General features: G+C 41.0%; 3 protein-coding genes and 1 non-coding gene across 5 annotated transcripts; 3 read left to right on the plus strand and 1 right to left on the minus strand.

Annotated features, from left to right (window-relative positions):
- Positions 1-26,426: 26,426 nt before the first annotated feature.
- On the minus strand, positions 26,427-28,001 carry JRKL (JRK like). The gene has a single exon (XM_068989356.1). It carries the CDS (start codon positions 27,999-28,001, stop codon positions 26,427-26,429), a length of 1,575 nt encoding a protein of 524 aa, XP_068845457.1.
- A 713-nt stretch (positions 28,002-28,714) lies between these two features.
- CCDC82 (coiled-coil domain containing 82) lies at positions 28,715-61,130 on the plus strand. Of its 2 annotated transcripts, none has more exons than XM_068988849.1 (8): positions 28,715-28,774; positions 34,091-34,806; positions 35,281-35,494; positions 45,509-45,601; positions 47,183-47,307; positions 50,199-50,369; positions 56,212-56,397; positions 60,308-61,130. In XM_068988849.1, the coding sequence occupies exons 2-8, from the start codon at positions 34,099-34,101 to the stop codon at positions 60,371-60,373; spliced, it is 1,563 nt and encodes a 520-aa protein (XP_068844950.1). In that variant the 5' UTR covers positions 28,715-28,774; positions 34,091-34,098; the 3' UTR covers positions 60,374-61,130. The 2 variants fall into 2 exon arrangements, with proteins under 2 accessions (XP_068844950.1, XP_068844951.1); XM_068988850.1 differs by lacking the exon at positions 28,715-28,774 and adding an exon at positions 30,967-31,034.
- A 4,975-nt stretch (positions 61,131-66,105) lies between these two features.
- MAML2 (mastermind like transcriptional coactivator 2) lies at positions 66,106-472,542 on the plus strand. Its single transcript, XM_068989256.1, has 5 exons — positions 66,106-66,624; positions 332,536-334,071; positions 449,340-449,543; positions 460,887-460,998; positions 470,617-472,542. The coding sequence occupies exons 1-5, from the start codon at positions 66,106-66,108 to the stop codon at positions 471,633-471,635; spliced, it is 3,390 nt and encodes a 1,129-aa protein (XP_068845357.1). The 3' UTR covers positions 471,636-472,542.
- Positions 452,126-452,232, plus strand: LOC138093320 (U6 spliceosomal RNA). The gene has a single exon (XR_011146054.1). It is a non-coding gene; the product is annotated as a U6 spliceosomal RNA (small nuclear RNA).
- Positions 472,543-512,920: the final 40,378 nt, after the last annotated feature.

The following is a 512,920-nucleotide window of genomic DNA, read 5'->3' on the forward strand; positions in this document are numbered from 1 at the left end:
TCTCCTGTCTCCTCTGTTCAGTAAGAACTTTTACTACCAACTTTTGGAACTGCATATATGATAAACTGATTATCTCTGTTTCTCTGGGGTTTTTTGTGGAGAGTTTTCTCTTGCTTTTTCAATTGGGAGTAGTTGGTCTGCCTTATCATTTTATTTACCTTTCTCTGTTTCTATGAACTTAGGTGAAACATGTATCTTCATGATCTTGAAGAGGTGTTTTTATGTGGGATCATCCCCACATAGGCTGCATGTGCTAAATGTCTTCAGTGCCAGGACTAAATTCGATTTGGACACCAGCTATATATTTCCTTATGGTGTACTGGCCACTATCACCTTGATAGAGTGTGGATGGTGTTTGATAAGCTAAAGCCTGCACAGGGTATGAGGTGGGACTTCCTTTCTGCTCAGTGGCCCTGGCAGGGATGTGATCTCCTCCCAAGTTGCTGGAGCAACTCAATGTTTTGGGGGTTTGTTTGTTTGTTTTTCCTCACTATTTATGTGGGAATATTTTTTGTAGCCTGGGTTATATAGGAGTTCTGCCAGTTTGCAGATAGTTTTCCATGAGAATTGTTCCACATATAGAGGTAATTTTGACATATTTATGGGAGGAGACAAGCTACACATCCTCTCTTCTTCCTCTGCTGTCTTAATCCCCATCCACATCACCTTACTTTTCAATGTGACTCATGTGTTTGTCTATGTCCCTAATTAGACTATAAGCATCTGATGGGTAGGGGCTGTATCTCACCTTCCCTACTTTTATATTCCTAGTTACACAGTTTTGGCACATCAGCAGCATTTCAGTGAATGCTTTAAATCATGGATTAATTAAAAATTAAACCTCTTATGCCAAAGAACAAAATCAACAAAAAGTAAGATAATAGAGAATACACTTACATCCCTAACCATGCATTTTCAGAGACTCCACTCCATATTACAGGTAACCAGATGGGTCCCAGGCTAAGGGAATGGAGAAAAGTAAAGTAAGAAAAAGAGGAGAGTGAAAAAGCTGGCTTAAAACTCAACATTCAAAAAACAAAGATCATGGCATCTGGTGCAATCACTTCATGGCAAATAGATGGGGAAACAATGGAAACAGTGATAGACTTTATTTTCTTGGGCTCCAAAATCACTGCAGATGGTGACTGCAGCCTTGAAATTAAAAGACACTTGCTCCTTGGAAGAAAAGCTATGACCAACCTAGATATTAAAATGCAGAGACATTACTTTGCCAACAAAGGTCCATCTAGTCAAAGCTATGGGTTTTCCAGTACTCACGTATGGATGTGAGAGTTGGACCATAAAGAAAGCTGAGAACTGAAGAATTGTAGCTTTTGAACTGTGGTGTTGGAGAAGACTCTTGAGAGTCCATTGGACTGCAAGGACATCAAACCAGTCAGGCCTAAAGGAAATAAATACTGAATATTCATTGGAAGGACTGATGCTGAAGCTGAAGCTCCAATAATTTGGCCACCTGATGTGAAGAGCTGACTCACTAGAAAAGACCCTGATGCTGGGAAAGACTAAAGGCAAGAGGAGAAGGGATGCATTAGGATGAGATGGTTGGATGGCATCACCAGTTCTATGCACATGAGTTTGAGCAAGTTCCAGGAGTTGGTTAAGGACAGGGAAGCCTGGTGTGCTTCAGTCCATAATGTCTCAAAGAGTCAGACATGAATGAGTGACTGAAATGAACTGAATGTAAGAATTGTTGTCGGCGGCACTAGTGGTCCTAGCTTTTCATTATATCATAACGTGCAAGAAAATGATATTTTGTAATATTAAAAAATGAAACTTTTAGTCAATAAATTTGAGAAAAGGTAAATTCAAATGTAGATTACCTCTTGACTCTTGCTCTGACCTTGGTAAGTTAAGGCAAACACTGAACAGTGAACTATTAAATAATTAGCACCTACTGTTTACTAGTGTAACTCTTCCATTAAAATTTTAATAGGTTGAGAAATTGCAGATTCAACTTTCTCTGTAATTACTGTCCCCTGTTCCCAAGAATAATCAAGTTAGCTATCGTTTAATTATGTAAACTCGAAATGCCATTAAAAAGCAGTCAATATTCTGAAACACCACAAGATGGGGATGTTACTCCATTTAAAATGGCCTTTTTTCTCCCTTTAAACTTTCTTCATAGGGCTTAATTAATACTTCCTCAAATCAAGAGTTCAAGATCCTCTATAGTTCCAAAGAAAGTTTGAATCAAAACTATTTAAATAACAAAATTGCAACAGTGACTTTCAGTTAAAATGTGTCTGGGAAGTGTGAGTTCTGTTGCCTCTCCTCTCTCTATGCACATTTGCCTTTTATATGCATCTTCACTCTTGTGTGTGTGCATGGTGTGTGTGCTATATTCTAGGTGTCAACTATCCTTTCTTTCTGTTATGCTATTGTTCTATATGCGTGCCTCCCACACTATGACTCTGCTATCACTATAATCGTCTCTCTAAATTGTGTCCAGCTCATGTTACCATCCCAGGATCAAACAGTCACGTCTGCATTTGTCTTGGGAACATGTGTGTATGCCTTCCCTTCTGTTTCTATTCTTCCTTATCTCTTCTGTTTTTTCCATTTAAAAAATCTTAAGATAGCAGAAGATCCAGGTAGTTCACAGTCTCAAAAATATTTCTTTCTTTTCCCTACCCTTTAACTCTATTTACTCCTATTTCTCTCCCTTAAATTCACTAAATGTTTGATTTTTAAAGTAGCCATTATTATTAAACCAAATTAAGATATAGAAAAATACTTTATGTGTTTTATATGTTCCCTGAGTAGGGTATAGATATGTGTGTGTGAGAGAGTGTATGTTTATAAATATTTTTTGTGCCTCTGGATGCCTTGAAGTTGATACAAGAGGAGTCTCCTATTCAATTGAGTTACATGATTTGTGGACACTGACTTAAGTAGAAAAGTAGATCTCATTTTGATCTCATGGGGTCGCTAAGAGTCGGACATGACTGACCGACTTCACTTTCACTTTTCACTTTCATGCATTGGAGAAGGAAATGGCAACCCACTCCAGTGTTCTTGCCTGGAGAATCCCAGGGACGGGGGAGCCTCATGGGCTGCCGTCTATGGGGTCACATAGAGTCAGCCACGACTGAAGCGACTTAGCAGCAGCATACCAGTCAGAAATCACTGTCTGCAGGGACAATTTGACTTAGTTATCTATTGATCAAAGTTTTGTATTTTATCTAACATGGAACTGAGTTGCTTAATTTCACTACCAAATTCATGAAATACTAATTTTTTTTTTAAGTTACAATGGAGAGAACAAGATGGCGGGGGAGTAGGTGGACATGGAGTACATCTCTCTCCACAGATACATCAGGAATACACCTTCAGACACAGAAGTGCATGCAGAACACCAGCTGAGAGTGAACAGGAGTACTTGCCTGACCAGTGCAAAAGAATATGTAGAACCACACAAAACTCAGTAGGACTAAGGAAGTAGGGGGTTCCCCCCTACTAAACTGGAGTATTAGTAGGACTGGACCTGCCCTCGGTGGGTGGGGGAACTGAAGCAGGGGTCCAATCCCCACATCGGGGCAATTATCTGAGCCAGAGGAGAAACATTTAAGGCTGAGAGTGAAACAGCTGATCTGTGGCAGCCTGAATAGAATGAGAATCAGGTAGTCCTTGCCACAGCGATACATACCCTGGATAGATATACAGGACAGGGACGCAGGTCCCCTGGAAGGGACAGCAGCTGGGAGCTGGAGTTTGGGGATTGTGGAGCAATCCTAGGATGAGGGTTGGTGTTGACTGTGGAGAGACGGACCAAGGGGGCGTGAAGGAGGAGATTGTGATGGAAATGCCTGTGGAGGAAAGCCAGGCAGCCATGGAAGCAAGGCGATACTGCTGAGTCACGAGTAGGGGGTGGAGCCATCACCATAGCCTCTCTCCCCACACGCCAGCATCCTCAACTGAACAGTAGAGAGGCTGGTCCAACAAATACCTGATGAACTGAACTACAGAGTAGGGCTCCAGCTAGGGTCCCCTCTATATGACTGATGTGCCGAAAAACAGAGAAGGACTCCAGGCAAAGGAGCCCTCTAAGTGTCTGAACAGGTGGAGCTATGGACAAAGACTGGCCGAGGCCTTCTAATCACCAGCTACAAGAGGCTCAAAAAAAGACTCTGAAAGGGCCATAACTCCTGTGATGGAGGCAATCTGTGTCCCTACACATTTGGCAATGCCAGGGTCCCTGCAAACCAAGCAGATGCACCACCTTCATGCTCAACTCTCACTGGGGTAGAGCTGCCACGGGCCAACAAGTTATTATGTCTATGTGTGCAGGGTCATTTTGGTAGTGTCCAACTCCTTGGACCCTGTGGATTGTGACCTACCACGCTTCTCTGACAGGGGTTTCTCCAGGCAAGAATACTGGAGGGTATTGGCCAATACTGGTTCCCATAGCCTTCTAGAGCACTATATTTCCTGCTGCCCAAGCCGCCAACTCCCCTGAGTACCTGGTTGCCAGAACCCCTGCGACCCAAGCAGCTGCACCACCTCCACACCTGGCCCTCACAGGGGCAAACCCAAGTCCTCCAGGGCAGCCTCAGGAGCAAACCCAGTGGACAACCTACATGCAGAGGTGGAAATAAAACCACAACTGAAACCCATGGCCTGTGTGGTTAAGGAAGAAGACCCAAAACCTTCCCACCAGCTGTACAAGCTGCAGATTAAATCCACACAACTAGGCAGACACTGTGTCTATGGAATATATAAAACGTCATTGAGAGCTCCCACAAAAGAAAATGCACTAGTTCTGATAGCTGTGGACATTGGAGGCAAGAACACACAGGAGTAGGACCAGATTAGAATCTGAGCTGCCCCCACAGCAGGTCCAGAGATCAGCAGTGTTGGAGGGCATCCTAGGGAGGTGAGTAGACTGTGATTCCCAGCAGGGAAGGACTCTTGAGAGTAGTGACTCAAGAAAAACATTTATTATTCTGATGTTTTGACTTGTTCTGTAGATTCTTTTGGATTTTTTCTTTTTTCTTTTTTTTTTTCTATTTTTCCCCTCTGTTGTAATTGTCAATTTTATTGACACTATGATATCTAATAATGATTTTGAGGTTTTTATTTTTCTAAGTTACATTTTTGTATTCTTGTTATAAATCTCTGACTCTACACTGGGCTTTTGCTGTTCTGGGGAGTTCCCCTCCCCCTCTTTTTTTCCCCTTTTTTAAATTTTAGTTTTTTAAGCCTATTATTATTTTCTCTACATTTATTCTTTCCTTTGCTTTTCATATTGTCCTTTTCCCTTGCAGTTAATCTTTAATGTATATAAATCTTCTTTATCTAACTCTATTTAACTTTGCATATCCATTCTTTCTTTCTATTCTTTCCTTCTCTCTGGACATATTTGTTAGTTTTATTTTCATTGCCTTATTCCCGAATTGGCACCTTATTTACTTTTGTTTTTCAGTTCATGCTTTTGTTAGTTTTATTCTGGTAGATATAATTTATGGCTTCCTCTCTTTGCTGGGTCAATCATTCTGCTTTATTTTTGTTGGACTGATTTGATTTTGCTTATAGGTATATATGTATATGTGTATATTCAGTCACACTTATTACTGTTGTTATAAACCACTGCCTCTATGTTGGACTTTTGAAGTTCTGTGGAGTTGGGGTTTTTTTTTTTCTCTCTTTTTTCTTCTGTTTTCTTTTTTCTCTTTTTCTACATTTATTCCTTTGTTTGCCTTTCCTATGTTCTTTTCCCCTTGCAGTTAATCTTTAATGTATATAAATCTTCTTCATCTTCCTCTATTTAACTTTGTATATATATCTTTTCTTTTCTTTTTTTCCTTTCCTCTCAACATATTTGTTAGCTTAGTTTTCATTGCTTTATTCCCCCACCTGTCACCTTGATTTAGTTTTGCTTTACAGTTTCTGCTTTAGTTAGTTTTGTTCTTAACTGGTAAGTATAATTTTTTATTTCTTTTGTTCACCAGGTCAAGCTATTGTACTTTATTTTTGTTGGACTGTTTTGACTTTGTTCATGGGTATATATGTACATGTGTATATTCCATTATTTTAATTATTATTTGCCTGATTTTGTAACTGCCATTTGTCTGGGGTTCATCGTTGGTTTCTTGTTTATGGATATTTGTTTTAATTTCATTTAATGTCATAATTTGTGGAATCTTTGTTCCTGACCAGAGATCAAGCTTTGAGCCTTTCGAGTGGGAACACAGACTCCAAGACCTGAGACTACAAGAGAACTAATCCTATGGAGTATCAAATAGTGAGAACTCACACAAAGGAAACCACTTGAATACAAGACCCAGCATGACCTGACCACCAGAAGCACCCTGTGCAGGCCACCTCATCTAAACAACAAATGAAACTAAAATACAAACCCAATCATCAGCAGACAGGATTACCACCTCACTCAGCCTTGTCCATCAGAGGAAAATATTTGAAGCAGAAGAATGAATCAGTGAGCTAGAAGATAAAATGATAGAAATAATTTCTGAAGAGCAGAATAAAGTAAAAAGAATGAAAAGAACTGAAGATAGTCTCAAAGACCTCTGGGACAATACCAAACGCACCAACTTTTGAATTGTAGGGGTCCTGGAAAAAGAAGAGAAAAACAAAGGGTATGAGAAAATTTTTGAAGAGATTATAGTGGAAAATTTCCCCAACATGGAAAAAGAAATAGTCAATCAAGTCCAAGAGGCACAAAGAGTCCCATACTGGATAAACCCAAGGAGAAACATGCCAAGACACATATTAATCAAACTAACAAATACTAAACACAAAGAAAGAATATTAAAATCAGCAAGGGAGAAGCAACAAGGAAAATACAATGGAAACCCCATACATTTAACAGCTGATCTTTCAACAGAAACTCTGCAGGCTAGAGGAAATGGCAGGATATATTTAAAGAACTGAAAGGGAAAAAGCTACAACCAAGCTTACTGTACCCAGCAAGGATCTCATTCAAAATTGATGGAGAAATAAAAAGCTTTTCAGACAAGCAAAAGTTAAGAGAATTCAGTACCACAAAACCAGCTTTAAAACAAATGTTAAAGGGACTTAACATTGCCAAGAAATATAAGAGAAGAAAAAAAGATCTACAAAATCAACCCCAAACAGTTAAGAAAATGGCAATAGGAATATGTATACCAAGAATTACTTTTAAATGTAAATGGTTTAAATGCTTCTGGCTGAATGGATACAAAAACAAGATCCATATATATGCTCTCTACAAGAAACCCACTTCAGACCTAAAGACACATATAGACTAAAAGTGGGAGGATGGAAAAACATATTCCATGCAAATGGGTAGCAAAAGAAAGCTAGAGAAGCAATCTTCATATCAGACAAAATAGACCTTAAAGAAGATTACAAGAGTTAAGGAAGGACACTACATAATGATCAAGGGATCAATCCAAGAGGAAGACATAACAGTTGTAATATCTATGTACCCAACATAGGAGCACCTCAATATATAAGACAAACACTAACAGATATAAAAGGAGAAATTGGCAGTAACACAATAATAGTAGGAGACTTTAGCACCCCACTCAAACCAATGGACAGATCATCAAGTGGAAAATTAATAACTAAACATAAGTCTTAAATGATACATTATATGAGATGGATCTCACTGATATCTTCAGGACATTCCATCCAAATGCAAAATATACTTTATTCTCAAGTGCATATGGAACATTCTTCAGGATAGACCACATCTTGGGTCACAAATCAAACCTCAGTAAATTTAAGATTGAAATCATATCAAGCATCTTCTCTGACCACAATGCAATGAAACTAGATATCAATTACAAGAAAAAAAACTAAGAAACACAAACACATGGAGATTAAACAACACATTTCTAAATAACCAACAGGTTACTGAAGAAATCAAAAGAAAAATCAAAAAATTTATAGAAACAAATGACAATGAAAACACGACAAATCAAAACTTATGGGATGCAGCAAAAGCAGTTCTAAGAGGGAAGTTTATACCAATACATTCCTACCTCAAGACACCTAAAACAACTGGAAAAAGTAGAACAAACACAAACAAAATTAGTAGAAGGAAAGAAATCATAAATATCTGAGCAGAAATAAAGGAAAAAGAAATGAAAGAAACAATAGTGAAGATTAATAAATGAAAAGCTGGTTCTTTGAGAAGATAAACAAAATTGACAAATCTTAAGCCAGACTCATCAAGAAAAACAGAGAGAAGAATCAAATCAACAAAATTAGAAATGAAAAAGGAGAGGTTACAATAGACAATGCAGAAATACAAAGGATTATAAGAGACTGTAATCTCATGGGGCAGGAGCTACCCCATGCCTGAGGTCAGGGGCAGTGGCCGAGAGGAGCAACCCCACGTCCAAGGAGCGGTGGCTGCACGGGCACAGGAGGGCCAAGAGGAGCTACTCCACGTTCAAGGTCAGGAGGGGCAGCGGTGAGGAGATACCCCTCGTCCAAGGTAAGGAGCAGCAGCTGCGCTTTGCTGGAGCAGCCGTGAAGAGATACCCCACATCCAAGGTAAGAGAAACCCAAGTAAGACGGTAGGTGTTGGGAGAGGGCATCAGAGGGCAGACACACTGAAACCATAATCACAGAAATCTAGTGAATCTAATTACACGGACCACAGCCTTGTCTAACTCAATGAAACTAAGCCATGCCACGTGGGGCCACCCAAGACGGGTGGATCATGGTAGAGAGGTGCCGGGGTCCAGCCCCAGTGGATCCAGGGAATTTGAAGTGGGGATGGAGTCGGCGAGAAGAGAATTATTCATTAGAGATATAAAGAGAGATTAGGAAAGAATAGTGTAGTAGGAAAATTAGTGGAGAATAGAGGCTGAATAGCTTGGTTTACACAGGAGACCAATAAAGCTCCGAGACAAGGAGCTTGCACTGTCTACATAGGCCACTGGCGCCGCTTGAATAGCGGAGGGTGCCCTGCCTTGGGCTCCCTCTCGCGTGGGTCTTAGAAGCCAGGGCAAAAAAGTAGACACAGAGAGCCTCTGTGCTCCAGATGGGAATTCAGCCTGAAAGGGGAGAAAAAACGACATGGGGGAGCCAAGCATTGGTGCCAGACCCAAGACTTTATTTTCAAAAGCAGCTTATATACCCCAAGTTGTACATAAAGAAATAATGGAATATGCAGAGTTATGCAGGGGCAGCAGTCCTGACCCTTATTGAGACCAGGCTTTCTTTTTGCATACCTTCCTGTATACAAAAGGTCTTAGGTGGTTTCACATCATCTTATGGCCAGGGGGTCTGTTAACATTTTTATGGCTCTTTTCCTAGATAAATGTCTATCAACCAGAAAACTCATTTTCCCTTGAAATGTTTTTTCTTTAATTTGCATCACCCTCAAAGTACTAAATAAAGTTACATTCCTGTAGAACAAAGGTGCAGTGGGTTATAACAAAGAAAGTACTTAACTCAAAGATCTAATGTTGCTAATACCAGGGCTACTACCTGTTTTTTCTACATACCAACTATATCAACAAATAAAAGATATGAAAATTTGGCAGCACGTATTAGCTCAACAAGTGAAACCCTTAATCAGTCCTATTCTAATGATTTTGATTCCACGGAAGCCCCTACATTCCTAGGATGTTTTAAGCTTCCTGTGCCTCTCTCAGTCGGGAGGCCACAAACAATCACATGCGCAGCTGTAAGAGTCCGAACAAACCTGTCAGGCAGGCTAGAAAGCCATCAGAGGGGTTTTGGATTGAAACACTCTTATTATGCCCAGGAGACTTATTATCTAAAAGCTCTAAATTAACTTTTTCCAGAAAAAGGTGGTGGGGGGACAGCCCCCTGTTAATGTTAGAAGAGTAGGTGGAAAGCATAACACAGTAAAGCAGGCAGACTCTGGTTTTGGGGGAAGATGCTCAAGAAAATCCAAGGGGACCCCTGAGGCCTGATCCTGCCTTTGCGTTTTGTCAGGCCCCTTTCCTCATGACCTTTGCCACCAGCAGGATTCCCCACACTGGCTCCTGGCAGAGAGGTCTGACAGAATGTGGTCCACTGGAGAAGGGAATGGCAAACCACTTCAGTATTCTTGCCTTGAGAACCCCATGAACAGTATGGGAGGCCTGGCATGCTGCGATTCATGGGGTTGCAAAGGGTTGAACACGACTGAGCGACCAAACTGAACTGAACTGAACTGAATGCAAGATATTAATACTTGGGTAAACTGTGGGGGGGAACTTCCCTGGTGGCTCAGTGTTAAAGACTCCGCCTGCAATGAAGGAGACATAGGTTTGATCTCTGATCAGGAAGATCCCCTGGAGAAGGAAATGGCAACCCACCCCAGTAATTTTGCCTGGGAAATTCCATGGACAGAGGGGCCTGGCAGGCTACAGTCCATGAGGTGGCAAAGATCTGACATGACTTAGCGACTAACCCACCACCATCAATCTGAGGGGGTGTGGGAGCAGTAGGGAAGAGGAAGCACATGAGAACTCTCTATACCTTCTGTATAATTTTTCTGTATACTCAGAAATCTTCTAATAATAAACCTATTAATAAAAAACAGTGCCTTATCACATTTTATGATACTTTGTAATGGATATTATTCAGAGTGGCTTTGTGAAATTAACTGGAGCTCTAGTATAACATTCAGTTTCAAAGAAAACTTTGAATAAGTTGCATACATCTAGGTAGTCTAGTCATCTAAGGTACTTTCAACATTTTAAGAGATTTTTATCAGAAAATCTTTTCATTGTATGAAAATCATTCATACACGGTCTAAGCTTCTATTGTGGATGTGGGAAACTCTAATGATCTTAATATTGAAGATGGAGTTATGACCCTAAATTCCAAACCAGGGGTTGTGTCTTATTTATCTTAACATATCCTACCTTAACTAACCTTTGTATAAACTTTAAAACTTTTTGTCAAATAAATGATTGAATAAAGAAATTACTGAATGAAATAAATCGATGCATATGTGGGTTGTATAACAACTTTTAATTGAGTCCTCCTTGTAATTTCTGGTGTTGAATTACAGCCAATAAATAAAGTATTTGGTATTCATCATTCCTCCTCTTTGATTTTGCTGAGCAAAAAGATAATTATAAACCCAATCTACAAAATTTTTAATTCACTTTGGCTAAAAATTTTTAGAAGAGTCTGAAGGTGTAAATCTCAGTTAGCATTTTAAAGATAAACTCAAACAAATGGAGACCTGTTGTCATGAATGTTTTAAGAAAATAAATCTCATGAGATCTGAATCAAAATGGTAGCGTAGAAGATCCTGAGCTCATGTCCTTCATGGACTCACCAAAATACAACTTGATGTAGCACAACTATCTCTGAGAATGACTTGGAGACCAAAAGGGATACTCTACAACTAAGAATATTTTTTAAAGGCCACATCAAGAAGGGTAAGAGGGGAAGAGATGCTGTCTAGTCAGAACCCACACTCCCAACTGGCAACCCACAAGCAGGAGGGATATCACAATTGCAGAGGTCTCTCTCAAGGAATGAGGGGTCTGAACCCCACAGTGTGATCCCCAGCATGGGAGACCTTCATCAGGATGACTAGCCCACAGAACATCTGATTTACGTCCAGGAGAGTTGAACGGTTATGGGAAACCAAAATTCCACTCTTGAAGAGCTTATGCACATACCTGTTCCAAGTTCCAGTACTGAATCAGCAGCTTGAAAAGCACTTGGTCATATAAGAAGGCGATCATCGACTGATTTTACAGTAAGCGCCAGAGGGAGAGGGATCTGATAGAATTTTCTCTTGGACTGGAAATGAAGGCAGGCACCATTATTTTGTTCTCCTTCTACCTAGCTGACCTAGCACTGGCAGGCACCATTTCTGTCACTCTTCATCAACATAGCTAACACTGTGCCTTGCCCAAGCATATCCCTAAGTACCACCACTTCTCAATTCACTATACCAGCTGCTCCTCCAAAGTGGCCTGTACTTCATCCCATTTGGGAGGCAGCATTGGCCAGTCACAGCACTCCTCCAAGTAGTTCCTGCACCAGGGAACCAGTCCTATCCCACCTGGTGAGTGCTCTTGAATAGCATCAGTGCCCCATCAAAAGCAACACACTAGCATGCCTGCAGCAATCACAGCCCAACCACAAGAAGAGGGGGCACACAGCCCACACAGGGGATAGGACTGGAATACCTAGATAAAGTGACCATAGGGAGTTGTGCCACTGCACCCCAAAGGACATATTCTACATGAGGCACTCTTTCAAGACTGGGAAATGTAGTTGATATATCTAATATATAGAAATAAACACAGAGAGAATTAGGTAAAATGAACAGACAAAGGAATACCTTACAAACAAAAGAACAAAACAAACTTTCAAGGGAAAAAATAAGTAAAACAGAGATAAATAATTCAAAGAACCAGTCATAAAGATCCTCACAAAACATGGAAGAAGAATGGATGAACTCACTGAGAATGTCAGCCAAGAGAAAATATTAAAAATAATCAGAACTGAAGGCAATAACTGAAATGAAAAACATGCTACAGGAAATGAACAGCAGATGAGAAGATGCAGAAGAATAAAGGCAGGGTAGTAACACAAGCAGAAAAGCAAAAGGAAAAAGAATTTCTCAAAACAAGATTAGTTTAAGCAACCTCTGGGACAACATCAAGCATACTAACATTTGCATCGTAATGATCCCAGAAGGAGAAGAGACAGAGGACAGAAAACCTATTCAAAGAATTAATGGTTGGAAATTATCTTAACCTGGCAAAGGAAACAGGCATCCAATTCCAGGAAGCAAAGACTCCCAAAAAGAATAACCTAAAGTGACCCACACCAAGACACACTATAATTAAAATGTCAAAAGTTAAAGATAAATACAAACTTAAAAGCAGCAAGAGAAAAACCAGTTATGTACAAGGGAGCCCCCATAAGACTATCATCTGATTTTTCAGCAGAAAGGTTATAGACCAAAAGAGACTGGCATAATATATTCATAGTAAAAGTGCTCAGTTATGTCTGACTCTTTGAGACTCTGTAGACTATAACCTGCCAGGCTCCTCTGTCCATAGAATCCTCCAGGCAAGAATACTGGAATGGGTTGCCATCCAAGGATCTTCATGGTCCAGGGATTAAACTTGAGTCTCCTGCATTGCAGGCAGATTCTTCACCATCTGAGCCAACAGGGAAGTACTCACAGGTAAAAACTTACAGACAAAACCACCCTACCCAGCAAGGTTATCATTCAGAATTGAAATACAGATAAGGAATTTCCTTGATAAGCAAAGCTAAAGAAATTCATCACCACTGAAGTGTCCTTACAAGAAAAAAAAAAAAAAAAAGAGTGTTTTCTTTTAAAGGAAAAAAAAAGTTCTAACTACAAACAAAATTATGAAAAAAAAACCTCACTGGTAAAGGCAAATATATATAAAAGATAGTGGATCAACTATCCATAAAACTGGAAAGAAGGTTAAAAGCCAAATTAGTAAAAATCAAATGCATCCAAAACAAAGTACTATACAAAATTTTAAAATATAAATTATCAAAACGATAAAACATTAGCAAGGGTGTAAAAATGCAGTTCTTTTTAAATGAGTTCAAACTTAAGTGACCATCAACTAAAAATCAACTACTATATACATAGATTGTTATATAGTAACCTCAAGGTAACCAAAAGCAAAAAACCAATAACAGACACGCAAAAAATAAGGAGAAAGGAATACAAAATTAATACCAAAGGAAGTCATCAAATAACAAGAGAACAGAACAAGAGAAGGAACAGAGAAGAATTTTAAAGACAACAAAAAAGCAATAAAATGGCAAGAAATACATATTTATTAACAATTATTTTGAATGTAAATGAGCTAAATGTTTAGGTAAAGACACAGTGTAAATAAATGGATATAAAACAAGACCTATATACAAGATGCCTACAAGAGACTCACTTTAGATCTAAAAACACACATAAAATGAAAGTGAATGCATGGAAAAAGATATTCCATGCAAATGGAAATGAAAAGAAAACAGGGATTGCATATTTATATTAGACAAAATACACTTTAAAACAAAGAATGTTACAAAAGAAGAGTATTACATAATGATAAGGGGATCAATCCAACAAGAGGATACAATACTTGTAAATATCTATGCATTCAACATAGAAGCCCCTACAAATCCCTGTGAATTTCAGTATAAAATGTCATTGAAAGATAGGCATATTACCTGCTTCATATGTTTATTGTCTAATTCTTTCTGGATTTGCATTGTTCTTTTTAAGATTCTAAATTGGTGTATTTTGATGGCAAAATGTGGTTCTTTGAAATCAGAGGAATCAAATAAAAGGCTTCATTCCAAAAATCATACTTATTGTTAAAGATAGTTCCTTAAGGGTTAGAACAGTGCCTGACCCACAAGTACTGAGTAAATATTTATTGAATGCATAAATGAAAATTTCTGAAAGTATTTTTATTGCTATTTGGTAATATGATCAGCATTCACCCTACGACAATTCAGTGTGAAAGAATCATGGAGCCTTACGGTTGAAAAGGTAATCTCATTCAAGAAACAATATGGTAACTGAACCCCTTCTTTAAAAAGGCCTAGTGAATAGGCTGTGTAACGGTTTTTCTAGCTCTACAAGTGATGGAAAACTTCATACTTTTGAAGGAAGTCAATTATATCTGAAGATAACTCTAGTACCAGATTAATCCTTTTATTGAGCCACAAACTAATTCCCTGTTGTTAGCAGATCCACAGGGAAATAAAATAATTTGTTGAGTGTTACCATGGGCTAAGAGCAATACATAACTGTCTCTGCTAAATTCCAAGTACCTAGAGCAGTGTCTGGCATATGTAAGCCCTCTGTAAATATTCATTAAGCATTATTTTGTTAATGTACACTGCATTAATTATTGGTTGATATTAAGCTATCCATAGCCTTTTTTTTTCACACTAGCTCCCACAAACCACATTCTTCTCTTACACATATGGTGTTGAGCAGATCTGGACAAAAGAAAACCAGTTGTCTTTGATAAATTTTAATTTATTAGATGATATAATTTATCATAGTCAATCATGTATGGATTTTTTTTAGTGCTACTCAGTTTTAACTATTAGAAAAGGGTATCCTAATCTAGGAAACAGAAATGTTCCATGTGTCTGTTTTTATTGTGAAGCTTTTTGTGTATTACCCTTTTTTTAAATGTTATGTAACTTTGTATATTGTCATGAACTGACAAGAAATATATTGAATCCCTGAAAGCTAATTTCCTCTCTAGAATATCTGCAGGCCTCTTTGTTAATCCAAATCACTTTTAAGCTATTATTAGACTAAATTCATATATTCCAACTATTTAAGCCAGAAAGCTGACAACAGTCTGACTAGAAGGCAACTCTGTTAGCTCTAGGATATATGATTGATATTAAAACAACTATCATAATAGCTATAAAAACAAAAGACACATTAGAGACCAGGCATCTGTGCAATTCAATAAAACATTCATTACTTTGAGCGAGATTTCATGAAAATTCATTTAAGACAAAGCTCCTATCTTAAATATTTTAATACTTTTTGATTATAACCATTATAGAACACTTTAAGCTTTCTGCTTTTATTTGTATTTGGATTTTTCCTTTTTTTAAGCCAGCATTTAATCTCTAGGTAATACAGAATAGGTATTTTGTATAAATATCTGGAATATATGTTAAAAAAGTAAATTATTTGTATCCAGTATTACAGAAACCAAATATTTCGTCAGTCACTCTGCTGCTGCTAAGTCCCGTCAGTCGTGTCTGACTCTGTGAGACCCCATAGATGGCAGCCCACCAGGCTCCCCAATCCCTGGGATTCTCCGGGCAAGAAACTCGAGTGGGTTGCCATTTCCGTCTCCAATGCATGAAAGTGAAAAGTGAAAGTGAAGTCGCTCAGTCGTGTCCGACTCTTAGCGACCCCATGGACTGTAGCCTACCAGGCTTCTCCATCCATGGGATTCTCCAGGCAAGAGTACTGGAGTGGGGTGCCATTGCCTTCTCCAGTTAGTCGCTCAATTGGGTCCAACTCTTTGCAACCCCATGGACTGTAACCTGCCAGGATCCTCTGTCCATGGGATTCTCCAGGCAAGAATACTGGCTGCTGCTGCTGCTAAGTCGCCTCAGTCGTGTCCAACTCTGTGGACCCCATAGATGGCAGCCCACCAGGCTCCCCCGTCCCTGGGATTCTCCAGGCAAGAACACTGGAGTGGGCTGCCATTTCCTTCTCCAATGCATTAAAGTGAAAAGTGAAAGTGAAGTCGCTCAGGGGTGTCCAAGTCTTAGTGACTCCATGGACTGTAGCCCACCAGGCTACTCCATCCAGGGGATTTCCCAGGAAGAGTACTGGCATGGGTTGCTATTCCCTTCTCCAGGGGATCTTCCCTACCCAGGGATCAAACCTGAGTCTCCTGCATTGCAGGTGGATTCTTTACTGTCTGAGTCAACAGCAAAGCCCTACATATTATAAGCACTTCTAACTGATAACCTCAAAATAATTCTGGTTTTAAGAACCATTTGGGATGACCCAGAGGGATGGTATGGGGAAGGAGGTGGGAGGGGGGCTCAGGATAGGGAACACATGTACACCCACGGTGGATTCATGTCAATGTATGGCAAAACCAATACAATATTGTAAAGTAACTAGCCTTCAATTAAAATCAATAAATTTACATTTTAAAAAAAGAACCAATTTATATGCTAAAAATTATCAAAAATCTTCATCATCTCATTGATCACTAAAGTGTAAGAGTCATTTTTCTAACGTGCAAAATGTATGATTAAATCTAAAGGTCATTATCACACAAACGTGCAAGAAGAAACTGGGGAATGATTATTTAAATTTTTGGTTATGGAGTAGCTAAATATTTGGGATGAATGAACAAATGAATGAATAAATGACAAAATTTCACAGAAACATTAACGAAACTTACAGAGTACTTGAATTAAAAGAGGGTAAAGAGTTGGACTGTGAAGAAGGCAGAGTGCTGAAGAATTGATGCGTTTGAACTGTGGTGTTGGAGAAGGCTCTTGAGGGTCCCTTGGACTGCAAGGAGATCCAACCATTCCATTCTGAAGGAGATCAACCCTGGGATTTCTTTGGAAGGAAGGATGCTAAAGCTGAAGCTCCAGTACTTTGGACACCTCATCCGAAGAACTGACTCATTGGAAAAGACTCTGATGCTGGGGGAGATTGGGGGCAGGAGGAGAAGGGGACGACCCAGGAGGAGATGGCTGGATGGCATCACGACCTCGATGGACGTGAGTCTGAGTGAACTCCATGAGATGGTGATGGACAGGGAGGCCTGGAGTGCTGTGATTCATGGGGTCGCAAACAGTCGGACACGACTGAGCGACTGAACTGAACTGAACTGAAGGGACATATTTGTTCTTATATGAAACATTTTTTCCCTTTAAGATTACAAACAAAGGAGATTCTACTTATCAGGGTAAAAATATAGCTAAAAAAATTAATTCATGGATAATTTATTTTTCTACATCACATTCAATTGTTTCATTTGTTAAAGTATCTATAATAAACAGAAAAATAAACTAGCTGTAAATACTCAAATGAAAATAGAAAATTATGTTTAATTAAATGTTCAAATACAGCTCTTTGTTTTCAGTTGCCAAGGAGCTCATACTTTTCTACAACAACAACAAAATGTGTCTTTACATGCCTTATACCAAAAAAAAAAGGCCTTATCAAATAAGTTTTTTATAAAGAATGAAATATGTACATTTTCCCCCATATAATATGTACTGAAAATTCCCTATTACTTGTGTCAATAATAGTACCAGACAAATCCATTTAGGGTCTTTTTATCATTATTCTGTGAGGATGTAGAGATCAAACAGCAGAAGGAAGAGAACTGAAGCTTAGACTATAGACAACAATCAGCTGCTATGAAGGCATACACTTTGTTAGATTGAGAAATAAAACGCTTTATGTATAAAAAGGGGGAATGGAAAAGATACTTGGATGCTTGATACCATTTACTCCCTTAATATCAGAGTGGCACTGAATACCAACCATCTCTCTCATACTTTGTCAAAATGTGATTAGTAAAAAAGTAGGCTCCCTCTGCTATTTGGTTTCTTTTCGACAGAAACTGAAACCACAAACTGTTCTCAGCCAACCTGAAATTATCCCAGTATGATCATATTTCTAAAATGTATTTAAAATAAATCTGCCATCATTGTGATGTTTTAATAAACATTTTTATTTTTCTCATTCAAAAAGATAGATTATATAAATGCCTGTCACTAATCTGATATTCCTTTACTTATACATCACTCCTTTTCAGATTGATCTGTTCCTTTAAACTTGATGAACTTTTTAAATATAAAATATTAGATTATACTTGTAAGTTATTTGTAACCAAATTTGATCTTTTTGTGTGATACCTTTAGGATTTACTGAAATGCCACTCTTCCCTTATGCAGATGTCTTCAAATTGAGAATGTTCAAACACTGTATAATTATAATATGAAAAAATAAGTCTCTTGACTTCTGTCTCATGTGAAGTGGTGATTAACCCTTTTATTCACACTAAAATAAGAGAAAGAAGCTTAGAGCATTGAAAACAGAGTGCCAGAGCCTAATTGTATATATTGGCTCAACACATGGCAAATATCAATACCTAAAGTTGACCTTTAATTCTTCCCTTTAATCTTTAATTCTTCCCTTCAACCACAAAGCCCTATACTTCCAATTATCTCACACACCCACTCTTCGTCTTTCATGCCCTCTAGAAGTACAGGAACTGGGAAACTCCAGATGTACAAGCTAGATTTAGAAAAGGTAGAGGAACTTGAGATCAACTTGGCAATATCCACTGGATCACTGAAAAAGCAGTAAGTTAAAGTGTTAGTTGCTCAGTCACATCTGACTCTTTGCAACCCCATGGACTGTAGCCCGCCAGGCTTCTCTGGCCATGGAATTCTCCAGGCAAGAATACTGAAGTGGGTTGCCATTTCCTTCTCTTCCTGATTCAGGGATAGAACCCAGGTCTCCTGCACTGTGGAAGGATTCTTGACCATCTGACCCACCAGGGAAGCCAGAAAAAGAAGAATTCCAAAAGAACATCTACTTCTGCTTCATTGACTACACTAAAGCTTTTGACTATGTGGACCACAACAAATTGTGGAAAATTCTGAAAGAGATGAGAATAGCAGACCACCTTACCTGCCTCCTGAGAACTTGTATGCAAGTGAAGAAGCAACAGTTAGAACCAGACATGAAACCACAGACTGGTTCAAAATTGGGAAACGAATACATCAAGACTGTATACTGTCACCTTGCTTACTTAACTGGACTCAAGATTGCTGGGTGATCACAGGAAACTAACCAAAGTGATCACACAGATCACAGCCTTGTCTAACTCAACAAAACTATGAGCCACACCATGTAGGACCACCCAAGATGGATGGGTCATGGTGGAAAGTTCTGACAAAACACAGTCCACTGGAGAAGGGAATGGAAAACCACTTCAGTCTTGCCTTGAGAACCCTATGAACAGTATGAAAAGGCAAAAAGATATGACACAGAAAGGTGAACTCCCCAGGTTGGTAGGTGCCCAGTGTGCTATTGGAGAAGAGTGGAGAAATAGCTCCAGGAGGAATGAAGATGCTGAGCCAAAGCAAAACAAATGCCCAGTTGTGGATGTGACTGGTGAAGGAAATAAAGTCTGATGCTGTAAAGAAAAATCCTGCATAGGAACCTGGAATGTTAGGTCCATGAATAAAGGTAAATTGGAAGTGGTCAAACAGGAGATAGGAATCAGTGAACTAAATGGACTGGAATGGGCAAATTTAATTCAGATGAATATTACATCTACTACTGCGGGCAAGAATCCCTTAGAATAAATGGAGTAGCCCTCCTAGTCAACAAAAGTCTGAAATGCAGTACCTGGATGCAATTTCAAAACTGACAGAATGATCTCTGTTCATTTCCAAGGCAAACCATTCAATATCACGGTAATCTATGCCCCAAACAGTAATGCTGAAGAAGCTTAAGTTGAACGGTTCTATGAAGACCTACAAGACCTTCTACAAAAAAAAAAAAAAAAGATGTCCTTTTCATCACAGGGGACTGGAATGCAAAAGCATGAAGTCAAGAGATACCTGGAGTAACAGGCAAGTTTGACCTTGGAATACAGAATGACGCAGGGCAAAGGCTAACAGAGTTTTGCCAAGAGCAGGACTGGTCATAGCAAACACCCTCTTCCAACAACACAAGAGGAGACTCTACACATGGACATTACCAGATGGCCAACACTGAAATCAGACTGATTATATTCTTTGCAGCCGAAGATGAAGAAACTCTATACAGTCAACAAAAACAAGACAGGAAGCTGACTGTGGCTCAGATCATCAACTCCTTATTGCAAAACTCAGACTTAAACTGAAGAAAGTAAGGGAAACCACCAGACCATTCAGGTATGACCTAAATCAAATCCCTTACGATTATACAGTGGAAGTGAGAAATAGATTCAAGGGATTAGACCTGATAGAGTGCATGATGAACTATGGACGGAACTTCGTGACATTGTACAGGAGGCAGTAATCAAGACCATCCCCAAGAAAAAGAAATGCAAAAAGGGAAAACGATTGTCTGAGGAGGGCTTACAAATAGCTAAGAAGAGAAGCAAAAAACATAGGAGAAAAGGAAAGATATACCCATCTGAATGCAGTTTCAACGAATAGCAAGGAGAGATAAGAAAGCCTTCCTCAGTGATCAACACAAAGAAATAGAGAAAAACAAAAGAATAGGAAAGAGATCTCTTCAAGAAAATAGAGATCTCTTCAAGAAAATTAGAGATACCAAGGAAATATTTCATGTAAAGATGGGCACAATAAAGGACAGAAATGTAAAAGAAGCAGAAGATACTAAGAAGAGGTGGCAAGAATACAAGGAACTATATAAAAAAGATCTTAATGACCCATAACCCCGATGGTGTGATCACTCACCTACAGCCAGACACCCTGGAGTACAAAGTCAAGTGGGTCTTAGGAAGCATCAATATGAACAAAGCTATTGGGGATGACAGAATTCCAATGGAGCTATTTCAAATCCTAAAAGATGATGCTGTGAAAGTGCTGCATTTGACATGCCAACAAATTTGGAAAATTCAGCAGTGGCCACAGGACTGGAAAAGGTCAGTTTTCATTCCCATCCCAAAGAAAGGCAATGCCAAAGGATATTCAAACTACTACACAATTGCATTCATCTCACACACTAGCAAAGTGCTCAAAGTTCTCCAAGCTACACTTCAACAGTACATGAACTGAGAATTTCCAGATGCTCAAGCTGGATTTAGAAATGCAGAGGAACCAGAGGTCAAATTGCCAACATCTGTTGGATGATACAAAAAGCAAGAGATTTCCAGAAAAAAAAAAAACATCTATTTCATTGACTACACTAAAGCCTTTGTGTGGATCACAACAAATTGTGGAAAATTCTTGAAGAAATGGGAATACCAGATGACCTTACATGCCACCTGAGAAACCTGCATGCAGGTCAAGAATCAACAGTTAGAACCAGACATGGAAAAATGGGCTGGTTCCCAAATTGGGAAAGGAGTACTTCAAGTCTGAATATTGTCACCCTGCTTATTTAACTTATAAGCAGCAAACACCATGTGAAATGCCAGGCTGGATGAAGCACAAGCTGAAATCAAGATTGCTAGGAGAAATATCAATAACCTCAGATATGCAGATGACACCGCTCTTATGGCAGAAAGTGAAAAAGAACCCTCTTGATGAAAATGAAAGAAAAGAGTGAAAAAACTGGCTTAATACTCATTTAAAAAACTACGATCATGGCACCTGTTACCATCACTTCATGGCAAATAGATGGGGAAGCAATGGGAACAGTGACAGACTTTATTTTCTTGGGCTCTAAAATCACTGCAGATAGTGACTGCAGCCATGAAATTAAGACTCTTGCTCCTTGGAAGGAAAGCTATGACCAACCTAGACAGCATATTAAGAAGCAGAGACATTACTTTGCTGACAAAGATCCATATAGTCAAATCTATGGTTTTTCCAGTAGTCATGTCTAGATGTGTGTGTCAGACCATAAAGAAAGTTGAGCACTGAAGAACTGATGCTTTTGAACTGTGATGTTGCAGAAGACTCTTGAGAGTCCCTTGGACTGCAAGGAGATCAAACCAGTCAATTCTAAAGGAAATCAGTCCTGAACACTCATTGGAAGGACTGATGCTAAAGCAGAAGTTCCAATACATTGGCCATCTGATGTGAAAACTGACTCATAAAAAAGACCCTGATGCCAGGAAATAGTGAAGGCAGGAGGAGATAACAGAGGATGAGATGGTAGGATGGCATCACCAACTCAATGGACACGAGTTTGAGCAAGCTCTGGGAGTTGGTGATGGACAGGGAAGCCTGGTACCCGGCAGTTCATGGGGTTGAAGAGTTGGACATGACTGAGTGACTGAACTGAACTGAGGGTGAAAGAAGAGAATGAAACAGCTCATTTAAAACTCAACATTCTAAAAACAAAAATCACAGCATCCAGTCCCATCACTTCATGGCAAATATATTGGGAAAATGTGGAAATAGTGACAGATTTTATTTTCTTGGTTTCCGAAATCACTGTGGACAGTGACTGCAGACCTTAAATTAAAAGACGCTTACTCCTTGGAAGTAAAGCTATGACAAACCTAGACAGCATATTAAAAAGCAGAGACATTACTTTGCCAACAAAAATCTGTATAGTCAAACTCTGGTTTCTCCAGTAGATGTATGGATGTGAATTGGACCATAAAGAAGGCCAAGGATCAAAGAATTGATGCTTTCAAACTGTGGGCTGGAGAACACTCTACAGAGTCCCTTGGACAGCAAAGAGATAAAAGCAGTCAATCCTAAAGGCAATTAACCCTAAATATTCATTGGAAGGACTGATGCTGAAGCTGAAGTTCCAGTATTTTGGCCACCTGATGCATGGAGCCAACTCATTGGAAAAGACCCTGATGCTGGGAAAGATTGAAGGCAAAAGGAGAGGATGGCAGCAGAGGATGAGGTTAGATAGCTTCACTGACTCAATGAACATGAGTTTAAGCAAATCCCAGGAGATAGTGGAGGACAGAGTCTGGTGTTCTACAGTCCATGGGGGTCTCAAATAATTGGTCATGATTTATCAACTGAACTAGTCCTTTAATTTTTCCTATTAATAATATAAAAACATATTAGTTCACACAGTATTATACATTATTTAATCTTAAAAATCTGTATTATTATCCCATCTTAAAAATAAGACTCAGAGATTTAGAGACTTGTCCAATATCACGTGGCTAGGACTTCTGATATCGAGATAAACAGACAGCAGATGCTTCATTCTTATCTTACATCAAATATATAAATAATAGACAAATATGTATATACCTTAAAAGGAACCAAGTAGAGCTATCCTCGGAGAAGGAAATGGCAACCCACTCCAGTATTCTTGCCTGGAGAATCCCACGGACAGAGGAGCTTGGTGGCTGCCATTTATGGGATCACAGAGTCAGACACGACTGAAGTCACTTAGCAGCAGCAGCAGCATAGCTATCCTCAAAACAGGAAGGTAAACTTTTGGAGGACCATAAACTATGTGTAAGAAAATTGTATTCTATATAATGAGGCTATGAGAGCTGGGACCAGAAATCTGGATATAACAAACAGGAGATCTAATGCAAGAATCCAGGCATATATTAGGAAGCACCTGCCTCTTAGGGAGTTATTCTAGAGCACCCCTTCCATCAAGGTAGGGCCAGATGATAGAGTGCTTATCATTAGAACATGAACAGAAATAATGTGTATCATTTCTGATAGAAGGAAGTTAATAAGCAGAGTGTAATCTTTCCTCTCTCTAAAGAATCTCAGAGCAACAATTTAAATTTCCCTTCCAGACTGGAATACTGCTTCTCAACTGAAGACACAAATCTGGACTTCTGACGACTGGGTGACTGGAAGCAAATTTGGGATCTTAAGGAAGGAGGTAATGGAAATGGATGAAGTCACTGAGGAGTAGTAAAAACCAAAACCTTAAAATATAGAGGGTATAAAGAGCAGAAGCCACTGAAGGAATTAATAAGCAAACTAAATCATAATGGTTTCCTTACACAATTCATATCATATTGGCTGTTTTAAATGCTTATAATTAGACCAGTAAACCTACAGATGGCTTTGTTCTTTTCAAATACATTATTTTTTTACCTTGATTTCAAGATCTCTAGGACATGAACCACTCTTCCCCTTTAAATACAGCAAGGAATTCCACTCCCTTCTCCCATCTACCCCCACAAAAGCCCAAATCTCTCATAAAGGAAGTTCCTTAATTCCTGCATTATCCCCTGCAGGTAATCCTACTCTCCCCACAGCCTTCTTGGCTATTAGGAGTGTGGGATTAGAGAAACTCTGTAATGCAGTTGATCAAGGCTCACCAATGGGAAAACCTCATAAGACTTGTGAGATTGAGACCCTATGGATAATTTATAATTTAAATTCTTACCTGTAGCCAAGTGATCTTAAGCAATTAAAAGTATAAACTGAGCATCAGTATTTCCACCTAATTCATAATTTGGGGGTTAGTGATAGAAATACACTGCTTAGAACATAACATGGTATTCAGTAATTGGCAGATTTTATAATTATGTTTAAGAAGAGTCCAAAACAGAACTTTTTATCTACCATTGTTGAGAGTTTTCAGAAATGAGCAAATAGCTATAAGCCTACGAATGAAGAGTGGTTTCTCACAGGATAAAGAGTCACAAGATTCACACTCAAGGCCACAACACAGTGAATGTTTTACTAGATATTAAAGTTTAAAACCACACAGCTTAACATGCTAACTTTACCACTAGGTGGCAATGATACTGCTGAATTTCACTGACAAGGTTAATTTTAAAACTGAGCAAATACAGAAATTCCAAGATTTTTAGTGCATATTTTCATTTTAGAAAAATGAAAAGTACTTTTATATACAATTTAATTTACACCAGAACATGTAATTATCTGATTCAATATGTATGCTAATTTCTGATGCTTTCTCTCCTGTTTATCGAGGCAATTCATGCAACAAACACAATTTTAAACAATTATTGACATAGGTAAGTCTTTTTTAAAAATCTGAACATACATCATAAAGAGAACAGAAATTATGGAAAGCTACAAATATTTCTGAAACTTTAGAATTCACATTAGAAAGCTTTAGAAAGTCACTACAAAATGCAAGTGTTTCAGTGAAAAAGTTAAAACATTTCAAAAATGACTTTTAAAATTTAGGGCCAAAACTTTTAAATTACAAATGAAATTAATATTTATATAGGCAAAGTCTTTTCAATGCCTTGAGTAAACCTACATTGTTAAACAAGTATCAAAATTCTGACAAATGAAATACCATTTTACAAATGTCAAAATAATAGTGATGAAATTCCTTAGAATCTGTCACTTTCCATAATTATTTCTGCTTTCCTCATAATAGATAATTTATGGCTTATTAAAAATAAAAACTTTTCGATTCTTTTCACATCATATAGAGAAATTATCACCAAACTTTTCAAATTATAACACTTTCAAGTATATAGTAAAAAAGAAAAAAAAAAACTTACAAATACCCAAAATATTCCCTCACATATAGGTGGGTGCTCACATCGCCATAGGTAACATTACAAAACCTGTACTATAATTAGATGAATAAATACTAGACCTATACTATTAATTATTCAATTAATAATATAAGATCCAATTAAAACAAGTCTATTTATTCCCTTTTTATAAATAACCTAAAGTTCCCCAAATTTTCACCTGTTTCTACAAATGAATAAGTCAGAATATCAGCTTTCCAATAGTTTTCTAAGTTTTCTAGCTTTCAAAGTTAGCAACCACTTCCTATATTTAGTTCCAGAGAAATCTCCCCTCTAAAACAAAGAAAAGCATGATTCCTAAGTTATTTTATTAATTCACAGATCAGTTTTCTCATTTTGAATTATTATAGATCACTCATTCCATCACTGTATACAAATATACAAATAATCACTTAAGATGGCTAGCACAATAAAAGATTACTGTGGCTTCCCTCACACAACAAACAAAAGATTTCAGGAAAGTGCTCTACCTGTTCACTGTTACCTGTAACTTCTGCTAGAAAATTTATGGAATACCACTCTAATGGAAGGGATAATTGTAGATCTATGAAAGTGAATACATATGCGTATGTAACTTACACCTATACAGAATCAGCTTCTGATTACACAAATAAAGGGACAGATGCTACAAAACACATAATCCTTAAACCACTTCAGATATAGATATATATAGATATATATAGTATCTATATTTCACAGGGCTGTGTCTGAGAACTCAGAACACCAAGAAAAGCCATATTGCAAGGAGGTCAAGAGTTACACAATTACCAAAACAATGCTAACACTGATATGCCATTACTGACTTGAGTTTGCCATCTTTTGTTTATTTCTGATGGTGGCTCGAAGTTTACGTATCACCAGTCTATCAGGCAGAATCATATCACCTTGTTGTTCTAGATAATCCAATAAATTTTCAGTCCATTGGAGAGCAGCTGCATGATTAATATGTTTCTCTGGAATCAGTTCTATTTCCTCCTCTTCATTTTCACTGGATTCATCTGTGTGACCTTGTGCTCTTTTGATGATTTCGCTGTCAGTTAAGACTTCATAGCCTGGTTCAGTACTGTCCACTTCAAGCCATTTTTCAATGTTCTCAGCAGGCACATTTTCCAGTCCTTTGGTGTGTTGTAAAATGGTAGCGATGGCAGCCACTGAGATATCTTCTTCATCAAAGTCCAGGCCTTCTTTCTCCTCTATGGTAGGGAGAATCTTCTTCCATGCTCTGCTGATGGTAACTGGCTTTACTAAATTCCACGCCATTGCTATTTCATAAAGTGCATCTAGTAGAGTTAGCTTCTTCCAGAATGATCTCAGGTCATTGCCTTCTTCCAAGTTGTTCTGGAGAAGACGTGCTCTGTAGTTTCTCTTCATTGTAGCTATGACTCCCTGATTCAAGGGCTGAATCAACGAAGCCACATTAGGTGGTAAATATTTAGCAAATATTTGGCCATCATCTGACCTCAGGACGTTTTCATTTGGATGTGTTGGTGAATTATCCAACAAGAGTACAGCCTTTTCTTGCAACCCTTTGGATCTTAAGTGCTCTCTTACTTGGGGCACAAAGATCTTATCAAACCACTGTCGGAAAATTGAAAGATCCATCCATGCGCCTTTTTGGCTGAAATAAGAGACTGGCAGGTTTGAGGTGTCAGTTGACTTGAAGGAACGAGGTTTCTTTGCTTTCCCCACAATACAAAGCTTAAGTTTGTGTAAACCTGTTGCATTGGCACAACACATGATAGTGACTCTTTCTTCCATTGACTTGTGCCCAGGGACTGTGCATTTACCTTTGATTACCGAAGTCCTGGAAGGCAGGCATTTCCAAAACAGTCCAGTTTCATCTGCATTGTAGATTTGCTCGGGCTGCAAATTCTCTCGTTCAATATAGTCTCGAAAGTTGCTGCAAAAATCCTCCACAGCAGTCTCATCTCCACTTAATCTTTCGTTTCTAATATTGATCTCTCTAATGCTGTGCCGCTGCTTAAAACGAGTTAACCAACCGGCAGAGGGGTTAAAATCACCATCCATTCCCAAAGCATAAAAGAAGAACTCTGCCCTTTTTGCACAAATTGGTCCAGACACGGGATTCCCTTTTGCTCTTTGCTGGTTGAACCATTCTAGCATTGCTTTGTCCAGTTCCTCATACATGGATGGTTTCATAGATTTCCTCTTAGCCAGAAGACTTGTGGAGTCTGAACTGCTTGCGTAAGTTATGATCTTTTCCTTATTTTTTCTTATATCTCGAACTGTCGTTTCGCCAATTCCATAAATCACTGCCAGTTGTTTGGAAGAACCTCCATCTTCAAGTTTCTTTATTATATCAAGCTTATCTTTAATGGTCAACACCACACGCTTCCGTTTCCCTGACATGGTAAGACTGTGGGACTGTTCCCACACTCACACGGAAGCAACCCACAAAATTCTGCCTACTCTCACTGACTCACTTTAACACAGCCTTACACACTCACTGTTTCAACCTCACCAGGAACCCGGTGGCCCTGATCCCGTCCCTAGCTGGGCTTGGCTGGCGGAAGTTTCAGGGCTCAGGCCTTTAACGTTACTTGGGCAGCAGAGGAGGCCCAAGTCACCGCGGATAATCCGGATTACAAACATTTGTTTTATTCCTCCAGAGGTTGCGAGAAAGACTATCTCCCCATCGCGACCACAAACCTCCTTCAGGCCCAGATCGCAGGTCAACAGCCGTCACTAACCCCTGCCACACGCCAAAGTTACCGCCGAGAGCGGAAGAGTCAGGGAGTCGGGGACTGGCCCCCTTCCCCAGAGGGACGTGACGCTGGATTCCTTCCCGCAGCCAGACCTTTCTACAGCAAGCCCCACTTCCCCGCGTCGGGCTTACTTAGTCTGCACAGTCCTCCCGGCCCCGCACAAGCCCGCCAAGACCCTCTCCCAACCTCAGTCGGAACCAGGACCCCTCGGCGGCGCCCTGCCTAACGACGGCAGCCGCTCCTCCCACTAGCGCACGCTCCCGGAAGACGCCCCCTCCCGCCATGCGCCCCCGCCCATCGCCCCGCCCAGGGGCGGGACTTCCCTTGGCGCCCGGAAGGAGGAGGAACGTCTCCCGTCCGGACTTGGGTACCTGGGCGGAGGCAGAGGCGGAGGCGGAGGCCGGGGAGGTTTGGAAGGTGAGAGCTCGGGGGCGGGGCGGGGCGGGCTCCCTCGGGGCGGGGACTCGCTTTCGCTCCGGCTGCTGAGGGTTTGTTGGAGGGGCGGGGGAAGCCGCGCCTCGCAGCCTGCAGGCGGGAAACGTTCCCGCGGGTGCTCTCGGGGTGGGCGGGGCTGCTCCCTGCAATGCGCTTCGCCCCCCTCGCGCGCCGTGGGGGCCCGCCCGCTCCTTCCGCGAAGGGGAAGTGGGCCGGCCGGATGCGGGGGACGCGGAGGGTGACTTCGCGCGGTTCTCTGATCTTTCCAGATTCTCGTTTGTTTTCTGGGGGTCTGTGACGTTCCGCGCGCTTTCTCGCCAAGCCGTGTCGGAGGGTCCTGGGTCCCAGCCGCGGCGCCCTTCCCATCAGGTGGCGAGGGGCGGGCGGGCGGGCTTGCTGCGCCAGGCGTCTGTGTCCCGCGGAGGAGCCAGGTTTGTATCACGAGACACAACCAGAGTGTCTGGTGTTGTGCTCTGGTGTTAACTCCGAGAGGCTCTGTTCCTTCCTCAGCCCCTCAGCCCTGCTCTATTTAGCGAACCGTCTTCAGGGTTACAGATTTCGTTGAATGCTATAGTAGTCCGGGATGCTAGCTGGCAGGATTCACTCTATGCGAAATTTTGGAATACTGAAGCGTGAGCCTAAATGGGGGACATTGGCTTTTTCTATATATTTCTTGCTATTTTCCTACTTCTGTCGTGTAGTGCTGGCCTGTTTAGTGGAAGAACTATGATACATTTGTTCCCAGCAATATGGTAAAAGCAAAAAAGGAATCATATTCTGTAGCCTTTAAATCATGTATTACTCAGGCTTGTTTAGATGTTCCGTTCATCAGATTGTGAGCTCCATGGGCGCAGAAACCGTGTCGTTGAATTCTTGAGAAACGCCACAGCTCCGAATTGGTGCTAGCACGTAGTATATGCATTCAGTGCTTTGGTTTGTTATGGTTTCCTCTCCAAACTGTCATACAAAAGGAAACCTTAAGGAGGGGTGATGTTTTTCAGATAGAGCACATCCTTTCTGGTAGAATTTCAGGTAATGGTGCGAGTTCCACTGCCCTTCAAGTTTTTAATTTTTAAACTACCACCTACATTGTTTATAGGGCAAGTGGGTGATTCTTAGAATGAATCTATTTTTGATAAATTAATCTCAAAGTCTAGAATAAAGGATATTTCTTCTGATGAGAAGTTCAGGTAGCATCAAAGTACCCCCTTTAGTTAACCCCTGTGTTAGAGAAAGAGCACAAGGCTTATGGGTTATCGCCCTGACATTCTTTGGCAAACAAGTTAGTATGTGCATCTTAAGTGATTTTAACCATGAAGCACAAAGATGTGATAGTACTGAACATCTTCATTCACTTATTTAATGCTTTCTGTTTGGAGCCTCTGTTTTTCTCTGCCTAAAAGGTAAGGTATTATTAAAACTTTGCTTAAACTTTGATTTCAAGAAATTGAGTGTATACTCAGCCTGTATAGAAATTACATCCATTTGCCTGGACTGTTTTGTGAGTGAATTCTAATGCTCAAGAGATGTTTTACCCATCAACCTTTCATTTGTCTTCTCAAGTTCAGTTCACTGACCTTTTCCCTCTGTCATCCTTCTCTCCCCAGCTCACAAAGTAAAAGTATCCACAATTTAAAAAAAGAGCCAGCCATAATCAAATTATCTTTTTCAGTGACAATTTGGACATTATTGACATAAACAGCAGTTTTGAAATAGGAAAGAGGCCCTGGAAATTTGGCACTTGGCCAAATGAAATTTTGTTTATGTAAAGTTTGCCTCCTCAATATTCAACATTGAAGTTTTCCAAAATCAGTTTTTTCTCACCAGAGACTGCCTTTCTTTGGCATCTTTACATTTGGATTCAGTGGGGAATCCCTTAAATTTTGTGATCAGTGTCATCAGTAAGGTGGTAGAGGGAAGCCTTCAAATTTTCATCTCTGTTGCACATTCTTGTTTTGAGTTTTGGATAAATAATTTGTAGAAGTTTCTGGCCTAACTCATGTGCTCAGTTACATAATTTAAAAAGCATGTTTGTAAACTTACTCAGACTATTTTAATGATTATTTTCTGGAACTAAAATTTAGCACGAATGAGAGGTACAATAATGACTTTTTGAAAGCATAATTTTTCCTACTTTGTACAAATATAATATTGGCAGCAGTCATTGTGTAACGCTGGACTGGGAATCAGAAGACCTGGTTTCTAATTCCTGTTCTGTCACTAACGAGCTGTGTGATCTTTGGTAAGTCATTTAAAATCTACGTCCTTGGCTTTGACTTTTATAATTGAAGATAGATAATATCTTCCTTCTAGGATCATTGTCAGGACTTTAAAATATGTCTGAAAATGCACTGAAAATTGTTGTACATAAAGGGTGTTTTAATAGCTTACTTAACTCTGTGGCAATCACAGGTATTTGTGTAGTGTGACTTTCTTAGTTGTTTCTACCATCAAGAGTCACCTCTTGATATGATAAATAGCTGTTTTGCACATGGTACAGTTTTGTAAGATAAACATCTAGTGTGTATGAAACTGCTTTTGAGTACTAATAAAAATGATCTTTTACTTTAATGTTCCTACTGCCCATTCTTTAGTGTACTTGCTGAGGCCATATTTGTCTTTGGTTTTCATAAACTTTTTTTCCATTATTTCTCCCAATTCAGAGAGATTTTTATAAAACAGTCTTACCTTCGTATTACAGTGAAAAGTGCACATACAGTTAGCTTGTGCAAATTTATAACTATGTGTGCTTAAAAAATACTTCTTTGTACTGTTGCTGCTGCTAAGTCACTTCAGTCGTGTCCGACGCTGAGACCCCACAGACGGCAGCCAACCAGGCTCCCCCGTCCCTGGGATTCTCCAGGCAAGAACACTGGAGTGGGTTGCCATTTCCTTCTCCAGTGCATGAAAGTGAAAAGTGAAAGTGAAGTCACTCAGTTCTGTAGACTCTTCCCAACCCCATGGACTGCAGCTTACCAGGCTCCTCCACCCATGAGATTTTCCAGGCAAGAGTACTGGAGTGGGTTGCCATTGCCTTCTCCAACTTCTTTGTACTACATGGCTTCAAAATATAACCTACATAATTTACTTAGTGCTTAATAAAAAGAAACAGTAATCTGTTTAAAACTTGAAAGAGAAACTGGGTGGACATATTTGGAAGCACTGTAGTGTACAAAAATCCATACTTTGAAAAACAACATAGAGATCTTTTAAAAAAAAGAGTGCAGTTTTATTCTTTGCTGATTTTAATACAGATTTTCTATAAGATGCAATCTGAGTGTAATTTCAAATAGCAGAATATTTGGTCTATGGACTAGGATTTGTTCAATTACTATTACAGTGCCGAATGTATTTTGTAGCAGTTACTGTCATAAGATTGCCTACATTATAATATCTTTTGTATAGTCTTAGCAACTTGTTCTTATTTCGTATGAGTTGTTACCATTAGAAGCAGTTACACTGTCTTATAAACATAACGGAATCTGTACAATTAAATAGGTGATATCTCTCCCCCACCAAAAAAAAGTAAGCATCTTGGGGAACCATGAACTTGGTTCAGTAACACTTCCATTGCTCAAAAAAGATGTGGCATTCTAGTTTTGAAATTACTGTCCGTTTGTAGCACATTTTAAACATATCTTTAATAGTAGTTAGTCTTCATCTTTTCAAACTGGATTTCATTTCTGGAAGCTGGTAACAGTCCCTTCTGACTAGGACAAGTGAATAAAGTGGATATTTAAACCTCTCTTTGGAATAAAAACCAAAGTGTAAGTATTTTCATATTTTTTGAAACTGTGGTTTTTAGAAAATCTCCAGAATATTCTGTGCCATCGTAGCAATATTGAAACAATACAACCTCATTTCTTTAAAGGAGATAGCACTCAGTTAAATACATATGTTCTTACATGAGTATTTTGAGGTCATCTCATTGCATTGTGATCATATTTCTCTTTTCCTTAGCAGCCATAGAAATATATATATATATATATATATATATATGTATGTTACTGTTTTTCTAGTTATCTTGCCTCTAATTGTTCCTTTATACTTGTGGATGATTTTGATGGTGCTCCTGGTGGCTCAGTGTTAAAAACTCTGCCTGCAACGCAGGAGACCCAAGTTCAATCCCTGGGTCGGGAAGATTCCCCTGGAGAAGGGAATGGCATCCCACTCCAGTATTTTTGCCTGGAGAAGCCCTTGGACAGAGGAGCCTGGCGGGCAGTAGTCCATAGGGTCACAAAAAGTCAGACACAACTGAGTTACTAACACTTTCAGTTTGTTTCACCCTTTTCTGAATCAGAAACTTAGAGCATTTGTTTTCCTTCCAAATACTGTGCTCTGTTTCGCCATTGAACTGTTTTCTCACCTATGTTATTGGATTGTTAGTAAGTTTTCTATTGGATTATTTTGTACCTTTAGTTTTTAACGGTTTAAGCCATTACCATTTTACTGAAGTATATAAAGGCTGAAATCTTAGTAGATAAGTTATCGTTCAGTTTTGCATCATTAACTTTTTTTATGTCTATTACTACTATACAACTTTCTTCATACATATGATTAATCTTTTGTGTTATAATTCATTTCTCTGTTCAGAATCCTTCTTTGATTACGGGAGGAATCGTTCTGTAATGCCACCCTACTTTTCTATATCAGTCCCTTTTTTCCCAGCATAAAGCCTTTTTTCGTGTCTTCTTGGTCATACTTATTTACTAAATGTGTTTGTTCTCAGTGCCAAAATTTTGACATTATCATTTTTTCCTGCCTGAAATCCCTTTTTCTTTCCTTCTCTCTGTTGAAATGTAATCAACTCTTCAGAGGTGTATCGGGTCATAGCTGTTCAACAAAATCTTCAGTAAAACACTTGCTGTTCTGATCTTCCTGCGTCTTTACACTTTTATTGCAGTTACTTTTTATCACTCATTTTGTACTAAATGAATTCTACCTAGTATTTTTCTTAATTATTATGTTTCAGTGTTTTATCTGTGTATTATCTACAGTGTTCAGTGTATTATCTACCCATGGATAATAATTGAAGAACAAGACTATGATTTTTGTATGAACCTCTTTCCTTAAAACATACATAGCATAATTCAGAACAGATGTTCATATGATGCTTTCATAGATGTTCAATAAATTATTTGTTGAATAAGTATTCTGCCATCTTCACTCAGTTATTTCATGTGATTTTACCTTTGTGAACCATTTAATAACATCAAATAAATATAGTTTGTACCATAAATGCGTTCATTGTTGTAATCTGATTGTCATTATGATATTCCTAATAACTTTATTTTGTAGAAGCTTAAATGAAAATGGTACATGTTAGAAGATATGAAACAAGGAAAAATTCTAAAACTCAAGGGCATGAACAGAAATCTCGAGTCGATTGGAGGCGGACTAAAAGAAGTAGTATCTCGCAGTTATGTGAGAGTGGTGACGAGCTTGAGAGTGATGAAAGTGTTGACAGTATTGAAAGTGTTGACAGTGACGAAGATCCTGACAGTGACGAAGATCCTGATCGCATTAAGAAGCCAGAAAATGAAAGAGAGCTTAAATTAATTAATGTTGAAGGTGAAGGAAAGAGTAGTAAGCAACTCATTAACACTGACAATAGTTCAACATATGAAGAAGAAAAGAACAAAACTAAACATGGAAGTATTGACTTAGCAGATCATGAAAAGGGTTCAGGTCAAGAGGAGGGTGATCTCAACAAACACACTGGACAAATAACAGAGGAGGATTTAGAAGAAGAACCCATCAAGCGGGGGAAGAGAAAAAGGATCTCCTCTGTGATGTGTGACAGTGATGAGAGTGACGACAGTGATATCCTAGCTGGGAAAGTGGGTGTTAAACGTCCACGCAGAGTGGTCGAAGATGAATGTTCCTCAGTGGAGATGGAGCAAAACATTCCTGAACAAACTTCAGCTACAAGAAAGCGAGAACAGCTCCAGAAACTGAAAGAACTCTCAAAACAGAGATCTCGTCAGAGACGTAATAGTAGTAGAGATTTTGAGGTGTGTTCTATTTTATTGGTTTTCTTACTGTTTTTAAATTTTTATTTAAATTATTTAACTTCTATAAAAATCAAAGTGCTGAGTCTGTTCTCTTTTGCAATAATTCTAGAATTTATTTTTTAGTGAAGTATCCTTGGGCATGTTTGATTGCAGTATTGCATCTAATAATATTTTATTATGAGCCTCATTCCTTCACTCTTTTTAAAAATTAAGATTTTGTTTTGTCTTTTTCCCATTTTTTATTTCTACTTACAACCTTAATGTCCATTTTAAACATTTTATCACTTACTAGGGTATGTTATCTTTTTCCTAATTTCAAAAGTTCAGCATCTAACATGACAAGACTTTTTTCAACCTTAAGATATGAAATTATTTTCTACCGATGATTGTTTCACATTTGATCTTTTAATTTCATATCCCTAATGACAGTTTTAAAGGTACACTTTATTAAAAGATATGTTTTAATTTAACTAGGACTCTGAAAAGAAATCCTCCCCCAGCAGTGATGAAAATGATGTTGAGGAGGAAGAGGAAGAAGACAGTGATTATGAATTTGGTGAAGATGGAGATCATTATATTATTGATGGCTTTGTAGTACAAGATGAGGAGGGTGATGAAGAGAATAAAAGCCAACAAGGAGAACAATTGACTACATCACAACGGAAATCAATAGAACAGAATTCTCTTTGTAAGTTAAATATCAGATGTTTTATCACTTATTCTAATTTTTATGTCAAGTATTGAATCAGCCTTTTACTATCATATTCTAAATCTTTGATTAGGAACTATGGTTTCATTTTCAGGTAACTTTGTCTGTATAATAATACTTTATTCTAGTGGTTTGTGAGAACCCTTTAAACTCTTAAAAATACTAGAGAACCCTAAAGAGCTTTTGTTTCTGTGAGTTATATCTATCAACATTTACCATTGTAGAAATACAAAAGAGAAATTTAAAATATTAATTAAATGACTTAAAATTCTTATGTGATAAGCTCATTACATGTTGAAAAAATAACTTTTCCCAAAAAATGAGAAGAATGGCATTGTTTTACATTTATATTTAATATCTAGCCTAGTACAAGGCAGCTGGATTCTTGAATCTGCTTTTGCATTCAGTCTGTATTGACATTAAATTAGATGAAAGCAGTTTTGTTTCGTAGAAGTAGATAGCTGGAAAAAGGGTTGTTTCCAAAGCATTTTCAAAATAATTGTGGATAGTCTCACTGACACTGCACCAAAATTCAACAGGTTTCTTAAATAACTTGTTCTTAAGTTTCTTAAAGATTAGTTGCAGTTTGGAGTCTGAAAGCATATAAATGAACTTTTAGTACTTACATTTCACTCCATTGATGTCTTTCAATTTGAATGGATCTTTTACTTATTTATGATTTTGTAACATCATGCATTGGTTTGGAAAATATTGGTTCGCTGGTTATGTGAAAGTGAAGTCGCTCAGTCCTGTCCAACTGTTTGTGACTCGGACAAAGAGCTACATGGTCTGTAGCTCGCCAGGCTCCTCCGTCCATGGGATTTTCCAGACAAGAGTACTAGAGTGGGTTACGATTTCCTTCTCCAGAGGATCTTCCTGACGCAGAGATTGAACCCGGGTCTCCTGCATTATAAGCAGATGCTTTACCATCTGAGACACCAGGGAAATCTATATACTGGTTATATCTCTCTCTTTAGTCACTCAGTCGTGTCTGACTCTTGCGACCCCATGGACTGTAGCCCACCAGGCTCCTCTGTCCATGGGATTCTCCAGGCAACAATACTGGAGTGGGTTGCCGTTTCCTTCTCCAGGGGATCTTCCCAACCAAGGAGTCAGCCCTTCTTTACCTACTGAGCTATGAGTGAATCTTCCATATTTTGATACGTTTCACTGTATAATATTTTAAAAATCACATTCATTAATATCACCACCAGTATCATCAAAAAATTCTTTAGGTATTGGGAAATTCAATTGTCAGGCTCATAGTAGCAAATACAGGTTTTTCAAAATTCTGATTTCTGCTCAAATACCAGTTTTTATCTTCGGTAACAAACACTGTGAGTTCTTGAAATGACAGATTTTCTTTGTTCATTTTGATCAAATATTTGGCAGATGCCTGAATAACCATAGTTGGTCAACAGTTCTTTCAGGTAAACTTGGTATTTCAAATATACTTGAAAAATGAGGCTCATAACTTAGTTTTAAAAGACATATACTCAGATTCATGACTTAATAGAAATGGTAATTTTTACTGCTTCATCAAGGACATTTTTAAATGAAAGTAGCTTTTTTACTGAATGCATAGCAATGATGACTATAGTGATTACTAATAGCTTGATTCCACAGCTGTGATTCATGTTAAGGGGCCAGCTGCCTTATCCGTAGTTACTTTTGCACCATCAGTGACAATGGCAAAATGGCAAAAACAACAGATAATTATCTTAATATTATAGCTTTGACTTCACCAATCCCCTTAAATGGACTTGGAGACTTACAGGGGTCTATAGACCACACTTTGAGAACCACTGGTGTTATCTGGACTTTTGAAGTGTTACATAGTGAAACCTGTCAGGAAATTAGAATCATTTATATTTACATATAATAAACAATAGGACCCTAAAATATTAGGGTGTCTTTAAATGTGTATATTATTGTTCTGATCCCTATAATTGTACATAAATTTAAAGACTGTTTTTATGATATTTTACACCTGTGGTATAAACAGGATGTTGGATGAAAATTTTTTTTTTCCCCCTTCAATAATGCATATTTCCAAAAGGCATTTAAAAGGCATGTTTACTAAAGTAAGTGTAATATGATTCAGTTTAGATACTGTGATTTAAGTAAAATAGTAGATTGAGGTATGATTTAAATTTCAAGAAAATCAAGAAATCAGTTACAGAGATGCCAGTGATAGGCATAGGCATCTGTATGTTGAAAATTAATGACTGTTTTCCTTATATCAGTAAGTACTGGTTCACATGCCATCAGGACATTTGAATCTCAGAGAAAGTCAGGAGGTGTCCCGTCATTCTGGATATTAGTATCTAGGATGTGATAGAACATTTATGGAAAGATACCTACCCCTAGGGGCTTCCCTGGTGGCTCAGTGGTGAAGAACCCACCTGCAGTGCAGGAGATGCAGGTTCGATCCCTGGGTTTGGAAGATCCTCTGGAGAAGGGAATGGCAACCCACTCCAGTATTCTTGCCTAGGTAATCCCATGGACAGAGGAGCCTGACGGGCTACAGTCCATGGGGGTTCCAAAAGAGTCAGACATGACTTAGTACAACCACCACCCACTCATAGCCACTCCAGATAAAAGTCCAGCACATGGAAAGTGTCTTAACTCTCTTCTCTATCCTATACTTTTATGCTTACCTTTGGTTTTTTAAGGGAAGTTTTAGATTTACTAGAAAGTTGAGTGGAAAGTACAGAGAGTTTCTAGATAACCCCTGACACACAGTTGCCCTGTTATTAACATCTTGCATAATCTTGATGTATCTGGTGTAGTTGATGAGCCAGTATTGATAATTGATACATTATTAACTGTAGTTCATAGTTGGCATCTCGGTCCACTCTTTGTGTTGTACATTCTGTGGGTTTTAGAAATGTATAATGATGCAGCAGGTATCCACCATTACAATATCAGAACAGTTTCACTCCTAAAATTATCCTGTTCTCCACCTAGTCATCCCTCCCTCCCACCCCTGAACCCCTAGCAACCACTGACCTTTTCAATGTCTCCATAGTTTTGCTTTTGCCAAAGTGTTTTTATCATGGGAATCATACAGCATGTATCCTTTTCAGATTGGCATATTTCACTTAACAATGCATTTAAATTTCCTCCATGTCTTAATGTGCATGATAGCTCATTTCCTTTTATCACTGAATAATATTCCATTGTATGGATGTACCACAGTTTGTTTATCTGTTCACCTGTTGAGGGATGTTTTCGTTGCTTCCAAGTTTTGCCAATTATGAATAAAGCTGCTATAAATATTTGTGTGAAAATTTATCTATGGACATAAGTTTTCAGTTCATGTGGGTAAATATCAAGGAGCCCTGTGCTTGTTTTTAACACTGAGCATATCCACCTGAGAAGGAGATGTACCTCATTTTTATGCAATACATTTTATCTTTTGTGTTCTTAATTGCAGCTTTTCCTTCTGACTCTGTCCTCACAATCTCCCTTTTCTCAACTTGCAACCGTATTAATGCCTTTCCTCCCTTGAGTTGTCATGTTCTTCTCTTAGCTGCTATTCTAAACCTATCTTTTGTTCAGAATTTCCCAATAACTGCAAAGCACTGTACTTAGACTGTTATACCCATCAATCCAGTGAAATTGTTCTTACTAAAATTAGTGACAACTTTTAAGTTGCCAAAATGCTCTTTGGTCCTTGTTAGCCTGATATTGCTGTGTGTTTTGCCACTAGCCATTGACAGTTCTCATTTTCACAGGTTTTTTTTTTTTTTTTTTTAGCTTCTTGTCTCCCCTTTGTAATAGTGCATTCCTGTTTTTCCATTTGCCATGTAAATATTGATGTTTCTAAAGGTTCCATCCTCACACTGCCTTCATTTTACTTATGCTTCAGGCAGTCTCTGCCCCGTAACTTCAGCCTAATCTCTGGGGAGGTTCCCAAGCTTTTATTTCCAGCACAGACTTTTCCGTAGTGTAAGGCCCAATTTTTTAATCTTACTGAACATTTTCATCACGGTGTCTTTCAGACACCTCAGACTCAATATGTACAAATCTAAATGATTAAGAGGGAGCATAAGGAAGTTTTGGGGTGGTGATATAACTTCTGTTTTTGATTGTCATGGTGGTTACACAGCTTTGTGTTTTGGTCATAGAACTGTGCACCAAAAAGAGTGAATTTTATGGTATGTGAAAAAGTAAAACTCAATAAAGAAATCCAAATGGCCATCCCCACTTTCAAAAAATAACCTAGGTGGTTAATCAACTTCTCTTCTCTTCTCTTTGTAATCCTAATACACATTAGACCTGCCCACACATTATAGGAACTTACTAGTTGGATGGATGGATGATTAAAATAAACTTATCAACTGAAGGTTCCTGAAGACAGAAAAATGTTAGGTATTACCAGATTTATTAAAACATCAGAGGAAAAACAAGCTACATATTTGAAGATGATGATTTATGACTTGGTTAATGTTTTTAATACTTATTAGTGACTGCCATTTATGAATATAGTATATATAGTTTTTATATGCCAAGGGATTATGTTCTAAAAGTTGCTGTAAATTAATACCTACATTAGAAAATCAAAATATATTTTCTCATTAAAGCAATATTCTGTAGGATGAATAATGAACACAGTTCTCTGACCTGAGTTAGGTTGGTATTCCCAGATTCATTCTACCCTCTGCCTCAACCTCTATAGGAACACTGATAACTACTCATATTCAATGTCTGATCAGAATTTGGGAGAGACATTTCGTAACTTCAAATTCAGTTCTCAGTTGAGACAATCAGTGACATAGGCAATTTTACGTTCTTGAAGAGAACAGTTATACTATAGGACGACATTTTCTCACTTCCTTGCTCTCTGCCATTTGGCTCTGAGAGGTATTTTAACACTTTAGAATAGTTTCCTTCCTACTGTATGGTTGAAGGACTTAAAGATAATCAGAGTATTTTCCTCTTATTAACCCCTATTATTATTTATTCATATTTATTCTGAGACTACAACTCCCAGAAAAGATACCAAAGGAAGTAGAGGGATGGACTAGCAGTGGCTCAATGAATTCAGATCTATATGGTTCACATGGTAATCTTATACACATAGAGAGAGGGGAACATCTTCTGATTTGTAGATATTAAAATTACATTATTCTTTCAGTATTCTATCATAGGTTCACAGTGACAGAGAACAAAGTAGTAGGTTCTCAGAGTACATCTCAGCCTACTAGTGCCTTGGTAGAAAAATACTTGCTAGATTACTGGAAGTTAGAGTGAGTGAACATTAACTTGGTCTCCACCTAGCAATCAAGCAGAATCATTCTATCAGTACACTGCGTAGGACTAAGAACAGTCTCACAACCATTTATGTTAAATATTAAATCCTCTCCTCTGGAGAATTTCTCCTCTTGTTCTAAGATAAATAAAAAGTACCTGTAAAATCATGGCACAAAGGAAAGGTGATGTTACCCTGAAGACCAAAGCGAAAAAAATGCTCATGAAAAAATGTTTCATTAAAGGAAACGTAAGAAAATCGTACAAAGCATTTGCCTTGCAGTCTTCAGAAAAAGAAACAGGAAATCATAAGGAGAGAACAATTTGAGGTGAAAGGGAAGTAGTTAAAGATAAGCTGCCAGAAAATGAAAATATAAAATCAGAAATGAAGTATATATTGGAAGCAATGAGCTTCCCTGGTGGCTCAGACGGTAAAGCGTCTGCCTGCAATGCGGGAGACCCGGGTTTGATTCCTGGGTTGGGAAGATCCCCTGGAGAAGGAAATGGCAATCCAGCACTCTTGCCTGGAAAATCCCATGGACGGAGGAACCTGATAGGCTACAGTCCATGGGGTCACCAAAGAGTCGGACATGACTGAGCGACTTCACTTTCACTTTCAGAGAGCCGAGTTAGCAGTTCAGGAATCTCATCAATAATATGTAGGTTAAACCCAAGAAGTTTCTAGCGTAAAGAGAAAAAAACATTTCTGCAGAGAAGATAACATAAAGGAATAGAAATAAAGACACTATTTCACAAATTATTAGCTGGGAAAATACAAAACACATGGAAATTAAAGAAAGAAAATTATATAACCTTAGTGAGATATGTAAAAGGAAATTTGAGTGTACTGAAAGGCTCACCTTGTTTTTGGATATAAAGACATGCAGATGTGAATTCAAAGGTATGACAGAAGAAAATATAACTTGAGTTGCCAGATGCACCTGTTTGTGGCAGATTGAAGAGGCTCACATCCTAAGCTGATGAAAAAGATTTTCAAATAGGCATATGAAGGAATATCTACAAGAGTAAAAAAAATAAGTTATCTAACCATTAGAGCTATAAAAATGGCATAATATTAGGTGCCATATTAATGTGTCACATATATCAAAAGAAAATAATTTCAGTAGATTCTTAAAAAGTACTTGATAAAATTCAATGCCCACACCTAAATTTTTAAGTCTTAAAAATAGTAGTATGAATATATGTCCTGTACATAACAGAATATTTTAGCCAAAAATCCAACATTGTAATGAAGTGTCAAAGATATTCTCTTTAAAATAAAGAACAACACAATAATATTTCCTACTTTGCTGTAGATGTTTGCAACAATGCAACAGACACAAAAGTAAAACAAGAAATAAAACTACGGGAAAGGAAAAGACATTTATTACTGAACATAATATGACTGTATATACAAGACATCAGTTTCTGACTTACTTAACCAAAGATACAAAAGTTAAGAGAAAGGATGTGGATATATTGAGAGCAGGAGTAGATACAGCATCTATTTCCATATTTTTTCTAAGTTCTTTTTTCTCTAAATAGAGGGACACTTGTTAGAATAGAGAAAGGGTTCCTTTTATTGCTCTGCACCTGCCCTTTTACACTGGACTCATCTCCATTTGACATGAAAGTACACCAACAATCCATGTGCCTCTACCGAACAGAATACTTAGAAACCTCTCTTGGTTCTAGAAATAAACTTAGCATTAGCAAGACCACATCCTCCTCAGGGTTAAGGGAGAAAGCATTCAGTGCCCAGGAATTTGCAATCAGTATCTCTCTGTCCAACTCTGCAATTTTCCAGGAATCTCATGCTCCTTAGAAAAAGGTCTCGAGAATGACTAATGCACAATAAATGTGTAAAACTCAATAGTTTTCTTATATACTGTCAATAATTATTTAGAAGATACAATGTGGGAAAATTCCATTTACACTAGTGAACAAAATAGTTACTAGGCCTAATCTTAAGAAGAAAAGCATAGCTTTAAATGTACAGGAATAAAGTTTACTGTGGAATAGAAAAGGAAATGTGAGTAAAAGAGATAAGAATGTTTATGGGAGGTATGAATAATAAATTGTACAAGAAGTTATATCTTCTTAAATTCTTCATTCAGCTTTGTGAACACAGCCTTAAAGTTTGCTTGGGAGAACAAGTGTATGAGAATAAATAACATTTTCAAAGCACAAAATGAAGTAGAAGGACTTGCCCCAACCAGATTTTTATAAAAATAATTATAAATTTTCAATAAGTAAAGGAATGTAGTACTGACGTGAGAAAACCAGATCAGTAGTGGGAAGGTCAGATGCTAAACAAAATCTTAGCATATATGTGAAATGCATGATAAAGGATGCACAGAAAATCGACAGAATGATTAAACTGTCTGATGATTGAATATGGGGGAGTTGATTACCTTGTAAAAATAAAGACGCCTAAACATGAATATTGTTGGTTTTCTCCTGCATCCTTTTGAATTTTTTTTATAATCAAGGAGGAAAGTTTTAAATAGTATTTCTGGGGTGTCCTATAGAAGCCCATCCAATATAGGGATTAAAATGCTGAGAAAAGCTCTGGAGGAGTCAGGATTTGATTCTGCTTCTATCTAGTCGTGTAAGCTTGGTTAAGTTATTTCGTCATCGTGAGTGTCCTAAGATAAAGGATTAATCCTAAAATAAAGGATTTGAATTTTCTTCAGTTTCCCCATCCAACTCTAAAATTACATGTTCTGAAGTATGAAAGGATCAAATCTAACTACCATGCAAAACAACATCTTTGTAGGGGATTGTAACATGAAATCTAGAGTCCGGTTGTCTGTTCCAGCCTTGGCTCCAATATTTACCAGTTCTGTCATCTTTGGAAAGTTTTTCATCTTCTCTGTATCTGTTTCCTCAATGAGAAATAAACTGGGAATATTGATAGTACTTTGTAGGTTTGTTGTCAGAAATAAAGCAATGTATGCAAGTACATAAAATGTTGCCTGGCCTTTACCTGCTCAGTAATATTTTTATTTCAACTTGAGAAAAAATTATGCCAGAAGCATAATTCCAACACCACCTACCCATCCATTCAAGCACAATGAAATCAAGGCCCTCTTGTTGACCCTTGTGAAGGAGATTCTGACACATATTAGTAGGAAATGCGTGCTGTGTTTAGGAGAACTCTTCAGACGATTCTGATTCTCTGCCCTTTTGTTTCACTCCCAATCTTAAACACTATTAGCACTATCTTTGAAATAGAGCATCAGTTATTCAAACTCTGTAACAGGTGAGTAACACTGGGCATTAGCATATTTAAGACTGGTAAATTCAGTGGAATAAAAATTTTAAATTCTATTTCAGTTTTTTGATAGTTAAATGCATGTGAAGGAGGGTCCATTTGATTTTTTTTTCTCAACACAACAGTTACTATTTCCAGAACAGTTTTCAACTAGTTCAGTTTGGGAAGTGCTAGACAGAGTTTAAATTCATTTTAACACTCATAAATCAAGCATGTACCAACAATATACTTTTATATCCAAAGGTGGATGAAAGTCTAGTCAAAATTGAATTCTATTAAGCTGCTATTTCATTTTCAAACTGTATTCATAAATGGCTATTATTAGTTTTTTTTTTTATTTTAAATTAAAATTAGGCCTTTAAAGCCTGAGGTCCCCAGTGCAAATATATGCTATTGTTCAGTAGTTTTATTACTGCTTTATTTTGGCCACTCTAGCACCTCAATAAGGTGTTTTCTTAAAGATGGTTACATACTAAAAGTTTCCCTGGAGTCTAAAATAAGATTTATACAACCCTTTTAGTAACTAAATTAAAAGATTTCTTCATGTTTAATTTCATTTTTGTTTTATTTCAACTGAAATCAAAGTCAGAATCACTCATGAATGTTACTACTATTGATCGGTTTTATTTGCTCTAATCCCTTGTTGAGCATGTTCTACTTGTCTGGAAACACTCAGGTAGTTGTTAATGTCTTCACAATGCCCAGAGCAGGGACAGGTGTTCTTTGATGACAGTTCAGATCAAGGAAGAGGTTGTGTTTGACAGAGAACATTTCCACAGCCATAGTAAACCTTGACCCAAGAGAAATGGGAAACAGTAGGAACCTTCTTTTATCATTTCGCCTGACCCTCCGCAAGAGATGATTCCATGGACCAAACTGAGTTAGTGGGAAAGTAGGCTTTTACATTTGGCACAAAAAAGAGAAGACATAACTTTTCTTAATTGATATGGAAAATCCTAAATCTGTGGCATCAGAAAGGATACTGAGTTTTTATAGCCATTGTGGTTCTGGCTAGGGTAGCAATTTCCTGTACAGTTTCATATGTAACATGTTTTAGAGATAAGGAATAAGAGGAGTTCATTCACATACTGAGCAATCTACCTTTAGAGGTTTTCTTCCTTGCTGTAATTGTCAAGTTGATAATTAAATTTGAGTGCATAGGGGATGATTTTGATTTTTTCCACAAAATATCTTAATATTTCCTAAACAGTTTTCCCTTAGTAAGTTTGGAAAGTGAAGATGATTTGAAATAAGAACTTGAAACTTTGCGTTAGAAGTCAGTGAATCTGGAAAATGGAGATTTTCTTGGTGACTGGATAAGTCACTGAGCCAGCTAGAAAATTAGAGTAATTAAGCAATTTCATTTTATAGCATTAATTTCTTAGCCTTGGAGAAAGGAACCCATTGTATTCAGATAACTTTTTTTTCTGCCAGATTCTAATATTTTAAATTAATTTCAGATTCTTTTAGTGACCACTACACTCACTTTGAAAGAGTTGTGAAAGCTCTTCTGATCAATGCTCTAGATGGATCTTTTCTGGGAACATTATATGGTAAGTTAATAATATAAATGGAGCAATCAGGGTTTCTTTTTTTCCAATTTTTAAACAATCTCATTGTTCTATATGTGTATGTGTATATTAAATAAAACCAAGGAGACCCAATCTTAAGGCCCTCCAATTGTTCACTCTAGGATCAACTACACCAAAAGTCCATTCACATCACACACTTGTTAGTGTTTATTATTTGTAATATGTGAAAGTACAAAAGGAATATTTTCCCTCTCCTTTGAGAGTTCACAGTGAATTTGAGGATATAGGGCATATATTAATAAAGCAATAGGGTACCTCAACACCCATGCATTGTCCCAGCCTAAGCTCTAAGCTCTTTTAATTTCACCAAAAGTTACATGCTTTTTTATGCTTTTGTGCCTTGCTGTTTCTCATTAGAGTATAATCCCTTTTTACTGTAGATTTTCTGAGTAAGTGTAAAGTAATTTCCACTATGAAAGTTATCTGTAACCCACTTAAGTAATATTTCTCATTCCCTTATCTATGCTGTTACCCTGAGTGTGGTGGCACTGATATATATGCACTTCTCAAATGTATTGAAACTGTATTTTTGCCTTCCTTCTTTAAGAGTGTGGAAAGAACCATACTTGCTATATACATACCCCTTGCATCTAGCTCAGAATCTGCCTCTTAATAAAGACTATAAATAATGCTGAATATCTACGTACATGCCGAAGCAAGCTTTCATTCAAACTGTATTGAACAAATATCCATTGAGTGTCTACTAAGGGCCAGGCAGTATTTGAGAAAAACTGCAGGAATATGGCAATGACTATATGACATAGACAGATCTTGCCCTTGTGTTGCTTAAAGTCTACTGGGAGAGACAGACAATGAGTAAACAAAGATATGATGTCAGCTAATGGCACCCTACTCCAGTACTCTTGCCTGGAAAATCCCATGGACGGAGGAGCCTGGCAGGCTGCAGTCCATGGGGTCGCTAAGAATTGGACACGACTGAGCGACTTCTCTTTCACGTTTCACTTTCATGCATTGGAAAAGGAAATGGCAACCCACTCCATTGTTCTTGCCTGGAGAATCCCAGGGACAGGGGAGCCTGGTAGGCTGCCATCTATGGGGTCACGCAGAGTCGGACACGACTGAAGCGACTTAGCAGCAGCAGCAGGGATTAGTTCTTGAAAAATATAAAACAGGATAAGGAGATCAAGAGTATAGATTTCTGTGTTAGATTGCTCAAAAAGGTCCCCCAAGTGTTACCTTGTGAACAGAAACCTGAATGAAGTGAGGAAGGAAGCAACGCGTGAATCTAGCAGAGAGTGCAGCAAGCATAAAGACCCTCAGGAAAGAATACGTTTGAGGTGTTCAGGGAACAATTAGAGGGCCTGTGTGGTTTCTTCCATTCCCTAATACTCTGATGGAATGATTTCCTTTAACCTTACTGGTTGGTTGGTTTGTTTTTTATTTATTTAAAATGTTTCTAATCAACCAGCCAAGTATCTGCTTAAAGCTATGGGAAGAAATCCTTAACTATTCCATTATTTAAATATTTTATAAGGGCAAAGTGATTGTTTTTATTGTTGTTGTTATTGTTCCCCTGAACAGATGGCACCAGGCAGAAATCGTACGCACAAGATATGTTGACTTCTCTTCATTATTTGGATAACCGCTTTGTTCAGCCTCGTCTAGAGAATTTAGTCTCTAGAAGTCGTTGGAAAGAGCAATACAAGGTATACAGTTTTATTTGTTTTTGAATCTCTGGTTGAGGGTGGGGTGGGATAGGAGTGAGAGTCTTCTTGGAATTTCAATAACCAGTCACACTTCTTTAATTAATCTTCTAAATTATTAGCATTTTTCTTTGTTAGATAATCAGCTTGTTTCTTGTCTCTTCTAAGGCTATAATTGTTTTAATCATTCCCACTTGTTATATCTATCCAATAATTAAGTAGTTATAAATGATAACTCTAAAACATCTCTAGGGCTTAACCCATCTGGTAAAATGAGGAAATTGTCTCACAGGCTGTTAACTGTTGCAGTAAAAAAGAGCTCCATTGTTAAAGAAGGTTGAGAAACAGTAGGTTTAACTTAACTGCTGGCGGGCTTTTCAAGAAGCATTATGTAAATCATCAAGAGGGCAATATAAAATATAATACTTTGCAAATTTGTGTTTTACTATGAGGCTCGTTTTCTTCATAAAATACCTATTATTACCTTCTAGGATATTGGTTCCCATAATATAATTAGGGAAGCCCTGACCTACACGGTCTTTGACATCCTTCTCCACCTTACGATTTTGTAATTCTACCAATTTGGGAGAAGATTCTTTTTAATTTATAAGATCTAATTGATTCCATGTTATCCCCCTAGATTTCTATTTTATGCTCTCTAATAGTAGAGGCCGTCCTATATGATTTACAAGACTTTTTTTCCTCCCTACTTCTAACTTTTTATCTTTTAATAATTAGCAAGAAGAAAAAGGCAAGATAGTAGAAGTTCAAGTTCCATATTCAGTCTTTCTAGCACCTAAATCATTAGCTACTCTACCTCATTTTGTGTCAGGAGATTTGGCTTCATCCAATGCCTGTTCAGCCTTGTATTACTTGAAGATAAATTAGCTACAGATGGTTTAGGTTTAAGGGACAGTTATGGATTACAAAAGAAAAAAAGAGTTAGAAGACTTCAATTCGGAGGATAGATTGAGTTTAGGGGGCTTCCCTGGTGGCTCAGCTGGTAAAGAATCCGCTTGCAGTGTGGGAGACCTGGGTTGGGAAGATCCCCTGGAGAAGGGAAATGCTACCCACTCCAGTATTCTGACCTAAAGAATTCCATGGACTATCCAGTCCTTGGGGTCACAAAGGGTCGGACACGACAGTAACTTTCAGTCACTTGAGTTTAGGGCCACCGAATATTTCTTTTTTACTTTGAGTGATCTTAACTTTCATGAATTCCAGTTTCTTCCTCAGATAGAGAAAATACCTACTTTAAAGGAAATATTTACTAATTTTTAAGGTAAAGTACATGGCACAGCTCTTAAGATATGGTATAATATATATCATTATCTTTAATAGAAATAAAAATAGCATATTGATCATTTAATTTTGCCAAGTAATATATATCCAAAGTAAAATATTTTATCTGATCTTCAGAGTAACCCCCCAAGAAAGGTACTACTAGTTCCTCTATTTTAAAAATGAGAAAATTGTAACCCAGAAAAAACTGAGGTTACACAGCTAGTAATTAGTCAGACCAGTGTTTGAACCAAGCACAAACCTTAGGTCTAGGGTTTCTCAGACTTCAAAGCCCATCAATTCTGCTGTAATATGTTTTCCATACTATGATAGGTTATACAGAATTTGGATAACCCAATGTTGAAATAATAACTGTAAGTTACAAGATAATATTAGCTTTAAAATTCAGACACATAGATAATCAATTCAGTACGATCTTGTTCAAAGTAGGTTATGCTGCAAGAAATAAATAATGTGACACAGTAAACCAACAACAAAAACCTCAACAGCTGAACTAAACAAAGTTTTATTTTTCACTTGTATGTTCACTGTGAGTCAGTAGGGGTGCTCTATTAATTGTAGTCACTCAGGGAGCCAAGCTGATAGAACTTTCATCTCCGTATGTGCTGTGAATTCCAGAGAAGCAGGAAGGGAAGATGAGTAGTCACCTGTTTACCCTGAATGTCAGCCTATACTGACTCATGTCATGAAGTACCATGAAATAAGAGAAACAATAAAAAGGACAAGACAGTGTTGCTGTGAATTATAAATGTAAAAAGGAAACTCTACTGGATACTTAATTACTGTCAGGCTGATAGAGAATGCAGATTAGTGACCCTGTTAATATGCTCATTGTGTGCAGCTCAAATATTGTGGTAGGCTAATCCACACTACTAATTAGAATAGGAGTGTCTAGCACAGGCCTAGAGCTTAAGCAAAACTGCTCAAGCACAAGTAATTTCACAGCTTCATAAAGCTTATTTATGAATGCCAAATATTTTCTCTGTTTATTCATTCCTAACTCAGCTATTAGACTGGCCATAGCAATACTGGCAATCTAACAATCCTAGTTCAAACTTGTTTGTTTTCATAGTACTTTAGTAAGCAACCACAGGAGAATTAAATTATTTCTGCAATATTTTGTGGAAAATATAATTCACGCAATGGAGACTAAATGTGATCTTTTTTTTTTTCTCGATTTTTATTAACCTGAATGAATTGATCTTTTAATTATATTATCCTGAATTTTTTTTCTGCTTATTCTTTTCCTATTTTAACTAATTACAACATCTGAAGAAAAGAAGAGAGATGATAAGTAAATTAAAACCTTAGTAGTAACTTACAAGTTTGAGAGAAATGAAGCTAGTTTCTTAATCTGGTCTCTTTTAACAGCCTAAGTTATAAATTCATTTTTAAAATTTAAATATGTCTTGTCAAACACCTACTGTGTGCTCAGTACCAAAGTGAGACATACCAGTGTGTTTTGCTCTTACATCTTATTCTATTATTATGATTCCTGTTCTTAATTTTAATTTTGTTGGGCTCTTATGTTTTATTTTGTTGTTGTCTTTCTTATACTTTAAACTTTCATTACATTTTGAAATTATTTTCAGGAGCGAGTAGAAAATTATTCTAGTGTAAGTATCCAACCGAAGAATCCTGAGAACTGTTCCTGCCAGGCTTGTGGCTTGCATCGCCACTGTAAATACTCGGTGCATTTATCAGGAAAGCTGTATAACACCAGGACCATGGAAACAGATGATTTCATGTCACACGATAAACAGGTATTTTTTCCACCTCTCATTTTAGTTCTCAAAAATCAGAAATTTTCACTAACTAAGCCTGCATGGTTAGCCCTAAGTTCTTTTCACAAATGGAGAAAGCACCAGGAGAAGAAAAAGAGCACGGGGAAAGAGTGTACCATTTTTTAATGTGAAAATGTGTATTATACATCAGATTCACTCCAGATTCAGTCAGGTACTAAAATCAGTGCATATTGTCTAAGTGTACATCACCCAAACTAGGAGAGGGTGAGGAGTGTGAGGGAGAGGGGATAAGGATGAAAAAGGAGGTAACTGAGCCAGAGGAAGCAGATATCCTTTTTGAGTCCCAAGGAGAATTTGATCCCAATGGAAATTTTAGAGCAGATCATCTACCAAATTGACAATCTACAAACAAATAATTAAAGATGGCAACCCACTCCAGTACTCTTGCCTGGGAAATCACATGGATGGAGGAGCATTGTAGGCTACAGTCCCTGGGGTTGCGAAGAGTCAGACACAACTGAGTGACTTCACTTCACTGTGGATGGTAAAGGGTCTGCCTGCAGTGTCAGAGACCAGGGTTTGATCCCTAGGTTGGGCAGTCCCCTGGAGGAGGGCATGGCAACTCACTCCAGTATTCTTGCCTGGAGAATCCCATGGACAGAGGAGCCTGGCGGGCTACAGTCCATAGGGTCACACAGAGTCAGACACAAATGAGTGACTAACACTTCCAGATTCACCCCAATGATGAGGTTTGAAGGAAAACTGTGCTTCAACTTAGACTACGTCAGAGGTGTTTCAGAGCCTAGAACCATCACTGTATATTTAAGGTACTATTAATTTTGAATGAATAGACAAAACAGAAGAAAACATTTGAAATATTGGAGAAAAGTATTTGATAAACGAGCAGAACAGTGCAGTGTGAAGACAAAAAAAAAAAAAGACGCAGATGCAGACTACTTCTATTTATTTTTTTTACTCTTTGTAAAATGATTACACTTACAAAAAATATTAAAGTTGAAAGCTTCCTCTAGACTTCCCTCTGTTGATTCCTCATCCACTGATACAGAGGACCAACTGTGTTTTTATTTTTAAAAATCCATGTCTACATGGGTTCATGCAATTCAAACCTATGTTGGTCACGGTTTAACTATACTATTTTTACACCTGTGGTTGGTTTACTGTGCAGATAGAGAACCCCAGATGTAAAACTTGGGCATCTGCAGATTTTGGTATCAGGGAGGGTCCTGGAACCAACCCCTGAGGATAGTGAGGAGTGGCTATAGTTTTAGCTACAACAGTCTTGGATAGGGTACTGAGATCAGAGCCCTGGACCACCAGCTTGTGGTGCTATCTGAGGGCATTAGAGGAGAAGAAAATCACCTGGAGGAAAGAAACATGAGATCTGAAAGGCAGTTAGGAGGACGAACAAGTTTTTCAGTTTTGCCCAGAGTCTGTCCGGACTCCTCAAGACACTTAAGATCCGGTGAGAAGAGGCATTAAGTTTCAGGCAGATGGCCATGTGTAATAAAAAAGGTGAAAAGTGAAAGCATTAGTCGCTCAACCGACTCCAGCTCTTTGCGACCCCATGGACTGTATGGCTCCTCTGTCCATGGAATCCTCCAGGCAATAATACTGGAGTGGGTTAGCCATTCCCTTCTCCAGAGGATCTTCCTGACCCATGGATTGCACCTAGTTCTCCTGCACTCAGGCAGATTCTTTACCATTTGAGCCACCAAGGAAGCCTAGCCACGTGTAATGCATCCATGCAAAGAACAGGCTGAGAGGGAATAGAATCCCTTAACTCAGCTTGTTGCACTTAGGTTTTTAGCTGTGCTTTGTCACTCAGTCATGTCCGACTCTTTGCAACCCCATGGACTGTAGCCCACCAGGCACCTCTGTCCATGGGATTCTCCAGGCAAGAATGCTGGAGTGGGCTGCCATGCCCTCCTCCAGGGGATCTTCCCAACCCAGAGATCGAACCCAGGTCTCCTGCATTGCAGGCGGATTCTTTACGTCTGTGCCACCAGGGAAGCCCAGTGTTCCTAGAGACCTGGAGATAGACAATAGACTTCTTCCCATCCCTCTTTCCTTGAAGATCTTTTCTCTTTCTTCTCCGTACTTTAATTTCCTTAAGGAACTGGTTGCTTCTCTGTATATGAGGGCCTAACGAAATACCTCAGAAAGCTATCGACAGTGTTAAAAACGTGTTTAAAATGTGCATAATGCATGTTTCATTGTATTTCCTTGCTTTAATTTGTTGAAGTGTTGATTTACATTTCCACGTGTTGTGTCTGATAAATTACAGATCAGATTATTTCTATTGCTTTGCAGTCACCATCTTCTGCTTTAGGAAAATTTGATGACAGTTTTTAGCTTTGTTTCTGATTGATCTTTGGCTATGTCAGGCCCCTAGTTCACACTGATAACTGAGATGACTTGGTTATCTTCAGATTTATCAGATTTATCAGAACTATACTAACCCTACACAGTGGATTAATGATCATTTACATATCACTTAACTTATCTGCTCTGAGGTAGTCATCACAGAAGTTACCATTTCTCTTTCTCTCTGACAATTTTTAAAATATTGTCTATCTTGTTAGAATAGCGTCTCTATTTTTTTTTTTTTCTTTTTCTTTTGGCTACACTGTGTGGCTTGTGGGATCCTAGTTCCCCAAACCAGAGACTGAACTTGGGCCCTTGGCAGTGAAAGCACTGAGTCCTAACCACAGAGCCACCAGATAATTTCCCCCAAGTAGTGTCCTTAATGTTTAGAAATGCAATTAGTTAATTAAAAGTACTCTCTAAATACATTTATGGACATGTAAGGACACTATTCTAGCAGTATAGATTTGATTTACTTGTTTTTAGAACTTCATGTAAATAGAATGCTACAGTATAAGCTGTGTTGTACTATATACATTAATTCATAAGGTACAATTGGCTGTAACAATACACTAAAACAGGGAAGGGGTGAAAGGAGAGGTCCACTTGCAGTGTATGCAGCAACTATGTACATTTACTGTGTATATTTACTGCTTTTTATGAAGCCTTACTAATAATGATTTAGGCTCTTCCATATAAAATGTGCTCATATTTGGGGAAAAAAAAATAGTATGAGAATATTCTAAAGGTAATTTTGGGTTTATTAACTTCCAGGGTCGATAAACTAAGTGTAAGGTAAACACCAAGAGGGTAGGAATTAGAAATGAAAAGGATTTTCAATAGATAGTTTTGTTTCATACTGGAAAAAGAAAATAGAAAATCTTAAACACTTCTCTGCTTCTTTTTTTCCAACTCAAAATCTCTATACAAATAAATTCTTGTTTTGTGGAAATACAGAATACAATGTAATAAAACCAAAAACTTGTATTATTCTTCTACCATATTTTATCCAGAGCAGCCATAAGAGATTTTTCCTGCATCATCTACTTGAATGGTAGAAATGGACTGCCCCGTAGAGTTCACTGCAACTGTTGTAGTATCTTTTTACTTAAAGTGAGAGGTATTGGCAAGTGAACTGTAATTTGTATGACTGGTTTGATGATAATGTTTCAGTGGGAACAATACTTACAGTAAGCAAGCCATGAACAGTAATACCTGATTGTTTCTGATGATCTGAAAAACAGATTTTCCCAAATCATAAACAGAAATATAGATGTTCTTTTCATCAGCATTTTGAAATTCTAAGAAACATTTGAAAATATCCCAAATGCCATCTTCACAAGACGATGCATCAAAGTTGACTGTTACTGACCATCATATTTAACTTTTATTCATTTTTGCCAATATACTTTTGTATTGTTTATTTAACTCATCGCCTGTCTGATCCCTACAGTGTGACTTCAGAAAAACAGCACAGTTCTTTGCCAGATAGAATACAAGTTGCATAGGTCAATAATATAACTATATCACTCTTACTGAATTCACAAAAGCATAACCCATCATGTATGTAGACACAAAGACAAATAACATAAATTAGGAGAAAGTTTGTCTATTTCCTGAGGTTACTCCATGAGAATAAGATTGGTCATGGTGTAAAGTTTGAAGTCCTTTCTGATGCATTTTCTACAATGAGTGAAATAATGTAGGTACAGTTACATTTAATGAGGTCAGTGCAGTGACACTGTTTTCCAATTTTAGCTATAGATGCGTATAACAAAGCATGCATTTAAAACATTCTAAAAGAGAATGGATGGTTGAGTTCACAAGAACAGTATTCTTAATCATAAGATCCTAGAAGTCCACATAAACATAGAAATCAAAATTTTTAGTTTGCTAGTAATAAAATATTAATGTTTATAATTACATCAGACTCATTAATTAAGGGGCTTCCCAGGTGGCTCAGCTGGTAAAGAATCCACCTCCAGTGCAGGAGACCTGAGTTTGATTCCTGGGTCGGGAAGATGCCCTAGAGAAGGGGTAGGCTACCCACTCCAGTATTCTTGGGCTTCGCTGGTGGCTCAGACAGTAAAGAATCTGCCTGTAATGTGGAGACCTGGGTTCGATCCCTGTGTCGGGAAGATCCCCTCGAGGAGGACATAGCAACCCACTCCAGTATTAGGGCTTCCCAGGTGGCACTGGTGGTAAAGAACCTGCCTGCCAGTGCAGGAGAGGTAAGAGATGCAGGTCCCACCCCTGGGTGGGGAAGATCCCTGGAGAAGGCAGTGGAGCCCACTCCAGTATTCTTGCCTGGAGAATCCCATGGACAGGAGCCTAGGGGATTACAGTCCATGTGGTCACAAAAAGTCAGAAACAACTGAAGTGACTTAGCACACATTGAAGTGAAGTGAAGTCGCTCAGTCGTGTCCAACTCTTTGTGACCCAGGGGACTGTAGGCCACCAGGTTCCTCCGTCCATGGGATTCTCCAGGCAAGAATACTGGAGCGGGTCTCCATTTCCTCCTCCAGGGGATCTTCCTGATCCAGGGATCGAACCTGGGTCTCCCGCATTGCAGGCAGACGCTTTAACCTCTGAAGCCCACATTAATTAAGATAAAAATATAACTAAACAAAAAGTTATTTTTTACTTTGCATAATATTTTGGAAAAAAATATATTTGGTTAAAAGTGCTCTATTTTTAATATTGGTGTGAGAGCCTGTTTCAGTTTACGTGTTTGTAACAGGAGTTCCCAGCCTCTGGAATCTAATGCCTGATGATCTGAGGTGGAGCTGATGTAATAATGATAGAAATAAAGTTCTATCCCAAAATCATTCCCCTGTCCAGGTCTGTGGGGGAAAAGAAAAAAAATGTTTTTCATGAACCTGGTTCCCGGTGCCAAAAATATTAGAGATTGCTGGTTTATAAGCTAGAAAATTATCATAATTCAGGCATTTTTACCACAGTAACTGTATGTATATTAGCTTGCGTGCTTTTCTTGCTTTGGGGTATGGCTGTCTTTATGCCTTACAAGCCATCTTTCTCCTCTTTCCCAAACTTGACTCACTGTTTTCTAAAGACTTAGTTCACACATCACCTAATTTAGAACCGTGCTTTTTTCTGGACTGTGTTAATTGTCCCTTCTCTGTATACTTTGATTGCCTCTCGTGCATTGCATTTGGCATGTTGTTTTATAATCACTTGTTTTTTTCTCCCAGCAGTGTAAATTCCCCTGATATAGGAGGCACATATTTTATTTCTGTATCTCCAGTGCTTAACTCAGTACTTGAAACATAGCAGTTGCTCGGTTTTTTGTTAACTTGGTTGTATAAATAAAAGAAGGTAAAGGAATTATTGTATAAAAATTTTGAAAAATAATGCATGGATCCTATTTTAAAGAAAATCTGAACACCAGAAAGGCTGTACTTCCTCTACTATATATTCATTTCATATACCAGATGATGTTTATTTCTTGATTTAGGTGTTTACTGTTGGCAGAATTTGTGCTGAGCGAACCAGAATTTACCATAAACTGAAACATTTTAAATTCGAGCTGTACCAAGAGTGTTGCTCCATTGCAAAGACAGAAGAGGTTGAGGATGAACAGGTTAAAGAAACAGTGAAAAGAATTTTCAATCAGTCAAAAAACAGTGGCTGGATTGAGAAGGTAAGGGAAATATAGAAGAACCATTTCATTCAGTAGGTTCTGGAGCCTACTGCTGATCAGCAAAAGGATGTGAATTATGAGAATAGAAGACAGTGACTTTTAAAAGAGAACCTCTCCCTCTCTCCCTGTCTTGGTATTTTCTCTTCTTCCACCCATTCCTGTCATGCTCATCATTGTTGTACCCTGAAGAGGTGCCCTGATGTTCTGTGTGTTCACTTAGCTCATCAGATACATTTTAATCAGCAGTAATATAGTCCTTTAATGAAGGACCTCTGTCCTTTCACTTTTATGTATGTGTGGTTTTCCTTACATATATATTAAGTCCCCTTATTTTCTTTGACAAAGTATAGGACTCACCTCTGCTTGTCTGCTTCCTATCTTTAGAACAGTTCTTGTGACGTGAGAGTGAAGAAGCCCCTGGTGCCAATCTGAGGAAAGGACCTCGGCTGCCAGTTCTAATACACCCACATCCTCTTCCTGAGGACATGGGACTGAGCAGTGAGCACTGTAACTGAAGATCAAGGGGAATGCAGAGGTTTCAGGCCACGGCACTGATTTTGATTCCCCCATATCCTGTTCATCACTAAATGTGATAGCAAGGATAAAGTGGGGATTTTGAAGAGTGCACTGGATTCCCGAAGATCTGCTGGCAGCTCATAAGCTCTGGTCTGCTCACAGAGCTTTTAGAATTGTTATGGTACATGGAAAGAATGCAAGGATGCTAATACGATCGCAGTCTTCTAAAACACGTCCAGTTACATGACTGTGTGAGAGAGAACAGATAGGAGGTTTTCAGGTATCAATTCAGATAGGAGTTGATACTCAGATCAGTAGTATATTTAATCTTAAAAAAAAAAAAGCCTGGGTTATTTATATCAGGGAAATTTGTAAAAGAGGAAAATAAAAAGAGAGCTTAGAGAATAAACTTATGAGCCAAGGGAAAGAACACGAGAACAGACAAAATAGGAACTTCATAGGACATGGCATGTCCCACAGGGGTGTCCTGGGCCGGAGGAGGATATCAAGGTCAGTTTCCCTTTTGACAGTTACCACCCACCACAGACCACCAGCTGGGGGTCTCCTTGCCTGCTCCCCACATCTTGACCCTTCAGTCGTCTTGTTTCATTTTACTCTCTTCAGCTTTGTATCTTTTACTTTGCTTCCACTTCTCTCAGTTCAGTTCAGTTCAGTCGCTCAGTCGTGTCCGACTCTTTGCGACCCCATGAATCGCAGCACGCCAGGCCTCCCTGTCCATCACCAACTCCCGGAGTTCACTCAGACTCACGTCCATTGAGTCAGTGATGCCATCCACTTCTCTCAGTCACTCACAATTCTTTCCTCCCTATCCTTCTCTGTGCTTTTTCATTTGCCGTGGGGAAGAGCCATCACTTATCTAGTAAGTCCCAACTTCGTTTTCCTCAGTGACATGAAATGCTTCTTTTTTAATTTTTATTTATTTATTTTTTGACATGAAATTCTTAAGTGCTTTTATTGATGCATTGAAGTGTTACCAACCCTCTAGTGGGGTTGAAAGACCTTTTGGGACACCAATTAAAAGAATTATGTACTAGGTGTAGCAAAATTACTGTGTATTGTACATACTATATAATAATTTTATATATGGGAAAGAACATTAAACTTCTTACAGAAAGAAGTAAAGGTACTTCTCTAAGGTACATTTCGAAATCATGTACCTTAGAGAAAGCTTAACAAAGTTTGTGACAACAGAAGGGACCTACAAGAAGAAAAAGATTCTTAAGAAAGCCAAGTGTCACATTATGCTTAAAAAAATAAGACAGCATTGGGCATTGAAAGTATTTCAGGATGCTGCATATTTAGGACAACATGCATATTTTTTCACATAAAATACCAAAGAATTTCATTTTCTTTTTGAGAGCCCTCCTACTTTAAAAATATTTGTCAATAGATATTCTCAAAAGATATTCTAAAAACCAAAGAAGTTTATTAGCCAATGTAAGCCCATAGGCATCTTTCTGTCCTATGATTAAATTGCAGAATTTATCAGTACCCTGACATTTCTCCACATCACTCCACCTCCCCGTCAGAGTGTGTTTGCCTTCGAGTAGTAGCACTGCCTGTGTTCCTGTGATGCGTGCCGCCTTCTTGGCCACAGCTACCCTAAACCTTTAGAACCTGGGCTCTGTGCTCCTTGAGTGGTACGTCCATGGCTCTTTCTGCTCTTAGCTCTCAGCATGTGAGCCTCTTCTCTCTCCTTATACAAACTCTGTAGCTTATGTTTCACACCTTGCTTTTTCCCTTACCTGCCTCTTCTTCCTCCAAGCATTTTTCTTCCTCCAAGCATTTGTCTTCCATTATCTTGGTCTCTCTCAGAATTTCTTCCCAAAGACCTGCCAACTAGACTGACTGCATTCTTCTTCTTCCTCCTAACAGTTTAACTAGGAGATCTGATTTTAACCTAACGATATTAAAAGGATAGGAGCAACTCAAGTGTAAGAAAAGAAAATGATAAAATTATGATAAAATCGAAATATATAATGACTATAATAGTAATACATGCCTCATTCTAAATTAGAAGTGAAGAACAGAATGTCATATGCCACTGGCAAATGCTGACAAACGATTTTTCTTTTGAGAGTACCTTTGATGGTGGGATTTCCAAGGAACTTGAAGACAGGATTGTTGGGATGAGGTAGTGAACACAGAAGACCAGGAAGTGAAAAAAGTATGTCCATAGGGACATCAGGTTTCAGTCCCTATCACCATAAACGTCAGAGCTATCAACACCATCTCTCGTTTTATTGGAAGCAGATGCAGAGCTCATAAGGAGAGCTAAGAAACCGTTAGGTCAGTTCATCTCCCCAGCAGAAGGAAGCACTTGAACTCTGTCAACCTTGAAATCTCCAAACCGTCCCAGTTCCTCTCTCCTCTTGTCCGGCCCTGGTCTTTACTCTCCCATCTTCATTGCTGTCACTCAGATTTAGGCCTTTGTTACCTAAATTATTATAGTAGACTCATAACTAGCTGCCAAACCATTCTAGACTGGATGTTTTACCCTTTTAAAAAATATATATATACACACCTCAGATTGTGTCAATTTCCTGCCCTAACACCTTTGGCAGCCTTCCATTGCCTGTCACATTATTGCTAAGCTCTATAACCTAACATTTCATACTTTTTATTCTCTGACTACCTCTTTGCTTCAGTCTTCTCTCAGTTCCCCTGGAAAACCTCAGACTGCAGTCAAACCCCGTGCACTGTTTTGTGGATTTCTGTCTCCTAGAGAAAACACTCCGCCAGACCGTCGCCTACCAAGTCTTTTTCCCTAGGACAGCCCAAATGCCACTCTTCCTGGTCACCTCAGCTAACCATAACCTCTCTTCAGAACCCTCATAGCAGTGTCTATACTTCCTTATGCCCCTTGTTACTGGTTGTCATTGGTGAACTCTGTTCTCCTTAGAGGCAGGGAAAGCAATGGAAAGGGCATGGCAACCCACTCCAGTATTCTTCCCTGGAGAATCCCATGGATGGAGGAGCCTGGAGGACTACAGTCCATAGGGCCTCAAAGAGTCAGACATGACTGGAGCAACTTAGCATGTGTGCGCATTAGCAAAGTATTTGATATGTGTTTAACAAATTTTTGTTGAATAAGTTATTGAAGTTGTTACATTTCTACTATAAATATGATAATAGAAAACATAATTTATCAGACAGTTATGAAGTTAATAATAATGTTCATTTTGATCTCTTACCAATGCTTTCTATGAATTAGAAATGATTATTTGAAATTGAGTCCCTGTTTATAATAAAAAGGTATTTGTTCATGATTGCCATGAGATAAACTTGTTCCATTTGTGTCTGTAGATTGAAAAGGCCTAGTTTATTTTCACTGCTTTGAGTAGAATAACTAGCTTTTCTATTATATACACAGAAATATGATCAACTTCAAGAATATCTCAGTTCTGCGGATTACTTTCAAGATGAGAAGTTTGATTGAATTTTAACATATTTCCTTCAGAGAAGATTTTGTAAATTCCTGTAAATGTGAAGATCACAAGTCTTGTTTCTCTGTATCATGTGACCTATTTATATGTTTTATGTATAGCTTCATGGCACAATATCTTGTGTGAAACATGTTCATCTTAATTTCCATGAAACAACACTGCAGTCTAATAAAACTTTTATCTACTGTACATAGAATACACAAGCCTAACTTTAAGTGTATTTGAAAGTTATATAACAATGCCTTTACATCAGATGACTGTCAAGTAAATGAGCTCTTCATGTCCTGTCAGTTTATTAGAAAACCATGTATTTTAAGAATCTATTTAGATTAACATCTGTGTGTATTTATTGCTGAATTCCTGCCCAGATCTGCTTTTGTAGTATTAAATGATCTTCACTAACATTTTTTACTGCCATCAATATCTAAATCAGTGGGCCATGGAAGAAGCCTCGGTGTTATGTTCAACTAAATTCTCTGGCATCACAATCAGACTATAGCTTACCCATTCCAAGTAGAGGAGTGCTTTTTTCCCTTTTCCAAAGTGTCCCTTACAAATATATTTCAGGCCTGCAGAGTCTTCCAATCTTCACATTCAGGAATAATTTCATGATATGTATTTGCATAGGTCATAATGTTCTTTCTTTTTCCTGTCCAGTTTTGTTTACAGGTAAATGAGTAGGATGTATTTTATTTATTTTTATCCATTACTCTTCCCCTATAAGTATTTATTAGGATCAAAAGATCTCAGAGAGACAAATTCTGCCAAAAATAGTTTAAAATCACATTTTGGCATCTTCATTGCTTCTAAATTGCACTTCTAAATTTTCCCTTAATAGAATAAAGTAAAATGGTTTCAGAGTGAACAAATGGACCCTGGCTATTCTGTATCTTTAATTCTTAAAAGTGCCGTTCTAGTAGGGTCTAGTTCCCTGTGAATTTCACATCCGTGTTTCTTCAAGTGTCAGTTGAACCTCACTTCATCTATTAATGTGGTTCATGGAATGGTCTTCATGATATACATTAAAAATTGCATTTTATTAAGTCCTTACATAGAGATTTAATATTTTCTACAGTTAATTTTCCAATGTCATCCCTATTATGATTGTAAACAAAACAGGTAGCACTTACAAAGCTGTGAGAATACTGATGCTGACTTTCCATGTGAAGAGTGCATACCTTTTTTAAAAGTATGAAGTGGAAATTTTTAATCATGCATCTCTATTCTTATTTGTCTGTTATATGGAAATAATCCTTAGCTACATGAAGTTGCAGTTGAAAGTTGAAGATACAGTGATAGTGTCCAAAAAGATACAGGGCAGAGTTTAGAGGAAAAGTGATGGCTAATTGGGAAGGGTGAAGATCATGAATGATTTGTCTAAAAAGAAGTCCAAGGAAAACAAAAGAATGAGCTCTAAAGTATCTCTGAAGACCTTGGGAGCATCATTTCTTGTATGTGACACTACAGACAAGTTTGAACCAACTGAAGAGTGAACGAACCAACTGAAGAGTGAACGTACCAACTGAAAGTTAAAAATATTTATCTAATAAATAGCATTTGCTTAATTTATAAAAATGAAAGCACTAATGACTTTAAGGACTTGTAATGGCAGCTGACTCAGTTCCTAGGTCATGCCTCTTAATGACTTGAAACATTTTTCTTGTTAGAACAGTATTCTGGCTGTTGATCAGGAAATGCTGATAAGTAGCTTTGCTGATGTCTGAGGTCACTGCAACCGAGCAAGCTTCTTCAGTAGGTGTTTGGAGAGTACAAGAGACTTTTTTGTACATGATTACACCAAAAGAACTGCAAAGAGACAGGCTGTCAGGAAATGAGAATTAGCATGGATCAGGGGGCCAAAAGCAAATAGTCTAGAAGAAAACAATGTTGAAAAATCAGAATTAACTTTAGTAGGTATTAAGACTTACTGTATTTTATCATCATCACTGATATCACTGATTCTATATAACAATAGTTTGTAAGCTTACAAGTCTCACATATCTGAACTTTTGAGATCTTGACATTTATCACTACAGCATTAAATGCCTTAGGTAGCTATGAACAGTAAAGATGAGGAAGACAGATGGACAAATAAAAAGGAACTAATGCTTTAAAAAAAAATTCCTAGGGCCCATACAGAAGCTTTAGGGATATAAGAGGGAACAGTTCCATAAAAGGGGAAGACAAGGAAAAAAAATGTTTATTTTATTGGCAGCTGGATATAATTGAGCATATTTTCTCACTTGTCTGCTCTCATACTCAGATGAGTAGTTCTATTCACTACTCATTTCTTGGAGGTATTATAGGACTTGCTTAGACTCCAGCATGTTGATTGAGGTGTAATTGCAGCCCTTGAGCTATTCTGGGTATAGTCTGGTTTCCCTGTAACTCTTTTCACCCTTGATACTGAGGCAGCAAGTCCAGTGGTTAAGAAAGGATAGGTTTGAAATCAGGCTTGAGTTCAAGTCCTGAGCTGTTACTTCCTAGTTAGTTTAAATAGTTTATTTTCAATAAGCCTCAGTTTCCTCATTTATAAATGGAGTTAATAATTCCTCTCCCTCAGGATTTTTGGTGGATTGGAGGGAGATTTATGCAAAGTACTGTGCTGAAACAGTGACTAAATAAATAGTAATGACATGAATGGAAATGAGGTGGATGATAATGATGTCAGCTTGAATTTAAATGACTGTAAAGGGCAAGTGTGTACAAAAGACACTGTAAAGGAGAGTCCTACATCACTAGAACATAGTAGGAAAATGTATTAAATTGTTGTTGGACAAGTTTTTAAGGTGTGTCCTTGTCTAGCTTAGAAGTAAAACTTTATATCATTTAGAAAGAGCAGCTTTGACCAAAAACTGTTATTAATTAAAATCCATGCTACTGCAGAACTGTAGCGTGAACAGTGTTTAAATTTATTAAGGTTTTTCTCTTATCAAGTGTGATTGCTGAATATATAAAGTGCTGATAGTAACTCGAGGTAATGTCTAATGAATACACCTTTTTAAAAACCAATCTAAAATGATCAGAACCCCTTCCCTTTTTAATGAAACCTCATGAGAGAGTTCTTTCAGATTTGCATACCTAAAAAAGATATTTCTGCTTTTCTCCATGAGTGATGAGGAACTTAGCCTTGGAAGGGACAGACAGCAGTATGTTCCAATGAAAAGTAAAAAAAAAAGTTACATTCCATCAGAATGCACTTGTCCCAAATCCCAAAATAACATTCTAGAATTTGTGAAAATGAACTAATGTAGACCAGCCTATCGAGAACTAAACTAGGTAAATGTTTGCACTGATCTTACTCATTTCTATCCACAGCTCAGTTTGAAGCAGGACCTTGTAACTGAGATGCGGGAGGTGGTTTAGATTAACAAAGCCCCATTGCTTGACACCTCAAATCCAAATGAGCATAACAGACTATATGGTCCTGACTAGAACAATATTGTGCTCACTTCAGTTTATCCTCCATAAATGGTAATCAGCAGAATCCAACATGCATTTTGAGAGCTTAAAGGTAGGATTATCTGAAGATGAGACAACAATGTGTGTCAGAGATGTTTGTTTTGTGTTAGTGAACTTGAAACTGGACTGCTGCATAATGATTTTCCTCCTTATGTATGTAAACAGACTACCGTGAAGGCCCCAGATCTTGCATTAGGTTTGTCATAGGGAATCTTGTATTTTCAGAAAAATCTTTTTTTTTTTCTTTTTGAGAACTGATACTTGTAATTTCATCGTGATAGAATATTTTAGTTATTCTTACTGATTTTGCTTATGATCACCGAGATTGACTTAGCCAGAGACAGACAAAACAGGCTAGCAGGTAGACAGACACTCGCCTGCCCTTTAGGAGCTAACGATGTAATTTCTTCTCTTCACCCACTCCTCCGTTTCCCCCAATACGCACATACCTTACGCCTCCCTTTCTGACACCCAGGAACATTTCCTCCGTGTTCACCCAGCTCTCGCTAGAGTGCCCAGGGGTGTCATTGACAACATACTGAAAAATGAAAGTGATATCCTCGAGGGGTGGAGGCGGGGAGCGTAACGGAGGTCTGGCAGGGAAAATACATCCACTGGCCGGGAATTTCTGCACCATTTCGGGCTGGTGAAGTAGTCGGGTAGAGGTTGGGGAATTTCCCCAACGTACCGCCGTCCTGCCCAGGCCGAGCCGGAGTGCGAGCTGCGCGCGCCGACGCCGAGATGCGCAGGCTTCGGGATCCTCCACTTCTTGCCGCTGGGAGGCCCTCTGCGTTCCCCTTTCCCCGCACCGGCCGCCTCGCTCGCCCGTGCAGTGGCACCCGCCTTCCACCAGGGAGCCTCGGGCGAGAGCTCCCCCGCCCTCCGTCCCCCACCCCCCTGCAGCTCGCTGGCTCTCTTTCTCCCTCTGTCTCACTCTCTCTCTTTCTCTCCCTCTCCTATCGGAGCACAATGAAAGCCTGTGTATCGCCGTGACTCCGGGCGGCGGAGCCAGTGTCAGCCCAGCGGCGAACAACAGACGGGAAAAAGAGAAAGGAAAAGACCGGCTACTTTCTTTTCCATCTCTAAAAGCGGAGCAATCCAAGAGATAGAACCACATTGCTTATTGCGAGTCCAGACCCTCAGATCCACTGGCCGGGGATGGAATGTACAAAAGTGGACAGAAAAGTGGCTGGACATGACTCGGTGCAATTTACTGGAAGTTTGTAAGTTTGACCATCGTTTGTAAATTACTCTCGGAAGAGTTTGTCTCTTTTGATACTGTATTAGAATCGAGCCGGGGGTGAGGACTAGAAACGTAAGCGGGAAAGAAGAAGAAAAAAAAAAATGTGTTGAAGGATCTCTCTCTCAGTGGCTAGTGACTTCAGACTGCTTTCATTTAAGGCTGGGAAACCTTAGAGGGAATGAGGATTTTACCGGTGATTGGATTAGCTGAAGAAAAAAGCATGGTCCAGAAGTCCAATTACTGACATTAACAATTGAAAAGCTGTCTCCCTCTTTGGGGAGAAGACCACATCCTACAGCACCCCCAAAGAGGAGAAAACACCGGAGCAAAGGGAAAGGGAGGAAAAATTAAAAGCCAAAAGACAATCTGTTTGATTTTTGTACGTTTTGAACATTGACTTCAGAAAGCTTCTGAAACAGCACTTTAAAAAAAAATTGCGGAAAAGTAAAGGCCGTGGGTTACAGAGACCATGGTAGATGTGGGTTCCTCTGCAGAAACATCCCCATAAAAGAATCTTCGGAAACAACTAGGTGACGGGGGAGTCCAGCTCTCTGTTAATACCTCTCACAATTCCCTTTGCTGTCTGTTCCTGTCTCTTGCTTGACAATCCCTGAGTTCCTGCTCTAACCCCCAGATCGTGTGTTTACAAAGTACCTCTTGTCAGCTTGGTGTTGGGGGGGGCGGGGGGTTGGGGGGAATCCCCACTAACTCTCTCCAACTTCTCCAGAGCTGTCAAATACAATTAGAGCAAGTTGATCAGGGTTTGTTTCCAACTTATCCTCTGCCATTGGTTTCTGTTCTTTCTCCTCACCCTCTTTTTACTCACTCCCCTCCCCCATACCTTCTCCACTACGCGCCCCCCCGCCCCCCCGCCCCACCGCCCCCAGCCTCTGAAGACTTCTATTCATGTGGTCCTGAGCTCTGAGCGCAGATTGTCAAAAGCAGATTTGCCTGTGCTAACCGGCTATAGCTTCCCACCACCTCACCATCCCACGGGCAGCAATCATTGTGTCCAGTAAGATGGGGGACACAGCGCCCCCGCAGGCCCCCACGGGAGGGCTAGGGGGGGCCCCCGGGGCGGGGCTCCTTGGAGGGGGCTCGGTCACCCCGAGAGTGCACAGTGCCATCGTGGAGCGCCTTCGAGCTCGCATCGCCGTCTGCCGCCAGCACCACCTGAGCTGTGAAGGACGCTACGAACGGGGTAGGGCCGAGAGCTCCGACCGGGAAAGAGAGAGTACCTTGCAGCTCCTGAGCCTCGTCCAGCACGGCCAGGGGGCCAGGAAGGCCGGCAAGCACACCAAGGCCACTGCCTCCTCTGCCACCGCCACAGCCCCTCCGCCGGCGCCCGCCGCCCCTCCGACGGCCTCCCAGACGGCAGCGCCCGCGGCCCCAGCGCCCCCGCCGGACTATCATCATCACCACCAGCAGCACCTGCGGAGCAGTAGCAGCAGTGGTGGCAGCGGTGGGATCGACGGCGAGCCCCAGCAACAGCCGCCGGCTTCCACCCCGGGGGACCAGAGGAACTCGGCCCTCATTGCGGTAAGACACCTGGTTTTCTCCTCATTCCGGCGGTGGTCTTGTGGCCTTCGGTCAGGCCGGACGCTGGCCTCGGCCTGATGCCGAGTGGAAGACAGTGCGGAGGGCTACGCTGCCCCTGACCACCCCAAAGGCCATTGGGCGTCCAGTTGGTGCCGTGTTGTTAAACCCTTCCTCGTCAAGTTCTGCGGTTGCTTGGGCATTGGTTTCCTCCACCTGTAGAGTATTTCTTAAGGGGTAAGAAACTTGAGTTTCCCAGAGTTTTCTCTGGGGTCCGCAGACTGCAGAAAGGTTGGCTCCAAGCGGCAAGATCTGAGCCACTGAAGAAGGAAGGCCTTGCCTCAAGGAACCTCTCACTTTGGCAGGCCAGCGCTGATTAGGCCCAACAAGCCACGCTTAGCCTGAAAGCGCTTGTTTAGCAGCCAGTCCAGCTGACCTTTAGCCAAGCCTTTTCCTTCTTCTCCCATTTCCCTTTCCTTCTTTGAAGTGGCCCCTTCTCCTTGGGTAAAGAGAACACAAGTGGTCATCCCTAACAGAGCAAGTTCCCTGAGCGCTCCCTCATTCAAAAACTTGGGGAATTCTCCCCAAGACAGGTGAGGGAATGTTTTTGAGAGGCCTGCTGCCTGGTTTCTTACAGACTCCCCCACTGTCCCCACCTAGCTTCTTTCTGCAGGCACTGCAATCAGAGAGTGCTGACTTGCAGCCTTCACTAAAGTGTGCAGGCGCCAAGGGGCTGTTCCCAGTTTGTCGTCCTAGAGAGTGCCTTGTCCTCTGCCACTCCTGGCGACAGAGTACCCGACCTGAGAGTTGTGATTAGGCTTCTGGCTGGAAGTTCTTCCTCAGAGGCTCAGACACACCCCACCCCAGAGGGAGTAGCCCTTGACTCATTGGTTTCTGGTGCCAGCCCTGGTCAGGTGATCGCCCGGCCTGTGCAGGCTTTCCCCCCAAAGCTGCCGGGGCCATGGCCTCTGAGTAGAAGGTGGAGCCCCAAGGCCCTATGGCCCTGCAAGCTTCCTCCATTTCTGAGTTCCTTGGGGCTTCGGAAGTCCTGTGTCCACTCGCGGAACAGCTCCCATGGGCCCAAGCCAGCCCTAATGAAAGTCAGCAACAGGAAATGGACATCCAAGCTGAAATGTCCTCAAAAAGCCCAAAGGAGAGGAAGGCACTGGGTCGAACTCTTTCTTGGAGGGAGCTTGAGAAGGAGCTCTGGGGAGAGAGCATCCTCTAGCCAGGCCCCTGCAAGCTTCTCTGTGGCTCCTCCTTATCCCTGGCCTGGGTCTCTGGTGGTGAAGTTTCTAGAAAGCCTGGGGGCTGAATTGGTTCTGTTCTGTTCCAGCACACACACATATTTTGCCTGGGATGCCTAGAACTGCAACTTCCTGGTGCCAATTCCAGACGAGAGATAACAGCTAACAGTTAAACTGCTCAATGTTTGTTGTTTTATCCTTGGATACAGTTAGCCTGTGGGGTTATTTCATGCTTCCAGGCCTAATTTCCATTCCTTTCCACCTGCTATATCCTCACCTCTCTCTGGAATTCCCTAGGACAGCAATGGGAGTTTGTTTCGTGAAAGAAAGATGCTGGGGGTGGAGGGGGGGAGTGGGTAAAGAATCACTCGAATGGAAAGAAGAATGAGGTTTGTATGTGTGTGTGTCACTGGCATTTGCGGCCAAAAGCATCTAAATGCCTTGATTGTCCTCAGTAAATTTATAATCTGTCTGCAAGTCTCCCAATAATACAGCCTTGTATGCTTCACAGTCTCCTGGTAAGTGTTTCTGGGGGTGATACAGGGAACTAGGCACCCAGCCCCAGAGAAGACAGATCTCTGTCCTGGGTGCCAAGACTGGATGTGGACTTCACATCCCAGCGGCTGCAAGGAAGGTGTCTGCTTATGGCCTTGTTCTTTCTTTCTTTCTTTTTTTTTTTTTTTGCTCTCCTCCCCCTTGGAAGGAAGCCTTTTACTTGGGGTTTTGGGGATGTGAAATGAAACCAACTTCAGTGGTGATTGTAACTTTATGTCAGCAGTGTCCGTGCTGGGAGGTGTCTGGCCTTTCCCGGCTGGAGGCTTAGCGCTATAAGAAGCCAGAGGTAGCTGCTCTGTCACTCCTTTTCTAAACGGGAATCTACTTTCTTTCTCCTCACTATCAGTCATCTCCTGAAACACCCCCTTAGAGGGGCTCCCTCCGCAGGCGCCGTGAGGATTGATGAGATGTGCTGTGCATGTAAGGAGTGAAAAGAGCAGTGTGTTTCTGATGGTGGCTTTTCACTGCAGACCTGTGCCATGGCAAGGGGTGATCCACTACCCCCCTTTTGGTTATTGGAAATTCCCTTCTCCATTTTAGCGTCTAAATTTGGCTCTTTGTTACTCAGCATAGTACTCAGAGATGGTGATGCAAGTACTGTATTAACCTGATAACATTGTGTCCAAAGGGGAGGCCTGGGCTTTTGGGAGTGATTCACTAAGCCAGTTAAATCTGCTGGTCTCACTTCACTCGGGCTCCTCTTCTTTTCAGAAACACCATCCGTTTAAAGGAGCCTTTGCACAGAGTGGGTGTCCTTTCTTACTGCTCTGTCCATAACCAGATTTATCTCTGTCTCGGTGTGTGGAAGGTATCCCTTTAATAGTTTATCCGTATGCCCTAAGTGACCATAAATGCCCTTTGAAGAAAGGGAGAAAATATTGATCATCTAAAATCGAATATGCACAGTGCCCTCAGAGGAGAAGTCTATATCCTGCATACCTACTAGTACAATGCCTTGTATAGAGTCAGTAATTTTTCAGTGAGAGTGGAAGGAGAACCTCCATTCTTTAGGTGATTGTTGACTTTGAGGGGCGTGATACTGCAAGACATGTACAATGTCTGAGATTTACAATAGCCTAAGTTTCCAGAACAATGTCAGAATAACCTCCAAGCCAGTTCTAATTCTGTCCACATAGCCTAATTCTGCAGCCCTTACTCAGCCAATTTCTTCATTTAGCTCAAGTACAAGTTCAGAGGAAGCCCCTTTACTGCAGAGACAGCAGGAACAGGGCCTTTCGGAGGGCCTGGATTGTAAGGGCTTAAGCAGGTCTGCCTTTCTAACCACTTGGAGCAGGCTTTCGGCACTAAATCATTTCCTGGTGAAGTATGTTTGAATCTTTGAATGAACTGTGAAACTGAATAATTGCTGGTCCATGGAACAGAAAGGTTTAGAGCTTCCGTGGTGCATTATTAATCTTTCCCTTTTGCCTGAGACAGGCTCCTTTTTGTTGTTGTTGTTGTTGCTTAGACTGTGTTGCTAGGATAGATAGATAAGTGGTTCCAAGTCATCTTTGGCTTCAGAGATTATCTTCTCCCTAACATAGTGTGGAGGAAAGAAAACAGATCGGACAAGGAATCTGTATCCTTGGTTCTGGGCCTGCTTGATCACTAACCAGCTGGGTAACCCAGGACAAGTTACTTAGCAGTTATCTGCAAGACAGAACAATAATGCTGCCCTGGCTTGTTGAGAAAACAAATGAATATGTGTGTTTCTGGATAGTCTTTGGAAAAAATTAAGCACTGCAGAAATGCAAGGCATTATTACTAGTATTACTAATTATAAATGCTAAACAAGGAATCATAATACCAGTTTTTCCAGGGATTAAAAGTGTACTTAAGCTTTCAGTGTCTGTTTTAAATAGTGAAATAGCTTTTATTGTAAATAGAGGGATTATATTTCAAATTCAGTGCTGTCAAGATAAAACTGAGATATCAGTGTACTTAAGCATTCTCAGAGGTCCCAGGGAATCCTAGTTAAAATGTGCAATGGTGTGAAAGTGTTTAGGGTCTTTTACGGCCCCTGCACAGACCTAAGCAGCTTCAGAAAGGTGTGTCTGTCAGAGTGTGTCAGGAATATCAGAAAAGTCGTTTGCACAAATGGCACAGGAAAGTTAAATATTTTGTCAACAATAGTCTAAAATGTTAATTGTTAGCTTAAGAAAGTCAAACAAGTTAAATCATTGCCAGAGTTCCCCAGTTATTTTTAACTGATAATAATCAAGTTTCCAATTGACAATTCAGAATTGGAGGGCTGTGCGTGGGAGGGGGACTGAGAATAGAAACACTTCATTGGCCAGATCTGGGAGTCTGTAGCTGTCCATGTGATGAATATCCTCCCTGGGACAGTGATAGGAGTATTTACATTATTTATATATGCAGCCATCATTTCCTTTAGAACTGACCTATTTTTGTTCTGTTTTCCAGAACAAAGTAATAAAGAAAGAGTTCTTATATATCCAGGACCTTCCTATGACTTCTTTCCAGTAAATATAAGATCTCACAAAGGCAAAAGAGTTCAAGTGGAGAGAGAAGTTGGTACAATCCTTTATCAAAAATGGATAGAAAGCTTGTTTTGCCAGCAGAGTAATGTAATTATATCACCAAGACATATTGCTTGTTTAGGTCAATGTTTGTTTATAGAAGCCCTCTGTTTTCTTTGAAATAATGTCATTGCTAGGTAATGTTTATCAAGTTTTTCTAAACCTTAACGTTTGGTGCTGTATGACTCCCTTATGTCGGTAAACCTTTTGTTAAGTTACAAGGCAAACATGGGTTTTCAAATGAAGTAGCTTGAGTAGCTGTTTTTGTTTTCATTGTTGTTGTTGTTGTTGGTGTGTGTGTGTTTAGCCCTGCTATTTAATCTCCAAAAGCTTATTAGGGAAATTTGGGAGCAAAAAAATACAACATCCAGGTCTGCTATGCATGGCAGCTAAACCATTCCAAGTAGACTTCGCTACTTCCTTGTGCTTTAATCCTGTCTCTTTTATACATTCATAGGTAGGATCATGTTTAATGAAAACAATTCTAAATTCTTTCTTCTGCATTTTCATGATGATTTCCCTCACACTTTAACAGGCTCTGTGGGAGAACAGGGAAATACAGCTAAATACCTAGTCACTTCTTACTTATAGGCTAGTTGGCAAATCAAGACCATGTTTACACAGTAACAGTGAAATGCTTAACTGGGTAGAATAGGACCAAAACTGATAAAGAAATTCAGAGAGAGAAGAATAAATATGTATTCAGCCCTAGAATATCCAGACACTGTTATTATATATTTATGTAATGCTCAAAAAAAGAGAGAGGTGAGTAAGCAACATTTGACTAGTTTACAAATAAGGAAACTGAGGCTTAAAGATTTGATAAGTAGAAGAATTTCATGCATAGATTTTCTAGTTGAATCTTGTGTGATCCCTACTTCACATCTTCTACCTGTGTGAGCTTGGGGAAATAATTTTCTTTTGGGGCATGAGTATCTTCATCTGTTGCTCAGTAGCAACCCAAATTGGATAGTTGTTATAATCTGTCTCAAGTATAAAATCTTGTTTGGTTGGAACTATGGGCATCAATATAAGCAGACATGATCTTAATACAGCACTATTGTCTTTGGAGGTGCTCTGTTCAAGGATGGACAAGGATGTTTCTTTCCTTAAAAGTGGCCCTGTGTGATATTGCTATTTTGGATTTTTGTTGTTGTTAATCACTAAATCATGTCCGACTCTTTGGAACCCCATGGACTGTAGCCTGCCAGTCTCCTCTGTCCATGGGATTCTCCAGGAAAGAATACTGGAGTGGGTTGCCATGCCCTCCTCCAGGGAATCTTCCTGACCCAGGAATTGAACCCACATCTGTAGCCTACTTCTGCATTGGCAGGTGGATTCTTTACCACTGCGCCACCTGGGAAATCTTCATCTGTAAAAGAAAGCTAATATTTTTTAGCAAAACAGTTAATGTAGTGCCTGACTCATAGTGGGTGCTCAAAACAAGAGTGTTGTTAGTAGTCCAGCAGCAGAGAGAGTCAAACCCAGGTCAGGCAGTGCTGTAAGGAGAATGTGGGTTCCCAGCAGGCCTGGGAAGAGCAAGAGAGATGATGAAAGTGAGCGCCAGGGCCAGTGAGTGCAGATCTGGGTAAACCTTGGGTGTTTGGGGACAGAGAGTGGAGCCTGGCTGACCCTGTGGTTGGGTGTGAGCAGTGAGGGGCCCATGCAAGGTCGATCCCCGCCACCCCGGAGGGTCTCGAGCTCCAGCAAGAGTGCATCAGTGAAGTGAAAGTCACTCCGTTGCCTCTGACTCTTTGTGACCCCATGGACTGTAGCTCATCGGGCTCCTCTGCCCATGGGATTTTCTAGGCAAGGATACTGGAGTGGGTAACCATTTCCTTCTCCAGGGGATCTTGCTGACTCAGGGATCAAACCCGAGTCTCCTGCACTGCAGGCAGATTCTTTACCATCTGAGCCACCAGGGAAGAGTGTATCAGAGGCCCTGGGAAATGATCTGGCAAGGAAGACTCAGAGGAGTCAGTGTCTCTGAAGCAATAACAATCCTTCATATACTTGAAGACAAGTATTACATTTCCCCTCCAGCAGCCTCTTCTCATCGCGCACTGCCTAAGTGTTCTCTATTACCTATCTTCAAGTCCCTTGAGCTGCTTAATGCCTTGCTATTTACACACTTCTCCCATTCACTGTGAGTTATATACAGTGTGACATGGCCTTTGGCATCGAAAGGAGATGGTTTTAAAAGCACAGTTGCTAGACACAGAAGAGAAGATAAAAGAAGCAGAACCCGCTACACCTCTCTTCTTAGGCTGGCTAGGCCTTCCAGCTCGAATCAGGATTGCCCCCGTGGGTTCTCTGGATGTGTAAACTGACCTTTCCAACAGATGAATTTACTAACTTGGAAAAGGTCTTTTCATTAAAACAAACAAACAAAAAATCATGTGCAGAAATTTCAAGAAGCTGTGAGTCCAGATGGTCTTTGAGATGCGCTGGCTTTCTTCCTTGCTTTTTAATTGCCGGTGTGTTACAGATATCTTACTTGCCCCGAGGTCAGTCAGTAGCAGTTTCCCCTATTTGGTCCATGTTCACAGAGCCCAGGGATGGCTCCCGGTGGAGTGGATGGCCGAGGGGAAGAACTAGCCACTCCTTCCCGCCTTGATTCGAGGCAGGATGCTGAGATACCAAGCACAGCTCCGGTGGGCTCTCTCTCCACCACTCGGCTCTGGCTCTTTCCTACGCGTATCCAAGGGTTGGGTGGAAAGAATGAAAGCTGTTCTGTTTCCTTGGAGAGAGGATGCAGAGAGAGGTTTACACATTCTCAGTGAGGCTTGAATAAAGCTAGAGAGTAGGGTCAAAGGAATGGCTATAACAGTATTTGACATGCACTGTGGTCCGGGTCTTAATGGTTTTAGCAGAAGTCCTGAAATTTCTTACCACGATTGTGAACATGGGTGCTCTTTAGAGTTTGAGGAACTTACCCATTAATTCAATAAATAATTTATTCTACACCAAGACAATGAATGTATCCACAATGAGCAATTTTATATAGCCTTTGTCTTTTTAGAATTTACAGTCTGAAATGGGTGGGGATGTTTTAACATCAGCTGACGGAGGCAAGATAAGCATAGCACTTAAGAATCTGAGGTGGGGGTGAGACTATCCAGTTTCAAATCACAGCTCCTTTCTCAGTGGCTTACCACTTCTTGGTTAATTAAACTCTCCAGTCTCAGTTTTCTCACCTGTAAAATGGAATGATAGTCCTAGAACTAACTACATAGGGTTGGTGAGTGAAGGAGATAACTTCCTAGCACCTAGAGGAGGCTCAGTAACTTTTAACTGTTGTTCTTATTAACGTGAGAAGTGATATACACAAGTCAGAGTCACGGTTTCCCCACTCAGGATTCTACCTCCAAGAGGATGTCAGGGATATTTTGTGGAAGGATATGGCTTTTCTCTTTTTATTTATTTTAAATGGATAGTGAAGTATACCACATTATCCAGTTTCCTTAAAGAGTTTACTGTGGAGATGCTGTCTGGGATGGGTTTACATTTCTCTGAAATGGGTTGAATAGTACCCTTCTTCAGAACAAGATCAATTAATATCTCTTCCACTCCTGGGATTCCAGGACTCCTCATCTAGAACTTGACTAGAGTCAGAGGTTGATTCCTTGTCTCTTCAAGAATAAAGGCTCGGTTTCCATTTAGTTGCCCAGAAAGTGTGGTGGGTGGGTTGTGTGAGTCAGTGAGAAATTGCAGCTATCTGTTGAGAATTTGGAATGATTAGAATGGAAGCATCCAAATTTACCAATTTAACTGAATTATTCATCCAGACTGATGAATAATTCTTTAAAGGAAGCTGGTCACAGAGTCACAAAGAGGTAGCAGTTCCCTGCTGTGGAGATTTAAATGTGCGCTTTTGAGAGCCAGGTCCCTCTCTCAAGTTGCTAGGGAATCGGTCCTCTCACTGCAGCCGCACACAAACACGCGGCCCGAATCTGCCCTCTTCCCAACCCCGACCTGGAGCATGCTGAAAACATCAAGCCTTGATGTGGTTCTTCGTCTGGAATCTCTTCTTTGCTCAGTACCTCCTCAAGTGTGACTTTCCATAAGAAATGCGAGGAAAATGTTGCCAAGGCTTCAAAGCAAGTTTCTGTGAGGATGATTCTTAATCAAAAGCACAGTGTTTCTGTGAAGAAGTGACAGGATTAGAATGAGAATAGTCTTGTTCTCGGTGGATGATGTTTGAACAAGGACAGATTTGCTGGTGCTAACTCAGAGCACAGACTGCAGTTAAAACTTTTCTTTTAGTCTCTTTATTCCCCATCATTTAAACTCAGACCCTCCTCCTCCTCTTGAAGGATCATATTCTGTGGCAAGGTAGAATCGAACTCGTGTTGGGTTCGTTGTGCTTCATATTTGTTTTTAACGGTGTTCTTGCTTTCTGAGTCACAGCCGGTTCCTATGTTAGTGTGGAATCATTAACATTGTCGTTTCGAAAGTTCTCTTTTGTCAGAAATGTGGTTGAGTTTTCCAGCACTCTGATAACTCTCACCCACATGAAGCCCAGCATCCCGAATCCCTCACTGCACACCAGGCTTCTTTTCAGGGAGCTCTGAAGGATTTGAACAGAAAGTTAATTACATGTCTTTTCTTTTCTTTCCCCAGAAAATTTACTTAAGGCCAAAGTTTGCTTCAGCTGCTAATAACTTACCAGGGTTTTGTTGGATACATAGTATAATCTCTTAGAGCCATGGTAACCAGGGTGCAAAGAAGTGGCTTAATTGAATACAGTGTGTACTGTACTGTGTCTTTGGAATGACGATTGCCATACTTCAGTGTACACTGCTCATTTCTGGAGGTCTCTGGAGTCTAAATTATGTAAAAATAAAAACATTCTCTGGCTGAGCAGCTGAGAAGCTAATTTTTCGTTGTTGTTCACCTGAGTAGGCCCATACTTGCTAAACCGGCTAAGGCTTGCACATGTGATTGCCACACTTGCACCGTGTAATTTCAGACAGCAAAACCTGTGTGCTGGTGGTATTATCCTATTTGGCTGTTTCACAGAGGTGTTGAAAAAGAGCAAAGTACAGACACAAGGGTAAACGAGGAAGGGCAGCGGTCCTCCTGCCTGAAACACCAGGCACAAGCGCGCGTTTAGGAAAGTTGCCCCCAAGTCCTGTAGCCATTGCACCGACAAGAGCTTCCTTTTCTCGCTTAGATTCTTTGCATGTGGGTCTTTTTGCAGGCTCAGTCCCCCAGAGAGAGATTCTGAGCTGTCTTTGTGCTAAATTAAACATCAGTGTTCTCCTTGGGAACCTGATCTTCCAAAGACTAGGCAACAATATCTTTCAGAGAACGCTCTCAGCTCCCTCAGGAAGAGACCAGCTCAAGAGCCTTCTTGCCTCCACTGTCGGCTTCACTGCTATGAATGTGTGTTGTATGGGAAATGTTTTGTCTAACCTGGTCTAGACGCGCTTAGAGCAAGGACTTGTACTCTTATTCTTGGTATAATGTGAGAGGACCCATGCCGTCTTAGAATATAATAAATGGAGATGATCAGAACAGCACCCAGATCATGGAAGATTTCAACCACCCACGGGAAGGACGTTTCTCTGCTCACTACCAGCCCCCTCCCCCAATTCCAAACCTACAGCAATGAAAGAGGGAGTACGTGGCAAAATAGAAGCCATCTCATTTCTAACCTTCTCTCATCTCCATCTTGCCCCTCCCCCAAGAGGGCTATTTATCTAAAAATAGACACTATTCTATCAAGGTATACAGTCTGTAAGCCCTTTGAGAGATAACGGATCAAACCCTTTACTCACACGTGAAAAAATTAAGACCCATTTAAAAGCAAACACTCCAGGTTCCAGTAGCAGTAGAGAGAGAGCTAAAAGTTTTCTGACATCTATTCCTGGTTATAAAAAGTAGTCCCATTAATAAATCTATAAAAAGAACACTGAGGGATAGTGTGGGATTTGTATTCAAGGTTTGCAATGCAAAAGACCCCGGTTCGATTCCTGGATCGGGAAGATCCTCTGAAAAAAGGATCAGATACCCACTCCAGTGTTCTTGGGTTTCCCTTGTGGCTCAGCTGGTAAAGAATCTGCCTGCAATGCAGGAGACCTGGGTTTGATCCCTGGGTTGGGAAGATCCCCTGGAGAAGGGAAAGGCTACCCACTCCAGTATTCTGGCCTGGAGAATTCCATAGGCTCTATAGTCCATGGGGTCGCAAAGAGTCAGACGCAACTGAACGACTTTCACTTCACTTTGGTTGTAGAAGGAACACAGAGTTCAGAGCTTATGATGAATTGTTTTTTAAGTGATCCCATGATTCCTTCCATGCCATATGCCCCTTTGTAATGTGACTTTAACTCTCCTTCCATTGGGAAGTGGATGCTCTTTCTTCCCTTGAGCCTTGAATAGCCTTGTGACTTGTTTTAACCAAAAGTATGTGGCAGAAAATGGCATCGTGCTACTTCTGAGGATGGGCTTTAAGAAGTCCTTCTGGATTTAAAATTTGTTAAGGGGAAGTCTTAAGTGTTCTTACCATGAATAAACAAATAAGTAAACAAAAATAGAGGACAGGAGAAAACTTTGGGAAGTGACGGATATGTTTTTGACCTTGATGGTGATGATTGTTTTCTGGGTGTTTACTTATCCCCAGCTCATTGAGTTGTATATGTTAAATAGATACAGCTCTTTATTGTCAGTCATACTTTAGTAAAATGGCAAACAAACCAACAGAAAAATAAAACAACCTGCTTGGGACACTGAGACCACCGTATCATGAAGCTGGGCTCGCCAGCTGGAGGATGAGCGTCCACATGCTGAGAACCGAGGTGCCCCAGCCTCCCACCAGCACCCACTGCCAACACAGTAGTGAGGCCATCTTAGTTCAGCCAATCCTCCAGCTCAGTGCAGCCAGGTGAGTGAATGGGCCCTGGTGGGGTCAGCAGAGGACCTGCCCAGACAGCTTAGAGGATCATGGGAAATATTGCATAATTGCTTTAAGCCACTAAGTTTTGAGGGTGGTTTGCAACTTAGTAGCAGTTGACAGAATCAGAACCAGAAAACCTTAGCCTGGAAGACAGTCTACTCTCTTAGGTGTATTACCCCAGGACTGGTTACTTAACATCTTTGAAGACTCACTTTCTCCTTTTTGTGATAATAGAAATTATCTCCAAAGGTTGTGAGGATTGTATAATGATAATAATACATAAAAGAACCCAGCATGTTGTCTGGCACATGGTAGGGCTTAACAGACATTAGTTTCCTTGCTTCGTCCTTAGTCTCTTCACCCTGTATTATAATTCAGCACCCCACCCTGCTATTTTACCATCTCACTTTCCCTTCATGGACATCAGTGCTCTCATCGGCTCCACCAGCTCAGCGCTCCTCTGCACAATTTATTTTTTCCCTTCTGGATGACGACTTGGTGCTGTCATTCCTCCTAAGTACCAAATTTCCAGTGATTCTTGTTACACTTCACAGAACACATCTGCCTTCGATTGTCTCCTCTTGAAACAGAAAAGGGTTAACCTCATAAAGACGTCACTCCCCTTGCACTCTTATGCTGCCCTTGGGAGAGTCAGGCAGCATAGCAGATATATATCGGCAATGTAATTGCCTTCGGTCTTCTGGGTCACAGAAGACTTTGCCAGTGAGTATGGCGCCTGGGGGAAAGTAAGCATATTCTGTCTTTGAAGAGCAGAGTGTCTGATGTCTACCCTTGTTGTTGTTTTTGTATTTTTTTTTTTTTTGGCAACATTATTCTGAGTGCCTCATTTTTTCCCTGTATGCATCACAATAAATGAACAAATAAATAAAGAGGGAGTGATATAGTAATACTACATTTTCCTTCTTATACTTATTAGTGATAATTAGAGGACTGGCCTGGGAATTGAATGTTGAAGGTCCCCGTGCTCCCACTGATACCAACTAGTAGCAACTTAGTCAAGTCCTTTTACATCCCTGGGCGCTAACTTTCCTTCTTGGAAAAACAATGAGGGGCACTTGGTGTCTTGGTCTGCCTCTGCGGCCCATTTTCAGCTGATACACTTTGAATAACTTCCCTGATATTTTGCTTCTGTTTTTCAACCTTCAATTTCTCCTTAAATGTATCTGCTAGGAAGAATGGAGGGGCTCCCAGGTGGCTCAGTGGTAAAGAATCTGCCTGCCAAGCATTGAGCACCAAAGAATTGATGCTTTTGAACTGTGGAGTTGGTGATGAACAGGGAAGCCTGGTGTGCTGCAGTCCATGGGGTCGCAAAGAGTCGGACACAACTGAGAAACTGAACTGCCAAGCAGGAGACGCTGCTTTGATCCCTGGGTGGGGAAGAACCCCTGGGGCAGAAATGGCAATTCACTCCAATATTTTTGCCTGGTAAATCTCATGGACAGAGGAAACTGGCAAGCTATAGTCCATAGGGCTGAAAAGAGTTGGACACAACTGAGTGACTGAGCGTGAACAGGAAGAAGGGAAAGAAGAGGCGACAAGGGTGACAATGTTTTGTTTTGGTTTTTAGAGGAAGTGTTCATGAGGAGGGTCTGAAGTAATCTTGGAAGCAAGTTTCAGCCAGCTGTGGCAGAGGGCAAGGGCACAGCCATGTTAACTGCTCAGCACTGTTCCTAGAAGTCATTAACATGTAACTCTACATTGTTCAGTAGCTAAGTCCTGTCTGACTCTTCAATGTCATGGACTCCAGCACGCCAGGCTCCTCTGTCCTCCACTTTCACCAAGTGTTTGCTCAAATTCATGTCCGTTGAATCAGTGATGCTATCTAACCATCTCATCCTCTGCTTTTGCCTCCAGTCTTTTCCAGCATCAGGGTCTTTTCCAGTGAGTTAGCTCTTCACATCAGGTGGCCAAAGTATTGGAGCTTCAACTGCAGCATCAGTCCTTCCAATGAATACTCATGTTGATTTCCTTTAGGATTGAGTGATTTGATCTCCTTGCTGTCCAAAGGACTATATCACCCTAAGAAAGTGAAAGTGAAAGTCACTCAGTCGTGTCTTGACTCTTTGCAACCTCTTGGACGATACAGTCCATGGAATTCTCAGGCCAGAATGCCAGAGTGGGTAGCCTTTCCCTTCTCCAGGGGATCTTCCCAACCCAGGGATCGAACCCAGGTCTCCCACGTTGCAGTCAGATTCTTTACCAGCTGAGCCACAAGGGAAGCTCAACAATACTGGAGTGGGTAGCCTATCTCTTCTCCAGTGGATCTTCCAACCCAGGAATCGAACTGGGGTCTCCTGCGTTGCAGGCAGATTCTTTACTAACTGAGCATTTGATGTCCTTGCTGTCCAAAGGACTCCAAAGTCTGCTATATATCACTATATATCTGACCCTATTTAATGGGATTTAGGATTCCAGTATGAGCAACACAGTTGTAGGACTAGAGTTTGATTTATTAAATTGACTTTGGGGGGAAAACACTAATTTTCTTCACCCAGATCCTCCCAACTATACCTGGAACATTTCTGTGGGTAAAGAAGTTTTCCAATCTAGTACCCCTGTGAAGTAATTACAAGAAATATAAAATGTAAACTGAAAAGAAAAATAGTCTTGTAGAGCCTTCCTTCCTCAAAAATTGAGTAATCCTTTTTCTGTATGTGTCAGTCTCTCCATCTGTCTGTCTCTCTTTCATATACACACAACAGTTGAAAAATGTGGATTAATGGATGGGATTTTATATGTCACCACTTCATTTTTAAAACATGTTTCTGCTTTAAATGGGAACTACAAAAGAGAATCACTGAGAAATTGACCTGGAGGAGGGGAATTCAATCCATTGCCTCCGTTTTTTTTTCCCCCCCGTATCACTAAAACCCTAAACAGAAAGTGTAATCATCTATTTTGCAAGGGCAGCCCTAAGCCCTTAAAATGCAGATCTGTTTAAGGATTTAATAGAACTGGAAAAAAGAAATACACAGAATCTGCTCCAAACCAAGAAAGGAAAATTTACCCAACCAAATATTCAATCTTAAGAATTTCTTTAATAGTACCCTTTTCTTCCCTATCTCTTGATTTAGTTAGAGCACAGCTCTACAAATTGAATCTTTACAACTTCTAGAATCTTGGGGGCCTGTGGATCACACCTTTGGCTCCCAGTGAGTCCAGCGCATTTTCTTTCACAAAGCAAGATGGGGCATTAGTTGTGGTTGCTGTTTATTTTGTTTTAAATGGTAGACACACTCGGCTTCTCTGTTAGAGCAGAGCCAGAAACATGGTGATATTTTTCCTGTGCATGCCTGCTAAGTCGCTTCAGTTGTGTCTGACTCTTGGCGACCCCATGGACTGTAGCCCGCCAGGCTCCTCTGTCCATGGGATTCTCCAGGCAAGAATACTGGAGTGGGTTGCCATGCCCTCCTCCAGGGGATCTTCCTGACCCGGAATTGAACCCAAATCTCTTTAATCTCCTGGATTCGCAGGTGGGTTCTTTACCATTAGCACCACCTGGGATGCTGATATTTTTCCTAGGAACTTCTAAACTCCTTAGCTTTACTTCTAAGATTTTTTTTTTAAGTTGAAAATGCTTCATATTACATTTTGCAACGTAGCTTTTCTTTTTAAAAATTCTAAGATAAAGGAAGTTGTGTTGTTTTTTTACCCGGTAGATTGGGTATTAGTTTTGCTTAGAAAATGTGCCCCAAATTCTCATTACACACACACACCCTTTGTTTACCATGGTTATTTTTCATCTATATAATATAGTATTATTAGTATGTATAGACACAAGTTGATTATATGGGTGACTTTACAGAGAAAATAGAAGTGAGGAAATGTATGGAAGAATATAGGGAAAATTCTTTTGAAAGGAGATTGCTCCAGAAGACAAGAGTATGCCAAATTGCAGAAAGTAGGAAAGAGAATATTATATCCTAGTGGTAAGTATGGAATGACAGATCTCCATTTGGTCCAAATTTCACTGCTAACAGCATGACCTTGGGACCAGTCCTCTTTTGTTTCTTAGTATCCCCGTCTGCAACACCAAAGATTTGCATTCATCAGCGCTTTGCTTGGTTGGATTATTCTTGAAATACACTTTTTGGCCTATGTACCACTGCCTTGGAGAGACCTCCCTGGCTGCTCTAACTCATGTAGACATACATGATTGATCTCTTCTCTCTTGTCTTTCCCTATCCCTTTCATAGAGGTTTCGTTGTCTCCATAATTTTTATCACTGTCTGAGTTCATGTTGATTCCTTATTTATTGTGCACCTCCTGTCTTTCTCCACGGGATATAAGCTGTATGAGACCAGGGATCTTGTCAGTCTTATTCACCCCATGTATTCCCAGCCCTGAGCAGTTCCTGGAATGTTTTGGATTCACAGTAAATATTCGTTATGTGAATGACTAGGATTAGTGACTTTTAAACTAGAAATGTCTTATGAATCCTTCAGGGATGGAAGTAGGAAAGAGATGGAGGAACATGTGATGGGCCTCCAGAGTCTCCACTTCCTGTTTAATTATGGGTATATTATATATATGTATATATATTATTTATATAATATGTATAGTATATATGTATATATACAAAGTTATGTGGGGGCTTCCCAGGTGGCTCAATGGTAAAGAATCTCCCTGCAAATCAGGAAATGTGGGTTCGATCTCTGGGTCGGGAAGATCCCCTGGAGAAGGAAATGGCAGCCCACTTCAGTATTCTTGCCTGGGAAATCCTATGGACAGAGGAGCCTAGTGGGCTACTGGCCATGGGCTCACAAAAGCGTCAGATGTGACTTAGCGACTAAACAACGTATATAATTATATATGCGACCCCATGGACTGTAGCCTACCAGGCTTCTCTGTCCATGGGATTCTCCAGGCGAGAATACTGGAGTGGGTTACCATTTCCTTCTCCAGGGGATCTTCCCAACCCAGGGATTGAACCTGGGTCTCCCGCATTGCAGGCAGACGCTTTAACCTCTAAGCCACCAGGGAAGCCCATATAATATATACACATATGTAAATAATATAGACATATGAGTAAAAACTTAGTAAGATATATATATATATATAAAGCATGTATAACATATATATAAACACTAAGGCACATGTGTATATCTATGTTATATATAATATATATAAACATTTTTATATATGTGTGTATATATATGTGCATATATATATATATATATATAAAGTCAGGCATATATTTATATGCCTTAATATGATTAAAAACATGGCTCCAGTGCCACAATTATTTGAAGGATAAAGGGACATGATGATCTAAGATTGTTCCTAGATTGTAATTTTGTAGCCCACTATCTCATGAATAGAAAATATTGATGCAAAGGAAAAGATTATGGAGTAGAAGCGACACATATTGAGTTCCTACTGTATGCTGGCTCCTGTGTCAGGCCCTTGGACCACACAGGAGAGACAGAGTTCCTGTTGGATGGAGTTTATATTTTAATGGGAAAGGGTGTAGGGACAGAGGGGAAGCAAAGGAATGATTCATTTAACTAGTAATACAACAATGCACAGCTCTTTGGTCCTTAAGTGGCTGACTGGAGATGGATCTGTGTTGATTAAAAGGAAGCAAGCACTCTGGGAGGTGGAAAGTGATGACCCTAAACGGTTACCCTCAGAGCTCGGAGATGGGCTCTTTGGCCGGTGTCTGCTCTGAGCCGGGACAGCTGCCCGCACAGGGGCCCTGCCGGTGCAGGCTGGGTGCTGCTTTGGCCAGGCTGTGCAAGATGCTGGTTCTGATGCTACTAGTGAGGGAAGCCGTGTCAGCCACCTTCTGTTCCCTGGAGCGATTGTGATCATTTTGTTGGATGTCACTGAAATTTGAGAATTAAGGAGAAATGGCTGAAAGGCTCCTTTGGAGGAAAAGAAGAATATTATGTGTCTTTAGCTATAGAAACAGAGAGGCGACCATCAAGAAGTTAGCACCGGGACCGAAAGGAGACAGAAGCACAGCAGGATGTCAGACAGCAGGCAGAAGTGGGGCCTGGCGTTTGCAACAGTCAGCGTCATGTCTCCCTACATGTAAAGTCATACAGTTCTCACAGAAACCCTGTGCTGCGAATACCGTGAATGTAGCTTTTTTATTCTAATTATGGGAAACAAAGTCAGAGCAGCTGAGGAATGCTAATAATATCTTACTTTTGAATAGCAAATCTGCAGTTTGTCACATGTGTATACACAAGCTATCTCTGTTTATCCCCTGGGGTATTATTATACCCATTTTAGAGACAGCTAAGTGGCTCCCTGGCCTGTGCTAACTCCGCTAGTGACCAGAGCCGTCTTGACCCCTGGGTTCTGCGGGGCGCCCAGCTGGCAGAGTGCAGTAGCTGGGCCTCAAATGCACCACTGAATTTGCATCTATGATGAGGACATTGAGTGTCTTGAGCTCCCAGAAGCACACCCACGCATATTTTTGAAGCAATGACTCGCCTAGAAAGAATGGCAGTCATGAATGGCATGAAGATGTCAGACACCCTGGGCACATCCAATCTAGAATAAGAGAAACTGGAAAAAGGGAGTCTTGCTTTGTTTTGTTTTTTAATTCATTAATTTCTCAGAATGCAAGTTGAAGTGAGAAAACTTTTAATTCATGAAAGCCTACACTTTATTTCTTATGAGTCTGGTGAGTCAACCCACAGGTCTGGGGAAAAAGGACTCCAAGGTTGCTATGAAGAGAAACTTGATCTTGAATCAAAGAAGCAGATTCATCTCTAAAACCAAGATTGGTCTAAATTTTTCTCCTTGCTGTTGCTTATTTTGGATGCAGATCTTAGACGGAGCTTAAAGGAGAGACCAGCAGCTTTCTGCTGAAAAGTGATTTTGAATGTACTCAGATCCAGGTTGAAGGTGTTTTCCAGGCTGATGAGTGTCTTCTCAGTACCTGGAGAAAATATAGGTGTTCATAATTGTTAGAATTTTTGTTTCAAGATGAGTGCCTAATTTTCTATGTAGTTCCACTATTACAGTAGTATCAAACCTCTTGTAAACAAGCATTTGGTAAATGTTTGTTGAACTAAACCGGTGAGCATGCCTTATTGAAGGGACCCAATCCTTTATAGTTCTGTGATTAAATGTACAGTGTACCAACTGTGAAACATTGATCTTTAAGATATTCTTTTGGTTCAATATTTTAAAATTACACTTACTAAGTGTAATATGTCAGGCACTCTTCTAAGTGTTTTTTGGAGTATTAACTCATGTTTCCTCATAATCCATGATGAAGTAGGTAGGCATGACCTTATCTCAACTGGATAGATGAGGAAGTTGAGGCATAAAATGGAGATATTGGCCAGGTCATTCAGTCATGCGTCTGGAGTCGAGGTATGAACAGGGTGAATGATGCCACTGCCCATGTATATAGTCATGGTAAATAACTACATCTGCTGCTGCTAAGTCGCTTCAGTCGTGTCCAACTCTGTGTGACCCCAGAGACGGCAGCCCACCGGGCTCCCCCATCCCTGGGATTCTCCAGGCAAGAATACTGGAGTGGGTTGCCATTTCCTTCTCCAATGCAAGAAAGTGAAAAGTGAAAGTGAAGTCGTTCAGTCATGTCCGACTCTTAGCGACCCCATGGACTGCAGCCCACCAGGCTCCTCCGTCCATTGGATTTTCCAGGCAAGTATACTGGAGTGGGGTGCCATTGCCTTCTCCGAAATGACTATATCTAGGAGAAGGTAATTATACAATGTCAGACTCCAGCTCACACATGACCCAGGCTTGAGTTTGGAAGCCACGTTCAATGAGACATTTGAAAGTCAATAATGATTAGGATCATTGTCTGAAGTGCAGATAGAATTCAGAATGAATGCCTACCGGCCACAGATTATTCTTTGAGATAGTTGTCATTTTCCCATTTTTTTTAAAGATAGAAAGTCCCTGAACATATAGGATCTGTGAGTAACAAATATGTTTCAACTTGCATGCCAGGGGAGATTGGTAGTAGTTACCCAGAGGACAGCCTAAAGGATTCTAAGGCAATATTCAAACTGGGTGGGAAAGAGGGCTATGGTGGTTCATTACTGATACCCTCAAGATTCAGAAATCCAAACCTGGAGGATCTTGAATATAGATTCCTGGTGAAATGTTGACTTTTCCCATGGAGGAATGTATCAAGAACTGATTACACTGTGAGTGGGCCCTTTATAGAAGAAATTTAGGTTCACATAAGTTCATTGGAACTTAAAAGCCTCTTGATGAAAGTGAAAAAAAGTTGGCTTAAAGCTCAATATTCAGAAAACTAAGATCATGGCATCTGGTTCCATCACTTCATGGCAAATAGATGGGGAAACAGTGGAAACAGAGTCAGACTTTATTTTGGGGGGCTCCAAAATCACTGAAGATGGTGATTGCAGCCATGAAATTAAAAGACGCTTACTCCTTAGGAGGAAACTTATGACCAACCTAAATAGCATATTGAAAAGCAGAGATATTACCTTGCCAACAAAGGTCCATCTAGTCAAGGCTATGGTTTTTCCAGTGGTCATGTATGGATGTGAGTGTTGGACTGTGAAGAAAGCTAAGCGCCGAAGAATTGATGCTTTTGAACTGTGGTGTTGGAGAAGACTCTTGAGAGTCCCTTGGACTGCAAGGAGATCCAACCAGTCCATCCTAAAGATCAGTCCTGGGTGTTCATTGGAAGGACTGATGCTGAAGCTGAAACTCCAATACTTTGTCCACCTCATGCGAAGAGTTGACTCACTGGAAAAGACTCTGATGCTGGGAGGGATTGGGGGCAGGAGGAGAAGGGGACAACAGAGGATGAGATGGCTGAATGGCATCACCGACTCGATGGACATGAGTTTGAGTGAACTCTGGAAATTGGTGATGGACAGGGAGGCCTGGCGTGCTGCAATTCATGGGGTTGCAAAGAGTCGGACACGACTGAGTGACTGAACTGACTGAAGTTCATTGGTGGTGTCTTGAAGACAAGTGAATCCCATGAAGACATTATAACATCTGCTTTCTCTTGAGAGCTCAGATAAGGTCACTGAGGCTTTCTTCAGGATTTTGTAGGTACAGTGCAAACTCAGTTGCACTTCCTCCCTGACTTGCAATAAGATTACCACCCCCCTAACCTGTTTGACATGGAAATTTGGGAGATGCCATTACTCATGGTCAATATTCTGAAGGAAATCCATTTTTGATAGAAGCAGAGACAGAAACAATGTAGAAATGGGCAAGTCATGCCCTAAGCATAAGTGAGGTCACTGGAACTTTCTTTAGGGGATCAAATCCTGCTATAATTGCTTTTAAAACATTTTCAACAAATTTGTGTTGAGCTATTGTAATCAGCCCACAGTAGGCACCAGGAATGGAGTGGCTCTGTGTCTCTTGGAAAGTATTTGCATATTATCAAGAGCCTGCTTTCACCCTGGAACAGCAGTCCCCAGTGTTTTTGGCACCAGGGACTAGTTTTGTGGAAGCCAGTTTTTCCACACATCCGAGAAGCAGGGAGAGGAGATGGTTCAGGAGGTAATGTGAGTGATGGGAAGTGATAGGAAACTGCAGATGAAGCTTTGCTTGCTTGCGCCCTGCTCACCTCCTGCTGTGCAGCCCAGTCCCTAATAGGTTGCAGCCTTGTGGACAGGGGGGGTGAGCTGGGGTTGGAGACCCCTGCCCTAGAAGATAAGGGATGTAGCGTCTTGAGTTTTGGCACTCCCTGAATTGAATGCAGAATTTTGTGTGATGACGTACACACATTTTCCATGCGAACCTGGTCCATAGCTTTGTCAGATTATCCAAAAATTCCAAGGGCCAAAGAACCTGGAGCTGAGGCTTGTGGATTTGGGAAGAAGAGTCCAGGGAAACTAGGGTAGTATGATTCTTCAGTCTGCACAGGGCAGCCAGTTCTCGGATATCTGGATGTTTCATTTCTTTTGAGTATTGTTCATTCTGGCTTCAGGAATCTGAATAACAAGCAAGGTTTCTTCATGCCTAACGTAGTTCCTTTAACTTGGACTTTTGTTATCTATTTTGTTATCTATCTAAACGTTTTCTTCTTTCCAAAAGGCAAGCAATCCTCAGGTAGTGGCTGGACTCTCCATTCTGTTTTGCTGTGTTGTTATGAGGCCCATCCTGCAATGTTTTCCTTTGTTTTTAAGTGACCGCCCACCATTTTGAGCCTTCCTTCCCTCTCACCTTGACCTTTTAACTTCAAATTTACGTCTCAGTGTCATCATGGGGAACTTTGCGATGGAAAGGGAAAAGCTGAGTTGGAGCTTCGTCTCAGGGATTTTTCATAGTAACACTGACTCTTTATTATTAGCTGTGCACTCCAGGCTGCTGGAGTTCATATTTTGGCAGTAGACCATCAAACACCCTATTTTTAAGAGCCTTTAACTTAGTTGTAAACATGTGCTGTGACTGGGAACTCGCTTTCTTTACTCATATTTACCAAAAGTGGTTTAACTGTTGAAAAGTTGTTATAGAAAAAAAAAAAAAAGCTCAGACTTTGGAACTGTTTTTCCACTCATCTAACTCAAAACTCTGTGCAATCTAAAAAAAGAAAAGTTGGCTTTTAGTTGCTTAATTTGATGGTCCAGTCATATTGGTAATTTGAGGGGAGGAAGGAATGGAACTGCTAGGTCATTTTACTTTGACATATGCCCATCAGACTTGCATGGAGGGAATAATGGTTGCTACACTTGTTTACATGGTTGACCAGAACGGCTCAAAGAAAAGCAGTCCAATGCACAGAGTAAATTGCTTATGTCCTTACAATCTTCTATATTTAGAATAAAAGCTTTCTATGGACATATTTCCTGCACACTCTTAATTCTGCAGACTGTACTGGTCCCATTAAGATAATATAAATAATACCCCAAACTCATCAGCGTGCACCTATATACATGGATCATTGATGCCTGGGGGCCTTAAAGTCTTATTGAGAAATTTGGTGAAGGAATCACAAGTATGTTTATTTCTTTTATCTCTGGGAGGAATTTCAGCAAGTATAACAAAACACATTTTAAACTTTTGAAGAGAATGTGACTTATAGCCCTAAAGCTTAGGAATTCAAATGTTCGAAAGGAAGGGTTCAACTTTGACGTCTTCCACTTGTGATTTAAGATTCTAAAAGTAACGTTAGGCAAATTCTTGTGCTCCATCATAAGAGAAATACCAGCTTTCCTTGAGGGTTGAGCCTTTCTTGAAATCTTTTGCAACAGAGGAAAGTAACTGTGCTTCCAAGGTTGGCCGCATTTACAAGGCGGAGAGAATAAACACACACGGGAGTGTGTGTGTTTCAGGGGTCATGAGCCCAGTGGGCAGCCATATGCCATGGAAGATGTCTGGCTTGGTAATCTGGCCAGTTGAGGAGGGCATCTTTTCTGTGCAGATCCTGCTGGAAGGCATCTTTCCTCAGTGCTATTCTCAGCCCTCAGGCTGCCTCTAGCTGTTGCGTCCTCCCCACAGCCCACACACGTGAGCACCTTACCCCTGCAGCACGTGGATTCCACGATGTCTGAGGACACTGGCCTCCTTGGTCCTTGTCCCATGGTGTGTCATCTCACTGCCACTCTTCCTGCTCCGACTTTTAAGTCACTTACCTGTTCTTGTGTTTTCAAAGACAAGAACCTTCTGGTCCTGGTGGACATTCCTTCCATTAAACATGCACATGACCCTCACAAGCTCTTCTTGTCTCCCTCTTCTTAAAGTGATAACAAATGGAAGACTCTCACGTATGTAAATCCAGAAATTCACAAGAGCATGTCTCCATGCCAGAAGAATGTGAACAGGGCAAGAGGAGAGGAACACAGATGGCCTCACAGTGGCCTTGTGCTGCTGCCACATCTGCTCAGGGACAGGCCACGCCGTTCTGCTAGGGTCGTCTCCAGAGTCAATGAAATGGACTTCCTTCTCTTTTCTTTTTTTTCTAATGTGGACTGTCTTAGACTCGCTCTGACAGCAAAGCATCTACCTGCAGTGCAGGAGAGCTGAGTTCCATCCCTGGGTCGGGAAGATCCCCTGGAGGAGGGCATGGCAACCCACTCCAGTATTCTTGCCTGGAGAATCCCATGGACAAAGGAGCCTGGCGGGCTACAGTCCACAGGGTTGCAAAGAGTAGGACACAACCGAGCGACCTGCACTTCACTTTGATGTGGACCATTTTTAGCCTTTGTTGAGTTTGTTACAATATTGTTTCTGTTTTATGTTTGTTTGTCTTATTTGGTTTTCTGGCCAAGCGGCACGTGGGATCTTAATTCCCTGACCAGGGATCAAACTGACACCTCTGCATTAGAAGGTGAAGTCTTAACCACTGAGCCGCCAGGAAAGTCCCTGAGCTTCTGTCTTGAGTTGCCATGAACCTGAGTATACCAGAGAGTTAGGGAATGAGCTAAAAATTGTGTTCTTTAGGCAACTGACCAGAGTTGCCTTAGGGCTGCAGTGATGCTGTAAGTGGCCCGTTTCATAATGACCTTTTCCGCTAGACTCCTGATGCATCATCAGACCTTTGATTGTACTTCATTATTAGGTCTCCATCTCTTATCTCTTATCTCCTTGAACTATCCTGGAGGGTTCTCTGTAGCTTCTGCAGCATGATCTGATGGTTTTCACTGAGTATTTTTGCGTAATCTTTTGAGCACAGTACCACTTTAGGTAATTTGCCGAATTCAGAAAAATCACAACCAATTCTCTCTCAGGGCAAGTCTTCTCTATATGAGCTGTGATATGTTCATTGAGTTTGTGGTACTTATTACAAGCTGAAAGGGATCTAATCATTTTGTTTAACGGGTTGTACTTCCTCCACTATTGAGTGTGAGTTTATAAAAACTTAAAATAGAATTAAAATTAATTTAATATCAGCAGGAAAATTTTTCCTAAAGATCAGTAAGAATATCTCTTCCCTCCCATGGGAGAAGAGGGTACTTGCCCCTGATCTGAACCTCTTTCAGAATAAACAGAACCATAAGACCACATCTGTACCCTCCTGTAGCTACAAATGTATAACATGACTGTTTAGTGAGTAGCAAAGAAAAAGTGGCCATCACGAATAAGAAGGACACGTATTTATGTTTTTAAAACTTTCGGGTGGGAGAAGAATTTGCAGAATTAAATTCTTAGAATTCTCTGTAAAAATTTTTTAGCATGGATTTTGGTTCGAAAGTTGGATTTCTTGTTAATGAATAAAAAGATGAGTTGCTTGTATCAGTTATCTATTGATGCATAACAAATTACCCCAAAACTTAGCTGCTGACGGCAGTAAACACTTCTGTCTCATGTAGTTTTAAGGGTCAGGACTTGGGGATTGCTAGTTCAAGGTGTCTGTGAGGTTGTAGTCACCTCAAGGATTGACTGAAGATGGGGAATGTACTTCTAAATTCACTCACATATTGGGATTGACAGGTAACAGAGTTATGTTTAAAATAGATAACCAACAGTGGCCTACTATACAGCACAGGGAACTCTGCTCAGTGTTATGCGGTAGCCTGGATGGGAGGGGAGTTGGGGGAGAATGGATACATGTATGTGTATGGCTGGAGAAGGCAATGGCACCCAACTCCAGTACTCTTGCCTGGAAAATCCCATGGATTGAGGAGCCTGGTAGGTTGCAGTCCATGGGGTCACTGAGAGTCAGACACGACTGAGCGACTTCACTTTCACTTTTCACTTTCATGCATTGGAGAAGGAAATGGCAACCCACTCCAGTGTTCTTGCCTGGAGAATCCCAGGGACGGTGGAGCCTGAAGGGCTGCCGTCTATGGGGTCGCACAGAGTCAGACACGACTGAAGCGACTTAGCAGCAGCAGCAGCATAGGTCTGGCTGAGTCCCTTTGCTGTCCTCCTGAAACTATTACAAGCATTGTTAATTGGCTGTACTGCAATATAAAATAAAAAGTTAAAAAAACATTCACTCACATGGCGGTTGGCAGGACCCAGTTCCCTGCTGGCTCTTGGTGTCTTGCATCCTTGACCTCTCCAGCTGCATGTGTGTTCTCAGGTCACAGCAGCTCACTTCCCGTAGACAGTGGGCCAAGAGGGAGAAAACCAGCTCGGGGATCACCATTTTTTACAACCTAATCTCAAAAGGGACACACATTTGCTTGCACCGTATTCTGCTGGCCACATGGACCCACCCTGATACAGGGTGGGAGGAGAGAGCGCGAGACAGGAGCACCAGGAGCAGGTATTGTAGGGAGCCATCTGGGAGGCTAGTTAATATATTAATGAGTAAACACTGGCCCATGAGCCAGGTTGCCATGTCCCCTGCTATGATGTTAAGGAAGATTATACTACTGACTACTGTAAAATTAGAGCTTTCATTCATTTCACTTGTGTTTATTGAGAGCCAGCTATGGGCACTTGGGATACATGAGGGAATAAAACAAAAGCCCTCACCCTCATGAGTCTTACACTCGTGTTTTATATTCTGCTTTGCATGTAGCAGATTCCATGGATATGTGGGTCCAGGTGATTACAGTAAGTACCTGGACTTCACACCATTGCTTCAGGAGGGCTTGCATTTGACCAGCTTCAACTGGAACAGGGGTAACTATTTTATCAGCCAGAATAAAGGTAGATTTCTTGAAATATGTCATAACAATATAATCTCTCTAGTGACTGCATTCTCTTATTCACTTGCTATCTTAAATGATGACTTCTTTGTCTTTGATCACTAAGTGAGGAAGTAGAGTACATTACTTAAGAATTAAGGGAAGTAGCATGCATTACATAAGAATAAAGGTTTGAGGGTCATACCCTCCCAGATTTGAGTCACACTCTTCTACTTTCTTACTGTTCTCCCTTGGGTGTGTTGCTTAACTCCTCCGAGTCTCAGTTTTGTCATCTGTAAAATGGTGCGAACAATGTCATCCTTCTTGGAGCTGTAAGCCATAAATAACTGAAAGCACTCATCTTAAGATTTGGTACATAGATATCACTCAGTTTTATCTGCCTTTTCTTCATTCTGACTGCATCTGTGTACTGCACACAGACTCATTACCAAAGGTGCTGTCAGAAATGACCCCTAGTTCAACCCACACTAAACCGTTCAAGACATTAAGAAGCATGGTTATGTTAGTTCCAGAAGTATGGCTGCTGCTAATGTGTAAGTGGGAAAAATAGGTCAATGTGGGCTTCATAATTTGTGCTGAAGCCTTCGGTTGATCATCAGGACTTCATCATTTAGAAGTGTAAAAATATTTTCAATATCCACATGCTGGTTTCCTACTGATGCTGTTTCTGATGAATATATTTTACTGATAAGTCATCTGTCAACAAAGGAACCTGGAGAAGACAGACTCATGTGCTCAGGGGTTTCCCTCTCATGTTAGTCTTGGGCCCCTGAGCTAGGAAACCCCTGATTTTTCACTGAGCAGGCAGCTGCTTCCTATCACAGAGATGCCTGCCTTCCCAAGGCTGGGAAGCCTGTGGCCTCACTCTGGGTTCCTCTCTCACTTTCCTTCCTGGAGTAATACCATTAGAGAAACTGGCAGTGAGGAGGAAGGGACCCTTGTGACTGCCAGCCCTGGAAAGAATATACAGATTGAGCAGCTAGGTATATTTTAGAGGAGGGAAAAGTGTTTGTTAGTCACTCAGTTGTGTATGATTCATTGTGACCCCATGAACTGCAACCCACCAGGGATTCTGTCCATGGGATTCTCCAGGCAAGAATACTGGAGTGGGTAGCCATTTCCTTCTCCAGGGGATCTTCCCAACCCTGGGATCAAACCTGGGTCTCTTGCATTGCAGGCAGATTCTTTACCATCTGAACCACCAGGGAAGCTTGGGAGGTGCAGTATAATTCTTAGAGATATCTGGTAATCTGCAACTCTGTGCATTTTACACGCCCCACCCCATTTCACTGGGCAAGAAATCTATACATGGGTGATACATAATCCCCTCAACCATTGAAAGACATGAACAAATGTGACCAATTTCCAGGCAGTTGTGGGCTCTGGACTCTGGATTAGTTTAAGAGGAAAGGAATTCTGAAGACACCAGGAGGGTGGAGAGGATGGGGGAGCAAGGAACAGATGCTTGAAGTCAAACAGTCTTGAGTTTGAATCCTGACTCTGATACTGTGACCTTGAGGAATGGTATTTTTTAACCTATTCAAGCCTATTCATATAGAAAGTTAAAATAATACCAACCTGCGAGAGTATGAAAATCACCTAGCAACTTGAACAATAAAAAAATTAAGCAGAAAAAGAAGATCCCAGAAAGCATTTTTCCTCCCTACGCTCTATCAGTTTTCCAAGTTAATCAATGTAGATCATCACATTGTTCTCAGGAAAAGATATTTGCAGCTTCCAGGACTTCAGTTCTCAGCACTACTGTATATAGCAGTCACTGGGGAGTGTGTTAAATTGCTGAGCTCCACCAACAGAAATTCAGAAGCTCTAAAGTGGGATCTTTCTAGAAGGGTCTTAAGCCACATTTGGAGGTACAGGCTTCGGAATAACTCTAAGTCTTGTAAAGTTTTGAAATCACCTCGGCTTAAACATGTCAGGCATTTGTGGAGATCAGATGGGAAACACATTCTTTTAGCTTTTGAACCATAGGTATTTTAGCTGTCGGTGATTCCCTGTGCCTTCTGGGTGCTTTGGAAGGCACCAAAGCAGAGATTTGTGAAGGTGCACCTTCCATTCTGTGGGAAATCTGCCAGCTTACTGTGTGACCTGGATGGAACCATTTACTACTTTCCATGGGCACCATTTAAAAATGCAAGCATGTACAGGACACCCAGGAATATCTGTGGAATGTAGGCCTGAAGCTGAACGACAAGTAAAACCAGAGGGCTTGGAAAGATAAGGAAGGCCAAGAGGCTGAGTGCTTAACCTTGAAATGTGACTGCCCACCATGGTAGGAAGGACACCTGGAGCCCCAACAGCAGAGGAATCATCTGATTCTCTGATCTCTGTCTGCTGGATCGTTTTCTCGATTCCTCCACAACATAGCTTGAATCCCCTGTCTGGTCGCCATCTTGGCCCAAGTCAGTACCTTCTCTACCCTCAGCTGCTGCAACAGCCAATGAGCCCATGTCCCTGTTGGTACACATGCAGCCACACAAGTGACCTTGCTACATGAAAGCGTACACGTCATGTGTGTGCATGCGTGCTAAGTCGCTTCAGTCATGTCCAATTCTTTGAGACCCCATGGACCATAGCCTACCAGGCTCCTCTGTCCATGGAATTTTCCAGGCAAGAATACTAGAGTGGGTTGCCATGCCCTCCTCCAGGAGATCTTCCCCACCCAGGGATCTAACCTGCACTTCTTAGATCTCCTGTATTGGCAGGCAGATTCTTTACCATCTTAGCCACCAGGGAAGCCCATACCCTCTCCTTCACAACCTGCCCCTGCTTAAAAGTCTTCAGTGGCCGCCTGTTGCATTTAAAATAAAGTCCAAACCCTTTGCCCAACCATATGAGTCCTGCACAGTCTGCTCCCTGCTGTATTTCTCAAGCCACCCTTGCCCTGGCTTACCATGCTCCAGCCACGTGTGGAACACTTATCTATCCAAGTGAGTCAAGGTCTTTCCTTCCTAGAGCCCTTTCTTGGATGATTTCTCTAACTTGTCACCTAACTGGCTCCCACTTAATTTTTAGATTCCTACTTAAATCATGGTCTTGCTAAACATCCCTTCTAAAGAGGTTTCTCTCCTGATGTTCTGTATTTTTGCCCTTTCTTTGTCTTCTATACAACAGTCATTATAATTTGCATTGTCTTTTTAAAATTTGGAGACGGAAATGGCAACCCACTCCAGTATTCTTGCCTGGAAAATCCCATGGACAGAGGAACCTGGTGGGCTACAGTCCATGGGGTCACAGAGTCAGACACAACTGAGCGACTAATACACACTTTAAAATTGACATTTTTCCTCCCCATTTTGGCCCATCATCCTCTTTAGAGGTCATTCTCTTCTTCACCAGTGTATCTGTGGTGAGTATTTGGTCACTTGTGGAATGAGCAGAGGTACTCTGACTTACTAGGGTATGAAGAAGGATTTATTAGTGGGAATAACTGCTTCTGTTTTATAAGCAGTCATCCTTCTAGAATATTCCATGGAAGGCAATGTAGGAATGTGCCACAAGTGACTCACTGACCCAAACTGAAATTCGAGGAACCAGAGATCCTCTGATTCTGTTCTTCAGAGAAGTCGCAGGCTGACACATTGCCCAAGTGAGAGCAAGGCTGGGTCCATGTGATAGAACATGCGATTATTACAGTTCACTGGTGCTTTTGGCAACTTTCTTGGCTCGGTCTGACTGTTGATCTGACCATTGGAAAGAAATGCATTCTAAAGTTAAGTTATAGAAAACTGAAGCATGTTTCGACAGGAGCAGGATCTCTACAACTTCCTTGCAGCCAGCCCCTTTGTGCCTGTGGACACTTAAGGTGAGCTGTATAGCCCAGCGCAGGGTGATAAGGAGGTTTTGGGCCAGATGTCCTCAGGGCCGTGCCAGACTGCTCCCTTTTCTGTTGGATCTTCTGGGTACCATGAAGGAGGAGAGTGTGTCATTCTGATCTGTCAGTATAGGTGAGTGAATGCTATCTGAGGACAAACCACTAGCATTGACCAATAGAACATGAAAACACTCTGATTTCAAAAGAGACAAAAATCTTTAAAGGGGCATATGAAAGAAATGTGGAAGCCGTTCTCAACATCCTGGGACTCAAGGGCTAGTTTAAATGTTAAAGTTCAAAAGAGCTAGCCTTTGAATAAATAAATGGTAGTTCTGTTTTACATAGTACATACAACGTTTATGGGAAATCTAATCCCAAGAGGTAGCAGGCTGAATGAACAGAGAAGTGTGAAATAAATGACATCAACGTAAATATATTTTACATGGCTCCCCTGGTGGCCCAGTGGTAAAGAACCCACCTGCCAATGCAGCAGACCTGGATTCGATCTCTAGTCAGGAAGACCCCCTGGAGAAGGAAATGGCAGCCCACTCCAGTATTCTTGCCTGGGAAATCCCATGAACAGAGGAGCTTGGCAGGCTACAGTCCATGAGGTCGCAAGGAATCAGACACGACTTAGCTACTGAACAACAACAACAAAATATATTTTATAGATGATCAGAATGTGTTATTTAGGGATTGTTTCGGAGTATCATTTCTAATATTTGAGGTGTACAATAAGGATAACCATATTCTCCCACAAAATATTCTTTGATACCATTTAGTCCCTTATCCTTTCAGTAAATATTTATTCAGCACTTTCTGTATACATGGAACTATACCATGACCACAGTCAGAACTTGCCAGTTGTCCCTTGGGGGCAAAACCCGTCTGGTTGAGAAGCTCTTTTTTAGCATATTCTTTAGAACTGAGGTAAATGGCCCAAGTTGCTGGTGTTAGATGAGGAACCCGATACTGTGTATCTCAGAAGCTTCCCAGTGCCTCCTGGGCACCTGGATGGAAGCTCCAGATTGATGGGTAGAAGCTACCCGCTGTCTCGAGTAGCACCAGTGCTTGGGCCTTGTACGTTGTAAGAGCACATTTCCTCCCGGCTTCTGTGTCGCCGCGTGGCAGCTCTAGACTGCTGACTCCGTTTGTCCCCTGGCCTACAGTCTGGACGGCTGCGGGCGGGTATGGAGCCCTGCCTGCCCCTGCCACTCCCGTGGCAACTTCCCCTGTGAACCGTTCGGTGCCTCGTGTTTATTCTGGGTACAAAGTAGGTCTCCATTATCTTCTAAACAGAATAATGGAACAGTGTTGTACACCAGGCAGGAATTTGGGTGGCCTCTTGGAAAAGGGAGGAAAAGGTTGAAATATTTTCCTTGTGTTTTCGGTTATCTCAGCAGAAGGAATTGAAACAAAGAGAAGGCAGCGGCAGTGCCACGGGGCAGAAGGCTCATTATACCCCTCAGATCCGGCGGGGGGCGCCAGCACGGGGAGGAGGCAGTGATTGTCTGGGAGTGGGTGAGGCCTCGTGAATAAAATCTGTGGTATGAGGAAATGGGAAACAAACTGGTCTTATTCGTATTAGGAAAGAGGGGGCTTCCAAGATGACTTGAAAATGATTCCAAACTACCAGGCAGAGTTAAAGGTGTGGACTGTGGAAAAATCCAGAAACGTTGCCCATGCCAGGGCCTACAAGCCACGCATGTCTTCCCAGAAGCTGTGTGGGCTGGCTGGTGAAGCTACCAGACTCCCTTTGCCTGTTTGTGTTGTTATCTGTAAAAATCTCAGCAGCCAGGGTTCAAACTGAGCGAGGTGCCCTGTGCAGAACTAGTCCAGGAGACCTTAGAAAGTTTCCCTTCTTGAAAGCATTCTGCTTCAGTGTACCTCAAGTTTTTCTTTTCATTTCCCACCCGAAGACCCCACTGAGGGAAGAAAACAAGCAAAAGAAACCTAGAAAAAAAAAAACACGCAAATTATTGGGTGCTCCTAACCAAACTACTCCAGGGCATGTTTTCAGGATATACAAGGCACCTGATTCAGGTGTCAGAATCACCTAGAATGCTTGATAAAATGCGGATTCTGGGGTTCTGTCTCACAGCTAGAGAATCCGAATGTGTGGCAGTGCCCAAATAGCTGCATTTTCTTTTCTTTTTCAAAAATTTAAAAAAAATTTAATTTATTTTTAACTGAAGGACAATTGCTTTCCAGTATTGTGTTGGTTTCTACCAAACATCAACATGAATCAGACGTAGGCTTACCTGTATCCCCTCCCACTTGAACGTCCCTCCCACCTTCCTCCCCATCCCATCCCTCTAGGTCGTTACCGACATTTTCAATAACATATGAGAACCTAAGTGAGGACAGGGATCTTTGTCTTTTGTTCATAAATGTCTCCCGGATACCTCGATCACGTCCTAAAATACCGAGAATATTACAGGGCACTGTAAATACTTATTGAATGAATAAATAGGATTTGTCCATTAGGTTTGCTCTTCTACTAAATAATAGCAGGAACCAGTGGCAGGAGAGAGGCATCCTTAATGGGAGGAAGACAGACTAGAAGAGAGGAAGGGGGGCATCACTGTGAAGAATGGGGCAATTTCTGGGAGGCTAGGCTTAGGTGGGGCATGAAAATGGAGACTTTGACTGGTAGTAGATCTTGGCAAATGAAGAAAGAAGCTTGAGAAAAGGGAAATGCAATGAGACAGTGCTTACGGCAATGGTTCTTTTTTTTGTTTTATTTTATTTTAATTGGAGGCTAATTACTTTACAATATTGTAGTGGTTTTTGCCATACATTGACATGAATCAGCCATGGGTGTGCATGCAATGGTTCTTAAAAACCTCAGGGAGTCTCCCAGCCCCCCAGAGGGCTTGTTAGACCTCTGATGCTCCTCCCCCCACCTTGAGTCTCTGACTTAGCAGCTCAGGGGCATGGTCTGAGGATTTGCATTTCTGACAGCTTCCCAGGTGATGCAGCTGTGGCAGTGAACTCTGAACCATTTAGTTGGACTGTTAGTCTGAGGAGTCAGATGGTTTGGGGTATGCACCCCAGCTCTACACCTTGCTACTTGTGGGACCCTGACAGTTTCCCTAACCTGTGTATCTCAGTTTCCTTCACATGTAATATGGATAATAAAGATAGTTAAACATGGCGAGGCTTACTGAATTGATGTGTGTGAAATTTTTAGCAAAGTCTAACACTTCCAAGCACCCACTATCTTAAAAATTATTATTTTATCTGGTGCCACTACATTTTTGGAGAAATAGCAAATATGGTTGTTATTCTAATGAAAGAGGTGATATGACTCATAGAGCTTTAATAATAGGAAGGACTTGATCAGATTCCAACTTAGCTATTTGTTTCTCTGTCACAATATAGTACATAACTAGCTGGAATTGATTCCTGATAAGAAAGCCATCAAAGGCTAATTTTCACAACAGGTAAACATAAATGGACTAACTAGAGATGGATGGCACTAATAGTATTTCAGCAGTGTGAATGTAGTTAATGCCACAGAGCTATACACTTAAAAATGATTAAAACAGTAGAGTTAAATGGTAAGTTAAAAGAATCTATAAAGTATATATATACATATATATGTATATGTGTGTGTGCTCAGTCGTGTCCCACTCTTTGCAACCCTATGGACTGTAGCCCACCAGGCTCCTCTGTCCATGGAATTTTCCAGGCAAGAATACTAGAGTGGGTTGCCATTTCCTACTCCAGGGGATCTTCCTGACCCAGGGATCAAACCTATGTCTCCTGCAGCTCCTGCACTGGCAGACGGATTCTTTACCATTACGCTGTGTATATGTATATAACTATATCATGTTACTGTATACTTGAAACTAACAAAACATTGTAAATCAATTATACTTCAAACAATATATATATTTTTGAAAAATTTAAAAAATTAGTGTATCAGAAAAAGTAAATAAATAAAATGGTAAATTTTATGTTGCATGCATTTTACCACAATTAAAGAAAATAAGATAGATGGCCTCAGTATTACTTTCCCCTCCATCCCTTATGATCTCCTATAGGGAAATTCATTTTACAATATATGTTAGCAACTATTGTCCAGATCAGCCTACTTAGTTTGAAGAGCAGCTAAATTTTGAAACACATATTGTACATCCTCTGGGAGTGCTCTCTAGGTATACCATTGTCAATGCAGTCTCTGATAAAACAGTTTTAAAGATGAATCCAGTGATGTTTTAAGGTCCTTAATATTGAATTGCAATCGCTTCGCATACACAAAAAGCCCACCTTTCTGGATTCTCACTGGATGATTGAAAGAGAAAATGCCCTTAAGGACTTGGCCTGAGACAGTCTATTTTTGCTTTGAACGTTCCCTTTGTAAGATGATGAACTTGGAGAAATATGGGCCATTCATGCATTCTGGTTACATAGGCCTTTATCTGGTATCTATAACCTCTTTTTTTATGCTTACATACTACCCTGGCAAGAAAAGATATCTTTGTTCTTAAAATCAAATACTACAGTAATAGGAAAAAAGAAAAAAGACCTCCTGATAAAAAGCATAAGAAGGATCTGGGAAAAATCATTTAGAAAATCAAATATAGGCAACTTTTAATTGCCCAACTCAGAGTGAAACTCAACATCACAGAGGTAGTCCCCCTATTATAAGCAAGTTAGATCCCCAAAGCTTGTAAGCACACTGTGTATAACTTGGCATACATTTTCCTGTAACACCTTCTACATGTAAGACTGTAGTTTAAACTTAAACATGGATCTTGGAAAATCAGAAAGAGGTCTTTGCTGGCCTCAGCTATGAGAATCCAATCTAGGTTGCATGGTCTCTAGCCATCTGTAGCACCAGCCGCTGCTGCCATCCCCATGGGAGGTAGGTTGCAAGTTGTACATTCATATCTCAGCAATGACTAACATTCAAGGTTGGAGCTATTTCAGAAATCAGTGTGATTTTATAAGATGCTTTGCAGGAATATCTTAGGTAATAAGGATTTCTAATGATTTCATACAGTGGAATTAACTATTTTGTGACTATCCAACTTCTCTTTCTTTCCACTCTTCAGCCTCTTCTTGTATTTTGTATATGATTCTACTGCATGCCAGGAATGTGCTTACATAATTTCTCAAACTCTGAGTCAATGTATTGTAAATAAACATAGTGAAATGTAGGAGAATGATGAAGAGCTATTCAGACTTGGATTTTACTGTGGACAAATTACCTAACCTCTTTGAGCTACAGTGTTCTTATGTATAAAATGGAATAAAAACTCATAAAATGTTATTGTGAGAATTAAATGAGATAAAACACCTAAAGTGCTAAGCCTAGAGCCTAGACATAGTTGGAACTCCATTAAGTGTTGGCCATTAGTATTATTACATGCTTTCTTGAGCTATCTATTGCCACTTTTTTGGCATATGGTTAATGCACTCATCATCATTTGCATAAATGGTGTTGTAAAAATATGTATGATAAGCATCCTGTGCATTTGCATAGCAGGTTATAGCTTATAAAGGAATATTTTCTTTCGTAGAACGACCCTGTGAAATCAGAGGAGGTGATGATCTCTCCTCTCTTTGCATAGGAGGAAACAGGCCCCAAGAGGAGACTTGGTTTGGATTGATTTAGGCAGAGTGAAGAGTCAGTCAGAGTCCAGACTCTTTGATCCAGTGCTTTCTGTGACTATGAGGAAGTGTCTTCTAATCACTGATACCATAGTATTGCCAACCTAAAACCAGGAGGAAAAAAGCTTACCTGTTTCTTGCTGTCATAATTCATTTTTTAGAAAATATATCCAAGAAGTCACGCTTTCTGAATAGGGCTTTAATATTTATTTTTTTCCATGTACTAAAAGTTTTTGATTCGTGTGCAACAATAGGGTAACTTGAAAAATGATTCCAGGGATTTCATGTTACTGGCAGTTTCAGCTCACGCTGGGGTGAAATCTGACATACTCTAGCCACCCCTAAGGTAATAATGTTGTTGAGATGGTGGAAACCCTGATGAATTCATAAGCAGAATAAATCTCCAAAAGGTTGTTTCAGTATTTTTAGCCCTTTTAAGTGACTTTGACTTTACTGATTTTTAGATTACCTCATTTGAAAAAGAAAACAAACTTTAGAGTCTTCCTTAGTAGCTCTGGCCAATGCAGGAGACACGGGTTAGATCCCAGATTCAGGAAGATCCCACATGCTGCGCCCATGTGCCACACCTACTGAACCCGCACTAGAGCCCGGGAACCACAGCTGCTGAGCCACAGGCCCCAGCTACTGAAGGCTGCATGCCCCAGAGTCTGCACTCCACAACAGGAGAAGCCACCGCAATAAGAAGCCCACACAACCACAACTAGAAAGTAGCCTTCGCCTGTCACAATTAGAGAAAAGCCTGCACAGCGAGGAAGACCCAGCACAGCCAAAAAGAAATAAATTTGTAAAATTAAAAAAAAACAACAACAACCAACAACTTTACACTTCTGACACAATGACAGTTTTGGTTGTTTTCTCTGGAGTAGTCTCCTTTGCCTATCAGTTCTCTATGTATCTATAGTAAAATTTCCTTTTTGATGTAATCACAACATAAACTTATAACTTCTTGGCTCCAAATGTGACGTTAGTTTTTAAAAGAGCAAGTAGCAAAAATTCTTCCTATCTGTCATCATGCAAATGTTGGAAATTAATAAGAGTCTCAAAAATCATCCATTTGGGAGATGTAGTATGATAATAGTCAAGGCCTTGGGCGGTAGAACCCAAGCTCTACCACTTATTAACTGAGCAAACTGAGAGAAATGATTTCATTCTAAGGCATTAATTCCCCCCTCTGTCAAATGGTGATGTAACTGAACCTGCCTAACAGGCTTACTGTGAGGACTAAGTGAGAAGGTATGCTCAGTAGTAGGTTCGATACCATCATCCCATCACCCCATCATCACCATCATGACCATCTATGATGGTCTCAGTAATCTTGGTACTGAGTTGTATGCCTCTTTCTGTACAGATGCCGTGGTTGTAGTTGAGAATGAATCATTCATAATTATGAGCAGAATAATGTGCGATAAAATTATGCAGTTACTACAGTCTTCCTACAAAACCACATCTATAGGGTTAAACTGAAGGGCAGTTTTGAGGCTTGGGCCTCTGAGTGTGAACGCATTGTCAAGCCCTTCACAGTAAAATACAATAGCATTCCAGATCTCAGTATGATGTCAGATACAATGGATTACTCATTTCAGTGGGAGTTTATTCTCTCCGAAAACCCAAAAACATTCATCCAGAAATTTCAAGACATACTGGTGAAAACATTGCCAGCTAACTCCACCAAGGACACTTGATTCTCTTTTTTTTTCTCTTTCTCTTTAGCTCTTTACTTTGCTGAACTTAAGCAGAGAGTTGTCTTTGTTCTATTTCTTTTGTTGCAGACTTTTAAATTTGGACAGGAATATGCAGAGCAGAAAGTATATAGCACATGTGTTGTTTACTGTGTGTAAATGAAGGATTCATTCATTCAACCAGTATTTGTTCAATATCCATTGTATTCAAGACACCAGTTTAGGCACTTGATTCCCAACTTCAAGGACTTTAGATTCTAATAGAGAAATAGATTAAAAGCAAGCAAACATGACAAAAAGATACTGTAATAGCAAGTAATTTTTGACCACAGAGTCCAGCTTTCTTTAAATTTAACATAGAGGGGTAGGAATTAGCTATGGAAATAATTTTGGCAAGTGCATTCCGGGATGCTAGAGCAACTCTGCCCCATACCTCTTTTTTTTTTTTTTTTTTTAAGCTCAGTGCTTTATATCTGTGATCGGTTTCTTATTGAGAAAATTTACATCATTAGATTGAGGGGTTTTGGAAATGATTAGATGATAGAAAATAAAACATAATGGAGTCTGTAGTAAGTGAAAAAGTGATGCCAGAGTTTAGGGTAATATCATAATTATTTAAATCATCACTTGAATAGACTTGGTGGGTTCGTATTCGAATACATGTAGAATCTTAAATAACACAGCAGTCACCCATATGTATCTTCAAAAGGCTTCAGTTACATTTCAGAATTCTGCTATTGTTTAGCAAATCACAGGATTTTTTTCCCTCCTGGTTTAGGATATCATTGAAATACCTAGGTATAATTACTTCCATACTTTGTCATTAGTGTTTTATAGTCTTTATTACATGGACTAACCCCCCAAATTGTAGCTGTGCTGAAATGAAATTTCCTCTGAAATTTTTATTCTAATTTTGAGGCTGAGGGGATCCCAAGTGTAATCTATAGCACTGTTTAAGGTTTGAGTCTAGAATTATAAAACCTTCCATGAGTATGTGCAGGACTTTGCTATAATTCAGACTGGAACAATCAGCATTCAAAACCACACGAAGCTGAGACTTGCCTTCCCCACCCCCCCAATAAAGTGATCTCCACCCATGAGTCACAGATCATTCATTCACTTGGGTTTGGTTTTAGTTCTGCTCCTGAACTCTCGTGGGCCATCCGTCGCCTGAAAATCTAATTAATACACAAAGAGAGATGATCATTGTAGGGTATTTGTGGGAGCCTAGACACTTCTTATGAGAAGAGATTGTCACCCCCAAGGATGTTATTTGAATCTGAAAAGAGGCGGTCGTAAAGGAAGTGGCACCGCTTTAATCTGCTATAGGAAGCTGCCACCCTGCTCTAGGCGGCCTTCCCATCTGAGCAGAATGAGCATTCCGCTGGAGAAAGCAGCTGAGGTTTGAAAACGGTTCCAATTTTGCAGTTAGAGGAATGTGTCAGAGCTGCAGCTTTAAGATGGCATTTCCCCCTCTCCGCTGTGGAGAGAGCCTGGGCTAAAGTGAATGGGGGTTTTGTATGAAGGTTGCGGGCCCGGCCAGAGCCACTTGATAATCAAGGCAGCAAAGCACATTAATCCTCCGGGAATATACTTTACATACGGCTTCTCACTTTTCTTTTAAAGTGAAAGTATATGTAAAACTTCCGTGTGCTCCTGGAGCTATCCTGCCTTTGATCTCATTTTAAGTTCGGCACTGAAGGCAACTTGATCTCTGTTGCTATCTCCTTTCATAGATGATAACGAGCACGGTTCTAGGAGGCTGGCTGCAATGATATACTTTGCTGTTAGAAAAGGGGAGCGGGAGTAGGGATGGGAGCGATTGTTTGCTGTGTTGGTGACTGTGGTGTTGCCATGGGAAAGCTCAAGACTTCAGGAGAGTTTGTGTTTTGTTGGGCGAGGTGCCAAGCTGTTGTGACTTATTACAGCCCTGTGAGTGAGCCGCACGGAACAGTATCCTGTGTAGCAATTCAAAGGGCAGGATCGCTTTAATCAGGAAAAGATAGAGCGCTGAGTATTCACATCATGCTTTATTTCAACTTGGAAATGATAAACAAAGCCAACATTTTGGTAGTCCCTGGGTTGGCTCTTTTACCTTTGGAGGAAAAACAAGTCAATTCTTTGCGCTCACCCCAACTCAAAGGCAAAAACAAAAACGCTTCTGCTTTACATAGAAAGACCCCTTGTGGAGAATGGTGTGCTCTCAAGTAACCACTCCACCCGCAAATGCTAGTTCATCTTGACTCAGCTTCAAGAAAAGCAAAACTTCACAGGCAGAGTTGATTTGGTGTGAAAAAAAAAAAAAGGTAGAAGTTTGGGAAGGTTGCTTCTCAATTCAGACTTCAGACAGGCCTTTGCCTCACTTATCTGGGAGATTCATCCATGTGTGCCGCAGGGTCCAGCTTGGAAAGTGGTCCTGCCTAGATGTTTAGTCATTGTCCAATCATGCCAAAGGCAAGGAGTTTTTGTTGTGGTTGTATGGCAAGTTGATATATAGATTCACATAAAGGAAAAAATCTGGAGCTTTGTAAATTATTTTGGCTTTTCAGGTCCCCAAATGCTGGCTGTGGCCTCCTTTCTCCAGTAGTCAACACAGCCCTCATTATTTAGGAAGATGCCAAGTCTCCATTTCATTTTGTGCTGTGTAGACATTGCCTAGAAGTTCTGTTGGTGCCAAGTCTTTTGAAGCCTTTTGATCCATTCCAGGGAACTCTTGGAAGGGGAGAGAACTTCACGATTTCCATTTTTAGCCTAAAACAGATGTCAACATGTTAACTCTTCTTCGTTTGGTGTCGGAGGCCTGGGCCTGAACGGTGATCACAAAGATACCACTGAAGTACACCATGTTTTCTCAATATATTCTCATCCAGAGACTTGTAAGAAATAATTATGTTGCAGATAAATGAAGTACCTGTCTTGTGGCATAACAGGAATAAAGATATTTTTCATGTTTTAAAATACTGGAGTAAAAGTTTCACATGATAAATTTTCAATGTTCATTTTATTTTTTTTTAAGATTTGAAAGGCTTTCATAGGTGGGTGAATAAAGAAAGTATATGATTTCTACCAGAAGATGATTTACTTCTCAGCTGTCTTTTTTTTTTTAATATGTCCATTTTCTATGAGTATTTCAGTTTATCTTTTGGAAACACTTTTCAGAGTGTTATTCTTGTGTTTGTTCCCAGATTAGCTATTTATTTCCACCCAATTTGACCTTAGAGGGACATATTTTATGGAGAAACAGATATTTTAATCTGCTTTAATTTTCAGTTACTATATTTCCAATTAACTGTTTAGAATAGTTTTTTATAATATAGGAAAAAAATTCCTTTGTGTAGAAGATGACTTAAATAGTAAGTTACAGATATCTAGGTTTTGGGGGTTAGGAAATTGATGAGATTTTTTTTTTTTCTCCCAAGTGTTTTCTGTTTAGTGCAGTTTCACATGTATTTTAATATAAAACAAATTGTCTCATAATCATCATCATTGTCATCATCTTTTAAATAGACCTTATTTTTAAGAAAAATCTTAGGTTCACAGCAGCTGTTGAAAGGAGGGTGCAGAGATTTTTCCATAAATATGCCCTCTGACCCCACACATACATAGCCACTCCCACTTCAACAACCCTCCCTCCAGAGTGGTACATATGTTACAACTGATGAACCTTCATTGACACATCATTAATACTCAAGGTCCGTAGTTTACATTAGACTTCACTTTTGGTATTGTATCTTCTATGAATTTTGACAAGTGTACAATAACATGTGTCCACCATTATAGTATCATACAGAAGAGTTTCACTGCCCTAAAAATCTGTGTACCACCTGTTCATCCCTCCCTCCCCCGACCCCTTGCAACTATTGATCTTTTTACTGTCTCCACAGTTTTACTTTTTCTGTATTGTTTTAAAATGCATTATCTTTAATCTTTAAATATTTTAAGAGTTACTTTAAAATTTGAAACCCACTTAAAATGAATAAAAGTGATTTTTTTTAAATCTCAGAACTTTATTTTTGCATTAAGAACTTGTTACAAATGGAATAATTCCTCCACCATACTTGGGAATTCCTTGACCTATATATATTTCAGAATGCCATTCTCAGTCAAGGGAATTGCAGCCTTCTGGGGCTCTGGAATTTTCAAAAAGTGATTTAAGTCAGTAGCTCCTTGAGTAAAAGCATAAATAGCATAATACATAAGAGCATAACATGGCACAGACACATTTAGCTTTTTCTTTTTCAATGAGACTTCTTCCTGGATGACCCTGACATAGCTCAATGTGATCTGGGTCTGCAGTTATCTACTCAGGTCTCCATGGCTCCTCTGCCTGGTCCAAGAAGAGTTATTTGAATACATTAATTACCTGTAGATCTATAAAAGGTTGTTAAGGAAATTAGGGCTAATGGGAAGCATGAACAACTTTTGGAAATAGATGCCACAAAATGTAAAAGGATGTTCTTCTAGTTGTCAGACAAACCTTGGTTTTACTCTCAGAAAACAGCACTGGATGGAGAGGGTAGGGGCATCTCTCTCTTCTCTTCTAAATTCACTTCAGCCCACTTCTCATTTTGTATTTTAACTCTTGCAATACTTCCAAACTGCCCTCTTATCCTTTCAACATGTCTCCCATCCTTTTGCCAGTTAACTGTCTTAAATACATCTCTAGTTGTATCAAGTCCCTGCTTTAAGTCTTTTAAATGGCACCCTTGGCCTACAGAAAAATATCTGAAATTCCTTGCTGCTGCTGCTGCTGCTGCTGAGTCGCTTCAGTCATGTCCGACTCTGTGCAACCCCATAGATGGCAGCCCACCAGGCTCCCCAGTCCCTGGGATTCTCCAGGCAAGAACACTGGAGTGGGTTGCCATTTCCATCTCCAGTGCATGAAAGTGAAATGTGAAAGTGAAGTGGCTCAGTCATGTCCGACTCTACAGACCCTGAATTTTGTGAATCCCAGCATCGGCCAAATTCTAAGTTTGTTACTTTACTGGAAACAGTTGTAGAAGTCAGCCTGACTCCTCATTCTGAGAGGTAAGAATGTGAACCCAGCCTCAACAGGACAACCTGTGTCCCCCCTCAGAATTGTAACTCTAGGGTCAAGGGGGGCTCGAAGCTGACCTGTAAGAAGTAGGACCCAAGCACCCTTCATAGATTCAAAGGACTGGAATGGGTGGATCCTGTGAGCATCAAAAGGTGGTGGATTGAGGAAGAAGCGGCACGTGTTGATGTGTATTGAGGGCCATAGTGGCTATTTACTTTCTTGTAAATTTTTCTACTCTATTTTCCTGTAATAGTAATTGTGCACTAAGTATTTGCTCATGCAGGACTCACTGACCTACGGCTGTCATTGTAATGAATGTTTGCTTTCACCTTGTCAGATGCTTGGATCAGAGGTCAGGTAGGATAGGGATGGTGTCATCTCTAGAGTCTAGAGTGAACCCAGGAGTCAAAGAACTACCCTGGTCTTGTATGGGTACCAAGGGCAGCTGCTGCCCATCTGTGTCCCTCTGGAGCTCATTTGGTATGTGTGGGAGGGGGGTGGCATCTGTTGTTACTGGACACTTACTATCTTGTCCAAAGGTCTATGACATAGTCATTACCACTAAGGAATACTCTTGGAAAGGAAATAGCTCAAAAGAGGAAAGGAAAACACGTCCCTTTATTTTCCTTTATTTAAAAATTCTTAGATGCACCATAAAGAATTATTAGGATGGCTGTCTCCACAGTTTTTTGTGTTGGTATGTACTTATAGCAGGACTCATGAAAACTGGTTCCTACTGGCTCCTTACTCTATGACCCATTTGTTAAGTATAACTTGCTATGATTCTATATTGTAGATAACTATAATTCTAGCAAGATGAGCAAAGGAAACAGCATCAATGTCAACATTTACATGGATGGTCAGTGCTGACCAGAAGTCTAGTGAAAATGAGTGGTTGAATTCATTATAAATTGGTAGAGTCCTTTTAGAAAACATTTTGGGAATATCATTCGAGAGCCACAGTAATATCTGTGCCCTCTGACTCAGTAAAGTCATTTCTGGGAATCTCTCAGAGGAAAGAATCCAAAATATGGAAAAAGTGATATGCATGAAAATAATCATTGTAAAGTTATTTATTATAATAATAAAAAAGCTTGGAAACATCCACATGTACAACAGGAACATAATTAAGTGAATTTTACCTATATGAAAATATGATTATGAAAAGCCCTGGAAAATAATAGAGATGAATTAGAACAGAAGTCTTAAGATGGTGTGTCTTTGTGTATAGTCTTTGGTTGCGAGCAACAGACATGATTCTGGCTCGTTTAATCAATGATGTAATTTGTTAGAGGGACAGGGGGTTGCTCATAGAATCCGAGAAAAGCCTGAATAACCAAACTTTGGGAAGGGCAGGATTGAAGACAGCTCTGAGGCTCCAGGCAGCAGGAACTGGAAAGTCCTGTCTCGAGGTTCCCTCCTCAGGGGAGAGTCAGCTCTACCTGGTTTCTGTCCAGCTGTCATTCTCCGCAGTCTCCAGAGAATCAGAGTCTCTTGGATATGGCTTGGCTCAAATGTCCACTTTGTGCCCAGAGGAAGGAGGCCCATGATCAACAGTCCCACCCAGATCAAATGCAGAAGGAGCGGGTGGCAACGCTAGGGAAGTAGAGGGGATCCTATTCACAGGGAAGAGTGGATATGGAGCAGGCCAAAACAACACATGTGGAGGATATGGTAAGATTTTTTTCTCTTCTCTTTGTAATCCAAACTTTCCTATATTTTTAAAATCAAGTAATTTTAATGAACAGCACATCTCTCTTAGAAAGTCAGTGTCAATAGAGACAACTCGCATTATATTGTTGCAGTAGTTAACACATACTGAAAATATTGACTGCATGAAGCAACTGAAGCATGAAAATAAATCTGTGTCTTTAACACTAAGTAGAAATATCTTAATAAATGAAAATACTTGATGGGGCTTTGATGAGGATAAATGATGTAACACATGAGAAAGTTCTTTGAACAATGACTAGCACACACACAGAAAGTATATATGAAACCCAAATAAAGAGTTCTAGGTGTGAAGAATGAGGTTGCAATAGCTTTTCAATGTTTATGTAGTAGGCAGAAAGCAACTGCCAAGTTATATATGGCAGGTGATAATGACTGTAAAATGTGTGAATTATGGTTAGATTTTCTTTGCCAGTGCTATTAATTTTTTTTTTTTTTAAGTAAAAATGTCAGCACCGAAGAACCTGGCAGTCTATAGTCCATGGGGTCGAAAGAGAGTCAGACATGACTTAGTGACTAAACAACAACAACGTCAGCACATGAGTGTATTACCTGAGTATGAATCCAAGAAGCACAGTTCATAAAGTGACTGAATAATTTCCCCAGCTTTGTGTTTCCTAGAATATCTTTGATGATGGCGTGCAAGTATGCTTAGTCACTCAGTCGTGTCCGACTCTGCGACCCCACAGACTGTAGCCTGCCAGGCTCCTCTGTCCATGGGATTTTCCAGGCAAGAATACTCCAGTGGATTGCCATTTCCTATTCCAGGGGAATCTTCCTGACCTAGGGATCCAACCCAAGTCTCTTGTGTCTCCTGCAGTGGCAGGCAGATTCTTTACCACTAGCCCCACCTGGGAAGCCCTTGATGACGGTATAACAAACAGATCTGTTAACAGATAACAAAGTGTTAGTCATTCAGTCGTGTCTGATTCTTTGCAAACCCATGGACTGTAGCCCAGCAGGCTCCTCTGTCCATGGACTTTTCCAAGCAAGAATACTGGAGTGGATTGCCATTCTTTTTCCAGGGGATCTTACTGACCCAGGGATCGAATCCAGGTCTCCTACGTTGCAGGCAGTTTCTCTACCATCTGAGTCACTGAGGCATATACTTTTAATTTACAACAGTGAAAAGATGTATCATATAAGTTAGGAATTTGTTAGCATATATAAACTCTAGAGAAAAGTTCTGAGAAATATATTTGTTCATATCAGTTAGTCTTGGATCATACACAGAGTGGCCAGATAGTCATTCTGCTTTTAATATGTGTCCATAGACTGAAATTGATTGGTTTGGCCCCATGGTCTGTAAGTTGAATGGTTCTGCCCTGGAGTTTGATTACTACCAACCTAGTCTAAAAGGAGTTACTCACAGACAGGGCCAAGACTAAAATGAGGAAATCAAGACACATAGGGCATGAAATTTAACAGTGAACTCATTCTCAAGTCCTGCATTCACCCAGTGTGAGTGTCTTCATAAATTCTACACTTCACTGTAGTCCCAGTCCTACTGACAGGAAAGCTGACATTTATACAGATTCAGAATTGCTAATTTCTAGGAAAAAGGAATCTATTTTTACCAATCAGTCAATCTCTCTGTTTAATTTTTGTGTGATAGAGTCCGAACAATACCTGAGACCCTTGGTCAGTTGGTATTAAAATCCTTTGTACCAAAGGATTCATTCAAAATCATGTGGCTAGCTAAAATAAAAAATATTGAACACTTATCAAGTGCTTACTGGGAGCCAGAAGTGGAGCTAAGCATTTTACATTTTATCCTCCACATATTCCTATTCCCGTGGTGAAGTTCTCCCACACTGAGGCATAGCCATTTAGGTTATGTGACCAGGATCCCAAAGTCACCAAGGTCCCAGAGTCAATAACAGATTCAGGACCTAACTTCAGAGTCTGACTCCAAAGTCCCCATTCTTGACCCTGCTGTTATGGCACCACCATCCTGGCCTTTTACCGGGTTATTTCTAGTCCCCCACTCCATCCTACTCACCTCCATAAGCTCTGGGGTCATGAATCCTCCCTTATGATGTCATCTGGTCCAGGGAGCCTCCCTTTCTCCCAACAGCTTATTGTCCTTTCACTGACTTCCCTTCCAGTTCTTTCCACTGTGCCTGCTGAAAACTCTTTTCCTTTGTACAAAAAACCTCTCCCCATCCTGTTTCCACGTGGCATGCCACCGCCTTTGCCTCCAGCCCTTCAGTGAAACCTGGTTCTCTCCTAAGAACCTTTCCTTCCTTCTTTTCTTCTCAGATAAAAGACGGAGAAGCTCGATGTACCTCAAGGCACTGATGTACCACGATGTCCCACTTCGTGTACGTTATGTGTCAGCATTATCTTAGTTCCACACTGCCTCTTTCAGCTTCTCCCTCCTCCTCTGAAATTCACACCATTCAGCTTTATGGCCCTTAATACGTTTTGTCATAGCTGTCTGCCACTATTCAGGTCACTTCCACGCTTTGACAGCTGCCGAGGTTTCTCTTCCTCCCAACTACTGTCATCACCCCAGCAGATTTCACATTCCTGAAGGAAATGCTTCAAACACTGCAGCTCTTAGTTTCACGACTTCTGATTTCATTAGCGTTCACCTCAGCTCCTCTGAGAATTGGATTCCCGTGGTCTCACCCTTGACTTTATCGACACCTCAGCCTGTCCTGTCAATGAAATCTCAAACTCTAATTATCACACGATCTCCCCTGCTTCCATGTCCCCAGTGTCTCATCTCCTGTTCTTCCTTGTGGAGACCTCAGCAATCTTGACTGTTCCATGGTGTCTCCCTCTCTCCACTTCCTCTTGATTCTTTTTCTTGTTTTACCCACATTGAGTCTCAAGGGTGGCAGGGGAATTAACTCTCTCACCAGCACTTTCAATTCTGTGACTTCTTTAGCACCTTTTCTCATTGTTTTGGTTTTGATTCCCCAGAAGCTGGATCATGAGGAACTGAGTGGCTTACTGGCCTCGGGAGATGATTCTGGGAAGTCCGTGTAAGGATGTGGGGAAGTGAGATGGAGAGAAGGAAGCCATAGCAGGTGTGTTAAGCAGGTTGCTGCTGGGGTAACCAGGGCTCAGCTTGACTGTGGAGCTTGGGCGAATGTGTGCAGCATGTCCCCAGCTAGTTCTCCACCAACATCCATGGGTCATGGGCTGAGGGATGCTTCCAGGGGAACTTCTTCCCTAGAACTTCCTGTCCCCTCCTTGTCTAAAGGCCAAGCCTGCTTCCACAGCTGGAGAAAGCCCCAAGGCAGAGGGTCCCAGCTGCTTGTATGTTAAGAAGTTGTCCATGTGCAGAGGAAAGGTGGATGCCAAGAATATATGGGTGGGTGTACAGGCAGCATCTTTTCTATTTATCTACTCTGCAAAACTCTCAATGTGGGATTGATCCTACAAGCTGCCTTCTGAATCCCAACTGTACTTTGTGCTATTCTGAATATCTAGTTTCTGATCTTGGCAGGACCCATAAATAACATTCTATGATCTTTTAACTCATTGCCTTGCTCTCATGTCCCTTGGGATTTCTGATTACAGTCAGATAGATTGAGTTCACATTCTGGCTCTACCACTTTGTGAATCTGGACATATAACAAACCTCTCCAAGCCACGCTTTCCTATTCTGTAAAATCAGAATATTACTGCTGACTTGATTTTTTTTTTTTTTTTTGGTTATAGATTGACACAATAATAAATATATATGGGTTTATAATAAAACATACATATATTAACATATATAACATATATTTTATATAATATAGATATAAATATATGCATATATGACCTAGCATAGTGACTGACACATAACAGGAACTCATTAGCTCTTCACCTGCTTAGTTACCTCCTCATATATAATCCCAGTGTTTGTAGCAAATGGCCTTGCCTTGTGTATCTCGCAGAGAAAGCAGACCATCAGCTCTTGACTCCACAGCTTTTCAGTGCCCTCTCAGCAGATAATACCTACCCTGTGTTCATACATTCCTTGAGTCTCAAAGAGAGGGCTCCTCTTCCTGTTCAAAGCTAACCTTTAACTCAGCCCATTTCTATTCATCCAGAACTTCATACTGTCAGTTACTAGCATTCTTCTCCCGATCCCTTAGCCTTTCCATCCTCATGCTTTTTCTGCAGAAAACTTTAAATAGTTATAATCATTTGACTCTTCTACACACTTCATTTTTACTTTACCCCAGTTGAAGCGTGTAGCATGCTATTTACTAATTGAAGCACTTAGAAGACGTCCTTATATCACATAGCTGATAATATCAGTGCTACAGAAAAGCTTGTAGCTTTCAACATGATCATACAGACATGCGGGGGAAATCCTAAAATGGTCCTGTTTCCTGGGCATAGTAGGTTTCTGGGAGATTGAGGGAAGCAATGAGAAGATGAAGATGGGGTATAGGTGAAAGGCAGGAGTTAGGGCACAGAGTAGGATTTATAGTCTATAAAAATCAAGAAAATGGAAATCTTTATAACTGTGTTTAAAAAGAAATTTTAACACATGGGTATTTCTATATTTCTCCCCTTATATAAAGCATCACTACTAAGTCGCTTCAGTAGTGTCCGACTCTGTGTGACCCCATAGATGGCAGCCCACCAGGCTCCCCCATCCCTGGGATTCTCCAGGCAAGAACACTGAAATGGGTTGCCATTTCCTTCTCCAGTGCATGAAAGTGAAAAGTGAAAGTGAAGTTGCTCAGTTGTGACCCCATGGACTGCAGCCCACCAGGCTCTTCTGTCCATGGGATTTTCCAGGCAAGAGTACTGGAGTGGGGTGCCATTGCCTTCTCCTAAAGCATCACTGGCGTACGAAAAATACTTTTATAAAGTTTTTAGACTTTAGGATTGTGAAGACAAAAACAGGTTCAGTTCAGTCGCTCAGTTGTGTCCGACTCTTTGTGACCCCATGAATTGCAGCACGCCAGGCCTCCCTGTCCATCACCAACTCCTGGAGTTCACTCAAACTCACATCCATCGAGTCAATGATGCCATCCAGCCATCTCATCCTCTGTCGTCCCCTTCTCCTCCTGCCCCCAGTCCCTCCCAGCATCAAAGTCTTTTCCAATGAGTCAACTCTTCGCATGAGGTGGCCAAAGTACTGGAGTTTCAGCTTTAGCATCATTCCTTCCAAAGAAATCCCAGGGCTGATCTCCTTCAGAATGGACTGGTTGGATGTCCTTGCAGTCCAAGGGACTCTCAAGAGTCTTCTCCAACATCACAGTTCAAAAGCATCAATTCTTCTGTGCTTGCTTTCTTCATAGTCCAACTCTCACATCCGTACATGATTACTGGAAAAACCATAGCCTTGACAAGACGGACCTTAGTCGGCAAAGTAATGTCTCTGCTTTTGAATATGCTGTCTAGGTTGGTCATAAGTTTTCTTCCAAGGAGTAAGAGTCTTTTAACTTCACGGCTGCAGTCACCATCTGAAGTGATTTTGGAGCCCCCAAAAGTAAAGTCTGACACTGTTTCCACTGTTTCCCCATCTATTTGCCATGAAGTGATGGGACCAGATGCCATGATCTTCGTTTTCTGAATGTTGAGCTTTAAGCCAGCTTTTTCACTTTCCTCTTTCACTTTCATCAAGAGGCTTTTTAGTTCCTCTTCACTTTCTGCCATAAAGGTGGTGTCATCTGCATATCTGTGGTTATTGATATTTCTCCTGGCATCTTGATTCCAGCTTGTGCTTCTTTCAGCCCAGGATTTCTTATGATGTACTGTGCATGTAAGTTAAATAAGCAGGGTGACAATATACAGCTGTGACGTACTCCTTTTCCTATTTGGAGCCAGTCTGTTGTTCGATGTCCAGTTCTAACTGTTGCTTCCTGACCTGCATATAGATTTCTCTAGAGGCAGGTCAGGTGGTCTGGTATTCCTATTTCTTTCAGAATTTTCCACAGTTTATTGTGATCCACATAGTCAAAGGCTTTGGCATAGTCAATAAAGCAGGTTAACAGACTGCAAATAAAGGCCCTGGGTGTTGCTTTCTATAGTGAGTAAACATATCCAAAAGAGAAAAAAATCTGTTTCTGTTATAGGTGTCAATTTACCATTAGTATTGTTCTGCTGTTTGGCAAACCTTTACTAAGTGCCTACTCTGTGGACTTTCTCTGATGCACTGCTGTGCTCTGTGAAAAGACAAGAGCAGAAAGAGGAAGTTCATCTTAGTCTATGCCATGCACTGAGTGAGTCACTGGTCAGTTTGAACCTGTTCTTTTGATATCCTGGATGCTACAGCCAAGGTCATATCACTGTTTCTTATTTAATGGGAATTAATGAAACATTTTCTGATAATTTGGGCTCCTGCTTTGACCAGACCTATAATTGCCATAATTTTATTGTTAATACAGACTTTGCAGTTTTATGGAAGGGAAGGTGTTCTTTCTGTTAAGAGTTGACTGGGCACCACAATAAGAATTCAATTCATGTGAGGATTCTACTGTGGACTGAGTAAACAAACGAAGCATTTGTCCTCTTTTCTTTCAGTTTTCCTGTTTGTTCAGTGGATATTATACCATTTTTTCTTTGTCATTCAAGGGTCGCTTCAAATATCTTGAATCGTTTCTTGGCCACCAACCCAAAATGTTCCTTTCCCTTTTGTCCATTAAAATGCAATACAATTAACAAGGCTCATAATTCTGTGTTCTTTAAACACTTTAGAGTTTAACAGTGAATACTCTAACATCCTAATCTCTTCTTTCTCTTACTCACATCTGTACTTCATCCTTAAACTTTTGACCAGACAGTTAGGCACTTGAGGGTAGTGCTTTGCAGCTTGCGGGCCATGACCCATTAGCTGGTCATGAAACCAAATTAGTGATTTGTAACCACAAGAAAAAGTGAAGTGGGGCAGAAATTAATGAGTTGCATTGGTAAGAGTATTACTTTCTGAAATTTTGTTCCAGTTGTGTGTGTGTATGTCCTGGGTATGATCTAAGATACATTTTTTGCTGCGGGTTACAGTCAAAATAGCTTGAAAACCACTAAGAAGTAGTACAAAGCCTACAAAGAATTTGTGTTAGAGGAGTGATCAGTAATTTACTTGAGTATTAGTATTGAAGCTACTGCTTTGCTGTTTATTCTTAACACTCTCATCAGACACCTCTTGGTACATGTATGTTCATGTGTGTGTGTGTGTACGTGAGCAGCAGAACAGTAGCAATTTGATTGAAACCACAGTGTAGTTTAATACACAGTTGGGATTTTATCAAATAACATGACTGCACATTTAATCACTATTGTGCTGCCAGGTTAAATAATAATGCAGGCTTCTGAGGGTCTTGGGATGAAACTGACTGCAGATGATGGACATTTAGTTGTCACTCTTGGGTCTTCAGCAGTGTGTTTGTGTGGATTGTCTTCTGTTTGTAAACAGAAGATGAGCTGTAGCTCGTCTCACTTGGCCATGCCGGAAGCAGTTTTGAATGCATTGGTGTGAATCTGGCCTTATGAATTAGTTTGAAAAATGCCAGTTCATTTTTATGTTTCTATATGTAGTAAAACATTTTATCCTGACCGTCTCTGTTTTTGTTGAAAGTTTATTCACCTGTGGTTTTTCTATGACTCTTTAAAACTCTCTTAAAATATCCATGTTTTCAGAAAAGTTCTATTGCAAAAGTGAATTTGTAATAGAAATTATATTTGCATATTTCAAAGTTAAAGCCAAACTAAATAAGGCTTTCATTCACCCAGTGTTACCTCAGTTTTGGTGGAGCATCTGACTAAACTTTAGCTGGACAAGATTATTTGAAACTGTATTTCTACAACTGGGAGAAATTCCTAAATATGCCTTTATATTGAGGCTGCTGTCATTGCACTGAATTCAGTCTTCTTGGCCAAAGGGAACAAAATTAACTTGTATTCAAATACCTCATTTCCTAGTAAATTCTCTTAGGTGTTAGAGACACAGAACCTTGAAATCCAACAGCTTGGGTTCCCAAATGCCACTTAGTTTTGTGGCAGAGAGCAATTTTCATAGCCTCCCTGAGCCTTATTTTTCTCATTTGTTAAATGGAGGTAATAATACCGTTTACATTATAGTGTCAATGAATCAAGGTAATGCATATAAAGGATAAAGCATGGTCCCTAGCATATTGTAAGTTTTCAGTAAATGTTATCTCTTTGTTTATTCTAGAAGAGATTCTCTTCTTACCATAATTATATGAGAATTATATGAAGTTAAGATTTTTTACTTGTAGGACATTTGATTACTGTACCTCTGAATAAACAGTGAGCTTCTTAGAAATAGTCATTTCTGCCATCTCTTTCCTTTAGAATCCTTAAAGTTTTTCCCTGTAAAAATTCATACAGAAGATGCTCATAACAAGATGCTGATCATTTAGCTACAACTGATGAAAATTTCGCAAAATGGTTGTTTCCTTTTCTTCCATCCCAAGTTAACCATGTGGTTTTGGTATTAGGGCAACCACATTTTTAGAATTAACTGATGTGTTAAAAACACACACACACACACATTAAATGTTTTCTTATAATGGGTTACCTGTGATAGAACATCCTTGTTCCAGAGGAGAGAAAATTCACATCTCAGCTCTTTGTAAAGCATTTCTGGAACTGGCATTGCTGTCAAAAGGAAAATATTTGAGCTTGGCATTTGTATGGGTTTCCTTTATGAAGTACTTATTTCTAGGGGACAGAACTGCTTTGGGGCAAGAATAATTAAGAAAGAAGATATTAGTCTTTTGAAGAACTGTTTAAAAAATGAAAGCTAAGCCAATGCTGAAAATAATACTTAAAATTCACTAGTATCCCTCCAGAGTACTTTCTAAACTTTGGGCATTCAGCATTTATTTTCTAGCTGCAACTGGATAGTCAGTGCTTGCCTGAATAGCCGAGGTTAAATAAAGGGCTAAGAAAGTATTTATCCAATCCACTTTTGTAGACTCTGGATGTATGAACCATGTAAATCATTTTATAGTTTTCTTCTCTAGTCCTCTGCTAAATGTAGAAAACCCTCAGTGTTTTCATTTTTATTTGAAACTTTGACGAGTCTGTTCAGATGTGACTGTTTCACTTTCACTTCCTCTGATTGGGCTGACACATGAGAATGGCATGCTATCAAAATGATTATTGTTCTGTATACTTTCCACGGGCTGTTAAGCTGTGTCTAATTTTTTCAGCCTGACATTTCTGAGGGTCCCTACTGCTTGAGTCTTCAAGGTTGAAGTCCTGCTCTTGTTACTATTGCTATTTCCTTTTAGTTGACAATGCTTCAAACTTTCTCTTTTTAGTGAAGCATTTGACTTATTTAGAGTTATTATCTTAATGTGCATCAAAAAAGTTGTATGATTTTACATGCTTCAGGTAACCAAAAGTGCAGACTCTATGCCCTTCCTCCCTTTCAGCGTATGGGAGATTGAGGAAAATTAGTCATTCTTTTAATGATTTCAAAGATATAACAAAGTTTTACATCTGATTACAGTGGGTTTTTTTTTTTATTTACTTGTTTTGGTTTTGAATGTATATTCTAATCTGCCTCAGGCTCACACTTAGTACTGAATAAGTGGATTAAAATGATCAAGCTCCAGATTTTCAGTATGTATAACACACCTCCTGAACTGGGCAGAAACCTTGTTTGCGGATGCTTTCACAGTAAAAATGTAGATAGATGAGACATGACAAAGGTAACGTCGTGTCCATTTTTGCTAGTGATTCTTTTTAAAGAACACATAGTTGCACATGACTTCATAGCTGTTGTTTCCAAAAAAATGTCCATATTGTAAGGTATGGATACCATTTTCAAGCAAAATCCAAGCGATATGTATTTAATTTCCATTTGAAAGGCAGTATAATATTTGAAAAAAGCAACATAAAGTAGAAAATTTACAAGTAATGATTAACTCATATATCAGATCTACTTTCAGTAACTTGAATTTACTCAGGGATTTGGGGGCTGTCTTATGTGAGACTTTGCTCGACTTTGATCCCTATTTCTTCACTTGTTTTTATATTCCAGTCCTATAAACTCACACTGTGCTGTTAAAAGAGCAGACTTATTCACAGATTTCCATGCTATCACGATAGACATATATCAACGCACTGAAAGAAATAGAGGAATAGAAAAATATTAAATTATTACTGCAAAAAATTAGAATAGTGTTTTTTAATTGAAGTTCAGTTAATTTACAATGTGTTAGCTTCAGGTATATAGCAAAATAATTCAGTTATATGTAGGTATGTGTGTGTGTGTACATATATATATTCTTTCTCAGATTCTTTTCTGTTATAGGTTATTTGTTGTTGTCGTTCAGTCAGTAAATCATGTCTGCCTCTTTGCGACCCCATGGAGTGCAGCATGCCAGGGTCCTCTGTCGTCCATTATCTCCTGGAATTCGCTCAAATTCATGTTCATTGAGTCAGTAATACTATCTAACCATCTCATTTTCTGCCACCATCTTCTCCTTTTGCCTTCAATCTTTCCCATCATCAGGGTCTTTTCCAATGAGTCAGTTCTTCGCATCAGGTGGCCAAAGTCCTAGAACTTCAGCTTCAGCATCAGTCCTTCCAATGAATATTCTGGACTGATTTCCTTTAGGATTGACTTGTTTGATCTCCTTGCATTCCAAGAGACTCTCAAGAGTTTTCTCCAACACCATGATTCAAAAGCATCAATTCTTTGTCACTCAGCCTTCTTTATGGTCCCGCGTCCGCTTCCATATATGACTACTGGAAAAACCAAAGCTTTGACTATATGGGCCTTTGTTGGCAAACTGATGTCTCTGTTTTTTAATATGCTGTCTAGGTTTCTCATAGCTTTCCTTCCAAGGAGCAAGTGTCTTTTAATTTCATGGCTGTAGTCATCATCCGTAGTGATTTTGAAATGCAAGAAAATAAAAATCTGTCCTGCTTCCACCTTTTCCTCTTCCATTTGCCATGAAGTGATGGGACCAGATGCTGTGATCTTCATTTTTTAAATGTTGAGTTTGAAGCCAGTTTTTTCACTCTCCTCTTTCACCTTCATCAAGAGGCTCTTTAGTTCCTCTTTACTTTCTGCCATTAGAGTGGTAGTATATGCATATCTGAGGTGGTTGATATTCCTCCAGGCAGTTGGTTGTTTTTTTTTTTTTCCCCCTCCAGGCAGTTTTGATTCCAGCTTGTGACTCACCCAGCCTGACATTTTATATGATGTAAGTTAGATAAGCAGGGTGATGATACACAGCCTTGTCATCCTCCTTTCCCAATTTTGAATCAGTCAGTTGTTCCATGTCCAGTTCTAACTGCTGCTTCTTGACTTGCACACAGGTTTCTCAGAAAACAAGTAAGTAATCTGGTACTCCCATCTCTTTAAGAATTTTCCACAATTAGTTGTGATTCAAAGTCAAAGCAATCAAAGCAGAAGTAGATGTTTTTCTGGAACTCCTTTGCTTTCTCTATGATCCAGTGAATGTTGGCAATTTGATCTCTGGTTCCACTGCCTTTTCTAAACACAGCTTGTACATCTTGGAAGCTCTCGGTTCACGTACTGCCAAAGCCTAGTTTGAAGGATTTTGAACCTAACCCTGCTAGCCTGTGAAATGAGCTCAATTGTATGGTAGCTGGAAAATGATGTCATTGTCCTTTTTGGGGACTGGAATGAAAACTGACCTTTTCCAGTCTTGTGACCACTGCTGAGTTTTCAAATTTGCTGATATATCGAGTGCAGCACCTTAACAGCATCATCTTTTAGGATCTGAAATAGCTCAGCTGGAGTTCCATCACCTCCATTAGCTTTGTTCAAAATCATGGCCCACTTGACTTCACACTCCCGAATGTCCAGCTCTAGGTGAGTGATTACACCACTGTGGTTATCTGGGCCATGAAGACCTTTATTATGTAATTCTTGTGTGTATTCTTGCTACCTCTTCTTGTCTTTTCTGTTTCTGTTAGGTCTTTACCATATCTGTCATTTATCATGCCCATTTTTGCATGAAATGTTCCCTTGATATCTCCAATATTCTAAAAAAGATCCCTAGTCTTTTCCATTCTATTGTTTTCCTCTATTTCTTTGCTTTGCTCATTTGGGAAGACCGTCTTATGTCTCTGTACTATTCTCTGAAACTTTGCATTCAGTTGGATGTGTCTTTCCCTTTCTCCCTTGCCTTTCGGTTCTCTTCTTTCCTCAGCTATTTGTAAAGCCTCCTCAGACACCCACTTTGCCTTCTTGCATTTCTTTTACTTTGGTTTTGGTCACTGTCTCTGGTACAGTGTTACAAACTTCTGTCCTTAGTTCTTCAGGCACTGTGTCTACGAGATCTCATCCCATGAATCTATTCATCACCTCCACTGTATAATCATAAAGGATTTGATTTAGGTCATACCTGAATGGCCTAGAAGTTTTCCCCTACTTTCCTCAATTTAATTCTAAACTTTGCAATAAGGAGCTCATGATCTGAGTTGCAGTCCTCCAAGTCTTGTTTTTGCTGATTATATAGAGCTTCTCCATCTTTGGCTACAAAGAACATATCAGTCTAATTTCAGTACTGCCATCTGGTGATGTCCATATGTAGAGACATCTCTTGAGTTGTTGGAAAAGAGTGTTTGCTATGACTAGGGAGTTCTCTTGGCAAAACTCTGTTAGCCTTTGCCCTGCTTCATTTTGTACTCCAAGGCCAAACTTACTTGATATTCTGGATATCTCTTGACTTTTTGCTTTTGCATTCCAGTCCTCTATGATGAAAAGAACATCTTTCTTTGATGTTAGTTCTGGAAGGCATTGTAGGTCTTCAGGTAACTGGTCAACTTCAGCTTCTTCAGTATCAGTGGTTGGGGCATAGACTTGGATTACTGTGATGTTGAATGGTTTGCCTTGGAAATGACCTGAGATCATCTATCATTTTTGAGATTGCACACAAGCACTGCATTTCAGACTCTTTTGTTGACTATGAGGGCTACTCCATTTCTTCTAAGAGATTCTTGCCCATAGTAGTACATATAATGGTCATCTGAATTCAATTCGCCCATTTACCCACTGATTCCTAAGCTGTTGATTTTCAATCTGGCTGTCTCCTGCTTGAATACATCCAGTTTACTTTGATTCATGTGCCTAACATTCCAGTTTCCTATGCAATATTGTCCTTTACAGCATCAGACTTTCATCACCAGAAAGCCACAACTAAGCCTCATTTCTGCTTTGGCCCAACTGCTTCATTCTTTCTAGATTCCCCAATAGCGTATTGGACACCTTCTGACCTGGGAAGCTCATCTACCAGTATCATATCTCTTTGCCTTTTCATGCTATTCATGGGCAAATGTTATACAAGATGTTGAATATAGTTCCCTATGCTAGCAGTAGATTTTTATTATTTATCTATTTTATTTATAATAGTGTGTATATGTTAATCCCAAACTCTTAACTTCTCTCCCTGTATTCTCACTATCCCCTCTGCTAATCATAAGTTTTTTTTCTATCTATGAATCTATTTCTGTTTCATAAATAAGTTCATTTAAATTTTTTATATTCCATATATAAGTGATATCATATGGTATTTGCCATTCTCTGACTTACTTCACTTCATGTGATAATCTCTAGGCTCATCCATTTTTATGCACATGGCATTATTTTGTTCTTTTTTATGGCTGATTAATATTTGTGCATATATACCACATCCTCTTTATCCACTCACCTGTTGATGGGCTCTTTTTTTTTTAATTTTATTTTTACTTTATTTTACTTTACAATATTGTATTGGTTTTGCCATACATTGACATGAATCCGCCACGGGTGTATACGAGCTCCCAATCCTGAATCCCCCTCCCACCTCCCACCCCATATCGTCTCTCTGGATCATCCCCGTGCACCAGCCCCAAGCATCCTATATTCCATGTCTTAGCTATTATAAACAGTGCTGCTGAGAACAGTGGGGTACACGTACCTTTTCAAGTTACAGTTTTCTAGTTTTTTAAGGAACTTCCATCTGTTCTTGATAGTAGCTACACCAGTTCACATTCCCACCAACAATATAGGAGGATTTCTCCTTCTCCACAGTCTGTCTAGCTTTTATGGTTTATGTACTTTTTAATGATGGTCATTCTGACTGGTGTGAGGTAATACTTCGTTGTAGTTTTTATTAACGATTCTCTAATAATTAGCTATATTGAGCATCTTTCCCAGTATATGTTGGCCTTCTATAGGTCTTCTTCAGAGAAATCTGTATTTAGATCTTCCATCCATTTTTTTGATTAGGTTTTTTTTTTTAATTAAGCTGTTTGAGCTGTTTGTATGTTCTAGAAATTAATCCCTCGTTGGTAGCATCATTTGCAAATGTTTTCTCCCAGTCTTTCGTGTATGGTTTCTTTTGCTATGCAAAACTTTTTAAGTTTAATTAAGTCCAACTTATTTATTTTTGTTTTTATTTCCAAAACTCTAGGAGACAGAGCCAAAAAAATATTGCTGTGATTCATGTCAAAGAGTGTTCTGCATATGTTTTCCTTTAGGAGTTTCATACTAACTGATCTTATATTTATGTCTTTAATCCATTTTAAGTTTATTTTTGTATATAGTGTTAAAGAATGTTCTAATTTCATTATTTTTTACATGTAGCTGTCCAGTTTTCCCAGCACCATGTACTGAAGAGATTGTCTTTTCCCATTGTATATTTTGCCTCCTTTGTTACTCATTAATTGATGAATTCCCAGGTGGTGCTAGTGGTAAAGAATCAACCTGCTCATGCAAGAGACTTGGGTTCGATCCCTGGGTCAGGAAGATCCCTTGGAGGAGAAAATGGCAACCCACTCCAGTATTCTTGCCTAGGAAATCCCAAGGACAGAGGAGCCTGGTGGGCTACAGTCCGTGGGGTTTCACAGAGTTGGAAACAACTGAGCATGCATGCAAGCAAAAAGCAAAAGCATAGGTTTATTTATGGACTTTCTATTCTGTTTGATCTGTAAGTCCATTTTCGTGCATCATACTGTTTTGATTACTGTAGCTTTGTAGTATAGTGAAGTCAGGGAGTCAGATTCCTCCAGCTGCATTCTTCTTTCTCAAGACTGTTTGGGCTATTTGGGGTCTCTTGTATTAACATACAAATTTAAAAAAATTTTCTTCTAGTTCTGTGGAAAATGTCATTGGTGATTTGATACAAATTGCATTGAATCTGTAGATTACCTTGGGTAGTATGGTCACTTTAACAATATGATTCTTCCCATCCAGGAACATGGTATATCTTTCCATCTGTTTGTGTCATCTTCAATTTCATTCAGCATCTTACAGTTTTTGAAGTAGAGGTCTTTTCCTCCTTAGGTAGGTTCATTCCTAGGTATTTTATTCTTCTTGATGTGATGGTAAATGAGATTGTTTCCTTAATTTTTCTTTCTGATATGTCATTGTTAGTGTATAGAAATGCAACAGATTTGTGTACATCAATTAATTAATCCAGCAACTTTACAGAATTCATTAATGAGCTCTAGTAGATTTCTGGTAGTCTCTTGACTTTGTATAGCATCATGTCATCTGCAAACACTGACAATTTTACTCCTTCTTTTCCAATTTGGATTCCTCTTATTTTTTTCCTGTCTGATCACTCTGGCCAGAACTTCCAAAACCATGCTGAATAAAAGTGACAAGAATGGGTATCCTTGTCTTGGACTTGATCTTAGAGGAAATGCTTTCACCATTGATTATGATGTTAGCTGTGGGTTTGTCACATATGGCATTTATTATGTTGAGATAGTTTCCCTCTATGCCCACTTTATGAAGAGTTTTTTCCATAAGTGCATGTTGAGTTTTATCAAAACCTTTATCAGTATCTATTGAGACGATCATATCATTTTATTCTTCAATTTGCTAATGGGGTATATCACATTGATTGATTTGCAAATTGAAAAGTCCTTGCATTCCTGGGATAAATGTTCATCAGTGATACTGGCCTGTAATTTTCTTTTTTAATGATATCTTTGTCTGGTTATGGTGTCAAGGTGATGATGGCCTTACAGAATAATTTGAAAGTGTTCTCTCTTCTGCAATTTTTTGAAATAGTTTCAGGAGAATAGGTATAAGAACAGTCTAGTCTTTAAGTGTTTCTGGGAATGACTAATGCATTTAAATGAATTTTGGCAACAGATATACAGGGAAATTTCTACAGAAGAGAGGCATCATGGAGTACAACAGTGGAAAGAACCCAGTCTTCAGAGTCAAATAGACCTAGATTTACAAAATGACTGTTCTATTTAATAAACATAAGCTTGGGGAAAACGAATGTACTATTTATGGTTTCAGTTTTCTCCTCTACAAAATGGGGTAATAATATCCACCTTATAGAATTGCTGTTTGGATTAAATGAGAAAAAGTGTCTCTAGCATTTAGTGCAGTGCCCAGTGCACAGTGGACATCCAATAGATGAAAATTAATTTCCTTCCCTTCACAGACTTCTCTTTTTTCTTGAAGTCTGCCTATCCCTGCTACCCAAAGTGTTATTTTTAAAGCCACTTAAAATATAGTACTAGACTTTTATGATTCTGTGATAAATTCAGGGTTTTTTTTTACATCAAACCAATTATATGCTGCCTTACTCGATAGTAAATATGCTTAGCTAGAAGAAACTGACTTAGCTGAGTTAGTTCCATCCAAGGATGACAGCAGTGGTTCTGTGCTACAAAGTAGAATGGTGCATGGCAATAACATATAGGAGGTAATTTGTTATATGCATTCACTGAATGGTGGCACTTTAGTATCCAAGTATTCCTAAAGATTCCTAATAATACTGCTTTTCCTAATATATGATATTCCTAACATATGCTGCAAAAAGATGTTCTAGTGGCACACAGAACTATGTCAGGAGAGAGCTAGACATCTCAGAGTCTATCTTCTGAGGAGGTCCTGGCCAAAGGTGATATACATCCAGGAGATGAAAATCATAATAGCAAGTGGTTATCTTTTACATTGGCAGATGTTCTTATACCTTTCAAAGTGATTGTGATTAGCAGCAATATTTTCTGAATAAAAAGGTGATATGGGCACACACACACACAAACCCTTTTATGTGCATGTACAAATATTATACATGTGCATACACAAAAGGCGAAAGTTTCCAAAAAGGTCCAAGGAGGCCTTAAGTAAAGTAATACCAATAAAAGGGAAAACAAGACTACAAAATGAAAGGGAAAAATAATGTTCTAAAAACAGTGTTTTGAGTCATGTCAACTAAGATTTCACTTATCTGGAAGTTATTTTTCTGAAATCTCAGCAATATAGAATATATCCAAGGACCAGGCAGTAAACGACACAATGCTTATGAGGAACTAATATAAATATCGTAGAATCACAGAGTGCCGGGTTTGACTGAATCAAATTCCCTCTGGTTGTCTATTTTCCATATGGTAATGTATATGTTTAAATGTTAGTTTTTCAATTCGTTGCTCGCTTTCATTCCCACACTGTGTCCACAAGTCTGTTTTCTCTGTCTGCGTCTCCATTGCTGCCCTGCAAATGGGTTTATCAGTACCATCTTTCTAGATTCAATATATATGCATTAATATATGACATTTGTTTTTCTCTTTCTGACTTACTTCACACTGTATAATAGGCTTTGTGTTCATCCACCTCATTAGAACTGACTCAAATATGTTTCTTTCTCTAACTGAGTAATATTCCATGATATATATATACAATAGAGCAAATGAAACAACTGACAAAAGATTAACCTCCAAAATATACAAGCAGCTCATGCAGCTCAATACCAGAAAAAAAACTCAATCAAAAAGTGGCCAGAAGACCTAAATGGACATTTCTCCAAAGGAGACATACAGATGGCTAATAAACACATGAAAGGATGCTCAACATTGCTCATTATTAGAGAAATGCTGTCAAAACTACAATGAGGTATCACCTCACACTGGTTGGACTGGCCATCATCAAAAAATCTACAAACAATAAGTGCTGGAGAAGGTGTGGAGAAAAGGGAACACTCTTGCATTGTTGGTGGGAATGTAAATTAATACAGTCACTGTGGATAACAGTATGTAGATTCCTTAAAAAACTAGGAATAAAACTACCATATGACCCAGCAATCCCACTACTGAGCATATACCCTGAGGAAGCCATAATTGAAAAAGACACATGTACCCCAGTGTTCACCGAGGCACTCGAGAGGTGGGATGGGGTGGGAGGTGGGAGGGAGGTCCAAGAGGGAGGGGACATATGTACACCTGTGGCTGATTCATGTTGATATATGGCAGAAACCAACACAATATTGTAAAGTAATTATCCTCCATTAAAAAGTTTTTAAATCTTAAAAAAAAGTAAATTTCACGTAGTTCTTAAAAAATTTTCTATTTTCCAAGCCTTTAATTAACCAAACATTTTTTTCAACTTTATGCCTTCAGAAATTAGATGAATTCATCTACAAAAAAAAATTTATCTGATATCATGATCTCAGCAAAAAATGACAATTGTAACAAGATGGAAGGAGTCAGAAAAATTATAAAAAGCAAAATGAAACAAAACAGAAAAGCCCAGTAGCCAGAGACTGTGGCATGTTGCATTACATGCAGAGTGTTTTGATGGCTTTGCCACTTTTCAGTACAGTGTAATAATTATTGTTAATAATAGTGGTTCTCAGTTATTTAGACAGATTGGATTATGGTCAAAATATTCTTTAAACAAGTAGGCAGTGTGTAAGACAATTTCTGAAAAATTCCCAGACTCATTTGTGAAAGTAGGAAAATTTGGCACTTCAAGGGTAAATATCAAATATCTGAAATTTTACTTACATGAAACAATATCTCTTCAGGATTTGTGAGGATTTGTAATGCATTTGTGGATTGTGGAGGTAGAATGTGATTCAGGCAACATGGAGCACATTAGAATCTTGAAATCTTGATTGCCTCATCAGTCAGCTCGGCCTCTGTGCTTCCACCAGGCTTGCCTGGCAATTGACTGCCCATGGGGATGAACGGTGCTTATTCTCAGGCTCATGGAAGAACAGAATGGAAGCACCACAGTTATTCTGGCAGCAGCACTAGCATTAGTAGTAGCAGCATCAATTACTATTTAATGAGCCACGTTCTCCCCACTGTCTTTTTCAAGCCACCAGGGTACCATTTTGTGCAGCAGAGTGGTAAATCAAACGGTACTCTACTGGGTTGAAAGAGTGACTGCATCGCTCTTAGAGTTCAACATCTTACCTGAATGTGAGAAAAGCTTTGGGGAGAATAAAGGCCATTAAGTGCCCCCAGGGTGTAAGATATTTCCCAAAGTACCAACATTTCCCCATTATTCTATGGGGCCAAATGGTTATCAGCCGTCAAGAGGAGGTGGTCCAATGGTACTTGCTGTTCATTCTCTCCGAAAAGCTAATGAAGGAATAAAATATACTACTATTAAGTTTCAGAAAAGTGAGGGAGGTTAGAGACCTTTCCCCCGATTCTAAGTATTAATATAGTTGATATTTATACTCAATCTCCCTTCAAACATTTTAAGTAGTTTTATGTAATAAAAAGGACATTAAGTAATCAAAAACAAACATTCAAAATGATCAAAGAAAGGAAATTCTGTTCCTCTGAATATGTGATGTGTGTGCCCAGTTTATTGAGAAAGTTAGACACATCAAATAAATACATGATGCCAAGTAAAAAACATGCTCTTAAAAACAAATCTAGCCACATTACCCTATCCTACCTATACTTCATATTCCATAAATTCTCTCCAAAGGACTCAGGTGAGCTAGGTTTATGAATTTCTTTTAATTTAAATAAATACCCAATGTAATATGTTTAGTGACTATAAGCATAGTCTCCTCTTAACTAAAGTCTGATGGTTTTAGGCATCCAAAGAAACCAAGAAGGTTAACATTTATGGATATATTAAAACTTTGGACTCCATATTTCAAATCTGTCAGCAACTAAAATATCATTTTATTAATTCTTCATCCACACGAGTTATATGGAATTGCACAAAATTTACGAAGTGCCTACTAAGGTTCTAGACAGTGTAGCTATCAGGCTCTGCTCCTTGACAGTAAGAGTCAATATATTCCAGGTAACTTTATAATCTGTCTAATCATATAAAAGTTCAGTTATTCCTAAACCTTAATTGACTCATGCATAAATCAAAGTAACGGTACTTAGGTGAGATTAGATTCTGCATAGAGTTAAAAGGATGAACCAGAAAGAAAAAAAAAAAAACATACAAGCTGAACACAGCTGTCTCATTCCCAGTCACAGTTTTTGAAAGCCAAATGTCAGGTAGAACTAAAGGCTTCGATATCAGTCCAAGTCATTTTCTATCCTTGCGCCATTTCATGACTAAATACTAAAACTGAACATAGGCTTCAAAGAAGGTTAGAAAATGAAGCAGGCTTTACCCGTATCATGCTGCCTTTCCTCATAACTCTAACCCTACTTAAGTGCATGCATGCCACAGCCATATAGTCGGAAAAACACAAAGTATGAAAAAACATATTAAGAATTCAACCTGCTGGCTTCACTTATTAGAAGAAAAGTTTTTTCATCTTCTAAAAAATTTTTTATTGAAGTATAGGTGACTTACAATGTTGTGTTAGTTTTAGGTGTACAGCAAAAAGAATCAGATATATATAGATATATATATCCATTCTTGTTAGATGCTTTTCCATATATGTTATTACAGAATATTGAGTAGAGTTCCCTGTGCTATACATATACAGGAGATCCTTATTAGTTTTCTATTTTATATATTGCAGTATATATACGATAATCCCAATCTCCTAATTTATCACTCCGCCCTCCCTCTGCCATGTTTCCCCTTTGGTAACCATAAATTTGCGATCTGTGAGTTTGTTTCTGTTTTATATTAAGTTCATTTGTATAATTTTTTATTAGATCCCACATGTAACTGACATTATATGATATTTGTCTTTCTCTGTCTGACTTCCTTCACTTAGGATGATAGGAAAGTTACATTTTTAACTTAAATGTGACCTTATCATTTCCAGGGTGACCTGCACTGTATAATATAAAAACGTTTAGAGTTTTGCTAAACTTTCTGAAAATCATGAAAATGCATTTAAATTAATAATGTCTGAGTATTTATATGCCACATATTTATTACCCTCAATAGCTTAATTTAAATTCACATTGGAGGCTAGCGAGCAGTCAGACTTGGTATTACGTGAAGAATCAGGGTATTACCATTTCCTGCTTAGCAGTTTGATTATCATTGTACAGGCCAGATGGAAAATGTACTTGTCTCTTTTATTCCTTGTTCTCGATGGTAGCCAATTCACATAATCTGCAGAACAGTAGATATCCAGCCTCAAGTAACAGGATCCAGCTCGTGTTAAAAGATACTGCCTGTTTGCTCTGAACTCTGAATTCTTTTTCTGCCATTAACTATTTCCATATATTAAGCAAGAATAGAATATTTCCTGTGGTTTTCAGGTGCTTTCCAAGATTTGTCATTCAGATTTATAGCACCCGATGTAAATATTTCAGTGACAGTGATAAATGTGTCAGGATACCATTCCACTTTGTCTCCGAGTTCACATGGGGCCCTTTTGGGATCCAGTGTCTCAGTTCCACAAATTTGCAAGCAAAGTGTATTTAATGATCCAGTTGATAAGCCCCTCCTTTTATGCAGTCTTTGTGAGTTAGTATGAAAATAAAGGACTAGTTTCTCCTTAGCCTTTTAGCTATTTAATCTCCTAACATGGAATTAAACAATAAAATGTATCAAAAGGAGAGTATTATGATGGTGAGAACATGAAAAGATAACATCGGTGCTTGATTCTTTCCTTACTAAGGTGACTGAGTATTTAATGACTCTACTTTGTAAATTCACTTACTGTAAAGTAATCTACTTGCATTAGATTGTCTGTGAGGACTGTTCCAGCTCCCTGTGTTTTGATTACTAAAATAAATATTATATTTAAAATTTCTACCCTCTCATAGAAATCTTTCAAACTAGAAAAAAGGACAAAAATCAAAGTTTATGTTTCTATAATTATGTGAAATCAAATTTTCTTAGTGTATTTTGCTTAGGTTGCCAGTCCTAAAACCACTGGTAAGGCCCTGCCCACTGAACATTGAACTTTGTTTTGCTTTCAAAAATGTATCCCATCCAAGGACAGAAATAGACATATGTATTCACATAATCCCCCTGCATCCTCCTGAGGGTTTTCATCAGATGAATTTCCCCCAAAGGGCCTTTTAGCTACCAACAGCTTCTCTTTAGGACATATATACTTCTGACTGTGGTCATTTGTTAAAGAGAATTTTAGCAGATGTTATTAATCAAATAAATTTAAGAGAGCTATTGCTTTCCACTTGCTCCCATGGTGTAACACACATATAATAACAGGTTGTCTGCGGTCCCCTTCACGAAACTCTCTGGTGACAATCATCTTTATTCGTGTAAGCTCAGTTTACATCTTTTCTTCTTCAGATCTGTTAAGTGCTGGCTGCTGATTTCTTTGCACAATATCTCCATCCATTCAGTTTCATCCCTGAAACATTCCATCAGACTGCCCTCTCTTGCGAATACATTCTTACCTTTTTTTTAAGCTCTAAAATATACAACTATCCATGACTGCATAATTTGGAGGCCATTTTAAGATCACTGGTCAATACCATGGCAGTGTAAGGATTTGTTTAAACTGTGTAGTTCCCCATTGGAATGGTTGAATAGGTTTCTGTCTCAGAGATTAATCAGAAAGCTTATACGAAGCAAAAGTTATTTACTATCCTTACCACTTATTTTTCTCATATATTTATTTTGACACACTAGAGAATTAGCATAGTCATTTATTCAACAAACATTAATTGATAGCTGATTTTGTAATAAGAATGATAAAAATGAATGATATTAGCCACAATTTATTGAGTGTCTGCTATATGCCAGATTCTAGGCTCTTTTTATAAATACTAAGAATAACAATTTAAGAAATTAAATCTCTTCTTCCTTTAGTGGGATTCACATTCTAAGTGAGGAGACAAGCATAAAAGCAAGTATTTGCAATATGTGCTTCAAGAGAAGAGGTGGTTTGGTATAATGATTAAGCAGAGAATTAAATGTCAGAATATCCGTTTACATGGTTTGAATCCTTGCTTAATACTAGCTTAGTAGCTGCATGACTTTGGACAAGTTCCTTAACCTCTTTCTGTGGTTCAATATCTTCATTTGTAAAAAGAAGAAAAATCAGGACCAAGAGATACAGTTGCACAGATTGTGCCCTGCACAACTCCATGAAGTCTTACGTGGCATCATTCAATAGCTAATGATGGGTGCTTCACAGGCTAGTGATGAGGGTTAACAGAGAAAATATTTTTAAAGTGCTTAAACAATGCCTAGCACCTTACAGGTTCTGTTGTTGTTTTTGTTTGGGGCTACTTGCCAGGCTCCTCTGTCCATAGGGTTTCCCAGGCAAGAATACTGAGGTCAGTTGCCATTTCCTTCTCTATATTATCAGTGTAAAATGCTGAATTAGAAAAAGTGAAGACATTCTCTCTTTCTTTTTTTTTTCTGACTGTGCCACGAGATCTTAGTCCCCGGACCAAGGATTGAACCTGGGTCCTCATCAGTGAAAGTGCTAACCTTTGAAACAATAGGGAACTCCCAAGAGATTGACTCTTCCTTAGGAACAAATATTCATGGAGATTATTCAAGAAAGTTAAGACATTGATTCAAGCTCATACCATTCTTTCATTAATTCCACTACTATGGGGATTCATATTCCTGGGGAAGGAAGCCTGCATTGCTAGCAGAGTTCTAGTCCTGCATAAGTCACACTCAAAAACTGTTTTCAAGCTGAACTAAATGCTATCACAGGTACTTTGGTACCATCAGACTGGTGTTGATTCTCAAAGCCCCAAACAACTAGTTCTATCCTAAGGACACATTCAGTGTCATTGCTCGATTCACTGCTCTATTTCCACATCTCTCCTTTGGAGAATGGCTCGTCAATTCAGTATTGAGGACTGAAAGAGAAGAAACTGAAAGAGAAGAAACCATTATTCACTTAGAAAGATGAAACCTTTGAAAAAAAAAAGTCAGAACAAGAACAGGAGGAAAAATGGGGTAGAGATGGTGACGTTTGATACGGAACGTGTGGAGTTAGGAGTATTAGCAGGTGAAATAGCAGATGGAAATGTTTATTGGATAGTTGAACCATGGGTCCAGGCCTCTGGAGAGGACTTAGGTCCAAGGACAGTGATTGAAAACCTACATGCATGTCTCTGAAGATGAAATTTGTAGAGGCGGAACATCTTACCAAGTAGATAAACTGCAAGTTTATTATTAAATTAGGAATTGCCTACATTCCAAGGCTCTGCGTGGAGAAGTGATTTTTTTTTTTTTGACTAGTAGGCAAGGGAGAAAGGAGTGCTAAGAACAAAAGCGATATTCTATAGAATCAAATGCTGCAGAAGTATGTAAGAGGATGAGGATGGAAAGAAAAGTGTAACAATCAAAAGGTTATACATGAACATCTAGAGAACAGAGGGACATGTATTTGCAGTGAAGTTTGGAGAATGGAAGTTATAGATGGGGCAGTAGAGATTGTGGACATAGCATTTGTGAAAAATTCTTTCAAAAATTAATGGCGTAAAAAAGAAGTAGTTCCTAGGAAAAGAGAGATCAGAATAGCATTATTTTTAGGTGAGCACAATGAATACATTTAGCTGTTCTTGCTGTTGTTCAGTCGCTCAGTCATATCCAACTCTTTGTGACCCCATGAACTACAGCACACCAGTTCAGTTCAGTTCAGTCGCTCAGTCGTGTCCGACTCTTTGCGACCCCATGAATCACAGCACGCCCTGTTTTTCACCATCTCCCAGAGCTTTTCTCAAACTCATGTCCATTGAGTTGGTGATGCCATCCAGCCATCCCATCCTCTGTCGTCCCTTTCTCCTGCCTTCAATCTTTCCCATCATCAAAGTCTTTTCTAATGAGTCGGGTCTTCGCATCAGGTGGCCAAAGTACGTAAGTAAGTGAAGAAGAGATTGAAATGTAAAAGAAAGCAAGGATAAATTGCTAGTGCGTAATAGCTCCATTGAGAATGATTGGCAACTTGTGAAAACAGCTGGGCTTTGAAGTGTAGAGGAAGGCTGTTGGTTGGTCCAGGAGGTTCATGAGTCATCATGTACCTCTTCTAGCTTCTTAAATGCTGGCTTCAATCACATTTCTCACCTTCCAGCTGGAGACTCAAACTTCGTTCTTTGAGGGCTATGGGATTGTTTCATTCGTGTCAATTTTCATTTGCAGAGAAGATTATAGCACATTTCATTTTTATTGATAAAAGGGCATCTTGATATTCTCTTTCCATTAACTCTGTAAGTAGACATCAAAGAAAGTAGTACTAGCCTCACACATCTTCCCCAAAAAAGCACTTTAAAATGGAGTTGCCCTTGCTTAATTTCTGGTTAAAAAAAAAAATGGATGTGACATTAAAATAGATAAAGAGGCTGCAATTATAATTTTGGTGTTAGACGTTAAGGCCACAGAGAGTATAAAGTTTAATAATTCTGCAGGGAATGAAGAAGAAACCCTACACCTTGACAGTTACCATCTCTTTAGTTTATGGCTTGTTTAGGTTTCAGTTTTATAAGTGATCAAAAGTTAAAATTTGTGGATTACACAATCTTTTGTTTGCCCTTGTTGATGGATTGGTTCCTGCTTTCCTGAGTTTTTAGTGGAAACAATTATATCATATAAGAAACTATCTCACTTGTTTCTATTCCCTGGCATCATATATGGAAAAATACAGCAGTTGGTTGAATTGTCTGCTAGAAACTGGCCTTTAAAGGAGAATATAAGAGGAAGAAATTTTGCAAGTGTATACTTTAAGGTTGAATTGAAAAGGGGAGGGGGGATTTAGGGGGGATGATGGAGTTCACATTCCAGTTTTTGAAGGTAATTTACTAATTCATGAAGGAAGTTACCTCTGAAATGTAGTATAAAATTTTAAAAATTTATTTAGATTTGAATGATTAAAATTCAACATGATTACTGTTGTAGAAGATGATATCTGACCTTAGTTATATTGTCTAAGCAGGATTTTCTGCTTTATTTGAACCAAGAAATCTTACTATTTCCTCTCCAATTGAATATTTCCAGCAAAAAGTATATCTTCTGACATTAAGAAGGAAAGACTGCTTTAAACAGAATGAGCTTTAAAAAAATTTTTTTTTAATCAGGAAAATTGCCACAAGCTTCTGTTCCAGTTTTGAACACCTGACCTGGCCTGGCCTGCTGTATGAGGGTGGACATCAGTATACCTTGTCTTAGGCAGTAGATGTGTCCTTGAAAAGTTGCGTTGGAAACCAATTTTGCGATTAAAAAATAATCGCAGTGCCTCCCGCCATCCTGTGAGCCCAGGTGGGAGGGACCCCTAGGTGGAATGCACGGGGGCAGGGGCTGTCCTAGTGAGGCTCTGGGGTTCCTGTGTGAGAGCCCCAGGGCTGCTGGCTCCTCCTCCCTGGCCATAGCCATGCGACCCCCAGGGAGTATGCGCCCTTGGCAGCAACACTAGCAGCCTCTTAGGCAAGTACTCCGTGTCCCATCCCCATCCTCCCCAGCCGTGGCTGTCCTCCCCGGGAGTTACCCTCACGTGGCTGCTTGTAGGAGTGCTAGGCCTGTGCTAAGTCGCTTCAGTGATGTCCAACTCTGTGTGACCCCTATGGATGGTAGCCCACCAGGCTCCTCTGTCCATGGCATTCTCCAGGCAAGCATACTAGAATGGGTTGCCATACTCTCTTCCAGGGGATCTTCCTGACCCAGGGACCAAACCTGCATCTCTTAGGTCTCTTGCATCAGCGAGTGGGTTCTTTACTGCTAGCGCCACTTGTGGCTCCCCCCATAGTCGGTTAGATTGTTCAATATTTTTAATATTACTCCCAGTGACAACCATGTTGAATGTTCAGTTTTGTGGTCGATTTAAAAACAAAACTTGTAAGCATGTGATTTGAAAAGCTGCAAAGAGTAAGTACACTAATTTCCCTTTTAATATCACTGCTTCTTAAATAATGTTCCCATGTGCTACGTTAGAAACTACCATTGCAAACTGCAGTTCCTTCATCTGAGAGTTAAACTGATGTCCTGTGTTCCAATAGAACATCTGGTTAGGTGCTGGGGATACAGAAGTGAAGATATGGTACCTACCCTGGGAGCTCACAGTTGAGAGGAAGAGATGTATGTGCTGTATGAAAAGGGTATAGTCTGCAAAATGGTATTATGAAGGTAAATTAAACTGAGTTAAAAATTAGATCATACCAGGGGAAAGGACTTCTAGCCACCACTCATCATTATGACTCAATATAAATTTGCAGTTCACGTTGCAAATAGGGCATGGTGTGGTTGTCTTTAAGTAATGGAAATAGCTTAGTGTGAGGCAAGTGAAGCCTTTGTTATAAGGTGGGTTCAAGCCCCAACCCACTTGACTATTTGTCAGGCTAATTGCTGATGTACTAAGATCCCTTTCAGTTACCAATTTCCATGATTCTATGAAATCATCTCTGACCTCCTAGGAAGGAAATTTTTAAAAAATAGAGGATATAAAATAGAACAAACCAACCAGAAGAGTAAACATCTAAAGAAAAGAAATGAGTCTGGGCATTGTGCTGGAAAAAGAAAGGGTTCAATAACAGTTTCAAAATCTGTAGCTTTTCACTTGCCAGAAAACACATTTCTAGAAGGTGACACAGAGAAATTACTGCAGTTCATTGCCTTCCTTTAAAGTTTTTTTTAATTAAATCATTTTAGACTATTTTCCCTTTCTGTGAGAAATATAAGACCAGAGGGGCATGAATACTAATTTTTCTGTTTTCTTTTTATGCCACGTACCAACTTCACAGTGTCTGCTTTCCAAAATTAGTTTGAAAGCCCACGACCTGTCTCTGAACTGGGCAAAACAGCACAACAGTTGACACCTGGAATGAAAGAATGATTGTATGTGAGTCTGTTAATGGCTGTGTAGAGCTCTATCTCTATATGAACCTATTTATAAACACATTTTCTACATGACAGATGCATTTAGAGTAGAACGATCCCAGCGTAAAACGGCATGAATAAAGTATTATTTCCGATAATGCCCTCACTCAAATAAGAGAAATGAGCTCTTGTAGTTACCATTTCCTCTATAACTTTTTTTGAGACACAGAAAAATCCCTTTATAAAGTGCTTAGTTCCCCTAAGGACACAGACACGCCGTGGGTTACGATACCTCCTCATCTGTGTAGGGGTATACAGCCGCTCTTATATCAGCCCCACAATAGTGCCTGCTGCCAGTTCCAGGTTGTTCAAACCTGTGGGTCAGCAAAGACACAGGTGAGCCATAGGTATGGTGCACTCATAAAAGGAAAAAGTGCTTTCATGAAAAGCACGTTAGGGGACTGGAGGAAGTCCAGGTGACTAAGGACCAGTGAGAACTAGATTCAATACCCTAGTTCTTGGCTAAGCCCTGAGAAGTTGGTCAGGGGTCTTCCTCTTTCTCCTCTCCTTGTGATCTTCCCTTAATTTTGTACAGAACTCTGTAGTTTGCAGAGGACTTCGATATACAGCATCTCCTTTGCTTCTTCTGTGTACTGAGTGTAGGAATGAAGAAAAGGTCATCATTAAGGATAGATGGTGAGTTTATGCCCTGAGCACTGCAAAGTCCACCCCTGCAATGGGGAGACTTTCTTGATATTGCCTCTCTCCCTATAATGAAAATATAATCTATAATCAACTTGATAGTAGAGTCACTCACTTTCTGCTCCCTCCTGGGTGATGGTGGATAAGTCAAGGGTTTTAAAACCTTGATCCTGTGCCCAAGCCCATACACAAGTCAGCTGTGTGATTGCCATGTCTACTTGGATGACACCTGGTGGTCATGCCCACTTCAGTGTCCTAAACTCACGTTTGTTCTTTCTCCCATATTCTTTATGATAGTCAATGATGGTCTTTCATCCCCGACAGAACCCTAGGGGCTCAGACAGTAAAGAATCTCCCTGCAGAAATATGAGGGTTCTTGTAAATTCCACCCTCTCACTCACCTTTCAGTTTCTATAAATGACCCAGTTCCTCTGTTTTCTGCTGCTTTACTCTCTCACCCCATCCTCTCTTCTCGATTATCCCCACTGCCACAATGTTAGCTGCTCCTGATCTCACATTTACTCACTTTTACTGCAACAAAAATATCCCATGCAGTTACCCTGCTTTCAGGCTAATCCCTTCCAATATGAAGCTGCCAGGGTGGGTTTCTTAAGATGTTTATCATTAATTCAAAATCATCAGCAAAGTGCACAAAAACCTCTGTAATTTGATGTTGCTGAACGAAATTGCCGGCAGCCCTAGAAACACAGGAGCTATATTGGAAGGACTGATGCTGAAGCTCCAATACTTTGGCACCTAATGTGAAGAGCCAACTCATTGGAAAAGACTCTGATGCTGGGGAAGATTGAGGGCAGGAGGAGAAGGGGGCGACAGAGGATGAGATGGTTGGATGGCATCACCGACTCAGTGGACATGAGTTTGAGCAAACTCCAGGACATGGTAAAGGACAGGGAAGCCTGGCGTGCTGTGGTCCACAGGGTCACACAGAGTCAGACATGACTAAGTGACTGAACAAAAAAAGAAACACAAAACTCCCTTGATGTCGCCGTGCTGTTCCCCCAACCTGGAATGCTCTTGCAGCCTGTTTAGAAAACTCCTGTTGACGCTTCAGTGCTCAGGGATCATGGGTCATCTTATTAGGAAACATTCACCACCTCCCCAGCTCGCCAGCCTGAGTAGCTCCTCTTTCACCCTCTCCTAGTACTCAATCCACCGTATGGTTTTACGTATCCCATAGTATCCCATGCACTTCACACATTGAACTCTGTTTTGCTGAGCTGTCCACCTCACTTCACTGTGAGCTCCTCAAGGCAGAGACTGGTTCTGAGGGGCTTATTAGCACAATGACCAGCAACAGATGAAGCATTTGGTAAATATTGAACAGAATCTGTTTACTTTTTCCAGAGCACAAAGCATGCATGAGAGATTAATTTACTCCACGTGGGAAGTTGTTGCCCGGACTTACCAAAAGATCAGGTCTATATAAAGTGGTGTTACTTTTTTTCCCCCTTTTCTTTAGTAAAACATTAAAAAGAAAAGCACAGTTTAAAAGCTGGGACCTATGGAACTTATTTCTGATGTGAAAAATTACAGATGCGTATTCCCACAGCACCTAAACTATTCCCTAGGGCCGTGCTTCTCAAAGTGTGGTCCCCAGAAGAGCAGCAGCAACATCACCTGGGAACTTGTTACATGTGCAGATTACTGGACCCCATCCCAGACTCTCTGAACTGGAGACCCTGGGGATGGAGTCTGTGCGTTCTCAGTCGCTTCAGTTGTGTCCAACTCTTTGCAACCCCATGGACTGTAGCCCACCAGGCTCCTCTGTCCATGGGATTCTCCAGGCAAGACTACTGGAGTAGGTTGCCATGCCCTCCTCCAAGGGATCTTCATGACTCAGGAATTGAACCCACATCTCTTATGTCTCCTGCATTGGCAGGTTGGCTCTTTACCACTAGTGTTTAGCCCTCTGTTTTAACAAATCCTTCTGGTGACCCTAGTGGTTACCCCAGGTTGACAACTACTTCTTGAGGTTAAAAAAAAAATCTACCAAAGGATATTAGCATTTATAGAGCACCCGTTATGTGCCAACCCATATTAACTTTGTTATTAACTTTTTCATGATGCCAGATTAGCACTTAAAGATTTAAATCTGCTAAGATACCTTTTATCCTGTTTATTCTGTATCTAAAAGTATTTTAGATACAGCTGTCTTGAGTTTGCAATAGTTGCTGGTCAGGTAAAAATGGTGCATCCTCCACAAAGCAATTTTTCCACTGCTCTCCAGGAGTGATTCTTCACTTTTTTACACTGGCTTGTGGCACTGAAGTGGCACTCCAAATATATTGGCTTGAATCATAGATACCTACACAGCTTGCTTATCTCAAACTGTGAGCTTTTACAAAGTATAGACCCTGTTTTGTGTCTCTACCCTGCACTCTGCTTTAGATAGTACTTTCCACATATGGGGCTTCCCTGCTAGCTCAGCTGGTAAAGAATCCACCTGCAATGCAGGAGACCCTGGTTCAATTCCTGAGTTGGGAGGATCCGCTGGAGAGGGGATAGGCTACCCACTCCAGTATTCTGGCCTAGAGAATTCCATGGGTTATATAGTGGGATCACAAAGAATTGGACACGACTGAGCGACTTTCACTTCGCTTCCACATATGAGCTAAGCACTAGATAAACATCAGTCGGATGAGTGACCGACTCGTACACCATTTATCACAGTACTGTCCAGAGTTAGGTTTGTACTGTTTAGTTTGTTGCACTGCACAGTACAGGGATTGAACGCTTTCTTTTTTTTCATCTAAGAAGCTGTATCATCTGTTTATATGGAAGAGAAGGGGAGAAATAATTATGGAAATGGAAAAATAATCATATTTTCCCCTCTTCTTTTTTTTTTTTTGGGTAGCTGTTTCTCAAGCCGCATCTGCCTGATTGGTGTTTTAAAGGCATAGACATTTTAAAGTGTGGATTAATTCAACTCCATGAATCTCAGAAGCTACCAGAATTGAATAATCTGTCCCAAGTATATAATCTTGTTTGTTCGGTACCGTGGACATCAATACAGGTTGGCATGACTTTAACACATCACTCTTGCTTTGGAGGTGCTTTGTTCAAGGACAGACAAGCATGTTTCTTTCCTTAAAAGTGGCCCTCTGTTTTGGATTTTTGTTGTTGTTGTTTAGTCACTAAGTAGTGCCCAATGCTTTGTGACCCCATGGGCTGTAGCCCACCAGGTTCCTCTCTCTGTGGGATTCTCCAGGGAAGAATACTGGAGTGGGTTGCCATTTTCTTCTCCAGAGGATCTTCCCAACCCAGGGATTGAACTCGTGTCTCCTGTGGCTCCTGCATTGGCAGATGGATTCTTTACTACTGAGCCCCCGGGGAAGCCCATTTTGGATTTTAGGACTAAGCTTAAAAAGGGGGGGGGGCACTGACAAGTGAAAGAAACTGTTCTTGCTATCCTCTCCCCATCAGCAAAGAGACCATCATCTCAATGGCCAGCGTACAGCACGACAGTGCAGAGTTACCAGGGATCCAGAGTGAATATGCATAGTCTTCTGCAAAGTAGAATTAATCAGGCTAAAGGAAGAAAATGAAACACCAGTCTCTTACACTCTATTCACCTCCCATTGTTGCTTTCTCTAGAAATGGAGACTGAGCCAGAAGACTTGTTATTTATATTTCATATTTTTCCTTGAGATTCTGCACTAATTTCTATGGACAGGAGATTTGAAAATTGTGATTTCCCTGCTCTCCTTCTTGCCTTGAACTTTATGAATTCTTAACACATCCTCCAGACTAGACTTTTCCCAGTCATTGTAAAATCCTCTTTCTGAAGAAATGTACATTTCTGGAGGTTGTGAATAGGGTCTTCTATGGACTAAAAATGTTCAGTTAAAGTAGACATAGAAATGAGTAATGAAATACTTTTATTGATTTGTAGCATAAGGAAGCATTTTGGTCTAAGTGCTACTATTTATATTGCATGAATGTTTGAATTACTGAAAAGTCATAAGTCAGGCAACACAGTTTTTCTACCCTTTTCCACTGTCCCATACGGAGAGTTGTACTTACAGCAACACTGATAGTGAACTTCACTTTAAGGTGTTGCAAGGTTTGAATTCTATATCAAGAAAAAAAAAATTCCTTGGTTTGTGGACAAAGGAAAATATGTAAGTTAGGAGGTGTTTAAGAACTAGTTCATCAAATTTGTTCTGAGCCATTATTCTGAAGGGATCTGTCATAAATGTTATTCCCTGCAGTATTGTTTTTAATAGTTGGAAGAGGGAAGTAACCTTAATGTCCACCCATAAGGAATTGACTATATTAAGATACATTTATTTAATGGAATATTATGCAACCATTAAAATTCAGGACATTTATATATATTAGGGCTTCCTTGATGGCTCAGCTGGTAAAGAGTCTGCCTGCAATGCAGGAGACCCTGGTTCAATTCCTGGGTCAGGAAGATCCCCTGGAGAAGGGAAAGGCTACCCACTCCAGTATTCTAGCCTGGAGAATTCCATGGACTGTACAGTCCATGGGGTTGCAAAGAATCAGGCTTCCCTGATAGCTGTATATGATGGAATATTATGCAACCATTAAAATTTAGGACATATATATATTACAATAACATAGAATTAACCTGGCAAAATATTAAATGAAAAAGTAGGCAGTAAAGTATCATCTGTACATGAACCCATTTATGTGAAATTATACATATCTAGGGCTTCCCAGGAGGTGCTAGTACCTGCCAATGTAGAACCCACCTGCCAATGCAGTATAATAAGAGTCACAGGTTCAGTCCCTTAGTCAGGAAGATCCCCTGGAGGAGGGCATGGCAAACCACTATTCTTGCCTGGAAAATCCCACAGACAGAGGAGCCTGGCAGGCTACAGTCCATGGAGTTGCAAACAGTTGGACATGACTAAGTACGCACACACATACATGTCTAATGTGTATTTACATATATGCACTGGGATTAATGACAGCAGTTCAACAAAACATTCATCGTAATGACCTCTAGGTGGCTGGATGCAGGTGATACTTGTTTCTCTTTAGAGCTTTCTGTATTGTTTGAATATTTACAAAAGATTATCTTTTTAAGACAAAATGTAAAAAAAGAATAGGTTGTATGAGCATATAGCTATACGAACTACATGACTCTATGCAGATTCTGTTTCAAATAATGTTTTAGTTTTCCAGTGCAATTCACCATTGCTACCCTTTTCATTTAGAAATATATGTAATTGATCAGTGACCTAATTTAATATTTCTGATTTTTAAAAAAATTCACAATAGATATAACTATGAGATTCATAAAGATAAAGAAAAAAGTTGCATAAATGCACTAAAAATTTTTTTTATTAGAATCAGAAAAATACAAATATAATAATAGGAAAATTGTATTAGAGATAGAGAGGTAAAGATGTCCATAAAGAGAAAGATGAGAAATACTATGAAAGAGAACTAAGAATAAGTGAAACTACCAAGCAAATTTGCAAAACTCCAAAGAGACAGGACAATTGAATGATACTATCTTATGATGGTGACTGCAGCCATGAAATCAAAAGACACTTGCTCCTTGGAAGAAAAGCTATGACCAACCTAGACAGCATATTAAAAAGCAAAGACATTACTTTGCCAACAAAGGTCCGTCTAGTCAAAGCTATGGTTTTTCCAGTACTCATGTATGGATGTGAGAGTTGGACTATAAAGAAAGCTGAGCGCTGAAGAATTGATGCTTTTGAACAGTGGTGTTGGAGAAGACTCTTGAGAGTCCCTTGGACTGCAAGGAGATCCAACCAGTCCATCCTAAAGGAAATCAGTCCTGAATATTCATTGGAAGGACTGATGCTAAAGCTGAAACTCCAATAGTTTGGCCACCTAATGCGAAGAACTGACTCACTGGAAAAGACCCTGATGCTGGGAAAGATTGAAGGCAGGAGGAGAAGGGGATAACAGAGGATGAGACAGTTGGATGGCATCACCGACTCAATGGACATGAGTTTGAGGAAACTCCAGGAGTTGCTGATGGACAGGGAGGCCTGGCACGCTGCAGGCCATGGGGTCGCAAAGAGTCTGATACAACTGAGCGACTGAACTGAACTGAACTGAACCTTATAATGAGCATGAATTATGTGTTATAATAATTTAAACTAAGGATTTGAATCCCACAACAGTCCTATAAATTTTGTAGTTTTTAATCCTCATTTTTTATAGGAGAAATGAAGGCCTGGGAGAGGCAAGCGTTTTGCCTTAAGTCACAAATATGATATCGCTTTGCTTTTTACCAGGCATCCTAAAGGTTATTTTATTTAAACCTCAGAATAATTCTGGTAAGTATCTCTCCATTTTACAGATGAGAAAACTGAGTCTCGTGGTCACAGAGTTGTTTGTCTTAACCCACATAGCTATGCCATAAAATAATCCAGACTCAAACTTAGATACCTTAACCCTAAATTCAGTGTTTGCTTGTTTGTTTTTCTTTTTTCTTTTAGCACTGTGGAGAATAACTTGTAATAGAAAGGAAAAATGTAAATAAAGTAAACAAAGGGATAGACATGAAAGCTACCAAAAAGCTTTCCAAAATTAACAACCATTTGTATAAACATCTGAAAGTAAATTACTTTCATTTGCATGAAATTACTATTTTGGGCTAGCGTAATTTTTCCCAAGCCAAATATTGATGAAACCTAGTAAATTCTGTCCCTTTTAATCTAAGTTGAACTTTTTTTTAACTTTTCAAGAGGTAAATAAATGATTCTTTCAAAACCTTTGCAATTTTATGGGAAAGTAAGACAGACCATGCAAGAGAGACAAGATTATTGCCTTAATGTATAAACAGTGCAGAATTCAGATTGTTTTTCATTGCTGTCAAAAACAGTACCATACTTTCAATGCAACTTGATGCCAGTTCTGATTGTGACTGTCCTCCTTGTTTCTATGGTAACAAACTTTACTGTGATCAGCACTATATAAAAACTTTTTGCATTGAAACAGGCTAGGAAAACCTGACTGTGTGTGCCTGATATACATAGTAGGGGCTGAATAAACATTTACTGGATGAAAGAGTTAAAAAAAAAAAGTCTCAGCCGTACAATTGCGTGCTAATCAGATGTGGTGCTAAAATTTGCATATGCAAACATCTTCATCGGACAGAACAAACTTTAGCAAAACAGTAAGGTGTAGGGTTGTTTTTGCTTCACTTTAGACCCAGATTGTAGCACAAAGAGAGCTAAGTTGAAGGTTTAAATGGCTTAATTGTGCAGCAAGTTAGAAGTTAAAGGGTCAGAGTAATGTTAAGTAAATGAAGCTGTTTTGGAGAAAACCTGTAATGCTACATTCCAGGTCTCCAAAGGCACAGTGCCATTTTTGTGTGTGTTAAATCAGTTTAAGGCCACATACTGGTGTTTGCTGACTTCCAGAGCTTCCTTACGTTTCCACTTTTTGCAAAGCAACATAGCCAAGCGCATGATATGTGGTGGGCTGCTTCTGAGATTTTGCTTGGAAGGTATTTAAATACATGTTGTTTTTTGGGTTTTGTTTTTGCTTTTAGCTCATAATCTGGTCTGTTTTCTTAAAACTTTAAGTTTCTGGCATACATGCGTGCTGAGTCACTTCAGTTGTGTCCAGCTCTTTGCTACCCCATGGACTGAAGCCCACCGGGCTCCTCTGTCCATGGGATTCTCCAGGCAAGAATACTGGAGTGGGTTGCCGTTTCCTCCTCCAGGAGATCTTCCTGACCCAGGGATCGAACCTGTGTTTCCTGCATCACAGGCAGATTCTTTACCCACCAAACTACTTTGGAAGCACTAAGTTTCTGGCAGTTGACCATTTGCATTTTAAAAGATGTATGAAAATTATCATCCAGGTAACGTGGGTATCTTTTGTGAGATCATGGAAACCTTTTAACATGGAAGAGAAAGGTAGTTTGTGAGTATCTGGACCAAAGTTTTTTTTTTTTTTTTTTTAACACATTATCAACTAACGCAACAAATATTTATAGAGCTCCTGCCATGTGCCAGGTACTGTAGTAGGCACAAAGTAAACAGAAGTTCAGCTCTCATGAAGCTTACATTCTAGTGGGGAAACCAAAATAAAAGTAAAATAAATTAATGTTAGATGGTGGCAATGCTGTGGAATAATATGAGGCAAAGAAAGGGGCCAGCTTTCAATAGAATCACCGTGCACTCTTCCCTATGAGGGTGGCCTTTGAGCAGGGACCTGAATGAGGTACAGGAGAGTGCCGTGCACATAGCGGATGGAAGAGCGTCAGCAGCCTGATCTAAAAGAGCAAAGGGTCGGAGACAGGGGTATTCCTGGCATGTTCTAGGAACAGCAAGCTGGCCAGTGTGGCTGGAGCAGTAAGCCAGGGAGGGAGAGATGGAGTTGATGTCAAAGAGGTATTGGAGTCTGGGAGAGGACGTGGGAGGCGGATTGTGAAGGGCCTTGTAGACCATCATTGAGAACTTTAGCTTTTGTTCTAAATGAGGTGGGAACTCCTTGGAGAGATTTAAGCAAAGAAGTGGCATAATCTGGCTTAGGTTTTCAATGGATCGTTTTGTCTGTTGTGTTTAAAAAAAAAAAAGACTGGAGGGAGAAAGGCCAATAAATTTAAAGATTATATAGGAGCCTGTTGTATTAATCCAAATAAGAGATGATGGTGTCTCAGAACAAACCAATATTGGCAGAAGTGGTACGATTTGCTGGCTTCTGGATATCTCGTCACAGTGACTGCACTCTTAATGGCTTGGCTTTGAGGGGAGAAGGAGGAACCAACAATGACACTTAAGTTTTCTCCTGGAGCAAGTAGAAGGATGGGGTTGCTCCAGGCTAAGAAGGAGGAGACTGTCTTCTTCACAGATCAACCTTTGGGGAAAAACATTAGGAGCTTATTTTAGACATGTTAAAGCTTAGATATCTAAGAGGAGATATCATTTGGACATATGAGTCTGGATTTCAGAAAAGCTACCTGGGTTAGAGATATAAATTTGACAGTTATCAATGACTAGAATCATAGACATTATTTAAAGCTTGATAAGAGGCTCAATAAGAGGCCTGTGGGCTGAGCTCTGGGTCTCCCAACATTTAGACATCAAGGAGATAGGGAGAGACACCCAAGGGAGATGTGAAGGAGGGGCGAATGAGTGGGAGGACAGATTGGGAGCCAAATGAACCCATTTCAGAGAAACAGAGCAAAAGGCCCTTTCTTGATGGGCTGCATATATTTACCAGGATATGCCAAAGTGAGTAGAAGGAAAAAGGAGCTGTTTAACCTTGGTCCCTTTAGTATCACCCATCTAAATACTTTCTCAGGAGTATGTCACCCAACAGCCATTTAGGCAGACCAGAGAGCTGAAGCAGGTGCGTGGTGCAATCATGATTCCTATGACCAGCTGTCCCAGAAATCTCACCATAGCCACAGAATCATAGATGCTTACTTCGGACAAGTCCTGAAGGGAAACCCATTTTAATCTATGTGATATAAAATTCCCACCATGAATTCATTCCGCCATTATTCTTAATCGTCTTCAATAACAGGTGACTTCACATTTTCGAGAACAGTGGTGCTTCTTTGAATTCCTCTAACTAGCAGCAGCTGCAGTTAAAAATGGCCAAGTCCTTAACACAGTACATAAATGAAGTGAACTTATAATGCTGACATTACATTGATTTATAACTTTTTGAGGATGTTTCTGAGTTTTCAGAGATTTAACCTAATCCATGCATGCCTTCATTCAAGCAGTCCAGCGTTTGCTTCATTTATTTTCCTCCAAAGTCATATTTTTGACTTTTCAAATGTTTGTTTCTGGGCAAACAAGGAAGAAAATATATTTACCTTTAAGATGTGCGTGTGTGTGTATGTTCAATCACTCAGTCATGTCCGACTCTTTGTGACCCTGTGGACTCTAGCCCGCAGGACTTCTCTGTCCGTGGGATTCTTCAGGCAAGAATACTGCAGGGGGTTGTCATTTCCTCTTCTAGGAGATCTTCCCAATCTAGGGGTTGGACCCGGATCTCCTGTATTGCCGGCAGATTCTTTCCAGCGGAGCCACCAGGGAAACCCTTTTTAAGATGTATCCTTGATTATGTGCTGGTTGAAGAGGAAGTTTCAGACGATTAAATAAAGCTAGCCAAATACCATCATAGCAGAACCTTCATAATAAACTAAAATCCTAGAGAGCAGAGGTGACATCCTCCTGGTTATACAGGTATGTGCCTGTCAGGAAGAGAAAGCCAACTCCATGTTTGCAGAGTCAAGATGAAATCAAATGTCATATGGCTTCACAGGGGCCATATGTTGATGCTTCTTCCTATAGGAGGAATCGCTGAGTCGTTCGAAACAGAATGTAAAAATAACAAACGGGCTGAACGAGCAGGCACAGTCAGGGCCTAGGAAGTGTAAGAAGCCTCCTTTTTGTTTTTGCTGCTCCACTGGTGGGGAAGTAGGTCTATACACCATATACTCCAGCTCTTTTGTAAACAGACACAACTCACAGTCTCAGCCTGGAGTGGGGCCAGCCTGAAACCAGCTCCTGGAGGAATCGAACCCCTGAAGGGGGAGCAGAGTCAGCAGTGCTTTCCTTATTCCCCCCCCTGCCAAGGCTACCCCGATCCAATGCTTCTCTTCCACCTCCAGGCAGCACAGGGCAGTTAATAAGGCACGGAGAATGGGAAGCACACATCAGCACCACGTGTGGTAAGCGGTAGGTAATTACATTTCAGTTGTTTAATTAAGTTTCACTTTCTGGTTGCCTTGGGGAAACTGTAGGGAAGGATTTTTGTTGTTGTTGTTTTCCCCTGATGCCTCCTTTTCTTTTGTCCCCTGGCTAGAAACTGAGCAGTTCCACATTGTTGTTGAAATAGATACGCATGCTGCATTTGTGTTGGCTGAGTCCAGCACCTATAATCATATATTTCCTCTCTTTGGTGTGTGTGCCACTGTCTTAATATGTGGGGTAGGAACTTCACTCAATGGAGACATAATTTTTCTATTGTCTTAGGGCTTATTGAAACCAGCTCATTCTCTATTAGAATGTTTTTCTGTACTTCAGCCATCGGCTCAGCACTGACTCTGTTATTGTTTTTCACCCTTTTCTTTAAAGACTGTGTGTTCTCTATCAAAGTCCAAGGAGCTGATAAATTTTCTATACTTGCAAGGAAATCTTTTTCCTTTTTTTCCTAGATTGTGCACATATACAAGTTAGGCACTAGGAGTGCTATACCCTTCCTCGGAAGGCTGCGTGGCCATTCTTTCATTCTCTTAAAAATTACCTGTGGACCTACTATGAGAAAGAATATGTGATGTGCTCAATGGAAGAGTTACTTTTCCATAAGGTTATGGTTTAGTTAGTCTCCAGTATTTCTAAATTTATATGCCTTGAATATTCCATCACAGAGGGGCCCCACTATGACACACCTCCCTGAGTATGATGATTATTGAGGTGTGTCCTTGGAACACACCCAGCCCCAGAAGGGGGCAAGGGTGTCACGGCACAGGAAACCTAGAAGCGCATCCTGCCACTCAGCACCTAGGAAATAACATATCAATCAGTTTCCAGCTTCTCTCCTGGAAGTGAACCCTGCATTTGAAACTGGTTGACTGCTTTAAGAGACAATTCATTTTTCTCAAGAGATGTGGTCAATTTCACCTTACCAGTGATACTCAGAATAAGGGTTTTGAAAGGCTGTCATCCTCTTAAAACTCCAGCCCAGGACGGATGTAGGAGGGCCACAGTTGTCACTGCTGAGTTACCTGTTCCTTTTTCTCCTGAGCTCAGTTTCCACGCTGCAGGCTTCAGTGCAGTGCAGCTACCTCAGAAGCCATATTTCAGTTGTTCCCTCAAAGGATTACAATGCTTGCAGCAGTAATTCATGAGCAAGGTATCACTGTCATTTTCCTCTCGCATTTTTTGCCCCTGCCAACTCTCTCTCGCCTCCTCTTCCAAGCACTGGGGTCAGGAAAGGGCACTCATTTTTCTGTCCATTTGCATGGACTGAGATGCTTTGCACTGAGCATGTTGATCTGCCAACTTTCTGACCTCTTCTGGAATCTGTTCTCCTCTGTGGCAGTTTCTACCAAGATCCGAGGAAAAGTTAGCTGATACTGTTTGTTTCATGCCCTGTGCTATGCCCAGTCGCTTCAGTCATGTGCGACTCTTTGTGACTCCATGGACTGAAGCCCACCAGGCTCCTCTGTCCATGGCATTCTCCAGGCACAAATACTGCAGTGGGTTGCCATGCCCTTCCCCAGGGGATCTCCCTGATCCTGGGATCGAACCCACATCTCCTGTGTCTCCTGCACTGGCAGGAGGATTCTTTACCACTGAGCCACCGGGAAAGCTCTTGTTTTGTGCCCTAAGGAGTAAATAGTATGTTTTGTTTCCATAGCAATTTGAATTTCTTATGTTAATGTTATAACCCTGTTATGGCTAAGTCTGTGCCATCTGCTAACTTTTTGCTCAAGTCAGAGGGTCTTGCCGTTCAGAATTCCTCTTCTAATGAAAGGATTTATGTGTACGGCTGAAGAAACGTGTATTTAGTGTACAAATATGTCAGGAACTTGCACTCCTTTCAGCGTTTTTTTTTTCAGAAGCATCTTGAGAAGTGATCCAGTATCACATCTCTTTATTACAACTTCGGGTATGATTCCTAATGCTTCATTTGCAGACCCTCCTTATATTAGCTTCAAAGATATAACTTGAAACTTCAATAAGGTAGAGTCCATGAGGAGAGATTCCAAAATGGATAAAATAAAGCTGAGGGAAATTAAAAGAGCTTGCCCAGTCTGACTAAGAGGGTCAGGAATAGAACCTGACTCCTAATAGAACACATTTTTGTGTGGGTGGCACAAAAGAACGGGACATGTTAACAATCAGAAAAAGCTCAAGTTCAGCCATAAAGCATATTTGTACACACTGTTGCATATTGTGTTCGAATGACTTATTTTTGCCTCAGTCTGTTCCAGTGCACATTCCTGCCAGAGGTAGGTATTGGTTTGGAGATCATTTTTTCTCCTGCAGCACGCAAGAGTCAGAGTTTCCAGATACGAAACTGAGTAGGGGGTCTGGGTCATACAAGACATGAACTGGTGGAGTCCTTGCTTTGTAACCAATTCAGCGACAGCTGGCAACACCTTGGTGTACGAGGAGGCTTTACAAACCCAGCCAGTTTCCATGGGGATGCAGAGTTGCTGAGGCAAACGTGGGCAAATGTAGGAAAGACAGCCCAGGCAGGAGACACGCGGGTACACGTGGCCGCAACTCAGGTTACAGGATCCAGGGAAGTGATCGGGCTCTTATGTGAATTACAGTCAGAACCAACATTTACTGCACAGGGATTTACTTCACAGGGATTTTCATACATTATCTCAATTTTCCCTCAGACAGGCCCCGAGTAGGAAGTATGTTAGCACACTGTTACAGATCTTTTATGAGGGCAAACATAGTCTCTATCCTGGAGATTTCAACAGGCTCAAGGTTACACAACTAAGAAATAAGGATACACACAGTCAAGTCTCTTGATTCCAAATTGGGTGCCCTTTCATTTTTGTTTTTGTATTTGTATATATTTTTGATTGAAGTATAGTTGATCTGCAATGTTGTGTTAATTTTAGGTGTCCAACACAATGATTCAATTATATGTGTGTGTGTGTATCTCAGATTCTTTTCTCTTAGAGGTTATTACAAAATACTGAGTATGTTTCCCCTGAGCTATGTAGTGGGTCCTTTTTGGTTATCTGTTTTATATATAGTATTGTGCTTCTGTTAATCCCAAACTCCTAATTCATCTCCTGCCTTTTGGGTCCCCTTTTAATGAGACCAACCACTTTGCCTGCTCCAAGTGCTCTTGTGCCACCGCAGCCCTCCCTCCACACCTGCAGAGACAAAGTACAGACTGAAGGGATTTCTGCTGTGCTTACAGGTGTGTGAACTCTCAGAACCCCACTCTACTTTCCGCTTCTTTCAGGACCATCTTTGCTCTCCCTTGAGGGGGATACAGGTCACAGTGTGGGCTCATCTGCCTCTGTGGTCTTCATCCTTCACAGTGGACATCCGACTTCCTTTTATGGCATTCTGGATGATTCATTAATAGTTTGATTTTTTGCAAGATACATGGACATTTTTTGATTGAGAAACACTTTAGAAATGCCAAACATATTACTGTGATGAAATAACAATGACTAATATCACTCTTAAATGGTTGGAATTATAAGGGCTTCAGCCTTTTTTTTACTCAATGTGTTTGTTTTGGTTTGTTTTATCTTGCCTTTCAAATGGTCTTATTGGCTTTGAAACATTAGCAAGCAGTGTTGTTCTCTTACAGCTCTAGCTCCAACTTTTAACAGCCATAGGAAGCAGATTCAAAACATACCTGAATTAGGCATGGGATTTTACAGAACATTTTATTTTTACTGATTTGTGATAAAACTGAATAAACCACAATTGGTTAAAGATGTGATAGTACAACTAAACTTAGGGTGAATAAAGTAGTCTTAAGAAGTAAATTGTTTATGTAGATATGATAATACCATAATATACTCAATCCAATAAAATACACAAACTAGAATAGGAATTTTCAAACTTTAAACTCCTGGAGGAGCAGTATAATGATTACTGTCATACTTAGCCATGTAAAGATCTGTAAACACATAGATGCAAAGTAAATGCAAATTCTTTGGTTTATTAATGGATGACAGTATTGAAAACAAGCCAGAAAGTGTAGGCAGATGAGATTATAGTAAGCCATAAAAATATGGCACTTGCAACCAAAAACTTGCCATTTCTGGGGTGGCAGATGAAATAGAGCATTAAAACAAGGGTTTTTAAAACATGGATTAAATGTTTTAAATGAAAACAAATGGTAACAGGAAGAGAAAAACAAGAGGAAACAAAATGAGCAGGAATCAGAATCCTGGGGAAATTTTTTACTTTGATTTCTGTGAATTCTAAGTATGCAATCAAGAATGCATTGAGGGTCAAGTTTAATCTTATCTATGAGAACATTATACATTACTTTAAGTCAGCACATTTAGAAAAATAAAGAGCTGACTTTGTGACTGAACATTTGTTTGATCATCATGTGTAAAGTCGTGTCTGACTCTTTGCAGCCCCATGGTCTGTAGCTTGCCAGGCTCCTCTGTCCATGGGATTCTCCAGGCAGTACTGGGGTGGATTGTCATTTCCTTCTCCAGAGGAATCTTCCTGACCCAGGGATCGAACCCACATCTCCTGCATTGGCAGGCAGATTCTTTACCACTGAGCCACCTGGGAAGCCCTTGATGATCACACCCTCTATATAATTTTAGTCTACTTACATCTCAATTTCACTTTTAGTGACACTTAGGTCCAATTAGTGGTGCTCAGACTTTGGTGTAGGTCAGCATGTCGCAGGATGCTGGTGAACAGGGCAGATTTCTGAGTGACATCCCAGAAATTCTGGCCAGTACCTCTTGAGTGGGACCCAGCCAGATGCAAGGACTACAGACCACCTTTTGAAAACACTATCAGAGAATCATCAATCAGGAGGGAAGTGGTTCTTTGAGCCAGAGAATGTCATTGATTTTTATGAACTCTGACTCTATCGAATATAAGTTTTACAATTTAAATTTTTGTTCATGGTGATGGATTGGAAATATGACATCTTCCTTGTTAGTCAAAAAAAGGATTATTACAGCTGTCTGTGATTATACAACATGGTTGCTTATAATCAAACTTTTTAGAACATAAAACTGAAAGAATGACCTAATTGAACTCTTCATTTTATAAATGAGCCCTATGAGGTTCAGAGAGTTGAAGTAGCTTGCAGTGTCATGTACGTTGCAAGTGACCACATAAGACTGCTTTGCCCTTTCCATTCCTTATGTTACATTTCTCTTAAAATTCTCTGATAGTGGTCCAGTATTATAAAAAGGACGGAGGATAAGCCAAGCATCCCATTAGCTGATATCTTTGCCTTATACAGAAAAATAAGATTAGAAACTTGGGTAAAAATATATGCAGTCAAAAAAAGTAATTGCATAGTGACAACTATATGATACGTCTTGTCCTTCCTCTAAATAAATGTCGTGAACTAGGGGATGGTGTAACAATGCTAAGTTATTGCAGACATAAAAGTCTGAGTGTCCGCCTGCAGTGCGGGAGACCTAGGTTTGATCTCTGGGTTGGGAAGATCCCCTGGAGAAGGAAATGGAAATCTATTCCACTGATACTGAGCCTTGATATTATTGAGCTACTCAACCAAATACCAATGATGACCTATCTCCAGAAATATGGTAAATGTGAGAATCCCATGGACAGAGGAGCCTGGCGGGCTACAACCCGTGGGGTCGCAAAGAGTCAGATATAACTGAGAGAATAAGCTCACACACGCAGGACATGATAAATTGGTTTTACCTTCTAAAGAATATTAGGCTTCACCTGAATTTTTCAAAGCTGTCCTTTCCCCACAAAGTTTTCTAAGACTAGATAACTTTTTTTAAGACTTTTTTTTCTTCATGTGGAAGGTGACGTCTTAACTACTAGACCACCAGGGAAATCCCTCAAAAAACTTATTTGGTCTGCTGTCCCTACCAAATCAATTTTTTTTTGAGGGGGGAGGGTTTGTTGTTGTTCCGTTGGTCAGTCATGTCTGACTCTTTGTGACCCCACGGACTGGCGGCACGCCAGGCTTCCCTGCCCTTTACCATCTCCTGGAGCGTGCTCAAACGGGAGGCTGCAAATAACCGAACACTGATTGATGGTGCTTAAAACAAACAGGGACGTTTCTTCTCACATTTACGGTATTTCTGGAGATAGGTCATCATTGGTATTTGACTGAGTAGCTCAATAATATCAAGGCTCAGTATCAGTATCTCTGTGATGCTCCTCTCCTTTCTCGCATAGTCTCAAAACTCCAGGTACCATATTGCCATTCAAAGTAGGACGAAGGGCCGGGCAATGGGGAAGAGTGTTGGAAATGGGGTGTGGGGTGGCAGAGTGCCTGCCACTCTCTTCGTTTGTGAAGAAACTTTTGTTTTTCCAGCATCATCTGGGTCTTATGGGGCACCTCCGGTTTGAGATGTCCTCTCTTCTTGTTCCTTCTTCTTCCTACCCCAATCCTTCTAGACTCTTCTACGTGGCCCCCAACACAAACACACCACACAGAGTGACCACATACCCAAGCCAAGTCAGAACTGTATTTCAGAAGAGTCCTTTGATTGACAAGCCTTTAGGGATGGGTACGGGTGTCCCTAGGGCTATAGGAAGTTTTTTTTTAATTATTTATTTTTAATTAAAAGATAATTGCTTTACAGTATTGCATTGGTTTCTACCAAACATCAACATATAGGAAGTTTTGCTGAATACACTGTCTCTGTGGATGTCCAGCAGCCCTTCTTCCCTGCTTCTTTAAAAGAATGATCAAATCCAAACATGACACACTGATGTTTTAAAAAAAAAATCAGAAGTCAGTATCTTGAAAGTATATCCTAAGGCTTTTTTTCAGGTAACCTTTATATTGAACCATAAAAAGATTAAAGACATCTTCTGTTGGACTCAGGCCCTGTCATTCATGCTGAGATTGTTCGGGAAAAGAGGTGCTGACACCTTTGCTAAGAGGAGTCAAGGTCTTCCAAGCAGGAAACTGGCTTGATGACAATACGCTGACTTGTCAGTTAAGCCAGTGGCTGCTCTGGGCAATCAGAGATTGGCTCTCCTTCTGACTTCTGACTTTTGTGTGTGTGTCGGGGGAATCTTATGAGTCATGGTTAGCCTTTCCAGCCTGATTAAACTTGAAGGAGCCTCTGGATTTTTGCAAAAAAAAAAAAAAAAAAAAGAGGATTTTGCCAACAGTTGTCTTCGGCACCCCCACTGGAGAAAGTCGGTTCAGAAATGGAAATTCTAGACAAACAACTGAAACTAAGGACACCTCTGTGTGTAAACGCTTCCAGATGCAAACAAATTTTTCATTTCACTCTCTACAGTTTTCATTTTAAAGGGTTATTGAGATGGAAGCTTGGAGGAAAGTGCATTAGAATCATTTGCCCTGGTTTCCCATCCGAGTGAGGCCGGCTCACAGTTGCAAGGGGAAAACACTGTCTAAAAAATAAATCTTAATCAAGTCGCTGTAGTCTATCAACACATGCTTTTCAGAAGAAGCAAACGAAGAAACATCTGAGAAAAACAGGGCTGAGTTGGTGGAACATCTTGAAGGGGGCCAGTCCCCTCTTAGAAAATTAAAAAGACATGCAGTAGCCTAGGAAGCGTCAGTGCTTGTTAAATAGAATAACATAAAGGAAGAAATTCAAGATACAGCCATTTTAAAGTTTAAAACAACAATCTGCAATTCTTTGGATTCTCAGGTTGTTAGGATTGTTTTCACCCTGTGAAACGGTGCTGAACAGAGCTACAAATAGTGTTTTTGTTTTTGTTTTTAAATTGTTGGGCCAACAACAATACAAAATGTCATTTGGCCTATAAAATATTCTCTGCTCCCACCCAACAAGCCTTCCTCCTGCTTCCTACCAATCATCCCCCCTCCTCCTTCTACAGCTTCCTGTACAAAAGGCTAGGATACCAACATCTGCCTGAAGCAACAACACATGCATTTCAACCAAATAAATAAATAAAAAGGAACAAAAGTCTGGGTACTCTAATGTTGCTCTTATTCTCAGCGGCTGACTGCCATTAGCCTTCTCTGGTTATAATTATAAGGTCTTTTAAGCCTTAGGCCGATGGGCCTGAGCTCATGGGTGATTTGGAATCTGCTGATAGCGGCCGGAATGAAGCATGGAGAATCTTTTAAACTTAAGGTCTAAGCTTACAGAGTTAGACCACTGTATTCTTGGGCTTAGATGTTTACTCAGTAAATGAGGCTCCTCGGTGGTGATGCCTGGACCATTGCCCAGCCATGTGGAGGGGGCGTGAGTGTGGATGTGACTTTTTTGGGGGAGCCTTCTGCAAATAAGAGCTAACGGGACCCTATTGAGAACATTCATCTCCTCTGTGCCAGCATGGTGGATAACAACAGGATGTGGGTTTCAAACACGTGTAAACTTCTTCAAGCTGCCTCTTTCAGTTTCACTCTTTTTTAAACTAGAAAATAATAATTCAGCTATTTAAAGCAAACTTTTTTTTCCTCACTACCAGTATGTTTTTTGTCATTACCGTATCAGGACTTGATTCCATTCACACTTCTACAAGCCACTCAGGTTAACTGAATTCATATCAATGTGTATTTAATTAGTACATTATGCAAATGAAACACAGCATATTTATGACACAGGTAGATTATGATGTACACTAAAAAAAGTTTCACTTTCTGTAAATGAGGAAACAGATTGTATTCATCATCAACTAAGGGTATTCTTTTGTACCTCTAGTACTTGGTTGATGGTTTTAATGAACAGGACTAAAAGAGTCAAAAGTCACAAGCAGGTTGGTTGTAAAAATCGAAGGCATTTAGCTTTAAATTAATTTCTTTTTAAATAACTTATGAAGTTTGAGTAGGCCATAAAATTGGGATCTGCATGCATTTTTATCAGACCAGAGAAAATAAGGGAGAATTGACTATTCATTCTTTGTATTTTCTGTTGTTCCTCCAATTCTCACCCTCCCTTTCATGGTCTTTGCTCTTCATCTCAATCTACTCCTTCTTACATGCTTCTTTTCCCATCACCCTCAGGACGCAGAATTAACAGAGAATAGACGATGGTCAGAATTGGTGAGCAGAGAAATTTTGTAGGTTTTTTTTTTTTTAATTGCAAGTTTTGAGTTCTTTTTGTACTTGAGGTATGCACATGATAAAAAGATTGCCATTTCAATTCATATTGTCTTGAAAATTCAGACTCCTTTCTAGTTTTTCTGTATATAATGAAGACTTTGGTGGATTGTAGGCTCTTTTAACTATGCTCGCTGAACAAAATACCTTGAAGGGGACACAATTCCAAGTCATGTATCAAAGATTTGATTTGATGTGTATTTACCAAATGCCTGGCATCCCTATGCATTTTGTTGATTCATTATAATACAATAGAGTGAATTCATATTCTGTGCTGGCACTTGCTCTGTGATGAAAATCCAAAATTAAACAAGTACAAGATTCCTACCTTCAAGTTTATAGTCTAATGGAAGAGTTGTTATTTTAGACGCTAAGGTGTGTCTGACATTTTTGCAATGCCATGGAGTGTAGCCCGCCAGGTTCCTCTGTCTATGCGATTTCCCAGGCAAGAATACACGAGTGGGTTGCCATTTCCTTCACTAGGGAATCTTCCCCACCCAAGTATCAAGCCTGTTCTACTTGGCAGGCAGATTCTTTACCACTGAGCCACCAGGAAAGCCCCTAATGGAGGAGAAAGAAATATAAAAAGATCAATTTCATGGTGATGAGAGAGTGTTACAGTGACACAAAGAGCTGTGATTTTAAAACGATGATACAAACCAGTTACCTCTTGCTTACAGAATAGATGGGCTACAGGAAATTTGGTAATAAGACAAGTTTCTATAAACTGAACCATTTTCCTACAACTCCACTATATAGTTGGATATGTTTTCCCAGGAAAATCTCCAAAATGCCTAACGCAAAACTTGAGATGCAGAAAATACTCCACTGTGCCTATATGTGGCCTCCTGAAAATTGTCTTTACAAGGCCCTCCCTCCTTTCATTCACGGCTCCCATCCTGCTCTTACTGTTTCCTTCTTGGTGTATTTCTCTATTTCTGGGACTACCACTATCTTGGGACTGGAAGCATTCTTTTCTTTCTTACTGGAATTGCCTCTGTCTTCACACTCAGCCTCGGCAGCTCAGTTTCCCTCCTTTCTTTCTGCTGAGAGATTTATGGCAGCTCATAGAGTCTAACAAGACATATTCCAGCCTGGCATGCCATGTGGTTTCAGCTGTGTAAGATGAATGACCTCTTATGTCTAGCTCAAGAATAAATATCTAGCTGATATTTATTGATTAATTCAATAAATACATATTGACGGCCTACTCTATCCAATCAGAACACAATTTTTCACCTCCTGAGCTTACCAAGTAGCATGGGAAGATGAGCATTAAATACTCATTTGTTTGTAATTGTGATTATGGCTGCAGAGGGCAAGTATAGGTTTTTGTGAATAAATTGAAGGGAAACAGAGGATCAAGAAAGGCTTCCCTGAGGAGATGATATTTAAACTGAGATCTGAAGGATAAGTAGGAAATTCCTCCAGGCAGAGGAAAGAGTAAAGGTTTGAGGGCAGGAAGAACATGGTAGTTTTGAGGAACTTAGAGGTTGGCGGGGCTGTGCGTGCGTGCGTGCCAAGTCGCTTCAGTCATGTCTGACTCTTTGGGACCCTATGGACTGTAGCCCGCCAGGCTCCTCTGTCCATGGGATTCTCCAGGCAAGTACACTGTGTGTGCGTCAGTTGCTCGGTCGTGTCCGATTCTTTGCAACCCCATGAACTGTAGCCCGCCAGGCTCCTCTGTCCACAGAGATTCTCTAGGCAAGAAGACTGGAGTGGGTTGCCATGCCCTGCTCCAGGGGATCTTCCCAACCCAGGGATCGAACCTGGGTCTCCTGCATTGCAGGCAGATTCTTCACCATTTGAGCCAGGAAAACGGGGAGGATATAAAGTATAGTCTAAATGTATTGTCCCCACAAAACAAAAAGACCAAAAATAAGCAGTTCAGGATTGGTGCAAGACTCACGAGTTCATCACAGGCTTTCTTAAGTATCACTTCGTCATGTCTGTGTCACAAGTGGTCCTGGGCATGACGGTGCCATTGGAAGGGAGAGGGCGGGGAAAGGTGTACAACGCCAAATTCTTTATCAAAAAAGTTAGAAGCTTCTCTGAAACCCTCTGGTGAACATCTGCCTGTGTATCATTGGCCAGAACACAACCCAAATAGTAAGGAAAGCTGGGAAAGTGAGAATGTAGATTTACCAGCTGTGATCCTGGAGGCAGCCCAGTGAGAAGGGATCGGGAATGGGTATTGATTTCCTCAGTAAACAGTGTCTGATGTCAGCATTCTCCAGCTTCATGATCTTCGGCAAGTAACTCAACTTCTCTAATCCCTCTTCGGAAAAATGGGAGCAGTGAGACTCTCCACCTCAACTGTTGTGGGGTTAACTGAAAGAATTTTTGTTCTGGGTATAAGACACGTTCAACCCATATGAGCTAGGGTGACATGCTTGACAGCTATGCTGCAGTCGGGTCATGAAGAGCTCTGTAAGTCATATTGGTCATTTTGTGTTGATCCTTAGCACAATGAGAAGGTATCAAAGGATTTTAAGTAAGGAGAGGCATGACCACATTTGTGTTTTCAAAAGAGGCTTCAGTTTCTCCCCTAACAGATACAGCTGGTTGTGTGACATAGCAAATTGTCAGCACAAGGCTTTGCTTACCTGTGTTCGCTCCTGGATGACTTTTAATACTTTTTTGGCAATCCAAGTTGTTTTGAGATGTGTGAAATGAGAATCAAATGCAGGTGTTTGACTTCCTTTGATTTTTTAGAAAAACATTTTAACCCTGGGGCAATTTAATGCCGGAGTATCAACTTACTTTGATCAGGATTTTCAAATCTATTTGGCTGATAGTGCACCTACAGAATAGGAACAAAAAATCACAACGATTTTACTTTGCTCACTTGAACTACTGCCCTACTATTAAGGACCACAGCAAGCATACATGTTTAAAAAAAAAAAAAAGGAAGAGCTCCAGCATTCCTTTCACACTCCCACTCGCCCCCGGGGTTCTTCCACTTCCTTCCTATGGCTTTTTTTAGAAGCGAGTGTGTTTTTCTCACGTCCGGCAACAAAGGATGTTTTTGAGCCACCACTGAGGTTTGTGTGTGTGACTGACTTTATAACTCTTTCTAGAAAGTCCTATCTCTATTTACATAGATTAAGTCAAACTTTATCTTGAGTGACAGTCTCAAAAGACTATTTTTGTTTTTGTAAATGGATTTTTGCCGTTATTTAACCTCAAATAAATTTACCGATGTGTTTAAAATAATCTTAAGAGGACCTGTCAAAATTCCTTCACAACTCCCACGTGAGTTTTAACCTCAAAAAAAAAAAAAAATTGTTTGGATGATTCTTTCAGCATATTGTATTTATTCCTGTTACCTTGTTAAAGAGTTTATCATCTCTTCCTTAAACATGTCTGAAAGTGTCAAAATGTGTGTATGGTGGAGGGCATGGTAGCTATGTATAATCTTTGGTGATTTTCACAGAGAAACATGCTTGTAACAGTCACCATGCCCCTTGCTGGGGTTATTGGATGTCTTGACATTAGGTGTTTTTATCTAATTGTAATTCTCTGAGCAATGAGACAAGGTGAAATCAACAAAACTCAGATGGCCGAGAATCATGCCATAAATCCTGTGAGAGAATTTACCTTTCCATTGTCAGACAATATAAATCATTTAAAACATGTGCTGGAAGAGCTGCCCATTTTCTCGAGGGGAAATAGGGTTTACATCCCAGGTTTTACTTCTCAACCAAGAGAAAGATATTAAAAGAGCCTCCAAACCTTTTAGACACATTTTGGTGGCCAATCTATCTGTGTGCTGCCAGCAATAATCCTGCCAAAGACATTATAAAGAGGCAGCATTCCACTGAGTACAGGAACAACAGCCTTAGCTGCTTGGTTGGTAAACAAGAGTGCACTGGAGATAAGTATCTGCCTTTAGTAAATGACAAGCCCCACCTATAATCTAGACAAGAAGATTTCTACTGCTTGTGAATTTTGTGATTCCTTTTCTGTTGGAGTTAAAGAAGGGGAGCTTAGCTTCCAAGATCAATTTAATGTCTAAATTCCTTGGCATTTGTCATGTTAAATCAGCACATCTCCGGTGGGTGGCTATAGTTGTTTTAGCATTGATTTACCTCTAGTGGTGCAAAGCAAAGGATGATCCAGAAAATCAAAGTCAGTTTTCATAGGCCTTTTCTCAGAAGCAAAGGGAAGCTGTGGTGTTGATGGGTTTTGTTTTGTTTTTTTTAATCATCTTTGCCTTCCATGCAAAATCACTCTTTATATGAGTTTCTTTCCCATACTGAATATCTGTTATAGGCAGAGCCTTGGGTATTTCTGTGGTTGGGGGATTATGCAAAATAATTTGAAGGCACACCAGTAGACTTTGAGGAACTAAGTACTCATTTAAAGAGATAAGATAGTGTAGTGGGAGCTGTGAGAGTGGGCGTGCGGTGTTGTGAGAACCCAGGCTTTCACATCATGCCTCATCTTGGATCCAGCCTCTGCCTACTACCTGAGCAAGCTGGTGCAGAGGATTTCATGTGGGTCCTCATCTGGAAGATGGAGGTAATAAAGACTCTTGCCTCGAGGTCACTATGAAAGGGCAGCAAGGTCCACTTGACTAAGAACATGACCTAAACCAGACTGCTTGTGTTTAAATCCCAGCTGTACTGTTTGTAGCTGATGCGGCCTTGGGCAAATCTCATCCTCGCTGTGTGCCTCAGCTGCCTCATCTGAAGATGGAGCCGATGGCGGTACCCACTTCACAACAGTGCTGAGCATCTAAGGGGAGAGAGGAAAGGGAAACAGCTGAGAACAGTGCCCTGCCTGGAGCATTACCTGAGGGTTTGCTTTCATTTTTGTGGGGATTCAATAGAACACATGTGAAATGCTTGGTTCACATGGAGGAGGTAACTAGTAACTATTACATTATGCAGAGAGCTCAACACAGCGTGTAGTATGTTCTCAGGACTCAGTAAATGTTTGTTAACTTCATTATCTACTGCATATGTCTGTGTGTGTGTATGTGTGTGTGTATAATAAGGGAGAAAAGCACATATTCCCTAACAACACAAAGAACATAACTTTATGGGTCAAAGTCTATAAGACAGAATGGATATCAGCCAAGCCACACATCTAAGAGAGTTCTTCCTATACTACCGGGAACCTGTTCTGTCCTTATTTAGAGGCCTATTTTTTCTGCTGATGCTTCTCAAACATTTTCAACTGTGGATGAAACCCCTAATATTTCATAAATCAAAGGAATAATCACAGCTGATTGTTCCTACCACCATAGAAAGTTAAAATCCACTTGGCTTTTGGGCTTGACTAGAAACCTAATAAATAGTAATCACAATGCAGGCATGTTCCCATTTATAAATACAGTCCCAAAATTCAGTTGTAAAACAAGAATTTAGATCGCGTAATACCTCATAAAAATAATGTTACAATGATCATTAACATTCAGGCCTACCTATCTAGTTATCCCAATATATTGAAGAAAAAAATGGTACTGCACATTTCTGCTAACCGTGTATGAGTCGTGGTATGTAGTCTGACTTCTAGGGCGAGACATAGAGACCTCCCCTCTGTGAAAATCCCAGAGGTGATGGGGATGAGAGTCACCTCTTGTCAGTCCCCATCACCTTTAGTTTACTTGAGAGATAGGGGTTCGGGAGATATGGTTTTCATTATGCAACTTCAACCTTGGTTTTCTGTGCAAATCAATGGCAGAAAAGAAAGAGGGGTTATGGGGTAAAAATCACCATTGCTTGGACTTCTCTGGCAGTCCAGTGGTTAAGACTCCAAGCTTCCTGTTATGTGGCAGCCTGGATGGGAGGGGAGTTTGGGGGAGAATGGATACACATATATGCATGGCTGAGTCCCTCCGGTGTTCACCCAAAGCTATCACAACATAAAATAAAAAGTTAAAAACAAAAAAACAAAAAAACCTCTAAGCTGCTCCTGCCGGGGAACAGGTTCAATCCCTGCTCAGGGAAATAAGATTCTGCATGCTGCACAGCACAGCTGAAAGATAAATAAATAAATAACACATTATTAAAAATCACCATTGGTAAGTATATGTCATCTGTAAAGATTATTTTCTTATTAAGACCTTTGGCATGTTTCATTGTCCCCTATGATCCTTTCACCCCCAGCTCCACCTCTCCACAAATTACCCAAAGCCATGGTCCCAGGGATAACTCCACTTGTAGCCATTCAAGGTTTTCCTCCATGCACTCCCGATATGATATTGAAAGACTTTCAGACAAAGACATCCCTGAAATCCCTCATTTAAAAAGGCAATATTAGAAGAAAACAGTTTATAATGTCACTGAAGTGAGGTGAAGTGAAGTGAAGTCGCTCAGTCGTGTCCGACTCTTTGTGACCTCATGGACTGTAGCCTACTGGACTCCTCCATCCATGGGATTTTCCAGGCAAGAATACTGGAGTAGGTTGCCATTTCCTTCTCCAGGGGAACTTCCCGACCCAGGGATCGAACCCGGGTCTCCTGCATTGTAGGCAGACGCTTTACCATCTGAGCCACTGTTCATTCCAAATTGAGTCAGATTTCATTGTTTCACCCTCACTACTGAGTTTGTATGCAAAGGCAGCCTGGTGGAGAAACCAAATACTATGCCGTTCAAAATGTGTCCATCAGGTAATACTTCACACAGAACAGAAAGTGACAATAGCTTTCTTGAGGATCCAAAGCTGGTAATATGACATCAGTTTTTCATTCATTCTACAAACATGGACTGAACTTTTAATATATGCCAAGCATTCTGATGGATGCTAGGTGTACAGCGATGAAAAACAAATAACATGCCTGCTAAGGCTAGGCTGATGACAAAATACACCAACAGGTGAAGATGGTATGTCATAAGGTGATAATTGCCATGGAGGGGATTAATTTCGGTTGGTTCTGCAGAAGTAAGTCAGGGAGCAGGCCATGTGACCTTATGGGAGAGGAGCTTTCAGGCAGAACAGCAAGGACAAAGCCTCTGAGCCAGGAGCATCTTTGTTGACACAGATGTTCCAGCTGGATCAGAGGAAGCTAAAGGAGATGGGTGGGAGATGAGGTCAGAGTGGTAGCAGGGGTACTCTGTAGGGCTTTGTAGACCCCTGGGAAGATTTGCTCTGATTCTAAGTAAGAGGGGATATGTTTTGAAGACAGAATATTAGGAGTGCAATGTGTTGGATGTCAGGTGTCAAAGGAAGTACAGAAGCAAGGATAACTCAACCTGTGTGGCTGTGTACCTGGGACTGTCATTTTTGAGCTGAGGAATATTATTGAAACATCATGTTTGCCAACAGGGGAAGAAGGAGGAGGGAGAATTAGAATTCTTCTTTTGGACATATTTAGTTTGATATGCCAATTAGACAACTTAGAAGATGTCAAGTAGGCAGGAGATAGGTTGGATGCAATTCACGGGTGAAATCTGTTAAAGGTGTACATTTGGGTATTTAGGACCACAAGACTAAAAACACCAGAGAAGAAGTGTAGATAGTTTTTGGCTTAAACAAAAACAAACAAACCTATAACATTAACGAGGCCATTCACCATCCTTATATCTTTCGGGGGGTTTTTTTTAGAAAAAAGATCAGACAAAATATTAAAGCAAGCTTACAAAAGTAAAAATCCTTTGGCTATCTTATTCTCTTTATGAGGAAAAGCCTGTTGTAAGATGTTTGTTTGGTTACTGTTTACTAAACCAACCTGATATCTAGAACTGTTTTGAGCTCGAATACACAACTATAACATGCTTGATTAGAAGCTTTATATTATACTATAGTGATAAAAGCAATAGGAGAAATTAATGATGTATATCCAGTGATACTAAGGAAAAAAAAAGAGCGATGTTTGGGCTGAGTGCTAAGACTCTGCAGTACTTAGAGGTCAGAGAGATGAAATGAAACTAGCAAAGGAGACAGAAGCACTGTGTCCGTGAAGAAGACGTGAGAGAAGACGGCGCCCCATAAGACAAGTAGAGAAAGAAGTTAAGGAGAGAGTGTTTGTCCCTGCCAAATGCTACCAATAAATTAGATAATCTGAGGACTGATAATTGATTATAAAACTTGGTGAAAGTCATGATTTTTATTTAGAGCTGCTTTGAATAAACCAGCTCTTCTGGTCTGTAGTGTGTACCAATTTCCATGCTGTAAATACTTCCATCAAGCTACCTATAGTTTCAGAGGAAGCTTGTAAAATTGTTGAATTTAACCACTGGCTCCAGCTAGCTCCTGTGTGCTCTGCTTGACAGGAGCCGTTTGGGTGGATGGATGGGGAGGGAAGTGGATTCATAGGGGATGAACTAGAAGAATTGGAGACAGTGAGTACAGACAACATTCTTTGAGGACTTCTGCTATATAGAGATAAGGTGGTAACGAGATCAAGATGTGTGGTCAAGAGTTTTTGTTTGTTTGTTTTTGGGGTTTTTGGGGGGGAGGGAGTCCTTTATAATAAGAGGAGGTAGAGCAGCATATTTATATGTGATGGGAACGATTCAATTATAAATTGTTGAAGAAGAAAGCAGTGAGAATTGCTGGAGAGAAGGCCCTGTGTGGGAGAAAGGGAAGGGTTGAATGCACAAGGAGAGGTGAGGGGTGGCTCGGTTTCAGCTGAGAGCCTGACAGTTGCCTCTGAGTCCCAGCAAAGAACAGCACAGCTCTGCCCGATAGAACAGTGTGGGCCACAGCTGTAATTTAAAAATTCTAGTCGCTGTGTTGAAAACACAAACAGGGAAACATTAATTTTAGTTCTTTGATTTAACCCGATATATACAAATTATTAAGACATGTACTGAATAGAAAGCAATTGTTTATGAGACATTTTACATTCATGCTTGATAAAATTACAAAATCCTGTGGATATGACATACAAAAGCACATCTCAAGGTGGACTAGTCACCATTCAGGTGATCAGTAGCCACAGGTGGCCAGACTGGAGAAGGCAGGTATAAAAACGAGTGAAGGGCTTATTATGTCTTGCGGCGGAGGGGGGAATCATAGAAGTTCTATTTGCTTCTATTTTCTCAGTGAAATAGAATTCAAGGTAATCCAGCAACTGGGACTGAGAATTGGGCAGAAGGTGCTAGAGGTTTGAGGAGAGAGGAAAAGATGTGAAACAGTCATAGAGGATAACGACAGAGTGAATGGAACCGGAGAAATGTACTAGGAATAGGGCGGACTGATGGTGCACTTGCGCCTGTTTAGTCACTCAGTCGTGTCCGACTCTTTGCAAACTCTTGGACTACAGCCCGCCAGGCTGCTCTGTCCATAGGGCTTCCCAAGCAAGAGTACTGGAGTGGGTTGCCATTTCCTTCTCCAGGGGATCTTCCCAACGCTGGGATAGAACCCATGTCTCCTGCATTGGCAGGAGGATTCTTTTACCACTGAGCCACCTGAGATCAGTGGTCCAGAATTTAATGTGAGACATGCAATCCTGAGCGGGTGGTTTTCTTCAGCCACTTTCTGTTCTGCAGAGGTGGGGCAGGAGTATCTTGCAGCGTGTACAAGATTTGGAGTGAACCGGGTTGAAATGAACTGGAAAGCAGATGCCAGGCAGTCCATCCAGTAGGAAATGCTAAACTTTGCCCATAGGAAATCTGCCCTTTATTTTGTCTGATCTAGGCTTTCTATGTGTGGGTTGGCGGGTGAGGAGGAGGATGAGACATTAGGCAAGAGTGTGTGGGAGGGTTTAAAAGCATAGTGACATTTTTCTTTTCGGCCACTGAACTCCTATCTTAGAATTCTTCTCTTAGCAAGCTCTCCAAGTTCTTTCTCCAGGGTCGTTTCGCTGAGCTGTGGGTGACCCATCTCTCTCTTTACTTAGAAGTCAACAGACTGTTTACTGAGGTTAATTCTTTTTGCACGGTCTGAATCTGATATATACTTGTCAGGACACAGTGGTGTGTTGAGCTGACTCTGTGTTTGTTGGAGCCCAGGAAGATGTTAATGAGGGCTTTCTGTTCTCTGCTTGTAACCTGAAGCTGCCAGTCAACAGAACAAATCAGAGGTTTCCAGCAGCACACTGAGGTCCTTATGTAAGGCAAATCACACACAATTTTTGTCTTTGCAGAATTTCTTTCTGTATAATTATTCTTTTGATCATGCTACACATGAAAAGAAAAGCAACTGGGGGTATGAATCATGTCCTTGTTTTCCTTGGAATTCAGAACTGAGACAGGGTGAGGAGTCTGAGAATTGCTGGTCTGAGGGAGGTGGTTCCATTCTTAATAGATAAACTGGGTGCATGTCCTTCCTCCATGGTGTCCTCAGAGCAGACTTACCCCCTTGAACCCCCATCTCTCAGCCATCTTGCATAGCTCCATTCCTGGTTGTGATGCTGAAGGGAGTATGGTCCAAACTTTCTCTACTGTGCATGTGGGAGTGCTTCACTGTTTCTCAGCAAATTAGTTAGGTCCACTGAACTGCATTCGGACTCTTACTGAAATGCCTCATGAATTTTCTCACTGGTTTGATATTAAAGGGATTGAGTGCTTAATCTGTACTGTGCCTTTGACCACTTTTGGAATTAGCAGTTTACAAGGGGAGTTTGTGGACACAGGAGTGGAGTTCATAAGTCCTCTGCTGTCTTGATGCCTTCCTTGACACCCGGACAGGATGGATCGCTTGAGCCCTGGTGCTCTCGTTGTATTTTGGACGTATTTTCCCCGTGTCCCTGAACTCGAAGTCCCTTTCGGAACTTCACGATTTCTCATATGATGCTTCTTTGACCTTCCCCACCTGTAAATATCTGCTTATCCCTCAAAATCCAATAAATATTTGTTGAATGGATAAATGAGATGCTTTGTCGAGGAGAGGGCCATCCCTGAATTAGTCAGTTTTTCTTATGAGTCCCACACACTTGGGTTATGCTTCATGTGGGGCACTTATCCGGTTCTTAAGATGAATTTACTTCTGGGTCTCTCAGGAACTTTCTCCAGTATAGGGCTGTGTTTTATGTACTTTCGTCTTTAGTGCTTAGGATAGTTAGTACATGGTGATGTGATGAGCCCTCACATTTTTGTTGAATGTGACATGCAAAGAATTAAGCATGATAGTGTAATTGACATGAATATAGAAATAGTTGAATTGGACCACACTTTTATAGCCCATGCAAGGTCATATTGAAGTAAAGCAACCAACTTGATGCATTTCAGATGAAATATCAAAACAAAGATGTATTGGCTTTAGCCCAAAGCCAAAGTTTTTATAAACGATGTAACCTTTTGCCCACCACACTCAGGAATTTAACTAAAAAGAAATCTAAAAATCCATTTATAGGTAATTTCTACTTGAAGCTTATAGGTATGAAAACAGGTTTATTTCAAGTGTAATAACCAAATTTCATGTGGGTTATTTGGGAAAACTTTCACATGACATTAATATGCCATAAATTGTGATTTACAAAAACATTCTCACATCCTGTCTGGGGTGAGATTGTAATTTGTCCAATGAACTTTCCACTGAAAAACAAAATGGCAAAACTGACAAACTAATCTAGCTATGCACGTTTTGTTTTGGAAACTTGCTATTCTCAAATGTTCCCTGAATTTATTTTTGAAAATTCTTTGGAAAATTCAAGGAAAAAAATTGGTCTTTTGAGAAATACCTTGAGTGTTAGATTTTGTATGTCAAAGGAGTATTGGATTTCTTGTTAGCAGGTTTTTTTTCTTTTTTGACCTTTTGCCTTTTTTTTTCTTGTACTATTTATTGTGTCTATGATTGATTTAGTAGGTATGTATTTTATTCTGATGTCTGAACTTTTAAAATATATTGTGTTTCTTATGTTTCAATTTGATAAAATAGATGTATAAGTTAAAAAAAATGATTTGTGTATGTCTTATCTATTTGATTGAATGCGTCTTCCAGATAATAGACATTTCATATTGGATGGATGGATGGGTGGCTGCTTTGAGTGCAGGTGGATAGGTACAAGTCACAGCTTTGCTACATACTAACTCTCTGGACTACAGCAAATTAAAGATATAAACCTCTGTTTCTTCAAATGTGCATAATCATAGTTCCAGACAGGGTTGTGGAGATTAAAATAAATTATGCATGTAAAGAACTTTGTATCACAGTTGGCACATGGTGAGGGCTCAGAAATATTAGCTGTTGTTATTACTCATATTAACATAAGAATACATGGCTTTAACCACATAAACCATTTTTTTAACTTAAGAGTAAATTATTACAACATGTAAGAATTATGAATGTATTGACTGTAGCAGATTTGATACCAGTAATTTTCTAATCACTATAGCTCAAATTCTTCCATCCATAGGAACAGGGAAGGGTAAAAGAACCAGAAGCTTCTTTATCTAAATTTAGAATTACAAGCATAGCTTAGATATGAAAACATTCAAAAGCTTTACTATGATACAACAGCTGGTTGTATTATGTACCGTTCTTGCCTGGAGAATCCCAAGGACAGGGGAGCCTGGTGGGCTGTCGTCTATGGGGTCGCACAGAGTCGGCCACGACTTAAGCGATTTAGCAGCAGCAGCAGCAGCCGTATTAAAGCAGCATCATTTCGTGCAGTTTAAAATGTTTACAAATTCTAGGTAAGCATTCTTAAAATAGGTCTTTCCCTCTAGGGTGACACTGAGATTCCCAAAAAGGGTGATAACATTTTATTAATAAAAGATCTCTAATGGGGTTGAGATCATTAAGCAGCATAGCCCTCAAATTATACCAACTTTCACCTAGCCTTCTCTAGAGGAAGAAGCAGCCTGATTTTTTTAGGCAAAAGAGTAAGTCACTGAGGTCTGCCCGCACTTCGTTTCCCAAAGAGAAGCCTGCGCAGAAGGAGGGCGCGCAGGCGACCGGAGGGGTTAGGTCGCGCTCAGCGCAGGCTGGCTGTTCCAAGGGCCCTGTCCGCTTTCCCCCTGACTTGCACGGCCGGGCACCCCTTGGCGGCGGCCTGGGCGCCCCCCAGCCCCAGGCTAATGCCAACGGGCGGTGGGCTCCTCGGCCGAAGCTCCGGCGAGGCCCGCGTGCCGCGGCTGGGCTGCCTCCCGGCGCGCGCTTACACACGCGCAGCTTGTTTGGAACTTGAGCAACGCCTCCTGTTTTCTTTCCACCCTATTTCTGTTTGTGCAGAGCTGGCCTTTTCTGGCAGGAAGTGCCAGCCATTTAAGGAGTGCAGGCGATTCCCGACAGCCGGCCCCCTCCCCCGCCGGGCCGCCTTGCTCCCAGCTAATTGGCCTGGAGACCGACCGGGCTTAGCCCTGCGAAGGTTCGCATTTTAAAAATGTCTTCTTTTGTCAGCTTGAGATTTTCCAGCATTTAAAAGCGGAAAGGAAGCGAGGAATACAAGGAAGCTATTAAAGATATATTAAATAAACTCTACTGGGATCAAGCGTGTGTTTAAGAGAAAATCTGTAACTTTTGCAAGGGAACTTTTGGTGATTGCTTATTATTTTAACAAAGAGGGAGGGAAGGAGGGACAGAGAGAGTTGGTTTTGTCCCTGAACTGGAGAAGCAGATGTTTAAAGGAGAGGGGCAGGAAGCAGCTCTGACAAATGAAAGGATTTTTGATTGAGTTCATGAGCTAAAGTTTCCTGCCAGTAATTCATTCAACCCTAGGCTACAAAAAAGAAAAACCCTCATAATTGAATTTTAATCGCCCAACTTTTTAACATACAACCAGAACAGTCAAGTGGAGCTGCCACAGGTAAAACAGAAATAACGCTGTAAACTGATCTTAGATGATTATTTATTGGTAGTTTTTAAAAAATTATGATCTCCTTTGCTTCATACTGCTCCTCCTTTTATGGGTGCCTGTGGACCAGAGGCTATTCCTTACTGTCTGTGTAAGTTAAAATCCTTTGTGCAGACTTTTTTTTTTTTTCTTTAAGCTGTTTTGTGAGCAGGTGCAGATGGCTTTCATGATCTGAGCCAACTGAAATGTTCTGTTTCAGCCTGCAGAAACTGAGGTTTTTAAAAAATGAAATAACCGCGTTTTGTGCTGTATCTATAATTCAGCTGGAAAATGTGTTCTCCATTTTATGATGAAATCTGCCACTTCTGTTTCTTCTCTTAATGAATTTGGTTTGTTTACAGCCTTAAGGAAATCTTGTCACTAAAAGCCACCCTCAACACGCCTGCAGTATTTTTCATTCTGATGATTTCACAACCAGGGCCATTGCAAAATATGAGTAAATGGGTTTTCTTTCTTTTTTTTTTTTAATCCCTGGAGATTTTTAAGAACTTTTTTTCCTTTCTTTTTTCTTCACAGTGTATTCAAGTAAACAGTTTCAGGAAAACTTGGAAACATTTGAGACTTTTGTACCTTTTCGTAAATATAATATTAAATAAGCCAGTTTTCTTAGTGAAGTCTCAGAGTCTTATACCAAGTGACAAAAAGTAGGGAGTCCATGCATCCTAAAAACTCTAGGTTTGGTGCTTGCATTAATGAGTCCTCCCGCAAAACAAAGTCAAAAGCAAATTAACTCCTCTGGAGTACAGAAGCTTCTGTGGCCATCACTGGTGCTAAGCCACAGCTCTGTGCTCAGTCACACTCATATGGGCAGGCCATAAACCAAATGGCCATAGCCAAAATCCAGAATCACAGAATGGGCTGCACCTTGAACTGAACAGACCCAAATGTCAAACTGTAACTAAACCAAAACATGTCCATAAGTAGGCCTGATGAACTAGTTTAAACCAGCATGATACTTGCGTACTTTCTAACATGACTGAACAAAGCCAAACTAGAACTTCAAAAAAATTCCACAGACTTAGCCTGAAACAAACCAAGAGCTCATTGGTCTGGATCTGTGTTCCTGTGTTGTTTACGGGATCCCAGCTGGAAATGAAGGGTTTGGATCCTGCTCTGATATCGACCTTCAAGATAATGACTGATCCAAGGCTACCAACTCAGGAAAGAAATGTTAAGGGGCAATACCTGGTATGTTGTCAGTGAAACTGAAAGTCACTCAGTTGTGTCTGACTCTGTGACCCCATGACTACACAGTCCATGGAATTCTCCAGGGCACAATACTGGAATGGGTGCCCTTTCCCTTCTCCAGGGGACCTTCCCAACCCAGGGATCAAACCCAGGTCTCCCACATTGCAGGCGGATTCTTTACCAGCTGAGCCACAAGGGAAGCCCTGAGATACCAAACTGAGAGTTTGGACTGGATAATTTCCTTTGGGTTGGGGGTTGCGGGGGACGGCGGAGAGGGCTGTCCTGTGCATTGTAAGATGTTTAGCACCATCTCTGAACTCTACCGACTAGGTGGACTAGATGGACTAGATGCGAGTTTGGCATTGTCAAATATCTGGGGTGGGGGGTGGGGGGCGAATTGCCCCCTGCTGGGAACAACTGCAGTAATCATCAACATTGTTTCCAAAATGCTGTTGTATCAGTTGTGTTGATTGCATTAATATTTAGGAGATATTGGAAAGAAAAGCTGTTCACATTTATCTGCCCGGAAGGATCATCTAATAGATGTTTGTCCTCATTTCAGAGCTGGTGTCTCTGCTAAAGCAAGAAGCCCTTTATGTTAGAAAGTCCATGCATGGTGTTATTGTGAGGCAGAGCTAAGGGAAATACTGTAAGTTATAGAAGTTATAAGTTATTCATAAGCACACTCTTTTATAAAAACTCGCCCTCACACCAATTTATGGTGTCAGTGATAAAATGATTCTAGAATCTTCTGATCACACCTTGTTTATCTTCATACTCTGAAAAAAAAGTGGCAGAAATATTTCAACATATTTGAGTCTAGTATTTCCAGTTCACGGTGTAGGGAGATGCTGTTTGATCCAGCCTGCCTACATACCCTACAATGAATTATTATATATTAGAGGGTTATTTGGGGAGAGTTAGACATCTTAATTATAACATTCTTTTTTTTTTACTTTGTGTGTATATAGTGTGTGCCTTTGAAGTAAAACTTATAGTTATTCTGTGCTTCAATGAGACTTTTCATTTTTACATATTGTAACGGCACCTTTCCCTTGACAGTTTTCATTTGTGAGGAAGACTCATTTGTACATCAGAGCATTATTTGGAACAGTGGGTTTTGCCAAGATTATAATGTGGTAATTGCATCTAAAATTGAGCTATGCCAAAACACTGCAAAAGTAATAATAAATCCACTAAACATATAACACTGACACAGACAGTTCATCAACTTTTCTTAATACTGTGAAAAACAAATTTTCTTTTTTTTTTTGTCTGTGAGGAAAACATGGGGAAAGAATCATCACCATGTAAAATTGAACAGCTAATCGAGTTTTCCAAATGGTTTACTTTAATGGTGATTTAGCATTCTAAGGCACAGACCCTTAGCTTTTGTTTAGCTTTGGTCTTTAATGTAGATTATAAATCTAACCACTATATAGCAACAAAGAAAAAAGTTATTGGTTAATATGTCCTCATACAATGTAACTGATGACAGTGCCTGTGAAGCTTTTAATGACAAGAAAATACTCCCTTAATCTCAATTGATCCCTATAACCACTCTGTTCAGAATCAATGATTTTCTTATTTTACCAATGAGAAAACTGCAGCTTGGAAGTGTGATGAAGACATGAGCATGTCAGCATAGCTGTGGGAGGGATCAGGGAGAGAGGGATACAAATATTCCAGAACTTACTGATCTATCTGCCTCTTTGACCATCATTCTGCTCTGTTACGTGGCTACCACTGTGCTCTAAGATGTAGGTGCCATTTTTCCATTTTCTTAAGATAAAAAAACAGACTCTAAGTGGAAACTGTATGTGGACAGCTTGTAAATGATAGCCCTGGAATTTTGGAACCAGAATCTGACTTTTTTTTTTATTGATTCCCTGGTACCTTGAAGTGAAAAACATAAAAGAAACTCAAAGTGCATTAATTCACACTTAATGTGTAAACTCTTAAACATGAAAAAGTACAATCACATTATGTATGGCCTCAGTTTTTAGGAAAACCAAAACTTTCGAAGTTCTTGATTCTGTCCCAGGGATTTGCCTTTACTCTGAAATTGACCACAATATCCAAAGTGTTTGCAGCATTCAGTGCCTGGCTTTCTGAAGAGCTCTGCCCTAGAGAAATGGTGGCACTGGCGATGACTCCAAAGAGTCAAAAGCTATTCACTTTCATCTCCTCCACTGCCATCACCCAAGAGAAGGAAGAAAATTTACCCCAGTGATCTGCTGTGTAGAGACCCTCCTTCTAGTGTGTTGAATCATCCAAACCTGACATTACCTGCCAGCCACTGAAAGAATAGCACAGCATTTATGTTATGGAAAATCAGAAGGACTGGGCCAGACCATATCAGTGTGTTCAAGTGTGGGAGCTTGAGTATTTAATAAAACAGTTCTGACATTCTTAAGTGGGCTCCCCAGGTGGCTGAGTGGTAAAGAATCCCCCTGCCAGTGCAGGAGACGCAGGAGACGCGGGTTCGATCCCTGGGCTAGAAAGATTCCCTGAAGGAGGAAGTGGCAACCCACTCCAGTGTTCTTGCCTGGAGAATCCCATGGACAGAGGAGCCTAGCAGGCTACAGTCCATGGGATCACAGTCAGACGTGAGTGAGCGACTCCGCAGCACACACTACATTCCTAAAGATGTTAGTGTGATTTACATCTGTCATTGCAGTCGTACTGTGTCAACCTGCCTCAGCCCTGGCTGGCCAGTCTGTGCCTCTCAGATCTAGTCCTGGTCTCACATGCTGTTCCCAGCTTGGACTTGAACCACAGCGCCTCTTCATTTGGGCTTCCCAGGTGGTGCAAGTGGTGAAGAACCTGCCTGCCATTGCAGTGGATGTAAGAGACGTGGGCTCCATCCCTGGGTTGGGAAAATCCACTGGAGGAGGGCATGGCAACACACTCCAGTTTTCTTGCCTGGGAAATCACATGCTCAGAGCAGCCTGGCGAGCTATGGTCCATAGGGGCCCAGAGTTGGACACAACTGAAGCAGTGTAGCATGCAGGCACGCACGCATGCACCACTTCATTCTGTTGTTTTCCACAGGCTCCTGAAGCCCAGAGTTGATACTTATTCCTTTGGACAATGACCCTTCAACAGACCCCTTGTTAAATTCCTTTCTACTTAGTTTGGTTTCTCCAAGAAGCTTCCATCAGCTGTATTCCATTAGTGACTCAATAATATTCTACGCCATTTTGTGAACAAGTTCTTTATCTGACTGACTCTGTACATTCCAGACACTTGAATAAGTCACATTTCTTGTCTTACCTCTTCTAGTAGGTTCTGGCTCAACAACAGACAAATACTGTATGACCTCACTTATATGTGGCACCTAAACTACCAAACTTATAGAAACAGAGGCTAGATAGGGGGTTACCAAGGCCTAAGGAGGTGAGAGAAATGAGTGACAGTGGTCAAAAGGGCCACACTTCCACTTATGAATGAATGGGGATCGACTGTACAGCATGGTGTCTGTAGCTAACAATAGTGAAATGCATATTGAAAGTTTCACTTTATATGAAATTGTAAATCAATTATACTTCAATAAAATAAACAGAAAAAAAGGAAGTCGTTAAGAGTAAATCCTAAATGTTCCCACCACAGACACATACACACACACCAAAAAATGGTAACTGTGAGGTTAGGATGTGTTAGCTAACTTTATTGTGGTAATCATTTTGCATAAAAGTTTATCAGGTCATCCTGCTGTCTACCTGAAACACTCACAATGTTGTGTCAGTTATATCTCAATAAAGCTAGGACAAAAAAAAAAGCATTAGTAAGCACGCCTTGACATATCAAATCTAAAATGGAAGTTTCGTCTGCAGCCATAGTAGCTACAATGACACCTACTGTTGGAAAAGGAGTTATTGATCCAGGAGCTGAACTTGAACTTCTCTGGGGTGGGGGGCGGGGATAGTTCGGAACAGTGACAACCATGGCTGTCACCAAAATACCACTGCAGAGACAACCAGGCTTGGATTCACCGTGGAGATTATGTTCAAAATTGGGTTCTCTTTCCCTGGTCTCTCAAATGATTTCCAGAGGTTAGCCACTCAGAGAAAAAAATAGATCTTCTCTCACTAGGAAGTAAAGAATGTGCTATTTGACTTGAAACATAACACAAATGTTCCTTGGCTCAGTTTTGTTTTGTGTCTGATGAGCCTAATGCTTCTCTTCCCCTTTATACAAACCCGTCACTGGTTTCTTAGGTGAGGTGTCCCAGCATGAAATGCTTAGATCAGATTTTATAATAGTGTAAGTAACAGTTTTCCTGTCTCCTCAATATTAATGAAACAAGTAAAGCCTGTACTAATGGCTTGTCCTCTGAGCAGGGTATTTCAGGCCTAATTCTCTTTAGAGCACAGCTGGCATGGAGTATGCAAAAGCTCCTCTGGTTCCTTTAGCCACTTAAGTACTAATTCGGTGTCATGGAAAACATTAGGCTGTGTTCATACAAGCAGAACAAAGCAGAATATTGAGCAATTTTATCAATGTAATAATTCGGCTCGGTTGATGTTTCTACTTAAAACAGATGTTTGAGTTGTCAGGATGCACCCAAAGTGTTGGTTGAAATAAACAGCTTAGCAGTTTCCTCTCATTGCACAAGCATTCTGAACAATGGGCAGGTGTGACCTGTGCAAATCTGTGAGCCTTGAAGAAACTGGACTAACTGTAGAAGATTGTATCATTTTCCAAATGGGTTATACCCATAGCCAGACTCAATGCATGATTATTACATTAAAGAATGAAGGAGTGAACTGTTAAGTTTTGTAACCGTTTTGGCCTGTACTTGATCAGTTAGTCAAATTTCATACACTTACTGTGTGTTCTCTCTACATCTCCTCCTTCATTTACTTAGCTCTTTTCTTATGAATTTAGGTATTCCACCCTGCAAGTAATGACTGAAATGGTCCCTTTCATTTGGCCGGGGCATTCCATATATATTTATTAAGATTATCCCATTTGGGGGTTCCACTGTATGACCTTACTGCTGTTCCTGATATAAAAGTTTGACGTGTAGTCACCCACAATACAACTGGCAAGCTACGTAAACTTTCAAGCTATATGAAAACTGCTGTTATGGATTGGAAAAAAAAGTATTTATGGGATGTTTTCTGCCTAACAGTTCACTAGAAATTATGGAAAACAGCTTCATCCATTGGAAGCTGACAATCTCATTGGAGAAAGAAAACTAACTCACATGAACCAGTTATAAAGAAGAAATGAAATGTGTTATGCTGGCCAGACTCTTAGTGCTGAGAAGAATAAAGTGTTAATTGTGTGGGAGAGACAGTAAACCTCAAAGGCATTCAGGAAGGTAGAGATCAACATGGGCTGAGGCCATCTAGGAAGACTCTCAAAACAAACCAACAGTATTTATAGGCCTCTTCTATGTTCAAAGCATCGTGAGGGCTGGAGAGAAGTGTGATCACAGAGATGGGACTTAAGTAGGATCCCAGCGGATGAGAAAATTACTGACTGGCCAAGAAGTGAAGGTAAAGTGAAATACACGGCTGGGGGAGGGGCGGGGGCGGGGGAGAGCCACAGCTCCGCTAATCAGCTTAACGCTGCAGTTCTTCCTTTGAAAACTCCTTAGACTGATGCAGATATGCCAGCTTAGATTTTTTAATCCATTTTGGCTCATGCTTGGTCTGCAAAATATTAGCATCCAGTTCAGAGGTTTCTCTGTAAGAGAGAGAGAGAAAAGCAGATAGTGCTGTTCTCGGGGATTTGGGAAGATGATCTAGCAGAAATGATGGATGGTGCACTAGTGTCTTTTTCTTGCAAAGAAAGGCACTACAGAAAACAAAGGTGCCAGCTAAAAGTCTATCCTGTGTGGTAAATGCAGAGAATTCAGGATCACTTGTGTGTGTGCATGTGCGCTCAGTCATGTCTGACTCTTTGCAACCCTGTGGACTGTAGCCCACCAGGCTGCTCTGTCCATGGGATTTCCCAGGCAAGAATACTGGAGTGGGTGGCCACTTCCTGCTCCAGGGGATCTTCCCAACCCAGGGATCGAAGCTGTATCTCTTGTGTCTCCTGCATTGACAGGCAGATTCTTTACCACTAGTGCCCCCTGGGGCAGTATCCCTGAGAAGATATGAATGTGATGTTGGTAACCAAGCTCTATTATTCAGGGTTATTTGGGTTTGGGAAAGTGCTCTCATTTGTTAAGTACTTCTTCATGTTTCAAAATACAGTGTTTCAGAGTGAGCATTCATTATGCTTTCTAAATTCCATATATATGCTCGTTCTTATTCAAAATCCCCTGCTATGGAGACCAAGAACCAGTCATTTCTGGTTTAGAGATGCAGTGATACCTGCCAACACCTTTATTTTCCAGGCAGAAAAGAAATGGTAGAAAAATGTTTATTTTGAAGATAACAGGCTTGCTGGTTTTAAAATCATAGTCATTAGCATTGAGATCTAGTGACTTTTCTGCTCTCTATTTCAAGTACTTTAGATGTTTTGGATTTTAGGATAATATCACAAGTATTCTGTAAAGACAGCAGACACAAAAGTTCATTTAGTTGTTGGGGCAGTTTGGGAAGGGAGGAGACTGTTCTGCTCTAGCATCATTTTGTTAATTTTGTAGCCTTCTGTCGTGTGTCTAGAGAGAAATTGTGTCATGTAGAATATGCCCGTAGCATTCAAGTTCGGATAGTGCACAGCCTCCTTCCTACTGAAACAAAGACATTTTGCTTTGGTAATAAGTGCAAAGTGCTTTTTTGGTGTGAGGCCTCCTGCCATTTCCCTCAGGATTCCAAAGTGGCAGCAGAGACAGGACGCTCGCTTACCAAAAACACGATAGAAAAGAGCGTTCATCTCCGGCACAAGCAGTACGGTGCATCTGTTCTAGGAAAGTGTGGGCCAGATGTGCTGCCTTGTCTGAAACAGATTTTATTGCTGTTTACATTCTCTTTCCAGCTCTAATCTGCAGCTTTCTGGCATGTCCATGATACGGTAGCGAGGGGGTATCATCACTTGGTTGTTAAATGCTTGAAATGATGTGAAACATTTCACTGTAAACTTGGGTTTTGAAGAAAGGCTTCTTTATAAACTGATTTGGATTTCTTTACAATATCATACAATGAGGAAAGGTCTTAACCCTAGGCAAAGAGAAATTTAGAGGGAATTAATATGGAATAGATGATCACGTGGGCTAACTCTCCATCTTTTATAGATAAAAAGTCAACCTTGAGGGAAGTGACTACTTGCCCAAGGTCGGATAGAGGTTTACTGGCAGAACGCAGTTTAAAATCCAGGTATCTTGACTTTCGATCTGAAGAAGGGATGCAGATTCCTCCAGGTCAGGAGACAGAAAACTTTACTCTGTGAAGGACCAGATTGTGAATAGTTTAGGCACTGTGAGCCACATGGTTACTGTCAGAACCACTCAGCTCTGTCCCTGTACCTGAAAGTAGCCCCAGAGACAATATGTAAACAAGAGTGTGTCATTGTTCTAATAAAACTTTATTTACCAAATCAGTCAGTGGGCCACATTTGGTCCTCAGGCTATGGTTTGCCAACCTTTGCTCTAGATCTTAAGGAGGAAAATAGGCATGAAAGTCTCTTTGGGAGCTTCTTTATGAGCCACATCCAAATCTGATCTGTCATGGAGAATGTCAGTTTTTCAAAGGTCCAGAGGGTGCAATTAGTTAGATAAAATTGCTCTGACTCGGGCAAAACTGACTCTTTTTATAGCTTTCCTGAGAAAAGTTGTGAGAATTTCAGCGCTCAAGAGTCATTCTTCAGGATTGTCCTTATGTCACTATTGCTCCACTTAAATGTGGAAAATTTATGTTTTTCTATGCCTTTCAGAATTTAAATCCACTCACCACAGAGGTCTTCTGTTGTCACTGTTGGATTTTATTAACTTGAGTAATCTCTTTAAAAATCTCTTCTTCAATTAAAAGTAAATACATTTCTAAAATATGTTTTTCAGAAACAGGATTCCAAAGAGTTTTCCAGTTTAATAGCAGTTAAGAAATGAAAATGAAGCTTTTCTAAAATATCCGTATATTTTTATGTAGTATTTCTCTTGGAACAGAGGAATGTTGAAGTTTCTTAAGTTTGTGTGTGTGTGTAAATGAGTGTGTAAGTGTGTGTCTGTGTCTGTGAGAGAGAGAGAGAGAGAGAGAGAAAGGGAAAGAAGGAGAGACAGAAATAGAGATCTTTAGGAGGCAAATCAGAGGGATTACCTACATCTCTAACAATAGCTGGCCTGATGATGCTAAGTGAAATAAGTATGACAGAGGAAGATAAATACTATATTACTTATATGTGGAATCTGCGCAAAATACAACCAGCTAGTGAATATAACAAAAAAGAAGCAGACTCACAGATATAGAATAAACTAATGGTTACCAGTGGAAAGAGGGGAGGGGGAGGGGCAGTATAGGGAAGAAGTTTTAAGAGGTACAAACTACTAGGTATAAACTAAGATACAAGGATATAGAGTATAACATGGGGAATATGGCCAATATTTTATAATAACCATAAATGGAGTATAACCTTTAAAAGCTGTGAGTCAAGGTTGATCTGGGAGAATGTAATTTTAGTTCTTTTTCATTTTCTTCTTTGGTATTGTTTTATAAAGAATGGAGGAAAGCATTTACATATCTAACTTTCCCCCACTATAAATGTTTCATTTTCAAAGATAATAGTGTTATCTATGTATAATAATTATTTGGAGGGTAATTAAAAGGAAAGTTATCTATTTTAATGTTCCTTTTATTAGGAATTAATTACCATAATCCCTCACTCATTTCCTGTGGTTGTGTTGGTCTCTAAAATAAATTTGGAATGATAAATAACCTGACTATTCAAACTTGCTTTTCTTTCGGTAGTGGATATTACTTTTTCATTCTCTTTAGTTTGCTTTAAAAGTTCATGTAAATGTTCTCATTGCATAATTGATGGTATTGAAAAAATTGGTCTATACGAGCAAATTATTAAGAGGTTAATATTCTTCTGAGGAGGCTTCCCCGGTGACATAGGCAGTAAGAATCTGCCTGCCGTGCAGGAGACCCAGGTTTGATCCCTGGTTGGGAAGACCCCTGAAGAAGGGAATGGCTTACCCACTCCAGTATTCTTGCCTGGAGACTTCCATGGATAGAGGAGCCTGGTGGGCTCTAGTCCATGGGGTTGGGAAGAGTTGGACACGACTGAACCGCTTTCAATTCTTTTTCATCCTTCTTCAGAAACTAGGTACATACTAAGACATTGGGTTTCATTTTATTTTGTTTTATTAATGTCTACAGTTCAAAGCTTAAATAAGACATTTCTTTCTTTTCTCATCAGTCTCCAGGACTTATTAAAAGGGGGGTAAAGAGAGGGCATGTTGACCAATCTCTGGTTCTAATACTCCAATAATGTGACCCAAGCTTTCTGGGCCCTGCATCTGTGGACCCATGTCCTGGTAGAAATTCCCTTCCCCTCCTTTCCATCCACTCACATCCTGCCCAGACCTCAAGTCCCTCTCTTAGGACCACAGGTCTTTAGAGATCTTTCTTTGGATAATTGCCCACCACAAGGATCTTTACTCTTTTGGAATTTGTCTGTCACTTTCAGTTTGTGCCAAACAATTTCTCACTTAATTATATGTTAATTTGGATCACTCTCTGGTGGTTTAAAGCATAGTAAGAAGCACATCATTTGTGCAGACATTTCAAGAAAAGGCAAATGGCTCATGGGGACTCATGAGAGTCACATCACTGAGATGTGATGCTTAGGGAGGGCCACATGTACCCATAGGGAGGAATCACCTTGGAGGGTTGGTTAAAATTAAACTCTGGCCCTCAGATCCGCAAGCACAATGACTTGAATGTCAGTATACCATGTGTTGCTACATCAACTAAGGCAAACTCACCTTCATCTGATTGTCAGAAGCTGATTAGAATGCTGGTTTATTCATTTTCAACATGAAAACTAGGATAACCAGACACTCAGGTCCTCAGGTGAATGCATCATCTACCTCTGAGCAGGTTATGTGAGTTCCATTATCACCATCAGAACTCCTGGTGAACATAGAATCAAGGCAAACGTGATTAGTCAAATTATTTGAGTGTTCAAGGGATTAGAACAAAGGACTAATGACTGGTTCTAAGACTGGTGACGTGTTTTTACCATAAGGATAAGCCTGCACACAGAATTGGAAAGGTAGTGACCTTTGGTGGGATAAGGTTGAACTCTAGACAGTGCTTGTATGAATGGTTACTCTGTGACTTTCTCAATGACCCTATGTATGAGCAACCAACCTTCTTTCCTACTAGCAAATTTTTTCTAAAGACTTTAAATAGACTTGGTTAGTTTCCAATCGAGTCTTAGTCTCTTGAATTTGATTTTTTTTTTTTTTCATCTCTGCTCTGAGCAGAGCAGAGATTACCCATTATACGTAGGGAAATCTCATTTCCATCATTTCTGATTCCTCGGGTGTACATCTCATTGTTGCCTTCTTCTACCTCCTAAAGTAAAAGTGAAGTCGCTTAGTCGTGTCTGACTCTTTGCGACCCCATGGACTGTAGCCTACCAAGCTCCTCAGTCCATGGGATTTTCCAGGCGAGAGTACTGGAGTGAGTTGCCATTTCCTTCTCTAGGGGATCTTTCCAACCCAAGGATCGAACCCAGGTCTCCCGCATTGTAGGCAGATGCTTTACCATCTGAGCTACCAGGAAAGCCCCAGGAAACCTCCTGTAGTAGGTACCACTAAATATTGAGTGATTGATCATCTCCCAGCTCCAGTACAGAATCCTTCATGGCACTGATTGCACAAACATTTATTTATTCAGTGTTTAGGAAGCAAACATATTTAGTATCCACTATGTTTCAGCATTTTTGAAGTTAATAGGGATTCAGAGATGAGTAAAACACAATGCCTTTCCTTAGTAACTTCATATTTAAAAGGCAAGTGTGTAAAACAAGTACAATCACATGTTTTGGGTGCCATGATGAGAATAATGGTGGGACATAAAAGAGCAAATAATTGATTCTATTTGTGAGAATCAGGAGAGTTTCCATTGAGAGGAAAACTATATTGGTTAAAATTCCTTACACATGCAGTTTTTATTATAAATTGTCTTAGATATCAATTCAGATTTTAAAATCTGATATCTTTCTCATTCATTCCATTCACTTGCCATTAAACACTCATGCCTAATCTAAGTTTGGAATGAAAGTCACTAAACACATCTTTCACTATTTCCTGATTTACTAAACATGGAAATGTAGCTCAGGACCTGAGCGTTTGGTGATCTCATGTGACCATGAGAACATTAAATAAGGAAGGAAGTGCAGGAGTGAATATGATGATCTCTTACAAAGCCTCCATCTGGGTAGAGCGGTAAGCATTAATTAGCCAGGCAAGTGTCACATCTATTCTATAGACATCACAACATATTAAGCTTAATATCAAACCATTTCCTGTCAACCATCCTCAAAAATACACATGAATGAAATCAGAGAACCCGGTGACTCTATAAATCTCACATTGGCCAAGACAGAATCATTGTACTCTGATGCTAGCAGTCTTGAAAATCAGAAAATCCTAGACTCAGTTGTCCCTTTATACTCTTTAGTAAATAATTAAATCTTGGTGTATTCTCTTACTCATATGAGGAAAGACAGCTAGTATAATCTGGTCTTAATCTGAGCAGATAGGATGCCATAAAATAAATGAGATGCAGTGCTGTTCTTCCAACATGTTAGCTACTTCAGTTTCCTAAATTTAAAAGAAATATGCATAAATCATCAAAAGAACATATGTATAAATCATTCAAAGAGCATTAAGTGAAATAATGCTTTTAAACTGAGAATCAATATGTACTAATATATATAAATATATATATTTATAAGATAAAATGTATAAATGTTTGAAAGAATATTTTAATGCATTTTGATGTATTTTTGTAAACTGGAATTTTTTGCACAAATGTTATCATATCCATATTCTAAAGAGCAAAAGATTTTCTTTCTAAAAATGGACCAAAGGACAGTCATATGGTAGAAAATCTTTCATTAATCAGACTAGATTTCATTAAAAGTGTTTTTTAAAGCTGTTTCAATTTTCACATTATCCTGTTGAGGATAACAATTTTGAAAACTTGCCAACTGCAGATAAGAATAATGTTTGTATCCTAAGATAACATTTTCCTTTTTAAGAGAAGATTTCTCTGATTCTAGGATACCAAAATACAGCAAATAAATTTGTATTTTCCATATCCACATCCACTTTTCTGCCTTTTATATCTAGCTTTGATTTTGCAAGGTGGAATGTTATATGAAAGTAGACACAAAGTGGCTATATTTCTTTCTAGCCCAAAGATTCCACAATTTCTCCAAAAGTTGAATAAATACCCCAAATAATTTAAAATGTCTTGAATAGCAGATTCTACTTTTTTTTTTTTCCTGGTATAATGGACTGAAGCACTCTTTCTTATTTGTGTTCTTTATGGGTTTAAAGAAAATATCTGTGAATTCTTAAGTGAGTTAATCAGTTCATATTTATTGATCTCTTGTGTTCAAGGCATCTTGGTAGGTGCTGTAGGGGTAATGCAAATAGAAGTCTATATTCTACACCCAGACTGCTGACAGACTAGATGGAAAGACTATAGATACACAGTGGGAAATGCTTTGGTCTTCCCAGGTGGCTCAGAATTTAAAAATCCACCTGCAGTGCAGGAGATTCAGGTTCGCTCCCTGAGTCTGGAAGATCCCTTGAAGAAGGGAATGGCTACACACGCCATTCCCGCTGTTCTTGCTGGGGAAATCCTATGGACAGAGGATCCTGGTGGGCTACAATCTATGGGGTTGCGAAAAAGGGACTAAACAATGGGAAATGCTTTACAACGTGATGCACAAGCATTATGGGGTAAGGGAGCCTCTAAGAAGAGAGCAGTGATCCAGAGGAAGGCCTGCAGCTCTTGGGGTCACAGAAAGCTTCCTGGAGGAAGAGATAGACCCCTGTAGGATTTTCGAACTGCTTCCAAAAGAGCATGTAGAAACTCTCTGAGGTATAACTGTCCTTTCTTGGAAATAGAATTTGATTCTTTAAGTATTTAACAGCTTTTTCAACTGCATGTTGCTTTCTTTTTGCCATTAATAGATTTCTTGGTGCTTTGGGGTTGAATTTGTGTTTTTCTCTTCTCTTTACTTATCTGAGAAATTCTGGCACTAGCCAGGTTGGGGGATGTTTTTGTTCAGACATTCTTAAGTTATTTGGTAAGAAGTAAAGTCTTTGTTGCATTTTTCTGCTTAGAAACTGCTTTTTCTTTGTCTTTGTTTAAATCTTAAACTCAGTAAAAAGCTCTTTATTTTTATAGGGTGTACTGCAAAGCAATATCTTGGGAGGTGAAAGAAGAGAAAACGCTTTTTTTCTCTTTTTCCCACTGGAAGTAGCCATATTTTCAGAAAATATTTAATACATTTAAAGATATCCCAAACAACCTTAACAAGAGAATGCATGCACACGGTTACATAAAAGAGCCTCAGCGGTTTCCATGCCCATATCAGCAGGCCTCAAAATTGCTTGTGAACGACGGGAAACCGTGGCCTTGTGCCAGCCAGAAGCAGCATCACCCGAATGGAATTCACAGTTACACTGTTAAGACTTATAAATACAGTGAGGGTCCGAGAGCCAGGACCTTGAGGCAAATCAGGCTTGTCTGGTCTGGTCTGGTCCGGCTGACTGAGCAAGCGAGCTCTCTTTGCATGAGGCCTTCCTCAGCGTCGGTGACTAAACTTGTTTGTCCCCAAAGCTAAAATGTCCCAAGGGACAGGGGGACAGTAGCCATCCATTTTCTTGCCAGACACTCTCCTAAGTGGGGCAGGAAGTCATCCTGAAAGTCAGGGAGGAATGTGGTTGGTCTGGGGACAGTGTTTGGAAGTCAGGAAAGTGCAACCATTTTCGAGTGTGAATTCATTTCCCTTCAGAGAAACTATGCCAGGTCCTAGGAACTGGGTGCTGTCACAGGAGATAAAAGCAAGTACATTAAAGAAGTGGGTCTAGAAAGACTGGTAGGAAAATAAAAATGCAGCCCAGCGATTACAGGGAGGGGTGGGTGAAGTTAGCCGAGGCCACCGGGAGGGAGCCAGGCGGCTGAGGTGACCGGAAGCCACAAGTGACCGAGACTAGGCTGACCAGAAGCTCAGCAAGGAGTCCTTTCTCCCCTACCCTGCTGACCAAGAGGGGAAAACTGGAGAATTAAGTTCATCATGATTTCAATCCACGGCTGGAGGTGGAACCAGAAGCCGTTACGACAATAACAGCAACAACAGCAGTAATCTACTAAGCGCTTATTCTGTGCCAGGCTTCAAGCTAAATACATTCACTGTATGCATTTTCTCAAGCTCATGACAGCCGTGTGAGGAAACTATTATTGTCTCCATTTTACCCATGAGGAAACTGAATCTTAGAGAGGAAAAACGCATGCCAAAGGTCACATAACTGGATAGTAAGAACTTGGGCTGTACCCAAGTGTGTTTAACTTGAGAGCTCAGGCTCTGAACACACACTGCGCTGCTCGTTTATTCATTTATTCACATATTCACATCTGTTTTACGTACCTGCAATGTGCCAGGCACTAGAAGAGAAGAAAAGAGACAGCCCTCCTCCCCATATTGCCTGAAACTTATTTCATATGTTCATGAAATAATGATATAAATATATAACTGTAATCTGTGACAAGTAATACTAAGGAAAGTTGATGGGGACAGAGAATGCCTAGGTACTAAGATGAGTATATCTTTGTTATTAAGGGAGCCGTGAACCATAATAAATAAGGTTAAGGAGAGGGATGCGTACTAAGAAATGTAGTATTGTTTAGGGGAAGTTAAGGAGCACTTACCAGAGAAAGAGACACATGCTCTCTTTTTTTTGTTGTTTTGTTTACATTTTTATTGGAATATAGTTGCTTTATAATTGTGTGTTAGTTTCTACTGTACAGCAAAGTGAATCAGCTATACATATACATATATCCCCTCTTTTTTTGGATTTCCCTCCCATTGAGGTCACCACAGAGCGCTGAGTAGAGTTCCCTGTGATATACAGTAGGTTCTCATTGATGGTGGTGGTGGTCAGTTGCTAAGTTGTGTCCGACTCTTTTATGACCCATGGACTACAGCACACCAGGCTTCCCTGTCCTTCACTATCTCCCTGAGTTATTCAAACTTATGTCCATTGAGTCAATGATGCCATCCAACCATCTCATCCTCTGTCATCCCCTTCTCCTCCTGCCTTCAATCTTTCCCAGCATCAGGGTCTTTTCCAATGAGTCAGTTCTTCGCATCAGGTGGCCAAAGTACTAGAGCTTCAGCTTCAGCATCAGTCCTTCCAATGAATATTCAGGGTTGATTAATTGTCTATTTTATACATAGTATCAATAATAGTCTATGTGTGTCAGTCTCAATCTCCCAATTCATCTCATCCCCCCCTTTTGCCCTTGGTATCCATGTTTGTTAACATGCTTTTCAATCTGCAAGATTAAAGGCTGAAAACCAGGCAGAGAGAACATGCAAAGTAGAAGTGCTAGAGCCCTGAGGCTAAGAGAGCTTGACTCAGTCTGTGAATGCTTGTCCACAGGTAATGTGAATTACAGTGAGAATGTCACCTTCAAAGTGCTTCATATCCTTCAGCTGAACCTAAGATTTCTTGATGTTTCCCCAAATGAATTGATATGAAAATACTCTCACTGTCCTTTATGCATTTTTTATTTGCTTTCTGCTAATTTTATCTGATGGGGTGCTCAAGGTTTTAGGGAAGCAAGAGCTACATCTGTCATTGTTGTTGTATTACAGTTCCTAAGATTACATGCAGTTGGGTACTTAATACATGCATTTTTATGATAAAGAGGAAGAAGGGATAGTAAATGTCAATTCAGAGAATAATAGAACGTAGTTACTTTTAACTGATATGCTCAATTAGGAATTGATGCTGAGTGTAAAAAAAAATCTCATCTTTATATATTATGTGAGCTAAGAAATAGATTCATTTTTAATTTTTGCTAAGTGAAGCTCTTTAAAATTTCTTGAAAGTAAATGGGAAATTTTCCAAATTAATGTTCAGCAGTTTGGCATAGGGTGGGGCAGGGGTGGGGGTGGGGAATCTTTTCACTAAAGCAGCTTTTCCAAGGACCAGATTAGTATTAATTAGGGACTGTTTTACTAATGGAATATTTTCCCTGCCATTGATGTCACTGTCCTTCATCCCTGAGGATAGCATTATTGACAGTGATTGTTCTTCTGTGTGATAGACAGACCATTTATCAAACTTGCATTTGTCATACACCCTGAGACAATTGGCCTTGATTTAAAAGCCTGAAGCTGTTTGTCAGGCCTGGCATTGTGTGGGGCCCTAACTGCTAAAATCATAATTGGTCCAGAGCCTTTTCTTGAATTCCACCTGTATTCTTTCTCTGTTACACAAAATAATTCTTAAATAATTTTCCATTCAAGTAGGTGGGGCTCCTCTTATTATTTGTAGTGGGTAAGATGGTGGAGATCACTGGAATTTAGAGTCTTTAAAAACATGCACCTTACCTGATTTGTCTTTGTGTTTCCAAGACTTAGAATAGTGACTGCCCGACAGCAGACACTTTAATACATAGTACAAAGGTAGTACAAAGTAGATTCCAGACCGTGACTTTAGGCAACTGCTGTGAATTTTTTCACCACTTCCATGAATTAATGACCATCGATGTTAAACTATGAATATCTACCGTGAGCATGCATGTAATATTTCTATACTATCTATATCAGTTATCTATCATGAATAATGAGTTTTCTCAAAACTTAGCACCTTAAAGCAACCGACGTTTATTATCTCACAGTTTCTGAGAGTTGGGAATCTGAGAGCAACTTAGCTGGGTGGTTCTGCCTCAGGGTCTCTCATAAGGTAGCAGCAAGGCCAGCTGCTGAGGCTACAGTCATCTGAAAGCTCAAATAGGGCTGGAGGATCTAAGTCCACTCGTGTGGCTGTTGCCAGGAGACCCTACCACGTGGGCCTTTCCATAGAACAGCTAGATTGTCCTCACGACATGGCAGCTGGCTTCCCCCAGAGGGAGTGGTCCATGAGAGATCATTTTTATGATCTAATTTCCCAAGTCGCATACTATCACTTCCACTCTATTCTATTTCTTAGAAAAGAAGTAAGTCACTAAGTCAAGCCTACGTTTAGGGAGACCTACATTTAGGTCCTGCCTTGGAAGGGAGGAATATCAAAGAATTTGTGGACATTGGAAACCACTGAAATATCCAAATATTGAAATCTTTCCAATATATTAACATAATACATGTTTTTCTAAGTGGTACAGTACTTCACAATGTTCCCTTTGTCAAGAAGAAGTGCTTTTAGACAAAGTGCTTTTCTTGGAAATCAGCAAACTGTTTTGAAGTATAAGTAATGCCATTTAAAAAACAAACATCAAGAAAACTCATAACCATTGGACCAAGAACAACCAGTACTTGAAGAATCTGAATAATAACCTTTATTTTTATTTTTCATTCTGTTGTAGTCTATTTCTCTGAAGTTGATGTCAATAAATTTAAAATTAAAAAAATTAAGAGCACCTACTTTGGACCAAGTACTGTGTTACTTACATGCAGTGGAAAGAGAACAGGCATGGGTGCAGAGGTAAAAAGATATAATCTAACCTGAAGAAATGGATAGTGGGGTGGAGATGATGGATGCATACACAAAACGTGATATAATGCCAAGCTCACTGAAATTAGTTTTCTAATAGAGCTACAGAGATAATAGAGCTACAAAGAGAAGAAATTTAATTGAAATTGGAAAATAGGAAGACTTCTGGCAAGCAGTGCCACTTGAACCGACCCTTGGAAGATGAAGGGCCATCCAAGTAGATGGAATCATGGTAGTAAAAACATAGAGACGGGAAGGAATAGCTCTCCTGGGGGAGTTGTCGTGGGGTGGGAGGAAGGCTGGAATTTAAGGATGGAAGGACAAATTAGAGCAGTAGAATGCCATGAGAAGGAATACTCTGGGCAGTGGAAAGCTATGAAAAGGTTGATTGGGCCTGGGTTTGTTTTTTGTTTTTTTGAATTATGTAAGTTTCAGGTGTGCATGTATGCATGCTAAGTCACTTCAGTTCAGTTCAGTTGCTGTCGTGTCCGACTCTTGGCGACCTCATGAATCGCAGCACACCAGGCCTCCCTGTCTCCATCACCATCTCCCGGAGTTCACTCAAACTCACGTCCATTGAGTCGGTGATGCCATCCAGCCATCTCATCCTCTGTCGTCCCCTTCTCCTCCTGCCCCCAGTCCTTCCCAGCTTCACAGTCTTTTCCAATGAGTCAACTCTTCACATGAGGTGGCCAGAGTACTGGAGTTTCAGCTTTAGCATCAGTCCTTCCAAAGAACACCCAGGGCTGATCTCCTTTAGTTGGGTGATCAGCCAACTGATCTCCTTGCAGTCCAAGGGACTCTCAAGAGTCTTCTCCAACACCACAGTTCAAAAGCATCAATTCTTTAGCACTCAGCTTTCTTCACAGTCCAGCTCTCACATCCATACATGACTACTGGAAAACCATAGCCTTGACTAGACGGACCTTTGCTGGGAAAGTAATGTCTCTGCTTTTCAATATGCTATCTAGCTTGGTCATAACTTTTCTTCCAAGAAGTGAGCGTCTCTTAATTTCATGGCTGCAGTCACCATCTGCAGTGATTTTGAAGCCCCCAAAAATTCAGTCATGTCTAATTCTTTGCAATCCTATGGACTGTATCCTGCCAGGCTCCAGTGTCCATGGGATTCCAGGCAAGAATACTGGAATGGGATGCCATGCCCTCCTCCAAGGGAATCTTCCTGACCTAGGAATCATACCTGCATCTCTTACGTCTCCTGCATAGGCAGGCAGGTTCTTTACCACTGTGCACGGCAATATATTTGGCATCTTTATACACTACAAAGTGATCACGATCACAAGTCTGATTACCAACCATCACCATAAAGTTGACCTCCTTTATCCATTTTGCCCACCTCCCAACCCCATTCACCCTGGTAACCACCCAAAGGATTTTGAACAGGAAGATTAATAAATGAATGAACATACTGATATTTTAAGAATTAAAACATGGAAATTGTAATAACTGTTTATTTATGTTTACTATCTGCTAAGCACTTTATGTGTATTATCTCTAGTCTTCAGTGCAATCTTATGAGTGTATTTCCATCACTGTTTTACTGATCAGGACAGTAAGGCTTAAATAGTTGAAATAAATTTCTCTGCAAGTGAGTGGCAGAGTTACGGTGCAAATCCAGGATTGTCTGACTTCACAGAACCATGTTTCTAACATGCATACATAACTCTTTCCTATATTATACATAAAATATGGAAGCATATTGAAGAGTACACATAGACTGTCAAAAAATACTTTAATAAACTGATTATGAGACCAAAGAACTTAGTATTCTTGTCTTTTCCTCTTTTGTCCCTATCCGTAAGACAAATTACCTATTGAGAACATACATTAATTAAATTCCTGGGGAGAAAAATCCAGTCCTCTTCCACCTACACCAGTAACCATAAAGAGATGGTTCAAAAGACCAGTACTGTTGACAATAGCTTCAGAAAGAAAACACTGCGCAGACCTGGCCTCTTACATTTGCAGGGCTCAAGACAAGACAAATGGTGGCCTATACACCATATGTCTAAATATTAAAAAGTTATAAATTGGGTTAACAAACAGTTAGATATTTTGTCTTTCTACTTTGACATATACATTTATAGTGACAAAGTGAAAAAATATATGGAAAGCTAAATACCTAATGACTAAATTTAGTTATTGTTGTGGACATCTGGATATTCTGTTCTTGGGTTGGTGATGTTTCCATGAAAACTAAGTTATTCACAGTTAACAAAGTATTTATTAATCTATAACATTCATTTATTGCCTTATTACGCCAAAATCCTAATCTTGCTGTCATAGCAAAGATTTTTATGCAACTTTTTCTACTGACTTTCATGATCTAAGCTTTAAATTCTAAAGTATTAAAAGTAAAATGTAATTTTATTCAAGGTGGATACAAGTTTCATCACAAGTGTAGCTTAAACATAAATCTGACCAAGTAAAATTTTTGCATGTTCTCAAAAGTTATTTTTCCTCTAAAATCTTCACTTTTCTGTAAAACAAAAGGTAAAATTTGGAGTATAATGAATGAATGTAGACTTTAAATTAAAATGGTTTAAATGAAAATTTTATTGGGATGGAAATTTAAATCTTATTAAATACTTTTATAAAGATAAAACTGTGAGCAATTCTAATGATCGGTGTTAAGATAATTGCAAAAGACTATCAAACAAGTCACTTCTAGCCCTTCATTTAACTTCAAGAATAATAAGACTTGTTTAAAATTATGAGATATTCTTCTGCCACGTGTGCATCTGTGGGGAATATCCTGCTAATAGGGGGTACGGCTGGAACCAGGAATCAGAACGCAAACAGAAGCCGCAAAGTGGAAGGTCAGCATTACTGGGAAATGGTCCCTCATTATCCTTTTGTATTCATGCCAAGAGGAAAGACTTGACAAGTTAATTAATTTTTCTTTTTCATACCTAAATGCTTTTGCTGTCCAAATCTCCCCTCCCACCCCCCGCCGCAAAGTGTCCCCTGACCTCGGCAGCATCAGAAGCCAGAAGGACCCTTCCCACCCTCAGAAGGAAGCCACCTTGGGCTTCCAAGATGCAAAGCCAGAGATCCAGAGAAGCGCACCACTGGAGCTGGAACCCTGCTCCTCAGTAAGAGTGGATGTTGATGGTGACTAGTGGTGTTGGGCAGCCCTGAGTGTCAAATTCCAAGTGACCACCTGTCTGTTAGTACATTTCTTTTGTGTGTGTTTTTGATCCCCCCGCTCTCCAAAGCACAAAGCTCAGGCTGCAAGGCTGGGACTGATACCGAGGATCACCTGTAAGAGATTCAGCGCCCTTTGGTTTGTGACAGCTGGATGGCTTGTGGGGTAGAGTGGGTGGGGGTGAGGGGCGTGGGGGATAGAGGCTGCCCGCGCCAAGACTTTACCTGTGAACTTTCTCCCCTTGTGAAATAGCCTGGTTTTAATAAAGCCGCCAGATCCTACCCAGAGAAAATGAAAGATTGCAAGGGTCTTAGTGAATAGGTGACAAAGTAGAGACGGAAACAGGGAGGAAATGAGGTGAAACACGAGGGAGTGATGTGTTGTAAAGGGGGAATGAAAACCAGTCGAGAATGGAGACACCTGAAGAGCTGCTCTGGAAACTCCGCTCACTCCTCGTGTACAAGGGATCTGCTCCTAAGTGTATTGACCTTGCTCTCTATTCGCATCTGCAAACAGGGCACATTGAGCTGTTTTCTATTAACGCTGAAGTACATTGAGGCTTTGGAAATCTTTAATAGCAAAATCAGGACCAGAGAACAGTCAAAATAAAGAAAGAAATGGCTAGCTTGACTGAGCTGCCGCTCCATCTTCCCTGTACTGTGCAGAAGTGAACTGCTAAATGGTGATTTTGGTTTTGTGGTTAAAGTCAACTACTATGCAACTTCTTAAGTGGTTCATGGCTGTCCAGTGTGTTAGCCTTATAATTGAAACAATATTTCCCGCTTTTCCCAGAGTAATCGTTTTAGAGGTGGGGTCTCTAACCTCGGGGTCAGCCTGGCCCCTGCAGTGTTGAAGTGCTTCCAAAATGACAGGGGACACAGAACAGACGGGTCCCACTGAAGGTTGCAGGATGGGCATTTTGCTCACAAAACCAGCTCGACCACTAGAGAAGGAAAGGCTTCAGACTGTCTCTGAGTCTTGATGGGCTTGGATGACTTTATTAATCAATAGGAACAAGATTGGTGGGGTCTTGGGAACATATTGTTCTTTGTGGGTAACAGTGGCAATAACGAGGTCAATTGTCATTAAGTCTAAAGAATCAGAAGCTAAGAACTGTATCACCCAGACTCCCAGAGTTGATGTTACTGGCTTGCTGGGATGGCGGCATTATAAACAATGTTGTGGTGAAATCATTATTTATTAATGACCATAGTGATAATAACTCTATACTGCAAATGGATTTTAAGGCAATATATCTCCTAAGTGCTCAATAAATATTTCTTGAAAAAATACTTGTTTTTTGGTTGGCTCAACAAATGTTCCTTGAATACCTGTTATGAGAAAGGCACTGGGTCCCAGTGCAAAATAATGAATTTGGCACAGCAGGAGCCTCCCAAGATACTGCAGTTTTGCAAATGTTATGTTCATGAATGGATGCCCCTAAATAGTTTTGTTTTCGCATAGAGGGTTTTGAATGTGATTTTTGGAAAAAGCCACTAGAGAACTCAGAGGACACACTTGCAACTTGCATTTTGCTTTTTAACATATATATCCCCAGTTGCTCTAGTGATTCTAGTAAAACTGGAAATCAAATATCAAAAATCCAATCTCATGCATACTCCAGGATGCAAAAAAACAAAATCATTTTGTATTTAGGAGAGCATTTTCCACAGCATTTACAAAGGAGTTACAGTCAGGGGGAAAAAAAAATAGCATGCATGACTTCGGATTGCAAGAAAGTGAGTCCCACTTAGCTTTTAAATTATGCAACTTCCTCACTGATGACTGAGAGAAAAATAAAGAGGCAGCAAATAGTCAATAAAGAGTCAGGCAGGAAGCGTGCGGTGACCAGGGTCCCAGAGGGCTCCCCATGCTGGTACCACTAAGGAAACAAGTCTCTAAGGCAGTTAAAGTTTTCCTGCTTGTCACATGCACAATGCGGTGGTTTAAATGTGTAGGTTTAGAGAAGTGAAGGGGAATAAAGAAAGAAGAAAATGAAATCTTTACCTTGTAGAGTGAATGAGGCTCACTTATCCGTCCCCAGGCAGTGCTTTTCTCTCTCTGGGTGACTGGGAATTTGGAGTCTCTGCCTAGAGTCTCAGGCACTGATTCCTCAGTCAATTCTTATAGGTTCTGATGAGCAATGGACACTTTGGGGAGTGTAGATTCAGAGAAGATAATAATAATAATATGACGATGATGCTGACCATGATTGCCTACCATGGGTCAGTGCTGTCTAAGAGTTGACAACTACACATACATCATCTTATTGAACTCAATGCTATAATTTACTGAGAGATGATGATAATCAGTTGAGACCTTAGAGATGGGTTTGTCCAGGGTTATAGAGCTAAGAAGGGAAGAGCACCATTTGAAACCAAAATTGGTCTGACTCTAGGGCTCATATGCTAAATCACAGAGCTATGCTACCACTGCCTACAGATTTCCCCCCAGGGAATTTATAAATGGAAGGTCAGTTCGAATAGTAAGCAGATTATGTCGAATGTCAAAGGAATGGGGTAAATGGTAAATGCTGGCAAGATGGTGCAGGAGATATGGTGAGGAGATGGGGGGAGGCTTCTTGAACAAGGTGGCATTTATATCTGGTTCTTAAAGAATCAGATGTGCTTAGATTTCAAGGTAAGAGTTATATAGAAACTGTTTTTAAGATGTCATATTTTATCATCTTATTCCTCTTGACTGGCACTAATGAACATGAAAGATTTCAACAAAAATACATGGAGTGCCCACTCTATGAAGGGCATTATTTTTGTTGCCTTGTAGCTTTTTAGGGACTGGTTAATCTCCAATGTCTTCTAGATCCATTAGACCCCGAGCCAGATGGCTCCATGGGACCCTGGGGAATGGCCAGTGCAACAGTCTCTGCTTTTGCACATACTCATGAAAAGAATAGCCCCTTGGGAATTTGGTAGACCTGCAATCTAGAGATAATATAATTCTGATCATAATTCAACTGCCCTCAGATATAGGGTTGCCAGATTTAGCCAATAAAAATACAAGAGGCTCAGTTAAATTTGAATTTCAGATAAACAACCAATGATCTTTTTAGTACAAGTAGTCCCAAATATTGACTAGAAGATGCTTATACTAAAAAAAGCTATGTGTTGTTTATCTGAAATTCACATTTAATTGGGCCCCGGCATTTTGTCTGGCAACCATAGCAAGATAAGAATTAGAGGGAAAATTCTGAGATTTGAATTTATTTGGCCTATGTAAAAACTCTCCTGTTTGAAAACATCAAATCAGCTAAAAAAGAAAAGAAAAGTGATCATTAGGGCTGCACCGTCCCATGAAATGTATTCCATTTTCACATAAAATCAGTGGAGCAGGAAAAGAGTTATATCACAAGATAGTTTTGTGGAACTGGTGTAAAATCTTTGTGTTTTAATACCTTGTATTTTCATTCAAGAAATTCTGATTTTGAGATAATAATCAGAGTTGACCCAAGTAAGTCACTTGTTCTATATCAAGATAAAAATACATTTCATGCCTTGTACCCTGAGGATAAGAAAGAGGCAGACTGAAAACTGGATTTCCAAGGAAAGCCCCCATTAAAGATGATGATTAAGAGGGGTTCATTGAGGAGGCATGTGCCTTCAGATTGAATTGTAAGAATGATGAGTGTTTTTAGAGTTGGAGTCAAATATCAGCCTTTAAACCAAGTTCAAGTCAATGCTGCAGCTGCCTTCTGTCACTGACACCATTGTGGAAAAATTTAAAGGCACACTCAAAATTTTTTTCTAGTGCATTTTTCAAATTGACTCAAAATTAATACAAATACCACCAAAGCAAAAAAGTCAAATATATTTACCAATTTAATATCTACCTTGCCAGTAATTAATAAACAAAAAAGAGGATTCTGCAGAGAAGTAGTGTACTTTGAGAAAATGTAAAGCATTTGAGAGAATGTGAAATGGAGTCTTGAAAAGGGAGATACTTGAAATCACATTTGTACAGAAATCCTTTCAGGTCACAATCCCATAGATTACCAGCATCTGCTAAGCCTAGATAGCTTATAGTGACTAAAATTGTTCTAATCTTCCTATGGAAGGCTTACCAAGGAAGTGCTGAAATACACTGGGTTAATACTGCTAAAAATGAACAGTCAAGAAAACGATGCATAAATTAACAGAGTGGCTACATAGTAAAATCTAATGTTTGTAACGTATCTGAAGCAGGCTGTGTTTATCAAAGATAACCTCCTTTAGGATGACATGTTCTCAGCTATGTAGTCGCCTGGAAAGTTGCCAGCCATTATTTGCCTTCGCCCACTCCTGCCATCATCTGTGACTTGTCATCTTACCTTCAAAAAGAGAGGAGGACCTAAAGGTTGAGTCTATAAAATAGAAGGGAAGCCATAAAAACAAAAGCACAGATACGGCAACGAGGGAAGATGCTCCAATACACTGTCAGTGACTGGTGTTCTGTATGAAGCGTCAGCTTTAGACTGATGAGTCTGAAAGTGTATCTACCTCCCATTCCCTGAATGGGAACAGTACATTTAGTGCTATGTGAATGATGTACCACCAGCTCCTTCGAATGACAGTCACCAAGTCTTATGATGTGTGTATGTGTGTGTGTGTGTGTGTGTGTTTTAAGATAGACAATGCATTTATGCTTGTACAAGATTTTATTTATTAAATGCATAGGTACAAGCATTCTCACTGTCCTCCAATAAATTTCCCACAATCAAGAGAAACATTTTAATGACACAGAGGTATATACCGACAAGTTATAAAACAGCTGAGCAAATTCTTGTTATACTTTAATATGAGCAGCAGTAAAATGTGCTAAGAACCAAGTAAAGTGATTATGTTGAGTGCATTCATATATCCTTTTAAGTAGAATGCCTGGACCTTATTTCCACACCTCCTGCTGGCTTGCTCTCATATTTCCTGGTCTCCAGTCATTCTCGCAAAGTCCCTGAACACCTGACACCATGGCTGCTTTCTGCCTGTTTGCTTTTGCGTGTCCTTCTGCCCCTGGTGGGTTTCCCCTCTGCCCTTTGTCTCCCTGGTGAAGCTCTGCTTAGCCTTCAAAACTTAATTCAAAAAGCACCCTCTGACCTCTGCTCCCCAGTCTCCCCTCCACTGTGTTGCTCCAGCTTGCATTCGCACCCTCTATGAGAAAGCACTTAACATGGATTCCTGACAGTGGCTTCTTTGCTTTCCTAGCTCAGTGGACTCCACACTTCTGGAGGCCAGGGACTGTGTCTTTTTCTACCTTTTATTCTCGGAACAGAGCATGATATATGACTCATGTGTATGCCCAGTCACTCAGCTGTGTCCGACTGTTTGCGACCCCATTGACTCTAGACTGCCAGGCTCCTCTGTCCATGGGATTCTGCAGGCAAGAACACTGGAGTGGGTTGCCATTTCCTTCTCCAGAGGATCTTCTCAACCCAGGGATATAACCAGCATTTCCTGCTTGCTAGGCAGATTCTTTACCACTGAGCCACCTGAGAAGCCCATATGACACACATGGGTGATCAATAGGCTTTTGTTCAATGTCGCCTGGAATATGCCACTGGCCTGGGCACTTTGGAGGAGGGATGGTGGTATAAGACAAATACGATACCAGAGACTGACATATCTGAAACAGCTACATAACAAAGCTCTAAACTTTTTAAAATTTTTTTATTTTTTTATTAATGATGATGTGTAAGTTTAAGGAATACAGCAAAGTGATTCGATTATATATATACATATAATCTGGGTTTTTTTTCCAGATTCTTTTCCCTAATAGGTTTTTACATGCTACTGAGTACAGTGCCCTATGCTATTCAGTAGGTCTTTGTTGTTTATCTATTTTATATATAGTAGTGTGCATATGTTAATCCCAAACTCCTGATTTATCCCTCCCCTCCCCTTTCCCCTTTGGTAACCATCGCTTGTTTTCTGTGTCTTGGGTCTATTTCCATTTCGTATATAAGTTCATTTGTATCTTTTCTTCGATTCCGCATGCACACAATATCATATGATATTTGTCCTTCTCTGTCTGTCAAGCTCTAAACTTTATGATACCGGCAGTGAAAGTTGTAGCAGTTGAGAGAAGGGAGAGTAAAATTCTGCGGGAAGAATTGGGTAAGTCTGCACCGAGAAGGTATAACTTGAGATGGGCTGGGACAGAGGCATTAAAACGGGAGAAGGCAGTAGCCTCCTCTTCCTGGGAGCTCATAGACTTCAGGACAGAAGAGCCAGGACATCGACTGTGAAAAGAGAGCCAAGTATGAGTGCAGGGTCTATGGTGAAGGATAGGTTAGAGTCTCCCCATTCTTCATTCTAGGTAGTGGTGGGACTCTTCTTCCAGCTTCCAGTGTCCCATCATCTTCCTTGGTCTAGGAGGCAGGCCTAAAAGGGATTCAGCTCTCACTGAAAAACTTGTGTAGACACTGTGTGCGGAGTTCCTGTTGACTGGGAACACATAAATCTGCCAAGATGTTAAATATTTTTTTAGAAAATTGAGTCTATAACTCTGGCTCAAAGTATGCAGTACCTATCTCCCCCCTTCAAATTTCCTATTGTTATAATTTTCTGAACTATATTTGGGATCCCTTGTGACCTCAAGCTCAAGACCAGAAAGTCATTCTCATTTCTGTGGTGGTCCTCAATCATAACTCTTTCAATTTCTGGACTTGGAAATGTCATTTGATGATGAAGATAAAAAGTCCCAGGGTGGGAGGAAGTGAGCTATGGAGAGGGGCTGGCAGGCAGGAGCCGAGGCAGCGGTGGGGGGCGGGGCAGGGTGCATCTGTGTTCAGCTGCAGGTGCAGAGGCGGAAGGGCAAGAGGGGCGGGCGTCCAGGTGGTGGCATGGTTCAGTGGGCAGGATACTGAGCTGCTCACAGGCCCGGTTGGCCTCCTCCCCTCTCACGCTGAGCAAGCTACTGGCCATTTTCTCCCTTGGATGTCCTCATCCCAGAAGGAGGGCTAACGATGTGTATTCAAAAGGGAAATCATGGCCCAGTGTCTCATTCAGAGCAACTAATGGAGGTGGTCGTCAGACCTTAGAACACATGAAACAAAGCAGTAAGCAAGTAAGAATAACAGGAAGTGGAAGGGAGAGGACTCCATGACCCGTAATGTTCTGTGTCATCTCCTGGTGTCACCGAGGTCATCAGGCCTCCATAAAGCTTTGTGACTTAGGAGGATGGCCATACTGGGGACCTCGTCACTGTGAAGCCAGCAGTCCCCGCATCTCAGCAGCATAGATTCTTCTGAGAGCATTTATTTCTGTGTTGAAATTGCCCCATTCTCAGCCCATCCCCGTTTCAACTTTGTACAAACATGAGTGGCCAATTCATTTTACTACACAAGTGACTCATGATTTCATGAGCCACGTAGCTTCCTTCCCTCTTTGTACAGGAAAGGAGCACAGAGAGGCATGTCTCAGGCTGGGTCTCTTCAGGCTGGGTCTTTTCTAGGTGTGAGGCAAATTTAGGGAGGGAACGGCTTTATGTGAGCTCAGCAATCCAAGATCAGCTAGAGAATGAAACTGGTAATTAACTTCAAAAGGCACATAATTCTTCCTGAATCCTCAGCCCCTACTTCCGAGTGGACCTGAGTTTAAAATCTTATTTCTCATGAAAGGCAAAACTCATACATTTGGGGCATTTTTGTACAAATGGATATGATTGAGAATTTAAGGAGGAAAAGGCAACTTTTTGGAGTTTTCAGTACATGTTAGCTTTTTGACAACTGCTGAAATATAGCTGCATTTAGAGGGTAGTGTGGGTAGCCAACCACTGCTATTCAAGATGGGAATTTTGGCCAGGGACCTTGAAGCAAGTGTACAGCATGTTCCACATGACTATGAACATTTCTCATCTGGAAGATAACTGCATCAACAATTCCTGGAGTTTTCTTGGTTATTTAAACCTTCTGCCTTGGAATTGAGTTCATGGCTTACTTACCAACATCGGCAACTGTTTCCGATTTTGTTGTAGGCTTTCAGGGAGGAAGAAGGAATCTGTAGAGGAAAATGGGAACAAATGATTCTAGAGACTTTACATCCCTTATTACATTTAATCCTTGTAAGAACCCTAAAAGTTAGTATTTTTTTCCTCCGTTTTATAGACCTTGAAAGAAAACTGAAGCTCAGAAAAGTTAATTTGTCTAAGATCTAGATGGCTAGAAATGGAAGTGCTAGAATTAGAATCCAGAATTTCTTAACTCAGAAGACTTTGTTCTTATCTACATCAGTTTACCAGAATAACCTGGGCATGGCCTCAAAAAAATCTATGCTGGAAATGTGCCTTTTTCTGTTGTAAGGATGGATTCACTTTTTATTATTCAACTATTTAGGCTGCTTGTGTATTATATTATGCAGAAATTTTGAACATGAATAATAAATGAGGGGGAAATGCCTTCACTGCACCCACGTAAACACGCAATCTATGTTGTTTTTTTGGCAACTGTCTCTGTTCCAAGACTGGGAATGAAAATAATTAGAATTTGCTGTTGGGCATCTGTGTCCACTTTAACCTGATCTATTTTGTCTAACATTTCTTTGCAAAGCTCTCAAATGCATTGTTAGCCTATCTGATCCTGTCGTCTAGAGACTGCAGAGTATTTCACATATTACCCGGGGAACAGATCACTTTTAAGGAAGGGAGGGCATTCTTTGCTGACTTTTCCTCATTTAAACCCATTGAATTTTGTTTCAGCTGCCATTTTAAGAGCAAAAAAAAAGCAATGCATCTGTAAAGAGCTCTGTCACTTTACTCCATGTGATGACTAATGGTGAGGAACTTAAAACCTTATCCTTGGTATCTTTTGGAGTCCAGACAATTCAACACTCTCTTGGGATGAGTAAATATCAGCCTGTTCCCAGGAAGATTAACTAGTAAGATGATGGAAGAAAAACTGCTACTTTTTAGAGGGCTATACTTAAACTGCCATCTCTGCTTCTTAAGACAGAATCTCAGATGATTCATTTGCTATAATTCACAGTACTATAATTTCTAGAAAGGAAAGATATTTAATATAGTTTTAAGAGTAGCAATAGTTTCTTTCCAAGATGTTAATTTTGGTCCCAAAGTTAATTTTTGTTAATGTAATACATTTACTGATCTTTAAAACGCCATAAATAGAGTTAGAAGACCTGGGTGCCATATACTGACAGGCAGATCCTCAGTTTCTCTACCTGTTGTGGAGGTAACAATACTTATCCAGCTTCCCTCATAGCCTTACATTGAGGCTGGGGGCGAAGCGGGGGTGGATGCAGGGAGGGAATGAAGCAGATTTAAGTACTTTGAAAATTTTAAGAGTCCCCATGGGAAGCAAAGCATGAGCTTTGTGGACAGAGAGCCCCAAATCTAAAACTTAACTTTGCTGTATGTCACCTGTCTGAGCGAATTTCCTAACTCTCTATATCTTGGCTAATTCATGTATAACGTGGGCCCAAAATAGTCCCTGCCACATAGGATACCTGTGAGGACCAAATGGACTACTCCCCTGAATGATCACATGAGGAAACTGAGGCCCGGTGGACAGTGTACTTCCCTAGTTCATCCGCCAACAAATCCCTACTGAGTTATCCCAAGCAGCATGCACGCAGGGATTCAGAAGCCATTGTCTGAATTACTATGTCACCTCCACTCTGAGGGAGACTTTCTTTTTAATTGAGAGCTCTTTTCGCTCCTTTATTTCAGGAGGCCCGCTCATGTTGCTGACTCTCTCTTGTTTACGGGCGGATGACTCATTCATGAGTTATCTAAGCGTCTTGTTCCTTCTTTCTTCCTCTCCACTGCCATCTCTAGCATGGGACCCTTTTCTCTCTTCTAGCACTTCTCCTGGAGATTGTGAAAGAGTGGGGAACAGCAGTGAATTAACTCCTTGTTGGCAGCCCTGCCTCTTGAGAGAGAAGCCTCACCCGCGGCTACTGACTGAGAAAACAACAGCCATCTACACTTCCTAAAATGTCTCCTCCACAACTTTGTCTTTCAGATTTCCTCTTGTCTCATTCTGCTCTAATTGTTCTTTCTTTGCTGGATCCTCTTCCCCTGCTCACCCCTTGAATGTTAGTGTTCCTTGGGGATCTGCCCTTGGACTACTCTTTCTTGATTCTGCTTGCTCTCCTGGGAGATCCTGTACACACGCCTGTCCTCAGCTACCATCTATCAGATACTGACTCTCAAGGCCTTTATCTTACACACTGAATCTTTTTCTTAACCTCCAGATCCAGATGTCCCTTGAACATCATCGCCTGTGTGCCACATATCAAACATGTTCTGGTCAAAAGTGAACTTATTTGCCCCCCTCCATACACACACACACACACACACACACACACACACACACACACACACAGAGAGTTTCTGAATTTGAACTCTAACCTCTTCCCATTCTCTTCACTAGGTACCGTGTGAGTCACTGTGTCTCAAGTATGATTGTACTGACCGCTTTTCCTAAGTGCTTGTCATACAGGAGACGTGTGATTTCTTCCTCAAAGGCCCCACGCATGTTTCTCATCTTCCCTTTTCTTACAGTTCCCCCTTAGGTCCCAGCAAGTGCGACTTTAAGAAAGAATCTTTTTAAATCCCTCCCATGATTAATTATTTGTTCCATCTTCTGTGCGTTCACCTCCCTTTATTCATAACTTTATGTTATGGTGTCTTTTTATTTATCTATCTCCAATAAGGCTTTGAGCTCATCAGATTAGATAATAATATTTTTTTAATTTCAAAGAAATTTACTGTTTTATTTCCCTGTCATATTGGACAATGCCTTACTCACAGAAGGAATTCAGTAAAAATTTATTGAATGAATGCATTTATGACTATTATTAAGACCCAAAGAAAATTATTTATCATTCTGTTTCCAGGGGAAAATATTTGATTGTTCATAGTCATTTACTAAATAATTCACTTACCACTCCACAAACTAATTAAGAAGAAGAGCCTTCACAAATGGCTTTGCTGTCACATCAAGATATAAGAGTCAAGAGCTGGGATTTCAAAAATATTTCTGTACCCTATGGCTTTCAACAACTTTCAGCAACTATAGTTTAATTTTAATTTACTTAGATTGTTTAAAAAAGTATTCTTTATACTTATGCTTATTGACCCCAAATTTCTGACTATTATATTAAATCCAAAGATAGATGAGGACTTTAAATCGTAAAGTTTCCCAATAGATGGATAGAATGAAGTCAATATAACATGTAGTTTGAGAAAGTGATGCATATATGAAGCTATAGAAAAGGAAGAGAGAAATAATTTCAAAACTTAAACCAATTATATTTACATACGCTGTAATATTAAATAAGTGTTAGGAGTTTAATGATATATTAGTTTTATAAATGTATTATGAATTGTTATTAACTGTCTAACACAGTGCCTAGAGATAAGGAAACAAGGATAATAATTATAATAACTGACATTTATCGGGCACTTACTATATGCTAGAGGCTGTGATAAGGACTTTACATTCATCACTTAATCCTCCGAATACCTTTACATGAGTAAAATGAATCTTGGAAAGGTTGATTAACATGGGAGGAAACGACAAACAACACTTTTTAGAGCCGTTTCATTGTAAGTCTAACTGGTTGTTTGTTCTGTGTTACATGAGTTAATGCCTTTTAATCGTTTTGATAGGAGACAGAAATGGCAACCCAATCCAGTATTCTTGCCTAGAGAATCCCATGGACAGAGGAGCCTGGTGGGCTCCTGTCCATGGGGTCACAACAGAGTCAGACACGACTGAAGCACCTTAGCATGCATGCATGCATTGGAGAAGGAAATGGCAACCCACTCCAGTGTTTTTGCCTGGAGAATCCCAGGGACTGAGGAGCCTGGTGGGCTGCTGTCTATGGGGTCACACAGTCAGACACGACTGAAGCGACTTACAAGCAGCAGCAGCAATCATCTTGATGCCATATTAATTAGTAAATAATTGATAAATCATTTGATGAATTTGTATAAACTGTTTTGCTGCATCTAAAATGATAAGACATCTGGCACATGCTATAGTCATTACTGAGAATCATCAAAGTTAAGTAGTGGTTTTCTAAAAGTATTGGTTGTTTAAAGTCTGCTTTTCTATCAAAGTATTGAACATTTATATCATTTCTTTTTAGATGCCACATATAAAGGATGTATACAAGCGAACATTTTTACAAAACAGACTCACAGGCTTAGAAAATGAACTTGTGGTTACCAGGGGTGATGGTAAGGGAGAGGGATAGTTAGGGAGTTTGGGGTTGACATGTACACTTTGCTGTATTTGAAATGGATAACCAAGAAGGGCCTACTGTATAGCACAGGGAACTCTGTGGCTGCGTGGATGGGAGGGGAGTTTGGGGGAGAATGGATACATGTTTATGTATGGCTGAGTCCATTAGCTGTGCACTTGAAACTAGCACAACAGTTGTTAATTGGCTTTGTGCCAAAAACAAAGTTTTTTAAAAAGTCTTGTTCATTTGCTATAAGGTATGCTTGTTTGTGTTTCCTGGAACTAGAACTCTTTTTTGAGTAGAAATATAAAAAGAATTCTTTCTTTAAACAGAACAGTTGTCAGGAATGACCACTAATATATTTTTAAAACACAGTGGGAGATTTTCAGGGCTGTTAGATGATGTAGGACATACAGTTTCCTGCTGAAGGGTAATTAAAAAGAAAATAACTGATAGTAAGTTTTGTGGGTACTGTTCAAGCATAAATGTTCTTAAAATCAGTTCAGTTCAGTTCAATTCAGTCGCTCAGTCGTGTCCGACTCTTTGCGACCCCATGAACTGCAGCACGCCAGGCCTCCCTGTCCATCACCAACTCCCGGAGTTCACTCAAACTCACGTCCATCGAGTCCGTGATGCCATCCAGCCATCTCATCCTCTGTCATCCCCTTCTCCTCCTGCCCCCAATCCCTCCCAGCATCAGAGTCTTTTCCAATGAGTCAACTCGTCACATGAGGTGGCCAAAGTACTGGAGTTTCAGCTTTAGCATCATTCCTTCTAAAGAACACCCAGGACTGATCTCCTTTAGAATGGACTGATTGGACCTCCTTGCAGTCCAAGAGACTCTCAAGAGTCTTCTCCAACACCACAGTTCAAAAGCATCAATTCTTCGGTGCTCAGCTTTCTTCACAGTCCAACTCTCACACCCATACATGACCACTGGAAAAACCATAGCCTTGACTGGATGGACCTTTGTTGGCAAAGTAATGTCTCTGCTTCTGAATATGCTATCTAGGTTGGTCATAACTTTCCTTCAAGGAGTAAGTGTCTTTTAATTTCGTGGCTGCAATCACCATCTGCAGTGATTTTTGGAGCCCCCCAAAATAATGTCTGACACTGTTTCCCCTGTTTCCCCATCTATTTGCCATGAAGTGATGGGACCAGATGCCATGATCTTAGTTTCCTGAATGTTGAGCTTTAAGCCAACTTTTTCACTCCCCTCTTTCACTTTCATCAAGAGGATTTTTAGTTCCTCTTCACTTTCTGCCGTAAGGGTAATAGTCACGATTAAAAGAGCCTACAGATATTATAAAGATTTTCCCCAGGTTAATTACTTTCAGAATATCTACTCATCACAGTATGCTATATAGGCTGCCAATAAAGAATCAGAAGTATTTCTTTTCCATGTTTGATCTCCAGAGTTTAATTTATAAATAGTAAATGAAGATGGAGCTTCCTTTATTATAAATTTTGAGGGGCATGGAAAATATTTTCTTGTTCCAAAATATTTTGTCCATAAAAAGGAAGAAAGAAAAGTTGTATGTTTTAAAGATTATCATGTCTTCAGTTGCTATTAACAAGTAACTTTTCTTGGGAGAGACAAGCCTGTATGTCTTTATCATATCATTAAGTAATCACACTGGGCAGCTTTCAAATGCCGATTCCCAGGCCTAGTCTCAAAGATTCTGATTTTATAGGTTTGGAATGAGATCTAGGAATCTGCATTTTAACAAGCACTTTTCTGTTCTGACTTAGATGGTCTTTACTGAAAAACCTTGATTTCATGGATAACTGACATAAACTGGGAAGCAGAAGCACACATAAAAAGAAAAAGTGAAACTTCACCATACTCAAAATTCATCTCATTGAAAATATCATCTAGATCTAGCCTTGCCTTGAGTCTGAATTTTATCTGAATTTTATTACTTCAAGTATCACCAAGTGAAATAAATGAAATAAAAGCTCCCTAACTGACTTTAAAAACTCAAAAGGGGAAAAAAATACCTTTTGTTTGTTTCTGAAGGTTCTTTATTAATAGCCCCAGAAATGCTAAAAGTTGAGAGCAGAATGTACAAAACGTTCTTGAAATATATTTTATTTTTGTGTGCCAGGCATATTGGGTTTGTATCACAAAACCCTGAAATAATAAAAAGCAGGTGCCCTGTCAAGTTTCTTTAGTAATTGGAAAACTAAGGGTTGATATATTTTGCAAAAATTTTTGAGAGAACAACCCCAACGGATTAATCTAATGCCCTTGCTTTACACTGAATGAAATGGAGATTGGGGTGGGATAGTGTACTTAAGAATAGAGTAGATGACAAATTAGGCTCATAACACTTCTTATGTTTTGTAGGAAACAAATCGTATTTATTTTATTTTTTTTTAGTTCACTGCTATAAAATGTGCCCAGTTGTTAAGAAGAGTATTCCATATGATAGAGACTCTGAATTTGGAAGTTTAGACCAAAACCTTGCAAGAATGCTAGTATGGAGAAAACAGGAAGACAACTTCCTCTCTGAACATACACCATTTCCTGGGGAGGAAGTGGGGGCTTAAAAAAAAAAAAAAACTGTTCTTTGTTGACTCTGTAACTGAGAGGCATCGAGTTAGTGATGACTATATATGTTTATACAATCAGTACATCGACTGTAAAAATAAATAAATACATAAATATCCCGTAAGGACCTTCTCTATTTGATAATGGCAAGTTCAAAGCCCTTGGATTAGTTGGTTGGGAATTTGTTTTATTTTATGATCATTGATTTACTCATAGCCAAGCATATACTGCCTGGACAGTTTTTAAGGGACAGCAGCTCAGCACCATGCTGTAAAGTGCATTTCAGCACTGCCCATATTTTGAGCACAGTGGCATGGCCTGAAGCAGCCTCACCTTGCAGAGTAGTGGAGGTGATATGGGCATTGCCCAGGATGCCAGCACCAGTCTTCACAAAAGACCCGCTTTATGTGTAGGTAAAAAGAAGCAGCCCCAGGCAGTGATGTCCACGTGTGTGATCTGTGATCAGTTTGGTATATGGGATACCAGCTGGCTGAAACTTGTTTCTGGCCACTCTCATTTAAGGATGAAGCAACATCATTAAGGTAACCACAACTTACCATTCAGAAACTGAGGGAGTCGTGAGCATTAACCAAAAACCATGAGAACCTAGAATCGCTGAGTCTAAGACGGTTCTGCCCATTGACTTTTAAATAGCAACTTTAGCAATATATTGAATGTTTGGGCAGGATTTGCCCTGTAAACTTTAAAGGACTTAAAAGATGGACCAGCGAGTAATTGAAATGACATCCTTTACACAGCAGAAAGAGCACGCAACAATGATCAGAGCGCCCCAAAGCCATAGATTTCCAGATTACAATAGAGAAATCTAACTGGAGCAGTGACAAGAAAACAAATCCTTTTATTGAGGACAGAGTAAATCTCTTTTAGGAAAACAAAAAGGGAAGTGGATTTAACATCTTCCCTTAAGATACTTTGAAAGAATGGTATGGCTTAGATTCACTGTGTTTTTTCTGGAGGTTGGATGATATTTTCCCTCACCTTTTTTATCCTCATACCTTTATGATTTCTATAATTTTTACCTTTCTATTATTCACCAAACTTAATATTTTAAGAGACCGTGCTAAAACCATATGGCCTCCTAATATTCCTTTCTATACCTCTTTTATTTCCAGAAATGTCCAAAGTGTTTGATAAACAGTATTATGGAGTTGCAGACTTGCCCCAGATTCTATACCCAAGACAGTCTCTATTTTCTCACATAGTTAATTATATTTATATGTGGTATGTTCAGACAAAAAAAAAAAAAAAAGAATCTGCATTATTTTTCTTATTGTCTAAAGAGGGCAAAATGAGATAGATTGCCTGATGACTATTGACCTTCTGGCAATTTCATTATCCCTACAATAATAAAAAAACTTTTCAATAGAACTATTTACTTTTCTTTTGTATTAATACTACTCATCATCACCACAATTACCCTTTTGGCCTGAAATAAGCTAATTTTTAATGACATATGAGCTAAAATTGTTTTTTTTATGTTCACAAAGATTTTTGAAAAGATTGAGGAACTATTTTGAGGTAACTGATCAAAACCCTTATTGCCTAACTTGCCCAGTTGTGAAAATTAAGTTTTTCAAAACACAAACTAGGCAGACATTGAGAACCAGAAAGCTCATGTGACATACTGTTATTGCCAAAGACATTGATTTTTCTTTCACCATATGTGCAATCCTAATTTCTCCTTAAATGTGTAAAAATCTTCTGTTGAGGGCTTACTTGGATAACGCAAACAAAACACTTGAAGGATCAACAATAAAATGGAATTTTATTTTCTTTTAGGGATCAAGACCTCAATGTTTAGCTGTTTTTGCTCTCAGCCAGAAACTGGGGAGTCTTTTTACAGAAGTAACAAAGAAGAATGGGGATGGAAGGAGGGAGTCAAATCTTTGACATCTTTAGGAAAGGAAGGACCCCATCAGGGTTCTGATGGCAAGACGGCCTCCAGTGTGTTGGGAGAGGAATTGAATGCAGCCCCTACAGGAATCTTACCACTGTGCTTACTACCATGTCTTCACCAGCACAGTGCTTGGACACATAGTGTGAGTCAATTAAAACAGTGAAGTTGAATTAAACTTAGCTTGAGCTTCTTGAAGGGAGTGACCGTATCTCATATTCAATCCTTAAATGCAGTACCTGAAATATACTAGATACTAGATGTGTGTTTAATGATGAACCAATGATGGAATCCTTGGGAGTTCTTACACAATCTCATAGAAATGATTTATTGAAAGATATTGGGTGGATCTATTGTGGTAAAGTACTCTGAATAATTGTTACTAACAAAACAATAAATGGTAACAAGTAGGTCACTACAGTAATTGCTTAAGGACGGTCCGCAGATTTGAGCATTCAATTGCCTGGCAACCATATGGTTATGCATCTCACCATGTTGACATCATGCTGCAAAATTCACACATTATATAAAAAGAAATCACACCAGGAAAGTACAGGCTACCACAAATAGTAGAGTGAAAAGCACATTACTAAAGTGTATTGCTTAGTAACAGATTTTAGGTATTTGAGCTTCTAATTCTTAAGGACTTCACTGATGCTAGTTTTAAGAGGCCCTCCAACCAATGTACGAAGAATGAAGGCTAAAATGAAAAAGAAATGTAGTAGAAGAGGAATGAGAGAGAAAAGTCAGTGACTTAATTTAGGTGCAGCTAACGTTGCTTCTAAAACATGTGCACCCTCTCAGGCCCACCTTGGCAGGGAGTCAGGAAACCTGGGTCCTTGCTCTCTCTCTCTCTCTGCTACTAAATAGATTAAGCAGATTTCTTCATCTATAACATGAAGACTTTGAACAATTTCTGATATGAATTGTGGTTTTAAAAAACTCAAAACACATTTAGGGTTTGCCAAGACCTCTTAATGCAATTGCTGTTATCTTTATAAACACTATCAGTAGAATTATAAGCCCATAATTCAGTGACCTCTTTATTATCCCAAACATAATTAACTTGATATTACAGGATAGGCTGTGTCAGCCATTTCTTAATAATGTCCCGTTTCCAAAAGAGAGCGCTTCTTCAATGTCCTTTGTTTCACAACACTTTCTCCTATTTCTGTTACAGAATCTACCTGAAGTAATGCCTTTTATTTAGTCTGTTTGGATGTCTGTCATCCACACTAGGCTCCGTTATTTGAGGGCAAATACCATGACTTATCTTTTAGACTCCTTGCATAGGGCAGGGATTGACATGTGTAGGTGCTCAAAGCACTGAAAAAAGTGAAAGTCACACAGTCATGTCTGACTCTTTGCGACCCCCTGGACTATACAGTTCATGGAATTCTCTAGGCTGGAATACTGGAGTGTGTAGCCATTCAAAATACTGAAGGAATATTTAATAAACTTAACTGGGCAATAGCATATGGGGCTTCGCAAGTGCACTAGTGGTAAAGAACCTGCCTGCAATAAGAGACAAGAGACATAAGAGAGGTGGGTTTGATCCTTGGGTCAGGAAGTTGCCCTGGAAGAGGATATGGCAACCCACTCCAGTGTGCTTGCTTGGGAAATCCCATGGACAGAGGAGCCTAGCGGGCTACAGTCCATGGGGTCGCAAAGAGTCGGAACATGATTGAAGCGACTTAGTGCAAGCCCAAGAGTATGAGTCAGACACCTTTTATTTGCCCCATCTGTTTGGATCCATGTCTACCCGTTTTTACCCTGTTCTAGCCAGAAGGTTCTTGCCTTTCAAGGTAGCCTACTGTGTAGGATTTTCTCATATTGGGCTTCAGAATCTTCTTCCTCTTCCAGCCCTTCTAGAAATGCTGACTGTCTCTGCCTTTAGCCCTGGGTTCCTGCTCTAGCCCTTGGGATTTCCCTGTATCTTACCTACACCTGGGTGATTAACCCTTCACCCACTCCACAAATTATCCTAATTGAAGCACACCCCCTATTTCCTGCCAGGACCCTCACTAATAGTAGATAAGAGAAGAAAATGATTTCAGTGTAAAATGTGTCTTGATGCTGACATTATTGAGAATAGCAATTATTGAGAATTTTTTGATAAACACTTCAACAAGTAAATCCTTGTAAAGGCTAAATGTTTTTGTATACGACTGACCTTCACTGAGTGACCCATCCTCCAAGTATGCTGTGACACATTCATCTCAGTGTCTACACCACAAATGCATTTTGCATTTGACTTAGTAATATAATTACTTAGGTTTACATTTGCCCATTGGTGTTTAAATGTCTTTCTCACGTCTTATAACCTCTTGCATTAGAATATAGTGCCTCAAGAGAAAGGGTGTCATCTATTTCTTCTTAAATGAAGCCTCGGAGCCGGTGGTTCTATGGGTGACAAAAATCTTTAAAAAATCTAGACATTTATGATGATGAATACAGACTAATAAATGTAGAGCCATATCTGACATGAAATATTTTGCACATTTTTAAGGGCTAATTTGATTGTACTTGATGGATTCTTTTCCAGAATCAACAATTCTTAAGGAAGTGTATAACCATACAGTTTGTATATTCATGGCAGAATAACTTGAAGAATCATTAAAATGTCCACTTTAAAGAGTGTTAAATATATCAGTTTAGGCCACAATTCAGATGGGTAAAAGCATTTATCACTGATGTATAAGCACCATGAAGTCAGAGGTGTTTTCTATTTCGTCCACTATCGACTCCTCAGTGCCTAAAACAGACGCTAGCATTTAGAAAGTGTTCATTGTATTTGTGGCCTCTGGTCCTGGCTCAGAGGTTAAAGCATCTGCCTGCAATGCAGGAGACTTGGGTTCGATCCCTGGGTTGGGAAGATCCCCTGGAAAAGGAAATGGCAACCCGCCCCAGTATTCTTGCCTGGAGAATCCCATGGATGGAGGAGCTTGGTGGGCTACAGTCCACGAGTCCCAAAGAGTCAGACATGACTGAGTGACTTCACTTTAACTTCACTTATTGTATTTGTTGGTTAAATGAATATCTTGGAATTTGGTTATATTATTGTCTATTATGTTTTTGCAGTTGCCATATTGTCATTCATAAATGACCAGAGAGACAATTTAGGTTCATTTTCTCAACCAATATTTATTTCATTCTTATTCTGTTCCTTTAAATAGAGTTTCCTTTAGGAGCCCATGTTCTACATCTGAAACATGTTCTCTTGAACACAACAGAGTTATGGGTGGATTCCACTCAGTGGCTTTTCTTTTGCACCAAAATACCTTTGCTCAAAGCAAGCCTGTACCTCCACTTTCCCAACCTCTGATTTTTGCCAGCTTTGCGGAAATATATTGAAGCAATTAGCACTTCCTAAAGAGCCCCTGATGCTATTCTGGGATTCTGTGACTGGTGACCATGTTGTGCCTTTTCATGTGGACTTGATTACTCCAATGAAACTGCTGGAAGGCTATTTTTTTCTTGCATTATATTTTTCTACCTCATCCGCTATGGCCAAAACAGAATCTTCCTCCTTGTGTCTGGTTCACATGAGGTGTGTAGGGTGTCATAGTTCCATTAGAGACTTTCCAAGGTCCTTTATTAGGCTTTTAAATTACTCCAGTTGATCTATACAGGCTTTTAAATTCGCAGACATTTTGATTTATTCACAAACACTTTTTACTTGTTTGACTATAAATACATCTTCGATGTGAGTCATTCTTCTGGAGTAGGCTTAGTGGTCTCAGAACTTGGAACACATTGAATAAAACTCCGAACTTAAAGTAATTGTTTCTTAATCCAGATAGATTTCTAGAGGTTGCAGAGTTTATGAGGGAATTGTACATGGCAAGATACTGTTATAACTGGGGACTGTACCTTCCCGTCGGGAATTAAATATCCTCCTTCTTCCTTTCCACCTTCCATTTCCCCCTCCTCTGTCTCACTTTTCTCCTTTTTTTTTTTCTTGAGGATTCAAAGATCCACTTCCCCTTTGTAAATATTCACATTTACATGTAAGAGAGAAATGCTTTATAGATTCTTCAAGTAGGTACATATTAGTAGTTATAAAACAACATAAATATATATTGCTCAGAAGAATTTGTTCATGAAATTACAGAGGACTCTTAAACAACATGGGGATTAATCCACATATAATTTATATCAACTCTCCATATCCTTGGTTCCTCTACATTTTCAGATTCAACCAACCACGGACTATGTAGTACTGTCATGGTCACTATTGAAAAACACCCGCATCTGAGTGGACTCAGGCAGTTCAGACCCACATTGTTCAAGGGTCAACCGTAACCCTTTATAATGTATTTTCAGATTTCATGCCATAAATGAAGGAGGCCTTTCTTTCCTTTTTTCTATTAAGAAAAGGAAAAGACAAGCAGAAGCAGTCTTCTTTTCAAAAGAGGTATGAGTCATTGCAATCTTATGAAATATTGCTTCTAAATCATAAAGACAAAGAATTTCAGAAGTAAAACTTACCATCTTGGTTGCTTTTGTTACATGAAATTGTCTTTCCTATTTTTTTCCTCCTTGACCACCTCCTTGTTCCTGTTCTGTGAGTAAAGGATGGTACCATTGCCTGTCCTTTATTGCTTTATACACTGGTGCTCTCTCCTGAAAGGGTGGTTTTCAGTCAGACTGACTCTTAATGCTATTTCAGAATTTCTCCACCCCATCCTTGCCTCCCTCCCCAGACACACACACTTTGCACCACTACGTTAACTTTTCAGAGCTCAGAAGTTGTGGAGATGTCTGCAGGAAGAAATGGCAGTGTGAGGCTTAACCATGACCTGAAGGAAATAATAAATTGCAGGAGTGTTTCTGGGAGGAACATGCTAACTTAGGACATCTTTCTCTGATGAAATCTGTTAGGCTTTTAGTTTTCCAAATGTGGGAACTTTTGTTCTTGTTTTTCGCTTAGGCACAGGATAATTCCCAAGAGAGATTCCATTCATTCCTCATAGAGAAACAGAAGAAAAAGACTGAAGCTGAGTTAGTAGTTGTTAGGAGAATTGTGTTTACTCTGAGATCTGATTCAAAACCAGGGACAGGGAATATCAGCGAGTCCACGCTAGAGCTTCTCCATTTGGTAGCTAGGGCATATAGTGCTCAACCTTGTATCCTGCTGACCAGGCCAAGACCCAATCACCTAGAACACTAAGCCAGCAAATGCGTGTCTACAAAGAGGCTGATTGTTGGCAGTGTCGTTAATGAGAGTCATGTTTACATTTTTACTGTTATTACTGAGTCCAAGCTTGTGCTGCTCTCTGCATGACAGGCCAGTAAATCCAGAGATGAGTTGTTGGGGCAAGGAATAGTGACTTTATTTGGAAAGCCATAGACTGAGAAGGTGGTGGACTAGTGTCCCAGAGAACCATCTTTCCCCCAAGTTAGAATTCAAGTTTTTATACTAAAAGGGGTGGTTGGTTGTTGCAAACTTCTTGGTGTGGGAATCGTTTATTCTTGCAGCTGTCCAGGTAGATCAGGTCATGATGTTCCTGTAAACCTCCAACAAGACAACCATAGTCTCTGTTCTGAAACTATTTATCTCTAGATGAATGGAAAAGTATTACACCTTTAAAGATCAGAGCCTTGAGAATGGGCTATTTCAGACTATAGGCAACATTCTTAACCTGTAGCAAAAGCAACAGAATGCAAAGGTTAATGGAAAAGAAAGAAATCTAATATGGAGTCAGATTTGTTCTTTCCTTTGCAAGATGACATTGTGACGGATGGTTCATGTTTTAACTACTATCTTCTAGTCAGTGATAACAATATAACAGAATGGCTCAGATATGTAGAAAGTACTTTAATTTCTTCATTTACCCAAGTTGATTCCTGACCACCCTTCCCCTACTCATCCCTCAAGAAATAGTTTCAGCAAGTCTTTATGCTAATAAGTGATACTCTTCTGTATGGAATAGAAGCTGAACCTTGACTAATGAGATGGTCTTCATTTTGGCATTAGACCAAACTGACGAAACATACATGGATGTTTGCATTCATTATTGTATTCATCTTTTATAGAAAATGTGAAGGCTTCTGGTTTGGTTTGGCTTTCTGCCAATTAATGTTGCCACGGTTTTCCAGTGATGCATATTCACATGAGTCAACAGAAACCTTTTTGACTAAGCAGAGCTGGATTTAGCAATCCTGAGTGCACCAGGGCTTTGGACGTGGGGGGAAACTAGAGTAACAGGGGGCCAGTGAGACCTCAGACAGGAGCACTGACAAATTTCCAAAACAATGGAGTCACAACAGCCCCACAGCACCTCACGTCTCCCCAGCACAAGTTCTACATGATGGATAAAGAAGTGCTCAGTTTATCATCTCTTGTTCATTAGACTCACAGCCCCAGAAACCTGGATCTTAGAGAGGGTACAACCGCTTTGAGGAATGAGGCCCCAGTGTAATACCTCACCTCTCTTTTTGTCCATCCTTGAAGCCAAGTCTTCCTTTGAAGATTCCTAGTGATTTTTAACATATCATTCCAGTGAAGAAGCATGCCACTTAACGGCAGATCAAAAGGAAAAGGCTAAAAGCCATTTCATAACATGATGTGGTAGGGAGGGGAGCAAATTCTTAGGCTTCAGTAATAAAGATAAATTATCTCAAGTAAGGAATGTGTATCAGTCAGCTTTAGCTTCAGTTATGAGTGACAGAAAACACAAAAATCACAGAAAGTTAAACAGCATAAATGTTTGTTTCTCTCTCTTATGAAAGAAGTCCCAAACGTTGGCCCAGGAGAGGGAGGCACTTTCCAGTGTTAGGGATCCACGCACCCCCTCACTGCTTTCCCAGCCTCAGCAACATGTGGCTTCCATGTGGGGGACCAGAACGCTGCGCCAGGCTCAGTCAGGAAGGAGGCGGCGGCCACAGCGGCAGCAGGGACTGCCCCTGTCTTAAAGAACTCCTTCCAGAAGTCTCTCACAACACTTCCATGTAAGCCTTAGTCACCTGGTCACCCCTAGCTGCGGGTGTGGTGGGGACATGTCACCTTTACTTGGAATAGTGGTGTGGGCAGCTGAAAACCAGGGATGGTGTGACTAATGAAGAAGGAACCTTGCCAGCGCTTGGCCCACTTCCAGAGAACTGGTGGTCTCTCCACAGGTGGTGAAAAGCCTTCTCTACCCTTGTCTTAGTCACAGAACACCTTGGGTATGCTTTTCAGTCCCAGGACCCACACAGCAAAAGAGATATATGTGAACAAGTCAATTTAGAGGTAAACTGCCAGGCTGTGTGAGGCCTGGACCCTCCATCTACCTCAGGGTTGGTTAAACAGTGTCACCTGTGGAAGAGCTGAAAGAACTGGTGATGTTTCACGTGGAATTTACTCCTTTCTCAGGAAAACGGAAACCATGGGGAAGACATAACAGCTGAATCAGAATGTGCCCGATCAGTGAGTCTGACCAGAGGCACCATGTGAAGGAGCATTTCCAGGTCCTCAGGGGAGTCCTGAGTTTGACTCAGCTGTGCCCAGAGAAAGCGGACTTGCTGCGGTCCGAGGGACTGAAGCAGTGACTGCGGGGTCCGTTGCCATCTTTCTAACATGTTATCCTGGCTGTAGTCTTCCTGTCCCTCCGGTCCGTTCTCCACGTTGGCGAGCTTCTGAATGTCAAATTGATCAGATAACTTCCCAGATCACTGCCCCTCGCTCAGGGGCTTCCCATTGCTTTCTGCCACCCAGTTCCTCCTGACCTGGTCTTAGCTTCCTCAGTCTGAGTCTCCAGACAGAATTTCCACTTCCTCCAGTGTGTCAAATTTCTCTCCCTTCTGGAGCTTTGCCCATGTCGTTCCCTCTTCCAGAACGCTCTCCTCCACTCTCACTCTCGCACTTCACCTGGCTACTCCTACACCTCCTGAATCATCGCTTCCTCTCTGAAGTCTCCACTCCCACTCCCTCAGAAGGGGATTTTCCCATAACTTCTGACACCTCAGTTAGCACAGCACTTTCTAAGATTACTACGATTGCTTATTTAATGATCTGTCTTTCCAGCTAGACTGGAAGCTATCTGTAAGTAGGGTCTGGTCTCCTGATCATCCTAGGGTCCTGAAAATAATATGGAAACGTTATAGAAGATACTCAAGCATCAGCTGAAGGGACATAAAGGTTAAGGATGAGGAAGAAGCAATAGAGGCAGGAGTTAGGAGGAAGGGACCACACATTAAAGAGTGTCTTTTGCTCCAGCCTCCCCCTCCCACCCCCTGCACATTCTTTCTGGAGTGGTGATTTTGAGGCATGTGAAAGAAATACTTCTCTTGGGTTACTTGGATTGCCTCCTAGCCCCCAAAGAGTCAGAGCAACTGTTACAATGGAATTTGAAATACTAGCTAAGTTAATGGAGGTCAGAGTTACCGAGTCTGGATTTACAGCTCCAAAAAATTGACCCAGATTTATTTCCTATTATTCAAAATTAGTTATGTTGAAGGAGGAGCAAGGGGTTCCTTGGTACATAGACTATCGCTAATGTGTCCTGGGACTTAAATCTTGTTTGGCTTTTTATCTGTCCCAGAGAACATGACTGTGGTTCTCAGTGAGTGGGGCGGCGCTGGGGGACCTGACAACAGAGTTTGCACGTGGGCAGCTCTGGCCTGCTGGACCTTTGTGATCTGGGCAGGTCACTCTGGCCTGCCTTTGCCTGGAGTGATTTTTACAAGCTCTGAACAAACTCCTGCCCTTAAATACCTACTGCCATTTGCTTCTTAATGCTTAACACACCAGGTTTAGAGATGAGGCCTCAAATTCAAGGACCACGAGAATGACGCATTGATTTAAATTCACATAGGCAAATATTGGATCCTTTTGTGATGTTTTGGAGCATTGGGCTGCAGGAAGTGTAGGTGAGGAGTGGAAACATGAGGAGTTTGAGACAGGAGAGGCCAGGAATTCCAAGTAGGCTGAGCAGGTAGAGGACAAACTGCATTTAATGCATAAATTTGTTTAACCTTACTTTGGAGAAGGAAGTGGCAACCCACTCCAGTATTCCTGCCTGGAGAATCCTGTGGACAAAGGAGCCTGGTGGGCTACAGTCCATGGGGTGGCAAAGAGTGGGACACAACTGAGTGCACACACACACACACTCACACACACACACACACACACACACACACACACACACACACACACCCCAAATGTAACAATCTCTTGTTTGGATCTGACAACACAGTAGAACTTAGACCCAGGTGTGGACCTCCTCGTGCCAGCATGGGGACAGGGTGTCCTCTGTTATCCCCTGGAACTGTTGTGAGATTCTCCATGCGGTGTTAGTTTTAAGTGGGTAGGACTTTCAGCCCCACCTCTGTATTACCACTGGTCAGTCACATCATGGTTAGTCCCTGCCTGCTCTGCAGTTGCCCATGTCTCCTTTTCTTGGGACACACAGGCCATCAGAAAGTAGGTGAATAGGGCCTTCCCTGCTGGTCCTGCTGTTAAGGCTCCACGCTTCCAGTGCAGGGGGCCTGGGTTCAATCCCTGGTCAGGGAACTAGATCCTGCATACCGCAACTAAAGTTCCCGCATGGCAACTAAGGATTCCACACAGTGCAACTAAACAAAGTCCTGCATAACACAATGAAAATTCCAGGTGCCACAACTAAGACCTGGCACAGCTAAAAAAAAATAAGTATTTTTAAAATAGTAGATGAATAGGCAAACAGACAGCACATTCCCAAGAGGAGAGATTTTGTGCTCATGCAGGCCAAGATAGTGGTCACCTTGAAAATAATTTTTTCAAGTCTCATCCTCTTCTGAGGCTGATTGGAGATAACTTTTCCTAGAATGAAAATCACCCAACCGGCATGAACTATTTATTTTCTTGATTGCTTTGAGAAAGTGCATGAACAACAATCTTATTGTCTCTTCCAGTCTTGCTTTAAATAATATTGTGTGTACAAAGCATTAATTAACAATAGTCCCTCTTTGTTTATATTTGCCCTCTAAAAATTTAATCGTTGATTGCTTTAGTGCTGTCAAATGCCCTGTTTGTGCCTCTTTCTGTAGATTTGCATGCAGTGAAATTAAACATTTTAGATTGTGTCGGTGATCAGAAAGATTTAATTCTCTTGACATATACAATGACAGTGTTTCAATTCTATAAACAAAACCCACTGGTACAATTAATCATTAACCTACTTGCTGTAGGGATTAAGGGAGAGAGCAAACGTTAACTCTTTGTGACTCACTGTAAATCAGCAAGAGAGGAAAGATGGTAGAACCGTGTAGGTTTTGTTGTCTAAAAATTGACTACAGTTTGATGATCAGAGTATAATTTTCCAAAAAACTCCTAATATCCCATTTTTAAGCATATACATCCACATTTGTCTTTTTACTGAGTTATCTGGAATTCTTGTCCACACAGCAGACGGACGCAACTGGTTACTCCTGCAAGCTGCCTTTCACTTGCATCGGATTCTAGTCAATCTTGCCCCTTTTCTACTCAGCTTTCTGCCTGTGTGTTCGGTAGCAGAGATTATTCTTTTTTGGTGAAAAAGACACTCAGAAGGCACAGACAGGTCATACTTAGTTTTCTGAGTTTGTGAGCTGATGAAGGAATCACATTTATCTTCTGTCCGTTACCACTGGAGGAATTAGGGAATGCCACCATCCCTGGTCCCTCCTGTAGACTCATCCTCTGCGCTTTCCATCTTTGGCCACTTACTCCCTTAGGTCTTCTTGGGAGAATATTCTTACCCCTAACTGGAACTTACCCAGCACCACCAAGTAATGAATTATATTTGGTGTATAATTCTTGGGGCTGTTTCTGTAAGCAGAGGTAAAATCTAAGAGAGCTCTGTGGAATATTCTGTAGATTTAAATGTATTAATTATATTTTTATACATTTATGTTATATATTATAACATGTATATATTTATATATTTGTAATAAATATGCTAATCATATTTTTCTCAGGAATACACCATCCTTTCACAGGTTTTTGCAGAGTGTCAGTGTCTCTCTCACTGTGTGTGTATTATATATATATATATTTATAATATATATATATGTATTTTTGAATGAATGATCGATTGCATGACTTGTGGTTCTGTCAGAGATCAGGTCAGTAGGGAAAAAAGCCTACAGATGAGGGAGAACATGAGGTCAGAGGATTTGCTACAGCTTGGATGTCAACACTGTTCAGAATATTTGCCTTTTCTCATTTCATTTTGCCCACATAAAAACAATCAGGAAAAAAAATCCAGAGTCTGAATATTTTTTAGTCTCTTGTTTCCTGAGCAAGCATTTGTATCACAGAATTGTATCTGTTCGCATTAGGAATATGTAAGCCTTTTAATTCTAATTATAAACCCCACCAATTTGACAGTGTTCCTTTAAATGTCAGAGGCACTGGAGAGGTTGCAGGGCAGGGAGGGGCTGTGAACTAAACCTCTCCAAAGGATTTTAATGCATTCCCTTCGGTGTCTTTTCTTTCAGAGAATAAAGGGAGGGAAAGGAGCCAATGGACTCAGCCCTATAGCAACATTTTTCCCCAAGGAATTTTGCATTTAGTTTTTGTGCCTTTGGCTAATAAAGAAGAGACGAACATTTAGTTCATCCGAACAAAAGAAAGCAAAATTTCAAAATGTGGTTCTTTTACTTGCAGGTTTTCTGGATTTTATCTCACCCAACTTTAGGCTGTAAACTAGAGGACACATTATTTAAGAAATTTATTCTTTCCTTGCAGTACACTGCTTTGTACTGAGGTGGCTTGTTTTTCTGCTCAGACAAAATAGAATGGAGGAAATTATCTAGTGGATTCAAGCTGAAGAAAGAGTCCCAACTCCATAATTTGAGCACCTAGCTACTCTCTTTCCCCAATAATGTAGAGAATTTCATAAATTCTCACCTTCACTTTGCTTATTCAGATGTAGGCTCCTGCTGTGTATACACACTAATACCAGTTCAAACACTGGGACTGAACTGACCTGTTAATAAAATTACCAAACTGGTCTAGTCAACTCTTACCTCCTACTCCCTAACCCTACTCTCAGTCCACTCTGCTACCCTGTTCCTCCAATTCAATTGACCATTTGTTTGCATGAATTTATTGGACTGACCACCTGGTGTGCTGTTACAGAGGCCTGGTCTTTTTTTAATTTCAGTAACCATCAAGTTTTGTTTCTTATTTTGAACCCAGTTCTAGATTGTTTACCCTTTGATGGATAGAGACCCACGCTTTGTCTCATTCAGTTCCATTTAGACAAAGAGTAGGGGTATGAAAAGGATGCTTGGGTTCAGTTAGAAAGAGGCCTAGACCCTCTCCCCTCTGGGGACTGTCCCCTCTCCAGACACAGCTACAGTGAGAATTAGAAAAGAACGACAGAAAGGAGAAACAAACCACATGGTGGAACTTATCAGCTGCTTTTGTTAACATCTCTTAAAATTCAGGTCAGGGTAGTATATGCAGATCCCTAAAATGAGGAGATGGTCTGGTTAAAAGTCAAGTGTGTGTTCCTCATATTTTATAAGGAAAAGGATAAAGACCACTGAAAAGTAAAAGATCTTACTCTTTGAAGAGAAATTTCCATTTTGTTACAAAGGAAAATGCTTCATCTGAAATTGGTAAATACGTGGCTGCTTTGCAAACATTCCAGAAAATGCAGTTTGTCTTTTTGAACCTCACAGGGTTAGCTGTTGTGTTACAGTTTCTTCTTATTTCTGGAGCTATAGATGTTATGTATAGGATAGCTCACAAACATCTATCAGCATGTCTTTAACATGGTGTTCTGTCAAGTGAATGTTGCAGTCTGATCAAATTGATGGTGTCTTTCTAGCCAGCGAAATGCAACGCCACATAATTCCATTCCCCGACATCATGTTTTAATCAATGGAAGACAGCAAGTGCCAGAGAATGAACAAAATGGTTCCTGAACCACTTACCCAAGTTTTAATGGTGTATCTGAAGATGTCATTCCTGGAGTTCATGGTATAGTAAATTATTCTCAGGCATACGCTCCACTAAAATTTTTATCTTAAAATAATTCAATTCTGGTTCACACAAGGGCAGGGTCAGATGGCCTGCAGGAAGAAAGCCAGCTAAATTTCCATGATTCATGGTCACTAGGCAATGTCTAGCTCACTGGCATATGTCCCAAGTATCGGTCATCCCAGTTATGGATAACCTAACTGCCCTTAATAAGACTAAAAGATAGTCTTACTCTGCCTCCAAATAATTTGAAGGCTGTGAGTAAGTATCTAGAAGGGATCATTCCAGGGAATGCTATCTTAGAGACAAAATTCTTCTTAATCTTGAAAACAATCATCTTTGAACAGTTTAGATTTGCAATGGAAGATAAGGGATGTAATTATAAAATCACAAAATGTCTCATCATAGATTTAACCTCCATTTTTCTTAAAATTTGGGTTCTCACAATAAGAAGCAGCTTCCCAGGTGACTCAGTGGTAAAGAATCTTTCTGCAATGCAGGAGACTCAGGAGACATGGGTTTGATCCCTGGTTGGGAGGATCTTCTGGAGAAGGAAATGGCAACCCACTCCAGTAGCCTTGCCTGGGAAATCCCATGGACAGAGAAGCCTGGTGGGCTACAGTCCAGGGGGTCACAAAGAGTCAGACATGACTGAGCACTCATGCACGCACATAGAGGTCTTTGAACCTTAACCATATCTGTGTGCAGAAGATGTTCACTCCTGTTCTAAGGCTCTTTACCTGATGGGTTCTTTCTTCCTTAGATTGAATTAGAAAGAAATCTGTCACAATGACACTCCTTGTGATAAAGGACCACAGAGGAGGATTGTAAGGACCTTGTCTTGGAGGGTCTGATGCATTTTGCATGTAATTTTTCTCTAAAGTGAGAGCAAAGCCCAACCTTTAGAGAAACCACGTGGTTCCCTGCCTTGTCGTGTCACAGGTTCCCAACCCTGTTCCTTGGCCAACCTTGACCCTGGTCTTTGCAGAAGGCTCAGGCTCAGCCTCACTTGAATCTGAAGTTTCTACTCTCCTCCTTTAGACTCTGCTTAGTCATGGTCTGGGCAACTGCAAAAGTCCAAACTTCACATAGTTATCTGGATTTGTGTGAGAATGCCTTATATGTCATCCAGTTGGACATCCATCCATGTGGGGATTTCTGCCAGAATATCTCCATCTGTGGCCTTCCAGCTGGGCTGCTAGACCTCTAACACTCTCACCGACAGACCTTGTATTCCCTGAGGCTGTCCATTTCCTCTGAGTTGGGCTCCTTATAACTCTATGAATTAGTCCTAGACAAGAACTTGAGTCTACACCCAATTAGTTGAACTCTTCTTTCCCATGCTGGAATTTCAGCTGATTAAAGATAACTCTTAAGCTTCCCAGAAGGTACTTCTTCTACTGCTTAAATGTCCTCAGCTCTGTTTCATCTTTCTTATATAACAGTAGTTCAGATTCTCTCTCTATCTAGCCTGGCATGACCTTTAAACAAGTATCAGTTTGGCTAACTCTTTTCTAAAAGGAAACCAAAAAACTGAGCAGCATACTCCTCATGGGGTTTGGCAAGAGCAGAAATGAGAACTAACTCTATATATGCAATCTCAGATAACATTAGTTGTTTCAGCAGCAACATTGAGTGACCTGTGTCAACTGAAACTCTCCGTACCCTATTATCTCTTTCAGAACAGGCCCTCAGTACTTAAATTAAATCCTTTTTACACACGAGCCCCTGTTAGATTTCTTCTCTCCAACCCTATTCATCTTATACGATTGATATTTTATGTCCAAGTGCCGGGACTTAATTTTTATCCCATTGAACAACATCTTTTTAGAGCTGATGTGGTTCTAACTTGTTGAGATATTTTTGCTCTGTACTCAAAATATTTTTTATTGCTCTCAGCTCCATGTCACTGATAAGTGGACTAAGCATGTTTTTCCAAACTTTAACCAAGTCACCAACACAGATTATTAAACAAGACGGAGAAGAGGTCAAAGTTCTATGGAGTGCTGTAAGGGCGTTATGGGCTGTCATCCTTCAGTAAATCAGCTCTGTGTATGGATGTTTAACTCATTACAAATCCCTCTAAAAGAGGTGGCCGGTAGGATCATGGGTTCTATGGTCAAATAGAAGTGGATTTCAAAATCCAACCTTTGCCCTCAAAAATTGTGTGGCCTTGAACAAGTTCATTAAAATTTCTTATCAATAGACTGCTCATCTATAATAATACTTTCTTCCTAGGTCTTGGGAGCAGACTGAATGAGGCAGTGGATGTGAATTATGGACAAGTGCCTGGCACCTGTGTGCTACCCATCAGTACTCCCCAGCTCCTTCCCTCACCTAATTTGTCTGCATCTTATAAGGATATCACAGACTCTAGGTTCACCATTGAAAGTAAAAAATTCAATGATGTATTAAAATTGCTTCATCTATGTGGCTTTTTTATTTCCTCTTAACAAATTTTTCGGTATGAAATCATTTCCTAAAGGAGGGGGGATTTAGAAAAAATAGGAATTAGGATTTTTTCTCTGTTTTATGTCATCTAGTAACATGCATCATTAACCTCAGCTACATAAATTCCTAGTATGCTTTGGCCCTGAACTTTAGAAGAAAAATTCTTTAGTCATCTTTAATATTTTATAATTATAATAGATTAAGCCATCTGAATGAAAATATAAATATCTTAGTTCCATCTTTTAAAGCTATTTCTTCTTGTGATGTATTCACTTCTGAATGAAGGTTTTACTTCTTACAAATGTTTCTGGGTAATGCAGCAAAGACACCTGTAATCGGATCTGCAACCAACAAGGTAGTAAGTCAATTTGGAGTTCTAATAGTTACACTATGTATCTACAGAATGGATATGATGAAACATGACATGAATTAGCAAATCTGTCAGGAGTCAAACAAGTTTGCTGTCACAAATTAACCAGTTTTACCATGATTTCAAGGCCATAGATTTTCAGTTACCTGAAATTAGTCATAGTGGTAGGAGACTGTTTTCTTTCTAGTCTAGCCCACAACAGTGTTAAAGACTGTTTCAGATATTTCAAATGGAGACTCTAAACCATCCATTTAAAAATGATTTTATAAGCTCGTGTTCCCCTAAGAGTTACTCTTGGTGATAAAAAACAGAAAGCTAATATACAGATAATATATGAAAATACTGGAGAAGGAGGTGGCAACCCACTCCAGTAGTCTTGTCTAGAAGATTCAGTGGAAAGAGGAGCTTGGCAGATGGGCCACAGTCCATGGGGGGTGCAAAGAGTGGGACATGATTGAGCACATATATAAGATAACATAAAGGTAGTAAATGAATAAGCACAAAACTTGTACTATACAAAATGTCCACTACTTTAAAAACAAAATCTATTTCAGTAAGAAGTCTAAATTAGGCCCTATTGGCTTTAATTGTATAATGGAAATCCATTTACATGCATTACCAAACTCTCATCAAATCATACCTCAGGGCACCAATAGGGAAATCACCTCTTTTATTAAACTAGATATGTCAGGAGAGCAATGGGTGCAGAGGTGGTCGTTTCTATGAGTGGAACCAGATGTAGAAAAAATAATCCAGTCCCTAGCACTTGAACTGGAATCTTCTCTTGGCTAATGCGATGTGACTGAATTCCAGGAATGTTAGTCCAGTTCAAACAGGAATGGTTTCTCATCAGTGGCTCGTTGGACATTTGCAATCTTCTGCTTGTTTGTTTGTTGGATTCTTTTTTTTTTTCAATTGTGAACTAGGGCACAGCACTTTTGCTGCGGCTCTGGCTGGCTCGGTAGAATGCTGCCTCATAACTTTTTCCTGTGGCACTTCCTTTCGGGGATGTTTCACATGTGCTTTTTTCCCTCTGCCCACACTGTGTGTTCACCACCAAATTTCCATTGTCAGGCCCCGCCTACATGCATTTTACTAGCGCGTGAACTCCTCGAATCTTAGAGCGGCTCGAACTACCGCTCACATTTTCGTTACACCTTATGGAGAAGAAAACTGACTTCCTCAAAAAGGGCATAGAGTTCACGTAGAGAACTCAGTGTTTTCTAGGGTGTTTTCCTCTACGAGGGCGTCTCGTGCCCGTTTCTTGCACTTGCCACAGTAAGAATATCTGCTCTCTCTTTGCTTGCGGGACCCCCCACCCCAAGCCATTTTCCCCTCTTGACTGATTTTCCCATCAGAAGTTCTTCATTATGAGTCAATAAAATAATACTCTACAGTCACATCCCCAGGGAAGGGAAAGATTGCCCAAGTCTCTAGATTATTCACGAAAGGAAGTGGCCAGGGGGCGGGGGATTTGTTTGGTTTCTAATTTATGTGCAAAAAAAAAAGTAGATTTTAAAAACTGAATTAGGAAGGTAATAGGAACTGCTAAAATCGGATTCTCGTATCTGTGTTTATAAGCTCCCAACTCGAGAAAGTTTGAGAAAAAGAAAAGGTTTCAAACATGTGCTTGTGTCTAAGCACAGACTTGGCAGCTTCTCACGTGGCTTTCACTAAACCTAAGAATTCTCATACAAGTGAGGTCTGTGTTCATCACTTTCCACCAAAGATTAAATAGTAGGGTGCTGTGGTGATGACTCTGGTTGCTAAGACTTCATTGCCAAGTCAGAAACATCTGAGGGACAACTCCATTTAACCAGAGGCCAAGGATACCTCGGCCGCCTGAGTGCCAGGCCAGATGCCAGCCAAATTCATCTGTATGCACAGTGCAGGAGTCAGGAGCAAAACCTCCTCAGGGGCTCAGCCCATAGACCAGTGTGAGAAAGGAGCAGGATGGAGGACAGTAATAAGTGGGCCATTCCCGGCCGTGACTCTGACATTTAAAAAATGTAAGTGACACTGGAAGTTCAAGCATTTACTTCCAAGGCAGCCTAGAATAGAATTGGCTGTGATTTCTTTAGGGAAGCTAAATTAATACCCTTATTCTTTCACTTATTCATTCATTCATTTAAAATACAGATATTTCTAGGGCACCTAATGAGGGAGCCTGGTAGGCTAAAGTCCATGGGATCCCAAAGAGTCGGACCCGACTGAGCAACTTCACTGGTTCAATGAATATCAAAAAAATTCCAAATACATGTCTTTTGCCATAGCTAATAGGTGAAGTTCTGAGGGAAAAAAGAAAAATAGGAATCCAGAATCTATATTTGAGCAATAATAAGTCAAATAAAAGTATTTCTCTTAGATATACTATGTGTACACTTCACATATCTTGTTTCTCTATCACACTTAGCTTCAAAGAAAGGTGTGGAGAAGGCAATGAAAGGGGTACTCAGGGGCAGCTTGAGTCACAGAGATGAGAAAAGCCCTTCAGAGGGTCCCTGGATACCCTGGCAGTTCAGAATTAAGTTAAAGGAACATAGCTTGGCCCCAGGAAAGACAGAGGCGTAGATAATACCTAAGTGGAGGGGATCTGGGGTGGTGGGAGTGTGGGCAAAGGTTCTTAAATCACGTTGGTTTTATTTGTTTGTTTGAGCTGTGATTCGAAAGTCACTGAAACCTGTTTCTTTAAATCCAGTTGCATTTATCAAGTCACATCCTGCTTGTGATATTTTGTGCTTATGGAAACCTTTGTGAAAAGTCTCTCTCCCTGTGAGGCTCTGTGAACTGTAGTTGTTAGGGGTAGGACTCTGAGGCCAGAACCCACTGGGTTCCATTTGAGAGTCTGACACTCACCATCCGTGTCACCTTGGGAAGTTATTTCAAGCTCTCTGCATCCATTTTTGCCTTTAAGATGGGGATGGTAACAGTTTGTACCGAGTGGAGTTGTGAAAATGGGATGATGCATGTGAGTTACTCACCATGGTAGCTAACATTTGCAGAATAATTATTCTATTAGCCCCTTCTGCCATCCCCATATCACTCTTTTAATACAGTTGTGTGCGTCTCTTCTTTCTAGGGACTCAAAAAGTACTCTGTTTCTCCTGTGTTTTGATAGGCAATTTGTAAAAGCTAATATATAATGCGTTTAGAAGCAAAACTCCATTATACTCTATGGCTGTATGATTTCCTCTAGCGTGCAAGTATCTGATGCTGCTTATTAAAGTAAGAAAGTACACTATGCCATCTACCAGAAGGGAGGAATTTTGAGTTCTCTGCATCTGGGCTTCTCCATGTCCTGTGCACATGGATCCCAAGTCTCGTAGAAATGCACATTCTGATCGGCTAGGTCTGGGGGAGAGCCTGGGTTTCTGAGTCTCCAGCCAGCTCCGGCCATGCCAGGGCTGCTAGTCAACCGCCCACACTGTGATCTAGACCCCAAAGCAGTAGCAGGGCCGGAGTGAGCAAGGCTGAGGAATTGGTGTGAACATTCCTCCAGTCGTGGGTAATTTCCTGGACAGCAGTTTTTCTGTGGAAGACCCAGTACTCAGCCCCCACAGACATGGCCAAACCTCACTGCAAGGCACCACCTTCTTACGTGAGCACCTGTGACAACATATTGGAAACAGGCTATAAAAAGGGAGAAACCTGCAGCCAGACACCTGGTCAGCCCGCAGCTGTTCAACCAAGAGAAAGCGCCCTGGTTTCAACACTTCGCTGGCTCCTTTTCTAGAAGGCCAGGTCCTCCCAAGGCCTGATTGTTTTCAAAAATCATGTGTAACGGAGGCTGATAGACCACACGAGGGAGCATCGCAGACTTTACTTGACCTTGTCACTGCAGTCTGTAGCTCTGTGGACCATTCCTCACTCCTACATCAAAGGGACTTTTAAAATCAAAGTGTACAAAGCCTTTATTTAGTGGATTTGGGCGCCAGTTGGACCAATAAAAGATAGAATGGACTCAGTGTCTCCACAGCTTCCCTTGACAGTTCTTCTGAAGGGGAAAAAGGGTAAATCCTAGAAGTACTTTTTTTTTAATGTTTAAAAATCCTAGAAACGTTGGACAGATATAAAAGTCATGACTGTATCCAGGGTCCCATGTACTCCGTTTGGAATTCAAGGTTTAACACAGACACCAAATTATAAAGTGTTGAGATCTTCTCCTTTACCGTTACTCATGCATATTTCTCTAACGTTGCCCCTGGGGTGTTGCTTGCCCTGGTCTGGTGACAGGAGATGAAGGGCTACCCTGGGAACATAGTCCACCAAAGGTTCTCCCTGCTTCGCAGATGCAAATGCAAGCTCTTAAGCTCCTTATAGTCCAGGTAGCTTTCCCACAGCCTGTCTGAACAGCAAACTTACTGATTTATTTCTGAATCCTCACCCAGCTCCAGCAAAATACTGGGTATTTTAAATAAAATGACAGTGAAAGGTACAACAGGGATTTATGAAAAGCATACTTAGTAAGTTATAGAAATAGAGAAAAATAATAACGTAAAAAATGCAAAGTCAAGGGAGGAGTATTTGGAACTGTGTCTTTTCTGTGCAGTTTTACGGTAAACCTAAAACTGCTCTAAAAAATAACGTCAGTTAATAAAAGAAATGCAAAGCTCATGACCTTGGAAAATATAAGCAGATATGCTAAACACAGAGGCTCTAGAAAGGATGTTTAAGAAGAAAGGGCTTCCGGAAAGTTTCCTATTGTTGCACCACCATTAACTGGTATAATGAAAAAAAAAAATCCTGCTCCTCTGGTAGAAGGTAAGGAGCTCCCCCACCCCACGGCTTCTCCAGCAAGAAAGAACTTTCTGGAGTGAGCTTACAGTAAGGCCTGGGTTTGAATCCCAGGTCTGCCTTCACTCTAGTTATGTGGCTTTGGGCAAGCTACTTAACAGCTTTGACTGTTAGTTCTCATCTGTAAAACAGTGTTCCTGTGACATGAGCATAATGGAGTTATTATGAGGATTAGATTAAATATTGTAAATGAAACCACTAGCCCTAGTCTGTGCTTAGCAAATGTTAGTTAAAATTAATCAGCTTCTGGTAGCAATGCCCTGCTTTTGTGGTTTAATTCTCTGAAGAGGTGTGTTGGGTCAGTTCGATGGAAAGTCACTTGGTAGGGAAAGAAACTTGGAGTGGGATAAAGATTGCTTATATGCAAGTACATACTTAGACATCTGCCTGATGCACTGAAGGCCCCCAACAGATATTTGTCAAATGCAAAAAGTTCTGGACCAAGAGTGTCCAGATTGATTGATTTTGTTCTCAGAAGCATTGCTTCGAACCTCACAATTTCCAAAGTGCATTTATACCTATTTAATAAGATAAACCAAAACCTAGGAGGAAGGTAGGAAAGATCTTAGATTCTATTTTGTAGAAGTGGAAACTGAGGTACATAGAGAATCACACAAAAAATTTATCAAAAGAACAGAATTAGAATTCAGCTCTTCTAATTAAACATCAATTTTTCCACTGTGTCTGTTGAAAGTTAGCAAGTCTCTTTTCCCTATACCCACCAGTGGGGTTGGGGTGGGGGGTGGAATGCATTTTAAGCACTTAAGAAACCATAGATGAGTCATAAGCCTGAGTTTGGAAATTTGCATTATAAGGGAGGATTTGCTGAATTAGATAGTGGTTGCTCTTGATGCTGCATGAAGAAAAGGTGGCTGAGGACAAATGTAGAAAAGAATCGATTGGTGACCATACATTTCACAAAAGCATTGAAAGAGTTTTATTCGTTCCTTTTTCAGTCCGAGATTTGATGGTCACTGATGGCCACCAGCATGCATTGGCTAGTGCACAGGCCACCAGAGGTAACTTTTCTGCTACATACAGTGTCAAGTCTGTTTTCACACTTGGCCAAAAGCTATATTTTTTACATCTTATGCTTGTTTTCAATTAATGTATTTGAAAATTTTCATAAGATGGGGGGGTGAGGAGTATGGCAGAGCAAAGAGAGAAGAAAGTTAAGAAAGGTTTTCCTAGTAATGGAAGGTTTTCTTGGTTATTACAATAGTTGCACAAACTGTACCAGCTGATGTTTGTATAGGTCTAGCAGAAAAGTAGAATTTTTTTTTATGTTTTTGTAATATACGTAAGACTGTGTAAACGTCATCTTGTTCTGGAGGTTGGCCAACTCCCAAATATCTCCTAAGAGAGGAGCAGGATAAGATGCAGTGGCAGCCAAGTAGCTACCAGTCACAGCTGCTTCCTGAGGGCACCTGCGTTTGAGTCCTAGACAGGCCATTACTGACGCTAGTCTTCCCTGTAGGTAGACTTGGGCGGAAAGAAGCAGAAACATGAAGATTATTAAGACTTTGAGGATGGGGCTTAAAGAAATAAAGAAGGAGTTTGGCGGGTAATGGGAAGACTAGGGACCCTGAAGTCGGGTTTGATACTGAGATTTGATCCTAGGTACTTTCACCATTCCCTGGCTTCGGTAACATCTATTCACATTCTTCCTTTTGGACAAGTGAACTATGTCTCTTTCGATTGAGGAATCTGTCTCGTTATAATGAGCCCAGGTGAACCAGGCTTTTCATTTTAAAGCCGTTTAAAACGTAAGGTCACTGACACAAGACACAGCACCATGTTGCTGGAAGAAATGTAACGTCAGGCAGAATAATACAGACTTGTCAGACAGTTCCACAGATCTAAGCTCCCAGGGACAAAAGCAGAATGAACCCTTTCTCAGGATGCTGTCTAATCAAATTCAGGCATGTGTACAGCCTGCAGCACTGCAAGATGACCATTTCATTGGACAACGATTATGAAAATTGGATTCTTTTTTTTTTTTTTTTCAGAAGAGGGTCAAAATTAGAATTCCGCAGAGCATTATCTTCTTCCCGCAATGGCTATGTCATTTTTTGTTAGAGACCGTGTTGCCTAGAAATCCTCCTGATCCTTTTGTTCTTCCTCACGTCTAATCCGTGTTCAAGTCAGCAGCAAAACCGGGTACCAGACATGTCCAGAGAAGCACAAGAGACAATTAACACCTAGCTCTTGGAACACTGGGGACGGTTAATAAGATATTGTGCCTCAGCTGTGTATGTTTTTATGTTTACCACAATCAGGCTTGATTAAAGCTGGCTTTTGTGACTTCCTCTGATTCCTCGTGGTGTCCGGAGTTCTAGGAGATTGGTTGCTCAGCTCCCATTTTTCGCCTCACAGGGAATCACTCCTGCAGCCATTTCCTGATCTCTGCCAGGGATTAACTGATGTTTCTCTGTGACTGGTGAAACAGCATCATTGAGGCCATCCCTGGAAGCTGGCGGGGGTAGAATTTAACTCTTCATATCAAATGCATTTGTACCATCCCTGACTCTGTCTCCTGATCACAGCCAGGAGTCATTTCGGAGAGGTGGTCTGTGTGTCTGCTGTTTCCCCAAGGGTGTGAAAAACAACCCACTGATGTGGAACCAAGTCTTCGCTGTGGCAGCCGACTTCTGTTTACCGTAGAATCGAGGCTTACGTCTTTAATCCCTCCCTATAAAGCTGTCTGAGAGAGTTGTACAAACCCACGTATGTCTTTTATTGTTTCTCTAAGCACTTTTAATGTGTTTTCCCACAGTTTTTGAAAGTGTTGCTGTCTCAGCCTGGCTGTGTCAGGAAAAAAAAAAAAAAAGGAGAAAGAAAGATTTCCCTAAAGGGATGCTATTTCAATTTATTATTAGTGTTTTAAGCTAGAGAGTTAGAGGGGCTTAGAAAGTTAGAGAATATAAAATTATAGATCTCATCAGGATTTAAATTTTATCTCAGATACAGAGACATATTTAAATACATACAAATACAGAACCAAGGTCTCAGGATATTCAGCCTTTCCCATTTCCCTCAAAAATCCCATCAAAAACACCACTGTCTGTATTCCAGTGTGAAAAAATGAATTATTCCCAAGCTCTACTTTCTCTCATGGATATTCGTTTCTCCCCTACCCCACTTTCTATCTTTTATGGCTCTTCTTTTGATTAAGTGTGAGCTTGTGGTTGCTAATAATTTCAGGATAAATGTTTTGATTGGATCCAAAGGGGTTTGAAAACAATAGAAACAGACTCAATGTCACTGCAGCTTCCGTATGACGGAAAGTGTATTTCTAAGTGTATCTTATGGCCTAGAAAGACTCGGCCGCAAGTGAAAACCCATCCCCCACAGCACTGTCAGCTTTTTAGGATGAAACACTGACATACCTTGTAATTTTGGCAGTGGGCTGTCATTTGGATAGTTGTCTGCAAATGCTGCTAATGTTATTTTGGATAAAGCCTGTCTCATTACTGTGTAAGTTATGAAAGATTTGAACTCACGTATCACCCTCATTCTTTCTCCTCTCCCGTGTCACCCCTGTCCTGTTGTGATGCAGTGCAGTTCCCCGGGGACTGTAATGCCCCTGAAAATTGACAGTCACATTCTAGTGTAACATATTTTTCTCATTTAATAACATGGTCTGTGTAATGATTCATAATCCTCAAAGGGCCTCCTGCCAGTGACAAGTGAACTCAAGAAATTGAATACACCAGGCAGTTTGGTGGCGACTATACTTTTACGGTTGAATCAAGAGTTAAAGCAGCAGTGTATCTGGAGAGATTTTGGTAAAATGGCCTTCAGCTCATATATTCCCATGTCTGGTTCACACATGGAAGTCCTGCTTCTTCAGGCCACTGTGGCCTGAAGTAGGGCTGCGAAGGGCATATTTGTTTCCCATGAGACAATCAGTCCTAAAAAGACAGGGATATTTTCTCTTTTCACCTCTGTATTTTTAGTGCCTGCAATAGTGCTTGGCATATGGTGTGCTCAGTTGTTATTTCTCTTGCCTGGTGGCATATCAGTCAAGAAAATAATCTTTGGTTTTGAGCTCCCATCCATCACCATCACTGCATCCAAACTCCACAAGGCCCCTTTAAACTCTGGAAGGGTTAACGTGACTGGCATTATTTGTCTGGTCCCCAAGCAACAAAGCTAAGGCTTCTCAGGTGGTGCTAGTGGTAAAGAACCCACTTGCCAGTACAGCAGACATTAGAGACAGAGGTTTGATCCCTGAGTTGGGAAGATCCCCTGGAGGAGGGCATGACAACCCACTCCAGTATTCTTGCCTGGAGAATCCCATGGACAGGGGAGCCTGGCGGGCTACTGTCCATGGGGTTGCAAAGAGTCGGACATGACTGAAGCGACTTAGCACACACACACACACACACACACACACACACACACACAAGCAACAAACCTACTTCCTTCCCACCACCTGATGGCTTTCACTTGGAACTCTTGATAGCCCTCCCTCAATCATCATCTCATCCACTCTGTTACAGCTAGGTGACCTCACTTTTTCAGTCTTCTCTTAGACCCCTCATAGGACAGAGCTGGAACTGAGACTTTCTGAGTGTCAAAACTTTGTGCCCACCCAAAAGAATTCTGAGAAATGGAATATTCCCGCCATATCAGGAAGCAAGAATGTCACATTTATCAGTGATTCTAGCCCTCCAAATGTGAATTTCTGAGCCCTTTAGTGCACCCAGGAAGGAGAACAGTACCTGTTATCCAGCAGCCGTGAGGCTGCAGCCACTCCCTGAGGTGAGTGTGGAGGTCCGGATGTGAAAAACACAGGAGACTGGCCCCAGAGAGCTGAGATGCATATGAAAGGAATGATGTCAGTGAGCCCAGACTCTTGCATCTTACAAATAGAAAAGCACCAAATTACTTGAGATACTTGGTTTTCTTTAATTCACAAAAATACCTTTGATGTTCCCACTACCTGCCTCTTGTTGCAAACTTCTACATAACTTGACTCCTCCCCCAACTCCTCAGAGCAGTTCTTTCAAGGTTACTTAAGATGCTACCTTTTAAAACTTAAATCTTAAAAGTTTGCACCAAATGAAACATAACTCTCAACTTTTAGGTTGTAGCTATTCTTTAAGTTAATGATTCCTTTCTACTGACCATCAACAGCAGCACCCCAGAATATATCCTGGGCACTTTAGCTCCTTCCTACTTTGAGATGATCCCCCTGCCTTACTTCCTAAGACACTATTTTTTCTCAGAGACTTTGTTAAGATTTGTTGTTCAGTTGCTAAGTTGTGTCTGACTCTTTCGACCCCATGGAATTAAGTGTGATAATATATAAAGTGAAGTCGCTCAGTCGTGTCCGACTCTTTGCAACCCCATGGACTGTAGCCTATCAGGCTCCTCCATCCATGGGATTTTCCAGGCAAGAGTGCTGGAGTCGACTGCCATTTCCTTCTCCAGGGGATCTTCCCGACCCAGGAATCGATCCCGGGTCTCCCACATTGCAGGCAGACGCTTTACCGTATGTTATCTAATATGATATCTAGCATCAGGGAAGCATTCAATAATTGATAGCTTATTCATTTTTATAATGAATTAAACTTTAAAATATATCTTTTGTAATTAAGCTAATATCACAGATACGGAGACAACATTATGAGGTTTGGTAAGCGTGAGCTGGGGCTTGGGAGTTTAACCCTGCTTCAAGTCTCAGCTTTCATCATGACTTCCTTCATGACTCAGCATCTCTGAACCTCATCTTCATCTGTAAAATTTGGGTCACAATACCTCATAGGGTAGGGACAAAGGTTAAAAGAGATGGTGCCTGTGATTTTGTGTTCTACATACTAAAGCATCATGCAAATCAAGGCATCTTCTTTCTCCCAGGCAAATATATGTTATATGAATTGGGCACAGCTTGTATTTTGCATTCACAAGAGGTGAATTATGGAACTGAGATTTCAGAAAACATCAGCACAGGCATTAGAAACTGACTTTCAACTTATTTACAAAACAGAAAGAGTCACAGAGAAAACAAACATATGGTTACCAAGGGGGAAGAACAGGAAGGATAAATTGGGAGATTGGGATTGACACCTACATACTACTATATATAAAGTAGATAACTAACTATATATAAAAGTATATATTGCGAACTATATATCCATACTACTATATATAAAATAGATAACCTACTGTATAGGGAAGTCTACTCAATACTCTGTAATGCCTTCTACGGGAAAAGAATCTAAAAAAGAATGGGTATATGTATATTTATAACTGATTCACTTGGCCCTACAGAAACTAACACAACATTATAAATCAACTATATGCCAATAAAAATTAACTGAAAAAAACCCCGACTTTCCATTTCCTTGGTGTGTTTAGGGCAAAACACACTAAAGCACTAAAGTGGAGGAAGGAAGGCTTGTACAGCCTAGTCTTCCTTTTCCTCATCCTCCAGGGTATGACAGGGTCTGTGGGTCCCCTCAAGGTTTTTGCAACCCGGGGCTATGCTGGCAGTTTGTTTTGTACACCATTAAAAAAAAAAAAAAATCCAACTAGAGCCAGGGAAATTTTTGTTGGCTTGCACGTGAGATATGTTTTTAAATTGCAGAACAAAGTTTAATTTGGTTTCCATTTCCCTTGATGAGGAATAGCATCTCTACTGCAAGAAAACCTGACACTCCTTTATTCTTGCAAGGATGGTAAAAATTTTCTGGGTCACAAAACAACAAGCACTAGAGGAAGAAATGAAAATGCATGCAAGACGCTTAAAATAAATATTCCTCTGTGGTAATTATTAGAAGGCTTGGACTAAGAAGCTGTCAGCCCTAGGAGTTTGGGCCATCTTCCCTCTAGTTTTCCCTGGTTGCTTTGTTCCTCGTCGCTCATACAACACATGCTAGTCAGGAGCTGCTTCACCTCGTGTTTCCCAAAGTGCTTGCAAACGCTGAATGGCAATTATAAAACAATGCCTTAGGGTATATGGGCTCCAAGAATATCACTCTAGCCGAAGGCCAACTCAAGAACGTGTTCCTTAATACAAATCCACTGTCAGAGGGAAATGGTAGCGAGAGATTTGAATTATCCCGGGTGCCACACGAGACATTTAATTCAGGTTATCAATTGAATGCGTTTTAGGCTTTGTAAGTATCCCACCAGCCTAGGACACAGTCACTATTCTCAAGGAGATTAGTTTCACTCAGGAGAGCAGACTCACGGGGCACTTAAATAATAAAGAACAAGAATTGCTGCCTCCACATTTAGTGTGGAATTTCAGAGGAGGGAAATGATCATAACCTGGTGTGTCCCAGGGAAGTCTTCCTGTAGGATGCACGTTTGTTACATCTGTGTCTTCCAAGACGAAAGAGGCAGACATCCCACAATAGTGCCTTTTAGATCCTCTATGACCACACAACTTGGCCTCTCAGATGGCAATAGGGGTAAAGAACCGGCCTGCCAACGCAGGAGACATCAGAGATGCAGGTTTGATCCCTGAGTTGGGAGGATCTCCAGGAGAAAAGCATGGCAACCCACTCCTTGTATTCTTGCCTGGAGAATCCCATGCACAGAGGAGTCTGCCTGGCTGGCTACAGTTCATAGGATCGCAAAGAATCGGACACAACTGAAGTGACTTAGTATGTATGACCGTACAACCACTGAGTGAGCTGGGCAGGTTTCATTCTACAGAATGAAGGAAAAGTGAGGTGAGTGTGACCCTTCCACGGTCTGGAAGACCTGGATGGCAGGCCGGGTCACCTCCCACTCCTGCCTCGATGATTCTGGTGCTCGCTTTCTCTTAAGTCATTGCTATTTGAATGTGTTTGTTACCATTTTACTCCACATACTACTTAGCCCATGGGAGCCACTCCTCATGTTTCCTTCTGTCCCCTTGTCCTCTAGAGAGGCAGGGGATAAAGTGGCCACATTCCTAAAAAAAGTGCAAAAACATAATATATTAATATAACAGAGAAGACTTTTATGTCTTCGGCCCCTCTTTTAGCTGATTCTAATTGAAATAGTGGGGCTTCCCTGGTAGCTCAGTGGTAAAGAATCCGCCTGCAATGCAGGAGACCTGGGTTCAATCCCTGGGTTGGGAAGGGAATGGCATCCCACTCCAGTATTCTTGCCTGGGAAACCCCATGGACAGAGGAGCCTGGTGGGCTACAGCCCAGGGGGGTCACAAAAGAGTCGGACATGACTTAGAGACTAAACAACAAACAACAGTCAGAATGGTATTGGAGTGAGGCAGGAGCTGGAGAAAGATGATGATTTTGGAGGAGAGAAAGCAAGAGAGAAAGCCTCTGTCCTTACCTTCTAGAATCCTCTGCAGCCTTTGGCATGGCTGATGATCCCCCTTCTGCCTCCTAACATCCTTTCTCCCTGTTGCTTCCACTGCATCCAGGGAGCCTGTCCACCTCCCCTTCTTCTTGTGAATCCTTCTGCCTCCTTCACCCAACGTTCTTCTTCACATCGCCTCTTAGATGCAGGTGGCCCGGAAGGTTTAGTCTCAGCTCTGTGTCTCCCACCTTTTCCCTCCCTGCCCCCTCAGTCCAGATGACTCTCAACATTTTAGCTGCTCCAACCAGACTGGATTTCTGCCCTGAGCTCTAGACCTCTGTCTCCAGGGCTTCTCATTTCTCAACTCAGGTCGCTCAGACTCAACCTGTTACAAATGTGATTTTGCCCACTGAAACTCTCTGATCTCCTATTTCCAAGACCATTTTCCTTAGAATCCTCTTTCTCCTCTCCCACTTCCTGAAGTCACAACAAATATAAGAGCCTCTTTCTTGGGTGGGGAAACATTTCCTGCAAGATGCTTTGTGGCTAACGGCTGCTGTGTGTGACCAAGGGCTCTGGAACCCATCTTCCCACTGCCCCCTGCATTCCAGAGCCTCTGCAAAGGGGGAGGAGGGGTAGCAGGGCGAGAAGCTCACAACAGATAGCTTGTAAATGCCAAATATGACTGCGCTGGTGTGTGTACGGAGGGGAAGGATATTAGGGAGGAAATATATTCTTAGCATCCATGGCAATTGCAAAAAGGATGCCTGTTAGAAAGACATCCACCACTGGTATTTTGGCCCCATTCAGCACATGGTGTTTTATGTTCAGAGAGGTTGGAAAACATATGAAAGGGAATTACTCCTGTTTTTCCATCTGTACACATGTGCTTTCGCTGGTGTTAAATTCTTGTTGCAAGAGTCTCTCATCCGGTAATGTACACACAGAAAGATATTCCCACCACTTAAAAAAATTATGATGATTAAAACCAGCTGAGTCAATTCATAGGGCATTGAAGCAGGACAAGTGAAATGTAAACCCACGTTCTCTGGAGCTGTAAATGCTTTTAACACATGAGCTGCTTCATGTGAAACTTATTCCACTACCGGTATTGTGTTTTCATATCACTGCTCTTAAGGTTGATATCTGAGGATGAAAAAAATGCATGCTTTGAGAGGAGGAGTTTTCCCCTAAATTTTGAAATGTGGCCATCAGTGGCTAACAGACACAGAGCTTCCCTTCTAGGTAACAGGATCTGAGCAGAGATCAGTTTGAGGAAAGAAGCTGTTCCCTTGTTCCTATCACATATGTGCTTCTTGAAAAAGGATTGTTTAATCTGGCTTCAAAAGTGAGACAGAAGTCACTCATTTAGGAGACCCTCCAGACTCTAGGTCTCAGATGTACTTTCTTAGGTGATGAATGTTCCCGGATTATAGTTTATTATCTCCTTTTGCTTTGCTGATGAGTCATGAGTTATTCTGATGAGGGTTCATTGGAAATATTACCCTGAAAGACTACTCAGCTCTGGCCATGGAGACAGTGGCCTCCTGTAAGGTTTTAAGAATTCGTTTATCCATTCAGCAGATGTTTACTGAGCACGAATATTGTGACAAGCACAAGTCTAGACTTTTGAGATACATCAGTGTACAGAAAGGATGGAGGTGTCCATCCTGTTTATCAGCGCTTAGTACTCAAACATGTCTCTGTACAAGGTGCTGGGGGAAGTTCTTGCTGGAACACCAGAGACAGAGAAGGCATGGTCCTGCCATGAGAGAAACATCAATCTAGCTGAAATTATCAGGTTCAGGGGTTAGTTCAGTCCTCTGTCTTCAGATGGATAGAACTGAAGTTGAAGGATGCAGGCAAGGGCCTTCCACAGAGGCCCCCTCCCCCAAAGACTCAAAAAAGTCATTGTCTCTTCCTTCATGTCCTGATTGTCCTTGCGTAAGCCCCATCCTTCAGCTTCTGCCATTCATTATTTGGTTTCTACCATCACCCTATCTCCAGCTCTGATTTGACTCTTTTTACCAGGTTTTGGGGCACTGTTTCATCTCCCCCTGGAATGTAACTTTGGACAGTACTTACTTTCTGCTTTGTTAATCTCATGTCTGCATTGACAATCAGAGTGAAACGCTACCCTTGATGTGGCATTTATTTACACCAATTGTTAGTAATTCATTTTAAAAAGCATTTGTTGAACACTCATCATATTCAGGCATTTTACTGAGGCCCTGGGCACAGTGATACTCTCATACTTTGCAGAATAGAGTGGGATTGTCAGAAAAATGAGCCATTAATTAAGTACAATGCTTTGGGAATACAGAAAAGGAGCACCTACCCTGAGTGGGCAGAGTCTTGAGGCATAAGCAGAAATGAGTCAGGCATAGAAGCAGGAGCCAGATCAAGGGGAAGATATAAATATGTATGTGACAAGGCCATATGTCACCATCAGACAGATAAAAAGAACAGTGAATACTGTGGCATTCTCCTGAGACCACATACAGTCTGAAGGCCCACTTCACTCTTCCTGCAGGGGGTTATACCTCCTTCTGCTCTCTGGTCCCCCCTGACCTGGGGCACACAGGACGGAGGAAAAAAAAGAGGCAGGTGAGAAAGAGAACAGACAGGTGGAAACAGAGGGTTGAAGGAGTTTGTACCCAGTCAGATGCAGACAAAGAAGTAAAAACAGGCCATGCTCCTCTCTCACCCTTTCTCTCCACAGCTTTTAGCCATGTGCTTTAGCCAAGATCTTCTCAAATGGCAAAGAATCTACCTGCTGATGCAGGAGATGCGAGAGATGCAAGTTAGATCCCTGGGTTGGGAAGATCCCCTGGAGGAGGGCATGGCAACCCACTCCAGTATTCTTGCCTGGAAAATTCCATGGACAGAGGAGCCTGGCAGGCTACAGTCTATGGGGTTGCAAAGAGTCAGACACAACTGAGTGACTGAGCATGCATACACCTATTTGGGGGCTTCCCTGGTGGCTCAGACTGTCAAGAATCTACCTGCCAGGAGAACTGTGTTCAATCCCTGGATCAGGAAGATCCCCTGGAGAAGAAAATGGCAATCCACTCGAGTATTCTTGCCTGGAGAATTCCATGGACAGAGGAGCCTGGTGGGCTACAGTCCATGGGGTCACAAAGAGTTGAACACAACTGAATGACTAATACTTTTAGCCAAGAAACCATCTGTCTTTCACCACCTGATAATCCATGCATCCACCCTGGAACCTCTCATTGTGATGAAAGGTAGCCTTTGCTCACCTTCCTGTCAAAATGCAGAGTCACAGACATCCTAGAGGTTCTGGAACTAGCCTTAGTTTTCTAAAAAGCTTCATCTGAAAGCAAACTATCTGTGATAAAACTAAATAAACTCACTGAGAGGCCAATTTTCTGCTTTTCACTGGAACAAAAATAATGATTCCACTGGCACTTGGGAGAAGATGGAAAGCATTGATTAGGTATCCTCTGTGTCTCTGATTAATTTTTAAATGGAAAAACACTATGACTTAATTAATGGGTAGAATCTTTTGTCACATAATCTGGGCCAAGAAGGGAGAATTGACGAAAGATTAGGATTACCTTATTTGTTAACTGCTTAGAACACACCAGCCAAGGGGACATCGGCTGCATGGGTTTGACAGAGATGGCCAAATGGAAGAGATGCCTAGAGTGTGTGGACAGGGCAGGGCTTCTCTTATGGCTCCACAGGTAAAGAATCCACCTGCAGTGCAGGAGACCCAGCAGATATAGGGTCGATCCCTGGGTCGAGAAGATTCCCCTAGAGGAGGAAAATGGCAAGCCACTCCAGTATCCTTGCCTGGAGCATCCCATGGACAGAGGAGCCTAGCGGGCTGCTGTCCATGGGGTCACAAAGAGTCAGACATGACTGAATGACTAAGAACACTATGGGGACAGGACACAAAGCCCTCATCTCCTTTCTAGGCATGCCAAAATTTCCATGTATTCATCAGTCTGGAAGTTGCCCAAACCCTGTCCTGTTGGGATTTTAAGCAGGCTTCATTACCAAAGTACGATTGACTAAGTCATTGGCTATAGGTGATGGGATTCAGTCTCCAATCCCTCTCCCCTCCCAGGGTATTTGGGAGTGGGACATAAAGTTCCAACTCTCTAACCTCCAGTTTGGCTCCACGGACAACCATCCCCCATCCTTAGATGTGATCCAAAAGTTGCCTTATTAACATAACTAAAGACACTTTTATTACTCTCATCACTTAGGAAGCTCCAAGAGTTCTAGGAGCTCGGCACCATAGAAATATATATTTCTTATTATAAATCACAATACACAATGGTCTAACAGAAATAAAGGCAAGAATGGGAGTTGGATTTCCAGAAAAACAGGCATGGACTCACTGTTGCTAGTGCATTCAGATTTGCTCCCAAGGGTGTGAGCAGATGCCTTCCTACAGATGGCCCCAAGGAGATCCTTCAGGAAGGAGTAGCTCAAGTACCTGCCTCCTGATGGCCATCCCTAGAGCCTGAGGATGGGAGGGTGAGGCCTTTGGAGAACGTGCTGGATGGAGCAGCAGGGCAGGAGGGAAGAGAACAGCTCTTTGTTTCAGCTGCACTTCTTGGGTCCTGTTTCAGCTGAGCACTGGCGCAGACCACCCAGGGGAGCTGGCACTCTCTCTTCACCATTAAAAATCTGGGGGTGTTGCTATCGATTGACATTTGGAACTTGCCTCTGAGGTTAATACCAAGGCAACTGCTCTCTCTTAAGAGAGTCGTGAATTCTTTCAGGCCTTCAGTCGGTGGCTTGCCGTTCTCAGCCAATAAGAGTCAGCAAATAAGAGGATTGAAGCACTCTTAAAGAAACTTTAACCCAACCAGTTTTCATAGAGAGAAGAGGCCCCAGAAAGGCAGAGTGACCTGCCAAATGTCACATCAGTAATTTATGGCAGATTAATAATCATAAATTAACTCAACATGAAACTGATGATAAAGCTCAACCCTGAACAGCAAAACCTACGTGCCCTAAATACCATCATTCTGTTGCCAGTTCTTGGAAAATAACCCAAGAGGGATTACGAGGAAATTTTTCGTCTACCTCCACAATCAGCCTTGCTTTGTGACGCGGATGTCCTTGTAGCAGGTCTCCACAGAATCCATTTCATGTACTTCATTTCCTTCCCTGATTGCCTTCCACAGAAGAATCCTGTGAGATTACCTGGATCTTCAGGACCCCTCTAGGCCCTTTCCTCACGTGAGATAATGTGTAGTCCTGGGACTAGCAGCAGGTGAAAAAGTCTGAGGTACCAGCCAGGGCTAGTAGTTCTCAAAGTGTGGCCCAAGGATCATCCATTCAAACAGTGCTTATTACAAATGCAGATTCTCAGATAGACTCCAAAATAAGTCAGAAAGGGTCAGAATTATGAATGTAAATTGGTTCCTTGCATGCATGCTAAGTCATTTCTGTCATGTCCTACTTTTTTCGATGCTGTGGACTATAGCCCACCAGACTTCTGTCCATGGGACTCTCCAGGTGAGATACTGGATGGGTTGCCACGCCTCCTCCAAGGGATCTTCCCAACCCAGAGATCAACCCTACATCTCCAGCAGCTACTGCACTGCAGGCGGATTCTTTACTGCTGAGCTACCAGGGAAACCCCAATAGGTTCCTTAGGAGATTTTAAAGCATGCTAAAGCTTGAAAATCACTGCCCTAGGCTGTGGGTTACATCTGGCCTGACCATTCTAATACCTGTGAATAAGGTGATATAATCTTAGAGTAAGGTAGATAAATAGATAAATCTTATCATACTTAAATAATATCCATCCACTCATTAAGTCAGCTTTTATGAAGGGCTTTCTATCACTAGCAGCCTAATAGAATTAATAAAAATGGAGTACCTACCATATTCTATGTAATTGCTTTCATATCTTAACTCCTTTAATCCTTACAACACTATGGATTACTACTATTATGTTCATTTAAGAGAGGAACAACCAAAGCACAGAGAGATTTTTTTAAATTGTCTAAAGTTACAGAGCTTGTAAATGGTAGAAGCAGAATTTAAACCCAGGTAGTTGTCTAAGAACTCATGACCTTAATCACTGCATGGAAGAGCCTCCTCAATTATAAAGATGAGTGAGTCTCCACCATCAATGCAGGCCTTTCACCCCTTATCCAAGGAGCTCAGAGTCTAATCAGGAATCCAGACTTAATTACATTTATTAAATGCCATCATCCCTGGAGGAGAAAACTGCAACCCACTCCAGTATTCTTGCCTGGAGAATTCCATGGACAGAAGAGTCTGGTGGGCTATAGTCCATGGGGTCGAAAAGAGTCAGACAGCACTGAGTGACTAATACCCACACAACTGCCATCATAGTGGTATAAACAGAATGCTATGCAGGTAAAAAGGAAATCATTAACTGCCCAAAGTGTCAAGAAAGTCTTCAAGAAGAATTCTTACTTCCCCAGGAACCAGGGATCCTGTTTGTTTGGCTTCCTTTACCACAACTTTTTTTGTTGTTGTTGCAATTATTAGATGCTAAAAATAATTATGTTGAATGAGTGAATGAATCGATGAATGAGGTGATTCATTTCAGAGGGCACTGAAGGATAAGGAGGCAATTTTGTGACAAAGAAGAGGAAGAAGAATGCACACAACCTGGAGGAGTGAATGGTTAAAAATGGCTGTTGTTCTGGGAACAGAGATTCCATGTGACTAGAGGAAAGCATACCAGGGGGGCTTGGTGGAGTGAAGTGAGGAGGGAGGAAGAGGAGGCGGGAGTGGAAAGTCTTCGACGCCACGCGGAAGAATTTAGATTAGCCCTCTGGGCAGCCATTTTTAGGCCAGGGAGTGAGATGATCAGATTCCTTTAACAGGAAGGCACCTCGTGAGGCCATTTTGAAGGCACAAAGGGAATTGGAGTGAGGTGTACTAGGCGGAAGGCTAGCCAAGAGGGGTGAAGTGGTGAGAGATTAGAAAGGTCTGAGCTAACAGCTAAGGGCAGGGGGTAGACAGGGACGGACTAACAAGAGACGCATGCCTGAGGCAGAGGAGGCAGGACTCAGAGACCAAGTAAATACAGGATATCCAGATTTAACACTTCTGATTTTTAACGTAAGTGGGGATGCCGCTAACTGGAATGAGGAAAATAAAAATATAAAATAAAGATTAAAATAAATAAAATAAAAAGGAAAGTTTGAGGTGGAGAGAGCTAAAGAGTTTGCTTTTAAACAGGTGAGGCTTGCATCTTCTGTCAGCTTTTCCAATCTTTCCAGTGAACCTAAATTCCCAGGGGGCATTCATCGAGATGGTGGAGGAGTGCATTTGCCAATGAGATGTGATGTTTGGCGCCATCAGCCTCAGGATGGGAGTTGAAGCCGTGGGCGCAAAGAACACCCTTAGGAAGAAAGTATTGAGGGGAAAGAGAAGAGGACTAAGAAAGTGTTCATAAAACTCTGCTTTTAAGAGATGGGCAGTCAGTATGGCAAACAAAGCAGAGAAAGATAACTTCAAATTATGCTGGTCTAGAGGAAGGGTCACTAAGTATTTATTCAGAAGAATTTTAGGAAAAGAAAATTCTTAAAAATTCTGTGTGTGTGTGTGTTGTGTATTTTTGCTTTCTGGCCTATTTAGGTGTGAGTTTGTGTATGATCAGTTGTGTCCAACTCTGCAACCCCATGGACTGTAGCCCACCAGGTTCCACTGTCCATGGAGTTTTCCAGACAAGAATACTGGCGTTGGTTGCTATTCCCTTCGCCAGGGGATCCTCCCAACCCGGGGACACAATCCGTGTCTCTTGAGTCTCACACATTGGCAGGCAGATTCTTCTCCACTAATGCCACCTGGGAAGCCCCCCAAACTCTGTAGATAAGCTGAAACCTAGAACAGTGCTTTGGTAGTGGATGCTTTGGACACCAGCTCTCCTTCAGCTGTGAAAGTCTATATATGACATTTCTCCCAGTGAATGCCAAAGAGCCTGAGTGTGCAGAATCCTCCACCAAAGGTTTAGCTGTTGGTGTTCGACCTTAAGGCTTCCATGGTGGCAAGTTAGGAAAGTTTTCAAAGATCAGCAGTTACAGTTCTCTCCTCAGACCTTCTTCCTTCCAGTTTCTACTTGGCATGGGAGCCACAGCTCCACTGAGTCCATGCGCCTTCCCCAGAGCAGAGCAGAAAACAAGGAGAAAAACCTGTTAGGTAAGATAACCACCTTCTTTTAAATTTAACTCCATAAACATTGTAACACTTATCCTTTACCTCAATTTGATTGGCTATTTGTAGTAGACCTAACTCACCAAATTCAGTTGGGGGTTTTTAGGTTGGTGTGTTTTTGCCACGTTAGTGGAAGTTTCCCTAGGACTGCCCATAGCCTGGCAGTCTTTCACAATTTGAGGGGTGTGTGTGTGGGTGTGGGTATGTGTGTGTGTGTGTAAAAGAGAGAAAAGTTAATGCTGGTGTTTAAGGAGAACTGTAGGGAAATAACATTTTACGTAGGATTTTTCCTTGTGTCCATTAAGATGGCCAATGTCCTCATGGTCTGTGTTATATGAGATACCTACACAAATATCCTGCCTAAGGCAGAGCAATTCACAAAATCATAAATACTGATGCCAAATAAATATGTGGGGGGATGTTCAACCTCAACTGATGTCAAAGGAATATAAATAAAGTCAACAATACCGTGCTTGTTTTTCTCCTTTCAAGTTAGTAAAGGTGTTTTAAAAATTACAATATCCTGAGTTGCTCAAGGAAATCAGAAAATGAGATGCTGGTACTCTGTTGTGAGAATCTAATTAGGTACAACCTCAATTAAAAAAGAAAGAAAGAAAAGTTACATTGTACTACAACCACGGCCCTCCAAGTGTGTTCCCCAACCAGCCACATCAATATCTTCTAGAAACTTGTTAGAAATGAAAATTATGGATCTCTACCATAGAGAGCATATTCAAAAGCAGAGACATTACTTTGCTGACTAAGGTCCGTCTAGTCAAGGCTATGGTTTTTCCAGTGGTCATGTATGGATGTGAGAGTTGGACTGTGAAGAAGGCTGAGTGCCGAAGAATTGATGCTTTTGAACTGTGGTGTTGAAAAAGACTCTTGAGAGTCCCTTGGACTGCAAGGAGATCCAACCAGTCCATTCTGAAGGAGAGCAGCCCTGGGACTTCTTTGGAAGGAATGATGCTAAAGCTGAAACTCCAGTACTTTGGCCACCTCATGCGAAGAGTTGACTCATTGGAAAAGACTCTGATGCTGGGAGGGATTGGGGGCAGGAGGAGAAGGGGATGACAGAGGATGAGATGGCTGAATGGCATCACGGACTTGATGGACCTGAGTCTGAGTGAACTCCGGGAGATGGTGATGGAGAGGGAGGTCTGGCGTGCTGTGATTCATGGGGTCACAAAGAGTCGGACACGACTGAGCAACTGAACTGAACTGAACTGAACTGAACCATAGAGGTAGAAGGAAAATGGCAGCCCACTCCAGTACTCTTGCCTGGAGAATCCCATGGAGAGAGGAACCTGGTAGGCTACAGTCCATGGGGTGGCAAAAAGTCGGCCACGACTGAGCAACTCACTTTCACTTTCACCATAGAGGTACTACATTAGAAACTGGAACTGGGACTCGAACTCTGTCTTAACAAGCCATCCAGGTGATTCTCATGTTCAGTAAAGTTTGATAACTACTTGGGAAAAAAAAAAAAGTTCTTGATAAGTTGTAATGTGAAAACAATGAGAAACAGGCTACAAAACAATATATAATGTGAAGCCAATTTCCTTGGAAAAAATATCTATGTGTATGCATGTCTAGCAAAAGTATTAATAGAGTTTTTTTAAGTAACAGTATTTATCTACAGATGGTAAATATATAGATCTATTTGGTTTTTTTCTTGATGACTTTCTGTCTTTTTCAAATTTTCTATAATAATTATGTGCAATTTTCTAGTAAAAACTGTTATTTTACAAAGTTCTTACCCCTGAAAGTTCTGAGCACCAGACATTTAAGGAAATAAATTGCCCAAGTTCAGTGAAGAGAGAAACAGAAAGGATGGGTTAATTTCTCCCCTACTCAGTTCTGTTGGGAGTGTTACTGTTTTCAAAGCAGAACTTAACATTTTTTTGTACTCACTTTAGTTATGAAAGTGCCACACTAGCTGTCTTAAGCATCGTACATCAAAGGGTATGTGGTGAATGGTGAACATCAGATTTCAGACTCAACTTCTTTTGAGACCATGACGGGGTGATTTTCTTTCTTGCTTTCTTTCTTTTTCCTGTGTTGTGGGATGGTGGTTTTTTCCTGTGTTGTGTCCAGGAATTGTTGCAAATTGGCATGTGCTGGTCTTCTGCTTTGGACAGGGTCACTTTGGGTCTTCATCACAATCTGTATCACTCTAAAAAAATCAAGAGCATCTTCTCCGTTCTTGGGAGTTTCATGTAAAGAGCTCAATAGCCATTGCTTTGTTGGCACAACCACTGAATATATCAGGCGGCCTCAGCCTTTTGTTACAGGATAGCAGGACAGAGAAAAGACAGACCAGTTTCCTTGTAACTAGTTCTATGCCTGAGACAAGTCTCTGGTGTTCTCTGGGTCTCGCTTTCTTCACCTTTAAACTGAAGGAGTTGACAAGATGATCTCTGAAGTCCCTCCCAGCTCTGAATTTCGGCACTTTAATGACTAGACTCACAGAGATAGAGTGACCATAACCAGAAGGCAGTGTAAAGCTCTTTGATCTGTTTCATACAGTTTGGCTTTGCGAAAGCCTGGTGGTATTTTTTTCAGAAGCTGAGACTTCCTTTCATGGGCGTCTTCCTGCTCTGGTGCTGAAAATCTATTTTGAGATATTTACTTGAGCAATATTATCAATGAGAAATGGTGTTTGGAATTCAGAACCCTTTCCATTACAGTACCGAGGAGCTGGAGCGCTTATAGTTAGAAACGGCCCTTTCTATAAATGTAGAGGGAAAAGGTGGACCACATAGCACAGGTCACTGGAATCTGAACTGTTTATGAGAGGACACAGCAGTTTTTTGTTTTTTTGATTTTTTTTAGTTGGAGAATAGTTGCTTTACAATATTGTGTTTGTTTCTGCCGTACATCAGCATGAATCAGCCTACGTCCCCTCCTTCCCACCAGTAGTTCTTCAGATCAGTTAAAAGACTTGGATTCTAATCCTCGCTGTGACCTTGTTTGAGTATGTTCTCTCTTTTTCTCAGCAGCAGTTTCCTCATTGGAAATATTTCTAATTGATCTGTAGTATTCTTTCATTTCTGAAAAAAATGTGAGTTTTTGACTGGAAAAAAAAACAAGATATTATGAGGATAAAGACAATTGTCCTATCTGAGGAAGTCCCTCAGGAAGTAACTATTCTAGAAAAACAAAATTGTAGAGTTGGAAGAAAGAACTCTGTCGATCCCTTTGAGGATCTGAATCATTTCTACGGGATCCAACTTTTCCTTGACAGGCAACAGGAGATGAACACATATGTCGTCTGGGGCTGGCACTTGCCAGCTTTTGCTTGGGGTGCGGGAAGTGTGTGCTTAAACTGCCGAGACAGCCCCAGGTTTGGGGGAGCGCTCTCTGCTTCTCCTTCTAACTGCAGAGCGTTCACAGCGTGCACTCCACCATCAAGGAAGCACGAGAACCTCGCTTGGCACAGGAGTAATGTGAGTAATGAAGCTTTGGCTCTAGCCAGCATTCTAAAGCTGGGGTTTTGCAAAAGTTGCAAATCCCCAGAGGAAATGCTGGAGCACAGAAGGCTTGCATATCATGGATTACACTAATCCAGGCAGGAAGTGATAATGACATAGTTATACAAGCAGTGTTTTTCATGGCTAATTGGGAAGGATGGTCATTTAATTAAACTGCACCAGACCTTGAGGGTTTTTTTGTATCCAAGACAGCCTAAGAGCCCTTCCTAGACACCCTTCCTCGGGTCGCTTAAGCTCAATTGTAAAGGGTAGAGTCTATCTTTTTTATTAATTTCCAACATGTAATACCTAGTATTGTCCTTGGAACATAGAAGGTGCTAGACCTGGAGGAGAAGGCTTCTGAGTATGTTATTAGCCATATGAAATGCTTTGTTTTAAGCCAAATAGGGATGCCAACACTTGATTCGATCAGCCTCTCATGGATGCAAAAACAGTTCTGGCCTGATTCTGCATGGATATGCTGATCATACACACAAAAATAAAGTAAAATAAAATAAAAATTAAGATTGATAAAGTAAAGAGAATTCCCCCAATGATGTTATACATATATATATATGTAAAGTTAATAAAGTTAAATTATATATATACATGTATATTGTCAGGATTAAAAGTGCTTCTTTAATTAAAGAAAAAGCCTTTTGAAAGCTTAAAATGAATATGATGGCTGCATAGTGTATTAGAAGGGAGTAATGCATTGAGTGTCAGAAAAACTGTATTTCAGTCCCCTGGTGCTGACACCAACCTGTAGTAAGATACAACTTTCCTCATTCGCAAAATGAAAGGTGTGTATTGCAATGGTTATATTTCCCAAACCAAAAATTACCCCAGTTTTCATCATGTGGGAGACGAGGCAAGCTGGGTGATATAATTTGGGAGCTAAACTATGGGAAGTTTCTGGACACAACGATGCCATTCAAACAGAGGAATAAAATATGACACTGTGCCTGTTGACTAAAATTCAGGATATATGGATGCTGAACGTGAAACAATACAGTCTTAAAAAGTTACAGTGGAGATCTTCTAATTATGTTTGTATTGCCCTGAATTTTTCCTTTAGCAGCGGAGTAGAAAATTCCAGAAACTTGATGCTACTTGGAAGGTCAGTGTCCCATCATCCCTTCTCAGCCTGACGTGACCCTTCATGGGTCCTCTAACCTGCCCCCGTCCCATCTGATGGATTCCAAGACTCCTTTGTCTGTCTTACAGAGTCCAAAAATGAGCCCTTTAAGAGACTGTAAGAGATCCAGGCTGTTCTGCTCAGGGAATCATACTAGGAAGGAATGAGATTTATGAGATGAGGTAATAGAAATACAAATAGAAATACATTCTAAAGGAACTTTTTCCTCAAATGCCTATTTTCTTGGTGATTGATTTGTGTGGGGGAGGCCAAGGAGATTGAATTCCCTTGCTTTCCCCACCACATTCGTACTGTTTCAGCTTCTAAATGTTCCCCAGCACAGGACATCGGCATCTTCTCAGAGACTTGTCCTCAGGGATGCTCTCCACTCTCAGCTCTGTAGTTTCTAGAGGCTTCTTGCAGTGACATTTCTACTTTCCACTGACACTTGAGAAATTTTATTAAAATGGAAGAAGATTTATCCCCCCAGCCGAAATTGGGGTCACTGATACTCACAGAAAGGTGCAGTGACTCTCAGGTTATCCTGCAGCCGTTTGTCAAGCCTTATAGAGTAATTTATAGGCAAGTGGGCACCAAGGGTCACCCCTAGAGGGTGCAGAGCAAACTACAGTGTCCCCCAAATTTGTGTTTGTGATAAATAACAGAGGCTGTATAAGCGAGTCCCTACTGTTGCAGGCACAGAGCTACACAGATTCTATGCATCCTTCTATTTAATCCTTAAGAAAAATTTGTAAAGTAGGGATCATTAGACTTCATCTTAGAAATGGGCAAATTGAAGCTTAAGTCAATCAACTTACCAAAGTCCATGGGGTTTGTAAGTATTACAGTTGGGTTCAAAACCAGAGATTTCCTATTATAAAATAGAATACAATAAGTCCATTTGGATCAACCTAGAGATTATCATACCAAGTGAAGTAAGAGAGAGAAAAGACAAATATCATATGACATCACTTATACATGGAATCTAAAAAAGATGGTACAAACTAAGTTATTTACAAGCAGACTCAGACATAGAAAACAAATTTATGGTTACCAAAAAGAAAAAGTAGGGGAGGGAGGGAAGGATAAATTAAGAGTTTTGGATTGACATATACACACCACTATATATAAAATAACCAACAGTGATCTACTGTGTAACACAGGGAACTCTACTCAGTATTTTGTAATGACCTATATAAGAAAGGAACCTGAAAAAGAATGGGTGCATGTATATGTATTGGAGAAGGAAATGGCAACCCACCCCAGTACTCTTGCCTGGGAGATCCCATGGACAGAGGAGCCTGGTGGGCTACAGTCCATGGGGTTGCAAAAGAGTCGGACACAACCTGGCAACTATACACACATATGTATAACTGAACCACTTTGCTGTACACCTGAAACTAACAACATTGCAAATCAAGGCACTCCAATATAAAATTAACATTAAACTAAAAGTACAGGGCTTTCTGACCAAGCTCAAATGACAGGAATACTTGTAAAGGGAAAGAAGAGGTACATGGCCTCCTGAAGGGTCCATGGAAGCAGGAGGAGCTGGGGGCTTCTCTCCTGATGTAAGTAGCTCTGTGCATTCTGTAATCATAAGCATCTCAGGGATTTTGTAGGCTCTGAAGATAAGTCAATTCTGCCTGGTTCGCCCCTGATCTAACAACAAGCTCTTATTGATCTCTTTCTATAGTAAAAAAGCTTCGGAGTAGGCAAGAGAGTAACAAAGTTTGTTAGAACATATACTGTTTCCTAATTCAAGACCATAAACACTACAGTGCAGGGCATGCCAACTAACTATAATAAATTCAGAATGTGGTATTACTTTACGTAAAGTGGAATGGGCATACTGAGTAGAGGCAATGGATCTGTGGCTCTTTCAAACGTGGTCCCTGGACCAGCAGTGTCAGGCCATCATCACCTGGGAATATATTAGCCATGCAGATTCTCAGGCACCACCCCAGGGGTGGGGACCAGCAATCTGTTTTGTTAACTGAAGTTTGAGAAACACTGGATTAGGAATTTGGCTGGTAATTGAATTTGGCTTGCTAGGAGATGGGGTAAGGGACTGACAGCAAATTATTCTGGGTAGGTAATCCAGGGCTGCTGACTTAAAAGCATTGAACTTCTTGCTACAGGGACTTCAGCAGGTGGATGAAGTGTGGATGGCAAACCTTTTAATGAAGTTTACATTTAGAAAAATCACTGCTTTGCAGTAAGATTCAAGGGACCTTAACACTCTGAACCAGAACTGATCACAAATTTCTCCACTTTTTCCTGCCTTTTCTGTTCTTCCCACTCAAGTTTCTGTGACAACTGTTCTGATACAATTTGTATTTATGAAAATCATATTAATTTCATTAGGGCCTCAGGGATTCTTACAAATCAATATTTTTCACATCTGTGGATCATAAGGAAGAGCAGCCTCCCTTTGCCCACTAGTCAACAGGAAACAGAAGGAGAGCTGTTCTCTTGTGTTAATTAGGAAGGCTCAAAGGCGCAACTTTGGGAATTTTCACATTTTTCCTCTGCTTTTGACTTTTTCCCCCAAAGAAGGCTTTATTCTGCTAACACAGCAAATCTTATTTCCTTTCCCAAAAGGTAAGGCTGAGAAAAAGGCTTATCCACATCCTCTTAACAAATTCCATCTACCTGGGCATTTGAATGATATATGTTCTAAATGAGAATTTTAACAAGAGCTGGAAGATCATGGAAGAGCAATGCCCTTGGTTCATTCCCTGCAGGGTCGTCTCACTCCTGATCATTCTAGCCTGAACCTCGTGACAGCTCCTCTGTGAAATTAAAAACTAGGCTTCATACATAAATTAGGACTTGCCAATTTTACGATTTCAAGACTACTCTTGTTGACTTATTGTCAGACTTTGCAGAGGTTTGAGGAGTGGAGATTCCTGCCAGCTTTGGACACTCTCCCAAGCAGCTCATTTTGTGCTGACCTTTGAGAGCGTTCTCGATCACTCCGGACATCTCCCGTGTCACACAGGAAAACCTAGACAGATGGTCAACCTGGGCAGCATCTTGCTTTCAGAGCCTGTCTCCGTGTGTGGGCCTGGTCACCCCAGGACCGACAAAACAAAGCCAGGGGACAACTGGGTGGTCCACCATGTTAGGGAAACCAACACATGTCAACCGACTATGAGAATTGACTCTTTTCTTTTGTAAATAAACTATAAGTGTTCACCAAACCTTGGAGTCTATGCGACCCTGTAGCACCTCTTATCCATATAATTCATTTTAGCAGTAATCGTACCCTCTCAGAAAAACATGTTTTGTGTTTAGCCTTGCCTTCCCTACAGGACTTGAAATACCTTGAGAACAGGAAATATGATTTATACTTTGTTTGAATACTAAAACCACAGTCCTGGAAACACAATAGATAATTCTCCTTGAACTGAATTAAAACAGAATGGAATATAAGAATCAGGGACCTCCTCTTGAAGTCTGAAATAGGTACTTTAAGGGGTTAAAAATGAAAGGAAAGAAAAAACAAAATGCAATCTTAAATGATCAGGCAGTAAGGTTACAGAAGTTATTACCCACAGAGGTGATATAAGCAGCAAATACATAGACTTTAAGAATTTTTTTTATTTGGATTCTTTGAACTGATTGTGAACCACATATGTGAGCTTTATATCTACTTATCTATATTAAGTAGATATATTAATGAAAGATCATAAGTATAAATAAGTAAAATTATCCGGTTACTTAGAAAGTGAAGTCGCTCAGTTGTGTTCGACTCTTTGCAACCCCATGGACTGTAGCCTGCCAGGCTTCTCCATCATGGGATTTTCCAGGCAAGAATACTGGAGTGGGTTGCCATTTCCTTGGCTACTTGCAAGAGTCCAATTTTATATAGCAAGAGATAACTTAAAAGATGATTTTCATGCCTCCTGCGTGTCATTCTTGTTAGTTGAACAACCAGTGGTGGTAGAAGAGCTAGCATTTAGTTCAACAGAAGGCTGATGAGAATCTGCCAAAGTCCCTAGGTTCATGATTAAAATTACTTTCCTACTGTAGTGCCTGCCATTGTTCTAAAGACCGCTAGAGGTTAGATATATGTGTCCACTCAGTCACTCAGTTGTGTCCAACTCTTTGCAGCCCTACAGACTGTAGTTTGCCAGGCTCCTCTGTCCATGGGATTTTACCAGCAAGAATACTGGAGTGGGTTGCCATTTCCTACTCTAGACACAGATGGATAAACAATGTTTTCTGTATTTTCTGTGATTTCATGGACAAAGCCTCATGATGTTTGTGTCAAGATGTTTTAGGGAAAGTCCTTCACTTTGGACATTGAAATATCAAGTGGGACAGCCCCTCTCTCAACCAGCAACCACTCCCTGTCAGAAATGAAGCTTGTGTAGTCTAGATCCAATCCATTCCTACATACATCTTTGCTTCTGGAGTTTAGAAACTTCACTGCATTCTCCAAATGCCAGCTTTGAGAGACATACAAAGCACAGACTGTTTATCAGTCTCTTCTTGTAGTGTCTGGCTTTCTGGCACTTTCTTCCTCTGCCACATCGTAACGATGCTGCCAGAGAAGCCATTGGAATGGCTCTCTCCAATGACTGCTGTTGCTAATACAGTGCAGAGTCTGCTCTGCCCGCCCGACTGAGACGTGGCTGGGGACTTCTCAACCAGTATAATTACAGAGTCCACCCACCAGTGCAAGTGAGCCATGGGGCCAAGAGAACACTGAGTTTAAGATTCCGTTGTGTTTTGTTTTTATTGCCTCATAATACTGAAGTTCTAACTTGGAGATGAAACATTATATAAAGGGACCCCGGTTTGCTTTCAGCGGTAATTTGTTTTTCAGCCCCAACAAAGCAGGAAGAGTTGTTGTTGTAGTTATTTAATCTCAGTGCTTCTGGATGAACAGGGACCATTCTTTACCTCCTCTGGTCAAACTCTTTAGATGGTTTTCAGAAACTGGTTAATATGTCCTCAGGTCACCCTGTGCTGAAGTTAAGTATCCTTGTTTTTCAAGTTGGAAAAAAATGAAGCACAGAAAGCTGCTTAGGCAACTGGCTTGGCCTGTCGGGGATGGGAGCCTGAGCCGCCACTGGGAGCTCTGGGTGTCGGGAGGGCGGGCGCTCTTGCCTGCTCTCAGGGCCGTTGCGCGCATGCGCGGTCTGGGGGCAGCAACATGGCGGCGAAAGCAAGCGTCCCACTCAAGGAGACGGTGGCTCCGAAACATCCCCCAGAGAGGCCTCCTCGCCGGCTGACAGTTACAGCAAGTGACCTTCAGCTTCACTCTGGAAAGTCCTAGTGACTAATTTAACAAACCTTTGTTGTGTGGTGGGTGGAGGGGGGAGGAGGCTGTCTGGGCCCGGGGCCAGTGTGAGCCATCTTCAGGCCACGCAGGGGGTTGAGGGAGAGATGCGAGCAGAAGGACTCAGAAGAAAAGGGGCTCCTCTACCTGGTCAGGGAAGAGATCTGACCATGTGGACAGATGGAGGCCCTGGGTGACGGAGGCGAAGCGTGTCAGCAAACCAGGAGCACTTCCTGTCTGCAGGCAGGCGGAGGGCCAGTTCTTCGATGAGCTGGAAATAGGAAGCGGCGGGGGGTGGTCAGCAGAACCCTTGTGCTCTGTGGGGTTTACCAAGCAAAGTGAAAGAGCTCGTTATGTCAGTGATCCAGGGAGCTTGTTTATGTGCTGTGTTTTCTTTTATGTTTCCTCTTGTAATACTTGATAGTACTCAATCCAAAGAGGCCACACCGCCCTTACGTCTCAGACCTACATCAGCCAGGAGCCATTGTTCGGGCTGCAATTATTTTGCCCGGGCCGTGTGGGCTGGATATGTTTAGATCATGAGTTAGCTCACTGATCTCTGCTTTCTCGAAAGCAGGAGGGGGCAGGGCGGGGAAGGTTCCTTCTGTCGCCCTTTCTCTAAAGAAGTGACGTTGCCTCCCAGGCATTCTTACAGCACAAAGCCCTGTTCTAAGTGATGCGGAGGTAATGACTGAATATGGGACCAGGCCATTCTGGTAAGCACAAGATTTTCCTCCTAGGTTTTCTTAGTGAATTGTTACAGCCTTGTCCAGGGCGTGGTATGGTTTGGAGGCAAATGAGACTCGGAGAAATGCAGGAGGTCTCCTAATAGACAGTCTGACCCTGCCCTAAAGGGCCTTTTGAAGAACCATAACCAGCAAGAAGGCAGATGGAACTTAGACCGTTCTGAGCCCCGCCAGCATTCCCAGGACCTTTCTTCCTTCACCTTTCCTTCCTCTTCTTCTTCTTTTAATATTTATTTAATTAGTTTATCTATTTTTATTTTTGGCTGTGCTGGCTGGCGGGTTCTTTGTTTCAGTGCACGGGCTTAGTTGCCCCCACGGCATGTGAGATCTTAGTTCCCTGACCAGGGATCGGGCCCACATGCCCTGCTTTGGAGGGCGGATTCTTAACCACTGGACCACCAGGGAAGTCCCCTGATCAGCCTTTCTGACTCAATTCAGCTACTAATCTCTGCTGGAGTTTCTGAGGGAGCCCAAGCTACAGCATCCCTCTGTCCCACTGAGTCCCAAACAAGTTGAGAAGCATCACTATTCTTCTAATTTCTTTATTTTATATTGGAGTATAGGTGGCTTAGGCAGTAAAGAAACTGCCAGCAACGCAAGAGACTCGGGTTTGCTCCCTGGAGAAGGGAATGGCTATCCACTCCAGTATTATTTTCCCTGGAGAATTCCATGGACAGAGGAGCCTGATGGGCTACAGTACATGGGGTCACAAAAGTGTCAAACACAACTGAGCAACTGACACTTTCATTTTCATAGTTGATCTACAATGTTGTGTTAGTTTCAGGTGTACAGCAAAGTGATTCGGTTACATGTATACATATACCCATTTTTTTCAGATTCTTTTCCCGTATAGGTTACTATAGAATATTAAATTGTGATATGGTAGAAAATATCACCATTTTTAATTAAAAAGAAAAAAGCACTACAGTGGGAGACTTAATCCACCAACGTGACTCCAAGTTTAGGCAGACATCTTTCTCAAGGCTTGGGCACCAGGAAAGCCTAATGGGTGAGATTTACCTTCTGGAGAAGCAGAGAAGCATTCTCTGCATGGCTGTACCCAAGAGAAAGCAGATCATTAGGATCCGCATGCCCCTGGCAGAGTAAATTGAGGGCCTGGAGGCCAGTGTTACGAATTGTGGGGCTTCATGATGCAGAAATTGAAGTCACTTCACCTGACACCTCCTCCAGGATGTCTTACCTGGAGCATGTAGACTAGGTTAAAGTGCCCTCTCTGCTCCCTGTAGCCCTCTCTGCATATGGCTATCTTGTCACATGTCCTGAATTATGACTACTGTTCACGTGCCTCTCTGCCCTGCCCTTCATTAGAATGATATCCCATTAGAATGAGTCCCTTCATCTTTCTGTCTGTAGTGCCCGGCACCCAGCAGGTACTGGTAAGAGTTGGTTGAATGGCACTGAACCAGGATACTGAATCTCGTTTACAACCCATACTGAAAAGACTTTGTTGTTGGGTGGTCTCAGAAACTTCTGAGATGTTTTCCTAAGTGTTCATTTACAAAGTTAGGATAAGCACTGATAAGAGGCAGCTCTAGAAGTTCTAAAGGAAAGCAAAAGCTATAATATGTAGATAAAAGCTGCAGAGGCTGTTGGCAGCCGATTCTGTTTATCAACGTGAACCTGTACAGAGGATGTTTGTGCGAGCAGCCCAGTTGAGAGTTAGTGTATGCGCTGGTGATTAATTGCAAACATGTTGCTGCTGAAGGATCAATCCAAGATTTATCCAGTTACATTGCCTGCAGTGAAGTACAGTCGACTTTTGAATAACATGGGTTTGAATTTCACAGGTCAACTTATACACATTTTTATTTTCAATAAATAAACACTACGGTGTTACACGACCCAAGGTTGGTTGTATGCATGGATGCAGGGATATAAAACTGTTAATTGCTCAGTCTTGTCCAACTCTTTGCGACCCCATGGCCTGTATGCTGCCAGGCTCCTCCATCCATGGGGATTTTGCAGGCAAGAATACTGGAGTGGGTTGCCATTTCCATCTCTAGGGGATTTTCCTGACCCAGGGATCGAACCTGGGTATCCTGCATTGCAGGCAGACTCCTTACCATCTGAGCCACCAGGGAAGCCAGGGATATAAAAGAACCATGTATGTGGAGGATCCGAGTATGTGAAGGGCTGACTATAAGTTAAACTCAAATTTTCGACTAAACATAGGGTTAGTACCTCTAACCTCCACGTTGTTCAAACTCAAAATTTGATGTCTAGAGCAACAGCAGCACTTAGGAGCTTGTTAGAAATGCAGATTCTTCCTGATCCCTGACTCTGCTCCTAATAATCAGAATGTTGTGAACAGCATCTAGGAATTTGTTATAACAAGCCCTATAGGTGATTCTCAGGCTGCTAAAGTTCAAGAAGCATCATTGCAATATGCTTCCTTTAGTGTGGGAAGAACAGATTTGCAGCGTCAAAGAAATGCTGGTAAGCGTTCCCATCATTTGCAAGGTGATGTTCCAAACACTGTAAGTGTATTATCTCCATTATTCCTTGCATCAATCCAATGAAATGGTCACTAAGTTTCATTTGATTTTATAGATGAGAAGACTGAGACCCAAAGCCAGGGCTAGGGTAAGGCAAAGGAGGCAATCTCCTCCTAGGGAGAGAAATTTAAGAGGGTGCCCCAAACTCAGTAATCAAGGTTAATAATATTTTAATATAATATTTTTAAAAATCAAAAATAGTGCTAATAAATTAGTAATGATCAGGATATGAAAGGTCCAACAAGCAGAATGGTTGCAATTACTTGTCAGGATGATAACAGTAAGAAGCAGGGTCAAGATGAACCCAGGCTGGTTCACTCCAGACACTGCTTTCTCAGTGGAGATGCCATGGACCACCTATCAACTCCCACTACTGTGTTCTGATGGGGAAGGGAAGGGTCCAAGCCTAGGAGCAAGTAGCATTTGGGTCACAGGGATGCCTCATGGATCTGAGCTCATTGGGACCTCAAGCAAAACAAAGCAAGCAAACAAACCCAGCCACCTAAAAACGGAAGCAGAAAATTCAGATGGGCCCTCAATTTCACAGCTTGGCCACCTCCGAACTTCAGTATGAAAAAGGAAGATGATTTCCAAAGCTTCCTCCCAATTTTTCTTCTGGCTGGCTCCTGCTGGGAGAATCAGTGGGGAGAGCTACTCTGCATTCTGGCTGTGGGAATGTGATAATTAGAATCACTTAATATAACTGCCCTCCTTGGTCCGTCCACCTTTGGAGAGAGAGAGATTGAGCATTTCCCTTGCTTCCCTGCGAGATTCTGGCAGACAGGCAAGCTGCTTGTCTTGAGGGCTTGTCATTGAGAGCTGGTCACCTGGAATGCCCCAACATGTTTGGGCTGCATTGTTCAACTCCATTGGTATTCTCCCAGGAAAACTTCTCTCCTTCTTTGTCCAAATCAACATTCTGTGAACATGGTATTTCCTAACCTGAAAACATGGCACGTTTCTGCTGCACCCACCATGATTCTTCCTTGCTTTATATAAATTGACTCAAAGGAATATTTGTGGTAAATGTGTTCATGTGTCAGGAGACTGAAACATAGTTACAAACTGTACATGATACATTAAAGAAGATCAAAGGGCTTACGGCTGGTTTCTACTTTTCCTCTCTTTAGTGGGGACAGAGTAGAAGATGTTCTAGAAACCTAGAATTCTTGCCAGCCATGTACCCTATGATATTTAAAGCAAACTGGAGGCACAGAATTTGAAATGTAGACGTTTGGACAGAACATCAAATAGCTGGTCAGTTTCTCCACCTTCTTTTTTAATAGCTATAGTATTTGGGGATAAGTTCTTTCTCAGATGGGCAATTTCAAGTCAATGGAGGTCATTTCCCAAATGTTATGAAGTAAGTGCTGAAGGGATTTCTTTGCTATGGATAGAAATACATGTTTACTCTTTTTCACCCTTTGAGTACAAACATTTCTTTCAATAATTTATCCTAGAAATATGTCTGCTAAGTCACTTCAGTCATGTCTGACTCTTTGCAACCTCATGGACTGTAGCCCACCAGGCTCCTCTGTCTATGGAATTCTCCAGGCAAGACTACTGGAATGGGTTGCATGCCCTCCTCTAAGGGATCTTCCCGACCCAGGGATCGAACCTGCTTCTCTTAGGTCTCCTGCATTAGCATGCAGGTTCTTCCCAAGCTGCCTGGGAAGCCCAGAAATATGTATAGAGCACCTATTAGCTAAAATCATGAGAGGCAGGTATATGGGGACGCTGTGGTCTCTGCTTTTCAGGAATTTATAGATGACAATCAGGAAATGTCACTGATAACTCTACTGCAAGATAGGACAGACTAAAAAGAAATAGCCTATGTACTTTGGACATTCAGAGATGAGAGAGACACACCTGGGAAGGATCTAAGAAGAGACACCTCAACCCCATGGATCAAAAGGATTTGATAAGTGAAAGAGGGCTCCAAGTGAAGAGAACAGGAGCAAAGGCAAGAGGGTGAAGAGAGATGGCTGGAGCATGCTCCAAAACAGGGATGTGTCCCAGGGAGCTGGAAAGAAGCAGAAATTATATGGGGGGGGTTTGAACTACATTCATTAGGTATGAGGGAGCCAGTGAAGATTTTGTTTTTCAGCAGTGATGGAATATCAGTAAAGTTGTGCTTCTGAGCAGCACTTTTCAGACTTCACTGTGTGTTCACATCACCAAGGGATTTGTTAAGACGCAGATTTGGGTTCAGGCAGGGACTTGAGAGTGTGCATTTCTAAGAAACTCCCAGGTCATGTCCTTGCTACTGGACTACAAAGCACGCTCTTAGTAAGAAGGCTTTAAAAATATGCGGTAATGGGAGATCAGAAACATTGAAGTGGAAGAAGGCTGAGACTGGGAAAACAGGGCTTGGAACACTGGCCCAACGAGAGATAAAGCAGATCTGAACTAGAGTGGAGGACCATCTGGTGTAAGTGAAATGTGTGAGCTTGACAGCTGCTTTACAAACTGTGAGGGAGGAGAGTCACTGTCACAGGTGACCCTAAGACCCCCAGACTGTGGGCACAGGTGCTGTGAGCATACCCCGCCCCTCAGACGGTGCTCTAGTCACCCAGAACCACTCACAGTTCTCTGGACTTGCCTGTCTGTCTGTCTGGACTTCTGTCACATGCCTGATTCTGAAAGAAATGCTAGGAAATGTATCTCTCAAGGCCCTCGTCAGAATAACTCCTATAGAACCCATGCAACTCAGGTCAGGTGTTACCTCTTCCTGGATGCCTTCCTGGTACCCTCACCTACCGCTTCCCCCAGGCCAGGTTCGGTCTCCCGCCCATGTGCTCTCATGACATCTTGGGAGGTCTCAGATCAAAGCCTGGTGTAGTCAGATGACATACCTGTCATTGACCCCATGCTTCTGGAGTATAGGTTTTATCTTTTTCAGTGTTGTGACCTCAGTGTCCTAACGAGGGAGAGACTCGTCAATATTTGATGAATGAATGGATGAGGCATGAGGAAGAGCAGAGTTTTACTCACCTGGTGGCAGTGGCGTTTGTTTTTGTCATGTCTGGCAAGAAAGGAAGTTGTTTACATGTTGAATCGAATCTAGTTTGGTCCGTGATAATTTTGAAGTGCAGAAGATCCAGGTGAAGATGTCCAACAAATAGAAATTTCAGTGTGCCACGTAGAAAGACATTGAGATCTGAGTACAATGGCTTAGGAGTCATATGCATGGAGATGACATGCAGAGTACAGAAGGGGATGAGATTAAGACAGTGACGAAGAGAGACAAAGGGAGAGAGACAGCCAGCGGAGGGAAAGAGTCACAGAGAATGAGACAGAGAGCAGACAGGGACAGATGGAGGTAAATGGAAGACAGCAACTTTAGACCTTACTTTTGAAGCCCTTTCTTCTGTGACATCCAATGTGAGGGACACGAATGGGACACAGGTCACTGCATAAGGGCGATGTTAGTCCTGGAGGGCTTCAGGAGCCAGCGAGAGAGAGATCCTGCAGGCTTAGATAAGGTCAAGATCCAAAAACCAACTTCACTTTCGGGTTATACAGGCCCGTTTCATGCCTCTCTACCTTCCTGCATGTGTGCGTGCTAAGTCAATTCAGTCATGTCCGACTCTTTGTGACCCTATGGACTGTAGCCTGCCAGGCTCCTCTGTCCATGGGATTCTCCAGGCAAGAATACTGGAGTGGGTTGCCAGTTCTCTAGGGGATCTTTCCAACCCAGGAATCAAACCTGCATCTCTTATATCTCCTGCATTGGCAAGTTGGTTCTTTACCATTAGCGCCACCTGGGAATCCCCTCTACCTCCTATCTAAGTAGAATCTCATCCATCAAAATATAGGTGAACTCGAAGCTTGGTCGCAAACTGCCCTTTGCTTTCCAAACTGCTTGAGGAGATAATCTGATCAACACACACACACACACATATTACGACGTTCTGCTTTTTATCAGGTAGGCTTGAGTACATTTCAGAGTAAGACTTCAGGCTAGAAGGCCATTTTCTCCAAAAAAAAGAGCTCCCCAGATTTTATCCAGAGCAGTACAATCCACAGAAGGAATACCCAAATGCGGACTGGTGGGCGCCCTTCAAATCGTCCTTAGTGTCGGCACCTCCAAGGCCTTCAGAAAGAATGATCGCATCAGGCTTTTTTATTCTCGTTGCCCAAAGCAGCATTTTAACAGACTTCTATTGTGTTTTCTCCATTCAGTTCACTTAGAGGGTGACATTTTGCCCTCAAATTCATATGCATAGTTGCTCTTAGAGACTTCCAGAGCTACATTCCTGACAAAATCAGACCCTCTGTTATATCTGAAACAACCCCCCAAAGAAAATCATCGGATCTGAATGAACAGAACAATTCTTTATGTCCACGGGAGACAGGCAGACAAAACCCAATAAAACTGAAGAAAGAAAGAGACATGGCCATGATTTGTTTTTCGTAATTACTTATTCAAAGTAGAAAGGAACAGAGGAAGACGGTTTCTTTTAACATGTCTCGACGTGACGGATGAGGTGTGCTCATCAAGTGTATGCAGGAGAGATGAATGCAGGGCAGTCTTGTTAAAGGCGATGTTTCATGTTGGGCGGAGATATATTTCTATCTGCAATGCTAGAGATAAACACCCGGCGTTTCATTCCTCGTTTTCATTGTGCTTAAAGCCCCTCGCTGTTCTGTCAGAGTGGCAGGTGCTGTGACTAGCATGCATCAGACCTTTCTTTTCTATGTCCCATCACAAAAACAGTGCCCCCTCCTTCAATAGATGAAATAGAAATACCCTAAACGCATGTTTTCCTCCTAACAATACTCCCAAAACGTGTCTGTAATAGGTGTGGAAATCATACTGGAGGGCAAAAAGCCTCCATCGTCTCCAAGTTTATTTTCTCTTCCTTGTAACTCAGTCACTCAGTTTTCTTTGGTGCAGATCTCATCCCAACCAGGAATCACAGGAGAGAAAGAAAAAAGGAAAGTTTTAACTAAATTAATTGGCTTTGTTTCTTCAATTATGCGCAAAAGGTAAACAAACTTTTTCACTTACAGTGCACAGCCTTTACTCTTGGAAGAGCTGAATCCAGAAAATTCTGACTTGAACTGTAGAAGCAATAAGTTGGATCTGTGATTTAGAAGGAAAGAAATTAGTGATACAGGGTTTCACATTTCTGACTAAGGAAGGGTGTTAATGCATCTTTGAACCATTTTCTAAGGCTTTTATAAATTCTAGGATAAAAAAATTTTTTAAAGCAAGTACAGGGAGTGTCAAAATAAGTTTTGCCATAAACATTTATGCCTCCATGGTACAGTCATGTGAGGACCTAACTTGCGTCCTAAGCCATGCAAGTGTGTGTATGTTACTTGCTCAGTCATGTCCGAATCTTTGTGACCTCATGGACTGTAGCCCACTGGGCTCCTCTGTCCATGGAATTTTCCTGGCAAGAATACTGGATTGGGTTGCCATTTCCTACTCCAGGGTATCTTCCCCACCCAGAGATTGAACCCACATCTCTTGCCTCTCCAGCATTGGCAGTCGGATTCTTTACCACTAGCACCACCTGGGAAGCCCACTAATAGCAATATTATACCCAATTCTTCCTAGTAATTTTAACTACAAGTCACAGTAGTAAGCATATATAGCCATACTGATCTGGAGAATAGTAATTTCCCATTTTTTCTCATCGAAACTTACTGAATCCCATAATCTTAGGGTTCCAAGAGATAGAATTTCCTATAAGAAACCTGACTTTCTTCAAACCATGAATTTTCTGCTACCAAGAGCTTTAAAGTTATATCCCAAAGGTGCTCCTATATAAGACAGGACCCTAACACAGTACTTGCGACAGGTAAACCTTTCCGTTCACCTTGGGGTGTTGGAAGTGGATGGAAAAGTCATCCATATTTTATGTGATCATCCTGCATGTAATCATGTTAGTGTGTGGCAAGCTGCTCTGATTGCAATCTTTCACATTTATATATGTGTACCATTTTTTAAGGGCTTCCCAGTTGGCTCAGCGGTAAAGAATATGCCTACCAGTGCAGGAAACACAAGGCACGAGGGATCGGTCCCTGGGTGGGGAAGATCCCCTGGGGTAGGAAATGGCAACCCAGTCCAGTATTCTTGTCTGGAAAATTCCATGGGCAGAGGAGCCCGGTGGGCTACAGTCCATAGGGTGGCAAAGAGTCAGACATGACTGAGCACACACACGTACTTTTTTGAAAGCCTTTACGCATCATGATCAGGACAGTCCCTTTTATAGATTAGGAGACTGAATCCTAACAGGTTTAAAGTGACAGGTTATGCAGCTGATTCACAGAGGAGACAGGACCAGCGCCCACATCTCTTTTAACATCTGGACCAGCTTTCCTTCTACTATACTAGGCTGTTGAAAGTTCCCAGCCTTATCATGTGCTTCTCATCTTTTCCCTGAAAAATCACAAGACAGCATGATGTTATCTGGCCTATCACTGTAAATATTTTAGCATTTAAATGAGGAGGAGAAAAAAATGAGAGAGAAAAATGTTTCTGTAGAGATCTTTTTCAAAGATAGGAGGGTTCTTGGGCTCCAGCCAGAGAACATGAGTGTTTAATGAGACTATTGTCCACAAATCAGTGCAGGAGTAACAATAAGGGGGTAGCTGTTCAGTGGTTCTCAGTCTCCCTCAAGGTCTGCAGAGGGAAAACAGGAAGTGAGGTTAGCACTGACAGAAGCCGCCTCTGGTCCTGGCCTTGAGGAACACAGGTCACTCTCTGAGCCTCAGTGTCACTGTCTCTAAAATGAGGGCAACTGTTCCTGTTTGCCCCGCTCACAGAGTTGTTCTTGAGAATCCAGTAAGGTAATGCATTACAAATTCCTGGAAGACTATTCACATTACATGCCATACAAATGTAAGGGATGCTTTTGAATATTATTAATGGATCGCAGAGATTCCACTTCACTGAGAAAACAATGGAATTAAAAGAATGCACTGCACTTCACTCTAGATCACATTTCTTTCCCTCTTGAATCAAAAATAGGGAAAATATTTATTCCACAGGGTTTGTAGAAGAAAACAAGAATGCAGACATAGAGAAGGGACACGTGGACAGAGTGGAATGGCTAGGAGGTAGCGGTGGGTAGGAGACGGGATGGTGGGACAAATTGAGAGATCAAGGTTGGCATGTATACACTTGTGCTTGTGTGCTCAGTCACCTCGGTCACGTCCAACTCTGCGACCCTATGAACCGTATAGTCCACCAGGCTCTGTCTATGGGACTCTCAGGTCAGAATACTGGGGTGAGTTGACATGCCCTCATCCAGGGGAGCTTCCTGACCCAGGGATTGAACTCAGGCCTCTTATGTCTCCTGCATTGGCAGAATAGATAGCTAATGGGAAGTTGCTCTGTAACACAGGGAGCTTAGCTTGGTGCTCTGTGATGACCTAGGTGGGTGGGATGCGGGGTGGTAAGAGGCTCAAGAGGGGAAGGATATATATATATATACACACACACATACAGCTGATTCACTTTGTGTATGGCAGAAACCAACACAACACTGTAAAGCAATTATACTCTAGTGAAAAAGAATAAAAGGAAATCTCTATAAGGACTTAGAGTAGTACTTGGTATATATATCTGGCATCTTCTTCAAAACTTCCAGTGATGAAACCTATCCCATCAGATAGCCTAACAGATGATCCCAAGTAGGACAGCGAGTGTTCTTATTATTTGTTACTATTTCTGTCATTCTCAGTTTACTCCACTTCCTCTAATTCCACAACAAAAATAGACCTATTCATCAGATAGCAAGCCCAGGGCTCCCTGTCTTCTAAGGTCAGCGACTTGAAGGTTGCCACACAAATATTTGGGGGATTATTTAGTGATTAAATCTGGGGAGCTGAGCTGATGAAATTCTGCACATTTCCACATATTGTTAAACAGAATCCCCTACCATCATGTATTTTTCTGATCTCAACTGCCCTCCTCTCCCAGAGCCCTCCTCCTAGAGTTTCTGGAAGATTTGCCCATGACTAATCACTTCATGGGAAATAGATGGGGAAACAGGGGAAACAGTGTCAGACTTTATTTTTTGGTGCTCCAAAATCACTGAAGATGGTGACTGCAGCCATGAAATTAAAAGATGCTTACTCCTTGGAAGAAAAATTATGACCAACCTAGATAGCATATTCAAAAGCAGAGACATTACTTTGCCAGCAAAGGTCCATCTAGTCAAAGCTATGGTTTTTCCAGTTGTCATGTATGGATGTGAGAGTTGGGACTGTGAAGAAAGCTGAGCACCAAAGAATTGATGCTTTTGAACTGTGGTGTTGGAGAAGACTCTTGAGAGTCCCTTGGACTGCAAGGAGATCCAACCAGTCCATTCTGAAGGAGATCAGCTCTGGGATTTCTTTGGAGGGAATGATACTGAAGCTGAAACTCCAGTACTTTGGCCACCTCATGCGAAGAGTTGACTCATTGGGAGAGTCTGATGCTGGGAGGGATTGGGGGCAGGAGGAGAAGGGGATGACAGAGGATGAGATGGCTGGATGGCATCACTGACTCGATGGACGTGAGTCTGAGTGAACTCGGGGAGTTGGTGATGAACAGGGAGGCCTGGTGTGCTGCGATTCATGGGGTTGCAGAGAGTCAGACATGACTGAGCGACTGAACTGAACTGAAACATTTCAACTAGCCCTGGTGTTAAACACTGATTGTTTGTTTTCCTGCATAAGCATTCTTCCTGACCATATTACGAGAGTTCTGTAGATGTATTTATATGTTTGATTTGTGTCCCTCAAGGCCCTAACTGATGTTACTCAGCATCCACCCAGGAACATGCTTTCAGTTGTTAATTGCCTTACCTGGTCAAGAAAGAAGCCTAATCAGTTAGGCAGCAGAATTTGGAATAGGACTCCAAGCTCTGAAGGGAAAGCCCAGTGCTCATTTCTTTACCTATCTGCCTTCCTGCCATGAGATTATTAAGCCCACAAAGGCCCATCATTTCAAAAGCTGTCCTCTTCCTTTATAATCTCCAGCCCTCCCCAGCGAGAACTCCAGCCTGATCTTTAGTACAATTGGGCTAACATCTTCAGACACTGCAGTTAGGTGTTTTGAAATAAAATGTGTAATTATGGTAGTGGAAAGCTACATCTGATTCCAAACAAACCTCGTGTTCCTCCGGCTATAATTAGAGAGCAAGGTTTGCAGCACACATTTTCCCAGCAAAGCCAGTTCAAGTGAGGCTTCTGTTCTTTCAGAGGGGGTCCGGGAGATGCAGATGGTGATAGAATGATTGGACATTGGTCCCCCTTCCCAGTTCTAAACAGCTTGTCCATCATCAATCATACAGACTGAAAAAGCACAAGGTACGTGTAAGGAATTAGTGTTTGGAGGTTTGGATAGTAGTCTTCCAATGTGTTCATCTCTGAACAAGAACAAATTAGAACAGGAAGGAACGTTACAGACTCCCACAGATATCCATGGACCAACGTGTGCCAAAGTAAAAACGGTCTTTTAAATGTCTCCAGAGCCTTGCAGCTTTGGATAAAATTAGATATTGTTTTGAATCATCGCACACATCCCTACAACTTAAAATTCATAATATTAGAAGCAGGTATAGGCACCCAAAGGCTCAGAGGTGCTTCTGTTTCCTATTTGAGGACTGTCCCTGTGAATCTTCTCAAAAGTGTGCATTTTCCTACTGTCCTTATAGGGCTTTTGTAATTAGGCATATTTAGCTGTACCATGTTATACTGCTACAGGAAGAATCTCATTTGTCAGCAGTTTTAAACTTTGCCAAATAAAGGCTTATTGGCAAACGGCAGTGAACACCCTGATAATGACCCAACTTTAGAAAACACACACCCTGCTGTGTTGTATTCAAGCCACAGTTCTATTGAAATAAAAAGAGAGAGACAATGCCTGCTTTCAGACTCTAGAGATCCTTTGTATTCCAATAAAAGTCTAAATTAATGTTTTAAAAGGTTATTGCTATTTTTTCCCGTTTAGCTGGCATCATTTATAACTCTTATTTAGACAAGGTCCTACATTATTTTACTATTTCTTTTTTGCACAAAAGCTAGTATTTGATTGCGTTAGATCATCGGCTTCTGGTTTTCATTAGACAAACCTGAAATACCCTATTATTAAGATTAAACAACAAAAAAAAAATAGTTGTTTTCTTATTCTGAAACCTATCATTTTGAGGCTACTCTGACCAGAGGAAAAGAAGTCAGCTTTGCAGAACCTGACAGAGAGCTCCTTCAAGAGGAGCAGCATAACCTCATCGATACTGCACTTGGGTCGCTTGTGTATATGGGTCCTTTCCTAGAACTGACAGTGGGGAAGAGGGATAAGTTAATTCCTTGACATTTGCAATACTTCTTTATTGAGAAAGAACTTTCAAAGTGCAGCACATGTGGTAAAATATAGTGTTTATTGTAATGCCTGCATCCCTGTGAGGTGCTCCTGAAAATCTACAATTAGATGGCACTTGGACCTAAGGGTTGTAAGGGTCTTCCAGCTCCATGTTATTTATACTTCTTGGTATTTATTCAACATAAGGATCAGAGAGGCATTAGCAGTTGAGTGGCAGCCACAGTGGCCTAACAGGAAAACAAGGTCAAGATAACATACGCAAATCAGGACTCCCCTATCTCTCCCACCCATTCACATGGGAACTTTGGCCTCCTCGATATCTCCCTAATAGATCAGAAGTTCTCTAGAGGCATCTCTTATGGAGGAAGAGATGTATAGTATGTATGTATGCTATGTATAGTAAGTATGTCTCTTCCTCCTGACTCATTCTGACTGGTCCAGGGGACCTCAGTTAGAAAACGTATCTCTAGGACACCTACCTCAGCCAAGCAAAGAGGAGTTGGGTGCCCTCCCATGAGCATGCAGACTTCTGTAGCTCTAATCACATCGTCCTGTGATCATCTCAAGTCTGCTGGTTTCCTAAACTGGGTTCTGAGCAATGTGATGTGAGGGACCGTGTCTTTTCAGTGTTAGATTTGTTGCCTGTAGCCCACTACATGCTGCATAGTAGGTGTTTGCCTGCGAAGTTGCTTCAGTTGTGTCCAACTCTGTGACACTGTGAGCTTCAGCCTGCTAGGCTCCTCTGTCCATGGGATTGTCCAGGCAAGAATATTGCAGTGGGTTGCCACTCCTTTCTCCGGTAGTAGGTGTTTAATACAGGTTGACTAGTTTCTTCTCAGACTAGCTTTCTTGACTGTGCCCTCACCTTCACCAGTCTCCTCTAGTTTTCCCACAGATTCCCCTGACGATGGTGGCCCCACTGGTAACGTCAGCCAGGGCATGGGCACCCGCTGACATCAGCGTCTGTGTGGGTCATGGCCGCTCTGCCGATGCATGGACCTGGACTCAGATGCTGCATCGTTTCGTTCACTTATTGTACTCCCTATGTCTTTGCACCACCACAGTTCTTTCTAGGACATTCTAGGCATGACCTTAAGAGGTGATAAGGAAAGCAGCCTGATAGCCGGAGATCTGCCAGGCTCAGCATCACCGCTTTCTCTATGACAGTGGTTCAAAATCATGTACCTTGATTTTTATTTCTGAGAATGAGTTTTTCCTCAGGATTCTCTTTGGCTCCTAATCTAAATGGACCTTAGTGGGATGTCCCTTCCCTGTGTCCATTTGATATACTCAAATATGTCTGATTCTGAGGGTTTACACAATGGCAGATCCCGCTGCTCTGTAAAACTCTCAGTGCATCAACAGACTTTGCTCCCATGGATTTCCGGAGAGGTGTCAAGGGTCCTGATGGGGTAAAATACAGGGCACTCAGTTAAAACTGAATATCTGATAAACAGCTAATACATTTTTAAAGTATGTCCCAAATACTTCATGGGATATACTTATACTTAAGAAGTGCTCCACTTGGGCCCCAAAGTAAACACCTCCCCAGAAGTGATAACAGTATTGTCATGTCATCCTTTATCCCCACCTTCCTGAGCTTGTTGTAAGCCTTTGAGTATTGAACAGCTAATGAGAAAAATATAAATGGTAAACAGGGTGGTGAAATCAGGCAGGATGTTGTATGAGACATATACTAAAAAGTGACGTCTGATGTTTACATAAAATGCACATGTAATTGGGTGTCCTATGTTTTTATTTGCTACACCAGGCCATCTTGCAACAAACAGCCATTTGAAGGACAGGGACAGTAATAATCCTAGGATGTCCCTGAAATGACAGCCCCAGGGCAGCCCTTGACAGAACACATGTAACTGTCAGCTGTCTCCGACCCCCTGACCCACAGGCTCACCCCAATCCAGACGGCCTTCCAGATTCTTAAGGGAGGACACAACACCAAATCAGCCAAGTTCTAGACTCTGGATATATCTTGCATATCTTGAGTGGTGAAAGTCTTTGGGGGACTTCCCTGGTGGTCCAGTGATTAAGAATCTACCCCTCAATGCGGGGGATGTGGGTTCAATCCCTAGTTGGGGAACTAAGATCCCATGTGCTGTGGAGCAACTAAGCCCATGCACCGTAACTATGAGCCCACACGCCACAAGTAGAGTCCACATACTGATAGGAAAGATCCCACCTGACGCAACTAAGACCTGATGCAAATAAAAGAATACAATTTAGAGTTGGACCAGAAAGAAGGCTGAGAGCTAAAAAATAGATGCTTTCAAACTGTGGTGCTGCAGAAGACCCTTGAGAGTCTCTTGGACAGCATGGAGATTAAATCAGTCAATCTTAAGGAAGTCAGCCCTACATATTCACTTGAAGGACTGATGCTGTTGCTGAAGCTCCAATACTTTGGCCACCTGATGTGATGAGCTGACTCACTGGAAAAGACCCTGATGCTGGGAAAGATTGAAGGCAGGAAGAGAAGGGGATGGCAGAGGATGAGGTGGTTGGATGGCATCATCAACTCAATGAACATGAGTTTAAGCAAACTCTGGAAGATAGTGAAGGACAGGGAAGCTTGGCCTGCTGCAGTCCACGAGGTTGCAAAGAATTGGACACGACTGAATGACTGAACAACAATTTTAAAATATGTTTTGTTTTTTTTTTTAATAAAAGTCTTTGGGGGATGAGAGAGTTGGGATTTTAGAAGCTACCTCTAACTCCACTGCTTCAGGCTGAATCTTACGGAGTAGCTCCTGAGACTTTATTCAGAGAAAATCCAAACTCCAATGTGTCCTGTATAACTTCTGCTAGCCATTCTGCCCTGGGGACTGGCTTCGATTCATCTCAGCCTGCTCATTCTCTGCCCAAAAATCTAAGTGGCTCAAAAGAGGTGATAATGGCGTTTTCTTGTCTTCCTTTATTCCTCATCTACCTGGGCTTATGTTAAGTCTTTGAAGATTGAATAACTAACAAGAAAAATAGAATTTGTCAACAGTATGATAAAATGAGGCCAAGGCAAGAAATGTGAAAATGAATTAACATGAGCAGGGTAGAATCTTAATTTTCTTCCCTCAGTCCTGGCTTTTGTGCTTGCCATAAGTCTAATGGAGGCCGAGATGAACCATGCCAATGCCTGGGATTTGTGACAAAGCAAGAGGAGATAAAGAGGGATGAAATCATCCATGGAAGAAGGAAGCAATTAACCACATAAAGAAAGTGAAACATCATCAGTGATAAGCCTCGGCAGCAATTTACTCAGGTTTGGGAACTTTTTGTTCAGAAGATTTTCAATAAGTTTTCCTAGTTTTCTACAGCTTCCTTGATTCAATAGCTTTTTTTTCAAAAAGACAAAATTATGCAGTCATTACTGCCCACATACCCATGTCTTTATTGTATCACAGTGATTAGATGTGGGTGGAAAGAGTGGAAATAGGCAACAGAAATGGAAATTTCAAAGGTCCTTAATGTTTGCCTTTGCCTAACTATTTTGTATTATAGATCTTCCTTGACTTATGATGGGTTTATCAGGATGAAACCCAAATTAAGTCAAAAATATCTTAAGTTGAAATGCATTTAATGTGTCTAACCTACTTGAACATCATAACCTGTGTGTGTGTTAGTCACTCAGTCATGTCTGACTCTTTACGACCCCATAGACTGTCCATGGGATTCTCCAGGCAAGAATACTGGAGTGGGTTGCCATGCCCTTCTCCAGGGGATATCCCCGACTCAGGGATTGAACCCAGGTCTCCTGCATTGCGGGCAGATTCTCTATCTCCCTACCTTAAACATGGTCAGAACACTTATATTTGACTACAGTTGGGCTAACTCATCTAGCGCAGAGCGTATTTTATAATAAAGTGTTGACTATCTCATGTAGTGTATTGGATTCTGTACTGAAAATGAAAAAACAGGAGGATTATGTGGTTAGGTGCTAAGTCACTTCAGTCATGTCTGACCCTTTGTGCCCCTATGGACCATGGCCCACTGGGCTCCTCTGTCCATGGGATTTCCCAGACAATACTGGAGTGGGTTACCACATCATCCTCCAGGATCAAACCCACATCTCTTAGACTAGTGCATTGGCGGGTGGGTTCTTTACCACTAGAGCCACCTGGGAAGCAATGATTGTAAGGGTATCTGTTGTTTACCCTCGTGATAGGTGGTTGCCTAGGAGCTGTGACATAACCAGAGAGTACATACTCTGTATCGCCAACCCAGGGAAAGGTCAGAATGTGAGGTATGGTCTCTATTGAATACGTGTCATTTTCACACCATCGTAAAGTTGAAAAATATTAGGCTGAGCCATCACTGAGTCTGGGACTCTCTGTATTTTGGTCTTTGCCATCGTCTGGTATTATCTTGAGAGACAGAGCTTCTATACTATTGTTCTGAAAAACAGCAGTCACAGCTGATTGAAGCAATTTTGAGGAGGTAAAAAGGGAAGATAGAGCCCCAGAAGTCTGATTTCCAGGTGTCAAATTACCTTTCTCTAGGGTTCAGAAGAGTCTTGTGATAACGAATTTAATGTGGTTGGAGATTTGCTGTTCTCTTACAGATTGAGAAAAGGGAATTGTTATGTAGCCAATATCTGGGATAGTAATTATTGATACCTTTGTCTTTTTTTTAAATAGTTCATATACTATGTTATTGTATAAGTTTAGATGTACAGTACAGTGAGTCACAATTTATAAAGGTTATATATACACCCTGGTGGCTCAGACAGTGAAGAATCTGCTTGCAATGCAGGAGACCCAGGTTTGATCCCTGGGTTGGGAAGATCCCCTGGAGAAGGAAACGGCTACCCACTCCAGTATTCTTGCCTGGAAAATTCCATGGACAGAGGAGCCTGGTGGGCTACAGTCCATGGGGTTGCAAAGAGTCAGACACAATAGTGATTGTGAGACTATTACTTTCACTTTTTTCCTACCTTACTCCATTTATACTTATTATAAAATATTGGCTATATTTCCCATGTTGTACAATATATCCTTGTAGTTTATTTTATACCTAGTACCTTAATCCTCTCCCCCTGTATTGCCTCTCCCTGCTTCTCTCTCCTCAGTGGTAACCGCTTGTTTGTTATCTATATCCATGAGCCTTTTTTTTTAATTCACTATTTTATTGTATTTTCTAGATTCAACATATAAGTGATACCATGCAGTATTTAACCTTCCTTGTCTGACTTATTTCAATTAACATAATTTCTTCCAAATCCATCCATGTTCCTGCAAATGGCAAAATTCCCTTCGTTTTGATGGCTGAGTAGTGTTCCTTTCTATATGTGTGCTACATTTTCTTCTTTCATTCATCTGCTGATGGGCCCTTAGGTTGTTTCCATATCTTGGGAATTGTAAATAATGCTGTTATGAACATTAGGGTGCATGTATGTTTTCAAATTAGTGTTTTGGTTCTTTTTCTTTCAGTTATACACCCAGGAGTGGAATTGTTGAGTCACATGGTAGTTCTACTCTTAGTGTTTTGAGAAACCTCCATACTGTTTTCCAGAGTGATTGCACCAGGTTACATTTCCACCAACAGTGCCACTGTCTTTTATCACAGATTGTGGATGATAAGCCTAATATATCTGATTTGTGTACAGATTTGTGTTAGGAGAACTAATTTGGTCCATGGTATATTATGAATAGATATGGGGAAAAAAGTTTTATTAGAACATGGTTCTTGCATATTCCCTTTTTAAGGAACTGTAAGCATCAAATGACTTACCCTAGGTAACAGAAGTTGCAGGATGGTTAAGTAACTACGTTCAAAAGTGCTGGAAGTTACTGTATGAAAAAAGTATGACCAACTATTTTTCACCTTCTTGCAAGAGGGAAGAGAAAACAGTTTAAATTTTAGAATGGGTTGTGAAATCATTCTCATCAGCATTTTATGGTAGAGGACAGGACTCTTCCCCGAGTGTTTGAGAAAGGTAGTGATGGGACTCAGTAGCCTAGAACAATGTAAAGTTTTCCCAAGATTCACAAGTTTGACAGGAGTCATAGAAACCCACTGGTCTCTAACTAGGAAACTGCTCGGGCCCTTCTTATGCTGTGGTTCTTCCAGCTCAGGCATTCATAAGTGAGGGTGCATTATCAAACCCATCCCCTGGTGGTTCATTCACCCAGCAACTTTATTCACAACTCCCCCCATCTTTCTCACCCTCTCCAACACACAGGCCAATCACTTGGGGATAAGGAAAACAGGAAGACTGAAATAAGATCTCCCATTAGCAGCCATTAGGAGCTCAAGAGCCACTGAAATAGATTTTTCATAAATTTCCTGAGTAGCCTTGTGGAACCCAAGATAAAGAGTAGTTTTTCCTCCTTCTTTTACAGATAGCATAAATAACTTCCATTGGCCACAAAGCTTTAGAGCTGGGAATGAGGCAAAGATCTCCAAGTCCAGGGACAGTAACAGGAACTCAGGTGGCTGTCTGGAAATTAGCACTTGAAGAGGGTGACTAAGGAGGCTTTGGGAAGAGAGAGAACTAATATGGGTATCAACATGGAATAAAGGAAAGAATATTTATCTTCATTGCTTCATATGCCATTTTGGTTCACATCACCATTTTCAGACTTTCCATTTTTATTACAATAGAAGGATCTTAAGTCATATAAAAAGAAGAATCTTATATTTTTATTAGCCTAGATATATTAAGGCTTCTTTTGGCCCTGATAACCCTAAGGTGAATAGTATTTACCATAGCCATTTCTGAATCACACTGTCCAAAATGGGAATCACAGAGGCCAAAGCACAATTATAGCACAGTTCCTTGATGGGTATAGGAATACTGGTCAGGAACAGTATGGGAAGGAAATTTATTTGATGAAAAGAGACTGCCTTTTTTATATGATTAGAACATTAAAAAGGTTGTTTAAAAATAAAGGCGTCAAGTATGAAAGGCCAATATATTTAATAATTTTCAGGGTTAGCCCAATTCTAGTTTTCTAATTTGCTCACAATAATACACATTAGCTATGGGATTAATATGGCCATAAACACCCATACAGTTTTCTCCACTCTCTCTCTGCCCTCCCACCTCCTCCACACACACACACACACACACAGTGTGTAGTATGTGAGGCTGGAGACTGGATGGTCAGTGAGTTTGTGGACAATGCTTGTTATTCTTCTCCTCTCTGAGAGGCCAGAAACAAAGGAATTCCACAGCTTAGATCATGTGAGGAAGCTCTTTCTGGCTCCCAGTAAATGTGTCGTCCAGTTCTCAAAATGCACCAGGCTGAAGTAAACTTAGACTCTTATCCAAAGTCTTTGCTGAGAAAACAAAAGGAATTAGGTTTTCCCTAAAGATTTTCCTAAACCAGTCAGATTTGCTTCTTTTGATCCAGGCGTATTAAAGACAGTAAAGAGAAATTTAGTCTTGGGAATTACTATTTTAAACAAAGGCCCAAAACAGTGGTGTCTATTTTTAAAGCCTCCTCCTTCCTCTCCAGTAACCAGGCGCAAAGTAATTTGAATTCTGTTTCCAGTTAAGACGGTTAACTTGATTCTGCTCTACAATTCAGTGGTCTCTCCTTTATACTTGATTTCTATGATATTAAGTATACACAACATTTCCTTTCCTTTTAACCCAGTTTCCAATTACACTTTTCTGTGTATCTGAGATCTGTACTGTGACCTGCCTGAACTCATGGAAAGTTAACGACACTGAAAGAGAATTGTTGTAGTTAAACTTCCTGATGGCACTTTTTAAAAACAGCAGTGGAAGAAAAAAAAAAAAATAACAGGGCACTCATCAGATATTATTTTTGGCAGACATTTCACTTGGACTGCTCAGGGTATCCCCAGAAATTACAAACCCTCAAAGGTGTTCAGGGTACAGTAAATCAAGCAAGATAGATTATTTTAATGTTCAACATATTGATTCAGTTCCTTTCTCTGCAAGTTTTTAGTAACATGGATTTTAATCTAAGTGAAAGGTCAGCTTTGAAGTAAGTGTAAAGATATTTACAGGAAATGAAGCAGAAAGTGAGCTTTCATGCATTTTCAAATGTGTCTATTATTCAGGGGAAAATGAACTGTGTCATCAGTCAGAAGAACAACAGATGCCTACCTTCGTATATTAAAGTTAAATGAATACCTACCATACCAGTAGTATGCTATTAACTCTGAAATTTGAAATTCACTAAGGTATGTTTTCCCCAACTTTGCTGTGAAAACAGGAAATAAACAACTGTGAGTTAAGGTTCTAAGTAAATATGTAGCAGTTGTAGTTTGGGGGGAGACGAGGAAGACTGCCAAGATGAAATCATCATGGTGGATTTTTTTTCCAGTGTAGGGTGCTAACTAGACATTTGTGACAACGACATAATCAACAACATCTTTAAATATTTAATTTCTTGTCAGTTGTTATCTAAATTGACTTCAATTCATGTTTATGTAAGTGTGTATGTATTATGTGCATGTGTATAACTAGATCTGTCAGAGGGAAATGGCAAATTGAAGCAATTATGTGGTTCATTCTGCAGGGTAAAAAGAGGAAGAAGAGAAACCTGATGGTGAGGAAAAAGACAATTTAGAAAACTGTAATTTACCATATAGCTTTATATTTAGGTATTGTTTGGACTTCCTCCAACAATATGTCTACCTACAAATCTTGTACTCCTTCCTACTCTAGGTCATCAGATTGACTCCTAGATGTGCTTTGATGGACACATATAAGTGGGTTCACTGGCACATTAGTACAGGACTCCTTGGTTCCCTGTTGGTCCTCAACTGCATTCGTTGGCAAGTTTAGTTCAGCAGTAATTTAGTTCAGTAAATATCTAAAAAGTACCGACTGTGTTCCAGGCCCTTAGCTTGGTGCAGGGGCCACACTTCATTTTATTATAATGTTTTTTGTCATTGTTGTTAAAATGATCCCCTGGTCTGATGTCCAGAGTAAAAGCAGAAAAGTAAGATGCAATACAAGACCTCCAGCTTACACATTTCATTGCCTGACACCAGGGTCTTCTGAGGTCAGGTGAGCATGATGGGACTGATTTGGCCAAGAGACCCGTGACACGTGTTTCACTGAAATCCTGTGGCAGAGAGGAGGGCCAGTGGAATACTGCCCCATGGCGGTTGAACATTGAAGTGTTCGGATCAGCAAGACTTGGGTTACAAGTCATGCCTCCTTCATTCCTTCTTCCCCCAAACCCCAACCCTGGACTCCCAGTAGAAAGAGAATCATTTTGTTCAAAGGAGGGGGTGCTGTCACTCAGAGATGCGTGTCAGTATCAGGGATTAAGAACACCTCCCTGAGCAGTGAACCAGAAGAATCTCTCCTCCAGAGGTGGGAGAGAACATGCCATTCTCATTCAGGAATAAAACAGCATAAATTATAAGAAAAGTCATTCTACTTTGAGTAAGCACTCAGTTACTTTTCTATCTGCAGCACAAAAATCACATAAAATAATTACCAAAGATTTAAAAAATTAAAAAGATCTGGGTTAGGACCTTAGTTCTGCCACCTAGTAGCTGAGTGAGCTTGAAAAAATTGGTTAACACATCTCAGTATCAGTTTCTTCCTCTGTAAAGCTACAGTAATAGTAAGATCTAACTCATAGGCCTGGTATGTGGATGAAATGAAATAATGTATAGAAAGCTTTGGTGCATTATCTGGCACTGGGCAAAGGTTCAATAAATGTCCCCTGTTATTACGATCCCTCTTTCTGCTATGGCTGGGCAGCCTGAGGGGCTTCACACACTGTGGACTGAATATGTGGTACATGCCTGAAGCTCACCTCTTAGAAGGATCCTTGCTGTTTCTTGTAATAAATGATATCATGGCCAATGAGGAAATAGCAGTCAGTGGTATTTGTGTCTTTCCATGGTAACCATTTCTATTTACCCCTCTTAGCTGAGGAAATGAAGGCAATTGCAGCTGAATTAGTTGGAACATGCCATTCACTTTTACCACAATGTGGTGAGAATAGAGAATATCATGATAAAATTTCTATGTGTCAGGTCATGGGCAATGTCAGAATTTGCGGGGGAAAGAGGATAGATTAATTTACATACAGCGAAATTTCATTGGCTCATTCTTTTATTTCAGTATACTATTTGGACAAGAGTGTGGCAAATTTAAAATATATAAGAAGCATAATCTTCTAAGCAAATAAGTAATTCCAGAATCTTAAAGTATTTGGAAACTTTAACGTGGTAGGGGAGAATGATAATAAACAAGTAAATAAATAAAGAAATACCAAGTATTTCTAGTTTGTAATAAGGGCTATAAAGGAAATAAATAGGATTCTGTCTCCTATACTTACTAGCAGTATGGTCTTGAATAAGTCTCAGATCCATGGAATAATAGAATCTGAAGCCATCTGACAGATCACTACAAAGGCTTTATGAACTATAAGACACTAAACACATACAAAGAATGATTATCAGTAATTTATAATTGTAAGCCTTTCCTATCTAGTAATATAAGCAGTCATTAAAGACTTCTAGTGAGAGCCCATATTCCTCCTCAGAAGTACAGTATGTTTCTTAAAGACATAAAACCCATTTCATTCAATATCCCATATTTCAATATATTCACTATTTTAAACTAGTTCCCTGCCAAGTGTTCTGGCCTAGGGAAGGGTGAATGTTCACATCATCTTTCAGAGGGAAGAAAATCAAGTTGTGTAATGATTATATGGATTGCCATGCATTTGCCTAGAGACAAAAAATGGCCCAGAAATAACAGATCTAGGTGCTTATGAAACTTTAAAATAAAAAATAATAAAGACAAATAAAAAATAAGAGCAAATGTATTTAGCTACTTTTTCCCAGATGATGTTCAACAAGAACTGAAATCAGAATATATAGACTTCTAGAAAAAAGACAACAGCATATCTATTTCTTATATAAAACCATTCTTTATAATGATTCTCTTATAATTTTTAATATGCTCAATATTGAACTTAAAAGTTCAATAGGAACTTTTAATAGGAAACATTCTATTAAACATCAAATGAATTCATATCCTCACTGATTTTCATTTAAAATTTTGAGTGTAATCAGATATTCACAGAACTTAATTAATGTCTGTGAAGTGCTTTAAGTATCTTGAATAAAGGTTATCAAGAAATATCTTTATCAAGGAGTACCCACATGAGGTTGTTTTGTTTTATATATCTTGTATCTCACCTACCTCCAAGCAGAGTATCATGTGACTATAAAGCACTCACTGTATATCATTGAATGATATGTAACACTTAAGTAGTTTTACTCTAATGTTTTTTCCACAGACATCACAGAGTAGCAGTATCTTAGGTGTGATCATTAAGTTCCAGGATTTAATATAAATCTTACCAGACTTCCAGATAGTTCACATTACTCAACCCAGACAAGATTGATGTATAAGCCCAAATACCAATTTAGACCTTTTCAATGAGATCCATAACACACAGCAGACCAGAACACCCAAATACACAGAGCAATTCACCCTTTCCAGTGTGTAAAGGAGACAAATTACAAGGTAAGTTCCTCATCGACTATGGAATCAGAGCCATAATATTTGGTAGGAACATTGCTGTGCTGTTACCAGAAAGCTAAGAGGTTGCATATGTATCTCTCCCGCAGGTGTATGTTTGCAGAATGGCTCATGTTTCTATCTATATGAGACATACTATTCTTTGAGATTCCTCTTCTTTTATTGTTGTTATACTGACCATAATTCACAAATTGTTTCTTCAAAGTCTATAAAATAAAAAGCTTTTAAGTTTCATTAGGTCCCATTTGTTTATTTTTGTTTTTATTTTCTTTACTGTAGGAGGTGAGTCAAAAAGGATCTTGCTGTGGTTTATATCAAAGAGTGTTCTGCCTACGTTTTCCTCTGAGAGTTTTATCGTGTTTGCCTTACATTTAGGCCTTTAATTCATTTGGAGTTTATTTTTGTGTATGGTGTTAGGAAGTATTCCAATTTCATTCTTTTACATGTACCTGTCCAGTTTTCCCACCACTTAATAAAGAGGCTGTCTTTTCTCCATTGTATATTCTTGCTTTCTCTGTCAAAGATAAGGTGTTCATGGGTGTCTAGTTTTACCTCTGGGCTTTCTGTCTTGTTACATTGATCTATATTTCTGGTTCTGTGCCAGTACCATACTGTCTTAGTTCCTGTATCTTTGTAGTATAATCTGAAGTCAGGGGAGCTTGATTCCTCCAGCTCTGTTTTTCTTTCTCAAGAGGGTGGGATGAGGGGTTGGGAGGGAGGCTCAAGAGGGAAGGGTTATATGTATACTTATAGCTGGTTCATGTTTTTGTGCAGCAGCAACTAACATTGTAAGTCAATAATATTCCAATTAAAAATAAATTTTAAAAGAAAACTTCATAAAATCAGATGATTATGCTATAGCTTTGTAAGTGCAAAAATAACTGTTTCTTGCTCACATTTGATCTCTGAGATTGAAGTGTGGTTGATTCTAATGTAGACTCACTAAAGCATAGACTCTGGCAAATTATTGTCTGTCTTATTCACCTCTGAATCCTTATCACCTTACAGAAGGACTTTCAAACAGTAGGTCCTCCGTAAATTCTTGTAGAAGAAATGACTGAATAAATAAGTTGTCACAAATGCCTGACTTCATTCTATATATGCATTTTTTCCAATTTCCTGCTCAGAGAATAATGTTTTAGAGATCCTTTTCTATAAGTGATATGGATGAGAGTAAAATACTTGTATGTGCACACTATTAACTGTGTATTTTGTTCCTTTGCCAAATACATAATCTTGGCCTACCAGACACTTTGAAGTGTACAATGCATTGTTTTTAGTATATTTAAAAAATTATGCAACCATCACCATTATCTAATTCCAAAATCTATTTATTACTCTATCAAGAAACCTCATACACATTAAAAGTCACTCACCATTGCCCCCTTTCTCTGGATTCTTGGACCACTAATCTACTTTCTGTCTCTATGAATTTGCATATTCTGGGCATTTCATATAAATGGAATTCTAAATATATAATCTGTCTTGAATAATGTTCTATGTACACTTGAGAAGAATATGTATTCTACTGTTGTTGCATGGAGTACTCTATATTATCAGTTAGGTTTCGTTGGCTTATAATGTTATTCAAGTCTTCTCTTGATGGTCTATCTAGTTACTCCATCCATTATTGAAAGTAGTGTGTACAATACCCTACTAATAATAGTTGGAAGTCAGAAACCATTGTTGTTCTCTATCCCTTCTGACAGTTTTTTTCTTTGTGTATTTTGAAGCTGCTTTCAGGTGCATATAGTTTATAATTGTTTTGTCTTTCAGAGAGATTAAGCTTTTCATCATTCTTTGCCCTTATTTGCTGCTCCCTTTCCTCAAGGCTATCTTTTCATGCCTACCCTGCTAAAATTTTTATACATTCAAGACACGTCTTTAATGCTGTCTATTCTGAAGTAGTTTTCAATCTTTCTGCTAGTCCTGCTCACTCCTACTTTTGTATAACCATATCTCTGCTATATAATTTGTGTTTTTGTCTTTCAACTCCTAATTAAATAGTCTGTTTCATCTTTGTAGCCATTCCATACCTAGCATGGTAGGTATTCAGTAAGTATTTCTAACTTCAAAAAGAATCAGCCCTGTTTTGAGTGATCCTGGATGATTGGTATAAGACAGTGGGTAGAAGTTACAGAGAAGTGTAATTTAGACTTAAAGAAACTTAAGATTTTCTCCCTTGAATGTAGGAATGGCAGATGATCTAACTATAGCAAATTATTCTTGCAACTAAAATCCAAGTTATAGATCTTACTTCATCTTTCTTGTCCCCGGATTGGATCCTTTCTTCAAGATTAAAACAGCGAGCCATGGTACATATCATGGCTTGGCAAACTTAGAGCATTTTGGAATCTTCTCTCTTTTCCCTCTCTAACTTCTTGCCAACTGGAAGATTGTGATGAGGCATGAGGTAGGGAAAGCTGTTGAGTGAGGAAGGGGGAAAAAATGTCACATATCCCCTTTGGGTTTCTGAACCATGTTATGATTTCACTAGAAAAATGACATTCTTTTGGAAGTCGTCTTGAAGAAGGTTCTGTGGCTCAGTGTTGTAGGTGGCTCCTCTGGTTTAGCCTTCTGCACAAGAAGCCCTGCATGGGAGGATTGGCAGCCAACTTCCTGCATGGAGTCCAAGTACCAAACACACAGACATGTGTGTGTGTTCATGGACATACACAGAGAGAGTAAATGCTAGGAAAATAATCTTCAAGTCAGGCAACAAAACTGCAATTTTCCACGGGCTTATTATTTCCTATAGTCATTGGACATTTTATCTGCTCATCATTTTGCTCAGTTATGCTCTTGGAGTCATCATAAACTGGGACAATGAGCTTGAGATAATCGTTTGGTATATCTCAGCTGCAAAAAAACTTTTCCATTACACCTAGTAGTTCTTAGCCTTGGCTAAGCAGTGGGGCCATCTGTCGAGCTTTAAAAATTGCTTGTAGCTGGATCCCACACCCCAGAGACCTTGATTTCATTTGTCTGGATGTCAACACAAGTGTTAGGATTTTCAAAAGTTGCCCTTGATGAGTCTAATATGTAACTAAGGACACAAACTTGTTGTCTAGAACAGTGGCTCTCAAAGTGTGTACCAGAAGCATCGGCTCATGTGGAAAAGCAATGTCTGAGACACCAGCCTAGACACACTAAATCATAAATTCTGGGGCTGGGGCTTAGCAGCACAATGTGTTTTAAAAAAACCTGCAGACAATGTTGATGTGCTCTAAAGTTTGAGAACCATTGGTCTAAAATGAAGACCTCTTTTTACTAATTACTAAGTGTTCTTTTAAAAAAGGTTAGTAGAGTTTAGGACCCATCTGACACCAGGGATAAAACTACAGTTGCATGGCCCAACTCCACCTGCTGGCTCTCCATCCTCACCCTGTGACCACCTCCTGGCTCAGGCTAGCTGTTTGCAAGCCCCATGTCCATGGGTTCCCTATTCCAGCACTGGGAAGGCCTTCTGGGATTATGGCCTTAATCTTGGCCTGAACCATGGCTCTTCAAAGGGACCCCAGGAGAAGATGATTCCACTGCTTCTACAGAGAAGCACATTAGAATGTTGGACACTGGATTCCTATATGTAACTGATAAGTGTGGAGCCATTTGGATAAAGCTGAGAAGAAAGTGTGGCATCTTCCTGCCTGGCCTTGTCATCCTCTCCTGAGGTGGATGGGCTAGGCCTGAAGTGAGATCGCCAGATTTATGTCCTTTCCACATGAAATGCGGAGCCTCTAGCAACAGGAGAGACCAAGCTCTGAGCCTCTGGAGTGGGAGCACTGACTCCAAGACCCCAGACTACCAGAGAATTAACCCAAGGGAATATCAAATAGTGAGAACTCACACAAAGTAAACCACTTGAATACAAGACCTGCATCACCCAACCACCAGTAGCACCCTGTGCAGGATGCCTCATCTAAACAACAAACAGAACAAAAATACAAACCCAAACATCAGCAGGCAGGATTACCACCTCACTCAGCCTTGCCCATCAGAGGAAAAACAAACAAACAAACACTCAGCACAATTCTCACCCTATAGGAAGCTCGCACAAACCACTGGACCAACCTTAGGAGGGCAGAAACCAAAAGGAAGAAAGAATTCAACCTTATTCAAAGAAAGAATTCAGCTTTCCTTGAAGACTGGGAAAAGTAGACCTCAAACACAATAACTTTAAAAAAAATAATGAAAAGGTAGAGAAATACTGCACAAATGAAGGAACAAACTAGAAACACAGAAGTCCACATAAATAAAGAGGAGATAGGCAAACTACCTAAAAAAAAAATTCAGAATAATGATAAAATAAAAATGATCCAAAACCTTGAAAACAAAATGAAGAAAATGCAAGAATCAATTAACAAAGACCTAGAAGAATTAAAGAATAAACATACAAAAAACACAATTACTGAAATGAAAAATACTCTAGAAGGAATCAATAGCAGAATATCTGAAGCAGAAGAACAGATCAGTGACCTGGAAGATAAAATGGTGGAAATAACTTCTGAAAAGCAGAGAAAAGTAAAAAGGATGAAAAGAGCTGAGGACAGTCTCAGAGACTTCTGGGACCACATCAGATGCACCAACTTTCAAATTATAGGGGTGCCAGAAGAAGAAGAGAAAAACAAAGGGCATGAGAAAATTTTTGAAGAGGTTATAGTTGAAAATTTCCCCAACATGGAAAAGGACATAATCAAGTCCAAAATATACAAATAGTCCCAAATAGGATAAACCCAAGAAGAAACATGCCAAGACACATACTAATCAAAATGACTAAACACAAAGAATATTAAAAGCAGCAAGGTAGAAGCAACAAGTAACATACAAGGGAAACCCCATACGCTTAACAGCCGATCTTTCAGTAGAAACTGCAGGCCAGAAGAGAATGGCAGGATATATTTAAAGTACTGAAATGGAAAAATCTACAACCAAGATTACTGTACCTGGCAAGGGTCTCATTCAAAACTGATGGAGAAATGAAAATCATTTCAGACAAGCACACGTTAAGAGAATACAGTACCACCAAACCAGCTTTACAACAAATGTTAGAGGAACTTACATACTCAAGAAATACAACAGAAGAAAAAAGATTACAAAATCAGCTCAAACCAATTATGAAAATACCAACAGGATCATACTTATCAATAACTACCTTAAATGTAAATAGGCTGAATGCCCCAACAAAAAGACAGAGACTGGCTGAATGGATACAAAAACAAGACCCATATATATGCTTTCTACAAGAAACCCACTTCAGACCTCAAGACACATATAGACTGAAAGTGAGAGGATGGAAAAATATATTCCATGCAAATGGGAAGCAAAGGAAAGATGGAGTAGCAGTCTTCATATCAGACAAAACAGGCCTTAAAAAAGATTACAAGAGATAAGGAAGGACACTATATGATGATCAAGGGATCAATCTAAAAGGAAGACATAATAATTCTAAATATCTATTCATGGATCACAATAAACTGTGGAAAATTCTGAAAGAGATAGGAATATCAGACCAACTGACCTGCCTCTTGAGAAACCTATATGCAGGTCAGGAAGCAACAGTTAAAACTGGACATGGAACAGCAGACTGGTTCCAAATAGGAAAAGGAGTATGTCAAGGCTGTATATTGTCACCCTGCTTATTTAACCTACATGCAGAGTACATCATGAGAAACTCTGGGCTGGAAGAAGCACAAGTTGGAATCAAGATTGCTGGGAGAAATATCAATAACCTCAGATATGCAGATGATACCACCTGTATGACAGAAAGTGAAGAGGAACTAAAAAGCCTCTTGATGAAAGTGAAAGGAGAGTGAAAAAGTTGGCTTAAAGCTCAACATTCAGAAAACGAAGATCATGGCATGTGGTCCCATCACTTCATGGCAAATAGATGGGGAAACAGTGGAAACAGTGACAGACTTTATTTTTCTGGGCTCCAAAATCACTGAAGATGGTGATGGCAGCCATGAAATTAAAAGACGTTTACTCCTTGAAAGAAAAGTTATGACCAACCTAGATAGCATATTCAAAAGCAGAGACATTACTCTGCTGACAAAGGTCCGTCTAGTCAAGGCTCTGGTTTTTCCAGTGGTCATGTATGGATGTGAGAGTTGGACTGTGAAGAAAGCTGAGCACCGAAGAATTGATGCTTTTGAACTGTGATGTTGGAGAAGACTATTGAGAGTCCTTTGGATTGCAAGGAGATCCAACCAGTCCATTCTGAAGGAGATCAGTCCTGGGTGTTCTTTGGAAGGAATGATGCTAAAGCTGAAACTCCAGTACTTTGGCCACCTGATGCGAAGAGTTGACTCATTGGAAAAGACTCTGATGCTGGGAGGGATTGGGGGCAGGAGGAGAAGGGGACGACAGAGGATGAGATGGCTGGATGGCATCACTGACTTGATGGACGTGAGTTTGAGTGAACTCTGGGAGATGGTGATGGACCGGGAGGCCTGGCGTACTGCAGTTCATGGGGTTGCAAAGAGTTGGACACAACTAAGCGGCTGAACTGAACTGAACTGAACTGATGTATGCAACATAGGAGCACCTCAATACATAAGACAAACACTAACAGACGTGAAAGGAGAAATTGACAGTAACACAATAATAGTAGGAGACCTTAACACCCCACTCACACCAATGGAGAGATCATCAAAACAGAAAATTAGTAAGGAAACACAAGTCTTAAATGATACATTAGATGAGATGGATCTCATTGATATCTTCAGGATGTTCCCTCCAAATACAGATGAATACACCTTCTTCTCAAGTGCACATGAAACATTCTCCAGGATAGACCACATCTTGGGTCACAAATCAAACCTCAGTATATTTAAGAGAATTGAAAGTATATCAAGCATCTTCTCCAACCACAATGCTATGAGACTAGATATCAGTTATAAGAAAAAAAGTGTAAGAAACACAAACATATGAAGATTAAATAATGCATTTCTAAATAACCAACAGATTACTGAAGAAATCAAAAGGAAAATAAAATTCTAGAAACAAATGACAGTGAAAACACAACTCAAAATCTATGGGATTCAGCAAAAGCAGTTCTTAAGAGGGAAGTTTATAGCAATACAATCCTACCTCAAGAAACAAGAAAAACATCAAATAGACAACCTAACTTTACACCTAAAACAACTGGAAAAAGAAGAACAAAAAAATCCCCCAAAATTAGTAGAAGGAAAGAAATACAAAGATCCAAGCAGAAATAAATGAAAAAGAAAGAAACAATAGTAAAGATGAATAAAACTAAAAACTGGTTCCTTGAGAAGATAAACAAAATTGACAAACCTTTAGCCAGACTCATCAAGAAAAAAAAGAGAGAAAAATCAACAAAATTAGAAATGAAGAAGGAGAGGTTACAACAGACAATGCAGAAATACAAAGGATTATAAGAGACTATTATGAACAACAATATGGCAACAAAATGGATAATCTGGGAGAAATAGGAAGATTCTTAGAAAAGTTCAATCTTCCAAAACTGAACCAGGAAGAAATAGAAATTATGAACAACCCAATGACAAGCACTGAAATTGAAGCTGTGATCAAAAATCTCCCAAAAAACAAAAGCCCAGGACCAGATGTCTTCACAGGAGAATTCTATCAAAACGTTTAGAGAAGAGCTAACACCTATCCTTCTAAAACTCTTTCAAAAAGTTGCAGAGGAAGGAACACTTCCAAATTCATTCTATGAGGCCACCATCAGCCTGATACCAAAACCAGACAAAGACAACCCAAAAAAAGAAAACTACAGGCCAATATCACTGATAAACATAGATGCGAAAATTCTCAACAAAATTTTACCAAACAGAATTCAGCAGCACATCAAAAAGTTCATACACCATGATCAAGTTGGGTTTATTTCAGGGATGCAAGGATTCTTCAATATATGCAAATCAATCAATGTGATACACCACATTAACAAATGGAAAGATAAAAGCCATATGATAATGTCAATAGATGCAGAAAAAGCCTTTGACAAAATTCAGCACCCATTTATGATAAAAACTTTTCAAAAAATGGGCATAGAAGGAACCTACCTCAACATAGTAAAGGCCAATATGATAAGCCTACAGCAAACATTATTCTCAATGGTGAAATACTGAAAGCATTCCCCCTAAGTTCAGGAGCAAGACAAGGGTGTCCACTTTCACCAGTATTATTCAATATAGTTCTGGAAGTCCTAGCTATAGCAATCAAAGAATAAAAAGAAATAAAAGGAATCCAGATCAGAAAAGAAGAATAAAGCTCTCCCTGTTTGCAGATGACATGAGACTGTACATAGAAAACCCTAAAGATAGTATCAGAAAACTACTAGAGCTAGCAGTGAATTTAGCAAAGTTGCAGGATACAAAATCAATACACAGAAATCACTTGCTTTTCTATATACTAACAATGCAAAATCAGAAAGAGAAATTAGGGCATCAATCCCATTCACCACTGCAACAACAAAAAAAAATATCTAGGAATAAACTTACCTAAGGAGACAAAAGAACTATACACAGAAAATTATGACACTAATGAAAGAAAATTCTGGAAGAGATGGGAATACCTGTCCAACTGACCTGCCTCTTGAGAAACCCATATGCAGGTCAGGAAGCAACAGTTAGAACTAGACATGGAACAACAGACTGGTTCCAAATAGGAAAAGGAATACGTCAAGGCTGTATAGTTTCACCCTGCTTATTTAACTTACATGCAGAATACATCATGAGAAACGCTGGGCTGGAAGAAGCACAAGCTGGAATCAAGATTGCCGGGAGAAATATCAATAATCTCAGATATGCAGATGACACCACCCTTATGGTGGAAAGTGAAGAGGAACTAGAAAGCCTCTTGATGAAAGTGAAAGAGGAGAGTGAAAAAGTTGGCTTACAGCCCAACATTCAGAAAACAAAGATCATGGCATCTGGTCCCATCACTTCATGGCAGATAGATGGGGAAACAGTGGAAACAGTGACAGACTTTATTTTTCTGGGCTCCAAAATCACTGAAGATGGTGATTGCAGCCATGAAATTAAAAGACGTTTACTCCTTGGAAGAAAAGTTATGACCAACCTAGATAGCATATTCAAAAGCAGAGACATTACTTTGCCAACAAAGGTCCGTCTAGTCAAGGCTCTGGTTTTTCCAGTGGTCATGCATGGATGTGAGAGTTGGACTGTGAAGAAAGCTGAGCACCGAAGAATTGATGCTTTTGAACTGTGATGTTGGAGAAGACTCTTGAGAGTTCTTTGGACTGCAAGGAGATCCAACCAGTCCATTCTAGAGATCAGTCCTGGGTGTTCTTTGGAAGGAATGATGCTAAAGCTGAAACTCCAGTACTTTGGCCACCTGATGTGAAGAGTTGACTCATTGGAAAAGACTCTGATGCTGGAAGGGATTGGGGGCAGGAGGAGAAGGGGACGACAGAGGATGAGATGGCTGGATGGCATCACTGACTTGATGAACGTGAGTTTCAGTGAACTCAGGGAGTTGGTGATGGACAGAGCGCCCTGGCGTGCTGCGATTCATGGGGTCGCAAAGAGTCAGACACAACTGAGTGACTGAACTGAACTGAATGAAAGAAATCAAAGATGACATAAACGGAGAGATATTCTATGCTCCTGGGTAGGAAGAATCAATATTGTGAAAGTGACTATACTACCAGATGCAACCTACAGATTCAACATGATCCCTATCAAATAGCCAATAGCATTTTTCACAGAACTAGAACAAAAAAATTTCACAATCCATATGGAAACACAAAAGACCCCGAATAGCCAAAGCAGTCCTGAGAAAGAGGAGCTGGAGAAATCACCTTTCTGACTTCAGACTATACTACAAAGCTACAGCCATCAAGACAGTATGGTACTGGCCCCAAACCAGAAATATAGACCAATGGAACAAGATAGAAAGCCCAGAAATAAACCCATGTACCTATGGGTATCTTGTTTTTGACAAAGGAGGCAAGAATATACAATGAGGCAAAGACAGCCTCTTCAATAAATGGTTCTGGAAAAACTGGACAGCTACACATTAAACAATGTAATTAGAACACCTCCTAACACCATACACAAAGATAAATTCAAAATGGATTAAAGACCTAAATGTAAGACCAGAAACTATAAAACTCTTAGAAGAAAACATAAGCAGAAGACTCGATGATATAAATCAAAGCAAGATTCTCTGTGACCCACCTCCTAGAGTAGTGGAAATAAAAACAAAAAGTAAACAAGTGGGACCTGATTAAGCTTAAAAGCTTTTGCACAGCAAAGGAAACTATAAGCAAGGTAAAAAGACAATCCTCAGAATGGCAGAAAATAATAGCAAATGAAACAACTGACAAAGGATTGATTTCCAAAGTAGCTCATATAACTCAATGCCAGAAAAGCAAACAACCCTATCAAAAAGTGGGAAAAAGACCTAAACAGACATTCCTCCAAAGAAGACATACAGATGGCCAACAAATACATGAAAAAAGCCTCAACATCACTCATTATTAGAGAAATGCAAATCAAAACTGCAATGAGATATCACCTCACACCAGTCAGAATGGCCCTCATCAAAAAGTCTACAAACAATAAATGCTGGAGAGGTTGTGGAGAAAAGGGAATACTCTTGTTGGTGGGAATGTAAATTGATACAGCCACTATGGAAGATGGTATGGAGATTCCTTAAAAAACTAGGAATAAAACCACCATATGACCCAGCAATCCCACTCATAGGCATGTACCCTGAGGAGACCAAAATTGAAAAAGACACATGTATCCCATTGTTCATTGCAGCACTATTTACAATAGCTAGAACATGAAAGCAACTTAGATATGCATTGAGAGATGAATGGATAAAAAAGTTGTGGTACGTATATATAATGGAGTATTACTCAACCACAAAAAGGAACACATTTGAGTCAGTTCTAATGAGATGGTTGAACCTAGAACCTATTATACAGAGTGAAGTGTGTCAGAAAGAGAAAGATAAATACCATATTGTAACACGTATATATGGAATCTGGAAAAACAGTACTGAAGAAGTTATTCCCAGAGGAACAATGGAGAAACAGACATAGAGAATAGACTTATGGACATGGGGAGAGGGGAGGAGTGGATGAGATGTATGGAAAAAGTAACATGGAAACTTACGTTATCATATGTGAAATAGATAGCCAACGGGAATTTGCTGTATGGCTCAGGAAACTCACACAGGGGCTCTGTATCTACCTAGAGGGGTGGGATGGGGCAGGAAATGGGAGTGAGTTTCAAAAGGAAGGGAATATATGTATTCCTATGGCTGATTCATGTTGAGGTTTGACAGAAAACAGCAAAATTCTGTAAAGCAATTATCCTTCAACAAAAAATAAATAAATTTAAAAAAGAAAAAAGATGGTTAGTAGGATTTAATCAGTTCGGGGGCCTGGGGGTGGTGAGGGAAGATTGTCCATGTTACAGGCTGGTACAGAATTATATAAATCTATCATTTTAATTTAGTGGTTGCCCCATATACCTTTTCCGCAAGTGGGATGCTTGTTAAATCTTGAATGAAACACTGTCTGGTGTACTTGTACCATGTAGATGGTTCCTCTGGATAATGTATAGCAAGGTCCTCAACCCACCAGGCCATGGACCAGAAATGGTCTTGGGCCTGTTAGCAGCCAGGCCACACAGCAGGAGGTGAGTGGCGGGCTAGACGGTGAAATTTCATCTGCTGCTCCCCATTGTTTCCTGTCACTCACGTTACTTTCTGAACCTCCCCCTACTCCTCTACCCCACCACACTCTACCTGTGGAAAAATTGTCTTCCACAACACTGGTACCTGGTGCCAAAAAAGTGTAGTGAAGCGAAAGTCTCTCAGTTGTGTCCAACTCTTTGTGACATAGTCCATGGAGTTCTCCAGGCCAGAGTACTAGGAGTGGGTAACCGTTCCCTTCTCCAGGGGATCTTCCCAACCTAGGGATGAAACCCAGGTGTCCCCCATTACAGGTGGACTCTTTACCATCTGAGCCACAAAGGAAGCCCCCAAAATTTAAGGACCACTGATATATAGCACATCAGGCACATGTGCGTGCTCAGTCATGTCCACCTCTTTGCCACCCTATGGACTGTAGCCTGCCAGACTCTTCTATCCATGGGATTCTCCAGGCAAGAATACTGGAGTGGGTTGTCATTTCCTACTCCAGAGGACTTTCCTGACCCAGGGATCCAGGGGTTGAACCCATGTCTCCTGCATCTCCTGCATTGGCAGGCAGATTCTCTGTAGCTATGCCACCTGGGAAGCCCACATAGCACATTCAGTTCAGTTCAGTTGCTCAGTCGTGTCCGACTCTTTGTGACCCCATGAATCGCAGCACGCCAGGCCTTCCTGTCCATCACCAACTCCCGGAGTTCACCCAAACTCATGTGCATCGAGTCAGTGATGCCATCCAGCCATCTCATCCTCTGTCGTCCCCTTCTCATCCTGCCCCCAATCCCTCCCAGCATCAGGGTCTTTTCTAAGGAGTCAACTCTTCGCATGAGGTGGCCAAAGTATTGGAGTTTCAGCTTCAGCATCAGTCCTTCCAATGAACACTCAGGACTGGTCTCCTTTACGATGGACTGGTTGGACCTCCTTGCAGTCCAAGGGACTCTCAAGAGTCTTCTCCTACACCACAGTTCAAAAGCATCAATTCTTTGGTGCTCAGCTTTCTTCATAGTCCAACTCTCACATCCATACATAGCACATTACTCCACAAAAAAAAAAAAAAAAAAAAGGAAGCCCAACAATGGATTGTCCTAAAATAGACTAAAATGTTAAAATGTCAGCCTGTGCCATACTAGGAATCTCCACGTTTTAAATAAGTCACAGTTTTAGATATCACACTTTATGTATATTTTGTCAATGTGACATCAGTGGAATTCTGATTTGCTTTGAGCTGAATGATTAATTTTTGATTTGTGCTTCTTTCATTGTTAAAGAGTTAAGATCAGTTCAATGCTATTCTGCCTGGGATGAAGACATTTCATTAACTCCACATCCAACTTACTTACTTGTCTTCTGGTTAGATGCTGTATGGTAACGTAAATACAAATCACAATCCAACAGGAGGTATCTGAGAGTCCTGGGAGCCCCATGTCCTCGGGGCTTAATGAAATGGGAAACTGGGTGATACCTCCATGTCAGTTAACACCTATGTCAGTAGGACAGATCATTGGTGTGTCGTGTGTGAAGGTGGTGTGGCAGCATTTTAGAGGTAATGTTTATGATGATTCTAATAAGCAAATGATGAAGCGGACCAGGACTATGCCACTCACACAGCATTGCTGGTGTCACCTGGGAGATCTTTAGAAGCACAAACTCTCATACCCCACTCCATACCTGGTGACTCAGAATCCATAGGTACACAAGCTCTCCAGGTGACTTGTATGCACGTTTAAGTTTGAGAAGTGCTGAGCTAAAGATTCACTTCACTTCACTTCACATGTCTGTTTTCTTCTCCTTGGTCTACTGGAGTGGAACGTGCTACTGAAAAAACAAGCAGCCTATATTTTTCTCCATTCTGACATTTCCAATGGAAATAATAAGCTCACTAGGATGGGAAATCAGCAGGAATAGCTGACCAAGAAAGGAAGTTTAGATTGAACAAAAGTTCGCTTCATTTTTATAGCCCCTGGAGGAAGAACAATACTGTACAGAAGCTGTTAATGATGGACTGCATTGGAAGGCAGTAATCTGTGCCAAAACGCAAATGTGTTTTCACTCTAAACTTCCCTCCAGATGTCCAGTTATATTGTAGAATTTCCAGCTGGTAAGAACCCCATAGAAATGGCTGGTCACTAAAATATACTTACATATAAAGTAGATCCATATTAACTTTATTTTCAAGTTCTTCTGCTCTTTTAATAATTTCATTAACTTCCATTAAGCAGCAAATGATTTGGTGCTGATTGAAAATGTCTAGTTGACCTTGATGGAGAGATTTCTAGTAGAGATTGTGCTCTGTTTAACAGCTCACACAGGTAACTATGGCAACTCTCCATTTCAGTTATGAACATGTCATACAAACCCTAAGTGAAAACAGCTTCAACCTACCAGTCCTCTTTAATAAGTAATCCAATAATAGTGGACCATTCAATCCAGAGAAAAGGCTTTCTCTTAACTGAGCAGTAATTGAAATGGCACCAAGCAGGGAGAGCTATAGTCTTAACATGCTGGCCAACCTCTTAGCATGATTCCCTGTGTACTGTTCAACAGGTCACCCATCCACTTTGAACAGGTGAAGAGAAACCCATATAACTGCTCAGGTAGTTTTTCCCACCTGTATTCTGTTCCTTTCAGAGTGAGCTTTACAAAAGGTTTCAAGAAACAGTGGCTGTGGTTTCCCTAATTTGAAGGTGGAAACACTGAGTCAGCAAGAGATCGGGGAACCATGTGTTTTATGGCATCCTGCAAGAGGCATGCCTGAAATTACTGCCCTGACCTTGCTGCTCTAGCCTTTCTAAACTCCATTTGCTTCCCCACACCTGCCCCTCCATGCACTGTCATCAAGCTTAGTTGTCTGCTCAGAGACGCTCAGTGGCTCCCTGTTATCTACAGTCTGACATTCGCATGGCATTCATTCGCGAGGCCTGCCTGCCTCATCCTGGGGTACCTGGACCACACACCACAGTGTCCAGCGGCACTGATCCTTGAGTATGACCCACACTTTTAGCCCTTTATAACTTTGCCTGTGCCCATCCTTGACCCCCGTGCTGTTCTTTGCCTCTTGGTCTTCCATCTCGGAATCCTTCAGGCTCAGCTCAAATAATCTCTCTCCTGGCAAGTTCTTCCTAATCACCCTAATCAGAATCACCTGCCTCCCCTATGCTCCAGGAACACTTGGCTTACGCCTCTGTTTTTACACGGACTCTGAACTGACTCCTGTTACAGTGAGACGGAACACCCCGTGAAGGTAGGGACCACCTCTGTGTCGGGCTTACACCCTCAGGGCCTAACACAGTGCCCGACACAGGAGAAGTGCTCCTTCGGTATCTGTGGAATGACTGAATGTGTAAATTAGATTTCTGTTGTGTCTCAGCCAATCTGACATGATTGTCTTTCTCTCCACTTTCCAAGGTCATCCCCATCTCGAAGGTCCAACTCAAGTACAGTATACTTTTGGACAGCTTCTTTCATTTTCAACGTCTCAGATAACATCCCTGCCTGAACCCTGGCCCATTACTTGCTTTCTCTATTACTCCTTTGGGTGCTGTCATTTTCTCCCATAAATTTTTACCTTTCAGTTTCCATACAGCATGTCTTTTCAACTAGACTCTAAGTGTCTGGTAACTAGAGATGATGTCCCATATCCTCCAGACCTCCTGGCATAACACTTTGCACGTCATGAATGCTTACTCTGTAGTTACCACTCATGAGTTAGGATACCAGCAAAAGTACTGCTATCAGAAGGAAGGCTTTCCCACGGGTCCCTGAAGTCTGGGTTCCTGCTCTGCATGTGAATTAGCAGGCATCTAGGCTGGAGGCCACTGTGGGCCTCTTTCCCATTCTAACCCTGCAGTCACAACTGGAACTGTTTGCTTCCCAGCAAGTAAGCATACTAAAGAAGGCTTTGATCCCCTATTTTCTCCTTCATCCTCCCAGCCTGACTCACATGACTGCCTGGCCTAACATAACACCAGAAAAGCCATTCTGGAGAATGACAAGGAAAGGGAAGAGGAGAGGATGAAGGGCTTTACTGAATGTTGGTCTCACTGAAGAACCTTTACTCCTTGCCTTTCACTTCACCACTAGTAATGTCAAGGGCTGCCGGGGGTCGTAAATAACCTAAACCATTCGTGACCCAGAGAACAGGCAGAGAATCCTGATTCATTTAGGGTTTCATAACGTGTGCCAGGGGCTTCCCCAATGGTAAAGAATCCACCTGCAATGTAGGAGACGCGAGTTCAATCCCTGGGTTAGGAAGAACCCTTGGAGGAGGAAATGGCAATCCACTTCAGTATTCTGTGGACAGAGGAGCCTCGCGGGCTGCAGTCCATGGGGTCTCAAAGAGTCAGACACGACTGAGCACAATGATAGCAATGCGTGTGCCAACACGCCACACACACTGTGGAACCTGCCTCCCCATCTGCAGCGCAGACCCAGAGAGATGGGTGTGAGCGCGCACCTGTGTGACGTGGGCATTGTTCCAGTTGGAGTCAGTGCCTGCCCTCACCAGCAGCCTCCTGGCATGTCCCAGGTGTCCCCCCAGAGCTCTCCTGCCCCTTCTGCTGACAGATCCTGGGGGCTGAGACCGGGCGATGGGAGGTGTTTTCACGACCTCCCTGTGCAGCGTGGCTCACAATTCAGCCTGTCCAAGGCAAAGTGCTTCTGCTTCAAGCACTTGTCTCTATTCACTGTCTGTCTCTTCTCTCTGCTCGTTTGCTCCCCGCCCTCCATGGCCAGGAATCTGCATAAATCATGAACTTTTCAGGTCATTCAAGGGCAACTAATTAACCCTCCCCTTAGGAAAAGCCAGCAATGTCATCTCTTCCTAAGTGGTAGTTTAATGGCAGCAAGCAGATAATGCTTTATCAAGAGGCAATAATAAAATAATAAAAGGTGGCTCATGAGATAGGTAATAAATGATCCAAATTAGGGGATAAGTGCCAATTAATGTGGCCATCACCTATTCTCACTAGTGGATAACCTAGGGGGAAAGAAAGAAGCAAAAGAGACCCTGAATTGGGAATTACGTTGAGAAAAAGCTACATTTGAGCTTAATACATAACCAGCTTCTTTTAGCAAACCATAGAAGGTTTAGCATTTGACTTCTGCATCCACATTTACTCTTTTAAGAATTTCTGTGATATGTGACTCTTCTCTCCATCTCATGCTCTTTCACTGGGTATATACATATATGTGTGCCCCCCCCATACACTCACAAACACACATGCACACACACATACACACACACACTTTTGACTTGAAATAAAAGCATGGTGATGATAAGGAGAAGATGTTTCTATAGGGTTTTATCCCTTTAAATATGCTTTCCCAGGGGTTATCTCAGTAAATATTTAAAATGACCATTTGAGTTAGGTAAGGCAGGTATTATGATGAACATCTCACTGATGAGGAACCTGGAACTGATCTCATAAAAGATCATAAGAGAGCCAGAGTTAAGGCTTTCTTTCCAGACTCTAACCCAGGTGCTTCTCTTGCCTACCTCTCTGGTCAAACCTTAGAACACACAGCATTGTAGTTAGTGATCATCTTATCCCTCCTGTCAGCTGGAGCACTCAGGCAGGAGTAGGCCTTATTCAGGCCAGTTTCTAGCTCAGTGCCTGACACGGAGGACTACTGTGAGTGGGGGGGAGGGAGAGGATGAAAGTCCTTGGGAACACTTGCAGAAGCAGCCCCGTGAGAGGATAGGAAGGGGGTCCACGGTGGGCACGATGGGGGCATTTCTAAGTCATCCCTACCCGTGAAGGTTTTGTCACTCTCCCTTCTTCCCCATCTTTGGATGCTGTTCCTCAGCTCACATGGTCCTCTGGTTCATAAAGGCTGGAGTGGCTTCTCCTTCCCTTATTTGCTAGCCCAGCTCTTGGTGACTCAAGAGAAAACCCTGGGTAACTGTGACAAGCTCTTAGAACTGGCTCTAAAAATGTTGCATATCTGAATTTGGTCTTTCCTCGACAGAACCAGAGTCCCTTAGAAAGGATGGGGACACTGGCTGCAACCACAAAGCCCAATGCATGTGGATCGTTAAACATGTCCAGGGCAAATGATAAATTGCCAGTCTCTGTATTCAACAAGCATTATTGAGCTCTTGTTAGGGTGCCAGACAGTGAGTGCAGTGCCGAGGACGCAGCAAACAACCAGACAAGCTTCCTGACCTGGAGGACTCAGCCAGGTGTAGAGATGGGCCGTTGTGGGATTACCAGGAAAAAAAAGACTTTGAATGTCTCTCAGGCACACCTTGCCCAGGTAAATTCTAGTGACATCTTTTGGAGACCTGGCTCCTACTTCAGGAGGCTGCCTGGGAGCCAGCTGCAAGGCTGTCACGGGCACAAAGCGGGTGGGAAGCAAGGCAGGGAATGCTTAGAACAAACAGTAGGGGCCGTAACTGATCATGAGTGAGAGAGAGAGAGTATCTCACCACCTTGGACCTCAACTCCTCCCTGATGGTCCTGTGCACGAGCGTCTCCAGGAAGAGAAGCCTCCAGCACGAAACGGTTTCCAGCTGATGGATTCAGCCAGCCCATGGCCCAGCTCGGGTCCCTGAAATGGTGCATGACATCATTCACTTGTGCATCAAGCCCATCAGGCAAGTGGCTATTAGACCTGTCATTTCAGCACCAGCGCCATAAAGGGCATTCACTAGGCATAACCCAGGTTTGCAGCTTACATTTCCTCTGCCCTGGCCAGGACTGTGGCTCACATTTCACTTACATGGGGCTTTCTGAGTGCGAGACTGGGCATGTAAAGAATGGGATAATTGATCTTTTCCCTCCTGGCTGGAATCTGTGGTTGCATTCCCTCTAAACCACACAGAATTCTGATTTGCTGCCTTGGATTTTACAGGGTCCTCTGTTGGAAATAAAAGCCCACAGGTGTGATGCTTTACTGCAGAGGTGGAGATAGAATTTCTTATGACTAAATGGCTTATGGTTTCTCAGAAAAACACACACACCGACCTAAAAGATCTACCTTCCTCCGACCTCATTTCTCGTGTAATTGTCTCCTTTGTCTGGTTTTCTTCCCCTCCCTTTGTGGCTGCTCCCACAAACCCATTTTACAATAGGGCACTTAAGCAGACAGAATTTTCTGCAACTGGGGAGAAGGGAGAAGTGATTTGAATGGCACCCATGGGAAGGGGGAAGGTTTGCTGGCCCATTAGTAGGGAACCGTGCCTTAGAAACTCAAAGAGATTATTTGCAAGTCAGGAGGCCAAGCCTGGGTCTGCATGTCTAGAGAAATGTCTAGTGGGTCTGTGCTATTGTCCCAGGGCGACACTGCCAGACCAGTTATGAGGGCAATTAAAATCCCTGCAGACAGGACTACGGAATGGGCACAAGATTACAGAATGGGCACAAGAGTGCCTTGATTTCCCAGCTCTTCCTTTTCAGTTTGATTTCCTCTCTTCTTTGCATGTTGCCAGAAAGAATGCCTTGCTGTGGTGATATGAAGGCTGTCAGGACACTCACCCATTAATCACAGCAATTAGAAGTTAATCCTAGGTGAGTTCATTATAATTAACAAGGAACCGTTTGAGAAGCTGAAATTTAGATTTGAAGTAATGAAAAAAAAAAAAGTGATGCTTCTTTGAAACATGTTTGTTGAGGGTTTATGCACACTGTACCCTCGTCCATGTCTGTGAAATGCTTTTTGCCACCAGGCAATGGTACACACCGGACAAACCTGAGTCTTTCCTTCCTGGTAACAAGGAATCACATCCCCATGTATGAGCGGTCTCATCCTCCACAGCAGGAAGTTCAGTTCATGGTTGAACAAGTACTAATCATCTCCTGAGTATCAATGGGAACACACTGTGATGAGGATTTCTGATACCCCAGCAAGTCTGCTCACTTCTAAGATCTGAGACCCTTGTGGCTCCTTCCATTGTCAATTGAGGTGATTCTCTCATGATCTGGCAGCTTCTTGGTCAGATCGGCTGTAAAATCCCATGGTCAGAGGAGCCTGGTAAGTTATAGTCCATGGAGTCACAAAGAGTCGGACACGACTGAGTGACTTCACATGGTCCTGGTCACGGCCAGCCTGGCTGTCCAGGGTGAGAGCGGACAGACATTTGGGTTCTGTCTGCAGGCTGGCGTAGAGGGGCGAGGGCTCTGTCGGGTCCAGCTTGACATCGATGGCTACAGGAACCCTTACTGCTCTCTGCTCCCAGAAATGAGCCAGAAACCTGGCTTAGCATCCTCATGTTCCTTCACTTTCTTCTGACTCTGGCGTTCTTCAGATGAGTATGTATTCATCAGTGGTGGATCTAGCTACCTGCCTAGGAGGATTTCTCTTTGCCCCATTTTCCCATCTTATAAATTGAGAATCACAGCAGTGGTCCTGGAATGATTGCAAAAGGCAAGACACCATCCCTTGAGCAACTTGGCAGAAAGAACCAACGTAAACATAGGAATCACAGAATTTAATTTTATACTTCAGTTTTCTCCTTAAGTCTTTGAGGATCCTGTCCTTCAGGTCAGTGGTTTCTATCCCTCACTGATCTTCATAATCACTCAGAGATGCTTTAAAAATCCCGATTCTTTGGCTCCACTTGGCTGAGATTCTTAATGCAGAAGGTCAGAGAGAACAGGGGATGAGGATGAAGAAAGGGAAGAGACAGGAGGAGTCTCAAGGAGCTGCAGATGGCTCACCTGGGCCTCCACTCCACAGCCCTACACAAACCTGATTTATTTTTTATTATTCATTTCCAAGAGTTAATGATACAATTAACCAAAAGCAATTAGATGTAGGCTTGAAACAAAGTGCTTAGGGGACTGGGAGTCAGGCTTATTGATGAGAGAAATGGAAGCTAAAATGTCACCAGCAAGTGATGTCTTCAAACCTGGACTTCCAGCCCCACACCTGGGCATGCGGAGGGGGCCTCTGCTAGGACCTTTGTTCAGTTCAGTCTCTCAGTTGTGTCCGACTCTTTGCAACCCCATGAACTGCAGCACACCAGGCTTCCCTGTCCATCACCAACTCCCAGAGATTGCTCAAACGCATGTCCATTGAGTTGGTGATGCCATCCAGCCATCTCATCCTCTGTCCCCTTCTCCTCCTGCCCTTAATCTTTCCCAGCATCAGGGTCTTTTCTAATGAGTCTGCTCTTCGCATAAGGTGGCCAAAGTATGGGAGTTTCAGCTTCAACATCAGTCCTTCCAATGAATATTCAGAACTGATTTCCTTTAGGATGGACTGGTTGAATCTCCTTGCAGTCCAAAGGACTCTCAAATGTCTTCTCCAACACCACAGTTCAAAAGCATCGATTCTTTGGTGCTCAGCTTTCTTTATAGTCCAACTCTCACATCCATACATGGCTACTGGAAAAATCATAGCTTTGACTAGATGGATCTTTGTTGGCAAAGTAATGTCTCCACTTTTTAATTTACTGTCTAGGTTAGTCATAACTTTTCTTCCAAGGAGCAAGTGTCTTTTAATTTCATGGCTGCAATCACCATCTGCAGTGATTTGGAGCCCAAGAAAATAAAGTCTGTCATAGTTTCCATTGTTTCCCCATCTATTTGCCATGAAGTGATGGGACCACACGCCCTGATCTTAGTTTTCTGAATGTTGACTTTTAAGCCAGCTTTTTTCACTCTCCTCTTTCACTTTCATCAAGAGGCTCTTTAGTTCTTCTTCACTTTCTGCCATGGGGACAACAAAATTTCCCTCTTACTTCCCAAGAAGCAGATCACTCCCGACCCTTCAGGTCTGCGGTAAACATTGAGCCACCATCTCAGCGCCTATGGCCCTGCTCACCTGTTGTCTAACTTGAGGGAATGATTTTTCCAACACATACGTACTGAGCACCAAGTGTTTCCCAAGTACCATCGTAATCATGAGGGACAGCAGACTGAAGGCCTAGGTCCTCTCCTGGAACTTACATTCTGGTGGGAAGAGAGATAAACAAACTCCTCCTTAAATATAGAAAAGTATTACAAATTATAATAGTGGTTTAAAGGAAACAAACAAGGGGCAGGGGAGGGTAATTAGAGTAAATACGGTAACTCCAAGAAAGACAGAGCCAGGTGGTAGACAGAGCCTGCCCTGGGCTCTAGAGGCAGCTCTGATAGCCTTGGGCTACGTGAGAACTTTTTGCCTGTATTAGTTTCTCTTGCTGCCCTAAGCAACTACCACAAACTTGGGGACTTAACATTGAAAACATAGAATTTATTACATTGCCAGTCTGGAGGGCAGAAGTCCAAGATGGGTCTCACTTGGCTAAAGTCAACGTGTTGGCAGGGCTGTGTTCCTGGACGCTCTAAAAGAGAATCGCTTCCCTGGTCTTTCCAGCTTTTACAGGCTGCCTTCGTGTCTCGATTCATGGCTCCCTTCCACCTCCAAAGCCAGTAGTGTGGCATCCTCACATCTAGCCAATTCTGCTGTCACTCACTTTACTTACACGGACTGTGGTGATGACATTGAGCCACCTGGAAAATCCAGGCTAATCTCCCCATTTCAAGATCTTTAATGAATCACTCCTGCAAAGTCCCTTGTACCAGGTATTCAAAGGTCCTAGGGATTACAGCATGGCCATCTTTGGGGGTGAGTTGGGGGGAGGTATTGTTCTGTCTACTACAATGCCACACTTGCCTGTCTTGCTCTTTATAACAAGAATACTGTTACTTTCTCAACCCACCTCAGAAGGTTATTGTAGAAGTCAAATATGGTGATGGGCACAGAAGTGTTTTCAAATGTAATAATCAGTAGTAATAAGGAGTTCTGTATTTATTTTGATATAGAGACATGGTGGGAGGATTCAGAGGAAAAGAAGAAATGGAGTGGAACAGGAAGGGAAAGGGGCTGAAAGCAAAAATTAAAGGAGGAGTGTGTGTTTATCTTAGAAGAAACAAACCAAAAAGGTAACTTCTGTTGTCCTCAGTAATATAGAAATATTATGAGGAGATTGCTTGTCAGAAATATTCGCTTCATGAAAGGCAGATTTTCTTGCATCACTTGACTTACTTTGCTCCTTCTCAACCTTCAAGAGTAAAATCAGACCCAACTGCGTTACTGTGAATCCGTCTTTCCATGTTGTTTTCTTTTCATCTTTTTTGCATGTCTTTCTCACTTTAACAAACATTTATTGAGAAATTATAGTATACTTGTCATCATGCTAGGCTCCAGGGATTTAAAGATGAAAAAGACACAATCTTTGCCCTCAAGGAGTTTGCTCACTGCCTTGGGTTCAAGTTCTCTGTGTGCCTGCTTGCTATTTCTACTAGAAGATGAAATATCTGAATATAGTTTTGCTTCTGCTGTGGTACAGCCCCAATGACTTACAACTGTTGGTTTAACTGATGTTGGTTGAATTAAATAGAGGACATGTTCTTAACCATCAAGATGATTTCTTGCCATAGTGAGGGAGTCGTTGATCTGTCTAGATTTAAGAAGAGACTAGAAATCTCTCTAGGATGGTTTGGATTCGCTTGTTAAAAGGCAGGGCCCTGGATCAAATTATTTCTTAGGTCCTTTTCAGACTTATTATTACACCTCCTTTTGTTCCTTGGTTGCATGAGTTCATTCACTGTCAGTTAAATATGATTATTTTAAGCATTTACTCATTTGGAGTGAGGTGGGCTTTCAGCAGACTACAGAACAGCTTTGCGCTAAGGTACTTCTAGTCTGTCTAAGCAGAGGATGATGTGTTGTCTAGGCAGTGATGGGTTAGATGTTTCAGATCGCTTATTTGCCGCATCCATTCTTGATGCAGTACTCCAGAGCTCTTTCTCTGCCCCAGAGCTTGCTAGAAAGCTTCTACATCATCACAGGTACTGAACCCATCAAGGAGTCCAAGGCCATGTTACTCTCTGAAAACAATCAACTCTGGAAGGACAGGGCCAGCCCTGTACCCATGCTTTGTCCACTTGCAGGGTTTATTGTTTATCTTCTCCCCACATTTGCTCATCACATTCTCATCCCTTGCACTGTCCTCCCCTCACATCACTTATCTAAACTCCATCCATCTCAAATTGTCTCCACTTAGACCCATGAAAAGAAGTTGGACTTTAACCTTCTGGGCCACTCTCATTCAGACACCTAAACTCATGACTGTCAGTTCATTTGTATACCATTTGTGAATGATGTACTCATTAACCACAGACTTACTAACTGCTTTTCCTTTGTTCTTTGAAAATATATATATAACTTCACTTTTGTTATTGTTATTTTAATGGGCTCCGTATTTTATTTCTGTATGTCTTCTTATGGCTACCCATAGTCCCTTGCATTTAGTAGGGAGTACTCAATAGAGTCATTATGTAGTGATTCCCTTAATGGACTGGATATTGAAGTCTCGGTCTCTTTGCCACACACACGAATCAGCGTGATGGTCCACTTAGAGGAGCGCGTTCAAGCTGGAGGAACCGTTTGGTGGGGAAAAGCGCTTAGGAGACCTGTTCCATTTTTCCACCATCTTCCTTCCAACCCTGCAGACATGGAGGGAGCTCAGCTCCATATGTTCCAGTGGCTGAACACCAGAAAGCTTAGCAGCTGAGCACAAAACCTGTCTCTAAATTCCACACAGAAGCCAGCACCTCCTACTTACCATGTTGTCAGACCAGAGAGGAACACGAACATAGGCAAGGTACGCGGTGCTACAGGCTGACTCTGTGTGGGTCATGCTGCATTCCAGGGACAAGCAACTGACTCAGAATCCTCAGAGTCACAACATGGTCCTCTTGCAGTGCAGGTTAGAATGTTTGAGCTGTGTCTCTGTCCTCCCTGGCCTGTCACCCCTGAGGGTGAAGCATACAGTTCCTCAAGTCCCCTTTATGAACCCACCCAGTGGGAAGGGACCTGCACAAATTTAAATGGATGGTGAGAGTCTGACTAAGAATGAAAAGCACATAGAGTTCAGGCAGCAGTACATTATCCGCTCTTACAGCGGTGTAGAGGGAGACAAAAAAAGCACCACCCTGCCTCCAGCTGAGAAAGCGTGTGTTATTTACAGAAACTTAGTGCTTCTTTGGGCTTCCCTGGTGGCTCAGATGGTAAAGAATCTGCCTGCAGTGCAGGAGACCTTGGTTCGATCCCTGGGTTGGGAAGATCCTGGAGAAGGGAATGGCTACCCACTCCAGTATTCTGGCCTGGAGAATTCCATGGACAGAGAAGCCTGGTGGGCTACAGTCCATCAGCTTGCAAGAGTTAGACGAGACTGGTGCCTCTTTGCTGCCTGCCATGCTGTGTCAGAGTCCCAGTGGGTACCTGGCTTCCCAGCCTCAGATTTGTCAGGGTGGGAGAGAAAGTTTACCAGCCTTCAGGGGACCCCTGAGCCCTGGGGTTTGACTCGCATGTGCTGAAGTGGCCGTGTGGGTTCATCAAAGCCAGTTTCTATAGGGCCCTATGAAAATGGTGCTCTAATAGACACTAAGACTCAGGATCTGAACCCCTGGGCCTTGGAGTCTTTGAAGACTATGGTCTGCTTGTTCACAACTACATCTCACTTGTGTGGGACAGAGGTCGTCAGTGTTTGTAGAATGAGTGTCTGTAGGAGGTAACAGGCAAGGCATATATTAGCCAACTTAATTATCTTAGATTTCTGAGCCAAGATTACTTGGAGGATTAGTGAAGTAAAAACAAGTTCACCTCTTATCAACAAACATTTAATATGCCCCACTCGGCTTCATGGGCTTTCCTGATAGCTCAGGGGTAAAGAGTCTGCCTGCCAATGCAGGAGACATGGGTCTGATACCTGGGCCACGAGTATCTCCTGGAGTAGAAAGTGGCAACCCACTCCAGTATTCTTGCCTTGGAAAATCCCATGGACACAGGAGCCTCGCGGGCTACAGTCCATGGGGTCACAAAGAGTCAGACACGATTGAGTGACAGACCACCTTTGCTTCAGCCCTCCTTCTCTGCGTGTGAAATTCCCAGGGTGGCCTCAGCCAACACAGGAACCTACTGGTCCCCTCTTGCCTCTGGTTTTCCTGGTTCAAAACCTCAGCAGAAACATAACTCTGACACCCTGGGTTTCCAATGATGCCTCCCTTTCACTGTCTCTGCTTTCCCGTGGAGACCCTGGGCTGAGGTGTTTTTAATCCCAACAGCTCACCTTTTCCCGCCCCCGCCCTCCCCGCTTCTGTTTACCTCTTTGCCTGTTGGGATTGGAGTTCTTGGCTCTGTTTCACATTCCAGCTCTACCTACTGCTCGCCACGGGAGCCCAACAGATGGGGCCTGAGCCGCTTCTGCTGACAAAGACGCCTAAGTGTGTGTCCTTCAGATCTGCCACTGAACCAGCTCTCAGGGCCGTCCAACAATGAGAGAGATGTTTCAGTATCCACAATTTCCTTTTATGGTGGGGGCTTCTCTGCTGGGTGGAACTTTAGATGCTGCTTCTTTATTTCTGAAAATATTTCAGGCTTTCCCATCCACAGAGCCAGCAATAGAAATCAATTAGATGTGTAGGGAGGGTGTGTGTGTATGAGATCACAGCCGAAGGAGCCAGAACACGAGGGTGGGACTTGCGAAACCAAGACTACCTGGAGCCGATTGCAGGAGTTCCTTTAAAGCTGAGGTTTTGGGTGGGGAGGGAGGAGGAAGTGAGAAGGAATAGGAGTTGAGCAGATGAGGATAAAGCAGTGACCCTGAGACAGAGAAGCTAAATCAGGTTGTTGTTCGCTTTAGTCGTGTCTGACTCTTTGCAGCCCTATGGACTGTAGCCCACCAGGCTCCTCTGTCCACGGGATTCTACAGGGAAAATTAGTGGAGTGGGTTGCCATGCCCTCTTCCAGGGGATCTTCCGGACTCAGAGACTGAACCCATGCCTCTTGCATCTCCTACATTGGCTGGCAGGTTCTTTATCACTAACGCCACCTGGGAAACCCCGGATTCCTCACCAGGAATCATCACTGTACATGTCTCAGTCTGGACTACCTTTTGCCCCAGGGCAAAGTCTGGGCAATCAAAGAACAAACGGTCTGGATTTCCTTCAGAAGATTCCTTTTTTTATTTTTCAAAACCCCGCAATGCTGATGACGGCATGCCAGTTTCCTGAAGCAGGACTTCACCTACTGTTTCATTTTTATTTTTCATTTTTCCAGGAGGTGCCTCTAAGCACACCCTCTGTGAGTGACTCCAAATACTTTCTCCCCATGAATAAATGAAGAATAGTGTACTCAGATATATCACTGCCTTCATGCGCATCCAGTGGTTTCTAGGCATCAGCAGAGCTTAGAAATCTATAGCCCTCCACCCACCTTTAGGGAGCCAGAAAGATGCAGGGAGGAGACTCTGTGTTCCCTTGGGGCCAAACACCCTGGATTTAAGCCTCCATTTTTTTTTTCCTTTTTTCCCTCGTTAGTAACCATTTCAAATGCAAACCCATAGAAGAACACATTCTCTTTATTCAAACAACAAGGATAGGGAAACATTAGGAGCAGAGTAAAAGCTGTTCAGTTGTGCGGGGATGACTCAGTCTAAAATAGTATTATAACTTGGCAGCAAACCCACTTCAGGGAAGCTGGTGGGAGACTAAAATAAAAGTTAAATTGAGGGGGTAAATTATTTTATCAGACTAAGGGTTTTTTACTTGATGTAATGAGATTCTCAGTATAAAACGAGCTAATATACTAGCCCAAGGGCCTAGATGTTTGAAGAAAGAATCTGAAAATACAGACTCAAAGTAACTAGCAGTCTGAAATAAAGCCAACGCAGGGCAGGGAAATTTTCCTCATATAAATTTTGCCCCAGTAATGTTTCTTTTTGAACGGCATGATTAAACATGAATATCCCTTACTTGTCATTAAGAAAGTGGGGGGAGGGGAGACCCCTATAAAGTGTGGGGTTTTTTTCTTTCAAATACTTTTCTGTGACATTCTGTTTTCCTTCTCTTCTGGTGTATCTATTAGAAAACCTAGGCCTGTTTTTGTGCACTGCACAAGGCAGGCTGGATTCTGACCGTTTGTAAAAGATGAGGCTGAACACATGTCTGCATTCTTGCCTGTTGCTCTCCATGACTCTGCATGACTCAAAGGCAGAGTGGGCCCAGAGGGCGGAGGGCAGAGCCTTGCTGACAAATCCCCAAGGGGAAATCTCAGCTTTTCTTCTTAGCACCTGCTTTGGGGGCTTTGACACTATCTCCCCCAGCCTCCCCTTTCCCACTTCTTTCAGAAGAAACTTCACTTTAGACCCGGTATGCTCCTTATTCCACAGAACGGGGTGAGCAGGTCAAGTCTTGCCAGCTTTCCTTCAAACTAATTCAGTTACACAAGGAAGGGATGGCTACTGCCTGGGTGTCAAATCCATAGCCGTGGAGGGTGAAACTGGGGCAAGGATGGAAGGTCAGAGCCCCCTCCCCGGCCCTGGCCTAGGAAGTGGAAGCACAGAGAGAAGAGTGGAAGAATGGTCCCTTTTTGGTTCTACAGATGGCGTCCATATCCTACTGGTATTTCAGAAACTGCACTCAGCACACTTATTATTGGTGAAATTTGAGGTAAGTCAAGGAGCACACCCAGTGGATCAGGCTTCTTTTTTTTTAATTGAAATATAATTGATTTAGAGTGTTGTGTTAATTTCTGTTATGCAGCCTAGTGACTCAGTTATACACTTTCTTCTTTTAGATACTCTTTTCCCTCATGGTTTATCACAGGATATTGAACATAGCTCCCTATACTGCACTGTGGGGCCTCGTTGTTTATCCATTCCACATGTACTACTTTGCATCTGCTAACCCCAAATTCCCACCCCCTTCTCCCCTATTCCGCTGCCCCCTTGGCAACCACAAGTCTGTTCTGTCTGTGCCAATTCAGCTGCCCCTACAAGAGGGGAGGAGATGTAGCCCGGTTCTTAGAAAGAACCCCGCCATCACCCCAGGACCACAGAGCGGCAGGCCCAAGCCTCCTCTCTCAAGATGGATGTTCCTTCAGGTCATCCAGCACGCCGCAAGCGTGAAGCCAGAGCTCTGTCTCTCTTCAGCAGTGGCCTGAGTCCCGTTTCCTCTTTATCACCTCGCTCAAGGGCCTTCAGGCCTGGTCACCATGTAAATGGTGGCTTGGTTGTTGTTGTAGAGAAACCACCTTCATCTGGATGGGGTGCCCCATCTAATCAGTGGATGCGTCCATTGCCATTTCAAAAAATTGTTTATTTTCACATCTAGTTTATCTTTTCCATCTGACACGCTTATGTTTCTCCCTGACCTTCCATGTGGCATTGGGATCTGCTTGTTGTTAACAGGCAGCCTTTATAAGTACTCAAGGAAGAACCTGTGATGGGTGGTTGTTGCTATAGCAACTTTTTTTGAGGGGGGAAAAAAACACAACTGAACTTGAAAATGGACACATAAATCATAAGAAATTAAAATTTCTTCCTCAGAGAAGAATGAAGCTAGAATGTCTAAGACTCTCTCAACCCCAGGAAAAGATTTGTATGAAGTTTTTCTATGCATTGGATTACACATAGCAAGCTGTGGGCTCTGAATTCGCAGAATAATGATTCAGTGTGAAAATCAAACAGCTCCGTTCTTTTCCAAAGCATTTCTTTAATTATGGAGGAGATGGCCAACATGTAGGCCAGTGTCACTGTCAAGCACCTCAAGGTCATGTGTATGCAACATCTTACTTAAAAAACCGCCCATTCATATCTTTTAACGGGTCCCACCAATAAAGAAGGGCTGTTTCCTTTTCAGAGCTGTGGTGGTCCTGGCAACTTGATGTCAGCGTTTTCAGCTCTCACAGCAGGGAAATTCAGGTGAATTCCAAACTGTGATTAGAGAGATCTGAGTGGAGTTAAAAGGAGTCAAACAATAGGAGCACACTTCTCAGACACATGCACGCAGACCAACTGCGTGCAAAGATAAATTGCATCTACGTATGACCGTGTTAGCTCTTGCCAGCCAGCAGTGAATTTGCTAGGAATAGGCAAAGGTCAGTGGGAGACAGGAAGAAAAAAAAATCTCTTTCTACTGCCAAAAGTAATAAAGAGAAAGAAAAAGGCACCCGTGACATGAGATATCCTGGAGGAAGAAAGAATGTTACTAAATGATATTGAAAGTTTAAAAATATGATGAGAAGCCAAAGCAAGAAATGAAATGATGTGTGCTTGTTCAGTGAACACAGATAACAGAGAATAGTCTGAATTGATGCCTAGACGGATTGAGGTTGTTGGATTGTTCTCTCTCTCGTCTTCTCCCTCTTCTCTGACTGTGTTTTCTTTGATGGAGAAAATGATAGGCTTGGTAATACATGGTGATAGGCATCCAAAGATCAAACTTCATTAGATCCTTCTTGTTCTGTAGCAAGAAACTATCTGGGCAAAAGCAATTCCCATATGTGACCTTAATTTAACAAGCGATTAGACCCAATCCCAGTGCTTTGCACTATCATCAGTTATCGAGATCAAGTAGGATTCCATTTTAAATAGGCTTCTAGTATCCTTGGCTCCCCTTGTGACTCAGACGGTAAAGAATCTGCCTGCAATTCAGGAGACCAGGGTTTGATTCCTGAGTTGGGCAGATTCCCTGGAGAAGGGAATGGCAACCCACGCCAGTATTCTTGCCTGGAGAATTCCATGGACAGAGGAACCTGGTGGGCTACTGTCCACGGGGGTCACAAGAGTCAGACACAACTGAGCAACTAACACTTCCATTTTCATACTTAGTATCCTTAGATTTCCTCCAAATCAATGCTACTGAAATTTTCACTGAAGCCACCCAATGCTATCCATCTTCCTTTGGGAAGTTTTTTGTTGTTGTCCCTCAAACAGGATTTTCCTATATATTCATTTATTTGGACATGAAGCCCAAGGAAAAGAGTACTTGGATACAGCACTTCTGTTTTCTCAGTGATACCTATTGTTCTTGGGGCCTGACTTCTCTTATTTCTTGGCTGATTTCAAATGCATACAGAATTTCCTAGTGCTTGCAATCTGTTTAACTACTCGTGGAAAAACAGGCAAACTCTACCTAGTATTTGAACAAGGAGACTCAGCCTCACTACCTCCCTTAACAGAGAAGAGGAGAAAACATGGAAGAAAATGAATGAGACAAAGGGGCTCGGCACGTTGACAGAATCATCCCTTCAAAAATGTCTAACTGCATCCTTACAAAGTATTGTACGGACTGCTGTGAAAGATGTAAAAACTGATGAGGCAGGTAACTCCCTCTCGCTGCTATCCTGTCTCTCCTTTCAGTGAAGCTTTTAGGAAAAATAATGTACCCACTTTGCTTCCTTCTGTGACTTCCAAGTCTGTCTTCAGCCCCTTGTGATTTAACTCTTAGCCCAACCACCATCAAATGTCAGATGTTGTGAATACAGCTCTGATTGTTTTTCTGTTTGTTTTATTTTCAATCGGAGGATAATTACTTTACAATATTGTGATGGTTGGGCTTCCCTGGTGGCACTAGTGGTAAAGAACTCGCCTGCCGGTGCAGGAGACATATGAGCTGCTGTTTTGATCCCTGAGTTGGGAAGATCCCCTGGAGGAGGTCCTGGCAACCCACTCCAGTATTCATGCCTCCTCCATGGATGGAGAAGCCTGGTGGGCTATAGTCCGTAGGGTCACAAAGAGTGGAACACAACTGAGTGACTTAGCACGCACGCACGTTGTGTTGGTTTCTGCCCTACATCAGCATGAATCAGCCGTAGGTATACATATCCTCCCACAGCTCTGCTTTTACTCCACGTGACCCTGCATCATTGGGTGAGGTTGCTCCCTCCCTCTGTAAAGCTCCTTTCTTCCTTCAACTCTTCATCTCCTCTACCTCATTCCTCAAAACCTCTCTATCCTTAAGTTTTGGTGCTCCCCAGAGCTCCATTCCCATGTCTCTTCTCTTCTCACTCCAAACTCTGTTTGAACTCACAACCTTGTTCATTCCTTTGACTGATGCTTAGATGCATTTCGACCCAAACTCTGTAGGCACCCAAAGGATCGTTCCTGATCTACAGACCCAAATATCTAATCAGTAAGGAGACATCTCCACTCACGTGCCCTACAACATATCTAATCCAACATGTGCCAGCTTAGGCCTATTATTTGCCTCCCACCTCCATCATGAACCCTGGAGAAGGACATGGCAACCCACTCCAGTATTCTTGCCTGGAGAATCCTATGGACAGAGGAGCCTGGTAGGCTACAGCCCATGTGGTAGCAGAGATACGGCTGAGCAGCTAACACTCCACCCCCATCGTGAAACGTACTCCTCTCCCTATCATCTTTTTCTCACACATGACCCCATCATCTACTCAGTCACTAATTTGGAATCTGGATTTGGCCTGTCTGTCTGTCACATTTCTGTCTTTTCATATCTCCCACATATCGCACATGGAATTACTCACAAAGTTCACTTGGTTTCTGGTTCCTAAGTTCTTTCCCATCACCTCCATTCATACTGCCACCATCTTACCTCAGGTCTAGTTCTCACCATCCCTTACTGAGAGCTGAGACATTCTCACTGGTCTGCTGGCTTAAGCTCTCCTTTCTCCAGTCCACTCACAAATATTTGATTAGTAGAGTATTTTTTCTAAAATACCTTACAGGTCATGTCACTCCCCTGCTTAGCCCTTTGACGCCTATGCATGGGGTCCACAATTAAGCTCATCTTTCTCTGCATGCTGTGCAAGCCAGGGAGGTCATCTCTTGCATCTCAGTGGCCTTACCTTTCACCCACCTTGCAGGCCTGCCTCATTCTTAGCCTTACCTGCAGTGGACAGTTACCTGAGGACCTCATTGCACCTCTAGTGCTTCCCTAGAATAACTCCCTAGCGTGAAATGGAAATTTTCTCCAGTGAATGCATTTCATAAACAGCATGGATTTTCACAGTCAGGCAAATCTGGTTCAGTTATTAGCTTGGCCAAGTGGCTTAAATTTTTGTAGCCTCATTTTTCTCATCTATAAAATTAGTTTCCTTATATCTCTTCTCAAGATAGTAAGGATTTAATAGTAATGATAAGAACAGTGGGTATTATCAGTCATTTTCTGCATGTCAGGGCTGCTTTAAGCACTCTACATGAATTTATTTAACCTTTGCATCACCTTTATAAGTATCATTTTTATATATACCTTTTACAGATGAGAAAATTGAGGTATAGAAGTTAAGTGACTTGCCCATGGTCACAGTGATAGCAAGTCAGGAAGCTGGAATTCAGTGAGATGATATATGAAAAGTACTTTCTCCTGAGTGGTCACTTGGTGAATATTGTTGGCTCCTCCTCTTTTTTACTGTGTGCTGAACACTCATCCAGATTTTGTTGAGACCCAGAAGACTAGATGAGAATAATAGCTGATATTTATTAAAACTTAATTATTTGTCACATTTTGAATTCAGAGTTTACAGATATTATCTCATTTGAGACTCACTATAACTAGTGAGCTGGGCTCACTATAACTGAGCTGGGCTTCCCTGATGGCTAAGACAGTAAAGAATCTGCCTGTAATGCAGGAGACCCAGGTTTGATCCCTGGGTTGGGAAGATCCCCTGGAGCAGGGAATGGCAATCCACTCCAGTATTCTTGCCTGGAGAATTCCATGGACAGAGGATCCTGGAGAGCTACAGTCCATGGGGTTGCAAAGAGTCGGACACACACATAACTACTGAGTTAGAACTATTATACCCATTATACAGAGAAGGAAACTGAGGCTCAGAGAGGTTAATTAAGCTATTGAAACTATCTCATAGAGGACATACGTGTTAGTGTGTGTTAGTTTCTCAGTTGTCTGACTCTTTGCGACCCCATAGATTGTAGGTTGCCAGGCTCCTCTGTCCATGGAACTCTCCAGGCAAGAATACTGGAGTAGGTTGCCATTTACTCCTCCAGGGGATCTGACAGAGACAGGACTTAAATCCAGATCCTCTGAGGTCAAAGCTTGGACTCTTAACCACCACAATGTATTATTGCCTCAAAAGACATTAGAAGACAGAAAACAGTGTTTACAATCTTTCTGGGGCCACTGAGAAAGATATAATAATAGTTATAAACCAGAAGCCTTAAAAACACAAAGAAAGCAAATCACGGATAAGTAGTTTGCTGGGGACCAAAACAGTAGAGCAGTGATTGCAGTTAGGCTCTGAGAAGGGGTGCATTTTGATCTGGGATTTGAGGACAGTGAAAGAAATAAACTGGTTGAAAAGAAAGACCCTCTTTGAGATTGAAATGGCATATGGTGAGAGATGACAAATGCAGAGAACCAGTCATGTGTAAGGAAGTATTTTATCCTCTAGAAATCCAACTAGTGGATACAAGATATTAATCGTGAGCCAGGTACAGGGAAGAAATGTATGTTTGGGGATAGGGGCTCAAGTCCCAGAGGCATCAATCCTGCTGACATCCCGGATTAAAAGCAATTTACAAGGTTACAGTTGGTGAGCTTTCCCGGTTTAAATCTGTCCTGGGTTGTATCTAAAAGGCAAATGAAATAAACAGTAGCAATATTTTGGAGGATTAGGAGCTTTCTGAGTTAAGACTGTGCTTTTAATATTTTAAGCAGACTCAAGTAAGACAGTAAACAGTTTTCTTAGCAGAATGGTGCAAAATGAACTCTTTTACTTGTCTGATTTATCCCATGGCCATTCATAATGGGGTGGACAGGTTGTTGCTGTTGTTGTTTTTCCATCAGGGAGCAGTCAGTTAGCAGTCAACTCAAGGCCCAGGTTAGTACATTCTGCTGTCATTTATTTTAAGAATGATGAGTGTTGATTTATCATGAAATGAATTCACAGAAAGGAAGCGTGACATATTTTGGCTTAAAGATAAGTTTCAAGAAGAATATAAGCCTATCCTGGGAAACAGAGGTTCTCATTAGCTTTCTGCCTAGCCTACTGCTCTGACACAGGGAATTACTGTTGAGTCCCAATTTTGACTTGTTTAAAGTTTTATTTTCCAATCTAGGTGGGTTTATTTTCCCTCTTCAAAGAATATGGCCACACATGAAGGATTGGAACCTGTCAGGTGGAGAATTCATCTCAGTCATGTAATTACTGGGCTGAGCAGGTTAGATCAAAGTGAGGCCATTGTGTTGCTATAGGACATTGCTTCAAAGAGCAGTTAAACTGCAAACACTATAAAGGCTTTATTGTCCCTCATTTCTTGTCATTTAAATCATCAACAATCATTTCCTATGAATGTATGGCAAATACTGGGATTTTAATTCCTGCTTGAAGAAAAAAAAAATCTGCATTCAGACCTTCCTGGAAAGCAAAGGAAGTTTTCTATCTTCGATTATGCATTCTCATTTCCGGGCATGAAAGACTTAAATTATCTGAAGTGTAGGTTTTAGGTTGTTTTGTTTTTTTTCTCAATTATGACCAAATATCTCTGTAAACCTCTTCATGTTTCATAGAGCCAGTTAAGCAGTTTCCCCTTAGATGTGTCTTTGATGTGAAAATAAACATAGGCTGGAGTGAAAGCTGAGGTCTCCCTAAAGGAACATCTCTCTGTATGGTTCATAGTTACTCGGGTTAACATTAGACCAGAGAAAACACACATCAACACCCTGCATTGAACTTAGATACAGTTGCTATAAAAAAAAAAAAAGTTTCTTCAAAAGTTTCAAAAGAATGATGACCTCAATGCCAAGAACATCAAAGGAGCTGTTAGGTGCTTTCAGGTACTTTGCCAAACTACCTTCTAAATGCTGCTTAACATTCCTTTGTAATGGAGTTAAAGATGAGCCTGAAATTGCAGGGACCTCTTAAAAGGTCTGCTCATCCCTCCCACCTCTGTCTCCAGGTGATCGCATCCAAACCAGTTAACACGTTGCAGACCTGGGTTGTCTAAACACGATTCAGATGGAAGTCTTATGTTCAGGATGTTCTTGTGCACTGAAGGGAGAATTGGTGGAGATATCATCTCTGGACCTCCCCTGGGTTAGGCCCTGTTGAGCTCTGTGCAGACAATGGGAACCCTGTTAGAATGCTGTTGTCATAGGACTGCCGCCCTCATTCTTAATTCATAATGCTCTCCTTTCATAAAGGCTGTGGAAGAGCTGGGTTAATGACCACACGGGGAAAGTTGAAAGAGAAACTAAAGTAAATGTGTTCATTTAGCCTCTGCTCAGCTTTTCAATTTTAATCAATCAAAACCAAAAAGTGCATTTACCTTATGAAAACTCTAACTGGAATGTAACTATTGGCTTTATTGCATCTTTGTTTTAGTTGAGAATCATTTGTTGTCAGTAACAGAAGCCCCCTAAAGTATCAAAAGGGGGAAGACAAGGTGTAGGTGTGTGGTTGGGGGGAGATTTATGGGAAGGTTACAGGGTGTCTCAATTATGGGAAATACAACCGAGTCTCCCAAAGGGCTAGAACCAGGAACTGGAAAGCTTCAGGAATCTCGTCTGTCTGTCTCTCCCCCTCTTCCCCCTCCTCCTCTCTTTCTGCATGGTCTCTCATCCTGACTATCCCGGGCATCAGTCTCATTCTCCCATCTCCATAGACTTGCTTTCTCTTCCGCTCATTGTCCACAACTGAGAATGATTCCGGTACGGGCAGCACTCCGCCTCCCCCATTTCACATGCACAGACTGTTGAGAAGGTCTTGTTTCAACTTCTAATTACTAAAATAATCATTAACATGGTTCAGCTTGAATCAAATGTCCACCCTGATCCAGTCTGCTTGAGGCCCAGGGAGATGGGATGTCCTGCCATCAGAAACAAGCGCCCTACCAAGTGCTCGTTAAGGGTGGTTATTTAGCAAGGGCAGCCCTCCTGAATAACATGTTCACTTCAATCCTAATTCCATAGGTAATATATATGCTGTATGTAGAAAAATTAGGAGACACAGACACATGAGAAAGTGGGAGGGAAAAATCATCATCCTGCCAAGCAGAAAGTACTTCAGAATCTTGAAGTGTTTCCTTCTAGACATTTTCACTTACTTTATTTATTTATTTTTTACTTTATTTTACTTTACAATACTGTATTGGTATTGACATGAATCCACCACGGGTGTACATGTGTTCCCAAACATGAACCCCCCTTCCTCCTCCCTCCCCATAACATCTCTCTGGGTCATCCCCATGCACCAGCCCCAAGCATGCCGTGTCCTGCGTCGGACATAGACTGGCGATTCGATTCTTACATGATAGTATACATGTTTCAATGCCATTCTCCCAAATCATCCCACCCTCTCCCTCTCCCTCAGAGTCCAAAAGTCCGCTATATACATCTGTGTCTTTTTTCCTGTCTTGCATACAGGGTCATCATTGCCATCTCTCTAAATTCCATATATATGTGTTAGTGTACTGTATTAATGTTTTTGTTTCTGGCTTACTTCACTCTGCATAATCAGCTCCAGTTTCATCCATCTCAACAGAACTGATTCAAATGTATTCTTTTTAACGGCTGAGTAATACTCCATTGTGTATATGTACCACAGCTTTCTTATCCATTCATCTGCTGATGGACATCTAGGTTGTTTCCATGTCCTAGCTATTATAAACAGTGCTGCGATGAACATTGGGGTACATGTGTCTCTTTCAATTCTGGTTTCCTCGGTATGTATGCCCAGCAGTGGGATTGCTGGGTCATAAGGCAGTTCTATTTGCAATTTTTTAAGGAATCTCCACACTGTTCTCCATAGTAGACATTTTCACTTACTTTAAACAAATTTTTTTTTTATCTCCTATTGGTTTGCATTACACTAGAGATGAAGTTCAGTGGTCAACAAGACAGACATGAAGTTCAGTGGTCAACAAGACAGACATGAAGTATAGTGATCACCAAGGCACCAAGCCTCCCTCTCTGGGGCTCATTATAACATGGGAGATGGACTTAAAAAATGGAACCAAATGAACACAAGTCTTCCAGAATTGCAATAAGCACTGTAGAGGGGACAATCAAGAGATTGAGATGGAAGAGAACCCTGAGGGTGTATTTTAGGTCAATGGTCATGGGAAACCTCTGCTGGGGTCACACTGGAGAAAAAGAAGGAGCTAGCTATGGGAAGAATGGGGAGGGGTAGAGAGAGTGGAGAGTTCCAGAGCATTACACACTGAATACCTGAAGCTGAAGTCGCCTTTTTTGTTTGGGGAAGTTGTTAGAAAGCAGTATGGCTGGAGCTTAGGGGTGAGAGGGACATCCGCCTTGTTGCTGTGAGAGCACACTGGGATCATGGCATTCATGTGGGGGATGGAGGCAGTTATGTGGGGAGAGGCAAAATGTTGGGTCAGATTCTCAGCATGTGGTTAACAAACACTTGGTACCTCCCAGTGCCTAAAGCAGAGGGGGCCCCGGGGAAGGAGGAAAACCGTGGTTGAAGACAAGGAGACTGAGGGGAATAGGGAAGCTTAGTAGCTACGAAAGTCAGACAAACCACTGAGGATGAGAGAGAAACGCCGCCAGGAATTAGGAGTTGCTGAGGGTTTTATTATTATTATTTTACAAAAGCGGGGAGCTTTCCAGTATCCAAGTTTAAACCCCCAAATAATGAATCAATTGACAGCTCTGGGATGGTATGAGGGCATGCTCTCTGCCACCTGGGGGGTGTTCCTGATGAACCGGCCAGCGTTCTGGAATGAGTCCAGTTGCCACCATAAGGAAAGAAGAGCACGCTCTGAGAATACCCGTGCCTGTCCTCTCACTCCAGTACTTCTCGGCCCAGCGCCCGGCGGCCCCACCATTGGACGGAGAGCCGCCAAGAATCGGTCCTATAGTTTATGAAGGGAGCGTGGCTCACAGCCAATGGCAGAGACTCGTGGCCGTCCCGTAAACTGGCTCATCGAGTGTTCCCAGACCGCTGGCTTCCCAGTAAGTCAAATCATCCACCAGCGAGTTGGAGCTAGTGCTGGACTGAGCTCGTGTGAGCACATGAGATGGACAAACGCTCTCTCTTTCAGGGACTTCTTGGAGTCACCAGGAAGTGGAAAGACAGGCAGACCTGAATCAGTGACCAAAGACAATATTAGACAGATCGCGCTAAAATCCTTAAAGCAGGAAGAAGGAACATGAGGGAGACCAGAACAGGGGGCCTCACAGGAGAGATGCACTGACCTTGATCTCGGTCCCTTAGAGTGAAAGCTTCCAGACTGGGCCCTCCAGCCAAGGAAGAGAGTAGCCTCTTGATTGATGGTACTTAATACATTGTACATTCTGCTGAGGAGGACATTTAGAGATTTCCAGAGTACTGTCAACATTTTGATAAAACATTTGCTTTGGTTTTTGCTTCAATATATTTTGGGCAAAAAATGAGTCATGATTAAAGTGTTTCATGCACAAAGTGGTTGGGTTTTTCAGGCTTTTATAGACCCTTCTGTTCATTTTCTGTCAAACACAGAGGGTCCATCTCTGAAAGGTGGCCCCGCAGGGCCCTGCTCTGTAACAACTGTAGCAGCTAGTCAGGATGACCAAGGAGATAGTCACCAGTCACACTGGTTACCGCTGAGTGGATCTGGAGTGACACTGGTTAAGCTAATAGACAACATGGCAGAATTCATTGTTCAGTCGCTCAGTCGTGTCCGACTCTTTGCGACCCCATGAACTGCTTCCCTGTCCTTCACTGTCTCCTGGAGCTTTCTCAAACTCATGTCCATCGAGTCAGTGATGCTATCCAACCATCTCATCTTCTGTCGTCCCCTTCTCCTCCCACCTTCAGTCTTCCCCATCTTCAGGGTCTTTTCCAACGAGTCATTCTTCTCATCAGGTGGCCAAAGTATTGGAGCTTTAGCTTAACTGTCAGTACTTCCAAAGAATGTTCAGGGTTCATCTCCTTTGGTTTGATCTCCTTGCTGTCCAAAGGACTCTCAAGAGTCTTCTCCAATACCACAGTTCAAAAGTAACAATTCTTCAGCTCGCAGCCTTCTTTATGGCAGAATACTTCTACCTTGAACTTTCTAATGTCAACATTCCCCTCTTGCTAGACAACGAGTTTTATTAACACCGTCACTAGCAGTGTAGCAGAATGTCGTCAAACAATTATTTGCATATCGTGGGGACATTTCCTTGAAAGGAAGAGGGACTCCTTCCTATCTTTCCAAGCAAAGGCCACTCCCCTCCACAGCTGTAATCCCATGCTCCCCTCTGCAGAGCAACCACCACATTGCACTGTTACTTTTCATTTTATTTCCAAACAGACTAGTACCTTCCTTTTCGTTTGTTTGTTTGATCAGCCCTCACATTTATTGAGCACTGTGTTCCAAGACCAATTTTGCAGGCTCTTTGTGCTCTAAACAACAACCCTAAGACACTCGTAGTCTCACAAAACATCTACTTATAAATAGATGTTGAATGCTAAGTAAATATCTGTTGAATGGATGAGTAAACAAATGCTGGTTTACACATAAGGAAAAGATCTTGTTGCCTTCAGTTTGCCTTTATCTAGCATATGCCTGGCATGTAACAGTCAGGACAGCAGGAAGCATCTCACAGGCTCAGACTCAAGTTCTGTCTTTTCTCCTGGATAAGAGCCACCAGTGATGGAGTGTTGTCCTGAGCTGGGAGCACTGCTGGTGCTTTCTTACAAGGTCCTTGATCGTCCTGAACTCCCATCCTACAGTGAGGGAAGTGCCTGGTTCACGCTCAGTGAATAAGAGGGGAGCAGCCTTCATATCCCAGGCTCACTAGCAGCTGAATTCACCCTCTTTTGAGATCCCACAGCCTCCTGTTCACCTAGATAAAACAGGATGTCTGAAATATCATATCACTTATATGTGGAATCTGAAAAAAATAATCCAAATAAACCTATTTACAAAGCAGAAATAAACTCACAGACATAGAAAATAAATTCATGACTACCAAAAGGAAAGAAGACAGGGATAAATTAGGAGTTTGGAATTAGCATATACACAATGCTGAATATGAAAGAGGTAAAAAACAAAGATCTACTGTATAGCAGAGGAAACAACATTCAGCATGTTGCAATAACCCATAATGCAGAATGACCTGCAAAAAAAATAGATACACATGTATGTATAATTGGACCGCTTTGCTGTACGCCTGAAACTAACGCAGCATTGTGATAAGTGGTAGTCGCTCAGCCGTGTCCGGACTCTTTGCGACCCCGTGGATCGTAGCCTACCAGGCTCTTCCATCCATGGGATTTTCCAGGCAAGAATACTGGAGTGGGTTGCCATTTCCTTCTCCATGCAGGATTGTAAATGCATTGTTTTACAATGCAGCATTGTAAATGAACTATATTTCAATTAAAGAAAAAAAAATGAGACGTCTACATCTCTGAGTTGCCTCAGAGAACCTATTTCTCATCCCTCTTCCCTCTGTGAATGTTTTATGAATTGATGATAAACTTAGAACATTCTCCAAGGACAAGGGATAGAAGTGTGCAAACTGAAAAATGCCATAATGAAACACCTTTCCTCTGCCCTGTAATGAGGAGTGTGTTTCTGAGGAAATTTCCAGCCCTTCTGCTTACTCTTTTATAAGTAGCCATGACAATAGAAAGGGAGGGAGAAGCACTAAAGAAGTTTTGAATGTGGGACACTTCGGCATTCACCATCTTTAGAAGCACACTGTGTTGACTTGTTTTCTCTACAAAGATCCTGAATTTGCACTTCTCTGGTAACTACAAAAAGTTTATCTTTGGTTTCATTAAAAAGAAACAAAACTGTTTTATTGACTTAAGTAGTCACATTTCTGAGTCCAGACCTAAGGGAACAAAGTTACGAAATAACTTCTCCATATAGATCTAACATGCCTTTTCTGACACCTTCCACCCCCACCAAAAAAAAAAAGCTTTATTCTGAAGGAGTAAAAATGGAAATTCCTGAAAATCGTATAGGAAGCATGCCCCACTTCTTTGAGCAGCACTGGTTTCATTCACATGGGGCATGGAGTCAAGAAGGAGTCAAGAATTACATGCGAGCTTTGGCTTCCATTCAGGAGGCTCAGCACCCCGTGGAATCCATCATGAAGCTTCACACGCCCCTTCACATTTGGTTTATGTGGATGATAACACGGTTCCAGTTCTCAGGGCTTCTTATTCCTGGACTTCAGGGTTCAGAGGAAAGTAATCACTAAAGCACAACTCTAGTGGAACCACTAAATTGCTTGTGAATTGGTTAATAAAATAATTACCACAGCCTTTTTACCATTGTTTTACTGCTCAGCAGTTAGAAGGGTCCAACTTCCCAAGTACTGAGATCATCCAACAAACTACTCTTTGAACACCTGTGATATGCCCAGCACTGTGGTTAGGACTAAAAGGAACCAGTCAAATGTGTGCATGCGTGCTAAGTCACTTCAGTCGTGTCTGACTCTGAGACCCTGTAGGGTCTGTGGGCTGTCAGGCTCCTCTGTCAATGGGATTCTCCAGGCAGGAATACTGGGGTGGGTCGCCATGCCCTCCTCCAGGGGAATCTTCCCAACCCAGGGATAGAACCCGTGTCTCTTAGATCTCCTGCATTGGCAGCCAGGTTCTTTATCATGGGTGCCACCTGGGAAGCCATCAGACACAGTGTCTGCACTCAAAGAGCTTGAAATCTAGCTGCACAAATCTAATTAGTATGTGGACATAAAAACAATACCTCGCAATACAGGAAAGCACTAAAGGAGAAGCTGAAAGTTCTTCAACATCCAGATGAGAACTAGGAGCTTTTTGATGTGTTCAGCAGAAGGCTTTAAAACCCTATCTCGTTTTTGTAGGGGCCGGAGAGCCAGGGAAGAATCAATCTTACCTTCAAGTACTGGGATGAGCTGGAACTGACTGTTTCAGGATCTCAAACATTTTTGCTTCAAGAATCAAATCAAGAGTCATAAATTATTGGGGTGGAGGTTGGTCTCCTCAAGTTGGTGATGGTGGTTTAGTCACTAAGTCGTGTCCAACTCTTGCGACCCCATGGACTGTAGCCCACCAGGCTTCTCTGTCCATGGGGTTTTCCAGGCAAGAATACTGGAGTGGCTTGCCATTTCCTTCTCTAGATCTTCCCAACCCAGGAATCAAACCTGGGTCTCCTGCATTGCGGGCAGATTCTTTACCAACTGGGCTATGAGGGAAGCCCCCTTCTCATGTTATCTACCCTCAACCCTATCTCTCATCAGCCATGAGTAAAATGGCCTGAGCAAAGTTTGCCGGTGATGGGACCAAGATACCAACTTAAGATACCTAGGCAGTGGTAAATTTAGTTCTCACATTTATTTCTTATTGAGAAAGACAGAAATCTACTTAAGGAAAAAAAAAAGGTGACCTATGGACTGAATTGTTACCTTTGTGTAGCATATTCCCTGTTTCCAGGGCAGCATGGGAGACAAAGAATGCATTTATTTTGTGGAAAGGGATGGGGGTAGGGAAAGAAACAGAAACCCGAGGATTGTGCAATCATGGCATTCTTAAATCCCTCCAGGAAGTTTATGTTTCGAGTCCTTTGAAAGAGTAGAACACAGCTGTTCAAAAAGGCGAGTTTATCAGGGGCCTGCAGCCCCCATTCCACCGCTGGATTTTTCTTGGCCATTCACTTCTCGGCACCTCCATCCAAAGCCCTCAGGGCAGGCAGGCCACTGTGTCTCAGGCAGGCAGGCCCAGTAGAGACCGCAGGCCTCAAGTAGCATCGAGGTGTTCAAGGATAAGAGTGAAAGGGAACAGGCTACTGGATCTCAGTAAAGGGAAATAGGTGAGTCCTGCATGCAAACCACACAAGACTTGCTGCGTTGAAATCCTTTCCAAAAGAAGTCCCTTCCTCAGATGGCTAGTGAAAGGGGAAGATTGTATGCATCATCTCACACATCAAAGATAGTAATTTTGGGGTACAGGATTATTGTGCAGACAAAAAAGTGCCTCTCAGTCCACCTAGAAAAATATAAACGTTGGAATGTAGCATTCGCTCGATGCCTTTACATGCTGCCACAAGCTTTGTCATCTGCGTATTTTCTCTCTTGCCAGAGATCACCAGATAGGCGATGGTTCAGAACCCTCTCTGCATGCTCAGTGAATCTTTCTGACTGACCAAGTGACCCTTTGTCTCTTCCCTTACTTCTGTTGGAGCCTCGAGGGCAATGTTCTGAGCTTTCACTGTCAACCTCCAACCAGTGACGACACCATTCTCCGTCGCGTCTGTCCCTCTGAGCCCCAAATGCCCTTACCCGTGCCCTGTGCCTGCCATGCGTCTCCATTCTATCACTCCTTTGTCCTGGCTGTCTGCATGCCCAGCATTGAGGACAAGGTTGGCATGTGGCGAATGAAAGGCCGAAAGGAAAGCGAGCAGTCTGGTTACTGATTAAGGAGGAGGAATTTGGAACCGGACCAGGTTGGCCACCCACCTCCATATTATTCACTACGTGAACTTAAAGTTAGGAGTGGCTGTTTCTTCACTTCTAAGACGAAGATCAGAACACATGTGCAGAAAGCTGGGAGACGATTACATGGGACTCTACACAACTCTTGCTTGAAGAGCACCTGTCTTGAAATAAACATTCAGAATGCGGTAGTTCTCAGGGGAGTGCCTCTGGGGGGCCTTGGACAGTCTTGCTTTCAAAGGCCCCTTCTTTCTTATAAAGATTTTAAAAATGATATTTTATAACAGCGTTAACATCAAGATAAAGATATTACTAAGGCTTCCCAGGTGGTAGAGTGGTAAAAAACCCGCCTGCCAGTGAAGGAAATGCAAGAGACATGGGTTTGATCCCTGGGTCAGGAAGACCCCCCAGAGGAGGGTATGGGATCCCACTCCAGTAGTCTTGCCTGGAGAATTCCAGAGGAGCCTGGCAGGTTGCAGTTCATGGGGTCTCAAAGAGTTGGACACAACTTAGGAGAACACAACGTATTATGTACTAAGACATTTCCTCAACCTAAAATTTCAGTTTGTCTTCCATCTTAAATTATTTTCATGAGTCCCTAAGACTATTGTCGTCCCTTGGCCTTGAACCTACCCAGTTTAAGGGGTGCATCATCCTGACTGACAGATTTGTTTTGGAGCTTCTTTCCTCTGCCTTCTCAATGCTGGTAACTGCTTTCTGAAAATTGTCTGGCCTCTCTGGCCTTCAGGATATACCCTGCTTCTACCTCCCCGCTCCCGTCTTCCCAGCCACCTGGAAGGTCTACACTGTTGGAGCTCCCAAGTTCCTTAGTCCAGCCACCATCTTTCTCAATGTAAACCCATGTCTTCACTCCTCTGATTGAGTCTCATTCCCTTAGGACTGTTCCTGGCCTGGTGAGGCTGCACTGAATTTTTCTAAACTACTTCTCACTGAGGTATTCATGATATGACTCTGCTCCTTCCCTACTCCTTCTAGAATATTTGTGTTTTGTGACAGAACTTTTTGAGACTCTATGTCATCATTCCAAGCCAGATATCTGATAGAGGCATTTTAGTCCAGAAAAAAAAATACTTCAGAGCAAAGACTGAACTTTGAGAATCTCTGAGATTGTATTGTGCCTCCACCTCTATGCATTCATTGGGCCTTGATGACGTTACTGTGATGAGAAGCTTCTACAAGGCAGGACATAGACTATCTCCCAATTCTGTTGGTTAAGGGTCATGCCTGATGAACTCCTAGTGGAATCACTTTATCCATGGAGATGTCTTCTACATGTCACTGGGAAGGACTTCTGTTCCCCAGCTTAAGTCATCCATCCAGCTACGCTTGGTGGAGACCTTACACCATGTTACATGTGCCTAAAAAAACAATTCTAACTCCCTCAGTGTCTGTTATTTTCTGGGTTCAGTTGAGAAAGCATTCTCAGAGATAACCTTATTTATAAAGGAGGGAACTACGGTCCATAGAAGAGAACATTTGCTACCTAAAATAGCCAAACAAATTAATGCCAGAATCAGGACTAGACCCTGGGCAAGTGTCCTCAATACCTGTGTGTGGGCACCGCTTCCCTCTTCAGGGCCTGGGTGCCAGTTACTGATGGGAGTGCTTAGTTTGATTCTAGGCTTTATTGCTTAGTATTTGTGTGATCCTAACAAAGGTCCGTCTAGTCAAGGCTATGGTTTCTCCAGTAGTCATGTATGGATGTGAGAGTTGGACTGTGAAGAAAGCTGAGCACCGAAGAATTGATGCTTTTGAACTGTGGTGCTGGAGAAGACGATTGAGAGCCCCTTGGACTGCAAGGAAATCCAACCAGTCCATTCTAAAGGAGATCAGTCCTGGGTGTTCTTTGGAAGGAATGATGCTAAAGCTGAAACTCCAGTACTTTGGCCACCTCATGCCAAGAGCTGATGCATTGGAAAAGACTCTGATGCTGGGAGGGATTGGGGGCAGGAGGAGAAGGGGACGACCGAGGATGAGATGGCTGGATGGCATCACCGACTCAATGGACGTGAGTTTGAGTGAACTCCCGGAGTTGGTGATGGACAGGAAGGCCTGGCGTGCTGCAATTCATGGGGTCAGAAAGAGTCGGACACGACTAAGTGACTAAACTGAACTGAACTGAAGAGTTATTCAGTTTCCCAATCTCAACTGGGTCACCAATAAAGGGAGGCGAGAGGGTAGAAACAGTATGAACCTTATAGAGTTGTTGTTGCAAGGATTCCTAGGGTTGTTTGTGAGAATGAAATGAGATTTAATTTAGCATAATTAAGATGCTAAGCCCATGCACACCAGCCCTCAATAAATGACTCTGTTGTTGTTGTTATTATTACTACTGCTGCTGCTACTACCACCGCTAGTTCTTTCACTGCCTCTCCAATCCTGGTAACTTAGAGAAAGTGCTGGAGCTGCTTCCCAGGGTATGTACTGAGCTGCCCAGGGAGTGGCCTAAGCAGTAGGAGAATCTGGAAGAACAGGTTTTTTCAAAGCAGTGGAAAATAAATCAAAGGCAATAACCCAAACCTGGAAAAAGAATGTTTTCCTTTGTTTGTTCTTTAATCAATGTGAAAAAAAAAAAAAAAAAAAACAAAAAACCTTCAAAACGTAACTTATGCTGAAATAATCAGCATGGCCACTTTTGAGGCAGTGTGGCTGACTCTGCCGTGTGTGCTCTTTCTGACCCCCTGGGGACAGTGACCACTTTCAGTGGGTGCCAAATATACTGATGACTGACAGTGTTCTGTGATAATGTTGGCCTCGATTGGGGAGGGATGACCCTGGGAGTCAGGGAAATGTGAAGAGACAGCAAGGATGGGGAAAATAAAAGCTCCACAACCAGGCACAAAGAGCACCCTACCATTTGTTGCAAAGTGCTCATCACCAAATGTTAGATCTCATGGGACTTATTAGTTCGGGCTCTTGGCTGAAAGTAACAGAAGCCCAACTCATGTTAGCTTAAGGAAAAAGGAGACTTTATTATAAAGATTTCACAGTGTATTAAGGAAAACAAGGAGAGTGGCAGAGGTAGCCTTGAAACCAGGCCCTCAGATGCTCTCAAAGTTTGTGTCCTTTCTCTCTACATCATTCTCTTTCTACAGACTTTCTTCCTCTGTGGCTCTGGTTGGTTTAACGGTACAACACTTCACACAGTTCTATAAATGACTGTGTGTTAAGAGTGTTAGTTGCTCAGCCATGTTCAACTCTTTGTGACCCCATGAACTGTAGCCTGTCAGGCTCCTCTGTCCATATAATTCTCTAGACAAGAATACTGGAGTGGGTTACCATTTCCTCCTCCAGGGGATCTTCCCAACCCAGGGATCTAACCTGGGTCTCCCACACTGCAGGCAGTTTCCTTACCATTTGAGCCATCAGGGAAGCCCATAAATGACCATGCAGCCACCCAAAAAGAGCCTAGTTTCAATTTCTCCAATTTCAAAATCTTCCTGGAAGGAATGATTAGCCCAGCTTGGGTCAGGTTCCTTTTCCTGATTACTCATTAGCAATGGTAAAAAGTAAACACGGGTTATACCAACATGGTACATCCACTGTAACTATATACACTTATGAGGGGCAAAACCACAGGTAATGGATTAATGAAACAGGTATTACTGAACTACATGACAAGAAACATATTGTTCACATTCAGCCCTAGACCGTATCCCCGCCATTCTCTGGTTCCTCATCATGTGACCAGAAATTCAGGATGTCTATGTACTCACTGCCCCCTCCCTCTTACACAAGGCAAACCCTACCCCTAAACAAGCTGACTCTAGCATCAAATAGTGGAAATGACACACGCTTTAGAAATACCCAGTTCAGTTCAGTTCAGTCGCTCAGTCATGTCCAACTCTGCGACCCCATGGACTACAGCACGCCAGGCCTCCCGGTCCATCACCAACTCCTGGAGTTTACTCAGATTCATGTCCATCCAGTAAGTGATGCCATCCAACCATCTCATCCTCTGTCATCACCTTCTCCTCCCGTCTTCAATCTTTCCCAGCACTGGGGCCTTTTCAAATGAGTCAGCTCTTCGCATCAGGTGGCCAAAGTAATAGGTGCTCAGCTATATTAATTTCACTTTCTAATTAAGTTACCTGGAAATCTTCAGGAAGGTGGGGGAGTGATGGTAAGAGAAAAGGGAGGATGGGAGAAGTGACAGAATTTTGTATCAGGGAAATGTCCTTCTGCCTCAGGTAATTTCCGGTTATCCTGAGCAAACATAAATAATTGAAATGGTTCAACTGCACTGGGAAAGGCACATTTTCCTACATATAGCCTCCCGCTTTAGAGACAAAGCAACAAGCATCTCAAGATCAACAGTGTATATTTTATGTTTCTTATTAATTTATTGATGTGACTGTGTGGTTCTCTGTATAATCTCTGAAATTAATGGAATACAGTCTAATCACTGAATGAGTGACTGAAGTCCTTTAATATTTTGTTGCTGTTTAGAGAGATGCTCCTCTTTGAGAATATAATAAGCCATATTTTTTATAAAATATACTTACTTTATTGAGTTCTTATTTTGGTAAGCCCTGTGCTAAATGTTTGCATGTCTCATGTCTTTCTTTTTTTGTAATTGTTTTGGTTTTTTGTTTAAATTTATCTGTTTTAAATTGGAGGATAATTGCTTTGCACTATTGTGTTCGTTTCTGCCGTACACCAATTTGAATCAGCCATAGGTATACGTATGTTCCCTCCCTTGTGAACCTCCCTCCCACCTCCCACCCCATCCCACCCCTCTGGGTTGTCACAGAGCACTGGGTTTGAGTTCCCTGTACAAGCTGGAGGACAGAGTGGGGAGGAGAGGGTAGGACGAATGGAGAGAGTAGCGTTGAAACATATACAATACCATATGTAAAATTAGATAGCCAGTGTCTCATGACTTTCTATGAGTTAAGTGCTATTGTGCCCATTTTCCAGGTAAGGAAATTGAGGCTTGGAGAAGTCAAGAGCCAGCATCGCTTAGCACTCAGTGACAGATTTGAATCTGAGCTCACCTTAACTAGCTCCAGAGACTGAGTACTTAACCATTATGTAGTACTGCCTCTCTACACCTCGGTTTTGGCTAAAAGTCCTAGAGACAGGCCACATGAAAAATGAATCCCCAGGAAAATCTGTGCTTAGAGGGTCTCAGATGATAAGTGATAATACCATAGATTCCATGCACCCACACAGTGTTGCTACAGGGGCTTGAATGCAAAGCCGCAGAATCACAGGAAGAAAAATAGTTAAACAGAGGGAATGTTTCCGTAGACAAGGCAAACATTCTGCCTACTCACTTAGAGGATAAGAGTGGTAAAGGGATTGAATCTGTGCAAAAGAAACTAGAAATTGGGTCTTAGCTTTAGACTCTGCGCTGTTTCCCATCTTGGTCAAAATTATGCTCAGTCCAGTGGCCTGTGTCTGTGTGGGTTGTGCGTGCATGCATGTGGAATAGTTTGGCCTGTTGTAGAAAACAGCACCACTCTGGTGATTAACCATAGGTATTATCAATAACTCCCGATGACGTATGACGGATTCTTCATCCACTGACCAGGGTACCAATCATGGAAACCTCTGTGACCTCCCACCCTTCATTGACCTGCTCCTCCAGAAACATTTTGTTCTGTCTGTGCTACTAAGTTTCCTTATCTTCCAAACTGGGCTGCATTTGTGCTTTTCTTTTTTGAATTCCTCCTGCACACGTGTAAATGAAAGAACATTCAAATATTCTGTCTTCTTTGACTACACGCATATCTGGATTAATATCTCACGCTCTGTTTTTTTTTCTATTCCCCATCTGTCTTTCAGCTCCAGGGTTCCTTGAAAAGAAAACAGATCGTTAACCTGTCTCCTGCCAACAGCAAGAGGCCCAATGGCTTCGTCGACAACTCGTTCCTTGATATCAAAAGAATCCGTGTCGGCGAAAATCTCGCTGCAGGACCAGGGGGCCTCCCAGTAAATAATGGACAAAGTCAGATGATGTCGGGGACCTTGCCCATGAGCCAAGCACCCCTGAGAAAGACTGCCGCGCTGCCGCCCCCTCCTACACACTCTCCTGGAAATGGTCTGTTCAACATGGGTTTAAAGGAAGTGAAGAAGGAACCCGGAGAGACGCTCTCTTGCAGCAAGCACGTGGATGGCCAAGTGACCCAGGAGAATATTTTCTCTAACAGGTACGGAGACGATCCCGGGGAGCAGCTGATGGATCCTGAGCTGCAGGAGCTGTTTAACGAACTGACCAACATATCTGTGCCTCCCATGAGTGACCTTGAGCTGGAGAACATGATCAATGCCACCATAAAGCAGGATGACCCCTTTAACATCGACCTGGGTCAGCAGAGTCAGAGGAGCACTCCCCGGCCGTCCTTGCCCCTGGAGAAGACGGTGATCAAAAGCGAATACTCCCCTGGCCTGACCCAGGGCTCTTCAGGCTCCCCGCAGTTGAGGCCCTCATCCGCGGGGCCCCCGTTCTCCATGGCCAGCTCGGGCCTCTCCACTTCATCCCCGATCCCTTCAGTCCCCCAGAGCCAGGCACAGCCCCCGCCAGCCTCCGGAGCAGCCCGGGCCCTGCCCAGCTGGCAGGAAGTGTCCCACGCCCAGCAGCTCAAACAGATTGCTGCCAACCGGCAGCAGCATGTCCGGATGCACCAGCAACAGCAGCAGCACCAGCCCACCAGCTGGCCAGCCTTGCCCTCCTCGGCAGGGCCCTCCCCAGGCCCCTTCGGGCAGGAGAAAATCCCTAGCCCCTCTTTCGGCCAGCAGCCATTCAGCCCCCAGAGCACCCCCATGCCGGGGGTCGCGGGCGGTGGCAACCAGTCGAAGGTCATGGCGAACTACCTGTACAAGGCCAGCCCCTCGGCCCAGGGAGGGCCGCTGGATGTGCTCCTGCAGCCCAAGCCGCAGGACCTCAGCCGGAGCTTTCTGAACAACCCACACCCAGCCATGGAGGCCCGGCATGGCAGCACCAAGCCTTTGTTCCATTTTAACTCTGATCAAGCCAACCAGCAGATGCCTTCCGTGTTGCCTTCCCAGAGCAAGCCTTCACTCTTGCATTACACCCAGCAACAGCCGCAGCAGAGCTCCATCACGGTTCAGCCACAACAGCAGCAGCAGCAGCCACAACAACAGCAGCAACCGCAACAGCAGCAGCAGCAGCAGCCACAGCAGCCGCAGCAGCAGCAGCAGCCACAAGCGCAGCAGCCAGCGGCCCAACCCACCCAGCCTCTCTCGAACCAGCCCTTGCTGAGGGGCCCGTTACCTCTGCAGCAAAAGATCCTCCTGCAGAAGATGCAGAGTCAGCCTATCACGGGTCTGGGGTACCAAGTCTCCCAGCAGCACAGACAGGTAAGGGCCCCGCTCCTCCCCACCCAGAGTCCCCAGACACCATGGAGCTCGGTCACCATGCTCTGGGTACCATTGTGCTTGTGTCAGGACAGAATCAAGACCCCAAAGACAGCAGTGGTCCTGACAGATGCCTCTGAAGACCTCCTGAGGGTTCCCTTGAGGCGTCCAGAGGCAAGAACATCTTCCTTGTAGAGCAGCACTGTCTCTGAGGTCTGCTCTTGCTTGTTAAGAATGTTGCCTGAGGATCAGTGCCTTTAGTGGCATGTCTGGTTGTCAGTAATCTTCTGATAATGCCCATGCCTGGTGCCTATTCCTTCAGTCGATAAATCGGTCACTAAGTCAACATGCATGTTCCAAATACCTGCCATGTGCATGATGTTGTGATTATGCTGAGTAGTGAAATAAGGCCAGACGTGATATTAAGGGTGTTGAACGGCAGATATCCACCCACACCAACCCACTGAAATGTTTTAATGTCCAGCCCATCATAGTAGATCCTGCTGTGACTCCACGCTCGTGCATAAGGCTTGAGTACCCACCTCAAGTAAGACGTGTTCTCTGTCTGCAAGTTCAGTCTGGAGAGGGCGACAGGCTTTAAAAACAATCATTTTAAAACTGAGTGGAAAGGATAATGATATGGAGCACGAAGCCTGGGTATTTACCGAGCAGGGGGACATCAAGGAAGATTCCTGGAGAAAGTCATGTGTGAGTTAAGTATTAAAGGGTGAAATTGTCATGACTACAAACAGAAAAAAAAAAAAAAAATCTGTGGTTACCTTATATCCTGCGGTTAACATAAAGCGGAGGTCTTATTCTGCCCCAAACACGAATCGTATGAGGAGATAGCTCTGTCTCCACAGCACACACTGGTGAATCAGAGCTGCTCCCCAGGGAATTTGAAAAGAAAAAACTCCTTCCCGGAATAAGTGAAGGGAGGAAGGCAGGCAGGAAAGGCAGGAAGGGAGACTGAATGTTGCTTTGTGCATGTAATTTGACAGGTCTCTGTTAGTGTCCAAGCACAAAGACAGCATGTGACATGTCAAAACAATATGTCAGGACAGTGTGACGGCACAGAGCCTAATTCCAGTCACATTCCTTGAGTAGTTTGTGTGGCTGCTGCCCAGAAAAGAATGCTACCAGCAGCACAGACCGTGGCCAAGCTAACCTTCGCCCTAGATATATGCCAGGAGAAAACCAGACCCAACCAGGATTCAAGAGCTGTGTCCCACGTAAAGCTCTCAGTTCTTAACCACCTACAAAGTGTGTTTTTCTATCGTAGATTGTGAAGAATGGACTTGGAGTAGAGTGCTGTGTATATTTTACAAAGTTCCATTTTTAACATGGGTAATTTGGGGATCATTTGAAAACAAACAGTATTGTGGAATTACTTTCTAATGTTATATATAGCCATTTTGCTGTGACTGAATCTGGGTTTAAATTCTTACTCGGATATTCTAGCTGTATGAACCTCAAGCAAACTAGTGAACCTCTGTAAGCCTTAGTTTTCTCACCTGTAAATGAGGGTGATAATGTATATCCTAGGGTTTGGGGAGAATAAGTGATATCTTTCTCAGGCCAGCATCTAGAATAAAGTTGGCTATTACTGTGCTTATCATGGAAAAGGCCTTTATGATATCAAAATATTTTTAACAAGCATTACTTTTATGCAGGAGATCCCTTGGAGTAAGTCTCAGATTTTAACATAAGCAGTACTAGAGGAATAAAAGAGAACTAACCTTAGTTCTGTCTAGCACTATGGTGAGTGGGTAGCGATTTTCGTTTCCTGGGCCTGGACTTCTGACTGTAAAAGTGGAAATAATAAATAATGAGATATGACTGAGTCATGATTTATTGACTACTTATAACTGACATGACTTCTTTCTCCCATACTGGTATCTCATTTTACTCATATAAAGTAATTATCATTATTCTCATGTTACAAATGAGACAGTTGAAGCTCAGAGAAGTTAAGTAAGTTTTCCAAAGTTACACAGATAACAAGTAGCAGAGGCATGATGCTAATGGTCTACTTTGAAGGCTGTACTTTCAGCCGTGAGGCTGTACCACTCACAAGTAGGATTTGCTTGGAAATGAGTTGGTACATCATTGTGAGATTCTCAAAAGAAATATTTCTTATAATACTGAGCCATATTTACATAATCTACATAGTAAATTAAGTTTAGGGGGGTAATAAAGTCTCAGCTTGAATTACCTTCAGAGTTGTTAAAGAAAAAAAATCAAACAATATCTGTGTGACCTTTGACCTTCCTGAGAATGAGCATCAGGAAGCTTAACCAAAATAAATGATGTGCTACCACAGGAAATATAGCTCTTTGGTGCCCCATCAGCCCTTCTTTGGGAGCCTTCCTGCCACCTCAGCATCCTCTGTCCTGTTTCCACCTCCATTGTTCATGTCAACAACTGTCCACCGCATTTCTGACCACTTGGCCTCCACCCTGGGTCCCCAGGACACAAGCACCCCAAAGGGTGCTAATGGACAAACTGACCAGCATCTTCCAGTGTGTTAGATAATTTTTCACTTTTCCTGGTGCATGCGACGCTTACGATGCCAAGATAATTTCCATCTTCAAGAAGGACCTCAGGTAGCAGAAATAGTGGTGACATTGGCTGGCAGGCAGTGGCTCTCCATTCAAAGCCTAATCTCAGCCTTATCAATTGAACTGTATTGTCCCTTCCAACTCAATGAATGATGACTTCAATGAAGTATGACTGAAGCGTCCTGTGTCTGAGTTGTGAGCAAGTGTATCACAGCTCTGTAGTCAAATAAATGTCACCCTCTTGAAAGCATTCACTTTTAGAGGGGTTGGGCCCATTCTAACATGGTGCTGTTGTTCGAAACAGTTGCAGAGTTTTTTCCCAGGGATTGTCTTCAGAGCTTTTAGCACATCAAGGAGATTATTATTACTATAGTAATATTCATCTTGTCGGGGTTATTTTTGAAAACAGTCAAACTGAGTATTGCTGCTCTGGGTCAGAAAAAAAAAACAAAGAATAACTACAGTATGATGGAACTGCATTTCAAATTTTCTTTGTGAACTTTTTCTGAAGATAAAGAAAGTAAATGAGTTGCTTACCAAGATGATCATTTTGAGAAGTGATTTTCACTTGGATGTACATATTTTCTAGGTTTTTCCATTTTTATTGTCTCATCCAGTATGTTGCTAAGTATTCTCAACTCAAAGAGGGTAGTTTTAACTCTGCCATTCATAGCAGAGAGTAGAGAGATCTGTGTTCTCATTTCAGATTAGCCAACTCTCTGATACTCATGACCAAAGTTACGGGCAAGCAGGGATTGGACATTAAGCAGTTCTTATGTTTATCAACTAAAGAATCCTGAGCAAAAATAGTAGTCATGGATTATTTTTTATCTGCTTGTCATACTCACTTTGTGTCAAACATAGGAAGATTTACTAATGAGATATGCTAATTGGGACACTCTAGCTTTGGGAATGGTGGAAAGCTTGGCTCTCTGCTACAAAATAGTAGATTGAATTTGTTGATCATTTGTTTAGAATTTACCCCGTAGGCTAGGCAAAGAGGACCTTCTCTTCACCCTCAGAACTCTGAACCCACACAGGGCTGCATGCTCAGGCAGAGGCTGAAATTGAGGGGTTCATACATCCTTCTCTCTTTATTGGGTACCCTGTTCTTTGAGATGTGAATGACACCCAAGAGTTGGATGCAGCATAATCGAATTGTTGGAGACATTTTTATCGTTGTACACCTGGAGTGATTTTAAGTAATCCATTCCCTGGAGGCTGGGAGAACAAATGGTATTTGGTATTTCACAAAATGTCATCAGCAACTCTGTCTTGCTAATGTTTGCTGCTGCTGCTAAGTCGCTTTAGTCGTGTCCAACTCTGTGTGACCCCAGAGACGACAGCCCACCAGGCTCCCCCGTCCCTGGGATTCTCCAGGCAAGAACACTGGAGTGGGTTGCTATTTCCTTCTCCAATGCATAAAAGTGAAAGTGAAGTCACTCAGTCGTGTCCGACTCCCAGCGACCCCATGGACTGCAACCTACCAAGCCCCTCTGTCCATGGGATTTGCCATCAAGAGTACTGGAATGGGTTGCCATTGCTGATGTTTGGGGCTTGGCAAATGGAAATCCCTCCTGGCTATAATTTTCTTCTTTTTCCTGTTGGAAGGTTATGGGAGAGGGCAGGAGAAGGGTGTAGTGCATGCAGTTCTGATTTATCTTCAAGTCACTGAATACTTGCTTTAAGGTGTAAGAGAATTATTGGTTGACCAGAGCTCTTGAGAGTTCAATTCAAAACCTTAACCTCTTCAACTAGAATATGGTCTTTTTCAGAGCTATATAATCAGACACTTGAAAGCGTGAATTTTTTTTTTCTAACATTAGAACCATGAAACTCGAGTGGATTCTATATTTGGTTTAGAATTTTCCCATCTCTAAAAATTCTGAGAGGGAAGGCAGCCAATGAATGGATGGTTTGTTATGACCAAAACATAAATTCGTACATTTCCTTTTTAGTTTAAAGCCAAGTTCTTCGATCATATATTAAGAACCTCAACCTACTGTCTCTACCTAGCCAAGTTTATCCTTCAGTACTCTATATATCAACCATTGACATAAATCAAGCAGTGTTCTCCTCCCCTCATCTTTAAGTTAATCTTGGGTGTAGCTAATCTTAAAGATGAACACTCATAAGATTGTTTCCCATTTGGCCTAGCTGAGGTTGGAGGACTGAGCACTTAACTGCAGCTGTCATGTACTGACAATGCTTCTGAATCCTTATAATTGCCCAGAGAAAGTTCCAGAGAAGATATAGAACCTTCAATCAATTGGAAATGCCTTTTCCAGTAGGAAAATATGAATTCAGAGTTCTGCAACAATATACCATTCAATTCACCCCTTTGCTGGGGGATAGAAGTTGGTTAAAGTGTCAGTCAGTTAGGCTAGTGCCAGGGTTTGGTTTTAGGGGCCAGAATCAAGTGAGGGAAAATCAGGAGCATGAAGGGCCAAAGACAGGACCTAGCCAAAATCCTAAAAATGCTGGGAAACAAGATTAGTCAGTATACTCAGAATCCAGGAGTGAATTTGAAAGATGGTAACAAACTCATGATTTCACAAGTGAAATCTAGAGTTGAAATTAGGATAGAGACTTGGGAGATGAGTCTAGGTGGTCATCACAAATGACCCTCAACCATTTGATGATTTCCATTATGACTTACCTTGGCTGGGTTAGGCTGGCAAAAGGAAAAAGAGCTGGTACAAATGTTGCCCATGGCAGGCGAGGAGCATTATTCTTATATTTTCAGTTTATCTTTGATAGTTCATCATTTGTATTTACAAAGGAAGCAAAATTTGTTTTTGATGCCCCATGAAACTAGTGCTAAGGCCAGAATCCAAAGTAAATTTCCAGACACACATGTTAATATAATTTGTACTGAAAACTCTTGACTGGCAAACTTAGCAGAAGAGATTTTGCTTGTGTTCTACTGGTGTTCATTGGTTTATTTTAACAAGAGTACCAACTCTGTGCCATATATAAATCATCCAAATGGTTGTTGTTTAGTCACTCAGTTGTGTCTGACTCGTTGTGACCCCATGGACTGCAGCACTCCAGGCTTCCCTGTCGTTCACCATCCAAATGGTAGATATTATTAATCTTTTTTTTAAATTATCAGTAAATGAGGACACTGAGGCTTAGAGAGGTTAAATAACCTTCTCAGAGTTAGTCAGTAACTCATCTGATTTTAAGCCTAGTGATAAATACCATGCCGCTTAAGGAAATAGCTATAGGTGGTCTGAGTTGTGCTCACAGGGTCTTTCTTTGTGATATCTGTTAGACATTTCACCATTGTCTACATTCTCAGTTTTTTCTACATCAGGAAAAATTTAAGCAGTTTTGTTGCAGTTGCCTTACCCAATCTACAGATCTCTAGTCTCCTGTTTGCCCAACCTGGAGCGAAGAACTAAAGATTCGAAGCTAAATTGAGTACAGTTCTATTCGTCACTCTAGTAATAGCTGTATCCATGCATTCAAAAAAATATTTGTTGAGTACCTACTCTATCAGTACTATCTACTGATACTACAACTGAGAAAAAAGATGAAGGTGTGATGTAGTAAGGGGGATAATAAAATATTTTAAGTTTAAAAAAATTAAAACATCAGAGAGTGTTTTCAAGCTGCTCTATTTTCATCATACTGTGGACTTACTCCTGCTTCTGTAGCTAGGCTGATTTGTTGCCGGGCTTACTGGTACCTCTGATCCCTGATAAAAATGGGAAAAACCCAAGGGAGTGGTATGTGATTTAGTTTGCAAAGCAAAAAAATCCAAAGGCTTTGTTAGATTTTTGAACTGATAAAGAAAATTTAACCACTCTCTTTTCCTTTAACATGATCCATCAAGATTTGAGAAACTGTTCAGGGTCACAGAGTTTTACAAGAGGGTGAAACCATAATTCTTGCATGTATTCATTCATTCATATGATGAAAGTTTATTGAGAACCTACAGTGTGTCTGGAATTGAAAACTAAAAGCTTAAGTGATCCAGAGAACCCTCATTGCATTCATCTAAAAATCAGGAAGGCATGCTTCCTCTCCTCAGCGAGTTTTTAATCAGAAGGAGACATCTGTCCCTAATACTATTGGGTTCCCATTGGGTACACATACTATCTCATCCTCATCCTGAAATCCACTTTATGTAGTAACTGAGCCCAGATTATCTGGGCTTTTCCCCAAGTTTTCAAGTTCAACTTTGAGCAAGTTATTTTAACCTTTTATAGACTAGAACGCTACTGGATATTCCACTTTCATTTCTATTTCACTTTATCATCCTAGTACGCAATAGCTTGGATCACAATAAAGTGAATTGGTATAAAGCAACAATTAACTCTTGATTCCCTCCCATAAAGAAATAAACACAGTAACAAGAAGGGTATGTTGACCTTGGAATCATGATAATAGGGTTTAAATCCATCGTTAGGGGAATGGCTTCTATTATTCTCATTTCAAGGTCTTTGTCCATGGCTTGCATCAGTCCGTAAGAGCTATGCATTTAAAGCATTAGTGGTAATTTAGCCTGTTGAATACCAAGTTTCTAACTAGGGAAAAATGGGGTATGAGGTTAAGAAATAGATTTGATCCTGGAGATGGAAATGCAAAAGGGTTAATGGAAAATCTGACAGATATTTAACTGTAATGTGCATTAGTGTAAGTGACTCAAACAATCCCCTTTGCACCAGTTCTAATTAGTTTTGCCTTTTCTAATCAGATGTCAGTTCTTATCAGTTCGGTAGAGGGGGGTGGTGTGGATTCTTCTTGTGAAATCAAAAGGAAGCCAAAACCCATTTAGCCCGTGCACCAATCAAGTAAATGTTCCTATTAATGGTTAATTAAAGTCAGGCACAAAGACTTGAGATTCAGAAGGTGTTTACAATAAGTTCTAGGTTTGAAACAAAAGACCGCATAAATATTTAGACTTCTTGGATCAGAGAGATGTGATGTGAGTGAATCATCTTGCTCTTTTATTAATACATTGTGGTGCAAGCAAGGAAGACTCAGCTTACACACACAGAGCCCAGGCAGCTCTCTGGATGCTAATTAGAGAACTCTGGGTGAATATTTGCATCTTATGCAATGAATCTGAACAATAAAGTGACACCTTCTTTAGAGCAGAATAGAGGGAGGCCAGTGAGTACTCTTATGTGCATTCTGCAAAAATCAAGTTTCGAGGTCCCTGAGGATGGCAGAATGGAGGTAGTTGACCTGTTTCCCTTTCTTTCTACTGCTGATCCCTCCACTGTGAATCACTGGCATTTTCCACAGTTTGCTTTTCACAGGAGCTTAAGTTCAGCTCCACCTTTAGGAAACATGAACTTCATAAACAAGGAGCTTTTCTGGCCCTGCGTCCTGTGACCCACACATCTTTGGCTCACATCTCGACTTTGTGTCTCTGAGTCTTTGTCAAGTCCCCTCTCCCTTTGTCTGAACCCTCTCCTGTTTCACTCTTTAGGAACAGACCAATCTGAACTTGCCTCTTTTCCCTAGACTCCTTTGAGACCCATTTTATGGCAGGCCTGGAAAAGGGGGTGGCGAGGACATTTAGCCACTGGAGTTGTTATTGGCAACCAGAGTGAAGAGACTTTTCCTGGAAAAGGATGCGTGCTGGGGAGAGCCTGGTGAGCTGGCAGGCCACCTCTGGGTCCCGCAAGCCTCTGGCGCAGGTGAATGAACTGAGTGGACACACCCATGGGCAAAACATTATCCTTCTCGCCTCAAGTCCTTGCTGTCTGGCCTGCGTCCTTGCCATCTTCCCAACCTGCCAGTGGAGTCAGCATTCTAAAATAGAATGTCACCTGCCTCAGCCCTTTAAGTGGTCTTCATTTTCTCAGAATCAAGTACAGCTCCTCGTGTAGCTTTGAAAGCCCCGTGTGACCTGGCCCCCACCAAGCACCCCAGATTGACTGGTTTCTATTCCCAACATTCTTCTTCCCTTCGGCCCACCCTTTGACCCCTCTGTGCCCTCTGACCCCTGGACAAGTGCCCTCCAGCTCACTCCATAGACATGTCCCCTGAGTCCTGAGAAGTACCAGGCTTTTACCCTCAGGCAGGTCTTCAGACATGCTGTTCCTTCTTTCTGGAACATTCTCCTGCTCTACCCTGGCTGGCTAACCTAACCCTAAACTTTCTCAAGCTCAACTAAACTGTTTCTTCCACAGAGTTTCCCTGGCCTCCCAATCTGGGTTAGCTCCATGCTGTGTTCCCTGCTGGTTGCCTCTCCTCTCTTTCATCATCTTTGTTCTCATGTGTCTTCCTCAACTGAACTACACTCCACTTAAAGCCAGGAATCGTGTCCCTCTTGCTCACCCTCATACTCCAGTCCCTGATATGTCTACTCTGTGGTTGGCACCTACAACATATTTGCTGAAGAAATGAACAAAGGACTTGTACCACTGGCCCACCACCCTCCCCTCTGTTCTGAGGGCTTACGGTCACCAACTCATCCCCTCTCCTCCTCCGAAGGTAGGGACAGGAGCTAACCCTTCCACCTTCCCCCGTACCAACTCTGCTCTTCAGACATTTGCCCGTGGGCCTGACAGCAGTTCAGAGAATTCACTCTCAGCTGCCCCATGGGTTAATCCTGTGGAAAGAGATCAGGCACAAGCACTTTTGATGGAAGCTGGACTGACCTATACCCTGGGAAATCATGTGAATAAGAATTTTATCAACAATTGTTGTCGCTGTTCAGTTGCTCAGTCATGTCTGACTCTTCACGACTCCATGGACTGCGGCACGCCAGGCTTCCCTGTCCTTCACTGTCTCCTGGAGCTTGCTCAAACTCATGTCCATTGAGTTAATGATGCCATCCAACCATCTCATCCTCTGTCACCTCCTTCTCCTCCTGCCTTCAATCTTTCCCAGCATCAGGGTCTTTTCCAGTGAGTCAGCTCTTCGCATCAGGTGGCTAAAGTATTGGAGCTTCAGCTTCAGTCTTTCCAGTGAATATTCAGGCTTGATTTCCAATACAGAATTTTATCAGTGATATTCCATGTGATTTTTTAAGCTTTTTTTTAATTTATTTTTTATTGAAGGATAATTGCTTTACAGAATTTTGTTGTTTTCTGTCAAACTTCAACATGAATCAGCCATAGGTACAGAACATCAATAATTTACCAATAATGACCAAACATAATCGCTCCTCATAAGTAATTGACAGGAACAAGTGATTATTGTGTTGTTTTATAAGGTTGCTGATAGAGGTTACTGTCAGGTAATCTGGGAATACAGAGATAAAGCACCTAGTACAGCCTTGGGAACCAGAAAAGGTTTCCTGGAGGAGGTATCATCTAAGCACCTACCTCAAGAAAGAATAGGAATTAGTGAGGGAGATGGGAAAAGGCCCTCCAAGCAGAGGCTGAGTTCTTTTGGAAGATTCCAAGCAGTTCAATGTGTCTGGACTGCAATGTGCAAGGTCAGGAGAGGACAAATAAGACTAGACTGGTAAGCAGGGGGCCAGATCATAAGGAGCCTTAAACACCATTGTAAGGAGGTTAGGAATTCATCCCGAGGGCAACAGGAAGTTACGGAGAGAAGCCTACAGGTTGTTTTTAAACAGAGGCATAACTGTTGCCTACCACAGAGTAGCTGTGAAATTCAGACATGCTGAATGTAAAGAAACAGATTTGCTCTGCAGAAAAGTTCCAGTGTAGGGAATACACTGGGGGGCCCCCAGGCAAGGGGCATGGAGACCTTCACCAGATCTATATGCCAAGAACATTCCAGAGAGTTTGAATGTGCAGTTGCTGTGGGCCCAGGAAGCTCCTACCTTCTGTCTAGGGCAGGGACCCTAGAATGTTCCTGTGGGTTCACTGGTCCTCTGCCCTGTTCCCCTCCCTGACCCCCGCTGCTCACACATGGCTTCTCTATAGCCAACTCTGGACTTCCACTCTTGCTCCAGAGGTCTTGGTCCATCCGTTTGATCTCTTATAGCTCCCTTTCCATCTTCAAGCATGCTCAAGTCCTCAACACCCTTTCAAAATAACTTCTCATCAGCCCTCCCTCCCCTGTGATACCCCAATTTCCCAGTAACCAGGCTCAGGACCTCTGGGTCAGTAGAATTCTTCCCTGTCCACCTCAGGCCACCTTCCTGGGTGGCCACGGAGGCCACAGATGATCATCCACACCTCTTTCTCTTCTCCGTGTCCACTACTGCTGCCCACATGTTCATGTTATTGCAGTATTCCCCCGTCCCTCCCAGTAATCGGCTGGGGAGTGGGTCTAAGAAATTCTGCCTTGCTCTATACTCCTGAGGGCTGAAGCCAGTCGCTGGGGTTCCAGACACGTCTGTGGCCTCCCCCGTGAAATTACAGCTTACCCAAGATCCAGCCCCTCGTTGAGGCTCCTTCCACTTCTCAGAAACAGCTCTCCTCCCTTTGAGGGTCTTTTGCTCAACCGCTGCCTTTTCTCCACTGGCCGCAGATCCTGTTCGCCAGTGCAGACAATTGTGAGATGTCCTGGACCCCCAGTCCCTGCTTCCCTGCCCTTACTGCCCACGCTGCTGCCATCAGCCTTACTTGGGCTGTGAAATAGGCACAGTCCCGTCTCTACCTCCTTTGGTGCCCACCACAGAGGGAAACTCCTCCAGCACAGTTTAAACACTGCATGATACTTCCGTTTCAGTATCTGCTGGGCCCAGTGACCTGTGAATTCCTAGTGAGTCCGGACTTTGGAATTTCCCTTCTCCCTCTGAACTCACAAAGCATTCTGTATCTCTTATTTGCATTCATTGCTTTTTTCAACCTTTAATTGTCGTTAAGTCTGCATTTTAACCCCTCCACTAGGCAGTAAGCTTGAGACCAGAGTTTGTATATCATTCATCTTTGTACCTCCGAGGATTAACAGAGGAAGTCCCAATATACAGACACAGAAACAGAGAGGAGGAAAGAAGAAAAGAAGGAAGGGAAATAAATCAGCTATACTCCAATAAAAATTAATTTTAAAAACTTGGTAAAAGATTTTAAAAATGAAGTTATGGTGTGTGTGTGAGAGAGAGAGAGAGAAAATGTATTATAGGCTGTGTGATCTTGAAATCAAAGGCTGTATAGTCTTGAATTATGGGTTTGAATAATTTGACACTGATCTGAATATAAAATGTACATTATTGAGACTTTATACATTGCTTACTTCTAAAAATGTTGTAAGTGCCTTAATGACCACAGTCATGGCCAAGTTACTTAATATCCCTGAAACTGACCTGCATCATCTGTAAAGTGAGAACATCACCTATTTTATAGGATTCCTGAACACAGTCCATGAAATAACCCATAAGACACATGACAAATACAAAGCCTGCACCTGGTAGGCAATTCACAAGTGCTGACTTGCTTCTCTTTACAAAATAAGGACCCTCTGAACCAAATCCATTCAAACAATCCAAATTAAATGTTAGTAGACCCTTGCAATGGGTGATTTCCAAAACTGAACTCTCATTTAACTCTGTGTTTCCAGGCAACTAAAGCAAAAGGAATCATGTGGGGAGGCAGGGGTTCTTTTTTTTAATAAAAAAGAAAGTGTCCTGGTTCATCAATGCAAGCAGTTTTTCCTGGAAGTGAATTCAAAGCCCCATTTATCATTGGGGGAATTAGGTAATGTGACGGACGTCTTCCACTGGGAATCTTGTGAAGATGCTGACAGTGTTTACTTTGATGTTTCTGTTATTAAGCTGCATTATGAAATCTGAGGCCAAAATCCTAACTTTTAATTCAGTGACTACTTTTCCCTAGCTAGCTGAGATAATGTGGTCAGACGTAATGTTTTCTACAACTCTATTCAGTGGTTTTCTTACACTTTTAGCAGGAATACTTCTTTCCTTTCCTCCCACTTCCAGGGTTCCTTTAGGGCAAAGATTACAAGCCAGAGTTCTGGTTTATCCCAAGAGTAGGGTTTAGAGATCGTATAGGAATGCATAATTAAAATTCCCATTAGACTGCCTCACTCAAATATCAATTGTTTTGAATGAGTCTCTGGCAAACCCTTGTACTGTGTAAAGTAGATTAGACCTGTGGAATGTCTACCTCAGAATCAGATTTCAGGGAGACTTCTCAAATCCATTTAAGCTATAATCTTCTCTCTCCATATAAAACAAAACAAAACAAAACAAAACTTTAAACTTCAGATGTGACCCACCAAGCTCATTAAAAATCTCCATAAAAAAAAAAGCAGCAATTGGTATATTTATCATCCAACAAATATTTTAAGCACATCATGTGTACAGAAAACCATGCCAGCTGCTGTAAGAAATGCAACATATCAATATGCTTTGGGGGAGGGGCTGCATTGTTGCTGTTTAGTTGCTAAGTCATGTCTGACTCTTTGCGACCCCATGAATTGCAACACGCCAGGCTTTCTCATCCTCCACCATCTCCCGGAGTTTACTCAGACTCATATCCATTGAGTCAGTGATGCCACCCAACCATTTCATCCTCTGTCTCCCCCTTCTTCTCCTGCCTGCAATCTTTCCCAGCATCAGGATCTTTTCCAATGAGTCAGCTCTTCGCATTTGGTGGCCAGTGTATTGGAGCTTCACACAAACCCCATGAACAGTATGAAAAGGGGCTGCATGGGAATGAGAAATACAGCACAAGAATATTCTGGAACCAGATTTGTTGCTCAGTATTGTACCTTGAGTAATCAGACTTTCTTTACTTCTTTTGTTACAGTTTTATTCTATAATATGAATTTTATGTGTATAAAATAGAATTGTTGCTGTTGCTGTTTAGTCACTAAGTCATGTCCAACTCTTTGCAACTCGATGGACTGTAGCCCGCCAGGCTTCTCTGCCCATGGGATTTCCCAAGGCAAGAGTACTGGAGTGGGTTGCCATTTCCTACTCTGAGGGATCTTCCCAACCCAGGGATCAAACCCACAGCTCCTGCATTGGCAGGCGAATTCTTTACTGCTGAGCCACCAGGGAAGCCCAAAATATAGCTACTGGCCTGATTTTAAAATTTTTATTTTTATCAGAGTAACATGCACATAATTCTAAAAGACAAGCAGTGCTAAAATGCAAAAGCCATTCGCTGGCACCCCCATCTCCCACCCTTAATTTCTAGGGGAAACATTGTCATCATTTGAATTGCTTTTTCTGCATCATGTTTCTAATTTTATCCATACCAAATATCTCTTGATTTATTCATTTCGAGCACTATCTACTACTTCTGATTATAATGGATGAAGATTTTCATTCTGTTCCCAGCCCTTTCTACCCTTCCCCCTTTGCTACCATAGGGTTATGTCAAAATTTTACTTAAGTCCTTATCAGTGTTTTCAGGGTCATGAAAAGAGAAATAGTGTTTCCTGCTAAGACCAGCAGTATATATAACTATAATTCGTCTCCCGAGTGACGCGTCCAACTTTTTTTTTCATTTGTGAAGTTTCTTTGACTCTTTGGCTAAGTCTTCTCATACCATCCAGCAGCTCTGTAAAACATCTCAGTACATTTTTCTCGCTGTGATTCCTGTCAGAGAATCTCTCTGCTCTATTTCCTTTTCTGGGTTTGTTTCCCCTTGAGTCCTCTATCCCCACGACGAGCCTGCTGGGTGTTCTCTAGGTTTGCTGACACAGCGTCATCCTAGGCCTTCATGCCACCGTGCCGGGAATCCCTTCAAGTCTTTCCTTTGTCAGAGTCCCTGTTTCTGGCTCCTTCGTGTTTCTCTATTTGTCTGTGTACTCTCATGTTGGTAGACTCTTGGTGGCTCAGATGTAAAGAATCTGCCTGCAATGTGGGAGACCCAGTTTCGATCCCTGATTCGGGAAGATCCCCCAGAAAAGGGAATGGCTACCCCACGCCGGTATTCTGGCCTGGAGAATTCTATGGACAGAGGAGCCTGCTGGGCTATATAGCCCATGTGGTTGCAGAGAGCTGGACATGACTGAGCAACTTTGACTTTTCACATGTCTGCCAGTAGCTTCCTGAAAATCTTGAAACCTTCAGAGAAATCATAAGCCATTTGAGACGATAAGGAAAAAATTTCAAAACATGAAGCAAGAAAGTTGTTGACCATAGACAATTTCCTTGTAAGCGTACTTAGCTGTACAGTGTGCAAGAAGGAATGAGAAAGATCCTTTCATTATTGAGCACCAACTGTGTGCTAAGTGCTCCTTATGGGACATTCTTAAGAAATAGGAATCATTTTCTTCTCGTTTTAAAAAAGTTATTTATTTATTTTTGGCTACGCTGGATCTTCATTGCTTTTGGCAAGGGCTTTCTCTAGTTGCAGCAAGCAGGGGCTCCTCTCTAGTTGTATCATGTGAGCTTCTCATTGCAGTGGCTTCTCTGGTGGAGCTCAGGCTCTAGGGCACAGAGGCTTTAGTAGCTGCAGTGGACTCTTTGCGACATGTGGGCTCTAGAGCTTGAGCCCGTAGTTGTGGCACATGAGCTCAGCTGCCCCGCAGCATGCAGCATCCTCCTGAACCAGGGATCGAACCCATGTCCCCTGCATCGGCAGGCGGATTCTTAGCCACTGGACCACCAGGGAAGTCCCTCTCCTCTTTATCTATGAGGAAATTAAGAACAGAGTGACTTGGTATTAATAATTTGCCTGCAACATACAGCTCTCAGGTGGCAGAGCTGGAATTCACATCATGTTTGTCTGCTTCTAACCACACTCTGTTCACTGTGTATCTTAGCCAACAAGCATGAATGCAGAATCCTTGCCCTCAAGGAGTTTGCTCAACTGTGTCTTTAATCCAATGTCAGACAATTTTCTGGCCCAACATGCTGACTTCTCTTTTACATATGTGTGTGTGTTTGTGTGTGTGTGTGTGTGTGTGTGTGTGTGTGTGTGCAGTTTAACTCTGGTTAATAGAATATCTATTTTCATAGTCCCATGTACATCGTTTAATATTTTTTCTGTGAAATTCTGGAGCTATCTTCAAAGGAGATTTCTATTCTTTATCCCCCTCTATTTATTAGGGATTAGGCAGTTACAGTCTGATCTGGTTACAGCTGAAAATATGTGAGTGGTTTTGCCCTTCTCCCTGGTGGATTTTTGGTTTCTCTGCCAATCAGTTCATTGGCTGACATTTATCACATTTAGCTGCAGCCAAAAGGGACATCCCGGGTAACTAACTGCACAGAAGGGATGATACATGTTTCTGGCTGCGCACTGTACCTGCGGGTTACACCAAGCTCTCATTGCCTGGAAATCTGTACCCTTAGCTCTCTCAGAAACAAAGCAGGACAGTAAGTACAAGGGGTAGAAGAACAGGAAAGGGTTTTTAAATGAACGAAAGAAGATAGAATCAGTAGACATGTTACTAATGTGGAAGCAAACAAATACTGCGGGTGCACGTCATTCCTGCTGGCACAGTGAAGCCCTCCGACAGCTTTCCTCACCTGCAGGCCTTGACGCTTCAGCTACAGCTCTCATTAAAGGAGGGAGACTCTTGACACAGTAAAATTCTGGGGCTGGAGCAAAGGGAAAGTTCCTTCACACTCCCAGCACTGTTCTCTAGCAGCATCTTGGCGGCTGTCTCAGTACACCGGCTCTCGGAAGCAGAAACATGAACCCTTTCATTTGGTCAGAAATTAGAAGCAGGTAACTGCTTTCTGAACAGTCTCCACTGTGGAGTGTTGGGTTCCAAAAGTTCATTTTTAATTTGGTTCTTTGGCACCCTTGGTGCATTTTTCCATAGGAATAATTTAAAGAAAGTTTATTAAGTCCTCAGGCAAGCGTGTTTAAAGTCTGTTTGACTCATATGGACGGTGAGCGATTAGAGCACTGACCGTGATTTCTCTAACATTACATTTAGAAAAACAAAATTTGTTCAGTGTATGTTGATGGAGCCAGAAGCAGAGGTGGAATCAGGAATGCAATCTATTTGGTGAAGCAGAGGATTGCAGGACAGGGGAGACATGTGTGCCCCAGGTGTGTATAGGGCTCTTTGCCATGGAAACCCCCAGGAAGGGGCTCCCCACTTAGCTGGGCTCCAAGTTTGGAATGCAGAAAATAGAAGTGTTTTTCTGCTGAACCTTCATGGCAGAGGTAAGCAGGCCTTCAGCCCAAGGGAAGAGGGAAAATGAGATTAGTCCAAACATCAACAGGAGATGGAAGGGAGGTTCAAGAGAAGGGGATGAATGTATACCTATGACTGATTCATATTGGTGTATGGCAGAAACCAACACAACATTGTAAAGCAATTATCCCCCAATTAAAAATAAATAAATTTTAAAAATAAAACATCAACAGTGAAGGGGCACAGAGCTCTTCTTTCCTAGGGGTCATTTATAGACATTTATAATCTGTATGCAGGTCAAGAAGCAACAGTTAGAATTGGACATGGAATAACAGACTGGTTCCAAATCGGGAAAGGAGTACGTCAAGGCTGTATATTGTCACCCTGCTTATTTAACTTCTATACAGAGTACATCATGAGAAATGCTGGACTGGAAGAAACACAAGCTGGAATCAAGATTGCTGGGAGAAACAGCAATAACCTCAGATATGCAGATGACACCACCTTTATGGCAGAAAGTGAAGAGGAACTAAAAAGCCTCTTGATGAAAGTGAAAGAGGAGAGTTAAAAAGTTGGCTTAAAACTCAACATTCAGAAAACTAAGATAATGACATTGGGTCCCATCACTTCATGGCAAATAGATGGGGAAACAGTGGAAACAGTGACAGACTTTATTTTCTTGGGCTCCAAAATCACTGCAGATGGTGACTGCAGCCATGAAATTAAAAGACACTTGCTCCTTGGAAGTAAAGCTATGACTAACCTAGACAGCATATTAAAAAGCGGAGACATTACTTTGCCAACAAAGGTCCATCTAGTCAAAGCTATGGTTTTTTCAGTAGTCATGTATGAATGTGAGAGGTGGGCCATAAAGAAAACTGAGCACAGAAGAATTGATGCTTTTGAACTGTGGTGTTGGAGAAGACTCTTGAGAGTCCCTTGGACTGAAAGGAGATCCAACCAGTCCATCCTAAAGGAAATCAGTCCTGAATATTCATTGGAAGGACTGACGCTGAAGCTGAAACTCCAATACTTTGGCCACCTGATGCGAAGAACTAACTCATTTGAAAAGACGCTGTTGCTGGGAAAGATTGAAGGCAGGAGGAGAAAGGGACAACAGAGGATGAGATGGTTGGATGGCATCACCGACTCAATGGTCATGAGTTTGAATAAACTCCGGCAGTTGGTGATGGATAGGGAGGCCTGGAGTGCTGCAGTCCATGGAGTTGCAAAGAGTCAGATACAGCTGAGCAATTGAACTGAACTGAACTGATAATATGAAAGTGAAAGTGTTAGTCACTCAGTTGTGTCTGACTCTTTGCGACCTCATGGACTGTAGCCCACCAGACTCCTTTGTCCAGGGAAGTTTCCAGGCGAGAATACTAGAGTGGGTAGCCATTCCCTTCTCTAGGGGATCTTCCCAACCTAGGGATCAAACCTAGGTTTCCAGCATTGCAGGCAGATTCTTTACCATCTGAGTCATCTACTACCTACATACCTAAAGGTGCCCATCTATACCAGTTTTGTGGACTAAATTTTGTTTATTTGATTTATCGAGATAAAACAGTTTTGAGGGGCTTCCCTGGCGGCTCAGAAGGTAAAGTATCTGCCTGTAACACAGGAGACCAGCACTCAGTCCCTGGGTTGGGAAGATCCCCTGGATAAGGAAATGACAACTCACTCCTGCATTTTTGCCTGGAGAATCCCATGGACAGAGGAGCCTGGCAGGCTACAGCCCATGGGGTCGCACAGAGCAGCAGGGAGTGAGGGATATGCCAGGGAGACAGCTGGGCCCAGGGACCCACCAGGCCGTGCTCCAGACTCCACACCAGCTCTGGGAGGCAGTGCTTGGCCGATGAGGCTATCTTTTTGTGTGCTGTAAATCAAGTGCACAGAACTATTTGCTTCTGAAAAAGCAGTTCTCTTACAACCACGATTATTCCTAAAATAAGGTTTCCACCCACGTGTGCGATGACACTGAAACTGCTTACATTGCCAAAATCGGAGGGAAAACCAGAAGGTCAGAGAGATGGAGTAAAATGTAGGAAAAAAGAGACCCCCAGGGAGAAAGAAAGGAAACTGGGGCCAAAAAATGCATTTCTGACCATCCCTTCCTCGATATAAAGATACTTTATAAGGCAATTTAAGCTCTGACAAATTGCCTGTTTCTGTGTGCTAATGCAGATGAAGCCAGCCATTCACAGATCTCTCCATTGGTGCTTCCTCCTCACGTTTCATTCAGTGTGGGAGAGGGCAGGTGATGGGGGGCCTGCTGTAAAATTCTTTCACATTTCTGTGAACACTTGCAGTGGGGTCAGATCTAAATGGATGTGAGCTCAGCATTGCATCAAAGGCCCAAATGTATCCACTTGAACAGTTTTGATATGGACATTCATGTTTGTAGAGCAGTGGGTTCATGAAGATCTCTGGAGAGTTCCTTCTCCTTATACCTAGAGGCAAGAAGTTTCTCACCCCTGTACATGATGTTGGGGAATATCGGAGACCCTTCCTTGGTCCACCTTGGGTGCACATGTCCTCCAGGGATGCCAGAGGCAAATGGGTTAGAATCTCAGCAAGCTGTTCCTTGGGAGTGTGAGGGCAGCTCCGACTTTCATGGGAATGGGATTCCCTGCCAAATTCAGATGCCGCGGCTTCCCTAGGGGACCACAGCCCCTCCCAAGTCAAGGAAGTTGCTGGGAGAAGTTAAGCAGACAGCTCTAAAGGGCTGTGCCTGTGGGTGTGTGTGTGTGTGTGAGTGAAAAGAGAGTAGCCTTCCAACATTGCCTGCATTATAGTACATGCAGAATTAAAAATTTTTTTGAATTAAAAGAAATCTTTAATACCTAGAATATGTATATTTACATGCATGCACATAACTGTGCACCAATCAATAGGAGAAAAGCAACAGGAAACCTCAATACAAAGTTGGGAAAATGACACAAGGCATCTTTTGTTAAAAAAAAAAGAATTATAGAAAATAAAATAAGACCAATAAACACAGGATAAAATATATTACTTGTAAACAGGCAATACAAATTAAAACAGCATGACACCTTATCATATTCATTAGATAGGTAAAAATATCTGGCATGTATGTAAAGCAGTGATAACTCCTATGAGTTGTTGATTCAGAGTGATTATCAATAACTTGTAAATGTTGATTTTTTAAATTTAATTTGTATTTTATATTGAAGTTTTTAGCTGATTTACAGTAATTTAATTTTTATTTTATATTGGAGTTTATAGTTGATTTCCAGTGTTGTACACTGGAAATTTCAGGGGTACAGCAAAACAATTTAGTCATGCATGTACATGTATCCATGCTTTTTCAGAATGAGAGCAGCCATCCATTATAGTACCAGTGGAATTTAAAATTACACAGACAGAAAGCAGTAAAGAAACCAGGAGGGGAGCTGGTTTCTCTCTCCAAGGCTGGCTTTTCTGCTCAGTCAACCACAAGATACTCGCCATTCACGCTTCCAGATTTTGGAGGCTTGTCTTTCCCCTCAAAGTGTCTCTGAGACTCAGCTTGGATGATATTTCAAGTGATTGTGAGATTCACATCTCACAGCAGTAGAGTCAGAATAACTCGTAATTTTTTTAAATGAAGAAGCTTTTCACCTATACATTGCGCTGACGTAGGAAAGAGTAGAATTGGTTAACAAGTTGATTCTCCATGTGGACACAAGGCATTCACAAAGCAGGATGCCACTCCCACCCCCCTCCACCCCAAGGTTCACGTCACGATTCAAGCGTAGGGACACATGAGGAAGCTGCGCAGCAAAGCCAGGGAGCTCAGATGCATGAGCCTGAGATTGACGATATGAAAGGTACTATCCGAACACCAGTTAGGAAGAGGAGAAACATCTTTTCGCATCTACCATTGTAGCAGATGACACATGAAACTGTGTGTTCTCAACCACAAACCCCAGCAGCTTTTCCCATAACCTGAAAAGACAAAGAAAAAGAGAACTTGGGGAAACTCCTACTCATCAGTCAGGTTTCCCCTTCAACATCACTTCCTTTAGGAAGCTGGTCAGACAGATCCACCCCCATCGACTTCCCCTTGCTTGGCCCTTCTCACTCTTTCCAGAATGATCTGTCTTGTTCACGAAATAACCATCACCTCTCAATCCCCAGCCACAGTATACACCCCAGCAATACACACCCCAGCACTTTGTAGACACCTACAGCTGTGCTCTGGTAGTCATGTACACATGTCGGGGGTGGACCATAAAGAAGGCTGAGGCTGAAGAACTGATGCTTCTGAACTGTGGTACTGGAGAAGACTCTTGAGAGTCCCTTGGACTGCAAGGAGAGTAAACCAGTCCATCCTAAAGTAAATCAACCCTGAATACTCATTGGAAGGACTGATGCTAAAGCTGAAGCTCCAATATCTTGTGTGAAGAACTGACTCATTAGAAAAGACCCTGATGCTGGGAAAGATTGAGGGCAAAAGGAGAAGGTGGCAGCAGAGGATGTGATGGCTGGATGGCATCACCAACTCAATGGACATGAACTTGGGCAACTCCAAGAGATAGTGAGGGACCAGGAGGCCTGGCGTGCTACAGTCCACGGGGTCACAAAGAGTCGGACATGGCTTAGCAACTGAACAACAACAACACCTGTGTTCAGTGACTGATGGAGTACTGAGGGGCCTATGACACAGAAGTGAAGTTAGTAGACTCCCTGTGGGAAGCAAGACATCAGACAAGTTACTAAATTTTTTAATACTTATAAACACCCTTTCTAAAAGAAAACAAAGGGAAGGTTGAACTTGTGAGAACCCTACTGATAAAAGACGACTGTATTAGTTCTCTTTCTGATTTATTAACTTTACTAATAATAAATAATAAATAGAATCCTATTTCAAGTTTGCTGCCAGGGTAGCACAGTATCAGTAGTAATAGTCTATGAATTTCCTTGGGAGAAAATTACATCAGGAAGAAAATATGACATATTATCAATAGCTACTCTGGGAAACCTATTGATCAGCGGTATGGTATCTAACATTGAATTTCTAAACTTCAGAACTGAAAGCTAATATATAATTGGCCACATAGCAGTGCTTTAAAGAGTGAAGTAGTTACGCTCAGGTTTCCTCTTACATTCCTTTGCTACCTACTCCTTTTGTCACTCTGTCATTTAATTCTTTTCTTTCAGAGGAAAAATCAAAAGCAAAATATGTTACCCCCACTCCTTGGCCTCCTGTATCCATATAGCATTATTTATTGAGCACTCCTGGTGAGCTTGGCAACAGAAAGGAAGTAAAGTCTCTCCCATAAGGGTTTGCTGATTCAATTAGAGAGAGCCATCTACAAAGATAACTTGAAATGTCAGACACAGAAATCTAACTTTTATTCCAGTACCAAAAATGGCTTGAAATCTTTTTCATATTAAGGATGCTCATCAGTACATTTTTCATTCCTCTCACAGTATGCAGAATCTCCATGCTTGATGCAGACAGAAAGATGGAACCCAAGGGTTGTTGCAAAGGTGAATGACTTTCGGTAGCCTTGACACCGCCATCACAACCTGCACAAAAATTGCACTAACCCTGAATCTTTCCTCCACATTGATCTCTCCAAGGGTAGAGTCTATTGAAGAGGTGAATCTTTTGGAACCATTTGCCTTGGTTGCTTTTTTGCTGGTTGTTTCTTGATGGGAATTACATTTCTCAGCTACTGGTTGTAACTCTCATGACACCAAAACAGAACAAGAGCTTTATATACAGAATCTCATATTACCATTGTTTCTGGGTAGCCTATTGAATGTGGTGGGTACAGCGTGTGTTTTTCTCCACCCACTGCTACACCTCGGGAGTATGAGACTGTCCAAGGCCACACAGCTTTGCTGCCATTGATTAATCGGGTGGCTGCCTGCAAACTGGTAACCATTCAGCCTCCTTTCTCCCACATCACATGAAATAGATGATCAGACCAGATGTTGGTCCCCAGACTTCTATCTTTCAAGATCATCTTTAGAATAAGGATGCTGACAGAAATTTGCTATATTTCATTTTCCTGTGTAAAGGCACTGAACGTGAAAACAACAACCACTTACTACTACCATCGTTTCATGAAAGAAAACGCATCTTAGCATTTAAAAAGTGGGAAAAAACCTGCAGAGTAAGTGTCAATCCTTTAAATTTAGCCATTTGAAAGACTCACAACACAAGGTTTCTATTTTGGTTCCATTGGTAACTGAAAACTTACTTGGAAATTGGTACATATCCACAGAACACCATTAGACGAGATGATCTGTGTGGCTCCTTCCAACTCTACATTTTAAGCACAACCCTGGAGTTTACAAATGAGTAAATAAATAAAAAGCCAACCAGAGAGGCATCACCATCTACTTCATTAGACTGCAGGTGTTCATGTTTTCCAGCACCCAGCCAACTAGAACATGGAAGGCACTGCCAACCACGTCATACTATGTCCACCCAAAATAGTCGATGTCCTTCGTGCCATTAAATTGTCATTGTTTTAAATGAAGTGACTCCTTCCGTTAGAAGTGAATCTAGCAACAAGGAACTCAGATTTTTCAAATGGGGATGTCAAAGCGACAGGAGAATGTAAAAGCAAAATGAAAGTCTGTTTTGCAAGGCTCAGTGGATGATTTCGCCCCAGACTCAAAAGTAACAGAAAGAATTTACAGCACAAAGAATGTAATACAATTTAGTTAAATTATTCAGTATTGTTACAGTATTAATGTTGCAGCCCAAGTCTCATTGTATAAATTAAATACACAGTCTGTTCCGTAAGATTGTACTTGGTTTCCATAATAGTTTTTTTAAGTCCTCACAGATTGGAAATATAAATATGGAAATTTATGGTTATCAATATTTTGAGCCAAATTCTAAGAGAAGGGGTTTGGACTGAGGTCTAAAAGTACTTAACTGAAATGGAGCCACCGAGAGACACGTTTAGTCTTGGAGGCACATGTGAGAAGGTGACAAATGAAGTTTATCACTTTGGGAGGTTTGGATTTGCCTTCTTGCTTCCTTTGGCAGCTCGGGGCAAGAGGCCAGCTTTGGCATTCATTGCTTTAAAGGCACAGTCACTTTGGCGTGAGATTAGATCCCTGGTTCCGTACAGAGTTCATTTTGTAGTGAATCTGTTCTTAGAATGAAGTAAGTTTTTCGAAAACAGCCCTTTCCTAGAGAGAGAGCTCTTTGAAGCTGAGCAGACTCAACCCTCTTCCTTTTTTTCTTGCTGAACCTCACCCCAGCTGAGGGGGCAAAAATAACTTAGTTTATTTCAACTCTGTAAATGCTCTAATGTAGGTTCAGTAGAGGTGGGATGAATCTTAGAGATGTTTCTAATAAAGTCATTACTCCGTTTTCACGTACACAAGAGAAACTTAGTAGCTTCTCCAAGCTGATTGACTCGTTGGACCCCTGATTAGAGAACAGTGATCTGATTTCCAGAATAATAATAGACCCCCAAGATCAACTTCCCATGAATCTCTAGAATTGGAGTATTAGCAAGGATACACATAGTTCTATGTAAGAAGCATGCAAAAGTCTCTCGACGTATATGCCCTCAAGATATACACTGAAACAAGGTTTTACTATACAGAAATGTGGCCTGACTTATAAGATCTTTATTCAGCAACTGGGCTAGGCAAGATCAGTGTAAATGGGAAATGGTGACTATCACTGAGGAATCTGAGAAATTCGGTAACAACTTGAAATTTTCATTTTTTAAAAGAGCAAAGATAAACTAAATACTTCTCTGTGTCTCCGCAAATCTTATACTCCACCGACTCAGTTTCCTTTATCCTTGTAATGCAATACACATTTTAAGGCTTTGTGGTGTATTTGGCTCAACAGCCAAGATAAATGAAGGAAGGACTCCTCCCTAAGGGTCTGCTGATGCAATTAGAGAAAGCTGCCTCACAGGGCAATTTTTCTATGGCTGTGACTAGTCTGATCGACTGCCCGTGAAGACAACCAATCTTCAGAATGGCCAGTGGTGAAATGTCGTGTTGACCTCTTTTAATCTATCTCTGTATATTAGGCACATGCAGGATGGACTGGGGTGGAGAAAGGAAATGGGGGCTTTGTGGTAGTACAGATGGAAGACATGGGGTTTGGTGACTGAAGAAATAAAAGGATGGGGTAATACCCAATGGACACAAATGCCTATGTCTCTACAGCCCATCAGTACGAATAAAGTCAGTCTGTTCAGTTGCTCAGTCATGTCCAACTCTTTGCAAGCCTATGGACTGCAGCACACCAGGCTTCCCTGTCCCCCACCAACTCCCGGAGTTTACTCAAACTCATGTCCATCAAGTCGGTGATGCCATCCAACCATTTCATCCTCTGTCAGCCTCTTCTCCTCCTGCCCACAATCTTTCCCAGCATCAGGGTCTTTTCTAATGAGTCAGCTCTTCTCATCAAGTGGCCAAAGTATTGGAGCTTCAGCATCAGTCCTTCCAATGTATATTCAGGACTGATTTCCTTTAGGATTGACAGGTTTGATTAGTCCAAACCAAACCAGTTTGATCAGTCCAAACTGGTTTGCAGTCCAAGGGGCTCTCAAGAAAATTAAGTCTGTCACTGTTTCAATTTTTTCCCCATCTATTTGCCATGAAGTGATGGGACTGGATGCCATGATCTTAGTTTTCTGAATGTTGAGTTTTAAGCCAGCTCTTTTACTCTCCTCTTTCACTTTCATCAAGAGGGTCTTTAGTTCCTCTTCCCTTTCTGCCATAAGGGTGGTGTCATTTGCATATCTGAGGTTATTGATATTTCTCCCAGCAATCTTGATTCCAGGTTGTGCTTCTTCCAGCCTGGCATTTCACATGATGTACTCTGTATAGAAGTTAAATAAGCAGGGTGACAATATACAGTCTTGACATACTCCTTCCCCAATTTGGAACCAGTCTATTGTTCCATGTCCAGTCCTAACTGTTGCTTCTTAACCTGCATACAGGTTTCCAAGGAGGAAGGTCAGGTGGTCTGGTATTCTCATCTCTTGAAGAATATTCCACAGTTTGTTGTGATCCACACAATCAAAGGCTTTAGCATAGTCAATGAAGCAGAAGTAGATGTTTTTCTGGAACTCTCTTGCTTTTTCAATGATCCAACAGATGTTGGCAATTTGACCTCTGGTTCCTCTGCCTTTTCTCAATCCAGCTTGAACATCTGGAAGTTCTTGGTTCACATACTATTGAAGTTAGGTTGGAGAATTTGGGGCATTACTTTGCTAGTGTGTGAGATGAGTGCAATTTTGTGGTAGTTTGAACATTCTTTGGCATTGCCTTTCTTTGGGATTGGAATGAAAACTGACCTTTTCCAGAGAGGTCACATAAGATCAAAACTGACATCTCACAGGCTACAAGCTGCTTCTTCTACCTTCTCACCTGAGAATTCTGATCTTGTGCAAAATTACTTCCTTGAGGGTCCCAAATAAGTGTTTCGCATACTTTCTTGAGGGCTTCCCCAGGTGACACTAGTGTAAAGTACCTGTCTGCCAGTGCAGGAGATGGAACAGACATGGGTTCAATCCCTGGGTCGGGAAGAGCCCCTGGAGGAGGGCGCAGCAAACCACTCCAATATTCTTGCCTGGAGAATCCCATGGACAGAGGAACCTGGAGGGCTACGGTCCATAGGGTTGCAAAGAGTCAGACATAACTGAAGTGACTTAGCATGCACGCACGTGCCCACCTTGGACCACTTAACTCAGAATCTCTTCAGTTTGAGCCTGGTTATCTTCTCTCTCTCTCTTTTTCTAGAAATATATTTAAAGCTCCCCCAGGAAATTCTACTGTGCAACAGAGTCGAGAACTACAGTTCTAGGGAAAGTACCAGGAGGGGGGAAGTTCACAGACTTACTTTATCTCCAGCTTTGAAAAGTCAGGCTTTCATACGTAATTTTGAAGGGAATCAACTGAGGTCAGTTACTGTAGTAGAGAGAATCATCAAAGGAAAATTATCTTTTTTTCAATGGCTGTGTAAAGGTTTTCATAAAAATAGCTGTCATTGAGAATAAGACATTTCCTAAGTGAAGTGATAGATGCATTACTATTATGACTCAGGATATTCAGATAATTAAGAAGTAACACTTTTGTTGACATTTGACTACCTTAAGAAGAAATGTTGTTGAACCAAAAATGTAAGTGGATGAGAAGTTTTTTAAAAAACCATCCTAGTCAGATAATTTCTTCCTAAAACTACCTCTTTCCTAGGAGAGAATTTTCTATTTATTTGGTCCTATTTATAAGCATTACTTGATTCTGTCATCACCCTCAGGCTGACAAAGTGGGGAAAAAACGTTAAAATTCTGTCCAGAGGTCAGCAAGACCTTAGATCAGCAACCTGAAACCACAGACTTATAGAATATGGTATTTGAAGCTGTTCTTTGGGAATTATAAGTAAGATGGGTTTGAAATGAAAGCTAAACCAAGGCAGATATTCCTGGATATGCATTTTCCTGTCTCTGTTCCAACATTCATATTAACACAAAATATCATATTCAAAGAATTCAGTCGGCCCTGATAAACAATCATTTCCTTTCCTTCCTTTGACTCTCCTAGCAAAACTCTGAGGCAGTTTTGAGATTCTAAATCCTGTTTATCAATGAGAGATTTTAAAACAAAATCCAAAAGGGATACGATTTTCAGCAGAAATGTTTCATGTGTTGGTTTTACTTATCCTTCACAGATAAGGGGATCTGTGATAGCTTTGGGTTTTAAAGGGTTCTTGCTGACAAAATAGACTTGCTTTCTGGAATAGAAACATTACTGTTCTAGGGTCTTGCTGTTGGGTGCAAGAAACACATTTGCTTCAGTAGAAATGGCCCATTGTTTTCTTTTGAAATTCATGCCCTGTTTCGGGGAAGAAGACGTTTTGAAAGGCAGTCTTTAAGAGCTGTTTTTAAAGAAGTGTCAAGCTATACTGGACAGATGGGCACTGAGACTGGAGATGGTATGGCCAGAGAAAAATGCATGTAAATGGAAGTTCATCAGCCGAAGGCAAGAGTTCTGAAGGGCGAGGCCAGTGGGCCTGTTTGGGAAGGCAAGTTAGACGTCTGCAGTAGGCTGCCCTGAACTCTGGGGAAGTCTGGCCACATGTTCTGTCAGGTGTCTCCCCAGCTGAGTCCTCCTCCAGCTTCCATCTCACTAGGGGGAAATGCCTAAGTCTTCAAGGTCGTTACAGGAGGTGACTATAAAATCACAGGTGCAGGGACACACACACTCATCTCCTCTGATGGCACCTCCATCACTCTCTCCAGCCACACACCCCTGCAAAATGCACCAAGCTCCTGCTCATCTCAGAGTGCACTTTTGAGTCTCTCTCCACCCGTCTCTCTAGCTTTCTTACCAGATTTTCTTTTCTCCATAGTTCCGATCACCTAAGGACCCACTGTTCAATTTCCTTGTCTGTTTCTGACTGTCTGCCCTGGCTAGAATGTAAGCACCATGAAAACAAGGGGCTCTTCTAGTTTTACTCACTATTGTCTACCCAATATCTCAGTGGCTGGCACTTAGGAAATGCTCAATCAATATTGGTTGAACTTGTAGAAGACTTTTCATCCTGCTTCTCATCCAATATAATCTGTTCCTAGAAGTCTGGTTCCATGATTCGGTGGGCTCTGACCTCACTTTAGGTCAACTCTTATCCAAGGAAACATCACTAGGCTTTCATCAGTAAAGAGCACGTTGTTGTTGTTGTTAAAGTCGCTAAGTAGTATCTGACTCTTTTGCAACCCCATGGACTGTTGCAAACACACCAGGCTCCCCTGACCATGGGATTTCCCAGGCAAGAATCCTGGAATGGGTTGCCATTTCCTTCTCCAGGGGATCTTCTCGACCCAGGGGTTGAACCTGCATCTCCCACATGGCACGTGGATTCTTTACCTCTGAGCCACCTGGTAAGCCAAAGAGCGTGTAGAAAGGGTCTACAGACGGGTGGCTCAAGGCTGAGTCTAGCGGGGCTCATCCGGTCCTTCTGCAATGCTGTATTCTCCTCTTGTTTCCCTGCGCCCTCCCTTTCCTCCTCCACGAGCCTCGGTGGCGCTTAGGTTACTCGGCAGGGGCAGGGTTTCCTTTGAGGATGAAGACCTTGATCCTCTCCTCCTTCGGGAGCTGCTGTTCTTCCATGACAGCATCAGAGCTCTCGTACCCTCAGAATAGCAGTGTGTGCCAGCCCCAGTGAGTCATTCAGCATGTGGTGACACTGTTTGCACACTCGTTGTCACCATGAGAGTTTTCTGTAGCACTGGTGTCCGATCAGCAAGGTCCAGGCAGCGCTAAGAAGGGTCAGATAGGCAGAGGCCTACTGTCTCAGTAGGCTTGATTTGCTGAAGAACCACTGGTTTTGCTGCTGATTAGATTGCACAGCTCCCTGGCAGTAATTACTAGTCACTGACTCTCTCCTTTGAGCAGTTTTCAATCCTTTTTGGAAGAGGTTAAGGAGGGAAAGGGGAGTGGGCCTATGAGGCTGGGTGGGTCAAAGGCCAACTTAACCAGTTTCCACGTTGAGCCTGGACCAAGCACGAAAGCAAGGAGAAGGCTGGAGGTGGCCGAATCCCATCAGCACCAGCTCTGCCCTCCGTGGCTCCCTACACAGGGCAGTGCAGAGAGTGATTAAGAGCATCAGTTTTGCCATCAGACAGACTTTGGTTCAAATCCTGACTGTGCCAGTCCCTAGCTGTGTGACTGTCACCAAAGTACCTCCACTGTCATGTTTTATCGTCTATAAAATGAGAGTTTTATCCTCCATACATGATTATTATAGGATTAAATGAGACTATTTTTGTTAAGCAGTGCCTGGAACATAAAAGTTCACAATACAAGGCAACTCCCCAGACAAGACCTGAATCATCCTCTATGAATATTGGAGAGATTTATGGAATGAATCATGACTCTTCTTGCTAGATCTCTATGTTGTCATCCCAGAGGACTTTGGAAGACTAACAGCCAAGCTAAGGTTCTTTGCTCTGTCTTCGTGTGTGTGTGTGTGTGTGTGTGTGTGTGTGTGTGTGTGTGTGTGTGCGTGGGTGTGCGCACATGTGTATGAGAGAGAGAGAGACAGAGAGGAGAGAGGGAGACAGAGACAGAGAGCGCATTGTATATCAGGCATGACACAGGAGAGTTAGAAAAACAAGCACCCTCTGCCCCACTGCCCCATGAGAGTTAATATCTGTAAACACGAATGCATTAGAAGAACTCTATTCCTCTTGGCTTTGGGATAAATATTTGATAAAACCAACACATTCCTCAGTAACTCTTCTTGTACTTTTTTTATTCAATAAAAAGATACGTATAAGCATTTTAAAATCTGCGAGACATGTATTCAGAACATTTTCCAAATCATTACCAAAAGATCACTTTTGTTCGGACACTCTGGGTTCTGGAAATCAGCTATTTCCTGTCCACTTTGACACAAAAACATTCCTTCTCGCTTTTTAAGAATATAGTCCCTTGTTAAGAAGTTGGCTTTCCAATTTAGAGCATGAATTCTAATCATTTCTAAACTTTTATTCCACACTTAGAATTCAGGCAAAAGGACAAACAGCAATGGAGTTTATGAAGCATGAAACTCCTACATGAAAAGTATTTAGAAAAAATCAGTTGTTTCCATGATCATAATAACAGTGATTAAAACCAACTGAAGATTTATTCTGGGCCAAACACAGTTCAAGCACTTTACGTTTTTAATTCATTTAATCCTTGTAATAATTTTTGGAGAAAGATATTATTATTATCCTCCACATATTACAGCACAATGAGGTGTGTGGGGATTATTTAACTTCACAAGATCATGCATCTGAATATCCCATCGTCTGAAGAGATTGTCTTCTACAAGTATAAAGGTGAATTTTATTACTCATGGGAAAGGAAATTGAGGCTTAGAGAGGCCCAAAGATTCATCCAAGGCACATAGCTGGTAAGGGTAGAGAAAGGACTTGAACTTAGGGATGTCTGAATCCAGAGCTTGGCTATATTCAATATGCACATATATACGTCACAAGTATTTTTCAGCATTCAGACAAACCCAGAAAATAATTTACATAAACATTTTATCAAGCTTTCCTCCTCATAGAATTTGAAAGGACATGAGAAGTCCTCTTATCTAACTATCCACCTAAAGTGCACATCATTTTCTAGAGTGGACTTGATCCATGGTCTCCTACTTCCATCCATCCATCCTCCAGGAACACAGACGGTCCATACCTGAATCATCCTCTTAGTGGAGAGTTTTCTTATATTAAGCTTACACGTGACCTAACCTTACACGTTTTATAATTTGCGAAGTAAATATTGTCATTCTTAGGAACCTTGGTACTAACCTGGCACTACATCAAATCATATATCTTTAGGGCAACAGAAGAAGAAGATGTCATACAATGGTGTCCCATAGCTGGCCAACCACGAACCTTAGGTCCCTTTGGTAAAAGATTTCTGGCCATCCTTGGCTTGTTGTACGGACATGAACTCATCTCACTTCTAAGCACTTAGGCAACATCTGAGCAGAACTGAAACCCTTGGTTGAACTCTGGTCCAGAAGACATTGTATTAACAGGCAAAAAAAAAAAAGAGGAAATTCAGGACTGGATTTGGGTGAGGAATTTAAAGACTTTGTTGGAATTAGTTCTAATCATATTAACTCATATCAAATACAGTTACAAAGGGATTCTCAAATCAGAAGAACTTAGCATATTCATAAGTCTTTCTGTATGTGTGTATTTTTTAAATTAATATTTTGAAGTAGTTGATTTACAATATTGTATTAGTTTCTGCTGTACAGCAAAATTAATCCATTATATATCTATACACACACATATATTCACTCTCTTTTAGATTCTATTCCCGTAATAGAATCACAGATGTAGAAAACAAACATGGTTATTAGAAAAGAAACTGGGAGGAAGGGATAAACTGGGAGATTGGGATTGACATATATACCCTACTACATATAAAATAGATAACTAATAAAACATACTGTATAGCACAGGGAACTCTACTCAATACTCTGTGTATTTCTTTAATGAGCATTTACTGGGTAGCTATTTCAGGAACCTATGACCCCATATAAAGCCCTCAGTTTTGGACTGAGGCAACCTTGGGCACAGATCCCAGCTTTGTCCTTTTCCAGCTAGGTAACCCGAGTCATTAAAAACCTCTCCAAGACTTGGTTTTCTCATCTATAAATAGGAGTAATAATGTGTATCAGAGGTAATAATGGGACCACTGTGATGGCTAAGTGGCATAATGTGTATAGAATATGCAGCATGCTCATTGGCACCTAGTAAGCACTCAGCACATGGTGGTGCTTATTACGGTAGCTATTCATTCATTCATTCATTGACTCAAATAATAAAATTTATTGAGTTCTCATGTAGTAGAACCATACGTCGACGCCTTATGCTCTAGGCGTCGAAGGTGGAGCGCTAGAGAGAGGAGGGGGCCCTGACTTCCTAGAACTTGCCATCTAGCTGGGAAAACAGACACTAAAACAGATACAAATATAAAAATGAAGAGTAAGTTATGAGAGGGGAAGTACAGGGAAGTTCGGGGATGTGTAACTTTGTTGGGGGTGTGAAAAGGGTCCCCAAAGAAGACTGTGAGCCCTGAGGGGAGAGTCAGCAGCAGACAGAAGTGGGCAGAGATGGGTGGGCAGCTTGTCCCAGGCCGGAAAACAGCACGCACAAAGCCAAGGAGTGAGAGGGCGGGCACGTGTCAGCAAGAAAAGACGGGTCAAGGGCCAAAGAGAATGACAGGAGGCTGGAGCAGACTGGGGCCGAATTATGGAGACCCTTGTATGAGCCACATTAAAGAGCTTGTTAGGCTTGATCCTAAAGTCAGTGGGAAGCCACTAAAAAGCTTTATTTCTTGTGGGTTGCAGGGAGGTGTTGGCAACATAATCATACTTGACTTCAGGGTAACAGAGAACAGGAGTTGGTCCTTGTCATGGAGATGATTATAATCTCATGGTAGGAGAGGCTGAAGGGGAGGAAAGGGGTCACAAAGAGAAGGACACAGTTAAGAAGGTTCCAGGAAAAAACGAATACTCCTAGGTACAAAGTTTTAGGTGAGACTTTAAAACAGGGAGTGGTAGTTGATACAGCATTTGAGACTCATCTTAAAAATAGGCATCCTTTGGGTGGGGAGAAGGGACTGTCAGGGAGTTTGAGGTTCACAGGTCCACGCTGCTCTATTTAAAATGGATAAGCAACAAGGACGGACAGTGGCACAGGGAACCCTGCGGTTATGTGGCGCCAGGATGGGAGGGGAGTTTGGAGGAAATGGATGCATGTATATGTGTGACAACTCGCTCCAGCATTCTTGCCTGGAGAATCCTCTGGACAGAGGAGCCTGGCAGGCTACAGTCCATGGGGTCGCAAGAGTCGGACATGACTTAGCGACTAAACCACCACCACCATATGTATGGCTGAGTCCCTTCACTGCTCACCTGAAATTATCACGTTATTTATTAATTGGCTATACCCCCAATAAAAAATAAAGAAAAAAAAAACCAGACACTCTCTGGGTGAGGAGAGCTGGTGGTGAAGGGTGCTTGCCCTCCTGGATACCTTAAGAAGTAAAATTAATAGCTCTACTGTTTAAGCACACCCAGATTCTGTTAACTGGTCTATTTGTACATTCCACACCCTTCTGCCAGGCCGTATTTCAGAACCCAGTTGGGAGAAAACTCTGCTACCTTTACCGTAGTGCTTAAAACCCATATTCTGTAAATTTCAAATTATTACCATGTGTGACCCCCCCGACACCACCCCCCGCCTTCCAGGGCCGTTTCCAGCCGGATGCCTATGTAAGCTTACAGCTTTCCAGAGCACTTCCTATACACCCCCTCCAGCTGTGAACTTTTTACCTGGGTTTCGCTGCAGTGTCTACATGCTTATTGAGAAGTTAAAACAGTACAGGAAATTCTACATCATCCCCCTGGCATTACCAGTTAAATCGCTGAGTGTCTGGCCCTTACGAGGTTGAGCCATTTATTATAAATGCCACATCACAGTTGCAGCAACTTTCTGTTTCTTTTGAGTCATTCTCTGTAAGATGAACCAAGACGAAAAGTACCCTGCTCCTGCCCCTCTCGAACTTTCTATTTACTTTCTCTTTATTGATTAAACACATGAAAAGAACATCAGGGCAAGGAGCCGTCGGATTGTTTTCACACGATGGCTGAAATAGCCATTTCTCTCTGCAATAAACTTTTTTCTTTAAGTCGGGGTGGGAGCGGGCTTCCTATTTTGTTCTGAGACTTCTCTTCAGTGACGTGCCTGTGCTAAGCACCGCTTTCACATTAACTGTCTGATTCACCTTACTTGGAACGTGGCAGGTTTTCAGTAAATATGTCTCACGCTGCTTTGAAGAACCTTCTGTCCCAGAGGTTAAGTAACCTCTGGTCACACTTTGGATTTGTTGTTTTCAGTTAGTATTATTGTTACTCATGGCAATCAATTTGTCCATCGGAAAGGGTACCCCGTGTGCAGCTGGGAAGCTTGTACTGCTCTAAGCCAGATAAAGTGAAAAGCAAAGGTTTTTTTGCCCATGAAGAAGTACTAGAAAAATGACACAGAAATTAGTTTTTCTTCTTTTGTTACCTTTATACCTATTGGGTATATTTATGGTAGGGCTTTGCAAGTGGCTCTGTCGTAAAGAATCAACCTGCCAATGCAGGAGACGCAAGAGACTCAAGTTTGATCCCTGGCTTGGGAAGATACCCTGGAGGAAGGCATGGCAACCCACTCCGGTATTCTTGCCTGGAGAATCCCATGGACAGAGGAGCCTAGTGGGCTATAGTCCATGGGGTTGCAAAGAGTCAGACACGACTGAGCACAGCACATATTTAAATTAAGCACGATTCATTTGAGATACTTCCTCCTAACACAGAGAAAGCATCAGAAATGAGAAAACGAAGAAGGCAAGGGAAAATGGAAAAAAACAGAAAAAGAAGGAACAAAGGGAAGTTTTGTTTGAAATGAAATTACTTACCTGGAAATATTCTTTTGAAACTCTGACTTTCAGGTGTTTACGCCTTTCCTACAGAAAGGAAGTTGCTTGTCTTATAGAATTGGTGGATCCTCCACTCTGTGTTGGTGTCCTGCTATCCAGATGTCAAAACCAGATTGGTGGTAGACACCCATATTTCAAGGAAGCAAGTCTGGCTTCCTTTTTTCTCTCTCTCTCTGAACAACTGGTGCACTTAATAGAGAACTGTGTTCATCTTTTCAAACTCGCTTTCCACTTTTGTATTTTCCTCTTCTCATGACATTATTCAGGAAAAGGGCCAGCATTACCTTGGTTTCCTGTCTCCAGCCCTCAGTTACCCTTCAGATGCTCACTCTCTTGGGTGAATTTTTGTCCTTCACCCATCTCAGGAAATCACACCATCTCTTCATCCAAAATTGTGGTACTGGAGAATTGTGGTGCTAGAGAAGACTCTTAAGAGTCCCTTGGACTGCAAGGAGGTCAAACCAGCCGATCCTCAAGGAAATCAACCCTGAATATTCATTGGAAGGACTGATGCTGAAGCTGAAATGCCAATTCTTTGACCACCTGATGCAAAGAACAGACTCATTGGAAAAGACCCTGATGCTGGGAAAGATTGAAGGCAAAAGAAGAAGAGAGCAGCAGAGGATGAAATGGTTAGATAGTATCACCGACTCAAAGGACATAAATCTGAGCAAACTCCAGGAGACAGTGAAGCACAGGGGAGCCTCGCGTGCTGAGGTCCACAGGGTCGTGAAGAATTAGACGTGACTCAGCAACTGAACAACTCCATCCAGAAAAACCTGAGGGAAAGAACAGTGCAGGCAGACAACTTCTTGTCATCAAAAGAATAGCTGCCCCTGTGCTTAAGACAAATTTAGAGGATTTCTAAATGCATCTCTATGGGAGCATTTTCTTGGGAATTTGACAACCAGATTCCTCAAGGAGAAACGATCAAGCAAATAATTGTCCCCAGATCACCAGATACACAGGGCACAGCTGTCTGCTCATTGAGTTTCTTTCATCTATGCATATGCATAGATTTCAATTTCAGAATAACATGGGAGTCAAAGCTGCTGATTGCAGGTCCAAGTCCTCATGAGATCCAGACTCTTGCTTCCTTGGTTTCCCTTTCCATGACACCGAAGAATGCTACTTAGTACCACTGGTATCATGAGAAACAGACTATGATATTCAAGATACGGGTTTGGATTATCCACTCTTTGAGCTACTGCCTTGCCCATTTTTGAAAGGAGTAACTCTTTTAGATCCCAGCCACAATGCTACTATCAGTAAACTAAAATTGGCAATGACTGTAAAAGTGATCATTTAATTTTCAAGGGGCCCTAATTTTCTCCCAAGGAGTAGTAACATTGAACCTAGCACTTCAGTCTTCAAAAGGAGGGCCTCAGCTTTAAAGAACTGCAGCACATTTATACTCATGAAAAAAGCACAACACCCTGTGATTTTCACTTAAATTCCCATTTTCTTCTCATTTAGTCTTTTTCTCATTTAGATCCAGGCCCTCTGTTCTTGCATTAATGTTTCCCATTGAAATGTCATAAAATGGTTATTTGGGTGCTTTTGTGCTGTGTGATAATGTAGATAGTGTTATTTTCTAAAAAAAAAAAAAAAAAAAAAATCAGGATTATATGGTCTGAAAAGTCCAGGTCCACTAACAGAGACATGGGAACCAAAATGTATGATGGAAGGGAAGCATGCTAAATAACATGGAGCAGATTCTGAATGGTTTGATTTCTCTTGGAGATGTCAGAACATCACTGATTCCCTGGAGTGTAAAGTGTCCTTTCTCCAAAAATTTCAACTGCATGTTTTGTCCGCTTACAATTGTGCCAGAAAATTCAGTCCTACGTTCACTTAGTCATTTATAAAAATGGACGTTATTAGAACGGAATCATTTTCTGGAACTCTTTTGAGCTTCAGGACATGCTCTCCTCACCTCACCACTCCAACTCTTGTCTTCAGCCATGGTAGCTGCACCACATGAAGCTCCTTCCTTCCTGTCTTTGTCTGCAGTTCCCTCTGCCGGAAGTACCCTTCCCCTTCCCTTCTGGCTTTGCTCAACAGACTAGTCCTAGTTCATTGATCAGCTCCTTTTACAGAGTTCAGTGTTAGGCATATTTCTGTTCTAACATTGACTGCATGGGTAACCTAACTCTCCCATGGGATTATCAGAAACCCAAAGGCAAGGACCACTTCCTTCCCTTCTTTTTAAGTCTTTGGTGGCTAGGAGAATAAGTCTTTTTAAGTCTTAGGTGTCTATTCCATGGTGAGCTCCCAGTAAATGTTTTGGGAATAAGTGACAGAAGTTCATCTTACCCACTTCTATGTCTCTTACATGATTTGGGCTTCTTTTTGCTTTCCTTGGCCTGATAATTCACCATAAAGCATACACAGAGGTCTTGAAAATAAGGGATTAGAAAACCTGAATCAAAGTTTACAAAGGAGTCAGCTAAAATCCAGCTTGAAATTTTTCTTAGAATTGCTGCTTACTACCATGCAGCTCTCATTTTCAAACCTGGTGCTGTCATCAGCTGTAAATGTAACATGACTGAAGAAATTTCATTTCTGTTTTAGTCATAGTTTTGCAGTCACCGTGGCAAAGAGAGTCAAGTCAAGAGCCCCAGTCCCCAACTTGTTAGCCTGCTTTAGGGAAATTGCCCCAATTCTCTGTATCTTAGGTTCCTCCCATGAAATGAGATAGCGGCGTTTACTTCACAGAGCTGTGACACGTGAATCCCTGTCACGCAAAGGCCTTGGCCTAGGACTTGGTGGTGGGTCCCGCTGTAAGTGGAACCTGGGACTGTTGCACTTGAACTCCGTGGGGCAAGAGGTATACTGGCAGGCAGCTGGGCAGAGTTCTGCTGGTTCCTAAACCGAAACAGAGAGAACTGGGTTCTACTTAAAGCATGCACCTCAGAGAGGCGATCTCCCTCTTGCTGGAAACTGCTTGAGGGTCTGTGGCCTCATCAGTGGTCTCTGCTCTGGGGATACGATGACAGATCCTGGTGTGAGGCGGGCAGTGTTGGACAGCCCGCTCCAAAGGCATGGCATCCCAACCTTCCCTGCGTTGCTCTAAGCTTGGAAGTGATCAGAAAAGAAAACCTGTCATGCGGGGTCCCAAACATGCCCGTTAAAGTTGTGTATCCTACACGTCAGACCCTTCCTGGAGCCTCACTGCCTCTGACACAGATTTAAGAGATAATTATTAATGAATTTTCAGAAATGACTGCTGGCCCTGCAAATTAACATGGATTGTGAGAAAGCTGCTAGAAGTCAGGACAACTTGTAGTGAACAGTCTTAACCACCTGAGATTAAAAGAGAGACCTGGGGGCTTCCCTGGTAGCTCCGTGGTGGGGAGTCTCCCTACCAGTGCAGGAGATGGGGGTTTGATCCCTGTCCCTGGAGGAGCCCACGTGCCGTGGATGGACTGGGCCTGTGCCCACATCAGAGGAGGCATCACAGTGAGAAGCCCACACCTCAGCCAGAGAGTGAGCCCACTCGCCCCCAAGCAGAGGAAAGCCCGTGCAGCCATGATGACCCAGTCCAGCCAAAAATAAACTTAGTAAATTAATTAATTAAAATGTTTTTAAAAGTCTGACTCTTCTGAAATGCTATTTAAAAAAGAGAAGAGAGACCTGGAAAATCAGACACAGGGCAGTATCACTGTCCAGTATGATAATGGGTGTTCCTAAGAGATCACTCTGAGTCATGTTTTAAAAGAAATACAAAAAACAGTTAAGTCATGTTCAGTATCCTTTGTTTCCAACGGCAGGGCGATAGGAAATATACTTTAAGGAAGAGTTCTGTTGAAAAGTTTTGATTTCGGTGGTCTGCAGAGTTTACTTACTTGGAACACCTCGTGCACGGCCCAAGTCAAATAAATGAAGTGTTGCTGTATTTGGAGACCAAGGAAAATGGAACATTCGTTGTAATAATGTTAGTTTTTTTAATACATGCTAAGAACAGCTAGAAAACTGGCTTTTTTCACCAGAAGATTATTAAGGGTAAAAATCAACTGTACTCTGAGCTTCCTGAAGAACAAGGATATTTCATTTTGTTTACCAGGTCTAGATCAACTCTGAGGTGATGTGGTTTTGGATGGAGAGATGTGTGGATGCTGGGGAGTGTCATAACCGTGAATGTGTTACCTATTCTGATGCAGAAGTTTAAAAATATCTGAGTCTCCCTTCTCTTACTATCCATTGCAATCATTTGGGGTAGATCCTTTTCATCTCTGGGTCTCATTTTCCTCATCTGTAAAATGAGATTGGACTAGATCATTTTATAAAGTTGCTCCCAATTCCAACAGCTCAGGATTTAATAGAAAAAATTAATTCTTTTGCGCATCTGACACATAGTTGCAAGTCTCAACTAAGTGATACGGATGAATGCAACAAACAGCAAATTTTATTGCAAGGCCATTGGTATTCTTGGAATACAACATCTTTGGGGCTTTGTCTAGTGCACATACTATGCAGTCAAAATGGCTTGTCCACATTTTTTTTTTTTTGAATGAAAAGATTTGTGCCTCCCCGCACGCATGTAGGGCTTGGCGTGCTGTGAATGGTAGCCTACACATACGCAAATGAGAACTGGGAAGATAATTAAATCTGAGGTGGAAATAGAGTAGACTTGTGAATGAACAAAGGAAGTGTGTTTCTCTGGAAGCCAAGATGTCAAAGATACATTTTATTGGTACTGTATACTTTTCAGCTTTCCTAGAAATCAGTATTCAGCTGCTTCAAACATTCTAACTCTGCATTTCTCAAGAATCCGTTGTGTGTATGAACTGCGGCTGAGGCAGGAGGAGGTGTCAGGCATTTTTAAATCTCGAACTTATAGAGAATCACAGACGTGCGTGATGCTCTACACAAAGAATTGAACGGTCAAAACGTACTTGATTTTTGAGCTGAGAGTGAGAACAAAACGGATTCATTACTGAGACTTTGCTCCCAAAGCTGAGCCTCTATTTTGTTTCTCAGAAAATAGCTGTGGAACTAAAAGGGGGAAAATGCAACTCAAAGGATTCTAAAATGCTTCTGAGCTGCATACCTTTCCAATGGCTCAGTTTTGGCAAACTAGTTCCAGACCCTACCCCCGTCCAAGCTCCCACTGTCCATCCCTGTGAGTCACGCTCACACTTGGGGGCTAAGAGCTGCTCCAGGGCTACAGGGACATGTATCAGAGGAAGCGTACACTGAAAAGAAACCCCAAGGTCCTCGGACCCAATCCTCTTACGTTACACAGATGGAAACTGAGGTCCAGGGAGGTGACTCTCTTCACATCCTGTAACACAGCAAGTCACAGGAGTCCTGATTTCCAACCCCTTGCTCTTTTCAGAGCCACGTTGATCCTAACAAATATGTAATATAAAACAAGAGGACCAGACCCTTATTAAAAAACACACACACAACTAGCAGGGTTATAACACTCTTCTTTCTTTTTTCTTTTTTTTCAGAGGAACCATCTTTTCACCATTGTTGCTTTTGTCTTGTCAGCTTCTTGTAGAAAGATGACTTACTGCTTGGAAATTCAACTTGGCATTTTCTTTCAACCAAGTGATCTTTTAAATGTAGCCAACATTTCTTTTGGAGTATGACTCCATTTCACATAACACATCCTAAGATTGATGTTTACTAAGTTGGTTGTTTAAATCATGTTCGGAGCTTGGTTACATGGGCTGTTTCTTTGTCTCTGTCTCTCCCTCTCTCTCCTTTTTCTTTGTGCTTGACACAAAAGGATGGGGCCCCCAGGATCATCTGGAAATGGATCAGTGTATTCATGTGTGAGCTTTACAAAGCACTGGAGCAAAGGTGTCATTAAACATTAGAAGTCATTCAATCACACCCATCTCTTCATATGCAGTAAAGAAGGCTCTGTATGGTAACTATCCATAAAGCTTTGTGCATTCATTTACCCCTTGCTTCTCATAGGAACTGGCTCCCTGTTTTTTGTTTTTTTTTTTTCCCTTCTCTCTCTCTCAGAGGAGGTTTAGGACTAGCTTTGTTTTTCTGAATCTTCCTTTAATACTCAGCTCTTGTTTGGTGCTGAAAGTAACTAAAGCAATAGGTTTTTAAACAGAGCCTCTGGGTTTAATTCTGATTATGTTTCCTTTCAAATGACCGAGGTTTTCCTACTAGCCATGATGCTGCCATGGGCTTGGCAAGGAAAAAAGAATGACTCTTACCTTCCCAAAGGGAATTAATTGTCTATCCTTAAGTATGTTTCTAGCAGGCTTTTGTAGGTATCAAATGTAGGAGTCAATTAAGGGAGGTTTCAATGTGTTAGTATCTTGTTTGTCTTGAAAAGTAAATGGAATTTATGAGAGTTTTGAAGCAGATGCCATCTGCTGGTTAGTTAAGATACTGTAACCAAAAACAATGTGAAGAGAAAACGTATGAAACAGTGTGCCTTCATGAGGGAACTGGTTGCTAATTTAAGTCAACATCTATAGTTGTTAATTTAAGTCAACATCCCCAGGCCCTGGCTACAGTGCAATGTCCCAAATTTATTGTCTGCAGTCTAAATGTTGAAATTCATTTTTGTTTCTACTCTGAAGAAAGATATCCCTTCCTATTCATACACAATATTAGATCCCTCAGACTTTTCACCTAGTTTTCCAATCATGAGAACAAACACAAAATAAGTGTTCATCTTCAGGGAAAGGATAACTTGTAATAATGCATTTGGAAGCCACTTAAATTAGAGCCAGAGATAATATAAAAGAAAATGGAAAGAGACAGAGATGAAATAGGGTTATGTAGGAATAAAGGGTAAGTGTATCAAATCAAAACCACATGTAAGACATAAATACAGGCTAAACAGCTAATTCGTTCTCCAAGGGACCCGTGAAAACTATTGATCTCCCCCTAACACCCCCATACTGCTCCCTCATTAGAAGACCCATGGATAAAGCAGACATGCCTTAAATTACCCAACCTCCCTTAGAAATTATATATTACAGTCACAGTTTAGGTAACTCCTATTAATCCTGGATCCCAGCCTGGGTTCTTCCTCTGATTATCTAAGCAGGTTATTTCACATTTTAGGGACTCAGTGACTTCTTCTGTTAAATATTACTGGATGAATCTTACTGTCCTGTTTGTTTTTAGTTGCTTGGTCAAGTCTGACTCTTTGTGCCCCAATGGACTGTAGCCCACCAGGCTCCTCTGTCCATGGGATTCTCCAAGCAAGAATACTAGAGTGGGTTGCCATTCCCTTCTCCAGGGGGCCTTCTTGACCCAGGGATCGAACTCGGGTCTCCTGCACTGCAGACAGATTCTTAACTGTCTGAGCCACCAGGGAAGCCCATTTTACTCTCCTAGTGAGCTATTTTTAAAATTAAGATGCAAATTAATAGTATATCTATAAACAGAAGCTCCCCCCCCCCAAATATCTCCATCTAGAGTTACAACAGAGAATTCTGTCACTGACAAGGCAGAGTCTGTGAAAGAAGAGTGTTTCTCTGCAAGTAGAAAAATATCCTAAGAAGTGCAAAATTTCAGTCTGCAACTAACTGGAAGTCCTATGTGGAGTTTGCAGGAAGTGACCCACGCATCGCTAGAAGATGGTTCTTTTTTATGCCTTCTACCCAAAGATTACACAACAGTAAAACCTGGTCCATAAATGTCTAACATGAAGAACTCTCAGAGTGAGGGCACCCAAGTTGTAGGCTCCATCTCCATTTCCAAGTCACAGAGCCACATATATGCCTAAAAGCAGGAAAGGAGCAGACAAAATACCAAACAGATTAAGAGAGAAAGAAAAGATGCTCCCAAACATTCGTTGTTCGCCCACATGACTTACTGGTGTGTTAATGTCTCGCATCAGCCACGACTAATGAGAATGCTGCCCCTATTTCCCTTTTAGTTTATAAATGGAGTGGCATTATGTAATCACCCTAATGAGGTAATAGAAACATAAGTACACAGGAAAATTTGATAGGGTTTCTCCTAATTCATCCTGGGCTGTGTTGGTCACCGCCCCCCAATCCCATTAACCCTCCCTTTCTCCTCCACACTCCCCCCTCCGACTGGCTGAGTCTCTAGTCCCAGAGGACATATTGTTGGCTATTATTTATAATAAGTCTCTCTCCTCTTGGCAGGATATAGAACAGCTGTTGGTCTATTCTCTGCCACAAAGACCAACTTCCCTCTTTTGCCCTGGATGACTGGAAGAAAGTTGGGGCGAAGAGCAATTTATAGTCATGTTACAGCACCTCTATTTTCTTTTATGTTTATTTATATTGCTTCCATTTTTGTCTGGGGTTTCTGAGATAATCAAGATCACTCTGCTACAGAATTTTCATTTGGGGAGGCTCTGGTGGCAGTTGATGGCATTTTTCTTCATTGAGTCAGACATGTTAGAACTCCAGGCTAGAGGAAATAGTGAACATTTCTTCTGTGAGAGTTTGAGAATCAATGTGGTTTCCCCTGACCTCGCCTCCGCTTTGGAAGTGGCAAGTATGTTCTATGTTACAGGGACAATAAATGACTGTCTGAATTTTTCAGTGGAAGGCGCCTCGTCGTCATCAGCATTCTGCCCCTGAACTGTAGCGAGGTCCCTGTTCAGTGAACGTTTGGCGGGTGACCTGAGCCCTGAGGAGGATCCGGGTCTGTCCACCATTCGGTGTCAGGTTTTCTGACACACCAGCTCTTGAGTCTCAGTCCAGACGTCCAGGCCAGACAAGCCCATCTGGGGAGGGCCTTTTCCTGAGGTCTTTCGTCTTGGAGTCCTTTTGACTCCGGGACTCATCCTAGGCCAAGAAGTCCAGGCACTTGAGGTCTTGAAATCTCAGATGGACACTGAATCTTTGGAGCATCTCTGGAAGTGGAATCTGGAGACAAGTTCTCTGTTCTTTTAGGACTTGAAGGAAATCACAAAGTAGGAAACTGGTCTGAGACCCCAGACCCAGAAAAGACCCAAATGGCTTTAACAGGAAGGAATCACTGCCCAGCATTATGGTCTCTCCTCATGACAGAGTGTTTGGAACTGAGACGGGTTGGCAGCTGGTCAAGGCTGTGTTTATGAAGACCAGGCAGAAACAGAGTGGGGTGGTTCAATCTGAGGCCCTGGGGCGTGGCAGAGAGGAGATGGGCTTCTGGTTCCCTGATTTATGTGAAAATAGCTTCGTTCATATTAGTAATAGCTAACTTCCTCCGTAGTTCAACAAACCCCTCTCCTGGAGGAGACTTGGAGAGCTTGGAGAGACTTGGATTTCTGTGTGGTAGGAGCCTCTTTGTAAGGGTTCCTAAGGCCCTTTCAGATTTCCCAGTCTGTGTTTCTGAGTGTGTCGCAGGCACCCTGATGGAACTGGAGGACCTCTGTCTGTCTTGTCTCTGAGACCTCACAGCCCACCCAGTGAGCACCTAACGGGGTTCTTGACAGACACACAAAGAAGCTACATGGTTAAAGAGGATACTAGGTGCTAAAGCCACTGAAATGCTTGCCTTTCTGATAATTTTCAGCATTTTGTGGGCAACAGGAAAGAAAGAATTATAATACCTGTGGTTTATAGAGTGCTTATATAAAGGATGAGATGGTCGGATGGCATCACTGAGTCAATGAACATGAATTTAAGCAAACCCTGGGAGACGGTGGAGGACAGGGGAACCTGGCATGCTGTAGTCCATGGGGTCACAAAGAGTCAGATTCAACTTAGAGACTGAACGACAACATAGAGTGCTTATGACATGACAGATACAGTGCATGTCACTCGCCATATGTTACCTCATGGTCTTGTTTCGAATCATTGGAGACAGTGTCATAGTGCTCACTTTTGCCAAGTTTTGAGCCAGGCCCTTCAGAAGTAGAAAAGGAAGCTGATCAGAGTGGATCAGAGAGTAGCTTAAGATTTCTCTGGAGAAGGAGAGACTTGGGCCTGACCCACAATCAGATCCAGGTAAACTTCGGCCCTTTCTTTTTGCCCTTGACCTATATCCCTGGTTATGCTGATGCCTCCTGAGCGGTTGCTTATTAATGCAAATAAGTTGTAATTGGCAGGCTCTCAGGCATTGCAGGAGATGGAGAGGCAGGAGCGCCTTCACTAAAAATCCTCGTAGGAAGTCCTTGGTGGTCAAGGCCACGTTTAGTAAAGACTGGGCAGAAGTAGAGTGGAAGCGTTCATCTGAGGCATTAGGGTTTCCCGGTGGCTCAGCTGGTAAAGAATCCACCTGCAATGCAGGAGATCTGGGCTTGATCCCTGGGTTGGGAAGATCCCCTGGAGAAGGGGAAGGCTACCCACCCCAGTATTCTGGCCGGAAGAATTCAATGGATTGTATAGTCCATAGGGTCGTAAAGAGTCGGACACGACTGAGTGACTTTCACTTTCACTTTCAGGGGGTGGAAAAGAGAAGATTGGCTTCTGATTCCCTTATTTATTTACGTATGAAAATAATTTAGTAAATATTCGTAATAGCTAACTGGTATTAAAGTGCAGACTCACATTACATAATATGCCAGTTAAGCCAGACTGCCTGAGTTCAGACTCCACACTAGAGTTGTAAGTTTGAGGCAACCGCTCTATGCCTCAACTTCACTGTCTATAAAGTATATAGAATATCTGCTTTACAGAACTCTGGTTAAGGATTAGATGAGATGATGCGTGTCAAGTGTTTAACATAGCGCATGCATGGATACATTCAAAGTCACTTCAGTCGTGTCTGACTCTTTGCTACCCCATGGACTATAGCCCGTCAGGCTCCTCTGGCCCTGGGATTCTCCAGACAAGAATACTGGAGTGGGTTGCCATGCCCTCCTCCAGGAGATCTTCCCAATCCAGAGATCAAACCCGTGTCTCTTATGTCTCCAGTATTGGCAGGCATGTTCTTTATCACTAGCACCACCTGGGAAGCCCATTTAACATAGTATCTGGTATTTTAATAAATATTGGCCACTAACATGGCACCCCACTCCAGTACTCTTGCCTGGCAAATCCCATGGACGGAGGAGCCTGGTGGGCTGCCGCCCATGGGGTCACGAAGAGTCGGACACGACTGAACGCCTTCCCTTTCATGTTTCACTTTCATGCACTGGAGAAGGAAATGGCAACCCACTCCAGAATCCCAGGGGCGGCAGAGCCTGATGGGCTGCCGACTATGGGGTCACACAGAGTCGGACACAACTGAAACGACTTAGCAGTAGCAGCAGCAGCAACATTACTATTACTATTAATAATACATACCTCTTTTTCTATAAGATATGAAGGCTAAGTAAGAGAAGGACCTTGTATATCTTTGTTTCTAGCACAATTCTTGGTGCATTGTAGATTCTTAATGAATACTGGCTGGCTGCCTGGATAGATAAATGAATTTGAGTTTATTTGGATAAAGGCACTACCAAAAAAAATTTCATTCTTTCCAGATCCCCTCCTAGAAAGTCACACTTCATATGTTGCACAAAGGAAGTCACCATGATACTAAACCACCTTGCAACATCCAGCAGGCAGTTCCTTAGGCACAACTAGACATTCAGGCTCACAAGACTACTGTTACATCATGTTTGACATCAGCCTATTGAGAAGGATATAAGACAGGAACTATAGTTGCCAGCAGATCAGCATCATACATTCTCCTGTAATCAGAGCTACCAGCACAGGTGTAAGCTGATGCACTCCATGTTGGGCAGGTGAAGGAGCTGCCTTTGCGTAAAAAAGCCTTATGTGCCACAGCAGTCAATAACTCTTACAACAACTCCAAAGACACAGCTTGCAGGGTCCTCTCGAGGGACTTCTAGTTATAAGGACTGCTGCACTCAGAGTGCAAAGCCTGGCATTCCCATCAGGTGCTTACACTTCATTTGTACTTCTCCCCCACCCCCAGTCCAAATGCAGGCTACCAATGAGGGGTCATTTTTTTTTTTTACCATATGCAGTGTTGCCTAGTAACATAGTTGACACATACCATCTTTATCTGTTTCTAGGGAAACCAAGCTAAGAAGTTAACCAAAGGTCAGATTCTCATGCAAAAAGGGAAAGAGTTTTTAACTCTATGCCCACTCCATTTAAATAGTTACTTACAACACAGTCTGAGAAACCTATACGGTATCCCTATAAAAAAACTCATTCTTACATCTCATATCTGCCAAATATATTTCCCAAAGTAGACTTATATAGATGTGGCCATATTTTGTACCCTCCCTTCAACAACCAAGAGTCAAGCACAGTCATTCTCGACACTAGCCTGCCCCCATTGTCACCCATCCCCGCTTCCATTCAGCAATCTCGTCCTCCAGAGACCAAGCACACCTAGGTCTTTACACACACACTCACTTTTACAAATGCACAAGAGATTTCTGTTTCCTTGGACCCGTGTCATCTTGATAGATTATCCTAGCCTAGAAGTCACCTAGATCTTCTGAGTTTTGCCCTTCCATACAGAGTTGATGGGAAGATAAAATTAAATTAAAAGATGCAAAGCATTGAAAGGACCATAGTAAAAACTTAAACTAGTTTTCCTATTCAGTGAGTGGAAGTGAATTCCAAGTATGGGTGAATGGCATCAGATCTGCCTAAGTGGGGAACACAGAGCAGTCTCAACTTCCCTGATTTAAATTATTAGTGATGCTAGCCATCTTTACTAAAAGTAGTTAGGGAGATTTTTCTTTTGACCCATGGGAACCACTAAACTCTCCAATCATTTAAGTTTCTGTGTGTGTGAAGTTGTTTCAGTCGCATCTTTGCAACCCTGTGGACCGTAGGCAGCCAGGCTCCTCTGTCCATGGGATTCTCCAGGCTAGAATACTGGAGTGAGTTGCCATGCCCTCCTCCAAGGGATCTTTCTGACCCAGGGATCAAACCCAGGTCTTTTAAGTCTCCTGCGTTACCACTAACGTCATCTGAGAAGCCCAGAGAATTTGGTTAGTACCAACTTGTCTTAGTATATTCATTTCCCTGCCCCAGTGCGGATAATAGTTTCTATTTATTAAATTATTAACAAAGTGCTTTACTTACGCTCTCTCATTTAATCATCAAATATCACTAACTATATTTCTCAGCAGAAACCAAAACTCAGAAAGATTAGACTTTCTCAAGGTCACTCAACTGTAGTGGCAGAGCCAGGGACTAGGTCATGTTTAGTATTAATATTAGACTGGGTCTCATGGTCTTTGTTCTGTGATATCTTCAGAGAGATGGCTTACTAGTTATACATTATCCCCATTTAGCCAATCTGTAAATGCAGTAGGAATGGATTTTACATTGCCTTTAAAAATTATTTTTACCTCCTTTCCCAAAAAGAAAAAGGGATTTTATTGAAATAGGAAAAAGAGTTAAGTTTAGATGGAAATATACGTGAAACAAAAGGAAGTTCTCACTTTATTTGAATTTCTTTTCTCTATTTTATGTTGTTATCTATTCTAAAATATCACCAGGGAAAAGAAAAAAGAGCATAAAGTACAAAGGGAACTAAAGAAAACTAGAGCATAGCATGCACATTCTGAAGTCACCACAGCCGGTCCTGTCAGAGCCCTTTCAAAGGAGCAGTAATTACAACTCATTATCTACCTTGAAGACATGCTAAATAGCATGAGAACAGGTTCCAAATCAATAAAATTCTCTTTGAGATATTAGAAGCATCACTGGTTTATTATAGTGGAAAGTTTAATAGCTTTTCCCCAAAATTTCAACTCCATGTTTTGTCTACTTATATTGTACGTGAACATGTATTCCTGCCAAGAAGAAAAATTAAGCTAAATTCTTCTACTTACGGCTAGCACGTTCCTACTTTGTTCTGATTAATCCACAGATCTGTGCAGGAAAGAATTTGCAGTTGGCAAGAAAAATTCTAAACTGGGCAGTTTAATTGTCAAATAAATTTTCAAACTTGCATGGAGTGTGGGGAGAAACGTACACATGTCGGCATTCTGAACCCATAAATGCGTGTTTTCTTGTGGATCATGCCAATCTAAGAGAAGGGAAAAATAGAAAATGAATGACTTTGGTTCTGTCAGATAAAATCACTTTTTTTTCAGGAACTTGAAGAAATCCATTCAGTCATATAATTTTTCGGTGAAAGTAAATGTAATAAAACTTTATAATTCACTTTATTTCCTTCAACCCCTAAGACATTCTCTCAGAAAAGAGCTGTGTGAATAAAATGACCTCTATGTGCAAAAAAAAAAAATTTTTAGTTAAGATCATTTCCTTCCTTTCTGAATTAAAGTACAAAAGATTAGTTTTATGGCAAATACAGGATGGATTTTATCAGAATAGTTTCATCCCCCTAAAGTTTATTTATTGGGGACATCAAAGGAAAACAGAGAATTGATATTTATTTACATAGTTTCTTTAATCGTGTAGTTTTATAATACCTTTTTGATTCTTATACAATCTTATTTCTCAATCCAGATTTCTTTGATTTCTATTAACCAGCCCTCCCCTCAAATAAAAGTTAGATAATTCAAATTGCAGTGTATGTGAACGTTAGCAATGTTTCAAAGTGGAACACCTCGTAATGGCCCCTGGTCTAGAGTGTCGGGCTAGCTAGAGCGGGTCCTGCCTATCCAAATAGGACATGGAGAACGGAAATAGCAAAGAGTGGAGAGAAACCCTAAGAGGTCTAAGCCTCGCAAACCTATCCCAGCTACTACTTCCATATTTTCTACCACAGACCATGAAGACAACACATTCTTTATTCATACCTTAGCATGACTTCCTTTGACCAATTTATTTTTCTAATATTTATTGAAATCATCTTCCCAGGTGGTGCAGCGGTAAAAAAAAAAAAAAAAATCTGCCCGCAATGCAGGAGACCTGGGTTCGATCCCTTGGTGAGGAAGATCCCCTGGAGAAGGAATGGCTACCCACTCTAGTATTCTTGCCTGGGAAATCCCATGGACAGTCCATGGGGTCACAAAGAGTTGGACACAACTGAACGACTAATACACACAGAGGTAATATCTATTGAAAGTTTCCTATGAGCTAAGAGGTGGGATAGGCATTTTATTTAAATTATCAACTACCTAGTGGATCCTCAGAGCATACCTATAAAGTTCAATTAATCCCACTGAATGATGAGGAACAGGGTCTTAGAGAATGAGATGGTCTGCCCAGCATTTCCTATGACGCGATGCCAGAACTGAGATTTGAGATAAAACGGCTTGGAGTTTGGATTGGGAAGTGAGTTGGTTGCGTAGCAAGAAACTGAAAGGCAATTTTGAACAAGGGCATTTGGGGCAGGAAATGCAATCATGGATTCATTCAACAACTATTTGATTAGCTGTTAAGGGCCAGCCCTATGCCACACCCCAGGGGAAACGAGAGTGAATGATAACTGTGAGTATTCTGTACTCCTGTCACTTAGCTGAGAACTGAGTAGCCAGGAGCAGCACTATAAACCCAAAAAAAGAGATGAGAAAAGGGAGGCAGAGGACACCAAAGCAAGCTTTGATACACATCCACTGAGAGTTTCAACTGAAACATTCATTCTTCCCATCATTAGGTCCTGACCTGAGCTGGGCTGAGCTCTTTCTCCAGAGTAAAACCTAACAAATACACCATTAGAAAGTCAGGGTTATGATTCTATTAACTAAACATTAAAGAAAGTTTTAGTCTATAGGCCTCTGGGAGAGGCTTGATAATCATCCCAGCTGATCTGAAGGGCATAGATGTTGGAAGCAATGATCGAGATTCCATTTCTGCACCATGTCTTTCCCTAAGGAGACCCTGGCACTTAGAAGATACTGTACATACAATTGTGGGAGGGAAGGAAGGAAGAAAAGGGAAGGAAAGAGCAAGTCTTTCTGGATCTGTGCTCAGATTCTACCTGTCTTCCCCAGGGACCTCTGATATACATGCCATTTGCTTATGCAAATTCAGGGACAGAGAGTATCCTGTGTGTTAAAAATGTTCGAAGTAGCTCGGAACTGCACTATCCCATAAGCCCATTTATTGGAAACATTTGTCTTTTCATTTGAATGGAAGTTATATGTCTTAGAAAAATTGAGGTGAAAAAGGAATGCATTAGTCTGACAGAGGTAATCTACCATTCATAGTTTTGAAACTAGAACATTTTGCTGACAAAGAGAAATGTATTTTTAAGTCTGAGTTATTTAAAAAAAAAAAAAAAAAACCTTCCATCCTAGTCCTCTAGCTAGGCTATTTCTGCCAGCTCCTCGGCTCTGAACACAACATATTCTTGCAATTCATCACTTCCCTTGGCTCAAGCCAGCCTTTCAAACGGTTGGCGGCATATGCTTCTCATTAGCTCTGCCGGCCTCACCTGGGCTGCTCAGACTCCTCCTCCTGCTCCTCCACCCCCACTGCCCGCCCCTTCCCTCCTCCTCTTCCCGCACCAACCCCAGATTCACCCCCCACCCCCGCCCCCCCCCCCCACCCCCTGCCAGCTTCTCTTACAGAGCAGCACTGCCTGCTGGCATGCAGGAGGCGAGCAGAGAAAAAGAAGGAGCAGGAAACACCCGTTCTTTCGAAAGTCAGTCCTGCGGTTGAACAGCCTTTCGTTCAGAAATAAGACCGAGCAAAAGAGAAAGCCAAGGGCGAGACCAAAAACCATAACAGAAATGGAAACAAGAAAAAAGCAGAAGTCTGCTGACTGGGAGAAAACTAGAGAGGGGGCAGCAAAAGGTTAAGAGGGAAAAACTCCCATCCTTACATCACTTTGGCAACCACGTGTTTCTTTAGGTCACCAGTGTCTCTCTTGATTTATCTTCTAGGCCCTATAAGGGAGTTTTACCCATTTGGAGGGCATTTTCCATTTAACGCTGTTAGAGGAGTGACAAAAATCTTCCTTCCATTTGGTGAATTCCAGTTCCCTCTGTGACCCAGTGCATAAATTAAGAACTAGACTGAATCGAAGATTTTTTGATCAGCCCCAGAGACACTTTCCAATACTTACCAAATGCTTTTTTCATTTTCTCTCTTGTGCGATAGCTTTCGATTAGCATTTTTTATCTTTGATTCCTTTCCAAAGGAAACGAGAAGGTAAGTTCTCTCAGTGTATCTCTGGAGTACACCTGGATAACTCTGATTCCAAACTATTCCAACCACAAGACTTAGAGTGAAGTTAGTGGGTATCTTTTTTGAAACTGGTTATTAATAGTAAGAAAGGAATGTTGAAAGGATGAAGGCCTTCATCTCTGATGGCATTAGAAGAGGATCATAGAAATCTAAGGTTGCAAGGGACTTCAGAGATTGCCCAATCTACACCCTTCATGTTACAGATGGGGATGCTGAGGCTGAGGTGACCTCCCCACTGCCATACAGGGAGGGGGTGCTGCGACAAGGATTCACCAAGGATCTTCAGCCCCAGTCCTGTTCTCTTTTCCATTTTAAATATATGCAAGCACCACACTGTCCCCCAAATCCCTTTGTGCCAACATTAGAGAGAGGGCTCTGCAAACTGCCAACCAAGGATGGCTTTTTGTCCCAGATCTAAGAGTTAACATAGAACCTAATGAGCAGGACTTCCCAGATGGCTTCCCAGGTGGCGCTCGTGGTAAAGAACCTGCCTTTCAATGCAAGAGACATGAGAGATGCAGGTTGAATCCCTGGGTCAAGAAGATCCTGGAGGAGGACATGGCAACTCATTCCAGTATTCTTGCCTGGAGCATCCCATGGATAGAGGAGCCTGGCGGGCTATAGTCCATAGCGTCACAGAGACAGGACTGAGGTGACTTTGCATGCAATGAGTAGGTCTGAGCTGGCCCAGTGTTTAGTGACCCATGACACCCCCAGGACCAATTAGAAAACCTCCAGAGACAGAACTACCTCTGAGAAAATTAGACCAATGTTCCCCTTCCTCAGGGCTTATCCACACCCCCAACCCTCACCCTACCCTGAGTACAAAGCCTAGCAAAATGCAGGCTGGATATATTTCAGTCCCCACTTGGTCTATCACATGGGTACTCTTAATGTGGGCAAAACTCGCATGACTATGTGTGTTGGGGTCCTGACCAGGGGGTGCTCATGGATCAAGAGAGTCACAGGTGCAGCCAGCCCCTTGATTCACAAAGAGTCATTCCGAGGTCCTCATCTGGAACAAGAGCCCTCTCCTTATAGTGGATAAAGGGGGAAAAAACTCATCTTCAAGAACTTGGACAGGTTTTTCTGTTTTGTTTTGTTTTGTTTTCCTTAGCATCTCTTATTTCCAAAGAACTGAGCCAGCTTCAGCTCTGAACAACATTGCACAGTCAGAGAAACATGCCAGAAAGACCTCTTTCCCTCTCGATTTGCCTCCTTTCACCAGCCAGAGGCTGCACTCCCTCTCAGCTACCTGCCCTGTCCCTCCCTCCTGGCTTGCAGTTACAGTCTTTTCTCAGCTGTTCACTGACAGTGGCCTCATGCCTTCATTCGAAAAGTAGTTATTGAAAACTTAGTATCTGACAGGTTTAAGGCTTTGCCCTTTCTTGGGTATTTAAGTTTTAATAGAGACTCCCAAGCCCAGCACAATGCCTGATATATAATGTCCATTTAGTAAATATATGAAAAAGGATGGAGGGAAGAGAATGGGAGGCATCTGACACTCAAAGAATGGTGAGATTCAGGTCTCATCAAGCAGTGCCCAGGAAGGGGGAAACTGTGGTCTGGAAACCTTCGTAACCACCCCTACGTGTCCTGGCAGAGAGGCCTTATGTTCTGTTCTGTTCTATATTCTCCAGAATCTTAAGGCATCAGCACAACCACATGGAAAACTGCTGCAGACACCCATATTCTACCTCCAGATTCTTCCAAATATGCCTCTCTCTTGCCAGCCAGATACCCCAGCACGTCTGAGCTCCTAGATTTTTTTTAGACTCTGTTCTGGCCCACAGCTTGGTTTCTGTTACTTATCTTGCCCCTAGACTAGCAATATAGTCCAGAAATTATACCTTAACCTTAGCCTTCATGCTGGTGCAAAGCAAGGTGTGATTTCTGGGATTTCTCTCTGGCACCAAATACTTTGCTCCCAGAACCCCAGGCCCTGGCCCCCTACTCACCTGACCAACATAGCCACTCACCTCTGTCTGCCTATTTTAAGGCCATGAAAGGGGCATCCCATAGTGACTAAAATCACTTACAGAATCCTTTCCTTGAGAGCTTCTGCTGGAAGTCTCCTCTCAGCTTTCTCCCTATGTATAATGTATCTTTCTGCTCCTTTCAACTGGAAGTTCCTAGAAAGAAAACCATCTGCCATAGTCACCTCTGTAACACCATTTTTGCTGAGCACAGTGGCTTGTCTGTAATAATTGCCCCTAAGATATTTTTTCTTTGTTGAATTATTCAACCAGATATTTTATTGCCCAGGTAGTTTTGGTTGTTGTTTTAACCAGAGGAAATTAACAGGGATTTCTGACTGATTCTGCTCTTCCTCTGGTGGGAAAATTTTTATGTTAAATGCAAATTGCTTTGCCATCTGTGTGCAGCATACGTTCTGGAATCTTTTCCCTTTATATGGGGAAACCAGGTTTCCCACTGATGACCATGAACGTGCATTTGGCAGCCCTTGCAGCTATTTCTCTGTAACCCAGATGGCAAAGTTTGCTTCTCATTTCCACTTGAGAATTTTTATAAGACTTCTTTATGTTGCTCCTTCTTTTCAAGTACTTTTCTGTTCCTGGACAGAGGGTTTGAACCTTCTGTTTGGACCTCCCTGTCCATTACTGTCTAGTCATTGCACTGATTCTGTGAGAGGAAGCCTATTTTGCTAGTTAGAACTCAAATCCACTTGCTAATGTGTCTGATCTTTTGTGTTTCTGCCTGTAAACAATATCCATGTTTGTTGTTGCTCCTTCACTCCCTAGGCTACCATGTAAATCGAGGAGTAAGTTAGCTGAGCTAAGAGAAGATGGTGTTTTTCATATGTTCCCAGCAGTGCTTGTGTATGTGCTAAGTCACTTCAGTCATGTCTGATTCTTTGTGACTTTATGGACTGTAGCCCACCAGGCTCCTCTGTCCATTGGATTCCCCAGGCAAGAATACTGGAGTGGGTTGCCATGCCCTCCTCTAGGGGATCTTCCCAACCCAGGAATTGAACCCACATCTCTTATGTGTCCTGCATTGGCAGGTGGGTACTTTACCACTAGCACCACTTGGGAAGCCCATTCCCCAATGGACCTCACTGTAAGTTAAAAGCAGTACCTGGGTTACAGAATATTAAGCACTGGCGAGTAATCAGCATAATATTAGCCAGGGTTTGATTCTGCCCTTTAACATTGGATAAATGAGACACAAACCTGACTTACAGATATAAGTAAGAGGAGACCCAATGGTGAAGCACTTTGATTTTTTAGACTGAAGGTTTGGACTTCATCCAGTAGGGGAACACAGTGAGACTTCTAACAAAGGAGTGACATAAATGATTAGAAGGGCCGCTCCGACTTCAGGGTGGAAGACCAGTGGGCATTCAAAGTCAGGTTAGGAGCCTGAGGCTGCAGTCCATGTGAGGAGAGGCGGGCCCAGATCAGGGAAAACAGTGAAAACGAAGGAGAATAGATTTGAAAAACCATTCAGGAAAAATAATGGATCTTCCACCTCTGCTCTCTCTTCACTCGCTCCAGCTCCTTTGACTTCCTTCCTGTTTCTCACACATTAGGCAAACTCTTTTTTTTAATTGAAGTATAGCTGAGTTGATCCCCTGGAAAAGGGAATGGCTACCCACTCCAGTATTCTTGGGGCTTTTCTGGTGGCTCAGATGGTAGAGAATCTACCTGCAATGCAAGAGACCCAGGTTTGATCCCTGGGTCAGGAAGATCCCCTGGAGAAGGGACTGACAACCCACTCCAGTATTCTGGCCTGGAGAATCCCATAGACAGAGGAACCTGGCGGGTTACAGTCCTTGGGTTCACAAAGAGTTGGATACGACTGAGCAACTAACACTTTTACTTTTTCACTTTTCACATAGCTGAGTTACAATGTGGTGTTAGTTTCAGATGTACAGCAAAATGATTCAATTATATATATATATATATATATATATATAATATACTTTTTCATATTCTTTTCCATTATAGGTTACCACAGGATATTGAGCATACTTTCCTATACTATATGGCAGATTCTTATTGGTTATCTATTTTATATATAGTAGTGTGTATATATCAATCCCAATCTCCCAATCTCCCCCTTCTTTTTCCCTCCTGGTAATGTAGGTTTGTTTTCTACATCTGTGACTCAATTTCTATTTTGTAAATAAGTTCATTTGTATCATTTTTTAGATTCCACATATAAGCAATACCATATGATATTTATCTTTCTCTTTCTGACTTGCTTCGTGCAGTATGTCCATCTAGGTCCATCTGTGTTGCTGCAAATGGCATTTACTTCATTCTTCTTTATGGCTGAGTGATATTCCATTGTAAAAATGTATCACATCTTCTTTATCCATTCATCTGTCAATGGACATTTAGGTTGCTTCCATGTCTTGCCTCATGAGTGTCCTCACTGAATAGAATGCTCTTTTCCAGACTACCATGTCTCACTTCCTGAGATCCTTCAAGTTTTTGTTTGAATATCCCGTTCTTACTGAGTTTTACCCTGATAAACCTATTTAAGAGCTCCCTCATAGCTCAGTTGGTAAAGAATCCACCTGCAATGCAGGAGACCTGGGTTCAATCCCTGGGGTGGGAAGATCTGCTGGAGAAGGGAAAGGCTACCCACTCCAGTGTTCTGGCCTGGAGAATTCTATGGACTGTACAGTCCATGGGGTCACAAAGAGTCAGACACAACAGAGCGACTTTCACTTTCAAACGTGTTTAAATCCACACCCCTACCAAAAGTAATATATCAGAATGTTCATAGCAGTGATATTTACCGTAGCCAACAAGTAGAAAACATCCAAATGCCCATGAAGACCTGAAAGGGTCAAGTGAGGTATAATCACACCCTGGAATATACCATTTAGTAATCAAAGTGAATGATTAACCTACAGCCATATGCAACAACATGGATGAATCTTGTAAATGTAATGCTGACTGAAAAGCAGTCTGATTAAAAAAGACTACTTAACAGACAATTCCATTTGTATAAAAGCACAGAAACAGACAACACTGAGCTCTGTTTTTTGGAGTCAGGTAATGGCTACCAGTTAGAACTGGACATGGAACAACAGACAGGTTTCAAATAGGAAAAGGAGTATGTCAAGGCTGTATATTGTCACCCTACTTATTTAACTTATATGCAGAGTACATCATGAGAAATGCTGGACTGGAAGAAACACAAGCTGGAATCAAGATTGCTGGGAGAAATATCAATAACCTCAGATATGCAGATGACACCACCCTTATGGTGGAAAGTGAAGAGGAACTAAAAAGCCTCTTGATGAAAGTGAAAGAGGAGAGTGAAAAAGTTGGCTTAAAGCTCAACATTCAGAAAATGAAGATCATGGCACCTGGTCCCATCGCTTAATGGGAAATAGATGGGGAAACAGTGGAAACAGTGTCAAACTTTATTTTGCGGGGCTCCAAAATCACTGCAGATGGTGATTGCAGCCATGAAATCAAAAGACGCTTACTCTTGGAAGAAAAGTTATGACCAACCTAGATAGTCTATTCAAAAGCAGAGACATTACTTTGCCGACTAGTCAAGGCTATGGTTTTTCCAGTGGTCATGTATGGATGTGAGAGTTGAACTGTGAAGAAGACTGAGTGCCAAAGAATTGCTGCTTTTGAACTGTGGTGTTGGAGAAGACTCTTGAGAGTCCCTTGGACTGCAAGGAGATCCAACCAGTCCATTCTGAAGGAGATCAGCCCTGGGATTTCTTTGGAAGGAATGATGCTAAAGCTGAAACTCCAGTACTTTGGCCACCTCATGCAAAGAGTTGACTCATTGGAAAAGACTCTGATGCTGGGAGGGATTGCGGGCAGGAGGAGAAGGGGACGACCGAGGATGAGATGGCTGGATGGCATCACTGACTCGATGGACGTGAGTCTAAGTGAACCCCGGGAGTTGGTGATGGACAGGGAGGCCTGGCATGCTGTGATTCATGGGGTCGCAAAGAGTCAGACACGACTGAGCGACTGAACTGAACTGAATGGCTACCTTTGGCTCGGGAGTTGGTTACTAGAGGAGCACAAAGACTGCTTCTGGGTTCTTGGGAAGATTCAGTTTTCTGTTATGCACACTGGGTACACAGGGTTAGTCCAGTGTGTGGAAAATTCACAGAGTGGCTCCTTAACAGTATTCACTTTTCTTTTTTAATACTTCTGTTTATCTATTTGGCTGCTCAGGTCTTAGTTGCAGCAGATGGGGTCTTTAGTTATGGCATGTGGAATCTAATTGCCTCGCTGGGGGTCAAACCTGGGTCCCCTGCATTGGGAGCTCAAAGTCTTAGCCACTGGACCACCAGGGAAATCCCAATGTGTGTACTTTTCTACATGTATATTATACTTCAATAAAATTTTCAAAGTGCAACTCTTCCCCAGAGATACTTCTCATCTTCCTTACTCCATTTTTCCATAATACTTACCATTTTCTAATATAAGCTGCAATTATAGTGTTTATCACATTCTTTCTCCATTAGAATGTAAGTGGAGCAGGGATTTTGCTGCATTTTGCTCACTTCTGCCTCTATATGACCTTGAAGTGTACCTGGCACACAATAGGTATCAGAATGAATGAACAAAGCATTGCATCAGAAGGCATGAATAGAATGGGCCAGATGCAAAGATGCAAGTGGAACCTGGTTGAGGTCCAGTGTTGCCTTGGCAATTCCCCTTCCTGAGTGTGAGGATAGGCTGCTAGCCCCGGGGCTATGACGGTCATTCCCATGCCTGTCTCAAAGCTACTTCTCAAAGCTACTTCAGGACCTTTAATTAAGAAGGCTGTTTCCTTATCTTAGAATATTTATGTCATCTGACCTATATTGGAAACCTTCCCATCTTCAAAGACAAGTTCATATGCCATCTTCTCCATAATCCCTCTCTTTAAAAACCTCAACCTAAATTCCTCTAGCTTCTTATTTTTACCCTTTCTGTACTCTTCTGGAATTGTTTTTATTCATTCATTTGCCAAATATTTATTGAGCATCTGATATTTTAAAAGTGAAATCGTTCAGTTGTTTCTGACTCTTTGTGTCCCCATAGACTGTAGCCTGCCAGGCTCTTCCATCCATGGAATTTTCCAGGCAAGGATACTGGAGTGGGTAACCATTCCACCATCCAGGGGTCTTCCCAACCCAGGAATAGAACCCAGGTCTCCTGCATTGCAGACAAATTCTTTACTGTCTGGGCCACCAGGAAAGTCTCAGATGCTATTTTAAGTCCAAAATTCAAGGCTGAAATTCGAGTCCTGAAAAATTCAAAACTTCATTTCAAAAACTGTCTTTCATGGGACTAAATTCCAGTAGGTAAATAGACAATAAACTAATAAATACATGTGTATAATTATTTGGAGTTCTTTGAAAGAAATTAAGAAAGAGTTGAAAAGTGATTGGTGGCTCAGTGGTAAAGAAACTCCCTGCCAATGTAGGAGACGCAAGAGACAGAGTCAATCCCTGGATCAGGAAGATCCCCTGGAGGAGGGCATGGCAATCCACTCCAATATTCTTGCTGGGAGAATCCCATGGACAGAGGAGTCTGGCGGGCTACAATCCATGGAGTCATGAAGATTTGAACACAACCAAGTGACTGAGCGCGTGCACACACACACACCCACACACACACGGTGCTGTTTTAGATAAGTTATGAAGACTTCCCTATATCAACAACACTAGGAAAAAGATGCAGATAAGTAAGGAAGTGAACTATGAGGAAGCACCTCCCAGACAGAGGAACCAGCAAGTGCAAATGGCCCGCCCTTAGAGCAGGCTTCTGTGTGAGTCTTGTGTGAGTCGTGTGTGTGTGTGTGTGTGTGTGTGTTCCTTGGGATAAGGCTTGTGTGCCTAGCTTACTGTTTTAGATGCAGTAAATTCTGAGTGATTGAATTTATTTAAAATTTTGTCATTTATTAATCCATTTCACATTTTTACTGAAAGAAGCATTTCTAAAATGTGTTAAATAGAATATATCCCGAACTGAATTATGTAAAATCTGTTACCCCACACACACACACGGTTCTGAGGTCAAATAGGTATAAGAAGTAAAGAGGAGTCATAATATTTACCAGTATAATGTGGACATAGCTAAATCTCACAGTAAAAAACAAAATGCCTAAGTCATTATTTTCTAATGTGTGTTTCTCCCATGGAAACATTAATAAAGTACAAAACACTAGAATTCCATAAAATTCAATTTGGAATATGTTATCTCAGATTCCTTAATTTTCATATCAGGTACATATTTATTAGACTCCTAACATTTACCTGACTGTTTCATAATTTTATAGAAATCAATTAAAATAGGAACACCAGAATCAGTTCAGTTCAGTTCAGTTCAGTTCAGTCACTCAGTCGTCTCCGACTGTTTGCGACCCCATAAATCACAGCACACCAGGCCTCCCTGTGCATCACCAACTCCCGGAGTTCACTCAAACTCACGTCCACCGAACTGGTGATGCCATCCAGCCATCTCATCCTCTGTAATCCCCTTCTCCTCCTGCACCCAATCCCTCCCAGCATCAGGGTCTCTTCTAATAAGTCAACTCTTCGCATGAAGTGGCCAAAGTATTGGAGTTCCAGTTTCAGCATCAGTCCTTCCAAAGAACACCAGGACTGATCTCCTTTAGAATGGATTGGTTGGATCTTCTTGCAGTCAAGGGACTCTCAAGAGTCTTCTCCAACAGCACAGTTCAAAAGCATCAATTCTTTGGCGCTCAGCTTTCTTCACAGTCCAACTTTCACATCCATACATGACCACAGGAAAAACCATAGCCTTGACTAGATGGATCTTTGTTGGCAAAGTAATATCTCTGCTTTTCAATATGCAAATAGTGCAGTATTATTTGATCAATGATGGAAGACCATAGATTTTCAACAGTCTCTTTCCTGTGTTAATATAGTATATATCTTCACAGCTCTGTGCTGCCTAATTTTAATATGTATTTATTGATCTTCACACTATTAACAAAGCTGTCTCTTGGGATATCTGGTTGCTGTCAGGATTAGGAGCTAAAATATCAAGGGACAGGTTTGTGAGCCTTGTTATAAACAAATAGCAGTTAAGAGAATAGAACGAAGGCTCTGAAGGCCCAGTGAGAGCAGAGTCCTACATGGTAACATACATCCAGACTCCATGAATGAGCAGCCTTTGAACACAGCTCCCTCTGCTTCTGACTGTCTGTATTTGATCTCTCCTGCTTCGCATGTCCTCTGTGAATTTCACTAGATGACTTGTGACGGCCTTAAAATGCAGAAATCCTAGTATCAGTCTGTGTTTCTTTGCTCCCTAATTGCTCCCTCTTTAAGTAAATACTTATTGGTTTTCCATGGTCATTAGCCAGCAGCAGATACATGTAATAAGGCCGAATTTGCAAGCAGCTCTCACAGTTGTAACTGTCTTACAACTGTGTCTGAGTGTTTTTGTCACAAAATGCCTGTGTGTGTGTGTGTGTGTGTGTGTGTGTGTGTGTGTATGAGAGGGAGGGAACACTTGGACTCTTGGATAAATTTAACCAGAATTCTCATAGCCACTAGTAAATTTTAAAAGGTAAAAAGAGCATTTGTTCTTAGTTTATGGTGGGTGCGGCACTTAGCTTTACAAGTTTAAAGGCAGCAGGGAAACTGCAAAGCCAAAGGTTTTTCTGAGGCATTCGTTGCTGTGCAGAAAAACAAGCCAAAGTTTTGCTTGTGGGCAGAAACATCCCAGAATGCATCTGCTGGTTGGTCTGAAAGTCAGTCCTGGCAAGAGCCCAGGGCCACTGGCTCGTAAATACAGCGCAGGAACAACGTAGGCAGCATTTGGGATCAAATTTCCAAGATAGAGCATGGTCAAAATTGTCTGCTTTGCTTTCACTTGTCTAACATTCTGGACCTCTAAACTGGGAGTAGAGGCTGGAGGGAGAAAACCTTCTGATGTTTGTCAGTGTCACAAGGTGTTTTACTTTGGTTCACTAGGAAGCAGGGCTTCCCTGGTGGCTCAATGGTAAGGAATCCAACTGCCAATGCAGGAGACGCGAGTTCAATCCCTGGCTCGGGAAGATCCCGTGGAGTAGGAAATGGCAACCCAGTTCAGTATTCTTGCCTGGGAAATCCCATGGGCAGAGGTGCCTGGCAGGCTACAGTCCATGGGGTCGCAAAAGAATCAAGCACGACTTAGCAACTAAAACAACGAAGCCACAGTGCACATGGACATTAGCAATGGACTGTCATTTCTGGAGAGTTTGGGACAGTAAGCATTATTTGGGGTGAACAGTTTTCATGGTTTTGTATCATAAACAGCTTGACTCCAGAGTCATTTTTACAATGGAACCACTTGGTTAAATCTCTAATTTTAAAGTTACGTGATTCAACACGTTTTCAAAAAGTTTTTCACAGCCAAGAATTTTGTTTTTACAACTTTAAAAGGTGACTTTGCATTTACAGTTATTAAAAAATATTGGTTATCTTTTCAAATCTTGAGATCTAACTTCCCTAAGCATCAGCCCTATTACTATCATCTAGTTTATAAGAAAGAGGTAAGGCTAAACCCAAGATCACAGTGTACTCCTGTTACCATCCTGTTATGTGTACCTAACACCTTGTCTTCCATGTGTGGCACTTTCTTATGCCTCACTACAACTGTGACTGTGGTGGTCACCAGGCCAATCCCATTGGCTGTAAGTCAGATGGTTGTTGTGTTCTTCACCACCATATTCCTGAACAGAATAGTGCTAAAAGGGTTTTAAATGAATGAATGATAAATCACTGCTCATTGTGAGAGTAAATAGAACTCTCCAGAGTGAACAGAAAGATCTACTCTGGAACCACAACAACCATCTTGTTTCCATGGCTCCATCCTATAGATAGGATTATCTTAAACCCAGCTTTTTGTGATTGTCTAACTGTTTTGGTCCACTGGAGAAGGGAATGGCAAACCACTTCAGTATTCTTGCCTTGAGAACCCCATGAACAGTATGAAAAGGCAAAAAGATAGGACACTGAAAGATGAACTCCCCAGGTTGGTAGGTGCCCAATATGCTACTGGAGATCAGTGGAGAAATAACTCCAGAAAGAATGAAGAGACAGAGCCAAAGCTAAAACAACACCCAGTTCTTGATGTGACTGGTGATGGAAGTAAAGTCCGATGCTGTAAAAGTTGATATTGCATAGGAACCTGGAATGTTAGGTCCATGACTCAAGGCAAATTGGAAGTGGTCAAACAGGAGATGGAAAGAGAGAACATCAACATTTTAGAAATCAATGAACTAAAATGGACTGGAATGGGTGAATTTAACTCAGATGACCATTATATCTACTACTGTTGGCAAGAATCCCTTAGAAGAAATGGAGTAGCCATCATGGTCAACAAAAGAGTCCGAGATGCAGTACTTGGATGCAATCTCAAAAATGACAGAATGATCTCTGTTCATTTCCAAGGCAAGCCATTCAATATCACAATAATCCAAGTCTATGCCCCAACCAGTTATGCTTAAGAAGCTGAAGTTGAACAGTTCTATGAAGACCTATAAAACCTTCTAGAACTAACACCCAAAAAAGATGTCCTTTTCATTATCGAGGACTAGAATGCAAAAGTAGGAAGTCATGAAACACTTGGAGTATACAGGCAAATTTGGCCTTGGAGTACAAAATGAAGCAGGGCAAAGGCTAATAGACCTTTGCCAAGAGAACACACTGGTCATAGCAAACACCCTCTCCCAACAACACAAGAGAAGACTCTACACATACACATTACCAAATGGTCAATACCGAAATCAGACTGATTATATTCTTTGCAATTAAAGATGGAGAAGCTCTATACAGTCACCAAAAACAAGACTGGGAGCTGACTGTGGCTCAGATCATGAACTTCTTATTGCCAAATTCAGACTTAAATTGAAGAACACAGGGAAAACCACTAGTCCATTCAGGTATAACCTAAATCAAATTCCTTATGATTATACAGTAGAAGTAACAAATAGGTTCAAGGGATTAGATCTGATAGACAGAGTGCCTGAAGAACTATGGATGGAGGTTTGTGACATTGTCCAGGAAGCAGGGATCAAGACTATCCCCAAGGAAAAAAAAAATGCAAAAAGGCAAAATGGTTGCTTGAGAAGGCCTTAAAAATAGCTGAGAAAAGAAGAGAAGCTAAAGGCAAAGGAGAAAAGGAAAGATACATGCATTTGAATGCAGAGTTCCAAAGAATAGCAAGAAGAGATAAGAAAGCCTTCCTCAGTGATCAATGCAAAGAAAAAGAGGAAAACCAAAGAATGGGAAAGACTAGAGATTTCTTCAAGAAAATTAGAGATACCAACGGAACATTTCATGCAAAGATGGGCACTATAAAGGAAAGAAATGGTATGAACCTAACAGAAGCAGAAGATATTAAGAAGAGGTGATAAGAATACATAGAAGAATATAAAAAAGATCTTCATGACCCAGATAACCACGATGGTGTGATCACTCACCTAGAGCCAGACATCCTGGAGTGCGAAGTCAAGCAGGCCTTAGGAAGCATCACTATGAGCAAAGCTAGTGGAGGTGATGGAATTCCAGTTGAGCTATTTCAAATCCTAAAAGATGATGCTGTGATAGTGCTATACTCAGTATGCCAGCAGGTTTGGAAAACTCAGCAGTGGCCACAGGACTGGAAAGGTCAGTTTTCATTCCAATCCCAAAGAAAGGCAATGCCAAAGAATGTTCAAAGTATCACACGATTGCACTAATCTCACATGCTAGTAAAGTAATGCTCAAAATTCTCCAAGCCAGGCTTCAGTAGTAAGTGAACCAAGAACTTCCAGATGTTCAAGCGGGATTGAGAAAAGGCTGAGGAACCAGAGATCAAATTGCCAACATCCGCTGGATCATCGAAAAGCAAGAGAGTTCCAGGAAAACATCTATTTTTGCTTTATTTGCTATGCCAAAGACTTTGACTGTGTGGGTCACAACAAACTGTGGAAAATTCTTCAACAGATGGGAATACCAGACCACCTTACCTGCCTCCTGAGAAATCTGTATGTAGGTCAAGAAGTAACAGTTAGAACTGGACATGGAAGAACAGACTGGTTCCAAATTGGGAAAGGGATATATCAAGGCTGTATATTGTCACTCTGCTTATTTAACTTATATGCAGAATATATCGTGTGAAATGCCAGGCTGGAAGAAGCACAAGCTGGAATCAAGACTGCTGGGAGAAATATCAATAACCTCAGATATGCAGATGACACCACCCTTATGGCAGAAAGGGAAGAGGAACTAAAGAGCCTCTTCATGAAAGTGAAAGAGGAGAGTGAAAAAGTTGGCTTAAAGCTCAACATTCAGAAAACGAAGATCATGGCATTTGGTTCCATCACTTTATGGCAAATAGATGGGGAAACAATGACAGACTTTATTTTCTTGGGTTCCAAGATCACTGCAGATGGTGACTACAGCCGTGAAATTAAAAGATGCTTGCTCTTTGAAAGAAAAGCTGTGGCCAACCTAGACAGCATATTAAAAAGCAGAGACATTATCTTTCTGACAAAGGTCTGTCTAGTCAAAGCTATGGTTTTTCCAGTAGTCACGTATGGATGTGAGAGTTGGACTATAAAGAAAGCTGAGCACCGAGGAATTGATGCTTTTGAACTGTTGTGTTGGAAAAGACTCTTGGGAGTCCTTTGGACTGAAAGGAGATCCAACCAGTCAATCGTAACAGAAATCAATCCTGAATATTCATTGGAAGTGCTGATGTTGAAGCTGAAACTCCAATACTTTGGCCACCTGATTCGAAGAACTGACCCATTGGAAAAGACCCTGATGCTGGGAAAGATTGAATGCAAGAGGAAGAGGGGTGACTGAGGATGAGATCATTAGATGGCATCACTGACCCAATGGACATGAGTTTGAGCAGGGTTCCAGAGTTGGTGATGGACAGGGAAGCCTGATGTCCTCCAGTCCATGGGGAAGCAAATAGTTGGACACAACTGAGCAACTGAACTGAATTGAACTGAACTATTTGATATCATTCTGATGGGCTTAAATCACTCATCAGATGAAGGATTTTTGGTTGGTTACCTGCTGGCTTTACAATAGATTGTGTAACTTGCCCAGGGTCTCATGACTGGAGCCATGATTACAACCTAGGTCACCCTCTTCCAAGGTTGTCGGTCTCCATCTCATCTCTGTATGTGAGACAGTGTTTGATTTCAGGGAACAGAAATCTCCTCATCGTCTGTTGAATAAAAGATTTTCTGGATGGATACATTGAAGTTTTAGAGAACCCAATATTAGGAGGATATTGAGATTCAAGAAAATGAGAAAGTCCCAGTAGCCATCTCTGTTATTTCTCTCTGGACCTCATTGTCTCTTTCATTCTTCCCTCTACGAGGATCTTAGTTTCCTTTGCCCAGTAACTTCAGCCTGCAAGTGCTTTGGGTTACCTTAATGCCAGTTCTTACACCACAGGTCCAGAAACCAACAACAGACAGACTAAGCCTACCTGTCTTCTGTAGAATCCACACCCTTAAAAAAAAAAAAAAAAAGGCTAGGAATTTGATTGACCTAGGCAAAGCACACTGTTTCAAAGGCAAGTGTTATGAGAAAATAATGGGCATGCCTAAAATACATGCTATTTTATTTAGGTATTCTATTTCAAATTTTTAAAATTAAAATTTTAAATTACTTTTTCTTGGCTTCCGGTAGCTTTGTTCTAGTCTGCTACTGCTGCTAAGTCACGTCAGTCATGTCTGACTCTGTGCGACCCCATAGATGGCAGCCCACCAGACTCCACCGTCCCTGGGATTCTCCAGGCAAGAACACTGGAGTGGGTTGCCATTTCCTTCTCCAATGCATGAAAGTGAAAAGTGAAACTGAAGCCACTCAGTCGTGTCCAACCCTCAGCGACCCCATGGACTGCAGCCTTCCAGGCTCCTCTGTCCATAGGATTTTCCAGGCAAGAGTGCTGGAGTAGGGTGCCATTGCCTTCTTTATTCTAGTCTAGTTTTGTTTATTTTCCACATGCCTTCCACTAATGATAGTCAACCTACCCTTTCTTGACCTATTTCACTCTTATCTTGATTGCCTCCTTACAGACTAGGATACAATTCTAAGAGCCCAATATTTTTCTTTGTGGTAGATATGCAAATGCTTTTATTTAGTAGTCAAATTCAAACTCTACTTCCTCTAGGTAGCTTTCCATATGGTCCCTTTCCATACACAGTGATGACATGCATCTATTCTGAATTCCAGTCCCTTTGCCTAAGAGGAAGACCTCAGGTCATACTAAAAAGCCGAGAATCTTTTTAAACTTTTAAACTGAACCCCCCAGACCCTCCAGTGTCCCTTTGTGACCTAGAGCGTATATGGAAAGAACCGTGGTTACAATGATTGGGTCCAGGGCAAAACTAACGGGCTCTATATGTTAGATCAGACTTTGATTCTCTGATAAGGCAACTAGACAAACATCTGTCTCAAATTTACAGGGGATGGTCTGAGGCCAGTGCTGAGGAATAACATTTATCTTTTTCCTTAGACTATGCCTTTAAAATTTCACATTATACCTAAACTATCATGAATACTCAGTAAAGTATCAAAAATAATTTGAGGATAAGAAATTCTGGGCCAAACTTGAAATGTTTCAGTACTTCTCTTATTACTTTTATATTGCCACAAAGCTTTTTTGCAGTAAGTGAGAAGGAGGTTTATAGTAAGCTGATGGAGTCACTTTTAATTAAATGGTTTAATAAATAACAAATGTTTTTTTACTAATATCAAACTTTTAAACCAGAAGAAATTACATACAAACACACACATCAAAGTATTTGACCAACTGCCCTAGCTGGCTGGCTGTGCTCTTTTAGAAGCAACAAAAGAACAAGGAACTGGAGGTCTGATTCTGTGCTTCCTGGATCCAGTGTGTTAGTCATCAGATACAAAGAGTATAAAACTCTGGCTTTATAAGTGTTCATTATGTTATTAAACATCCTTATGAGACCAATTCCCCTTAGGCCACCTAAAGGACTAAGGTGTTTAGGATGCTGAACTGTTTAACTGTAATTATAACAATTAAAACCTTATAAAATGCATCAAATAAAATGGATTCACTGCTTCCACTTAATCTGATTTAAGAAATATAGTTATAAGGAATATTGCTCTTTCCCAAAAAAAGAGATTAAAATTTCAGGAATTGGCCAACAGTAGGGGGAGATAAGAATAAAAGAGAGGAAAAGATTTGCCTTAAAACCCTTTATAAAGTGTTTTTATTTTCCTGCTTAACAAATGAAACCTTCATCATCTTTGCTTCTGGGAACAGTTTCAAGCCTAAGAAACACAGTTGAAAATGTGCAGTGTTGCAGCCCATCCCCAGTTATTCGTTCCAGTTGGATTCAAATCGAGTATCTCCCTTCCAAGAGTCCTCTGAAAATGCTCATGATAAGAAACGAAACCTAGGCCTGCAACCACCCTCTGCCACCAGGTTTGCCAAGACATGGCTCAGGGTACACCCTGCTCTCCTCCTCTCATGAATCCTTTGACCAGAGCCCAGGTCTGCTCTCAACAACCAGTTTCTCCTCTCCCACAACCTCTTAACAAAAGCATAGGCATAATCAGAATCCCTGGGAATCCTTTTCATTCAATAATGACTAAAAAGCATTTCTTGAGCATTTGTAGTGTATCAGGCCTAGGTCAAAATTGTATATGCACAACCCCTGTCTTCAAGGAGCTCACAGTCTTTGAAGGACTCATAGGCTTGCAGGTTATTTATTAAACATTTTTAATAGCACTTCTGCCAGGCATTTTAATAGGCAATCTGGTGGGTACAAGAAAGGCATGGTTCTTTATTGCCTGAAACTTGAAATCTAGAGAAGATAAGACACGGAGAAAGAACTATAAGTTAAGGCAGTATAGGGACACCCGTGGTGGTCCAGGGGCTATGACTCTGTGCTCCAATGCAAGGGGTCCAGGTTCATTCCCTTGGCAGGGAACCAGATCCCACATGCCACAGCTGAGACCTGGCACAGCCAAATAAATAAATAAAAACAAATTTTTTTATTTTTTATTTTTTTTTAATTTTAAAATCTTTAATTCTTACATGTGTTCCCAAACATGAACCCCCCTCCCACCTCCCTCCCCATAACATCTCCCTGGGTCATCCCCATGCACCAGCCCCAAGCATGCTGTATCCTGCGTCAGACATAGACTGGCGATTCAATTCTTACATGATAGTATACATGATAGAATGCCATTCTCCCAAATCATCCCACCCTCTCCCTCTCCCTCTGAGTCCAAAAGTCCGTTATACACCGCTGTGTCTTTTTTCCTGTCTTGCATACAGGGTCGTCATTGCCATCTTTCTAAATTCCATATATATGTGTTAGTATACTGTATTGGTGTTTTTCTTTCTGGCTTACTTCACTCTGTATAATCGGCTCCAGTTTCATCCATCTCATCAGAATTGATTCAAATGAATTCTTTTTAACGGCTGAGTAATACTCCATTGTGTAAAAGATAAGGCAATATAACAGTAAGCACTGTAGAGGTGGAGCTGTTCTGTGCTCAGCCATGTCCAACTCTTTGGGACCCCATGGACTGTAGTCCACCAGGCTCCTCTGTCCATGGGGATTCTCCAGGCAGTATTACTGGAGTGGCTTGCCATGCCCTTCTCCAGGGGACCTTTCCAACCCAGGGATCGAACCTGCCTATCCTATGTCACCTGCACTACAGGCAGATTCTTTACTCACTGAGCCATAGAAGTGGTAGCAAATGGAATTGTCCCCATGGCAGGCAATGTTTTGGAAGCCAACTCAGATACAAAGTATAAGTGAGATACAAAGTAAAGGTCAAGAAGAGGAATGTAAATGAACTATGAGCTGCAGCCATCTTGGGAGGTTACACTGATATATTCCTTGCCACTAAAGAAAAAAGTTTTAAAACAGCAAATGTTTTATATATATATATATATATATTTTACTTTAGAAAATAAAGTTATAGGCTATTTTGAAAGGGTTTTCCCGTTAAAAAATATTAGGCTTTATGTCGGAGAGTGTTTTGCCTATGTTCTCCTCTAGGAGTTTTATATTTTCTGGTCTTACGTTTAGATCTTTAATCCATTTTGAGTTTATTTTTGTGAATGGTGTTAGAAAGTGTTCTAGTTTCATTCTTTTACAAGTGGTTGGCCAGTTTTCCCAGCACCACTTGTTAAAGAGATTGTCTTTAATCCATTATATATTCTTGCCTCCTTTGTTGAAGATAGGGTGTCCATAGGTGTGTGGATTTATCTCCAGGCTTTCTATTTTGTTCCATTGATCTATATTTCTGTCTTTGTGCCAGTACCATACTGTCTTGATGACTGTGGCTTTGTAGTAGAACCTGAAGTCAGGCAGGTTGATTCCTCCAGTTCCATTCTTCTTTCTCAAGATTGCTTTGGCTATTCGAGGTTTTTTGTATTTCCATACAAATTGTGAAATTATTTGTTCTAGCTGTGTGAAAAATACCGCTGGTAGCTTGATAGGAATTGCATTGAATCTGTAGATTGCTTTGGGTAGTATACTCATTTTCACTATATTGATTCTTCCGATCCATGAACATGGTATATTTCTCCATCTGTTAGTGTCCTCTTTGATTTCTTTCCTCAGTGTTTTATAGTTTTCTATATATAGGTCTTTAGTTTCTTTAGGTAGATATATTCCCAAGTATTTTATTCTTTTCGTTGCAATGATGAATGGAATTGTTTCCTTAATTTCTTTTTCTACTTTCTCATTATTAGTGTGTAGGAATGCAAGGGATTTCTGTGTGTTGATTTTATATCCCGCAACTTTACTATATTCATTGATTAGCTCTAATAATTTTCTGGTGGAGTCTTTAGAGTTTTCTGTGTAGAGGATCATGTCATCTGCAAAGAGTGAGAGTTTTACTTCTTCTTTTCCAATTTGGATTCCTTTTATTTCTTTTTCTGCTCTGATTGCTGTGGCCAAAACTTCCAGAATTATGTTGAATAGTAGCAGTGAAAGTGGACACCCTTGTCTTGTTCCTGACTTTAGGGGAAATGCTTTCAATTTTTCACCATTGAGGATAATGTTTGCTGTGGGTTTGTCCTATACAGCTTTTATTATGTTGAGGTATGTTCCTTCTATTCCTGCTTTCTGGAGAGTTTTTATCATAAATGGATGTTGAATTTTGTCAAAGGCTTTCTCTGCATCTATCGAGATAATCATATGGCTTTTATTTTTCAATTTGTTAATGTAGTGAATTACATTGATTGACTTGCAGATATTGAAGAATCCTTACATCCCTGGGATAAAGCCCACTTGGTCATGGTGTATGATCTTTTTAATGTGTTGCTGGATTCTGATTGCTAGAATTTTGTTAAGGATTTTTGCATCTATGTTCATCAGTGATATCGGCCTGTAGTTTTCTTTTTATGTGGCATCTTTTGTCAGGTTTTGGTATTAGGGTGATGGTGGCCTCATAGAATGAGTTTGGAAGTTTACCTTCCTCTGCAATTTTCAGGAAGAGTTTGAGTAGGATAGGTGTTAGCTCTTCTCAAAATTTTTGGTGGAATTCAGCTGTGAAGCTGTCTGGACCTGGGCTTTTGTTTGCTGGAGGATTTCTGATTACAGTTTCAATTTCCGTGCTTGTGATGGGTCTGTTAAGATTTTCTATTTCTTCCTGATTCAGTTTTGGAAAGTAGTACTTTTCTAAGAATTTTTCCATTTCTTCCACGTTGTCCATTTTATTGGCATATAATTGCTAATAGTAGTCCCTTATGATCCTTTGTATTTCTGTGTTGTCTGTTGTGATCTCTCTATTTTCATTTCTAATTTTATACATTTGAATCAGTTCTAATGAGGTGGATGAAACTGGAGCCGATTATACAGAGTGAAGTAAGCCAGAAAGAAAAACACCAATACAGTATACTAACACATATATATGGAATTTAGAAAGATGGTAATGATAACCCTGTATGCGAGACAGCAAGAGAGACACAGGTGTAAAGAACAGACTTTTGGACTCAGAGGGAGAGGGAGAGGGTGGGATGATTTGGGAGAATGGCATTGAAACATGTGTACTATCATTTAAGAAATGAATCGCTAGTCTAGGTTCGATAAAGGATACAGGATGCTTGGGACTGGTGCACTGGGATGACCCAGAGAGATGATATGGGGAGGGTGGTGGGAGGGGGGTTCAGGGTTGGGAACTCATGTACACCTGTGGTGGATTCATGTCAATGTATGGCAAAACCAATACAGAATTGTAAAGTAAAAAAATAAAATAATTTTTTTAATTAGGCTTATAATTTACATACTATAAAGTTCTCTTAAGTGCGTAGTTTCCCAAATGCATAGCCATTTAACAAATGCATAGCCATTTAACTGTAACAAGAATCTATTAATAGAACGTTTCATCACCCTAAAATTCTCATGTTCTTTTTAATCAGATCCTTCCCTACCTTCAGTCCTGGCAACTACCAGTCTGTTTTCTAACCTTATAGTCTTTTTGTATAGAATGTTGTATAAATGAAATCAGGTAATAGGGAATCTTTTGCATCTGGCTTCTTTCCCTTAGCATCACACATTTGAGATTCACGTAGTTGTATGTATGAATAGGTTTTCCTTTTCAGTGCTTAGTAGTATTGCACTGTATGAGTATATCACAGTTTATTTAAACATTCACCAGCTAAGGGATATTTTTCTTGTTCCCCACTTGGTATTTGTGGGAACCTAAATTTTTATTTCTCTTGGGTAAATACCTAGGACTGGGACTGTTGGAGCAGATGTTAAGTATATGTTTTTAAAAGTCTGCCAAACTGTTTTCCAAAGTGATTTCAACCATTTTGCTTTCCTGACCTCAGTGTTGAAGGGTTCTAGCTGGTCTGTACTCTAACCAGGACTTACCTTGGCCATTCTTTTTTTTTTTTGGCCATTCTTAATTTGAGGAAATTTAAGGCCATGGGCTCACTCACTTTTAGATGGATAGATAGCATGTCCCTATCTTGGCCCTGTGATATACAAAGAACTAGATAATATAACACAAAAATCAAGTAACTGGTATTCAGTGAACTCTTTACCTGCACCATAAGTATGCCATGCACTGTGGGCAAGTACACAATGCAGAAAACTGGACCCTTTGATCCAGGGAATCTTTTCATCTACATTTTGCCAAGTTTTATTGTGAGAAGAACTTTTTAAGAACTGTTTGTTTTTAAATATATTAAGGAATCCTCCCTTCTGGAAATGAATAGTTCATTGCCAGGAGTTAGCATATCAATGACTTTTAGATATTTTGCTGTAAAAAAGTTGTTTCAGTTTGACTTAATTACAATTTCCCATAGATGTGGAGATGTTAATTATATTTCCCATTAGAGTGGACAGTTGTCAGAGAAACATTTATTGAATACTTCTATTTTTTTCTTGTGTATTTATAATGTCCTTACTCTCCATATGACAACCTTCCTTGTGTTTGTGAATCTATTTCCAGACTCTGTTCTATTCTGTTGACCATTTCATTTCTTCCAAAGCCAATTCACAGTGTTTAAATTACAATGACAAGTCATCACATACCTGCAAGAGTAATTCCCTCTATTTTATCTTTCTTTTTTTCAAAAATATGGTAGTTATTTTTGAACTTTTATCATTCCACATGAATTTTAGGATACATCTATTTTTAAAAGTTAGCAGCAGAACAGTTCTTCCAAACATAATGTTTGGTTACCTGTCAACTTACAAAATGAATAAAAATAAATGCTCTACTTGAGATGAGATGGAGTCTCTGGATGTGACCTCTAAGCCCTTTTTTCAGCCCTTGAAATCTTTCATTCACCAAACTTCTAAGATGTCAACTGAACATAGAAAGTGAGAGCTTTAAGCCAGTGAATGACTAATGGTGGGAATTTCCAGCCCACAGAGAGACAGAGTCAGAGGAGAAGATGGGAAAACAGATGAGGGGATACATGCTTACCTGGCCCATCTTTTATTAGAGTTTTTCCTATTACTATCCTTGACCAATGTCCAGTAATTGGAAATCTACATTATCTAGATACATTATCCTCTGTAAAGTTTGTTCACAGGAAAGAATAATTTTGTCTTAATTATGACTCATTTTAGAAAGTGAAAAAAAATGTGGTCTCCCGCATACATAGAGAATCCCACTGAGATGGCAAACAGCTAGAAACCTGGATACTGTCTTTGGAAGACACACCGGTAGAATTTTTGCATAATGAAAATCTCTCAGATCACAGTCCATCCCTATCAGGGGAATAATACCAAACAAAATGAGATGAGTACCAGTTAAAAGGTAATTTCCTGAAATAGTCTCATGTGGGACAAATTGAAAATCCACAATCCTTCAAGAAAGTTTGTTTTTTTCATTTCTTGATCTTCAAAAAATTGTTTCACTCTTCACTTCCCTAGCAGATGTTGCAAATTTCAGAAACAGACAGGGACTTTTGGACTGAAATGAAAAATTAATCCACTTAAAAATATAAAATTCAGATCAAAATGTTTAGAATATAGTAAGTGGGGCCTGAAAAGAGAATACCTCTGCTTGCAGGATTTCCTTTCCATGCTATTCAGATGCCATAAATCTGGTGAAGAGCACCACTGCCCTGAATGTGATGAGTAACATTTTTATAACCTTTTTTTTTTTTTAAACAAAATGGCCCATGTGTTGGGAATATATGAAAACTGGATGCTACTATTGATGAGATCTGGCAAATTACTATGTGTTTAAGGCAGTACTGGTGGGAGGTTCAATAAAAGATACAGTTCTATAAATTCTACACATGTGTCATGTTTTACTCTGCCTTTCAGTTTAACCTTTAATGGTAATTTAAATATAAGTAAAAATAAAATGTGAAAACCAGAAGAAAAAGAATACCATTGTGTATATTTCCATAATAATGTATGTTATCAATCCCTTTAGGACAACATTTAAGTTGCCATCACTCACATCCTTTTCTTTTAATTGAAGTATAGTTGATTTACAATGGTGTGTTAGTTTCAGGTTTATAGCAAAGTGATTCATATATGGAAATACATATTTTTTTTTTCAGATTCCTTTTCCATATAGGTTATCACAAAATATTAAATAGAGTTCCTTGTGCTATACAGTAGGTTCTTGTTGTTTATCTATTTTATATATGTAGTGTGTCTATGTTAATCTCAACTTCCTAATTTATGCCTCACTCCTCACCTCTTCCTTTTGGTAACTGTATGCTTGTGAGTTTGTTTCTACTTTGTAAATAAGTTTATTTGTATCTTTTTTTTAGATTCCATATATAAGTCATATAATGTTTTTCTCTGCCCAACTTACTTCACTTGGTATAATAATCTCTAGGTCCAATCCATGTTGCTGCAAATGGCATTATTTTATTCTTTTTTTAACCCTGCCTTTCCTTAGAATACAAAATTCTTGTTTTTATTCTTTTGACTACTTTCTAGATATCAGACTTTGCTTTTTAATTTTCTCTTTTATAAGAAAAGCTTATCAAAAACATGGTCATTCATTTAATACTTTTACAAATTACTTTTACAAATATTTACTGTGTGCCTATCATGTACCACTTTGTTGACCACTTAGAATATGGGAGTAAATGAGACAATCTTAAGCTCTCATAGAGTTTAAAGTTTACAGGAGATGATAGACAATTAAGTCAATGGGGAATAAAGCATGATGAGTGTAAAGATGGGAGAGATTTAGGGGACACTCTCAGAGGACCTGACCTAACCCTGAGATTGGGAAGGCCTCCCAGAGGAAGTGGTGTTTAACCTGACCCTTGAAGAATAAATAGGAATTAGCTGAGGACAATTGGTAAAATGTTTAGAAGAGAGAATAGAAGAGCCTTTCAGGCAGAGAGAATCATGGTTGGGCAGAGGTGCTGTGGCATGTGGAGCATAAATATCTTTAGGGAGCAGATTAGAATTTTAAAATATTTATTTTAAAAAAGTGTCTCATATTTAGCATGACATGTGTACTCAAACTGTGGATGGTTCCCCTGCATTGGTTCGAATAATGTAGAGACATGCAGACAGCTAGACATTCTTGGTGCCTCGTTTATGTTGAGTCCATCATACAAACTGGACGAGAATGAATCAGAATGTACTATGGTCTTTTTGTATTTCTGCCTTTTTCACCTGATGAACTCCTAACTCTTCTCCAAGACCTGGCATACCGTCCCGTCGAGAAGGATTCCTTCCTGGGTCCTTCCTCCTCCAGTCCGAGGCAGACGCCCCTCCTCTCTGGTTGCGCTGTGCACTCTTGTCAGAACACTCTTCACACTGTGTCTATTTTCCAGCTTATGCCACTGCTCGATTTTAATTTTCTAAGGTGAGACAAGTGTAATGGAAAGAATAAGAGTAGCCTTTGAAGTCAGAGTTCATCAAGTGAAAAGTGGAAACCATAGATGAGCCGTGTGCTGTATATCCTTGAGAACTTACTTCTGGAGACTCAGCTTCCTCATCTTAGAACTGGGGTTGCAGTATACGCCTCTTAGAGCTGGTTCAAGTATTTGAGAGTAATGGCGGGAAGTACTTGGCACAGGGCCTAGCTGTGATAACACTCTATAAAAATCTGGTGAATTTGATGAATGAATGAGAAAATGTGAAGTTTGTTCACAGGACTGATTGTTCGGTGCTCCTTTCCCTCCTTCCTGCTTTCGTTCCTTCTTTTTATTGAAGTACTGTTTATGGCTCAGAGGTTAAAGCGTCTGCCTGCAATGTGGGAAACCTGGGTTCGATCCCTAAGTTGGGAAGATCCCCTGGAGAAGGAAATGGCAACCCACTCCAGTATTCTTGCCTGGAGTATCCCATGGACAGAGGGCTACAGTCCATGGGGTCGCAAAGAGTCAGACATGACTGAGTGTAACTTCCAACTTTCAACTATTGATTGATAAGAGAGCTCTCTTTACAGACTGTAGCCAATTCAGTGATCCAAGTCCCACAAGCTCAATCCTGGACATTGTCACCTTACCCAGCAGCTCCAGAGGCACAGATATCCTTCAAACAGATGCTGATGGCAACAGCCTCAGCTGCTGCCTAAGGAGGTCAGCTTCTAATTTTATCCTAAGCTCTGAATCCAGACTCCCAGCTCCCTACCTTTCCTGCAGGTAGAGGAAGAAACTTCCCACACTGCTCTTCATTCACTTCTTCATTCACTCATGAAATATTTATTAAGTACCTACTACATGCCAGGGACTGCGAGAGATGTTACTGATGGAATGGAGATTTGATGAGGTGTCTTCATTATTATTAGGATACTAAACAAAATCCATTGTATGTGAAACCTTTTCTCCCCCTGGCCACCCAGGGAACACCTCAGTCCCACCTCACGTTCACCTCAGTCCCACCTCATGTTGTACCTACTGTCCTCCCAACATCATTTCTTCTTTCCCTTTCCCGGTCTAGTAGAGATATATGAAGATATTCTCCTATATTCTTTATACTCCATTGTAGCTATGTGTTCTGAGCACACAGGTGCAAAAGGAATACTTTTGATCACTATTACAGTGAACTTTCACAGAGGAGGTTACATGAAGAACAAAGGAAGAGGTCCAGCCTCCTGTCCTTCAGGGTGCTGCTAACTGTGAATCATTTCACAAGAGGAGTGTTGGGAGCATCTCACCTCATGGGAAGCTGATGCTTTTAGTGGTGTTGCCAAAAGGATGAGGAACAGAAAAAAGGAGCCAATGTCCAATGTCCAGTGTCCAAGGAGCCAATCAAATGTTTACTATTGTCTCTCTTGAGTGGTACTTATGACTTCAATTCTCAGAGAATATTGACATTTAATGGTTGTTTAATGAGCCCACCTTATGCTTTTTACACAGTTCAGTTCAGTCAGTCATGTCCAACCCTTTGGACCCCATGGACTGCAGCACACAAGGCCTCACTGTCCATCACCAACTCCCAGAGTCCACCCAAACCCATGTCCTTTGAGTTGGTGATGCCATCCAACCATCTCATTCTCTGTTGTCCCCTTCTCCTCCTGCTTTCAATCTTTCCCAGCATCAGGGTCTTTTCAAATGAGTCAACTCTTTGCATCAGGTGGCCAAAGTATTGGAGATTCAGCTTCAGCATCAGTCCTTCCAATGAATATTCAAGACTGATTTCCTTTAGGATGGACTGGTTGGATCTCCTTGCAGTCCAAGGGACTCTCAAGAGTCTTCTCCAACACCACAATGCAAAAGCATCAATTCTTCGGTGCTCATCTTTCTTTAAAGTCCAACTCTCATATCCATACATGACCACTGGAAAAACCATAGCATTGACTAGACAGACCTTTGTCAGGAAAGTAATGTCTCTGCTTTTTAATATGTTGTCTAAATTGGTCATAGCTTTTCCTTCAAGGAGCAAGCATCTTTTAATTTCATGGCTGCAATTACCATCTATAGTGACTTTGGAGCCCCCCCCCCAAAAAAAAAATCTGTCACTGTTTCCACTGTTTCTCCATCTATTTGCCATGAAGTGATGGGACCAGATGCCATGATCCTAGTTTTTTAATGTTGAGTTTTAAGCCAACTTTTTCACTCTCCTCTTTCACTCTCATCAAGAGGCTCTTTATTTATTCTTCGCTTTGTGCCATAAGGGTGGTGTCATCTGCATATCTGAAGTTATTGATATTTCTTCCAACATTCTTGATTCCAGCTTGTGCTTCATCCAGTCCAGCATTTCATATGATGTACCCTGCATAGAAGTTAAATAAGCAGGGTGACAATATACAGCCTTGACATACTCCTTTCCCAATTTGAAACCAGTCTGTTGTTCCATGTCTGATTTTAACTGTTGCTTCTTGACCTGCATACAGATTTCTCAGGAGGCAGGTAAGGTGGTCTGGTATTCCCATCTCTTGAAGAATTTTCCACAGTTTGCTGTGATCCACACTGTCAAAGACTTTGGCACAGTCAATAAAGCAGAAGTAGGTGTTTTTCTGGAACTCTCTTGCTTTTCCGATGACCCAGCAGATGTTGGCAATTTGATCTCTGGTTCATTTGTCTTTTCTTAATCCAGCTTGAACATCTGGAAGTTTTCAGTTCATGTAGTGTTGAAGCCTGGCTTGGAGACTTTTGAGCATTGCCTTAATAGCATTCGAGATGAGTGCAATAGTGTGGTAGTTTGAACATTCTTTGGCATTGCCCTTCTTTGGTATGGAATGAAAACTGAACTTTTCCAGTCCTGCAGTCACTGCTGAGTTTTCCAAATTTGCTAGCATCTTGAGTGCAGCACTTTCACAGCATCATCTTTTAGGATTTGAAAGAGCTCAACTGGAATTCCATCACCTCCACTAGCTTTGCTCGTAATAATGCTTCCTAAGGTCCACTTGACTTCAGACCAGGATATCTGGCTCTAGGTGAGTGATCACACCATCGTGGTTATCTGGGTCATGAAGATCTTTTTAGTATAGTTCTTCTGTGTATTCTTGGGGCTTCCCTTGTAGCTCAGTCAGTAAAGGATCTGCCCGCAGTGCAGGAGACCTGAGTTCCATTCCTGGGTTGGGAAGATCCCCTGGAGAAGGAAATGGCAACCCACTCCAGTATCCTTGCCTGGAAAATCCCATGGACAGAGGAGCCTGGTGGGCTGCAGCCCATGGGGTCGCAATGAGGCAGACACAACTGAGCGACTAACACTAACACTTGGTGTATTCTTGCCACCTCTTCTTAATATCTTCTGGTTAGGTCCATACCATTTCTGTCCTTTATTGTGCCCATCTTTGTGTGAAATGTTCCCTTGGTATCTCTAATTTTTTTGAAGAGATCTCTAGTCTTTCCCATTCTATTGTTTTCCTCTATTTCTTTGCATTGATCGCTGAGGAAGGCTTTCTTATCTCTCCTTGCTCTTCTTTGGAACTGTGCATTCAAATGCATATATCTTTCCTTTTCTCCTTTGCCTTTAGCTTCTCTTCTTTTCTCAGCTTTTTGTAAGACCTCCTCAAACAACCATTTTGCCTTTTTGCATTTCTTTTTCTTGGGGATGATCTTGATCACTGCCTCCTGTACAATGCCACGAACCTCCATCCATAGTTCTTCAGGCACTCTGTTTATCAAATCTAATCCCTTGAACCTATTTGTCACTTCCACTGTATAATCATAAGGGATTTGATTTAGGTCATACCTGAATGGTCTAGTGGTTTTCCCTGCTTTCTTCAATTTAAGTCTGAATTTGGCAATAAGGAGTTCATGATCTGAGCCACAGTCAGCTCTTAGTCTTGTTTTTGCTGACTGTATAGAGCTTCCTCATCTTTGGCTGCAAAGAACATAATCAATCTGATTTCAGTATTGACCATTTGGTGATGTCCATATGTAGAGTCTTCTCTTGTGTTGTTGGAAAAGGGTGTTTGCTATGACCAGTGTGTTCTCTTGGCAAAGGTCTATTAGCCTTTGCCCTGCTTCATTTTGTACTCCAAGGCCAAATTTGCCTGTTAGTCCAGGTATTTCTCGACTTCCTACTTTTGCATTCTAGTCCCCTATGATGAAAAGGACATCTTTTTTGGGTGTTAGTTCTAGAAGGTCTTGTAGGTCTTTATAGAACCATTCAACTTCAGCTTCCTCAGCATTACTGGTCAGGGCATAGACTTGGATTACCATGGTATTGAATGGTTTGCCTTGGAAATGAAACGAGATCATTCTGTCGTTTTTGATATTGGACCCAAGAACTGCATTGCAGACTCTTTTGTTGACTATGAGGGCTACTCCATTTCTTCTAAGGGGCTCTTGCCCACAATAGTAGATTTAATGGTAATCTGAGTTAAATTTGCCCATTCCAGTCTATTTTAGTTCACTGATTGGTAAAATGTCAATGTTCTCTCTTTCTATCTCCTGTTTGACCACTTCCCATTTACCTTGATTCATGGACTAACATTCCAGATTCCGCTCTGTCTCTTCATTCTTTCTGGAGTTATTTCTCCACTCTTCTCCAGTAGCATATTGGGAACCTACCAACCTGGGGACTTCATCTTTCAGTGTCCTACTATCTTTTTGCCTTTTCATACTGTTCATGGGGTTCTCAAGGCAAGAATACTGAACTGGTTTGCCATTCCCTTCTCCGGTGGACCACGTTTCATCAGAACTCTCCACCAGGACCAGTCCATCTTGAGTGGCCCTACACAGCATTGCTCATAGTTTCATTGAGTTAGACAAGGCTATGGTCCATGTGATCAGTTTGGTTAGTTTTCTGATTGTGGTTTTCATTCTGTCTGCCCTCTGATGGAGAAGAATAAGAGGCTTATGGAAGCTTCCTGGTGGGAAAGACTGACTGAGGGGGAAACTGGTTCTTGTTCTGATGGGCAAGGCCATGCTCAGTAAATCTTGAATCCAATTTTCTGTTGATGGACTGGGCTGTGTTCCCTCCCTGTTGTCTGACCTGGGGCCAAACTATGGTGGAGGTAATAAAGATAATGGCCTTCTTCAAAAGGTCCTGTGCACGCACTGCACTCAGTACCCCCAACCCTGCAGCACACCTCCACCGATGCACACCTCGACACTCATGGGCAAGTCTGGCTCAGTCTCTTGTGGGCTCACTGCTCCTTTCTCCTGGGTCCTGGTGCACACAAGGTTTTGTTTGTTCCCTCCAAGAGTCTGTTTCTTAGTCCTGTGTAAACTCTGGCAGCTCTGTGGTGGGGTTAATTTCAACCTCCTCCAAGAGGGCTTATGCCATACCCAGAGCCCCTGCCTCTGCAGCAGGCCACTGCTGACCCATATCTCTGCAGGAGACACTCAAGCTCAGTCCCTGTGGGGTCTCCTGGTGCACACAAGGTTAGGCATGAGCCCTCCGAGCCTCACCAGTGGGTATGGGATTTGGTTCTAAATGTGATTTCACCTGTCCTACCATCTTTCTGGGGCTTCTCCTTTGCCCTTGGACATGGGGTATCTTTTTTTGGTGGGATCGAACACTCTCCTGTCGATAGTTGTTCAGCAGGGAGTTGTACTTTTGGAGTTCTCACAGGAGAAGATGAGTGCACGTCCTTCTACTCCGCCATCTTGGGAGCTCAGTATGGGAACCCAGATTGATAAATAAATGTTTTTATTCAGGAAACATTTTTAAAACTGAAATATAGTTGATTTACAACATTGTGTTAGTTTCAGATATATGTAATGATTCAATATTTTTGTAGATTATACTCTATTATAGGTTATTGCAAGATAATGGGTACAATCCTCTGTGGTATACAGTACATGCTTGTTGTTTATCCGTTTTATATATGGAAACTTGTATCTGTTAATTTCATACCCCTAATTTGTCCTTCTCCTTCCCTCTCCCCTTTGGTCCCCACAAGTTTGTTTCCTAGTTCTGTGAGTGCATTTCTATTTTCAGCAAACATTTATTGATGATCTGCATATACACTGCTGGCTTAAGTATGATTCCTCTTCTTTAGGTATACTTGGTCTAAAGGGAGATGAGAAGACTAACAAATGAGCAAATCATAACATTATAGCACCAGAGGGGGATTACGTGCACCAGCCTAGGATTGATTACTGCATTTGAAATTTGAAGCAAGTTAATTACTTGCTTGTAGTCTAACTGGGGATGGTTACTCAACCTCTCTGAGCTTCAGTTTTCTCATCTAAAAAGTGAAGATAACAACAGCATTAAGTTAGGAAAAATGTGTTGAAGAGTCAATGAAATTATCTATTTATTATCTCTCTTAAGGTGTCTGGAACATTGTAAGCCCCCAATAAGTGTTAGCTGTGGTTTATTTGTTCTTGTTTTTATTTGCTGTTACTATCAGAGGCTATAATAGAGTCTAAACAGACTGCTATGGAACACTGAGAGGACGTAATGAATTTGACTTAGGCAAGGGTCTCCCAAGATGGCATCAAAGCTGGATATTGAGGATAGAGTAAGAGGCAAGCATAGGGAGAAGCAGAGGAGGGGCGTTGTGGGTCTCCAGAACAAGATGTTCAGAGTCACAGAGTCATGAAAATACTACAACAATTCAGAGAATGGTTCAGAGACATTCTATAAGGTGAGTGGGTAAAGTGGCCAAAAATTATCCTTAGACACAAGCTGGGGAGTTAATATCTCTGCCATATAAAATGAACTTCCCTGGTGGCTCAGATGGTAAAGAATCTGCCTGCAGTGCTGGAGACCTGTGTTCAGTCCCTGGGTCAGGAAGATTGACCTGAGAAGGAAATGGCTACCCACTCCAGTATTCTTGCTAGGAAAACTCCGTGGACAGAGGAGCCTGATGGGCTACAGTCCATGGGGTTGCAAAGGATCAGACATGACTGAGTGACTTTCACACACACAGATAAAATGGTTGGAAATTTGCCCTGTAGTCAGTAGGAAGCCAAAGAAAGTCTTTTAATGAATTCCTTTTATCTCCCCCTCTGCCACCAAACTACTCAGTAAGCAGATGGCTTTTTGCAGTGTGGATATGTAGCTGCACACCTAGAAGATGTAAAAAATACAGTGTAAGAGACTAGAGAAATTCTTCGATGATGAAAGCTAACATTTGTTTGAACATTGTGGATTAGAGAGAACTTTCATATACATGATCTGTTTTAAGCCTATGCTATCCCTGTGATTTGGCATCACTAAGGTTTCCAGTTCATATAGAGGAAAACGTGCGCAAGATCACACAGTTAGGAAGTAGTGGAGCTGAGTCCATAAACCATCTCAGGCCCTGGCACTTTCCAGAAATGACCTTCTCCAGAAACTTACGGTTACCAAAGGTGAAAGTGGGGGGATAAATTAGGAGGTTGGGATTAACATATACACACTACTGTATATCAGATAATCGGACTGTATAGAATAGGAAACTGTATTATTTTGTAAGAAACTATAACAGAAAAGAATCTGAGAAAGAGTATATTTTATGCATATATATATATGTATATATAGTATGTATTTACATCTGAATCACTGTCCGTATGTCTGAAACTAACATATTATTGTAAATCAACTATACTTCAATATTTTTAATCACTTTTTAAAAAAAAACAGAAATGACCTTCTCTACTATTGTAACTCTTTCACTGTCAATGTAAGATTTTTTACCCTGAATGAGAACTCTTGTCTATTAAAAAATGGATCTTCCCCTCACTGTTTTAGTTCTCTAAAACACTGCTGAAATCTCCCTTAACCAGCTCATCCCTAGGCTTTGCTTCAGCTATTTTGTGCCTTTGATATCTGGATTTTCCATTTTTATGATCATCCTATATCTTCATTTCCTCCCACCCTAGACAACTGAGAGTGTTTGCAGCTTAATTAATCTGTCACTTTCCTGCAGGAGACTTATCCATTTCAAAGGTGATTCTGGCCTTATTCAGCAAAATTGCCTTCTTGTTCACTACCTTGTGTTAGAAGCATCTCATCTTAATAACTTGATTCTTTGCACCTCTTCCCTACTTTTCTCCTGGGCCTCCCTTACCTCTGCCTGGCATATTCGGCTTGCTCAAAGCCTGATGATATTTGCACTGTGAACAACTTGCAAGGATAATCTGCCAAGTAGAAACCTGGCAGTGAGTGGCCACCCCCACCCCATGTTTCCAGGGCCTCTCGTGAGAACTCGGGGAGTCTGTCTGCATTTCCCTCATGGCCCCAAAAGTCCCCCTCCCACAGATAGGACACCCCATGCAGCAGTGTGGTCCAGCCTCGCTCTATCCCACATTCCACATCAGTCTTCTGACTACCTGGGTGGTCCAGGCTCCAGTCCGAGGAGCCTTGCCAACTGCTGATGCCTGGCTCCCTGGCAGCTGCCGAAGCTTCCGCATGTGTGGGAACTGTGCTGGAAAGGTGAGGAGACAGGACTGGGCTCAGCAAGTGAGTGCACTGGGAATTCATCGAAGAGCAAGGAGGTCCTCCAGAGGCTTCCAGGATACCCAGCAACAAGACATGCAGGCAGTGAATCCATCCTATAGCAACAGTGCCATCTGTAGCTTATCCCCTTGCACATCTGCCCAGTGCAGCTGCGGATCAGGAGAAGCCACAAGGTTGAACTTGCTGGGTAGACGAGGGTCCAGGCTGTCAGTAGTAGCCTAATTAACTCAATGTCCTGCCAGGGATAGTTGACTCTGGTCCCCTATCTGCAGAGAGGTTCTTCTGCCTGGTTCTTTAGGACTTCACGGTCCTAAACTCTCTTCTTCACTGAATCTTGTTTCAGATCTATATACCTGCAATCCCAGGGGACCCCTGCATTCCTTGAGTTCTTTGGGCTTTCTACAATCTTTCACATCCCTTTCCTACAATGAGATAATTGCCTGGTTCTATTCAAATATAAAGAGGCCATGATCACTTATTTTTAAGGTCCAGCCTGATGCCACTGGGACTTGTTCATCTGCTTCTGTCTGTTCCACCCTCATTGCCTTAATACTACCTGTTATTAATAAACTTCTTTACAGTAGGCTGAGTGCTTCTGCGAAAGCACATGATCTTCACACGTGATCTTTACAAGACCCCCGTCAGTCTCATTATGGGCTGCATTGTGTGCACGCATGCTAAGTCGCTTCAGTCATGTCCACCTCTGTGCAACCCCGTGGACCGTAGCCTGCTGGGCTCTTCTGTCCAAGGGATTCTCCAGGCAAGAAATACTGGAGTAGGTTGCCACGCTCTCCTCCAGGGGATCGTCCCGACCGCATTAGGGATGTGTTATTAGCTTCATTTTACACCTGAGCAGATAGACTCAGAGAGGTTAATTTAGCTGTGTGAGGTCACAGAGCCAGTAAATGACACAGCTGGCACTCAACCCTGTGTTTTTGACTTTCAGGCTAGGGTTCTTTCTTTTACAGACAGACAGGAACGGTGAGAGTAGACTAAATCCAACAACCATCACATATGCTCATGGGGCCAAGTGACTGTTTTCAAATCAGTGTCCTTCTCTACACTCCCCACCAGGCGAAAGACTAATCCTTCCAAAAGCCCTCTGCTCTCTGTTTGCCACCATAATCCCCAAGATCCCATCTGTTACGTCTCTGGACACAAATACACATGGCCCATTTAACTGCAGTGATTTAGGGCAGAATGGAAAGGCAGGAAACTGGGACAAAATTCCCTGATTATAACAGGGCAGCCTTTGGGATTGGGGGACAGATTCAGGACCGGGGCCAGCAACAGAGATCATGGTGGCAGACAGAACACAGCAACAGATAACTGGTAGGAATACAGTTATTCATCCAGCACAGTGAAATTCAACAGTGTCTTCAGGGTGTCCTGACTGGAGGATGGATCGTATGGCTAGAGAAATAGGAGCAGCAGCAGAAATCTAGGCAGACAGTCAGGGTGCACTGGGATGGATGGTAAAGAGCAGAGTCACAGGGCCCAGGAAGGCAAAAGTGAGACAGTGCCTCTCACCCTGGAGAGTCCGTGCCGCAGAGACCAGAACATGGTCACCGGCACCTGCCAGGCCCCCTCGAATTAGAACCAGCTTTGAGGTATGAACTTGGTCTAGGAACGAAGGCATCGCCTTATTTTCAGAACCAAAGACTTGCTTTAAGACCACATTTAAAACCTAGCTTCAAAGGGAAGAGGGATGCTGGACCTGGGAACAGGCAGGACGTATGCAGAAGAGAATTGTCTAAGAAAAGTGAAAATCTGATGATCAGAGCAGGAAAGACGTAGGAGCAGGGAAAGGGAGTTCGAAGGCATCTTGTGCCTTTTGTAATCTCACTCGCAGATGGTCTTGTGGCCATAGGCGGCATTTAGAAGGGAGGTAAGATTCCATAGATATGTGTTAATATGCTGTATCTGTTCTTCCCTTTCTGATTTACTTCACTCTGTATCATATATAGAATCTAGAAAAGTGGTATTGATGAACCTATTTGCAGGGAAGGAATGGGCTTGTGAACACAGTGGGGGAAGGAGAGAGTGAGACAAATGGGGAAAGTAGCATCAACACCTATACATATCAGGTGTAAAACAGATAGCCATCAGGAAGCTGCTGTACAAAACAGGGGGTCCAGCCTGGCACTCTGTGATGACCAAAAAGGGAGGGGTGGGGAGAGGAGGGGGAGAATCGAGAGGGAGGCAATATGTGTATAATTATGGCTGATTTGGGGCTTCCCTGATGCTGGGAAGGATTGAGGGCAGGAGAAGAAAGGGATGACAGAGGATAAGATGGCTGGATAGCATCACCGACTCAGTGGACATGAGTTTGGGTAAGCTCCAGGAGTTGGTGATGGACAGGGAGGCCTGGCGTGATGCAGTCCATGGGTCACGGAGAGGTGGACATGACTGAACGACTGAACTGAACTGAACTGAACTGAACTGGTAGCTCAGCGGATAAAGAATCCACCTGCAAGGCAGGAGACCCAGTTTGATTCCTGGGTCAGGAAGATCCCCTGGAGAACGGATAGGCTACCTGCTCCAATACTCTTGGGCTTCCCTCGTGACTCAGACAGTAAAGAATTCACCTGCAGTGAGAGAGATCTGGGTTTGATCCCTGGACTGGGAAGCTCTCTTGGAAGAGGGCATAGCAACCACTCCAGTATTCCTGCCTGGAGAACCCCCATGAACAGAGGAGCCTGGCAGGCTACAGTCCATGGGGTCGCAGAGAGTTGGACACAACTGAGCGACTAAGCACAGCATAGCACATGGCTGATTTGTGTTGTTGTGCAGCAGAAACCAACACAACTTTGTAAAGCCATTTTCCTCTACTTAAAAAAATTTTTTTAAATGAGATAAGGATGCAGGAGGCCCCTTCTCAGGTGCTCTTCCTTTCCCCCTATTAAATCTGCACGTGCAAAACTGTTCCATCTACATGCACTACCCTTCAATGACTTGCACCCCCAGCACTGGCCATGTAGAACATGGATCCATTGACCAAAACTCTCCATAGCCTCATTAAATGGCACTAAACAATGGAACAGCATAAACTCCAGAACCAGGGGATTCACAAGGACAATCAAAATCTCATGTCTTTTAAGTCATGACTGTGGTGGGAGATTTATAAACTAGCAGCTGGATTTTTTTATTTGAACAGAAGTTTCACCCAAAATGGACTACCATGGGCTACCATATCCTTCTAACATTCGGGTCTTCTGAATCTGACCTGTTCCCCAAGCTGCGCTGTTTCCAGCAGCCTGTCCATCTACTGTTCACTGCCAGCTCTCTGGTTCAACATCTACATTATTATTCCTGTTGTTGTTGTTAGCCTTTCACTGCTGATGTAGCTGTAACAGGCAATTTAAATGTATTTGTATGAGACTCAGAAAGCTGAGTTATGTTAGCCCAGATACAATTTGATATGCCAAGAGTTAGATCTGAACTGACTGGAATGGCTAATTCTTTCTATAACATTTTCCCCATAATGTGTACTTTATTCAAAACCTTGTCTATAATTTTTGGAGCACATGCAGCAAGCATTTCCAACCAGAAGACTTCAAGATGAAGCTAGTAGCTGCCTATTTCAAAGGTATTAGAGACCAAGCCCTGTAGATATTACATTGAAAATGATGGCTATGATCAAGATAATTAAAAACTATCATTGGTACTCTTATAACCTCACTAGTAATACTTAGTAGTAGTACTGTTTTCCATATAAGCAAAACTAATGTGCAAAACTGCATGTATTATGAAGCAGATGAAATAAGGTAAGTGTTTACATTACTAAGGCATTTGCCATTTTCCCCTTAAATTACTTTCATAAGCATATAAACCCAAGCAAACAAAACCTCCACATTCCCTTCTGCTACTTCTCTGCTTTCCTGCCCTCCTTTTCATTAGTAGTCCCTGAAAAAGTTCTTCAAAACCCTGACTCTCACCTCTCCTCTCATTCTATCTTGAACCCATTCCAGTAAGGTTCTCGTGTCTAGATTTCCAGTGAAATAGCTCTTGTCAAAGCCATCGGTGATACCCAGTTGTCCATTTCAATGGTCAGTTCTCAAATCTCATCTTTAATGACTTATTGTGTGTGTGTGTGTGTGTGTGTGTGTGTGTGTGTGTGTGTGTGTGTGTTCAGCTGTGTCTGACTCTTTGTGACTCCATGGACTGTAACCCGCCAGTCTCTTCTGTCCATGGAATTTTCGAGGCAAACTGGAGTGAGTTGCCATTTCCTTCTCCAGGGGATCTTCCCAATCCAGGGATCAAACCCACATCTCCTGAGTCTCCTGCATTGGCAGGCAGATTCTTGACCACCAGCACCACCTGGGAAGCCTTTCTTTATGTTCCTCAACCCACTCCAGTACTCTTGCCTGGCAAATCCCATGGACAGAGGAGACTGATAGGCTGCAGTCCATGGGGTCGCTAGGAGTTGGACACGACAGAGTGACTTCACTTTCACTTTCATGCATTGGAGAAGGAAATGGCAACCCACTCCGGTGTTCTTGCCTGGAGAATCCCAGGAACGGGGGACCCTGGTGGGCTGCCATCTCTGGGGTCGCATAGAGTCACGACATGACTGAAGCGACTTAGCAGCAGCAGAAGCCCATAATTCAGTGCAAATGCAACCTAGAAGAGCATTCTGAGTCTTTATATCCAAATGGACCTAAGAAGCCCTCTATTTATTTCCAGAAACCCTTGTAAGATATTATTATAGCTATCGTGAAAGTGAAAGTCACTCGGTCACGTCTGACTCTTTGCATCCCCATGGACTGTATAGAATTCTCCAGGCCAGAATACTGGAGTGGGTAGCCTATCCCTTCTCCAGGGGATCTTGCCAACCCAGAAATCGAACCGGAGTCTCCTGCATTGCAGGTGGATTCTTTACCAGCTGAGCTATGAGGGAAGCCCTGAGCTATGAGGGAATCCCACAATTAACATTCTTTTGCCAGAGAGGGTGGACATGCTTCCTTCAAACTTGGGGAGGAAGGGATTCAAAACATTGGCAGAGGGCATGTTGGAGGGGACCAGGTCTATGAAAGTTCCAGACTCTGGTGCAGGGGGTAATTTGATAAACAGATCACCTCAAGCTTACTGCTGCAGGGAGGAGTAGGCTCTCTAGCTCTGGGACTCTTTGATCTCTAGTTTTCATCTTCTAGTCCTTCCCCTCTACTCCATTTCTTGGCCTCAGTTCTCTCCCAACGTGAACCATCCCCAGCCACCACCAGATACAGGCAGGCAGTGTCCGTCCTCATGACTAGGCAGAGAGCTAGGTCATAAGTTGATCGATACCATTTCATTGCATGAAACTATCTACGTCTATCCACACAGTCACAGAGACCCAATCAGAAGTACCGAAAAGAGCTGACTGTTGAGGTCAATCAGTTTGTGTAAAGATTTAACTTTGAGCCAAAGGACTTAAGAGCCAACCTGATGATAAACCGAAAGGCAGCGCCCAATGCCATTTTTAATGTGTATTTCCCAGGGACTTAGCTTCCTTTGTTTTTGGCTCTGGAAGCCACAAATATGTGGTCTCTGATGTATCAGTAGAGTCACTCAGTCGTGTCCAACTCTTTGCAACCCCATGAATTGCAGCACGCCAGGTCTCCCTGTCCATTACCAACTTCTGGAGTCCACCCAAACTCATGTCCATCGAGTTGGTGATGCCATCCAGCCATCTCATCCTCTGTCGTCCCCTTCTCCTCCTGCCCCCAATCCCTCCCAGCATCAGAGTCTTTTCCAAGGAGTCAACTCTTCGCATGAGGTGGCCAAAGTATTGGAGTTTCAGCTTCAGCATTAGTCCTTCCAGTAAACACCATCTGCAGTGATTTTGGAGCCCCAAAAAATAAAGTCTGACACTGTTTCCACTGTTTCCCCATCTATTTCCCATGAAGTCATGGGACCAGATGCCATGGTCTTCGTTTTCTGAATGTTGAGCTTTAAGCCAACTTTTTCACTCTCTTCTTTCACTTTTATCAAGAGGCTTTTTAGTTCCTCTTCACTTTCTGCTATAAGGGTGGTGTCATCTGCATATCTGAGGTGATTGATATTTCTCCCGGCAATCTTGGTTCCAGCTTGTGCTTCTTCCAGCCCAGCGTTTCTCATGATGTACTCTGCATATAAGTTAAATAAGCAGGGTGTATACCTCTCCTAAAATTGATTCTTTCTTTTAAACTGTAATGACATGATAAATTAAATAGTAATTATAATACTCACCAATATTAACTGAGCTATGTTAATATGAAACCCTGTTTATATGTATGTTATAATATAACACTGTATCTGCTGCAGTCCCTACATTCACCATCTCCATTTCACTATTGAGAAAAAGAGATCTTAATACTTGAGAATCTTGCCCAGGCTTCCCAGGTAGCTCAGTGGGTAATGCATCTGCCTTCAATGAGGAGACGCAGGAGACACAATTTCAATACCTGATTCAGGAAGATACCCTGAAGGAGGGCAAGGCAGCCCACTCCAGTATGCTTGCCTGGAGAATCCCATGGACAGAGGAGCTTGGCAAGCTACAGTCCATAGGGTCACAAAGAATCAGTCACGACTGAAGTGACTGAGCGTGCACACGTGCACGCACAACTTGCCCAGGATTTAACCTGAAGTTCAAGTGCAAAGTCCACGTTCTTAGCAAACTGTGCCACAATGCCTGTAGAAAATTAACTTTGGCTTCTGTCTTCCCTGTGATTCAAAGAATCTTCTACACATTTTAACATCCATGGGTCAGAGTTAATATGCCTCCATGAATTGCCTTAACACTTTCATTTCATTATTCTGTGCCCTCCCTCATTTCTTAGATTTGATTGGCTCAACAGGAAACGTGTCTGCAGTTTCATGCTTTTATTTTAGCCAACTGGAATAGTGTTTACAAAATGATTTTTGCATATATTATCTCATATGCTACCCTGGGAATTAAGCGTCATTCTACTTTTACAGATGAGAAACTAGAGTCCAAAAAAACGAAACAACTTATTCAGTGTGCTGTTATTCCTATAGCAAATGCAGGCCCTATATCTTCAAATTGTTTGTTTTACTAGACCACACTGGCTTATATTTTCATCTTATGTGCCAAAAGTATATATATAACACTGCTTTATAACAAAGACTCTGGCTGAGTTTGTTGTTGTTGTTGTTAGTCTCTAAGTCACGACTGACTCTTTGCAACCCCAGGGACTGTAGCCCACCAGGCTCCTCTGTCCATGGAATTTCCCAGATAAGAATACTAGAGTGGGTTGCCATTTCCTTCTCCAGGGGATCTTCCTAACCCAGGGATCAAACCCGTGTCTCCTGCTTGTCAGGTGGATTCTTCACCACTGAGCCACCTGGGACGCCCTCTGGCTGAGTTAGCTTTGTATTATTTCTCATACTAATTTTATAGAACTGACTCATTGGGAAAGACCCTGATGCTGGGAAAGGTTGAAGGCAGGAAGAGAACGGGACAATAGAGGATGAGGTGGTTGGATGGCATCACCGACTCAGTGGCCGTGAGTTTGAGCAAGCTCTGGGAGTTGGTAATGGACGGGGAAGCCTGCCTGGTGTGCTGCAGTCCATGAGGTCACAAAGAGTTGGACACAACTGAGCAACTAAACTGAACTGAATATTTCAACAGGGTTCTGGAATCAGGCTGCCTGAGTTAAAACTTTAGCTCCATCACTTACTATCTAGATGACTTATTTAATATCTCTAAATGTCAGTTCTCTCATGTGTAAAATGGGGATATTAATAGCACCTACCATAGAAGTTTTATTCACTTTTGAAATGTGACAGTCCATAAAATGCTCAGCATGGTGACTGACCAATAGCTCCCAATGCATGAGAGCCGTGTTATTATCCATGTATCATGACTCAAATAAATATGTGTTGGAGTTTCTTTGAGATTTGCATGCCCATGATATATAACTTGTTTAGTGTTCCATGCCATGTACACATAGTTTGAGAGTCCCTTACCTTGTAATTGATTTAGGTTTTTGCCCAAACACTTTGACATAAGCCCCCAAATATTACAAACTTAGTTTCTAATTGGAAAAAGATTGAAGATAAGCAAAAAGTTCAAGCCAAATGTTGTATTTTGAAAGTAATTTGTGTGTGGTGAGGTGAATTTACCCTAACTATCGAGATACATAGAACCAGTTAGAGTAGATTACCGTAAATTGAATTGAGTTGATATGATCAAGATTGATTGGTTTGTAAGAATAGAGTCTAAGACCATCCCAAGCCCTGAAAACTTTCCTTCCATAGTTCATCATTGCTTTCCTTCACAGTTCAGAGTTCACTGTTGTTAGTTTTAAATGTTGATCCCAGGAGGCTCCAGTCAAAAGATGTTCATTTTCTGATTGGGGTTTCCTAACAGGCTGCTTTTGATCTTAACATGAGTCAACGACCATTATGTCATCCCTGTCACATACATTGTGTGAAGAGCTTAATTACCAATAATAAGATGGCCTTTTTGTTTGTAGAATGTCATTGTCATCTTCCTTAGTGAGTATAACTCAGCTTAAAGAAATTATAGCTGTATTCTAAAACACTGAGTACATCAGGAGAATTGCATATTTTATATTTTGTGATTGAATTTCATAATTTAGCTTTTATATGGTAGATATACTAGTTAAAATCTTCCACTTGAACTATAGGAGACCTGGTATTATTTAATTCTGACCTGTTGGAAAAGAGGAGTTAATAAGTACAGAGAATCCTCAGGGTTACTTCATTTTGAATTTTGTTAGATGTGATGCTTGTTATTGGGAAAAAAAATGTATTTGTTTTTATGACTGACTTCCCATGGTAATTTTGTTGTTACTTGCATTAGCGCTTGCCCCTTGCCTCCTAGAAGCTGTCTCATAGCTACTCTTTCCTCTTCATCTGCCCTCCTAGTTCATAGACAACATGGTTACTGTTAGTGATATTTACATGGTGAACAAGAAAAAAATAGAACCTCCAAGTCATCTATTAAGATGAATATACCATTGCATGACCAACTAAGACAGATAAATAATACCTAAAAAGCAACTAAAAAGTAACTGAAAAGCACAGCTGAATAAAATGGTAATAGTTAACATTACAACTCCGTTGCCTTGTAAAACAGAATCTTTTGAAGGAGGAATTCTGAAAATATTTTTACTGCTTTTCAAAACATGGTGCTTTGTCAACATAGAAGTTATTCTTATGTGGAAACAGTAGTGAAGTTATGTTCACTGCACAACTAAATTATATCAACTTGTCATTGTGTTGCTTAAGGAAACAAACAGATTTCAAAGGTTTATTCCAGAAAGCAGTGTTTAATCAATTTCTCCTACCATCTTTGAACATGATCTAGTAAGCAGATGTGGAGTTAATGGCTTATTATGTTCTCACTCCCTATATCCATTCAGAGTCTGCCAGGCTTGGAATAAAAGTCAAGACATGTGCACATAGAAACTCTGTAGATGTTTGGAGCATTTGAAATTAAAATAGTGAGAAGGCTGCCTAGGCGTCCCTTCAGACATGGCACAGTGGCGCACAGAGACAGGAAACATGCCAGACTGCCTCTGCGGGGAGGCTGCTGAGAACACGTGCATCAAGGAACAAGGAACCGCTTAATGATTAATCACTGTCAACCTTTGTTCTTGTTAAAGACTTGATTGTTGGACAAGGCTTGTAATGAGGGACTGTTTTGGTGTCTGTTGCTATGAGATTGTGTTCACTGATCCTCAGTGGATGTAAGTCGCTGTTCCCTTTTTGCCCAAACAGAATAAACTTGAATGAAAATGCTCTAACAGTGCCTGCTAGTGGTGCTTTGAGAAGAGGCTCTGGACATGCTGTTTACGAAATGTTCCTCCATTCCCAAAAGAGAGAGCAGATATCCAAGAGTTCAGCTATGCTGAATTATAGCATATGAGATTTTAGCAAACAAAGAACAGAGAACTTTTATAATGAAAGTAGATAGAAGTAGATGTTAAGAAAGTAACGGCATAAAGACTCTCCCCCAACCACATACATGCACATCCTTTTGGCAACACAGATGTTTAGAAATTAAAATTTTAAGTTATGTTACCATTGCTCTTGCCTTCAACAAATGTTCAGTTATGTCCTGAGAAACAAATGCTTAACCACCAAATCGTGTGAAAGGCTGAAAGATGTATTGGCATTTTTCTAAAGACTAAGAAAAGAAAAAAAATTGCATATACTCTGTCATTGTCTAGTTAGTTTCTTGACTTTTGCATAACTATTTTTGAATCTTTATTTTATTGCTATTAAAGATCAATGGAACATTTTACAGGAAGAAAAAATTATTTTTAAATGTAGAAATTTATTCTTCTAGGTTAATGTGACCTTAAAAGACCATCATTATAACCCTCATTGCATCATTATCATGAAATTATTTTATAAATATACACTTCTGTGAAAGTACTAAAAGATATAGAATAACTAAAACTGTTGGTGACATTCTCAGATGATGACTACTACTCCCTAGCCAGAACAACTTCTCTGTGACAGAAAAGCTTGCTACATGAAGTAACTTTTCTTCTGGTTTTTATAATATGTAATTATTTGGTTCTGAGTATCATATGTCCTTATTTTTCTCTCCTTTTAAAAAAAAAATTAATTGATTGATTAATTTTGGCTGCATCAGATCTTAGTTGAGACACATGCTCTCTAGTTGTGACAAATGGGCCCAGTTGCCCCAACACATGTGAGATATTAGTTCCCCAACCAGGGATTGAACCCACATCTCCTGCAGTGAAAGACAGATTCTCAACCACTGGACCACCGAGGAAGTTCCTTCTCTCCTGTTTGTTCTCTATTCCCCTTAACTCATCAGCAGGGTAATCAGGGAAGTTCAGTAGGTACTGTTTGGAACTCCAGCGATCTGAAATATGGCCTCTGTTGGCATCCTATGTCTCTACCTAGTCCATAGGAAACTATGGATGTTCCATTGACATCAGCAAGGATCCTGTAGCACCCAAGGCCCTGCCTCTTCCAGAGTGTCCCCTACATAGGAAGGGACCAGGAAAGGCCAGTTGATCAGCCCCTGTATCTTCCAGTTGATTTGTTCTAAATCTTCCCAGACAGGAAAACCAGTTTTTCATTTAAATTTCTAAATAGAAATCCAGCTTGCTTGCCAGAATAGTCACAATATATATAACCCGTAAACACTTCAATTTTCATAGTCTTGCCTCTATGTTTATATAAGTATCCACATGTAATTAAAGATATAGAATGTAAATTTTCTCTGACCACAGTATTTATGTGTTGAAGTTACAATGGGGAAATATCCTAAACTGAGACAGAAATCAGGAGGTTCACAATGATAACAATAATTGTAACTGATTTGTTCATTTAAGACATATTATAATTTGCAGCAAGTGGATTATCCTCAAAGCTACAAATTGTTCCTGATTCAGTTCATGGAACTGCAACCCACTAAAGAATATCTTTCAATAAGACATGCTTTATAAATCTTGGTAGGCCTGATTGTGTTTTCATCCTTGACCAGAGATATAAACGGTAAGGAATACTTGACCATTTTGTAAGGCAGATCCTTGAACAAATGTCCTTGGGCAATATTTCTAGTAGCTAGCTTAAAATCCTACGGGGGAAAAAGTATATATCAAAATAAATCACTCTGTATACAACAGTGTGAATTATTCTTTGCATTTAAATAGAAACACTACTGCCTTCCTTTACTATAACAGATACTTACAAGTAAATTACCATACTTTTCATGGCTTCCCTAAGAACTGAAGGAACCATATATCAATCAATGCCCATGTTGTTTTCTTCTACCCTCTAATGACCAATGTAGTAGTTATGTACACAAGTTAGTTTCACTGATGTTAAATTTGACTAAAAGCTGTTCACCACATACCAATAGCCTCTCTTTAATCTTTTACAAGTAATAAATACAATTAAGTTACTAAAATAAGCTGTATTATCCAGATTTATTGCTTTTCCTCTAAAAGCAGTGACCATCCCACTTTCTTTTATGACCAAGGACCAAGGGAAATCTAAAGATTAATACCTTCTTGGTATGGAAATCTATAGCACAGTATATGAATGAATGTCATATTTCCTGGGACAAAACCATGAATCCAGCTGCCAAAAAAATGATTAAGGAAAAGAAAATGTGTGAGAAACATATTCAGATTTTTGAAAGACCAAGGAAAAGATGCAGCATTGGGATACAGAAGGACTGAGATACAAGAGAATGATCATCTTAGTGTTAAGTGGTAGGTATTTATTTTAAAGGAACTGACTTGTCCCTCCTTTCATATGATCTGGATAGCTACATTAATATTACATTTAACAGTGTTTGGGGGGAGGGGGGATTCCCTGGGTGTCCAGTGGTTAGGACTCAGAGTTTTCAATGCCAGGACCCAGGTTTGATCCCTGGTCGAGAACTAAGATTTCACAAGCCATGTGGCATGACCAAAATAATAATAATAATAGTATTACTTTGTTTCTAAAGAACTCAAAACACTTTAAACTTACTTAACCCTCAAAATATTTATTAATTTAATTACCTTTCTAAAGTGAAATACTAATGCTTGCCCAATATCTTTTTTTAAAAAAAAATCAGCTTTTTAAAATGCTGTCAACACAGCTGTGTCTACAAGGAGAAAACTGAAGTTAAGACCTGGCAAGGATTAGATAAATGTGATGAATTTCAAGTAAAACTCTATCCAGTAAATTAAGTCTTCAGATAAGATAATCACGCTTCAGCTTATACCAAAACAACTGGTTGATTCAGTTAATTTAAATAACTTTTGTAAGCCAATTTTTTGGTAATACATAGGCCAAAACACACTAGTTGAATGATTCTAAAGGGTAAAAACCATGAACGTGTAGTGGCTCAGTCGTGTCCAGCTCTGAGACCCCAGGGATGGTAGCCCGCCGGGCTTCTCTGTCCATGGAATTCTTCAGGCACAAAGACTAGAGTGTGTTGCCATTCCCTTCTCCAAGGTATCTTCCCAACCCAGGGATGAAACCCAGGTTTCCTGCTTTGCAGACAGGTTTTTTTACCATCTGGACCACCGTAACTTTTGCAAGACAATTATCTGGAGATACATAAGCCAAAAAAATTAAAAAATAGTTGACTGATTTTAAGTATCCATGATATTCAGTGTTGTGGCAGCTCACATATTTGGCCCAAGTTCTGTTAAATTTATGGACAAGCTAGAAATTTTAAAAATTATTTTTGTGTTTATTTTGTCTCATGTGGATGACTAGATAACAATATTTTCAAGTGATAAAGGGAATCCAATTGGTTCAAATGTAGTCACAGTTTGACTTAAATATTCGGAAATGCCCAGATAGATATTAAATGAACTGTTATTTGGATCCAGCCAGCAGTTGAAGAGCTGTTGCAGGCCCAGATGTATATCTTTTTAGAAAGTACCACATGGATCTGGAAAACACAAAACAGTGTAAACATTGGAAACTGTACAGTGTATCAGTCTCCCTTCCTGCATTTTCTTCTGATCAGCAGTTAGGAACATAAGCCACAAATGTTTACCCGGTTGAAAAATCACTGGACAGTTATGTTCCAATCAAGGATCTGTTTCCAGTTATGTAACAGAATCCACATACCCAGATTGCTCAGAAAAAAGGTTAAAAGTTCAGATAACCCTGTATATGCTGAATTAAAATTCATAATTTTAATCATAAGAAGATTTTATTGTGTCTTGAACTGACAAATAATAAATATTCTTGGGCAAAGCATTTTGTATACTTGATACTGAAGTATGTGAAAGCCATGTTACTTTCTAATAAAACCTAGATAACTACAAATCATGTTATAAATAAAGTTTGATTTTCAAGTGATTATTATTTATACAAATATATACTGAGTATCTATATTATGTCAAGCTTATGCATGCTGGTGGGGATGCATAGATGAATAAAACAGTCCATATTCTTAAAGTAATAATAGTGTAGTAAGATAAAACAAACATGTAAGTAAATAAGTTATATAGTCTATAAAATAAACACAAAATATATTTGAGACTCAAGCAATACCAGTTATCCCAGTTACCTATGTGACTTTGTCTGAATTCTCTAATACTTTGTCTGAATTCTCTATTCAAATGAATTAATATGAAGAGTCAGCTTGTGAGCCTAAACTTGTACTAGAAATTTTTGTAGATGAAAAAATGTCTTAAAAAGTGGTTGACATCTAAAAATAATTTAGTCTACTCCACTGTGTAATTCCAAACAACAGAAACAGAGAAGCTAAAATACTGTGTGTGTGTGTGTGTGTGTGTGTGTGTGTGTGTGTGTGTGTTAGATACCCTTTGTATTCAGTTCAGTCATTCCGTCGTGTCCGACTCTTTGCGACCCCATGAATCACAGCACGCCAGGCCTCCCTGTTCATCACCATCTCCCGGAGTTCACTCAACATAATTAGTCAAATTTTAGGTATGTTTTTCTAGATTCATAGTCATAAAGTAATAGCAGATCTGGTAATAGGTGTACATCTGATTTGACCAATGTAGACAGACGAGATAATCAGACCAAAGAAAGTGGACCTTTCCCATTCTTATGTGGTACACTTTTCATTTAAGGTTATCATTTTCCTAAAACATTATTTTAGTACTCTGCAGATCAAAATGTGTTTGTATAGTTTGCATAAATAAGATTTGGTAAATAACTTGATTTTCTGGGAATTGATCCAAGTGAAACCTCTAAGCTTTTGAAGTTCATCGCATAGTGATTATTAGGGAGAACTCAGCTTTTTGAAGTCCCACTGAAGTATTTAGTGGCTTGCTTCACTAATCCAAGGGAGACTTCAGGGCTACATTTAACAGAGAGCAGATGGCTCCTTTTTTAATGTCCTTTGTGGTCATTTTAATAATACATTCAAAAATAGCTAATCATGTCACATTAGAGTAGATGGACACATTTGAGAACAATGGCAATAGTCATCATTGCATTTGGATTTCCATGTCTGTCAGACAACCTGCAGGGCTTCCCTGGCGGCACAGTGGTAAAGAATCCATCTGCCAATACAGGAGATACAAGTTCAATCTCTGGGTCAGGAAGATCCCCTGGAGAAGGAAATGGCAACTCATCCCAGTATTCTTGCCTGGGAATTCCCATGGACGGAGGAGCCTGGTGGGCTACAGTCCATGGGGTCGCAAAAAAGTTGGAGACAACTTAGTGACTAAACAACAACAACAGACAACCTGCAATAACTAAGAGGTTCTCTCATTTTCCATAAGAGGAAATACATCAGAATTTGTAGACTACTTTGCAGGTCAATACACTTCATATATTTTAGTGCAGAATGAATATTCAAATCGCAAAAATTACCTCTAGCAATATATTTTGTAGATATATTTTACAGAATCAAGGAAAAATACAGATTCCTTTACAGAATCAGTTCAGTAAAGACAGATATTATTAACAAAGCTGTGTATATATGGTTCTACATTGTATCTTCCACACAGATATATATGAACAGGTTCACTGTTCGGTTTAATATATCTTTCAACATTTCTGTCTCCAAGCTCAGTTCATTTCCCTCAGTCACTTAAGAAGATAACCTGTCTGATTCCCCACTCCCCACCCCCACTTGGATCAGTCTGGCATTTGTTCACTATATGCAAAACCACTGCATGTCCTGTTGTTAGATTGCATTTCAGACTCAATGGAAAAAAGGAATCAAATTATTTCATCACAGTGGTTGATTTCACTACAAATGGAATTTCAACTATTCTAGCACTAGAATGGAATTTTGAGATTTTAACCTAACTTCCTTTTCTTAAAGTTGGAGAAAGTAAAGCCTAGAGAGGTAAGAGGGAGAAGGCAATGGCACCCCACTCCAGTACTCTTGCCTGGAAAATCCCGTGGACAGAGCCTGATGGGCTGCAGTCCATGGGGTCACTAAGAGTTGGACACGGACACAACTGAGTGACTTCACTTTCACTTTTCACTTTCATGCATTGGAGAAGGAAATGGCAACCCACTCCAGTGATGTTGCCTGGAGAATCCCAGGGACAGGGGAGCCTGGTGGGCTGCCGTCTATGGGTCGCACAGAGTTGGACATGACTGAAGCGACTTAGCAGCAGCAGCAGAGAGGTAAGAAGAGAGGACTACGAAATTAACAAGGTTCACAGGTCACAGGAAACAAATTCCTACAAGAATCAATGAAAGAATGTTATAATGTGTAAGAATTTAAAATAGTCAAAGAAAACAATAGTGTAAAATAGGTGCTAACTTTTCTTGAATACCTGCTCTGACCCAGAGACATGTTTTACCTGCTGCTGCTAAGTCACTTCAGTAGTGTCCGACTCTGTGTGACCCCATAGATGGCAGCCCACCAGGCTCCCCCGTCCCTGGGATTCTCCAGGCAAGAACACTGGAGTGGGTTGCCATTTCCTTCTCCAATGCATGAAAGTGAAAAGTGAAAGTGAAGTCTCTCAGCTGTGCTGGACTCTTAGCGACCCCAGGGACTGCAGCCCACCAGGCTCCTCCATCCATGGGATTTTCTAGGCAAAAGAGTACTGGAGTTGGGTGCCATTGCCTTCTCCAATGTTTTACCTACATAATCTAATTTAAGCCAACACGGCAATTGTATGAGGAAGGTGTTATTAATTAGTTACCACTTAATAGTTAAGAATTGAGACATAGAGGCTTTTATAATTTGCCCAAAAACAATTAGTAAGTTATGGAGAAAACATTTCAACCCAGGCATTCCGACTTCAAAAGCGGCATTTTTCATCATTATGGTATTTTTGCCCTGAAATATCACATGAGATGTGTGAGAATTTTCTTGGGTTTCTCATCTTTCCAATCTAAAGACATAAAAAGCTAAAAGTAGTTTATAAAATTTTTATTAACTTGAAATTCTAGGGCCAAAATTCCATATTGATTTTTGTTCTATTTCCAAAGGAAAATATCTTATATTTTTTTCAAGGTATAGAAGCCACCTTTGGAAATCTTAAAAATTCTAGATTTGTTTCGTATATAATTTGGACATCATTTTGATTTAAAAACCATCCCTTTAAGAGAGATTTTTTTGGCTCCTTTTGAACTGTGGTGTTATCCCTTCTTTATTCTCCATTGCTATTTGTTACTGGATTGCCTTAACTTTTAATAAGAACAGAAAATGCTGATAACTTATCCCATTCAAAACCATAATACTTTCCAAAACATTTCTAGAGGAATGGCACAAGTGTAGGGTATACGTGTTAGTTGCTCAGTCATTTCCAAATCTTTGCAACCCCAGGGACTGCAGCCCGCCAGGCCCCTCTGTCCATGGGATTCTCCAGGCAAGAATGCTGCCATGCCCTCCTCCAGGGGATCTTCCTGACCTGGGGATTGAACCTCAGTCTCCTGCATTGCAGGAGGATTCTTTACTGTCTGAGTCACCAGGGAAGACCTTAGGGTATGAAACTGGTTCCTAACGTATGTTGCTTTGAAATAAATGTTTTTGTAAACAGGCATTATAAGCTTAATGTAGTTATCCATTATACAAAGAGAGAAGAAAAGGGATTAATATGACACAATTTATAGAATAAACTCAACAAAGAATAAAAGTATGCTGAAACACAAGTTCCTAGTCTTGTTTTAGTGGAGGCAGTGGTGATAATACTTGGCTGTTGCTAAATTCTACTCACTGAGCACATCTCCGGATGATTATTGTTGCTGTTCAGTCACTAAGTTGTGTCCAACTCTTTGCAACCCCATGGATTGCAACCCACCAGGCTACTCTGTCCGTGAGATTCCCCAGGCAAGAATACTGGAGTGGGTTTCTATTTCCTTTTCCACTGGTTGATTAATGCTTGCTGGTTTATTGCTGATATTATTACAAAGATCACACTCTCCTCACTATCTGACAATCAGAAATTGTATATTATTTAGATCTATGCCTGTTGTCGGAGAAGGCCATGGCACCCCACTCCAGTACTCATGCTTGGAAAATCCCATGGACAGAGGAGCCTGGAAGGCTGCAGTCCATGCAGTCGCTAAGGGTCGGACATGACTGAGCGACTTCACTTTCATGCATTGGAGAAGGAAATGGCAACCCACTTCAGTGTTCTTGCCTGGAGAATCCCAGGGACGGGGGAGCCTGGTGGGCTGCCGTCTATGGGGTCGCACAGAGTTGGGCACGACTGAAGTGACTTAGCAGCAGCAGCATGCCTTGTTGTGTGACTATGTTTATATTTGTACTCATATTCAGTAAATATCAAATTGACTTGAGGAAATATTAATATTTACTCCAAGTCTACTGCACATCTGCTACCATATGAAGCCCTTCATTTACTTTATGTCATTTGTTCTTAACCACCACCTTTTGAGGTATTAGAACTCACATACAACTTTGGAAAAAAATGGAGTTGGGATTTGAACCTAGTTCTGTTTGATCCCAGAATGACTATTTCACCATTGCTGCCTATCCACTCAAATTGCTTTTAGGACAGTGGGGTTTTTTTTTTTTTTTTAGATTTTTGCCTTTTACCTTGTTTTATTAAGCCTTCAAAGTATTTTGCATTTTCAAGGCATACGTGTTAAAAAAAGAATCAAACTTCTTAGCCTGTCTCCTCCACTTTAAAGTCGGAATTGTAATTAAAACAGAATTAATGTGGAAAGTAAAGAGGTAATAAATGTCACACCTGCAACGCATGCCCTGGTATATCGCTTTCAAAACTGGTAACTGTCAGTAGAAATCGTATTTCATCAGTGAGCCTTCCTCCCGCCTAACAACACAGAGGCGGTAATTGTCATTGTCATCATCACCATCATCAGAACCTCCATCGTCACTCACCACTAGCTCTTTTCCTTCCTCACACATCCTTTATGCCCTGGGCCCGTCTCAGGCGGCACACCCATTAAAGCAACACTGGATTAAACAACTTCACTCCACCGTTGCCTTCTCTTCTACACTGGCTTTCCAGTGGCCTTTGAAAAGAGCCAGCATTTTCATCCCATTTGTCTGACAGCAAGTTCTGTCCTCATTTGCTACTTTGCAACGGCTTCATTTTCTCAAGTATTTCTTTATACAAAAACATGCACAGAGGCCACTGTACCCTGGGAATATCGTGATGGACATTTATAATTCTAAGCATTTATAATGGGAGATAGATATAAGCAAACAAGTGATTGTGATATAGGGTGAGAAATGCTACCTAATGGATCAGTACCGGCTGTTAGCGGAGCACGGAAGAGGGCACGGCACAGGCTTGGGAAGTCAGAGAAGATTCCCTGAAAAAGGACATCTGCGCTGAGCCTGCAGTGAATGAGTGTTTACTTGGTAGGGAAGGACACAGGAAGAGTCTTCCAGGCAGAAAGGATGTGAACATGTAGAAAATTGTGGAGAGGAGAAAGAGGTCTGGGATACTGGAGGATTTCGAGTGGTTTAATATCATTATGGTATAAAGTAAATAAAGGGCATGTTGAGAGATGAAATGGGAGGAAAGATACAGAGGCCAGATCTTAGAAGGACTTACTTCTCTACTATTTGGGAGAGTTAGGATTGATTCCAAAGGCAGGGAGGATCCATGAATGGTTTTAACCCAGACTTGCAGTGTAGAGAATGTATCCAAGGGGGAAATCATTTCTCTTCTTTCCTAAATACCAACCTTTGAGGGATGGGAGGTAGAGTGCTCAACCTGAGGTCTCTGGATGGTCTGTGAATGTTTTAAAGATTTGTAAGTGCCCTGAAATTATAAACAAAATTGTTGACTGTGTGTGTACTTGAGGGGAGGGCAGTAGAGACCGAATCCACAGCTTTGTGAAATCCTCAACAGACACTTATCCAAAGAGAAGTTTGAAACCACTGCTCTAGGGGGAGCAAGCGAAAAGCTAAGTTACAGAGAAGAAATTTCAGGTCTGCCACAAAGAGCCCTTCTGAAGTTGAAAAGTTTCTCTTTTAAGAAAACGTTCTCATTTCTTCCCGAGTTACCAAACGCTTCCCACTCCATCCTGACCCGCTGACGTTTTGTTCCTGGCCACTCTCCCACCTAAATGCTGCCTCCTCGCTCATGGAACTATTCTTCTGTGCCAACCCGAAGTAAACGTCCACCCCAGAGGCTAAGAATAGACACAGTGTTCGGGTGACTTGAAAATTAGGTAACATCTGAAGAATGAACTCTACAGTAACCACAAACTCATTCTAATCATTTGAACCAAACAGATTGTAAACATGTGATCAGGGTTTCCCTGAGGGGTGGGAAAGAAGGTTCTGAGCAAAGCAAAGAAAAATGCCCCATCAAATAGAAGAGAAAAGCAGTTACTGTTCAGAGTTCCAAAGGATAAAGAAAAACATTAATTGAAATAAATCCTTCTGTGTTTCCATATTCTACCTTTCAACATCTCCCGACCCATTCTCCTAACCCCCAGCGAGCTAGTTGTATCCGACAAGCTATCATTCTCTCAAGCAAATAGACTTTATGCCATTCATTTCTCCTTAATGTATTTTCCTGGATTTGGATATGGTTTTTTATCTTTTCATTGGGTTTTGCAACTTTGTTACAAGTCAATTCCTTAACGTTTCTGGACAGTGTCTTCAACTGTAAAATGCAGTTGGATGGTTGATCTGTAAGTGTCTTTTCAGTTTCCACTGTTTATAATGGTGGGTGGAATGGAGGGCTATTGTAAACAGATCTCATGATTGTTGTTGTTCTCATTCAGTTGCTAAGTTGTGTCCGACTCTTTGCGACCCCATGGACTGAAACACACCAGGCTTCCCCTCCATCACCATCCCCCCAGTTTGCTCAGAGTCATGTCCATTGAGTCAGTGATGCTATGAGTTGGTGACCTCATGATAGATATTTCCTAATTCCCAACTTGCCTGTTCCTACCAAAATTGCTGGGTACTTTTCTCCAAGGCATTTTATCAGTTTAATGTAAAAGACCAAAATACTTAGCATGACTTGGATAGTACAGCCAAATAGAGCAAAGGTCAGCACATTTTTTCCATAGAGGGCCAGATAGCAAATATTTTAGGCTTGTGGGTCATAAGGCCTCTGTCACAACTATTCAACTCTGTCACAGTGTGGAACCAGCTGCAGACAATATATAACTGAATGTGTATGGCTATGTTCCAGTAAAATTTTATTTACCAAAAAAGGTAGCAAGTTAAATCTGACTGATCATGTCATAGATTAATGACCCTTGAAATAAATGATTGGAAACCCAAAGACAGCAGTGTTCTACCCCTTCAGTCTTTCTGTTTAAAGGTTGTTTCCTGGATGACTTCCTGATCTTTGTTCTGTTATCATTGTTACTGTTGTTGTTGTGTCAAACAATAACTTTTCATTTATTTTAGCCACTCGCAGCCACCTCACCCTCCATGCCCCCAAATAAATAGCTTAAGTGGGCCTGAGGTCTTGTCGGGAATCTGAAACAGTTAAGGCAGCTTGTTTCTCAGGCTAGAGATAAATAAATCGCTTCATAAGTTAGATAGCTCAGAAGATGAATATAGCCTTGAGGAACAGTTGAGCTGTTAGTTCACGGAGATAGGGAAACAAGAAGAGGGAAAGAGACAAGGGAGGGAAAGAGATTGATTGAAACAGCAAACCAGTTTGTGAGATCTACTGTACAAACTTGCCCAGCTGGGTACTTTATCTTGAATTTGCTTTGCAAATTGCAGATGCTTCGCTCTAGGAGCCAAGAAAAAGAAAGGGCAGTCATTCCACGCCAAAACACTCTCATGGATCCTAAGTAACTTACATTACTTCATTTTTGTGGGGAAAAAAAACCATTATATACTCCCCTTCCAAAATAAGTTAAGAGAAACAGAGAGCTCATTTTACCCAGATGCCCAGATTATTAGTTTTTTTTTAATATTAAGAGAACAATGATTGTCTGATAACTGCTTGGTTTGTGAAACTAATTATGTCACTGTTCAGCCCACAAAACTGCTTTAACAGTAAAGCTGACTGAATTCAATGAGTCTTAATTTTTCAATGTACTTCAGTACAACCAAGGATATTTTTGTTTGCTGCTTTAGGACATGTCTAATTGGACCCCATTCTACCTTTTGCTGAAATCAATCGTGCTTCACAGAACCCCTGCATGCCTTTCAAATGAAAGAGGAAATTCTGGCATTTTTATTAGCTAACATTTTTTTTAAAAGATCTTTAAAAAGATCTCTCACATATTGACTGTGACATACAGAGCCATTTTATCAAAGTCAGATCTGGGGCCAAGTCTATACTCTGGTGTCTGTTACTGAGGTTTGAGGGGTTTCCTTCATACATACTCTTCCTTTAATTATTTTATGCCTGAAAATTGTAAAGAAGAGGGTACTGTGAATTAGCTGTTACGAATAAAACAGCGGGGTTTGCTTCTAATTTTTAATTTGGACATTTTTTTCAAAAGGACTTAAAAATATTTCAAAGAGAAACAGATGATAAGGCATGCATGCGTGCTCAGTTGTTTCAGTCATGTATGACTCTTTGCGACCCTCCAGGCTCCTCTGTCCATGGCATCAGTTCAGCTCAGTTCAGTAGCCCAGTCATGTCTGACTCTTTGCGACCCCATGAATCGCAGCACCCCAGGCCTCCCTGTCCACCAGCTCCCGGAGTTCACTCAAACTCATGTCCATCGAGTTGGTGATGCCATCCAGCCATCTCATTCTCTGTCGTCCCCTTCTCCTCCTGCCCGCAATCCCTCCCAGCATCAGAGTCTTTTCCAATGAGTCAGCTCTTCGCATGAGGCCAAAGTACTGGAGTTTCAGCTTTAGCATCATTCCTTCCAAAGAACAGCCAGGACTGATCTCCTTTAGAATGGACTGGTTGGGTCTCCTTGCAGTCCAAGGGACTCTCAAGAGTCTTCTCCAACACCACTGTTCAAAAGCATCAATTCTTTGGCCCTCAGCCTTCTTCACAGTCCAACTCTCACATCCATACATGACCACAGGAAAAACCGTAGCCCTGACTAGACGGACCTTTGTTGGCAAAGTGATGTCTCTGCTTTTGAATATGCTATCTAGGTTGGTCATAACTTTTCTTCCAAGGAGTGAGCGTCTTTTAATTTCATGGCTGCAATCACCATCTGCAGTGATTTTGGTGCCCGCAAAAATAAAGTCTGACACTGTTTCCACTGTTTCCCCATCTATTTCCCATGAAGTGATGGGACCAGATGCCATGATCTTACTCCAGGTAAAAATACTGGAGTGGGTTGCCATGCCCTTCTCGAGAAGGTCTTTCCAACCGAGAGATCGAACCCAAGTCTCCTGCATCTCCTGCATTGCAGGAGATTCTTTACCAATGAGCCACCAGGGAAGTCCTTAGGTGATAATAAGGACAGGTAATTTGTCCTCTAGGGAAAAGCGGGTCTCATTTAGAAGAGTTCAGGTGTTTCCTTAATCTTCTGCCAGATTTCATTGACATAGTTTGTGATCTTGTCGAGTTAGTGCTTCTCATACTGATCCATGGACAAGATCTGAAGTCAATAAAGTAAACACATTTGGAAAGTATTCATTTGCCATATTTTCCATACATTAAAATATGTATCCAGTTTCCTATAAACATAAATCAACCATACACACTGCCACTCACTTGTGAGCATGTTTTGATTTATTCAGCTGAAAGGTTTGGTCATCGTATACCTGATCTCCTAACATCCTTGAGCCCATTCTGGAAGATAAATCTCCCATCCATAGTCCAGCTGGAAAACTTGGAAGCATAGACAAACTTCAGGGTTTTCAACCAGCTGAGTGGTTTCTGATCCCCAAGGCCTGAAAGATGCATGATGCACAATAGATGTTCAACAAATATCTGTTGAATGAATAAGAGTAGTGGAAGAGAACAATTCTAAAAATATAGCTTGATTATGGGCAGAATTTTATTAAAAAGATACAGAAATGCTTTCATTGGTCTAGCAGTCCTGTGCAGGACTAAAATAAAAATTCAGAATCTTTAACCATATTTAAGTACTTGGCATACAACCCTAACTCAGTTGCTTAGCCAATGAGGTAAAAGAATTCAAAATCTTGAATACATATCACAGACACATACACACACACAATCAGATGTGAAAAACTGTAAGTGCATATTAAATGTAAATTTATATTAAATCCCAGGAGGGTAAGATCAGAAGCCTGTTTGCTAAGTTAGCATCAAACACCATAATTTATTGGAAAAACAGAAAAAACACACACAAAATGAAAGATCATTCAAGTTCATAGTTTGCACTAGTCTCTAGAAAATAAGTTTTCTAGCATGTAAAAGACAACATTAATAGAAATAGCTTAATTCATTCACAGTCTCACACACACACTCACACACACTGTCACATACAGGCTGAGATTGTGCCCTTTTACCACGGTCTTCAAGCTTTTGAGGAGAAAATGAGCGTTGAAGGAGAAACACGTGGTTTCTATTAAGTCAGCTTCTTCATGGGCTGAGTGTAAGGCAAAGAGTGAGACTGAGTATGGAAATCAAAGCCAACGGATGGGAGCATATTTTTCTTTCAAAATATTTTATGTACTAAAGTTTGCACAACATCTTGGCAATGACAGCAAGCCTATGTAAGGAGGTGTTTTGTGTTTCATAGCTAACATAAGGGCAAAAAAATGTAGCGGCAGCCAAATATTACTTCCATCATGAGCAGAAAGAATGTGTCTGGTAGAATACATGGTAAGGCCCATGGGCTAGAGACTACAAGGTTTAAAAATCTACAAAATTCCAAAAGAGAGCTTATCCTTATTTTTATATCTTTTAGTATTGTAAAGGAATGAAACTAAATTTGGCATAGTCCATCTGTTTGATTAGAGAGAGAAAGAAACAGAGTTACATTTTCTTGGCATGCAGATCTTTTATAAATCTTAGCAGAGGGTGGTTTTCCAGATTTCACTGGAAATTATTTTGATGGTGATCACCAATTCTGCCAACATCAAGCATTCGGTCCACCACTTTTCTTTCTCTTTGTTTTTCCCCTAAATGCATTCTGAATCTTCAGAACATAGAAGACTGCCTAGCACATAGGAGATACTCAGTAAAATTTATCAAATTCATTAATGGATGGATGGATGGATGCACAGGTGACAAGACTGGGCATAAGGAGATCTGGACTTTAATCCTAAGACAGTAGGATCATACCACTTAATGCAAATTATTATACATTACTTTTTACTGCAGTAAATTTCAGTATATATGTGGTGTTTGTAATGTATGTATCATAGATTCCCAGATAAAATGTAAGCCAGAGTTTTTTTTTTTTCTTTTTTGGCCATGCTGTGCAACACATGAGATAGTTCATCAATGCTCCCTGCATTGGGACTTTGGCATCTTAACCACCAGACCACCAGCAAAGTCCCCAGAGATCTTTTTTTAATTGAACTATAGTTGATTTACAATGTTGTGTTTGTTTCCGGTGTACAGCAAAGTGATTCATTTTATATACATATAATTTATATATATAAACCCATATATACACATATGGGCTTCCCTGGTGCTCAGATGGTAAAGAATCTGCCTGCAGGTTCGGTCCCTGGGTCAGGAAGATCCCCTGGAGATGGGAATGGCAACGCACTCCAGTACTCTTGCCTGGAGAATTCCATGGACAGAATAGTCTGGCAGACTGTAGTCCATGGTGGTCGAAAACAGTTAGACACAACTGAGCAACTAACACAGAGACACACAGACACACACACACACATTTATATATATATATTCAGTTTTATGTACATACATATTCAGTTTTATGTATATATATACAAGATATTATAGAAACCATTATAATTCATTACAAGACATTGATTATAGTTTCCTATACTATAGTAAGACCTTGTTGTTTATCTCTTTTATGTGTAGCAGTATCTGCTAATCCTGAATTTCTAATTTGTCTCTTTCTCCATACTCCTGTCCCCTTTGGTAACTATAAGTTTTTTTTTCTATGGCTGAGAACATGTTTCTGTTTTGTAAATAAGTTCATTTGTATCAATTTTTTAGATTCCACATATAAGTGTATCATATATTTGTCTGTGTCTGATTTACTTCACTTAGTATGATAATCTCTAGGTCTAGCCATGTTGCCTAGGTGGCATAATTTTATTCTTTTTTATGGCTGAGTAATATTCCAGTGTGTGTGTGTGTGTGTGTGTGTGTGTGCATGTGCATATATGCGTGCATAGGTTTCCCAGGTGGCTCAGCAGGAAAGAATCCACTTGCAATGCAGGAGCCACAGGCAATGCCAGTTTGATCCCTGAGTCAGAAAGATCCCTGGGAGGAGGGCATGGCACTTGAGTATTCTTGCCTAGAGAATTCCATGGACAGAGGAATCTGATGGGCTACTGTCCATAGTGTTGCAAAGAGTTAGACATGACTGCAGCTACATAGCACACGTGCACGCGTGTATACCACATCTTCTTTATCCATATGAGTGTTGATGGACATGGAGGCTATTTCCATGTCTTGGCTATTGTAAATAGTGCCACTATGAATATTGGGGTGCATGTATCTTTTCAAATTATTTTTTAAAATTTAACATTTCTGCTAAAACAGTTTTCATGGAGTATAATGCTGAAATCAACAACAATAAGTTCTCTTAATTACTTTCACATTCCACTTACCAATACAGCCAACAGTCATTTAGTTATATTAATTTCTCTTTAATTTCATGGATTTGTAAAAAAATTAACTTCCGATCAATACACAATAAATTAGGTCATTCTTCTTTGTACAATTTACATTTAACATAGTACCTGAATCATAATAGATACTTAATCATATTTGCTAAATAAAATTATTAAAATCACCCATCAAAATAGAATTTTCATCTCTTCCAGATCGATGGTAACTCTATCTTTAGCTTTTTAAGAACTGTTTTCCACAGGGGCTGCACCAGTGTACATTCCCATCAACAGTGTAGGAAGATTCCCTTTCCTCCACACCCTCTCCCATTTATTGTTAGTAGATTTTTTGATGATGGTCTTTCTGACTGGTGTGAGGTGATACCACAGTATAGTTTTGATTTCTCTAATAATCAGGGATTTGATTTAGGTCATACCTGAATGGTCTAGTGGTTTTCCCTACTTTCTTCAATTTAAGTCTGAATTTGGCAATAAGGAGTTCATGATCTGAGCCACAGTCTGCTCCTGGTCTTGTTTTTGTTGACTGTATAGAGCTTCTCCATCTTTGGCTGCAAAGAATATAATCAGCCTGATTTCAGTGTTGACCATCTGGTGATGTCTATGTGTAGAGTCTTCTCTTGTGTTGTTGGAAGAGGGTGTCTGCTATGACCAGTGCATTTTCTTGGCAAAACTCTATTAGTCTTTGCCCTGCTTCATTCTGTATTCCAAGGCCGAATTTGCCTGTTACTCCTTGACTTCCTATTTTTGCATTCTAGTCCCCTATAATGAAAAGGACATCTTTTTGGGGTGTTAGTTCTAAAAGGTCTTGTAGGTCCTCATAGAACCGTTCAACGTCAGCTTCTTCAGCATTACGGGTTGGGGCATAGACTTGGAGATCAGCCCTGGGTGTTCTTTGGAAGGAATGATGCTCAAGCTGAAACTCCAGTACTTTAGCCACCTCATGCAAAGAGTTGACTCATTGGAAAAGACTCTGATGCTGGGAGAGATTGAGGGAAGGAGGAGAAGGGGACGACAGAGGATGAGATGGCTGGATGGCATCACCGACTCAATGGACGTGAGTCTGAGTGAACTCCGGGAGTTGGTGATGGATAGGGAGGCCTGGTGTGCTGTGATTCATGGGGTGGCAGAGTCGGACACAACTGAGCGACTGAACTGAACTGAATAATGAGGGATGTTGAGCATCTTTCCTTGTGCCTGTTGGCCATCTGTATGTCTTCTTTAAAATATAAAGCCAGAGATTTTAACTTCAAATGCGCACATGGGCCGGATAACTAATAGAAAGGAGGGGGAAAGGGTGCAAGTAATAAAATAGGAAATAGTGGAGACTGTGGTCACCTGCAGAGCACGAGGGCCTCTCAGTGTTTTTAAAATGATGGGTGCTGAACATAACACACGTGCAGTCCAAGTGCGGGAACAGCACAAGCTTCTTCACAAAAGCAACAGTTTCTAAAATATCTCTGCTCTACACAGATACAGAGATAGGGAAATAAGAAAAATATTAATTGCTACAATTTATCTAGTGCCTAGAACTGTTCTAAATTTCATCCAGCTTAATCTTAGGTCATAAATATAATTACCTTCATTTTATACAAGGAAATTAAGACATAGTACATAGTAAATGTATACTGATTGCTCTATTAAATTGGATGATAAAAACAGCACAGCAAAGAACAAAGTAGTATGACCCTAAGCTGAACCCCCAATCTACACGAGAGATGCACACTCCAAGGGAGGGTCTTGGTGGCTTGCAGGACAATCTTTTCCAAAAGTCATGATAGATTTAAGGCTGAGAGCTCTGACTGAACATTGGGCACAGATGTGTTAGGAATAGTTCCGTTCCTTTAAGCTGCTTAGGGGATGTTCCTACTCCAGTTGTCGCCTAGTCACTCAGTCATGTCTGATTCCTTGCGACCCCATGGACTGCAGCATCCCAGGCTTCCCTGTTCTTCGCCATCTCCTGGAATTTGCTCAAATACTTGTCCATTGAGTCGGTGATGCCATCCAACCATATCATCCTTTGTTGCCCTCTTCTTCTCCTGCCCTCAATCTTTCCCAGCATCAGGGTCTTTTCCAGTGAGTTGGTTCTTCACATCACATGGCCAAAGTATTGGAGCTTCAGCTTCAGCGTCAGTCTTTCCAGTGAATATTCAAGGAAAGTGATTTCCTTTAGGATTGACTGGTTTGATCTCCTTGCTGTCCAAAGGACTCTCAAGGGTCTTCTCCAGCACCACAATTTGAAAGCATCCAGTTCTTTGACACTCAGCCTTCTTTATGTTCCAACTCTCGCATCCATACATGACTACTGGAAAGACCATAGCTTTGACTATACAGACCTTTGTTGGCACAGTGATGTCTCTATTTTTTAATATGCTGTCTAGGTTTGTTATAGCTTTTTCCTACCTCAGAGCTGACTCTCATTATTTTTCATGAACTGGTGAGGAGGACCACCTGCTTCCAGTCCCCCCATCTCTGCCTTTTTCCCCAAAACATGCCTTTGCCAGGTGCCTGATTGAGAGTTACCCCTGAAAGGAATGCTCAGCACACGTTTGCTGCCCAGAGAGATGGCTTGGCCCAGAGTATGAAGCTCTAGCTCTTCCTGTCTCAACTAAGAGACAGTATAGTGATTGAGAACTGGATTTCTGGAGTCAGGCAGGCCTGACTTAATATTCCTCAGCTACTTAAAGCTAGTGATCTCTCAGAGGCAGATTTCTCATCTGTAAAATTAGGATGAAAATACTAGTTCTTGCTCATTGTTCTGTGAGGAGGATGAATTGAAATAAATCACCTAAGCCATTAAGCCAGCTAAGCCATACACCTAAGCCACTAAGCACAGAGTATACGTGCTCATGTTCAGTTGTGTTGGACTCTTTGTGACCCCTTGGACTGTAGCCCCTCAGGCTCCTCTGTCTATGGGATTTCCCAGGCAAGAATACTGGAGTGGGTTACCATTTCCTTTTCCAGGGGATCTTTCCAACCCAGGGATTGAACCCAGGTCTCCTGCATTGGCAGGCAGATTCTTTACCACTGAGCCACTTGGGAAGCTCCATAAGCACAGTGACTGGCCTGTAACAAACCTTAGTGCATAGTCATTTTAGAATTATTTTGTATCCCTTTGCCTTTGAGGCAGCTGGTGAACTCTGTATCCCCAGGGATTACTAAAGCAAGACCACATACCCAGGTTTTGGACTGGTGGCTTTTTTTTTTCTTTTTTTTAGCTCAACAGATAACTCAAGAAAGAGAAGGCAAGTCCACACATGGATTACCTATTGCTTACCACTCATCAGACATCATGGGAGCTGCTTTATCTTTTTAATCTCTTGTAACCTCACACAGTCCAGGTGGGAATGAAAGTTGAATTTTATTGCTCCCGTATATCTAGTGTTTCTCAAAGAGCATTCCCTGGACCCATGAGCATTAGAATCCCCTGAGTAGGTATCTGATCTGCAGCCTCAGAGTTTCTGGAGCAAGGCAGATCCTTTGATTTAGTACTTGTATCATTTATCTAAAACTTGAGTTTATATTTTCTTGTATTTGATGTGTAAACATGTCATTTCTTCCTGGTAAGTTCTCCAAAATGAGGACGATGTTTTCTAGTTTTCTTGTAACCCCAACAGTGTACAGCTCAATCCTATACACACAGACCTTTGGGAATTGGTAAAATCTCTGGCTGGGTTTAGCTTTGTGCCCTGCAATGTCCTGACCTGTCAATGCCGAAAGATTGATAGATACCTCAAATCAGAATGGCAGTTCACCAATACTATTTAATATGCAACTGTGAGTCTTTGACCAATAACTTCTAATTGTCAGTGGTGTTCTTTTCATTTAATGTGCTGCAGTTCCTGTCTTATTGATCAGGGAGGAAAATTAACAAATCTGGACATTAACCCTCCAGAGTCCTCTACCCATGAAATTCTCCAGGCAAGAATACTGGAATGGGTTGCCATGCCCTCCTCCAGGGGATCTTCCCAACCCAGGGAGTGAACCTGGGTCTCCTGCATTGCAGGCAGGTTCTTTATCATCTGAGCCACCGGGGAAACAAACCCCTGAAAGGTGAAACCCCTAACAAGTTTCAGTGTTTGTGAAACAGAAACTCACAGGTTCTCCTTATCACAGAAAGCTAGGCCCCTTCTGTCCAAAATGGTTATTCAACATTTAAATACATAAATTGAAATTATTTTTATTGCAGGATCAGCCATGGTAGGGGCTAACTTTAGGGAAAAGGAAGAACTTGTTACTTTATGATGTGTTTGTTCCTGAGCAATTGAGAGGTTTGCTGTATGTTTTTACGATAATTTTCTTTGAGGTTCCATAAACACCTTCTGGAATGTGGAGGTTCCACCATCAGAGTCATATGAGAGCTTTTCCAGTTCCCTAATGTCATTAACCCAGCTGCTTTGGTTGCTGTGACATGCAGTTATTTCTCCTACATTTAAAAAGTGATTCTCTGATCTCCAACCCATTAACCTTGTTTGATCTTAACAAGCTGAAAAATGTTTGGAATCTAAGCTTATGATCTTGGCGTGACTTTTTTTCTTTTAATTCACAGTAGCTTTCCACTCCCCCTCCCTTTCTCTTTTGCAGGATCAACACTCTGTGGTAGGCCAGAACGCAGGCCCCAGTCCAAGTCCCAACCCCTGCTCAAATCCAAACACTGGAAGTGGTTACATGAACTCCCAGCAATCACTGTTGAATCAGCAATTGATGGGAAAGAAACAGACTCTACAGAGGCAGATCATGGAGCAGAAACAGCAGCTTCTCCTCCAGCAGCAGATGCTGGCTGATGCGGTAAAATGTCCTCCTAATTCCTACTGTGCATACCTGTTGGCCCAACAGAGGGAATTCATCAGTTTCCATTTCTACTTGCTGCCTTGTATCTGTGTCCCTCTATGGCACAGCAACCAGGGTGCCTTAACTGTAAGAGAGATTAATTCCATACATAAAGAGCTACAGGGCAAAAAAAAAAAACAAAACAAAACTTGATTTACCAGGTGCTGGACAGTTGGAATCCACAGCACCTGGGCTGATTAGCCCTGCCCAGCCCAGGAATGTTCAGAACCACCACATGGGCCTTGGAATCAGGAAAAAGAAACTAGTGTTGTTCCACAGTGCCGAGGGGCAGAAAATAGGGACAAAACTTTAATCAACTCAAATCCAAACTGATTTTAGAGATAAAAGAGTTTTCAAAGCAGCTTAAAAGCCAACGTGGAGTTCCAAAACTTAAAATTTGGCTTCCAAAATAAAGCATCTCAGAATAGATTTCTTTTTTTTTTTTAAGGAAACTGAAAGTGTATTCCCCACTTTCATTACATTTAAGTAGCCTTACCTTAAAGGCAAGGTCATTTTCTCCCACCTGTTACCTAAGTATGTGCTCATCCCTTCCGTATTCTCAAACTCATACTTTCAACTGACCTAAACTCTTCCTGCCTCCTAAGACCAAAGCCCTTTCTCCAGATTTTCTTCATTCCCTTCAAACTGTTTGGCCAAATTAAAGAAGAAAGAGGAAAATTAACCATCTCCAGGTTGATAGAGCTAAGGTACATAGAAAATAAAATGACAAATTTATCCTCAAGGAGCTTTGCGGTGAGCAGAAACCCAGGTGTAATAAGGGCTATAATTCATTCAGTAAATATTTACTAATTCACAATGGGGCTACAGCCATAAACAAGACAACTCTGTCTTTGTCCTTAAGGAGCTTAGAGCCTTCTGGGGGTGTCAAACAGGCAATTGTAATATATATGATTAAACACTGTGATGTGGGAAGTACCAGAAATGGTTTCAGAGAGGAAGTTATAGCTACTGAAGATCTGAAGGTGAAGAAGGAGAAGGAAGGAAGAACAGGGGAGTGTCGAACCAGAAGAGCCAGCATATTCAAAGACTCAGGCACAATAAAGTATACAATATATTAGGCTTGCTGAGGGAGGTCATGTATACACAGATAGGGAATGAGGTTAGGAGGCCAGGGATCAGAGACCAGAGGCATTTGCAAATCAGAATTTGCATTGTCTGAAAAGCAATGAAGAGGACTTCAAAGCATTTTAAACAAGTACTTGATTCAGACTCTATTTGCAGCATTCTAAGCACTGGTGGCTCAGAGGTTAAAGCGTCTGCCTGCAAGGTGGGAGACCCGGGTTCAATCCCTGGGTCGGGAAGATCCCCTGGAGAAGGAAATGGCAACCCACTCCAGTATTCTTGCCTGGAGAATCCCATGGACGGAGGAGCCTGGTAGGTTACAGTCCACAGGGTCACAAAGAGTCAGACACGACTGAGCGACTTCACTTTCACTTTCACTTTCAAGCACTTTCCAAGTAGCACTAGTGGTAAAGAACCTGCCTGCAAATTCAGGAGACGTAAGAGATGTGGGTTCAATCCCTGGGGTCAGGAACATCCCCTGGAGGAGCGCATGGCAACCCATTCCAGTATTCTAGACTGGAGAATCCCAGGGACAGAGGAACCTGGCAGGCTACGGTCCATAGGGTCACAAAGAATCAGACACGACTGAAGTAACTTAGCAACGAATAAGTACATGATTCAGATTTGATTTGCATTATAATAAAGGTATCAAGGGCTCCCCAGGTGGTTCAGTGGTAAAGATTCTGCCTGCCAACGAGAGAGACACAGGTTTGATCCCTGGGTTGGGAAAATTCCCTGGAGAAGGCAATGGCAACCCACTCCAGTATTCTTGCCTGGGAAATCCCATGAACAGAGGAGCCTGGTGGGCTACAGTCTGTGGGGTCCCAAAGAGTTGGTTTTTGGGGGGCTTTCCCTGGTGGTTCAGACTGTAAGGAAGCCGCCTACAATGCAGGAGTTATGGATTTGATCCCTGGGTCGGGAGGGTGGCTGGAGACCAAAAGGTATAACCTAATGTGTGTATTCGTTGGTTAGTTTGAGACTGTATTACGAAATATTTAATTTATAATGAAAAGTATAAATCATAATATAACAATCATTTTTTTTAAGACATGACAAAATGGAATTAATTTTAGAGTCCAGAGCATGTGAGAAGAAATAGTGAGAAATAAATTTGTTTGACTCAAATAAGGAATAGTGAGTAATAAACTTACAGGTGAACTTGAATGCTGCCCTAAGATACAGGGGAACCACTGACCAGATGGCTAAATATCACAACTAATTTCAACCATAAATCACAGTTTTGAAAACTCCATTCCTCCTACCCCCTCTCTCCCTTTTGATGATCTTCATAAACAATACAGCTTGGAAACAAGGGCAGTAGATAAGAAAAACAGATAATCTAAGATTGGCTCACTGGGTACACGTTCATCATTGCCATCAACACTACTAATCTGTTGACTTATGGCAGGCAGAGGCTGAATTTCTGGATTTTCAGCTTGCATTAAAAGGCAAGGAGAGTGCTCGCTTCGGCAGCACATATACTAAAATTGGAACGATACAGAGAAGATTAGCATGGCCCCTGGGCAAGGATGACACGCAAATTCGTGAAGCGTTCCATATTTAAAAAAAAAAAAAAAAAGGCAAGGAGATGTCCCCTGAGGGTTTTGTCCTGGCCCCATCCTAGCTCCCATGGAGCCCCGGTTGAGTCACCACTGGGACAGGTGCAAAGGGCAGGGGCATAAGCTATGGGAGATGAATGGGAATGAGGCTGCTGCTTTTGTGATTTTTATAAGCCATTCACATTTCTTTTTGTTTGGCCACCATTGAGGGTGCTTGTGCTTTTTAGCATATCCAGGAAGAAACCGTCTTTGATGCCACTTTACATTAGCATATGCTTTGTAGTTATTTGCAGTCAGTTGGCAAGGCTAGATAGGCGCCTAAATTGAGACATTTTTCTCATAAAAGCGTATTATCCTTATTCTCCACCAGTGAGACACAAAGAAGAGAGATGAGTAGAACTTGTTAACAATGGGCATCAGAATCACCAACGTGTTTTGTGTACCTACTATGTGCCAGGCACCATGCTGAGTTTTACAGAATTAAAAGGATTAATCCTCTCAAGGAGAGTTTGAGGGAGGTCCTAGAATTATCCACATTTTACATTTTGAGATGGCCAAATTGAAGCAAGACAGATGTGGGCCACAGAAGATGATTTCTATGTTAGCTTTTCGGGTCCAAGATATCAGAATATGAGACACTAGTTGTGAAGTTAAATTTCATGTTGCACAAAAATAATTCACAGGGGTGGCCTGTGGGTTTCCACTTGCTTAGACTGGGGAATCTCTTGCAAACAGAGCTGTCTTCATTCAGTATTGGAGTCTTGCCTTTGCTGCTCTTCACCACAAAGGGAGCACCATGAAGTGACAAGATGTTAGTTCTTTCACAGCCCATATTTAAGGCCATTTGTGAACAAGTACTTTAAGAAACTCACGTTCCAGAGATACATATGTTCCTCTTTGAACAACCTAAGTAACCCCTCAGGAGAACAAAATATCAATAAGTAGGTTGAATATATCTGAAAATAAACCCAGATTTGAGATCTAGTCCTTAATGGAGAACCAAGGGCCTAATTTTCACATGTGTGTGTGCATTACTTCTGTTTTCTTGAACAGAAACACCTAATTACATAAGAAAATAGGATGGATGCTTCTGAAAAAGAGAAGACTTCAGAAAGTCCCATGCTTGGCATAAAAATCAAAACTGTCAGCTTGCACAATAGTTTACAGCAGGAATGGTTGAATATTGCCACATTTGGGTTCATGGAACATCTCAAGCTGTTTCTTGAACATTTAGGGTTTGGGCAAAACCAGAAAGAGTTTCACCAACCACTTTTTCCCTTAATTTGTAAACCCATGTTTAAAAGAAATGTAATCCATATGTTTCTGATTCATTTACACTTAGCTCATCAAAATTGTGTTTTATATGAATTACTTGATGCCCCAAATTCCCTCTAAGCCTTTCAAGTCTTTCTCCTTAGAAACAAGAATTTGAATTTGGTTTGTTGTTGTTTTAAAGCCACTTTTTTCCCCTTTATAGTTGATTTATTCAACTTACAAGGTTTGGAATTTGATGGGAAACAGAAATACATGGTTTAAGTGGGTTCTAAATTAGGTAGTCCACATTTGACTTCCATCTAATTTACCCATCTGTTACAAGGTTTTCTTTTCTATTTATTGATTTTTCTGTAACTATATTGTATCTACTATTGTGAGCAAGAATCCCTTAGAAGACATGGAGTAGTCATCATAATCAACAAGAGTCTGAAATGCACTACTTGGATGTAATCACAAAAACAACAGAATGATCTCTGTTCGTTTCCAAGGCAAACCATTCAGTACCACAATAATCCACTGTTTTGCCCCAACCAATAATGTCAAAAAAGCTGAAGTTGAATGGTTCTATGAAGACCTACAAGACCTTCTAGAACTAACACCCCAAAAAGATGTCCTTTTCATCGTAGGGGACTAGAATGCAAAAGTGGGAAGTCAAGAGATAATTGGAGTAACAGGAAAATTTGGCCATGTATACGAAATGAACAGGGCAAAGGCTAACTGAGTTTTGCCAAGAGAATGCCCCGGTCATAGCAAACACCCTCTTCCAACAACAAAAGCGATGACTCTACACATGGACATCACCAGACGGTCAACACTGAAACCAGATTGATTATATTCTTTGGAGCCAAAGATAAAGAAGCTCTATACAGTCAGCAAAAAAAAGACTGGGAGCTGACTATGGCTCCAATCACAAACTTCTTATTGCCAAATTCAGCCTTAAATTAAGGAAAGTAGGGAAAACCACTAAACCATTCAGGTGTGACCTAAATCAAATCCCTTACGATTATACAGTGGAAGTGACAAATAGATTCAAGATATTAGATCTGATAGACAGAGTGCCTCAAGAACTGTAGACGGAGGTTCCTGACATTATATAGGAGGCAATGATTAAGACCATCCCCAAGGAAAAGAAATGCAAAAAGGCAAAATGATTGTCTGAGGAGGCCTTACAAATAGTTGTGAAAAGAAAAGCTACAGGCAAAGGAGAAAATGAAAGATGTCTCCATTTAAATGCAGAGTTCCAAAGAATAGCAAGGAGAGATAAGAAAGCCTTCCTCAGTGATCAATGCAAAAAATAGAGGAAAACAATAGAATGGGAAAGACTAGAGATTTCTTCAAGAAAATCAGAGATTCCAAGGGAACACTTCATGCAAAGATGGGCACAAAAAAGGACAGAAATGGTATGGACCTAACAGAAGCAGAAGATATTAAGAAAAGGTGGCAAGAATACACAGAAGAACTATACAAAAAAGATCTTCATGACCCAGATGACCATGATGGTGTGATCACTCACCTAGAGCCAAATATCCTGGAATGTGAAGTCAAGGGGACCTTAAGAAGCATCACTACGAACAGAGCTAATGGAGGTGATGGGATTCCAGTTGAGCTAAAAGATGATGCTGTGAAAGTGCTGCCCTCAATATGCCAGCAAATTTGGAAAACTCAGCAGTGGCCACAGGACTGGAAAAGGTTTTCATTTCAATTGCAAAGAAAGGCAATGCCAAAGGATGTTCAAACTACCACACAATTGCACTCATCTCACACGCTAGCAAAGTAATGCTCAAAATTCTCCAAACTATGCTTCAACAGTATGTGAACCAAGAACTTCCAGATGTTCAAGCTAGATTTAGAAAAGGCGGAGAAACCAGACATCAAATGCCAACATCTGTTGAATCATGGAAAAAGCAAAAGAGTTCCAGAAAAACATCTACTTCTGCTTTATTGATTACGCCAAAGCCTTTGACTGTGTGGATCACAACAAACTATGGAAATTCTGAAAGAGATGGAAAATTCTTAAATACCAGACCACCTTACGTGCCTGAGAAATCTGTATGCAGGACAAGAAGCAACAGTTAGAAATGGACATGGAAGAACAGACTGGTTCCAAATTGGGAAAGGAGTACATCAAGGCTGTACATTGTCACCCTGCTTATTTAACCTATATGCAGAGTACATCATGCGAAATGCTGGTCTGGATGAAGCACAAGCTGGAATCAAGGTTGCAGGGAGAAATATCAATAACCTCAGATATTCAGATGACACCACCCTTATGGCAGAAAGGATGAACTAAAGAGCATCTTGATGAAAGTGAAAGAGGAGCATGAAAAAGCTGGCTTAAAACTCAACATTCAAAAAACTAAGATCATAGCATTTGGTCCCATCACTTCATGGCAAACAGGTGGGGAAACAATGGAAACAGTGACAGACTTTATTTTCTTCGGCTCCAAAAGCACTGATGATGGTGACTGCAGCCATGAAATTAAAAGATACTTGCTCCTTGGAAGAAAAGCTATGACCAAACTAGATAGCATATTAAAAAGCAGAGACATTACTTTCCCAACAAAGGTTCATCTAGTCAAAGCTGTGTTTTTCCAGTAGTCATATATGGATGTGAGAGTGGACCATAAAGAAGGCTGAGCACCAAAGAATTGATATTTTTGAACTGTGGTGTTGGAGAAGACTCTTGAGAGTTCCCTGGACTGCAAGGAAATCCAACCAGTCAATCCTAAAGGAAATCGGTTCTGAATATTCATAGGAAGGATTGATGTTGAAGCTGAAACTCCAATACTTTGGCCACCTGATGTGAAGAACGGACTCATTGGAAAAGATCCTGATGGTTGGAAAGATTGAAGGCAGGAGAAGGGGACGACAGAGGATGAGATGGCTGGATGGCATCACCGACTGGACGGACATGAGTTTGAGTAAACTCCAGGAGTTGGTGATGGACAGGGAGGCCTGGCATCCTGCAGTCCATGGGGTCGCAAAGAGTCAGACACGACTGAGTGACTGAACTGAACTGAACCTATGCCAATTATTTTTATCTTCGAAAAACTGAGTTTCTTTGAGCTTCATGTAAAGTTGCAGTGAGACATTCCAAAAACTTCCTGATCCATACTGAGAAAGACAAAAGCATTTCCTGATGTCCAGAACTGATATGAAACTCACAGCCAGGCTATTTTGTTTTCTGTTGGACTTAAACAATTTTACAGAATACGAAGCTCAGACAGTATTGCTCTGAGACCATGATAAAATGAGACAAAAGAAGGCCACTTCATAATTTTGTCTACAAACTGACATGAACAAGGTCAGTGTGCAACTCACAAAACAGGAAAACTTCCCATCTTTTGCTGAACACATGACAAATAGTTCTTTACTCAGTGATAGAATCGACCTCACTTTCTGATAGCTTATAACCTAGAACAAATCCTCGCTTCCTTAGACCCTCCCTAAGTCACCCAATCAAAGCCCAAATCCTGTAATATTCTAATATAGTTCTGCTGAGACACTGTGTTGTCCCTTAGGATGTGTCTTCATCCTCCCTCCAATGAATGGTAAACCCAACAGGTGTGTTCCTGTTACTGAACGCAAATCCATGTGCCTGACACACAGTGAGTCCAAGCAACACAAAATGTCAGAGCTTGGAGCAGGGAAACATTTATTGCAGGGCCCAGGAGACAGGTGGCTCATGCCCCCAAACTCCAAAACCCCAGGAGTGTTTCCGCAAAGCAAGGTAAGGGAGGGAGTGGTCAGTTATGGCAAACTTCTTGGTGTCAGAATTCTTTGTTTTTGCAACTGTCCAGGTTGGTCAGGTGACAATGTTCCTGAAAACCTCTAACAAGACAGATGTTATTCTCTGTTCCGCTATTTTTTATCTCTATATGAATGGACTCTTAAAGATCAGTGCCCTGAGAATGGGATATCTCGTATATTTCAGGCTCTAGGCAACATACTTTTACAGAAGGTGCGGAGCCAGCATGACTAAGGACAGCCAACAGAGCACAAAGGTTAAAGGAAAAAGGAGCAGAGCTAACATGGAGTTAGATTTGTTCTTTCCTGCTACATTTGTGGTATTCTTTGGCCTCATATGGGCCTTCCCAGGTGGCTCAGATGATAAAGAATGTGCCTGCAACTCGGGAGACCCAGGTTCGATCCATGGGTTGGGAAGGTCCCCGGGGTCACAAAGATTCAGACACAACTGAGCGACGAACACTTGGCCTCATATAAAAACGATGCCCCTATTTCCTCTGTTCACCTCCAAACTCACCTACTCTAAACATCTAAAGGTATCTCATACCAGAAAGAAAACAAGAAGGGAATCTGGGAAATGTCTGGACTCTGAGAATGGGGTGCAGAGAAACGAAGCAGCAAGAGACCCTTGTATCATGTGATCAGAAAGCCTAAGTTTTTGACTCAGGATCAGGTTTCAGTTCTGCTACTGTGTAATCTTGGACAAGTTACTCAACCTAAGGAAGCTTCTGTTCATGGATTTGGAGACGTGGAAGAGGATCCTCCCTCGGTGGACCTTGGTAAAGACACAAAGAAGAAGCTGAGATCTTACCCATGGCCGAAACAAGTTTATTGAAGAAAGAATAGAAAGAGCAGAAAGAACAGAAAGAGAATGTCGAGTGAGAGGTGGGCCAAGCCAAGAGAGATACTGGCGCCAGAGTGATGAGGTGGGGGCGGGGGGGGGGGGGGCGCGGGGGGGAGGGAGGTTGTTAAAGACCTGGCTTTTACTATTAATTTAGGTGGGTGTGGGCTGACAGTTTTGACTGCCAGTTGCAAGTTACATAACAACAGGTTGTCTTTCCCATAATTCAGCCTGTTATAATCAGATACATGTGTATATAGACTATTTATGAATCCTTAACAGGACTGGAAAAGGTCAGTTTTCATTCCAGTCCCAAAGAAAGGCAATGTGAAAAAATGCTCAAACTACTGCACAATTGCATTCATCTCACACGCTAGTAAAGTAATGCTCAAAATTCTCCAAGCCAGGCTTCAGCAATTCGTGAACCGTGAACTTCCAGATGTTCAAGCTGGTTTTAGAAAAGGCAGAGGAGCCAGAGATCAAATTGCCAACATCCGCTGGAACATGGAAAAAGCAAGAGAGTTCCAGAAAAACATGTATTTCTGCTTTATTGACTAGGCCAAAGCCTTTGACTGTGTGGATCACAATAAACTGTGGAAAATTCTGAAAGAGATGGGAATACCAGAGCACCTGACCTGCCTCTTGAGAAATCTGTATGCAGGTCAGCAAACAACAGTTAGAACTGGACATGGAACAACAGACTGGTTCCAAATAGGAAAAGGAGTATGTCAAGGCTATATACTGTCACCCTGCTTATTTAACTTATATGCAGAGTACATCATGAGAAACACTGGGCTGGAAGAAGCACAAGCTGGAATCAAGATTGCCGGGAGAAATATCAATCACCTCAGATATGCAGATGACACCACCCTTATGGCAGAAAGTGAACAGGAACCTCTTGATCAAAGGAAGCCTCTTGATGAAAGTGAAAGTGGAAAGTGAAAAAGTTGGCTTAAAGCTCAACATTCAGAAAACGAAGATCATGGCATCTGGTCCCATCACTTCATGGCAGATAGATGGGGAAACAGTGGAAACAGTGTCAGACTTTATTTTTTGGGGCTCCAAAATCACTGCAGATGGTGATTGCAGCCATGAAATTAAAAGATGCTTACTCCTTGGAAGAAAAGTTCTGACCAAACTAGATAGCATGTTGAAAAGCAGAGACATTACTTTGCCAACAAAGGTCCGTCCAGTCAAGGCTATGGTTTTTCCAATGGTCATGTATGGATGTGAGAGTTGGACTGTGAAGAAAGCGGAGCGCAGAAGAATTGATGCTTTTGAACTGTGGTGTTGGAGAAGACTCTTGAGAGTCCCTTGGACTGCAAGGAGATCAACCAGTCCAATCTGGAGGAGATTAGCCCTGGGATTTCTTTGAAGGGAATGATGCTGAAGCTGAAACTCCAGTACTTTGGCCACCTCCTGTGAAGAGTTGACTCATTGGAAAAGACTGACGCTGGGAGGGATTGGGGGCAGGAGGAGAAGGGGACGACCGAGGATGAGATGGCTGGATGGCATCACTGACTCAATGGACGTGAGTCTGAGTGAACTCCAGGAGTTGGTGATGGACAGGGAGGCCTGGCGTGCTGCGATTCATGGGGTCGCAAAGAGTCGGACACGACTGAGCGACCGAACTGAACTGAATAGTCTCCCGGCTGCCTAAGGTCACTTGAGGACACAACTTTGCGTCAATGGCCATGCATAGGAGTTGAAGAAGCCCCACTGGTTAGTTTGTATCTACTGGCTTCCTAGGGCGCAAGCGCAGGAGTTGGACCCGTCTCTCTGGTTATTTTGTAGCGTATCTGTGAGTTCTCCTGTGCCGCATTGGGGCGTGTCTGGGGTGGGGTTTAGCAATCAGCTTGCATCCTCTTCGGCCAGGCCACCCCTCAGGCCTAACTTCCGACCTAACACTTCCATTCCTTATCGATTAAGTAGGAATAATCAACCTTATGAAGGGGAAAATGAGATAATATGCACAGAATGCCTATGTCAGTTATCTGATAGGTTGAAGTGAAGTCGCTCAGTCGTGTCCGACTCTTTGCGACCCCGTGGACTCCTCCGTCCATGGGATTTTCTAGGCAAGAGTACCGGAGTGCGTTGCCATTTCCTTCTCCAGGAAATCTTCCCTACCCAGGGATCGAACCCAGGTCTCCCGTATTGTGGGCAGATGCTTTATCCTCTAAGCCACCAGGGAAGCTTCTAAGGTTATCTCCTCCTATCTCTCAGGTTGCCAAATTTAGCAAATAAAAACACAGAATACCTGAGTGTTCTGCATTTTATCTGACAGTCTTATTCCTGCACCTTCCACACATGGTGGGACCAGAAGTACATAAAGGTACCAAAGTATATCAGGTGTGCTACAAAACAAAACTAGAAATACCCATCTCTGAATTCACAGAAAATCTGTCCTCTCTGAAAGCTAATTGCAAAGTTAAGAAAATGAGAGTAGTTACTAGACTCAAAACACATGTTGAATGTTGATGAGAGGTAGAAACTAAACTTTTATGAAGGAAATTGAAATCTAAAAGATCAGTCTCTAAATAAGGTCCATGATTCGCCACTGACGTAAAAACATGGAAAAAAAACCAAACCCTAAGATCCATGATTGTTAACTATGACTGCAAAATTGTTCTTACCTTTTGAATGACAGTGTTTATTCAGAATTTATTATCTTTCGAATAATAATATTCTTACCTTTTTGAATAACAATCTATACATTTTTACAAGTGAGAAACTATGCATTTTTATAAGTGAGAAACCAACAATGCAGTTTATTATATTTTCATTTGTGTTTTCTAGGAGAAAATTGCTCCACAAGATCAGATAAACAGACATCTGACAAGGCCACCCCCAGATTATAAAGACCAAAGAAGAAATGTGGGCAACATGCAACCAACTGCTCAGTATTCTGGTAAGTGTTCTTAAAAATTACTAAAAATCCTAACTGTGAAAAGAAGAACACTGTTCAGTGGTTAGTATTCCCTCCTTTCCTCGTTTCATATTTAATTGTAACATCTTTATTAGACTCCTTCTCTAGCTGCCATTTAACTTTCAATCAGGACCAAATTGGACTATTTTTTAGTTCAAGCATCAGTTTTTCAAACTTATTTTTGTTCCTCATTCATGGTTTTCACTGCTCGTGGGTTTACCTCTGAGAGTCTAAAAAGCGTAAATGTTTTCTAAATGCTAGGTTCAACCATTTTTCTCCCAACAGCGTATTTGACCCAGACAGTGTAAGATAAGCATATGTTTCACCCTCACGGTCCCATTTGTAACTTGCATAGAGTCCAATCTTTCTGTCTCCACTTTGGGCTCATCTTCTTAAGACAAATAGCCCTATTACCAAAAAATAATCAAAAAGCAAATTATGTCTTTAGGAAGTCTCAAAAATACCAAAAGTGGATTACATGTAAAATATAAAGCAAGGGACTTCCCTGGTGGTGCAGTGGTTAAGGCCCCTAGTCCCCAATGTGTGGGGCCCAGATTTGATCCCTGGTCATTTCAGTTCAGTTGCTCAGTTGTGTCCGACTCTTTGCCACCCCATGAATCGCAGCATGCCAGGTCTCCCTGTTCACCAACTCCGGGAGTTCACTCAGACTCACGTCCATCGAGTTAGTGATACCATCCAGCCATCTCATCCTCTGTTGTCCCCTTCTCCTGCCCCCAACCCCTCCCAGCATCAGAGTCTTTTCCAGTGAGTTAACTCTTCACATGAGGTGGCCAAAGTACTGGAGTTTCAGCATTAGCACCATTCCTTCCAAAGAAATCCCAGGGCTGATCTCCTTCAGAATGGACTGGTTGGATCTCCTTGCAGTCCAAGGGACTCTCAAGAGTCTTCTCCAACACCACAGTTCAAAAGCATCAATTCTTCTGCGCTCAGCTTTCTTCACAGTCCAACTCTCACATCCACACATGACTACTGGAAAAACCATAGCTTTGACTAGACGGACGTTTGTTGGCAAAGTAATGTCTCTGCTTTTCAACATGCTATCTAGGTTGGTCAGAACTTTTCTTCCAAGGAGTAAGCATCTTTTAATTTCATGGCTGCAATCACCATCTGCAGTGATTTTGGAGCCCCCAAAAATAAAGTCTGACACTGTTTCCACTGTTTCCCCATCTATTTCCCATGAGGTGATGGGACCGGATGCCATGATATTCGTTTTCTGAATGTTGAGCTTTAAGCCAACTTTTTCACTCTCCTCTTTCACTTTCATCAAGAGGCTTTTTAGTTCCTCTTCGCTTTCTGCCATAAGGGTGGTGTCATCTGCATATCTGTGGTTATTGATATTTCTCCTGGCAATCTTGATTCCAGCTTGTGCTTCTTCTAGCCCAGTGTTTTTCATGAGGTACTCTGCATATAAGTTAAATAAGAAAGGTTTCTTGGTCTCATCACAGCACTGTTTACAATGGCCAGGACACGGAAGCAACCTAGATGTCCATCAGCAGATGAATGAATAAGAAAGCTGTGGTACATATACACAATGGAGTATTACTCAGCCATTGAAAAGAATACATTTGAATCCATTCTAATGAGGTGGATGAGACTGGAGCCTATTATACAAAGTGAAGTAAGCCAGAAAGAAAAACACCAATACAGTATGCTAACACATATATATGGAATTTAGAAAGATGGTAACTATAACCCTGTATGTGAGACAGCAAAAGAGACACAGATGTATAGAACAGTCTTTTGGACTCTGTGGGAGAGGGAGAGGGTGGGATGATTTGGGAGAATGGCATTGAAACATGTATAATATCATATAAGAAACGAATCACCAGTCTAGGTTCGATGCAGGACACAGGATGCTTGGGGCTGGTGCACTGGGATGACCCAGAGAGATGGTATGGAGAGGGAGGTGGGAGACGAGTTCATGAATGGGAACACATGTACACCCGTGGTGGATTTGTGTTGATGTATAGCAAAACCAATACAGTATTCTAAAGTAAAATAAAGTAAAATTTAAAAAAAAGTTAAATAAGCAGGGTGACAATATACACCCTTGACGTACTCCTTTTCCTATTTGGAGCCAGTCTGTTGTTCCATGTCCAGTTCTAACTGTTGCTTCCTGACCTGCATATAGGTTTCTCAAGAGGCAGGTCAGGTGCTCTGGTATTCCCATCTCTTTCAGAATTTTCCACAGTTGATTGTGATCCACACAGTTAAAGGCTTTGGCATAGTCAATAAAGCAGAAATAGATGTTTTTCTGGAACTCTCTTGCTTTTTTGATGATCCAGCGGATGTTGGCAATTTGATCTCTGGCTCCTCTGCCTTTTCTAAAACCGGCTTGAACATCTGGAAGTTCACAGTTCACGAATTGCTGAAGCCTGGCTTGGAGAATTTTGAGCATTAGTTTACTAGCGTGTGAGATGAGTGCAATTGTGCGGTAGTTTGAGCATTCTTTGGCATTGCGTTTCTTTGGGATTGGAATGGAAACTGACCTTTTCCAGTCCTGTGGCCACTGCTGAGTTTTCCAAACTTGCTGGCGTATTGAGTGCAGCACTTTCACAGCATCATCTTTCAGGATTTGAAACAGCTCCACTGGAATTCCATCACCTCTACTAGCTTTGTGCATAGTGATGCTTTCTAAGGCCCAGGATGTCTGGCTCTAGGTGAGTGATCACACCATCCTGATTATCTTGGTCGTGAAGATCTTTTTTGTACAGTTCTTCTGTGTATTCTTGCCACCTCTTCTTAATAGCTTCTGCTTCTGTTAGGTCAATACCATTTCTGTCCTTTATCAAGCCCATCTTTGCATGAAATGCTCCCTTGGTATCTCTAATTTTCTTGAAGAGATCTCTAGTCTTTCCCATTCTGTTGTTTCCCTCTATTTCTTTGCATTGATCGCTGAAGAAGGCTTTCTTATCTCTTCTTGCTATTCTTTGGAACTCTGCATTCAGATGCTTATATCTTTCCTTTTCTCTTTTGCTTTTCGCTTCTCTTGTTTTCACAGCTATTTGCAAGGCCTCCTAAGACAGCCATTTTGCTTTTTTGCATTTCTTTTATATCGGGATGGTCTTGATCCCTGTCTCCTGTACAATGTCACGATCCTCCATCCATAGTTCATCAGGCACTCTATCTATCAGACCCAGTCCCTTAAATCTATTTCTCACTTCCACTGTATAATCATAAGGGATTTGATTTAGATCATACCTGAATGGTCTAGTGGTTTTCCCTACTTTCTTCAATTTAAGTCTGAATTAGACAATAAGGAGTTCATGATCTGAGCCACAGTCAGCTCCTGGTCTTGTTTTTGTTGACAGTATAGAGCTTCTCCATCTTTGGCTGCAAAGAATATAATCAGTCTGGTTTTGGTGTTGACCATCTGGCGATGTCCATGTGTAGAGTCTTCTCTTGTGTTGTTGGAAGAGGGTGTTTGCTATGACCAGTGCATTTTCTTGGCAAAACTCTACTAGTCTTTGCCCTGCTTCATTCCGTATTCCAAGGCCAAATTTGCCTGTTACTCCAGGTGTTTCTTGACTTCCTACTTTTGCATTCCAGTCCCCTATAATGAAAATGACATCTTTTTTGGGGTGTTAGTTCTAAAAGGTCTTGTAGGTCTTCATAGAACCGTTCAACTTCAGCTTCTTCAGCGTTACTGGTTGGGGCATAGACTTGGATAACTGTGATATTGAATGGTTTGCCTTGGAAACGAACAGAGATCATTCTGTCGTTTTTGAGATTGCATTCAAGTACTGCATTTCAGACTCTTGTTGACCATGATGGCTACTCCATTTCTTCTAAGGGATTCCTGCCCGCAGTATAGATATAATAGTCATCTGAGTTAAATTCACCCATTCCGGTCCATTTTAGTTCGCTGATTCCTAGAATGTCGACATTCACCCTTACCATCTCCTGTTTGACCACTTCCAATTTGCCTTGATTCATGGACCTGACGTTCCAGGTTCCTATGCAATATTGCTCTTTATAGCATCGGACCTTGCTTCTATCACCAGTCACATCCACAACTAGGTGTTGGTTTTGCTTTGGCTCCATCCCTTCATTCTTTCTGGAGTTATTTCTCCACTGATCTCCAGTAGCATATTGGGCACCTACTTACCTGGGGAGTTCCTCTCTCAGTATCCTATCATTTTGCCTTTTCATACTGTTCATGGGGTTCTCAAGGTAAGAATACTGAAGTGGTTTGCCAATCCCTTCTCCAGTGGACCACATTCTGTCAGACCTCTCTACCATGACCCGCCCATCTTGGGTGGCCCCATGGGCATGGCTTAGTTTCACTGAGTTAGACAAGGCTGTGGTCCTAGTGTGATTAGATTGACTAGTTTTCTGTGATTATGGTTTCAGTGTGTCTGCCCTCTGATGCCCTCTTACAACACCTACCGTCTTCCTTGGGTTTCTCTTACTTTGGACATGGGGTATCTCTTCACAGCTGCTCCAGCAAAGTGCAGCCGCTGCTCCTTACCTTGGATGAGGGGAATTAAAATCTCACATGTCTCAATGAGGAATTGGCCTGCTACAACTAAAATTTAGTGCAGCCAAATATATATATATGTATATATAAAGCTATGTATATAACATTCAGAAAACTAATATCATGGCATCTGGTCCCATCACTTCATGGGAAATAGATGGGAAACAGTGTCAGATTTCATTTTGGGGGGCTCTGAATCACTGCAGATAGTGACTGCAGCCATGAAATTAAAAGACACATACTCCTTGGAAGGAAAGTTATGACCAACCTAGATAGCATATTCAAAAGCTGAGACATTACTTTGCCAACAAACGTCCATCTAGTCAAGGCTATGGTTTTTCCAGTGGTCATGTATGGATGTGAGAGTTGGACTGTGAAGAAAGCTGAGTGCAGAAGAATTGATGCTTTTGAACTGTGGTGTTAGAGAAGACTCTTGAGAGTCCCTTGGACTGCAAGGAGATCCAACCAGTCCATTCTAAAGGAGATCAGTCCTGGGTGTTCATTGGAAGGACTGATGCTAAAGGCTGAAACTCCAATACTTTGGCCACCTGATGTGAAGATTTGATTCATTGGAAAAGACTCTGATGCTGGGAGGGATTGGGGGCAGGAAGAGAAGGGAAAGACAGAGGATGAGATGGCTGGATGGCATCACTGACTCTATGGACATGAGTTTGAGTGAACTCCGGGAGTTAGTGATGGACAGGGAGGCCTGGCGTGCTGTGATTCATGGGGTCACAAAGAGTCAGATACGACTGAGCAACTGAACTGAACTGATGTATATATAAAGCAAAACTTCTTAATGGATCTCCCAATATAACATAGATGACAGACACTACCCCTGAAATCTCTCTCCTTCCACTCCCCGAACTCTAAAAAACCTCTCTCAAACCTAGCCTGTGTGGCCCCTGCTTTCTCCTAGTCAGCATCTATTCCAGTCTTTTCTGTCCAGAACTCTGGACCTTCTCATGTAAATTAAGCTTGTCCTTGAGTGTCCCAGATTCTCTTTGCTTTACCTGTTATCTTCATCTGTCCAGGAAACCATAAAGGACATGTTCTAAAGAGGGAGGGGCTGTGAATATTTCTGTTCACTACTATTTTCTGATCCTGTTAAGTGTAGTAATGAATATGTTGTTCTACTTTATTTAAACTCCTTCAAATGCACCAGATTGCCTCCTTCCACTAAAGTTAGGAATGGGATATATGTATTCCATTCTCTAAGGTTGCTTTGCCTCAGGGGAAAAACAAGATTTTCTGTTTGAGTCTGTCCTTAAGGAGGTTGAATGACAAGATGGGTTTTATTTGGAACATGGCTTCTTATACCACAGCTTTCTTTGCCCACCAGTGGGCTTGGGGTAAGCTAAGCGCACTTTGAAATATTGTCACATTCAGAGTGAATGTTTGGGCTTTTCTTTTCCCAGCCATATGAGATTCCCAGCGAGAGCAGGGAGAGGCTGGCTGGTGGCTCTATGGTGTTGTCAGGGGTCCAGGGTTCTTTGTTTTCTATTCCACCTTGAGCGTGTAGCTTCCATTGTAAGGGTTGCCTGGTGGCCACCACATCGTCCAGCTTCGTGTCCATATTCCAGGTAGAAAGATGAAAGAAGGGAAAAGGTAAAATGGCCTTCCGAATGAATCAGATTCCCTTTTCAAAGTAGGTTTTTTTGGGATACTCAACTAGTAACTTCTGCCTTTAGCCAGAATTTATTCACATGGATCCCCCAACCCCTACCCCATCAGCAAAGAAGACTGGCAAATTGTGGCTTTTCAGCTGGGCACATTGTTGCAAAATGAAGGCTGTGTTTCTAAGGAAGACATGGAGGTTGGTTATTTAAACCCCTAAGTCTCTTCCACAGTGTATATGGGCATTTGATAAGGGAGGCATCCTTAGCATCTAGCTGCTAACTCCCAGATGGGTAAGAATCACTGTGCTCGAGTGCTGTCTTTCCCATGTCTTCTAAGAATGAAATAAACATCAAAGCACAACACAAACTCTTTTAACATTCTTTATTTCAATCTCAGGACAATAATAGTCATTTCGGCCAGATGTTAATCTTAGAAATGCTATATGAAAAGCACCTAGAACAATTTCTACCACATATCAGGAGCTTCTAAATAGTAACTGTGATTAATATTTTGTGATCTTTATGGAAATTCTCTCTTTTCTGATGGTTTAAAAATATAGCTTTCAAGAGGGATAGGATGGGGGAGTGGGAGGGAGGCATGATTCATGTTATACAGCAGAAACTAAGACAACATTGTAAAGCACTTATACACCAATTTAAAAGATACTTTAATGATAAATAATTAATAAATTTTAATAAATAATGTGTGTGCACACACTGTAAAGCAATTATACTCCCGTTTAAAAAATACTTTGAATGATAAATAAATGAATAATTTTAAGAGTGTAAAGTAACCTAAAGAAAGGGTACAAATTTTGAAAAGAAAAAAAAACAACAATAACACCAACCAAATATATCAACTTTTGAAAGATGTCCTCTTAATACAACATGTTCATTCTATTACCATCACCAGCCTAGACTTTGCTCTTACAGGCTATCACCTTTGGAAAGCTGAATTTAGTTGAATTTTTGAAAACTTGATTCTATGCTAATGTCACCGCAGATGTTTGCTGCTTAAGTGACCCTAACAATGAATGTTTTGGAAAAAATAAAAAATAAAAAAACCACAGCTCTACTCACAAACCTTTTCAGAGCATATTGTTAAAATAGGGGGCATCTACAGGAGTGATTTTTAAAGGCTCTAAAGTGTTTCCATAGCATTTCTATAATGGAGATTGCCTTTTCATGAAACCTCCAGATACCAAGATGATATTGCTTCATGTCATTAGCAGCCTGTGAACTCTGAGTTATTGTCCAAGTATCTCCTATCTGACCCTGATCCCTCTTCATTAAACACTGCCCTGCAAACACACACAGGGCCCTGTGCTAAACCTGGAGAGACAAGGAGACACAAGAGACTGCTCCTGCTTCAAGAGGAATGTATTCTAGCAGGAGGGATTTTTAAACAAACAGCAAGGACTTCTGTCTTTCAAGGTGTATACCATGCTAGCTGTCCTCAAGCGGTAGGGGATGGCCTCGGGTTATAATTGCAGCCATTCTCTTTTCACACACTGCCATTCTGATTTTCATATGTGTCTAATTATCTGTTTCTCAGTATCTCTGATTTCCAAGTTATAGCTTTGTTTCACTGTCTCATTCATTCATTCAATAATTATTAATTGAATGCACCATCCACTACAGTTAGAGAATATGATAGTGAACAAAACGGGCAAAAATTCTTTCTCTCATGGAACTTATCATCTAGCAGGCACTTTTATTTACCTTTCTGGCATTCCATTTTTACCTCTCAAGATGTCTTTCTTGTGATGCTTTTAACCTCCTCAAGCCAGGAAGATTTCAGTGTATTGATCAATCACTATCTGATAGGTGGAGCCTCCTATTTAGCAGGCTGTGACTGAACAGTCCCACATTCAATCACTTATTAACGGCAGCTCTGTGGATTTCTCAGTACAGAAGCTAAATGCTAAGTAAAACTTGAAAGAGCAAACGCTGCTTGAGAGAGGAGGCTGGAATATCAGGGAAAGCTTAACGAAGGAGCCTGGGCCTTGGCCTGAGCCTTAGAAGAAAAGATAGGGCTTGGTGAAGTAAGAAGGGCATCATGTGAGAAGGAAATGGCATGAGTGGAGGTAGCTCATGGTGTGTGGATAACAATGCCATGAAAACTATACCTCCTAGAGCAGACTACTCTCTATGGAAATAATCACTGGAGCAGGGGTTACACTGAATTCCAAAAGTTTGAAGAGATGGGAATTTACCCATCTTGTGGCAAATTCTTGAGCGGGGATGATAAAGATGAAAACTGGACATGATTTTCAAGGCCATTGATTTGGACCATTGGTCTAGTAGCCATGTGTAAGGTACACCCACATGTCCTAATCTGGACCCTGGGGTAACCAGTAGCATGGATTTTACGACAGCTGGGAAGTCAAAGTTGTAGTCTTTGGTCTTGAAACATAGTAAAGGTAATTCAAAATGGAAGATTGACTATCATTCCTCAGTGTTTCCAGAAGGAGAGTAAAGCCTAAAAAATAGAACCATTCTATTTCAGTCTTTTTTCTATCATGTGTAAACTCTTGACCAAGGGATAACTTAGGGTGATACCGAAAGGTTGTTGTTGAATTACGACGCCGGGACTCTTGGCCCCCGGAGGAGAAGAATTCAATCCGGGGCCAGAGACGAGGCTTGATCGCTCAGAGCTTTTGTGTAATAAAGTTTTATTAAAGTATAAAGGAGATAGAGAAAGCTTCTGACATAGGCATCAGAAGGGGGTAGAAAGGGTACCCCCTTGCTAGTCTTTAGCTGGATGTTATATAGTCACCAGCAGTCTGTTAATGAAAGAAAGGAATGTCTCAAAACTTAGAATGGCACCAGGCCCCTCACCCATAAGATGTATTTTGGGATAATCTTGGCTCCAAATGGTTTATCTTGGGCCATAAAATGATTAACTTGAATCTTGAAGAAGGGCAGATCACCATACAAATAGTTTCATTTACATAGATTAGAGGAACAATATCTGAGTATAACAGACTGGTTTATCAAGTAGGTTCTGAGCCCAAAAGGCGGAACCAACTTGAAGACAGAGTTTGGGGTAAATGCATAGTACATTAGCATAGCTTAAGATAAACATTTCCAGAAGAAAAAGGCAATGGTTAACTTCAGGTGAAACCAGGTGTCATTATGACAACACAGAATTTTAAGAGAAACCTCCTTTTAAATTTGTATAGAGAAGGAAAAAAATATCGCTAGTTTGTTTCCTCCTGCCGCTTAAGAGAGATAAAATGTCTGACACTTGCAGGCTATTTCCTCCATTTGGAGACCCCTGGCCTTCCTGCCTGTTACCCTCTCAATACTTCCCCCCAAAAGCTATCTTATTCCTTTTAAATATGCTGTGATGATTATTTCTCTTACTTTGTTCTTACACCCAGAGGCAGTCTCAGAGCTGATAAGCTATTGTCAATTGCTGTAAGAGAGGAGAGAACCTGCTGTTATGAACTAACATAATTATCTTCTTTTTCTTAGGTGGCTCGTCAACAGTGAGTTTAAACTCTAACCAGGCTTTGGCAAACCCAGTTTCAACGCACACCATCTTAACTCCAAATTCCAGCCTCATGTCTACTTCTCATGGGACACGGATGCCATCCTTACCCACAGCCGTTCAGAACATAGGGATATACGGGAACCTGCCTTGCAGTCAACCCAGCACATACAGCGTCAGTTCAGGAATGAATCAACTGACCCAACCAAGAAACCCAAACCAACTGATAGCAAATCAAAACAACCCTCTGATGCCACGGCCACCCACTTTAGGGCCCAGTAATAATAATAATAATAACGTGGCCACTTTTGGAGCTGGATCTGTTGGCAATTCGCAACAATTAAGACCAAATTTAACCCACAGCATGGCCAGCATGCCAGCACAGAGAACGTCGAATGTAATGATCACATCCAACACAGCAGCGCCAAACTGGGCCTCTCAAGAGGCAACAGCCAAACAACAGGAGGCGCTGAAGTCTACAGGAGTGCGCTTCCCCACGGGCACGACTACAGCCTACGCTCCAAACCAGTCACTGCAACAGGCGGTAGGTAGCCAGCAGTTTTCCCAGAGAGCAGTGGCTCCTTCTAATCAGTTAACACCAGCAGTGCAAATGAGACCCATGAACCAAATGAGCCAGACACTAAATGGACAAAACATGGGTCCGCTCCGAAGTCTGAATCTCAGACCAAATCAGCTAAGCACACAGCTTTTGCCGACTATGAACCAGGCAGGGACAGGGCTGAGCCAGTCAAGGACAGTCAGCCAGCCACCCTCCCTGGCAGCCGGCGGTTTTCCTTCACCCAACCAAAGTTCCAGGGCATTTCAAGGAACTGACCATGGCAACGACTTAGCTTTTGACTTTCTCAACCAGCAGACTGATAACATGGGCCCTGCCCTAAACAGCGATGCCGATTTCATCGATTCTTTATTGAAGACAGAGCCTGGTAATGATGACTGGATGAAAGACATCAATCTTGATGAAATCTTGGGGAACAACTCCTAGAAGAGAAGAGGGAGACAGTTCACAAACTCCAAGCGCTAGAAGGCAGTATTTTACAAGGACTCTGGAAAGGCCAAACTGTTGACTTTTAGTTGGACTCTAGGAAGATACCTTGGCTTAAAAATGGAAAGCAGAAAGTTAACTGTTGTGGTGAACGTTTTGATCCAAATGCTTGTTTTAAATTTCAAACCTGGAAGTAAAACATTGGGATCACCTTTGCCTGTCTAAACTCCAGGACAGTATCCAGTTTATCCAAACAGAACGGTGATGTTGATGTACAATTAGTTGTGTAAAATAGGCTTCCCAAGCTCCTTTTCTCCCTGAAAGAAAAGTAATAGAACTTGTAGCTTGTTTAAACCCCATGTCATGCAGAGGTACTAGTTCTAAGCAACAAGCAACAAATTCCTTAATCTGCCCCAACAGATGTATGTGTGGTTTAACCTCGCCACTCCATCGTTTCATTTAGGTTTCTTGAAACTTCCAGGGTAGGTTGAAATGTTATAGATTTATTTGGAGTAACCAGTGTCCGAAGTAAGGGAAAAGTGGAGAACACAGAGAATATCCAGTGGACTCTAGAATTTCTTCCCCAGATTCATCCCTCATTTTTTCAGTTTTCCCACCTATCCTGTACTTCAGCAAGATGCTGTGTCTAGTGAGGAACAGGAACACAGAGCTGGTCAACTTTTTTTCCACAACTGATTTCTGAACCCAGTTTCTGAATCTTAAGCTTCAGTTATGGTCTGTCCTAATCATACTGAAATATTAGGGCACACCAGTCTGCATCAGATTTCACTGTTTAAAAGAGAAAACACTCCATTAAGCATTGCTTTAAAGGAGATGTATTAGCCACAAATAACCTGAGGTGTTGCTTATTGTTGATGATGCCTGCTGGTTAGTGTCCCAGCTGAGTGAAACTGAACCTGGCCTGCTCTGCTTATTTTGATGGTCAGAGACTGATTTGTAAGGAAAGGAAGTTTGGAGACCAAAACAGAAATTATAAAGTGTCATGTTTTGGTTGAAGATAAGAAGCAAAAGGTCAGAACCAGGGATGGTGGGTACGTATCTATTTCATAGGGTCTGAAGGAAAGTGTAATTGAGACAAAAAGAAAAAACCAATCTGGCCTTGTTTAGACACATTATTTGGGTGAACAACTAAATAGAATGTGATCTGTCAGTGGCAGTCTGCTCATTCTGTTGTCCCTGATGTGATAAATCATTGCCACATGATGATGCTAGATGGGCCCTTCATATCCAGGTTTTCTCACTCAGGGCAGAGCACTGTTTCAGAGAAAGAGTTCCTGCTGAATTGTAACAGATCAGCTGTAAAATGGGGAAGATGTATGCTGATTTGGGATGTATGCAAAATATTACTATCATTTTCCTCATTACAGAGGAACACAGGTTATCTTTAGCCTGTTTAGTTATACACTCACGTATTCAAGTCTCAAAAGATATTTAACTGAAATCATTTAATAACTCTTTAGATACTTGTTCTAGAAAGAACACATTTTGAAAGTTCTGCAAAGCCCTCTTGTGATCTTTAAAATGTCTAGAAGCACTCTCTTTCTTTTACACAATACCAACATCACTGGCCCAGAATCTTTTCTGTGCTAGGTTGTAAATATAAATAAATTACTTGTTTTGTAAACTTTTGTAAAGAATATTTTGGTAGAAATACTTAAAGCATATTCTTTGGGTTATATTTATACATATGTGAAATAAATATACTATCAAAAGGTTATATTTTATACAAAAAGTAAATTGTTACCTTTTGTATGCTAATATACAAAGTTTTGTATAATATGACGGTTTATTTTTAGCTCTTACTCTTCACCCTAGATGGTTAAGTGGGAACTTTTGAAAACTATCAAGAGGCTTGTTAGACAAATTTATATTCTGAAACCTCAATAAGAAAGCATTCCAGGTTTCAACTCTTTCCTTTTTTTCCCTGCTCCCAAATCCTTTTTTAATCCCACAGTTCTTGTGTCTTGTTTGATTATTCTGCTGCGCACAGTGTATTGGTCCTTGTTGCATGTGGTCTACTGTGTCTTTTCCCATTTTTATAAAACAGTGTTTCTCCATGCAAAAAAGTAAGGAAGAATTATGTACATATGAACACTTTTGTTTTATGGCTCCTCCATGTTACTGTATATATATCTGCCAGCACGTCCCAGTTACACTCCTGTGATTCAGCTTATTTTTACCCTAACATAAATAGTATGTTTTTGTAGTAGATATCAAATTTAAGAGATAAAGCAATCAGAATGTTTGGATTTTCTTCTATCTTAATGTGAATTTCATAATTAATGTCTATTTATTCAGCTATTCATTAAAATACAGGATTCTTTGGAAAAAAAACGGTGTAGTCTATAGTTTCTGTTTGTTGGCAGCCTATTACCAAAGATGATGTAAGCTGAGATAATGATTCAATAGACATTTGCAGCCAAAACTTCAGGATTTACAACTTAAAAGCTATGGGAATGCAATCTCCCTTTTATAGAAATACCAGACTTCTTAATTGTTGGCACTGCTTATCATTCTGACACAGTATCCATGAGGTAGAAGTAATTTTTCCTTTTTTTTTAAATTCAGAGACTAGAAAGTAATTTAAGCAAATAGTTCATTCTCGGCTTTGTGTTAAGCCCAATGAAGACAGATAACTCTGTTCTAAGTGAATGCACTAATATTACTTGCATTACTGTAACTGTACCCATAACTGTAAAGCTTTCAACTTGTAAGACAAGTATTTTGTATCGTGTATAATTTCATGTGTTAAAAAAAAATAGCTTAAAAAATGCCGCATTGGTTCTCTTGTATGAAATCATGTTTCAGTCACCACCAATACTGTTGCACTATCACAGACAGTTCTGATGGGCAAATTGATTCTTTGGGAAGCTTCTGCTACTAGTGAAGTGCTGACTTGTCTCATTTCAACATTCTTTATTTCACTGAGAAAGTTTGTATTAAGATCCCACATGCACAACAGCTACCAAATGCTGGAGAAACATCGCCTAATTCTCAGGCATGGTAAACCCTTGCCTGGCCTGCCGTGTGGCATTTGGTCAGCCAGGCTGACTGAACACCGAGAAAGGTAAACACAGCCTCACTGAGCATATTTACACAGTCCTTCTTGGGAGTCAAGGAGATTGAGAGAAAGATGGGCCTTTGCAGGAGACAAGGGGAACCATTCTGTCAAATTTTCTTGCTCAACTGTTGAAATATGTTGTTGGGGTTCCTTTGTCCCTCCACCCTCTGCCAAAAAAAGATGTGTGACATTATCCTTTTTATTAGCATTATTAATGGAGCAATAATAAAATTGATATTTTATGTCCAATGCCTGTCCAATGACTCTAGAAGGTTGTTAACAAATAAAATCAGCATCAAAGAGAAAGATAAATACTGTATTCTAACACATATATATGGAATCTAGAAAAATGGTACTGAAGAATTTATTCACAGGGCAACAGTGGAGAAACAGACATAGAGAATAGCCTTATGGTCATGGAGTGAGGGGAGGAGAGAGTGAGATGTATGGAAAGAGTAACATGGAAACTTACATTACCGTATGTAAAACAGATAACCAATGGGAATTTGCTGTATGGCTCAGGAAACTCAAACAGGGGCTCTGTATCAACCTAGAGGGGTGGAGTGGGGAAGGAGACAGAAGGGAGATTCAAAAGGGAGGGGATGTATGTATATCTATGGCTGATTCATGTTGAGGTTTGACAGAAAACAGCAAAATTCTGTAAAGCAATTATCCTTCAATAAACAAATTAAAAAAAAGATTAACAGATTTCATCACACAAATACTTAATTTTTCTGTACTAAACAAAGACTGCCTAGCTGCCTGCTAAATTGCTTCAGTTGTATCCGACTCTTTGCAACCCCATGGACCGTAGCCTGCCAGGCTTGTCTGTCCATGGGACTCTTCAGGCAAGAACACAGGAGTGGGTTACTACGCCCTCCTTCAGCAGATCTTCCTGACCCAGGAAATGGAATGTCCTTCAGCTCCTGCATTGCAGGTGGATTCTTTTCTTGGAATAAGACAAATGGAGAAATATATTTTCAACATATATAATCTACAAATGATTTATAACCTTACTTTACTTTTAAAAGATACATTGGGATGCAATTCATATATCGAAAAAATGTACCCAGTTTAAGTGCAAAATAAAAAAAAGTAAAAGACAACAAAAATAAAGATGAAATATATAATTCTAAAATTATCAAATCAATCCTAGTATGTACCCATGGAAGGATAGCTGAGAAGAAAGAGGGTAGACATATATGAGTGAAAAGAGAGAGAAAGTTCAGCTGCTTCCTCTGTGCTTGCCAAAGGTAGTACACAGGCTTGAACAGTGTATCTACTATTTCCATTTTATATCTCTGTGACTGTGTTTCCTCACTCTAAAATGAGGCCTTGGGGCTGAGATGATTCTCATTTCTTCCCAACTCTAAAAGTCTGTGATTGATTTTTTTCTAAGGCTAAGTGGAAAGTTAACCAAAAAGACTCAAAGCATCATTTTCAAAATACAGGAATCACTGTCCAATCAACCTTTTGAAAAATTTCAGATTTCTAGTCAACTTTATTTACCAAAGCATCCTTCTCCTTGAAAATTCAATCATATGAGAATGAGATTTCATAAAAATAAGCCAGAAATTGTTTATAGACAAATAGAAAAGTAATATAGATGTAGGTGCCCATTAACTATATACAAGTCCTAAAAATCAAAAGCTGGGGTGTGATAGTAATTGGCCATTTTCTTGTGAGATCATAGAATTTCATAAAATATTTGCCTACCAGGGAGAAGAAATTCCATACTTTGAGTAGTGTACCTCATTGGATATATAATAATGGACTTTTGTGAGTTTTAAATGGCAGTATAATATCTTTTAAATACACTTCCTAAATTCCTATAACAGACGAAGTACAGGTAATGCCCTACTATTAACTTCATTGTCAATAATAACATTACTAAAACACCACACCATGAGAATTTAGAAAACATATTGACCTTAGATTTTTAAAACTAAAGGCTGTCATCTCTGACCTGCATGCAATAATATTAAAGTGGGTTTTTGTTATTTTAAGTTTTCTTTTTGCCAAATTGAATCATCATTAGTGCCAGGATGTGCATAAATAAGTAGAAACTTTTTTACAATACTTAGAATTCTATCAGAAAGAGGAAAGGAGAATGAGAGAATAGTATATAAAAGACTGTGTAAATACATGGGAGGTTTTTACAGGGTTCTTTCAGCAAAAAGGATAGAAGGAGGAAGGAAAAAAGGGAGAAAAAGACCTCCAACAGGCTTAGAGAAAGGAATTTACTGGTGGACATAACTACAAAGGCCAGGTGCTAGTTCTGGGTTTAGGCAAAGCTGAATCCAGCAGGTAACAGCATCATCAAGAATTGTTTCTTTTCTGTCCCTCACCTTCGCTGCCCTGTTCTCTTGACCCCATTCTCAGGCAGGCCCCTCTTCATGGTGGCAAGATGGTTGCTAGAAGCTCTAGACAAATCCTTGTAACTCCCAGTCCCACATGACCAACTTTGCATCTCACAAGCTTTGATTCGGGCATGTGCCCATCCCCGGACAATCACTTTGGCCAGAGAGGTGAGGTCTGATTAGCAAGTCTGGAGTCAAATGCCTTTCCCTAGAGGCAGAAGATGGAGAAGGAAATGGCAACCCATTCCAGTATTCTTGCCTGGAGAATCCCAGGGACAGAGGAGCCTGGTGGGCTTCTGTCTATGGGGTCGCACAGAGTTGGACACGACTGATGTGACTTAGCAGCAGCAGCAGCAGCAGCGGAGGCAGAGTACGTGTTAATACTACCAAACTATATGGACTAAGAGTGGGAAAGAGGTAATTTCTCAAAAGAAAATCTGATTGCTCTTGTCAGAAAAAAGAGGGTTACTGAGTCAAGCTCGCTCTGCTTGCCACATGTCGGGCCAATGAATCCAAGAGGTGTTGAGGCAAGGAATTACTTTATTTGGAGGGCTGGCTGATTGAGAAGATTGCAGAATAATATCTCCAAATAACTATCTTACCTGGGTCTGGATGCCAGGTTCTTTTATGCATCAGAGATCAGAGATCGGGGGAGGTGAGGAAACAAAAAGGCATTAATCTTGCAAATACCCCCTAGAATGGCAAGCCTCAGGTGGGGGGGATGTGTTAATTTCTTTCTTCCTGACATCCACAGGTGGACAGCGTCCTGAACTAAAGCACTTTAACGGTCAGGCAGAGGGGCAGGATTCTCTGAAGCAGGCCTTTAGGTAAGATTATAATAACAAAAGCAATGGAAAGCAAGTCAAATAAATAATTCCAACATGGAGTCAGAATTGACTTCTTCTTTCGGGCAAGAAGAGAGAAGGAAGAAGGGAGGGAAGGAGGGCAGAGGGCAGGGGAGTAAGATAAAGATGTTGAAAATAAAACCCCAAATACATAGTATCATTTATTGACTGTGGTATTTCCACACACTGTTTTTCTCACATTGTCAGTGTCAAAATCTCACTAACTCAAGCCTACTCAACTGCTTCCAAATCAAACCTACTTACTGCAACCACCTCCTAGTCCCACACACCCAAAGATACACTCTCTTCTGCTGGGTCAAGATGAACCAGCAGTTTAAGCTCAAAAGATGTTTATCCCCTCCCAGTGTATGCAGTTGGAGAAAGAATAGAATGGCGGTAATAAGGAGTTCTATTTGGAAGAGAAACTGACATGTAAACATCACATCCTTCCGACCAAGAAGAATCAAGACTGTTCTGCCTTGGAGCCTTCAAATCAATGGTCTGGGGAGGAGAAGCATTACGAACTCCCCTCTTTCCTCAGGATGCATGCCAGCTGCATTTTACAATGGGAATAATCACCCCTTTCCTCAGGAAGTATATTACAGTAGGTCCTGGGGTGGGGCCCAGGGAATCAGACTTATCTCAGGTCCCAATTATATCTCCTGCTACAATGCTCATCTGTTTGAATGTGTGGTAATTTTAGTTTAGAACTGAGAGTTCAACTTGTCAAAAAGTATCACTGCCTTCTAGTCAGGGAAATAAGAGCCACTTTAAATAGTTCAAGTGTCAGAGAAACTCCCATGCAAGGAATTGGTGCTAGGGATTGTGTCCATGGGTGATGGTTGAGCTGAGAAGCTGAATGGGATGATAAGGGCATCCTGAGATGAGCAAAGAGTCAGACACGACTGAGTGACTAACGCTTTCACTCTCTTCAGAGCACAAGGTTTAAAGTAAAAGGAACAGTGCTACTATAGAGTCAGATTTCTTCTTCCCTATTGCATAAGGAAGCATAGAAGTCCTCTTCCTCATTCTAGTCACCTTGTGATGACAAGATAGTTACCTTAGCCTCAAGTCTGTGCCCCAAGCTGGAAACGTGAAAGGCAAAATTATGAAGCGCAAAAAAGGTTACTTTCAGAAAATCTTTACCTTTTCATTTGGGAAAGGTCACTCCTTGTCAGAGACTTCTACCACACCTCATTAGCTATGACTGTGTCTATGGCCTTTCAGATCTTTAAGAGAGGCTGGGTATTAAGGATTTAGAGTTGTAGGCACTGTAGTAGGGGATAACAAGGGAAACAGGAGGTTGGAAATGATGGTAAATACATGCATGAGAATGAAAAACATAAATTCAACATTTTAATCATCTTTGAGGGATTATAGAGAAATATGATTGAGAAGTACACCCAAGAGACTCAAATTATGTTATTTTCCAAGGAAAATTATATGACTGTTGTTTTTGATGACTTTTTATATATCTGAAATAGATTCCTAGATATGAAATGAAAGCTAAGTTAAATTATTTGGAGTTTTCACTAATAACATTCTATTGTGAATAAAATAAATGAATATAAACAGTGATTGATTTAGATTTGTTGTGGTATGCACATGAGATACACTCAAAGGCCCTCCTAACTAAAATACTAAATTTTAAAACAAAAGGAAGGTTCCAAACTTACTGAAAAGCTACAAAAATAAAAACTATGTGTGGTTGGCATAAGCATAGTCATAAAGATCCATGGAGTAGAATTCAGTTCAGTTCAGTCGCTCAGTTGTGTCCGACTCTTTGCGACCCCATGAATCGCAGCACGCCAGGCCTCCCTGTCAATCACCATCTCCCGGAGTTCACCCAGGCTCACGTTCACTGAGTCCGTGATGCCATCCAGCCATCTCATCCTTGGTTGTCCCCTTCTCCTCCTGCCCCCAATCCCTCCCAGCATCAGAGTCTTTTCCAATGAGTCAACTCTTCGCATGAGGTGGCCAAAGTACTGGAGTTTCAGCTTTAGCACCATTCCTTCCAAAGAAATCCCAAGGTTGATCTTCTTCAGAATGGACTGGTTGGATCTCCTTGCAGTCCAAGGGACTCTCAAGAGTCTTCTCCAACATCACAGTTCAAAAGCATCAATTCTTCGGTGCTCAGCCTTCTTCACAGTCCAACTCTCATATCCATACATGACCACAGGAAAAACCATAGTCTTGACTAGACGGACCTTAGTTGGCAAAGTAATGTCTCTGCTTTTGAATATACTATCTAGGTTGGTCATAACTTTTCTTCCAAGGAGTAAGTGTCTTTTAATTTCATGGCTGCAGTCACCATCTGCAGTGATTTTGGAGCCCCAAAAAATAAAGTCTGACGCTGTTTCTACTGTTTCCCCATCTATTTCCCATGAAGTGATAGGACCAGATATCATGATCTTCGTTTTCTGAATGTTGAGCTTTAAGCCAACTTTTTCACTCTCCTCTTTCATTTTCATCAAGAGGCTTTTTAGCTCCTCTTACTTTCTGCCATAAGGGTGGTGTCATCTGCATATCTGAGGTTATTGACATTTCTCCCGGCAATCTTGATTCCAGCTTGTGTTTCTTCCAGTCCAGCGTTTCTCATGATATACTCTGCATAGAAGTTAAATAAGCAGGGTGACAATATACAGCCTTGACGCACTCCTTTTCCTATTTGGAACCAGTCTGTTGTTCCATGTCCAGTTCTAACTGTTGCCTCCTGACCTGCATACAGATTTCTCAAGAGGCAGGTTATGTGGTCTGGTATTCCCATCTCATTTAGAATTTTCCACAGTTTATTGTGATCCACACAGTCAAAGACTTTGGCATAGTCAATAAAGCAGAAATAGATGTTTTTCTGGAACTCTCTTGCTTTTTCAATGATCCATCGGATGTTGGCAATTTGATCTCTGGTTCCTCTGCCTTTTCTTAAGCCAGCTTGAATATCAGGGAGTTCACGGTTCATGTATTGCTGAAGCCTGGTGTGGAGAATTTTGAGCATTACTTTACTAGCATGTGAGATGAGTGCAACTGTGTGGTAGTTTGAGCATTCTTTGGCATTGCCTTTCTTAGGGATTGGAATGAAAACTGACCTTTTCCAGTCCTGTGGCCACTGCTGAGTTTTCCAAATTTGCTGGCATATTGAGTGCAGCACTTTCACAGCATCATCTTTCAGGATTTGAAACAGCTCCACTGGAATTCCATCACTTCCACTAGCTTTGTCCGTAGTGATGCTTTCTAAGGCCCACTTGACTTCACATTCCAAGATGTCTGGCTCTAGATTAGTGATCACTTCATCATGATTATCTGGGTCATGAAGATCTTTTTTTTTTTACAGTTCTTCCATGTAGTCTTGCCACCTCTTCTTAATATCTTCTGCTTCTGTTAGGTCCATACCATTTCTGTCCTTTATCGAGCCCATTTTTGCATGAAATATTCCCTTGGTATCTCTAATTTTCTTGACGAGATCTCTAGTCTTTCCCATTCTGTTGTTTGCCTCTATTTCTTTGCATTGATCTCTGAAGAAGGCTTTCTTATCTCTTCTTGCTATTCTTTGGAACTCTGCATTCTGATGCTTATATCTTTCCTTTTCTCCTTTGCTTTTCACTTCTCTTCTTTTCACAGCTATTGAGAGTACAAAAATAAACCCTCACATTTATAGTCAAACTATTTTTGAGAATGCCAAGACAATACAAGGGGGGAAAACAGTCTTATCAAAAATAGTGTGGGTACAATGGATATTCACATGCAAAAGAATAGTGTAGGATTCCCACCTCACACCATACACAAGAATGAACTTAAAATGGTTCACGAGACCTAAATTAAGAACTGTGTAAAGTTCTTAGGGAAAAACAGATATAGATCTCCATGATCTTGAATTAGGCAAGACAGTTTCTTGTGCTTAGTCTCCTAGTTGTGTCCAGATCTTTGCAGCCCTGTGGACTGTAGCCCACCAGACTCCTTTGTTCGTGGGACTCTCTAGGCAAGAATACTGGAGAGGGTAGCCATTCCCTTCTCCAGGGGATCTTCCTGACCCAGGAATCGAACCCTTGTCTGCACTGGCAGGTTGATTCTTTACCATCTGAGCCATAGTTTCTTAGATATGACACCAAAAACATAAGCAACAACAACAACAAAAATAGATGGATTGGACTTCATCAAAAGAAAAAACTTTCGTGAGCCAAGGCAACTATCAATGAAATGAAAAGGTAGCTACAATATTAATATCAGGATAGATCTCCAGAGAAAAAGAATCACAGAACTAGTAGGATGTTTATACAGACACATACACATAATAAGTATATAAAAAACACTGAATTGGACAATTCAGTGAATCAATTTTATGTTCTGTGATTTATAGCACAATAAAACTATTTTTAAAAGAAAAAATAAAGGGGCACTTAAAAGAAAAAGATCTCAGTGAGTTGCCACCAAAGTAACCAATATGCCATGCCCAGAAATGAAGCAAGACCAGGAATCCCTGAACATAAGCAAGTGTCAGTATCAGCTTTGGCCCTGACAGTTCCTGCTAAAATCTGGAGACCTTGAATTTGGATTTTGGCAACTTCACAAGGTGTGGGAACAGGATATAGAGGCAAGGGCATGTTCAAGATAAGAAGTCCAATTAAAAGATCCCTACAAAAAGCCACTAATCCAAAAATATATAACCACAGCATAAGGGTGAAAATAGAATAAACCTTGCTCTGGTACAAAGGGGATGAATTCTTCCCTGGAAGTGCTCAGTCACTCAGTCGTGACCAACTCTTTGCAGTCCCATGGAGTGTAGGTTTCCAGGCACCTCTGCCCATGGAATTGTCCAGGTAAGAATCCTGGAATGGGTTGCCATTTCCTTCTCTGTGGGATCTTTCTGACCCAGGGAACGAACCCAGGTCTCCTACATTGGCAGGCGGATTCTTTACCACTGAATCACCAAAGAAACCCTAACATATAATCAAAAGTCAGCATTCAAATGAGCTTGGGTTTATATTCATAGAAATTTGCACATTCCAAAACAAATAAACAAAAACATGAGTGTATTTGAATTATTCTCAGGTTGGTTGCACTCTCAGGAAAAAGACAACAAATGCAATTCCTCTTTGTGCTTAGTTACTCAGTCATGTCTGACTCTGTGACCCCAAGGACTGTAGCCTGCCAGGCTCCTCTGTCTGTGGGATTTTTCTGGTGAGACTACTGGAGTGGGTTGTCATTCTCTTCTCCAGGAGATCTTCCCAATTCAGGGATCGAACCTGCATCTCCTGAGTCTCCTGCATTGCAGGTGGATTTCTTTTCTTTTTTTTTTTTTTTTAACCACTGAGCCACCAGGGAAGCCCAGTTCCTCTTAGGAAGTTTCAGTAGTTTTTCACTAAGTTCCAGAGAAAACCAGCATCACATCCATTATCGAAAATCACAAAACACAGAAGTAAACAAAGCATTATAAGTGAGAACCAGCATAAACAACAGAGAGTAGAGGAAGACCTAGATGTTGGAAAGAACAGACACCAAAAAAAAAAAACACCCTAAATTTAATACATATAAATGAAATAAACAGAAAGAAAGAAATAGAAGCTTAGAAATAGCAGCACAAATTGAATACTGTCCCTAGTAAATGTTTAAGCGTGCAGAAAATATTCATAAATATTAATATTATATATCATGAAATAGTCTTGTCAAATTTCAAAGCATCAGTATTTTCCTGACCACATTCACCATTCTCAATTCACTTAAGTTAGAAATGAACTTTAAAATTATTTGGAAAACTCCATTCACTTGGAAAGGTTTTAAAAATCTAAACAACTCATAGGTTAATGAAAAAACTGTAACAATATACAAAGTATTTGTAACTAAACAAAAATAGAAAATGAATGTTGGTTAAGGAGTTCTTGAAGAGAAATTTATTCCCTTAAATGTTTTTCCTCTGGGAAAAAAAAAAGGCTAAGAATAAATTTTTAAAATCTAACTTGAAAAGTTAGAAGAAGTGTGCTGTGCTTAGTTGCTCAGTCGTGTCCAACTCTTTGCGACTCCATGGATTGCAGCCCTCCAGGCTCCTGTGTCCATGGGGATTCTCCAGGCAAGAATACTGGAATGGGTTGCCATGCCCACTTCCAGGGAATCTTCCCAAGCCAGAGATGGAACCCAGGTTTTCCTCATTGCAGTAGGATGATAAATGTAAAGGAAGTGTAGGTAAATAGTAAAAATAGAAAAGTTTAATTCATAAAAATAAAAGCAAATCTGTAATTAAAAGAGTAATCAAATCAAAAATTGACTCTTTAAAAACATTAAAAAACTATTGGAGACACTCATCAAAGGAAAAAGAGAGAAAAATTATTAAGAATTAAAAATAAATATAACTATTCACTGCTGCTGCTGCTAAATCGCTTCAGTTGTGTCCGACTCTATGCGACTCCATAGATGGCAGCCCACCAGGCTCCCCCGTCCCTGGGATTCTCCAGGCAAGAACACTACTATGAGTCAATTTATGGCAATACATTAGAAAATACAGAGATAATGAATGAACTACCAGAAAATACTACTCATCAAAACTGATTCAACAAAAAATGGAGACCCTGGATAACATGAAACATGGAAGCAACTGGGATACTCGTTCAAAATCTTATTGTAAGGAAAACAGCAGAACAAAGCAGCTTAACAGAAAGATTTTACTAAACAGTCAAAGAATGGTTAAGTGCAATTTTACATGAATTTTTCCAGAGAACTGAAAAACAAGTAATACTTTCCAACTCACTTTTTTAAGCTGGCATAACGTTGGTGCCAAAACAAGACATGGATGGAAGGCACATGATAGGAAAATTACAGACTGGCCACACTCATGAGCATAGTTTGAAAATCCCTAAACCAAATTTTAGTCAACACAACCCAGTAGTATAATATATAAAAAGCACAGTACATTATAACCAAGCTGGGTCTCTCCCAGGAATATGTTTGGTTTGATATTTGAAAAATTGATAGGAACAAGATAAAGATGTCAGATATCATCACTCTCACTCAGTCTACTCAATGCAGTGCAATGAGAAAAGAAAGAAAACAGAGAAACATTGCATAAGGAGGACAAAATAAACATTAAATGGATAATCACCAATAGATATGATTATCTATTTAGAAAACCCCCAAAGAATCCAAGGAGTATTTTTTAATACAAAATTGATACATAGAAGCAATTTTGTATAATACCAACTATCAAAAAGTATAACTTGGGAAACATCATTCATGATAACATCAAAAACAAAAATTTAGGATGTATTGAATACAAAAAAGCTCTCTCTATATAAAATGATTAAATTCTAATAAAAATCACTTAAAAATGAATAGAAAGAATAGAATAAAAAATCATACCATGTTCTTGGACAGGAAGATTCCATATTTTAGTGTCTTCAACTTTATCACAGGGACTTACAAGGATACTTCCTGGTGCTTCCATGTCAATGATAGAAGCACATAGGCAATTTCCACAGTCCAGTCTTTACAAAGACAAGGTAACCAAGGATTCAGTTCCCTCAAAGATGAAGGCGTGGATCGCGCCACCAAGGCAAGCTCCTCAAGAATTTCTGACCAAGAGAAATTTATAATGGGTGGTAAAGGGGCTGATGAATACTAATAATAGTCTTAGGACCAACCACAGCTGTAGTATACTTTGGCCCATTAACTCACCCATTGCTTAGTGCTTCATTGTTTTTCTCCTTTTCAGAGAACTGCATCTTGAACCTTGAAGAATCAGTGACGGACAGAGTGAAAATATTGCGGGGCTTGAGTGGATCTGAGTGGTACAATGGCTGCTTTGTAGAAGATCCAAAAAGGACTCCACTTTATTCTCTCAGCCTATCCTGGACAGCTCTTGTGTGAGATGATTACTTCCTGTGTGTCTCTGCTTCCGGGCACCCTTAGCAACCCACACAAGGGACAAGCCATAAGAGGAGTTGATGGCCTAGGGTGATATTCAACCAATTTAGAACAGGAATTGGTGGATAAATATTCTAAGTTCCACCTCCCTTAGTGGATACATCTACTGTGTTCTTCCTACTCTTTCAGAGCTGCCAGCAGGAATAAAACCACAGTGATCACTTATTCGTGAACACACATTGTGATCGGCTTTTCTTCTTTCTGAGTCTTACTTCCTCCTATTTCACAATGCTTCCCAGAATCACTTCCCAGAAAAGCTGCTTATACCCAAATCTTTGCCTTAGGATCTACTTTGGGGAGAATTAAACTAAAAGCCCAAATTGTTCATCAACAGTAGAATGGGTAAATTGAGGTGTTGTCCTGAAATAGAATGCTATGCTGCAGAAGAGAATTAGCTAAACACATCACCACAATGTTACAGGGAAGAAGGAAGTCACCAAAATACAGCTCTATTCTGTTTTGCATTTAAAAAGCAAACTAAAGATATACTTTAAAGATGCAAGTAGGACAGCAACACTGAAAAGAAAAGCAGGAGAACGATTATCATAAAAGTCATTCTAATAGTTGCCTCTGGGGTGTGTAACGAAAAGGGCATTTAAGGTACTGGCAAAATTCTATTTCTTAACCTGGTTGTATGTACGCCAGTTATTCTTTAAATTATACATATCCATTTTATTTGTACTTTGTATTTGATATACTTCATGACAAACAATTTTTTTTAAATTTAAATTTATTTATTTTAATTGGAGGCTAATTACTTTACAATATTGTATTGGGTTTGCCATACATCAACATGAATCCGCCACAGGTGTACACGTGTTGCCCATCCTGAACCCCGCTCCCACCGCCCTCCCCATACCATCCCTCTGGGTCGTCTCAGTGCACCAGCCCCGAGCATCCAGTATCATGCATCGAACCTGGACTGGCGATTCGTTTCTTATATGATATTATACATATTTCAAAGCCATTCTCCCAAATCATCCCACCCTCGCCCTCTCCCACAGAGTCCGAAAGACTGTTTTATACATCTGTGTCTCTTTTGCTGTCTCTCATACAGGGTTATCATTACCATCTTTCTAAATGCCATGTATATGCATTAGTATATTGTATTGGTGTTTTTCTTTCTGGCTTACTTCAAATCGGTTCCAGTTTCATCCACTTCATTAGAACTGATTCAAATGTATTCTTTCTAATGGCTGAGTAATACTCCATTGTGTATATATACCACAGCTTTCTTATCCATTCATCTGCTGATGGACATCTAGGTTGTTTCCGTGTCCTGGCTATTATAAACAGTGCTGGGATGAACACTGGGGTACACGTGTCTCTTTCAATTCTGGCTTCCTCAGTGTGTATGCCCAGCAGTGGGATTGCTGGATCATAAGGCAGTTCTGTTTGCAGTTTTTTAAGGAATCTCCACACTGACAAACAATTTTTAAGTGTTGTCACATTAGGTATGTGAAAGACAGAAGGAAGATTGCAATTAATCAAACAATTGATCACTACGTGCAAGGATTTTGCACTCAGATTGCTTAGCAAGTGTTTTCTTTTCATCCCATTTTAGTGAAATCAGAGCTTGAAATCATACAAGATGCATTACATATGTGATTTATGCAAGAAAGACTTCAGAGACCTCCCATTTGCAAAACAATACTGAAAAGAAAGGCCTGGGTCCTCACATCAAAAATTTATGTACAAAAGTGCTTTATAAGCTATATATTTTAGTATTTAAAATTTACTTTTTGTTAAAACTTTTAATTTATGTATATTTGTATGTATATAATCTATGTATACATATATATATAATTCTCTCTTTAATCCAATTTTATTTTCTTTCTAAAATTAACTGACCAACTACCAGTTCTGTTGACATCATATAGGAAGACATCTATCCTACTAAACATTAAGGAGTAAACTAAATTTTTATAATTTGCATAAGGCTTTGTTTGAGAACTATTGGGAGGTGAGGATAGAATGTCACAGAGGTTATATACGTTTGAAAAGTAAGCTTGATCCTTAACATTCATTCCTGAGAAGATGTAAGGCTTAAATATTAAGGAAGATTATTTCCAATGTGAATGGATACAACATAAATAATCTTCAAAGTAGTTTTTACTCATTACTCACTCATATACTAACTTGAAAGCAACATGTCACTTTACAAAGCACTGAAGAAAATGTTAAATATATAAAAAGAGAGATAGATACATAAATCTCATTTATAAATATGTCTCCATTTGTGTAATTCTGCCTTTCAACAGTTACTGGAAAAATAGAAGATTACATCTAGTCTTTTGGTCAAAGTTAGCAGGGAAGTTTTGTTAATCTTTGGAATAATCAGAAGGTTTGAAGGATGTCTTAATCCTGCTCTGAGTGTGTCGAAGTAGATGTCTTTGTTCATTCCACAAAACAAAGTAAGAGTGGTGATGTGCAGATTGGATTCTGGCAATTCAATCCAGATGACTACTTCATTATGGCAAAAAATCCCACATCCCTTATCTAATCCAGAGAGTATATTCATAGAGAAGACACTATAACACAGTCATAAATATTAACATGAAAGGTTATAAGGAAAAAAAATAGCTGTTAAAGGGCAGTGACTGAGTGAATTCATTTAGTGTTACATATCTATCATGATATTGGTTATTAATATTTTTTCAAAACATTTCAAAGGCTCTCACGTTAGCATTTCAAAGGTTGTGGATAATATTAGGGAGAAAAAGTTTCACTTCTTTTATACACAATAAAAGAACTTGAAAACTAAATATGCAAAGGCTTATAAAATAATGTGTATTGGGGAGTTCTGAATGTCCATTGTGCCCACAGATGTCTTAGAACATCAAACTTGGGCACGTTTCACAGTAGTTTTTCTTTCCTGAAGAAGTTATTTGCACTTGGGCAGTGACATGAGCTCTCTTTGTGACAAGGAGAGAAAAGCTGATCATCTCAAAAGGAAAAAAAGGGTAAACATTTGTATCTCAAAATTTCACCGACCCTGGTTGTAAGTTGTTAAACAAATAAAATACTGCATGCGTGTGTTTATTTGCTTTTTTTAAAAAAAATTCAAAACAGTCAAGATGTGTTTCACCTGTGAGAAATATGTTCAAACTATTTTGTTTTAAAGTTAAAACATGTAGTGCTCCATTCAGAAAGTTCAGATTTTTTTTTAAAGTTCATTTAACTCTATCATATTTCCAAATATCTGATGCTTCTCATCCTACTGCAATATAAAGTCAGAAACTACATTATGGATATCTCCTCTTAGTCCTTTAATAACACAGTTGGATTAAAAGAATGTATAGCCTTTATTAGAGAACTAGAATTCCCATCTCTGTGTATAGTTCTTGAAGCTGCGCTTCCCAAAGTATATTTCATGAGCTACTAGTTCCAAGCTTTGCAACATACAAAGGGCTTCCATTGTCAGATTAGGTTGAAAAGTACTGGAATGCACTCTTATATCCATATAAGGGACACTGGTGTTTTGAAAGTTTTCTTTAGCAAACAAAACTGTTTAACTCATTTTTAAAACAACAATTTCTTAAAATTTTATTTGAGCTTTTTCACATAATCCCAATTGACATCCTATGCTACAGTTAGACAAATGCTGTCCTGTGTAATTTAACCAAAGAGGGTATTCTGGCTGGACTTTAAAAGAATATCCATTTCTATAAAATTCAAACTTTGATATATTTGCATTTGCAATGGAAAAATACTTTCTATATGATAATAAAAGTCTAACATGTTACTGATTTCTCTTCAAGATCAGCACCAGTCTTTTCAGAGATTGTATTTGTTTGTTTGCTTGGCCTCACTAAAGTGATACAGAGACCAAAGAAACTTCAGGAGCACTATCTCACATGATATCGGATACTTTGCAGATAGTGATATCAAAAACGTAAGTTTTCAAATGAGAGGGTCAGAGTAAGGGAAACCACCTGACTCCTGCTATTTTGGAGAAAAGAATTTGGAGGAGGAATAGATAGCTATAGTTTAAAAGCTGCTTTTGAGGCTTAAGGCATAGAACAGTCACAGAATACTGGTCTGTGTTATTAGCCTAAGGCATCTTTGACGAAAACCTGGGAAAACAAAAGTAGCTAGACATTATATCTACTTTCATTATATCTCTTCTAGACATTATATCTACTTTCACTGGAACCCTCCTGTTACCTTTTTAACTGTTAGTGTTGACTTATTACCTCCTCCCCCATTTTTTTTTTCTTTTTATAAAGCAGGCTTTTAAAAATATATATATATATATATATTATTTGTTTATTCTTTTGTTTGGCTGAGCCAGGTCTTAATTGCTGCATTTCAGATCTTTGGTCTTCATGGCAACAGGCAGGATCTTTAGTTGTGGCATGTGAGATGTAATTAACCGACTGGGGATCGAACCTGGGTCCCCTGCATTGGGAGAACTGAGTCTTGGCTGCTGCACCACCAGGGAACTCACTAATATTCCCTTCTAACTTACATGTATTTTTTATTTTTTAATTAGCTCTACCTAAAATCACGGGCTTCCTGATGGCTCAGCGGTGAAGAATCCACCTGCAATGCAGAAGACACAGTTTCAATCCCTGGGTCAGGAAGATCCCTTGGAGAAGGAAATGGCAACCCACTTCAGTATTCTTGCCTGGGAAATCCCATGGACAGAAGAGTGACAGGCTATCGTCCATAGGCTCACAAAAGAGTCACATAGAGACAAAACCACCACCTAACATCACACATTGGTGATACAATCACACAGTCTCAGCCTATTTTATTATTTCAACCATTTCATCTGTTAGTCCTCCAGTTATAATTATTTTGCTGGATGTATCAATAATTCTTAATCCTTCTCTGTTCTTTTCATTTCCTATATCCCATATTCGCTTCTACTGTATTATTCCATCTGCTTACATTTCTCTTTTTAAAAAAATTCATATTTATTTAAATGAAACAAAGATGAATATTTTCAATGATCAAGGTATTTACACTTCTCTTTTATCAATATATTATTTAATTAATGTTTTAAAGATTATTTTAAAATACATTGAGTGTATTACACTTTATTTCTTACTCCTTTCTGCTCTTAAAACTTATTAAATGCCAAACAGCTAATATAAGGAAAGAAGCTGTAAGGATTGTCCACACCCTGAGTCATGGAAGCTGGATGGGTTTTGCCTCTGGTGTACTCTGCCTCGTCCATCCAACTTCTCTTAGAACATTCCAGTCCCCACCCTACTTCTTTTAGTGTTGAAGTCCTTGAATGTATAAATTGGTTAATAATATTTACCTATAGAAGATCCATTGAGCAGTGAAAAAGTGCTATTTTTATAAGGTGATACATAACTAAACATTCATTTATCCAATCAATATTTATTCTAGTGAAAGGGGGAGTTGAGAGGGTCTATTTTCAGATCATTCTACATATTGATAATAAATAACAACTATACCTTTAACAATTTATACTTATTAAGTTTTTTCTTTATATTAGACACACATTTAGCATGTCCTGATTTCATCTTTAAAAATTCTATGAAGTTTCTTAATTATTTCTTTGGTACTAAAGTAGAACTTAAAGCAAAGAGAGAGTAAATAAATTTCTCAGGATCATACAGCTGGTTAACTCATCAGCAGGATTAATTTCAGCAAATAAGTAGATGGTTGTAAATCATCAGTGAATTATTTTTAATTTAGGAAGGCACAATATGTCAAAACACAAAGCTTTAAATATACTTTTGTCAGTCTGCTTCCAAAGATTTGTCTGATTTGTCTTGTTTTCAAAGCAATGTTTAAAAAAAAAGGACTTTTAAGTGTATAGTATTAGTCCTGATATGTTTATGATCCCTAATTTCAAAGTTTTATCCTGCCACCTTTGGCCATTATACTAGTTGACCAAGGCTTCCAAACACAGACAACAGTTTAGGAAAGCAATATAGTCTTTATTTTTAGCTGAAGCATCAGCCTTAAATCACCATCTCATAAACTTCTATTGGACCAGAGTAGAAATATGTCAGCTCTATCTATATCTTTTTCTCTTCTTCATAGGTTTGGAGCCAATCCTGTGAAGAATGGACCCGATCTAAAACATCCATTCTTTATTCTAGAAATCATCTCGGTTACCCTTGGATAAAAAAGATGGGGATGATCAACCTAGAAGATACTTCCAAGTGCAGTTACTTCTCCAGAGTCATGAGGTGGATGATGAAGAAAAGAGTATCCGATGCAGTTGCATTTATAATCTGCATATTTTGTACACCAGAATCTCTAACTCCAAAGGAAGGGCCCAGTTTGTGTTCTTTTAAGGACTCCATGCTTTCCTAAACACATCTCACAGTGTTTTATATTTTAGGAATGTCACAGGGGTTTGAAGGATGACTGTGAGCACATTATATTATGTGACCTATTAGTATTTTCCCCCAATTTCCATCTCTTCCCATGGGAACCAGGTCAAATTTGGTTTGCAATGAAAGAACTCAATTGAGATTTTTAGAATGGTAGTGGCTGCAATTTTTGCTGAATTACTCATATAAATAAGAAATCAGGGACTTCCTTGGTGCTTCATGGTTAAGACTCAGAGCTCACACTATAGGTGGAACAGGTTCAGGGAACTAAGAACTAAGATCCCACATACCATGCAGATGAAGCCAAAAAAAAAAAAATATATATATATATATATATATATATACCAAACCCATTAACTACGCTATATAACTATTTGAACATCAGGTTATTTTAAGAGCAAGTCATCAACATACTGTTTCCTTTGTTGCAATGCCCTTCCTGCCTTTTTTTCACCTGGCTAACTCATATATCTCGATTTCAAGAGATCATCATCCCCTCTTAAGAGCATCACTACAAACAAACTATGAACAAAGCTAGTGGAGGTGATAGAATCCCAGTTGAGCTCTTTCAAATTCTAAAAGATGATGCTGTGAAAGTGCTGCACTCAAGATGCCAGCAAATTTGGAAAACTCAGCAGAGGCCACAGGACTGGAAACGGTCAGTTTTCATTCCAATCCCAAAGAAAGGTAACGCCAAAGAAAGTTCAAACTACCACACAATTGCACTCGTCTCACACACTAGCAAAGTAATGCTCAAAATTCCCCAAGCCAGGCTTCAACAGTATGTGAACCGAGAACTTCCAGATGTTCAAGATGGATTTAGAAAAGGCAGAGGAACCAGAGATCAAATTGCAAACATCTGTTGGATCATCGAAAAAGCAAGAGAGTTCCAGAAAAACATCTGCTTTATTGACTACACCAAAGCCTTTGACTGTGTGGATCACAACAAACTGTGTTAAATTCTTCAAGAGATGGGAATACCAGACCACCTAACCTGCCTCCTGAGAAATCTTTATGCAGGTCAGGAAGCAACAACTAGAACCAGACATGGAACAATTGACTATTCTCAAATTGGGAAAGGAGTACATTAAGGCAGTATATTGTCACCCTGTTTATTTAACTTTTATGTAGAGTACATCATGCGAAATGCTGGGCTGGATGAAGCACAATCTGGAACCAAGATTGCAGGCTGCTGCTGCTGCTAAGTTGCTTCAGTCGTGTCCGACTCTGTGCGATCCCATAGACGGCAGCCCACCAGGCTTCCCCGTCCCTGGGATTCTCCAGCCAAGAATACTGGAGTGGGTTGCCATTTCCTTCTCCAATGCATGAAAGTGAAAAGTCAAAGTGAAGTCGCTCAGTCGTGTCCGAACCTCAGCGACCCCATGGACTGCAGCCTTCCAGGCTTCTCCATCCATGGGATTTTCCAGGCAAGAGATTGCAGGGAGAAATATCAATAACCTCAGATATGCAGATATCACCACCCTTATGGCAGAAAGCTAAGAGGAACTAAAGAGCCTCTTGATGAAGGTGAAAGAGGAGAGTGAAAAAGCTGGCTTAAAACTCAACATTAAAAAAACTAAGACCACGGAATCTGTTCCCATCACTTCATGGCAAATAGATGGGGAAACAATGGAAACAGTGAGAGACTTTATTTTGGGGTGCGGCAAAATCACTGCAGATGGTGACTGCAGCCATGAAAGATGCTTGCTCCCTGGGAGAAAAGCTATGACCAACCTAAACAGCATATTTTTTTAATTAAAAAGTTTAAATTAAAAGTTTTTAAATTAAAAAGCAGAGATATTACTTTGCCAACAAAGGTCTGTCTAGAGAAGGCAATGGCAACCCACTCCAGTACTCTTGCCTGGAAAATCCCATGGGCGGAGGAGCATGGTAGGCTGCAGTCCCTGGGGTTGCTAAGAGTCGGACACGACTGAGCGACTTCACTTTCACTTTTCACTTTCATGCATTGGAGAAGGAAATGGTAACCCACTCCAGTGTTCTTACCTGGAGAATCCCAGGGACAGGGGAGCCTGGTGGGCTGCCGTCTATGAGGTCACACAGAGTCAGAAATGACTGAAGCGACTTAGCAGCAGCAGCAGTCAAAGCTTTGGTTTTTCCAGTAGTCATGTATGGATGTGAGAGTTGGATCATAAAGAAAGCTGAGTGCCGAAGAATTGATACTTTTGAACTGTGATGTTGGAGAAGACTCTTGAGAGTCCCTTGGACTGAATGGAGATCAAACCAGTCAATCCTAAAGGAAATCAGTCCTGAATATTCATTGGAAGGACTGATGCTGAAGCTGAAACTCCAATACATTGGCCACCTGATGCAAAGAACTAACTCAATGGAAAAGACCCTGAGGCTGGGAAAGATGGAAGGCAAGACGAGAAGGGGATGACAGAGGTTGAGATGGTTGATGGCATCACCGACTCGATGGACATGAGTTGAGCAAGCTTCAGATGTTGGTGAAGGATAGGGAAGCCTGGCGCGCTGCAGTCCATGGGGTGGCAAAGAATCGGATATGACTGAGTGACTGAACTCTTCTCTAGGAAGCCTCCACTAGACCTCAGGTTGAGCCAGTTATCCCTATTCATTGCTTCCAAACTATCTTAAACTTATTTCTGATCATGTTACCTATTTTCATTTAAAAATTCTTACAATAAAGAGCCACGTAAAATAAAGTACTGAACTTACCACAAAAATGCTATTGCGAATGCTATTTCATACATTACTTTATATCCTTTAGGTTTCCTGAGTAGCTCAAATGGTAAAGAATCTGTCTGCACTGTGGGAGACCTGGGTTTGATCACCAGTTTGGGAAGATCTCTGGGTCATGAAGATCCCCTGGAGAAGGGCATGGCAACCCATTCCAGTATTTCTCCATGAACAGAGGAGCCTGGTGGGCTACAGTCCATCAGGTTGGAAGGAGTTGGACATGACTGAGTGGCTTTCACTTTCTTTTTTCTTTTTATATCCTTTACATAAAATTTTTGTAAACTCATGATTCCTCCTGTCTGATAATGAGGGTGATATAACTGATTATGTAAGCTCTTTTGTATGGAAAATGTGAGATTCTGATAAATATTTAAAAAACAAAATGTAGATGAAGAAGGCAACCTTTAAGTAAATTCCCTCATCTATAGCAAAGATGAATTATTAAGTCAGTATCTCTGGTTTGTTTCAATGGCACCCCACTCCAGTACTCTTGCCTGGAAAATCCCATGGAAGGAGGTGCCTAGTAGGCTACAGTCCATGGGCTCGCGAACAGTCGGATATGACTGAGCGACTTCACTTTCACTTTTCACTTTCATGCACTGGAGAAGGAAATGGCAACCCACTCCAGTGTTCTTGCCTGGAGGATCCCAGGGACGGAGGAGCCTGGTGGGCTGCCGTCAATGGGGTCGCACAGAGTCGGACACGACTGACACAACTTAGCAGCTGGTTTGTTTCTCTTTTTAGTTTAGGTTCTTTGTTTTTTTGAAGTCAACTGCATCAGTTTAGACCTGTTTAAATATTCCTAGTGAATCTGGTTTCAGTACGGAAGGGGTTTATTAAACCTGAAATTGTATTCCAAGGGCTTAATTAAATAGATTTCGGTTCTGGAAGCAACGCTTCATGATTATCTTCCTTCCAAGTTGTTTGCACTAATCTTTCTTTTTTCCCCTCAAACGCTACATGCAAGTTTCCTTTTGCTGATCTTCCCAGAAAAAAAACATAAATCAATTCTTCATATTTTGCAATTGCATCCCTGAAATGCAGGGGGTCGGGGTGGGGAGTTGTTGGTGTTTCCGCTCTGTCATTAAATTACTCCTAAGCATGTCACTGATTTTTTGTGTTTTCCCATTATTTTGCTTCTCAATTTAAAAAAAAATCAGTACGTAATTTGCTGTAAGTCCTTTCGAGTGTATGAATAACATTTATCAACATAGCTGTGTGTTGATAGAATTCAAGCTTTGAAAATTAGAAGCAGAGATCTGAAGATCTCTATTATATACAGATCCAAAGATCCATTTTGGGGTACTGCAAAAAATGTTAGTTTTTGATCTTTGTCATACTTCACAGATGTTATATCTGGAAATATACAGGCAACTGTGAGGAATAATGTGAAAGCATTACAAAGTAATGAACATGCATTTTAGAACTAAACCTAGTGATGGATAGATTGCTTGGTAGGGAAAAGAATACAAATATATTCTGCCAAGAGAATATATTCTTCAGGAAGTCATCCCTCACTCACCCAAAATATTGTTGGCAGTGAATACCATTTTCCCTTGTGATTAGGCGGTATTCTCACGAACACTATCAAATCAGATCAAGAATTCTCTTGGAAGTGCCTGAGAGATATATTCATTCATTCAAATACGTGTTTATTGGGACTTCCCTTGTGGTCCAGTGGTTGGGAATCTGCCTCCCAGCACAGGGTACATGGGCTAGATTCCTGGTCCAGGAAGATTTCACATGCCCTGGAGCAATTAAACCGGTTCGCCAAAACTACTGAGCCTGTGTGCCCTAGAGCTGTGCTCTGCGACAAGAGAAGCTGCCACGGTGAGAATCCCGTGCATCGCACCTAGGGAGTAGCCCCTGCTCACCGCCAGGGATCAGCAATGAAGAACCAGTGGAACCAAAAATAAATAAAGAAATTCAAAAGAAAAAATATGTATTATCGAATTGCCCACGTTTTGCCAAGCTCTCTTGTAGATGCTTGGAACACATCATTTGGCACAACCAACAAGGATTCCTAGTCAGAGGTGACACATAATAACAGTAGATGGAATAAATAAGTAAAGTATATGACAACAGCTGATGATAAGTGGAATGAAATAAATTAGAAGAGGATAAGGAAGATAGAAGTGCAGGGCTGTATGTAGAATTTATGTGAAACGTCTCGAGACGGAGACGTGGGCACAGGTGTGAAGGAGGTATAAGAACATTAATATTAGGATAGAAAAGTTGCTAGTAAAGATGTGTCAAAATCATCATGTTATGACAAGAGAGAAAAAAAGCAAAAAACAAAAAAAAACTCCAAGTCATTCTGACTCAATTTTACCTTCAGTTCTGAATGATTCAAAGTAATGGCAGCCCTAAGTGAAGACAAGTAGGTTTTTGATTAGTGTTCAGCTCCAAACACAACCTTCATTTAAGGTCAAGGAGAGGTGGTTGTCTCATACACCCCCTTTAGTTATTAAGAGCAGGAGCAAAAATGTAGTAGATGACCTTGGGCGTATAGACAACTCACACCACATAAATGTGATATACATTAGATATCCAACATTAGATGCTCAAAGCAGGTACCAAAGCCTGACAGTTCATACAACACTTTCCAGGAGATTCAATAACAATACATCAAGATGCAATCTCCTCCAGGACAAATTCATCCTTCCCAAGATGCCAGAAATCTTTTATCTGCTTCCCAGTGCCTGAAGTAATATATCAAAGAGTCATGAAAATGCCATGAATGTGAAAGTCATTTTAATGAATCAAAGACAGAAGGCAACATGTCCACAGATGTGTAGTTTAGGAAATGTGATCAAGCTGAGACGATTCAGCTTACTCAATGGGGAGGTGACAGTTGATAAAGTAAATCACAGTTAAAGAGATCATATCATCTGAAAGTATGAGATTAACAGATTCAAACACAGAGACTTTTTGAAATGTGTTTCAGATAGTTGTTGATGTTGTTTGACACGTCCCCAAGGTCAACTAGATGCTGGGGTCTTCAATTACTGACAAAATTTCAGCCATGTTCAGTCTTCTGTTCTTCTTTGGTCTGACTTAGACTGTATGTCCCTTTAATTTTTTAATGAACTAGATAGAAAACTACTATTTTTAGAACATGTGTAACGTGTCAGGCACCATACCAGATGCTTTTACATGTTTCATCTCATTTAATTCTCACATTCCGATGTGTATGTGTGTGGTTATGTAGGAAGATGGGGAAGCAGAGGCAAGAGTAGCTACATTTTATAGGAGCTCAGAGCTGTTAGATGACTGCCCTAAATTCACTAAGAAATACTAAAGCCTGGATTCTGCTCAAGAGTCCTAGCTCTGTTATGCCATATGCTACTCAGCAGGGCCTTTATAATAACTGAGATTTCCATAGCATCTTATTGTTTTATTACATTCATATTTTGATCACATGTCATGATCCTAAGATCATCCTAGTTAAAGTTGGTTTTCTTCAGTTATCAAAATGCACTCAAGCCACATGTCTATCTTTTCATTATAAGCTTTCATAAACTACATTTACATGGCAAACTCTTTACATTTGCCTCCATCTCATGATGAGGAGAGACTGCATTTTCAGTAAATACAATAAATACAAAGTATAGCAAATTACTTAACTTCTCTAAGAGTGTTTCCTCAACAATAAAATGAGGATAATGATCTCTATCTACTTAACTATTTCAGAGGATTGTTGTAAGGTGTGATAACACTGTGTATATGAAAGAGCTTTAAAAATTATTTGTAGTAATGCATTATATCAATGATTATTATTAAAGATCATTTTCGATACCTTTATAATACACTTTCTTCTTGATTTTCATTGCTTTTCAACTTACATAAATATATGCTTGATATCAAAATTTTATAATGTATCAAAATATATACAGCAGGAAGTTAAAATTCCATTTCACACTTACCTTTCTCAATCTGACTAATTTTCCTTTCCAAGAAATGATAATGACACTAGCAATACTTGTTCTGGCAAATCTTTGAATATTCATTTATATCCATGAATTTAAATGCATTCATTTTTTCTAAACACATATTAATCACATATATTTGACTTGACAATTTTTTATTTCTGTTAACAACATATCTTTGGATAGTTGTGTGGTAATGTAGTATTTTATAATGGATAATTAAGGTATTTTTATTGCATGCTCGTGTGTCTATAATGTCCTTCTGCCTTCAATCTTTCCCAGTAGGAGGACATTATCATGTTTGTGTGTCTATAATGAGCACTCTTTAACACACACACATATATCTTCCTGTACTAGTAAGTATATTTAACTATGTTAAACTCCTGTAAGTGGAGTGTCTGGTCAAAGGGCATATTAATTTCAATAGTATGGTCAAAAAAATCTCCCAATAAGGCTGTGCCACATTATACATTCTCTGACAGTATACAAGCATCTGATGGTATATGAGCATCTTTTTTTGGATATTTGCAAACACTAGTTATTATCAATAGGTTTATTTTTGCCTATTCAATGAGTGAAAAAGTCGTTGCTGCTTTCATTGTCATTTACCCTATTATCCATGAGGTGTTGCATATTTCAATGTATATGCTTCTGCTGCTGCTGCTAAGTCGCTTCAGTTGTGTCTGACTCTGTGAGAACCCATATACGGCAACCCACCAGGCTCCTCTGTCCTTGGGATTCTCCAGACAAGAATATTGGAGTGGGTTGCTATTTCCTTCTCCAATGCATGCATGCATGCTAAGTCGCTTCAGCAGCGTCTGACTCTGTGCGACCCCATGGACAGCAGCCCACCAGGCTCCTCCGTCCACAGGATTCTCCAGGCAAGATATGTTATTGGCTAATTATACTTTTTTCATGAAATATGCTTTTTTGTTCTCTGTCCATTTTCCTGCTGAATTGTTGCCTTTCCCATGATTTACAGATACTCCATATATTGTTACCATATTTCTCCTTTTTATTTTACACATAGCAAATATCTTATTCCAGGTTGTCACTTTTATTTTTGTTTACGGTATCACTCACCAGAAAGAAGTTTCATATATTTACATATTTAAATCTGTTAGTCTTTCCATTTTTGGTTTCTGTTTTTCTATCTCGCTTAAGGTCTTTCCTACCAAAAATTCTAAAAACAGTGTTTTGTATTTTCTTCTAGTACTACTGTTTTTACTATTCTTTGTAAGAAGATATATAGCTAGTTTCTACCTCAAATCACATATAAAAAGAGAGTTTTGATTGATTAAATATATATGTATCTATCTATCATCTATCTTTTTAATGTTTCCCACAACAGATAACCAATTGTATTAGCACCATTTTTTGAAAAGCCATTCATTTTCCACTGACTTGAAATCACTTTTACCGTATAATTAATCCTCACACCTACATAAGTTTGGTTACGGATGACACTCGAGTCTTCATTCTGCCTTGTAACATCTTCTTGTCTAGCTCTAATCCATAAGATTATATATATGTATATTTGTATTCAGTCTCCCAAGTAGTGTCTGACTCTTCGCAACCCTGTGGACTGCAGCATGCCAGGCCTCCCTGTCCCCCACCATCTCCAGGAGTTTGCCCAAGTTCATGTCCACTGTGTTGGTAATGAAATGCATGTATATTGTGTAATTGTAAAAAAGGGGTATTTATACTTTGGCCACCTGATGTGAAGAGCCAACTCATTGGAAAAGACCCTGATGCTGGGAAAGATTGAAGGCAGGAGAAGAAGGGGGGACAGAGATTGAGATGATGGTGGGATGGCATCATGAAATCAATGGACATGAGTTTGAGCAAGCTTCGGGAGATGGTGAAGGACAGGGAGGCCTCACATACTGCAGTCCGTGGGGGTCAAAGTGTCAGAAGTGACTTAGCAACTGAACAAATATTCTTTCTCCTAATGCCATAAATATATTTTCATGTTTCTAAGTAGTTTTTCTTAATTATTTTTATTATTAAATATTTGTTTGGCTGCACTGGGTCTTAACTGTGGCATGTGGGATCTACTTCCATGAGCAGGGATCGATCTCGGGCCCTTTGCATTGGGAGTGTGGAGTCTCAGCCACTGGACCACCAGGGAAGTCCCTCTTAATTATTACTTGAGTGGCTATAATCTATTGTTTAGATGTACTGTACCTTATTTCTCCCCTATTCTTGGACACTTCTATTGTTTGTTTCTAAAGATGTTGCTGCAATGAACATTTTCACTCTCTCTCCCTCCCTCCCTCCCCACTTCATTTAATTGGCAAATCCTTAGTAGTAGAATTACTGCTTAAATTGGTGTGAATATCTTTATGGATTTTGCCATGTCTTGCCATACTACTAACAGGATTTCTTCAGTTCTCAGTGTTCTCAGTCATATATGAATTGACTTATTTCACTGCAGTCTTCTCAGTACTGAGTATTACTTCTCAAAAATTTTGCATAATTTAGTAAAATATTACCTCAAGTTGCCCTGCGGAGAAGGCAAGGGCAACCCACTCTGGTACTCTTGCCTGGAAAATCCCATGGACGGAGGAGTGTGGTGGGCTACCGTCTGTGGGGTCGCATAGAGTCAAACACAACTGAAGTGACTTAATAGCAGCAGTAGCAAGTTGCCCTGATAATCCTATATGAAGCTGGTTATCTGTCCCAGTGTTCTGAACGCATCTTGTTTATTATATATCACAGCTATATAATAATTGCTCTTTAAATAATAATAAAAACTTAATCTGTTTTGTGAGCTTGAAAGTGACATACAGTCTTTGATTCCTTCATGCTTCTACTTGTTAACTCACCATAATAGATGACATATTATGGACTATGGGATAATTGAGTGCCATTCCAATAAAGTCCAGTTTTAGACATTTCCTTTTCTGGCACTCTGTGGCTATGGAGCAAAATAATCCCCAAATTAAATGACATATAATGACCTTTTGTTATGATCACATATTTTCCATATTTTCAACAGGGCACAGACGGCATAACTTTTTTCTCTTTCACTATAACTGAATAATTCAAAGGCTAACAGAGACTTAATGGCTGGGGGCTGGGATCAGTTCAATGCTTATTCACTCACATATCTTGCAGTTGATGCAAGATGCTGGCTAGAACTTTAGCCATCAATGTTGGCTAACAGCTGGAACATCTCCATGTGACTTCCCCAACTGGTTCGGTTTCAAGGGCAAGTATCTTGAGAGAGAAAGTCAGGTGGAAACCATATCTTTCATGACTTAGCTCAGAAGTTGCAAAACGTCACTTATTTTGGTAGTCATAATCTCACCTAGATTTAAAAGGAGAGAACCTAGCTTCCCTCTCTTGATGGAGACGTATTAACATCACATTGTAAGAAGGGGGAGTGGGATAGGGTTATTTCTGCCACAATATTTGGAAAATATGATCTGCCACGTTTGTCATTGTATTTCAACTTACTGCTATTCTTTTTGACTGATTTTGCAACATATTTACATTTATGGATACACTTGGCTTTTATTTTTAATTGAAGTATAGTTCACCCACCATGCTGTGCCAGCCTCTGCATATGGTCTCGTTCGCCCACCATGCTATGCCAGCCTCTGTATATGGTCTCGTTTGCCCACCATGCTGTGCCAGCCTGTGTATATGGTCTCGTTCGCCCACCATGCTGTGCCAGCCTGTGTATATGGTCTCGTTCACCCACCATGCTGTGCCAGCCTGTGTATATGGTCTCGTTCGCCCACCATGCTGTGCCAGCTTCTGTATATGGTCTCATTCGCCCACCATGCTGTGCCAGCCTCTGTATATGGTCTCGTTCGCCCACCATGCTGTGCCAGCCTGTGTATATGGTCTCGTTCGCCCACCATGCTGTGCCAGCCTCTGTATATGGTCTCGTTCGCCCACCATGCTGTGCCAGCCTGTGTATATGGTCTCGTTCGCCCACCATGCTGTGCCAGCCTGTGTATATGGTCTCGTTCGCCCACCATGCTGTGCCAGCCTGTGTATATGGTCTCGTTCGCCCACCATGCTGTGCCAGCCTCTGTATATGGAACCACTTGTCTTGAAAGACACAGACTTACATTCTACATTTGCACTGCAGTTCTGTTGACACCATTTATGGTGTTTTCTGAGCTGTTTATTCGACTGTCTTTTATTCTTTACTCAAAATAATGTTTAACAACATTCAGATGTTACGGTGGTTTCTGCTCTATCGTAGGGAGCTCTCCTTTGTTGTGCACTTAGCTTACAAGGAGAGCTGGTCATAATTTTAGCTCTATGTCAGTTTACGGTTAGTGTCAAACTGGCCAAATATTCAAGTAAGAGGAAGAAATCAGATTGGAGGAAACCTAGGAAGAAATTGTAGACTGACATCTTGGAATGGGTCCAGAGTGTGAAAATTTTCATTCTATGCAAATGCCCACCAAGAAGAACCTACTCTGGAAGAGACCCTAATAATCTAACGACAAGATGACTTATTTTTAAAATGCATTCATTTTTAATTGAAGGATAATTGCTTTACAGTGTTGTGTTGGTTTCTGCCACACATTAACATGAATCAGCCATAGGTATACATATGTTCCCTCCCTCTTGAACCTTCCATCACACCCCTCTAGGTTGTCACAGAGTACCCAGTTGATTTCCGTGCATCACAAAGCACATTCCCACCGGCCATCTTTTTTGCATATGATAATGTATGTTTCCAAGCTACTCTCAATTTGTCCTACTGTCTCCTTCCCCCACCGTGTCCACAAGTCTGTTCTCCATGTCGGTGTCTCCACCGCTGCCCTACAAATATGTTGATCAGTACCATTTTTATAGATTCCATATACACATGTGTTAATATACGATATTTGTTTTTCTCTTTTTGACTTACTTCACTCTGTATAACAGACTCTAGATTTATCCACCTCACTAGAAGTGAGTCAAATTCATTCCTTTTTATGGCTGTGTAATATTCCATTGCATATAGTGAAGGACAGGGAAGCCTGGCATGCTGCAGTCCATGGAGTTGCAAAGAGTCAGACACAGCTTAGCGACTAAACAACAACAATATATGAAGCACAACTTCTTTATCCATTCATCTGTTGATGGACACCTAGGTTTCTTCCATGTCCTGGTTATTGTAAATAGTGCTGCAATGAACATTGGGGTACATGTATCTTTTTCAACTATGATTTTCTCAGGGTATATGCCCAGTAATGAGATTGCTGGGTCATATGGTAGGATTCCTAGTTTTTAAAGAAATCTCCATACTGTTCTCCATAGGGGCTGTATAAATTTACATTCCCACCAAAAGGGCAAGGTTCCCTTTTCTCCACACCCTCTCCAGCATTTATTGTTTGTAGATCTTCTGATGATGGCCATTCTGATCCACATGAGGTGATGCCTCATTGTAGTTTTGATTTGCATTTCTCTAATAATAAGGGATGCTGAGCACTTTTTCACGTGTTTATTAGCCATCTGTATGTCTTCTTTGGAGAAATGTCTGTTTAGGTCTACAAGATGACCTGTTTTGTGGCTATCAGTGAGAGCTTTCTTTTCTTAGCAAACCCTAGTACTTGTTCAATGAATTTATAAACAAATACAGCAGTAATCTAAGCTGAAGATGGACTGAACAATATGGACTTTATTTTTGAACAAAGCTTACCTAGTGACCTCTACTGCTGAGTGTCTAACCAGCCAATAGCAAAGATTAATGTTGAGTTTTCAATATGGTATCATACCTGTAAGGGAGCAACTGGTCACCTAGTATAAATTGTCTACATTACTCATAGCCATTATGAAGTGGCAACAATTTGTCTTCAGAAGAACAGATATTAATACTTAGTCTGCCTAGTTGTTGTTATTATTTAGTTGCTAAGTTGAGTCCAGCTATTTTGCCATCCCATGGACTCTTTTGCGACTCCATGAACTGTAGCCTGCCAGGCTCCCCTGTCCATGGATTTCCCAGGCAGGGATACTGGAGTGGGTTTCCAGTTCCTCCTCCAAGGGATCTTCCCAACCCAGGGATCAAACCTCCATCTTCTGCATTGGCAGGTGGATTCATTACCATTGTGCCACCTGGGAAGCCCAGTCCGTTTAATCTGGATGCTTAATTTTATTTTCTCTGTCTGTCATGCTTCTGCCCAGAACCAACTTCCTCAGAATTAACAAATGCCTTATTCGCTACCATCCCACATAACACTGCATTTGAATAATGGACTAATTTTACAGTTTAAGTGGGACAATGTGTAATTTCCATCAGATTCATGGGTATTACGATGTCCTGTCATCCAGAAGAAGCTGGTATTACTATTATAGAATAGTGAATATATAGTGAAGACTCAGTTATGACACTGTCCAAGGAACTATAAGATTGATGTTCTTTCGTATAGAATACAGCACATCCTCTGAGACAGCTTCCAATATATGGTGCACTTTCCCTCATTGACATACATGGGTCTGTAACTCAAGGAATAGAAGTGAGAGTGGTTTCACTCTCTGTTATAACTACCTATTTGAACAATGTTTGCTTCCATCTCCTTTTTGTGCTTAGATGACCTAGAGGTATTAACACTCAAGGGATGAACAGTTTCACAGGGGCCATGATAATGGTCTCACCAAAGTGGAAGTTAAGGCTGCTCTCAGACCATTTTAATTATCCCCAATATCCATTTCCTGCCTCCTGCACAATTAAAATTTTAAAAAAAATTTGGTCCAATGGACACTAAAATGGACAGAATTCTAGGATCAAACACAAGATTCTTAACACTGGTGTACAGGTCTTGTAAAATCTCTTGCCTGGAGTATGGCCAGATTTGTGAATGTGGTGAGATTTCACTCCTGTGAAAGATGGCATTACATGGCAAAAGTACATGTATTTTGCAATAACCTCAATTAGCTTGTAAGCAGATTGTCCCAGTCAAGCCTTCAGATGAGAAGAAAATCTGGTTAATATTTTGATTTCAATTTAGTGAGATCCTGAGCTGAATACCCAGTGAAATCTTGCCAAGACTCCTGATCCATCAAAACTGTGAAAGTGAAAGTGTCAGTCATTAGTGTCCTATTCTTTGCAACCCCACGGACTGCAGCCCGCTAGGCTCCTGTGTCCATGGGATTCTCCAGGCAAGAATATTGGAGTGGACAGCCAATGCCTTCTCCAGGGGATCTTTCCAACCCAGGGCTCAAACCCACATCTTCTGCATTGACAGGGGGATTCTTTACCTCTGTGCCACTTGGGAAGCCATTAAGACTAGGTCCCACTTTCTTAATAGGTTTAATGGCAAGAAATTCCAATTTGTCTTTGGCATTTATAAACATTGCTTTGGAGTCTCTGGCTTGTTTTATTTCTCTGTAAAGCACTCATGCTTCTTCTTTTTTTTTTTAAAGCAAAAAATTAACTTTGAAACAAACTGAAAATTTTGTTTTGCTTGTAGTAACAAACTCAAGTCTTGCTTCAGTTCTTTCACCTGGAAGAATAGTAGGATATTCTATCTTTGGTTCTTTTATCTGAGCTACTTACATTCTGCCTTTATGTTATTCGAACCAAAATAGAGTTTTTCAGTGTTAAAATTTTTTTTTTAATTGAATGAAAGACTCTACATTCTATAGTGCTTCACAATTTTCAGAAGTTTACACAATTTCATATAATCTCATAATAACTCCCCCTTTTCCCCTACCACTATATTGACCCTACCCCATTCCCTCTCCTCACTGATAACCAGCCATGTTTGTTCTCTGAGTCTGTTAGTCTGCTTTTATTGTTTTATTCACTAGTTATAGTCCACATAAAAGTGATATATAGTATTTATCTTTCTCTGTCTTATTTCACTTAGCATAAGGCTCTCCAAGTCTACTCATATTGCTGCAAATTGCAAAAAAAAAAAACAACTCATCTTTTTCATAGGTGAGTAGTATTCCATATCCCATATTCTTTATTCATATCTGATTATGGGCTCTTAGGTTGCTTCTATATCTTGGTAATTATAAGTAATGCTACTATGAACACTGAGGTGCATATATCTTTTTGAATTATGGATTTTGTTTCTTTTGGCTATACACCCAGGAGTGAAACTGCATGTCTGCATTTGTATAGAGTTGCCCTCTCTGGTTCTCTGTTTTGGAATTCCTGTCTCATTCTCTAGCTACCCTGGGCTTCTCAGGCCAGAAAGATAGTGGGCTATTTACGATAGTTTTTTCCACCCTGTATTGTACCACAGTTCTGGTCTATCCATAGGTTAAAGCTATCAAAAATTGGAAATTCACTCTGTAAGTAATTTACTCCATATTTTGACTTTGCCTGTTTCTGTTCACTCTCTTGACCCCTTGGGTAGTTTTGGCTTGTTTAATTCTTTTTGTATTTTGTCTAGAGTTTATAGTTTTTATCTGTGGAAAGGTTAGTCTGTTTAGTTCAGTCACTCAGTCGTGTCCAACTCTTTGCGACCCCATGAATCACAGCACGCCAGGCCTCCCTGTCCATCACCAACTCCCAGAGTCCACCCAAACCCATGTTCATTGAGTCAGTGATGCCATCCAACCATCTCATCCTCTGTTGTCCCCTTCTCCTGCCCTCAATCTTTCCTAGCATCAGGGTCTTTTCAAATGAGTCAGCCCTTTGCATCAGGTGGCCAAAGTATAGGAATTTCAGCTTCAACATCAGTCCTTCCAATGAACACCCAGGACTGATCTCCTTTAGGATGGACTGGTTGGATCTCCTTGCAGTCCACAGGACTCTCAAGAGTCTTCTCCAATACCACAGTTCAAAAGCATCAGTTCTTCTGTGCTTAGCTTTCTTTATTGTCCAACTCTAACATCCATACGTGACTACTGGAAAAACCATAGCCTTGACTAGACAGACCTTTGTTGACAAAGTAATGTCTTTGCTTTTTAACATGCTATCTAGGTTGGTCATAACTTTCCTTCCAATTAGTAAGCATCTTTTAATTTAATTTAATTTAATGTCAGTCTGTTAGGAGCTTACTATTCCTCCATACTAGAAGTGGAACTCTGTAAACCAAAATAATTAAAAAACTAAGTTTTTGGATAGAAATAGCTAATTATAAGGTTTATACATACTTGATCTTTCCAAGGATTATGTTTTTTAGTGAATGTTTCAGGAGAAGTATCTCTCTACTTGTCATAAGCTACCATTTTAATTTTACTATGTCAAGATAGTTTATTCTGATTTAAGCTAATGGCACAAATCTATAGATTCAAATTAGTGCTATTCAGATTGTTGTCCACCAACCAGTGCCTGTTTTTGAAGGCATTTGCTGCCTGCCCACAATGAGGACAGAACTGGGAATATGTGTTTAGAACCTTTCATGCAACTTTTATACAGTAATATTTATGCTAATTAAATATAAAAAAAATGGACTGTATTTACATGCCTTTGGCTATTCTTAAATTTCACTTTTTTAGTAATTAATTTTTCTCATGTTTTAATATAATTTATATTTATTATAATTTTCCTCATATTTTACAAGTAATGAATTTTTCTTATTGTTGGTGATGGCTTGGAAATCAATTCTCACAGGTAATTTGAAGAACACTGGACTAGATTTCAAATAAGTAAATAACTTTTGGGAAGGTCTCAAGGTAACCAGTTAATAAGAGAGATGAACCTAGACTGTTATTTGATTATAGTGATGGTTCATGAACGAACCTGGGATAGGTTAAAATGTTCTTTTAAAGATGATGAAACTGAGGTGCAGAAAGTCCTAATCAAGTTGACTTTTGAGGGGGATATATGACACAGTAATTAACATGTCAGAAAAAAAATTCAGTGCTAATGTAACTTTCAGCTGAGATGAAAGTATTCTTTGTTTGTTGCTCACTCTGAGAAGTTACTGTATTACTATTTAAGTTAAAAATAAAGCAATAAGTTCAGAGGAACAATAAATAATAGGAATATACTCATTTACTGACCCTGCTGTGCAACCGACTGTGTACAGGAAAACAACCTATTACATGGGTATTTTTATTCCCATTTTAGAAGTGAGAAAACTGAGTCTTGGCAAAGCAACTTAATCAGAATTATAGAGCAAGTAAGTGACAGAATTGGGGGCTTCCCTCATAGCTCAGTCAGTAAAGAATCTGCGTGCAATGTAGGAGACCCGGGTTTGATTCCTGGATTGGGAAGACCCCCTGGAGAAGGAAATGGCAACCCACTCCAGTATTCCTGCCTGGAGAATTCCATGGACAGAGGAGCCTGGCGTGCTACAGTCCATGGGGTAGCAAGGTTGGACACAACTTAGCGACTAAACCACCACCACCACCACCAAGTGACAGAATCAGGATTCCAATTCAAATTTGTCTGGTTCCAAAGTCTCTACACTTAACATTACTGTTCTTTATTAATCACTAAATAGACCGCAATATAAATTGCTGCATCTAATGATACAGATGGTTTCAAGTGCTCTACTAACACAGTGCTAAAAATGAACTTTACTAAAAATTTCTTTGGCAACAAGAGTCCATCAAGTCAAAGGTCTGGTTTCTCCAGTGGTCAAGTATGGATGTGAGAGTTGGACCATAAAGAACACTGAGTGCTGAAGAACTGGTGCTTTTGAACTGTGGTGTTGGAAAAGACTCTTGAGAGACCCTTGGACTGCAAGGAGATCCAACCAGTCTATCCTAAAGGAAATCAGTTCTGAATATTCATTGGAAGAACTGATGCTGAAGCTGAAACTCCACTAGTTTGGCCACCTTATGCAAAGAACTGACTCATTTGAAAAGACCCTGATGCTGGGAAAGACTGAAGGCAGGAGGTGAAGAGGACGATAGAGGATGAGATGGTTGGATGGCATCACTGACTCGATGGACATGAGTTTGAGCAAGCTCCGGGAATTGGTGATGGACAGGGAAGCCTGGTGCGCTGCAGTCCATGGGGTGGCAAAGAGTCGGACATAATTGAGTGACTGAACTGAAATGAAAAAATGAAACTGAGTAGTAGAAAGTACAAGGGTCTCCCATCCAAGGATTCATCAGCTTTTACCAAATTTAGACTGGAAAATCCATGTTAAGATACCAGGTGACAGTGAGCCAACAATTTGGAAGACAGGTAGGGATGGAAAAGCATTAGCAAGTTTTTTTTTTTTCCTAATGAATCATTGTAGATATTTATTCTTGTTTCAGACTACCTGTTCTCTTTGCCTATCAGAGGAGTACAGTTAAGCTCTCTTTACAGATTATAGAAATAAAAAAATTAGTTGCCATCCAGTACCTGCCAAGCTAGGGAATGGAACAGAAAGGCCAAGTCTTTTTGCTTCAATACATATTCATTCATTGTAATAAGTACAACAGTGGCAAATTTTATTTTCTTGAGCTCCAAAATTACTGTGGATGGTGACGACTGCCATGAAATGAAAAGACATTTCCTCCTTGGAAGAAAAGCTATGCCAAACCTAGACACTGTATTAAAAAGCAGAGACATCACTTTGCCAACAAAGGTCCATATAGTCAAAGCCATGGTTTCTCCAGTAGTCGTGTACTGATGTGAGAGTTGGATCAAGGCTGAGCACTGAAAAACTGATGTTTTCCAATTGTGGTGCTGGAGAAGATGCTTGAGAGTCCCTTGGACAGCAAGGACGCCAGTCAATCCTAAAGGAAATCAACCGTGATTTTTCATTGCAAGGATAGTCGCTGAAGTTGAAGCTCCGATACTTTGGCCACCTGATGTGAAGAGCCAACTCATTAGAAAAGACCCTGATGCTGGGAAAGATTGAGGGCAAGAGGAGGCAGTGGCAGAGGATGAGATGGTTAGATGGCATCACCGACTCACTGGACATGAATTTGAGATAGTGATGGACAGAGAAGCCTGGCAAGCTGCAGTCCATGAGGTCACAAGGAGTCGGACAGGACTCAGTGACTGAACAGCAATGAACCACAGCTTACACGGAACACAACTAGGTTAGCTGCTCTTCTGAGGAATGCACTTGCAAGTTAATATTTCACTGCTCCTATACCTTGAGACTTTCTTAAAGACATCAGTTATTGTCAGTGTAAATCATACTCAGTTTAAATCCACATAATTCTATTTATCCTAGCAAGGAAGCTTTTTTTTTTTAACTACTCATTGTCTTGATTTCTTTCACAGAAATAATCTTTGCATATTTTTATACCACATACCTAAGGTGACTGTGACTCAGTGTCAACCAGAGAAATTCCTTTATGATATCTTTTCTATGGCCTTCCTTTGTCCTCTGTAATAGAAAATTACCAGCAGAAGCACTTCCCCTTCACCCAGTTCCTGTTCTCTTATCACAGATTATCCCTTTACACTCCCTTCCTGCCTTGTTGGGGAATTTGAGAGGGCAGGGAAAGACTGCTAAACCTTTGCCTTCTATCCAATATCCACTGCATCCAATAGTATACATGTCTAATCTTTTGCACATTTAACGGTTCCCTCACCAATTCCTCTTTCATACCTTTTTGAGTAGACAATGGATTAATGCCAAAATGATTTTTCCCCTTCACACAATTCAAAACCACACAGAGTTTAATCCAAGTTACAGCAGGACTGATAGTTTCAGCTTTTTTTTTTTTTTGTAGTGCCCTTTCTATAATGTTGGGCCAGGGGTGCGAGGGAAACAGAATGATGAACAGTCATTTTTTTCCCTACCTGGTTTATACTTTCCATACTACTGTTACCATACCAATCATTTCTTCCTTCTCAACCTCCTCCTCTCCTGTAGCTATCATGTTTGAAACTGTGTTAAAAACTGCTTATACACACTAGCCCATTTCATCCTATCCACCCTTATGGAGAGGGTAGTAATACTACTTACATTTGAGGGCTTTTTACGTATGAAGCATTGTTGTAAGTGTGCCACAGGACTGGAAAAGTTCAGTTTTCATTCCAATCCCAAAGAAAGGCAATGCCAAAGAATGCTCTAACTACTGCACAATTGCACCCATCTTACACGCTAGTAATGCTCAAAATTCTCCAAGCCAGGCTTCAGCAATACGAAAACCGTGAACTTCCAAATGTTCAAGCTGGTTTTAGAAAAGGTAGAGGAACCAGAGATCAAATTGCCAACATCCACTGGATCATGGAAAAAGCAAGAGAGTTCCAGAAAAACATCTCTTTCTGCTTTATTGACTATGCCAAAGCCGTTGACTGTGTGGATCACAATCAACTGTGGAAAATTCTAAAAGAGATGGGAATACCAGAGCACCTGACCTGCCTCTTCAGAAACGTATATGCAGGTCAGGAAGCAACAGTTAGAACTGGACATGGAACAACAGACTGGCTCCAAATAGGAAAAGGAGTACGTCAAGGCTGTATCTTGTCACCCTGCTTATTTAACTTCTATGCAGAGTACATCATGAGAAACGCTGGACTGGAAGAAGCACAAGCTGGAATCAAGATTGCCGGGAGAAATATCAATCACCTCAGATATGCAGATGACACCACCCTTATGGCAGAAAATGAACAGGAACTAAAAAGCCTCTTGATGAAAGTGAAAGTGGAAAGTGAAAAAGTTGGCTTAAAGCTCAACATTCAGAAAAGGAAGATCATGGCATCTGGTCCCATCACTTCATGGGAAATAGATGGGGAAACAGTGGAAACAGTGTCAGACTTTATTTTTTTGGGCTCCAAAATCACTGCAGATGGTGATTGCAGCCATGAAATTAAAAGATGCTCACTCCTTGGAAGAAAAGTTATGACCAACCTAGATAGCAAATTGAAAAGCAGACACATTACTTTGCCAACAAAGGTCCGTCTAGTCAAGGCTATGGTTTTTCCAGTGGTCATGTATGGATGTGAGAGGTGGACTGTGAAGAAAGCTGAGCGCTGAAGAATTGATGCTTTTGAACTGTGGGTGTTGGAGGAGACTCTTGAGAGTCCCTTGGACTGCAAGGAGATCCAACCAGTCCATTCTGAAGGAGATCAGCCCTGGGATTTCCTTGGAGGGAATGATGCTGAAGCTGAAACTCCAGTAGTTTGGCCACCACATGCGAAGAGTTGACTCACTGGAAAAGACTCTGATGCTGGGAGGGATTGGGGGCAGGCGGAGAAGGGGACACGACAGAGGATGAGATGGCTGGATGGCATCACGGACTCGATGGACATGAGTCTGAGTGAACTCCGGGAGTTGGTGATGGATAGGGAGGCCTGGTGTGCTGCGATTCAT

This window comes from Capricornis sumatraensis, chromosome 16 (assembly GCF_032405125.1).
Source record: "Capricornis sumatraensis isolate serow.1 chromosome 16, serow.2, whole genome shotgun sequence".
Lineage (NCBI taxonomy): Eukaryota > Metazoa > Chordata > Mammalia > Artiodactyla > Bovidae > Capricornis > Capricornis sumatraensis.

What these genes read in the sequence shown, in the direction of transcription:
- JRKL (XM_068989356.1), bottom strand. Translation starts at nt 28,001, where the DNA reads ATGTCAGGGAAACGGAAGCGTGTGGTGTTGACCATTAAAGATAAGCTT.
- MAML2 (XM_068989256.1), top strand. Translation starts at nt 66,106, where the DNA reads ATGGGGGACACAGCGCCCCCGCAGGCCCCCACGGGAGGGCTAGGGGGG. An exon ending in TCTCCCAGCAGCACAGACAG is followed by an intron (nt 334,072 to 449,339) that starts GTAAGGGCCCCG and finishes TCTCTTTTGCAG; the next exon opens with GATCAACACTCTGTGGTAGG. An exon ending in ACCAACTGCTCAGTATTCTG is followed by an intron (nt 460,999 to 470,616) that starts GTAAGTGTTCTT and finishes TCTTTTTCTTAG; the next exon opens with GTGGCTCGTCAACAGTGAGT.
- CCDC82 (XM_068988849.1), top strand. Translation starts at nt 34,099, where the DNA reads ATGAAAATGGTACATGTTAGAAGATATGAAACAAGGAAAAATTCTAAA. An exon ending in GTTGGAAAGAGCAATACAAG is followed by an intron (nt 47,308 to 50,198) that starts GTATACAGTTTT and finishes AATTATTTTCAG; the next exon opens with GAGCGAGTAGAAAATTATTC. An exon ending in TCATGTCACACGATAAACAG is followed by an intron (nt 50,370 to 56,211) that starts GTATTTTTTCCA and finishes TTCTTGATTTAG; the next exon opens with GTGTTTACTGTTGGCAGAAT.